The sequence below is a fragment of the Scomber japonicus genome, chromosome 15, assembly GCF_027409825.1.
Source record: "Scomber japonicus isolate fScoJap1 chromosome 15, fScoJap1.pri, whole genome shotgun sequence".
NCBI classification, from domain to species: domain Eukaryota; kingdom Metazoa; phylum Chordata; class Actinopteri; order Scombriformes; family Scombridae; genus Scomber; species Scomber japonicus.
The window spans coordinates 21,964,252-22,540,967 of NC_070592.1; the positions used below are offsets into that span (position 1 = coordinate 21,964,252).

Below are 576,716 nucleotides of genomic sequence, written 5' to 3' on the forward strand. Positions count from 1 at the left end.
TGTCCTGCTCCTTTATTGGATTTGGGGAAGTTTATACACTCCAGAAACCCCAGCCAAAGTCGTTATCCGAGACATCATTACATTTGCCAACAATCGGTTACTCCCCATCCTGAAAGCTTTTTGTTTTGCAACATAAAAAGTGACACATAGCCTACTGTTTTGACAAAAAATGAATAAAGCATAAATGTAACTTCTGTCGTCCATATGTGTAAGCTATGCAGCCACACAAGGTCAGAGTAAAATAAGAGTGAAATCTTATGTTTCTCAATACAACATTGTTTAAATTGGTGAGGATGCTGACTTTTTGCCTGGGACATGTAGCTTCAGCTTCATCCTCTATCAGGTATGTAGCCATTAACTGCATATTTTTATTTGCAAGGTTTTCATTTTAAAATAATTCAGCATGGAGACTTCAAAAACAAACTGGATACGGTGCTTTCAACCAAATCATGGATCAAACATTAGCTTAATTAACTGGCTAGTGACATCTGATCAAATCTGCCAGCAGCAGTTGTCATTTCAGAAGCAAAATCAAGGGTTGCTAGCTAGAAATGAGTAGCTTGCTTTTGTCTACCTCTACCTTTGTCTGAAGTCAAGGACCCATTGTTTAAAGAATGACATAGAATTTGCCACCATTATCATTGTAAACTGCACATTTGTAGAGCATGAACAGAAAGCTTGAAAGTTAGCAACAACTTAGTGAGTTATAGTTTAGCAAACAGTCCAACAGAGGAAATTACAGTAAAGCTCATCAGTGTTTCAAACTAATTAGCAGTAAGGTCAATAACCAGTGTTGGTATTCATCAGCAAGACCAAAGTACCCTTTTTACCAATGCAGCTCACATCACATGTTCTTTATGAGGGCGGACAGTGTTGTCTGCCATACAATAGAAAGTAAGAAACCTGAAGAACCGGCAAATATTCTAGTAACATCATGTGGAATCACTTAAGCTGTCTCTACATGTTGTGTTCTGTCAACAGAGTCAACACAACACACCTCCAGTGATCAGGGCTTGAGGTCTGGAGGGAGTAACAGGAAGTAGTTTGAGACTGTGACAGGTGTGAAACCACGAGGTCCTCTGTTGCACAGACCTGTTAGCATGAACACTTAACCAGCTGTTCACTTTAGACTGACAGAAGGTATGTGACATGAAAAACATGCAACATCTTGTGTATCTTTTACATTTAAATTTAAACAGGAAGTGATGAGTTTGCTGTCTGTTTCAGAGGCCTGACGTTTAAGCTCACCTACTATAAAACAAATAGTTGAGGGTATGAAGGCTGTGCAAGTTTTAGATAGATGATAGTGGGAAAAGATGCATCTTGTGAAAAGTCTTTACAACTGCTTGATTAAAACCCAGCAGTCCAGAACTCCAGTTAAATTGAATACAAATTTGAATTACAGACAATGTGGAGGAAATCTAATGTTGCAATGATACGTTTAACAATTCATGACTGTGCTTTGAATCGAGGGTTAAGCTAGCCTGGACAAACTAAACAAAGCACGATGAACAATCAGTATGGGAATCAGTAGGGAAATGGCACAGCTTTATGAAGGAGAAGAAAGGAAGCGAAGACCAAAGAGAGAGAGCTGGAGAAGCTATAAGCAAAAGTCGAACGGAGAGACAGACTTTGCAGAGCAGATGGTTTCAGAGTTTTTGCCGGAGGCGCTCCATACTCACAGAAATCACTACGAGGAAGGAGAGAAGGATGCAGAAAGATGATGAGTTGAAACACTAACTACACATCTGCACTTCCTCTCCTCCAGTGCTTCAGAAGGATGGAGAGAAGAGAGTCGAGAGAAAACTGGAGGAGTTTTGACAGGCATCACCAACACTGCTGCGTTCAGTAGCCTCTGTGTTTGGAGCAATCACAGTTGACACATGGCATCCATCATCTTGTGATATTTTTTTTACCAATATGTTTTCTTTAACATTTTGCTGAACATGTTGGATATTCCTCTCTGTCAAGCAGATTAGAGGTAAGATCGGGCCTAAAAAATCCAGCCCGACCCGACCCAGGCCCGAGGGTATTAAAGCCCGACCCGGCCCGAGCCCGATCAATTAACTTGATTTGCAGGCCCGAGCCCGAAAAAACCCGAAATGTTATATTTGCGTCAGTCAGAGCCGGACAGAGCACTGCTCCGGGAAAAGGGACTGGTTGCGATTTGTGTGATCCCATTTGTGACGATGCCTGTGCATAATGATAACAAATTAAAGCCTTTAAAGTCTTTTGTAACGAATTCTCCCAGTTAAACAAGACTGTAAGATGCATATTCTCTGACAAGGAGAGGAGCAGCAGCAGCAGCAGGTCTCTGGGGTAAAGCCTCCAGAGCGCAGCAGGTTCACTATAGTCTTCGTTAGTAAAGGTGGAAACAAACAGACTTTAAAAATCCTCCGCTGGAGACTGCGCGCACGGATGAATCCATTCATACATGTTTCTGGACCAGCTGCTGTTTGAGAAGTCAGACCTGCTGAGGTAGGTGGTCCAGGGCGGTCATCTCGGTGTAAAGTGCGTATTGTGCGGGAGACCGGGAGTTCAGTCTCGGGTCTTGTCCTCTTGAACATCTGGCAATTACCATACAGCGCCTTCTCTGTTTTATCCAAATTATTTATTTTATTATATTTTATAAGTATTCCTTAGTTTAATATCCATACATCGTTTTAATATACATAATACATAAATATATATTTATTTTAAAAAAAAGTTGGCGAGAGAGAAGCCCGACCCGACCCGACCCGAATGTAATCATTGATATTTTGGGCCCGACCCTCGGACTCGGGCTCGGGCTTAAGATCTTACCTCTAAAGCAGATACACTGCAGCTTGTTAGTTTATGTAGTTCAGTGTGGGAGCAATTCACACAGAAAACACAGCTGACCCAAAGTCCCGCAGCTGAGCTTCAGACCCGTTTGACAGCCAATTTCCTCGTTGTCGCTTCACCTAAAAGTACACTGTGGACAAACACTCTCACACAAACACACACAGGCCTCTACACCACTCGGCTAAAGGAATGGTGAATGATGGATGAGTGTGGGGCTCAGTAGCGCTGCCATCTGTTCAGACATGAGACTGAGAGAGTGAAGGACTCGCGGTTCATTGAGCTTCAAGCTCATCACAACATTCGGCTCACCTACTGTATACGCTCCACTGACACCTGGACAAGATTTGTGTGTGTGTGGGTGGGGGGTGGGGAGGAGGGGGTGCACTGTATAAAACTGTGTACCTCATGACCTCTACTACTCACACAACTTAAGCAGAAATGATCTTCGTTTCAAATATGGTAATATCCGACTGCAAGAGTCCATAGTTGCACCCGAGTGTCTGCACAGAAGTTGATCCGAAATCAATTTGCTCTTATTTATTTTATTCTTTTCTCATTGAAAATCCCTCAGCGTCGCACTGCCACACAGTCAATTTCTCAGACTCGGCTGTCTGTGCACATGCGCCCCTTAACTGCCTCGCTCTGTCTCTATTACATGCCCTGCCATTCTCTCTTTACACCACCACAGTCACTCTAAACACAATTGCCATCGATTGCTTCATTTCTCCATTTTATACCTCTTTCTCAGAGTTCAGCTCAGGTGAGAGGAATGGCAGGGTTTGGTCAGCTTCCTGCATAATCGTCCTGAGGGGGTGAAAATGAGATGGACCGATGAAGAAAGTTATATATGATGATGATATGTTATTTATGAAAGAGGAAATCTCAGTTTTATCCATTTTTATGTTGCTTTGCATTGTCTGAAACACTTGAATCCCCTCAAATAGAAGTCTCACATACACTGTGACATAAAAGTGTGAACCTGCCCCCTCCATTACCAGCCTTTCAACACATACACACACACACACACACACACACACACACACACACACACACACACACACACACACACACACACACACACAAACAAACAGCCTTTGAAAGTCATATATAGTACAGCATAACACACTGCCATATTGAGTGCTTTGTCTGCGGTTATAGTGTGTGTGATGCAATCTCTGTCCCCCCCACCTCATCCTCTCACCCCTCCTTCTGTGGATGACTGGAGGGTTATCAGAGGAGTGTCATGCCCAAAAGCCAGCAGACAGCTTTGCCCTTTACAGCAAAGTATGGACGCTAATTAGAGACTATGAGTATGTCACTGGACTTAAGTGTGTGTGTGTGTGTGTGTGTGTGTGTGTGTCAGTGTGACCATCCATGCATGGCTGTGTAAGACTCTTAAATTCAAACACAGGAGTGTGTTCGTTCAACTCATCATTTCAGTGGGACTTTGTGGTGATGTGATCCTCAGTGTTTTGACGCCACATCTCCAGGCAGCCAGACGCGGCCTGAAAACGTCAGTTATTCGTCTTGCAGGGATATATTTATTTAATTATGTGCCCATGATACCTTCTTTTTTTCTTGCGACTTCACTTTTTCTCTGTTCATAACTGATATATGACCATTTAGTTTGTTTCAAATGGCTAGAAAGAAAGTGGCAGGGTCATTTATCGTTCAAGTTTACTGAAACATTTGGAAGTAACCAACCAACAGCTCACTAAACCTTACTTACTGTTGTTTGGCTGTCAGCTTTCCATTCTGGCACGACACTTGTAGTTTACAAATGATAACAGGGGCAGATTTACCACCCCTAATTCTTAGTAGATTCTTAGTAATAGCAGATTGTAGACAGAGGTAGAAGTAACTGTTGATTTTGCCAATGAAACAACAGTTGCAAATTAAGCTAATAGTAGCTCCATGAGTTGGTTAAAACACATGCTCTCAATGACATTTTAATGTGTCAAGCTGACTCATTTTGAAATGAAAATATGAGACAGTTCAAATATGCATCTGATGACTACATATATGATATCATGCTGAAAAACAGTAGGTAAAGCCACATGTTCCAGGCACACTGTCCTCACCAGTTGATGATTCATTGGGATGTCATGGCAGTAAAGAAACAGCTGTTCTTATGATTTAAAAAAAACATGCAAGATTGGATTGTAATTTGTTAAAACACTGCATATCTTACATAATTGCCTATATTTTCAAACAGCATGCATGCTTTTACTTATAAAGGTCAATGTAGAAGACATGGACATAGGATCACACTTAGTTTTTTCTAACATAATTGTTCAGGATTTGGACAGACAAGACAGATGTATGATTTCTATGCTTTATGGTTTGTTTTCTTCCAAACAGATGTGTTACTTTTAAAAGACACAATATCTGTGGACACTGTGACCCATTTGTTCAGCCTTGCCTTTGTGCAGTTTGTTTATTGTTTTCTGTCTGTATGTATGTTTTTGCTTCATCTCCTCTGTGAAGCACTTTGTGATGTCTCTACTCTTGAAAGATGCTACATAAATAAAGCTTCTTACTTACTAAGAAAAAGCTTTTAAAGATGAGGACTACAATGTGTTGAGCAAACATAATGCTATCTCAGGCGATGTTGGTTTCTAGAGTCTAAAACTTCCCCGAATAAAAGAAAGGTTATCTTAAACTCTAATAGCATCCTGGACTGGCTTTTACACAGTGGATGAGCTAGTTATGAGGGAGTTTTATCATAACCTGTTACCATATCAGCTAATGTTGGTAGTTAATAATGTGCTCTTTGTTTTTCCTGGAAGTAATGTTCAGTTACAATTGTGAGTTGTGGGCTATAAACTAGTTAACCAGACATGCCAATGTTTGTAGCTTAATTAGAGCTGATGAACACAATTGTATTAATTCCTAACAGTGTACTATTGTGTTTTTGGCTTTGGAAAGGCTAAACAAAGACGTCACCCTCCAAACTCTTCAATGCCGAGTATCGCTTGGTGCTACTTACTGCTACTGTATAGTGTTAGGTGTAAGAGCTTGCAGTAAAACTCATCAGAATGAGAGGGTGCATAATAAAGATGACAGGCATGCTTTGATTTACATATTCATCACTTGAAATCCATACTGAATGTAGCAGTAGGCTACTTGTACATTATGATTAAGATTCAAGGGTTGTGAGATGGTCTGTGGCAATTTAAAGCAAAAAAGTTCAAAGACAGAACCTACATAACACTTAAAGAAGTACACATTTATGATGCACTCAACTTTTCATAAAATGCCTTTTTAATTGCAGTGATATGAGAGCTTATCTTGTCAAGACAAAAAAGGGTTGACTGTATCTGTACTCAAAAAACAATGAATCTCTTGTGGCCACAGTATGGTATTCTGTTATATTAAGGCTGCAACCAAAGTCTGGAAATTATTTGGAGAGATGGGTGTGAAAAACCACTAGACAATACAATAGACCCATCATTTTTTGGAATAGATATATCTGTAATAGAAAACTTGAATGAGCCCATTGTGATTTAATTATCATTATTATTAGCATCTTTATGGATTGTGTCCAGGCTTATATAGAAATATCTTCAAATGGCCACCAGGTTACCTCAACATGAGATCTGGCTCATTGAATCACAGTTCATAGTGTTTGACAGCATCTGTAGCTGCCAGCAAAAGCATCCTGGCTCAATGATAACAATCCCTTTTGAAACAGTGTGAAGTCGCACCGAGTGAGGATTTTGGATGACATTTTAGGATTGACTCTCCCGTTTGACTGCATCCCGTCGTCTCATACTTTTCCAGGTGAACAGACTGGAACTGTACTGCATGCTCACCAAATTCAGGGTAGATTTCTTGTTTCATCGCGCTCCTGCTCTTTGAATTGTCTGAAGCCGTCTCATCAGGAGCAACCTTGTCTCAGCTTGAAGCTTGCACTTGTGAAATAAAGGAAAATCGCTGATGCTAAACTAGGGAGAAAAATGCATGATAAAAAAAAGAAAAAAGGAAGGAGTAGAGGAGAAGTTGCAGTCTGGCGAGTCTGCAACAAGAATGAGAAATTTCTTACCCAGACATCAGCTTTTATGATTGTGAGGACTGGTGCATATGATTTCTGAAATATGCATACTACTTCTCTTTTAAATGCATTCTAATGTGTTAGAGAAGGAATGGGTCTGGTACAGGGCTCACTGTATGGGAGGCAATAAAGCTGCTCTGTCTGACTTTGGTGGTCATATGCATTTTTGATGGTCTGGAGTTCCCATGTGTGGGTTAAGGGTCGAGTTTACATACTCTCTAGCGGGACCCACAAACACTCTGCTTGCACTCTGCCCACAACCTCCGGGCTGAAGAGAGAAGAGCAGTATAGCAGAATGAAGCAGAGAGAGAGAGAGAGCACAGAAGGGCAACACAAAGTGTGAATTTCACATTTCAGTATATACTCTGAGAAATTACATAATATACCACAGTGGGGGGGGGGGGGGGGGGGGGTGTTTCTTCTTTTTATCCTCTGTTAACCACTCGCTCTCTCGTTTTTTCCAACTGGCAATAATTCTCTCCTCCTCCTTCATGTAACCACTATGTTTTCTTGCATGCTGATGAATATTAGAAGCAAGCTCACTTTATGTAATTTATCTCCCTGACTCTCTCACTCTGTCATGCACTCTTCATCAGATTCTGAGTCTCTTTTCTTTTTACCATGTGAAGGACAGCTCCAGCTGTTAGCGCAGTATATAGTAAATTATGGTTTGTGGAGCTTGTGGTGCATAGCTCCCATTCCATTAATTTATAAAAATTCAAGAGGAGATTCGATCTATCTGGGCTACAGGCTCCAAGACCTGAACTCATGAACTCATACTTCATAATATGGGATGTTTATGTGCATTTCATATGAGTAGTCCTATGTATGCTTGTTGCCTGTAAAGAGGTGTGTTTATGTGACTAGGTCACAGCAATATTCTCATGCAATATGGATGTTACTGAGTTCTCTGTGAGGATGGGCAGCAAAGCAAAACCACTGTAATGTTATGCAAGGCTGGCTGCATCTTGTGTGAAATGGCTTTTACACTGTATAGTTAAAGAAATGCACTTGTCATTTTGTAGCAAACTTTTCCATAGAAGTTTACCGAGCGAATGAGAAATGCATGAATTTCAAATAAGTAGCACTGGCACAGATGCAAACTGTGTACACAGACAAAGATCAGGCCTGACAGTTTTCTTTGGCCAAACATACATATTGTATTTGTTTGTTTTTTTTGGGAGATATAATTCAAATTATAAACAGATTCCAACCCACACAAAAAAAACTCTCTGACGTGAACACAGAGACACATTTAGCCACATTCATGAATAGCTGTGGGAATCATGGCCTTCTGTATATTCACAGAGACTGTCAAGTATGAAAAATTGATTAGTGAAATGCCACATCTCATCATATTGGAAATCTAAGACGTTTCAGCATGTGATAGAAGCCCAAATGGCTCCATGATGTGACACATGGAGAGGGAGTGAGATATGGGGTGTGTGTGTGTGTGTGTGTGTGTGTGTGTGTGTGTGTACGCTTCCCTGTCTGTTGGCACTTTGTTCCCGTGGAGTTGCTGACAGTGTGTGGATGTTCTCGCTCTGTTTAATGAGCAGATCTCAGGATTAACACGGGAAGATAATGAGAAACAGCATCGCAGGAAGAGAGTGCGAGTGCCAAAACAGTTGTTCGAATTTTCAGCACCCCGCTAGTTCCGCTGCACATCAGCCTGGCTCATGTTTCCATGACCTGCTCGTGATCCAAAAAGGCAAGCTGAGCAGACACAAGCAGCGACTGCAGCTACACAAGCTGGTTGGCTTCGCATCCTGCTCGTGACATAGATTTGTTTTGTCAGCTCCTCATGAATAATCTAATTTACCACCAAAAGCTAAAAAAATAAGCTTATCCCTCTCCAAACTGTTTAATTTCACTTGAACAGTCACCTATTTAAAAATGAAAACTGTGCCGATGACACTTATCATATTTTGATAAGTTTCCTCAAAGCATCGCCTCTATATCACATTATCTTCCTGCATTAACACAAATCCTCACTTCTTATACATGTAAGCCAACAGTAACACAAGCTCTCAGAATTTTACCCAAGAAAACATCCCACACTTCAACTGACACAAAACCAAATAAATCTGTTGTAGCATGGAGCGGCACAGGTGGACCCAAATGCAGGAGACAGCAGGCAGTCAGAACTGAGGAATAAACATTTGCTTTGCTGGGTTTTTTTTATTTTTTTTTAACACAGGCATAAGACCCAAGAGTGCATGCAAACTGAACAAAGGATCCAACATACACTGAACTGAACAATAAGACTTAAATATGAATTGAACTAACGAGGAAATAGGGAATAGCCCAGACATGAGAACAGGTAAGGGGCTGATTGTTGGCTGGAGGAAACGCAGGGAGCGAGGTAGGGTTGACGAGGCTGATGCAGGGCTGGTGTGTGTGTGTGTGTGTGTGTGTGTGGGGGGGGGGGGGGTAAAAAGCAGGCTGGGGGAAAAGCACAGAAACAGAGGGAGGAAACACAGAGCAAACAACACAGACAACCAAAACCCAGAAAACACAATAAGACCAGACAGGACTGTGACAGGGCCGTGACAGGTGTGTAGTTTTTAAAGGGATTCTTTGACAGTTTGGGAAACAAATTTATTCAATTTCTTGACAAGAGTTAGATGAGAAGATTGATACCAATAGCATTTTGAGGCTTAGCAAAAAGAGCACAACTCCCACATTAAACCACAACTGTACTGTTTTAGTAAGATATCAGCTAATTGGTGAGATTTAGAGGTGACAGGCACATTTAAAAAAAAATAAATTCAACAGTCATGTTTCTTGTCTGTATGCTAAGCTAATTGTCTCCTGCTTTAAACTGCATACACAGATATTAGAGTGGTGTCAATCTCTACATCTAACCCTCAGCAAGAAGCAAATAAGAGTATTCCCATTTTATCAAATTAGTCCTTGAAAACCTATATTGTTAATACATGCAATATAATATTATATCATATTAAATAAGCTATGATCAAATACAGCTTTGTCCATGTACTGTGTCTGATATGAGCTGCACAAAAGCAAAGATAAAAACAAATAAAAGGGGATACCAACATGGTATCTTTCGCTCCTGAATCTCCATATTATGCTATTATGTGATTTATTAGACATATAGAAACCTGGAAATGTGCATTACACGTCCGCTTTAAGCATTCACAATCTCATGAAGAACTGCAAATAAACATGAGCTATGAATAGAAAGTTACCTCCATAAACACATTCAAAAGAAGCATAAAGCAAAACTTCTGTGTTACTAAGTAACAAGGTAAGTGTGAGAATAGCAACCAGCAATGTCGGACAGAAACTATGCCCTCAATCAGCCTCTGCATAATGACAGAAATGTATTATACAGCAAATTAATCAACATAAAATCTTCTTTCTTAAACATGACATGATGGATAAATAGAGCCCTGTTACCTTCTCAAGTTGCCAAGTAACATGAAGGTAACAGCAGCATTTCCATTAATCCTTTGACATTTTGCAATGACTGAAAGAGATCTTACAGTGTTACTTAATAGGCCGAATCCTGTAGCACCTGTTTTTACAGAACAGCTTCATCTCTTTCTTCCCCCCCCCCCCCCCCCCCCCCCGCCCCCTGCTTCTAACGGAGCTCTCCCCCAGGCCTTAATGCATCGAGATAAATTCCTCCAGATCACAGCCACATAGTACAGCAGGAGCTTCACAGAACATATTCTAAACTAATCCCTGTATTGCTTAAGGGCTACAAGCCAAGCAGTAAAGATGGCATAGCACAATTCCACAGCTCATAGATGAATCTCAGTGGGAGAGAAAATTAGTTATATCTCTTTTTTTTCTCTTCGCTTTTCTATTTCAGTTCCTTTCTCTGTGACTGTGCGTGAAGGTTATGACTTTTCCTCTGTTTGTGTCCTTTCATTGTCCAGAGCGCGTACAATTCTACAAGCAGACATAAGTGGACATAAGGTCAACACACGTAGGGGCAGTTGGCTGACACACATTGGCATTTCTTTTCTTCATTATCGCTCGGGTGGCATTTTCCGCTTTCATCCACTTACTGCCATTTTGCCTGACTTCCCAACCCTGGCTGACTTGTGTGTGTTCAAGCATGGCTATAATGTGAGGGGCTAGCAAAGTTACGGGAAGTTAGAAAACCGGAGGAAGAGACAGAGTCTGCAAATTAATAAAAAGTTGGAAAATTGACAAACTGATGGAAACAGAGGAGGAAAACGAGAGCTTGTGCGCGTGTGTGTGCTCGTGTGTGTGTGCGTAGGTCACCAATGTAGTCAGAATCGTCACACAGAATAAAATAATCACCTCTCTCTAATGATGCGGCTGCTCATTGCCGGGGGCAACCGCAGCCCACAGTGGTCTGATGTTGACAATCAACACACACGGCGTGTACACACATACCAGACATACATCAAGATGCTCACGACCGTGACAGCCAATTAATGAGAGGGACGGATTGGAAGAGGAGGAAGAGTAAGAGGGAGAAAGGAAGATTCGGAATTACAACATTCTTCATTGTCAAAACTCTTAGCGCCGCTTTGCTCCCATCCACTAATTAGTTGTCCCCTTCTTTTTCCTCTCTGCCGGGTGTGCATGTAGGTCTTTTTGACATTTACAGTGCAGTTCTAGTCTTTTGCAGCTTTTTCCTTACTAATTGGTATGAGATGAAAATACACAGTGCCAGAAAATGGATGTTTATAGTCAGGTGCTCCAGATGGGCTGTGACATAGTTGTGTTTTATATCAAGAAACATTTATAGGAAGACATTCAGGCAGTTTCCTGCATTTAATTTTAACGCACACATGAACAAACATATTGATTATTGGAGGAAAACCAAAGCATATCAGGGCTGTTTTTTTTGTTTGGGTTTCTAAATGTCCATACAGGTCATGTGGGTGTGTGTGTAAATATATGGCAAATATGTTTAGCAGTTACCTGGAGACTCACAAATCAGATGAGACAGTGCTGACCTTTAGCAAAGCTCCATGTGATGGAGAGTTTTACATCCTCCCCTGATGAGGCAAATCCTCAATCTGCAAAAAGCAAAGTATAAGCACTATATGGCACTCGGTGTGTGTGGTTATTCCGTGTGTGTGTTTGAATCACTAACTTTTCTTCATTTACAGGTTACTGGATCACTTGCTGTTACAAAACATGCAAATAAATACACACATGCGTGAATACTCACGCTCCAAATGACTGTTTGGATGGAGACTGACTCTGCAAACAGAAGAGATATGCAAGCAATTAATTTTGATGCTCGTTATACCGTAATTAGACACAAACCTATGCACATTATGCAAACAGAAATATGCAAATTGCCGCAGAAGCAGGCAGTCTGTGATGAATGTTACGCCCAGTGGGTCCGTAGTGGCGCGCAACGATAGGTTGATGATGATGTTAAGATAAATAAACTCCTCTCCTGTTTGTTTATCATCACTTTTTCTCTCTCCCAGTCTTTACGTCTCTCACTTTAATGAAAAAGATTTATCAAATGTAAATAGCAAGTTATATTTCCTCTCTGTTTTGAAGCTTCCCTGATTCTTCCCTCTTTCTCTCTGCCTAGAGCTGTTTGATGGTGCAATTTTTGATGATGTGTCCTTTTTCTGTGAGCAGCATCTGACCACAAGTGCCTTTTGTTTCTTTGAACAGCAGAATTCAAAACTCAATTAGCACCTATGCTCATAAATACACACACACTCACACACACACAAAAGCTAACTCAGTTGCACTCACACTGGGCACTGACACAAATTAGACTGTGAAACACAAGCACATCCACGCACACACACACCTGAGTGGTGAGGCTAATTTGCCCAAGCGGACCTGAGTGAAAGAAATAATGAGGCTTTGATGACTTCACTTGAATAGACTCGCTCCACCGTGACATCATCCACAGCCTCAACATGACCTGTACACTTGGCTCCGATTCTCTGTGGAAATCTGCACATCTGACAGCGGAAAACTGGTCACACTGTTTGGGGCTCTGATTAGATATTGCTTTAAAGTCACTGTACATTCAAAAGTACAGCTAAGAGGAAATTCTTATTCAGGTGTATATGGATCCATTTAGAGGAAATCTGAAACAGCTGATGCTCTTTGGTGAAAAGCACATTTGAAAAGGTGGTAAGGGGCTTTAAATCAATCAGCTAGTTCTTTGAAAAGAGTAAAACAAAATCAAACAAAAAAACCCTCCAACCTCCAGTATGGTTTTGTACTCATGTATGTATCCTTTTATCTTGGTGCAAATGAGCACAACATAAAGGTCTCACTTGATCTCATGCAACAAGGATCCATTAGAGGATGTAGACAAGGGTATTTTCTAGAGAGATGACAAGTGTGCTTGCTTACAGTGGACATCTTAGGTGCAAACATTGAAAACTGGTTAAAATGTCTCAAAAAGAAAATGTTTGTGTTGCAGTTTAAGTTGGATCACTTAAAGCGGTGAAAGTGTCGGTAAAAGTTAAATCAGTGAAAGGGTTTGAAGCATCTTTTTGAAGTGTAATAGTCGAACAAAGTTGAAATCAGTTCAAGCGCAATCGCTGTGAGCATTTCAAGTTGGAGCCCTGTAGTGGAATTGTAAGTGTGTATGTCAACATGTAAACACTGGAAAGCACTACTTGAAAGTAGTTTGAACCATCACTGAGACTTAAAATGACAGTTGTAGCGCTAGTTACAGTAGCTTAGTGACAGTTTTAGTTTAGAGTGTTTGAGTTGTCAGTTGAAAAGTCAAAAGTAGTAGTGCCAGTGGCTGTGTGGAGGTTAAAAGCAGTTGAGATTTCTGTGTGAAATGCCAGAGACAGTTGCATGATTTAAATATGATAGTATGAGTTTGTATCGCTGAAGGTGAGAATACAAATTCTCAGATTTTGCTATTTTTTACCTTTCGATCCAGCTGTCTTTGGAGATACAAAATATGGTTCTGACTATACAGGTTGGTGAAAGAATTGGGATTTTCTCTCAATGTCACACTGTAGGTGACCTTGAGCGGAGGCTAATGATGTGGTTTAGGATTACGCTGTAAACCCTAGCTGTAACCTCTGTGTCATATTACCAATAGTCTGCCACTAATGGATATCCTATTCATTGCCTTGAGACTGTCTCTCTTAAATGACCCCTCGATGTGCGTCTGAGCACACACAATTGAAACTGCATGCATTTACACACACACAATGGAGCAAAACAGCATGCATCATTCATTTCTGTAATCAGTGCTCCGTCAGTATATTTGTCTAATGATCCGTAATGCATTAGCAAGCTTGGAATTGGCTATCGGGTGAAGGGACCAGGACATAAAATGCATTTAGAGAATCACACGCGCGTGCGTACATTGCAAATATGTTCCGACACCCACAAGTGCACAAAATCTTTTGCAGGTCTGACTGAGAATAATGAGGAAGACACGGATTGTTTGGATGCTCTGGGGTATCATTGCTACAGCTGTATTCACCAGCAGCAGTGGAATGAATTAATCATCAAGTTTAGTCATTCTTCAAATTGCCTGCTTGTGACTAGCAAATAATGGGAGGCAGTATGGGGCCAAGTTGAAGTCGGCACATTTGTTTTTAGACTCTTTTTGTTATGCTGTTGGCTTGGGTTGCTCTGTTGCTCCTCATCATTCTGTTCCTGTGTCCTGAGAGAGCTGAGAATTTGGGAAGCGATAAGGAAAGGATGGAGGAATCTCTTTTTTTTTTTAACTTAAAGCAAAGATGGGTTTAAGTTGTACAAGTGAAAGGTAGAGAGAGGGTCAGAGGTGTGAGTAGGAGAGGGTGAAAGATTGATTGAGAGAAAGTGAGGGAAGAAGAAACACTCACTGTATCCAGCTGCTGCCAAGGAATCGCCTAATGAGAACCAAGGGATCCTTAAGAGTTGAGGGGTGTGAGAGAGAGAGCGAGAGAGAGAGAGAGAGAGCGAGAGAGAGGTAGAAATGCTGTGAAAAATGGTGAGCTGTCAGGTGAGTACTGGAGAGGGAGCCGGGCTCTAAGTGTTCTGCCCTGACCACAGAAGATATGTGCGTAAATGTACCCATAAAGATACATGACCGTGAAGGAAAGCTCAGCTGCCTGTGCACACACACACATACACGTGCATTCATACAAGCACATGCATACACATTTACAGTATCTGCACAGATATGAAACCCAGTGGAGCAGAAAAAGGACTTTTGTCCCTTCCTTATGCTTCAGCTTTTCATTTCCTTGATCCATCTCAACCTTTCCCCTTGTGTCGTTTTTGCACTTCCTACCTTTCTTTCAACCACCCCGGGCCCCTCTCTCCATTTACCTCCTTCGTTCTGCTCGGCAGTGCTCCCCCTGATTTATGCGTGCAGTTCTGTGCCAGCTTAAGAGCACCATATCACTACCACCTCACTCTAATGTGCAGCGTGTCTGCAGGACCGCCTTGAGCTGGTACATTCATTTGATTTGTGTATAGTCAGAACAGTCTAAAACCCATTAAGACAAGAGATTGGGCAGCTTGTTTTGCATCCAGTTGCCTGTGTGCGTGCGTGCATGTGTGTCTCCCTTGTCTGTGTCCAGCTACTTATGTGGAGAAAAAGATTTAAAGGTCTTGTGAAGGCCAGCAAAATGAAGTTGTCCACAGCTGCTGATGTCATACATTTAATGCAATTTTGGGAAATAATTCAAAGCTTCAAAAAAAGTTTTGAAATGTCTCTCAAAGGATAGAGCATGTCAGGTTCACCAAACTTTAATTCCATATTAAAGTGCTGCACAGTTTTATTTTGCCTCTACTAGCAAATCTAAAAACCCATGCTGATTCAATTTAAATGTATTGAGTTTCATCCAACATTTTGCTGAGAAAATGTTTTAATTCTTCCTTTATTTTATTAACCTCTCCTCTTAAGCATATTTCATTTATTGCCTATCTTCATCCATCTGTTACATCTGCACCTGCTTTCAAAGGTCACCGGGGGAAAGCATGCGTTCTTCCTTTTCTTGCTCTCTTCTCTTCCTGCCTTGTTTTTTTCCCTCCCTCTGTGAGAAAGCCTGACCCATACAGTCCCTAAAGCTCTGTCATCTCACTCGCAGCTTAATCAAGCTGCATCCAGCAGGCCAGGTTGCATCAGACCTTTATAGTATATATTATTTCCTCAAGATGTTATTTGCATGATGATTATGTATATGTGATCGACATGATACTTAGCTATATATGATATGCGTTTGGTGGATTTCGGGGGTGTATCACACAATTTCATGGTATGACATGAAGAAAATCAAAACAGCATATACAGTAGCAGCTATATGGTAAAAACATGCATTTGTTATTAAACCTTTTTCCCACTGTTAAGCTGATGGAAATCCCCTATAGGGTATGTTTGCAGAGCTGAAGTCAGTGTTCTGTTAATAGGATCTAATTGGAAATGGGTGGTGTTAAGGAAGTTGCTTGAGTTGTCTGAACCTAATCCTGTGAAAATCCCTAAGAAGTTATTAAGAATCTATGTGCTATGTCCTAAATGTAGGACAGTGGTTAGAAAACGGAACTAAGCCCTCACACTCTTTGGGTTTAAGCAGTTGCCCCAAAGTTAAGAATACAGTAATACAATGCACATGACAAAGGATTTCTGGTGAAAAAATAAATATATATAGATTTCTTGAGGTATATGTTCACATCATCACAGCGTCAGGCACTTGCACAGTAAAGCTGTCACTGCAGGAGCTGCTTTTCACTGCCTTATACTTGCTCAACTATTGATGTGCCAAAGTCCACAGGAGGAATGGCTGAACAAATGATGTTCTCATTTCATCTCTTGAAAGTTATGAGGAGTTTGTGTCGATGATACGAGTTGGATGACTCACATCAGTCTCCCTATTTAATGATCAACATTAATGTTGTTAATGGTGCCCATAGGCACATGGGCCTAGAATGCATCAAAATATATTTTTTAAAGAAATTTGATCAAAAAGGAACAAAGTGTATTGCGAATGATATTGTGTGATAAATACATCAAAGTTGGCTCTTATTTGCCTTTAATTAAATTATGTCAGCCAGTTCTTCTGAAATCTCGATAACCACATCACTCAAAAACTGAAAGATTGCTTTTTCTGAACAATTATTGTCCAATCATAACTTAGCAACTGTAACTAACCACAGCAAGTCTGTCAAGCTTTAGATCTCTCCACATGCACATGAGGGTGTAGTAAGAGCTACACTCAGTGCTGCACTACCAGTTGTATAGCTGTGAAGCGTAGTTGTTTCAAAGCTAATTTCCTTCACTTAAACCTGACTTGTAGCTGGTAACTGTCTTTTAAAAGTCTAGACCAACTCTGCATCGAAGAATAGCAGAAAAAGCTGAAATAGATCAAACAATCTGTTTATCTTGTCTAACGTGGGCTGCAATGGTTAGCATTTCTGCTAACAGGCTTAACCAGCTGGGACATGTGTATTTATAGTCATCAAGTGTATATTTAAGACCCCCTTTTACAAGATTCTCATTTACATTTTTAAATAGTTCAGTTAGCTAGAATTATCTAAAATCTGCTACCAGATAAAAAAATCAATAGTTGCTAGTTAGACATAAAAAGCCTGTGTTTATTTACTGAAAGGTTCACAGGCATAGCAACAGTAACTAAGGGGGCAGAAATGAGTGAACTGTCAGTTCACTCAACAATCTATCAAAGTAATGGCAAGCTTAAACAAATGAAAAGATATGTATAACACTGGTGCATCTTTTGAATCATCTATAGAAGGTTGTTCAAAGGAGCTACTGAAGTTAAGCGGGGTTGCTGTAGATTGCTTTGTGGCAAGTGCTGTCTCTGTGGTTCTAATTGGTTCCTCATTGCAGTGGTCAGGCCAAACCTGTCCTCTTCTGGCCTGGTATGAACTGGCCTTGCTGCTCAGCCCTATGGGGATTCCTTGGCAAATGTCTGGCCCTAATTAATGCCCCTACTGCAGTCTCTTGTTAAAGAGGGAGAGAGAGAGAGACAGAGTGAGAGAGAGGGAAGAATGGAGAGAGAGTCAGTGGAGAGGGGGACTATCAAATATTGATTGTATTTGCATAAATAGCCGCAGTTGTTTAAAGCCCTGCATGACCCCACTTGCTAGCTTTGTACTCTCTGGGCATGTGTAGGGGGAAAAAAATAAAGAGAGGCTGAACGAGGAAGAAAAGAGGGTGATTAGATTCAAGAGAATGCCTGGATCTCCCGCAATGCGACATAGCATAGGCCTCTCAATCAAGCTATCCCAAAGGCTATGCCATGACTTGTTCACCTTGCAATTTGCAGCAATTATTACTCCATTAGCAAGCTAGTTGTAGTAGGGTGGACACTGGATAATGATGCTTTTCTGTTGACTTGAGTTGGTCATCAATAGAATAAGTTGGATAGAACAACTGAAGAAGCAAAGTAGTCACTCTGGTGGTACTCTCTATATCAGCTGTGGCACTTTGAAATAGAAGGGCGACAGACTGGAGAAAAGAGGAGAAAATAATTGCTTTGCTCCTCCTCTGACCCTTCTTCATCCCAGCGGCTCTTCAATCTACCCCATCAGACATTGCACCAGACAAAGTTTTGGCCCCGGACCCTCAGTGAGGTGGCCCTGATGACTTATAGTGATCCTGTGTGGGCACAAAATAGTGTCTCTTTGTGAGACAATAAATCGTTGTAGTGACAACATTGTAGAAGTATAGAGATAAGTCTTAGTTTGCAAAAAACTGTAAGTGTGTGTATGTTTGTGTGTGTGTGTGTGTGTGTGTGTGTGTGTGTGTGTGTGTGTGTGTGTGTGTGTGTGTGTAGTATACGTATTTGAGAAAATGTGAGGACATTGAGGATTTACGGTTAACTAAGCTGTAGCCCTCTCTGCATTTTTAGAGGTTATGCAGAGGAGAACTTTGAGTCCCACAGTTGTTGCCAAAGAACAGAGTGTTCAAATAAATTTGTTCTTCAAGCTATGCTGAAAAAAGAGGCTCCACTGGTAAATAAGCTTGGCAAACTACAAGAATAATGCTATTCTCCTATCTTCAAAAAAAGTTTGTGTCTAAACAGCCAGTCGGTATAACAATGCAACTATAAAGTCTTATGACATAATGAATGTTATTTCCTTTTCAAGAATGGGCTTTCATTCACACAAAAAACAATCATTGTTATATCTAGAAATGACAAGGAGCTCCAGTTTTACAGGCAAGTACAGGAGTAAATACTTTCAGAGCAGAGACACTGTGTGCAAAAACACATTGGGGTGGTGAGACTTTGGCCCTCTGTTTTTCTTGTGTCACCTCCTTCTGGTATACAGCTATAGATAAAAGAAAAGGTATAGGAACCATAGAGGTCTTAGTGTTGGGCCACAACAGGTAAGCATGCTGTAAACTGTCCCCTTGATGTACTGTAATAATCCAAAATTTGAGTAATAAAAATCTAAATCAATTACCACTCCTCCCTTACTTTATTCATTTTTTTTAAATTAGATTTTCATGTACTAGATAGCTGAATGTTTTTCGGGAAAAATGATTATTCTCGTCTCAATCACTCAGTAACCCAATTAGCAGATTTAATGGGTGTATTTACTACAAAGCATTCACTATTCATTCATTGCATCTCTTGATTTGTCCCATTTAATTTTTTGTGTCCAATACATCCCAGTCATTTTTACATCTGCACAAATGACTTTAAACTAATGCAATTCATATATCATTGAGTATTAGATACACGCATACCAACTGTCACAGAAACTCAACACAATTTCCAGTCTAGCATTGATTTGTAGAGCAAGTGAAAGAATTTGCATTGACTGTGACTGGCAATATTTTCTTTTTCTGGGAGAGAGCTGATTTGAAGTCACTCGTTTGCACCATCCAGTGCATTCATGTATGGACAGTGTTTGTTTTTTGGCAGGAGCAAACTGGTGGGCAAATGAAGGCATGAGTGTGTGGGTTTTATCTGAACTCACCCACCCGTTGCAGCTGCCATCATTAATGTAGAGGCTGTAGTGTGTGTACAGTATTTGCATATGCTTGTGCACGTACATGCGCATATGTGTGCACCATACGTCTGTACCATATACACACAAGAGAGATTGCATATTTTTTGTATTAGGGAGCTAGCAGAGCTGATCAGTGTCCATGCTGAGGGCTTTGTCACAGCTGACCTATATTAGATGAAAGCAGCTGGATCAGTGGCCTGCAGGGACAGCAAAAGAGTTGTGTTCTAATTATCTCTGCAGCTAGCTAGCGTCACATCACACCCGCGTGCACAGACACACTCACACAAGTAAGCACATACGTACACACTTTTCCAGCAAATCAATGGGAGCTCATGAGAGCATCTGCCACGCACCGCTTGACGAGCGACAGTGGCATATCCTGCGTGTAGGATTGGCAAGGATACAACGCCTCATGTCACACAATGCATATTAAAACCCTTTTGTGATCATGGACTGTGCCCTTTGGTCCCGCTCTGTGAATGTGACTACGTGTGACACACTCTATTCTGCTCAGTAAAATACAATTATCAGGTGATCACTGCTAAAATGAAATCAGGCTCTTGTTGTTGCTGCTTTTGGGAATTGTAAGGATTCAATCCATTCATCTTGTAGATGATTCCACATGGATTTAAATAAATGTAGTCTTTATGCTTGCCACTGTTGCCATGGAGCCCCTAGATGAAGATACCGAAGGTGTGCGTCACCCATAATGAAGCAGAGAAAAACAAAAAGGGAAAAAAAAGCCCAGGGTGCTAATGCTAACAGTTAATAGTAATCACTGGACTAATGCTAATGCTAATGGAAGGGTAATAAAGTGTGTGGAACCCCATGGCATCCCTCAGTGAAACTGCAGTTAGCTTAGTAGCACTTAGCATTCTGCTCATAAACACACACAGTAGGCTAAAGGGAAAGTGCACAAAGCTAGGTTCTTTCTTTTATCTTATCAACACAGGTATGTAACATGCTCTCACATCAGATGACACACTCAAAGTGTTTTTTTGTGTGAGCCACAGTGTGTGTGTGTTTTTGTATTTATTTCTTTTTTTAAGTCTAAGTGATTTCACACATTCTCCTACCTTTAGGAGGTAATTGGACGCAGCACACACTCAATTAAGCTGTTAGCCTCTTAGTCATCCCCTCTTCTCTCTCTCTCTTTCTCTCTCTGTCTCTCTCGTTCTGTAACTCTCTACTTCTTTCAATCCCTCTCTCCGTACCCTTTTCATGCATCGCTAATTTCACTCTCTCCCATGTTTCCTGTCGCTCTCCTCTCTTCATTTTCTCCCGTCGTCCCTCCATGTGTGGCTCCAGGGCCTAGCGCTCCAAGCAAGGGGAGCTGTAGCGTTAGCCAGGCAGTCAGGGGAGCTTCTTGTTTCGGGACCAAACAGGCACAGCCGCACATTTTCCACCACATTGCATCTTCAGGCATCGCCAGGGACCCGTTTACAGGTTGGAGCTTATGGGGAGGGGTGATTTTCCCACAACAGCAGGAGGGACGTACTGTAGAGAAGGAAAGAGACACAGAGCAAGGTGTGATAGGATTTACAAAAGTCAGGTCATTTGAGCCTTTGCAGTTTGTGCTTTTCTGATATTTTTCTTGTGTTTTTCTCTTGTCTTGTCCCCCCTACAGAGACACTGAGAGTTATTTAGCTGGCCGTTTCTACCTGAAGACATGGAGCCCCATTTCCTGATGAGACTGTGGTAAGTAGGGAATGTGAACATGAACAGGCACACACATGCACAAGTGTAATTCCTGCAGCTACTCATCACCCGTACACTCACGTATAAATCCCACTTTTTTCTTGTGCGTCCTTGAAATTCATCCCCAGGAGGAGTGCGTAAGAGTTCCCAGTAGAACCTCTCAAGGATTAACCCACGTCAGTGAAGCAGCTCTAAGAAACTGGGGATCAGACGCATGCCACTCACTCTGTTCTCTTTCCACGGCCTCTGGTGCCTTGTGTTTGATCTCACGTGTGAGGCAGATTTGACTGAGTTACTCTCTGTAGATGTTTGGCTTTTGAAGCTGAACACTGTGTACAGCTGCGTGAATTGTAGCGACCATTGGGAGCGCAGCTTTTTCAGAGGTCACAAGAACGCACCGATTGTTTTGTAGGAACATGGACACCGACGTGTAAAAAGTTAGCATTACGTTGGCTTTACAATGGATTAAATGGCAGATGGAGAGTTAGAAAGAGAGGAGAGAAAGATGTCAGACGAGTGCTAGCTGGCACAGTAGTAGAAGTAAAAAATAGCAGGCAGGGCCGACCGATTGTGCTGGCCCGAGGTTGTACTCCTATTCTTAGCCTCAGTCTCCTCCTTTTCCTCCCTCTCTCCTCCCTCCTTTCTCCTGAGTCTTTTGTTACCGCTGTGACGTCAGCGCCCTACAGTCCATCTGGTGTCTGGAAGATGTGTCTGGCACTCTGGATCTATCTGCTTTCCCTGTGTAATTGGCTAGAAACCACTTAACTGTCTTCCATCCATCTCTCTCCCCATTTATTTGCCATTTTATTTATTTATCCTCTCTCTTCACCTTTTTATATATCACCACCTCAGTTTATGCAGTCATGTTTCCTTTTTTTTTTGACTAGAGTTTTAATATGGAGGTCTGAAGCTTCCACTTAATTAGAGAGATGGCCACTTAGAGACTAAGTGCCCTCTGTGTGTGTGCATTTTCTCCGATGGGATGGATGGGTTATGATCCTCTATACAAGTGAAATTACCAATGTACCAAAAAGTTTTCATAAGAACTGGAAACCCTCAATATTCAACCCTAACATTGATTGTCGCTGTTGCCACAGTGATGTCATGCCTGTCACTAATGCCAGGGTGAGTAACTCACTTCTGACAAACATACTATGTGTGTGTGTGTGTGTGTGTGTGTGTGTGTGTGTGCTTGTGTTGAAAAACCAGCATAGTGAGGACAGTTCTGTGTTGTGAGGTCATCTTGGAAAGTCCTCACAACTTCAAAGGGCAATTTGAGGGTTAAGACTTGGTTTCAAGGTGAAGGTTAGGTAAGGTTTAGGTTCAGGGTAAGGATTGCGTTTAGGTAAAGACAAACGTGTGTTTGTGTGTGTTTGTCTGGCATGGCTTACTTTTGAGAACAAATTTCAGACTTCGGACCAATTAATTGGGGAGGAAAGTCTTGTCCCCAGCCATGGTCAAAAAGCAAGTCCCCTTAATGTAAATCATTCATTTTTAGAGTGAAGACTTGGTCGTTCTCAAATGTATTCAGCATTTACAGCCGTATTGATTGTATATTGGGAAAATCTTTTTGGGCCTGAGTGCATCATGTGAAACTATAGTATTGAGTTTGACCACCATGCCAGAATTGCCTCACAACCCAGCACTGTTCCCAGGGGCATGACTTCAATCAGCTCAAGTGAAAATACCTGTGTAAATTAACATGACACTTTAACTGACACTTGCCAGCCAATCAGATATGAGTATTCCTGTGATCGTTAAAATTTCAATTACCCACTAAGTCTCATTGTTCTTTGTGCTGATTGTTGGGACAAGTGTTAGGCAAGTCACTTGAAAAATGTAATCAGTTACTACTGGTGTGTACATGTACATGTCTACTAATTATTAGTAAATTAGTTGCATTCTTTTCTTTATTAAACATACTGTAGCTCTGGCAAATGTGCCTTTAAACAACTCCGGAATTGCCAAATGTCCCATCTTCTGCATTTAAATATGTAAATGTAAAACAAGATTTTGTGGTGTAGCAATTAGCCAGCCTACTGTTTGAAGGTATTTAACGACTAGGCTTGGTGACTACATGCAGCACACCAGTCTCACAGTGAAACTGCTGGGTTCATGCACACTGCAAATCTGAACAAAATCATCTAACTCCTGAATGTAGGGCTATATTAGCTAGCCAGCAGAGATCACTACATGCTGTATCATGTAAATTAGACAACTTTAGAGTGACCAGGAGGCACGTTTGTTCTCTATTAGTAGAGGCCTGTGTTTGTGCCAAGCTGACACACCAAACCAGTCCACAAAATGCATGAGACTAAACTGATATGCTGGTAAGACAAGAAGTCAACAACCCAAATGTCAAAGTAACAGAGAATTACTGGGTTGAGTAACAGCAGTTTAATAGGCCACATAGGGGCACTTTAAAGGAATAGACCTATTGTTAATGTTATTAGAAACATGTGTTTTTCCTACAAAGATGAGTCAAAATGACCATTCTGTGAAAAAGGAATATTGCTATTGCTAATTATAAGTGTTGGACTGTAATACACTTTTTGGGACTGTGCTGAACTAACACTGCCTGAATTATTCTTGAATGATCTTACCAGTGAACAATTCTGTTTTAGCCTAAGTAAAGAAATACAAATGTATGTAAACCATTCCACAAGCGAAAGAAATGAAGTAAAACATATACTGTGTATGTGGCATTGTTAGCGATTAATGTCACCTCTCATTACTCCTTCCATTTCCTGTAGTTTGTTACATTGGGTTTGATGCAACATGATTTCACAGTGCAGTGAACTCCATGAAAGGCTTTAAATTGATATCATGTGAGGTGTGGGTTTTGCAGAGATGAGTCACTCCCCCCCTCCCCATTTTTTCTCATTACTCAAGTTCCAATTCTGAATGGGGGTATGCATACATTAGTGCACACATGTGTGTATCTGTACTTACATGTGTGTGTGAGTTTGCCTTTGTGGCACTGTGCCCACTCTCCATGCTGTCAGCATATGGTTTCTACTCAAGTAAAAACTTCAAACAGCAGCTTTTTGTAGCTCTGAAGGACAGCATCTCATTAGGCAGCACATTAGGGATGTGTGTCGTTTGGTTTGTGCAACTCTGACGGAGCAGACAGAACTTAGCCGGCAGGAGAACAGGTTATCAATTGTACTTCTTGATTATCTGTAGTGCAGCTTATCAGCAGCAGATAAGAGAATTAAGCTGAGATTCTTTATTTCCCCATCGCTGTCCTGCATGCCAACCGCTTTTCTCAACCACGTGATACAGGAATATTTGATTTACTTTACTGTATATTGCACTCACCAGTACAAAATAAACTCTACTTTACTTATTATTCCTGCAGGATTGTCTTAAGTCTAAAAACTCTTAACTCTTAACTGCACAAACGGAGAGGGCCATCTGTCACTGTCAAAAGCTGTAGCTCCCACTTTGTGTTACTGACAGGAAAATGGACATAGTAAGAAAGAGATAACAAAAATGCATGTAATAAATGTGTTCAGAGTTTTGTGGCACGGAGGAGCCTTTTAAAACTTAACAGTGTTTAGTTCAGAGAAATTACAACAACCTGAGCTTAGCCAGCAGCGGAATTCATAGTATTAGAAAATATTGCGTACATTTAAAGCAATCCCCCCCAAAAAAAAGAAATCATTGATGTTCATATTCTGATTATAATTACAGTAGTCTCTATCCCAAATTACTGAACCACAAATCTATTTTACATTCATAAATACCTCATTAGTCATTAATAAAGGGGCGATTAATCCTTAATGAAGCTTTCAGAAAGCTGGAAGAGTTTATTCTTTCGGTTTTACATTATTTGTTTATGGAGAAAAAAAATGATATTATGTCAAGTTGAAATATTTTAATTGCTGTGTATTCTGGGTCATTTTGAAAAAGTTATAAAATGATCAGACTAAAAGAACACAGTGTTCAAGGTGTTTTTACTGCTCTCACATGTCAAATTTGACCCTGAAAAGTATGTAAGGGTTAAAATGGTCCCAAAGCTATCTTGCTTTTCTGATTTTTGATGAGAAGATGGAATCGGTTATTCTATGTGAAAAATTAACATTAAGCTAGCATTATTAGTTTGGGAATGACTGTGATATCCTATTCTCTCTGATTGTTTCGCTGCATGTCTATCTGTCCATCTTTCCTTTTGTCTCCAATTCTCTTGGTGTCACTCACACACGCTTGCACTCCCTCTCTCTCTCTGACTCAAGATGATTTATGGATATATTTTATCAATGTTGAAAGCAGGGCTCATCTGTTCTGAACTACTCAAGTCCCATATCGGACGGAGAAAAAGGAGAGATTGAAGTATAGGGATTTCAACCTGTGTGTGTGACAGAGTGACAGAGAGAGAGAGAAAGAGAAAGGAGGGAAAAAGAAGGGTAGAGGGAGGCACTGACTGTCTCAGCCTTCGTATGATTTAATCAAAGTCATCCATCACATCTGGATAATTAGACAGCAGCATGGAACGCATGACCAGAGCCCATCGGTTAGAACACACACACACACACTCACACACACATACCCACATGTATTCACACTCAACTCTGTTTCTACATAAATACGTCAGACAGAGAACAGGAGGAAAAGGTCCCAGAAAAGTCAAAGGTTCAACACGATCTCTCTGTGTGCGCTCGTCACCATCACAGCTTAAACATGTTGGCACAAAATTCAGACATATTAAGTCAACGACAGACGATCGGGAGCAGTTTGAGCCACTGAGCCTCAGTTGGTCTCCATCAGCGGGGTTTTCTGTGTTTGATGGCCAATTAAATGTGTAGAATTAGTGCTGGCGGTCAGAGAGCTCTGCACAAAGCCAGATAATGACCACAACACAAGGCATCACTGCAGAAAACGTCTGCACAAAGTCATTCACTGTCAAGTGAAAAAAGTAGTGGGAGAAAAGTGATATTATTATTCCACTCATTTCTAGTATTATTTACTATTCTTTGCACGTAAGCAAGAGATTATTTTAAAGCTATCATAATCAATATTTTGTACTTAGAATGGATTATGATGTGAAAGGGCTTGCTTGTACTCATGAACCTGTACCACCCAACTTGGCGGTTCCCTTTAGCTCCGAGGAGCATTTTAGCATCTTTCAGCTCATTGTTAAACTGTTTTGATTCAGTCTCAGTGTACTTGTAAATCATTTCTAGATCAGCAGGCAGCTGTTTTCAACAAAAACAAATCTGTGATTGGCTAACCTTACACTTTATTGTAGCAGCTAAGGTGCCAGGTATTTTGCTCAAGAGTTGGTGAAGACCAAAACGGACCTAAAAGGAAACTGCATATTGGACTGACTGTACATTCAGGTGGACTTCAAACGTCTGCTGGATTTTTTAACAAAACTTATTTTATCCAAAATATATATATATGATTTGTTGATTTGTTTATATAGCTAATTTTGATCACTCCGTTTTAAATATCTTTTTCCTTTTATCCTGCTCTGGCTTTAGAACAGCTACGCAACATCTAGTTAAACAGTAAGGGGTTTGCAAGGTTTAGCTCGGACTGTTACAATCCTGTCAAGTTTTAATTGAGAACAGAGCTGCGTGTTGCTATACAATGTCATTAGTAACTTTTTGTCCTTTTTTTGAGGTTGTTGGTGATGGTTACACAGATCAACTCCAACTAACTTCAAGCTTGTCAGTTGAGCCTCAGTGTTGCCATCCTTACCTGCAGTTTGATATTGTTGCATTATTTTAGAACAGCAAATAAACAGGACAGGTGTCAGGTTTGCTAAAAGTTAATCAACACCTTCCAGTTGTCAATGTTGTTTTTGTGGCTTGTTATGCTGCCACCATGTAGCCAGAAAAGTCAGAGAATGCATTGTTTAACCATGATCCATCTATAATTTCCTTTAAATGATTATACCCGAAAGTGTCATTGCTTGATACCAAATGCCAACTTTTATCCAAGAAGTTTAATGATGTTGAAAAATGATATTAACATGTAGAAATTACATTTACTAAAAAAACAGAGTCCCAAACCTAGTGCACATACAGTAGCAACGCTGTTTTGATCCTCTTGTGTGAATGCTTAATATGTAGAAGACATTCAATAATGATTCTCCCAATTACATGCACGTCAGAGGATAATATGTATTGCGACTACAGATTAGCAGTAATCCTGCTAAGATGTATTTTTTCCATTGTGCTAGCTCATAATCAACCAACAATGATGCTCTTATGCTTCAAGTGATCCTGTTTTAATGGTGAGTTTGTGTTTACATTGATTTGATGAGGGGGAGTTGAGTGGATTCATGAGCTCCGATAGGATTTTAAAACAATATAGACTAATGAATGTGCACATGCTCTAATGAATGCGTGCAAGGGGTTATACGCTAAAGGTTGATCTTGGGCAGTAGCAGCACACTCTCTCTCTCTCTCTCTCTCTCTCTCTCTCTCTCCCTGCTCTCTCTCTGCAGTGATGTGACTGCTGACTAAGAGCAGCGAGAAATATTGTCCTTCTCCCTCTCTTCTGTTCCTCACACTTTATCTCATTGATCACGTGAAAGAGTGACAAGAGTGCAGCGTTGAGAAGTTCGAGGGAAGGTGAAAACTTTCCAGCGTGTTGTTTTTTTTCTCTCTCGTCTTTCTACTTCATCGCCGCTGCGACATCTCTTGTTTTCTCCGTCTCCGCCACTTTCTCTCCATCTCGCACACTCTAATAAACACAATCGCACACACGTCCTGCGAAAGGAAAATCACATCCTCATTTGTCATTATCACCTTATCTGTTCTTTAGCTGCAATCTTTCTCGCTGCATTTCATTTTCAGTTGTGACTGAATTGTCAGTGCAGGTAATGAGACGGTTTGAGACTAAAACAGATTTGTCACAGAAAGCCAGCTGGTACAGTGAGGTAGGTGCAATTCTGAAACTGTAAAATTCAACAGATTCAAGCCTCGTACACTGTGTGTGTGTGTGTGTGTGTGTGTGTGTGTGTGTGTGTGTGTGTGTGTGTGTGTGTGTGTGTGTGTGTGTGTTTTGCACATGAGTGACTGCGTGTGTATTGTGTCTACAGGGAAATGAAAGCAGTTGCAAATTCTAGTCACTTGCAGTATTATGCTCCCACAGTGACCTGCCCTGCCAGTCACAGCTGAAACAACATGTGCTTGCAACACTACAACACACACACACACACACACACACACACACACACACACAAACTAGACTCATGCAGAGTGCGCACACTCTGACAAATGTGAGAATCAAGTGACTCCAGCAAATGTGTTTCTCCATTGGTATAAGAAGAATCTTAATGTAGTGTATTTCACTGCCTTAAGCACTTATATAAATGCGAGCTGTCATCAGTGAACTGAAAGTGCAGAATCCCACTGAGTAATGCCAGGATGTTACAGCTGCACAGTGTGTAAATGACCCCTAGAGTCACTGTGAATGTGTGTAATGTGGATCAGATGGAAATGCAACATCCAGCACCAAATACTTAAAGGATAATTCTCTTTCTCTTTAGGTGCTGGCTGATTTTCATAGTCTTTGCCATCATTACTAGTTAGTTACAAAGCTCCACTCACCCTTAGGATAACTCCATACAATAATCACTTGTTAGTGAAACGTATTTGGAAGAGAAAACAAAGGTGAATGGTAAAATCATTACTCTAACTGTCCATGGTAAACATCCATCATAGTTTACAGACCGACCCCCTGATTCAACTTTAACTACTGTGGGGCTGCCTGGTGGCCTAGAGGTTTAATGCTTTGACCATGAACTGTAAACCCCCAGTTTGAGTCAAACCAGGGACAATTTTTTGGCATGTCATTCCCAATCTCCCCCCTCATTTCCTGTCAGCTCTCCACTGTCAACCCTAAAACATCAGCCTACCGCACGTTCCCTAGTTTTCCTTTGCAATGAGGGATTACTGCTAACATTACTGGTGTGTTCAGTTTTGGTTTTACTTCCAAATTAAGTGATTTAGATAATCTGGCTAAACCGTTACCTTGTTTTTGCCCCATTGAACTTCACTGTAGTGATGTCGCCATGTTCCTAAATTGTAGGCATCACTCTGGTGAGTACGATATAATCATAAGCAATGGAAATTATTTATAAAACTATGAGAATAAAAGCCAAGTTATAATAATAATAAAAAGATTTATATTTAATATATTGCACAGTGACAATAAAAATTAAGTCAATATTGTAGGCCTCTAGCTTTAGATACTGGCATAATGTTATGTAATCTTACCTTTTTAATTGCCAAGTTTTGTTTGTTTTATTGCATACAGTTTTGCTGGCAGATTGAGGAACATAATTACATGTGCAGCATTGACTCAGGAAGTCTTTTATTATTGGTGTCTTTGAACTGGAAAATTATGTGTGATTGAATTATAAGACAGAGAAAAAGATGATTAGCGTGAAACATACTGTATAGAGACATTGTAAATGGATAGATTGTGGTTAAAAATGGCACATTGCAGATATGGTTACCATGGTGAAAACCTCCTATAGCTGACAACCTGCCAAGTGAAAGCAGTGAGAAGTCCCTGGTCATAGCCTTGAGTACATGTGCACAAATGAAACAACTCAAGACCAGAGCACAGAGCTAGTACACACAGGAGGCAAAAACACTCACATGATAGATACCAGTGATAATGTTGAAACATTGCGACCATATTGCAGAGCAGATATAAAGATTTATTGATTCATTGATTTTGGTGTCCTGCACCAAATGGTGTCTCTATTGGCTTAGACAAAATGCTTATGCAGCAGTTACAGTTCTGCAGTTTCAAAAAGAAAGCATTTCAAAAGATCAGCATAACAAATAGGACTGGGTATCATTTAAAAAATGACCAGTAGCCTACCAATGGCAGCACCCTTACAGTGATACCAATATCACTAGAGTGCTTCATCCAAAATGGGTTTTCTTCTTCATTCTATACCATTTAATATTAATGGAAATTATCAAATGTGTAAAAAGCCACCACTCCTCCCCATCCAAATGATTTTTAAATGAATATATTTTGAAAGTGTTATTGAAAAGAATTATTGAAATTTTTATTAAATAACTGCACAAAACTGTACAATGAAGTTTTATCACCACAGCCTTTATAACATGTTGGATTAAATCAAAGAACTCGTGCTGTGATTGGCTGTGAGAAAAAACCATACAAGTAGGCTAGTCATTTTGAGTATAAAAAGGATCCAATGCTGGCATCGTTTGACTGGAGAATTTTCCATACTACTTTGAACTGAGTTATTTTGGTCAATACCATAAAGATATAGAGTACTGATACTTACAATGACCATTAATCAATCATGCTGGCTAATTTTCTTAAAGCTTAGAGTCATAATGACTGGAAAAGGGGGGAAACAGATGTCTTGGTTCTATTCATAGGTAATAAAATCTCAGCACCTCTAAAGCTCTCTAACTTACATATTATATCTCATTCATAAATTGTTTGCTTAATTTTTGGATGTACTAGCCAAGATGGCTAGTTTCAAATGTTTCCAGTCTTTATGCTAAATTAAACTAACTCGCTGCTAGCTATAGCGTCATATCTACCACACAAACATGTTGAACTTCTTATCCAGCTCTCAACAGTGAATAAGCATATTTTCCAACATGCCCATCTATTCTATTACTCTAACTATGACTATACAGCCATGTGTAGTTGATTTGGTTGTAATTTCTAAAGACAGACATGCAATACAAAACCAGTAAAACACATTTTGTGTGTTTTTCAGTTCTTTTAGTGAGAAACAAAAGGTGCAAAAGAACATAAACGGCAGGCGTGAGTGTTTAAAAAAAAAGATTTGACAGCAGAGAAAAAAGAAAGTGAAAAGCATACAAAATGCATCAGTGAGCCGCTTGCCTCCATGACACTTGACTTTTTCCTCTTCTCTCTCACTTACTTTACATTCCGTCCCTTTGCACCACCATCACACGTCCTCCCCCCATATCCCCTCGTTCTCTCCATCCTCTGTTTTTATCTCCGTTCCCCTGACTGTGCCCTGACACTCCAAAGCTCTGCTTCCCTCATTAACTCTCTTTCATGGGGCTGCAGATGACAATAATTGGTTTGAAAACAGGAGACAATGGGATACAAGGATTATCCCCGGCTCACACCCACCACCACCACCCTACACCCACCCCACGAGGACATCGCTGCTTCGCATCCTCCCCTCCACTTCCTGTCCCTGTCTCTTACAGATGCCAGATCCACTTGTCCTTTTCTTTTTCTCGTCCTTTGTTTCATAATTGCTCGTCTGTCTCTTTTCTTTCACCCTCATCTTTCCTTAACCCCTTACATTTAAAACTTCTCTTCATCTTTACCACACAAACACACAGGTTTGCGCAGCTATCCTTGTTAGGACATTGCATTGACTTCCATTCATTGTAGACAGCCTAACCTTAACCATAACCCAACCTCAGTTCACACCTTACCCCTAACATTAACTAAGACCTCAGAAATTACGTTTTGTTTCATTAGGACTGGGCTTTGGTCCAAGCAAGGTTCATGTTTAGAAAAGGTCCCCAAGAGGTAACAAAAATGTGTACACATACACACACACACACACACAAAGAGTTCTGTGAAATGATAATGACATTTGATTAAACACTGTGACTAATGTGATGTCATCTTTCCAAGGAAACCATGAACCTGTGACAAAGTGATGAGGGAAAATGGAACAGAGGGAAGGCAAATATGTTGTGGGAGGGGGGGGGGGGGGGGGGGGGCGGGTTATGTAAGAACAAATGGGTGGAAAAAGACCCCAAAAGGTATACCATCACGCAAGTTCACCTCATGCAAAGTTGTCGTTCCACTTCTTCTTACCGTTCTCCATCACCATGTTTTTCCCTGTCCCTCTATCCCTCCGTCAACCCCCCCATCTGTTTTCTCCTTGTTTCCACTTGTCCTAAAGTCACTCTCCCCTCTGCTCTGGTTTATCCCTCCCTCTTTCCATCTGTACTCTCTCCATCTCTTCCCTCTGGTGAGGGCTCTCAGGTTTCAGCTATAACTGCTTTAGCGCAAGGAATAATGGTTTGTAATTCACTCCCAGCTCCTCTCTGCTGGTCAGGAGTCCCATTCATGTACAAGCTGAGAGAAGTAATCAGTGTGTGTGTGTGGGGACTGTGGATTTTGTATCACCTCTTCAGCTACACTGACTATGAGTGTATGTGCTTCTTCCTGATTACATTCATGCTAATATATGCACATGTGCTTGCACTATGAGTGTGTATTTCAGTGCAATATGTGCATAGAGAGCTTGATCTTATTCATCCAGACCTCCTGTGTGTGTGTGTGTGTGTGTGTGTGTGTGTGTGTGTGTGTGTGTGTGTGTGTGTGTGAGAGAGAGAGAGTTTATAATACACAATCTGATGCTGTTTGGGGATCATCTGACATGTTACATAACCCGCTTGTCAAAATTAAACACCCCTTCCATCCAAAAATAATGAATACACACACAAATACACAATTTGTTAGAAACTAGGAAGCAACACCCCCTCCCCACCCAGCCCCCTCAATACAGCACTATGAACTCCAATACTCCACCTACCAGGAGTATGAATAATAGAGGGATCCCATATGTGTCAGCTTGTAAAACTAGATCACCAACTGTGGGCCTGAGGAAGCTTGATAGGCTCAGGGGCACACCAGGGCCTCCAGGGTTGGGGGGCGATGAGGCTAAGCAGGCCCAGGCAGACTGTCCACCGTGCGGTGCCTCACCGCAGGGCGATACACACACTGTAGGGACTAGAACAGTTCTGATAAGCAGGCTAGTAGCATTTAAATATACACTGGCCTTTTCAATCATAATTCTGTTGTAGCAAGACTGGAGTGAGATTTTGTTATTGTGTGTATGTGGGCAACAATGGATGAAGAAATCAATTATTTTAAGCAGCTACAGTATAATCAATATTTTTATATTAAGAGTAGATTGTGAAAGGTCTCACGTGTTGCGATGAACCCACAGATAATTATCACCCAACTATGCAGTTCCACTCACTTTAATGGGACTTAAAGTGAGTTTCAGCTCATTAGTTTGGTTGTTAGGCCCACATCTTTACTATTATGGTTGAGTGTCGCTGCCCTCATAGCAGTGTTTTCCGTTGCAGCAGTAGGCCGATGTTTTTAGTGAAAAAGCTCTGATAAACTACATGCCCGGCACAAAACAGCTGACAGACAAAGTTAGCGACTAGCTGGTGATTATAGTGGAGCATCCAGCAGCTAAAGAGACAGATATTTCACAAGGTCTTGGTGGAGAGCGGACCAACATTAGTCAAACTGCCAGAAGCTCGACTCCAAATGAATGTTGCTCCTTATCTGCTGGATGTGTAAATATGCAACTGTTTGCTAACAAGTTCGCCATATCAACTCAAAGGATGATAATACTATCAGTGCTGTGTTGACAGCTTTGTTTTCTGCTTACACCAATTGCAAATTTAGTTGCTATATTTCTCTAAAGAAAAAAAAGAATAATTACAGATTAAATGTGATACTAAATAACCTCATGGGCTGGATATTGTTTATCAGTGCACAGTGCATTAACACAGATACTGCCATATTGGCTTTCTTACCAAGGTTATCCTTTTCAACTCTTTAACCGTTATAATCTTACAACACTGGATATAAGAAGGAGACTGTTCTAAATGATAATTATTGCATCGTGGTGGTGAAAACTAAAGAATAAATGTCCACAGGGATTCATTTGTGCTACATGGGCTATTTCTGTAGTTCAGTCATTAGATTTCAACCTGCAGATGTCAGACAGTGAACGAGTGGTACTGTCACTCTGTTTTCTTTTTTTCTTCTTTTTAATGCTGAAGCCCTGTCTGTACACTGCAAATTCTCATTTTCATGCCCAACTTAGCCACATTTAAATTCAACCTATTGGTAACATGGCTAACTCTATTTTTACTTTGTCATTCTTAAGAATAAGTGGACAGTCATACTGAAAACAGCTCTGTAATTTAAAAAAAAAAATACAAGTGGATGCATCAGTGGAGTCATTGTATTTATTATAATGGTGAGACAAGAAAATACAACTGAGGGAGCTAAGTAATGAATGCATTAGTTTGAAGTGTTCATCAGACATCAAAACTGCACAGAGGTTAACTATGCTATGAGAGGTTCATACCAGCAATCATTTTATCTTCCATCATGATTCCTGGCAAGTATACAGTAAATGTAAATGTAAAGTTTCAAAGTAACTTGCCAGGAATGTCAGCTTCCAGGCGTTGCATTGTATTGTGGCAAAAATTGTGCCATTTTCAAATTTTCCCTTTGGATCCTGCATTTGTTTGCCATAGTCTTCTGCATAGGCACCTACGTAGCAGTCCTGTTAAATAAATATTGTTGTCTGAACTCGGCCTAAGGCCAAAGTGTGCCTGCCAAAATCCACTCAGTTTGCTTATATAATACAGAATGTAGCATGCATAAGATAAATGTTAAACCACTCTAGAACAACAAAAATTGGGCAAAGAGGACTGCAACAATCTCTGGTTGTGAATTACAAATTAAAGTAAAAGGGTTTCTGTAACCAAACAGTCCAATTATGAAGTCAGGGATGCGTTCCTGGCTTGTTAGGAGTAACGTAGATTGGTTCAGATTTCCACTTTCCACAATAACGAATCTGAACAGATCTGCATTTGTCCCCCAGCACCAACTTGAGGGACCAGATTTTGGAAAATGGAGCATAACTCCACGACTGATCATACAATGTACCAATACCTCCTGCCTCACCGGTTCACTCAGCTCCTGCACTGCTCTTTTGATTTAAGCCCCCAGATTTGTTTTCCTTCCAACAGTTAGTGAACTTATCAGGCCCTGACATGGGTGTGTTGTCGCTGTCACGGTGCTGGTCCTCCCCTCTGTTGGCAGCAAGGTGGAGAGTTTGCTTTGTTTGTAGAGATGTGCTCAGCAATTCAATTTCACAGCTCTGTCTCGGAGGAGAGCTGGAGGAGCGTAAGGAGAGAGGGGACAGTAATTGAAAGGCAGTGGAGCTCATCCTGTGTCCTCTTCTACTTTTTTTCTCTTTTGTGTACATCTCTCTTGTATTCATGTGTGCATTTGTGTTTGCTCTCTTTAATGTCACTGTGGCATTATTGTTGGTGCAATGGTCTTTTTTGGGCTCTCAACCTAGTTATCTGCAATATAATGTATTATGAACACCACTGACATTGTACCATACTTTTCTTTGTCCCTGCTTTAGAAGACAGCCGTAAGCTGTCCCAGATTTGTCCTAAAAATGTGTTTTGATCTCTACCTTTCTTTGAATCAAAGCTCTTTACTTGAATCAATAATTGAATTACTTGTGTCACAGCAGAGATAATAATTTTAGCTACATGAAAGAGCTCAAATTTGCATGGAGACGTAGATTGTTATATGCTATCCAGGTGATCTTGCACACTTAAATTTAGATTTTTTTCATCAAAGCTAGACACAGGAGTGTTAAGACTGCAGTTCCATTCATTGCCAGCTGTTTTGGGGGCTTTCAGGAACAATGAAAAAGCATTTTAGATAGTTGGTATTCTGGATTATGTTGATATGCCTGTGTTATTCCTTGGTGCATTGTGACATGCTAAAAGTTTTAATGTAACTTAAATTCACTGTGAATAGCACAGTTACTGTTAGTATCATATGATGATATTACAAAAGAAAGTTTCTGCTTCTTAAATATTTATTTGAGCTCTCAAAGCAACAAATATGAGGAGTATACTATCAGAAAGTAAAGGTTATTGTATGATTTCTATAGTGCCCTTGTATTATATCTTGTATATCTCAGTGTTTTTTTCCGTAATCTTGGCATCCACTCTCCCTTCATCATGTCAGTTTGAATGTGAACCAACAGGGGCTTTTAGTAGAGTGTAACTGGGTCTGAATGAATGTTTTGGCTGTCATTTTAGCCAGAGAAGAGGAGGAAGGAGAGTCACGCTGCATAATTCAGAGGGGATGGGAGATTATGCACCATCTGTGTCCATATCCCGGTGGCCCTGTCAGAATTGATCCACAACCCCTGACCTTTTCAGATACTCGCAGTGTTTCCCACCCGCTCTGTCGTGCGTATTGTGTCAGTATGCAGGCATGTGGGCGTTTATATTTGTACGCGTTTTGGAGCATGAGTCAGCCTGCAGCTCGGTAACCTTTCCACTGGATTACAAAGTGCAGGTCAGATACACACGGAGAGTTTTTCTGTCTTTATTTTGTTGTCGCTCAAAGGTCAAGCATTTCTACTAGAATATGGGGTGTTACATGCACCGAGAACACTACTTACATAGGTCACATGAATGAAGTTAAAGGAGCAGTTTGAATTTTTAGGAAATATGCTTTCGCCAATTATCCTGGCTCTGTCAGGAGTCTTGCTGAAATGGTGAGGTTGCCAGCAGGAAAGAAACAGACACTCCGGGAAGTCACTGCACCCAGTTAAGAAATACTTACATTAAACTCCCCAACTTCTCATCTAATTCTGGGCAGAAAACAAAGTTTATTTCCAAAATGTCATAGATACCACCGTACAGTGTGCATGGAGGATAGATGTTGTAAAAAGTGATGACGTCAATTGCAAATTGTACTTTTCACAGTTCTTGTAGTTGCACATCACTGGCAGGTAGTGGAAAAGGAGGTCTGCAATTGATTTTGGCAAAACTGCCTGATTCAGGAGTTCTATTGTGTCCATAAAGGCAGACTCCATAAAGGTGTTATGTAATGTCTTTGTGAAAGCTGTGAATAGTTGACCAGCTTGACAAAGCGATGAGGAGACCCTGTGTGTGTTGTTGCCATGAAAAGCTTTCTGTGTATTTCCATTTATTCAAAGGAACCTGTCTTTGTATAGTGTATGGTGGAACTGTATGCCATTTAGTGTATGGCTGCTGTGAATGCCTTGTTTTGATGCAAGCCAGCATCAGTCCTATCCTTCATCTGATAATGTATTGTAAGTATGATGTATATACACACCTCTGCTTGCACACACGAATGGTTGAGTAGCTACTCTGCAAAAGTAAGGTCTCAAGGTATTTTACAAGTTATTTTGATGTAAAGTGAATTCAAATCTACGTGGTACCCAGTTTACCTACCTTCTTCTTTTCTGTTCTGCTGTTGGTTGTAAGTGAAGGTGGACAGCGAGATAGAAACGGTATAGTAAGAGTCATGCACCTTGCTCTAAATACATGGCGGTGCACTTAAGTCATCAGTGCTCGCTCACACTTTTACTGAAAAGAGCTATGCTGTCACCTCTCTGAGTCACTTCCCACAGTTGGTCTTTACTTGTTGTGATGAGGTCAAAACCAAGACAAACCAAACATTAATGCTGTACATAATTTACAGTCACATAATAATCTGTTCCATGTAGCCTGGTTGACTGAATTTTAATAATAATCACAGTCCTTGAGTACATAAAAGGAAGATTTCCTTTATACTCACATGGTGTGGTGGTCTTCTCTCCACAAAAGTATGATGAGCAAAATGGTTAATCATATTTTTTTGTGTTGTCTGTGGACAGGAGTTACAGATTACATAGTCCTAAATCTGAGTTTGTTTGTCCCATCAGTGTCCCAAATCTGGATGCAGATGGTGCCCCCAAAGATGCCTTTCCCCAGCAGTCGCTTATTTTACTCATTTTTCTAATTTTTTGCTAAACCTCTCTTGTTTGCAGCATTTTGGTTAACCTCCTGTCACCATTCTGTCATCAATATACAGTAAGTGCCACAACATTCAGTCAGGAGGTAGTGATGCTCTGCTCATGCAAAATAATAGCACCACTGAATTGATTTATATTACAAAAGGAAATATATTATAGCCATATTCATTTTTCACCCCACACTTCCAATTGCGCTGCATTTTGATTTTGTATATTTAAGCCACTGTGATGGAGAAATGTATGTATCTCTCTCTTCTATATTGGACTGTTAATCAAACCAAATGGTAAGAAGATGAAGTTCTTGCTCTTTGATTTTGCAGATCTGATACCAAACTGGTACAGTATACATGATAGCAGATTGTTTCTGTTCAGCTAAAATAACTATGCAGTGATTTAAGGTGGAAATACCAGTTCATTTTCAGTACCATGATGTCCTTTTAGATTAGGATAAGCTAATCACTAGCAACCCACTCTCTTAGAACTAAAAACAGCTCAGTGATCTCATACTTTTGTTGCAGTCTAGGGCTCTTCATCATGAGTGGAGGACTAAACTGAACAAAGCACTGACCTTTACAATCTACTTTTGCTTAGTAATAAATCTGTTAGCTCAGGAAAAGATGTACCTTCAGCTCAGAATATCAGAACATAGCCTTTCCCCTTATCCAATTGTGTACATTGATGTGACTCTGTGGGTTAAAGGGCAAAATAACTATTCTCGTGTTTCAGAATATTGGAAAGCAGTGTTTGGAGGACTAATACACTGTATGTGACACTTGATATTTTCCGTCTGTAATTTTGTCTTTTTTGGTGCTGTGGAATACAGCTTGATGTCCTTTGTTGAAGTGGGCGCAGCCTTAACATTAGCACAGTCGAATGCCTCGGAGGGAGCAAATCGGCTGTGTGATGAGCTTGAACTAAATGACTATCTTACTGTAATTCTCTCCAGGGTTGGAATGCTTGAATACAAAGTACGACATGAAAGGCCGGGAGCCTCGCCTCTCACATAGCACACATCAAAGAGCAGACAGGCGAATGACACAAAGCTTTCCTCTGATCCTCAAGGAGTCAAGAATGGGAATGAGAGGTTGACAGTGCTCCTTAAATCGCGCCGTCTCCCCACCCGAGCGATTCTCCCGCCTCTTTCCTACCGCTCTCACACCCCCTCCTTTCTCTCTCATTCTCTGCTTTTGTGATTTTATCTTTCATTTGATTGACTCAAGTTTTTTTCTTCCTCTCGTCACAGCTGGCTGAGAAGTTAAGGCCGTTAAGGGTTAGTATCGATGTGATGAGCCCAAATCGTTCCGCTTTCATGGCGCCCTTGAAACTTAGTGAGGTCGCACTGCAGATGCCTGCACACATAGATGAGTATATCGGGGGGAAAAAACACTTATGGCCAGTCAGACTCAGTTAAGGCCAGCGTGTATGTCTGTGTCTGTGGGTGTGTGAGTGTATGAGTGTGTGCATGTCGATAAGTATGTGAATTTGTGGGATGTCTAGGTTGAGCTAATGTGTTGTATATTCCTGTCTGATTGTGATTAATTAGATGATGAGCGTGTGCGCTGACAAGCTGCTTATTCTGATTAGAGAGATCAGCTTCCTGTGAGAGGCAGAACTAACGAGGCTCGTGAACCTCAACATCAAGCTTTTTTAACACATCTGCACCTTGTCTGCGCACTCCACCCACAGCTTTAGTTTCCTGTGCCCTCTTACGTAAGTCTTCCTGTATTTTTACATCTGACAATTGCTTTTAAAACCCTATAAAGTCAATAGTTGTCATTCTCAGTTTTGACTGAGATACAACTGTAATCACATCAATTAATATATATGCTAGACACTGTTAAGTGTGGCTGTGTAATAATACTGCTTAGCTACAATTCATTTTCTTTGTTTCCAAGCTGAAAAATAGAAAGTGAAAGTATGTAGCTTATGCAATTTTTTAAATGTACCCTTCTCCCCCAGCCTGACTTGGTCTATCAATAGCTTATGTTGGCAAGTGTTAGCTAATACTAGATAGATTTGCTGTATAACTACTACTACTATTACTTTAGTCAGTTTTCTGACTCACTCTTTTCTACTTACGTTGTTACACTAAGTTTCACATTAAGTTATGGTTTTATCTCTCAACCCAACCTGTCAAGGCAGAAGGCCACCCACCTAAAACCCAGTTCTGTTCAAGATTTCTTCCTATTAAAGAGGAGCTTTTCCTTGCTGCTGTTGCCAAGTGTTAGCTAATGGGGGGATGTTGGGTCTCTGTAAATTATATGGTCTTGACCTTCTCTATGTGAAAAGTGCCCTGAGAGAACTTCTGCTGTGATTTAGCGCACTATAAATTAAAATGTATTTATCACAAAAGCAAAGTAAACACAATGTATCTCTTTAGGAAACACATTTGTTGTCTCCTGTTTTTTGTCCTGCTCTTTGGGAGGTCACATAATGATGATGTCTTGAAACTCTTTTAAACTAAGTCCACCTACACAGATGTTTTCACTTACTGTATGTTGCCTGATTAGACCTCCTCTCAAGACTGTGTGGGTATGAACAGACTGTGCTTGATAGAATAACTTATACAGTACTGAGCAGCCATAGCATTTGTTGTGAGGTGTGTTTATGGCCACCTGACTAATAGACACCAATCAGCCATAACATTAAAACAACCTGCTTAATATTGTGTAGGCCTCGTCCCACCAAAACAGCAATGAACTGTCGATGCATGGTCTCCAAAAGATGCTCAGTCGGATCAAGATCTGGGGAATTTGGAGGCCAAAGTAACATCTGGAACTCTGGAACTCTTTATCATGTTCCCCAAACCATTCCTTAACAATTGTTGTTATGTGGCAGGGCAGATTATTCTGATGAAAGAGGCCACTACCATCAGGGAGTACCATTGCGATGAAGGGGTGTACTTGATCTGCAACAATGTTTAGGTAGGTGGTACAGAACATTACCTCCACGTGCTTGCCTTCTTCCCATAGTGCATTGTGGTAAACAGCACACACACACCCAGCTGTCCACATGATTTAAAAGAAAACTTTATTCATCAGACCAGGCCACCTTCTTCCATTGCTTCGTGGTTCAGTTCTGACTCTCACATACCAATTGTAGGCAATTTCGGAAGTGGAAAGTGGTCAGCATGGGCATTCTTACTGGTCTACACCAATGCAGCCCCATATGCAGCAAGGATAAGTTTGGTAGGTACTGACTACTGCATACCAGGAAGACCACACAAGACCTGCCATTTCAGAGATGCTCTGTCATCTAGCCATCACAATTTGGCCTTTGTCAAAAGTCGCTCAGATCCTTAGGCTTTCCCATTTTTTCCTGTTTCAAAGAAATCAAATTTAAGAATTGACTGTTCACTTGCTGCATAACATATCCATCCCTTGGCAGGTGCCATTTTAACTAGATAATCAATGTTATTCACTTCGCCTGTCAGTAGTTTTAATGTTCTGGCTTATGGGTGTATGTTGGGGTGTGCATCTCTCCAATATAAGACGATCAGATACGTATCTAGATACAGTATGATACGATTCAGGAATGATGCATTTTAAAATGGAACGATTCGGTTTGATTCCATTTCGATTTGGTACGATTCGATGGGATATGATGTAATCTGATACAGTTCTTTGTTTAAAGTAGACATTCACTGTTCATTATAAATGAACATAATTCAATCCTATTTTGTGGAATTGCTTACCTTCAAATATATATATTTTAAAAAAGAGCAGGGAAGTATTTTTGTTATTTTTGACATGTATGAGTTCAGAACCATGTCATTGTGTTTATGACTGTAATACATTGCACGATTGCAATGTATTACAGCACGAGAATTTTGCAAAGCCTCTCTGACAATGAAAAAAATGTAATATTCAATCTTCATTATTGGTACAAATTAGAGCCAAATAAACTAGTAAAATAGGTGAAAGAAATAAAACATTTAGAGAGTGTTCTGTGTCGGCTCAGATCAGAGAATGAGCTACTGAGGTAAAAAAATATAATAACAGAATTTAAAAGGACATCCTTGTCTCATTTTGTAATGTCATAGATGCTGAGCCAACACAAGAGAGTAAAATCTGTATCCAGCCTGATATTTCCAGTAAAACCTAAAAACCTGCAAATGTCATTTTAATTTTGGGAACAGACAGATTACTATTTATTTTAATGCAGCTTTGCTCCTGTCTCACCACGGACTGACGCGCTGTAAATTGAAGCAGGATGACAGCCAAAGGTGATTTCTTTAAATAAGTTTGTCTCTCTTTATTATACAAATATGCTGAAACTTTGTTATCTATTATAATGTATATATATAATGGATCGTTCAGGCTTCAGATCTATGCTCATACTGTGCATTATAATTCATGCTACATTTAGACCGATCCAGGGGTCTGTGTACCAATGCACTCACATCTTTTAATTAAAAAAAGACTTGAATCGGAAAATCAGTTATTTGTTACACCCCTAATGTCTAGTATTCACTCTTTTCTAGACTCTGTTTTATTCTCTACTAACTTCCAAGGTTCAGTTATGATCATATAGCTAGTTGCTAACTTTGTCTGTATGCCATTTGATGCTGAGCAGTTGGTATACAGTTGTTACGGCTTTTTTTTTGTTTTTTGTTTTTTACTACAGCTTCATACTGCCACGGCCAGATATGTGGATCATGAGAACAGTTTGTGGGCCACAAAACCAAAGCAGTGAGCATACAGCTGATACAGCAAAAGCAAAATTGTATCTTCATTTTCTTGAGTTTTCTTTCTGTGAGAGGCCACTTTCACATTAGGCCTGGTCATTTGATTCATTGATTTATTGCTTTATTAAATTATTGTTATTGCTGTGTCAAATCAACAGATTTAAGAGAATCTTGGGAAATTAAGGGAAATTCAATTCACCGTTATCATCTAATTGACACAGTAGCTGCTGCTCCACAAAATACTGTTGTCTGGTTTTAATGTTTTAAAAGTACAGGATTTTTTGGTGTGTTACCACTCTTATAAATGCTATTACAGTGCAACACGTCACATTGTGCCAAACAGCACCAGCACTTAACTGTCCTAAAACACAGTAAAGCACAGTCATAGTGGCTTATTGGTTGTAAAGAGGGTCCCTGTTGCAACAGAAGTGGTTCTCTTGTAATTACACATGAAAAAAATGTTATCGCTAACCTTGTAAAGCTCTGATATCTTTTAGCATTAACCTAAAATATGACTCTGCAGACTAAACGGTGCTTTGTAGAATTAAAAAGTTGGACCACTTAGACCTCTAAATGAATCACTGCTGTTTGAACACTTATGAGTTATTCCATGTACCACCATATTAAAATTTAATTGCTCTGTGGTTCTGTGGTTCAACAAAGGGTCTATGGGATTACATGAATTACAAATGGTCAAAATATTGACAGAATAATACAACATAGATTTGAAGCCTGGCAATGAGTCTTTTTTTGTATGATGGTCATGTACAACCTGGGGGAGTTAAGTATTTCTAAATAGAGAAAAATGCTATTTATTTGTAAATGTTTCCCTGCTTGATGGATGTGCATCCTCCCCTGTCTAGCATGTATAATCCTGCTCTCTTTTTCCCTTCTTCCTTCAGCCAGATGGCAGGTGCTCAGTATAATTTTTAGAGATGTGAAGAGAATTATAAAGGTGGCAAAGCTTCAAACAATCAATTTGGTCGTCATCATTAGACATAGGAAAAACTGTTAAAAATGCAATCCATTACTGTTAGACAATAATACAGTTGAACTGAATGAACTATCAGGATAAGCATAATTTTGTCCTTGCATTGGGCTTCAACAAAGTTCTTACTTTTGGAAGAAGAAAATAGGCATGAAGATATCTGCAGCAGCCGGATAAACTCCTCTCCGAATGTGTAAATTTGAGTTAAGGTGTATTTACCCTCTACTACTTCTCTGAATATAGCTTCTCCCTCTGTGTAGGAAGGTTTTCTCAGCTGTAGCTGTCTCACTCATCCGTTTCCCACAGATGGCTTGTCAGTCATGCAGTCTCCTACTCACCAGAGATCCAAAATTCCTCATAAAGTTTTGTTAAGCGTGTCCCTCTGAGTCATCTGAACTCTCTGTGTTTCTCTCTGATCATGGATATTACTCTGAGGGCTCATGGCTGTCTTTTATTGTCTTGATTGGTGACAGACAGGACATCCTCGCTAGCTGCATGACACATGCACACATATACATTCACACACACATTTGCAGAGCTGTGAGGCACATAACACAGCTCACATAGAAATACATGAACAACACCAAGTCAAAACCTAGTATATGGCTGGCACGATTATAGGTGTGCGAAATTGTGGTGATTTTTTGCAGTGATAGTCAGTGTTAGTGACTATTATGTGAATCCCTGGACATTAAATGTTCATCTGTAATTTGTAGTAATGGTCCCAGTATCTGTATCACATGACAAAGATAAGTTGCATTTAAGCAAAAGGAAAACAAATGTGATAAATGCAATTACAAGAACAATACATTGATTTGATTTGAAAGAGAACTTATTTTAATTGTAATTATAACTATTCTAATGATCTGTTAACTCTCCCTGCTCTTTCCATCTGTGGGTGTCTCTTGTTTTTCTAAGATTAACTCTGTATTGAATGTTTTGTCAGAGTGATTGTTATTTAGGGTGCTTTAACTGTGTGCTTTCCCTGATGCCTCTTGGCACACAGAGAGCTATTTTCTCTCCTATTCGGCTATGCTGGGCTGTTACAGTGCATAACCAGATGTTTGATTTGAAAAAGAACTTCTAATAAAGCAAATGACACTCAGTAAAAGTAAATGGTTGAGTTTATTAATTATTCAGTATGCTCAATTAAAGTCAACTTTATTTGTATGGCACCAAATAACAACAGAAGTTATCCCAAGGCTGATCAATTTAAAACTGTGTGATAAAGGCTGTAACCATTATTTGCTAGCTTATGGTAGATAGATAATATATGATAGACATGTTGAATAAGAGTTTATTACGGTTTTGGGAACTAAATTCAGCCACATTGTTCATACAAGCCAAAGCACAGTCATGTAACATTAACTACATGTCAACTGATGGTAATGAAGTCTCACCGAAATCACAAGAGTTTATTACTGCATTTTTGCCCTAACCCTCTAACCCTCTAACCCTAACCCTAACTTAAACTTTTGTTAAATATCTATTAATGAAGCATTTCACTTACCTTGGAGAGAGAGAGAAAATGGTCTGGTCAATGAACCCACACATCTTTAGTGTTCAGTAGTGTCCAAAAGTAGACAAATATTCCATTATTCTGATGAATTTGGAATGAACTGCGGTAAATAAGTGGAAGTGCTGTTAATGCCCCATGAGGACATAGAAAACTGTTCATTTTGAAAGAGCAATGGCCAATGGGGAAACTCCACTTGTCAGCTGACCAGTGGGATAACTTCATCACTCAGTCAGTCAGTCAGGGAAAGATGCGTTCATAGTGCTGGTCCCACTGTTGGACAAAAAGACACAGTTGCTGTAAAGAGAGACTGATGGAGCACAAAAGTATGTGCTACACAAACACACACACACACACACACAGACACACACGCTCTCATACACAGTTGCAATTTTACTGTTGGAAACAAACTAATCATGGGAACATTGTCTTCCATTACTGCGAGTCAGACAGGTAATCAAGTGGCTGTTTCCATGAGTTCTGTCCTCATTAGCACTCATTAGCGTTTTCCACTCCACTCCACTACTTCTATGATCTTGATTATCTGAGGCTCTACAAGAACAGAGACTTTTTTTTATAAAGCAGCAACTATACAACAGACCTCATTCATCAAGTGAGCATACAGCCAAAATTCATTATTATGCTTCGCCTTTTTTCCTGATGTAATTAGTGTTTCAATATTAGATTCTGCTTCTAATTGAGGTATCTACAGCATTCAAATATGTGACCCCCCCCCCCCCCCCCGACCTTGCATGTTGATTTCATTCAAGGCAAAACAGCCTGTTAAAAACTGTTGCGTAATGTCTTCTGTAAAAAGTTGGAGAAAATGATTCTTGTGATGTCACCAGGGTTGTCACAGTTTGGGTTTGAAGACTACACATTTTTACGGGAAACCTTCCTTAAAAATTTGAGTTGTGAGGAGAGCTTGATAGATGTGGAAATTTACCAGTGAAGGAGGGTAGAATAAATGATGTTACTTGCAGTCATGGGTGTAATACATTTTTGATCCAAATATTGGTGAAGTTTAGACAAGTGTATATTAGAGCTGCAGGATTGTGGCTTCTTGTCTGAATTTTTAATAACATAAAGTTAATATTGTGTACAGGCACATATCATCACATGACATGTTATTCTCTCATTTGTACTACATAAACAATATGTAAATACACGTGTAAAACCTGATAAAACTGAACTATAGAGCTTTACACTTTTGCTTACAGTACCCTCGATAGGAAACAAACAACAAGAGATTCTAATGGCGTATTGTTTCGACCCCTCAGCACTATTCCAGCAGATACATCCAGCCCAATGCACAGACTGTGTCAAAGTAATTGAAGCAATACAGGTGAAGACAGCCACAATTTAGTGTATGTATTCTATCTCAGGTGCAAAATTATGACCCTTTTGAGGTGATATAAACATTCATTAAATTACATTCAGTTTCCAGGGATGATAAAAAACATGAATTGATGCTTTTGAAAGTTTAAATGATGAATGTTTAGTTATGAAAACTCTGATAACACGTTCCACCCAAAAACAAAATGAGCTTTCTTTAATGTATTACTCATTCCATATAACCTTTCTTTTCTTTGACAATTTTATTAGATCTACAGACTCATTTTCATTGTTCCTGACAATTTTATCAGACAATATTTTATTGAACCAGCAGTTTTCATTGCTATAAAACTAAAAGGCACAGTGAGCCACTAACGGCAGGGGGACACTGGTGTTCTCTTCACTCCTGCATCCAAATCTGCCTGTTCTACCCCATTGAATTGATTGGAAATCCAACGTACACATACCACCTGTACATTTCACCGGATGCTGCTGTGCAAAGGTGTTAAGAATTTTGGATTCATGCCTTCTTTCGGCAAGCAACCCTACAGATCGTGTGAGTGTGACAGCATGCGGAAAAGTTTCCCACAATCAGGCATTTTTAAGGACATCTCAGCGGTGGAATTTGTATTGGTTTCAACAATGGCATGATAAATGAGGGCTTGTATCAGGGCTGATTAATGAAGTCTTCATTATCTCCCGTTTTCCCTCTTCTTTTCATTCTCGCTCTCGTCTGCTCTCATTGTATTGCCTGGTTAGATTGCGCCGATTTTGTACTTCATAATGAGACGGGGGGAACAATAGCTGAGTACTTTTTCACTTCTCCTCCTTAGTGATATTTGTTCTTTTGTCTGCAGCCTCAATGAATGACTCCTGAATGTCACTCTTTTTTTTTTCTCTCTCCCTCCCTTGTTTTCTGCAAGCAATTCTCATTGATTCGTAACTGTGAATGGTGAGTGGAATGAATGAGGAGACCTTTCCATTTATAGCTCTGCTGACTTTTCACTGCATGGAGTTCACAGGTAGCTATAAACCAAAACACCAATTTATAAAATTCAAATTTGCGTGTGTACCTGATTTTACATGACCTGACCAAATGTCAGATATCGCCAGAGTTGAGTGACTATCTGTCTTTTTGAAGGAAGACTGTTGTAATGCTACATGGCAGTGTGCCTATCCTATTAGATAGTATCTATTACAGAAATGAAATTACCCTCAGTTAATTTGATTTGGATAATATTAGGCTAATAGAAGTGCACGGTGCCCTGTGCTGAATATGAATTGAGCGAATAGAATTATACATTCGTATAGCACACAGCTGCAACCTCTGGATGTGAGATGAGCTGGTTTTCAAGGATTTTCTTCTCCTTTTCTATTCCTCCCTGCTTTACACTGTGTCTCTTTTGCTTTCTGTGACACACATTTGAAACAAACGGGTACAGTAATAACAAGAAACAGCCACGGTGCAGCACCGACAAATTCATCACTAAGTGAAATAGATTATTTTTGTCTGGCTGCAGGTAAGCGTTGCAATATTGGAATTACATACATCGCTCATCTCCACCTAGAGGAGAAAATGAAAGTAATACAAGAGTGTTTCGGAGGCAGGTATACTGTATGAGGAAAGGGGCAATTTTCAGTGACAATGATTTTGAGGTGATACTGTGCCTATAGGATATTGTTGTATCCTTTTCCATAGGATGGCTGGGATACAATAAATGATGTTCAAATCAAGAATTCTTTTTAAATCTTTTGGAAAAGGTCAAGGTGTAATTGTGTTTTTTTATGTAGTTGCCACTAAATTATTTCAGTGCATAGTCCTAAAAGTTATATTTAATGTGTGTGGTTATTCACAGCCTGCCTCTTGCTATGTTGTACTTTACATTTTCCTTGGAATTTACCAGGACAAAACATGAGACACTTAAATAGTTAGGTTTTCAACGCTCTTGTCAAGTCAAGCTTTTGATGGAGTCTAATCTCAAAGCTGTCAAGTCCAAGTCAAGTGTCAAGTCTTCATTTTCGTGTGACTGAAATCACATTCACAACCTAATTGACAGGCAAAAACCCTGGATTATGTTTGAAGCTGATGTTTTTAAAATTCATGCAATATCACTGCATGGCAGCCGGTTAAGGAAAGATCATTGTTATGTAAAATGAAATATGGTTTAAGCAGGGTTATGAAACTAAAACAGAAATAGAAGTTTCAGTTCATGAAAATGCAAACATTGCACGTCTGTCTCTTTATGCCCATCCACCATCCCAACATCCACATCCTCACTTTCTGCTTCACTTCATATATGGCACATATTTCCATGGCACTGACCTGAACGTTGGCATACATCACGAGTTGGGTTTTTTAAGATTGAGATTTGTGGGATTTCCAATTGATGGCAAATACATACACTTACATCATTTTAATCACAATAATACCTGGAAAAGTATTGTATGACCTGCATCTTCCATGCACTTTGTCTTTGTACTCTCATAAGTCAGCCTCTGTGGCTTGTGTATAAATGTGTGTGTGTGTGTGTGTGTGTGTGTGTGTGTGTGTGTGTGTGTGTGTGTGTGTGTGTGTGTGTGTGTGTGTGTGTGTGTGTGTGTGTGTGTGTGTGTGTGTGTGTGTATAAGGGGTATTGGTGGTTGTAGATGGATAGGGGTTAGATAGTGGTACAAGTGCAGCCAGCAGGAGGAATTAGTACAAACACAAAATACAGTATTGTCACCTCTTATCTCTTGCACAGCTGTGTCCCCATCGCCAGGAGTGACTGAACACCTCTCAGCACGACCCATTTTTTCATATTTCTGTGTATCTGTGTTTGTTTTTCTACCTGCGTGTGTGAGTAAAATCCATTGCGTTATTGATTCATGCAGTGTGTGGCATAGCAGCCACTGAGCCTGGCTTTTAACTAAATGATGTAAACACTTCCCATTTAGCCAAGATGACTGCTACACTATTATTTTTTTTCACACCTTAATGAGATTAAGTGTTATTACGCCTCCTCCATCTGTTTGATATTAGACTATACACTGCTGCTTTTAGCATTGATATTAGTTAGCTCTAATAAGGAAAGGAAAAGAAAGGAAATGAAGGAAAAGAGAGGAAAGGATATGAAGGAAAAGAGGAAAGAAAAGGAAAGGAGCTGGTCCACCTCTGAATTGGCTTTGTCCTCAAAGCTGCATGGCAATCCAACATCAAAGCACCAGCCTAAGCAACCACACACATACATTATGCAAATGCAGATGCACATATACATTTTGCATGTGTACTATTTGCATTTCAAACATATTTACATTCATATGTGAAACATTTTCAACCAAACACCCACAAATAAGTCCTAAGCTTGCTGCATCGCTGACATGGCTGCAACCTCCGAAGACAAGATGAGGCTGATCATCGTCATTGATCCCAGCAGACAGCTATACTCTCTCTCTTTGTCTCATATGTTGTATGAACACCCGTGTGAGATTTATGCAAATATGTTCTACATGTAGTAACCTAGTTCACCAAGTAACCTAGCAACACTAGAGTCAGCTGGTTATAAGTGTGCACGTGTGTGTCCATCCACTGCCTGTCTGTGATTTGCATCTGTGGACACAGCTGCAGTCGGTGTCCATGTGCAGTATTTGGAAGAGTTTGAAGCAACTGCCGCGCTGGGAATCTGTCTACAAACGGGTAAAATTGTGCATACAATTAGAGCGATCAGTCGCACCGCATGATGTTAATTCGTGAGTCATACTCTTTCTGATTTGTCTTTGCCGTTAAGTGCATCCTGCTGTGATTTTTGCTTGTCTGTAATCTCCTGTCACTCAACCACTGGGTCCAGGAAACTCATCAATGTTCCTGTAGATATTTTGTCTTGTTTTGGACTTAAAGTTCATTCTTGATCTGATAAACAGAAGTACAGACAACACAAGTAGTGTAGTGTAGTACTATTATGATCATATTACATAATCTTCCTCAGCAGATGGAATTTGTCAAGTTGTCATGACACTACAAATGTTCACATTTAAATTTTTCTTGGCATTAAGTGATTTATCATCCATCCATATTGAGAATAGTTCCTGACCCTGGAAACAGCAGTAGGACAAACACAAAGTAGGACCACAATGTCCATTTCTTTTTTTTCTGTTCATTATTACTTCTCACATTAATTAAACTGTTGTTCTTCTGTTAATCCCAAACAAAAGAGAAATGCAAAAAAGGCTTCACTGCTTATATAGCAGAGGAAGGTTTTTTTTCTTTGGAAGGTCACATCTGAATGAAAATACTAAACATTCAAACTTTAAAGTTATAATCCTTAAGATTTCAGTTGAGGAGTTGAGTTGTGTGGCTCCTTCTTGTTCCCATACTCCCGGCAATATTTAAAACTGATCTGCTTTTTAAAAAATGCTAAAAATGTCAGTCACTATCAGAGCTTACCTTGGGGACAAATGCATTGCACTTCTTGTGGCTGCCTCACAATCAAAACCACACTGTGTTTCACCACACTTTTAATGTGAAGTAGCGGCAGTAGGAAATGTTTGGTCTCAGTAAATAGTGAGGCTGATATCAATGAGATAAAATTACAAACAGTAACACTGAATTACATGCATGTATTATTTTCTATGAATCCAGTTGTGCGTTTCAATCATTGACAGTAAAATATGAACGTCATGACAGCACCCCATATGTGAAGCCAAAACATCTTGATCCCCCCCTAGTCCCGCCCTGACCATGTTAGCAGATGGGACATGAGCAAAACTAGAAAATCACGTCCAATATATTTATATTTATATAGTTTCTGTCATTTTGGGTTCTTCTTATCTCACTGATGTTTTTCCTTGTGCTATTTTTTTTGATAAGTCTGTATTTAATTAGTTATTTGGTAATATAAAAAGGGGATGCAGCAATTGACAGCTGTCACAGCCACTCTTAAACGTCTGTCAGGCGTAGACTTTGGCTCCAAATTATGTCACACAGCAATATGGCAATTAACAATTAAAAGTACAGTACAATGTAAATACTTGCAATGGCTGTTGCTGAAAAAAATGAGCCACAAATAGTGTCAAATATTTTATGAAAATCTTAAAGATCATAACTTAATGTGCTCACATCACTAACATATTTGTAGTGCACTTTATTGAACTATACATAAACATCATAGTTGGTATATGTCGGAAAAGTTTGATTCAAGTAACTACTGATGAATTCATGTAAAATAGCACAGTCAAGTGAAAATAGAAGGTAATCAAAACCAACTCAGAAGCAGTGGCACTTTAAAGGAAGCAAACTTTATGGCAATGGGAAAACACTTTGAGCTGCTGTTTGGTGTATGTGTATATATGTCTGCACAGTGTGTGTCTTGATTCCTCTGTAAGCTGTGGTTTCTGCATCTACCTTTGATTTTCTGTCAGGAGAGTTTGTAATACAACAAGACACGACTGAGAAAAGATCCCGAGAGTGAAAGAAGGGGAAGAGAGAGAGAGAGAGAGAGAGAGAGAGAGAGAGAGAGAGAGAGAGAGAGAGAGAGAGAGAGAGAGAGAGAGAGAGAGAGAGAGAGAGAGAGAGAGAGAGAGAGAGAGAGAGAGAGAGAGAGAGAGAGAGAGAGAGAGAGAGAGAGAGAGAGTTATGAAATTGCAACGAAAGACCAGAGGAAAGAGAAGGCAAGTGAGGGAAGAGAGTAAAAGCAAAGAAGTGAAGAAATAAAGATGAGAGAGAGAATGAGAAAAGCAAGCAATGGGAGTAGGGATAAGAAGCAGGAGGGAGACAGGAATGAGGGAGTGATGGCTAAATAAGAGTTAATGTGTGTGTGTGTGTGTGTGTGTGTGTGTGTGTGTGTGTGTGTGTGTGTGTGTGTGTGTGTGTGTGTGTCAAGCTCTCCTGTAAGAAGGTGAAGCTGAAATTATACTTTCCGTGTCCGTGACTTCGTGATGGTTAGGTAGGGACGTATGATGTACATTTCGTGGTCAGAGGGTGTATGCTTAGTCTCTGTGGACATCTGTGTACATCCAATCCAATCCACATCCAATCTACCACACGTGTGGAACGCATCCTCCAAGCGCACTCCAGAAAGTAGTGTATCATACACAACTACTACACTTACATGGTATCCACAGCAGACCATGTACGCATCCATTTGGGAGTATATCTGTGACTTAAGTCCTAATGTCTGATGAGTGACTCTCTGAATAAGCCTGTTGCACTATTCTTTCTTGCCTTTGATCTGTGTTTACCCCCATCTAATATCCCCAGTAATGTCCTCTCATGTTATCCGAGGTAGAAAGGGAAAATGCAGGCCAATTTCAAGTGAGCAGCACTCTGCTAAGTGGTGTTGGTATTTTCCTTCTCATTAAGTCACAGTCAGAAGTCCTCTCAGGCTATTTTCAGTGGCGTAAACATACAGCTTTATGCTAAATGTGCTTCTTCATTATGTTCAGTGAATCAAACTGATGGATTCTAGATGAAGGCGGGTTGTTTTAAAGAAGAAAAAGAAATACATTTTGATATATGATGTGTTGGATTTTCTTATATGTGTTTGGGCTCCAAGGCAAGCAAGGGAATGTACTAAATCTATCAAAATATCCCTAGCAAGCTTACTTAGATTCCCAATAATTTAATAATTTTCCCTTTCACATTTCATTCAGTGACCACCTTCTTGGCAAAACAAAACAAAAAATCTATCTATCTCTATACATGTATCTATCTCTTTAACAGTGACTGTGATTTCAGTGATACCTCCCTCATGTATGTTAATGGGATGGACACCATTCAATATAATGCAGCCAAGTCCTATCCTCTGCAACCTCAGTAATAAACATAAAATGGAATGATCACCTTTCTGACAGTGTCACCAAAAAATGAAAATGTATCATCTTTGTAAATGTAGAATTATGGCCAACATTGATTTATTATTATTATTATTATTATTATTATTATTATTATTATTATTTATCCATGACCACATTCTTTCCCTAAACTTAACCAGTGTTTTAACAATAGAGGTGACATACTGGAAAACAATCAGATGAAGCAGTGAGCAGTTTACAAAGAATTCAATATGATGTTTAGACATTTATATTATGGTATGGCAAAAAAAGTGCTGACCCTGCAGATCCTGGACACTTAAGGGGTCAGACTTGTTTAGCTAGTCACCAAGTGTCAGTAACCTGGACAGTTGCTTGTGCTGACACGTTGTAGGACAGGAGGTCAATGTGAAAGAATGAGAGATAGAAGAGAAAGAAGTGGAAGGGAAAAAGCAGGTTATTCAAGACGAATGAGAGATGGGAAAACAGGGCAAGAGGAGGAGAAGACTGGGGGAGCAAGATAGAGAAATTGCCCCCTAGGCACTCCTCAATTTTGCCCTTATGATGGTAGCATATTTCCCATGTGCTGTGGCTATCATCTCTCTTTGTCACACACATTTGCTCTCATACTGCCTCTGTCTCTCGCTCTATCATTTCCTCTCAGTCTTTCTTACAGCATTTCTGCTACATTTCTCTCCTCTCTCCTTCTTCTCTGCCCCTCAAAGGCATTTCAAGCAACCGTCAATTGTCAGCGGCCTTCACTAACACCTTCTTTTATGTCCGGTGTGTGTGCAAGAGGACATATGCATGTGAGAGTGCAACTGCAATGCGCCCATCTCCACTACGTTTGTACATCAACTCCTACCACTCCCCCCCTCTTAAAAATCCCCAGCTACAAAGTCTTCATCCAAAATAGATATGAAAGCATGTACCAGGGCAGCAGGTGCATTGCATTTTTTAAAACCTGAAGCCATTATTTCATATTCTTTTCTTTTTTTTTATTTCCACTTTTTTATGTGCATGCCTCTCCCTCCATATGCGCAGAGCTGATGAGACTGGCGCTCACGGGTCCTCTTTCATGGGTCATCCTTGAAAAAATGCTCCATCTTTCCCATTATCCTTGATTCTTTCTGGATCTTGACAGGTTAGCTACGGCAGTCACCCGGCAACCTGGAGAGCGTGTGTTTGTGTGCGTGTGCACTCATGAGAGAGACAGTGGAAAAATGAAAATAGATCATTCATGACTAAAAACTGAGAAGTGCAAATAAGCCCTTCTGCCAGTTTCCCAGCATGCATGTCTCGCTGGCTGGCGAAGAAGGAAGTGCATGCCAACTCACAGCTGAGCCAATCTTCTATTATTTCCATTCCCATATTCATACATTTTACTATTATCTGTCCCGTTCTCTATTATGGATGTGCAAGGCTCCAGCGGTTAATGGTGTCTTTGAAGTCTACTGTATTGGCACATATGGACATGAACCAGACTAATGAAAACTTTCCCATTGTTTGAATACAATTCTTTAAGGACTGTCTTGTATTCTTAAATGAGTCGACGTATCTGCCCCTGACCACGCTGTAGCTTGGTTCATTGTATCAGCAGTCAAACAAAGCCAGTATTCAGGCACACAATACCCACTGCCTTGCAGTGTTAGCTCATTTCAATAGGAGCAAAGACAGTGGCTGGCTTCTCCACATGATTGTCTGCTATTGTTGGCTTTTACTGGCTAGTAAAAGAGAAGTATTTCAAGCAGTAATTTGTGATTTTTTTTTGGATATTACAGGAGTAGTTGTACATTTTGAGAAATACGCTTATTAGCTTTCTTGTCCAGACAAGATCGATACCACTCTTATGACCGTACAGGAAATATTAAGCCGCTTAGCTTATCTTAGCTTCAAGCAAGTGTTGCCAGGTGCATAATCCTAAAAAAACCCCACAATGTGTCATTTTAAACCTCATTTTTGTTTGGACCAAACAAAAGAGATATAACATGGTAATTTGTGAGTTTTAACAGTGCTGGTAGGCATATTTAGTTACTTTTGGACTGAGCTGTTTTGACCTGTTTTCATTATTTGTGCTAAGCTAACCAGTTGCTGGAAGTAGCTTCACAATTACTGTCCAAACTTGAGTGGTTTGCTTCATCCAATTGTTATAACACAATGTGTATTCAAATGATATAAAGCCCATGACATATTTTACATTAGATGTTTATTCTCTGGAAGTGATGCTTTAACCATCATCAGGTTTTTCATGCTAGTGTAATCACAGGCTCATTTGCAGCTGTGCAGCTATCAGCTGACTAGTATTATCTAATCATATTCATTCAGGTTTGCAGCACAGCCAATATAACCTGACACTTCTCACTATTACTCTGTTGATATGCACATGCAACAGCTCCCTGCCCCACCCCAACCTCTTGCGTATGTGCTATAATTTTGGTATAGTTTATTTAACTAAGATTGAATTAACCTATTGCTGCATGTCTTTGAGAATTTTCCAACCAATTTATCTGTCGTTCTACCAAACTTCAACTGAAACATTTTTCATATCAGGTATTACAGGTGTTGAATTTACAGTGTTTCACTCATGTGAAGCATCATTTGACCCACAACTTGCAGAGATGGCAGAGAGAGGGCAGGCTCAGCTGTTAGCAAAGTGGGTCAGAGCAGCTGGCATGATCGCATGAATATTTAAAATGAACCTGCTCCAGACTGAAGCCTCTGTAACAATCACGTTGATGCCAAGCAGTGTTAAACAATGACAGCGTGTTGTAGAGTTCCTGCTCCCTACTGAGCAGATGCTGAATATTTCTGCCTGCACAGAGAGAAGGGGAGAAGTTATCCACAAAGGAGATGGAAATGTATACAAAACAATAACAACAACAAAAAGATGGAGTACAAGAGGGATGGAGATCAAGTTAAATATCGTGGGTATAATGCTCAATATGATTTTGAATTTGAAGAGAACAGTATAAAGTAAGTTATGGAAGAGGAGACAGTGAGTGAACACAATGAGCACCTTGAAAGCTTTAGTGTATTACTTGATGTATAAAATGTTCACATAATATTTCAGTACTTCAATTATCTACACAGCAATTATGAATGGCAGGTAGACCAGCAGAGGCTAAGAGATGAAGAATGGAAACAAACTTTGAAAAATTAACTCAACACAGAGAAGTGCTGACAAGCAAAGGGCCAGACGGACTGATGGGTTAAAATAAACAAAGGAAGGTGAAGAGAAAAAAAAGAAAAGACAAGAGTGTGGCGAGGGAGAGACGTCACTGGAGGATGGATAGAAGTAGGTCAGGAGGAGAGACTGTGAGGTGAGATGGATAGAGAGAAGGAAATAAAGAAAAGAGGCCCAGCAGTCGGCTGCATCTTTTTTACCTCATTATCTTTTCAGTTGTCGTCCTTGTCTGCATGTGTGTCTCTTTAGCATGTGCACGCACAGCCACACATTCATGTGCGTGTGTGTGCGTGTGTGTGTGTGTGTGTGTGCGTGTGTGTGTGTGTGTATGAGTGTGTCACCGTGATTGACAGCTCCTAGCCAGCAGCCTGCTCCAAAGCCAAAGATTTCATAATAAACAGAACATGGTTTAATTTACTCCTCGAGGCAGAGCGGCGCTGCTCACTTTGCTATCTATTCATAAACAGGGACACACACATGCAAGTAAGACACACTGCAAGAAATATCTGTCTCTACAAGTCATTTGGTTTAGTATTCAGACTTAAAACAGGATCTCTGTGGAAATAAGTGAGGGTTTAACTTCTTTTAACCTTTTATTTAATTTTATAGCACCCAGTGGTGGAAATTCAGGAAATTTGGGATACAATAAATACAGACAATTTCAGCACTGGCTTGTTCGTGATCTCATCTTCAAACAGGCACAGCATCCCATTAAATGATGAGATTCATGGGTGATTGGCTGAGTTGCTAATCAAGGTCCCACACTAGGGAGGCTGTCCCTGGTTGTATTTCTTGTGTCAAAAATGAATCATTTTAGTTTGTTGTCATTACATAAGTAAATACTATTAGCCACTCTAGCCCACTCTTTAAAGTCATTAAGTAGTACTTTTGGTTGAATGTTTGTGTTATTATATGAGGGGAACACATGTAACTTCTTCTTGTTTAAATCTAGCCTTAGTACGGCAGCCTCTTTAGGACAACCTTACACAATAAGAAATGTTCTTTCTGCACGTGTGTATGCAGTAAGAATAGAATAGAAAAGAAATACATTTGTAAATTACAAACACTTCTTTGTCTAAATAGTCATGAATATTCTTATTTTGTTTCAGAATACATGTTATAACTAATGAGAAAAAACAAAAGAGTTAAAAGAGACACACATGTTTACTTAAGTCACTTTACACACAAATCTGGTGTGTGCCCTTGAAACTAACTGAAGTCATATCTCTCTCTCTCACACACACACACACACACACACACACACACACACACACACACAGTCGATGAAAAGCAGCCCGATCCACTCAGGTGCCACAGCTGTCGGAAATCTGTCCACGGTAGGATGCTGACTCGGACAGGCCGGTCGTCACGGCTACACCAATGACACGGCTGGATGTGGGTGAGCTTCTTGGGTGACGGCTCTCATTCAGCCAATCAAAGCAAACAGGCCACGCTCTATTTAATGATTATCCCAGCATCTGTCCCTTATCTCTCATCTCTGTGTGAAAGCCGTCCAACACACCAGCGCAAACACTCTCTCAGTGGCTCAGCGAATCCCATCCTGCCAAGCGGCTCTATTCTGACTTTCATCGAGTAATTTCATCTCAGTTTAATCAAATCTAAAAATGATGTGCATTATAAACAGGCTGCGTGCCCATGATTCATTATATAGTTAGTGGAGAACGTGGTTAATAGAGGATGTGATTACAGCAGCAGCAATTAATGCCAGTCCAATAAAATACATGATTAGCATATTTGGAATGTAATCTCAGTTGTTAACTGTGTGGTAAAAAGAAAGGCAATACAAAGATAAGCTTTATCCTCTTTCCTTTCTGTTTACTTTTACTTACAGCGGGCAGAGTGTGTGGGTGATAAGGTTTACATTGTGCCATTGTATTGCCGCAGCTTGGCAAGGTGTATTGATTTCATTTCCTGCATTTCATTTGTGGAGAATCCTCTTCTGCACTTATATATCCTTTTCACGGCATCGGCAGAGTAGGTGCCTGCCTGGTCACCTGGATGTTCCAAATCTTATTACTGTTTAGCTGGTTCTCAAACAGTGAAATAACTCTGCAATTGATATTGCAGGGCAGGCGTTTGTGAATATTCTTGGCTGCTTGCCGCCGCTCTCTATCTCCTCTGCATTAGGATGCAGCTGATCGATAAACACATTGTTTTCCTCAGCTGTGTCTCATGTGAATGCTCAGCAGTGGTGGAAAAGTACTCAGACCACTTACTTAAATAAATGTACCAATAAAGCAATGAAAAATTACTCCATTATAAGCACAAGAACTGCATGAAACATTCTACTTCAGTAAAACGGCTTAATGGTTAAAGTATTAAAGTAAAAGTAGTGATTTGGTCCCTCTGACTGATATATTATTATGACATCATTAGATTATTAATAGTGAAGCATCAGTGTTAGAGCAGCATGTTACTGTTGTAGCTGCTGGAGCCGGAGCTAGTTTAGTCCAGTGGATACCAATGTAGGGGTCAGGCCCCTCCAAAGGGTCATCAGGTAAATCTCAGGGGTCTAGAGATGATTAATGGAAGAGGAAAGAAGAAAAAACAAAGTTCTGATACACAAGTCTGTTTTCAGTTTTTGGAAATTTCCTCTGATCTGTGATTTTTGGTGAAATATTGGATCCTTTGAACATTTATTGAAATGAAACCATGTGAGAAGTTTAGAGGGAAAAAAGTTGGAAACCACTGGCTTACTGCTTAAGGTGCCGTTTTTTAAAAGCTTGTTAAATGATCCATTGTGTCAAAATCTAATATAAATAGTACCTAAAGTTGTCAAATAAATGTAGTAGATCGGACATTACAATATTTCCTCTCCGAAATGTAGTGTATTGGAAGTATAAAGTAGCATCAAATGGAAATCCTCATGTGAAGTACAAGTACTTTTGTACAGTACTTGAGTAAATGCACTTGCTTACTTTCCACCCCTAATGCTCAGAGATTCCCTGTGGGCATGGATGAAGGAATAAGAGATAGACAACATGGAGTGCAGGGCTGATGAGTAGAACGATAAACGGGAGAGGGAGGTATGAGGAGTGAGAGGAGCTAAATGGGAGAGCAAGGAAACTAAAGAGACATGGTGAGAGAGAAAGAAAGGCTAATATACTTGATTTATCAGCCCAGCAGCCTCTGAGATAAATGAGAAGAAGAGAGCTGCCTGTGGCCGCTTATTGCAGCCCAAGGGATGAATGCTCACTATTGCACTGTTTGTCTTTGGTTGGGTAAAAAATGAAGTGCAACATCAATAAAAATGTTAATCAGGAAAAAGAAAAAAAAAACATTGTTTTCACTTTCAATCTATCAGGCCACTTGATAGAAGACAGAAAACAATCCGGACATCAATCTACAAAGTCTATTTCTTTCCGTTGTGATTCATTTGTACTGTAAGTCACACCATGAATTATTCTCCACTGCACCTCCCACCTTTATGTCTCACACAGACACATACAGTGCAAAGATAGCAAATGGTTATTTATGTCTGCAATCGCTCAGGATTACATTTTTAAAGGATTATGTCACAGTTCTGTCATGTTACAGCCGTTCCTATAAAAAGTGTGTATTCTTATGTACAGTTTGTCTATTTGCCTGGTTAGAAAAATTAAATCTACACTAGTATCTAGTATAGGAGGACATGTGTTCATCATATTTCGGTTATTTTGTGGAATGAAACAGTTAATTATTACTGATTGCCAAACCAAATACTAATAGTTATTTGATAAGATGAATACTTTTATTCATAAATTCGATGTGACCTAAATATTTACTTCTTCTTCTGTGCCTCCAGGTGAGACCGGTGCAGCCCTGTCACGCCCACAGCGCCCCCTTTCGGCCCGGACGGCCCACCACGCCCCGGCGCCTATGAAAGGGTACCATGTCAGCCGTAGCATGTCCCAGCATTCCTCCGGTGGTGGTGGAGGAGGCCCCTGTCACTGCACGCCTGAGGACTGCGATGGCCCCGGTAGAGACTACTACCCGGGTCACAGCGATGGCCACTATTATCCTTCGGGAGGTCCCGCTGAGTCTCTGGCGCTGGAGAGGCACCATTCCCACTCCCACTCCCACTCTCACAGCCACTCTGGTGGGGGCACCTTCCCCCGCTCCCACCCCAGCCAGCACCCACCACTCCAGTCGTTTGACTCCTGCGAGGAGTGCCTCTCATCAGGTCACGGGGGTAAGATGCACCGCATTCCCCCAAACCTGATGGATCAGTTTGAGAAGCAGGTACCCTTCCACCCTGATGGCTTCCACACATTGCAGTATCAGCGCACCGCTAGTGGGGGTGCTGAGCCACGCAGCGAGAGCCCCTCGCGCATCCGCCACCTAGTCAACTCAGTGCAGCGCCTCTTCGCCAAGTCCCATTCCCTGGAGGCACCATCCAAACGGGAATACAACGGCACAAGAGGAGGAGGGGACTACCGTGGTGAGAGAGGGGGAGGCCACAGGAGTGGAGGAGAGGAGGGTGGAGGCCATTACTCTGGCCATCAATCTCGGTCTACCAGGAGGAGCAAGTCTCGAGAGCGTAGTAAGAGCGGAGACTCGAGGCACGAGTCCGGAAGACGCCACCGCAGCAGGACAGCAGGATGGTGGAGCTCTGATGATAACCTGGACAGCGACAGCAGCTTTCTGGTGAGCGGGGGCAGAAGGGGGTATCCCAGTGGACACGAGAGCCTGGATGCCGCCATCCAGGAGCTCACCATGAAGAAACCCAAGGAGCGAGGGGCCGTGCCCGTGCCTGGGCCTGGTCATGGAGAGTGCATGGCCTGTACCACAATGGCGCTGGCTGGGAGTGAAGGAGGAGGACACCACGGGCACCACGGCCACTCCCTGAAGAGGAGCACCTGGTCAGCCATGACAGTGAGTCAAGCCAGGGAGGTGTACCCTTCCACCAGGGGTGGAGCAGGGTACGACAAAGCCCTTGTGCCCATTGAGAGCAAGATGAAGGAGAGGACCTTCCACTACCTGCAGGTGTGTGCCTGAGTGTCAACCAATGTGTGTGTTTCTGTGTGAGTCAAATATAATCAGACACTTTGTATGTATGTGTTTGATTTGTTTTTCAGTGCTGGCCTGCCCCAGAATAGCAGAAACATTTCTGTAAATTAACTGCAAGACTTTTTTTCCGACAAAGCTTCCATATATAAGAAAACTGTAGCTGGTAGGATAAGAAACAAAACTGTTCTAACATAGAAACGTGTTTCTGTGAATCTGTCTGTGCAGGTTAAATGTTCCTGGGACTCAGAAAACAATGATTGTCACCCACGCAGAGATTATTTACTGTCTGTCTGAACAATCTGTCTCCCAGTTCTAGTCACGACACTCTTTCCACAATCCAACATAAATAACTTTCATACATATGAAAGCTAATGGCTGCTACAGTGTGCCTGCAAAGGCAGCTGAGAGAGCTCTCAACACACGTACACACACACACACACAAACAAGCACTCACCAATCTCCAGCTGTGCTGAGGTAGAACTGCCATGCAGGCTGTGTTTCTACGGAAACAGCAGGTAGCCACAGGAGTCCCTGGTGTTTTTCCAACTCTCATCCTTTAGACACAGCTGAGGTCTGCTGATAGAGGAGAGAGAGAGAACAGGGTTGTGTGTTTGTATTTTCAAAGGACAAACCCCACACAATTTCATCTGTGCCTTAGGCTACCGTCACATCCACACCTTAGGACACAAAATGAACTTTCCCGCTGCAGCTTCTCTCATATCTCCAAGCGTCACTTGCAGTTTTGTGTGACTGAATTTTGTGCTGCGCTTAGATTTGCTGAAGTCAGCCAGATTGATCCATGGCTTCAGAGCAGGCAGCTTCCTGGAGTTGCAGATATAAAGCTGTCCAGATCTACTCCACCAAGACAAGACCTCAGGACAAACAGCAGCACAGATGCTTTATTGAAGCAACAACTCCAAACTGAAACCTTGTCTACCCTCAGAAAGTCAAACTATTGGCAAGCCGGTGCAGACACAGTGTGTAAAGACCAACTAGGTTTTTGTAACATTAACATGCGCTATATACAAGCTCATATTGACACGTCCACACTGAGTCATTGCTCAACAGTAAGAGGAAGCAAAAATCTAACCTTCACAAGTCTGAATTACTGGGGTCAGCGACAAAGGGACACATGCAAGGTTTTCTCCCATGGTGTCAAGGCCAATCACGATGTGCAGTATCAGAACTCTGCACTCTCCATTCCCTGAGCTTTCCCCTTCCCCTCGGCCTGTGTCTGATAGATAAGGCATGATAAAAAATGAGAATATAGAGCAAGAGTGAAATGAAGACGGAAACAGCGAGGGGGGGGGGAGAGACAAAGATAGAGGGGCGAAAAGAGCAAGGTGGAGGGGATGCAAAGATAGCAGAGCAAGCTCAGGGATAGAAAAGAGATAAAGGAGGTGATGGTAGCCAAGGGGCAAAGCGAAAGAGAGAGAGAGAGAGAGAGAGAGAGAAAGAGCAGAATGAGAAAATGACGGAGATAGTAGAAGGCCAGGGGGATCGGGAGATTAGGCTGAATCATCTTTTAAGTGATGACCTTAAAAATACACACTCAGCTGGATGCCAAACCCCGAGGCCTTGACTGTGTATGTCAGTGTGTGTAGGTGTTTTCATTTGGTCACAATGTGTGTGTGGGGCTGAACACCCCACAGCATTTGCAAAAGCTGAAAGAGTTAGGGGTCTTTCAGCACAAGCAGCTGCTGTTAGCTCCTGTTAGATGGTGTAAAGCTTTCATCATACTGTTAAAGAAACGGGATCAGATGGTGTCCACACACACACATTCTCACATCTACATGCTGTCTCTCTCTCTCTCTGTCTCTCTCTCTCTCTCTCTCTCTCTTTCACACACAATCATGCAAACACACTTACATATTCAAAAGTGCATGTACAAGGTTGAAGGGTATACTCATCTGCTTTTGGGAGCCAATCCTGAAATCAGCTTCAGGCTAGCCTCTTTTTCTTTGTTCTTCAATAACTCAATGCAATCTCTCATTGAACATTTTACTACTCATTTCCAAGGACATATTGGTATCCACTACAGCACTTGCTAATAGAAGTTGAAACTTTTGTGGTGTTAACAAAGTTAAACATCAATAACTTCATGAGCATACAAAAGACAAAAAACTACTTTTTCGAAGTAATCTCTACACTTCTACACTGTTTGCTCCTCTCTGACCTGTTGTTATTACAGACATGTCTGAACAAGCCACAGCTCCTCCACTCGTCCATAGACTGGTGACATTTACCCTGTGATGGTCTGTGGGCTTGTGTGATACAATGTTCATTAAAGGCAACTAAAAACGGAACTATTCAATAAACAGCAATATCAAGTCCTTATCTAGACATATGAATTGAACCATAGCACATACTGATGACAAAGTCCATGTTCCAAACCTGGATTTGCATTAAATGTCATGTGATTTTGAATGAGGTTTTATTATTTCAGAAACTCTATGATGCAGAATAAAGCTGCACCACTTAACTTATTTTTTTTATATTAAAGGGGACGTGCTTTTTGTGACTTTCTGTTATTTGTACACTGTTATGATGTCGTATGTCTATGTTAAATGTAGTCAAAGTACCAAAGTTGATGTGATCACATGTAAAAATGCTCCATGAAAGTCAAAAGTGAGGACTTACACCTGTAGTTTTTGTTTGTAAGGTTGTTGCTAACATTGCTCCGCAGGTATTCCGGATGTGTTTGGGATATTTTGAGTAAAGAACAAGAAAAAGAGGTGAAATCCTACAACTAATGTTTATTTAACAAATCAGAAGAGAGTGGGCTTGTCAACAGGGGGTCCTTAAAGAGACAGCAGCTAAACCAGCCTGGTTCAGACAGAGGCTGAACTGAGGGGCTGTGTACAGAGCCAGTATGAGATGAATAAAGAGTTTTATGAACTGTAAATGTTTCAAATATACACCCATACAGCCCCAGGATGTAGATCTGGAAATGTGCTTGATTTGTTGTAAAGTCAAAGGAGTCACTTGTGACAACAAATCCACAGTCAATTATCAACCAATACTGAAATTAGCCGCTCAATATTTTGGTTTTCCAGCCCATAAACTTGAATCACATCAAACCTGTTTCGAGCTGCAAGCATTTCTATATGCTTACTGCCCAGAACTAAAGAGCATAAAGTTACTAGCTGCTGGAGTTAGCCTCTAAAGAGTCAGAGCTTTTTCTAAAGAGTTGGATGTCAAAGCAGAGCTACAAGGAGAGTGAATACTGGACTTGCATTTGCCAGGTGGCCAGATCTGCAACCCGTGTTGCATTTTCAGCTTAATCTACTGCCCCCAAGTGGTCAAACAAATCAATGGATGCAGCTTTAAAGGCAGGAACTGTCTGTTTCATTGTCGTTGTCTGTTGCCCAGCTTTGTGTTTTTCATTGATCAGGTACCCCTAAAATCCTAAACTTTTCTGAGATGTCAAAGTATGTTTTAGAGTTATATTTCAGGCAGGGACAGTCAGGGAGTCTAAGTAGGTCTCACACGCTCTTTTACATTAAGTGACCTCATATATAGTGAACCTCTGAAAGGTTACTCTGAAAGGAATTTGCAATGCAGATTCAGACATGTGGAGTAGTCACAGCTAAGGGTGCACCCATTCACACTGTAATCACAACCAGTAGTTGTAGTAATATTATATTGTATGTCCATACTGCATACTATGCTGCAATCACAGGTCATCCATCTATGAATCAGAAAAAATGCCAAATGTATTACAAGATGGAGAGAAAAAAAAACCCCACCATCAATTATGACCATACAGTGGCTTTGTACAAAGACTACTGTAGACCAGGAAAACATCCACAACTGCATGTATTGTATTATATCATTTTAAGCTCCAGTTTAAAAAGAAACATTACAACAAAAAACCCAGAAAAGATTACATTTCCTAAAGTTATAAAAAGCATTCTGACATAGTTATGAAATGTCATACATTTTACATGAGGACCACAGTGGGAACCTGTAAATGTCATTTTAGTTTGTTTCATTGCTCTTTATCAGTCCTCCATGTCTTGTCTGCCTCCTTAGTATTCTGTCATGACTGTGTTTCCGTGTGTGTGTTTTTCATTTTGTTTTCTCATCAGACTATCATTCCTCTGCCCATCTGTCTTCCCACTTTTCTACCCGCTTAGGTCTGTTATTCTATTTCTCTTCTTTTGTCACCCTTTATATCTGTCTGTCTCTCTATGTGCCAGCTTTCCTGTCTGTCTACCTACACTTTGTCTGTCTGTCCATCTGTGCTCACTGCTTTACTCTTGTGTATTTGTTGATTTTGCTCTCTGCCTGTCGGCTTACTCTGTTTTTCCTTCTCTGTGTCAGTGTTTCTCCAGCTGTCAGAGTTTCTCTCTTTCTGTAAGTCCCTTTGTCCCTTTCTCACTCTCTCTTTCTCTCTCTCTCTATCTCTCTTGCTTTCTCTCTCTAGCATCATCTCTCATGTGTGCATGCGTGTATGTGTGCTCTCTCATGGTGTGCATGTTAGCCTGGTGGCTGAGCTGTGCTGGTGTGTTTGCTTTACAATCCAACACTGTGTTCACATACAGTATATGTGATTATATGTCTGACTCATTATTGTCTTCTTGTTTGAAGGATGAAATATTTTTCAGTGATGAAAAATATTTTTTAAGTCTTGTGACTTTAATAACAGATATTGGGAAGAAGCTGCTGCGAGGGCAGTGAAAACATCTTCAATATCTCAACCCTGATTTGCTCACATTGTGATAAAATGCTCTTGCCTTAACAGTTGTTGTAGAAGAGGAATGCATACTTACTTTTAACTCATTTTAACTGTGTTTAACCCAAGAATAGAGACTCTTACTAAAACTGAATATTACCATAAGCCTACTTTCCATGGTTGCACTTCTACTCACTACATATAAAATTTCCTGACTGATCTTCCTTGATCATGTTTATGCCTATGTATGACTGTGAATGTTTGCATGACTGTGATTGTTTCTCAGGTCCCTTCAGAAGACTGGGGAGGTGGATACGGCGGAGGCAGCGTTACCGACAGCGGAGGGGAGATTCCGTGCCGACGCATGCGAAGCGGCAGCTACATTAAGGCCATGGGAGATGATGATAGTGCTGACTCAGACACTAGCCCCAAAGCTTCACCCAAATCCACCCTGGTAGCTCAAAGGGATGCCTTTAGACGGTCTATCAGCATGGATCAAAGGTCAAATTCCACTAATGGAGTGTGTTTTTGTTAATATTAAGATACAAGACCCTTGAGCTATACCCACTTGGTCAATGTTTGGTTTTCAATGAGTTAGCTGTGACTGCATTTCTACCTATACACCTATGTAATGTTTCTGTAGAAAACCTGCTTGCCCTATTTTAAAATTGACTGTTTTAAAGCTGACATTTCACTATGGAAGGATTTTTTTGTCACTGAACTCCATTAATGCCATTAATACAACTCCTTTTTTTGTTGCATCTTAAAAGCAGCACCACATTCTTTGCCGATACAACCCTTTCATTTTAACCACATTTAGTGTTATAATTGTATTATTACATTTATTTTAACATTTCAATTTAGAGATGGCTGTAAACCAAGGAATCTTGAGATTAAGATTTTGTCACAATATGATACTATGACAAAATAAGTGGTAATATTGAATTACTGCCCACCCATAGTGTAAAAGCAATGGAACAGCAAATCCAACACAGTCTAATACCTCTCCAAAAATAGATAAAAATAGAAAAGTATCATTCATGTTCCTATGTATGGATAAGGTATAGTATGGATACCTTCATGTATGCAAGTTCTTTGGGGACTGGGGTTGGTCATTGGACTCAAGAGTTTTCAGCTCACTGTAATGATCACTGTAATGACTACAAATCTAACATGGAAATACTATGATACTTTAAAGTTATACTCACAGGTCAATCTCTAATCGCTTTGCTCATATAGACTGAGGACAATCTCGATTTCATTTTTAAAACTGAGTGAAAACAATTAGGGAGCTTAAAAAAACGCTACATTGTAGAGCCAATCCAAGTCTTTATGGTGGCCTTTCATATTGGGGCAGTGACATGCAGTTCACTATAGAGGAGAATAGTTTCTGGTAACAGGTGCTCTTGACAATATTTAATCAGGCATAGGTTTGTTAGCTGCTACTATGAAATACAGTTAGATGCATTGCAGATGACTTTTTCCATTGAAATGAAGTCAGCATTACAAAACTTAAAATGACCTCAACTGGTATAATCAATGAACATTATTAGTGACATTTTATTGGATAGTTGTGGTTCAGCAAATAGTCTACTGTGTGTTTTGACAGAAATAGAGCAAAGATTTTACATCAGTGATAGGGAGATCACTATTGGTGTCATCACACACTGTAGTTGTTACAGTCATCAGTAATGCTGATTATATGTGTGTTTAATCCAGGTATTCATGTAAGCAGTGTACAGACTCCTATCCTAACAGCCGAACCACACCCAAAACCCACACCCGCTCCCGCAGTTACACCCGCTCCCTGACCAGCTCACAGGTAACAAATGTTTGGTTTTTGGGGACGTAGATTTCACATTTTGCATTAACCAGCTGTCAGAGCCTGCCCTAACTACTTTCTTCTTTCTGTGCAATATTAGTATTCATATATACGACTAATTTCAATTCAACTGTGCAATATACACTGTCGCCCATAAAGTTGGAATCATTTTGTTTTCAGACACAATCCTCTGTTTATTCCTATTTAAAATTTCATTGTGATATGTTTGGAAGAAATTGATTAATCAAATTTTGAGAAGATATACACTTCTGTATCTGTCAAGAATGAATCACATTGTCACAATCATTTGGGAAGAGGTAAAAAATATTTTACACCAAGGGCAACAGTGTATATATAATATACAGATATTTTTCTTCACTTGAATCTGTGCAATAACAATATTGTCTCTGTTGTGCTGTAAATAATGTCACAATCATTCTTTTTTGATAATATTTCTATTATTGTTATTGTTTTTTCCTGCTTATTTATTGTTCTTTATTCTTTCTTATTGATGCTCTTCTATTTTTACTGTCCACTTGCTGCTGTAATACTGCACATTTCCCCATTTTGGGACTAATAAAGGAATATCTTATCTCATCTTATCTTATCTTATCTTATCTTATCTTTCACCCTCACCTTCTTTCTCATCCTTCAGCTGGGAGACACGTTGAACCGTCAGTTTGAAGCAGTGTGTGAGACCATGTTCGGGGAGGTAGAATCTCAAGCCGTCGAGGCCTTGGATCTTCCGGGGGTGTTTCGCACTCGCAGCCACAGCTACGTCCGCGCCATCCAGGCCGGCTGTTCCCAGGACGACGACTGCCTCTCTGTCTTCTCCATGTCGGGCCCCCAAGGCAGCATCAAGGGCGGGGCCGGTGAGTGTTTATGTGTGATTCGATCTGTGGTGTCTTGTGTGCGAGTGTGAAAAGGATGTGTGGTCGTCTTTGGTGTGGTGGCAACCTGGTGGGAGACACAGTTGGACAAGCCAGTGGGAGAAGGAATTTTATGACAGCCTGTGTCTGCTTACCTCAACAAAACAAGTTTATGCACTGACACACACACATACACACACTCACACACACACACTCAAGCAGTGCACAGCTGTATGCAATGTGTGCGTCGATTTTTAATTTTCAGCCTTCTTCTGCTTTATTCCCTCAATTCCTATAATTTCTATCCCAGCTTTCTGCTCTTCTGCAGCTCTTTCTTTGTGTTTGCATATATGGTGTGTGTGTGTTGGGGGGGGGCTTATTTGTAAGTTATTGTGAATGCTCTTTGTTCTCTGTCATCTCGGTGCCTCCCTCTGTCTCGTCTCTGTATCTCATCTTTAGCATCATCCTCCCTGGTGTGATCCCAGGTTTCTCGGGTTCAGGAACACTCGTGATTATGATGATAGCTCAATGTCTTCAGCTGAAAACATTTGTTCAAAAAAAATTTGTTGTGTTTGTTGAGCTTTTTGTCTCCTCTCTGATATGTTTGGTGTAATCGACACCCTTTTCTCTTGCTCAAGCATAATATACAGTACATCTGCAGTCATTTGTGATTGTGTGTGTCGGTTCAGTAGACTGCAGAGCCACTCTAGTGCTTATATGACTAAAATTTCCAGGATTAGACCAGCACACCCCCCCCTGTCTGAGATTTATTAAAGCCTCAGTGAAGTGTCATATACATCTACCACTAACACGCAAGCTCACTACACAAACGCAAACCCACATCCACTTATATACATACATGCTGACATGTTGGAGGTTAGACCTTCATGGTAAGGATCTTTGCGCTCTGAGACAAGCTGGATGATGATGAAGGTGCTTGGAAAGAAGTGCGTTAGTTTGATCCTTTATTCAGTGTGTGTGTGTGTGTGTGTGTGTGTGTGTGTGTGTGTGTGTGCGTGCGTATACATTTAAACGAAGCTGTGAAGGAGGAGAAAGAGACAGAGAATCTTCTGGAAGAAAGCGTGCATCTCAGTTTAATATTTCTATCAGGAAATTGCTTCATCTTCTTAAGATGTGGAGTTAAGTTAGCTTAAGGGAAGAGGTTTTCTTTTGTCACTCCTATCATGTCTGTCTTTTCCACCCCTTCACTCCCTGCCTCTAACTGAAATTCACACCGAAAGCTGATGTTTGGTGAGAAGAAATTGTGTTTTTGAGTTGCATTTACATCTGGCATTGCTATTATTTCTTAATGATTTTGTTTTCTCTTTGTCTCCCTGTATTGGTTCACTCTCTTCATATCTTTTTCACTCTCACTCACTCTTTTCACTCTGTCTATCCTTTTACCTTCAACTTCCAGTCTGTCCCTTTTGTAAGTATCCATCTCCCCTGCTCCTTGTTGATATATTACCCATTTTAACAGCCCACTATGCCTCTCTCTTCCTTTCTCCCGCTCTTCTCACACTTCAGTCTTTCCTTATCGCAAAGGTGCTCCTCCCCCACTCCCACCTCGCATGTCCAAGTCTTCACTCTCAGTGCGAGCCCAGAGCAGCACCGAGTCCACCCAGGATGCTTACTTCCAGAGCAGCGGACAGTTGGCCGCAGGCTCAGGCCCCGGGCGCCCCAAACAGCACAGCAACTCCGTGGACCTGGGCGGCTCTGATGGGCCCTCGGGTCGCTCCTCCAGAGGCGGCTACTACATCGCCACGGGGCCTGGACGTTCTCGGCAACACAGTAACTCGGCAGAGAGCCTGGATGGGGTCAGGGGTTCACGGGAGCTGGTGCCCTACGGAGGGGGCCCTGGAGTTGGGGTGAGGGCCAAACATAGCAGCTCAGCTGACAGTTTGCTGGAGGGGCCACCGAGGCCAGCCAGGGAGCGGGATGGCAGGGTTGGGGGCAGCCTGGGGAAGTCAATCTCCCTGCCTCAGAACAGCATTGTTTTGAGTAAAGCTGGAGGACAAGATGAAGGACGTGATGGGAGAAAGTGGAGGCCATCCATAGCTGTGCAGGTAAGAAAGGACAGTTTTATTAAACTGAAGCAAAACCTTTTTTTTTTTAAAGTTGATTCATTTCTATAATCTGCAAAATATCACAAAATAGTGAAAAATGCACAATTCCCCAGAGCTGTTGTTCAAATTGCTTATTTTTTCTAACCGACAGTCCAAAAAGATATTAGTTTGCATTGATATGAAACTAAGAAAATCAGTAAATCCCTGCATTAGTCAAACTGAACCAGAAAATCTGTGGCACCTTGTTCATTTTATTGTTGATTGACTTATTTCAGCTCCTTAAATTGTGCTGAAATAAAAATACAACCCAGGGTCTTGCAGAGATTAAGATCAGAAGCTCTGTACCACTCTCACAGCTGTGTGACAGTCATGAGTCAGTTATCTGAGCTTTGCATAAAGACAGAAAAAATGTCCTTAATCACTTTCTTCCTCATTGTTGAAGAAGATATAGGCACAGTGTGTACGTCTGTAGCTTAGCTTAGCTTAGCATCACTGGAAGTAGGGGGGAAACCGTTCTGAAATAAACAAAATCAGCCTGCCAGCACCTCCAAAGCTCACTAATTAACACGTAAGTAACATTAAGTAATTCTGTTATTACCCCACATAAAAACCAAAAAATTATTTGAATGTGAATGTTTTTACACTTCACCTTTAGAGTTGTGAGTCAGCAGATTTTTTGTGGACAGAGCCAGGTTTCCAGTATTTATGCAAATCTAATCAATTTACTGTACAGACATGAGATTGATATTGATCTTCAATGACAAGAAAGCAAAAAAGTGTGTCTGCCAAAATGGCCAACTAATTTGTGGTGTATGGCATCAGCAAACACCTCCATGCTCTGACTGTACAGCTTTACGGCTTCTTCTGTTTCAGGTGGACAGCTCGGAGACTCTGTCAGATTCAGACCCAGAGGGCAAAGCTCTTACGGAGGTCCACTCTATAGGAGTCCAAGTGGAAGATGACAAAAGGTAATGGGAACACATCTAAAAGCAGGGGACAAGTTTTTAATTTGAAAATCTTGTCATAAGTTGAACTGTTTATGTTGCCTGACATTTAAGTTCAGTCTTAATTATGGACACAAACTAAGATGCGTCTTTGTTTAATTCACTCATTTATCTCTACCCCCAAAATATGTGGCTTCATCAAGAGCTTTTGGTCTGCCTACAGTAATTTATGTGAATAATTTTAATATATAATTAGAAAAACCCTTAATCTCCTGGGCATCCAACAGTGCAGCCACCTATGGTTGATTTCTAGGCTAGATCCTATTATTTCATTCAACATTTCATCAGACATCACAGCATGAACTCAATAGCTCTTTGTTCCAAGAATGTCTTGTTTTTTCACCATTAGTGATGGTAACCATGACTACTTCCAATCATACACTCGACATGACTTTCACATGTGATGCAGCCTTTCTCCTAATTAGATATCAAATTCACATGCATGCACGCAAGTGCTCACAGTATCGCACACTCCCAAACCTCAGGCTGTGTGTGATCATGCACCTGTTAACAATATCCCCCACCTCATTTAATCATCAATGATGACAGAAGTGCAAGAACGGTAATGTGAGTCACACCTCATCACACAGCAAGGATGGATGAGGGGAGGTGGGATATGAACTTGTAATAGAGTAAACACTCATCACTGAGTCCACTAAAATGACATTTACATACACTGATGCGTCATATGCCAGAGGATTTAGCGGTACTTATCACAAACAAGTGAGTAGTAGTGATTACAGTGACAGCATGACTATCTCTGGTAAAATGGGAACGTGCAATTGTTGGAAGAAGAACAAAGATATTTTGAGAAAGGCTGTTGCATGCAATACTTTGTGTGACTGGATGGCTGTGGGCCTGTCGTGACTCCCTGTGTTGCAGACGGGCTCGTTTCAAACGCTCAAACAGCGTGACAGCAAGCGTGCAGGCCGACCTGGACCCCGAGGGCTTCCCGGGGCTCAGCATTGCTGTGCCAACACAGGACAAGAGTCTCCAGTTTGGCTGTTCCTTCCAAAGGCACTCGTCAGAGCCAGAGTCAGCAAGCCAGTACACAGAGTGCCACCGTACCGTCCACACACAGGGACAGTGGGCCTACAGAGAGGTAGGTCTGCAGCAATGAAAAAAACAGAGTCCTCCTTGATTAAATGTAATCTGTGGAGAGTTATTGTAAACAAAAGATTATTTTTTTTATCCCTGAGGTTAAATAAACACACTGAATATATTTCCTCATAAAACATTTGCAAAGCCATTTTTTGTTGAGTGCATTTTTTGATATATCCATGTTTGCTAGCTTGTAGGATTTTTCCTACCACATTAGCACCACCAACTGTGTTAGCATGGAATAGCATGAAACCTTCTGCAGGGATGTATACAGTGTGTATTGTCTACCTATACATGTATATGACATAATTCAATCAGACAGGGACTCCCTGATTAGAACATTGCTCCATAGTGCCTCTAATGGCCAAAAACTTCACAGGGTACCTTTAAAACTAATTCTAAAAGTTTTCTAATTAACATAAGATAAATACTGTAAGCCTTTTAACTTATCTTTTTTACAAGAAATTAGTGATAAGATTAAAAAAGACCACGTGGTGCACACTCAGAATTAATTCAAGTATGATTTTTTTGCTGAAATATCTTGACAAAGAAATGCAATAATTTAGCAAACATTCGAAACCAACAGTGTTTTTAAGAGACCTTTGGTGACTTAATGTCAGAAACATAATCATCACATTTGCCAAATAATACTATATTTGTTTTAATTATTTATCACAGTGCTCCATTGTTGACGGGGTGGTTGTTAGGTGGTGTGACAGTTCTGGGAAGGATTAAACTACATTTTATAGACAGATGAAGACTCTAAGATATAATCCTGATATCACATGTCAGTTTCACAACACAACAGTTGTCTCTCTTGTTATCCCAGGACTTTATCCAGAGTGGCTACACCACTGAGGTCTGTCCAGCAGACCCACGCCCCCACCAGCACCCACACTTGCCTCCACGTTCCCACTCCCCACTGCCCATCACCTCTGAGCGGGCATGGGCAGGGACGCCGTCCCTGGAGGGCCCTCGGAGCCTGCCTGACTCAGGTCGGGCGTCACCCTGCATGAGAGATGGAGAGTTCTTCTTGCGCCTGCTGCAGACAGAAGTGGAGAGGATGGAGGGCTGGTGCCAGAACATGGAGAGAGAGGCAGAGGAGAACGAATTGCCAGAGGAGGGTGAGTTTGGGAGAAAGGTGTGGAGGACCAGTTCTTGGGTTTCTCACGTCTAACACTACATCTACATGGTTTTTCACTCTAGTTCTCGAGCTGATCCGTAATGCAGTTGGCAGCGCCCAGATGCTCATGTCTCAGAAAGTCCAGCAGTTCTTCCGCCTCTGTCAACAAAGTGTGGTGAGTATTGCATGCAAAATCATGTCAACACACATCATATGGTACACAGCTTTACAGAGATTCATTGTCGCTAAAGGCAAAATTAGCTTTTTTGCAGAGTCACCTATCCAGAAATTTTTGTCTTCACACCCATTTATACATCTTTTACACACCTTTTGTTACTTGTTAATTACATATCCTATCTCCCTGCCAAATCCAGGACCCATCCGCATACCCCCAGCCCACCTCTCAGGACCTGGCAGGCTTGTGGGACCTGCTCCAGCTCAACATAGAGGACGTCAGGGTCAAGTTTCAGGACCTCCAGAGGCTCAAGGAGTCTGGTTGGAGGCTCCCACCTGAAAAGAAGGTGAGAGGTCCAGGGGTCCAAACAGCCTTGGTTTCCCTTCAGCACTCCCCCAGAGCTAAGATGGCAGTGTGCAGAAGAGTAGCGCAGATGGTCGTGCCCTCCAAGCCTTTGCAAGCTGTGAAAGTACAGAGCAGCAAAAGGAACTGAGCTGAGATGCCCATGACTGTGGAATCTGCTAGAAATTGTTCGAAATGCATATCAGCGTTTTTAGACAAAAGAAAGTACTTGCCAATTAGATTATTGTCTCTTAAGGTTAGGTTACTAACTGAACAGCTAAATTATTCTTGATAGTTTAAGGAGAATTAACAATTGTTTCTCTTTTCTTCTTTTTCTTTTACCTTTTGTGTTCTCCCATTTCATTTTCCTTTTCCTTTTTTTTTTTTGCTGATATTTTTTTGTTGATTTTGGCTGTTATTTGTTTGTTGTAATGTCTCGGTTCATGATTTTTCCTCACTTGAATTTTACCCTTTTTGTTGATGGTTTTACTCTTTGGTTTCTCATTCTCTTCTCCCAATATGTCCACTTTTCTGCATGGGATCCCTCTCGTACAAACCATTTTTTGTACACAATAACTCCACTGTCCGTTTTCATCTTATATCTACGTCTCAATGTCACTGGGCTAGGAGGATAAGAAGCTTCCTCCTCCCTTACCAAAGAAGCCAGCAGGCGGGGTGAGTGGCAGCCTACGGGCCGATAGCGTCGGGGATGTGGGGGCCGGAGGTGGGTCAGGGGGCCTGGTGGTGCCTCGTGTGGGTGGACATACCCTACCCATCAGGGAGAAGTCCCTGGACCTCGGGGACCGTCAGAGGACAGAAGCGAGGAGGAGGCTGCTGCAGACCAAGCGTACTGCCTCCTTCAGGCAGAACTCGGCCACGGAGAGTGCCGACAGCATCGAGATCTACATTCCCGAAGCCCAGACTCGACTCTGAACAAAAAACAGAGGTGTCTCCTTTTCACCTTGCCACTCACCCTCACCCCTGCAAAACTGACCTGCACACTAATCTCCGTCCTTTTCTGAGCCCAGTTTTGGATCCCCCTGCAGGTCATTGCTACCTTATCCTCTACCGTCCCCTCAGCATCTCCATCAGTACACTTACCACTACTCCAAATTCAGTCCACCTGCTCATAAAACAAGCAATGACAGCCATTTTAGTGTCTTGAAAATTGGACATACTACTGATACAGAGGCCTAGACCTGAAATGGTAGCTAGCGTATATGAGTTACAGACTTGTTGAGTCTCTGATTTTCTCTTTTTTTCATTTTCGCTCACAACAAACAAGAAACAGTTCACTTTTTATAGCAGTAATCAGTGGAGGTTCACGCAGTAGTAGCATGCCTGTGCGTGTTCACCTAGCACTTCTCCATCACTGAAAATAAAGGGCTTAACAGGCACAAAACTTCTGTGTGAGGAGATGACAGACTCTCCTTGTTTGGATCCCTGTTGCCATCTTCTGAATGAAACTCTACTATAACGCTATATTTGTTGGTTTTCCGAATCACCACAAGATCTATCCATACTCTTCCCCAACACTATCCATATGGATGACTAAACATGGATGAAATTCTGGCCATCAGTTTAAATGCTCTTGAAGTCAGATGTTTGGTAATCCCCAAAGAACATACTCCAAGCATAGTCAGCCAACTATAGCTAGCACCTTTCACACGGGTGCCATCTATCCACCACCCAGTCAATGAATATGGATTTCTCTCTCTCTCTCTCTCTCTCTCTCTCTCTCTCTGTCTCTTCTGCGCTTTCTTAGCCTTCATTCCTCACATCCCGCCTATCTATCGACTACTCTCAGCATTCAGCAGTGAGGCTGTTTGAATGCGCAAGTGCTATTTGTACATAGTGTGCACACTCATGTTTGCCAAAAGGAGCGCTTGCAGTGTTGCATCACAGCCTTGACAGCTAGGGAGCATCACAGACAAAACCCAGAGCCGTTTGCTTTTTATGTAGTCTTTCTGAAGTTTCAGTGTTCAGGGGTGGGGTTGCCGGGAATTTTTAGGGGAATATATTATGGTGGCTTTTCAGGACTCTACTGAGGAGGCCCCCATTTCACTGTGAGACTATAGCACCACCAAGTGGTCAAATGAGGACCCAAACCAACAGCAGTGGTCTTTAAGAGAGTTATTTCCACCTCAGTCAGGAATTAACAGATGCCCTGATGAAACAGCCATGAAAGAAGATGTTTTTCGCATAATTGAGAAGATCAGGCAACGGATCACAAAATAAAGAGGGAGAGCTGCCAACGTATTCAGTAGAATCCACTTGCCTAACTTCAAGTACAATCCTCTCAATTTCACACTCTACTGATGATAGAAGGAATTATTTCTCAGATTGAAAGAAAACAAAAGGAGGCAAGACACTCATTCAGTTTAGCTCCCCTCCAAACCCCCCTTCCAAAGAGTCATCAGTGAGAGGAAACCACCCGTTGTGAAATGATAGAAAAGAAGCAACTTGATAGGGTTTGGTTCGGTAACACGTTTTTATGAATGGAATTGTACTGTATGTTTGTTGCACTATGTATTCCTTTCCTTTTTCTCTTCATTTACTTCCTGAAATCATAGATGTGATGTTTCCACTGAACAAAGTGTAGCATGATTTTAAAAGCTTTGAGGGGAGTCATTTTAAAATTTATGTCAGAACACACTTCTGATTTAAGTATTTTGTATGGCTGTTGCGTATAGACTTGTGTGTGTGTGCCATTGTGAATGCATTGGTAGTGTGAATATGAAGGGCTGTGTTTCAGAAGGGACATGTGATGAAGCCCAATGAATACTAAAAAGTCCAAATTAGCCATTTTAAAGAAAAAACAACACAATATAATAATCTTTTAGCATGACCTGTTTTTTTGTTTGTTTTTTCTTTTCTAACATTTGGATGGAATGTGTTGGAAAAATGGGATATTTTAATGGGAGATGTATATTTTATAATATAATCTACATTTCTAGATCAGTAGAAATTATTGAGTACAGTATATGTACAAAAAGCATATATCAAATGTGAAATATTTATATAGTATTATAATGATAGATTATAGCATTGTGTGATACTACAGCTGTGTGGCATATCCAGACTCAGTACATGTGAAAAGAACTTCAAATGATTATTATCTTCAGTTTGTGAGTGCTGGGCCACGTTCACAGGGTAAAACTGGCAAGAGTGTTAATTGCCAAGTATGCTCCTCCTTAGGCCTACTGTATATCTGTCTGTGGTTCTAACAACATATACTGCTGTACCCCCCTCCTTTCACCCTTTTCTCTTCTTCCCTGTATTTCCCCTTTAGAACCAACTACATGTGCCTAACCAGCTATATGTGGAGGTTTCCTTTGAACACAGTTTACAGTATATATAGAAAGATGTGTAAATAGAAAAGTATAAAATCTGCAGAGAATAGTGTTAACAAAAATGTTTTTATTGTACTGACATGCCATCCTTTGTCTCCCTCACTTTCACTTGCAATACACACATAAGACTGGCAGATTTTGTTGACGTGAATACTGCATGTTTTATGACAACCTCTTTGAAAGATTAAGCAGAACCTCGTTTTTGACCGGCAAAAGGAAAGCAAATTTTGTAGCTTATAAACCTTTTTGTGGTTGAAAAAAAAATTGAGATTTTACAACTGAGTTATTTAAATGATTCACTTATTTGTATAAAGATTATATCCTTGGATTACAATGATACTGGCAACCTTGAGACTGCAATCTTAACAGATCAATAAAACAACCTCCCATGTAAAACAAGTTACCCTGGAAATGGAAAAAAGGAGCTGAGATTCAGACATCGTGCTAAACTCATTTGCAGAAGTGTAGGTTGCAGAGCAACCTTTTATCCCCTCGTCTCCTCTTTTACCCTCAAACTTGATGACATCTCAGTGGTGTTTAACACAGCCCTCATCAAACAAAGCACAAAGACCTGCTTTTATACTGTTATTCCACTGTGAAGGACTCTTGACTCCCCCCTCACAGTCTTCAAACCTACACACTGCAGGATGGCAAGGTCTTTCCATTACGAGTTGGCCTTGAGGGAGGAAAACCAGGATTCAAAGAGGCTTTGTTGGATATTCATCCACAGTAGCAACTGCTAGGCTACTTCTTCAATTATTGCTGACTTTCTCCTCTATACTTTTTATCACAAGTTGAGGTGTTAGCCAGCCACCTTGCCTTGAAACAGGTCCATTGTAAACACACTTTTGGTGGTTGTGATTTCCATACTTTGAGTTGTGTGTTTTACCTATCCATCTGTCCTATATCTGCACAGTATAAATACAGGGGCCTCAGCTAAAAAATAGCACCTGGTAGTGTATAACTGTAAAAACATGATCCAAGCACTCACCAACACAACAGACTACGAACCCTTTCACCTCTTTCTAGAAGTGCAAAAACCCCACATGGACAGCCAGACGGACAAGTCAACTCCGAGTACCTCAGTTTCTAGCAGCAGTGTCTCCAACCCTGACCCAGGCCACTGTCCTCAGGGTATTCTATAACACCACACAACCGATGGACCCTGAAAATACAGGACGAGATCAGCCCTGTGGGAATGTTGTCCATATACTCTGGATGAAAGTGGAAATCATTTGTTGTTTGAGACCAGATTCTCTTGTAGCCATGTTCCAAGATTGGAGAGCACCAGAGTCAAAGGCAGGAGGATGAGGCAAGCGCTCAATTGTAGCCAATGTGTGTGTGCTGTATATTGTGCATCTGCAACAAACTGGAGCAGGAGGGATGTAGCAGATTTGAGTTTTAGTTATACAAACATTTATAAGAAGCAGAGCTGCTCTGGAGGAAAAACTTAAGTCACTGGTTCAGTGAAACCTCAGTGGGAGAAGCCAAGGAACCAGTTTTTCTTTTGGTAGAGTAACTTGCATAAAGTTATAATCCTTAAGATTTCAGTCCTGGTTGATCTGGCGGCACCTGTGTTTACTTTGGGTCACAAATGCAGTTTAACTCCAATCATTGCCTGAGAAGCTACTTTGTCTGAAATAAGACCGAGGAGCAATCTGTGTAATTACGGTGTAGGAAAAAAAAACATATGCTGCTTCAATAAAGAGGTCAGTCAAACATAAGAGCAATCATGATCTGATTTTGTGCCACACACATCACAAGTACTTTTCACAACTGTCATCCGGAGCTCTTGATCTAACAGCTCACTGTGGCTACTGTACTTCTATGACTATATTTTAATATGATTTGCTGTAAGAAAAAAAGCCTAAAATAGCAGTTATCTTAACTTGCAGACCTACTTTTCACTTAGTGCTAACCACTGTGACAAATATATTACATGTCTTGTGTCTGCTTCACAATAAAAGCCGCCCCATATTGTGGCGGTCGAATGCTTTCAGCATGACCATGCAGTAGTGGGAAATGTTGAGTTTGTGTAGGCAGTAATTTAAAGGACCAGTGTGTGGGATTAAGTGGTATCTAGTGGTGAGATTGCATATTGCAACTAAGTGAATATCCCTCTCCTTCCAAGTGTGTAGGAGAAATGTATAGGCCATGAAACTAGGTTTGTATGTGGCACCTCCATGTAGAAACATGGAGATGCCACATGTTGGCCTCCATGGAAGAGGACCCTCTAATATGCTAAATAGGCTCATTCTAAGCTAATGAGAAGGCAGTGATTCTTATCTTCAGGTAATTCAAAGCTAATTAAAACTTATGAATTATTGAATTATATTTTTGCTGAAAGAGTCCCTCTAATTTCTACACACTGGCCCTTTAACACAGCTCCGATACAAAATGTAGGGGTTGACAATAAGCAGTGAGGCTAATATCAATAGGTAAAATATCACCTGGTTACATGCATACATTTGCTGTGAATCTCTCTTACTTAGGTACGCAATTTGGCTCCAGCATGACAGTGGCAGACACCATCCCCAACAATGAAAACTGATATAGAGAGGTTATTAGAGAATGTAAATATATTGGATGGCTATTGCTGGAAAAATGCAGGCCATAAATAGTATCAGAAACAGGATTTGAATTTAAGAAAACTTTAAGGATTATAACTTTAAATGATTTACATTTTAAGACAAACTTTAAAATGTATTGTTCTCTCAGAGGTTTTACTTACATTTACCTCCAGAACAGCTGAGACTCAAATATAAATTTAACTGAAACTCCAATGTGCCTTTAGCAATGAGGTGTAATTGTGTCCATATGTGTGTGCGCGTGTATTTACACTATAATGTTGCTTTACAGTACACACACATGTAACCATGTGGTTCAGAAACAACTGAGCAATTACTGTGTAATTAACAACAAAAACAAAACAAAAAAACTCTGCCACCCTCACGTTTACAAAATTGTAAATACCTGTTGCCAATGGACATTGCTCTTCTCAATATTACATATATTGTTATTACAGTATGATTACTATGATTATTGTCATTAAAAGGATTCATATTTGCCATCACTCTCATTAAATGGTGTTGTCAGTTACAGCTATGGGTAAACATTGTTCTGTATTCAAGGGCGAGTCTTGTGTACGATAAAAAATAGCTTAATCTATGATGACAAGTCTTAAATCGCTGCTACTATGGAGATGGAGTAGAAGAGAAGCAAACTGACATTAACTCTGGGAAGACATTAAACTCTGGGATCAATGATGGACACTCCTATGAGGAGTGTGAGATCGCCAAAAGAGGAAAGTAGTTAAGTGTTGAATAGATGGACTTAACAGAAGATCCAAACACAAGACTTTCTTTATCCATGTGCTTTTATTCCACTCGGAACTTTTAGTTCTGCCAGAGGAGGAAAACATCATGAACATCAAACTGATACAGACTCTTCATTCTCTGTATTCTACTCTATAATGTAGCAAAAGCAAAATAGCCCCTTGTTCTCTACTCTCTTCACATCTCCTCTTTCATCTTTCTTGTATTTCTCACTGAACACAATGATTTTTAACCAGACGGGTTTGATACAGCGAGCTTTTCTGTCTTTAAGCTCAGCTTTATTCTTGATTTCTCTTGTTTTATACATGTTTGATTCAGTGCCAAGACAACATATTGTACATACAAACATTCAGTGCTTTCTTTTTTTTTTCTTCTATGAAAAGAACTGACTGGAGCATATAGCAATAGTGATGCCATAAGATATGAACGTTTCATAATGGCACAAGTACCTAGATACACAAGATGCATGAGAACACCACGGTGACCAGGAGATGCAGTCTGAAAATGTGTTAGACGGTGCTGGAGGGTGTTGCACAGTAAAGCATAAATCATGATTCAGTTTGTTGTGTTGTGGGTCTCATTTTGTACATACAAAATTTATTTATTGACCTTGTATGTTTTATGGATCTAGATGTGTCAAAGGAGCACGTCTGATAGCGCTGAAGCCCAGAGAGATGGCACACTGTGACGTGGTCTACCCCAACACAGAATGTAACACTGTCAACGTTGTCAAAACATTTTCTAATGGCTAATATTATTACTATTAATATGATTATTATAAAGCTATTTTAGCGAGTTAAATCATGGTGCTGTGTCTCCTTTGTCTTTCTTTGTGTTGATTTTTTGACTCCTTTGAATAGTCTGAGCACTGAAAAACATTTTATCTCATGTTGAATTTTCAATTTATGAGTCATGCTAGCAGCAATTTCAGGCTGTGCTTAGGCATAATATTGCTTTGAGCTAAATACTAATGCTAGCATGACAACATACAGGATATAACATTGCTGAAATGTTTATGTTTAGCAGGTATAATTTTACCATGTTCACCATTTCCAGCTACTGTTTCAGCATTCTAACATTTGCTTATTGCTGATAGAAATATAATTAGTATTTGGACATAAACTGAAGTACAGAAATAAAAGGGGACTTTAGGGGCATCTAGTGGTGAGGTTGTAGATTGCAACCCCCTGAATACCCCTCCATTCCCCTACCCCTTCCAAGCATGTAGAAGAACCTGTGTTGGCCCTAAAACTCACGAAACAACACGAAAGGCCCTCTCTAGAGCCAATGTTTGGTTTGTCTGTTCTGGGCTATTGTAGATGGTGGTGCAACATGATGCTCCTAGGAAGTAGACCCACTCCCTATGTTAATATAAAGGCCTCAGTCTAAGGTATCAAAAAGACAACAGTTCTTCTTTTCAGATGATTATGCACTAATCAAAACATACTTATGGATTTTTATATTACATTTCTGCCAAGTCCATTTCCACTATATCTTAACTTTAACTTTCCATTTTCTGCCTTATTTTAAAATACTGAATATATCTAGAATGGTATTATCTCATGCCTCTGATCAATACTCATTTAAGAGTGAATGCCAGACTAGGTGGCCTTCAAATTGACATTTTTTGCAGTGCAGGCAATACCAACCTGGGCAGCATTTATCACAAATGGAAAACAGAGGTCATAGAATTTCCATTTCCAATTATGTCCTGTTTGCTTTCTCTGCCTGGATGAGCTTGCAATGCAAATACTGAGCAGACCATATACACCTATTAAGGAAAGGTGACCAAGAGGACAAATAACAATTTAGAGTCAGCATTCTGAGTCAAATGCACAGTACCCTTGGGTATCCTTCCATTTAGGCCCTAACCTAGATTGACATATTGAGGGGATATTTTTGTCTGTTCATGCCGTAGTCGTGGCAAAGAACCACACTCACAAATTTAGGCTACTGCCACTGAATATAAAGTGTCAGCTGAGATTTAGCATGTTATGGTGTGCAAAAGTAGCCTCAAGGTGAGAGAATAAGTAGGTTGCAATCAAAAGTCAGCAGTTAGTAAAATACAAAGGTGTGGAAGTGGATGAGTAATTACCTCCCAAGGCACTTTCTGAAAACAGAAGAGCTAACAAGTGTTACACAGAAACACTTAATAGGACCAAATGGTCATCCAGAAGTACCTGCTATCTTGTTTCCAGTCGTGGCTGTACGGTGTAGTGTGGAAAAAGACTCTCAGACTGAAGAGACCTGAAGGATTCTTATAGTACCATCAGTCACAGAGGAGACAACTTTGTCTGTCGACCTTGCTTTGAGCGATTGATAGATGAATCAAGGAAAGTGGACCTTGAACCAAAGTGTTTTAAAGTTTGCTGTGTTGTTCCGTACGATTCAAGATATAAAAAGTTCTGATGTTGGTTGCTTACCCCTCAGCTTTTCCTCACTAACATTAACCTTTGAACTGACAAAACAAATATTTACCAGACATATCAAATCATCTTTTATTCAACCATTTTAAAAAGAAGCTGCACAGCAGATTCCACTTTTCATTTAGAATCATTAACTCATTAAAAAAGAGCAAAAATAAGAGGCACTGAGACATTAAGTCCTCAGAGCACAATAATCATTGAAGAGGAGTGTTCTATTCTTTCATTTTGGCAAAAATACTGACCATTACACAGGCGTTGTCCCTTCGGTCATAGTGCACAAGCTCACAAACATAATGAAAACCTGAGTATGTCAAATTCTGAACATTCAACCATAAAGCTTCAGGCATATAAGGCTCACTGGACACCATCCAGTTTGAGTGTCCAGGCCTGACCTGGGGTATAGGGCAGTTCAGGCAAAAGGACAGAAAGGCCACCATTTGGGTAGATTGGGGACCACGGTAAGGGATTAGGATTTCCCAACAAGGTCACCTGGACAAGAGACAAAGATCGGTGACATAGTGACACAATTCATGTTTTGGACTAGATATCATTCTTACCAAGGGTTTTAACATGTGGGAAGGCAATATTATCTAACATTATCTCAGTCTCTTTACCTTGGTGAGTGATGTTGTTTTGGGCTCCAACAGTTGCAATGTAGGCTTGGGGGGTTTGGTGGTCACAGTGGCGTAAACAGTGGTCCCTTTAGATGTATACCTGAAAAAAGCAGAAACGATAACAGCAATATCAATATTCTGGATATCCATACTGAATCAATCAAACATGGCCACAGTGGATATTTATCTTTATTCTGTACGGTATCCTTAAAAAACTTAAACTGAGATCTACTCTGTTTTCAGTCAACTTATGTCCACTATATACTATGTAAATGTCACATCACGAGGTGCAATTTACAGTTTCAGCAAAGATTTTTGACAATTCTGCAATCACTTATAAAAGTCCAAAACTACAAGATCACAGTCATGATTCAGCTCTGCCTGCATCTTACCAGATTGGCATAGTGGTGTTCTCTAGCTGGACCCTCCAGGGTTTCGAAGCGTAGATGGCTTCCCCGTTGATCTCTAGCCAGGCACCAACTCCCCGGAGCCTCTCCTCAAACACTGCTGGGATCATCCCATCAGGAGTGGGACCCACATTCAGAAGGTAGTTACCTCCCAGTGCCACAGTGTGAACCAGATCCTAAATGAGCAGGAGAGCAAGCAGTCAGTCACCTTCACAGGATATGTTACTGACTATTTTTGGTCAGTTTTGCTCTCCTCTCAACCCCAACCGGTCGAGGCAGATGGCCGCACACTCTGAGTCTGGTTCTGCCTGAGGTTTCTTCCTGTTGAAATGGAGTTTTTTCTTGCCACTGTTGCCCAGTGCTTGCTCATGTGGGAATGTTGGGTCTCTATAAAATTAAAACCTGAAGAGTACGGTTTAGAACCTGCTCTATGTATAAAGTGCCTTGAGATAACTCTGTTGTGATTTGGCGCTATACAAATAAAGATTGATTGATTGATTGATTGATTGATTGAGTGTTTGCTCAAGTAAGAGGACACAAACAAGGCCAGAACATCAAAATGTGCATCTATTCACCTCATAAAATGTGTGTACAAGCACACAGAAATGGCCTATATGCATGAGTCATACAGAAAAGTAGAAACGGCCACAGATTTGGTGACCAATTTTATAATTACTCACCTCTATAATAGTGGGTAAGGTCATTAGTTCACTCATCTTCATGTTCCGACGATAGCCCCAAGACAATGTATCTACAGATGTGCATTTCTCCCACTTGTGCTGGGGCAGCTGGCCTGGAGTATACTTGTCTTGACAGTTATAGTAGCCGCCATGTTTACAGGCACACCCGGCTCCCCATCTGTCATTGGTCACAACTGTATCCTAAGACAAAGAATGTCTAATAAGTACATGTAACCTTGCAGAAACAATTAATAGATGAATAGTTGTGCATAGTTATGTATTGTTTCCTTGTCATAAAGACACTTGCTTTAACAGGGCTTTCATTGTAGAGCCAGGCCAGGAACTGAGTGGAGTTCCAGTAGGTGTCAGGTGCTTCCCAGTCCCCATCAGACCAGATCACTTCAGGTCTGTACCTGCAAGACAAAAGAAAGCATGTTACATTAATCTGTACTTTTATACAGGCTTATTCAACAGAGCGTGACTAAATTATATTTAATAGGTGCAATGAAGGAACAAGAACTGCAATTAACTGATGTACAAAAAGCAATACACACCTTACAACCATGTTATAAAGCTCTGGAAGTAGTTTATGCAGCACAAACTCCTGTGTTTTGAAACTATTCTTCTTATCGTTCAGGTAGAGAGGGTGGAACCACTCATACAGAGAGTTGTAGAGTCCATAGTGCAATGACCTAAAAAAACAAAATTGTAAAATGGTCAAATCTGCAAGATCAGGTGTAAGATTATTAAGCAAAATTCAAGCATTGAAACTATGGAAAGTGAGCACCCATGATGGTATCTTGAGTGAAATAAACTAAGCCAGAAATTCAGCCACACAATACTGACTGTTAATTTTAAACTACTCATAATGTAACTGATAAGATCTCTGGAGTTGACGGATGTGTTTTCTGCAAGAAGTACGTTATTATGATGAAGAGTGAAAGAGTGATATATGAGGAACAGCTGATGATCAAGCTGTGTTATGCTGTCGCTGACTAGCTGCTGTAGTAGCAGAATCAGTGATGAATAAACAGTGGTTAAATTGAGGTGGTTAGTATTTATAGTTAAAATTTTATTAGATAAAATCATTAAAAACATCATCACTGGACAAAACTAACATCATATTTAAATTTCAGGCATTGGGTGCTTGTTAGCTGTGATATGTCATTTAAATACTGAAGGAAAATACCTCCCATAGTGAATTAAGCCATCAGGTCCTTTTTAAAGAAAAAGTAATCAATCAATCCTAACCCTTTACATTATAAGGATACATATTTGTATAACTCTATCCTTACCCTTTTCAAAGAGTGGACGAGTAATTATTGAATATTGGTCACAATGACATGGATTATTATAAGGTAAATTAGCTGTGTTTATATATTTCCAGACACTATCGGGATAGTAAACTATGGATCCAATGTCCGCATTTACACACACCTCACACACTCACATGATGTCTTGCCAGCCAATCCATCATACATACATTCTGGCTCGATTTGTAGGTGAAGTCAAGCTTAATAAATACATGTTGTCTGAAAATTACACATTTAAGCCTATTGTTCTCTTGGTCATGACAATTTTCAGCTTCTGGTATGAACATTTCTCATCTGGCAACACTGAGAAGTAGCAGAGACATGAGTACAGGTGAGCTGCAGGCTGTCAGGGGTGAGCTCTACTAACATAGTGAAAGATGTAGCCATAAATTATGAGTCAAATGATAAATAATGTAAGTAGAAGTTTTGGAGAAGATGTCAATCAACAAACCGGCTGAGCTACAGAAACTGAGGTGAGTTTACAGTAGAGAATTGGTTCAAACAGTGCAGCACATTACCTCCAGGTTTCTATTATTGCAGTTATTGTAAACATCTATCATATGTCAACTTTTATTATTTAATTTTAGTCTGAGATTGACATCAATAAAATAAAATGTAAAATATCTCTAATATCAGAGAACAATTCTTGCCTGTTATATAAGCAAATACAGTATTCACATATTCAATAAAGTAAACATTGGCAGGGTCAGGCTCTTAATGTGCATGTGTGCATTAAAGTTCAAACCTGATCTATGCCACTCATATATGGCCTTGATTGTACTTGACTGTTGTCAGGAGCTTCATAATAAAACATTTAATGGCTCACCGCTTGCGCACTGCCTCTCCCAGGTCTCCCACCAGGTCCCTGTGAGGACCATTGTCCACAGAATTCCAGTTCCAGGAGTTTGGAGACCCCCAGTTAGTAAATCCTTCGTGGTGTTTGGAAGTCAGGACGACATATCTGTAATTGAGAGAGTAGATCAGATCAGAGGCGCGTCACACAATACAGAAAGTGTTAACATTACTTTGACAGAATGTACTCACTTTGCACCAGAAGCCTTGAATATGTCCGCCCACTCCTCTGGGTTGAAGAACTGGGCGTGAAACTGGGGTGCAAACTCAGGGTAACTGAACCCAGGCGGGTAGTTCTTTGACATGTAGTTCACACACTTCTGGTCAGGAGGTTGTTGGCCCTGCCAGTGCCACCAGAACCACTCACTGTCAAACCCGGGGACAGAAAACACACCCCAGTGGATGAAAATGCCCACCTTCGCCTCGTCGTACCATGAAGGCAGCGGTCTGGCATCCAGACTGCTCCAGTCCGCAGTGTAGCGAGCCGTCACAGAAGGAGATAGGAAAGCACCGACAAAAAGCACAAATGTTAGAGCCAGCATGACTTTAACCAGGTTATATACTCCTCCAGCTGTGAACACACTTTGGTGCAACAAGGAAGTCAAACAGTTTGGCGTCGAAATGTCAACACCAACGCGATGAAGTCCACCTTGCCTCAACCTTTCCAGGAGGTTTCACTTCTTGTTGTTATCATGGATGGATACTGGATGTTTCTCGTCATGTGACCGTAATCAAATGAATCCTGTCACATGGTTTTTTGTGTGTTTTGGCTTTTTTTTTCAAATAAAACTTTATTTAAAAAATCGCGTTTGCAAGCGCTTAGTTGCTCATGTGCAGGAATGAAGGCAGGACAGTGACTTTCTGATAAAACCTGAACTGAAAAAAGAAAGACTGGTATTTGAAACATTTGTATTGGAAAAAAGTTGTACTGGCAATGAAAATAAAACAGTATTTAAACAAAAAAACAACAGCTTTAATAAAATACTACTAATAAAATACTAGTCTTGTTTTATTGATGTTTTAATGTTTAATTTTCCAATTATTATTTTTTCAGTTCCGGTTTTGTTTTCAATTCCAAAATGTATTTTCAATATGCAAAACGTCAAATGTGAAGATGCTCTTGGTCTTTCAGTCGTCTGCAGTCATCTCTTCGAACTCCTCGTTGAGTTTAAGCTTGCTGTGGTATTGAAAGTCAGTGTCCTGTAATCACAGTCATCACACCCCAAAAAATAATTTGGAGACGGGTGGGTGAGGGACAGGGACGTGCACATGATTATAGAGGGAAAGGGGCTCGAGTTTAAATACAGATGGTAATATTTCAAACACAGATAACCTACAGCATATCCCCAGAATGCTGAAAGTACTATATTATTATTATTATTATTATTATTATTATCATTATTTTGTTAGCCCACACAGTAGTAGCAAAGTCACAATAAACTTTATCTAAACCTCGGACCTGTACTTCAGACCTGTAGTGAGGGAAATATGATCCGCCGTAAACACGGTGCATTTTATTTTGAAAATTAACCCGATGTTTTATTTTGTATTTTGTACACGATTTCCTGTCCCGCACATCTGCTCTGTGTTAATTGATGCGCCGTGCTCCGACGTCCGGCAAAAATAGAAGCTGACACATTGACTAAAATAGAGCGTTTTTCTGATATATTACCCATATGTAAGCATGTTGAATAAATGGACAGCGACTAGTTAGACCAAAACTCACAGGTTCAAGTTGCTCCACTGTCATGTCTCCTCAGTTATCCATGGAGCAGCAGCTGTTTCTCCCCCCCCCCCCCCCCTCTCTCTCTCTGGGCTCTATGACCAGCGGAGCCGCAACGGACAGAGAAGCGGCAGGCTCAACGTGCCTGGTGAGGGACTACTTCGCTCTGTGTTAATACTCACTGTTCAATTTTTATCTGAAGTGTATTTGTGCATAAAGACATAGGGTTAATTAATTATGAGCCTATAACACCCACGTGCACCTGGAGTGTGCAGTATGGCATCACTGACATAACAACTAGACACTAAACTGTATAAATAGTTCTGTTTTTGTCACAGAAGAGACTGTAGGTATGTGTTTGTTACCTGAAGTCTTGGGCAGAAGAATCTGAACACTTGCACATCGTTTTTTGTGTTGGAAAAATGAATTAAATGTCAAATTCCATTTCACTCTTTCTTTTGGCTTTATGGCCTTATAAACATTTGTAATATCAAAAGACACACAGCAGCTTACATAGCCTACTCAAGTAGGTTGTACTGGGTAAAATATATATCAGCTACTTGCTTTGTATCCTACAGTTACAAGAGCTCATGGAAAAATAAATACATCTGAAGTTGTAAGGAGCGTGGGTACCATGAAATGATTATTTTCTTCATTTTCGAGTGGTAAAAAATGTTGTCACCTTTTTGGACCCTCATTTTGCACCATAATACATAATGTGTACCCCAGCAAATAATGACAGCACAGCATGATCTACACAGAGATGCTGACAACTACCAAATGGAAAGTTTTGCTTTAACGTCTCACCTTACCTAAGTTTCAATAGTCTGTCACTTTGATTTGACAACAAGTGAAGGTCCTAAAGGGTAAGAGTGGTTTCTCTTTTGACATTTGGAACCAGACATTTATAGTGAAACGTGCTGGAGAAGTTTAGTCAGCCTATTGAATATTCTTCTGATTTAGTTCATTAGAACATGGCAGGATTTACATTCACCCACAGTGTTCTGGATACATACTGAGCATTTTATAAGGACAAACACTAAGAAAGTGATCCAACAACCAAAACATTTTTCATTTTGCAAGCAACAAAATGGACAAAGATTGTACTTTTTTTTTTTGTAGAATTGATAACTTAAAATAAAAATGAATGGATCCAGTTCAAAACAAAGTGGACAACTGTTCCAAAAACCTAAACGCGCCAGGTTGAGAAACTTTAACTGGAGTTTATAGGGCTCTGTCTTTATGTCCGGTCCAGAGTTTTACTGTATCCATTGGTCCTGCTCCTTCTCGTTGCTGCACTGCGAGTCTGTGGAGGAATGAATCTGCTCGGGGAAGGATGGGTCCCCGGCCGAAGCCTCCAGCCCGGCCTGGAGGAGCGAATCCCTCCGCTGAGCTCTGCGGCTGTAGCCCAGCCTCTTCAGGGTCCGCAGGGTGGTTGCGTGTGAGATGGGCTTCCCTCCGCTGCAGTTGTACAGAGCCTGGATCTGCGTGCTCGTTGCCTGGCTGTTAGCCTCCACCACTCTCTCCATCCTTTTCTCACCATTCTCGTCGACCAGGCGTTTTCTCCCACAGGACCCCCGGTGACTGGATGTCTTCTGCTTCTCAAGCCATTCCCTGTAAACTCGAGATACTGCAGTCTTTGAAAATCCCAACAAGTTGACTGTTTCAGAGATGCTGCAGCCGGCGCGCCTTGCACCCACGATCATGCCCCGCTCAAACTCACTTAGATCCGGCGACTTCCCCATGTGTCACCGCTGAGTCCCACAGACGGACAGACAATGCCGCAGAGCCCTGTTTTCTGCTAATAAACAAAGCTTAAGCTCAAGTCATAAATAATATTCTTCTTCTATTGTATTCTCCCATTAGATCGACGTAGGCTTGTCGCCCTCTTGAGTTGGCTTCGTGATTTCTTAAAATGTTTCTCACCTGTGTTATTGCTATAAATGGCATGGTAACAGACATAAAACAGCTGTGCACTCCCTGCAAATCCACACACATTATCAATAAGTGATGAAAACTGGTGAACTGTAAGAAAACACACCGATCACCTACTCCTGACAGCTGGAGCCAGTTCTCCTACCAAGTTGTGGTGAGGACCAAAGTCTTTTGAGTTCCACCTCCATCATGAGTCTGCCAGTTTGCGAAAACCTTCACTGTGTTTGGACATGATTACCACATATCTGTAAAGTCAAGCACAAACAAATAAATGGCCACAAACCTTTCAGGAAAAAGAAGCAGGTATTCTGTCAAAAATGATTAAGTGTCCATAGGAACAAGTGAGAGAGACACACATTATTTTATCTATAATAGTGCATTCTGATTGTTATATACCCTTAATAACACTGTGACTGCAAGGTTATACAAGACACCTCGCAGATGTGGCTGTGACCAAGCAAACAGTGCCAACAAAACAGACCTGCTGCAGAAAAAAAAAACCTTGAACACAAATGGATTACAGCAGGTTGGTGCAAATCTTTATGTCACTAAGCAAACACCTGCAGGAAGAGAGCTGAGGACCATACTTGGCTCCAGAGGCTTGGAAAATATCTGCCCAGCTGTGTGGGTCAAACAATTCTGTGCACAACTCGGGCACAAACGGGTTAGGGTTATTCTACACAAAGTCAACTTTTGCTGCTTGTTTTTTGGGCTGCCACCAGTACCAGTATCAAAACCACTCACTGTACTGATCAGACTATAGGGACTGAGAATATCCCCTCATTGAACAAAAACCACTCTGGGGCAGGGGGCAGGCATCCAGACTGGTCCAGTAGGTTGTGTACCACACTGCGCATCCAGGTCCCATCACCAGGAGGGGAAATGCACATATCACAGTGAGAATGCATGTAGGTCACAAGTGGTAAGATAACTCATGAGTACAACCGTCGTGATAAAAAAGCTCTTGCTATTTTTATACAGTGAGACATGACAGTGAATGCAACTTTACCAATGGTGACTACAAGTGCACAAAATCTCTACTTGCTTTTTGTGAGAAGCCTGCCCACTGGTGGCACAGTTACTACATCAAAGAGAAATGATTTAAATGAAACAATAACAACAGAGAATTTACACATTTCGTACAACTCCAATAAAAAAATCAGAACAAACATTTTGATCTCTTTATAATTTATAAGGTAGTCAGTTGCTCCATATTGCAATAGCCTGTCATATCAGTTATTAACAGCACACTTAAGATATCTAGTGTGGGCTCAGACACTAGAGGGCATAAACAGCTTTCTTATATCATGATATTGATATTGTTGAACTACACCATGAATATGTACATTCTGTGCATCACAAGGTTAACCAATATCTGCAAGTGAAAAGCACATGTAAACACAAAATTGAGATTAAGGCCAGATATATTTACATTTATTGCAACAATATCCACGATGGCCACCATAAAGCTTATTTTATCTGTGAACTGTAACAAAACAAAAAACATGTAACATCAAGCTACTCTGTCTATCCTATAAACTGGATAGTGCTAAGTAAGTAAACTAGAAGCTACTGTTGTGACAGCCAAATCATTTCTATAAACACACAGTACATATAGAGGAATAAGGTATAAATGTGAAGATGATATGAAAGATCACATTTACGATTAAAATAATATGAAATCTATTTGATCCTGATGTCAAAAGGTTTGGATTTTCTAGTTAAGAATGCATCAATAAATAATCATGTGGTAATAATGAGGGGTGTGACCAAATCTTGTGCCACAAGAGATTAAAACATGACGATATTTCTCGTCGAGGTGATTGTTGTCTCAGAAGCAATATTTATGTGATACAGGATTTGTGCAATTTGATTCTTTATTTAATTTATATACTAGATTTTTTTCTATTCTTTATAATTCACTTTTTGGTATTTGTGACTGTATATAACTTTTGTATTTATGGTTCCCATAAATACCAAAATTATCTATCTATAAAATATCTATCTAGATGGGGAAACCTTTTACAGTGCTGCATACTGCATATAATAATTCATACTTAGAAAGTAGAACTGAAGTATTAAAACATTTCAAAATTCACCTGCATTATTTAGCCTTTCGTGAATTTCAAATTAAAGAACAGTCATATATTTCCTCGTTGAAGTCTTCTTAAAAATAGTGTTAAAATCTTGTCTCTTCTCGATCTCGTGAACCCAATATCATGTCTCATCTCGTGAGCTCAGTGTATCGTCACACCCCTAGTAATAATTTAATATGAATAACAGTATGGCCACAGTTGGAAAAAGAACAGCAGAAACAGTTCAAGGAATGTTTTTTCTTCTCAGAGTACAGTGGATTTCAGATTCACAGTGTGTGACCTACATCAGTACAGACATCCAGCTGTCTTTCAAGCATCTGTTTCTCCACCAAGTCCTCCACTCTGCCAACCTCCACCTCGTCTACATCATCCATAAAACTGGACCAGTCTGCACGGTCCATAGGCTCGGGTTGGCCGGTAGGGTGAACAGGGGCAGAATCATCATGAGTGGTGGTCACACAGTTGCAGCTGTCGCAGATGCTGAAGCGTCGGAGTCCTGGAGAAACACTGGCTCCTGTAAAGGTTCGCCTGCAGCTCTTGCATGATACTGACCAGTAGTGTCTGTGGACCTGTCAGTGGTCAACAAAGTCAGACAGCAGTATAAATCATTTTGCGCAGGATCTTTAAAATGATTATAAGTGAGGAATAAAAACATACGTGCCATAAAAAATTAAATTCTACTTGTTATACTTTCTTAAATATACACAAAGCACAAGCAACATGGGGGAACTGAATTAAACAGCAGCCAATTAATGGTTAAAACAAACTGTCAACAATTACTGGCTCCAACTGGTTTTGAGCGACCACTAAAGCTTAACTATGTATTATTGACTGTTGTCATGCAACCAAGACAACAGGATTTAATCAGTAAATTACAACACCAGGACAAATAATATGGTTAAAATGGTTTTTTGTCATATCCATATCTTTTTGAGCTGCTGTAACGATGAATTTTCCCCACTATGGGATCAATAAAGTTTAACTTTATCTTTACAATTTCATACAACAATTTTAAAATAACATTTTTCTGATTGACAGTTGGCAACATTTCCCATCATCTCAGCTCAGCAAAATCAGTCTTTGGTCCTTTGCACCTCATAAATTACTGTGCATTTGATTTTGGGTTTTTTTATTTACGTTTATGTGTCAGGAATTTCCTGCTCTCATCTTGTATTTTATAAATACCACACAGCACTGATTACAAGTGGCAAACAGAATTAATAATAATTTCAATAAATTGGAAAATAAATAGAAAAACAAGACCAAGCTGGGCATTTATGTTGAACAGGGCGCATAATTAACAGCCTACATTTACTGAATAGCTGAAATTAATAACAAATTATTACAAAATTGCATATTAATAATTGTGTAATTTATTCTGTAATTGACCTTTGTAATGAGCAGCTAACTCTCACTTAAAAGCAAAAGCAGATGGAGCAACATTTTCAAGACTGGGTAGATAATCTTGCAGTCAAAGCCGCACTTTTCTTACACTAAGAGCGTGGCTGCGGAGGTGCTCCTGCCTCGTGAACCTCTTGCCACACATTGGACAGGGGAAGGGTCGCTCTCCTGTGTGACAACGAATGTGTCTCTTCATGATTCCTTTCTGCTTGGCAGTGTACGGGCAGTAGGGGCACTTGTGGAGTTTAACTGGCACTACCAAGCCATCACCTGCAGGGGGCGAGAGAGGCAAAATGTGCAGCCTTACTTCTCTATTAGAAAATATATATACAGTATCTCACAGAAGTGAGTACACCCCTCACATTTTTGCAAATATTTCATTATATCTTTTCATGGGACAACACTATAGAAATGAAACTTTGATACAATTTAACAGTAAATCCATAAGCTATACAAGCTGTACATGCATATCAAAGTTTCATTTCTATAGTGTTGTCCCATGAAAAGATATAATAAAATATTTGCAAAAAAGTGAGGGGTGTACTCACTTTGGTGAGATACTGTATATATATTATAATTATAGTATTAGTTTTAAAATATGTATGTATGTATGTATGTTTAATTTACAGGGAAATATGTGACCCCAGGCCATTTAATGGAATTGCGTGCAATCAGTTCACACAGTTGATTTTGCCAGTTACCTGTGTCTTCTCCAAGCCAATCAGATTGGATCTCCATGATGGATGATCCCATATATCCTAAACCTTCATCCATTCTCCCTCCTCCTCCTGTGCTACTACTGAGTCCTTGGGTAAAGCGCTGCCCCACTCGGTCCCCTAGAGGACTGGGGCCTTCTCCTCTGGCCAGCATCTCCATCAGCTGCCGGGTATTAAAGGACGGGCTGTATCCCAATGGGGAGCGCTCGTTGGAGGGGGAGGGGCTTGGGGGAAGTAGCCTGCTATGATGAGGATTATGGAGGGAGGGCCCAGGATATGAGGCGAGGTCTTTGGTATCAGGGGACTCCATAAGCTCCTCATCGGGGTCATACTCTATCTTTGGATTTACTAACTCTGGGGTCAAAGCAGAGGATGAGGAGGATGAGAGGTTTGTCTGATCCATGTGCCCCTTCTGTCCTTCACTAACAGATGTAAACTCCTCCCTGGAATGGTAGTCCCGGTCCATGTCCCTGCTGATGCCTGGAGGGTTACTAACAGGGAGAGACAAAGGGGTTTTAGCTGAGGTAACAGACTCCGGACCCAAATCCGACCCTCTATCTGCCCCTGCAACCTGTGAGTGAGGCTGTGCAGCCCCTGCCCCACTAGAGATAGTCGCAGGAGGACTGCCGCTATCCGCAGGACCCATCCTTCCATTCTGTGACTGGTGCTCCGTCTCTGTGGTACTCTCCTTGTCCTTGTTGCATATTTCCAAAGATGAGCGGATGTATCCTTTACAAAAGTTCACCAGATCAGTCATCTGCAGGTAGCTGGCTGCCGACATCACCTCAATGACATTGCTCCTGTTCAGGGCCAAGCGGCCAGAGTAAAGAAAATCCAGGATAATAGAGAAGGCGTCAGCCGTAACAATGTCCAGTGATGCTGTGCTGTAGCGCTGCCCATTATCCTGAAAAGAGATCAAGACAATTCAGGATTCATTTTACACGAAAATATACATTTTGGTGTTTTAGAGATTAAGATTTGTATTGTCTAATAATCAATCAATAACTCTTTAATCCACTTTCCTTTGAAAGCTTTAAACAGCAATGAGATGTAGAGTATGGATTCATGATGCAGCTGTGGCTTTCTTGTTTTATAAGACTGAGATTGTTTAAGGCATCAGTGCCAGAGTAAATACTGATAATACTACCTACGTCTTGGTTGACCGATTCATCAAGTCTAACATCTAGTCATATGCAATCCTCAGATGTCAAAACCATGAGTAAACACAAACGTAAGCTTCTCCTACCTGCAGATAATGAACCAGAAGAGCCCGAAAGTAGCCACTCCCTGCAAACAACACGTTACGATGGGCCTTGAAGACACGGCCCTCCACAAGGATGCTGCAGTCACAGAAGAAGTCCCGCTTACGCTGCTCATTGAGTTCAAAGAGCAGTTTGGGCAGGTAGCAAGGCACGTCCATGTCTACACCCCAGGAGGCTCTGCCAGGAGAGAGAGAAAAGACACATGCCACTGATTGTGGATTGTTTGGTCCTGTAGTTCAAACTTTTGATCCAAAATAAAGTACTAATAAATATGAGAGAGAGGGGAAAATCCCTCAACAACTCAACTTTATTACTTTTGTTTCCACCAAGTGCCATACCACTATAGTATGCCTTTTATAGCACTTAAACACATTTAGAGTGTTTCATACAATAAAACGGATTAAAACAACACAACAAGTACAAACAGATAAACAGTAACTATTTTTTCACATTTTATTGTTCAAGAGCCCGACACATATTACACATAAACATCATTATTGTTAAGTAACGTTTGTTGTTATGGTACCAGATCAAAATAGATTTAGTGTGAGGATGCAAGCTTCACTAACGTTACTGAGGTAACTAATATGCATAAGCTTTATGCTATTTTGAAATCACCGTTAAATACCATAGAGTTTCCGAGGATTACACATAAAAACAGACACACGTGTGACAGCGACATAATATGATAACTGGCTCTACTTTGTGTCTGCTTACAAGCTAGCTTGTGTTGCTAGCGCTAAGTAGCTAGTTGGCGATACTGAACCAATACCGCAAGCTGCACTTTACAAAGCACGCAGACTCGCCACGAGTATTTTAAAAGCCATATAAAACGCTCTCACCTGTCTAATTACGCTTCTGGTGGTGGCAAAACTTTTAACTGAATACAACCACAGAGACTGGCAGGGAGCATTGCCCCATTGTCTACATTAGCCAAAAACTTCCGCTTTCAGAACACGATGACGTTTTTCATGTGTCCAATCAGGGGGCGATGGAGGCGTGGCCCATAGTAAAGTTCATGTGAGTGTTAAGACTCACTGTTGTTCAGCAGAATGCACAAATGAATCTTAAAACCCAGAGATAATTGAAAGACGGTATGATAACAAGTTGCTTTTTCTTCAGAATATTATATATGTATATGCATATCATACATAAACATAGTATACTATTAAACACTATGTGTGATTCTTCCACTTTGCTTGGTGACATATGACAATAATGATGTTACTCCCCTCCTGTAAATTATAAACAAATGATGAAATGATTGATCACAAAAAAGCAAAGTTCATGTGTGTGTTTAGACGTGTTGTTGTTGATGCAGAAATGAATCTTGAAAGCCAAAAATAATTGGTAGAGTGTATAATAACAGGTTGCAGGTAGTAAATTGTAATCACAATGTGGTCTAAATTACAATATCTAATTTTATATTGGAAAATGACAGTGTCCTTATATTGTGGTTAGATCACAAAACGGAGAAGTCCTAAATACTGATTGTGATGTTATCTCCTATGGTTTGACCCTCTAACTCATTATATGGAAATATTTTAAAGTACAGATCAGCAATTTGGTTTCGACCACATGGGCGAGTCTTTTCAGGATTTTTCATTGGAGGGTCATTAATCAGCACAGTGGAAATGCAGGGCCGTATTAAACAACATTACTTTTATAGGATTAATTGTATACAGCATGACAATGTGTCCTTGAGCAAGACTGAACCACAGATTAATTAAATTAAAAGAGTTTGTGCCGCTGTGATAAACAACATGCAATCGCTTATTTCCAGACGGCTAAATAAACTCACAGTACTCAGTGACAATGTCAATGTAAAATATATGGATAAATTAGGCAAATTCACCTTTATTGTCCCCATTTATAACCATATATGGCATTTTCACAAAACGCAAACGACTAACTAATTAGATGTTTGGGAGAGGTCCAATAGCTGCATATGGACTAGAGACAATATATCATAATGTAAAACACTGCATTAATACTATGGAAAAGGATCAAATCTATTATCACTGAGCAGGTAAAGTACTAAAGTATGCTATAACAATACCACTTCGATACATACATTATAGTAATTGAGTTTAGTTTAGTTTTTTCACGTAAAAATCTGATAATATTTGCATTCGATCTGTTTTTCTTCATTCCATCTCATTGATAGTGATGATGACAGTGATGATGTTGTGGGGAACAAACCTCAAAGTGTCACCCCCCCCCCCCTCTCATACCGTCTCCAGCATGCCGCTGCACAACCGCAGGCTGCTTGCGCCTGCCCAAATTGTCTGCTCAAGAATACTTGTTTATTTGTCTTCCATTTCAGAGAAAAAATAGTTCCCTTTTTTATTTTCGGACATAGCAAGAGTAAACAAGTAGTTCCTTCAGCGCTGCGCCACACCCTCTCTGCACAATCCACAGCTCTTAGAAGTGTTTTTTACACTGATGGGTGCCGACCAGCCGACTTATTTGTTTCAGATATTTTCCCATGGCAAACAGGACAAATACAAAGGCTTCGTGGTGGCCTGGAGAAACCACAGGGTAGGCGTACATAAGCCTCCATACTCACCCTCTTTTGAAAATGAAATTTATGGTACCTCATAAAAACTCTATTCACGCTTATAAGCACTAAATATAAACTAGTATAAACCATCAGGCTTTAACTGAGTCCTTGTAAACCTGACCTGATGGAGCGTTGTGTCCGGGTGAAGGCAGGCCAAACGCCGGATGACCCAGCTGCCCAGCCCTAACACAAGTCTATCCCAAAACAAAGCAGAGTTGGGTTGAGCTCTGAGGTAGTTCTGGTTGCTGACCTTCTTTTCGCTCTGACTCAGGGAAACACAAGGCCTTTGTTTTGATCATCTGTTGACACAAGCACAGGAAACTCCCTCTCCGCAGACCTCTTGCAGCCAAGCAATCACACTGGAGTTTCTACAATACTGCCCTATCTGTGTGGCACTTTAACACTGGTTTACACCCAGCAACTGTTTAGGAACAAATAACATTTGTGATTTATGATGCGTTTTGGCTCATGCCTGTGATTATGATGGCGTATGATTTACTGATCGAAACCTAGTCTAACGAGTAAATAGATGTAGCAATGGCTGTTATGTAAGGTTACATCCAGATTTGGGACCTCACTCATTGTGTGTGTTAGCCACTCTGAGACCCACGGCTGGCACAGAGGGCTCCAGCAGCACCCCTCTGGGTCTCTGTGGTCTGCGCCTCAGCACATAACAGCCACTTAGGCCGGCATTTTCCCAGGCTGAGACAACACACCACGGTGGCAGCGCGAGCCACAGAGAGGGCCTGATTAAAGACTAGGGACAATGGAGGGAGAGAGAGCCGGGGACCGTGGTGGCATTTTCCATCCCTGCCGCTGTCTCCTGGGGGGACGAAGTATGTGCCGTGAAACGTTTGAATTATACCAGAATCTCTGGAATTCAGACAGAGGCACCGCGGAGAGGACCCTCGACCGGGGATCAAAGAGCTTTGAAAGGAGTGCGGTGGCCTGGTGGTGAAGTCGAGTACATAGGGGAGTATGTGTGTGTGCGTGGTTGTGTGTCAGAAAACTGACTTGAAAAAGATAAAGACAATGTTTGAATTTGAGTCATATTTTCTTTTATGGCTACATGTCTAAATATGTTTTCAAAAAAGCCATGTTAGACTTCTGAAGAGGCAATGATCATTGGGCAATGAAATACAGGCATGTGGTGTGTTTATGTGCGTGTGTGCGTGTTGCTGTCCTTTTATCCCTCATGGGATCAGATAATGCAATCATAGCCAATCATTGGGACTCTAATACAACGGGCGCCCCTCTTTAGTTTGGAGACGCCACTCTCCTCTGTGGTGGCAGAGGAAGAGGAAGAGAAAAGCGAGAGGGGGAAACCTCGTCTCTCTCTTTCTGTCTATCTCGCTCTGTAATTATCACTTAATGTTCGTCAGTGATCTCGAGACGTCTGTCTCTTACTTAGTCCCCTTCTTCCCTCACTGGAGAGGAAATGTATCACAGTCTGAAATAAATCTGCTAGCCTTTTTATTATTGTATATTTAGCATCAGAGCAGAGTAGTAAATGGAGGCGTCCCAGACCACAAGCTTCCGGTAGCGCAGGGCCTCAACGCTAGCAGGCTGTCTTTGCCACAGCCAAGTCCAAAGATCAAAGCCTCCTGTACTATATACAGTTAGCCAGTCGTCCTCAAACATTGACCTCAGGCAAGTTTTCATGTCTGAGAAAGGCAGCGTGTGTTTGTGCCTGAGCTACATGTAGAGTGTGTGGAATTAGTTCACTACACAAGTATGCCTTTCAGCGAGCCAGTTTTGCATGGCCATCTGTTGTGTGTGCTTCTCTGAAAGTGTGTTAGAGCTTTCGTGTCTGTCTGCACTCATATATATATATATCTATGCTGTGTGCCAGACTTTGGCATGGCATTGTCTTGTGTTTGTTTGATGTCAAGACAGCATTGCTTTTAAATAAAATAATATACTTGGGAAGTTGTCTCATATGATCTGTGTACAGTATACAATATACTCAACATAGGATTATCACTCTTTCACTCCAACACAAAGAATGCAAGTTTATAGATCAGCTGATGCAATCCATTAGTTTTAGTGAATAATGCAGCCTTGGTTTGGTGTCAGTAGAGGAAAAAAAGGCTTCATTGTTGAGTGCATCCCTTATTTCACTTCTAGTCATTTTTAATAATAGAAGTCAGACCAGTAATATTGGCATCAACTCCCTCAGGAGGCCGTCTAATAAAACGATGGCGGTCACAACCCTCATCCTTCCTCCATCAAAGTCATTCTTTCCCTGCACACTCATCATAATCCCCTTCTGGGAACACTAAAAATTGCAGTACAGTGGCGGCAAGTTTTTATGCCGGTTTTTAGGGGCTTAAACCTACTCTTCTGAGCTGCCGGCAGAACAAGGTGTCAGCTGGATGCCTCCCTGATAAGGCCGTAATCTGAGGTGTAAAGTTATACGAGGGATTTGGGAAAGTGAGAGGCTGTCAGGGAGCAGCAGCCTGGGGTTTCTGGGGCAGCGTACGACAAGGATGGAGCACCATCTCCTGGGTTTGTATGTCTGTGGGAGCTCTTACCCATCCTGGGATCCAATTTAGACAAAGTTCTGTATTTCAAACCGACCACAACAAATACATGTGTGTTTCTGTTTTGAACACAGTCTACAGTTTGCTTTCCTTTCGGATGTGCGCATTTTCTACACTTGTACGCCTTTTCTTTAGACACACTGACAAAAATAGAAAGCTGATAGAGGAATTAACCATGCCATGGCCCCACGTCGTAAAATGAGTCTCCTTCATAAACTTGAATGATAGTCAGCTTCCAAGTTAAAATGCTTGAGTAAAACTCATTTTACAGTGGCTAATATTAGCTGAGTCTTAACCCCCCCCCCCACCCCACATCATCAAATCAAGCACAGTCGCATGCATGGCTGAAGGGACAGAATGGATTAGCCCTGAACTCTTTCATTTTTCACTTTTCCTTGCCTCTCCTCCTCTTTTCCTGTGGCTCGTAAAAGATTGCGTCCTGTGTGTGATGTGGCGGAGGAGTGCAGTCAGAATGAACTGATTACGGACGAGGGCCGACGTGCCTTTGAGTCATGGCACCGAGCGACATTCTTCAAGGCCTTAAAAATAGTAACAGTTGGCTTTTTTTCAGGTTTGTTTTTCCAATCGGAGGACTTTGGGGCATCCTCTGCTGGCTTTTTTGGAGACTGGAATCATAACCAGATTTTTTTTTTTTCCTCAACCCCTCCTCCTTCTCCCCTTTTCTTTCATTTTGTTATTGGGAGTTTGTTTAATCTTGTGAAGAAAATTGGCTTAGCGTGGGAAAGACAGAATTCTTTTGGGGATAGGATTTGTTGTTTTAGAGTTGTATGCATTGTTTGTTTTGTTGTTGTTGTTGTTTTTTGGGTTGTTGTTGTTTTTTTTCCGATCCAGGAAGAAAAGTGCCAGTTAGTGCCAAAACCTCATAAAGTATAGATAAAAAGGAGCTGAGTGAGAGGGAGGCCGCAACACCACGACAAAGATACGGCCTGTCTGAGCAAAGAGCTTTACAAATGACGATCTCCAGGGGGAAAAAGGGGGGAGAAAGGAGTGGATGAGGAGGAGGGAGGAAAAGAGAAGAAACAAATGTGGATGGATTGGTGGGAGGAGGAGGAGGAGGAGGAGGAGGAAGATGGGTATTGGGGGGAAATAACACAGAGCAGTGAGGAGGAGGGGGGAGATGAGAGGGGAAACATTCCCCCTTGCCCACATTAAAGACATAAAAAAGAAAACAAACAGAAAAACATGTCTGACATAAAGAGGCTGGTTTCCGCGGCGACAGCACAATGGCTGCCTGTGGCTCTCGGGGCCCTCGCCGTCCCGTCTGGGGCCCGGCACCAGCGAAAGTCACCGCAGTCACAGGGCCCATCAGCGTGTGTGTCTCTGTGTGTGTGTGTGTGTGCTTGTGTGTGAAACATGGTGAATGTCATCACAGACCCAGTGCTGTGGGAACCGCCATGAAAGAGACCCCACTCGGAAGCCACAAAAGCTCCTTTCTGTTTCTTCTCTTCGGCTTTTAGCCTCTTTATTTATCTTTGCGTTGGGGAGCCGGATGAGGAGGGAGGACTCTCTCTCTCTCTTTCTCTCTCTCTCTCTCTCTGTCTCTCTCTCTCTCTCTCTCTCTCTCTGTCTCTCTCTCTCTCTCTCTCTCTCTGTCTCTCTCTCTCTCTCTCTCTCTCTGTCTCTCTCTCTCTCTTTCTGACAGGCAGCATGACCCATCGCTGCAGCCCTCCTGCCCTCTTGACACCTCACATCACAGCAGCCACTATCTCAAACATATATACTGACTGTGTCTAACACTATTTCTCTGGAGGTTTATTCACACCTCATATCAGCTCAATCGGATCATAAAAACACAATGCTGCTCTTAGAAATGCCCCACAAATTCCAGACTCCCAGAAACAAACCTGACGTCCCAAGGAATGTCTCGTATATCCAGGTTATTCTGAGTGAATCAAGGACAGGGCCAGACAGGCAGTGCCACAGGTCCCAGGCATTCCTTATGTGTCTGAAGTGCAAATAATTCCCTCATGGGTCCAGCCTGGACAGTGCCAAGCTGCTCTGGTGCCAGTTCCCATGCCAATCCAATCTTGACCCTGGTGACTGAGCGCTTAGCCACAGGCTGACGGCTATAAAAGCTTCAAACCAATAAGGAATCAACTGATTTTTTTGGCTATATGTCAATAGCACTTGCATACAGGGCACCATGCAGGGCTCTGTTCAATAAATGTGGCCTTTCCCACATTATCTGCAGGAGTTCTAGACAGTGAAAAAACACTTCATTTGAGTAATGCTATTTGATCACATTTGAGGAAATATTTTTGGGTGCATTGCTGTTTAAATATCTTTTACAAACCCCACTGCAATTTATTGGCATGTTATTGAGGGAGGCCGCAAATCTCAAATTTATTGCAATGAGCCACATTCCAATAAACTGGGACCATCTAGGATCAGGTCCCTTTTAATCTATGTTTTACTGTCAAGATACAAAGTCTAGTATGTTTGTGTCTGTGGTTGCATGTCATCGCTGTCCAGGGAAAACTGCATACGTTTCTTTTTTTTCTTTTTTTTTTTTAAAGTTACCGAATACTGATCATTTGTCTTGGACTAAGTTTAGCTTTAAACATTAATTACATTCTTTAAAACATGCGTTTTGGCAAAGCTCTTTTTCTTATTTAATGAAAAGTATAATTGATGATGTCACTTTCCTCACCTGCTTTATTCTCTTTTTATCTTTTTTAGTTTAGTTTAGTTTATTCTTTTGAAATTCTATGTATGTGTCTTTTTTATATTGCCATGTGTTTCTTTTATATAATAATGTATTTTTATGTCTTATGCATGAGAATTGATCTGGGGCATAATAATTCTAATAATTGTTGCCTACAGAGGTGCTGCCCCTTCAGAGGCCCTAGTAAAATTGGGTGAATTAATTGCACCAATGATTGATCATGAGGTAATTACTCTTGGTAAACTCAATTGACTGGCTTGCCTTTTTATCTCTTTCATATAAAGTAAACCACTCCTTTAGCTTATCTCCTGCTCTAAGATAGTAGCTGGCACCTTATGTGATACTGATGCACAGAAATCAGCAGGTGATGACAAACTGAATATATAACTAACTATTTTTAATCATAGCATTACCCGTGGCATCATTCCTACAGCTTGGAATACTGGCTATGTTGTTCTTCTCCAGAAAGGTTGTAGCAAATCTGAATTAAATAATTATCACCCAATCTCAAAACTATCTTGTCTTGCAAAAGATATTTTTTTAATGAACGGTTTAAATCATTTTCATCCATGCATACTAACACTTAATTTCAGTCCAGCTTCAGCGTCATACTATTTCTGCTGCTTCTTTAGTTACTAACAATAGTCTCTGCATTTGATAACAAAAATATTGTATTGCTCTTTTTATTGATTGAAAAAAAGCTTTTGAGACAGTTGAACACTTTCTGTCTTTACAACAACTTTCTTCTTTGTGTGTTTTCAAAGCTAACAGCCCATGGTTTATGAATTATCTCTCCGATAGGTAACAGTGTGTCAAGATAGGTGGTATTTAGTCCTATTTTCTCCCTATTAGAAAGGGAGTTCCCCAAGGTTCTGTCCTTGGACCAGTTTTATTCACTATTAATAAATTGTACAATTAAAACTTCATCTATATGCAGATGACATGGTTGTTTACTGCTATGCAGATTCTATTCATGCTGCAACTTGAAATCAATGGACAAAATTGATACTTTGGAGAAATATTGACTGTGGCAGATTTGAAATTCATTCTGCTAATAACACCATAATAGAGTGCAATACTATAATTATCTAGACACTTAGGTCGATGAAAAACTTGATTTTAAAGTCCATATTGGTGTGCTGTTTTTAAAACATTCTTTTAAGAAATAAATCTTGGTTTCTTTTATTTATGAGAAAAATAATTGTTGGAGCAGTTTTCTGGTCTGTATTGGACCCCAGGGATGTTATTTATGGGCGGTCAGCCAGCTCCACTCTCAAACCTTTAGATGTAGTACATCACTCCGCATTAAGATTCATTACTGGAGATCATTATAGGACACACCATTGCCTACTATATCAAAAAACTTGCCTGTCTGCTCTATCATTTAGGAGCGATCAGCATTTGTTTTAGTTATAAAGCTATTTTACAAAATCTCCCCCACCATCTCTCAGCCCTGCTTTCTTGGAATGTTGGTCGCTATTATACCCGCTCACAGACATAACCCACCCTTTACCAAAAATTCATACAGAGTTAGGATGATCTGCTTTCTGTTACTGCGTCCCACATACTTGCTTAAAAAATGCTTCTTTTTTTTTTAAACTTCAAGTTGATCTTATTAATACTGTTGAGTCAGTTCCAAGCTTTTACTGCTGATTTCATTGATTACCCCTGTCATTTCTTTTCACTTGTAAACATGTATTTCTCTCATTGTTAATGCCTACCTTTTCACTTTTTAGTATTGTTAATTTCACCTTGTTTTAACTGATATAGCCAGGTATTCGTCTTTTATTGCACATTGATTTTAGTTTTGTCTGCATTTATTGTATCTTGTATTGTATGTCTGCCCCTTGGTACCACTAAAAATGAGGACAATGCTCTTTTTCAAAGTTTTAAATAAATAAAATGAATGTAATGCATGAATGAATGCAAAGCACTGTGATTGTCTTGTGTTGAAAGCTGCTGTACAAATAAACTTGCCTTTGCTTGAAAATGATTACACTGCTTGTATATGAAATTGGCACCAGGGCTGTTTGTAACTGTCCACTTTTGTGAAAAGTGTCTTTTTACACAGGAGTATCAATGTTTTGGGGCCAAAACGTTGCTGAAAGTTGGTTTTCTGCTGTGGCAAAACAGAGAACAAATAATTAAAGTCAACCATGCAGTGAGACATACAGTATCTGATCAGTTATTCAGCTTGACGTGAACGCAAAGAAAAAAATCACAAACAAAATATCCTGCTGAGCTGGTTCCATCTCACAGACTTTCAAACAATAGCAATAGTCATGCATCAGAAACAATAATTGCAGCTGAGTGTTTGTGCCTTATAAATTGTGGGTATGCACTGTCCACATTCGTGTGAGGGAGTTGTGTGTGTGTGTTTGTATGAATCAGTTCAAGGCTATGTGTGTGTGTATGTCCCTGAGCGTTCACACGTTCATATTCAAGTTGCGCATGTGTGCGTGCGTGCGCAAATTGTAAAAGTATGAGCTTGTTAATTTCAATAAGGGACGTTGCCTTGTTGTGGTTAGGAGGGATGGGAGGGAGAGGACTTGAAGTGGCCGACCAAGATCGCCAGAAATCTCCCAGAATTCCATCTCACCATTCAGTGCCAGCTCTCCCTCTCTCTCTCTCTCTCTCTCTCTCTCTCTCTCACTCTCTCTCTTATGTCTTTCTCTGTCACCCTCCCTTTACACAACCCCACCATGAAACTATTTTCATAATTAACTTATTTATTTATTCATTCATCTTCTTAATTACTTTCCACTTCATGCATGTTTTTAATGCAACTTATCTCATACTGGAACAACTGGGAGGTGTGGCTGGCCAACAATGACGAGAGAAGCCAGAGTGATTTCATTTTAAAGAAAGGGGAGGGAAAAAAAGACTGATACAGAGAGGAAAGTTATTCTTTGAAGAGAAAGAGTGGGTGGGTGATAAAAATAACAACAGAGAAGAGACTGAGGCCTGACTTCATAGATGTCTCCCTGCTTTCAGACTCTTTCTTCCCTGTTTTCTGATGCTGAAATGAGATCCAGATCTGAATTAAGGAATGATTGGTAATGAAAGGATATGTGGATGGGGGGTTGTTTAGGAGGAGGGAGGGTAGGAAAGAGGGACAGAGGGATTTCTCTCTTCTGTTAGTCCTGACTCATAGTCACCACGCTATAAGCCCCCCTGGTGATCTTCACATTGATTACTGACACTTGTGTATTACACACACACGCACATGTTTTAAGTTAGTTTATTACTTTACACGTATGAAATGATAAAATGCAGGCGGATAAGGATAAGTTGTGAGAGTGAGATAAACAGAAAAATAAAAAGCATATCACCCAAAAAGCAAATAAACATCTGGAGTGAAATCAAAATTCATATGATAAATGATAATAAAAATTTAATTGAACATCAAAATGAGTACAAAAAATATACTTGTGAAAAAAACTTGCACAAAGATCTTGCACACTTGCATTGTAAAATGTTTAAACTAACACACCCTTCCAGTCTGCCAGGCAGGAAGAGACACACTCAGCTGGGCATTGTGTGGAAGGGGGCATGCCACTTGGCCTCTCTCCGTCTCTTTCTCTCTCTCTCACACACACATATAAACACACATACACACACACATATGCACACACTGCTGGGTCAGTTAGGCATCGCTCCTAACAACCGGCGCCTGGGTCTCGTGTTTCCATGGCAATCTGCACTAGCAATCTTCCCACGGTGGCAGCGGAACCGAGTGCTAAGTGTTGCAAAGAATCATGTGTGTGTGTGTGTCGTTGTATATGTGTGCATATAAAGAGCACTATCTTGTCCAGTGAAGAGCCCAGATGTTTAGACACTCATTGGGTTGGTTCCTCTCTTGACCCTCAGTACCTCCCCTCTTCTGGACACGCACTGACACACATACACACACACACACACACACACACACACAAACACATTCACACACGCCAGACTGGTTAAAAAAGCTGGGTAAAAAGCTTTGTTTAAAAGTTGGCGACAGAGCTCTGATCTTGCTTTCTCTATTGACAGGATTTCTTGATTTTAGAGATAATACAATCTATGTCAGAAGTTAAACTTTTAAAAGACAGTATGCTGCAGTTGCATGGTGATTCTCAACCAGGTGTATCTCTACCTTAGTTAATAGTCAATAATGGATACATAGCTGAAATTGTTAGCCTAAGGTAGCAGAAAATAGTTGATAAAGGTTAGGTAAAGGTAATAAAAGGTAATAAATAAAACATTGAAATAAAAGTAGCGGAATAAACTGCTGGAATAGATACCTAAAAGTAATGGATAAATGGTTGCAACATCCAAAACTTATTTTTCTTTTCATTGACCAAAAAGTATTATTATTATTTAAGGTTAAAGGAAAAAAAGGAAAAAAATCAAAATATGAATGACTTCCATATTTTTCTTCAAATTGTGGTTCCCTGCTGCTCACAACTGCCATCCATCTTTCCATCACTCGTGTTATCTGTCAATCTTGGTCACTCACACACACTCACAGCTCAATAACCTGTATGATTGTGTGAGAGGAAAACGTGTGCTATGACACACACTCCTGTAAATGATGGAGTCCATCACAGTTCATCATTCCCACACTCCTCACCTCTCTCCTTCCCCGCTGCTATTGTTCTACAAAGGAGTATAATTAAAGGAGCAGAAGAAGAAAGAAAGGAGGACAGAGAGAAGGAAGGAAGGAGAGCAGAATGAGATTGGAGGCTAATTGACTGAGGATGACTGAGCAAAGGGGTGGAAAGATGGGGCCGTAGGGGGGTGGGGTGGTGGGGTTGGGAAGGGGAAGGGGAAGGGGAGGGGGAGGGAGGGAAGGATGGTGACAAGCCAGGGAAGGGCAGATTAAAGGGAGGGAGGAGGGACATAGAGAGGAGGCGGGGGAGCCAAAACTGGCAACCCTGCCCCAACTGCCAAAGTCCTATTTTGTCATTGGGTGGCTGTGACAGAGAGAGAGAGCCAAGAGAGAAATAACACAGAGAGAGAGAGAGAGACAGAGACAGAGAGACTATGATTGGATGCCAATGATAGAGTAAAAGACTAAAGCAGCTTGTGAATTTTCTTAGTTGTCACGGGCCCTTGGGGGTCGATCAAGTGGCACCGCAGACTCACAGAAGAAAGGACAGAAGACACATGCGCCGAAGAACCACTAAAAAAAACAAAACACACACAAGTGACAAGAAGTAACTAAGGACAACAAGGCTTTTATAAGTAACAGCTTAAGAGAAACAGAGAGTGAGGGGCACACCGGGTGAGCTCTTCATCCAGAGGGGAGACGATCTTGTGTGTGCTGAGAAAGCGGATCACCCGACTCCATCAGCCCGTCATCCATCCATCAGTCCGGCCAGGGAGGAAGGAGCAGAGAGATGAAGAGACCTCACGACTACAGCTCCCCAGACTCGGACACAGACGAGTTTATTGACGTGGGACAAGAAGACGGCTATTGGTGAGCCTCAGACAACCGCTCCTGAGATTATAACATATGGCCTTCAATCAGACTTTAAAGGAAAATGACACAGCATCCAGTTGTAATTAGTAGCTCCAGACAAATTAGGTCTAAGTATATTTGTCTGTAAACTGTGGGCTTTACAGGCATTTTGACATGGAGATGAAAGTGGAAAGACTGCAGGAAAAGTGTCAGTTTTAAGTCTGAGTCGCTGATGTGGTTTAGTGCCACACCAGTGACACGTCTTTAAAAAGTTTTTGCATCCAGAGAAAAGGGCCTGTAGTGACTTTTTAAAATGTTTGACAAATTGTTTAAATTACTGAACATCAGCAGATTAAGTTTTAACACACCTTCCAACAAACCTGAGCTGTCAGTTTAAAGTGTGTATCTTTGTCTCAGGCTTATGGCAGCAAATCTCTTATGAACTCATTCAGAAATATATATTTATAATATTTTCTCTCTGTATAAACTGTTGTCATGTTTGCCCTTCTTGAATGTGAATATGGGTTCTTAATAGTCACTGCCTGCATGACATGCATTAAAATAAGTAGGCTATAGGTTCAGCATAATGTGAGGCCTGTCATGTCACAGTGAGACAGTGGCTGAAATGATTGGAGGAATTTTTTGATCCTTTATTCTTTATAAATAAATGCATATTATATAGAAGATTAATTGTGACAAAATGAAAGTTCATGACAAAAACAAGTTTTAATCAAATAATTCTTTCTTTCTGCCACAGTCATTTTAATTTCTTAATTAATAATAGCAAATTATTTTTACACCGATTTATATAAACTAGGGTTAGGGTTAGGGTTAATTATCCCATGTAACAAAAAAAATCAATATATGTCAACTAGCATTATTTTGGAACATTTGGGGCACACCATTTGTGAGTGAATATAGTAAAATAATTGTATTATACTTTCACTTTTCAATATAATAAAATAGTGATTTTTGACTATATGATAAACATAATTCATCATTCATAAGTCAAAAATACAGATATTACATTTAATCTCAAAAGCTTTTATTTTTATTTTTTTTAGCTGTATATGATTTAATCAATGTTGGAATCTTTTAGAGACTCAGACTTTACTCTGTCCTCTGACATTTTGTTAAATTAGATTGAAATTCATTTGATTCATATAGCTATATATTAATTACAATTGTATGCATATTGTTTTATTAATATAGAGAATAATAATATATGTAGTTATTTAAAGAATATACAAGTAGTGATAACTAAAACAAGTTTAAATGAAAGGAAAAAAATCCCATCACGCCAACTGTGGCCCATTACTTTCAGTGTTGTGGAAAATGTCCTAAATAAAAGTATAGGAAGCGGTAAAATGACTCTTAACACTTCACACGCTCGATTATACCATTTTATTTTTTAGGTGAATTTGTCAAGCTCTTTGGCTGACATGAAGTATATGTGAATCAAATAGAATAATTATTGTAGCTTATTTGTAACATGTGCATGTGCAGCGTACAAAAACACATTCAGAGCAACACTGGTTACATCACAAGCATTCAGCAAGCCAGTAACACTTAAGACAGTTTGGATTAATCAAATTGCTGTGTGACATGCAAACAGAAGACAGTGCCGCCTTTTCAAGTCAGCGCCATCAAACATAAATCTAAACAAAAACACACAGCTAAATTGGCAGCCTTCATGTTAAAATCTAATAGAAATGCAATAAGTCTCTGCTGGGGCAGTTTGAAGGAAACTCCAAAGCTGTCAGGCTCTTTCAGGCCTGTAAGATGAGAGTTCACAAACAAACACAATCCACATTGAGTGACTGTACTCTGAGGAGCGCAGATCCCATGCTGCATGTTGGAGCCCCATGTGAGCGAAAGCATCGCCGCAGGGCTATATAATCATCTTTCTAAAAGTGCTTTCGCTCAGATGGAAAGGAGAACAGCATGTCATTTCACTGAGACTAATGTCCAGAAACGCATTAAACCAAAAACAATCTCCTCTTCCCTCCTCTCCCAGGCACTCCTATGCCTTTCTGTGCCCAAAAAACTAATTCGATTGAAGGGAGCTTATGTGCCATCTTGCCTCTGTGTCATATTAGGGAGGGTAATAATAACAATATGCAGGAGAATCAAAGTTACCATGTTTCTCTCTTTGCCAATACCATCTCCCTTTTTTCTTTCTCTCTCTATATCCATGGTACAGCCCAGTCACCGGGTCCATGTCCCCTGGCAGTGCCTCACAGATTCTGGCCCGAAAGAAGAGAAGAGGGGTGAGTGGATAATAGCCTTGGGTCTTAACTTAATTGTCCTGTCTTTTTGGTTGGCACTGACTGCCATTCTATTCTTCTTGTTGTGTAGATCATAGAGAAGAGGCGCAGGGACCGGATCAACCACAGCCTGTCAGAACTGAGGAGACTGGTGCCCAGCGCTTTTGAGAAACAGGTAAACTTAAAGGGATTTTTTTTTTCATAATTTTACAACAAAGCAACAAAACTGCCCTCTACATCCATACTTTATTGAATAAAACATTGATCATTTTCTCCTCAGGGCTCATCTAAGTTGGAGAAAGCAGAGATTCTGCAAATGACTGTGGATCATCTCAAACTCCTGCATGCCATGGGGGGAAAAGGTGGGAATTTTGAGGTTCCTTTTTCTGCACTTTGTGAAATGTTTTAATTTTTTTTTATAGAAAATGAAGCTCTTAAAATGATGCCAGGAAATATCTAAAACACCATTTAGTAACACATAGCAGACAAAGGGAACTATTTGCTGTGCTCTTATTTCGGACAAGACACAAAGCAAAGAGCATATTTGTCACGTCAAGCTGCATTCCATCGCTACTTTTCAGTGCGTGACTAAAGTATTTTTCTCTCTCAGGTTACTTTGATGCGAGAGCTCTGGCAGTCGACTACAGGACTTTGGGCTTTAGAGAGTGTGTTGGGGAGGTGGTGCGATACCTCAGTTCCCTTGAAGGGGAGTCTCCAGATCCTATAGGAGCCCGCCTTGTCTCCCACCTCTCCCATTGCGCAAGCGAGCTAGATCCTCTCCTCCTACAATCAGCACCGGCCTCCACCTTGCCCTTCCCTCCTTGGCCCTGGGCATCTTTCCCTCAGATCTCCCCCACTTCGCCAGCCTCCTCATCCCCTTTCCCCAGTGGGCGAAGGGATTTAGCCCTGCTGGGGAGCTACCCGTCGCCTGCCTCCCTACGCCTCGCTCCCCTGGCCAGCTGCCAGCAGGGCGTACCACCGCTGCTCGCCCCAACAGCTCTGGCCACCGTCCACAGGGTGCCTTCCCTAGCAGCGTCACCGGCCTTGGCCCCCTCCAGACCAACCCAGGCGTCCCCTCACAGTGCCTCCAGAGCCTCACCTCTTCCTCTCCCTACCCCTTCCTCTTCTTCTTCTTCTACCACCGCCTCCTCTTCCACTTCATCGTCCTCTGCCCCACAAATCTCTTTCAGGCCTTTTGCACCTCTGGGGTCTCCCACAGCCCAGCGCAGGGGCTTGAGCGGATCAGCCAAGTCGGCCCAGGGATGGGGTACTGAAATCGGAGCTTTCTGAGGGTTAACTCTGGTTTTGTTTTCCAAATGAACTCTGTACAGTGGACATGGAGCACACCATGTAGCAAATACAAAACCTTTGGAGAAAGAAATATTGAACATTTGATGATTGTCTCTACTTTTTAGAGACTCTAAAAGCCATATCCGACTATGGGTGATGTTTCAGATAATCACAAACAGTAATGTATAAAGGAAGAATGGAGAATAGTGCAGGGGGAATGTGAAGGAATGGAACATTTGAATAAAATCATGTTCGTGATCTTGCTTGACTGATGACAGAGAGTGACGCTGAGTTTTTACTGATCTTTTAACTGTGATATTTGTTTTACTTTCCAAATCATTTATACATTTGATTACATTTTCCAATTCTGTCTGATGGACAAAGAATGTCTTGAAAACATCTCTATAAAGACTAAGTGCCTTTACCTTTGGTCATGTTTTTACTGTGTCTATTTCCTGACTGTATAACCAAATGCAAACATGTAATTGCAGCTGTAAATGATCTTCTATCAACAATGGCAAAGGAATGACTGAAAATGACTTGTTACCCACTTATCCATATTAGCCTTGTCTGCAAACACTGCTTGCATGTTCCCCAGCCGTAACCCCCTCGGTATCTGAGTTGTCTCCAGTGACGGCTGATGGGAGCTGTGGTCTTGTGGCTGCAGAGCATAAACATGGTGGGAGCTGGTGATGTTTTTGGGATGCCGCGGTGAGGCAAACAGACCCATCACTTCGCCCTCTAATTGGCAGTCCCCTGTAATTAACTTTACCCTCATATCAGTCTATGTATCTTCCTCTCCTCTGCTGTCTCTCTGCCATTCTTTCTCTCCAATCTTGTGGTACACCAATGGATATCTTCTCTCCCTGTTTGTCTGCGCCACTGTCTCCTCAACAATGGACAGTCACTAAGAGAGAGAGCAAGAGGGAGGGATTGAGGGATGGAGAGATGGAGCGAGACCGTGAGACGAGAAAACAAAGGAAAAGATCTAAAGGGCTGTGGTTGAGTGACTGATTTGGTATAGACGTTCAATAACAGGGTGGGAGGGAGACAGGGGACAGGGTTAAGGAGAGATGAGAAGATTGTGGAGGTTTAAAAAGGACAGGAAGAGAAATGGTGTGAATCACAGAGAGTCGGCCAGCATGTGCAGGGTGCACGAGAAACCCCGAACAATGATAGATGACAGTTGCAACGGGTTGTTTCTCAAGAGGATCAGCATAGTTGTGTCGTGCTTCACCAAAACGGCTCCACAGGGATGAGAGAGCAGAGAAGAGCCTTGTGTGTGTTTACTGCTGGAGAACGCTTTGATCTACTTCAGGATGCAATGTCTGTGGTCTGTGGTCCAAAAATGTGTGTGTTCCGCAAAGTGCATATTGTTTATTTGAGTGAGTGTGCTAGTGTGTGCTTAAGCCAATCTCATGTGCTGGCTGCCCTGTGTGCATGTGTATGAGTGTTGGTGTGTATGCTTGTGTGTGTGTGTGTGTGTGTGTGTGTGCACTTGTGTGTGCGCTTGTGTTTGTGTGTGTGCACTTGTGTGTGTGTGCTTGTGTTTGTGTGTGTGTGTGTGTGTGTGTGTGTGTTTGTCTGTGCCTTGCTGAATGTTTTGTTTATGTGGTGTTGTGTGCACACATATCTTTGTGTGTGTGTGTGTGTGTGTGTGTGTGTGTGTGTGTGTGTGTAATGTGAGTCTTCAGGGCTGGCGTCAGGACTGAACCACAGTGGCGGCGTGGCTCTCGTGCGAGGCCGGCCGGTGGTCGGACGGACGGTATGGTGGTGGAATGTTTGTGGAGGGTGCATGCGCGCGCACACAGACAAAACACAAACATAGACACACATACACACACACACAAGGCTGGCTGGCACTATTCTAGCTTCTGAGTGGAGGAGCCAGAGTCACCACCACAGCTTCCAGGAAGGACAACCACAGTCACACTGCACTGGGTTTCCCACGGGGGAGGGGAGGCTGAAGGCAGCAGCGAGGAAGGAGTGAAGGAACGTCGGAGAACGAAGGAGGGAACTGCGTGTATGTTTGGGGGGGGGGGGGTTCAATATGCAAGGAGTGGGGCAGATGTGAAAAAAAAGTTTCTGAAATAAGTAAGAGAAATTACAGCAGAATTTAAAATGCCAGCAAAGCCAGTCTTCTGTTAGACTTAACTGCTGATCTATTCATTAATGCATTGTACATCTTCTTGAGAAACAACCTGTTGTGTATACATATGTGTATAGGTGTATATATATATATATATATAATATATATATATATATATATATATGTGTGTGTGTGTGTCTGTGTGTGTGTGTGTGTGTGTGTGTGTGTGTGTGTGCGTGTGTGTGTGTGCGTGTGTGTTGTGATGCTCTTTTGGGTTCATGTGTGGGCATGGTTAACTTCCCTCTGCCTTGCAGGTGAAGGCTGATTGCAGTAACTGGGCCCGGTGCCCTGTAGCTTATATGTGACTGCCTCTCCATTCATGAGTAGGCTGTGTGAGAGCTCAGACCTCCTTGTTAACCCTCTGCTTCTTCTCCACAGGCCCATCATCAGCTCGTACATTACTGATGCCACTGATGTTCACACTTCATCCTTTAAACAATCTTGTTTGGCACAACTATAATTTAGATTATTTCTGGCTTAAATATATTTTATCAACCATCTGCCATGATGTGCCTCCCTGTTGACAGCCAGGTCATAACAATGTTTATCTATACATACAGCATGTGTGTGTGTGTGTGTGTGTGTGTGTGTGTGTGTGTGTGTGTGTGTGTGTGTGTGTGTGTGTGTGTGTGTGTGTGCGTGTGTAAATATATATATATACATATATATTTTAACTGTTATATTACTATTTTACCATCACACTACATTTATTGAATTCTGTTGCACTTTCACTTTGACTTAGTGATAATTAACTGCATTGTTGCTGGATTGAATTGATACTTTGGGGTATCAATTCAGTGAACAAAGCACAGTCAAAGGAGCAGTAGTTGTTTTGTTTTTTTTTAATTTAGCAACCTCTGCTGCCAAGTGCAGGAATAAAGGTAGAACTGCAGGGACAAAGATGCTTCACCAAACTTATTCATTTGAATTTGGACATACAAACACATCATAAAAGTTTGTTTTAATGATTTTGTCACAATGTTTATTTTAATTTTTATTGGCAGCTTCAGGCAGAAGCCAGATGTACTCCTGTCTCCTTCGAAAATTCTTAGAGGAGCTGGCATGATGATGGAACACTTCAGATGGCAGCGGCGCCTTGAACAAAAAAATCATCAACAACAACATAATAAGTAACAAGTTGTGTCTATGTGCATGTTTACATATATCCATATGGTGTACTGTACCTGATAGCAATGTTAGAGAATCTGTTGGTGACGTATATATCAGGTGTTGGGTGCACAGCAGCTGACAATGGTTAGCATCAGGTGAGCGGAGAACTGTTATGCCATGTTTTGGGAAATCAGTGTCCTTTAGAAGCCCCCGGTTGCATTCTGAGGAAATACACACTTACATGTAGATATAAACTCACACAGATTGAATCCAATGAGTAAGTGATAAGTATGTAAAACAGTATATGTATTACCTTGAGTAAAGGAGAGACCACAGAGGTAGATCAGACCCACCAAGATGAAAAGTGTTCCCATCTTCTCAATTTTGAAGCTACTTGAGATTCTTCAAACAGCTGCAATCGAAGAGATGTTTCTGCATCTGTTGCATCTCACTCATTTATACTTCTGATCGATTTGCATGACTGGTTGTTGACACATTCAGCGATTGGTTGTACAGCTAACTGAATGTCTAACATAAGCACATTATTGGTTAGCAAATGTCAATATGTATAATTTTATTATTTATTTATTATTTATCATTGAGCATGCAGGAGAGCAAAGCATAGCTGAAAATTCAACAACCTTCATGTCAATCTTGAGGTGAGTTAAAGAAGCAAAACACCAGTGCTTCTGTCAGCTGTTGTCTGCTACCTAGCACAGATACTTAACTAACACCAATAACCAGCTTGATTTACAATGTATTCAATTGCCTTGTTTGAACCCACGACTCACTTTCATTTTCTTTCCTCTAAAATACACTTTGTTCTCATTCTTGAGCAAAACTCCCTTACCCTCCTGTTGTCACCTGAAGACAACAGTTAATATGTCATAACTTTGCTTTTCTTACATATAATTGCTTCAAAATGACATGGATGGTCCCAGACTTTGCTCTTTGCAAGTAAAATTGCATTGTGTGTGTGTGTGTACAGTATATATGTGAATGCACATATATACTGTACACACACACACACACACACACACACACACACACACACACACACACACACACACACACACACACACACACATACACACACACACACACAACTCCAAAGCTACAGATGTGTAAACCTGATTTCATTACAACTCTGATCTACCTATATGGGGCTACACACACACACACACACACACACACACACACACACACACACACACATGCACACAATTTCAAAGGTACAGGTGTGTAAACCTGAAATACCAATCTGTGGTATTCCATCAACTTGTGTGCCTCTGATCATAACCATAGTGAAAATAATTCAGAATTTCAGCTTTTTTTAACAAAAAAATTAGGTATAATTTTATGTAAATGGGGTCTATCATACCATATATTACAAAAATAAGTGTAATATATATATATATATATATATATATATATATATATATATATATATATATATATATATATGTTAATGTGTTGGAAACAAGTTCACTGAAAAGGTGAAACAAAAAAATAAATGTATCATTTTATACTTCATACTTTATAAACAGTTGAACAGGATTGAACAGATTTTGTCTGTTCCATGACTGGTTCATTTATTTATTCAGTCTTTATTTACACATTAAGTGTTTGCAGTTTGTTATTATTAACTCTTGTCAGTAAGTCCAAATTTTGCCTCTGAGATACTTAAGCTATACTCTACTCTTCCTAACATTTCTCAACTGCCCTTGCTTACAATTTAAAGATGCATACAGTATCTATGGAAAGGTGAATATATGTTTATGTTTGATGTTCAGTCATTCAGTGAAGTTAATCCTGAGAAGTCAAGAGTAGATGTAACAGAGCCAGATGGGACACACTTTTATTCAAAAACTGGAAGTTGTGCATGTGTTGGGAGAAGGTCATTGTGGCATGACAAAAAGAAAAGACAGAAAAGAGTTGTAACAGCTCATTAACATAATATTAACTGGACTTTCAAAACACCATATGTACTGTATGTTAATTCATTTAACAGTGATGTATTTGTATATAAGCACTGAAGGCTGCTGATATATACATCTCTTGTTTTACTCTTTTTTGATTAAAATGACTTTGTGGAGCTTGAATAAGTGATTTATTATTCCATTTATAATATCATTCTTGGAGTCACCACTCATAGAAATATCAAGACTCCACTGTCCCTTTTATATGCTGGTGTTTTAACTGTTGCCAATATCCTGTTATGTTGTATCTGGTTCAGCTGACCTTACTGCCGCTACCATGTTTTATCAGTGTGAGAGCTCCCTCTCTTGGTCAATCTGCACTTCTACATCCTCTATCTAAATATTTGTACTGCATGTTCAAGAACCTACAGATAGAGCAGCCATGTAATATCACACACCAGAAATATGATTAATTTACTAAAATGCATCCATAAAAATTAAATATTGGGCCGTATGAACCTTTGTACAGATATAAAATTAAAAACTAAAGGTTTAATTCGAATAATGTGAAAGAGGATTTCAATTAAACCAACACAACATATTTAAATATATTATTGTTTTAATCTTTTCACTGTTTTGTTTTGCTGCAAACAAAATACAGCCCATGAAGGGTACATGGACTGGTGTTGTTTGATATGACCTGGTACCGTTTAATGTAAGTCAATTAAGCTAAACTGAAGGACTGTCTTCTCTTTAGTTTAGCTTCTGTTGACATACTGTATTTACTTACTCTGTGTTTTTGAAGTATATTTACCAAAAAATCATACCATTACCAATACCATTATATGGTATGAGGGAGAAGAAGAGACGAAGGAGAGGAGATTTTGACAATCATGAAATGACTGTTTTCTCAGTTTCTTGCTAACTCCTTAACAGATTGCTTCATACTTAGGTTGAATGTTTTGTTGGATTATTTGTGTTTTGGACTGTAATGGTTTCTTTTGATTTCAAATAGTATGACTTATCATAAAAAATTGTTTTAATATTATCTCACAAATTATATAAACCATTCAACCAGCTGCAATGTAATGAATGACTACATATTACACAGTATGGAAGAAAAATATCTCCACTGAAGCGTGTGAATATGAATCCCTTGGGGACTTGCTGGTGGGCAGGTATGAGAGGGGCTGTGTTATGAATTTAGTGAGAAGAGCTTTCAAAATGAAAGAGGGCAAAGAAAATAAATAGTGTGACACAAATGAAGTGAGAAAACAGGTCAAGTGTTACATGTAAGTAAAGTCATTTACACAGTGTGTATGCTGCTGAAAGTTTTATTGGATTACATAGTACATGAAGTACATTGATTATATATTGATTATATGTTTATGTTTGTTGAAACGATTGAATTCCAACACATTTTATTGGCAGTTTCTCAGGGAGAAGCCAGACACAAGATTTTTGTCTTTGTTAACATTTGGAGGAGCTGGCATGATGATGGAACGCTTCAGATGGCAGCGGCGCCTTGAATAAAAAAATCATCAGCAACAACATAATCAGTGACAATTTGAGTCTGTGTGCATGTTTACATATATCCATATAGTATACTGTACCTGATAGCAATGTTAGAGTATCTGTTGGTGACATAGGTGTAGAACTGGCAGTTAGGATCTGCAGTGCAAGCTCTCTGGCATGACCCAGCGTCATTTGTCAGAAGATGGCGAATGTCGCCACTATAAAAATCTACTCCTGCATAGGTCTTCTTAATCCAGCCTGTTAGCAGAGAGGAATACAGTTCAATTTAGCTGGCTGAACGATGGAAACTCCCCATTAGCAATGAACCTATCAGATACATGGGTACACATTCATATTTGTTGAATGATTTAAAATGTTCTTGATGTAACAAATTTGATTGGTGGTACATACTGTTATCCAGCTGACAGAAGCGTGCTGGTAGCCCAGATATGTGTCCTTCAGTGGTGTGCCATTTCATTGCAACTGTATTTTTCTTCACGTAACATTTGAAGAAACGACTGGAGGCATTATGAATGAAAACTTGGGTAAATGCAGATATAAATGTTCACTTTTAATGTAAGTGAAAAAAACACACAGCTGGGCAGTCAAAAATACATCCACACCAAAAATATATTTTACTTTCAGCCGTGAAATAAGTCAAATCAAGTCAATATCTTACAAAATTACTGTATTTTTGGTGCCAAGGTCTCTCTTTTTGTTGTGATCCTTCTGTTGCAGCTGAACAGGAAAACCCATCTATGGACAGGTATTGCAAATGTCTCTTTATGATCCCTCTGCTTCAGCTGAACAGGAAAACCCTGTGACTAAAATGATTGTAAACCCAAACTGAAACAGTTTTTAAATAGGGATCCGTCATTTAGTCATAAATCATAAAGTGCTTCTCATTTTATAATACTTTCATTGTTTTTAAGTTGGTTTTGTGTTGTGTGGGTTTTTTATCATTTTTGGGGGCACTTTTACCTTGGATGGAGGGCAGTGAAGAGGCAAACACGAAACAAGGGGGAGAGAGATGGAAATGACATGCAAGAAGGGTCTTTGGCTGGTACTGAACCAGGAACATTTTGGTTATGTGGCATGGGGTAGTATCCATTCGGCTACTAGGGTGATCCAAATTTGTTTTTGTTTAGTGCTGTAATGTGTGTATATTTTTGTTGAATTGTATGTATATTGAAGGCCCATCTATTGGCTATCAGGTATTGCAAATGAACTATTATTAATTACTATTAAATTAATTATGAATGCTATTTTTTACGTACCTAATAAAAAGTAGCACAACTGGCAACACTGGATAATTACTGTCAGCCCACTTGCAAGATCAAGAAATGTTTATTTTCCTCTAATTTGTTGTATTTATCTATAGTATTATCTTAAGAATTAGGAGAATAAACTTTATAAAATATCTGAGAGAGCTAAGTCCATATTGTTAGTTGTACCTGTTAACATCATGCTGTAAAAAGTACTTATTGATTCAACATCAATGATTAAAGGTTCAATTTTGTTATTTTCTGTCAATTCAGAAAATATAGGCTCACTTCCAACATGTATCAAATATGTATAACTACCCTAATCAAAACTCACTACAGACTACACACATAGTCAAAAACACAACCTACCTGATATAAGTGAAGTAGGTGCAGAGTGGATGAGCCGTGCACAGTGTCTGACAGTGTTCAGGAGAGGCAGCAGGCAGTACCACAATGTCATGTCCTGGGATGTTAGTCCTTGGAAAGAGTTTGCCTTGACATGCTGTATATAACAAGCAGTACAATGAGAAAGTGAATACATCATAGTGCAAGATGTTCTAAAGACCTTTGCAAGTAATGTTGACAATTACCTGGTTCAAAGTATTCAGATGTTTGAATCCCGTGTGAGAATCCAGATATTAGACCAGGTGTTGCTTTTATCTGGGGAATCGTTGGTACTGCCCAGTTGGTTTTCAACCAGCACTTATAGCTAAACACAGATGGAGAAATAACATTACAGAATGCCATCAACTGTATGTCAATGGCTCAACTCTGCCTTTTCACTGGCTGAATTAAACCTCAGTGGGTAAGTACCACTGAACACTGAGAACAAAGTTGCCAGATTGATTCCTTGGACTAGCAGAATGATTGTATCATAAAATCTTTACCCGGGCTTATAAAAAGAAAAGAACCGACAGCCAGGGTCATGTGTGCAGACTCTCTGACACTCCTGATAGTCCGGTGTGAACAATGTTCGGTAGTCAGAACTTGGAAAGTTCACGTTGTCGTACACATGAGGCAGACAAGGTCCTGTCAGACAGATGGCAACAAACAGACAGAAAGAGATAAGGACAGTTTCACTACACATTAGTAATTAACTGGTGATTTTAATAATGCTTTAATGTTAAATGGTTGTGTGCCTACTTTGGCATGGGAGACAGGGTTTGAGAGAAAAACCAGAGGTGAAACCCTTCTTTGGACGATGAACTTTGGGCTGTTTCGAGGGAGTGGATTTGAGGTAGCAGTGGTAGTACCTGGTGGAGAGAGAAGCTGTGAGCAACTGAGAAAATCCAGTAAATGCAAGAAGAAAAGGCTTCAAGGTAGCTGTGGTGAGACATTAATAAGTTGTGATTCTAATCAAATTAATATAAAGGGCAGAAAAGGCCTGAGCATGTCAGTATGATGGCATATCTGGAGGCACCAGTGGAGCCACTGAACCCCAACTGATCCAGTGAATTGTTCTGATAGACTTGCTGATCTGATGTTCTCATTTTGCCCAAATTAGGAGTGCAGCATTTTGCTCTAAGAGAATGTCACACTGAAACACAAAATAGAGCCAAAGTCTTCAAAAATAATACAATAAAAGCAAGTACAGCTGTTTTTAAAAAAAAGCCTAAAATACATTCTTTGTGATAAATATGATTTTGTGGTTCAACTTTGACAAGTTTCAATTTCAATTTTAACTTTAATAAATGTATAGTTCAGTGTCTTTGGCTTGTTTTATACCCTTTTCCTGTCTTCCACTCAAGTCCAATGAAGGAAAAGAAATCACAAGAGCGGTGTTGGGTGCACAGCAGCTGACAATGGTTAGCATCAGGTGAGAGGAGAAGTTTTATGCCATTTCCTGGGAAATCAGTGTCCTTTAGAAGCCCCCGGTTGCATTCTGAGGAAATACACACACTTACATGTAGATATAAACTCACACAGATTGCATCCAATGAGTAAGTGATAAGTATGTAAAACAGTATATGTATTACCTTGAGTAAAGGAGAGACCACAGAGGTAGATCAGACCCACCAAGATGAAAAGTGTTCCCATCTTCTCAATTTTGAAGCTACTTGAGATTCTTCAAACAGCTGCAATCGAAGAGATGTTTCTGCATCTGTTGCATCTCACTCATTTATACTTCTGATCGATTTGCATGACTGGTTGTTGACACATTCAGCGATTGGTTGTACAGCTAACTGAATGTCTAACATAAGCACATTATTGGTTAGCAAATGTCAATATGTATTATTTTATTATTTGTCAATCTTGAGGTGAGTTAAAGAAGCAAAACACCAGTGCTTCTGTCAGCTGATGTCTGCTACCTAGCACAGATACTTAACTAACACCAATAACCTGCTTGATTTATAATGTATTCAATTGCCTTGTTTGAACCCACGACTCACCTTCATTTTCTTAACACAACAGTTTGTTGTCCCTAACCCTCCTGTTGTCACCCGAAGACAACAGTTAATATGTCATAACTTTGCTTTTCTTACATATGATTGCTTCAAAATGACATGGATGGTCCCAGACTATGCTCTTTGCAAGTAAAATTAATTATGACTATTTTTGTTAAATGATGTGTGTTTTATTAAAATGTATAGCACCTATGGTCTTCAATTTGACCCGGCCACATTTAGTGGTATAATGGGTCACGCTATTGCACTTTACAGCACAATGAACATACACACACACACACACACACACACACACACAATTTCAAAGCTACAGGTGTGTACACCTGGTTTCATTACAACTCTGATCTACCTACATGGGGCTACACACACTCAAACACACTTCAAAAGCCCTGGGCTTTTACATTGGGTCAAAATACAAGCTACACCTTTGATATGCCTTTCCCCAATTGTGGACAAGATAACAATAAACAAAAGACAGAGTGTATACCATCCTTGGGACATTTCACATTTCACTCTGAGACAGCATGATGAAGATGACCTACACTATATCACAGTCTCTTCACCTCATTTTGACCCCTTTGGAGCATCAGTGGTTATCCAAAAATAAGTAATAATTTCTGCTTATTTTATTCAGAAGCATGGTATGATTTCATGGAAAGGAGGTTCACTACTAAATTTAGTATAATAAAAAGAATAAGAGGTGTAAAATAAGTTTAAAATATGTAGTAATGAGTTGGAATGAAGTTGGCTAAAAACATGCAATAGAATGGTGTGATCATTTGACACTTTCTGCTTTATAAACAGTTGAATTAGTCAATTTGACATTTCATGTAAATGAGGTCTATCACACCATACATTACAAAAAAATAATGTAAAATCTGTGGTTCTGTGGTTATGTGTTGGAAACAAGTTGACTGAAAGGTGTAACACAGAATTGTGTGATCATTTTATACTTCATGCTTTATAAACAGTCCAACAAGACCGGGTCAAATTGACCCGGGAGGACAACAGGTGTGACTATTTGCTGCCATTAAAAAAATTTAAATGGTTTCAAAACAATATCCTGAATAAACTTTGACATATACCAATCTGTGGTATTCCATCAACTTGTGTGCCTCTGATCAAAACCATAGTGAAAATAAGAATTTCAGCTTTTTTTAACTAAAAAATATAATTTTATGTAAATGGGGTCTATCATAGCATATATTACAAAAATAAGTGTAATATATATATATGTTAATGTGTTGGAAACAAGTTCACTGAAAAGGTGAAACAAAAAAATGTATCATTTTATACTTCATACTTTATAAACAGTTGAACAGGACCGGGTCAATTTGACCCGGAAGGATGAAAAGTGCGTAGTAAAAATGAAGACAATACGAGGCTTAAAAATACAAAAAAATCCTTTTTTCCCTTTTCATTTTCATGCGTGATTACGTGAGAGGTTTGAAATTTGAGTGAAGCAAATGACACTAAAAGCAGTAATGGCTTAAACAATTTATACAGAATCTCTGATGTCAAAACATACAGGGGAAGGATTTTCTGTGAGAGCAGAGACCAATGGTGATGCCTATGAAGAACCTGCAATATCTCAATATACTATTTGTGAATATCTTTCACAGATGTACTGGGAAATATGTTCAGCCAAATACTTACTAGAGTTTGCCTCAAACTTTTTCCAAGCGGATTCATGTCCTGTAAATGTGATCTGAGTACATAAAAGTTAGAATAACAGATACATTCATTGTGATTTTAATCAGAAGCTGTACCTTCACACAATATTGTCTGTTCCATGACTGGTTCATTTATTTATTCAGTCTTTATTTACACATTAAGTGTTTGCAGTTTGTTATTATTAACTCTTGTCAGTAAGTCCAAATTTTGCCTCTGAGATACTTGAGCTATACTCTACTCTTCCTAACATTTCTCAACTGCCCCTGCTTACAATTTAAAGATGCATAAAGTATCTATGGAAAGGTGAATATATGTTTATGTTTGTTGTTCAGTCATTCAGTGAAGTTAATCCTGAGAAGTCGAGAGTAGATGTAACAGAACCAGATGGGACACACTTTTATTCAAAAACTGGAAGTTGTGCATGTGTTGGGAGAAGGTCATTGTGGCATGACAAAAAGAAAAGACAGAAAAGAGTTGTAACAGCTCATTAACACGATATTAACTGGACTTTCAAAACACCATATGTACTGTATGTTAATTCATTTAACAGTGATGTATTTGTATATAAGCACTGAATGCTGCTGATATATACATCTCTTGTTTTACTCTTTTTTGATTAAAATTACTTTGTGGAGCTTGAATAAGTGATTTATTATTCCATGTATAATATCATTCTTGGAGTCACCACTCATAGAAATATCAGGACTCCACTGTCCCTTTTATATGCTGGTGTTTTAACTGTTGCCAATATCCTGTTATGTTGTATCTGGTTCAGCTGACCTTACTGCCGCTACCATGTTTTATCAGTGTGAGAGCTCCCTCTCTTGGTCAATCTGCACTTCTACATCCTCTATCTAAATATTTGTACTGCATGTTCAAGAACCTACAGATAGAGCAGCCATGTAATATCACACACCAGAAATATGATTAATTTACTAAAATGCATCCATAAAAATTAAATATTGGGCCATATGAACCTTTGTACAGATATAAAATTAAAAACTAAAGGTTTAATTCGAATAATGTGAAAGAGGATTTCAATTAAACCAACACAACATATTTAAATATATTATTGTTTTAATCTTTTCACTGTTTTGTTTTGCTGCAAACAAAATACAGTCCATGAAGGGTACATGGACTGGTGTTGGTTGATATGACCTGGTACCATTTAATGTAAGTGAATTAAGCTAAACTGAAGGACTGTCTTCTCTTTAGTTTAGCTTCGGTTGACATACTGTATTTACTTACTCTGTGTTTTTGAAGTATATTTACCAAAAAATCATACCATTACCAATACCATTATATGGTATGAGGGAGAAGAAGAGACGAAGGAGAGGAGATTTCGACAATCATGAAATCACTGTTTTCTCAGTTTCTTGCTAACTCCTTAACAGATTGCTTCATACTTAGGTTGAATGTTTTGTTGGATTATTTGTGTTTTGAACTGTAATGGTTTCTTTTGATTTCAAATAGTATGACTTATCATAAAAAATTGTTTTAATATTATCTCACAAATTATATAAACCATTCAACCAGCTGCAATGTAATGAATGACTACATATTACACAGTATGGAAGAAAAATATCTCCACTGAAGCGTGTGAATATGAATCCCTTGGGGACTTGCTGGTGGGCAGGTATGAGAGGGGCTGTGTTATGAATTTAGTGAGAAGAGCTTTCAAAATGTGTATGCTGCTGAAATATTTATTGGATTACATCGTACATGAAGTACATTGATTATATATTGATTATATGTTTATGTTTGTTGAAGTGATTGAATTCCAACACATTTTATTGGCAGTTTCTCAGGGAGAAGCCAGACACAAGATTTTTGTCTTTGTTAACTCTTGGAGGGGCTGGCATGATGATGGAACGCTTCAGATGGCAGCGGCGCCTTGAATAAAAAAATCATCAGCAACAACATAATCAGTGACAATTTGAGTCTGTGTGCATGTTTACATATATCCATATGGTATACTGTACCTGATAGCAATGTTAGAGTATCTGTTGGTGACGTAGGTGTAGAACTGGCAGTTAGGATCTGCAGTGCAAGCTCTCTGGCATGACCCAGCGTCATTTGTCAGAAGATGGCGAATGTCGCCACTATAAAAATCTACTCCTGCATAGGTCTTCTTAATCCAGCCTGTTAGCAGAGAGGAATACAGTTCAATTTAGCTGGCTGAACGATGGAAACTCCCCATTAGCAATGAACCTATCAGATACATGGGTACACATTCATATTTGTTGAATGATTTAAAATGTTCTTGATGTAACAAATTTGATTGGTGGTACATACTGTTATCCAGCTGACAGAAGCGTGCTGGTAGCCCAGATATGTGTCCTTCAGTGGTGTGCCATTTCATTGCAACTGTATTTTTCTTCACGTAACATTTGAAGAAACGACTGGAGGCATTATGAATGAAAACTTGAGTAAATGCAGATATAAATGTTCACTTTTAATGTAAGTGAAAAAAACACACAGCTGGGCAGTCAAAAATACATCCACACCAAAAATATATTTTACTTTCAGCCGTGAAATAAGTCAAATCAAGTCAATATCTTACAAAATTACTGTATTTTTGGTGCCAAGGTCTCTCTTTTTGTTGTGATCCTTCTGTTGCAGCTGAACAGGAAAACCCATCTATGGACAGGTATTGCAAATGTCTCTTTATGATCCCTCTGCTTCAGCTGAACAGGAAAACCCTGTGACTAAAATGATTGTAAACCCAAACTGAAACAGTTTTTAAATAGGGATCCGTCATTTAGTCATAAATCATAAAGTGCTTCTCATTTTATAATACTTTCATTGTTTTTAAGTTGGTTTTGTGTTGTGTGGGTTTTTTATCATTTTTGGGGGCACTTTTACCTTGGATGGAGGGCAGTGAAGAGGCAAACACGAAACAAGGGGGAGAGAGATGGAAATGACATGCAAGAAGGGTCTTTGGCTGGTACTGAACCAGGAACATTTTGGTTATGTGGCATGGGGTAGTATCCATTCGGCTACTAGGGTGATCCAAATTTGTTTTTGTTTAGTGCTGTAATGTGTGTATATTTTTGTTGAATTGTATGTATATTGAAGGCCCATCTATTGGCTATCAGGTATTGCAAATTAACTATTATTAATTACTATTAAATTAATTATGAATGCTATTTTTTACGTACCTAATAAAAAGTAGCACAACTGGCAACACTGGATAATTACTGTCAGCCCACTTGCAAGATCAAGAAATGTTTATTTTCCTCTAATTTGTTGAATTTATCTATAGTATTATCTTAAGAATTAGGAGAATAAACTTTATAAAATATCTGAGAGAGCTAAGTCCATATTGTTAGTTGTACCTGTTAACATCATGCTGTAAAAAGTACTTATTGATTCAACATCAATTATTAAAGGCTCAACTTTGTTATTTTCTGTCAATTCAGAAAATATAGGCTCACTTCCAACATGTATCAAATATGTATAACTACCCTAATCAAAACTCACTACAGACTACACACATAGTCAAAAACACAACCTACCTGATATAAGTGAAGTAGGTGCAGAGTGGATGAGCCGTGCACAGTGTCTGACAGTGTTCAGGAGAGGCAGCAGGCAGTACCACAATGTCATGTCCTGGGATGTTAGTCCTTGGAAAGAGTTTGCCTTGACATGCTGTATATAACAAGCAGCACAATGAGAAAGTGAATACATCATAGTGCAAGATGTTCTAAAGACCTTTGCAAGTAATGTTGACAATTACCTGGTTCAAAGTATTCAGATGTTTGAATCCCGTGTGAGAATCCAGATATTAGACCAGGTGTTGCTTTTATCTGGGGAATCGTTGGTACTGCCCAGTTGGTTTTCAACCAGCACTTATAGCTAAACACAGATGGAGAAATAACATTACAGAATGCCATCAACTGTATGTCAATGGCTCAACTCTGCCTTTTCACTGGCTGAATTAAACCTCAGTGGGTAAGTACCACTGAACACTGAGAACAAAGTTGCGAGATTGATTCCTTGGACTAGCAGAATGATTGTATCATAAAATCTTTACCCGGGCTTATAAAAAGAAAAGAACCGACAGCCAGGGTCATGTGTGCAGACTCTCTGACACTCCTGATAGTCCGGTGTGAACAATGTTCGATAGTCAGAACTTGGAAAGTTCACGTTGTCGTACACATGAGGCAGACAAGGTCCTGTCAGACAGATGGCAACAAACAGACAGAAAGAGATAAGGACAGTTTCACTACACATTAGTAATTAACTGGTGATTTTAATAATGTTTTAATGTTAAATGGTTGTGTGCCTACTTTGGCATGGGAGACAGGGCTTGAGAGAAAAACCAGAGGTGAAACCCTTCTTTGGACGATGAACTTTGGGCTGTTTCGAGGGAGTGGATTTGAGGTAGCAGTGGTAGTACCTGGTGGAGAGAGAAGCTGTGAGCAACTGAGAAAATCCAGTAAATGCGAGAAGAAAAGGCTTCAAGGTAGCTGTGGTGAGACATTAATAAGTTGTGATTCTAATCAAATTAATATAAAGGGCAGAAAAGGCCTGAGCATGTCAGTATGATGGCATATCTGGAGGCACCAGTGGAGCCACTGAACCCCAACTGATCCAGTGAATTGTTCTGATAGACCTGCTGATCTGATGCTCTCATTTTGCCCAAATTAGGAGTGCAGCATTTTGCTCTAAGAGAATGTCACACTGAAACACAAAATAGAGCCAAAGTCTTCAAAAATAATACTATAAAAGCAAGTACAGCTGTTTTTTTAAAAAAAAAGCCTAAAACACATTCTTTGTGATAAATATGATTTTGTGGTTCAACTTTGACAAGTTTCAATTTCAATTTTAACTTTAATAAATGTATAGTTCAGTGTCTTTGGCTTGTTTTATACCCTTTTCCTGTCTTCCACTCAAGTCCAATGAAGGAAAAGAAATCACAAGAGCGGTGTTGGGTGCACAGCAGCTGACAATGGTTAGCATCAGGTGAGCGGAGAAGTTTTATGCCATTTCCTGGGAAATCAGTGTCCTTTAGAAGCCCCCGGTTGCATTCTGAGGAAATACACACACTTACATGTAGATATAAACTCACACAGATTGAATCCAATGAGTAAGTGATAAGTATGTAAAACAGTATATGTATTACCTTGAGTAAAGGAGAGACCACAGAGGTAGATCAGACCCACCAAGATGAAAAGTGTTCCCATCTTCTCAATTTTGAAGCTACTTGAGATTCTTCAAACAGCTGCAATCGAAGAGATGTTTCTGCATCTGTTGCATCTCACTCATTTATACTTCTGCTCAATTTGCATGACTGGTTGTTGACACATTTAACGACTGGTTGTACAGCTAACTGAATTGTTTTATTATTTGTCAATCTTGAGGTGAGTTAAAGAAGCAAAACACCAGTGCTTCTGTCAGCTGATGTCTGCTACCTAGCACAGATACTTAACTAACACCAATAACCTGCTTGATTTACGATGTATTCCATTGCCTTGTTTGAACCCACGACTCACCTTAATTTTCTTAACACAACAGTTTGTTTTCTTTCCTCTAAAATACACTTTGTTCTCATTCTTGAGCAAAACTCCCTAACCCTCCTGTTGACACCTGAAGACAACAGTTAATATGTCATAACTTTGGTTTTCTTACATATGATTGCTTCAAAATGACATGGATGGTCCCAGACTATGCTCTTTGCAAATAAAATTAATTATGACTGTTTTTGTTAAATTGTGTGTGTTTTATTAAAATGTATAGCACCTATGGTCTTCAATTTGACCCGGCCACATTTAGTGGTATAATGGGTCACGCTATTGCACTTTCCAGCACAATGAACATACACACACACACACACACACACACACACACACACACACACACACACACACACACACACACACATGCACACAATTTCAAAGCTACAGGTGTGTACACCTGATTTCATTACAATTCTGATCTACCTATATGGGGCTACACACACTCAAACACATTTCAAAGCCCTGGGCTTTTACATTGGGTCAAAATACAAGCTACACCTTTGATATGCCTTTCCCCAATTATGGACAAGATAACAATAAACAAAAGACAGAGTGTATAGCATCCTTGGGACATTTCACATTTCACTCTGAGACAGCATGACGAAGATGACCTACACTATATCACAGTCTCTTCACCTCATTTTGACCCCTTTGGAGCGTCAGTGGTTATCCAAAAATAAGTAATAATTTCTGCTTATTTTATTCAAAAGCATGGTATAATTTCATGTAAATGAGGTTTACTGCTCATACATTTAGTATAATAAAAAGAATAAGAGGTGTAATAGAATGGTGTGATCATTTGACACTTTCTGCTTTATAAACAGTTGAATTAGACAATTTGACATTTCATGTAAATGAGGTCTATCACACCATACATTACAAAAAAATATGTAAAATCTGTGGTTATGTGTTGGAAACAAGTTGACTGAAAGGTGTAACACAGAATTGTGTGATCATTTTATACTTCATGCTTTATAAACAGTCCAAAAAGACCGGGTCAAATTGACCCGGGACGACAACAGGTGTGCCTATTTGCTGCCATTAAAAAAATTTAAATGGTTTCAAAACAATATCCTGACTAAACTTTGACATATACCAATCTGTGGTATTCCATCAACTTGTGTGCCTCTGATCAAAACCATAGTGAAAATAATTCAGAATTTCTGCTTTTTTTAACAAAAAAAATTAGGTATAATTTTATGTAAATGGGGTCTATCATAGCATATATTACAAAAATAAGTGTAATATATACATATGTTAATGTGTTGGAAACAAGTTCACTGAAAAGGTGAAACAAAAAAATTAATCATTTTATACTTCATACTTTATAAACAGTTGAACAGGACCGGGTCAATTTGACCCGGAAGGACGAAAGGTGCGTAGTAAAAATGAAGACAATACGAGGCTTAAAAATACAAAAAAATCCTTTTTTCCCTTTTCATTTTCATGCGTGATTACGTGAGAGGTTTGAAATTTGAGTGAAGCAAATGACACTAAAAACAGTAATGGCTTAAACAATTTATATAGAACCTCTGATGTCAAAACATACAGGGGAAGGATTTTCTGTGAGAGCAGAGACCAATGGTGATGCCTATGAAGAACCTGCAATATCTCAATATACTATTTGTGAATATCTTTCACAGATGTACTGGGAAATATGTTCAGCCAAATACTTACTAGAGTTTGCCTCAAACTTTTTCCAAGCGGATTCATGTCCTGTAAATGTGATCTGAGTACATAAAAGTTAGAATAACAGATACATTGTGATTTTAATCAGAAGCTGTACCTTCACACAATATTGTGTCTGTTCCATGACTGGTTCATTTATTTATTCAGTCTTTATTTACACATTAAGTGTTTGCAGTTTGTTATTATTAACTCTTGTCAGTAAGTCAAAATGTTGCCTCTGAGATACTTAAACTATACTCTACTCTTCCTTACATTTCTCAACTGCCCCTGCTTACAATTTAAAGATGCATACAGTATCTATGGAAAGGTGAATATATGTTTATGTTTGATGTTCAGTCATTCAGTGATGTTAATCCTGAGAAGTCAAGAGTAGATGTAACAGAGCCAGATGGGACACACTTATTTAAAGACTTGAAGTTGTGGTGGATTGTGTTGGGAGAAGGTCATTGTGGCATACTGCAAGATCTAAAACGTGCATGTATTGTGAGGAGATCCAGATGAAAATGAAGTTGGTTTCAGTGTTTGGCAAAAACTGAGAAAGCTACTGACAAAAAGAAAAGACAGAAAAGAGTTATAACAGCTCTTTAATTACATTTAATGTAACTAATGAGCAACCTGAATTGCTGCTCCCCTACTAACCAGGGCACAGCCACAATACTTCAGCCAGGGATCTTCTGGCTGTTCCTAGTACACTCAAGACTAAAACAACTGCTTCCTGATGATCTAAGACTTGCAGTATTGGTATCTTTTAATCTTAAAACATATCTTTGTTAAAGTGATTGAAGATTCACTCATCTCATGTCTCTGAATGTTGAACATAAAACCATTTATACCTCAGAAGACAGACAGAGTGAGACACAAATTCTATCACGGCAGTGTGAACTGATTTGAACCTGAGTGATGGATAGGCACATTGCTCTTGGTAGTGAATAAACAAAGTCAAGGCAAAAAGTTGCTTTGCATTTTACCATTTTTGAAAGCCCTTCATTTGTACTGGATAGCAAGGTGCTACCAAAAAACCTAATCTGGATAAAGACAGACTAACACGACTATAGATTACCAAGGACTGGTTAAAAACAAGAACAAAATCAATCAGAAAATACTGATGGAGTCCAGGTAACAGAAGAGAGATCATGTGAGGACAGATGTCTCCAGCTGTGAATTTAGCATGCCAGTTAGCGAGTCAGCCAGCATAGATACATGTAGATCCCACACTGGGTGTTGTTAGTCACTGTATTGATGCATCAACATGGTCTCCATATCAGTCCAGTCCAGTCATACATTTTTCAAAAGTCTGAGTTGTTACAAAATAATGATTTATGTCATACAGAATAATTTGTTAATCAATAATGATGGTTTTCAAACCAAAATACAACTAAATGCAAATTAAAAGTATGCTAATATTACTGCAATAAATAAAAGTTTACGCAGTCATTTGTAATTAACACACTTAGTATATTCTGTTTCATATTGAGTTGTTATATGGCCACTGTAATGGGGAGGGGAAATATACAGCCTGTAGGTTCCTAATGAATGAAGCCTCAGCTTGATGCTCTAATCATTCTCTCATTGTAACACCAAGGACAAAATAAAACTCCACAGAATCCTCTTGATTCGGTTCAACTGTTTACTTCAAAAATGAAACAGTGGTACAAACATTAATCCAAGATAAGAAAATAAAAAAGAGAGACAAAAGGAGGTAGAGAGGTCAAAAAACTCCAAAAAGCTCCACTTCATGCTTGCCTGACTGAATGACTCCACAGGTAACCCCACCCACACAGATCCTCACATAAAACACAAAGACAATGAAATATGCAAAATGACTACAAAGCCATAACGTCCTCCCAAATATCACGAAAACAATACAGGTGAGAAATTTAAACATTTTAAATTATCCACACATATTTTAAGTACAATGAATTAAACTATTAACTTTACTCACTGTAAATATAAACTGTCAACATTTTTTATCTGTAAATACTGTAAATAGCCCTTTTTATCAGCATAAACGTAAATCACCATTTAACATATGAACTTAAATTATTATCCAAATATTAACTCAAATTACATTTAGACTCATACACAGCCTGATGAGTGACAAAGAACTGTCATTCTAAGCTCTGTAATATTAGTTCCTCCTCCTTGATTAGTGTTTACCCTTTTCACCTTGTGTGTCTACAGTCTACTTTACTAGAGTTTGTCTCAAATGTTTTCCAACTGGATTCATGTCCTGTAAATGTGATCTGAGTACATAAAAGTTAGAATAACAGATACATTGTGATTTTAATCAGAAGCTGTACCTTCAAACAATATTGCCTCTGTTCCATGACTGGTTCATTTATTTATTCAGTCTTTATTTACACATTATGTGTTTGCAGTTTGTTATTAATAACTCTTGTCAGAGAGGCAGTTTGCCTCTTTGATACTTAAGCTATACTCTACTCTTCCTAACATTTTTCAACTGCCCCTGCTTACAATTTAAAGATGCATACAGTATCTATGGAAAGGTGAATATATGTTTATGTTTGTTGTTCAGTCATTCAGTGATGTTAATCCTGAGAAGTCAAGAGTAGATGTAACAGAGCCAGATGGGACACACTTTTATTCAAAAACTGGAAGTTGTGCATGTGTTGGGAGAAGGTCATTGTGGCATGACAAAAAAGAAAAGACAGAAAAGAGTTGTAACAGCTCATTAACATAATATTAACTGGATTTTCAAAACACCATATGTAGGCTACTGTATGTTGATTCATTTAACAGTGATGTGTTTGTAGCCTATAAGCACTGAAGGCTGCTTATATCCTATACATCTCTGTTTTACTCTTTTTTGATTAAAATGTAAATCATTTTGTGGAGCTTGAATAAGTGATTTATTATTCCATGTGGCAGGTTTAGCACTGCTCCACCTCCACTCAATCAATCTTACCTGTGCCTGATTACACAGTGAGCCACCTGCTTATTTGGCCAAGCTTGGTGGCCAAATTCTGCTCTTTCGCACCAAACGGTGACTTAGAAGGTAAGCATGGGTGCTACTATACATTTATTTTTTCATAAAGCATAATGGTATGATAGCTGCCGTTGTTTGACACTTTACGGCGGTGTCGGCCGTGCCGTTTTGGCGTGCAGTTGTGGGGATCTTGAGGAGTGGTGTCTGCTCTCTGTGCTCACCATGAGTTGGTGATTGTGTGTTGGGCAGTGTGCTCAGCTCGCTTTGCTCGGGTGAGTTTGCCATTATTTACACATACGATCTGCTATCTCTGATTATTAAAGTTGTCCTGTTCCCTGTCTGCTGTAGCTGTTGCGGCCACAGTTTGTGCCTCCCCTCTTCCTCCGGCGCTCGGCGTGAGGCTGCAATGTACAGCCCGGTGATTTGCACCGCTAGCTGGGCATCCCGAGGGACGGCTTTCCACGGCCTCCAGCCCTGGTGCTGTTGCTCCGTTTTGGTGTTTTGTGTGTGTGTGTGTGTGTGTGTGTATTGGTGGTTGGTTTTTTTGGGGGGGTTTTTTGCCCATTGTGTAGTTGTAGATTTTATTCGTGTGTGCATGTTATTATAAATCTCTTAAATTGTGCAATTTACATTTGCCTGAGTGTCCCTTTATCCTGTATGCCGTATTATAATTGTTTTCTTTTCTTTTCCAGGACAGGAGCTGGCATAGTGTGCGGCAGGCTCTCCTGGTGGTGGTTCCCCTCGCACTCCCCTTCATTTGGTGTGACACGTGGTGGTTTGGTTAGTGGTTTTCTTTATTTTGCGTTGTTTTCCTTCGACCCCTTTGGTTTTGTCTGTCGCTCAACCTAGATGCCAGCCCTGTTCCTGTTTGGTTTTTTTGTTACCACAATTAAAAAATGTGTTGTTTGGCACTCAGGCTGTGTGTATTGGCATGTTATACTATAATTCTTAAACTATTGTAGCCTACATTGGGAAGTCCGTCTCCATCCTCTCTGTGAAGCGAATCTGTGTGACCCATTGGTTGGTGTATTTCCTGGGTGGTAATCCCCAGGTGGCGTAGTTGATAACTCCCCCTCTCATTTGGCCACCAGGTGGCGTAGTCTGACAATTTCCCTCTCTCTCCCTCTGCCACACATGTATAATATCATTGTTGGAGTCAATTTTTTTATTATGCTGGTATCTTAACTGTTAATATTCTATGTTGTAGGCCTATTTGGTTCAGCTGACCTTACTGCCACTACCATGTTATTAGTGTGAGAACTCCCTCTCTTGGTCAATCTGCAGTTCTACATCCTCTATCTAAATATTTGTATTGCATGTTCAAGAACCTACAGCCATGTAATATCATACACAAAATATTATTTATTATTAAAGTACATCAATAAAAATGAAAATATTGTTAACCTTTGACTTTCTGGTGTTGGTTGACATGACCTGGTGCCATTTAATGTAAATGAACTCAGCTAAAATGAAGGGCTGTCTTTTTAGTTTAGCTTCTGTTGACTTACTGTATTTATTTACTGTTTTACCATTTACCAAAAAATGTGAAGAATTTGCACATTTTTCTTTGTCTGTGTGTAGAAGGAATGTAGGGTTTCAGGCACAATTTCATCTATAGTGTGTGTGTGTGTGTGTGTGTGTGTGTGTGTGTGTGTGTGTGTGTGTGTGTGTGTGAATTGGCATCCAAAGTTCAGATTTTTCCACATATGGTATGGAGAGAAGATTTCTACAGTCAGTTTCTCCCCACTCCCTACTTCGGTTGAATATTTTGTTGGATTGTTCGTGTCTTGAACTGTAACATTTGCTTTTATTTCAATATTATTAAGGTTCCATTTTATTTAGGTTTAAGAGAACCAGGTTCCTGCTATTGCCTAATTGTAATGGGAGGTCACACTAAATACTTGCTTAGCCTATAGAGCTGTTTTTCTTCTCTTCTTCTTCCTCTTCTTTTTTTTTAATACTGCATACACATTTCCTGTATTTTCTGGTTGTATTCTAATTATGAGACAGAAATAATTATATAATCATTATAGCATTGTTAAATAACAAATCTAATGGTGGCCTAAGACTTTTGGAGTCTGTATCTGCGGACTATAAGCAAAGTGAGTGATTTTTTTTTTTTTTTTTTTTTTTTTTTTTTAAGGTGTCAGCTGAAAAAGATGTGGAAATGTCATATATTTGACAGATTTCCCTGCTATTTACAGATAATGGGGGCCGAAGACAGTCTTCTCCAACAAGTCTTAGGCCACCATAAGATTTATTGTTTTAGCAATGCTATAATGACCATATATTAGTATTTATCAGTCTCTTAATTAGAATACAACCAAAAATACAGGAAATGCATATATAGTATTAACAAAACAGCTTCTATAGGCTAAAGTGTTTAAGTATTCAGATCTCTCCTGGCTCTCCAAAACCTAGATGGAATGGAGCCTCACTAGTATTTAATAATTAATGCTATATTTTATGTTATTTTATTTTCTGTTTGTATGATAGTGGTGGCCTAAGACTTTTGTACAGTACTGTACACATATATGACCTTTTATATTTGCCCTGTCAATACATGACTTAAAAAACATATCATAAAAGTTTGTCTTAATGATTTTTCACAAATTATATAAAACATTCAACCAGCTCAAGGCACTAAATAACTACATACACAGTATGGAAGACCAATGTCTCAGCTGAAGCATATTAATCTGTATTTGAAGGAGGGGAAAGAAAAATAGTTTAACACAATGAAGTGAGAAAACATGTTACATGTAAGTAGTCATTTACAGTTTGTATGCTGCTGAAATTTTTTATTGGATTACATAGTACATGAAGTACATTGATATGTTTATGTTTATTTCAATGCCTGTTTATTGAAACAGTTGGATTCAAGCAATTTTATATTGGCAGTTTCTCAGGGAGAAACCAGACACATTGTTGTCATTTTTGTTAATTCTTGGAGGAGCCGGCATGGTGATGGAACGCTTCAGATAGCAGCGGCGCCTTGAACAAAAAAATCAACAACAGCATAATTGGTGACAAGTTGTGTCTGTGTGCATGTTTATATATATATTATCATATACTGTACCTCAAAGGACTGCTGTTGGTGCTGAAGGTGTAGAACTGGCAGTTAGGATCAGCAGTGCAGGTTCTCTGGCACGTCTCAACATCATTCACCAGAAGAGAGCGAAGGTCGGAACCTTGAAAATCTACTCCTGCATAGGTCTTCTTAATCCAGCCTGTTAGCAGAGAGGAATAGTTAAATTTAGCTGGCTGAACTATGGAAACTCCCCATTAGCAATACATAGGTACACGTTAATATTTGTTGAATGATTTAAAATGTTCTTGATGTAACAAATTTGATTGGTGGTACATACTGTTATCCAGCTGACAGAAGCGTGCTGGTAGCCCAGATGTGATATCTCCATGAGGTCTGCGTGCCATTACAGCTTCATTTTTCTTCAGGTAACATCTAAATTGATGACTGGAGACATTATGAAATTAAAACTTGGGTAAATGCAGGTATAAATGTTCACTATTTTACATTTTTGAAGTCTGTCTTAAAGTAACAGTCAGTATTTGGTAACCTTCGCCTGTTTGCTAAATAGAGGAATCATTTCACAAAATATCTGAGAGCTAAATCCATATGGTTAGTTGTACCTGTTAACATCATGCTGTATAAAGTACTTATTGATTCAACATCAGATTTTCTGACAATGCAGAAAATATAGGCTCACTTCCAACATGTATCAAATATTTCTAACTACCCTAATCAAAACTCACTACAGACTACACACATACTCAAAAACACAACCTACCTGACATAAGAGAAGTAGGTGCAGAGTGGATGAGCCGTGCACAGTGTCTGACAGTGTTCAGGAGAGGCAGCAGGCAGTACCACAATGTCATGTCCTGGGATGTCAGTCCTTGGAAAGAGTTTGCCCTGACATGCTGTATATAACAAGCAGTACAATGAGAAAGCAATTATAACATAGTGCAAGATGCTGCTACAACTTTTGCAAGTAAGTTGCCTGTTTCAAAGTATTCAGATGTTTGAATCCTGTGTGAGAATCCAGATATATCCCCAGGCTTTGCCTTTACCAGGGCAATCGTTGGTACTGTCCAGGTGGTTTTCAGCCAGCACTTATAGCTAAACACAGATGGAGAAATAACATTACATGATGCCATCAACTGACTCAGCATTCTCACTGGCTGAATTAAACCTCAGTGTGTAAGTACAAATGAATGGTGAGATCAAGGTTGCCAGTTTGATTCCTAGCAGAAGAGGCCAAAATGCTGAACTGAAGCCTCTTAGTTGCCAGCAGTATTGGTGAGGCTCAGTGGTGTACGATGCTGCAGAAAGGCATTTAAGCTGTGTGTTACTTTAAACCCCTGTCTCTGTTTCTGCCTGAAATAATTCCGCTAAAAAACACACCTTGCCCACTGAGGCTTAACTCTCTTTAAAAGCATGTATCATGAAATCTCTACCTGGTCTTAATAAAAGCAAAGAACTGACAACCAGGGTCATGTGTGCAGGCTCTTTGACATTCCTGATAGTCGGCTGTGAACAATGTTCGGTAGTCTGCAAATGGGAAGTCCACCTTGTCGTACACATGGGGCAGACAAGGTCCTGGCAGACAGATGGCAACAAACAGACAGAAAGAGATAAGGAGAGTTTCACAACAAAACAGTAATTAACTGGTGACTGGTTTAATACTGGTTTAATGTTAAATGGTTGTATGCCTACTTGGGTCTGGGTGACAGGTTTTGAGAGAAAAGCCAGAGGTGATACCCTGCTGTGAAATCCGAACTTTGGGCTGTTTCAAGGGAGTGGACTTGAGGTAGCATTTGTAGTACCTGGTGGAGAGAGAGGCTGTGATATTAGCAACTGACAAATACAGTAAATGCAAATAGGAAAAGGCTCCAAGGTAGCTGTGGTAAGACAAGTTGTGACTAATCAAATTAAGTTCATATAAATGGCAGAAAAAGCCTGAGCATGTCAGTATGATTGCATATCTGGAGGCACCAGTGGAGCCACTGAACCCCAACTGATCCAGTGAATTGTTCTGATAAACTTGCTGATCTGTGATCCATTATTGAATTTGATACAGATGTTCTCATTTTGCCCAAATTAGGAGTGCAGCATTTTGCTCATAGAGATTGTCACGCTGAAACACAAAATAGAGCCAAAGTACTATACTATAAAAGGTTTTACTATGATTTTGTGGTTCAACTTTGACATGTTTCAATTTATATCTTAACTTTAGTCTTTAAAGTTTTTACTTCAGTGTCTCTTGCTTGTTTTATACCTTCTATCTGTGGTCGAGTCCGGTTGAACGAAGGAAAAGAAATGACAATAGGGGTGTTGGGTGCACAGCAGTTGACAATGCTCAGCATCAGGTGAGTGGAGAACTGTTATGTCATTTCCTGGGAAATTAGTGTCCTTTAGAAGGTCTGATCTACATGCTGAGGAAATACATACAGTTACATGTAGATATAAACACACACAGATTGCATCCAATGAGTAAGTGATAAGTATGTAAAACAGTATATGTATTACCTTGAGTAAAAGAGAGACCACAGTGGTAGATCAGACCCACCAAGATGAAAAGTGTTCCCATCTTCTCAATTTTGAAGCTACTTGAGATTCTTCAAACAGCTGCAATGGAAGAGATGTTTCTGCATCTGTTGCATCTCACTCATTTATACTTTTGCTCAATTTGCATGACTGGTTGTTGACACATTCAGCGATTGGTTGGCACTTCGCAGTATGCAGATGCACAGCTGAATTGAAGTGTAAATAGCAAAAGCACACGGTGCTGAAAATTCAACAAACTTAATGTCCATCTTAGGGTGAGTTAAATTAGCAAAACACCAGTGCTTCTGTCAGCTGATGTCTGACACATTGGTTCTTTGTGATGAATAAACAAAGACAAGGCAAACATTTGCTTTATATTTTACCATTTTTGAACACCTATTCATTTGTACTGGATAGCAAGGTGTTACTGAAAAAACAACTTTGGATAAATAAAGATGTCTTATCTCATCTATAGGTTACAAAAGGTTGAGAAATCAAGAACAAAATCAATCAGAAAATACAGATGGAGTCCAAGGAAGTCAAATAATCATGCTTTTATTATTATGTTGTGAATTTAGTCAGTTAGCCAGTCAGCCAGCATAGATACACATAGATGCCATATTGAGCTTTATTAGTCATTGTATCGATGCATCAATATGGTCACCATACCTGTCCAGTCTAGTTGCCCCTCTGAATGCAGTATATTGCATTCAGAGGGGTATATTGTGGGAAAAGGTCTGTCCGATCTGGTATAGCTACCATTAGTCACTGAATAGTCAATCAATCAATTTTTCAGCAGTCTGGGTTGCCACAAAATATGAAATATTTATGTTATACAGAATACTTTTTTCAAAAATGATGGATTTCAAACCAAAATACAACTAATTTTAGTCATTTTAGTTTTTATATGTTTTTTAAGGAGTCAAATACACACACTATTGGCACTATTTACATAACATACAAAATGACCTAATAAATTGTGTGTTATAAATACAGAATTTGGTGAGACCAGGCTGGGTTTTAGGGTAAAGTATTGTGGTGCAATTTCTTAAGTAGCTGACCAGACACAAGTGCAACAAGAAAGAACACAAGACTTTTTCTTGTGTTTTTGTTTTTGTCGTTTTTTTAAATATATATAATTATTAAAGTAAGATACAACTGGAAGTAGGCAAGTGCATAAGAAACACTAAAAGCAGCAAGAAAGAGGCGCAACAATCAACAATGTGCTAAAAAAGTGTTGAGGTGTTCACGGAAGAGTTGAGATGTTACTTGGAGGCTCCAAAGGAGTCAGCAGACCATGTGGAGTTGGGTATCTCATTCCAACACTGCAGAACTACAAACAAGATCTGAATCATTTTTTGTTTACCAGAGCAGAAAGAAGGGGAAATCCAGCCTGATGAGGAACAATTGCCATTCTAGGCTCCATAAAATTATTTCCTCACTTACTGTTTACCCTTTTCATCACCCGTGTCTATAGCCAAACATTTAACTTACTAGGGTTTGTCTAAAACTTCGTTCAAGTAGATTCATGTCCTGTAAATGTGATCTGTGTACATAAAGGTTAGAACAATACATTCATTCATTTGTTCATTTTAATCAGAAGCTGCACGTTAACCCAATATTGCCTCTACTACTTAGCCACAAGAACAAACTTTTAGCAGTGACTGTAAAATAACATAAAAAATAAAACTTAGACTGAAATAGCACATAATGATTTAATGTTAAAATGCACATTATATTTAAAATAAATCAATACATTTCCTTGTGGCAACAGATTCAAGATTTATTCACCATCTGATTCTCTGAAAAGATTTGAACATGAAGTACGACTAATTTCTTTCTATTTTAATGCTTATTGCTTGTTTTGCACCTGTTATCTCTGGTCCAGTCAGCCTGACAGAAAGGTAAAAAACAAAAAACAGACAGGGTGCATAGCTGCTGTGCCTTCACCCCCAAACTGATTGACAAGTTGTGTTTTTTTTTTAAAAGACCAACACTAAAAAGCAGAACTACGTTTTCAAAATTTAACTAGATTTTAAAACGTTGATATTTCAAATCAATGTCTTGGATTTCTACTTAAAGAATAAACTAACTGTTAATACATTTTTAAAAATTAGTGCAAACATTGCATTTTGTGATTTCACTCAATTTGAAAGGCATCCCATTTCTACATACAGGTTTAATAAATCTATCTAAATATTTGTACTGCATGTTCAAGAACCTACAGATAGAGCAGCCATGTGATATCGCACACCAGAAATATGATTACCGTAATTCAATAAAGTGCATCCATAAAATATACATATATATATGTATATGTATTTTATATATTTCTGTATTTTACAGAAATATTATATATTTCTGTATTTTACTGTATTTTGTTTTATTTTGAATGTTAGTACTTTTTAATCACACAATTTTGGCTAATATTTGTTTTTACATCTCATTGTTTTTATTTTTTTTGCTGTGAACAAAAAACAGCCCATGAGGGGTACAGTACTGATGCTAGAGTCTTCCTACAGAGCATTAATGAGCAAATGTTCCTCACATTTCACCTCAAATTTCACTTTCTGGTGTTAGTTTAAATGATCTGGTTAGTGAACTTAACAAAATGAAGGGCTGTCCTCTGTTTAGTTAAGCTTCTGTATTTATTAACTAAACTCAGAATCAGAGGAATTTGCACTTTTTTTGTACTTTTGGTGAGTCTGTGTGTGTGTTTGGAAGGACTATTTCCAAGGTACAAGGACAAGGGAAAGTCTTTAAAGGTCAAAGGTCCAGCCACACTTGTAGTATATAGAACAACGTTATTGTAAGACCAATGTGTTTCAGCTTGGGGCCTTCATCAGGGTCATCCTGTGTGTATTTGTGTGTGTGTGCGCGCGTGTGAGGACACTGATGAAAAGAGGAAGCGTCAACATGCAGGGAAAAGAGAGGAACGAGAGAAGATTTCTACATTAATAAAAGCACTGCTTTCTCAGTCCCCCCCGCCCACCCCCCACCCGATTCCTCAACAGATTGCTTCGGTTGAATATTTTGTTGGATTATTCGTGTCTTGAACTGTAATTTTTGCTTTTTATTTCAATATAGTGTATAAGTATATGTTTGTGTATATAATCAAACACAGTTTCACTAGCAAGGACCACACCAACAACAAAATGCACTTAAATGATTTATTATTCATGTGGGGAGGCTTACAGGAAGTCCGCTATAGCACCCAGGCAGCATGGAACCTCTCAAGACCCTAGGAAGGAAAGGAAAAAACAGGAAAAGAGAAATGGGGTGGGGTATAGGGGCGCAGAATACGAGAGCAGCAGGGGAGGAGAAGACAAGGTGGTCTTGATACGAATGACCAGAGCAGAGGCGGAGCAGTTGTGATGTGGTCCTGCTCCTGAAACTACACTGGATGAGCTGAACTGAAACAGTTCTTCAGTGAGAAGCCAGATACAACACCAGCCAGTTTGTTAACTTTGGGAGGAGCAGGTATGGTGATGACACGCTTGAGATAGCAGCGGCGCCTAGAACAAACAAATTAATATATAAATACACCTGTCTTCATATCATAAAACAGATCAGTAATTAAATTTAAATTTTGCATGATTTCAGGGTTTTGCCAGAAATGCTGCTACAATTTTACCAAAAAAATTGACATTTGTGTTTGGGTCTTTAGGTTTAATGCAAGAAGAATACTGTTGGTCTACCAGAATTGCTTGTCCCGGAAGGCCTTGTTAACGTAAGAGTAGAACTGGCAGTTGGGTTCCTGAGTGCATTTCTTCTGGCACTCTTCTGGATCATCCACCAGCTCAAACCTAATGTCAGAACCTCGGAAATCTACTCCTTGATGAACATCCTTAACCCAGCCTGTTAGCAGAAAGGAACAGGTTAGACTGTGGGCCAAGCTATAGAAATACTACACTAAAATCAAACAAAAAGGGATAGATAAGCCTTGATATGTGCTGAATGGTTCCCTTTTCTTAGATTTATTAGATTACTTCAAATGATTTTATGAACTCCTAGCACAATGCTTTAATTCTAACTCTTAAATACCCGTTACCCCAACCTTTTGACCCTAGCTTCATAAGGCAAACCAGATTAAGATGCTACAGACATGCTAGCAGGGGAGCAGGTCCCCTTCCACAGAGGCCACCATGTTGCACCGCTGTGTTTTTACAACAGCCTAGAATGGACAAACCAAACACTGTCCTTTCCTGTTTTTCGCAAGTTTCATATGAGACCATATGTTCTCCTACGGCCATTAAGGAGAAGGGTGAGGGAGGGGTATTTAGTGTTCAACCTCACTACTAGATACCAGTAAATCCTACACACTGCACCTTTAAGTAATGGAAATGCTAACATGGTGATGTTTATCAGGTATTATGTTTAACATGATCACCATCTTAGTTTAGCGTGTCAGCATGTTATCAATTGCTAATAAACACTAAACATTCAGTACAACTAAGGTTGAATGGAAAGGTATTAGTTTTGTATCCCAAGACCACAGCGCCTGACGCCAACAATTTTTCCTGCCCACCCACCACTTCTCTGCCCCAGGCAACTTCGCCTGCTATTTCCGATGCTCCCGCATGTTCTGACTCTAACCTTGTCTCACGTCAATGCCTTCGCCCTACAGTCCACTCAATTACTCTCCTGCTTGACTTGTCTGCCCATACGAATCCTTCATCCGCCCCAGAGATGCCACAGCCACAGACAAAGCACTGAAAGAAGCCGCCTACTAGCCGCACGTGAAAGAAGACATAGCAGACTACATCAAAGGCTGCTTGGTCCCCCCACTATAGGTCATAAAGCAATCTCAAAACAATGAGGTTCTCTAGCTGTAAAATAATGACAGGCAGACATTACCCTCCCACAACATCACACACCTGGTTACAATGCTGATGTTGGATATGTTGCAAGATATTGGGTCCTCTGTTAAGAGACATAGGTGAAATTCCCCTTCATCTTGTTCCTCCCAATTTTGTGCAGAACTACTACTATAGTTACCAATAACACCAGAGTGTTAGAGAGTTACTAAGCAAAGTAGAGTTGATTGGAAAGGTATTGTTTTGCAGGAATAAAAATCCAAAGTATTGAACAAACTTAAAGATGATAAATTAATGGATCACCAAAATTATAACAGTTCTTCCAGAGGGCAACATGAATGTGTATACCGAATCCCATTGCAATCCATCCAGATGTTGTCGAGATATTTCACTCATAACCATAAATGTGAACCTCATAGTTATTGAAACAGTTGAGTCAAACAACCAGAATTGTTCAGATGGTCTGTAATATGTCTGTAATATCTCCTGCATGACATTTCTTAACGATTTACGACTGATTAGTGATACATACTGTTATTTAGCTGACAGTGGTGTGCTGGCAACCCAGATGTTACTCGCTCATTAGATCTGGTCACCATTTCATTTGCATTGCTCTTCAGATAACACTTGAAGTCAGAACTGCAAAAGTAATAAGGATAAAACCTTGGATCAAAGTCTTATTTACCACACAAGAGAGAAAAAAAAGTCAGTAACAGTAACATTTTACCCTTTGACACTGCTGGCAAACACATTACCTGTCGTAAGAGAAGTAGGTGCAGCGTGGATGAGCAGAGCACAATGTCTGACAGTGTTCAGGTGAGGCTGCAGGCAGATTCTCAAAATCACTTCCTCTGATATCAGTGCTTGAGAAAAGCTTGCCCTGACATGCTGCACAAAACACAGGATACACAATAAGAGAGCATGTATGACAACCTGTAGGATGTTTTCCTAATGCTATGACCTTTGCTGTTTGTGCACCTGTTTCAAAAGGATAAGGTGTTTGTATCCTTTGGGCGAACCCAGATACTACACCAGCCGTTCTTTCTACTAGAAGTGTCCTTGGTATTGTCCAGGAGAATTTAAGGTGGCACTTGTACCTAAAAAAAGAATAAGAAAAGACACCATTTTGAAATGGTAAAGCCATCACCCAACCACCTGCTGATTCTGAAGCTAAATCTTACTACTACTCAGCATGTGAAAATAGTCTACTTTGACTCTGGAGGACTGTCAGGTCTAAGAAAATAATCCTCATGATATATTTTGATATTTTGTCAGTTGACAAGGAAAAATATTAATTTCATTCATTCACATATATCTACCTTGGCACTCCTAACCACAAACACTTTACAGGATACCTATAAAAAAAGAGCTATTTCATGCTAAACAGTCTAATTTTGGTAGTGATTGGCTTTATAAACTTGAAGCAATTGCAGTTGTGGCAAAGCACACCTTGTTTCCTTATATGAGCCAATAAAACACATTATTTAAGTAATGCATTACCTCCAGAGCAGCCCTATCTTCATAAAATATCATTTAAACTGCATTGTAATATTATGTGATTGACTTTTACCTGATGTTCTCGTTTTGGAAGCTTGCATTTACAAAAGTATAGAACTTGCAGCCAGGATCTTGTGTGCAGACCCTCTGACACTCCTCATAGTCAGATGTGAACAAGGATCGGTAATCCGCTCCTAGGAAGTCCACGTTGCTATACGCCTGAGAAATACAATGTTCTGGCAGATGGACGGCCCAACACGCAGACACAAAGAGGAAAGTTTCACCACATATCCCTTATTAAGTTATTCAGATTAATTAATCTTAATTGTTTTAATGTTAAATGGTTTCGTGTCTACCTGGGTATGGAAAGCAGTTTTTGAGGGAAAAGCCAGAAGTGACACCCAGGAGTGAAGTCTCAGTCTTGGGTTGTCCAGAGGGAGTGGACTTGAGATAGCAGTAGAAGTGCCTGCAGAGAGGGGCAGGTGATTTTCTAAAAACTGATTTTGATTTTAACTTAAAAAAATGTGTGACTTATTTGCATCCAGGCGTGTAGTTACGAGTAGGAATGAGAGTTGGAATTAGATCTTGTTTTTGTCTTTTTAATTTGACAAAGATTACTGTAATTTTCTTGTCTTCTGCTTTAGCATTTTAAGTAGAATTCATCACCTATCACACGTGTTACTCATTTATTTTTGATCATGTGTCTATTGCTTGTTTGGTACCTGTCATCGCTGGTCCAGTCAGGCCGAATAAAAGTAAAGAATTGACAAGCGGCGTGCTCGGTGCACAGCAGCTGACAATGATTCACATCAGGAGAGTAGAGAAATGTTATGTCTGTTCCAGGGAAATCAATGTCATCCAGAAGCCCCCGGCTACATTCTGAAGAAATGGAAAAAGAAAACACACACCTACATTATTTATATTTAAAAACAAATACACACATGATCACACTTACTGTAGGACGTATTACCTTGACTAAAGGAGATGCTGCAAAGGGAAAGCAGAAACACTAAAATCAAATTTGTTCCCATCTTCTCTGTTTCTCTGATATTTTATTGAGATTATTGAAGCACATCTACAGTATAGTCACAACAATCTGCAACTGGAGGCTCCCCAAAGGACTACTGTGCAATCCCCACATATATACATCTGAACTGTTTGTACTGATTGTTGACACATACAAGGGTTAGCTCACAGAAACTGCAGACAACTGCCTTCAAGTTCAATGACCCACACACATGAACTTCTAAACTAGATCAACAAGTATCAAAGTTTGTGAACTGAGCATGCAGGAGAGCTAACTAAACATTTTCCAAAATTAGCAGATGAGATTTTTATGGAAGCGTATTGCATTCACTTGAATAAAAAAAATCAGTTTTTTCTGAGTAATTTATTTTTTGGTCTGTTTTTCGAGGTAATTATTTCTGTTTTCTGAGTATTTTTTTCTCTCCTGTCTGGCTATTTTTTTCCCTGCTCTTTTGATAAATTTTTCCTGTTTTTCAGGGAAACAATTTTTCTGCTTTTCGTGGTAATTTTTTTCTCTGAATTGTCAAGATACTTTGAAATCTTGCGAGAACAGGTATCCATGGAGCATGCCATACATGCCCAGCTGATCCTGGAGAAACATTGCTATGTCCAGGAGATCTGAATGAGCTTTATAAATATTTAACACATATTTACTTGAAACTGGTGCCTTTAGAGTTTATTGGCTGTTCCCAAATCAAATCAAGGGTTGATCAACCTTTGAATGTTGTTTTGATCTGCTGACCTGTCCTTGCAACCACTGTCACACTGTGAAAACATTAGATGGAGACCTGTAACTTGCAACCTGCAGAGATAATGGTTTCATTCACTTGGTGAAAGACAGCAAAGTTATGTAATAATACAAACAGGAGCCTTCGTCTGGGTTAATGTTTTATTTTCATTGCCACAGCATGTACTAGACATGGAGGGAAACGAAATACCATTTACACTACACTCTCACCTAAAAACATATAGGACATATTACACAGTACATTACCTTTAAAAATAAAATACCTGTGCACTACATGTAGGTTCTTACAGCAGTAGCAGAAGATTGTATTTTGCAGAAATTGAGGTGAGAGTATGTGTGTGTGTGTGTATTTCTTGTGCACAGTGCATAAGTTGAGGTCAGTAGAATGATATGTGTGTGTATGTTTGTGTGAGTGGGGGGGGGGGGGGGGGGGGGGATCGTTCACAATGTTGGTGAGCGAGTGTTGTAAATGTCCACAAGTGAGGGGAGGGGTGCACCAATGATCTTCCCAGCAGTGTTCACAATGCGCTACAGGGACTTCCAGCTTGCAGCAATGCAGTTGCCAAACCACACTGTGATGCATGCAGTTAATACGCTCTCCACCGTACCACGATAAAAAGAGCGCATGATGGGTATTGGGGCTCTGACAGTCCTCAGTGTACAGAGGAAGTATAGTGTTCCAGAGTTTATGTTTTGTTTGTACAGTGTGTTTCTGCCCACTGGCCAACCAGGGCAAAAGAGGAAAACTTCATCAGTAGAACAAGCCAAGGACGAGCCTGCCTCAGTTTACAGGAATTTAGCAACCTCTGCTGTCTAAACTGTGAAAGTACAGGAATGTTTTCACCTATACCAGATTTATAAAAGAATTGGCACCAAAATTTGCTCTGAGTGATAAACTGTGATGTTTGTAGAAGAGTATCTTGTTGTTAACCTTCAGTGGGAAATTATCTTGATATTAATGAAGCAGGTAAAGTAGAAAGTCAACTTTTATTGTTTTTGCTTACAGGACAAAATGAGTCATCTGCAGCACAAATTATGTCAGAAAGTTAACCACAGTAACAAAATATTCAACTTTTTTTTAAAAATGTTTTAATGCAGCCATCTAGAATAGTGCAATTCAGGGAGTGGTTTTATACATATATCAAACAACAGGAACGTTTAATGTGTCAGCTGATTTGAGTTTGAAAGTTAGATGTCTTTAAGAATGTCTTGTTCCTGTGAGTTCTCCAGCCAGGTAGGAGGCCATGTTGCTTTGATGCTGGGTCTTTCCTTCAAAGAGTTATAGTATGCTGCCAGTTTAGGGTAACGCTCCTCAGATAACCTACAGAATGAAGAAAAGTTAGTGTGACCTTTGAATTACAAATGTATTGCACCTTGAGAATCTATTTATTCGTCTTGTCAAGCAGTAATTCATTCTCAGACATTTGATGAATGTCATTTAACATCAGTACACTTACCCAAAACGGAAGATGTAAGCAATGCTTGGATGCATAGCCACATCAGCCAAGGAAAAGCTCTTTCCTGCCAGGTAGGGGCCTGACAACTATAGGACAGAACAAAGAAGCTATTAATGAAGAGGAATGCATTCATCTACTTTTAAGTATTGGGGAGGGGGGACTCATAGAGAACACACATGGGACTCCAGCAGCTGTGTTGAATTGGTATATCTTAATTAACTAAAATACCTAATACATTATAAGTGCTTGTGTATATACACAATACATAATTAAATATTTTGGCAAATCCATGCATTGTTGCAGAAAGATGAGTAGATTGACACCACTCTCAGACATGAGGGTGATATTTAACCCTCTGGAAGGAGAGTGTATAAACCCATTCCCTAAAAATGTTCCTGATTTTGCAACCAGATTAAAAGTAGATTATTGTGTCATTAACTGAAAACTTGTGTCAGAAACCGTTCTCTAATTTGCCACATTGTGTTATAACACTAGGAGTAATATTTATTTAAACAAAAGTGCTGCCGTTGAACTCTTACAGAACAGCATTGCTTATATTCAACAGCGTGTGACTGCAGTTCTACTTCAGCAAATCCTGAGCAACTCGCAACCATTGCAGCTCTGCCTCTTGTACCTATAGATATGCTTGAGATGACAGTAATTTGTTGTCAGTTTTACCTTCTGTAGGTATCCCTCCCACAGCTTGACCTCAGCAGTCAAAGCCTCTCGGTTTCTCTTCACAGCAGAGTCGTGCCTCTCCCCCTCTGGGACCTTCCAATTGTAGTAGATAACATCCGCTGAAAAATGTAAACAGGCAGTCAGTCATAGCAGCAGCTCTATGGAGGTATGAGAGCTCTAAGAGTTATCAATGAAGTCTATCTACACACTGTACAACATCCACTCCCACATCCTAACTGCTGACATTTCCCCAGGCAGCTGAGGGTGAGGTCAGTCAGGAAGTTGTTATGTAACTTCTCTAACAGCAGACAGTGAAAGTGTCTCAAATAAAGAAGCAGCCAACTTAGAAAATAGTGGATTCACTTTGGCATTTCTAATATTGCACAATATCCTGCAACTAAGTAGTAGTAGGAGTATTCAGCTCTATTCTTTTTGCAACTCCTCCCCGATAATACCCCATCCCATGATTCCAGCTTTACATGCAAGCTTCTCTGAACATGGGATTCTTTGTGGGATTAAAAACATTCCTTTCAACATCACTTCATTTTTTTAAAGGGGTGCACAACATACACTTGATGCACAGTGCCAAGGCTTAATTATGTGATTGCACTGATTGCACAGCTCATTAGTGCAAGCCCTGTGTTCAAAACACAAGGCATGCACTAACAGAGGGGAGAGGGAACGATGATAGTAAGTCCCAAGGGTAGACTTCTAAATGACAACAACAACTATGTAAACTGGTATGTCTTGTTTTACAATACAACAATTTTACTTTACGTCACAATCCTTAGCATGTCAGGGTTGCAGGGTTTTACGTACCCATTTTCTGGCCGAATGTATTGCCCTCAAACATGCGCTGGTACATCAGTGCTTGCTCAGCAGGACAGTCAGGGATCAGCTTGGTTCCCTGGGACTTGAACTGGCTCTATTGTTGGAAACATGAAAAGAACAACTATTATGAGCAGCTGCATGAAGCTCCGGTTTCTTGCAAGGTATTGTTGACAAGACACAGAGCACAGAGAACACTCCCACATATCAACCCCCTGGCAACATATGGCTGCATAAATGTTTAACTAGTGCCAAGTTCAGTACCTTGACCTAGCTCTTACCTCCAGGTACAAGCAGGCAGCGTAGGACTCATTCAGGATATTGTTCCCATGTTTGAAGGCAGGAAGCTTTAAGAAAGAGTGAAATGTAAATGTTGGATAACTCTTTAAAGTTGAAACATTATATTTATTGCAAAAAAAAAGGGAATGAATAAATCAGTGCAAATCAGGAAAAAAAATGCAACCTGTTTAAAGTGAACTCACCTGTCCCCTGGGATTCATGTCCATGACTTGCTGAGACTTATGCTCCATTTTCTCAAAGGCGAGCAGTTTCTCGTTGTAGCCCTGCAGGTTCTTCTCCTCCAGGACAATCTTTATCCTCCAGCAGGGAGGAGAGCCTGAGCCCCACAGTAGAGTCATGTCCTTGGCCATGGTTTTAGATTCAGATGTTTCACCTGACAGCAGCAGTTGTGGAAAGTGTGGAAGGAATGAACAGTGAAGCTGTGAAGTCACAGATGCCTGGTTTTATAACAAGTTCCAGACCATGATACCAGGATTGGCTGAGCTAAGTCCCATCCCATTTTTCAGTCATAACCAAAGATCTGTGGTTGAAGACAGTTGAGATAGTTCACCCCCTCTTATGATAACATGATTATTTAAAGGAACAGTGTGTAATATTTAGTATGAGTGGTGAAGTTGCAGACTGCAATCAACTGAATACCTCTCTCTCATTCCAAGTTTGTAGGAGAATTTACAGTGGCCACAAAACTCATGAAAAAGGTGAAAGTTCCCCTTTAGAGCCAATGTTTAATTTGTCCATTATGGAACATTGTCGAAACATGTCAGAACAACATAACAGGCTCCAGGGGGAAAGGACCCACTCCCTGCCTAGATATAAAGGGCTCATTCCAAGATAATAATAACAAGATTCTTATTGTTCTAATTAAAACATACTTATGAATATCACATACATTCATGGTTGGATCCATAAACCCTTTCCTCCAGCTGCTTATATCCACAGGTATGTGTGGAAGTCAAACTTGAGGAGAAGTGACTTATCTTGCTTTGTGCAGTTACTCTTTGATCTCACACATGCAGGTCATGAAATGTGGGCGAAAGGGATAAAAGAATCTCACTAAACTATGGTTCTGTGCATTCAAATGGACACAAATAGTTTAATTTCTACAAAATAATTGCCAAATTCACTGCCATTACAACTACAGTGTTTATAGAGATCTGATCACTGCTGCAGTAATCTCTTTTCTGCTACAATATTCCAACAAACATTACTGAGATCATGTTTATCTGTGTAGTTCACATAATGTTTGTTCATTGTTTTGTTTGAAATGATCCCTGGAGGGATATCCTGTTGCGTGCAGACAGCCCTGTTGAAATCTCACCGTGACTCAGCACTTTTCTTTTACCTCTGCACACACAGAGAGAAAACCATTCCTCATTCATACTAAACAAAGATGCATGTAATACACACCACTTAACGTACGCCTACATTTGTGACAGACATATAACGTGGTATGGAATGGAAATACTGAACACCCACGAATGACATTGCAGTTTCTGTGTCTGTCTGAGTCACATTTTGAATTCTAAATGTAATGCACTTGGAATATTTTCTAGTATTAACCCTACACTGAAGTAAAGCATTTAATACAGTTCACCTCGCTATCTCTTTGCATTCTGGTCTGCAGAGACATTCAAAAGCTGCAGAAACCACATGAAAATAATGTGATTTCCTTGCAGCAATGCTTTCTGATCAAATGATACTATGTATATGTTATGTTTTGTTTTTTTTGCACCATCATTTATCTAAAATATCTAGTGTAGCCTGTTTCTGAGCAACTGCACCAGTGATTTTCCAACTGTCACTTCATCTTCATTCTAGCGTACGTGCAACGGAAGAAACTCTTTATCTGTTGTGTGTGATTGTGCGCGAGTCAGTTGCATTTTGCTTGGCTGGCATGACATAAGCATTTTGTGTTGACAAAGCACAGAGTGGAGAATAAATAAAGCTACAATGCTTACAATATCTATAATTGTGTTTAAGAGATCCTGCTATTCTCACAGTATTTTAACATTAAATACAACGCACAAAGTTCAAGTTCTTTTTTCTTTTTATTGTAATGGCTCTGAAGCAAGCATGATGTTACATACTGATATGCTTCAGCACCTTTTTGATCAGGTCTAACATTTCCAAAGTTAAGCCATATCTTGATCTGCTTCCCCAGTGTCTAGCTTTGCATAATCACAAAACTTGTTCTTGCAAGCTGTCAGCATAATTTCATTTCAATAAGGAAGTAAGACTTGGCACTGCAGATTTTAACAGTCTTAACATTCATCATTCAGTGCACGACCCTCAAACATGTATTTGTTCTGCCAGGGATCCCCTAAAACTGAACCTTTAAGCATTCAGTCCTCTGCTCATGTTAGACTGGCAGAAGAGACTGTTGGTCTGTTCCCATGTATGTTATATAGAAAAACACCACAGCTGACCCCTGTAATCAACAGCTGATAGAGGAAAACAAGAGCTGCCAAACCAGAACCAAGCATGGACCCAGATGAGCATCCAAGGATCTGGAGCTCAAAGGCAAAGCATGTCAAGTTATGCTATTTACTATTTTTTAGTCTTATGATTTAAAGTGATGTAGACTAACATACAGAGCAGCTGCTTTGAATGTCTCAGACAAGCTGTGCATTCCACATAAATACAAAATCATGCATGTGATGTGATATAAAGCTACTGTCTCACTTGTGCACAGTCATAGTATCACAGGCCATCTGAGTTACCTTTGTGCAGGGCAAACCTGTTCTGTCAGGCAGCCATTTCAACTATCAACACCATCGGGTCATATACTCAAAGACTCCACCTACATTCTCTAGATGAGAGTTTGATAATCTATGGTTCACTTGAAATGTAAATAGGGTTTATGCAATGCTGTGTTCACCTTTATTTTACACCTATCTAATTACATGAGCTCATTATTAGCAATGATAACATCCAAACTTTAATCAGGCAGTGACATGACTTTATTGATAGGCTCAAAGAGGTGAAAATGCACCAAAAACTGTTGTTGTAGTAACTTGTGCATGTATTAGTCAACGGAGACTGACACCACCTCATGTATCTAAGCAACAAAGCGCTGCTATACAAACAATACCACTTACATTTTGCCTGCTACATATACCAGTTGCCTTAAATGACTTGTGAGTTTTATTAATTGACAAAAAATATCTGTAAAACAAATTTAAAAAGTTAGTTTGACAAAAAAAACACAAAAAACATAAATGCCATTGCAGTACTAACATATTAGGAACATAGTGCTCATCTGAATGCTTTCCTTCATTTTTAAGCATTAGAGAGAAAAAAACCTGCTACTTTAGCACTTTTGAGATATGATTGCAAAGTGTGTGTACAGCTCAGATGTCTTTGAGTGTGTCTTGTCCCTGTGGGTTCTCCAGCCAGTGAGGAGGCCAGCTGGCTTTGATGCTGGGCCTGTCCTTCAGCAAAGAGTAATACCCACCCAGTTGAGGGTAACGCTCTGCAGACAACCTATAGAACAGGCAGTACAAAAGGAGACATTTGAACTCCTGTATTGATGCTTATTTAGAGGGTGGGGCATTAAGGAAATGCAATAGCCTTCTCAAGCTTACCCAAATCTGAAAAGAGTAGCAACAGTTGGAAAAACAGTCACGTCTGCCAGTGAGAAATGGGGTCCTGCCAGGTGAGCGCCCGAACCCAGCTACAAAGAAAAGGATTAAGAAATAAAGCATGTTTGAACACAACAGGTCATGTTGAGTTTAGATGTATACGTGTGTATGTGTACACACCTTCTGCAGGTAACCCTCCCACAGTTTGAGCTCAGCAGCCAGAGTTTCCCTGTTTCTCTTCAGAGCTGAGTCATGCCTCTCTCCTTCAGGGACAAACCAATTATAGTAGATGACCGCATCTAAAATAAAAAGATGAAGATTACACACACAAACACATACTGTACACACACATATCACACAGTCAGTGGCTTCCATCAGTGAATGAGCCCATCTTGGTTATGCCATTTTTATGTGTGTGTGTTGAGTTTAGTGTACTATAGCATTTTCAGACATCAATAATTAACTGTTAAAGGATAAGACTTCTCTAATCAGGGACAGTGGCTGCAACTAACTATTATTTTCATTAATGATTAAGCTATCATATGTCTATAAAATGCCATAAAATATCTATTATAGTTTTCCACAGTCCAAGGTTAAAAAATGTCTTGTTTGTTTGACTAACTGTCCAAAATCCAAAGATACTCATTCTGTTGTCATGTATGACATAAAGAAAGGGTACGTAGAAGTGTAGAAAACCTGAAACCAGCTAATATGGGGCATCTTTACTTTAAAAAATAACACGATTAATGGACTAATTGTTGCAGCTCTACTCTTATTGTATCCATATTCCTTAAGAAGTGGATCACAAATATACAGTTTCATTTTTAAAAGAGATTATGTAATATTAAACAGCTGGGCACTGCCATTTCAAGTAAAGTGTATCAAGATTGACACAAAATAGAGTATGGCACCCATGTAGATCATAATAAAGGAACATGTCAACCAGTGCAGTTCTTGGATATCAATAGAGCACTATGGCACAGAGGGAAAACATAAGTATATCAATACTTTGGTATAACTTGCAGAAATACTTCACTGCATTTGTAGTAAAAAAGAAAACAATAGAACAGGATGTCTTACTGTTGTGCACCTTTAACAATCTGAGCTGCTGCTACTTAAATCAACAGAGATTGATAACAGGATAAAGGTATTATGGTGGTATTATGCTACATTCTTCATCTGCGTGGTAATGAACAAATGATATGATAAGATGTCAGATTTGGTTTGTGTCACAGCTTGGAGGTCCGATGACGATAACGTTGCATTCACAAGCTTTAACCTGCATACTTATGTTTGTTTGTCTTACTGAGTTTTTCGTAGAAGGAGGTACCCTCAAACATGCGTTGGTACATCAGGGCTTGCTCTGTGGGGCTGTCTGGGATCAATTTGTTCCCCTGAGACTGAAACTGGCTCTGTCACCAACACATATAGAAAACACATATTAAAACATTTCCATGCTTCATAATGTTGACAAAAGTTATAGTTAGCATGTATAGTGTCTTATTGGTCATCCAGTTTAGACAGGCTCTCTTACCTCTAGATAAAAACAGGCTGCATAGGATTCATTCACAATGTTGTCTCCGTGTTTGAAAGTGGGAAGCTGTGAAATGAAGCAATTATTCAAGGACAAACTGTTATCAATAACATCATCATGAGATATGTGATCCTGTGTTATTTACATCCTGCTTCAACGCTAATGCTGCTGGGAGCTAATTAAGGTGTGCTGAGCTGTATCACACAGCAGGGCTCAAGAGGAACAAAAACTGTCTCACAAGCTAAACTGCTATGAATGCAGCATGCATAACGTTTTCTACATCAGGGTGGCTACAAGAATATTTGCAGAAAACCTTATCTTGTTTATTGGTAAACATAAGACAGCTGATAAAGCAAGAGTTAGGACTTTTAAGTAATAGTTAATAGTTTTTCATCATTTTTAGCATACTCAAAAATGCACCTAGAAACCCACTAAACCAGTAGTTCACACATTTTGTCACATCATGTCAAAGACCCTTGTGATATTAGACCATGGCCCCCCACTTTATAAGATTTTTGCTATTAGAGTATTACATAATGCATATGACACTAATGACCAAACTTACTTATGGATGGAATTATAGTGAAAATAAATTATTCCACCCCCCGAAACTTCCATCATTGTTTACAGTGGTTGTAGCGCCCTCTGCTGGCTTAGGGTTAATTTTACTATACAATGACCTGTTTGGTAAACTGAATATAAGCCGAATTAAAACGTGCATCGATGTGATTCTTCAAAAGCCTTAAGTCATGCTTCAACCTGAATGCGTTTTGCAGAGCAGCTGGAAAACTTTTAATATGTAAAAATGTGAATGGAGTTTGGCGCAAACTGACCAAACAGCTGATCTAGGGGGGAAATTACGTAACTGTTGCACGCAATTAAAACAAGCTGCTGTGGTTATTATGCGTTAATCACAATGAAATTGGAGAGGGAAATGACGTGAATTTAATCATAATTTTACAAACTAACTTAAACTGTGTTTTCTAGGTCATTCCCTACCTGTCCCCTGGGATTTATATCTATCACTTCTTGAGATTTGTGCTCCATTTTCTCGAAGGAAAGCAGTTTCTGGTTGTAGCCCTGCAGGTTCTTCTCCTCCAGGGCTATCATCACCCTCCAGCAGGGGGGAGAGCCGGAGCCCCACAGCAGAGTTATGTCCTGGGCCATGGTTTCGGTGTGCACAGCCTCTAACTTGTCTGGGCCTGGTGGGTGACACTGATCTGTCTTAGCAGGATTTGATGTAACTCTTTCTGCAGTTTAATGTGGCTCACTTGCTGTAATAACATTGCATATTGCCATCTAGTGGCTGGAAGACGGAAATGCAACTTTCAAACTATTTCACTCTATCATAATTTACCAACAATTGTATTACAATAGATTTTGGGGCACATTTGAAATAAATCATAAAAGCAAATAAATAAATACACTTTTTGTTACAATACATATGTTGTATACATTGCACTGTTGAGCAAACACATACAATGAAATGATGTGCACTCTATACAGTGTTTATGTGTTTCAGAGGTCCTTCAGGACATCATAATTCTGTGGGCCGGGCAGTGAGTGTGGCGGCCAGCTGACTTGATGCTGGGTCTGTCCTTCAACAGGCTGTAGTATCTGGCCAGTTTGGGGTAGCGTCCAACCAATAGCCAGCCTAAAGAGAAGACACCAATGTCACAAAAAAGCAAAGTAGTCTGGAAAAGAGGACATCATCTCTTCACAGCAGCATCATGAGCTCTTCTTCAGGAACAAACTAGTCATAGTAGGTGACTGAATCTAAGACAATATGACTATTAATATGTGTGTGAATTTGTTCAGCACTACTTCTTTCCATTTCACCCTGTGCTGGTGTTTGTCTGTGTGCATCTTACTGAGTGCATCAGTGAGGGTGAGACCCTCCATCATGTGTTGGAACATCATTGCTTGCTCTGCAGGACTGTCAAATGTGTAATATACATTAAATGTACTGTATATTCAATAATGTTCGTATCACTGGGGTTGTTTTTGAATTGATGAGCAGAAGCGTGCAGTGTATTCCCCCAGCTTAGGAGCTCAGACAGTTTACCTCCAGGCAAGGGCATATAGGAATTAGTTTAACATGGGGGGGGGGGCAACATAATGGTTTGAACAATAAATATGTCACAAATATATTTTATTCTACTAAAAAGATACATTTGTAAAGGTAATGGGAAAAACACATTTTGAATGGAAGTTATAAACTGATAAATATCAAATATCAATTCTTTAATTGCAGACCTAATCATCCAGTTTTGTAGATAAATAAAATGGGAAGAATATTGATCAAAATTTGAATTCAAATTTTCTGAATAAATTTTCTTTTCCTAGTTGTATCTTATGCCTCAATGAACAGACACAGATGCAGTCTTTGAGGAAGTCAGACATCTTCTGTTTCAGCTGGGGCTTCATCTCATGCTTGGCGATCACCTTTAGATGATCCCATGAAGCTTTGCAACGCCGCTCCATCTGACACAGGTTCTCCTGCAGCTGGTCGAAATCCACCTGATGGCAGAGACGATGCAAATAAGTGGCTTTGTGAATGTAGACGGAAGGTACTTTAGAAAATTTGCATTCAAAACAAAATGTGGGAAGTGCTCTGAATGACTATTTTGCATCAGTGTTTTAAAGATTTCCATATCAGTCAGCTACACTGTAAAACATCATATTTCATCTTTTATTTATAACTTCATATAAATACTTATTTTAACTGGTTTTCTAAGGAAGTATGGTTAGCATATTAGCAGACTTTAGTTAAATATTGTTTGTAGATTGAAGAAAACGTGACAGAAATTTGCTGATGCTTTTTTATGTTTATGTCTTGTTTATTTCCCTGATATGGGGGGGGGGGCAACATAATGGTTTGAACAATAAATATGTCACAAATATATTTTATTCTACTAAAAAGATACATTTGTAAAGGTAAAGGAAAACACATTTTGAATGGAGGTTATAAACTGATAAATATCAAATATCAATTCTTTAATTGCAGACCTAATCATCCAGTTTTGTAGATAAATAAAATGGGAAGAATATTGATCAAAATTTGAATTCAAATTTTCCTAAATTTTTCCTTTTCCTAGTTGTATCTTATGCCTCAATGAACAGACACAGATGCAGACAAAGGTTAAGGTGAAAGGCAAAAACAGCATAAAAAAACAACAACTTGTTTTTACTCCTGAGTGTGATAGCCTTCCACATTTCCACTAACTAACATTTCCACTAACTGACTGATATGACTCTGTCCTCTGTCCCCTGACATCAGTGTCTCTCAGCTGTCTGTCCCTGCTCTGAACACCCTAAAAGTAAAACAGTCACAATGTCACACAATGCGACGAGACTGCAGTTACTACAAGCAAGCAATCCCATGTTTCCCCTCTTTTGTGAAATCTTGTAAAATATCTACAGTTACATGTTACTCTCTCAATGAATCAATCAGCAGAAACTGAATGGTGTGTGTTTCTGTACTCAGTTATGTGTATATTACTGTATATATTACATTCACTCAGTTATATTAACTGAATGGCATATCAAACAATTTGCTTTCAAAAACAAAATCCACCAAGAGGTGAAAAGGCCGATTTCAGAAGAAAATCAGAATCAGAATGACCTGCTACCCATTAAATTATGCTTAAACTATGGGTAGCACATACTGCAGATATTGACAAAATATCTTTTTAAGGCAGTATTTCTTTCTTCAGTATTTTCTTTTTTTATTGGAGGCTAACACAACATTATCACTTGTAAATTTGCTATTGCGATATTTATGCTATGCACTGTTTCTTATATTGTAGTATTTGACTGAGCTATGCCTTTTTGATTGTATGAGCTTTATAGTTCAATAAAATATGGGGGCAATACAGATATGGCAAACTTGTAAGCAAAATATAGCCAATTCACATATGCACAGCTAACAGCGTTAAATTGGAGTGATGTTTCTATCCAGCTGTTTCATCTCCTTTTAGTCTCCACTAACTCCTGACAAAATTATTATTAGCTGCTTAATGCTCCAGGCTCCAGGTATAAACATGCAGCACTGGACTCATTCACTATGTTGTCTCCATGTTTGAAGGCAGGGAGCTGACAGAAAGAAATTATATTAGCATAAGAAGAAAAGGGCTTTTAGGTTGCTAATTATGCAGTGCAGTCTGTGCCACATATGCATGTTGTCACATGCAGCATGACTTAAAAAATACATGAAGTTGCACATGGTTAATGCATTTGATAGTGCAAACACACAATGTTAATAGAAAGTGCAAATAGAACGTTTAATACTGAATAAAGGAAATTAATATTTTAATTCAGGGGCCACCATATTGATAATGGACATTAATGATGTTTGCACATTTTACGTATGCATGTTAACCCTACATGTCCTCTTGGGTTGATTTCCAAGACTTCCTGAAATGTGTGCTCTCCTTTCTCAAAGGACAGCACCTTGTGTTTGTAACCCTGCAGCTTCTTTTCCTCCAGAGCGATCATAACTTGCTGGCAGGGAGGGGATCCATCCCCCAACAGGAGACTCATAGATTTGGCCATGGACACAGAACAGACAAGTTGGTGAAAGAATGCAGCGCAAATAGTGAGCAGCACCTCATGAATCCAGAGGTCAGTCTTGAGTGGCACACCTATGACTTCATGCGTGGATTCAAGAAGAATGAAGAGAAGAACTTTTTTCACTCAGTTTTTGTTTTTTATTGCAGAATGTGTTTACAAAGCATTTCAAGTGAAAGTGTATGTAACCATGACTTCATGTTCAACTCACTACATGACATTTATGCAGTGATGTTTTCCCAGGTTTGTTGCACTATGAGAGGAGCGGAGACTTGAGCTGGGACTTCAATCATCCAGACTGTCCCACAGCCTGTTCAAGTTCATACAAAGTGACCACAGAGTTCAAAGCAATCGACCAGATGTTTCAGCTATGACCACATCTTCCATTTCTTTTCTTTTTTTAATTACAATTCACATGATAGCCTCTTTTGACCCTTTTTTCTCAAACTATAATACAAGTTTCTACAGAAATTACAAAAATAATACAGAACACGAACCGCACTAAACATGCACACTGTAGTACTACAGTATAGGGTGTCTCGCAGCTGACGAGGGCATTTACATATCATATGCAGTCTTCTCTGCACGTCCTTCAAATAGTTTATTAAAATTTTTAAAAAATGTCCTTATCTTTTTGTCTTTTTACACTTTACAAACAGTTCCTCTGAGATAAATACTTCCTTTTTTTCTGCAATTAAAATCAGTCATTCATTTCAGTATGAGAGACTATTAATGTCGAGAAGAGTAAGGTGCAATAACAAAATGACTGTCGGCGCTTTCAAATAAATACTGAAAACATTTTTTGCCAAGGTAAAAAAAAAAAAGCTAATCCAACACTGCTATCACCTCAGTGCAACTACATGTGACATTTGTGAGTTTACTGAGAAGCAGGAGGTGAATCAAATGAGAGGGAGAGATGGCGAAAAAAGGTCCAGCGTTGTCCCTTTTAAATGAAAGGCACACAACAGATTGAAACCTTTCACGTTCCTAAAAAAAACGCAACTACACTCGTCACTTGTCAAACGTGCAGCCGTGGAAGCGAACATTTGCATTTTCACAAAGGATCATTTTCAGTAAGCCTCTATGTTGGTGTTGATTTCTCGGGATTCTTTGAAACTGGGTAAGAGAACTAATGAAACTTCCTTTTCAGGCAACCAAAATTCACAGCTTAAATACGAGAAAAATGGTGGAGTCACAGCTGCAGAAACTTACAAGCAAAAATTATCCCTTTGCACTAATACAATGTTTCAAAGATAAGGTTAGATAAATAAAAAAAAAATTATTTCAATTCAGTGCAGACGCAACATCACTGAATTACTTTTTTTTTTTCTCTTCCTTGCCTTGATGTTGAATACATCAGTCCTCGATGCATTGTCTTTCTTTACTTCCATGTTTTCTTCTGGAAGATTTTTCTTTGTATTGCATTAGAAAAAAAAAACTATCACAACTGCAGCTTCACACTCAGACACATCAGGCAAATTAGCAGCAAAAACCTAAAGGGGTTTCTGGCTGGTGCAACAGAACTCTGTAAAGTGTAGCGAAGGCAGTCGGCTGACAGTGACTGTGTTTCCACGGTGACGGGGACAGAGGTGGGGGGTTACATTTGTGCGTCCGGAGAATCGGTTAGACCTAAAGCAAGTGCTTCCTCCGGGGTCAGACCGCTCCTCAGAGTCCGCCTCACTGCGAGGAGAGGAGAGGAGAGGAGAGAAGAGAGTCATGTGATAAAATAAAAAAAATAACACTCTACCAAAACACATCAGTGACAGCTCTGATCTTTCTATGTTACTCAAAATCTGCATTATTAAAAGTCTGATTTCATTTCCAGCACTACTTCTGTTTTAGTTTTCTGAGCTATTTTTTTTTATCTTACTCATTATTAAAGGGGTATTTAAAAGATTTAGTTTTGCTTAGGAGAGACAGATTTTTAAAAGAAGGGTCAGAACATAATAGTTGAGCAAAAATCTACTTAGAATGGATATGTAGGAGGGATTTGAGACAAAGGTCTTGTTCCTGTAGCATCCAGGTCTTACATGACTTGCGGTTGGCCCTTGATCTCCTCCTCTCTCTGGGCTGGGCTCTGGTTCCTGGACCCTGAGTGGCCGACCTCACTATGCGCTCCATGATCTCATCTGCAGCATCCTCTCCAGCGATCTGAGTGTCCTCTACAGGTGGTGTGCATGCCTGCATAGTGCGACCTGAATGAACAAAATGACAACAAATTTATGCTTGAGCAAAAAAAATTGATTTGAATGATCCTGTAAGGAACCTGCAGTAACCCTCACCTCCCCGTCCAGGCCGTGATCTGGTCCTTGTCCGGAGCCCCGGCACTACGCTGCTCTCCTTGTCGCCACCACTGAGGCTGGTTCTCAACACTGCTTTCATGTTCTCATGCTCTGCAGCGTCCTCTGCGTGGCCCAGACCTTGAGGCTGCTCGCTCTCCTGCCTGCCACTAGGGGCAGTGTTGTTGCTGGTTGAGCCATGTCTACCAACCTAAAGGAGGAGATGGAATGAAACAGAATTAGAGGTGCTTATACTCTACTTTGGACTTTGACTCAAACATTCCAGTGCTGAAGCATACAGACAACAAAGAATGCAATGCTCAATGGATTGGTCTGTTAAAGGAAAGTTGAAGGTGAAGTGATAAAGTCGTCATTAGTGGCTTCATGCACACACACATAAAGAAGACACACATGCAGAATGGCAGGCACTTAAGGTGGTACCTCACGCTCTTCTTCCTCATCAGACTACAGGAGAAAGAAAGAGTGAAAGTCAAAGAACAGATCAAAGGAAATGAAGGGGAAAAAAAGGTGAAAGAATGGCGCTAGATTTGGAAAAAGAAGAACAAGAAAATGAAAGTCTGAAAAGTCTAAGTGTGTCTTTGGGATTGTGTCAGTGTGATGCTTACAGGAGCATTGACGTCTATGATCATCTTCCCTCGGGTCTTGTTGCGTTCGCGGTGGTCGGCACGTTTCTGTTTCTGCTGCAGAACGCGGTCTCGAGTGGTTCGGTACTCCAGTGCGAATTCACTGAGGATCTTACTGAATCTGTGGACGCTGATGTCTCTCACACTGTAGGCTGGATGACCGAGGAACAACAGGAATGAATGGAACCTAGGAGGAAGAGGAGAGAACACAATTTCACAACTAATGCATTTAAACTAGACCAATATCTGAACAAAGTGGTGGCGAGGAGAGCTACAGCACCTGTTGATGATTCTGCGGTGGACAATCTTGAGGATGATGATCCTCTCAGCACAGTCTTTGAGGAAGTCAGACATCTTCTGTTTCAGCTGGGGCTTCATCTCATGCTTGGCGATCACCTTTAGATGATCCCATGAAGCTTTGCAACGCCGCTCCATCTGACACAGGTTCTCCTGCAGCTGGTCGAAATCCACCTGATGGCAGAGACGATGCAAATAAGTGGCTTTGTGAATGTAGACGGAAGGTACTTTAGAAAATTTGCATTCAAAACAAAATGTGGGAAGTGCTCTGAATGACTGTTTCGCATCAGTGTTTTAAAGATTTCCATATCAGTCAGCTACACTGTAAAACATCATATTTCATCTTTTATTAATAACTTCATATAAATACTTCTTTTAACTGGTTTTCTAAGGAAGTATGGTTAGCATATTAGCAGACTTTAGTTAAATATTGTTTGTAGATTGAAGAAAACGTGACAGAAATTTGCTGATGCTTTTTTATGTTTATGTCTTGTTTATTTCCCTGATACTAATAAAAAAAATGTGAATCAGGTTAGTATCCACTTCAGTTCCTACCCCAGTAGTATCCCAAAATGTAACTGGAACTGAGCACTTACTTTGGCAGAGCGTGTGATGGCTCCGATCTCAGAGTAGAGGTCGGTGCCCTGAGGGAAGTTCTCCACCACAGCAGAGCAGGCGTGATGCAGCAAAGACTGCTTATGAACTGTGTCCTTCACCTCTGGAACCTTCTCCAAGTACGTCAGCTCGAAGCCCTTAGCCTGGACACATGGTCATACCAATTATTAAAAAAGAAAGAAAATCTAACTTTACTTAATGTGCTTCCTTTTATATATTCCTATGGTATAATTACACATTATTAGAAGGTACATCTAACTTTGCCTGATTATAGTAGCTAATATGTTATGTGATTTTTAAACTACAAATTACAGACTTTCACACACAATAAAAATCACTCACTACAATTACAACTAACTACTAGCAAAAACAAAGGAAGCGAGTCTTTATGTCCCAGTGTGACGATGATGTGAACCTGTAATGGTCATGACTCACATTGGTTCCATTGAGGAAGTTTCCGATGGAGAGCAGTGTGGCGAGGATGTAGCGTAGAGTTTTGTTCTTTTCCAGCTGTTCCATACCCTCCTTCAGATCCTGCAGCGGCTCTGCTACTTCCTGAGAGGGTAAAACCCACACATCATTAGTCGAGTCAATTAAGAATTTTAACGACATGTGTTTCATTAGTCTGTGGTGAACAGGTGCATCTCATCTGCTGCCGCAAGTCATCTGCGCTAGTTGGAGGTCATGAGAGGTTGTTTAAGGGTTGTTGCCGCAGTCGGCCTTTTCTATCAAACATGGTTCTGATTACATAACTTTTAGTTTTTGTGCGGCAGATTCTCCTGTGGCCATGTGTTTGTGTGCCTGTACGGTATGTAGCCCTCCATTAAGCCTCCCACTACCAAACCATCCCACAGAGTCGATTCGGGAATGCCACTCTGTGAAACATACGGTCAGGAATCATTCCTTTCATGGAGAGATTAAAGACAACTACATCCTGCGGAAAGCTGTAAAATTTACAGGACAGCAATGGAGGGGCGGCATGTTTTTCATTCTCTGGGTTTGACTTTGAACTTCTCCTCCTGGATGCATTTTTTGCTCGCGTAAAACACGGTGTTCCAGAAGACAAGGCACCGTTAATAAGCGTGCATATTTGCTATGATGTTATGATGTAACTATGTTGATGTTTTGCGGATGTTTTTTGTACTTTTGTAAAGGGATGTGGGATGTTGATACTTACTGACGCGGGTGCAACACACACACAAATGCGCGCACACGCACGCAGACAGATGCACACATGCTGTGCACATTTAGTCAAACCTTTACGGTGCAGAGTTCATTTGGCTTTGTATGCACATGTCTGTTTCTGCTTTAATATAGACCGCTTTCACTTGCTTAGTATGATTTTAAATGTGCGTTTAATAATGGCTTTGGTTTGGCTTTCCCTTCTCCAAATTCCTCGAAAACTATCAACTATTTTTCATGAATGCTTTTTGTTTTAGGAAAGGTCAACGATTTAAATCATTAGAAGTGCTTTCCCATGTTTGAACAGACCTTCTCGGTGGCCTCATAGTCCATCTTAAAGGCCCAGAGCTGGAGTCTGGCAGAGAGCTCGCTGATGGAGGACAGAGTGAGGAGGAACTGCTCTGCTGAGCCCAGTGGGACATCAGGGTTAGCCAGCTGGGCCTCCTGAATCTTCTGCTTCTCCTCCTCTGTGGGGATCATCGTCAGGATTTTCTGAGGGGGAAGATGTCATATATGGGAAGAAAGATGTTGAAGTGTTTCAGTCATAAACATCAACCACTTACTTTTCACAATCGCCTATATCGCTCACCTCTATGCCCTCCTTGTTCAGCGCATATTCGTCAAAGTTAAGGATGGCTGTCTTGATAGTGCGAGGTGGCGGCAGAACCGTCAAGCCGATGTTGATGGCATTACTCCTCTTGGAATCCAGCACGATGATCTCCTGGCGTTTTCCATCCGCTGCTGTTTTCTAGGACACATAAAAACACAGAGAGGGTCACTGCGGGGTCTCTCTCTCCTTTCGTGTCTGTTTTCTCGGTGTGGTCTGCTTTATGGGCTTGTAAGGATTAAGGGATCATCACTCAGGTTACATTGACTGCAGCTGTGGGAACTATACGTTTAGTAGAAGCAGAAGTAAACCATCACGTTAAGTCTATACTGTGTGTGTGTGTGTGTTTATGTGAGTGCTTGCATAACCCAAGTGCAGGTATACTGCACGTGTACAGATGACCTCACCAGCACTTGAGGCTATTAAAAGCCATTAGTGTGCAGAAGTCGTAATATGTCACCGTATAAAAGAGTAACAGAGTAGGTGCTAAGACCTGATTTATGCCACTAGGAAATTATATACTCACCATATGAAGACTGGTAGACAACCCATGCTACAGATTATGCTGTGATGATACTTCAGACTATCTTCACTTTTTACTAACTTTTTGGCTGACTTTCCTTTATTGTCTTTATTGAAATGTTTTATAGAAATACATAACTATATTTGTTGATGATTTTATTTGTAGAAGTAAGCAGTTTTTTTTCTCCATCACTGATGCATTGACTGATAACTCATGTATTACAACATAGGAATTTCTGTTAATGACACAAGTCAAACTAACTAAAGGAGCACATTTTTATTTATTTTAAAAAGCTCACAAAGACCAACTGAGAAATTTAGAAAAAAACCTCTCAAATGAGCCCAAAGCTGGTGTGAAATTTTGCAAAATTGGTTAGGACATTGGAATCTCTAATCTCTTATATCTAAAGCACATACTTAAATCTGTAGGAACAGATTTTCTGACCACTTAGGGACAGTGGAGCAAAAGCTGTGAATACATCATGAACATTTACAGCATTTCAGCTGACCTGGAGAACTTGGTTGCAAAGAGTTGCCTACTTACACATCCAGCACATAGATAACAAAATTAGCATTGATTAGAGTTGTGATTCTGGCCACCTGATGAATATTAATAAACTCTTTTCAGTTCACTGGGGGAATTATCTGGCCCTTTGTTTGCTAAATCCTCCACTGTGTTAACCAGGTGGTCGCTGACTTTGATTCTAGCTGTTTTAACATTCTGATGAGACAATTCATGACACACTATATTGTAAGTACAATTGTTTTCCATCTATTAAGCATCATTGCGTAACCAAAGGTAAAAAAGCTATAGATCCAATATCAGCAGAGTCTGCCCTGACTTCTGAATTCTTTGATATTCTGGTGGTCCTCCAAATCTTGGATTCTCTCTTTGATTAACAACTTAGCTTGAACTGTTGATACTGAAGCTGTAGACCACCATCATTTTGTTACATTTTGTGGAGACCAGCAGTCCCGCCTAGGTGCGTTTCTAACTGGTTCGACTCTTAACAGAAGCTGGGGCTCAGGAGTTCAAAGTGTGAGAGGCCTTGTTTTAGGTCCCCATCTTACCAGACCATACTTTTCTTATTTAGAGGCTTTGTGAGCATTACAAAGGATTCAAAACTCAGTTTGATCTGGATCAGAGCACACATGACCCTGATTAACCCTTAAAACCTTAAAAGTACTGGAGATAATTGACACCAAACCTGTTTGACTGGCAACCATGAGGTGTTTGAAACAAAGCATTAAATGTCATGAGAATAAAATAGACAGTACATGAATCCTAATAAAGTTCTGAAATTAATAGGAGGAGCTAATATGACTTAAATTATTCTACATGATGAGATGGGTTAAGAATTTACCAAACAGAAATATCACATAGTATAACGTGACCACAAAACATGGTCATCTTTCCCCCAGTGAGTAACAATAATATCAAATTTGTAATCTCGTTTTGGGCATCGCAGACTCACATATAAATGAAAAGTGTCTAAGGACTAAAAAGCTTCATTTTTAAAAGCTCCACCACATTCCTCTATCTTGGGTGAAAACCCAGTTACTAATGAGTCCATCATGTCTGACATGAGATGGATGAATAAGTAAATGAACTGACCTCCCTCAAAGGCCATTGTGATTAATAGCTGGATTAGTCAGAACATAAATTCCTGATTTGATCATAAACCTCTGTCTCCCAGTTCAGACACTGGTTGTTTACCTTTGTAACTGGCATCTCCTTTGACTTCGTCTCAAACAGGTGTTCTAATTTGCCTGTGTCTAATTTTACTGAATCCAGTTTGGACCAGAATGAGTCTCCGCTCCTCTTGTAGTCCCTGTATTGAGAGTCTGTCGGACGCACCTGATCACAAACAGAAGAAGAAAGGATTGGATTAGGTAGAGACATGTGTTGGACTTTCAGGCAATAAAAGAGGTAAATGAGAGATACACCACAGAAAAAACAATGAGTAATAGCAGCAATGGGAACACGTCTGGTGAGTAATTTTGTCTTTGATGACTCCTTCATAACTGCCTCATTAAAATGTGCTGTCTTTCAAGAAGTCTTCATCTTGGTCTACAGGATCTCCTGCAAAAACTAGTCATTTAACCCACCTCTACCCACATCATCTTATGGATAAATTATAGCCTGATGTCTCCCTGGTTTACGTTAATGTGTCTGTCTCAACTCACCTCACTCCAGAAGAGCCTGATGGTCTTCTTCTTCTTGTTGAAGAGAGGCGGTTCTGGAGGTGGAGGCACTGGAATTGAAGAGCTAAAGGAAGGGGGAGGAGGAGGCCTCATAATCCCTATCAAGGGAGGAGGTGGGGGGCAGCTGCCTAGCATGGGTGGCGGTGGAGGAAAGTGAGGGATGAAGGGCGGGGGAGGCGGAGGGGGCGGGAGATCGCTGCATCCGCCCATCATGACGGCATCCAGAATGTCTTTGTCATCGTCCTCCGTCAGGTCAGTGAAGTTGATGTCTCCGATGCGCAGCTCTCTAGGGCTGGCCAGGAGCTGGTCCCAGATCGTGTCTGATTCCTTTTTGGGTGAAGGAGGAGGGGGCTCAATGGCTTGGGCCTCCAGGTGAGCCTGGGGCGAATTCAAGTCTTTTGTCAAATTTCCAAAACGCTCAGCGATTTGGCGGATGCTCTTGCGTTGATCTGATTTGTTACCTCTGTTGTCCTCCTCCTCGTCATCGCCAATTTGCCCTTCAGCGTCCTCGTTTGTCTCTTTATCTTCTCCCTCTCCTTTCTCTATCTCTTTCTCCTTCTCCGCGTCCTCCTCTTCCTCTTCCTCGTCACTGGGCTTCTTGTTCTGGGAGTACAGCATGTCCAGCATGAAGAGTTTGCTGTTGAGGAGTTTGCTGCACTGCTCGTTCACCTCTGCCTCTTTCAAGCCTGAGAGGGGGTGATGGAGTAAAGAGGGGAGAGAATATTAAAAAGAGTGCGAACGTATTATTGCCGTTGTTGAGCAGACTTTAGTACCTTACAGTACCATCAAGATGGAATGATTTTGAAAAACAATATATCAACATATTGATTGTTATGTACTAATGTATTTTCTTCTTGACATTTGCATTTGTGGTCTTGATTCCAGATTTCTATGATCAAACTTCAACATATTCCATCCACTGTGTGAGATTCTAATCTGAAATAGTATTACTTAATAGTGAGATCATTGGAAAACAATGCTTTAAAAACATTTGAAACATGATTAAAACCCATTTGCTTGTGGTTCTGAGATTACAATAGACCTGCAGTTGGTCACAGTACAGTTATGTTTACTTTCACTGTTGCTCACCAAAGCATGAACATGTCAAGCGCATTTCCCTTCACATAAATCATTTACAACGCTGATTTTTAAAAAATATTCTGAAACCTGCTTTGTGGTTTACGTCTGCTCTGCTGGCAGCAGAATGGTCTCTTGTGTTGCTGTGCGCTTGTGTGTCCTCATGCACACACACGCAATACTAATGTAACGGAGACCCACTGTTTAGAATACTGCTCAATAGCAATATTGACTTGTGGTAAAGGAATCCACAGGTTATCTTTAAACATGTACATTGATGTGACACGGTGAAAGTTTTGAATAATCCTAAGGTATAAAGTATCACTAAATAGCCACAAATACCCACCATTCTCATTGCTGCCTCTCTCCTCCCTCTCCAGAGTGCTGCTGGCGGAGGAGATGCTGGAGGCCGAGCAGTTGTCCTTCTCATTCACCTCTTCATTCTGTCGTTCCTTGTCGCTCAGGATGCCACTGTCCTCCTCTGCCTCCTCTCTCTCCTTCTCCGGTTCCTGCTCAGGCTCCTCACTTTCCTCCTCCTTTTCTTCTGGTGTTTCCTTCTGCACTTCCTCCTCTTCTACCTCCTCTTTCTGTTCTTCCTCCTCCTCTTCAGCAGTGGCCTCTGGCTCTTTTTCCTCGATATCTACGCTGGCGCTGGAGTCATCAGCCTCTCCTGCCACAAAAAAAGTCAAAAAAGTTACTTTATTTTTTTCTAAAATGCTGATATGCGATCTCTATCTCTCATCCTTAGATTTGGTACTTATCACACACACACTTCTCTGCAGTAAAGTACAGTTTGAAATACGTGACATGGCTGTATTTTAAAGGAGCGTCTGTTTAGTCACATATACTTACAAGAAAAACAAAAACACTAATGTAAACAATATGGCGTGTACACAAAGTCAGGTTGTCACAGGACCAGGATGCGAACAGGAAATGAAGAATTAAGTTCCTGTTTACGTTAAAACAGACTCACGTACGGGGTGCACACGCATGTAACTCACAGCACAGTCAGTGCAGTGATGCAGGCGGGGTTAGAATAACACTGTGATGTGAGGCCTCATACACTCAGCTACAGTACCTCAGCTCACGGCGACACATTCACTTCAAAACAAGGCTGTTTTCTTACACAAGATGTTTTGGCATTGCACTTTCAAAAAGGTCTTTCAAAAACCCTTTCTGACCCTTTCACCCATATCCCTTCTTTCTGTTTTTTTTTGTTTTTCTTTTTAGCCCCCGCTGACGTTGTCCCCCTCCTCTCCCTCACTATTTTGCACAGTCTGTCTCTCTCCTCCTTTTTGCTCACGCCTGCATGCTAATTTAAATGGCAGGCTGCAAACTGAAACAATTTAAGGTTAAGAATGATTGCTTTGGGGCGCTCTGTTGGAAATTGAACTGGCAACCTTCTGGTTTTAATTATAACTCCCAAAAGTAAAAGCGATACAAGTGTTCTGAGCTAAAAAAAACAACTTTAAAATCATTTGTTACCACCTTGATTTGGGAAATTGCTCAACACTGTAATACAACATAGTCTTTTATTTTATGGTGATGGAGGCGGTCAACAGTACTACCAGGAGAAACAGCAGCAGTAATAGCAGCCCAAGTAATGCTGAACACTATGTATTGTATCTTATTATACAAAAACTAATACGTTTTTGAGTTATTTGATATTAAATCATCTGAACAAACAGGAAAGAGGTTAGTAAAATTTAGCAGACTATGTTTGGTGGAGAAAGTGTGAACTTTACATTTCATGATCTAAAACATTTTGGACTTGTTAATTACCCACATCCCCTAAGAGACACAGTGTTATTAGTCAAAAATGTATGTCATTGGTTGCTTTATGACAGCTACTCCATCAAACAGCACTCTAAATTCTCCTACCAGTCTCAGAGGGCGTATAAGGAGTGGCGGGGGTCTCAGCTTCGAGGTCAGCCTCTGCTTCCTCCTGGGAAGCAAACGAGGACGGGGTGCTGCTGCGCGACGATGAGGGCCAGGCCTCCGAGGGTTCAAAGGTCAGGTCGAGGTCAGGGCGAGTCCTCGACACCCGGACACGATTCCTCTCGCACTCCTCTGCCGCCAGACGCTCCACTGTCTTATACCTGAGAGGGAGAGAGAGAGGAGGATCAGAATCAGACACCCCCTTCTCAGCAGTGATGCTCTGAGTGTTGCTACTTGCCAAATTGCTAAACTAAACCACTGGCTACCACTCTTTGCCATTTCATCGGAATTCCTCGCGAAATCCCATCCGACTTTGTTTACCTTTAAAGACTTTCCTCATTCTCTCCTCCAAACTGCTCGCCCGTCTCACTCCTCTACCCCGGCTAATTAATTGTCTGAAAAGCATATTCGGTGCATTCATCACTCATTTCCTGCAAGTCGAGAGGGTCAACATCCTGCTCTCCTCTTCTGTTCTGTCTAGACAAACACCAAGCTATCACCAGCAATCCAAATATGCAAACAGAGGAAGTTTAGAGAAGAAGAGACAGCGTTTTGGGGAGGAGGGTGGCGAGGAAAGGAGAGCGACGGGGGGAAGAAGAAGAAGAAGAACGGGAGAGAGATTGGGAGAAGTTAATGTTAGCTTGGCTGCTGAAAGGCCAAAACATCAGAAGTGAATCAGAGCAAACCTGTTCAAGATGTGCCTCGATCGGCTCTCCTGCCTTGTCCTTTCTCCTCTCTCTTCCTCCCTCGTCTTCTTATTCTCCTCCCCTACCAAACTTTACCATTCAACCTGCCTGCCAGAACAGAGATTAAGGCCACCGAAACAGCTCTCTCTCTTCTCTTTCTTTCTCTAACCCCTCCTCTTTCCCACCGTGCTTTCAATGTGTGGTGCTTCTGTTCAGACTTCATTAGCATCAGGCCACTTCAGAGGTCTGAGGAAACTGGATACTAATATATGTGTGTGTGTGTGTGTGTGTTTGTATTTGATTAAGCCTGAAATTGAGTGAGTGAGGCAACTGTGTATTGTATGCTTGAACCTGGACCAAAACCTCCTAAATACACTGTATATCTTTAAATACATGGAAATAAAGTGTTGAGTGATAGCAAAACACTCTAACATACTACTCTACTACTGTAAGCAGTGTTTATGTCTATAAATAACTCTTTGGTAAGCTGTTTTACTATTTGTGTTCATGAAGCTGTACCCAAATACTGAACTGAGATTGCACTAAAATCTGATCACAGCAAATTTGTACTGATATGATCGACACCACGAATGAGAATTGTCATGATTTATTTAGTTAGTAAAATTAATTCGCCCCAGGCACTCTGAAGTCTCTGTACGAGCCTAAAAACACATGTTTTTCTGATAACCGTGACGCCCTATTATACCATAAATACATCAACCTCTACTGTGGATCCAAGCTCCCACACGCTCACTCAGCAGTTCATCTCCTCCATCTGGCTTTCTGTCTGCCACGTGCTTGTTTTGTTTGTCTGTTGTTGAATCAAACTGTTCATAGTTTGTCTTTCTCTCTTCCCGTCTCCCTCCTGTTCTCTCTCTCTGTTTCAACAGTGATTTAAATGAGGACTGAAGGAAGAAGTGAAAGCACTTGGCGCGGCGCATTGGACTGTCAACAGGAGAAAGAAGCAAAGGATGGAGGGGAGGAGAAGAGAAGGAGAAGCGGAGGAAGGAAATGAGAAGAGAAAAGGATGACGTTTTACCTGCTCATATGTTAAAATTCGGCACGGTGGATTTAGGTTTTATAAAGTTGTCATCATGCCCCATTAATATATATACAATATTGACTATGATCAGTCCTAAATCTGATCGTGACCTCACATAACCTCTCTCTCATCCCGAGATTCCCATCTGCACACAAACATAGATTTATTAGGCTCATGAAAATTCTTCTTATGTTTGTGTTCAGATGTGCATGTACTTGAGTGATGAGTGTGTCTGTGTACGCGCACGTGCTTTCAGTGTGAAAGGCCTGTCGAATCCTGGAATCTGATTTCCTCGCAGCACGCAGCTAAAACAATCAAGCCCTTGGCAGTTAAAACACAGCTCCTTAAAAGAGGAGAAATAGGCAGACGGAGCAAAGAAAATCGGTTCAGTATCCCCTCGGCCTCTGGCAGCAAAGGGCACCTTTTTAACCTGAAAACAATTACACTATTACCGAGCTTCCCAAACCACAGTCTGAAACATATTCCCCCCGGGTTCAGCTGTTCTGCGTGTGTGTGCTGTTTTGATTTAGTGCACACACTTACCTCTCATCCCGCGCAAGCCTGGCCTCTTCCATTTTATCCACATAGTTGCGGCTGTGAGAGAAACAGAGAGTTTTAAAACATAATAATCATAGCCTTCATGAAAGTATAGTCAGTATGGTGTTTTGTAGACTTGCTGGTGTGAATATAACATGACTGCACATCACACACACATATATACACACACACACACACACACACCCAAGCGGTTATTGTATTTGTTTAACCTGTACCTTCACATGTAATGTTGGTTTTCCCATTTGTACATATGGCTCTTTAAAAAAAAAGAGAGTCAACAATGCCTCACCTGTGCTTGTTCCTCTCCTCTCTCTCTATCCTCTGCAATCTCTCCTCTCTCTCCACACGGCGGCGCTCTCGCTCGGCTGCCAAGGACTCCTGGTGTTGTCTGTAGGAGGAGGACAGAAGACCTCCCAGAGCAGGCCTGAGAGAGAGGCGAAAACATTTATTTACACCACTGCCAAATCTATGTAATCCAGACAATAATAAACATAATATTTCTCTTTCTTATCGTTAATTGGAGAGCTTAAACAATTGGTCGACAGAAAATTATAAGCAGATTTGATAATTATTTGATTGACTGTTTAAGTGAGTTTTAAAGCAGCCAAAAAAATCGATTCAGCCTTTCAGATTGAATATTTGGGGTTATGGACTGTTGTTGAAACAAGCAATTTAGATATGTAAACTTGGCTTTTTCCATTTTTTTGAGACATAATACATTATAAAAACAAATTGCATATTATTTATATTTATATTAGTTTTAGCCCTATCACATTGATTATCTTGCTTTATGACAAAGTTTAACATTATATCTTGTCTGTTACATAATGAATGCATCACAGTTTTTTCATCCTCTGGCTCACATCTGCAATGTAAACTAAATCTTATCATGATACACATACTCATTGTGTATGCAGTGCTGCTATAGAGTATGTATAGGTAAGTCCGTAACATGCCAACTGTGTTTTAATGGCTGTGTTCTCTATGGAAGACATCTGAGCAGCTCATTAACAAGGGAACCTGAGAGCTGAAATCACATTCACTTCAGTATGTCATCACCATGAATGCAGTACGGGGCTGCACACAGTCTATGCTTGTTACACGTGTGAGTGTGTGTATGTTTGCTCATGCGAACACACATGAATATGTTTAACATACAGGATATTTTAGGAATGTTTTCGTGCATGTGTGCCGACATGATTAAGGTGAAGCAATCTCTGACCTGGAGCTGGTTGGCGTAGAGGGGCTGCTGAGAGACACGTGACCTCCATTCCTAAGTGAGAAAGGGAGTAAAAAAATGGGTGACAGAAAGTTAACTACTGCAGTCACCCCAGTTATACGACACCATATTGAATAAGCGGAGAAACTGGTGGCAAGAAACGTATTTGACACCTTGTTACATAACAGAAACGCTGTTGGTGCAACACTAGAGTGACCCTAATTAGTAACCGCTGTGGTGTTTATTCCCTTTCTGGAAAATTCCAAGCAAGCCGTCTGTACTCAGTTACAACCTGCTGTGAATCTGAAAAGACTCTCTGCTAAAATGAATCTTCCTTGATAAATCAATGAGTGAGTGTTACCAGGCAACACCTCTGCTTTCCTAAGTAATATTAGTGTTTTGCAATGGTGTCATCAAAGCAAAACCACAGCATTTGTGAGCATTTAAAAAATATTACTGTAGTAGTAGTAGATTCCTGTTGGTTATAGGTGAAAACATGGAGCTCTCATTTCTACTAGAATATTCACAATTATTAGCAAACATGGCTGTAAATAGTAGCAGATTATCATAGCAAGCTACACACTGTGTACTGTAAGTGAAGTGCAGGTCATTTAGAAATACAGTCAGTTGAAGTGGACAGTGAATGGAGAAAGTAAGGCTGAGAAAATGCTAAATGCTATTAAAATGATCATACTAAGAAGCGAGGAGTGACTATATAGATATGGAGGTGAAGAGTTGGAAAAGGCTTCTGAGAAAAGTCATTACTTGCATACTGTATTCCTTGAAAAGAAAGGAGAAGTAGCAACTGAGAAGCAGAACAAAGGTGTTAAAAAAGTGAGGGAGACTATCCACACGTGGGAGTAACTAAGTAAAAGTGGTGTGAAGGAGCGGCAGGTGATAATAAGAACGTTGACAGACTCAAAGTGAGAAGCGGTGCAGTCAAAGAAGTGAAAAGAGCTGGTGAAAAGGCGGAGGTGATGAATAACAAAAGTGGAGATTCAAGCTTGGTGCCGGGATAAAAGCCAGAAACGGGAGTGGAAATCGAAAAAGGAAAAGTGCATCTTCAAAGAGTTGAAAGGAAAGCTTTCTTTGCTTCTTAAAGTCATGGGAGATTGCGCTCTGCTGTCCATCTGACCTTGGTGGCGTCAATTTGGGTGACTGCTCGCTGGGTTTGGCCGGAGCCGGGGGTGACGGCTCCTCATCCAGGTCGTAGGAGAAGAGGTGGAAGGGCGTGTGGGGCAGGTAGGGCAGGCGGTCGTTGGAGGGACGGGAGCTGCCACGCAATGGCGGGCTGACCTCCTTGGTTGCTGGCACAGTGATCATAGATTTCTTCCTGGCCAGCAGGCTGACCAAAAGGGAGGGCTCAGCTGGGGGGCTGAGAGGGGAGGAGAGAGGAAGAGAGGAGGAGGAAGGAGTGGAGGGAGATCGGATGGTAGGTGCAGGAGGTGGTTCAGTCCGATTCCGCTGCTCCCCCTCTTTCTTACTCTCCTTTCTGGAAGTGATGGCGATGGATTGGATTGTCGTTCGGTGAACTATGGATGGAGGAGGTCTGGCAGTGCTACAGGAGGAACAGAGGAGTGGATGAAGAAGGGGAATAAACACATGAAACTAACCAAATGATTGTATGACTGTATCTATCTGAGCCATTTTAACAGGTTCAAGGGGTACAGTAAAAAGTAAAGCACTGTTTCTAATATCTAACACATATGCACTTAGGCCACCAAGGACATCAACCAACCACATATACAATGAAAAACTGCGAAAAAGAGTTTTTAATAGTTTTGTGCACTTTATATGCAGTCCTCTAGATGAATACGAATAGGAACAGAACATAATTTCATTTTTACATTACCACCATGTCCTAAAATACCTGGGGGTGGTCTGACTAGACACTGTAAAAGCCCCCTCCTGCTCATCCGAATCAGACTCAGTCACTGGAGTCTCTGCTTCCTCCTCCTCCTCCTCTTTCTCTACCCCATCCTCACATTCCTCCTCTCTTTGGAGGCAGAGGGGGTGAGGAGGGGCGGATGGATGGGTGGATGGACAGATGGACGGACAATGGAGGGAAGGATTGAGGGAGAGATGAGGCAATACATGAGGATATCATGCAAATAGAAATCACTATCTTTTGAAGGAATGGAACAGAGGAAGGGGAGAGATGGAGGGTTAGATGAGACTGATGTGCGTGTGGAAATAATGAGCACAGCTGCACTACCAGCAGCTGCACATGCATTTATATGACGTTCAAAGACAACAAACGAGATATATCAGATAGAGATTCATTAAGAGGAAAACAAAAGGATTCAGACAGTAGAGAACACAGAAATGAAGAGGAGAATATGTCAGGGATGGACAACTGACTTGAGAGCAGTGTCACCGAGCTGTTTTGTCCAGTGAAACCAGATGAGTCGGCGCACACTGCCAGAAGTTGTACCACAAGACCAGAGCCGTGTGTGTGTGCATGTGTGTGTGTGTGACAAATGGGATGGTCAATAATTGTGTCTTTGTTTTTTCTGTGTGATCATGCACAGTATAAAGGAGGATGCAATGTCTGACATAAACAGCTTTCACCCATCACTTCGTATGCATAACAGATTCTAACTCAACTATCCACACTTTTTTTCCAGAGATACGCAGGTGTGCTAAATTATATGCAAAGGGACAGAATCGGCCACATTCACTGGGAAAGGTAGAAGAGTAAAAGAGATAAAAGATAGAGGAGAGGACAAGGAGGGGAAAGATTTACCTGATGCAAACAGCAACAACCGCCTCCAAATTTCCCATTAGTGCATGAAAACACGGCACTAAAAAGCCTGTGCTGGTTTAATAATGTGTATGCTTGTATTAGAATCACAAGCAAACTTATCAGCAAACTTTGCAGGGTTTTGCAGATGATATGAATTGGGGTTTTTTGCATGTTTTTTAAGTCTGTACTAGTGTTTAAGAGTCCACACCGAGTGCTGTATGTCAAGTGAGACACACAATTAGGTGTTAGGTTAGCAATAGTAATAGATAGACAGAAGGCCACAGAGGTCAACAGCTGACCTTTCTCTGAGTGACCTTTGAACTTACATGGATGGAAGGAAACCTGATAGTGCTCTGGAGCAGAAAGTGTTGGTAAAAGACAGTCAGAATTTTCTCTCTCTCGAGTTTAGTTATTTAAACACATTTGCATCAGAAATATCCTGTAAGAAGTGATGCTGAACACCTTCACTCTCTGTTATGACACTTCATTAAATGACTTGTTGACTCTGAAAATTCTCCATCCTGCCCTCCTGCTCACCTCTCGCTCATGTCTTCAGACCTCTGGCTGCTGAAAGGGTGGAAACCTGCTCTCTGCGGAGAGGCAGGGCTGCAGGGGGAGGCGTGACCGGATCGCCCGAGAGAAGCCCTGCGGCTCCGTCTCCTCTCCAGACCGCGCTTCTTATCCCCGCCCCCTAGGCTGGCCCGTCGGCGGTCTCGGCGTCCCATTGGTGGAGGCTGACTGTCATCATCGCCATCTTCATGCCGTAGGGTCATCTGAAGAAAAAATAGATTGGGTGTGAGGTAGGAGTGGTGACCAGTGCATCCCACAAAACAAATACTATAGCAGCTAATACTCTTTAATAAAAAAGCCAATATCAGCTTGTAACATTTTCCTTGTGATCCTATGATTGAATATATTTGCCTCATAAATGTTGAGCTGCTCAACCAAGTCTAGATCAGTGCCCTTCCGCCCCAGGTGTCTTTGGGACACTGTTTCCATGCCCTGTTCCTCCAGACCATCCACCATGTCATAGAATGAGTCCTGGTCAGGCAGTGCTGCCAGTGTCTGCCAAAAAGGAAAGGAGACAATAGAAAGAAAGGGGATTACTCTGGTGTCAAATAATAAAAAACAGTTCTAAAATGAATTCAATAAATCAGGAAAGACACCATATTTCATTCAAATTCACCTTATTGATGAGGGTCATGGCATAGACCAGCAACTCTGTGTCTACACCGTCCTTCTCATGCAAGATCTCCATAGCATTGGACCATGGTTTGCAGCCTGGAAAACAGTGCAAATTCACAGATAAAAATACATGCATTGGTTTTTCATCTGCAACAAACCAAACTATTAACTTGTGTAGACAAACAGAGTAACGACAAGTTCCTCAGCAGGTGATGTGTGTGTTCAGTCTTTTTTACCTAACTTGGTGTCCACAGTGGTGATGGCTTGTATGAGCAGTGGAGCGTTGGACTCGGAGTATTCCACAAACACAAGCAACAGCTTCAGAGCTGTTTTTACCACCAGACGGAACTAAGGGGAGAAATATACATATCATACAAGTTTAAATTGAACTGTGTTTGTTGTTAGACCCTGTTATTTAAATGGATCAATAATTGATGTAATTCCCTATCAGTGACGGGTGGGTATGGGGTATGTATGTGTTAAATGTCTGGTATTATATGTCCCTATCAAATCAAATCTATATAGAAAAGAAATGATGCATTGTTTGGTTTTATGTGTTGGAATCAAGACTATACAAAGTAGAAGTGTACTGTACCTTTAAAAGTACCACAAAACAAACAATAGACACAACCCTGAGGTCAGAACACAGAACACAATCAATAGCAGATGTTTGTGTGTACCAACCTGTTTGCAGTTTGTGTTTGTGTGTGTGTGTATGTGTGTGTGATTGGGCTTGGGGATGATTTACTATGCATTCATATTTATACCTTTGAACCAGCAAGCGTGTATAGCCACTGGATTGTCTCAGCATGGCCAATGACACCGTTCATCCCGTCCACGTACAACATGATCTGCCCCAGAGCTGAAAGCAGGGTAGACAAAAAGAAAAACAGAGAGATAGAAAGTTATAGAGCAAAAGTAGAAAGATGATTCAACAGTTACTCGGAAAACACCCCCTCCATACCAAATGGCAGCTGCACACGGGTAAAGCTACAGTAGCTATAAATAACAACAAAGGTCATTAGGGAAAAGGTTTCCTTTTATGCTTTGGATCTTTATGAAAGAAAAAAAACAGACTAGATATTTGAATATTGTTGTATAATTAATGTTGTTTTCAAGCTTCATTGGTATAGTGTCTTACTGTATTTCCCATTACAGAAACATTCCTGTGAATGGTTTTATGTTATGGTAGTTAACATATGGTTTCCCTCTCTTCCCTCTACAGGGTATTTACAGGAAATGCTGCAACTGCACTGAATGACCTTTCCACTCCGTATTTATGTTTTCATAAACTGATTTATTAAAGCAGACTTGAAAGTTTCACTCAGTCTTTGATTTGAATGTCTCAGGTTATCAGTGATGGTATGTAAATACATGCATTTATGCAAGTACTGTGAATGAATATCATTTGAAGTACAGTACTTATAATTTACTTAAGTGCTTTGTATGCCACTTTATAATTACTCTATGTTCTGACTTATCAAATATGTTGTTCCAAATAACTTCCACCTTGACCTGTTTACATTAACTAGTTTATGATGTTACTGATAATACTGTGTGTTTAGCATTGAAAGAACATTTGCAGAAAATACTTTTTAGAAAAAAATAATTTTAGATTGCATTATGACTTTTACTGAAGTGAATGTACCAAATAGTTCTGAAGGTCAAAGTAAAATATCCATATGGAGACACCTGGCAGGACAGCAAAAGGAAGAAGAGTCCCTCTGGAGAACTGAGACAATGTCTAATTTCTTCCCAATATTCTATTGAAAGAGTAAATAAATGTAAAACAACAACCCAACAGGAAATCATGTGTTGGGCTTCTCTTATATATATGTGTATTGTTTTTTGTGTTTATTGTCAACTTAGAAGAAGTCAGAGGAGGAAAAATTGTGTGTCATTCAAACAGGAAAGAGTGTAGACTGTGTATGAGTGTCCCCATCCTGCTGATAAGCAGACATTCCTTTCTTTAATAAATTTGTTCTGACAAGAAAGTGAAAGTGAAAGTGGATTTTCATACAGTGTACTGTTAAAAGTTTCAGGAGAGTGAATTCAGCCCACACGGAGTTAGAGCAACAGACAGAGAAGTCAACTCTCTCAGCCATGTATTTGGATTCAAATTTGCGAATTGAAGCAATTTCTTCACTTCTTGGACAGATCCTAAAACCCCATGACAAAAAACAGGGGAAATCTGACAGTATTTTGACTCTTGATGAATTTCATCTTCACAACCTGATCGGAAGACGAAACACCTATGTGAAGTTTTTCATCGATGAGGAAGAATTTTTTGATCCAGAGTATGACTACGACTTCACTAAGCTCTCGGACTCCTCTCAGTGTATGAGGGGAGCTGAGCTTTATGAGCGCCCAAAAGGCTGGTACCGCATGGCCTTAAAGGTCAAAGGTAAATATCCAGATGGAGACACTTGGTTGGGCACTGGGGGGTGGAGGAGTCACTCTGTACCAGGAGAATGGCCTGTTTCCTACCATGGAACAGGCTTGGAAGGAGCCAGAGGCATCATCAGGAGTCACTACAAAGCAGGAGACAGAGCTGTGTACGGCAGAGGGATCTACTCAACACCTGATATACATGTTGCTGAGAAAGAAGAGTATGCTAAAACCTTCACATCAAAGACGACGGGGAAAAGTTACAAAGTGATTCTGCAAAATCGAATCAATCCTGGAGAGAGAATGATTTGCCAAAGATCCGACTACTGGCTCATTCCTGTTAAAGAAGGAACATCTGCCCTGAAGGAAAAACAGATAGTGGAGAGAGCTATTCGACCGTACGGCATTCTGATTAAGGAGGTAAAGGATGATGATGATGATGATGATGATGATGATGGTGTTGGCAATAGTACTAACAACAATGACAACAATAATTTCTGTCGACTATTTTGAATGTGATGCTTGCAATGGTGATGAAGATGATGATGATGATGATGATGATGTCAGCAAGAACTTTTTTCTACACTTATTCTTCCTTGGGTTTATAATTTGGTGTAATCTTTAATTGCATTTTATTTTAAAGTTCTTTATAAAGCAATATTTGCCCAAAGTTGTTTTAATGGAGGATCAATAACACATATACTGTAACTTTTGCTATTTTGTGATTCATCATGAAGACTGTTTCTGACTTAGACTTTTTACCCATATATTTTAGTTTTTGTTGTATTGTCAAACGTGGATATTTCTGTTGGTGTTTGTGGGTCCTTTAAAATCTGAAACCATGTTACATACATAATGTGAGGAGTTTCTTTTCCTACATTTAATTGTGAATGTTGTTATAATGAAACACCTATCAAAGCGTCAGCACGTTAATCCAATCGTAAACTCTTTTTCACAAAAATGTACTCTTTCCTTGTTACGCCTTAAAAACATGTATGTTAACTGATCATGTGTTACTATATGAAAATAAAGAGTTATAAATGATCTACATGTCAGTGTCTTATTTGTGCTGGGCTGTTAGGGGCTTTCCTGTGGAAAGTTTAGACCACAGAAGTGTGCTGGGGAACTGTGCCAACTGCGCACACAAAAAACAGACCATAGTACATATTAGTACATCAGTCAACATTTGTACAGACCTGTTGCCCATCTATTTCATTGGTCTATCAAAATGCTGTGGACTCAAAGCTTGGGGAGGTAACAATCTAAATCTCTGCTATTCTACAGGAGCTTTCAAGAACTTGTTTACTTTATCAATGCCTCTATTTTGTCTTCTTTTTCTGTTTCAAATATACTTAATCAATGATGACTTACTATATAAAAGGCAGTGTGTCTAGCTTCTCATTCCAGATTTGCAGAAAACCAGCTGCATACTGGATATGCACATACATTTCAACAAATTCATGCATATTTGAAAGCTTGCGTCATGTCCACACGGTCACTGATGCCAGCTTGGTTGTTACACCTGACGAACATGCCTGTGAAGCGCTCACATGTGTTACATAAATAAAGAGCCTTACAGTAAATGCCCTTCTGTTTCAGTGTTTTTACAGGTGGGAGATTTAGCAGGGGGAGTTTCAGCCAGGGACCCTTTGACTGCTATCCTTTACCATGTATCACATAGCTGCAACTCACAAGTTATTCATCAATTAATAGACACAAAACTACGCCTTAATTATCCAATTCATGAAATGATGACCCCTGACACAAGTTTGCATCTCTCTGGAGAACTGATTGTACTTCATTCTTGTGTGTGTAATCATTTGTTTGTGTTTAAAATGAGTACGTATTAGATATTATATATTGTGAATCATTAAAACAGTTTTGGATTTCTCTTTTTTGGATCTTTTTACCAAATCTGTTTTAGAATAAGAATTTACTCTATTTACTCCATGATATGCCTGGATTCCATGTAGATAATAAACAATTCAGATTTCTAATAATTGTATCATACTATGCTAAAAAATGTATACTTACTTTATGGAAAGATGAATCACCTCCTTTGTTTAAGATGTTTGTAAACCACCTTACACATTTGTTCCTTTACAGAGACTCAAGAAATATGGTTGCGAAGAGGTTTTTGTTGAGCTGTGGGGGCCTTTCCTTTCTTGCCTTAGGGAGCTACAGTATGTTTGTGATTTTGGTTCAGAGCTTGAGTCAGTTGTGTGTAAAATGTTATTCTATGCTGAGTGATTGATTGGTTGTGTTTGTTTTGTTTGTTGGTTTGTTTGTTTTGTTTGTTTTTCCTGTTTTCTGTTGTTTCAGCAGATTGTGCACATATGCTATGTACAGTAGAGCATACCATTGAAAAAAGAGAAGTTAAGACACGAAGGAGGTGTGTAAAAATACTGAGACACAGACAAAAATGACCAAATACACACCCACACATTATTAGTAACCGCTCAAGATAACTTGACTAAAAATGTATTGTGGGAATTGTTATCACCACATTATAGTATACTGGCTAAATTGTATGGTCTTGGCAATAAAACCCATTCAGGTTTGAATTTTAAAGTGAAAGAAAAGAGCTAAAGAGAGCATACCTCTTAATATGTAATTCTGGTAGTTCTGGTCAGCTTCTGCTCCCACCTTGATGAGACATGTCAGACCTTCAGCCATCACAAACTCATGGACCAGATCTTTGTCATCCTACAGTAATGAACAAAGAGAGAGAGGTTGAAAGAGAACATAATACATTTATCCACAGAAACACACATACAGAACTATACAAAGCAAAGCCTGAAACGCTTGTGTAGCTGCATTACCCTTTAATACCACACAGCGGCGGTAATGTTCAGAATAATGTGTAAAGTTGACTGTACTGAACTTTCAATCAACCCCCCCCTTCATTGTTTCAGCCAGCTGATACACACACTCCACATGTCAACAACTGTGTGTGTCGCAATTTTTGACATGTCATCTAATATAACAAAAACTAAACTAAAAGGATCATGTAAACACTTGAAGGTAGTTCTGATGTGATCCAAAAGGTTGCTAAACTAATGCTGCCTGGGCTGCACAGAGCTTCATATGGCAGCAGTAAAGACTGTTAAAACGTGACTGCATCTGCCATCAGATACTGGCATAACATTTGAGCTATGGTCACATGGTCATATTTACAGGCTTTGGGGTAATAAATCATGACAGTAGTTTAAAGCTTTTCTCATACTGCTGTTGTGTGTGTGTGTTGAATCATGTGTTGTTATATTTGAGTGCCTTTGTGTGTGTGTGTGTGTGTGTGTGTGTGTGTTTATGTGTGCTCGTGCTCCAGAAAAAAGCTCTTTGTATTTTAAGTGTCTGACTCCTCTCATCTTAAAATAAAGATTCCCTCACAAACACAAATGCAAACACCCACCCACACACACACACACACACACACACACACACACACACACATCCACCCACCCACCCACCCACCCACCCACACACACACACACACAGACACACACACAGACACACACGCAGGCACATAGAGGGAAATGCCACGTTGATGGAGATCTCTGTCATCATGCAAGAACACAGTGGCCACAATAACCGACTGTATTCTGCTACAACAAACTGACAGTAATTGCATGTGAAATATGTGTGTGTTACCTGAAAAATCTGCTTTAGAGAGAACAGCGCTCTTCTCAAGTCACGTCCATTGGAGTTGTATAGTCTTTCTGCAGAGAGAGAGACACACATAAGTGGTTATTTACCTATAATTTAACAAACAAAAGCAATGCAAAGACAATTAAAGTGACTGGCTCGAGTATGACAAATGATAAAAAAATAAAGCTTTTCTGACACAATCTGTAGCTTTGTGCACTTTTCATCTCATCTTCACTCGTTACGTGTTTCATTCTGCTGACGAGATCAATAAAATCTGCAATGTCAATCAGTCACAGCTGTGCAAAAGTTGCACAATAGTTTGGGATGCGAGAAGAGTGCCGAGGTTCGATGGAACCAATCACACAACACAGCCCAGATCACCTGAGACAGGCACTTCATCACACACTTTCACTGCGTCCTCACTCGCAGGGCAACACGTGCATGGTCTCTCACACGCACACAAAGACAAACACACACACACACACACACACACACACACACACACACACACATACATACACGTTGCAATGGTGATTAGAGCTGTATTGGAATGTTAATGAGTTGCTGGCTGGGCTTCAACGGTGAGGTATTCAGGTCACGACATGGAAAGCACTCAGAAACCAACAACTACAAGCTCTTACACTATTGCAGTGATATTTAGCCTTATTAATTCTTTCTTTGAACACAAAGAGATAAAAACTAATAATAAAAAACAACAAAGAGAACATTGATATACTTTTATAATATTCCTGAAGGGCCTTGAAATGATCCTGTATTAGGGTTTCCGGGATCTCTTATCTCCTCCACAGTAGTAATCTATTTTATTATGTTTTTCCTGGTAGTTAGTGTACTATCATCATATTTTGACTGTTTGCTCATAGTTATGGTCATGTTTTGATGTTCATATTTGATCTGAAATGTACAATGTTCTTAAAAATGTACTTGAATACCACATGTGCCCCTTCCTCTTCCTCTTAAGGAATGTTAATTTATCTGAATGTGTGTAACAAGGGTTGAAAAAAAATGCACTTTGTCTTGTTGTACTAGATTTAACATTACTTACTGCATATTTATATCCCTACAATGGTCCAACAACAGGATCATTTTCTTAAGTGCTCTGCATTAAGCTAAACATCTCTTTATTCAGCATCCATGATGTCCATTTGTGAATATGAACAGTTGTGCATTCAGCTGTGTGTCAGCAGGGGGTTTGGGAAACCTATGTGTGTAAATCCTGAGTTTGCCTGTTAATCACAAATCCTTTGGTCCATCAGAAAGAAGAGGGGGGGGTTGGTCAAAAGTGTATGGAGGTAAGGACAGAGCAGGATAGTGAAACCACCCCCTGATGAGGGCCCAGACGCCTATCCTGCTGTCTGGAGCTCAGTGGTATCAATCTCTAAGCTAAGCAAGGGTAACCCAAGGCCAGGGTCAAAATCATTATCATTACAGGCCTCCCTGTCTCTGTATCTGCAGGAACCTCTCTGGAACATTCATGAAATACATCTGTGATAGTCCATGGTGGAGATAAAGAAATCCTCAAAGGTCATAAAATCATCTAAATAACTAATGTGAAGAGGAAACCACCAAACAGAGTTAAAAATGTGGAAAAAAGTGACAAGAAACAGAAAAGCAAAGAACATGGGGGGTGGGAAAAAGAGGAAAAAACGAATAAACCAGCAAAGAAGTGGAAGGAAAAGGTAGGAAAGCGTAAGTCAGTGTCTGATTGGAGGAAAGAGGACCAATTGCTTCTGGGTAATCATGACAGAGTAGACAAATGAGAGAGCCAAAGACATGGAATTCCCCTTCCTAAAATACACAAACTATATGTCGCAGCCAAGTCATTTTAGTGAAATGTTGACTTGAAGATTTTTAACCCTTAATTAGCTTGCCCAGCAAATTGAAAAGTTGTTAAGTTTACAGACCTGTAATTCTATGTCTTATAAGCACTTTGAATAGCCTTGTTGTTGAAAGGTGCTGCACAAATTAGCTTGCCATGCAGTTGTAGGGGACAATCAACTACTTTGTTATAATGTTTACTTCATATTTATGGTGTAATATTACTGTAATTTCACAAAATGGTCATTGTATCTATCCAACAGAGAAAATGTAGCACCTGCTGAGTACAGAAAAGGTAAAAAAGTAAATTTAAGTGGTTTATCAGCTTAAATAATTAGTCACACGTGTGCCTTTTATATACTTTAATGTTGTGTTTCTTAAAAGCAGGAGAACATGAATAGGTAGCAGGTGCCATGACCTCATTCACATCCCCTTCAACAAACCACAACAAACTGTGGCTCGGTTATAACGAGCTCCTTCAAACTGCCAATTTGGTCTGATTTCCTTCCTCTCGTTTCTAGGTTTCCCTGGAAATCAAGTGGCCACTTAATGATGCGGGAAACAATCTGCCTGGTCCTCGAGGGTCAATGGATCACTCAGGCGATCACATGTGATGTTTGTATTCTTCGTCATCAGGCTATGAGTGGGCCCTGATGACCTTTACCAAAACGTCTGCTGTGCATCAGGAGCATGTCAGCAGCAGTGATAAAGCTTAAACTTGGCTAGATTCATTTGTGGTCTACCACTAGTGAAGCAGTCAGGTGTGAAAAGCAAGGCATCTGGCAATATTATTAGCCTATTTAAAAGGAGAACCACCACCAATGTAAATAAACACACACTGAATTATATTTGCAGAAAACTGTCATGTAAAGCTACAGTTTATTTAATAATCTGATTCCTATACCTAAACCTTGTTGCATCTGTACAACATACATCTTACAAAATGAACCCCATTTAGTATAAGAAGGCGAAGGTGAAGGTATTTTACTTTCCTATCAGTTACTGTCTCTGGTTGACATGTAAAGAAGTTAAGAACTGAATTTAGGTGAGTGTGCTTTGCAAGCCATTCACCGAATATGGGCCAGACAAATGAATCTAATAGTTATTGTCCCTCATTTCTGTTTCCTGAGCTATGAACTCAAATGAAAAGTATCTACAGCTGCACAGCTGCAAAGGACACATTAAGTTCTGTGCAGGTTAATGCTGACTGTAACTAATTTATTAACCTAGCTGGACACAGATGATGGACAATATGCCAGAAACTATCAGGACATACTGTTTGTTCCAGGGAAGATTTCCATGAAATACAAAGTAGGAGTGAGAGAAATGAATAATAAGGAGCCTCTGTCAGAAAAAGCTGATCTAGACAACAATTCAACTCTCAAAAGATTTCAGAGCTAGACTTCTCCTTGAGTGAAACTTGGTTAGACACAACAACAAACAGACAGAATCAAGCAAAAGGTAGGGAAAAAAGTTGTATTTCTCTGTATGGTCCTTTCCATAATGTTGTCAGATACTTACAATAACAATCTGAGCCTGTCAGTGGTAAAACTAAGCACTTTCAATGTACAGACACTGATGGGGTGCCCACGTCAGATTACATCGCAGCCTGTTTCACAGCTGCTGACTACAGTGATCTCGCTCAATACTGAACCAATTTAAAAAACTGTTGTCCCCATCAGTCACTTAGACAAAAAGATGGGAAAATGCAATCAAGATTGCAAAAAGGCTTAAGTTTCCCTTTCTCCAAATGTGCACACTATTGGATAGAGCAGTCTCAAAATACCAAACAACTGGAGATCTCCCCATCTACCAATCATCCGGGAATTTCTAAACAGCAGCAAGTACAGCAACTAACAAACCTACACCCCTTGTCCCCCATTTGTCCCCACAGTGAACTGCATGTCACCACCCCAATATGAAGGGCTGCCCTAAACAGTTTCTCTAATTATTTCCATTCAGTTTTAACACCAAAAGCTGAAAGACTGTCTCTAGTTGAGCGAAGCAGTTTAAAGACTGACTTGCCTGTCAGATAGGAGAGGGTGTTAGTTCACCTAACAAAACCTGCCACTTATTTTAGTTTCCAAAGCAAATCCCATTAAAATTAATGTCCTTTTGTTTTGTTTTTCTCCAACCAAAACAACAAGAGAATCCTTCACTTGTTTTTTTCAGACATTCAACAGCAAAACGTATTAAGACTTTTTTTGCAGTGCACAGTTAAAAACAATAGCATCACAGTATAGTCCAGAATTACTCATGGCAATACCCTGTGATACCACCTGATAGTTGCTAACAAAGTCTTGTCAACATACAGTAATTACCCTTCTGCTCCAGAGTAAACATAGTTTGACATGTTAAATAATCAATGGGATGTTTTCCCATTGGCATAGAGGTTTCCAGCTGTCTTAACATTGCTTGTCTAGAGCGATGGTGCATTCAACCCTGGAGATAATTCAAACAAACCACTCTCCCCTTCAACCTCTGGACCAAACTGTTTTGGCCTACTTCAGTGCCTGCATCTCTCTAGAGGGAGACTGAGATAACAATGAAACACAAACTAGGAAGGTAACGCATCTTAATTAGGTACCCTCCGTTGATTCAAGAGAAAGAGTAGCAAATGTGGGGATGAGTGAGGAAGGAGAAAATAACAAAATGATGGTGTTTTAAATGGAGGATTTGCCTGTCCACGTGTCTCTTGCTGGTCATCCTCTCTTTTTCCTGGCTGTAGGTTTTATTATTGTCACAAGAAAAGCTGAAACACTCGCTGAGATGTGTCATTGTGGCTTGTGTGTGTGTGTGTGTGTGTGTGTGTGTGTGTGTGTGTGTGTGTGTGTGCGCTCAAGCAGTGCCTGTGTGTGCGTGTGCAATTTCTGTGAATGTGTGCTCGTGCCCATGTGTAAGCGCTGGTGTTTGCTGAGTGCAGACAGACAGATGAAGGAAAGACAGAAAGGCACGATACATTTATAGACTTTCTTGGAGTTTTTACTGTTTTGTTTTGGAGGACTCACAGTTCTTGTCCACACTGTTTTCCCCATGACCTCACATGCACTGCATTATGTCAGCCTTAACAAGTCATTTAGCCCCATATTCCGTCTTAAAATTGTAATTTTTTTTAAAGCAAAGGGGAAAATCTGCCAGCAGAATGAGTTATTTCCACTTGTTTCCAACGTAGTTCCTCCTGTTCATAATTTTCAGTTGTATTTCATAGTTTACCCAAAGAGTGAAACAAAACCTTTCCATAAGCCAAAATCTATAAACTCTACACCAAGTGTAGTCAATAAGTCAAAAGCCTTACCCCGCATGTGAAACCATCTCTATAATTAGAGCTTTATTGAAGGAGTGACATGGACACTGGTGTTCAGTTACTGTTTACTCTTTAATGTGTAGACCCGAGAGATGTAAAAAATCATCATCATGTCTATTTTCTATCATCTACACAACATAAGTCTTAAGAAAAATAGATTTATTCCATATGCAACACAACATTTTGATTCAATGATTTATTATATTGTTCTAAGAATATTACTTTAGAGTCCAATAGTTGGATAAATGACTGGCTAGAAACTATTTTATGAAGTGCAAAGAATCAATTACTTGAGGACAGAAGAAAAATGCAATGGAAGGACCTGTATGTGCATTAGAGCACGTGTGCATGTGTGCATGTGTGCATGTGTGCATGGGAGTGTCCTCTGTAGTGCATCAGGGATTCCCCCGGTGTTGAGTCTGTCTGTTAAGTCGTTCAGGAGTGCTCAGAGCCCTCCTTCTCCTCCTGCCATAATGAGATTAGTGCTGTGACCCTTCAGCTTTGACTAATCCCTGCACATTTACTGCACCATCTACACATCTCCAAACAGAAAAACACACAGGCCAGCTCAGGTTAACGCAACGCCTAGTCCACAGCAATTACACTCAGGACTGCACTGTAGTCTGTTACGCCGCTGCAAAGCAGTCCGAGAGCACAGTCCCCAGTTGGCTGAAGTCAGCGCCAATTTACTACTACTACGCTTAATCCTCAGATTTAACAACAGGCAGTCAGGTCAACAGACATTTCCTTAAAGGAGGCGTAATTAAAGAAGCAGTGGTGTGAAGATGGGACACTAAAAGTAATGAGACATTCATCTTAAAAAGGAATAAGAAGTGCCTTATGATGTAGTTCCTTTCATGACCACTAAATGCTGGCTCCAAGTACAAACGGAAAACAAAGTTGGTGCATGTTTTTCCTCAAAATGTCAGGGTCCAAGCAACTAACTTACTTCTCCTTAGAAACTTTATTATTCAAGATATACCAGTTGAATGCCATGGTAAATCCTTGGTAACACCTTGTTTCCAACCTGTTGCCCAAATTTGAACTCTGTGGCTACAAAACTGACATGATCAACAGAAAAACCAAAATCCTTTCAGAGACTCAATGTCACAGATGGTAAATATATGTTTTCCTATAATCTATGGATGCAAGCATGAGATCTAATAACCCTTTAAGCTTTATCATTTCCATTGTCTCATCACAAACAATATGAATATGTCCTCCTAGGCTCTGGGGAATAGTGAGCATTTTTCCGACACTTTACTAATCAAACAATCAGCAGTTTGATCAATATTGAAAATAAGTGATAGCAACAACCCTGTTTTTTATATGAAAAGGGCTGGTTATGAGAGAGTTACAGTTAAAATAAAAAAGGACATGCAAGCAAATGGCCAAACAAACCCAAACACTACATCTTAATAAAACCCTCCACCTCTCCACTGATAGTATATAAACTCGATCTACTCTATGTATTTTGATCGGGGGGGATTTTTTTAGTGTTACTCCTATAACATCTTCATTAGGTCATAGGATATTTACAAATAAGCACCTACCGAGGTCAACCAAGGGTAACATTTTTCAGGATGGTACAACTGTCAAGCAAAAAGAGGGTAGTGTCATAGCTGGTGGTACAGCATTTAAACCCAGTTATAACCGCTGACTCGTATTTCTGGAGGATTTCATTGCACCCCTTGAATAAGAAAGCCCCCGCCCGGCTGTCTGGGCTAATCAGTCAGTTGGCTTTTAAACTAGGTCTTCAGTGGGATCTAAAATAAAGAAGTGAGAGGAGCATGAGGAGTAATGGCACGCTGGAGAGTCTGACTTAATCCAAGGAAGTCTTTCCCTCTCTGCACTCATATCATACTAAATATAGGCGGGTCGGGTATCAAACATACTGTAACACCCGTGGATATGGGGTTCACTCGTTTTTCAGGTCATGCAGTGCAGTGCAGTGTGTGTATGTGTGTGCACTGCCTTGTAAAAATTACTTTCAGGCAAGTAAAAAATGATGGGGAAAATGATGCCAATTGGATGAGACAAAGTCATTTTCAGAGCAGCTTCATCTGTGTGAGGAATGAAACTTAATGCCAATATTTCAAATGAGTTTAATTTTCACTTGCAGAGACATATTTTACACCACCGGCAAACTTCTTTTCACTTCCTCTGAGAAAATATAATGAAAATAAGACATTACATTTACTCACAGCATGTGCAAAGTACAGCTGTGTGATATTTCCTTCTTGTGTGCACTACATATCTACGGAGTGATGTCCATAAATCTGTAGTTAAAAGGATAAACATCCCCATCAATCCGTCACTAAGCTAATATTGTTTGGACAATAATGCACGATTTCAGTCTCATGTCAAGTGAAGTTAAAAGGAAAAGTTGGCAGGCAGCAAAGGCCAGACTGCTGAGGACAACTCGGTTATTTTGCGACTGTCTATTTTCTGTCTGTTGCTCTTGGCCTACAGTATGAGTACTGGAGGCTGCTGATGGTGCAGATGACGATAGAGGGCCCATGAACTCAGTGTGTGTGTGTGTGTGTGTGTGTGTGTGTGTGTGTGTGTGTGTGTGTGTGTGTGTGTGTGTGTGTGTGAGAATAAGAGAGAAATGAGGGAGAGAGAAAGGGATAGTGAGACCTCGAAGGTTTGACTGTGGGATGCGAGAGATTTAAAGAATGGCGACGGACCTAGACGTGAGATTACACCAGGCTCAGCAGGGACACACACACACACACACACACACAAACATGTACACGCATCCACAGGCAGATACAGTACGACTATAAGCCTGAATACAAATGTACTGGGAATGGAAACACTTGGGAGTGAATGAAAACAAACTTTTATATGATTCCCACAAATCCACTTCTGTGGCTGCATATCTTACAGTTAACACTCTGATATACAGGACATACAACATACCTACACACACACAGACATACACACACAGTTAAATATCTCCAGGCTGTAACCTCGTACCCTGATGAGGGACTTCAGCTGTGAAAGAAGCCCAGAAGCAGATGTCTGTAGGAAGGAAACTTACTGCCACATAAACACATAAAAGACATAAAAATACACACACACATACACACTCACACATTCACGCACACATACACACACAGATACTCACAAATACAGTATGTCCCCACACACCCTGAGACCAGAACGTGCCCTGTGCCCTTCACATGCCCCTGGCACCTCTAAATTAGTCCACAAACATACACACACACTCACACATGCACATACACACACATACACAGGAATAGTTACCCACAACACAAACACAAATATACTCAGCTTTTCTAGCAGGCTCCATGTGCTGCCACGGCGATGACAAGCCTGAGCCCGACAGGCAGCGACAGCACTGCTCTATATTCGCATACACACACATAGACTACATTACACTGTACAGGGTCGGTGACAACTTATTATATACTCATATCAACACACAATATAGTATGTAGCTCAGTTAAATAATTTGCCTTCTTGCATCAATGTCACAGAGAATAAAAATTCTGGATAATAATTTCACACAGTGTAATTATTGGAAAAAGGGCCAAAATGGTTTACATAATGAAAGCTTCAATAGTAATCATGATCTAACAAGATTATGAAGGAAATGACTGCAGTATGTCATGCTGTGATTATTACTGCTAGTGCTTCTTAAAATGAATCCCAGATTTTCTATAAACTCTAATGATTCCTGTTGCAAAAACACTGTCCGCTGTTCCATTTGGATTGGAAGAAAGAAAAGCAGCTAAATGTAATTTTTTAGTTGCATTTGTAATATGTGCAGTAAAGCAATGTGCATTAAAGTAGCAGTATGTACTATATTTACTGCACTAACTTATAAATATGACCATGATATGTTATCAGAGATTGCTAATACTAACTTTTTTGACTATAATATTACAGCCAGTCCTTCCAAATGTCCATTCTGCTGCAGATCATCTGTAATTTTTTGGCCTGTATGAATCCACCCACTGCCCATTCAACCTGATCGAGGTGCTGGCACTTAATGTTAATACATTTCGTGCCACCACCACGTAATACAGTGTTAATAGGTTGTGGTCATTTCACGTGTTTCTCTGAGATCAGGTTGACACTCCAGGTTGCCAGATATGAAAAACTGGCACGCAAACACAGTGTGCTGCAGCCATGGAAGCAAGCAAACAAACGGGATCAACTGAGATAGATCCCACCCGGCCTAAGAACCTGCATGAACTTTGAGTCTTGGGAGGAGGGGATGGGGGCAACTTTCTCCAATATTTTGAATCTGGACTGCAGTACCCATTTTAAACACTTGCCATCAGTATTACATATTTGTCGTTTAAGAAATATGCTGTTAAAGCTGTGGTTCGATATTTAGGATAACTCGCTCATTTGTTTTATTGCTGAGATTTATATGAGGGGATCAATACCACTCTCTTGTCTGTCCATCATGTTGACTCCATGAGGTTGCTAGGAAACAGGCAGAGACTCCAGAATGTGACTGCTCCTGGCCAAGATACAGTGCAACACGTAAAACCCATAAAACCATACTGTCATATTTACAGTTCAGTTTTGTACAAGTTGAAGAAAGAAGATTATTAATAATTAATTTACCCTTTGAGATGAATAAAGTATCTATAACTTAGTGAGCTTTATAGGTGCTGGCAGGATTTGTTACTTTGAGATGGAGCCAAGCTTAATGTTTCTCCCTTTATGCTAAGCTAACTGGCTAACTCTCAGCAAGAAAGCATATAGGGGTATTTCCCAAAATGTCAAACATTTTCTTTAAATGCAGAACAAAGCTGCCAAACTGTGGAACGATCCAAATCAAAATCTTGTCTGTTTCAGTCAAAACGTCTGTCAAAATATTGCAGGCAACTGACATTATGTCATGGAGCTGGTATGTGACTGCATTTTATCAGTGTTATAAAGTGTGACCTGATTTTTTGCAGCGGGCACACGGGCACAAAACCTGATTGTGGGAAATATTGTTGTGTTCACTCCCACATATAAGTGTGCACGTGTGAAACAAGCGTCCAGTGTTTTCCCTCAACTTTTCCCCCACCCACCCTTTGTGTCTCTCTCCCTCTCTCCCTCTCTCTCTCTCTCTCTCTCACGCTCACTGTTGGTATCATTGTTAACTGACCGGCTTTACTGTGCATGTGCGCTGACAGTGCATGTCAGACAGAAGAAAAAAATTAGAGACAAGCAGAGAGAGAGAGGATATTAAACTTTATAGCTAAAACAAGGTTTATTTTAGTTATATAACCGATTTCTTTTATGAGCTATGCAAATATACTGTGTCAGCATTATTTTTGATTAAGTCACACAAATAAATTGCTTGAATGGAGTATGAAGGGAAAGGGAGGCTGACAAAAAAAAAGAAAAGGAGACAGTTATAAAAAAAAGAGTCAAATGGAGAAAGAGAGAGAGAGTGAGAAAGACAAACACAGTAGAAACAGACGAAGAAGAGTAACAGCAGCCAGAGTGAGTAAACAGAAAGGATATTGGAGGATATGTGCTGCTTGCTGAGTGGATTAACTGGGTGAAATCTTGCTCTGACTCATACCACACTTGCCTGTTATTATACTCCTCCCTTGTTTGTGTATGTGTAATGTGTGTCTGTGTATGTGTATGTGTGTGGGGTTGTGTATCCTTAATAAGAGCCTGCATGATGACATATTACATAAGATAATGTATAAAGGGGCTATGGCATAGTTTGATATATCTACAGACAGAGAAGAGACTGCATCAGCTCCTCTTTCTGAGTGTGTTGGTTTTGGCTTACAGTATAGATCATGCAGATGACTATAAAGGGCCCAGTAATTTAGGATGTGTATGTGCATGTGTGTGCAAGAGAGAGAGAGAGAGGACTATGACGGTTAACAGTGATGACAGATTACAGAAGGGTGTGCAAAATTGTTTCTTAAACAGCCTCTGGGTCACTTGGGAAATTAACCTGCAGACAAACTAAATGGAGACGAGATATAAATGGAGACGAGAAGGCATATGTTTATGTTGGACTTATACTGGAAGATGATTTGCACTGGTTGTGAAAGCACACTTAACTTCTCCTCAGTCCTGCCAAATTAATCTCTACATTAAGCTGCCAAAGTTATATTCCTCAACTTTTTTTTAAAACTCCAAAATGCGTGCTCATCATAGCATAGAGGAACCACATCATGTCCAGCTTAAACTGTGGGACTGTACCACATGTGTTTAACTTTCTTTTTCTCATTCCTCCCCTCACCTGTAAGTCAGAGAATCACAGTGCTATGACATAACTCGTGGAGCTGCTGACTAACTTCTTCTCTGTCTGGCAGGTGCATTTCCTCCTTGCTTTGTTTTTCCCTTGTGTTTCCTTCCCTAAGCGATTTACCATTTCCCTGGAAATCCTCCCTCTCCCCGTCTCGCTCCACACATCCCCTAAACCCATCATCCCTAAAACCCAGCGGCTGGATCAGATGCCAAGCCTGCAGATTCTCCAGTGTGTGTTCTGGATGTTTAGCTTGTGGTAATTGTAATGTTTTATTGCATTATGTAATAGTTTGAAAATGATTAAAACAGACCAGCAAGAGGTTTGTGCAGGCACACTCGGGCGCACATATGAACAAGACCAGACATAACACTCAGAGATGCACACACAGCCAAACACACACACACAGTACCAGTCAAAAGTTGGGACACATTTTCCCATTCACATCAATGAGAAAGTGTGTCCAAACTTTTGACTGGTACTGTATGTAGTGATATATTTCTTACTGTCTTCCAGTAAGTTCACTTAGGCTTGAGAAAGCAAACCCTAAACGGCAGCGTGTTGTGCCACAGCAGAACAATTGGGCTGGTCATGTTTGTCAGCATAACTAGAGCCCAGGGAAAATCCTGCCACATCCACAGAAAGACCAACACTGTGACATCAAGACAGGACTTGCCACACCACTGCAACAGAACACAGTGAATAAAGAGACTCACAGCTGCGACACACATCTGGATTTCATTTTTTTTAAAACAAAGATAAAAGCAAACAAATAATCACATTGTAGTTTTATTGTATCTTATGGAAATGTGCATCCTGACAGCTGAGTGTAATCAGTACAATATGTGTAGTTGCTATCCAAGTCTCTTTTTGTCTAAAACGATCATCTAAATCTACAAATACAGCTGTTGCAAAGGTTCCATTTTTATACATTAGTAAACTGTTTGAAAGACCAGACAGCCAGTTATTTACAATAAAAGAGACAATGTGAGGAGTGCTACTGCAGTAGGAATGGACGACAGCTGCAGGATAGATGCATGTTATGGTTTTCTCTACAGCGGCTACTGCTGTAAAATTATTCCACCACTTCCACTGCTCTACACCTCCATCCCTAATGCCTCATCAGCCCATCTCTCCATCTGCCGCAGCAGTAAGTAAGGCATGACTCATGTGGGCGCAATGCTCCTGGTCGCTCCTCAGGGTTTCAGCTGCTGGTGAGGGTAAAGGGGAAACTATTTGAGTGATTTTCTCATTCTTGCTTTTTCTCCACGATGAAAAGAGTTTTGTGAGTATTGCGAAGGCATAACTGCTGATTTCAGGTAATGGTGAGATGGTGATACAGAAAACACGGACAGATGAACATAAAGAGATTTTTTATAAAGACTGAGTGACAGGTCTAAACTTGTCAAAGACCATCCAAACAAACGAAATAGCCTTGTTGACTCACACACGTGCAACACAGAGAGATCACAGGCACAACTCCATGAGCCAAAAGCCACAGGTGTCTATGAGAACAAAGAGTCACGAACAGTATGTGAAGCTGAGCAGAGTAAATATAGATTTAGAGAGCAGAGCGGGCACGCCAGGAAAAGAAAAAGACGCAGTTAAACAACAGAGGTGGAGTGTGTTTGAATGAAACCAGTGGATGCAATGTAGTGCAAAGCAGACTAATAGAGGATGAAGGAGAAAATGATGCCAGATTGGAAAGTACTTGGAGCATGTTGGCTAAGGGTAGCATTGATATTAGAGGGCAGCGTGTCAGTGAAACCTTATAACGTGTCTGGACTTTTATGACTGCATGGCCACAGATGTCCTATACCGAGGCCTACCCCCACTCCTTCCCAGCTTACCCACCATCAAGCATTATCTCCCTGTCACACCATGCCATTACCAGGCCTTATCTCTTCCAGTGGGGGGAACACCAACACAGTAAATTGCTGTTAGAACCAGCTGGACTCATCTCTTTATGCAGCATCTCAAGGCCAGACTGCTGTCACAACCACCGCAACCCCCCGTTGGTACAGCAGCAACGACTACTGTTTTATGATTGGAGACAATCATACTGGCTAAGCTTATATTTACAAAGACTATGATTTGTGCAATGCTTGCTGATGCCATCAAATCCTCAAATTATCTGTTTACGAGTACATTTTTTCAGCTAAAGGGGAAAGCTGAGGTTAAATAGGTAGAGAGAGAGAAGCAGGGAAAGATGGAGCGCGATCTTCGACTCCATTTTTCGACAAGCTGCTAATTTGTTATGTAACAGGACAACCAGGGAAAATCAAAGCAAGTCAACCTTCACTCCAGTTCAACCTCCCACCCCTACCTCTCCTTTACAATACTGCAGGGGGTGATTAGAGACGGATAATTGGGGCGCCGAAATCCAGGAGTATAGAAGCCAAATTTCTTTGAAAAAAGCTCTAAATTCCAGAGCCAAGTGCCAAGGGATTGAACAGGCTCCAAAACACATGCAAGGTCTTTTGTTCTGCCCTCCAGCTCTTTTGTTTCACCTGCTGTAGCGCTCATTACAGGGAGCTTTACCTGTCAGACAGCATACCCTCTCTATATTTGATCACTTAAACTGTATTTAATTACTGCCTATCCTTTCACTTCAGGAGATGCTGGGAAATGAGGCCGCATGGGAAACAAGAGCTTTGGGCTTGTGGAGGCGTCTTGTTAAGTAATGCGCTGTTTAAACAGAGCTCACATTAGAAAATTACAGTTTATGTACAGCCAGAGCAGGTTTATATGTGGGTTTTATCATTTCATCTAACTTTGGCTTTGAATTTATTACTTAGCTGCCAGGGAAATAGTTAATGGAAATCCTAAAAATAAAAAAATACAAAAAGTTGATCTTTTTCCATCATAAAAGGTTACTTCAAAACTACTGTATATATAATACTTAAGCAGATATAACTAATTTTATTTTATGTAAACAATAACTCACCTAACTGCTTATATGCAAAAGGTGTAGCTTGTAGTGATGAACCCACAGAGATGTATTGTCCCATTCTGTGGTTCCCTCTAGCTCTACTGAGCTTTATAGCATCTTTCAGCTCATTGTTTTGGTTTTCTGGTCCGTGAATTGACGAATGAGTCTCACAGCTCTGATAACTATAGTTTTCAGTCACAAAAGGCAGCTATTTTCATCTGAAGCAGCTCTAAAAACAGACTACCTGCCTGACACTAAACAGCAGACAGATAAAGTTAGCTACTAGCTTAGCATAGCGAACACTGAGCATAGTATTTACTTCATGAGTTGATAAAGACTAAAACAGAGCCTAAATATGAGTGAATATTGGACTTAATTGCCAGAAATCTGAAGGTTGTTCATTATCTGCTAGGTATGTAAATAGGCAGCTGTTTGCTAACATTTATTGGTGACCCCTGCTAACATTTATGCTCTAGCGTCACTGTCAGATCAAATTTTACTATTTACAAGCACACTGATGAATGACAAGGTATCTCAAGAAGTAGGCTACTGAGCGCATATCTGTGACCCTCTGAACTTCCTTCGAGAGAAAGTATTAAACCTTAATTAGCAGATTCCAATGAAATATACTAATCTAATTACCTCTTTTCTATCTGGACACTTTTTGGAGCTTTAGCGTCACACTTAAAACAGTATGTCAACTTATACTCATAAATAATGTCAAATTTAATGAAATGCTTTTCCCAGCACTTCTACATCGTGTGCTGTAATGAAAATGGATGCCTGTAGGTGCCACTGATGCTGCCATCAAGTCTGTAGGCTCCTCATCTTGTTAAACAAATCTTGCTTAGTGCAGCTTTTAGAAAAAATCTCTAATACTGGAACAAGAAGGCTTAAAGTTTAGATACGTGTCAACATTTTTCATTTTCCTCTATCTTCACCAATCAACCCTTTTTCACCAAATCTTGCTTCCTGTTGCTCTAACATTAAGTGAGTAGTTCAGCAGTGTGCTGCCTTCCTCGCATGTTTCTGTGCTGTCAACACTTTCTAAAGATAACACCTCCACTTCACCCACACCCCTCAACCACCTCTCTCTGCCCGTCAGCTAAGGCCCACAACAACTCCGCTGCAACAGAGACAGCTAAAATTAACCCTGAAACAGGAGGTTCTGATTGGCACTCAGACGGGACTGCAGACCATGGGATCAAATAAGAGAAAGGGTGGAAATGTGGGAGAGAGGGCACATGAGTAAACACTGAAAGACAAAGGAGACAGACATACATAAACAAACATAGATGGGGTTGAAAAAAGCGAGGTTAAAGCTGAGGACACCCAGGATAACTACCCTGCATAAAAAAAGATGAATTCCTGTCAAATTGACTCCAATCTTCTGTTGGAGTCAGAAACTGAGCGCTGAGAAAACCTGGATCATTAAAGTGCCACGAAGGCCTCTCCAGTGCAGACACATTGCCTGCAGGCTTGTGCTTACACCAGCAGCCAAAGTCATTGCTTTGCTGACCATGCCAATGTGTCCTGCTTTTCATCTACGACAGAAAAACTCATTAACTCACACACATTATCACACCCTCACTCACACATACACGCATCACAGAGCATCCTTAATCCCAGGTTGGCAAGCCGGAATGTAACCTGATCTTTCCGTTAGCAGCGGTGCCAAGAAATGCCAAGGAGAGCTGTGTTTCTCATACAGTTATACTCATTTTATTCAACCTCGTGGCCTTGAGAGAAGATCAATGACTGACTGGAGAAGCCAGGTCTAAAACCCTGAGATCTGCCTGACATTTGAACTTAATACATTTAAATCCTGATGCTTGCCAATCACAACTGGAAGCTGATGAGTAAGATTAAGAAAATCTGCGAGGAATTGATCCTTTCCTGCATCTCAATCACAAAAACCAAACATTTCTCATGCATGAGGCGGAGTTAGTGATCCATTCATTTAAAAAGGCGATCCTACAGCACCACACTGAGAAGATACTTGACTCTGCCAGCAATCTGTATCCTTGATACATGTGACAGACTTTTCATTTAGTGGATAGTGGATGCTGACCACTACTCAAGTGATTTCCAAGGTCAAGGCCCCGGAGGATTAGAGAGCGTTAAACGAGTAGATGAGTGGACAGCTGAACCGAATCATTGAAGCACTGCTGAAAGGGGGTTGGAAATTGGTCAGTGGATTTCTAAAGTGATCGCTCAGACTCGCCCAAGCTATTTGATTATGTGTCTGTTTAATGCATTACAAAACTGCCACTCCAGAGTATCAACTCCAGTCAGGATTTGGTTGCTGCCCAGCATCTGTGCCATGCTCGAAATCTGGATTGCGGTCAATACAGCCTTTAAACTCTATCATCAAGCCAGGCCCTTCAAATGCATCTCATATGGCGATGATGCAGCCCTTTTTCTGATAAAAAAAGTTTGGTTTTAATCAGTTGTTTTTAAAATTATGCTCAAAAGGGACAAGCAAATATAGCCTGGCACTGGTTTTCTTCAAACCAAGATGAGCCATGGGAAGATCCCTCATAAGAGCTTGTGTGTGTGGGCGTGTGTTTTACATGCGTATGAGTGTGACAGAAAGATTTAGCTTACACCATTACCCACTCCATTCACTCAAGCTCATTAGAGGATGATGAGAGAAATGTGGTCTGTTTGTGGAAGTATTATATACTGTACTGCACATGTGTTACTGTATCTATGCAGCAGGTGGCTGTAGGCTCGGGTTAGGTTTTCTTATCTTCTTAAGAGTATAGCTTGTCTGTTTCAAACATCGATGGTACTCAAGCAAGCTGTTATTCTAAGAAAGTCAGGGTGCCATATGTTCAGCAGTAAATCCGTAAATCAACTAAATGAACTGAATCCCTAAAATGACAAAAAATGGGAATAGTTATGTAGCAAAAATATCTTTTAATGTGTTTTTATGTGTACTTTTTCTCCCCTTAGCATTCTACTACCAGCGACCTTTCACCTCATCACATTCTCATCCAATCAGACGCCCTGATTCCGGCATCCAGATTTAGCACTGCTATCACTGGCATGGAGAATGTTGACCATGCAGACAGGTCATAGAGGAAAGGGTCGAGACAGAAAGACCCAGAGGAAAGACAGTAGGAAGGAGTGGGGTGGTTTTAATTGGTATGGAGAGGCTGACGGGAAGACAGAGAGTGGCCAGTAAAGATCCTCATGAGACACACAGGACCAAAAAGGAATAAAAGGAATATATTGCTTGCTGTGAGACTAGGCTGTTGGCTAACTTGCTTTAAAGTACTGTAAGAAGACCACAGATACCAACATATACGTTCTCAGTAGATAATTTCCTCTAGATCATTCAAATATATCTAGTGTATGCTATGTGACAGACCAAGAGGCAACTACTATGATCTCAGAAAGAGAAAATAATATCCTGCAACAGCTATAAGGCAATAGTACAACTAACTTTAAATGAATTGGCTAATTCTGGCAACTGTGCCAGATATTGGTCAAATCTACACTTGGATTCATCCTCTGGGGACCATAAATATCTTATTGTGGCAGTTTGGACCAAAGGGGAGGACCGGCCAACTTCTTATTCATCAGCTACCTTAATGTTATGTGGTGATTATAAATCAATGTTATGAATATCAATGTAAAAACTATTTTACAGGTATTTACAGGTTATGTTTGGCTTAGCTGTTAGCATAATGATCTACTAGGAGGACGTCTATAGATGTCTATATTCTCATATTAAGATGTAGTTGATCAAACTTGGCTTGCTCTTTAAAGATATAAGTAAGAACATACTGATGGGAAAAAAGAAGATGTTGGCTGTGTGTTACTTAGAAATATGCCACCTTCTCAACTCACCTATCACCTATCATAGCTCTCTCTGATTTCTCCTTTCCTCAGCTCTTACTTTTTCCTTCCTGCTGTCATAAGAGTTTTCTCTAATTTGCGGGTAGGTTTTAACCTTCATCACTCTCTAACTTTCAGTGGTATTCACACCTCACCTCCCTCTGTTTCTCCCTCTCTCCCTCTTCTTCATCACTACAAACTGACAAGAGTCAAGGGCATCACACAGTGAAGACTGCCCCAGAGGAGAAAAACCGAGCTGCACAGCGCTACTGTGATAACACTTAAAACACTTAACTCACTTCACAGCCACACTCAGAGCTTCCTTTCCCTTTTTCTCTTTCTCAGTCATGTAACAGCTCCCACCACACACTGTAATACAATTTTTTTTTGACACAATCGTAACATGGAAGACTTCACACAACAGCCCAACCTGCCTCAGAGTGGGAGGTCTCCAACCCCCACATGTAAACCCCTGGACAGCCATCTGAACGTGCGGTACACTGCGTTCTCAGGCTTGCTGATGTGTTTGACGGCGCATGTGTGTGTGTCCAGGGAGAAACGCATGTTAAACACATATATAAACATGTCACATAGCACTCACCGATACAGGCGTGTACACGGACGGTCAGCTGGGTTCGTAAAATAACACTGTGTTTCTTCCCTCTGGACCTAGGAGAAAGAGAGGAGAGACAGAGTTTGTCTTAATAGCCAGTAAACCAAATTAGTGATGATTCCAAAGTCATTTGATGAAAGCTGCTGAGTATAATGACTGGTTGCTGTAAAAATGATTTCTCTTACGGCCAAAGCTAATTAACTTGCATTTTCTGGAATCAAGTGTAATTTTCTTGGCACTAACGGAGTAATCTGTCTTGGCTCAAGATATATTCACATTCGATTTTAGAGAAAAATACCCTGAAACAAATGAGCAAATTAAACTGCACTGAAAAGCAAGAGCAATTATCTCATCCTGTTGGCTGTTGATTTAGGGAAAATAACATTTTGTTACTTGTGTCAACACAAACAAGATTTTAAGACAAAAAACGGACTTGTTATGATAGACCTATTTCACAGTGTAGTGGTACTGGCATGATGGGAAAGGTGCAAACAGTGAACAGGCAAATGGTGGCCTGCACTGGGTCTGTACCCCTATACTGATACACATCTGAGCCCTGAGGATAGACAGCTGGAGCAGACACAACACACATGTACACGCACACATTCACAAACCTCCACACACTGTACCATCGTGCCAATGACCACATATTCATACGCAGCATATTTTCAGGGGGAAAACAACACAAACATGAACATAAAGTATGGTGGTATTTTGAGCGCAACTCAAACTCTCTCTCCAAAACGTAGCTGTTATCATCACATCTGTCATCACTGACTTCCATCGCTAACACACTGATAACATCCAATCCAAGCAGGGAAAGCACTGCTCTGATAACACACACCGCTGGAAAACACCCGTTATGCATAACATGCAGTAAGGATAACACACACCCAAACAAGAGAGCAGCTGGACTCGTATCGTCCTGTTAAGCGGTGTTATCAGCTTTGCTGGGAAATAGAGCAAAATGTTAACATGACCTGTTGTGATGCTGATAGAATTAATTCATTTTTCTTACCTTGATGATAATCTATTGTGTGACATTCAGAGGCAAAGCAAATACTTAGAAAGATGAGCGTTAGGGAATCTATAACTGTGAGGGTATAAAAGGGTTGTTTAGGGTCATTCAATCTATATCAGAGGTTTTTATGGTGGCAGATGGGTTCCCTATGGGGGCTCCAAAGAGTTTCAGACTCAATGAATGGAAGTGAAAAAATATTACATTCATTATTACATTAGTTACCAACAGGAAGTGATATAGAATAGCCTAAATGTATGTGATTTGGTTAAAGAGATGGGTTAGAGATACAGTAGTTCTGTGGAATTGTACTGTTTTTTCCCATTTTCCCAGAGTCAAAAACAATAAATGCCTTCAGAGAGACCTTTTTATGTATTTGGTGTAGTCTGAAGTTTGTAAAACAGCAATATCAGGCTACCTTGGTTTGGCTTGGCTGTTGAGTATCTATAGGATCAAATAACATCATCATGATCCCATAGGCATCCAACCCCTGATCTTTACCTATCCAGGTTGCTATGTACCTCTCTACAACGCTACTCCATTTTTTGATATAACATTAGTTATACTCTATGTAGGGCTTATTACATGTTACATATCATTATTTAAAAAAGGGTATGTATCATTATTTAAATAAAGCTTTGGATGTTCTCTCTTTATTCCTCTATGGTTGAATGCCTATAAGAGGAAATGATCACTTCCTCTTTTGAGTTCTTACATTCACAATCCCAATGTCACAATACCTGACTAATTATCTTTCTGAGAACACACAACCCTCCTCTGAAATTCTGTTCTTCAAAAACACCTTTTTTTCAGGCCTACTTTTGAGCAATTTGCCACCTGTCTATCACCACTATGACCTCCAGGATGTCCATGGAAACTGAAAGCTCCCATCAACCACCTGCTGACTTCACTCTACTAGCATCTAAACTCCAAAGGGTCCTGTTCCATCTCATATTTTCTTATGTTCACAAGTTTAATGAAGACGTTTCACATCTAGGGAGTCTAATCACCAAAGTCTTCTAGCTAACTTCAATAAATATTGTTTACCTCCAACTGATCTCTCCATTCCGAAATACATTTTAAATAGCATGACGACAATGAAAATAGCTCACTTTCTCTTCGGTTTCTCTCAGTGGGAACATACTCTGAGCTGCCCTCATCACCAGAAGAGCTTGTTTACTGTCAACTGTGGTCTGCAGTGTCCTACCACAGCTGCAATCATGACACATTTTTGATGTGTGGGAACATAAATTCAGTTTACAGCAATTTGGTCTTCATGAAATTCCTCACATTTTTCAATTAAAGGCAAGATAAGGTTTTACCGGACACATAATCTTACATAGATGCTGCTATAGAAATAAATGTGTATGTCTATGTCACATGTGACTTGTGTCTTTAAGCCTTCAAGATGTTAAAGCTGTTCTCATAATCAACCATTCTGTATAGCACGAGTAAAAGATGTGATGTGTGAGGCCGAGATATTGAGTGTGATTAGTTTATTCATTTATGACACTATATAAACAGCATTCGTCCGACAAAGGGAGGACAGGTCAGGCTTAGTAAGACGCATCCATCGTCAGCCTTTGTGATGTTTTGCTAGAAAAGGGTCAAACCCAGCCCAGTGTGTGACTCATTTCCTTCTGTCAGTACAGAATGACCTTGGTAAAAGCCAGGTTTGATAGGATGACAGACACGCCAGTCCAATCCAACCAGTTCCCCAAGATCCCGGCCACTCTGGAAACACGCATACCTTTATTCACCTGTCGATCATCTGTCACATGGCTTACCAGACACACACACACACACAAACACACACTCAGAGAGAGAGAGGGACAAACAAATAAATGTATGCATGGAGACAAGTACACACAAACAGACTCAGAGAACAGCCCGGCTCTGTGAGTCTGCCACCACTTATCACACTACCGCCCCCAGCCCCAGAACAGATCAACATACCGAAACTGTCCACGAAAGCACACCATCACACACATATATACGCAGCCATATCACAGCTGCCATCTGTGTGTGCTTCCCAGAGGTCTTTGTGACAATGCTTTGTGTATATAAAAGGGCTTTCAGGTAACACAATGCTGCCCATTTTGGAGTCCCTGAATAGCAGTAGAGAACAAAGTGATTTTCTGATCTTGTGACTCAACTATTGCAACAGCAACTTCTTTAACGTTGTATTTGTCCAAAAAGCAAAAGTAAACAAAACAAAATTAATTACAATCCATTATATAAGACTGGTATCACAGCTTTAGAGTTTTTACTGTATTTTGAATGTGTCCAGGTAGGACAGGACACAAAGACAGTAAGGTTGGGTTTTGCAAATTTGCTGGCATGTTTTTCCGGTATTTTGCTAATAAGATTAATAGGCAGGCATTTCATCAGCAAAAAATGAATAAAATTGATAAAATAGAACTATAGTAAATTTTGAAGCTAAGCTCATTGTTAAACCACTTGATTTACACAGCAGTTATCTTAGCTAGCTAAAATGTAGACTATTTATTTTACTTTAGTGGGTCCATTTTTAGCTAGCTTGGTAATATTACATTTAATTTGGGCAGTTTGCTGATTACATGATTAGACATGAGTATTCATTTCACCAGCTTGCTGGCAGGTAACATAAGAAAAGAAAAGGAAGCTGTCTATCTACTAACTCTAACCTAGCCAGAAATAGTGATGTGGATACCTATCCAAGATGTATTAAAATAGCTGGATAGGACTCTCAATGTTAGCATCACTGATTCTGGCTAACTCAGCCTTGCAGACGTTTTTGGTTTTTTTTTCCTTTTTCTTGTGGTATTACAGTTTTTAAAAATCCCCTTGTGGCCCAAGAAGCAGTTTCACCACAGTACATCATTGTAAAAGAGACATCTGTAAAACACCAAGAGTTGCTAACAAGATCAATTATGACTCTTTCTATTTTGATTTTTTGTCCATGGAGGTACTCAAAGGGGCCAACAGGGGAAACACTGCTATGCATATTCAGTGGACCGCACAACATGGAAGTAAAACTAGAAGCTAGAAATGTTTTTTGGCGTATGTGCCAGCCAAGCAATTCTTGATGGGCTGAATGGGCGCCATTTTTGGTCTGGTAGCCAGCAATTATAATATATCCATGCTGACAACACTGTGGTACTATTTCAAACAGCAAATGCCAAATATTTGGGTTATTGTTCAGCCCACAATCTATTAACCACATTATTCACTAGAAAGTAGGCCTATGTGTCAGGATAGGTGGTTTATCACCTCTGCCAAACAGTGTCCTGGGGGAAACCCTGAACCTTACTAAAAGATTTCCACTTTCCATGTCTCTTGTCAAACCCAAAGAGAGGCATGAGCGCTGCTGCTAGGAGATTCAAGAGACTGAAAATACTTCACAACAGTTACAGTACTGTTACAAAATGATCATGCTGCTCCCTTTAGCATGTTAAACTGACAGGTTTGTGAACTGTGAAAATTTGCCACAAAGACAAGAATATTGATTATTATAGTGAGAGAAAAGCTGTAACTATGGAAGCGAGGTCACATCTGTCCCGTTTTCCAGAGCACTTCATACTTTCCATAAACTTTTGCTTCCAAGAAACCATATCCAGCAGCTTGTGATTCTTCCTATTTTGTAAGAATGGAGAAACTCAAAAAATGTGTGTGTGTGTGTGTGTGTGTGTGTGTGTGTGTGTGTGTGTGTTTGTGTGTGTGTGTGTGTTTGAGGGAGAGAGAGGGGACTCATCGCTTTGTCTCAAATGGTTAGAGATGTTTTAACAGTTAAGAGTGCAAGTCTGGTTGTTGCAAAATATATAAATGTGAATCAGTCACCCTGTGTCATCCTGTTGAAAGCCCTCCAGCTCATCCCTTTGCTCAGCCAGAGAGGACTCCAGATCCAGGTAGGTGCCATTGTGGGAGAGCTGCAGTGTGCAGTCATCAAGCTGTGGAAAGGAATAAAGAAATATTTTTTAATACAACAGGTTTAATGACTGAAACAGAAGAAAACTAAGATCAAAAGTAGATTTAACTGATTGTACAAAACTAATGGGTGACCACTAAAGCAAAAATTGGCATTTGTGCCTCAAAAAAATGGATGGAAAATATGATCGAGCACTGTACAGTGGCATTTTTAATGCTCCCACACTACATCTTTGCATGTGTTTCACACCCTTTTTTTTCTTTTTTAGAGCCCGTAAAATGAAGCCAGTTTACAGAGTGGGGGTTTGAACATGAGTGCGTACAGTGGTGCATGAAAAAGTGAGAGCCATATGTGTTGTGGCTCTGCTTTCAGCATTACAAAGCTGGTAGGGGAATTAACTAGTAGAGACGTAGCAATAAATAAACATGAAACTAAAACCAGAGGGAAACACGGAGGGAGAGTAAGACAGATTTGGCCTAAGCTTTAAGTGCATTTAAATGGCAGCTGTGAGAAATATGATACTTAAATATTGTTGTGTACAATATGACTCTTTGTATGTATACTTAATGCGAAACTGCGTTCATTCCAAAACTAATAATTTATACAGTGTGTGTACAATTATACATATGACAGATCTGTTGACTCTCAAGAGCAGACCGATCTTGTGCCCATGCCATCTGCAATTGCATGATCTAAAATAACACTACAGACCGGCCTACGTCAGAATTGACCCACTATGCTGTGTAATGAGAAACCCTGCCGAGTTTGAGACCAGGTGCAGAGTAATATATCTGCACACCACTGGCATTGATGTTTATGAGTACAGTCACAAGTCGATAGCAGGTGCAAGGAGAAAATCCCAGCGTCAACTCATAAAAAGTAACATACATCATTGGCTTATTGTTACAATCAGATATGAGCTCTGTAGCTCTTTGGTAAAGCTGCTGATGTCTGAGTAGGTGAATGAGATCAGAGTCATGCATTGAATTAGCATTTAACACCTCTGTGATATCGGTGGGTTTGACCTAGCCTGGCCTCTGGTGTGCCGTGGAACGCCCCCCCCAGCTGTCCAGTCAAGCAGCGTGACGACACTTTTTGACCAACAGAAACTGCAGATCACAAGACCCACTGCTGCTCTCTGTCTTTCCCTCCCTCACACTCAGAAACAGAGAGACGGACTGTCGGATGGACTCATGGCATAAATATAACCTTGCTATATTTACTCTGCTCTGAGGCAGCATGCACACGGGAGCTCAAGGGTAGGCGTGTCCTCAGGGGCTGGGAGTGGAATGGGGGTTGCTGCCAAGGCCAGTGTTACAAAGAAGAAGTTGATTGTCATCCACGTTGCAGATGAACTTTTGTGATACCTATTCTAGATTCTTTAAGAAATCCCAGGGTGGAGAGAAAGAATTGCAGGGCTTAAGCAAAGGAGCTCTCTATGGGTCTTATACCAGTTTCCCCTCACCCACTCACATTATTAATCTGTGCTAAATCCTAATCCACATGAAACACACATTTGTCAGGCGCACCCCTCAGTCAGTTAGGCTGATTAAAAGGATGTTATAATCATATTTCCTCAGGTAGTCCAATTCTGATATAGTCAGGATAAAAAAGGAAATACAAGGCAAATTTCTGACTGCAAAATCAGGTTGAAAGCTCAGGAATCAGCAAGTAAGGCAATCTCAACACTTACCACTATTAGATGGACTGCCATGAAATTGTGTACAGAAGTTCATGTTCCCCAGACGATGAATTGAAATAACTTAAGTAATCCTCTGGTGTCATCATCATTTTAATATGTCCAATACTTTGGTTTATAACCAAATACCTGCAAAACTACTGACATTCCCATCAGACGCAGCTGTGCTCAGTGCTATGTGCTAATTAGCACATGTTCGCCTGCTATCACGCTACACATAGCAAACATCACACCTGCTAAACATGTGCATGTTAACATTGCCATTGTGAGTATGTGGACATATTAATGTTAGCATTTAGCTCAAGTACAGTCTCACAGAGCTACAAAGATGACTGAAGACTTTTAGTTTTACTCTTGCTTGTTCCACTTAGCTTCAGATATTTACAGGATGTGTCGTATCTGAAGTGTTGTCTGAGGTTTTATAGATTACAAACCCCCTTTTCAACACCAGAGCAGTGTGAAAAATGTATAAAGTACGGTTTATCCCCATTCACCCACTATGGAACCCTTGTGCATCACCATTATTATCACTCTTCGTGCCAATATGGCATATGAGATTTGCTAAATCTCAGATTGAGGTTTGACCAAGTAGTGGGGGGTGTAGACACAATGAGGGGGTTAATCATGCCCTGTCCCACTGCCCCGCTTTCATGTAAAAATAAGACAAAAGCATTTCTTGTGCTAAATCTGTCAACATTACTCAGCATTTTAATTGAAATTCCACCCTTTGTTCTGTTCTCTTTTAGCATTTGAGTGAAGCTTTTTTTTTATCTCTTTAAAAGTCCCCCATTCTGTCTAACACGTATCCCAAGACAGCTCCTTGCCTTCTCTTACATTTCTGCTTTATCTACACACATTACTCAATCATATAAATACTGCTTGGATGGCGAGAAGTGAGCCCCCAGACCACTTTGAAACACAATACATTAACAGCGCACCCTCCAAAGGGTGTCTCTTTCCTAAAACACTTGGTTTGGGTAATAGGAGTAATAACATAACAAAACACATCATGCTGGACGCAGCCGGGAGAGAGGCGGCTCCAGGAGGAACCGCAAGCTCTTCACACTCAAGGCTCCAGTCCGGGCCAGGGAAACACTTAGTGGCTAGTATACTTTACACTCATTTAATCAAATTCTCCCAGAAGAGTGAAGCAGAGAAAAAGGGGGTAGGGGAGTAATTACTTCCACGTTAAAACAACACAGAGCCTGCTGGCAATCATGGTGGGTCGACTGTTAACGATGCCCTTATGTAACTTAGACGATGACTTTTTAAGAACTTTTTTGTGTCAAAATCAAGGAGGAGAGGAGGAGGGTGTGTTCTACACATCTATTAAAACTTGCAGCGTTGCTTTAATGGGTACCCTTTGGTAATGAAATAAAAGTTGAGCTGTGAAGTCTGGGCTTTGTTGTTTTTGAGGGGAAAGGGAATTTTTATCCCTATTTGACTGATGGTGAAGCTTCTGCACTGAGCTGAACGTATCAAAAAGAAACTTTTTTGTTTAGCAGTTTTGGATAAAATGGCACATCCCATGCACACAAATCAGTGACTTACTGATTTAGCTCTGGCAAGTAAGCCTGACCTTATGTGTATGTTTATGTGTGTGTGTGTGTGTGTGTGTGTGTGTGTGTGTGTGTGTGTGTGTGTGTGTGTGTGTGTTTGTGTTTGAGAGGGCAAACTGGTGCATGGTCAGAGAGGTGGAAGATGGAGATGGAGGAAGAGGTCAGGAAAACCGCGGCAGCCAAAGTGAGGAGAACAAAGTGTCGCAGGGATCCAGGCCCCGGCCACAGGAATTCTGGGACAAGTGACCTATACTTTACATGTAGCCCAGCCAGCCATACACAGAGTGCTACCATCACAACATAATAATACAGTAGGCTCAGGCTTTTCTGAGAGAAGAGCGCAGGAGGTTGAGACAAAACGAGAGAAAGCCTGTTTTTAACAAAGAAAAAGCTTAAATAGCTCAAACAGCTCAGCTCAGTGAGTTGTATAACCCTGAGCAGCTTTGACATTTTCCAATGATATAATATTATTCAAGTCTTTTAAGCATCAGCTCTGAGATCTGGACAGTGAGACGGGCAAATCTGCAACTTTTCAGTTTCATCCCTATAATCTAAACTCAATATCCAGTTGCCATTGCGCACGGTCGTCCCCCTGATGTGAACAAAATTGCAAACACGGACACAGACTGTGCCATCTGTCCGTGTGTAGGTTGTAATCATAAGCTTTTCTGTGCCGTGGGCCACTTTTCATTTGTTTTGTGGCTTTTAAAGACGGGCGGCAAAAGATTGACTGCTCTGGAAAACCACTCTGCTGTTGAACGCTAGTGTGCTGTCAGGGTTGTGTGCCAACTTCTCTCTCACTCTCTCACACTCTCTTTCGGCATCTCACTTTTTAAAATTTCAATTAACAGTTTCAGCTTGTATTGTATATAATGTACTTACAGATAAATAATTAAAATAAGGTCACACGTCTGCTCCGCTTGTATGTTGGTGTGTTAGTGTGCCTGAGTCAACCTTGCCAGAAAGGAATGTGTTGCTTTTTTTCTAGGTTGCTTCAAACTCACTGAAAGTGACATCTCTCTTCCTCTCTTTCACACACTCATCGTAATCTGACACTTCCTACTAAATCTGATCATCTGTGGTTCAGGCTCCTTCCTGGACTCCTGAGCATTATGACTGTCACTTGCAGATGAATGAGGCAACTCAGGATATATCTAGTTGCACTAATGCCTTTGCAACCACCTGTCACTGTGACCTGCAAAGCAGCATGGAAAAATACACCAATAAAACCAGTCTATTCACTTTGACAACACAAATAAGAAAATATGGCACTTCAGAGATCCCCACGGTAAAGTATTTTTTACTTTCAGAGAGGTCAAAGGTTAGACACAGCTAAAGGGGTCATTGAAGCTGCTGGGGTTCCAGGCTTATGTTTAATAGCACCACAGCAAGTCAAATGTATGTGAATGAGATTAAACGAGGATAGTTTGAGTTTAACATAAGTGATGGGACACGTTTGCTATTGCTGGAGGTTTTGAGGCAAACATTTGCAACCATATTTCATCCCTCAGGCTGGAGAGTCAATCGGTTGTGCTTGCATGTGTTCTCAAAATAGCCTCTCAATGGAGGGTATGGAAGTTTATTTGCAGTAGGCTTCAAGTGGAAAACAGCAGTCGCAAAACAAACCCATGTGTAAGAGTATGTTTTGAATCTGAGTCATGAAAAGTAATTATAATCCTTGATTATTCCCAACAAAATTGGTAGTTGTCTGAAAGTTTCTATTCCTTTAGATTAGAGGAATATATCATATAAAACAGATGTATTAACTATATATCTTTATGTACTTCAAAGTTTTGTTATGATATTCTTCTTCAAGTTAATTCCAGGATGAGTTGCTTATCAAATGGTAATCCCATACCTTGTGTGGAGCTTTGAGAAGCCGGTGGATGCCTGCTAACTGGTTGATGAGGGGGATATCCTCTCTGAAGGTGTACAGCGGTGGTCGAGTCGGTTCTGGGAAATTAGTGCTGTTGAATGGATCGGTGTCATCTAAAAACTGAACCCTGCAGACAAACGTGGCCATGGTGCATCCATGCAAGTGGCTCCTCTGAGCCGTAAGCCCGGTTTAATGAGAGCTGTATGAGCTATGGGTCCGGTCGCTGTGCGCTCCTCTCTTGGTAACGACAACAAACTCAGGTCTCCAAGTGCGCCCAGTGCGCAGCCTGTCCTCCCGCAGGACACGCGTTGGGAGGGGAGGGGAGGGGAGGGGAGGGATGCCGAAAAAGATGGCACAAGAAACCGGTTGGGATCTTGTCTGGCCTTCTTGCTTAGATTTTGCTCGCTCTGAACTGTTTTGATGCCGTGGTTTTATTCTCGGAGGGGCAGGTGGCCGGTGGTAAAGGGGAGGCAGCAGGCGGACTTCAGCTTGGTGCCGGAGAGTGAAGGATCAGCGCAGCTTGGGGCAGCCGGTCTGCTGTCTGTCTGAGTCCTAGTAAATCCACCCCCACCCCCCTCCCCACAATATCTATTTTCCCCTCTGCCTCATCTCTCCCTCCTCCCCTTCCCCCTCAGATCGCCGTCTCCGGCTTAGCAGTGGCATATATGAAAATGAAGTGCACTAATCACCCTTTAATACATGTTTGTAGAAGAATACCAGAGGAATGTACATACACAAATATAAAACTATTATGTAAGATGCCGCAGGGACATCTGACAAAAAGCAAAACCACAGAGAATTCAAACAAACACACCATAAATTAAACAAGGCTAAATAAACCGATGACAAGACTGCAGCGTGCACTTTTAGTCTGTGCAGAATGTTATGGTGATTTTAAATGCCTACTGCAGTAATGTGGTCAAACATGCTATTCAAAGTATTTAAGTTTTCCAAAGTGCTCTATTGGGTAGAACACACGTTTAGAACAGAGTAATATAGGATACATATTGGCTGTAATGTTTTTTTCTGCAATTCAAAGTGCAAAATTAGCCAATTACGCCCTCCTGTGGCTCAAGTATTTCACTACAGCCCATAACTTGTGCCATCTAATGTGATCTCTCCTCTTTCTACTGTATATTAAACTGCTGAATACTACATGAATACTGTCAGTGTGTTAGTTTATTGTAATATTTGGTCTCTACACTGTAAAGACATTGCAGGCACTATCAGGTACAAAAGAAACTTAATGAATTTCTGTTTAGTTGCAGCTACAGAGGCTGATGATTTAATCTGACAGTGCTACATTTGAGTGGCTGATTTTAAATGATTATCATGTCACAAGCTTGCAGTTGAGATGGTGGGTTGAAGTGGTCACAAAGACATCATACAATTATGTGAAATTTTTGTGTGAGGCGAAACCTTAATGTGTTATATGAGAAGAATTTTGTGATCACAAGAGAACAAAGCACAATCAGAACCACTGTAGTTATATAAATGCCTCCAAATACAAACACACTGTTGTATTTATAGCAGATGAAAACACAAGAAGAGTGAGAGCTCTTTGTATTTTTCCTCAACTCTGAGGTTTTATGATAGGCCTGAACCTTGTCCACAAATTGTAGGTCTGGCAGTTAGATCCCTGCCTTCTCCTGTTGAAGTGTCATTAAGCAAGCCACGGCCTTGCATGGCAGTCTGCTGTCGTCTGTGTGTGTGTGTGTGTGTGTGTGTTTGTGTATGAATGGGTGGATAAGAGGCAAATTGGAAAGTGCTTTGAATAAAAGTGCTATGCAGTCCATTTACTATCAACTGTTTACTTATCATATTACTAGGCTCCTTTTTTGTGCATCTAGAAAGACCATCTGTGCATGTGAACAAACTCTAGTAGTGATACGTAGTTAAACTGATAAGGAAGCAGTGGTGATCAGCTCACTGTCACCACTGGAGGGCAGAAAGGTGCTGTATTTAACCATGAACAAACCAAGAAAAAGAGCACACCACCTTCACATATGAGGTGGAATTGCTATTAAAGGCACAAATCTTAAAAAGCATAAAGTACAAAGATTTCCTTACATGCCCTGACAACCACTCACTGGATGTTCTGTTACAGTATCTCCAGCTCTCTAGCATTCTCCAACATGCATGGTTAGGGATTATCAGCATGTGTTAGTCTAAACACTGGTTGATAATCCCTGACTGATACTTTATACTGTGCATAATTACAACAGATCATCGGCTTGAATGAAACGACGTGTTGCATACTGGGCCATCAGCTGAGTGAAGTGACAGGGTTACTACCTCTAATATAATTTGCCACCAAATTCAAACCATAACCTTTAAACTGGTGATGACTGACAGTTAAAAATCCTACATTACTATAATAGATATTTAAGAACTAATTTAACTAAAACAACCAGACATCTGGCAGTTGTTTTAATGGATATCAACTTGATGTCAACAATGTCACTCAGACAACCAGAGGAATTAGGACAGTGGGAAAGGTGTGCTGGTTTTCTGCTGTTTTTTGCCCCCCCCCCTTCCTGAGATACGCTATCTTATCTTGTAATAATGTTGTAAAGTTGCAATTAGAACTGCACGTTTCCTGATAACACAATACATAATGTTCTAATTATAAACTTGCTGCAGAAATGTCTTGATATCCTGCCAGTAGTCACATGTGCAGGTTTTTAAAAACATCTTCATAGGTTGATTATAACCACACCCCAATGTTCAGTAACTAATAAATGGTTAAAATGTGACTTGAAGGAAATAATGCAGGAATGTTGTAGTTAAGGTATGAATTGGCCGGATTTACCATACAGGCAATCTGGGCAAGTGTCCTGGGACCCTTGAGCAGAAAGGGACTTGGAGTTACAAGGTTTCCAACCAACACGGGGGTTATCCAATCAATATAAAATAAAAGCTGTTTGGTGACATGAGCTTCAGTGCTGAGGACATTTTTGGCTTTCCATTTTTTATTTTCTTGATCATTTGGGTTGTGTTCATTGCTTATAACATCAAATTCTATAAGGACATTATTTTTAATATATATGTGTATATATAATTAATATAATAATGAATAATAATATGATAAATGAATAATATATAATAATATGAATTTATAATGTTTTTTATGGCAGTACTTTTACATGGACATTTTTGTCCCTAAGGAATTCAAAGGAACATTCTTTTAAGTGAGACACAAGGGTTAATGCAGCCTTGATTAAAGATACAACGAAGCAGATGGAAGAAGACTGGTTACATGATGAACTTGCTGTGATATCTCAGAGCAATATTGAGATAAAATGCAAAGGTGGAAATCCGATTTCCCAACAATCTCACCGGTGTCAAGGTAAAAACACGAGCCGCCATTCAGGAGTGTTTGCACATTATCAAGACTGGTTAAAATTTAGCTCATGTTACAACTCAGAGCATCAGTGACAGAGGTTACAATCTGATAGTCCCCTCTTTGTACAGGCGCAACACTCCAACAAGCTACAACTCTGCCTCAAGACTTTGAAAATGATTACTCATAGGATCAGAATTTGTTGTGTGATTCAGCTGTTCCATCAGCTGATTTCGATCTCAGTTATCAAAAAAAGTCCTGACAGCAGAGTGAACTTTCAGCCCTGTGCTTGTTTCAACTGCATCATCATGCATGATAATGAAGATAACAAAAGCTCAGATCCCATCCGTTAGATGCCACTTGTCTGTCTATAAAAGGTTTCACATTAAAAGTTTTGAGAGATTGATAACTGTACAGTATAAATTGGGCAGACACTATATTACTGGGTATAAAAAGTATTATGAAGACAATAATAAAGATAGAAAGGTTATTTTACAGCACACGATGTGGCAGAAATTACAGATAGTTTCATGTTCCAGTGATCACATATGATTATGGTAAACAAGGTGTGTCTATGCTTCCACATATACTTCTATATATCTTTGCTGTTATCTGAACTTACCTTGGTGTGTCCTCAGGAGCTTTTATGATTCCTCTTCTTATCTTCCTCATGCTGGTCAGTTTCCCACTGTTGTACTCAGCCAACGCCTTAGAAAGGGCAGTGTAGGGTGTGTGTTGATGAGTGGATGCATCCTCTTTCTTGAAATTTGGTTCCTTCAAATAAATAAAAGATTTGGATAATAATGTTGAAATAGCTCCAGTCTTCTGTCTGAGTGGTTGATTCATGTAAGCAACTTTGAAAGCATATTCATTGTTGTGTGAAACCTTAACCTTAAGGTTAAAAAAAAGAAAAAGAAAACCATGAACAAGGAATGTCTGTTGCAAAGGGGCATGAATAAAGGAACTAAATAGCATGAAGAGCATAGAAAAGGCTTGGATCAACAGCTAGTGTGAATTGCAAAGCATTTCAAGCTTAGCGCATAATAAACATCTGGGGATAGTTCACTTATCAATAACCAAAATATGTCAAAATAAGGTCATAATGGCAAAATACACAATATAAAGAACTATATACACATACAGTATATTACAAAAGGGGTTTAGGTAGATCTAGTTCATCATAAGCTCATGAGGAGACACTGTCCCAGAATATCCAATCTTGCCTCCATTTCTGTTGATCTATTCCATATATCATATGCCACGTTTATTTGGACTGTCATTATGGGAAGAGGAGTTGAAAAACATTCACATCAGCAAGAAATTCTGACAGCGACCTCATAGTGAAAAGGACTAGGCTACAGGAAGTGTCAACAAACTGGTGGTAAAGTGGCTACAAAGCCAACCATTGCTGGCAGGCACATCTAAATAAAATCCAATGTTAACACTAATAAAATGAATTCACTGTATTTAAAAGGGCCCACATTGTTTGTATCTGGTTTCACTTGTTAAAAAACAGCATCAGAAGTCAGAATATATACCTATATTATCCTATAAGTTTCCTCGTTCTTAGCAGTCCGCAAACATGGTGTTAATGCAGAGCAGTCAGCAGAGGACTTATCATGAATCAGGAAGAATAATTTAAAACATCTGTGCAGCGGCTTTAGCATGTAATTAACCATCACGTTAATTTGGAAGCATCAGTGTACAGTAATTACCATGAACTAACAGGAATAGTCTAACATATTGAGAAATGTGATTATTTCTCTTGCTTTCAGTCCAAGAGTCTCTGCATTAAGAACAAAGCTTTGAGAACTCTGAGTGTTGTCAGCTGAAGAGTGGAGGTATGGGCTCTGTCCAAAGTAAACAAAACAAAAATACAAATCACCTACTAGTGCAGATTTTGTGAACAATAGTCACTGCACCCTAATTAAAAATTTTAAAGCACGTACACTAACTCCCAGAGCAAAAAGACATTTGTGATTAAATAAGTACATGTTAATTAGTAAGATTCAGGGGTGTTGGAAGGTGGTTTTCTAGCCAAATTAGCTCTTTCCCCCTGCTAGTAGCCTTCATGCTAACCTTCATGCTAAACTAGGCTAAATGCACTAGCAATACTTCATATAAAAGCACTGACATGACAATTATCTTTTCATCTCAGTCTTGTAAAGGAAGTATAGGGTATTTCCTAAAATCTTAAAACCGCTACCCTTAATATTGTGGAGTTTTTGCCAGATTTATACTAATGGAGTTTTTTATTTTTGAGAAACGGTAGTGCTAAATATTAGCATGAGATAAAACCTCCCAATCAGTACAATTTAATCATATTTTCTTTTTTACAGAAACCAAACCATACCAGGTATTTGAAAATAATAATATTGTATTATTTTTGTGTTTATGTTGATTTTCTTTTTCCTCAGGCTGTCTTCATTACCACCTCCATACCTTGTCTTCACTATCATCCTCATTAGAAGGTGTTCTTGTATGGTTAGGTGAGCCATCAAGTTGGATGCAGGAGCTCCTTTTTACTCCTTTGGCCTTTGGAGTCACCTCATTCTCCAGCAACAACACTGTTCAGTAAGCACAGTACTACTATGGTGGGTCAACATTGTATATTGTGACCTGACCCATATACAATAACACCTACTGTAATCTTATCAGTGGAGATAAACAAAGTGGCTTGCTTCTTTTTTTATGTTTATGTATGATTAGAGCCATAAAGAATATATAATATTTCATATTTCATGCATTTCCTCTTAAATGATTTACTTTAAAATAAAAAAAATCATTAAAAATAATATTTTTTTTAAATGTTTGCTAGCAACAATTGTGCCCAAGATGCTGTTATCATCTCTGTTATTAATGGCTGTATTTGTGTCTACACTGCCCCTTTATCTACTGACTCACTAGCTTCCAGGCAACAGTTCAAGGCCTGCCATAATGAGTATGTGCATTCTTTAATCAATGCAAAACTAAATAATCTTTTAAATCAATGTTGCTTTTCTTGAAGCAATGTTATTACTGTCACAGTCTGTATTCCTGAATTCCCCATTTCAGAAAAATCATGATGCAGCTGAATGTATTTGACTAAACTGAGGAAACCACTACAGAGAGCTATGATGAAAAGCTGCAAAAGTTCAACAGTACAGCCTCAGGGTCATAGGCCTCAGGGAGCTTTAATCTCATGCTAATGGTTAGCTCTGCAATCTGAGGATTTTTCAGTGATGTATGATTTTTATAGCAGTTTAGGGAGGGATCATGATGATTAAACATGCTCTAAGGGTGTTTTCATCTTACATCTGGCATTTTGCAGGTTACTATGTGTGCTTATGTTTCCCAGTGAGTGGTAGACGCAAGTCTGGCATGTACTGTGTTCACAAAGGTCATCACGAAGATGACAGGTTCTCCTCTCTGGTCTGTCCTCTTTTTTTATCATGCTCTTTTGCCGCGGGCTCTCAATCATTTTTGTAAGTGTAGAGGGAGTAGTGGTTCCTAACTCTAAGAGGTGCTCACAGGTAAATCTAAGATAATATGCTAAAAAGAATATTGGTGAGAACTTTAATTAGTAAGTTTGTGTTGATTTGGGTTTGAGGAATTGTATGCCTCGCATTCTTTGCGATTGCATTTGTAATGTGGATCCAATCACAGACTTGAATTGAGATTAATAAAAAATAATTTATTGCCAAGGAAGTGGGGAATAGAGGTGGCTGGAGTGGGAATGAAGGACACTGAGGCAGAGAACTGGAAGGTGGTAATGAATGAAGCAGAATAGTAAGATCTGGCAAATGGGAGCAGGTGGTAGTGGGAAGGAGAGCAGCCAGACAGGCAAACAGGCAGACAGACAGGTGAGTTGTAGTTCAAGAACACATGGATTAAAAAAAATGCTACTGATTAATCACCACTTGGAAATAACCACTGTAATACAAGTGAGGGCCCTGAAGCATGAGCTATCACTGAGGTAGAAGCAGCAATCTCACAAAGATTGGGAAAAGGGCCAGAGTAGATATGCAGAAGATGACCTTGATGGAAGACAGGTGTGTGCAATCAGCATGTAACCAGGAGCCATGCCATGCCCACACAAGACAGAAAAAAGAACACAAGGAAACAAAAGGAGAAACTAGAGTCCCAGCTTGAGCTGTAACAATTTGCTTTGTACAAATTCTTCAAAAGATGCTGCTGTAGAAAACCATCAATAAACATGAGCTCAACTCTATCACTACCAAAATCATTATGTACTGTATGATACACCATAAAGTCATAAAATAAGAAGAACATTGCACTGGATTTTACTGCCTGACTGACGTGAACTCTCATTTCTCTTTAACTAAAGGAGTTAACCCTTTCATGCATGAATTATGATAACCTCAGTCTGAATTTTTCTCCTAATTTCTCTTTAGGCATTCATTTTTTTTCTTTTTTTCTTTCACCAAATGACATACTATTACATTAGAATAACATAAATCAACTGATCTGCAACCATAAACATTACTGCAGGTTTAGCGTTGATGTATGTGATGACGCTCTAGTGGCTATTGTGTTGGTTGAAATGTAACTATGCATCAAAATATCCTTTCATACATAACAAAACTGCTTTTGAATAGCTGTCCACAGCAGTGACCACTATGCATGAAAGAGTTAAAGTGGACTCAAAAATAAGGCAGATATTAAACTGTTTTGGAATGTGTGTGGGGAAATGTTTACATTTTGCAAAAAATGCGTATATACATATATGATGAAAACTAACTGGATATGATGGAAATGACACACATCATTACGAGCATTTTTTTGGTTGAGAGAGCACAGGGTAACTTGAACACAAAAACACAAGGAAATGAAGATAAGATCTTCACACTACTGAAAACACATTCATATTTCATATTTAAATTTTTGAAAATGAATGAATGAAATTCTGAAATTGAATAAAACACAAGAAAAAGAAACATGCTGCAAAATACATAAATGCTGTGGATTTTTGGGTAGATACTGTACACACATACAGTCTTATGGACATCCTTGACACTGCTGTCTAGATTACCCGTCAATATACAGATATATCCTCTACCTCATTATAAATGCTGACACCAGTCTTTCTTTGGTTAATAATTGCATTTGGAAGGAACACTGATAATACTGCCATCTTTATTGTATTTTTCGTCACACTGCACGAGGAATGTCATGATACAAATTCAGAGAGGAAAATCAAGTCTTTGGCATTTTGGAAATGACTCCAACTCCATGTGTCTTTGTAGGCTGAAATGATGTGCACGCAGAATTCTGCAATAAAACAATCTTATTTCTCAAAGACTGGAAAGGTGTGGTTTGACTGCCATTGACTGTAGAACATTTCATTCTTTTCTTTCTGTGAAACAAAGTGACGCAAAATTGTAGTTTTTAGAAAATGTTAATGCTTTTGATATGCTTGTGAGCCATTTATGATTGTCAAAAAAAAGGTGTCAATAAAATCCTACTGTTTTAAAAAGGGTCAGACTCTAATGAGCTACTGATATGTGCAGGGTTGGTGCCATAGGTCACAATAAATACCTCAGTGCCCATTCTGTGGACACACAGTAGGAGTAAGAGACTCAGAGGAGCACAGTGCGCAGAGAATCACTAACAGCTTCCACTGAGGAGGTTACTTCAGGTCGATCACATCCTCTCTAAGGGAAATAAATCCAACTGTATATCAAAGGGAGACAACAGCTACATTTTGCAATTCTGTTTCCAGTGAAGTGTACAAGAAGCCACTATGAAGCTGAAGATACCAAACCCGGGACTGGATGATCGGATCCCCTCTCATAAGGACCTGGAGAGGATGGAAGAGGAGGAAGCAGGAGACAGGCCCAAATGGGACAACAAAGCCCAGTATCTGCTAACCTGTGTGGGGTTCTGCGTAGGACTTGGCAACGTTTGGAGGTTCCCTTACCTGTGTCAAAGCCATGGAGGAGGTAAGCTCTGATTAGAGAGACTGGATGAACTGTTTGAGTTCTTTCAAAAAAGACAAAAGAAGGATCCCAGAAAGTGAGCAGTGAATGTGAATTATGTAATGCATCTAAGTATTTCCTTTACCCCTTTTCAGTAACTTAAGAGGGTATTTCCAAAACTCAGGCAGTCCACTTTTAGTCCAAATAAACCAGGCAGATAACCTCTATAAGAACAGTAGTAGTAACTGAATTTTCACGGAAAAAGGCTTAACCAATTTAAATTTAGAAATTTAAAAAACACTGTGAGCCAACTAAGTTTTTTAAAACTCTGTAATTAGTGTTTGAAGTAGCAGTAATATTTTACACAGCAGAGATACTGTATTCTTGGTAGAATACAATGTTGAACCTGTTTTTGCTTGAGATTAATTTAGCTGTGAAGTGACAGAAATACTTAAGTTTGAAATCAATTTAAAATCAATAGATTTACCCCTTGAAAATGTCTACTAAATGAATTGTTCATTGATTTCAACTTACAAATTACTACAAGTTGAAAGAACTGCTATGTACAATTGAATGTGTCTCTTAATGGTTTATATAGTGGCAAAGTAAGTGTAGGTAATAAAACATACACCAGGCTTTTTACAGTTAATGGGTGTCATTATGTAAGCAGTTTTGTGAATGAAGTTGAGTGCTGAGTGTTAACTGTCACACACATTAAAGTGAATAACTCACCGCATTGACAATGCATGATGACCATTGAAATGTTGTATTCCCAGGAGCATTTATGATCCCATTCCTTATCCTTCTGGTTTTGGAGGGAATCCCACTGCTGCACCTGGAGTTTGCTATCGGTCAGCGTCTGAGGAAGGGCAGTGTGGGAGTGTGGAGATCAATCCATCCCTGCCTGGCTGGAGTTGGTGGGTGAAAACATGCATATTTGGTTGTGTACTTTTGTTTAAAAGCAATGCCACAATACTAATTGTTGTATTCTGTTACAGGTATTGCATCCTTGCTTGTCTCGTTTTTAGTGGGCATGTACTACAACACTATTATGGCTTGGATCATGTGGTACCTCTTCAACTCCTTTCAGGATCCTCTGCCTTGGAGTCAGTGTCCTCTCAATGCTAACAAGACAGGTATTCACAAAAGCTGTTAATATTTGACAAAAAGAGAAGCTTCTATGGGCCATTTTCTTAATGAATCAGATGTTACGTAAGACTTGTGTAGTTTACCCTCCCTGCAAATCTAGTAACACTGCTAAAGCTGTAGTTTGGCATTTTATGAAATATGCTTCTTTATCTTCTTGTTGAGAGTTAAATGAGAAGATACTACCCTCATATCAGTTCAGTATATACAGTATCTCACAAAAGTGAGTACACCCCTCACTTTTTTGCTAATATTTTATTATATCTTTTCATGGGACAACACTATAGAAATGAAACTCTGATATAAGTGTACAGCTTGTATAGCATATAGATTTACTGTTAAATTATATCAAAGTTTCATTTCTATAGTGTTGTCCCATGAAAAGATATAATAAAATATTTGCAAAAATGTGAGCGGTGTACTCACTTTTGTGAGATACTGTATAAGGCAACGGACAGCAGTAGGTTAGCTAATCTAAAGACTGCAAAATAGGAAGATAGCAGTGGTGGAAGAAGTACTCAGATAATTTACTTAAGTAAAAGTACCAATACATCAATGTAAAAATATAGCAATACTGTCATTCGGTACAAGTACCTTGAAATTGTACTTAAAGTCCATGTATAGTAAGAATAAATATGTGTTCTGAGTTTGACATACCACAGAAAAGTGTGTTGTTAACCACCCTGTCAAATTTGAATGATTAAAAAAATCGCCAAATATATGAAATTAGGCTTCAATGTTGTGTAAAAAGCAACCTCTTTCTCTTCTCCCAAATGCTGAAGCACCGCCCCCTACCAAGTGTCACCTGTCAATCAAAGTCACCACCTCTACCCGAAACATGGACGCTACGTCTGAGAGCTTTCTGCTGCTAACTCAGCTCGGCGACTAACTCGGCTGCTCGCTCGGCGGCTAGCTTGGCAGCTTACTCAGCTAACTGGCTAACTGTAGACTGTAGTAGTAGTAGTGTGCGCTGAAGGGGCGGGTTTATGCAAACACGGCGGTGATTCAGACCCGCCCACTAAATCCTGAACACAGAAATCTTGAAACACAGTTTGTGAAGCCTAGCTCCACAATTCAAATCTAAATGGTTGAAATGTTTTTTACACCTTTTTAGAAATACATTTATGACCTATTTAATGTGTTTAGAAGAAAATGTCTGAATTCACTTTACACGGTCTTTAAGTACAGTAGTTGAGTAAATGTACTTCTTGTTTCCTTCCACCACTGGCAAACAGATTTTCTTGCTCAGTCTGAAATTAATCCAACAGCCCTTCTTTGCCCCCACAGGTCTGGTGGAAGAGTGTGCACGGAGCACTACTGTTGACTACTTCTGGTACAGGGATACTCTAAACATTTCAACATCTATCAATGAGTCTGGAGGTCTGCAGTGGTGGATAGTGCTCTCCCTGGTGGCTGCCTGGACAGTGCTCTATGTCTGCTGCATCCGAGGGATTGAGACCACTGGCAAGGTCTGATAGTCAGATTGCACCAGATTAATCAAATGCAGGAGTGCATATAGACTTTATTTTGCTTTTCTCGAATATAAAGGCATATCGTTGAATCATACTCTCATTTTTCAGGCTGTGTACGTCACCTCCACTCTACCATACTTGGTTCTCACCATCTTTCTGATCAGAGGGTTGACTCTAAAAGGCTCTTTAGAAGGAATCAAATTCCTCTTCACACCAGATGTAAGTCTACTGTAACCAACATTTGTCAGTTAAATTGATATCATGCAAAAATTGTTAAAGGGATAGTTTAATTTGTATAATTTTGGAAAATTAGAGAAAGATGATTCTTGAAGATAATTAAATCACAGCTAGCAGCCGGTTATCTTAGCTTAGCATAAGACTGGAAATAATGAAACTGTAAAATGAAGCAGTATTTAGAAAAAGAAGAGATGGCCATCATGCAAGACAAATAACATTTATTGACAATAAACTTTTATCACAAGACTGCTAACAGCTCATAATCAAAGTTCAAACACTGGGCAGCTAATAGATTATGCATTAAAACAAGATTCACATGTGACTCAACAATACATTTGAGACCAATCAGACATGATATCCAGATAATGACTTTAAATAACAATTCAATTTAGCAATAAATCACCTTCTTTTTTTCTTTCTTTTGATTTTTTCTTTTCTTTTGATTCCCCTACAGGTGAATGAGTTAATGAATCCATCTACCTGGTTAGATGCTGGCGCTCAGGTGTTCTACTCCTTCTCTTTGGCTTTTGGAGGTCTCATTTCCTTCTCTAGTTATAACTCTATTCAGTGAGTAACTACCACATCAGTACTGTCATAGAGGAGCTCTCAGTTTAACATTTCCCCTTATTTGACGTACATTTTTATGTTTTTTCTTGTAGCAACAACTGTGAGCAGGATGCCGTTCTCATCTCCATCATCAATGGCTGCACCTCAGTGTACTCTGCAACGGTTATCTACTCAATTATTGGCTTCAGGGCCACACAAAAATATGACGACTGCGTTGCAGAGTGAGTTTCAGATTGGAGATTTTGATGGGCAAACTCATCCAAATGTGCGAAAACATTTTGTTTCCAAAAGGTGAATGTAATTCAGTGATATGAGGCTGAAGTTGTTTCTATGGATTTTTGCAGCAACATCTTGAAGCTGACAAATGCCTTCAACTACCCTGAAAATGGCATCACGGATAGCACCTACAATGAGATCCTTACACAGCTCAACCAGACAAGTCCAGATATCATTAGCGGATTGCATCTAGAAACCTGTGACATTCAGACTTTACTCAGTCAGGTTAGTAAAGAACATTTGGATATATTGCCAGTGGTTTTAATCAATCTATAATCTACAATGTATCTATTTTTAGTCTCAACAAAATGACTTAACCCTCCTATTATCCCTGGGGTCAATTTGACATCATTTTTTTTGCTTCATATTTCATGACTTTTCCTAATTTGATGGGGACAACTGATTAAGCATAAAAATATCATGATGATATTTTTTCAATGTGCTGTACACATTTTGCACGCATTGGTGTTCCTCTGGGGTCCTAAAATCCCCACACCTGCAGGTGCAGAGTTGATACTTTTGAGTTGATACATGACTTCGATAACTTCTCGCGGTGTGGGCGCAGGAAATAACTTCACATCCAAGTCATCCAACTACACATGCCTCCCCTCTGAAATTATCATTCCAAGTACAATGTTTTCAATTGATGGTTATATGAAGAGCTCGAATAATGACTTTATGTCTTCAACATGGCTGATATATTTGGTGTTTACGCCTTCAGGGTGTAGAGGGAACAGGTCTGGCATTCATCGTGTTCACAGAGGCCATCATTAAGATGCCTGTTTCCCCTCTCTGGGCTGTCCTTTTCTTCGTCATGCTGTTCTGCCTTGGCCTCTCAACTATGTTTGGGAGCATTGAGGGAGTAATTGCTCCATTGCAGGACCTTAATGTGTTGCCTAAAACGTGGCCCAAAGAAGTTATCTGTGGTAATTACTTCTATTTCCTTTTGATATTAAAATCATTTTTATGTTGAACTAGAAAAATGGATCTGGAGATTTTAGTGTAATTGTTTTTTTCTTCTTCTGTGTTTCAGGTCTGACATGCTTAATCTCATTTGCCCTTGGGCTCATATTTGCCATGCGTTCTGGAAACTACTGGTTAGCTCTTTTTGACAACTTTGCCGGCTCTATCCCTCTTCTGATCATCGCATTCTGTGAAATGGTCTCTGTTATCTACATCTATGGTATAGATAGGTGAGTATCGCAGAAGTGATTAATTGGTGGCAGTTCATTCCAAAGTAATTGCTCTTTGTCAATATTAAAGGCTGGTGTATGGTAGGTGGCTCAACCCTTTCAAGTCAAGTGTTGCTTGACAGAAATTATCTATTTTCAACAGTCGCACACCTATTTTGTTGTGCAATATCATTGGGTAGTGCTAACATCACCATGGAGACTGTAGTTTTCACTGAACATCCTCATTGATATTTTGGTCTTTAACTTTAGATAACTTGTAGTGTCCATCAATTAGTTCTGGTGATACATTGATGATATAACTAAACAAGAAGAAGATGGCATCTGGTTACCATGGCGATGACTGAACCCTGTTGTATTAATTTCATAATTTGCCTAAATTGAATATTTTCTTTTTTTTATCAGCACTTATCAAAACTGTAGAGCAATCTATCATGAATCAGCCTCTAGTGGTGCGGTTGTGGAGATGGCAGCATCAGTTAGTATATTTGGTCTGGACAGAAATATCTCAACAAATAATAGATGGATTGGCACTCATTTTTAACAGACAATCATAGAAACTAAATGGTGAATCCAAGTCACTTTAATACTGTTATTTGTTGTATCATGTTAACATTGTGATGTTAGCATTTAGCTCAAAGCACCTCTGTAGCTAAGTGCAGCCTCACAGAGCCAGTAGAGTGAATTAAAACAGAAGTGCAATAGTGCAGGAAATAACACAGCACAATGTTTTCTGACTTTGGAGCAGAGAATATGTTACCGTTGTCAAAGGATAGATGAAAAGGTTCCAAATGTACTCTTGATTTAGGAAGACCATGGTGAGGAACATTTAAAATATGGTTTGCATAATTAATACAAATGCTAGTGAATAGTTATTTAATGTGCAAAATATTGCATAATGTAATGTTTTACACAAATTAACATAGGACACAAGGTAAGGTTAGTCTTAAGTAATAAAGAGTGCTCATTTTCACATGGTTAAAAAAGAGTCCAGTGTATCATCAACACATTGACTCACACATAGTAACAGCGATACAGGCTGCTTTATTTACTACTATTTACTCTGACTAATAAAAGGACAAGGTCGGCTTTTATGGATGCTTTTATACACAGTCAGCGGACACTAAATCTCCCTCTTATTGCTTCCACACAGGTTTAACGAGGATATTGAGTTTATGATTGGCCACAAGCCCAATCTTTTCTGGCAGGTGACATGGAGGGTGATTAGTCCACTCATTATGGCGGTCATCTTGGTTTTCTACTTTGTAACCCAAGTCACAAAGACTCTCACCTATCTGGTGTGGGACCAGGAGGCGGTAAGTGTGTTCATTACTTTTAAAGTAAAGTTTTAATTTGGTGGAGATGCTGGAGGTAATAATAGCAATGTAATGATGTATGTTGCTTTTGCTCATTACTGATAACACATCTAGTATTTCATACATTGCTGTTCACCTGATCATAACGTTATCCTTTACTCTGGCCATAGGAGAACTTCCCCACCCTCGAACCACGTCCATATCCTTCCTTTGTCTATGCTATCATTTTCATCCTGGCTGGAATTCCAAGTTTATCCATCCCAGTGTTCGCCCTCTTCAAATTCATCCAGACAAAATGCTGCAAGCAGGACTATACTGAAGACAGTGTGAAATCCATCTCCGCCAAAATACAAATGAGCGACAAAGAGAAGTTTTAGATAATTTTGATTATTTAATTACAAGTTATGTAAATGCGGACATTTTTTTTGTTGTTTGTATATTACGCTTATTACTTTTTTCTTCCTCTGATATCCTGGATATCCTGACATTTTTTTTTACAAGTATTTAATGTAAGCTACTGTAGATTTGGAGAAGAAAGTAAATGATGTTGCTTTTAATACAATTGTAATATTTGTTTCACATTGTGTTTCACATGTTATTGTATGTTGCGCATTAACGAAGTTGTCTGGGAATTACATTTATTCATTTTCTTGCACAAGGTTGGATGAAAAGATCAATGTCGGTTGTAAATATATGGGAAGAGCCAGCAGCTGGGTAGCTTAGCTTGAAGAGCAGAAGCAGTTTGTTCAAGGCTAATAAAATCTGTCTTCCAGCAACTCTGAAGCTCACTTGATATCTAGTCTTTGTGCGAAGCTAAGCTAACCGCTGCTGGATGTTGCTTCACATTAATTCTCAACACACATCAAAACAATATTGACAAGTGAGAAAAAATATTTGTATTTTTCCAAACAAAAATTATATTGTAATAATTTATTTGAATACAGTATTGTGTAAATAATCTTAAATGGAGGAGCAATGTTTTTGTTAAAACGTGACATGCTATGAAAATAAAGTGGAATATTACTAAGGTTACTGGTTCTTTCGAGGATTTTTGTGAACCAATGAAATCTGATTAATTCATTGACTTTTTTAACACTGACATACAATGGTTTTGAGTAATCAGCAAAGTTTAGAATCAAGTGATCATGTAATATACTGTAAATTTACTGCAGTATTAATCATTAAATCATGGTTGTATAGGCAAAAAGGAGAGTGTGCACTGACTAATCTGTGGGCTGTGACAGATAAAGTAAAAGATCATAAACTTGTCTCAACATTACTGAGCGCTCCTCTGTGGACATTCATACACTAAACCCTAGTGTTGTAATACTCGAGACCGGTCTTGGTCTCGAGACCGGTCTCAAGACCATTTTTTAAGGTCCTTGGTCTTGTCTCGGAATCGAGGCAATTTTTACTCGGCCTCAGACTGAGCGGACTCAGGTTTTTTTTCACAAGACCTGTCAAGACCACCGCTGATACGCTTTTTGTCCATGCCTTACTGATAAGAGTGAAAAAGGACTCTCAAAAATAGCTAATAACTTTTTCAAGAAGTGAAACACAACAAGTTTGCTAAGATTGGTTTCATTAATTCTGCTGCTCTGAAAACAACAGAGCAAAGATTGTTTTTGTTGTCGCATATATTTAAGAGCAAACTTAAATAAAAGAAAACTCACGTTGATGTTTTGTTATGATTTTCCTTTGATATATATGGTCTTGGTCTTGTCTCGGTCTCAACCTCCAAATGTCTTGGTCTTGTCTCGGTCTTGGTACTCTCTGGTCTCGGTAATATCTTGGTCTCGGTTGGTGCAGTCTTGACTACAACACTACTAAACCCTCACCAATGCATCAACTGTAGTAGAGACAACTCCTCTGCATCAGTACACAAGTTGATACCATGAGACTGGTACTTCCTAACCCAGGACTGGATCTGCGGATCCCTAACCATGAGGATCTCGACAGGATGGAAAAGGAAGAAGCAGAGAGCAGGCCCAAGTGGGATAACAAAGCTCAGTACATCCTAACCTGTGTAGGCTTTTGCATTGGGCTTGGGAACGTGTGGCGATTCCCTTACTTGTGTCAAAGTCATGGAGGAGGTAAGCTGGAGGTAGTAAAAAGAAATACATCTGTAATTTAACTGGTAACTGTTTCAAATTTTGAATGTTTGTTTGAAAATGTATAGACTGGTTTAGGCATCCAGGTGTCAGGTTATTGTGTACTCAAGTACCTTCGTTTGTGATTTTGCTCGAGTCGCTTTAAGTAGTTTAACAGTGCCAAATAAGTATGGGTCTTTGAGGGGTTCTAAAAAGCATTTATCTAAATGGTGAACTTAATGTTTCCACTTTCATTAAATTCACTGGTTCTTTGTGCCTGAGGCCATAACGGAGCGTTAAATATATCACTCATTCACAAGACAGTGGCGTAAATACTTTATCAAGTTAATTAATGATTCTCTGACTGGGACATCTTCTGAAGTAATGGCTAACCTTTGGTACAACAAGCAGGGCAGAGAGGCAGAGACTGTGGAGTGTGGTCTGTTATTGCTATATGCATTCATACTGCATACATTACATCACATGTGTGTAGGCGGGGTTAGGTTGTTTGTGTGTTATTTTCATTTCATTCATTTATTTTTAAGTTTCAAGCCCATACAGTTAAAACCAGTGTCTATAGTCCATGTAATTAGAAAATTAACAAGCTACCAAGCTGATCTTGTTGCATTTGCTGCTCTCATAGCCAAATGCCAAATATTGTTGCACTGGAAGAGCCCTAAACCACCTGGTACAAACTCCTGGTTGGAAGAGGTTATGTCATTCTTACATCTTGAAAAAATAAAACACACCACCAGGGGATCCCTTAAGAAATTCTACAAACTTGTAGGGGTTCCAGTGGTTACATGTTTTGTGTTTGTGTGCATTGTTCAACATAAGGAGAACTGTCAAACTTACTGCTTCCTGTGAACATTCATACTAGTTGTATAATTCTCTGTGGTTTGATAAATAACCACACTAGGGAAAAAATGGGAGAAACTAAGCTCTCTGAAGCAGTAAATCATACGAAGCAATTGTATTTAAAACAGTTTACTGTTTCTAAGTATTTGATTCAGTCAAAATGGCGACATCTGCTGGGCAACTTTGATATTGCTTTCATATGAAAGGATTCGGGGCAAGACATGTAAATGCACCACTGTCATCTGTTCAAAAAAATCTGGAAATAATAAGTCAATATTAGCCTAGTCATTTGTTAATAAATTAATAACTCCTTACAGCTTTTATAAACTCTTTGATGAATTAGGGATGAATCCCTCCGATAATTATCCCATAAATTGTTAATCTCAAGAAATCACCCTTTTGTTTTTTCAAGATAATGAGATAAATTAACTCAATATCACAAGAACACAAGCAAGCTTTTTTTTTTAAACACGTTTCTTGTTTTTTCACAGAGTAAACAAACATTCATTCATACATTCACAGTAGGGTAGACATTCATACAGTTGGCCCTGTAATTTGTTGTTCAAATAAAGTTATTTAACCATATTCATACTTAACACAGAATACACAGATGTTGGCTTAATTAAACAGAATACCCCCACCCATCCTAATACAATCACAGTCTGACCAAAAATCTCAGTATGTCAACTGAGTACAAGTGGATTATCAAGGAAAAAGGGTAGCTACAGGCAAAAAGAGGACTTCTTGTAACCCTCTGCAATACGATACAAATTACCTCTAACTTGTTGTAAGTTAAACAAAACAAAAACAATAAACAGAACAAACAAAAAATAAATAAAAAAGAGAGCGTTTGGGTCTTTGGATGTCAGACATATGTTGGTGATGCTTACGAAGCAAAGGCACTTAGGCACATGAGACACAGGCAAAAATAGAAGGATGTTAACATGAGCAAGGCAAATTTATATTAGGAAAACAGAAATACCTGGTAGGTAATAAGATTAACAAACCTTGCTAGTCTACGATGGTGGGGGGAGGATGCCGGTCAGACCTGGCAGGCCCAAACGTATTGTGAGGGTCTGCTGGGAACGTCTAGCAGAGTCTCCTGTCAGAGAGAGTTTCAACTCCCTCCTCCGGGACAGCTTCGACCATGTACCGGGTGAGGCGGGGGACATTGAGTCCAAGTGGGCCATGTTCCGTGCCTCCATTGTTAAGGCGGCCGACCGGAGCTGTGGCCGCAAGGTGGTCGGTGCCTGTCGTGGCGGCAATCCCCGAACACGCTGGTGGACACCGGCGGTCAGGTATGTCGTCAGGCTGAAGAAGGAGTCCTATAGGGCCTTTTTGGCCTGTGGGACTCCGGAGGCAGCAGGCAGGTACCTGCAGACCAATCGGAGCGCAGCTACGGCGGTCGCCGAGGCAAAAACCCGGACATGGGAGGAGTTCGGCGAGGCCATGGAAAAAGACTTCTGGACGGTGCTGTGCTGCAGTGCGCCGTCAACACTGTGTACAGTGGGAACAGTGCGCTGCTGACCTCGACTCGGGACGTTGTGGATCGGTGGAAGGAATACTTCGAAGACCTTCTCAATCCCACCGGCACGCCTTCCGGTAAGGAAGCAGGGCCTGGGGGCTGGGGTGTGGGCTCTCCTATCTCTGAGGTGGAGGTCGCTGAGGTGGTCAAAAAGCTCCTCGGAAGGAAGGCCCCCGGGGGTGGATGAGATCCGCCCCGAGTTTCTCAAGGCCCTGGATGTTGTGGGGCTGTCATGGTTGACACGACTCTGCAACATCGCATGGACATCGGGGGCAGTGCCTCTGGATTGGCAGACTGGGGTGGTGGTCCCTCTTTTTGAGAAGGGGGACCGGAGGGTGTGTTCCAACTACAGGAGAATCACACTCCTCAGCCTCCCTGGTAAGGTCTATTCGGGGGTGCTGGAGAGGAGGGTCCGTCGGATAGTCAAACCTTGGATTCAGGAGGAGCAGTGTGGTTTTCGTCCAGGCCGTGGAACTGTGGACCAGCTCTACACCCTCTGCAGGATCCTTGAGGGTGCATGGGAGTTTGCCCAACCAGTCCACATGTGTTTTGTGGACTTGGAGAAGGCATTCGACCGTGTCCCTCAGGGAGTCCTGTGGGGGGTTCTCCGGGAATACGGGTTACTGTACCCCCTGATAAGGGCCGTCCGTTCCCTGTATGACCAGTGTCAGAGCTTGATCCGCATTGCCGGTAATAAGTCGGACTTGTTTCCAGTGAGGGTTGGACTCCACCAAGGCTGCCCTTTGTCACCGATCCTGTTCATAATTTTTATGGACAGAATTTCTAGGCGCAGCCAGGGTGTGGAGGGGGTCCGGTTTGGTGACCTCAGGATTGGAGGGTGGAGTGCACTCTCTAGGTCGGGGATAAGATCCTGCCCCAAGTGGAGGAGTTCAAGTACCTCGGGGTCTTGTTCACGAGTGAGGGAAGGATGGAGCATGAGATCGACAGGCGGATCGGTGTGGCGTCTGCAGTAATGCAGACTCTGCACAGATCATGGTCATGGTCATGGTGAAGAGAGATTTACCAGTCGATCTTCGTTCCTACCCTCACCTATGGTCATGGGCTTTGGGTAGTGACCGAAAGAACAAGATCGCGGGTACAAGGGGTCGAAATTAGCTTCCTCCGTAGGGTGGCTGGGCTCTCCCTTAGAGATAGGGTGAGAAGCTCAGTTATCCGGAGGGAGCTCAGAGTAGACCTGCTGCTCCTCCGCGTCCAGAGGAACCAGATGAGGTGGCTCGGGCATCTAATTAGGATGCCTCCCAGACGCCTCCCTGGTGAGGTGCTCAGGGCACGTCCCACAGGTAGGAGACCCCGGGGAAGACCGGATACACTGGAGAGACTATGTCTCTCAGCTGGCCTGGGGACGCCTCGGGATACCCCGGGAAGAGCTAGACGAAGTGGCTGGGGAGAGGGAAGTCTGGGCTTCCCTGCTTAGGCTGCTGCCCCCGCGACCCGACCCCGGATAAGCGGAAGAGGACAGTACGGTACAGTACTATGTGTGCTTATGTTTTCCAGTGAGTGGTAGACGCAAGTCTGGCATGTACTGTGTTCACAAAGGTCATCACGAAGATGCCAGGTTCTCCTCTCTGGTCTGTCCTCTTTTTTATCATGCTCTTTTGCCTCGGGCTCTCAATCATTTTTGTAAGTGTAGAGGGAGTAGTGGTTCCTAACTCTAAGAGGTGGTCACAGGTAAACCTAAGACAATATGCTGAAAAGAATATTGGTGAGAACTTTAATTAGTAATTTTGTGTTGATTTGGGTTTGAGGAATTGAAGCCTCTCATTCTTTGTGATTGCATTTGTAATGTGGACCCAATCACAGACTTGAATTGAGATTAATAAAAAATAATTTATTGCCAAGGAAGTGGGGTATAGAGGTGGTTGGAGTGGGAATGAAGGACACTGAGGCAGAGAACTGGAGGGTGGTAATGAATGAAGCAGAATAGTAAGATCTGGCAAAGGGGAGCAGGTGGTAATGGGAAGGAGAGCAGCCAGACAGGCAGACAGGCAGGCAGGTGAGTTGTAGTTCAAGAACACATGGATTAAAAAAAATGCTAGTGATTAATCACCACTTGGAAGTAACCACTGTAATACAAGTGAGGGCCCTGAAGCATGAGCTATCACTGAGGTAGAAGCAGCAATCTCGCAAAGAGTGGGAAAAGAGCCAGAGTAGATATGCAGAAGATGACCTTGATGGAAGACAGGTGTGTGCAATCAGCATGTAACCAGGAGCCATGCCATGCCCACACAAGACAGAAAAAAGAACACAAGGAAACAAAAGGAGAAACTAGAGTCCCAGCTTGAGCTGTAACAATTTGCTTTGTACAAATTCTTCAAAAGATGCTGCCGTAGAAAACCATCAATAAACATGAGCTCAACTCTATCACTACCAAAATCATTATGTACTGTATGATACACCATAAAGTCATAAAATAAGAAGAACATTGCACTGGATTTTACTGCCTGACTAACGTGAACTCTCATTTCTCTTTAACTAAAGGAGTTAACCCTTTCATGCATGAATTATGATAACCTCAGTCTGGATTTTTCTCCTAATTTCTCTTTAGGCATTCATTTTTTTCATTTTTACTTTCACCAAATGACATACTATTACATTAGAATAACATAAATCAACTGCAACCATAAACATTACTGCAGGTTTAGTGTTGATGTATGTGATGACGCTCTAGTGTCTACTGTGTTGGTTGAAATGTAACTATGCATCGAAATCCTTTTCATACATAACAAAACTGCTTTTGAATAGCTGTCCACAGCAGTGACCACTATGCACAAAAGAGTTAAAGTGGAATCAAAAATTAGGCAGATATTAAACTGTTTTGGAATGTGTGTGGGGAAATGTTTTTGGATGCTAAGGTTTTAGTATACTTTGTTCAAAACAGGGTTACTTATTCAATGGTGGAGCCTCTGCTGCTTTACTCAGTATACATTTAGTTTGTTGAAGTGATTTAATTTTGAGATTGTTAACATTGTGTATTTTGTGTGTGTTGTGTTGACTAATTTAGATATTTTTATTATTTATTTCAGATATATAATTGATAAAAGTATATTGAATTGATATGTAATTCCAATAATAGTTCTTTATTTGATCTTCTTAAAACTTCTGTAAAAAGCTGAAGTAGACAGTAAAACTGACTCTATATTCAGTCAACTATTTCAACAACACATCTTGCAATGTATAACACTGAATTAGTTTTCTTTTTACCCCAAACTACACTATGATCAAATGTGATTAAAAAAGAGTATTTTAGTAATTCAGTTGTTTGCAATCTACAACCTCAATGCAGGTCCTTCAATAAGTCAAGATATTATTCTTCTATTGTTTTAATGGAACACAGCTCAGTCAGTTTTATACATGTTTTCATACACTAAAAATGTATTCTAACCATGATTACACAATTTTCAGTTCATAAGATGTCCTTTATGTGACAATCACATCTACATTTTGCAAAAAATGTGTATATATATATGATGAAAACTAACTGGATATAATGGAAATGACACACATCATTATGAGCATTAAATATTTTTTTGGTTGAGAGAGCACAGGGTAACTTGAACACAAAAACACAAGGAAATGAAGATAAGATCGTCACACCACTGAAAACATTCATATTTCATATTTTGAAAAGTTCTGAAAATGAATAAAACACAAGAAAAAGAAGAAATATATTCACCAATGTGACAGGCTGTATGTGGCACAAATTAACATGCTGCAAAATACATAAATGCAGTGTTTTTTTGGGTAGATACTGTACACACATACAGTTTTATGGACATCCTTGACACTGCTGTCTAGATTACCCGTAAATATACAGATATATCCTCAACCTCTGTATAAATGCTGACGCCAGTCTTTCTTTGGTTAATAATTGCATTTGGAAGGAACACTGATAATACGTCCATCTTTACTGTCTTCTTCTTTACTTATCTTTTTCCTTACGGCTTCGCAATCACACTGCACGAGGAATGTCATGATACAAATTCAGAAAGGGAAATCATGTCTTTTAGTCTGAGGCATTTTGGAAATGACTTCAAACATGTCATTATCATTGACATTGGCATGTTGTAAATTTCCATACTGAGAATATGTGGACAACATGTGTCTTTGTAGGCTGAAATGATGTGCACGCAGAATTCTGCAATAAAACAATCTCATTACTCAAGGACTGGGAAAGGTGTGGTTTGATAAGCTATGATCCAAAAATATGCTGCCATTGACTGTAGAACATTTCATTCTTTTCTTTCTGTCAAACAAAGTGACACAAAATTGTAGTTTTTGGAAAATGTTAATGCTTTTGATATGCTTGTTAGCCATTTATGATAATATATGTATCAATAAAATCAAACTGTTTTAGTAAAAAACCCAACATAACATCCCTCATAACTTCACAAAGGCTTCTTCTTTAGTTACTTGTATATTTTATTCCACTACCACAATGTGCCATTTCTTTCACAAACTCATGAGTATCTGACTCATCATTCACAGAGTTGTGATGACACCTCATGTGATGAATTAACCATTAGAGAAAAGGTTGCACCTTTTTCCACTTAATCTTGCTGACATTACATAATACAACACCGACTCTAATGAGCTACTGATATGTGTAGGGTTGGTGCCATAGGTCACAGTAAATACCTCAGTGCCCATTCCGTGGACACCCAGTAGGAGTAAGAGACTCAGAGGAGTACAGTTCGCAGAGAATCACTAACAGCTTCCACTGAGGAGCAGGCACGTGCACACATAGGGCCCTAGGGGTGCTTGAGCCCCTGCCCTTTTTGCCTTGTATGAAAAAGTGCCCTGTGTGTGTGTGTGTGTGTGTGTGTGTGTGTGTGTGTGTGTGTGTGTGTGCTTTCTTTTTTTTATTATCATTAATTCATTCCTGTTAGGGATGTAAAAAAACAAACAGCGGTACAAAAACTCCACAGTATTTTACCGTACCCATTTTCTTGTAATACAGGGTTGTTGTGTGTGTTGAGCCTGCCGCTCCTCCGCTCTGTCACAGAGAGAGAGAGAGAGAGAGAGCAACGTGAACCTGGAGTTATGGTCTAACTAGTCGCAGTCCACTTATTCAATGTGCTTAAATATGGGTAATATTTCAGAAAAACGCTCTATTTTAGTCAATGTGCCAGCTTCTATTTTTGCTGGATGTCCATTTAGCACATAGCAGATCGTGCGGGACAGGAAATCGTGTACGAAATACAAAATGAAACACCAGGTTAACTTTCAAAATGAAATGCACCTTGTTTACGGCGGATCATATTTCCCTCACTACAGGTCTGAAGTACAGGTCCGAGGTTTAGATATAAAGTTTATTGTGACTTTGATAATGTGAATGAACTAACGTTGACAATAATTTGTTGACACAAAAGAAAGAGCAAATTCATATCACTTTCACCTACAGAGGACACACAGCTAAGAAGTTAGCTTTCTATTAGCACTTAATTTTTTAATTTTACATTAATTTCCATATTGTGTAAAGGACCGAAAAAAAAAAATTGGTGTGCATATGGTGCCTTTTTCTGAGTTTGAGCCCTTGCTCCTATATTCATGTGCACGGCCCTGATGAGGAGGTTACTTCAGGACGGTCACACCCTCTCTAAGGGGAATAAATCCAACTGTATATCAAGACAACAGCTACATTTTGCAATTCTGTTTCCAGTGAAGTGTACAAGAAGCCACTATGAAGCTGAAGATACCAAACCCGGGACTGGATGATCGGATCCCCTCTCATGAGGACCTGGAGAGGATGGAGAAGGAGGAAGCAGGAGACAGGCCCAAATGGGACAACAAAGCCCAGTATCTGCTCACCTGTGTGGGGTTCTGCGTAGGACTTGGCAACGTTTGGAGGTTCCCTTACCTGTGTCAAAGCCATGGAGGAGGTAAGCTCTGATTAGAGAGACTGGATGAACTGTTTGAGTTCTTTCAAAAAAGACAAAAGACGAATGCCAGAAAGTGAGCAGTGAATGTGAATTATGTAATACATCTAAATATTTCCTTTACCCCTTTTCAGTAACTTAAGAGGGTATTTCCAAAACTCGGGCAGTCCACTTTTAGTCCAAATAAACCAGGCAGATAACCTCTATAAGTACAGTAGTAGTAACTGAATTTTCATGGTAACGTTTTTTTTAAACACACTGTGAGCCAACTAAGTTTTTTAAAACTCTGTACTTAATGTTTGAAGTAGCAGTAATATTTTACACAGCAGAGATACTGTATTCTTGGTAGAATTCAGTGTTAAACCTGTTTTTGCTTGAGATTAATTTAGCTGTGAAGTGACAGAAATACTTAAAAGTTTGAAATCAATTTAAAATCAATAGATTTACCCCTTGCAAATGTCTGCTAACTGAATTGTTCATTGATTTCAACTTACAAGTGAAAGAAATTAATCACTTTTCAGTTTTTTTCTCACACCTACTGCTATGTACAGTTGAATGTGTCTCTTAATGGTTTATATAGTGGCAAAGTGTAGGTAATAAAACACACACCAGGCTTTTTACAGTTAATAGGTGTCTTTATGTAAGCAGTTTTGTGAATGAAGTTGAGTGCTATTTACTGTCACACACATTAAAGTGAATAACTCACCGCATTGACAATGCATGATGACCATTGAAATGTTGTATTCCCAGGAGCATTTATGATCCCATTCCTTATCCTTCTGGTTTTGGAGGGAATCCCACTGCTGCACCTGGAGTTTGCTATCGGTCAGCGTCTGAGGAAGGGCGCTGTGGGAGTGTGGAGATCAATCCATCCCTGCCTGGCTGGAGTTGGTGGGTGAAAACATGCATATTTGGTTGTGTACTTTTGTTTAAAAGCAATGCCACAATACTAATTGTTGTATTCTGTTACAGGTATCGCATCCATGCTTGTCTCGTTTTTGGTGGGCATGTACTACAACACTATTATGGCTTGGATCATGTGGTACCTCTTCAACTCCTTTCAGGATCCTCTGCCTTGGAGTCAGTGTCCTCTCAATGCTAACAGGACAGGTATTCACAAAGTCAGTTAATATTTGACAAAAAGAGAAGCTTCCATGGGTCATTTTCTTAATGAATCAGATGTTACATAAGACTTGTGTAGTTTACCCTCCCTGCAAATCTAGTAACGCTGCTAAAGCTGTAGTTGTACTTTGTCTTTTTGTTGAGTTAAATGAGAAGATACTACCATCATATCAGTTCAATATATAAAAGGGAACATACAGCATCAGGTTAGCTCATCTAAAGACAGCAAAATAGGAAGACAGCAATGGAAGTACTCAGATAATTTACTTAAGTAAAAGTACCAATACAGCAATGTAAAAACATATGTCATTCGGTACAAGTATCTTGAAATTGTACATAAGTACAGTAGTTGAGTAAATGTACTTCTTGTTTCTTTCCACCACTGGCAAACAGATTTCCTTGCTCAGTCTAAAGTTAATCTAACAGCACACTTTAACTTCAGTATGTGATAATACATTTTTACTTTTGTTATGTGCCCCCACAGGTCTGGTGGAAGAGTGTGCACGGAGCACTACTGTTGACTACTTCTGGTACAGAGATACTCTAAACATTTCAACAGCTATCGATGAGTCTGGAGGTCTGCAGTGGTGGATGGTGCTCTCCCTGGTGGCTGCCTGGACAATGCTCTATGTCTGCTGCATCCGAGGGATTGAGACCACTGGCAAGGTCTGATAGTCAGATTGCACCAGATTAATCAAATGTGGGAGTGCATATAGACTTCTTTATTTTGCTTTTTTCAAACATACAGGCATATCGTTGAATCATACTCTCATTTCTCAGGCTGTGTACATCACCTCCACTCTACCATACTTGGTTCTCACCATCTTTCTGATCAGAGGGTTGACTCTAAAAGGCTCTTTAGAAGGAATCAAGTTCCTTTTCACACCAGATGTAAGTCTACTGTAACCAACATTTGTCAGTTAAATTGATATCATGCAAAACTGGTTAAAGGGATAGTTTAATTTCTTTAATTTTAGAAAAAGATGATTCTTGCAGACAATTAAATCATCAGATATCTACCAATGTCATGTCTGTTTAGTAAATATAAGGCTACAGGTAGCAGCCAGTTATCTTAGCTTAGCATAACACTGGAACTAATGAAGCTGTAAAATGAAGCTGTATTTAGAAAAAGAAGAGATAGCCATCATGCAAGACAAATAACATTTATCTACAATAAACTTTTATCACAAGACTGCTAACAGCTCATAATCAAAGTTCAAACACTGGGCAGCTAATAGATTATGCATTAAAACAAGATTCACATGTGACTCAACAATACATTTGAGACCAATCAGACATGATATTCAGATAATGACTTTAAATAACAATTCAATTTAGCAATAAATCTATCACCCTTTTTTTCAGGATTATTACATAATAGTCCTCCTCTGGGCTTTATTGCATGCCCTTCAAGATAAGACATCAGATATATCAAAACTATAATCCTGGTGTACAGTAACATCACTCATTAATCATTAACAATGTTCAGAACAGTAGGAGATTGCGCTAACTGTCAGTTTCAAAGAGCAGCAAGTAATTTAGACCCACTTTTATGAGTAAAAAAATCTTTTGATTCCCTTACAGGTGAATGAGTTAATGAATCCATCTACCTGGTTAGATGCTGGCGCTCAGGTGTTCTACTCCTTCTCTTTGGCTTTTGGAGGTCTCATTTCCTTCTCTAGTTATAACTCTATTCAGTGAGTAACTACCACATCAGTACTGTCATAGAGGAGCTCTCAGTTTAACATTTCCCCTTATTTGACGTACATTTTTATGTTTTTTCTTATAGCAACAACTGTGAGCAGGATGCCGTTCTCATCTCCATCATCAATGGCTGCACCTCAGTGTACTCTGCAACGGTTATCTACTCAATTATTGGCTTCAGGGCCACACAAAACTATGACGACTGCGTTGCAGAGTGAGTTTCAGATTGGAGATTTTGATGGGCAAACTCAAAAAGGTGAATGTGTAATTCAGTGATATGAGGCTGAAGTTGTCTCTATGGATTTTTGCAGCAACATCTTGAAGCTGACAAATGCCTTCAACTATCCTGAAAATGGCATCACGGATAGCACCTACAATGAGATCCTTACACAGCTCAACCAGACAAGTCCAGATATCATTAGCGGATTGCATCTAGAAACCTGTGACATTCAGACTTTCCTCAGTCAGGTTAGTAAAGAACATTTGGATATATTGCCAGTGGTTTTAATCAATCTATAATCTACAATGTATCTATTTTTAGTCTCAACAAAATGACGTAAAGTGTTGAAGGCTGATAAATTTGGTGTTTACTCCTTCAGGGTGTAGAGGGAACAGGTCTGGCCTTCATCGTGTTCACAGAGGCCATCATTAAGATGCCCGTTTCCCCTCTCTGGGCTGTCCTTTTCTTCGTCATGCTGTTCTGCCTGGGCCTCTCAACTATGTTTGGGAACATCGAGGGAGTAGTTGTTCCATTGCAGGACCTTAATGTGTTGCCTAAAACGTGGCCCAAAGAGGTTTTCTGTGGTAATTACTTCTATTTCCTTTTGATATTAAAATCATTTTTATGTTGAACTAGAAAAATGGATCTGGAGATTTTAGTGTAATTGTTTTTTTTTCTTCTGTGTTTCAGGTCTGACATGCTTAATCTCATTTGCCCTTGGGCTCATATTTGCCACGCGTTCTGGAAACTACTGGTTAGCTCTTTTTGACAACTTTGCCGGCTCTATCCCTCTTCTGATCATCGCATTCTGTGAAATGGTCTCTGTTATCTACATCTATGGTGTAGATAGGTGAGTATCGCAGAAATGACTCATTGGTGGCAGTTCAGTAATTAAATAATAAATAAATAATAAAGTAATAGCTCTTTTTTCAATATTAAAGGCTGGTGTATGGTAGGTGGCTCAACACTTTCAAGTCAACTGTTGCTTGACAGAAATGATCTATTCTCAACAGTCGCACACCTGGTGAATTTTAGTGTGTCATTGACACTGTCATATTTTATTGCGCAATATCATTGGGTAGTGTTAACATCACCATGGAGACTGTAGTTTTCACTTCCTAATTGATATTTTGGTCTGTAACTTCTGTAACTAGTGTCCTTCAATTAGTTCTGATGATACATTGATGATATAACTAAACAAGCTGGGTGGAAGATGGCATCTGGTTACCATGGCGATGACTGAACCCTGTTGTATTAATAGCATAATTTGCCTAAATTGAATATTTTCTTTTTTTTTATCAGCACTTATCAAAACTGTAGAGCAATCTATCATGAATCAGCCTTTTGTGGTGTGGTTGTGGAGATGGCAGCATCAGTTAGTATATTTGGTCTGGACAGAAATATCTCAACAAATAATAGATGGATTGGCACTAATTTTTAACAGACAATCATAGAAACTACATGATGAATCCTAGTCACTTTACTGTAATACTGTCATAATTTGTTGTGAGCATGTTAACATTGTGATGTTAGCATTTAGCTCAAAGTACCAATGTAGCTAAGTGCAGCTTCACAGAGCCAGTATTAATAAAAATATGGTTTGCTCAGTAATAAATAATTATGAATAAAACTAGAAATTTCCAAGGAAATTTTGAGTGTCACGGGGCTGCTGCCGGGACGAGTACACGATTTATTTCCAGTGTTCAAAAGCCACCCTGATCATTTTCTGGTTTCGAGTATTAAGTACATCTTACTAGTCAGTATCAAGTGTAATGTACTTTATTCTCAACTTAACCTTCCTGAAAATATTAAAGGTTGAATATGTAGAATATTCATTAAAAGCTATATATATATTAAAATAATACACCCACGGGGTGTTTTGAGGGGTACAGAATGAAAGTAGTTGCTTTTCCATAAAAAAATGTTTTAGTCTGAATTAATATTTTTAACATTTTTTGACGTGTTCTAGAATGACGTTCTGTGTACATTGTACCAGCCAAATAGCGGCCGGAATTGCGGGTTGCCAGAGTTGTCTGTTGTTGAGGCTGATCGATTGACTCACTCGGCAACCAACCTGGCAACCCGACTGCTGGAATTATTTTTGGTTGTTGCGACTATGATCTCGAGACACTATATGGCGTTGTTCTGCTTATTCTCCATATTCAACCTTTAAGTAAATGTTAATCATATTTTAGCATAAATAATATTTATTTAAACTAATTAAGTAAGCTTCATTTTTTCACAGACAGGAACATCACTGTTATGAAATTATTAAGAACATCTTATTATTAAGACAGTAGATTTTATTATACTTTTTTATTTTAAATTACTTATATATTATATTATGTACATTTTGTTCATCTTCTATTGATAAATATTGAATCTTTTTATACACCACAAACCATACAACTACAATACAAAACAATACAATACAAAAAAAATATTTATTTTGTCCACAGTAAACATTAATTAATCACTCCATTCAAATGAATTAGCTCAAGTTAACTGGCAAAACAGACAGACAGGAATTAGCCAATCACAAAAAGGTAGGTCAGTTTCTGCCCAGCGACAGGTTGCTAAGGGCAGCTAAAGCTACGGCGATGTCTGAGAATCCGCTTGGAAATTCTCAAAATGCCCCCAGAATTTGGCTTCTGACAAGGTCCCGAACAATTGCAAACTGTGAGAAAACCATAACTCCTGTCCAAAAAAACGAAAACACCATGAGAGACACAGAAGCCGGCAGATTCTGACAATGTTTAATTTATTCAGATATTCCTTAAAATGAACGAGTAAGCTCAGTGCGAATAAAAGATTGAGAGTCTTTTGAAAAAAAAAAGACAATTACATTAGGGTCAATGGGGAGCGAGACAGGTATTGCCGCCGGTCTCGAATCCCAACACCTATGTCTACATTTTGACAAAAAAATGTTATCTAATTTTTACGGTTTGGCCGTGAGCTTGAGTTAAAAATAAAAATTAAGGTTATTTTTTACTGCTTCTCGCACTCAAGCTAACCGACGCTTCCACTCTAACTTTGACAAAAAAGTGATTTCCACTCCTCGTTTGACTGCTCATAGTTTGAATAGTTTACATGTTATGTAACAACTGTTTGGTATTTTTCGAGAGAGCACAAGTTTTCCTCCGTTTTAAAGTTTGAATTACATTTTTACGTGCAGGTATGAGAGAGCTAGGTGAAAAAAGGTGAAATTTTGGGGGGTTTTCCAAGAATTCCCATTCATTTCCAATGGAGAAATCTCCCGGGTTTTTTGGGAATAACACTGGGAAAAATTGGAATTTCAACAGCAAAATCATCATGTCATGGCATCTCTTTCCCGATCGAGCCGCACGTTTTGATGTATATATTGTCGGGTTTTTCTCAAAGTTGCGAGAGGAGTTACGCGCCGAAATTTGGCGGAAGAAGAATAATAAGTATGGAGAATATTAATAGATGCCTCGGGGCAAAGCCTCTCCAGCTTTACTCCTGCAGCTTTACTGCTTTACTGCTCAGAGCTGCACACCCGTGGCACTGTGCAAAATATTGCATAATGTAATGTTTTACACAGATTAACATAGGACATAGGGTGAGGTTAGTCTTAAGAAATAAAGAGTGCTCATTTTCACATGGCTAAAAGAGTCCAGTGTATGATCAACACATTGACTCACACATAGTAACAGCGATACAGGCTGCTTTATTTACTACTATTTACTCTGACTAATAAAAGGACAAGGTCGGCTTTTATGGATGCTTTCATACACAGTCAGCGGACACTAAGTCTCCCTCTTATTGCTTCCACACAGGTTTAACAAGGATATTGAGTTTATGATTGGCCACAAGCCCAATCTTTTCTGGCAGGTGACATGGAGGGTGATTAGTCCACTCATTATGGCGGTCATCTTGATTTTCTACTTTGTAACCCAAGTCACAAAGACTCTCACCTATCTGGTGTGGGACCAGGAGGCGGTAAGTGTGTTCATTACTTTGAAAGTAAAGCTTTAATTTGGTGGAGATGCTGGAGGTAATAATAGCAATGTAATGATGTATGTTGCTTTTGCTCATTACTGATAACACATCTAGTATTTCATACATTGATGTTCACGTGATCATAATGTTATCCTTTACTCTGGCCATAGGAGAACTTCCCCACCCTCGAACCACGTCCATATCCTTCCTTTGTCTATGCTATCATTTTCATCCTGGCTGGAATTCCAAGTTTATCCATCCCAGTGTTCGCCCTCTTCAAATTCATCCAGACAAAATGCTGCAAGCAGGACTATACTGAAGACAGTGTGAAATCCATCTCCGCCAAAATACAAATGAGCGACAAAGAGAAGTTTTAGATAATTTTGATTATTTAATTACAAGTTGAGTAAATGCGGACATTTTATTTGTTGTTTGTATATTATGCTTATTACTTTTTCCTCCTCAGATACCCTGGACACTGTTTTAAGGGCACACTATGACTTCTATATGTGAAATGTAGAAGTCATTTTTTAAGTATTTAATGTAAGCTACTGTAGATTTGGAGAAGAAAGTAAATGATGTTGCTTTTCATACAATTGTAATATTTGTTTCACATTGTGTTTCACATGTTATTGTATGTTGTGCATTAATGAAGTTGTCTGGGGATTACATTTATTCATTTTCTTGCACAAGGTTGGATGAAAAGATCAATGTCAATGGTAAATATATGGGAAGAAACTAACCGCTGCTGGATGTCGCTTCATATTAATTCTCAACACACATCAAAACAACATTGACAAGCAAGAAAAAATAAGTGTATTTTTCCAGATATGCCAAACAAAAATGATAATTTATTTGAATACAGTATTGTGTAAATAATCTTGAATGGAGGAGCAATTTTTTGTTAAAACGTTAAATATACTGTTGTGTAAATTGCATTCTGTTTTATAGTAGGCATATAGTTGAGGATTGTAAAGTTTTAATATTTTGTGTGTATTACAGCACTGTACTTACACTGCCATAAATTGTCAGTTTATGATCTGTAAATGTTCCTCTCTCACCAGTTCAAACTAAAGAGCAAGATGGTGAAGTGGTGATATGCTATGAAAATAAATCATGTGGAATATTACTGAGGTTACTGGTTCTTTCAAGGATTTGAGACAAATGTAAAAAAAAAAAAGTGAACCAATGAAATCTGATTCATTCATTGACTTTTTTAACACTGACATACGATGGTTTTGAAAGATCAGAAAATTTTAGAATCAAGTGATCAAGTAATATGCTCAATCTCATCCTCTTTTCTGACAGTGTCTATTTTAGAAACCAAAGACATCATCAAGTGATTAAGTTTAATAATTACTTTAAGTTTAGTATTTTGCAGACTAGACATAAAATAATGACATTTACTGCAGTATTAATTATTAAATCATGGTTGTATAGGCAAAAGTACAGAGTGTGCACTGACTAATCTGTGGGCTGTGACAGATAAAGTAAAAGATCATAAACTTGTAGCAACATTACTGAGTGCTCCTCTGTGGACATTCATACACTAAACCCTCACCAATGCATCAACTGTAGTAGAGACAACTCCTCTGCATCAGTACACAAGTTGATACCATGAGACTGGTACTTCCTAACCCAGGACTGGATCTGCGGATCCCTAACCATGAGGATCTCGACAGGATGGAAAAGGAAGAGGCCGAGAGCAGGCCCAAGTGGGACAACAAAGCTCAGTACATCCTAACCTGTGTAGGCTTTTGCATTGGGCTTGGGAACGTGTGGCGGTTCCCTTACTTGTGTCAAAGTCATGGAGGAGGTAAGCTGGAGGTAGTAAAAAGAAATACATCTATAATTTCACTGGTAACTGTTTCAAGTTCTGAATGTTTGTTTGAAAATGTATAGACTGGTTTAGGCATCCAGGTGTCAGGTTATTGTGTACTCAGGTACCTTCGTTTGTGATTTTGCTCGAGTCGCTTTAAGTAGTTTAACAGTGCCAAATAAGTATGGGTCTTTGAGGGGTTCCAAAAGGCATTTGTCAGATATCTAAATGGTGAACTTAATGTTTCCACTTTCATTAAATTCACTGGTTCTTTGTGCCTGAGGCCATAACGGAGCGTTAAATATATCACTCATTCACAAGACAGTGGCGTAAATACTTTATCAAGTTAATTAATGATTCTCTGACTGGGACATCTTCTGAAGTAACAGCTAACCTTTGGTACAACATGCAGGGCAGAGAGGCAGAGACTGTGGAGTGTGGTCTGTTATTGCTTATGCATTCATACTGCATACACTACATCACGTGTGTAGGCAGGGTTAGGTTGTGTGTGTGTTTGTGTGTTGGGGGGAGGGCTGTTTTTGGTATTATTATAAGTTTCAGTCATAAGTGGGTTATTGTTACTCTTTTGAAGTACATGCATATTTTAAATATATAACCATTATATAACCATGTTTTTCTGTGACTGGTTAACTACAGGTTTCAAGCCCATACAGTTAAAACCAGTGTCCATAGTCCATGTAATTAGTCACATTAATATGAAACTTCTGATGTATACAAAACTATATTAATGTTACATTTTAATGTTTGAAGTTGCATTTAACTTTTTGTCTTGGTAAGATTTAACAAAATTCTATTTAAGCAGCTGTAAATAACTATAGTCATAAGATTTGCTTATCACAGTATTGTATAACCTGTAACCTTGTACAGTGCAGTTAATACCAAACCACCATTAACTGTTATCAACAAAGCTCTTTTTAAAAACATGTGCTATACCATACAGTGCATGTGTGAGTCTGTGGCATTACTTCAAACTTCTGTTTCATTTCATCTGTACACTTTATCATAATATTATTATTGTACATGTGTGTACTGGAATTCTAGACCAGAGTAAAACCTTATAATGTAGAGAGCTGAATTGTATGGTTACTGACAACAGCTTTGCTTTCAATCATAAATCTAACAAATTAATTATTAGTCACGTGAGGGAAAAAAAAAGATTATCTTGAGATAACAAGATAATAAACCTGTTAAACAAAAACAATTTCCTCTTATTACTTAATAATATTTATCAGAGAAAAGGAGTGCCATGCCTGCAGTAGTGATGGGAGAAACTAAGCTTTCTGAAGCAGTGAATCATATGAAGCAATTTAAAACAGTTCAGTTTTTCTAAGCATTTGATTTAGTAAAAATGTCGACATCTGCTTGTCAACTTTGATATTGCTTTCATATGAAAGGATTTGGGGCAAGACATGTAAATGCACCACTGTCATCTGTTCTATTTTTTCTGACATATTTTATTCAATAATAGTTATTAAGCAAAAACAGTCTCTTTGAATGTACAAAAAATAATAATATTCAATATCAGCCTAGTCATTTGTTAATAAATTAATAACTCATTACAGCTTTTATAAACTCTTTGATGAATTAGGGATGAATCCTCTCTGACAGACATGACAGTGATTTTGAAGGTTGAAATCAGGTGAAATCCAATGAACCAAAATATTTTCAAGTTCTCTGTAATTATCCCATAAATTGTTACCTCAAAAAATCACCCTTTTGTTTTTTGAAGACAATGAGATAAATTAACCCAATATCACAAGAACACAAGCTGTGTAACACAAGATAATTAACTTCTGCTTCTGTAGGATAGAGGATATGGGTCACATTTCTTGATTTAATTGACTTAAAGTCACTTCAAGACAACTGGCCTGAGCAACCACAGTACTCGCAATGACAATGCTAACACAATAGCAGGAAATGTTAACCATGTTCAACACCTTAGTTTAGCAAGTTAGCTAACATTGGCTAATTACGACAATACATACAGAGCAGAGGGTTATTTTTACTACACACTAAAGAACACTAGTTTGAAATGTTTGTTGTCAATACAGGACCAACACAATACTAAGCTAATGTTACTTTCCTCAAGATAAGGCATTGTGCCAGATTTATTTTTTTATTTTACTGTAAGGTTATTCCCCCAAATGTAAGCAGGTTATAATCTAATCTATTTGAACTTTAATGTCAAAGTGTGTTATTGATACACATTATTATGTACAAGGAACAATAAATTTGTGACTGTATTAAGCTAGAACTTGCGTGTACCACTGGGTCAAAATAACAGGTTGGTTTCTTTTGGGTTTAAACTAACCTAATGTTGTATTGGTACTGGCCCAAACTGGGTAAAATATCAACCCAGGCATTTTTAGTGTCTGCAGTTCATTCTGTTAGGACCACGTGTGTAACAACCACAACAATTAATCTAATATTTTTACCTACAAATGTAAAACTCATGGCATGAAAATGAAATATTCAGGAAGGCTAGGTTAAACATGACAACCGTATTAGCGGTAGGTTGCGTTGAGTGGTCCTTTGAGCTAAGCTATGAATGTCAGCATGCTAACAACCTCACAATCATCTGTATGTTAAGCATGTTCTATGCTGTGGTCATTTTAGTTTAGCATGAGGTTTTGCTAGTAGGTATTTGGTCCCATTTTTATCATGTCCTGAAAGTCATGTTTAGAATTTAAAAAATCCCTCACCTCATGGCCATAAACCATATACATTTTCCAGGTGCCTTTTTGATTCCCTACCTAATCCTACTGGTGCTGGAAGGAATGCCTCTCCTGCTGCTGGAGTTTGCCATTGGCCAGCGCCTAAGGAAAGGCAGCGTAGGAGTATGGAGGGCCATCAGCCCTTACCTGACGGGTGTAGGTAAGTAAAATAGACTCTGGAACAGATTTTTTCAAAACAGAAGAAAGGACCCCATGGCATCAATAGATATCTGGCTTTCCGTGCGTGTGACATCACAGTTTATGATGCCTTTCCTCAGGTATCGCCTCCATGCTGGTGTCCTTTTTTGTGGCACTGTATTACAACACCTTAATAGCCTGGATCATGTGGTATCTCTTCAATTCCTTTCAAACTCCACTGCCTTGGACCCAATGTCCTCTCAATGACAATGGGACAGGTATTTGAAAATACACACATTTACACACAGTCCACACAGTGAGGATTGGCTTCATATTTATGTACTGTATATTTGTTGCCCCTGCAGGATTTGTACCAGAGTGTCAACTGAGCTCCACTGTGGATTATTACTTTTACCGTGTGACTCTGAATAGTTCAGCCTCTATAGCCGACTCGGGGGGAATCCAGTGGCCCATAGTGGTTTGTCTGCTAGCTGCCTGGACAGTCGTTGGTATTTGCTGTATAAGAGGGATCAGCTCTACAGGCAAGGTTTGTTGACCCTGCCATTACTTATGATGCATTGCTTAATCAGTATTATCCAGAATTTCAATGGGGGAAATTAGAAAATCTGTATAGGATTAATGTAATTTTTAAAAAACTAAAATTTTCTGTCCATTATCAATATTGTTCATTTTTTCTTGTCATTTCCTCAGGCAGTGTACATCACAGCCATCCTGCCTTTCATAGTGCTGGCTATTTTCCTGATCCGAGGACTGACTCTTAAAGGTGCCCTGAGTGGACTCAAGTTCCTCTTCACACCAGACGTACGTTTCAAATCTTGATAGAATAAACAACAATACAACAATATATCTCATGCCTCAAAGCAAACAATGTTTGCTGTGTTCTTGCAGGTAAACGAGTTGATGAAACCAACAACTTGGCTGGATGCAGGTGCACAGGTCTTCTATGCCTTTGGTTTGGCATGGGGAGGCCTCATCTCCTTCTCAAGCTACAACCCTGTTCAGTAAGAGACTGACATTTATAAGCACTGTGGTGTTTAGTTCAAGTCTCATTTCCCTTACTTTGAAAAGTTAATACTCATTCTCAGATATAAAATCAATGTTATTTTTCTTTTCCTAAGCAACAACTGCATGCAAGATGCTGTGATCCTGTCTGCAGTAACTGGCTTCACCTCAGTCTATGCCGCCACAGTTACCTACACCATTATTGGCTTCAGAGCCACCGAGAAATATGACCAGTGTATCAGTGGGTGAGTACAGTAAATGTAAAAGTTAAGTAAACCTTATGGTTTTATTAATTATGATATATTGAAAAACACAAAACTGTCTATACATTTTAAACTCATATGATCAAAAAATAACTTGTTGACCCATTCACACTGATTGTGAATGGGTTCACATTATTTAATGTAATCTCTCTAATATTTTACTTGCTACTTATGTATGTACATTGAAGAAAATATTGGTTTCTTGTCATCATTCCTTCTAAGAGGGCATTTACCAAAGTTCTTTTTTTAATGCTATGCCATCACATGGCTATAGAGGTAGCATTGTGGACCTGCTGGTCCACAATGCTGTGCAGTGCACCACCTGGACTATCTAACAACTAGTTAATGGATTTCCATGAAATATTGTAGATATTAATTTGTATCTCTCTGTAATATGTAACCATGCTGACAACCACTGTATGCGTTTTTTATGACTTTGGTGCAGTCATTCATTGTCCCCACAGGATAAATTGTATAAATGATGGTAACCCTCTATTTGTCAAACATCATTAGCTCAAAATTACATTTTCTACAGTAATTCATTCAGCTACTGAGTAAATGCTAAACTGATGACATTTCCATTAGCCTCAGCTGTCCCTTATGTTTAGTGTGTCCCCAGAAAGGTTTTCTTGCTGAGCTGTAGTGGAAAGATAATAAAACAAAGAGGGCATTTTATATAAAAAGACAAACTTTGGTAAATACCCAGTTGTTCTGGCTAAGTCAGAGTGCAGAAACCTCATATTAGCCTTGAGTGAACACTCAACCGATAATTTTGACTCCTGAAATGTTACTAAACGGTAACATATTTCCCCCCTAGGAACATCATGGCGTTATTAAATGAATTTAATCTTCCTGAAGACAGCATCACTGCAAGCACTTATGAGGAAGCCTTTAATCATCTGAACAGCTCTTATCCAGATACTGTTCTTGGATTGGGGATTAAATCCTGTAACATGCAGAAACTACTCAGTGAGGTAACTATGTTAAGGAATAACTATTACATAATCACTTACTATTGTTTTTTTATTCCCGCCTGAATTTCAACTAACACATTTGTACTTATTCAGGGAGTGGAGGGAACAGGCCTTGCCTTCATTGTTTTCACAGAGGCCATCACCAAGATGCCTGGTTCCCCAGTTTGGTCTGTTCTTTTTTTCGTCATGCTTCTCTGCTTGGGGCTCTCAACCCTGTTTGGTAACATTGAGGGAGTGGTGGTGCCCTTGAAAGACCTTAATGTTTTCCCTAAAAAATGGCCCCATGAAGCATTGACAGGTACTTTGGTTTTTAAAAAATCTTTCTAGATAACATCTCTACAATACACAATTAAATATATCTGTAGCGATTGTGGCTGTTCTTTGTCTCTAACACAGGTTTTGTGCATGTGTGTTTCAGGAATAACATGTGTTGTTGCCTTTGCCCTCTCCCTCCTGTTTGCGCAGCATTCAGGGATTTACTGGCTAACTCTTTTTGACAATTTTGCTGGATCTGTTCCACTACTGACCATTGGATTGTTTGAGATGATAGCTATTGTTTACATCTACGGTATAGACAGGTTAGTGCTTATTCAAACTTTTATAGCATCCCATTGTTCCTGTGTTGGTTTAATACATGCTTGGACATCTTGATACTTGCTGCAAGTTTCATGAATACCCTATATTACATTAACACAATTAGCAGTATTCAAGTTTACTGAACAAAACTTTATAGAGATGGAAGACTTAAGTCTTGTATAATGGGCGCCACTTCATGTTACATTTCAAATCGCAAAGCTAATTAAAATCCATCCTTTTGTGTGGCAGATTCAATGAGGACGTGGAGTTCATGACTGGACGTAAACCCAACATCTTCTGGCAGTTGACATGGAGATTTATCAGTCCTCTAATCGTCCTGGTTATCTTAGTTTTCTACCTGGTGACAACAGTTCAAGAAGAACTCACCTATTTAGTCTGGGATCCAAACTCTGTAAGCAGATATGCACAATTAATTAACCTGTGTTCATTTATATTTGAATTGTTTGTCTCTGATTTCAGTGAACTGTCTTTTTATGCAGATTCATTTTAAGATACATACATTTGTCGTGTAATAGTACCTTGTCAGGACTTAGGAGTTAACAATACCTTTGCATTGCATACTAAATACACTAATAGCATCATTTTATCATCTGCAGGAGGAGTTCCCATCTCTGGCATCAATACCATATCCTTCATGGATTAATGCAGTCATCTTTATTTTGGCAGGGATCCCCAGTTTAGCTGTACCTTTGTATGCATTATGTAGGTTTTTCTTTGTTTGCTGCAAGAAAAAAAAAGCAGCTGGAGAAAAAATTAGCCAAATTTCTTGATGAAGTGATGAACATTCAGAAAACAAGAAATTGTTATTTAGTTTGTCAAAAATGTTTCTATGTTTAATCAAGGCACAGGTTCACAAAGCACAATATTACATTTTTATTGATACACTTATAAATGCACATTTCTGCTCTTGTTTTGTGTAGTTTCATAGCTACTGTATAAATATAGTTACTCATCACACTTTTGCTTGCTAATAAAGTTTCTTGTTGTACTGGTCTTTTCTGACATGTCAGCCTACTGTTTTCTACCCATCCATATTCTACACATCATGTTTATGGAGGCATATTATTTTATGTATGTACAGTATATAGTTTTCATGGTATATATAGTTATCATTTTTGCGATACCTTTCCAAAAAAATTACAACTCTAAAATGTACTGTACCAAATAATATTATCTACCAAAACACATCAGTTGGTATTTGCCAGCATCAGCTCTGATGTATAAATAAACAGACGTAGAGCAGCAAACTGGCCAAGAGAGGGAGCCTTCACACTTAGTGGCAGAAAGATCAAGTGTGTGGTAAAAGCAGGTAATGTTTTGACAATTAAGTATTTGACAGTAATGTTCAAGGTTCTTTATCTGTTAGAATATTAACAGTACACTATGACAAGAATAATAAATCACTAATTCAAGCACTCACTCAACCATGATGTAAAGTGGTGTGTTTGTGTATTTGATCTATCTACATTTAATTCAGTCAAACTGATGTACTATTTTGTGCTATTGTACTATTATACAATGTTTAATCAAATACAGATGAAAGCAGAGGTGGCTTAATCAGCAGTCTGTGGTGCTAATAATATTAATATAATAACCTTTATTGGTGTATGTTCCAGCCACACTGAACTTTGTCTCTTCATAGTTGGGTGCAATTGGTCATTTGCCAGAATATGATCCTTTAATGATTCACAAAATAATGATAAAAACAAGAAACTGCCACATAATATACCTGTCAAAGCGTACCAGATGTGTTTTTTTAATGACACCCCTACTTCAGACTTATCATGAACCTATGAGTTAAAGGTTAATGAATTACTGCATCACATTAAACATGTATTCTGTTGTGATTTCAGATGTGGGCGATTTCATGCAGTTTTCTCAACTTATAAGGCGGGTAATACATAAAATAACTATTCTATTGAATAAGGACTTGATTGGAAAAATGCAAGCTGTAAATTCGCCTCTCATCAACAGTCTGAGTTAGTGGAACGTCAGAGTTATTTTTATCCTAAAATATGATCTCAAATACATGTTTTGGATGAAGCATTGTTACGATTCAATCAAAGTGCATCACACCGTCACAAGTGGAGTCTGCTCACACAGCATTTTTGGTATATTACAGAATATAACATCATACCACTGAACACTTTTTAATACAGTTAACACATGACCGTATTATTACTTTGTTCAAGGTGCAAGGTGTAAGCATTTTTTTAAACTGCTGAGTACCTATTTAATAATTATAGGAAGAGTAATATTATTTATTGGCAGTACTATAAAATAGCCATGTGAATGTTTATAAAAATGATGGTTAATATACAAGGGAATTTAGGACTGAATTTAGGATTAATCCAAAGTCAAAACTGAGGATCAAGAAGAAATTATGTTAGGTCTTATATCCTTATATCAAAAAAGGGCTTAATACAGAAACTTCCACTCACACATTAGCTTTATTGAGGTTTGTTGGACAACACGCAGTAAGGGGGCAATCCTAGCTCAGTTTTAAATCTAGCTACATGGTTGGGGGCACATGTTTGGGTATGTCTTTCCAGGTACATCTTTATTAGGTGAACTGCTGGCTCAACTCTACAATCAGACAGTTCTCCTCATTTGATCTTCCTTTACAGTTTTCTTTTTAGTACTCTGTTCTCATCATCTTTATCAATAGTGGCAACTAAGTGAAATCTGTAACTGTTATCTACTACATTATCAGCTCTAGTGTCCCACAGCAGTATGCCAACTGCACAGGAACATACACCCTGGACCAGTAGATTCAAACCTGTTTGCTGTAAGGGGACTGAGCTGACCATCATACTGTCCTTAATGTTTGATCAAATTGAATGGCGGTGGTGGTAGTATAAAAAAAAGTACAGAGTGCACATTGGCTAATCTGTGGACAGCAACAGATAAAAAAAAGATCATAAACTTGCTGAGTGCATACCCTAAGTCCTCACTTTGACTTCCAGGATCGACAGTGCTAGATCTCCACTTCAGAGGAGTTGCCATGAGACTGATACTTCCTAACCCAGGACTGGAAGACCGGATCCCTTCCTACGATGATCTGGAGCGGATGGACAAAGAGGAGGCCGAAGATAGGCCAAAGTGGGACAACAAAGCGCAGTACATCCTGACCTGTGTGGGCTTTTGTATTGGGATTGGAAATGTGTGGAGATTCCCTTACTTGTGTCAAACTCATGGAGGAGGTAAACTGAGATTACAATATCAATTTTTGGAGGATTGTTTGACACAGTGTGGTTGAGGCAGTTTTTTAATATTTTTTTTAATCTCATCTATCTACCTCGAGAACTTGGAGGGAGTATTTATCATAAGTAAGCAGTGGAAAATTAGTTAGGTATTACATAATCGTGTTAGAAACTAGATATCAAAGCAGTGAACTTATACCTTCAAATAAAAAAAACATGTTCCTGTGATTGTTAACTAAAGTTTGCTTAAGGTTTGTAGAGGCACAGTTTCAACAACAGTTAGCTATTGTTTTCTCACAGTAAATGGCAAACCACATTTTTTTCATGTCTCAGTATGTCTAAAAGGAAGAAAACATCTGCTATGTATTTAGTTATTGCTGAATCTAATAATTTGATGCATCAATATTAAGTCATATTACTCCAATTTACTGTGGCAATAAGTCATCTTGTCTTGCAACTTTTGTTATTGCATGCCAACACAGCACTTTTCAGTTGAACTCATATTATCTTTAACATGTAATCTTTAAGGACCATTCACCCATATTTGGCAGGTTGAAATGGAAAATAATCATCAGAAAAGGAATGATGTGCAGATGGACAGCTGTGCCATTGATCATATACATTTTCCAGGTGCCTTTTTGATTCCCTATCTAATCCTGCTGGTTCTGGAAGGAATGCCCCTCCTGCTGCTGGAATTTGGTATTGGGCAGCGTCTCAGGAAAGGCAGTGTGGGAGTTTGGTCGGCAATCAACCCTTATCTGACCGGTATCGGTAAGTAAAATAGCTTCGACATCACATCAAGACAAAGCTGTTAATGAATATCAGGCTACCCTTTGAGTTCATATTAGTAACTAATTATTTCCTACTTAGGTATAGCCTCTATGCTGGTGTCCCTATTGATCGGACTGTACTACAACACCATCATAGCTTGGGTCATGTGGTATCTTTTCAATTCCTTTCAATACCCTCTGCCTTGGACCCAGTGTCCTCTCAATGATAACAAGACAGGTATTTGAATGTACACATGCTTTAAATCCACCCAAATACATGTACATATGCACCAATGCTCCCAAAACTCTACCCATGATTAAAACATTTAAATAAGATTCATTTCCCTTGCAGGCTATATATCAGAGTGTCAAAGGAGTACAACTGTGGATTACTATTTTTACCGAGAGACTCTGAATAGTTCAGCCTCCATAACTGAATCTGGAGGACTCCACTGGCCTATAGTAGTTTGTCTGTTGGCTGCCTGGACAGTCATCGGTATCTGCTACATAAGAGGAATCAGCACTTCAGGCAAGGTATGCTGTAGGCAAATAATGCAGTGAAATACAATGCATTACTGAATCACTGGTATTATTATTAGTTCATGTTTTTCTTTTCTTGTCATCTCAGGCAGTGTACGTCACAGCCATCCTGCCTTACGTAGTGCTGGCCATTTTCCTCATCCGAGGACTGACTCTTAAAGGTTCTCTCAGTGGACTCAAGTTCCTCTTCGTACCAGATGTATGTTTCAAATCACTATCATAAAAAGAGCCTATTTATATACAGGTACATCGCAATACAAACCCACGTTACACTGAATGCCTCGTTCTTGCAGGTGAACGAGTTGATGAAACCATCTACTTGGCTAGATGCAGGTGCCCAAGTCTTTTACGCGTTTAGTTTGGCATGGGGAGGTCTCATCTCCTTCTCAAGCTACAACCCTGTTCAGTAAGAAACTGCAATTCATAAGTATTTACATGTGCTGTGTGTTATATCACTCCACAGCAGTTCAAGACTTTGATGGTAGTACTGTAACCATTTTCAGACACAAAGTCAACATGTCCTGAATCTTTTGCTTTTCTTCTTCTTTTCCAAAGCAACAACTGCATGCAGGATGCTGTGATCCTGTCTTTCATAACTGGCTGCACCTCAGTCTATGCTGCTGCAGTTACCTACACCATCATTGGCTTCAGGGCCACAGAGAAATATGACCAGTGTATCAGTGAGTGAGTAGTCACAGTATGTGGGTTTCAAGGTTTTTGAAGACAATAAACTATTGTGTACTAGTCTTTTTTCCTCTCTCAACATCTATACGTAGGTTTGTGGCCTCATCACTCCAAAATAAAAATAAAAAAGTCCAGCAGAAAACTTTTAAAAAAGGATTATGATTAGGGTTACTTTGGTGAATACACAATAGCTGTTTTTATAGGACAAAATTTGATTTGGCTTGGTCGGAAAAGCACAGGTGTTACTTTCCTCATTTGGGACAGTGATAGTCCTTGATGCATAGGAAAGTGGCTTAGAAATTCTCATCATCTGAAGAGGGAAATACATACATGCATTTGCCCAGAATGAGATATGTAAAGATATGAGAAAGAGGTGGCCGAGCATTCAGCTTACAGAGTTGCCAGAGGTGCAATGTTCCAAATTTCTCAATGATGCTGTTGTACTGCCAAAGTTGTCTAGATAGGCTCTACAGAAAATTCAGACCCAGTCCTATCGCAGGAAGAAGCAGGATTAGGTGCTGCATTTGAGTATGCCAAGGTGTTTTAATGCACACTTAATGTATTAGTAACAACTAGACGCTCCTGTTCCTTCATACAATGTATGGCTCACAAGAGATCCTACTGGGAGGACTGCTCTGGTTGACCATCAACCAACCCAATTTCAGTTCAATCTCAGCTTCTCTGGTGATAGAGGGGGTCTTCACTGTCTCCCCATACTGTCTACCCATACTGGGCCCACGAGCCCACTTAACTACAGTTAGCACAGATCTCAGGGACCTTAGTTAAGCAGACAGTTACACCAAACCACAATAGAGCAGACACTATTGTCAACTGACAACAGCATTAAAAGGAAAATGTTGTACTCAATAAAAGTCCATTTGGCCTACTTAAAATCCCTGCGTTGTGGTCATGACTTTACTCCACCAGCAGAGGATCAACTAATACAACAAATGACAATACTTGTGGCAGGCATACACAGCATGTTCCACTTCCAATGGTCTGTTAAGCTTTGCTATGGGAAGCATCCAGTACTGCCTCCTACTACACATTGGATAGAAAGGAACTAAGGAGCTAAAGTTTCTTAATTAATAATTAATCATGGATCTGTTTTATAGAAGTGTCAAGGTATATGTGTTTGGCCACAACAGTATAAAACTGAGGCAGGATGAACAATGATAACTGCTAAATAAAATTCTGAAATTATACATTTTATGATTTACATATTTACTACTATCTACTGTGGAATGTCAAAATGCCTTAGGCCTATCTGGCAAGAAAAGGTGGAAATGGGGCAGTATGTATATCTGGAGAATGAGATGTGGATGCCATGGCACTCTTAATAGTGTCAAAATACTATTTCTGGTCTGTGATGTTGATTCCAGTCATTCAGAGTTACTGATCTTTGATATTTTTGTTTCTAGAAACATAATAACTTTATTAAATGGATTCAATCTTCCTGAAGACAGCATCATTCAAAGCAACTACGAGGAAGCCTTCAATCATCTGAACAGTTCCTATCCAGATACTGTCCTTGGATTGAATCTTAAAACCTGTGACATGCAAAAACTACTCAGTGAGGTAACTGCTGTTAATCAGTATTTATAACAGCTTCCATAACATTATATTTATGCACTGAAAAGCACAATGTCCTCCTCATCCTGTGTTTGTTTAGGGAGTGGAGGGAACAGGTCTGGCCTTCATTGTTTTCACAGAGGCCATCACCAAGATGCCTGGTTCCCCGATTTGGTCTGTCCTCTTTTTCATCATGCTTCTCTGCTTGGGGCTCTCAACCCTGTTTGGAAACATTGAGGGAGTGGTGGTTCCCTTGAAAGACCTGAAGGTTTTACCTCAACATTGGCCACAAGAAGCACTGACTGGTAACTTTTATGTAATTATCTAGACAGCATATTTGCAATACACAATTAAATGTTCCTGTAGCAATTGTGGCTGTTCTATTTTAACACGGGTTCCCTTGTTTTGTGTATGTGTTTTTCAGGAATAACATGTGCTATTGCCTTCGTCCTCTCCCTCATATTTGCGCAGCATTCAGGGATTTACTGGCTAACTCTCTTTGATAACTTTGCTGGATCTGTTCCACTACTGTGCATTGGATTGTTTGAGATGATATCTATTGCATATATCTATGGCATAGACAGGTTAGTGCTTGAAATGCTTGTATTTTCTTAACACAGTGTTGAATTATATTGTGCAATCAACTGCAAAATTAGTACATAAGCAGCTACAAATCAAAGCTACAAATCTGCCATGTTCTAAAATGTGTATGTATATGTATATGTATGTATTGAAAGTTGTTGTTAATCTCAGCAAGGAAGTTATTTTCCAATCTAATTAAAGTTTTTTTGGGGGCAGATTCAATGAGGACATAGAGTTCATGACAGGATCCAAACCCAACATCTACTGGCAGGTTACGTGGAGGTTCTTAAGTCCCCTAATCATCCTGGTTATCTTAGTTTTCTACATGGTGACAACAGTCCAAGAAGAACTCACCTATTTAGTCTGGGATCCAAACTCTGTAAGTAGATAAGTGTTCAATTACATTATAGTGTATTAGTTCTGATTGCAGCCTCAGTATCTTTCCATTATGTTGAATTTCCTTTAATCACAGTGGCAGAAAGTACATTTACTCAGAATAGAGTTTTATATATTGAAATATCAGAAACAATCTTAATATATCAGTCATATGGGATATTTTTCTGCAGAATGAGTACTTTCACACTTGAAATACATTTTGTTGATAACACTACTGCACTTTTATATCTGTATGATTTTGCATGCAGGACCAAGTAAAGACCTATGTTTTACCTAACTGCTGTCTAATCATGTTTGTTGTAAAATGTATATATTTATTACGTGTTTAACATTTTTCTGGTAGATGTTGTTAATACTATATCGTCAGGACTCAGGAATTACTGATCCCTCACCAATGTTTGGAAAGCAATTGTATGCTAAATACTCTAACTATATTGCTTTTTGCTCTGCAGGAAAAGTTCCCATCTCTAGCATCAGTACCGTACCCTTCATGGATCAGTGCAGTCATCTTTGTTTTGGCTGGAATCCCCAGTCTGGCAGTGCCTGGGTATGCATTATGTAGACTGAGACGAAAGTGTTATAAGTGTTAAAAAAATTCAGAATACAACATAATGCATGATTATTTGTCTATTTATATCCATGCAAAGGTTCTTAAGGCACAATACTGAACTTTTAGAGATGCACTTTAGTAACTGATCCATATTTGTTGTCATGGTTTGTGCAATTATATGTCTGCCCTATCTTTAATATTTTTCTATTTTATACTTAAAGATAGAGGATGTCATATGTTTGTACTGATTGTTAGGCCCCTTGAGACAGCTTTGTGATTTGTAATATTGGGTTATATCTAAATTAAAATGAATAGACTTGACTTGACTTTTCTACTGTTTATCCTTTTCAGAAAGTTGCATATAATTTTGTACAATAATATACTATTGTGTCCTTGTGAATTTTGTCATTAAACTAAGTTGAACTCACTTAAATGTAACCTTATTTGCTTAATATTTCACTGTACGTAGGATATCTTTGCAGAAACATGTTTTCACCAGTAGAGGGCAGAACGTATCAGCACAACATGAAGGGAATTACAGATGACAATCATACTTTTGAAAAGGATTTTGTTTCAAATTAATGATAAATCAAAGGTAGACATTTACTTATAGACAGTTTAGGCAAGTTTGTCAACACCTTGCCTATACTTTATGTGGGAGTCACAATCGCTATAGTCATTGCATTGTTTGATTTCATATTGCTAGATAACTCAAACTGTTTCAAACATGGAAGGTCCTGATTCAGAATTATATCAGTTCTATGAGTTTGATGAGGTTTTGAACTCACACTGTTGTCGATTCAGGGGAGAATGGATTAAAACTGAGCCCACAGTCACAGATGGGAAATGCAGATATAATGGATTTATTATCAATGACTCTTTTTAAAAGCTGCAGATAAAGAATATTATTAAAACCAAGTTCTGCAATAACATCGCGAGGTCACATATTTTTTTTCTCCACTGCAGATAAACATGTGCATGCACCTGCAAAAAGCAGATACAACTACTGTCATCAAGCCACTCTTGAAAAAGAACAATCTAGACAATTCACTATGAGCAATTACAGGCCCATATCAAACCATACATTTTTAAGTACAATCATTGAAAAGGCAATTTTCCATCAGATGAACAACTTCTTGTCATTCAACAGCTGATTTGACGTCTTCTAGTCAGGATTTCGATCACACCAAGTCACTAAGACTGCTCTTATTAAGGTCTTTGATGACATATACTGACAGTGGCAGAATTTCAGTTAGTATTACTGGATCTCAGTGCTGCCTTTGACACGGTCGGCCACAGCATATTACTAGACTGGGAAACTGGATGGGACTTTCTGGGACAGTACTAAACTGGTGTGAATCCTACTCAAAGGACAGGGACTTTGTGTCAATAGGTAATTTCACATTTGAGCGGACAAAAAATAAATGCAGGCTTCCCCAAAATTCCATTCTGAGGCCTTTTCTGTTTGACATCTACATGCTCCCATTGGCTCAGATTATAGGAAACAATAAACTATTTTCATATGCATAATGCATAATTATGCAGACAACACACAGATTTACATAACCATATCACAAGGGGACTATGATCCAATACATGCACTGAGTAAGTGGACTAAACAAATCAACAATTGGATGTGCCAGAAAATTCTTCAATTAACCCTCCTGTTGTCCTCGAGTCAAGGAAGGAAGGGGGGAAGGAAGGAAAGGAGGGAGGAAGAAAGGGAGGAAAGGAAAGAAGGAAGGAAGGAAGGTAGGAGGGAGGGAGGGAGAAAGGAAAATAGGAAGGGAGGAAGGTAGGGGGGAGGAAAGAAAGAGAGAAGGAGGGAGGGAGGAAGGGAGGAAGGAAAGAACGAAGTAAGGAGGGAAGGAAAGAAGTACAGAAGGAAGGAAGAAAGGGGGATGGAGGAAGGAACGAAGGAAGGGAGGAAAGAGAGAGAAAGGAAAGAAAGAGAGAAGGAGGGAGGGAGGAAGGACAGACGGAAGTAAGGAAGGGAGTAAAGAAGGAACAGTCGGAACAGTCAAAACAGACAGGGTCAATTTGACCCAGGAGGACGACATAAAGGTTAAACAAAGATCAAACTTAAGTAACTGTTGTTGGAGACAAAGAAGAATAATTTAAATTCAGTGCTCAGCTCATTAACGTTAAAAACTTCAAGCCAAGCTAGAAATCTTTATGGAGTCAGTGACCCAGACATGAATTTCAACAGCCATATTAAAATATTTACAAAGTCAGCCCACTATAGCCTGAAGAATATATCAGGAAGTGAAGGACTTATTTCTCAGCAGGATTTGGAAAAACTTGTCCATGCATTTATCTTCAGTAGACTCAACTAGTGTAACAGTGTCTTGACAGGTCCCCCTAAAAAGGTCTATCAGACAGCCACAGTTGATTCAGAATGCTGCTGCTCAAATCCTCATTAATACCAAGAAAGTTGATCATATCTGTTCTCAGATCCATACACTGACTTCCTGCCTGTCAAAGAACTGGCATTAAAATACTACTGTTAATTTACAAAGCACTCAATGATTCAAAATCCATTTCTTATCTGCTGCTACGTTATGAACCATTCAGACCTCTCAGGTTGTCTGGAACAGGTTGTCTGGTCCCATATTCAGAATCAAACATGAAGAAGCTATGTTCAGTTTTTTGCTCCACATGCAGGAACAAACTCCCAAATAATTGCAACTTTCAGTTCTTTTAAATCACGGCTGAAGACTTTTGTTTGCAACTTGTTTTTTTACATCCAAATTTTAGGGTTAATATCTTTAAATGTGTTATTCTCCTGTTGTATCTCTTATTGATCTATTTTAGCTCAATTTAATTTCCTATTTAACTATTTTAATTGTATTTAAATGTCTTTATATTGCCATGTGTTGCTTTTTTTCATGTGTTTTTAAGTAAAACACCTCGAATTGCCCTGTTGTAGAAATGTGCTATACAAATAAGCTTGACTTTCCTTACTGTAATGCATCAAGGTCTGCTCAGGAAGTCTTTGAAACAAGAACAACTTGTCTTGTACAGAAAGTTGATGGAAAATAACTGGAACAAAGAAAAGAGCTGACAACTGTCCAGTTCTAACGTCCAGTTAGTTATTAGTGTGGTAGAGAATCTTTATTGTATCAAAACTGAAACACTGGAAAAGTTTCTCCCTGGAACTTTTCACCCAAGTTACTACTGAGTTACTAATTTTACTGTTAATACTTATTCACTAAATGATGACTTTTCTCCAATTCTCTCTACTTGTGTTTGCTTTAAATGTAACTTTTATGTGTGTTCTTCCTCAATTATTCGACCATGTGCTCTATTTCCTCGTAAAACACATTGTATCTTAATTTACAATTAAATGAAGCATAGTCATGAAACAGCTGTCATGACGTCTTCTGTAATGACTGCATTCGCTTTACTTTAAGTCAGTGCAACATTAAACCAGCATTACCGGGTTATCCATTAATCTGGGGTTAAGCCACTAAATTATCATGCCTGATGATTTTACACCCTTACTGGTGCTGGTTCTTCATAAAAAAAAACGAATAAAATATGTTTCACTAGCTCAGCTGCAGCTGATAGGGCATTAAAGGACAGCCCACTCAGAAGTGTAAAGACAGGCAACAAAAGGGGCACCAGACATCATTCACACTACACCACTTCAGGGTTAACTATTCTGACACACACTAAGCTCCAATCAAGAGGAGAATTCTGGATCAAATACAATATTAAATTAATTTAAGTGTATGTTTGGACAGCTGTACCATTGTAGCTAAGCATTTTACCAGCTGAGGATGGGCAAAACAAAGGGCTCTGTGGAAGAGGAGAGACCCAAATGGGACAACAAGGTTCAGTATCTTTTAACATGCATTGGATTTGCTGTGGGAATTGGAAACGTGTGGCGGTTTCCCTACCTGTGCCAAATTTATGGAGGAGGTAAGATGCTACCTTTGCATCACTATTTTATCCAATCATGCAATACTTTAATGCACAGCTGAATTTCAACAGCACTTAATGTTATCTGTTGTAGTGAAATTAGTTACTAACAGATAAACCAGGACATTTTTAGTCTTCTTGGTTTCCTGGACGGTACCCTTCCTGGTAACCATACCTGTGTTTGATTGGTCAAATGCTAATAACTTCGTCATAGTTCCTAGAAAATTCAGAGTCCCAAAGCCACAGAACCTGGCTCAGAGATTAACCTGGGTAAACAGACCTCCCAAAAATGTGTGCAGGGTCTATTAACTTCACATATTGACTCTGAGATTCCCTATTCTCACACCTATAGTGGCTCAGCAGGGCCTCTATTTGCCCTCAGCTCAGGGATCAATTAGTAAACTAGTTACTGTCTTTAGCTTCAGATCTAGCTTCTGAATATCTATTAGGGTAGTGGCGCCCTTATTTAGCTATTATATTCCTCATGATCATTAAACTTTACCTATTTCAATGTCTTTCTTTTTACCACTTATAGTATGATAATAAAGATTTCTTTGTTCTCTCTAAAGTCCTGTCTAATGCGTAACTCTGAGGTAAATGTTTACCTAATGTCTTTTCAGGTGCATTCCTCATTCCCTACCTGATAGCGCTGGTGTTTGAGGGTCTACCCCTGCTCTACCTGGAGATGGCTATAGGACAGAGGCTCCGCAAGGGGAGCATTGGTGTCTGGAACTCCATCTCGCCATTTCTGGGTGGAGTTGGTGGGTAACCTAGGATCATTAGCACAACTGATCAAAATGATAATTTGTCACAGAATCATGTCTATTGAATAAGCAACGTTTCTACTATTACAGTTAACCACTATAATTAATATCTGTAATCAATCACTTTTGTTTCTTTTTTAGAAAAGACAAAACACAGCTTTAGTCATGTGATATATAATAAGAGAACAATAAAATCCTTTTAAAATTAGTTTGCAGATGGGATCAGAAAAACAGGTCTTATCCTATTCAGGAAAAGTAGATGAAAAAAAATTCCAATTCACCAGATTCATACAGGGGCGGATCTAGAAAATTGGAAAATTGGAGGCAGGCTTGGGCACAGTCTCAGGAAGGGTGGAACATATAACAAATATGTAAAAAGTAAAAAAAAAAAAAAAAAAAAAAAAAGGTTTAAAAAAAATACTGATCTAGACTCAATAAATATTAATAGCCTAACAAATGATACAGTAATGATGCCAAAAGGTTTATTTCCACATCACAGTCATCACAGTATGGCATACAGTGTTAAAAAGTTGTGGAAAAAAATATAGTAGTGTTGTGAATGTGTGATGTAAATCATACATATTTATATTACAGTTAAACAGTCGTTAGACATTGCACTGAAAAGAAAAACCTTAAATCTTGTCTTACATCAGTGCCTACAACATCTCCTACTGTACTTTACTATTACAACTAGATTGTCATTGATGTTTGCTACGGAGCCCGTAAAAGGACATGGTAAAAAGGCAAGGCAAGGCAAGGCAAGGCAGTTTTATTTATATACCACATTTCATACACAATGGCAACTCAATGTGCTTTATATAAAAAAGAAACATTAAAACATACAATTACCCCCCCACCCCACCCCACCCACCCACCCGCCATGATAAAAACAAAGTACAGAAAAATAGAAAGACATACATACAATGCTAGAATTGAGCATTAAATATAAGATTGCAGCATAAAATTATAAATTAGCTTTCAAATCATTAAAAGGACATAGAGTGCAAATTAAAAATTAAAATGTAAAGTGCTTTAAAAGAGCTAGAGTGTTTAACCTGGATTTAAAAGTGTTCATAGTTGAGGCTGATTTCAGTTCTGCTGCTAGTTTGTTCCAGTTGTGTGAAGCATAACAGCTAAAAGCTGCTTCACCATGTTTAGTTTGAACTCTGGGCTCAACTATCTGACCTGAGTCAGTAGATCTCAGAGCTCTACTGGGTTTATATTCTACTAACATGTCATTCATGTATTCTGGACCTAAACCATTCAGTGATTTGTAGACCAGTAGCAGAACTTTAAAGTCCTCAGTTTTGTCCTGATTTAATTGAAGGAAATGTTGGTTCATTCAATTAGTTACTTGCTCTAAACAGTGACACAATGACTGTATTAGACTGTAGTCATCTGGGGACAGTGCTAGGTATATCTGTGTGTCATCTGCATAACTAATACTAATAGTCTACATTAGAGTTCTGCAGAATTTGACCCAAGGGCAGTATATATAGACTGAACAGAAGGGGTCCAAGAACAGACCCCTGAGGAACTCCACGTGTCATAGCCACTCGATCGGATTCATAACTCCCAATGGTCACAAAATAACTCAGCTTTTCCAAGTAGGACCTGAACCAGTCTAGGACTGTTCCGCTGAGTCCTGCCCAAGTGTCCAACCTGTTCAACAGTATACTGTGATCCACAGAAAGAAAAAAATATGTTGGTTTCCTGTGCTCACGAGAAATGTTTCAGTGGCACTCATGCTCACCAGAAACATTTATCTTTCTGGTGAGTACAAGAAATGTGCTCACCAGAAAGAGAAGTGAGCACAAGAAACGTTTCTCGTGCTCACAAGCAGCTGAAGGTAGCATAATTAAGGGTTGTGCCTCCTGTGCTTAAGCCTCAACGCTACTCAAAGAATGGCAGCAGAAGTGGATTTATTCTCTTTCCTCCAAACGCTAAATATACCTGAAAGTGTCACTATCCAAGGTGGTGTATCCCTTGCGCTGAAACAGACTACAAGACTTTAAAATATGTTTTAAATGTCTTTCAGGGTGCACTCATACTAGGGCCAATTGTTGACGGGAACTGGTAAACATATTGTTATTTAAAAATAAAAAAACACAGAACATTGGTGAAATATATTCTCTAAAACATAGGCAGACAGTTCACTCTCATAAAACATACATAGGTGTGTGTTTGCGTGCTGTGCGCCGGTAAAACACAACACAGCAGATCATTTAACACAACGCACTATGATTAAAAAGTGCAAGCTTGTTCTTCTGAGTCATGCCTGTGTAGTATGCAGTAGTACAGATACTTGTATAAAAAGACTATAAAAGACGTACTGATTCAACTCTGTACTCCAGTAAAAGTAAGAAAGTCCGATCACTTCGAGTGATCATTCACGCTTGCAGGAATAGACTTAGTTTAACTGAATGACTCAGAAGGCGCCAAATGACTTACTTTAACGAATTTCGTTAAATCTGCATTATCATATAATGCATATTTGTAAAATATTACTTTTATGAGGGTCACAGACAATAAACTTAGCATTTCATATTTGTGGTAGCAACCATGCAGAAGATGTAATGAAGTCCATGCAGCACGCTGGATGCAAATATTAAGCCTATAGCCTATTCATTATAATGTCGATGGACATAAATTGAGTTATTTTGCCTTAATAATGATAAAATAATACACAAAAACGGTCGGATTGGGAACCCATGCATAATGTCTCCTCTTTCAGACTTCATGCGTGCATGCAATACTTTCTGGTGAAGACAAGATACTGTCTTGTTCTCAGGAGAAAAGTATATTGTGCTCACCAGAAAGTTTCTTGTGCGCACTAGAAACATTTAATTATTATTTTTTGGCCAATCAGATTCCCATAGATATATAGGCTATCAGATTCCAAGGAGGGGTTGGTTCAATAGACATATATCTATGGGTGCCATCCCCGGTCACCACATTGGCTCCACCCCTAGGAACTCAAATAGCAACAATTTTTCTTTTTACATGAAAAAAAGCATGTGTTAACAGATTGTAATTTGTTATAATATGACACCAAGTGTGTTGGTAAATGTAGTTACACACATAAAACATGGGGAAATCCTCTCCTTTATGTATTTTTGTTGTTATGTGGGGCCTGGCGAACTGCACATCAGGAGCACCGGGACAATTCCCGGTGGTCTGATGGTCATTCTGGCCTGACTTGAACAGTCAACTTCAACATAACCAATATCTTGGGCAAGAATGAGTTGCAGGATGCTCGGACCAATCAAATCCACATAGCTATGTGGTGATGGCGGGCATTAGCAGGCTACAATAGAATTTTTTTTTAAAACAGGCCATCTGACTCTGTTGCACTCATCTCCGCCCCCTAAGACAGAGGAGAGGAGCAGCTAACGTTAGCCTCTGCTGCTGTTTGCTGTCACTTCTCCTCGCATTGCTCTACTCTGCTCTCATAAAGTCTGTTCTACTTTATTCCGTCTCGCTGTTCTCTATAAAAGGTCCAGACAGTGAATGGAGGACAGAGTTGCTCTGTCAGTAAGCAGCTACAGAGATAGGCTACAGGACGCTGTTATTAGCAGATGTGGTCGAGCAAGGTAGAGAGTGACTGAAGGGAGGGAGCGCTGGCAGGCAGAAAGCCAGTGAATCAGGTCAACATGTTATTTTCTTATTGTTTCACAGCGGTTACGTTCAACAGCACAATTAAACTTCCACACACACCTTCACGGAACCCTGCAGCTCAGCCTCAAACCTCTGAATCTGAAACACCTGCATGCTGTAAACACAGCAGCAGCTTTATGCTGCTTTAATTAGTTCAGTTATAAAAAGTCTTAAAGAGAGATCTTTATTTCCATCTGTACAATAAATCAACTATGATCCTGATCCACTTCCAAGTCATCTGGACGTTGAGTCTTTTATTAATAAGCAAAGACAGTTAGTTTAGTTATTTAAAGAAACACAATGTAGAAAAAGATATATATATATATATATATATATATATATATATATATATATATATATGCATAAAAAGTGGCCTGGAATTGGAGTCAAATTCCCTGAATTATTGTCCTGTGTGTAGGCATTAGCTCCATGATAGTGTCTTTCCTGGTGTGCCTCTTCTACAATACCATCATGGCCTGGGTGCTCTGGTACTTCTTCCACTCTTTCCAAGATCCACTGCCATGGAGCCAGTGCCCACTAAATGATAACCTTACAGGTAAGTGAGAAATCCCACTTTGCAGTCTTTCTAGCAGGTCTAAATACATTTATTATCATTAAGATATGTATAGTGTATGAACTCTTCTGTGGTTGCCATTATTAGAGAGAGAGAGTAATAACGGAAGTATTGTCTGATAACAATTTGATAATTAGGTTTTGCTTCACAATATAAAATAAAAAGAACAGGCTTCTCTTTCTGGGTATTTTCTTTGAGTGGAAAATAACAATGAATGACAAGTAAAGAGAACAGATTCTCTGTGTTAAAAATAGGCCTTCATAGATACCACATTTTTGCTTCTTTCAAAATTAATTTCTTTGCATGCATTTGGATCCATATAGGCTACAATGTGGAGTGTGAGAAGAGTACTCCAGTGAATTACTTTTGGTACCGTGAGACACTGGACATCACAACTAACATTGAGATCAGCGGCTCCCTGAAGTGGTGGATGGTCATCAGTGTGGCCACCGCCTGGGGTGTGATGTATATCTGTTTCATCAAAGGCATTGAGTCCATGGGCAAGGTCAGTGGTCCTGGTGAAAATATATAGTGTTTGTTCAAATCTATGTTAGTATCATATTGAGTTATGTTTTTCTTCTCTTCTCAGGCTGTGTATGTGACAGCCACCTTCCCCTACTTGGTGCTGACCATTTTCCTGATCCGTGGCATCACTCTGCCTGGAGCCACTGATGGACTGATATACCTCTTCACTCCTGATGTTAGTTTGCTCACTTGCTACCACAGGTGATAGAAGATTGTATTTTGAATCTCAGGCCCAATGACCAGATGTGTTGTTTTTATGATTGCTACAGTGGGAGATACTAAAGAACCCTCAGGTGTGGCTGGACGCTGCCACCCAGATCTTCTTCTCTCTCTCTGTGGCCTTTGGAGGTCTCATAGCTTTCTCCAGCTATACCGCTGAGAGGTAAGGACTTAAACTCTTCAGCTCCACTGGCACATTTAGGATGATTTGTGTGATGCTGACAGGACTATATCTTATTCTGTTCTGTGTCTATCAGAAACGACTGTGAGAGGGATGCTGTTCTAGTAGGAGTAATAAACAGTGCCACATCTCTTTACGCGTCCATTCCCATCTTTTCCATCCTGGGATTTAAAGCCAACACCCTCTACCACTCCTGTCTAAAAGAGTATGTGTGCACAACTATTCTATGTTATTCAACGTTCTTTGTTGTCATTCAACTTCTTCTTTGTTTGCTGATACCAACTGGGCATGTGAAAATCCTAAGAGATGATTATTTTTTTATATCTCATCTGCAGAAACATCTTGGCTCTGACCAACCACTTTGAGATTTCTGACCAGAACATAACAGTGGAGAACTATGATCCCTGGCTTAAGTATCTAAATCAGACACATCCAGATGAACTCTCTAGTGTGGTACTGAGGGACTGTGACCTGCAAACATTCCTTGACCAGGTAATGCATCTTTAAAAACACACCTCTCCTCTCTTATCTTGTTGTTTTCTGTGCTCCCTGTTCTCTCCTGGAGTACAGTATATGATGTGCTGGTCAAGCGAAGACATGTAAAATATCTCTCATGATTTTGTTTCCCATCTCTCCCCCAGAGCGCTTCAGGTACTGGCCTTGCTTTTATCGTGTTCACTGAAGCAGTGTTGGAGATGCCAGGCTCGCAGGCATGGGCCATATTGTTTTTCGTCATGCTCTTCAGCTTAGGCCTCTCCTCCATGTTTGGCAATCTTGAGGGAGTACTGAATCCCATCAGTGACCTCAACCTGGTGCCCAAGTGGATCCCTAATGAACTTGTAACAGGTACCTACAAATCACCTTGAAAGACAAGTTGTTCTGAAGTGAAACGGATATATTTTGTTTTCTTTGGATTACCTTTCTGAACTTATTTTCCCTTACTTCCACAGCATTCATTTGCTTGATATCCTTTTTGGTAGCTCTCATATTCACTCAGGGTTCAGGAAACTACTGGGTGGAGGTCTTCAACAGCTACGTGGGCTCTGTACCTCTTCTCATCATTGCATTCTTTGAGATTGTTGGAGTCATTTACATCTATGGAATGGAAAAGTAATCTTTCCTCCTCCTCTTCTCCAATATAATTGTAACTGTCTTCATATACAGTTTTAATTCTAGTGTTTAAAATTTTCTCCTGTCATTGTTTACTTCAACAGTTTCAGTGAAGACATATATTTCATGACTGGGAGGAAGCCCAACATCTTCTGGAAGGCGTGCTGGAGGTTCATCAGTCCAGCAATGCTCCTAGTTGTGTTGGTGGCCTACGTAGTCATCCAGGCACAGAAGCACCCCTCCTATCCAGCATGGAACCCTGATTATGTAAGACGATGTTACTGAAATATTGTGCTGTTGTATAAGATACCTTACAAAAACATTATTTAAATCTTCTTTAATCAATATTTGCAATGTATCGAATTACTATCTTTAATGTGCAAAGTGTCACCAAAAGAGATAATCCCCAGTATCACTTGACTCTTAAATTCTCTCAGCCTATGGAGCATTTCAGCACCTTTTAGCTCATTAGTTTGGTTTCAAGGCCCATAAATTTAATGTTTTTGTTCAGTCACTTTTTTCTATGGCAGGCAGCTATATAAGTTCTAACAAACAAATTGTGAGAAATATTCTTATTCTTTTTCTTTTGTTCTGACTGTACACTATGGGCCTGATATACTATGATCCCAAATAAAGGATACTAAATTGTGTGGGCACCTCTAAATTTGACTATTTAACACTTTATATCTTGTTTGTTTAATCTGTACACAAACAAAAAGTACTTGTTTCTATGTTGTTAGCACTAGTTTCATAGTTTGCATATAGATAAGACTGATATCGATCTCATCTAATTTGGCAAGAAAGTGAATAAGCATTTCCCCCAAAATATTTAACATAATTGTACTTTAAAATGAAATTATGTTAAATTTTATACTTTTTTGTGTTTATTTTTAGGAATCATTCCCCCAAACTGAAATGAAGCCCTACCCCGACTGGGTGTTTGCCATCATCATCCTTCTCTCAGCACTGCCTGTGGTTTCCATCCCACTAGTGGCTGTCTACAAACTGATATGCTGTGGAATCAAGAAGTCTTCAACGAGTGCTGCCCTAAACCCCTACCACAATGACGGCTATGAGATTGAAACACATGAACAGACGAACTGAAAGGCTTGTAACATTACTGGCGTCCCTGAATAGAAAGGGACTTGATGGTTATCACTTAATTTATGGACAACTGTTGATTTTTTGTTTATATTTATCAGGATTTGTCAGTTCCTGACTTGACTTATGACTTATTTAACAGTAAGATGTTTCCAATCCTTTCCTTCGTACATGTTTGTGTATACATTTAAATATAAGTGTATTCATTTTAGGTGTCACAAGGGCTGCATAAGATCTTAAGATTCCTACTGTTAAGAGAAAGAACTCTGATTTCTGAGAAATTTCTAAAAGATTATAAGTCCAGTACAAAGAACTGGAAGCACATCATCTTGTACAAATATGCTTTGACATGATCTTATTTACATATAAACTGTTTACAAACCGGGTTGAGCATAGCTCAGTGGGTAGAGCACCCACCCCATGTGTAGAGGCTACAGTCCTCGCTGCAGGCGACTCCAGTTCGAATCCTGCACGAGCGGTTTTATCCTGCATGTCATTCCCCCCTCTCTGCCTCCTGTTTCTTGTCTATCTCTACTAACCTATACAATAAAAAGGCAAAAAAAGCCCAAAAATATACTAAAAAAAACATGCCTTACTCCTGGAAAAATACCAGGAAGTGTAAATCAAAGTCCAGTGAGACAAACAGCTACAGGATGAGATGCCGTCTAATAAAGTAGCGGGATGTTTTTGAATCATCCATCTTTATTGATCAGCTGATGGTTGTTGTATTGTATAGGTTGTGTTTATGACAAAGGTTCATCACAGAAGAGTGCTATTGCTACAACTTGCTTTTGACAGAAATGGTTTGAAATTTTCAGGATCAAAAAATTGACATATCGGAGAAGCTGAACTAAATACTTATCCATACCTTTCAGCTGGTGTGGGTTTGTTGGTTTTGCTCATGGTTTTACTGAAAGGTTAAAATGAATCAAAATGGTAGCCTAAATCTGGATGGCCAAGAAGTCAACGGCGGTACTGGCTTGTCTGACCCTAGCCAATTTCAAATCCCCCAGACACTGCTCCAGTCTGCGCTTCCATGACAGGAGGATGACAACATAAAAGTGGAAAATGTTTTTTCTCTTTGCTGGCAAACTGTAAAATGTACCCACCTGAACTGCAATAAACATTTAAGGTGGCAATAAACAGTCCTGTCTACTTTTAAGATCATGCTGTTGGCAAATTTAACAGTAGGCTATATATGTTATGTATACCTCTCACCAAGTCCACTTTCAATGCCATTGACCTTCATGGCCATGTAGGAGTGAAAGGGAGTGCGTTTAGTTAACCTGTAACCCATGAATAGCCTAATTATTAATTATTAATGAGAAATTAAAGAATGATCTATATTAATCATTAATTTGAGGCACCTCCGGAAATCCGAAACAATAACCAAACGGTCAAATTAGGCTCAATAAAGAATAATAATGGAAAAATTGAAGGATTAGAGTCTGAGCTCTGACTATTTTGATTAGCCACTTATGACAATAACAGATGCACAATGATCACAAAACACTTCTCTTTAAAGCTATAAGAATTTATTGACAACCACCAATCAACAAGTTAATCAATGTTCTGTAATAAACTGTCCTACCGACGTCCTGTCCTACTAAAGACGTGTGTGTGTGTGTGTAAGTGGATGCAGATGGGTGTGTTCGGTGTGTTCAGGAGCTTGGGGATTCCGCAAGAGTCTCGCCACGCAAGAACAAGAGGTGCGCATACGGGGCCATTTCCGCTAGACAAAATGGTGCAATGGCACCACCTCGTGGTCAATGCTCCCAAACACACCAGCTCAGCAGCAACCCACGTGACTGAGATGATGTAGCTTAGCTTTATCCCTATGCTTTATCATGTGTTACCTTACCAACAGCTGTGTGATGTGAATGCGTGTACCGTCTATGTGTGGATAGTACGAGAGAGGGAGAGAAAGAGAAGCGAGGGAAGACGGCGATGGAGTGAGAGAGAAAATGGCAGGCTTTGTACACAGATAAATGTGTGCGCAGCGTGGAGGCTGTGTAAATGTGTTATCTGACGCTGGCTAACAAAGCAGCTAATATTCCTCTCTCAGGAGGACGTTAACCCACAAGTAGTACTGGGGAGACTTAAACTACATGTAGTTGAACTACATAGCCTAACTACAATTTGCTGTAACTTGCTGGTAGTTAAACTACATTCATATTTTGTGCTGTGTCAAGTATTTCAACATCATATAAATTATTAAAAAAAAAGACCTAGCCTATAGCCTATAATATACATTTTATTTTACCATTGTTGTGTTCAGGAACTCTCTTTGAAAAAAGGCATGAATCATGTCATGACATGCCAACATTGTTGTTCAAGGCACACCGATCTAGAATATGTCTACCGCTTTGTATTTTTATTACATTGTTTGTTGACTGATTTACATTTCTGATTTACAAGTGGGTCTTGGGGTAGGATTTTCATTTCCTCTTTATATTACCCAACATGTCTATGGCTAACCTACAGTATGTTGACCAAAAATGTCAGCTTTTTTTCTTTAAAAAAATAAAACTGAGTTGAGAGGCATATTTCTGCTGGCATGTGTATTCTTGTAGGCTATTATATTTTGTTTCATATACACCACATGTTGATTTATTTAACACTGAATTTAATGAGTATAAGTAGTTGCTAAAGTTAAGTTTTTTAGCTGTAGTTTTCTTTATTTTTCTATTTGGCATTTGTGCCTATTTGGCAATTTCCTGTCTCCAAATGGAACCTTCTTGTACCAAGGTGGGAGGAAAGCTCATTTAGGCATGAAGTTGCACTTGTGTTTCCACCTGCTCAGATCGCCACCATTTTGATGTATATAGTTACACACAGATGTCTCCAAAATTACACATTTAACATGTATGTATGAATTTTGCCTCTTTAAATTGGCTACACATCTACTGTTAGTGCAACTTTTGATGCCATTAAAACAGAGCCTTTAAGATTAAAGCATTAAACCAATAAAGTCATCTGTATGCCACTGAGAATTAAAAAAATGCAAAAAGGTAGGACAACTAGGAATAACGAGGGTAATTTTTATTTTCAACAGAACCAACAGTACAACAATACCTACTGAATCCTTGCCCACAACGGTTTTATTTGGGGTCAGCCCTATGTACCCACAACCCTATGTACCCCCATTTACAAACATTTTTCTTCCCATCAAAATTAGGCCCAATGTTCCCACAGCTCTCTGTTTCCCCCTTTTTAAGAAATTGTCCTCCCATCAAAATTAGGTCCTATGTTTCCTCAGGCCTACATTCCCACATGCACATAAACGTGTTGTTGTTTTTCATCTATGAAAATATGGGGTGCCGTTTGTAAAGCAGCTCACGCTGAAAATAACAGCAACATTTTGTCACATTTAGCTTCAAACAATGTTTAAAAAACTGGTGTGAATTTTTGAGAGTCACTTTTTTGCACATTTACAAAAATATTTGTCAACTTAGAGATATTTTAAATATTTAAATCCAAATGTTAAATTTAAATGTTGAATCTAAATCTAAATGTTAAATCTAAATCTAAATCTAAATGTTAAATCTAAATCTAAATGTTAAATCTAAATCTAAATGTTAAATGTAAATCTAAATGTTAAATATAAATCTAAATGTTAAATCTAAATGTTAAATCTAAATCTAAATGTTAAATATAAATCTAAATGTTAAATCTAAATGTTAAATATAAATCTAAATGTTAAATATAAATCTAAATGTTAAATGTAAATCTAAATCTAAATGTTAAATCTAAATGTTAAATCTAAATCTAAATGTTAAATCTAAATCTAAATGTTAAATCTAAATGTTAAATCTAAATGTTTCGAGTGAAACTAAATATTTAGCTAATATTCAAATTCAAATGCCGGTAACAGGAAGTACCAAAATAAAAGCTCGAGGAGGTCAGAGTGTGTTTTTTAGTGGCAAATAACGAATAAACCCCATCTTATCCGGGGAAATGGACTCTTGGACATGGATTATCGTGATAATAACTACCTAAAATGACAAACACGGTTGGAGAAACTTTATTTGAAGAGTGCTGTGAGTTTTTAGTGTCACTTTTATGAAGGGTGCCGGACTTATGACCTGTAGCCACTACAGTCAGCCACAAGGGGGCTCACTATGACTGAGCTGTCATCCTACACACTCGGTCCTCCACCCGGTGCACTGTACTGTCGGCCATGGTCGCGCTGCAAGCATGACTTATTCAGCCTTAGCTGAGAACATCGGCGACAGCAACTGCCACAGGGCCACCAAAACCTAAAGCAGATTCAGTCATGTTTGCAGCGCGACCATGGCCTACAGTACAGTGCACCGGGTGGAGGACCGAGTGTGTAGGATGACAGCTCAGTCATAGTGAGCCCCCTTGTGGCTGACTGTAGTGGCTACAGGTCATAAGTCCGGCACCCTTCATAAAAGTGACACTAAAAACTCACAGTACCCTTCAAATAAAGTTTCTCCAACCGTGTTTGTCACTTTAGGTAGTTATTATCACGATAATCCATGTCCAAGAGTCCATTTCCCCGGATAAGATGGGGTTTATTCGTTATTTGCCACTATAAACACACTCTGACCTCCTCGAGCTTTTATTTTGGTACTTCCTGTTACCGGCATTTGAATTTGAATATTAGCTAAATATTTAGTTTCACTCGAAACATTTAGATTTAACATTTAGATTTAGATTTAGATTTAGATTTAACATTTAGATTTAGATTTAACATTTAGATTTAGATTTAACATTTAGATTTAGATTTAACATTTAGATTTATATTTAACATTTAGATTTACATTTAACATTTAGATTTAGATTTAACATTTAGATTTAGATTTAACATTTAAATTTAACATTTAACATTTGGATTTAAATATTTAAAATATCTCTAAGTTCACTAATATTTTTGTAAATGTGCAAAAAAGTGACTCTCAAAAATTCACACCAGTTTTTTAAACATTGTTTGAAGCTAAATGTGACAAAATGTTGCTGTTATTTTCAGCGTGAGCTGCTTTACAAACGGCACCCCATATGAAAATGCTTGAAAGACAGGGCTGTGGGAACATAGACACACTCGCATTTATTTTGCTGTATAACACAATTAATTCACCAGTGTATCAAACTATTTAATTCCTTACAGTTACACCAACTATAATTAAGTCCCAACATCCAGATGAATACTTCCTGATTAGCATTTTTGTAGCTTGCTGCTGTTGCTAAAATTAATCAAATTTGTACAGCATATCAAAATGCAAATGTTATTATGCATAAATAAACTAGTTTTAAATAAGTTTTAAACAAAAAAATTGATAATGTTTTGTACCTGGTCTACTTTTGTCTGATAATCGGCAGTTGATTGACTTGGCCAAGATGCCTGCCATCCCGTTTTTATACTGATTAATGTAATGTGATTTTGCTACCACTGTGTGACACACAAAAAAGTGTGAACAATCAAGGACAGCAGAATGAAGTGTAAGGTCCAGCAAATCCAAAATGTAATGTAATATGAGAACACACAGTCACAGTCACTCTGGAATAGTTTCTCCGTGGAACTTTTCACCCGAGTAACTGCACTAATTTTACTGTTAATACTAGCTCATTGAATTATGACTTTTACCCCATTTTCTCTCCTTGTGTTCACTTTAAATGTACATTTAAAGTGTGTTCTTCCTTAGTTACTCACCTGTGTGCTGTACTTCCTTGTAAAACACATTCCATCTAAATGTACAATTCAATTAAGTATATAAAATCAGCTATGCAAGTCAAGTTTAAATGATGACCAAACACAACAAGGTCATGAAACAGCTGTCATGATGACTGCATCCAAACAGTTTACTTTACTGAAAGTCAGAGCAACATTAAACCATCAACACCGGGTTATCCATTAATCTGGGGTTAAGCCACTGAATCATCATACCTTATGATTTTACACCCTTTCTGGTGCTGTGGTTTCTTCATAAATAAAGAAATAAAATATGAATCACTGGCTAAAAGCTGCAGCTGATAGGGCATTAAAGGACGGCCCACTCAGGAGTGTAAAGACAGACAACAAAAAGAGCGCCAGACATCATTGATACTACACTACTTCAGGGTTAACTATTCTGACACACACTGAGCTCCAATCAAGAGGAGAATTCTGGATCAAATACAATATTATACTAATTTAAGTGTATGTTAAGATTAGGACAGCTGTACCATTGTAACAGAACTGTGATTGTGCTAAGCTTTTTACCAGCTGAGGATGGGCAAAACAAAGGGCTCTGTGGAAGAGGAGAGACCCAAATGGGACAACAAGGTTCAGTATCTTTTAACATGCATTGGATTTGCGGTGGGACTTGGAAACGTGTGGCGGTTTCCCTACCTGTGCCAAATTTATGGAGGAGGTAAGATGATACCTATGCATCACTATTTTATCCAATCATAGAATACTTTATACACAACTGAATTTCAACAGCATTTAATGTGATCTGTTTTAGTGAAATGAGTTACTAACAGATGAACCAGGAAAACAGGAAATGTTTCTTGGTTCCTGGTACCCTTGTCTGTGTTTGATCAACTGATAATAACTTCCTCATTGTTCCTGGAAAGATCTGGAGTCCCAAAGCCACAGAACCTGGCTCAGGGGTCAAGCAGAGTAAACAATCCAATAAAAGTGTGCAGGGTCTATTAACTTTATATATTGACTCTGAGATTCCTTATTCTCACACCCATTGTTTCAAACTCTTCATTTGCTTTCTCCTAAAGGATCCATTTGTAAACTAGTTACAGGGTGTCTTTAGCTTCAGATCTGTGTTGTTTGGATGACCAGCCATTGAATATCTGTTAGGGTTGCAGTGCCCTTATTTAGCTTGGCCTGTAATATATTCATCAAGATGGCTCAAATAACCTCTCATGATCATTAAACTTTAACTGTTTGAATTTTTTTCTTTTTATCACTTAAATTATAATATTTAAGATTGTCTTTGTTCTCTCTAAAGTCCTGTCTGATGCGTAACTCTGAGGTAAATGTTTTCCTAATGTCTTTTCAGGTGCATTCCTCATTCCCTACCTGATAGCGCTGGTGTTTGAGGGTCTACCTCTGCTCTACCTGGAGCTGGCTATAGGACAGAGGCTCCGCAAGGGGAGCATTGGTGTCTGGAACTCCATCTCGCCATTTCTGGGTGGAGTTGGTGGGTAACCTAGGATCATTAGCACAACTGATCAAAATGATAATTTGTTACAGAAATATGTCTATTGAATAAGCAGCATTTCTACTGTTACAGTTAACCACTATAATTAATATCTGTAATCAATCACTTTTGTTTCTTTTTGAGAAAAGACAAACGACATAACACAGCTTAAAATTCTGTGACATGCAATATGATTGGAGAACAATAAAATTCATTTAAAATGAGTTTGCAGACGGGATCAGAAAAACAGGTCTCATCCCATACAGGAAAAGTAGATGAAATAAAATACAAAGTCACCAGATTCATAACAACTCAGGGAAATTTCCTTTTTACAAGACAAAAAATATGAATGTGTAAACAGATTGTAATTTGTTATAATCTGACATCAATTGTGTTGATAAAACTGGTTACACACATAAAACCCTCTCCTTCATGTCTTTTTGTTGTTATGTGGGGTGGGAAATGTTAAGTTGTATTATTTATTTCCTGTGTGTAGGCATTAGCTCCATGATAGTGTCTTTCCTGGTGTGCCTCTTCTACAATACCATCCTGGCCTGGGTGCTCTGGTACTTCTTCCACTCTTTTCAAGATCCACTGCCATGGAGCCAGTGCCCACTAAATGATAACCTTACAGGTAAGTGAGAAAACCCACTTTGCAATCTTTCTAGCAGTTCTAAATACATTTATCATCACCTAGATATATGTAGTGTATGAACTGTGGTTGCCACTATTAGAGTGAGAGTAATAACAGAAGTATTGCCTGACAGCAATTTGATAATGTATGTATACTAAAAATTAAGATTAAGATATTATAATTAAAGAGAACCTACACGACTTTCACCAAGAGGTCTGGCACGCTTGGAATCCAGGGTTAAATTCAACAGGAAAACTACTGGATTGTTTTATGGCACAAAGGACAACTGCTTCACAACATAAACAAAAACAACAGGCTTCTCTTTCTGGGTATTTTCTCTGAATGGAAAATGAATGACAGAATGAATGACAAGCTTCTTTCACAATGAATTTCTTTGCATGTGTTTGGATCCATATAGGCTACAATGTGGAGTGTGAGAAAAGTACTCCAGTGAATTACTTTTGGTACCGTAACACACTGGACATCACACCTAACATTGAGATCAGCGGCTCTCTGAAGTGGTGGATGGTCATCAGTGTGGCCACCGCCTGGGGTGTGGTGTATATCTGTTTCATCAAAGGCATTGAGTCCATGGGCAAGGTCAGTGGTCCTGGTGAAAATATATAGTGTTTTTTAAAATCTATCTTAGTATCATATTGAGTTATGTTTTTCTTCCCTTTTCAGGCTGTGTATGTGACAGCCACCTTCCCCTACTTGGTGCTGACCATTTTCCTGATCCGTGGCATCACTCTGCCTGGAGCCACTGATGGACTGATGTACCTCTTCACTCCTAAGGTTAGTTTACTCACTTGCTACCACAGGTGATAGAAGATTGTATTTTGAATCTCAGGCCCAATGACCAGATGTGTTGTTTTTATGATTGCTACAGTGGGAGATACTAAAGAACCCTCAGGTGTGGCTGGATGCTTCCACCCAGATCTTCTTCTCTCTCTCTGTGGCCTTTGGAGGTCTCATAGCTTTCTCCAGCTATAATGCTGAGAGGTGAGGACTTAAACTCTTCAGCTCCCATGGCACATTTAGGATGATTTGTGTGATGCTGACAGAACTATATCTTATTCTGTTCTGTGTCTAACAGAAACGACTGTGAAAGGGATGCTGTTCTAGTAGGAGTAATAAACAGTGCCACATCTCTTTACGCGTCCATTCCCATCTTTTCCATCCTGGGATTTAAAGCCAAAACCCTCTACAACTCCTGTCTAGAAGAGTATGTGTGCACAACTATTCTATGTCATTCAACGCTTCTTCTTTGTTTGCTGATACCAACTGGGCATGTGAAAATCCTAAGAGATATTTTTTTTATATTTCATCTGCAGAAACATCTTGGCTCTGACCAACCACTTTGAGATTTCTGACCAGAACATAACAGTGGAGAACTATGATCCCTGGCTTAAGTATCTAAATCAGACACGTCCAGATGAGCTCTCTAGTGTGGTACTGAATGACTGTGACCTGCAAACATTCCTTGACCAGGTAATGCATCTTTAAAAACACACCACTCCTCTCTTATCTGGTTGTTTTCTGTTCTCCCTGTTCTCTCCTGGAGTACAGTATATGATGTGCTGGTCAAGCGAAGACATGTAAAATATCCCTCATGATTTTGTTTCCCATCTCTTCCTCAGAGCGCTTCAGGTACTGGCCTTGCTTTTATCGTGTTCACTGAAGCAGTGTTGGCAATGCCAGGCTCGCAGGTATGGGCCATATTGTTTTTCGTCATGCTCTTCAGCTTAGGCCTCTCCTCCATGTTTGGCAATCTTGAGGGAGTCCTGAATCCCATCAGTGACCTCAAACTGGTGCCCAAGTGGATCCCTAATGAACTTGTAACAGGTACCTACAAATCACCTTGAAGGACGAGTTGTTCTAATATGAAAAGGATATGGTTGTCTTTGAATTACCTTTCTGAACTTCTTTTCCATTACTTCCCCAGCGGTCGTCTGCTTGATATCCTTTTCGGTGGCTCTCATCTTCACTCAAGGTTCAGGGAACTACTGGGTGGAGGTCTTCAACAGCTACGTGGGCTCTGTACCTCTTCTCATCATTGCATTCTTTGAGATTGTTGGAGTCATTTACATCTATGGAATGAAAAAGTAATCTTTTCTCCTCCTCTTCTTCAATATAATTGTAACTGTCTTCATATACAGTTTTAATTCTAGCGTTTAAAATTTTCTCCTGTCATTGTTTACTTCAACAGTTTCAGTGAAGACATATATTTCATGACTGGGAGGAAGCCCAACATCTTCTGGAAGGCGTGCTGGATGGTGATCAGTCCAGTAATGCTCCTAGTGGTGTTGGTGGCCTACGTAGTCATCCAGGCACAGAAGCACCCCTCCTATCCAGCATGGAACCCTGATTATGTAAGACGATGATACTGAAATATTGTGCCGTTTTGTAAAATACGTTACAAAAAACTGAGACATTATTTAAAGCTTCTACAATCAAGTTTTTAATATTTGCAATGTATCAAATTACTATCTTTAATGTGAAAGGTGTCTCATAGAGATGATCCCACAGATCAGTATCACATGACTCTTAAGTGTCCCCTCAGCCTATGGCGCATTTTAACACCTTTCAGCTCATTGTTTTGGTTTCAAGGCCCACAACTTTGGTTCAGTCTCTCAGCTTTTAGGTTTAATTTTTACCTGTGGCATGCAGCTAAATAAGCTCTAACAAACACGTTTTGAGAAATATTCTTATTCTTTTTCTTGTTCTGACTGTACACCAATTATGAAGCTAAACCCAATGTAGCTTTGTGTTCCAACTAGAATCAGTGGGAAATCCACTAAACTGGCTTTGTCCAAAGATTTTAAAAAATCCATCAACCAGCAGCTCTATATTTGACTAATTAACACTTTACATCTGGTTTGTTTAATCTGTACACAAATTAAAATTAATTGTGGCTCACTACCTGCTAGCACAAGTTTCATAATTAGCATACAGATAAGATAGATCTCATCTAATTTGGCAAGAAAGTGAATAAGCATTTCCCCCAAAATATATAACTATTGTTTTAAAATACTTGTACTATAAAATGAAACTATGTTGACACTTTTCTGTGTTTATGTTTAGGAATCCTTCCCCAAAACGGATTTGCAGTCCTACCCCGACTGGGTGTTTGCCATCATCATCCTTCTCTCAGCACTGCCTGTGGTTTCCATCCCACTAGTGGCTGTCTACAAACTGATATGCTGTGGAATCAAGAAGTCTTCAACGAGTGCTGCCCTAAACCCCTACGACAATGACGGCTATGAGATTGAAACACATGAACAGACGAACTGAAAGGCTTGCAACATTACTGGCGTCCTTGAACAGAAAAGGACTTGATTATCGCTTAATTTATGGACAATGTTGATGCTGTTGATTTTTTATGTTTATATTTATCAGGATTTGTCGGTTCCTGACTTATGACATATCACATTTGTTTCTTCAATAAGAAAACTGGATTTATTTAACAGTAAGATGTTTTCAATCATTTAATTCATAAATGTTTGTGTAGTGCACATGATGTAAATACAGGAGTGAGACAAATCTAACAGCACAGTGAAACACGCAATTTCTTTTTTATTCAACATTCATAAAACCCTACATTTGAATATAAGTGTAGTCATTTTAAATGTCACAAAACATCACTGCACAAGATCTGAAGATTCCTACTGTTCAGAGGATGAACTGATTTCTAAAAATGAACAGCTTTCTAAAAGATTATAAGTGCAATACAAAGAACTGGAAGCACATCAAGACTGAAGGCAAATCATCTTGTACAAATATGCTTTGACATGATCTTATTTACATATAAACTGTTTACAAAGTGACAACATGCCTTACTCCTGGAAAATTACCAGGAAGTGTGAATCAAAGTCCAGAGTGACAAACAAGTACCGGATGAGATGGCATCTAATACAATAACAGGATGGTTTTGAGTTATCCATTTTTATTGATCTGGTGATGGTTGTTTTATAGGTTGTGTTTATGACAAGTGTTTTATATCATATGACCAAGGACTGTTTTTCTCTGTTTGTGCAACCAGCTTTCCAAACACTGAATGATGGAGAACTTACAATTTCTTTGACAAATTGAAGATCAGATAAATTCAAATCAGTGTTTCAAAACACTGCTTGTCTCACGTCCTCAAAACATGAGGATGAGACAAGATTAATACTACAACTTCCTTTTGACAGAAATAGTTTAACATTTTTGGGATCACAAAATTAACATATCAGAAAAGCTGGACTAAATACTTATCCATACCTTTCAGTGTGGCTTTGTTAGTTTTTCTGGAAGCTTAAACTGGGCCAAAATGATAGCCTAAGTCTGGATGGCCAAGAAGTCGACAGGGGTCCTGGGATTAGTGGCTTGTCTGACCCTGGCCAATCTCAAATCCCCCAGACACCGCTCCAGACTGCGCTTCCCTGACAGGATGATGACAACACGAGAGTGTAAAATGTTTCTCTGTAAAACTGTAAAATCTACCCACCTGAACTGTAAAAAAACATTTAAGGTGCCAATAAACAGCCCTGCCTACTTTTAAGATCATGCTGTTGGCAAATTTAACTGTATCTAATATATTTGTTGGGTTGGTGTGCCTCTCACAAAGTCCACATTCAATGGGATTGGCCTTCATGGCAAATTGCAGTGCAGATTGGGTTTTTTTGTACATTTATGGAGTGATAGACGCTACTGCAGGCACCCAGCTACCAGTAGAGCAAACTGAGTCTTTATACCTTATGTAATTTACCTTAGGTAATGATTGTTTTGCCTATTTGCCTATTTGGCAATTTCCTGTCTCTAAATGGAACCTGCTTGTACCGAAGTGGGAGGAGCAGTGCAAATGTGTGGCTCATTTAGGCATGAAATTGCACTTGTGTTTCCACCTGCTCAGACGGCATCTTGTTGCAAATGCAAGACCATGTTGTCAGATATAGTTACACGCAGACATCTCCAAAATTACACATTTAACATGTATAAATTAATTTTGCCTCCATCAGTTGGCTATACATGTACTGCTTTTACATGTTCTGCATTTAAGTACAACTTTTAATGCCATAAAGCAGAGTCTTTAAGATTAAAGTATTTAACCAATACAGTCATCTGTATACCACTGAGAATTAAAAAAATGCAAAAAAGTTGAACAACAATGTAGGGGTTATTTTTCAAACAACAAGGGTTAACTGATAACTGACAGGAGGGTAATCCTCAAGTTTTATTTTCAACAGAACCAACAGTACAACAATACCTACTGAATCTTGCCTACTTAGTAGATTCTAACCTTTACAGCCTTTTTATAAAATAAGGAACATCATATCAGATATACTGTCAGAACACAAAGGTGGTCATGTTAAAGTCAAACAGCAGCTTTTCCTCTTTCAGTCTAGTTGATGCAGATTCATCAACAAATCATGAAACAAACTATAATAACTGTCAACATCTCATATAGATCTGTACATGTTGAAGCTGCACCAGGTTTAGACTGGTGTAAGTGATCACTCCCTTTGATGAGTTCTACTTGGTTAGTTTAAGTCTTATGCCCTACTCCTGTACATATAGCCATTAGGCTCTATTATCTGCAAACATGCTGTCTGTATCCATTGCTAAGCTGTTGCTATGCAGCCCTAGTTTACAACACATTTTATTTGCTTTTAAAAAGAAATTGCTATAGATTTTCTATATTTTTCACATTGTCAACAAATTTCATGTGCAGAGTTAAACCAACACAGAACTGTTCCTACTTAGAAAAGTTGTCTGTTTATCCAAACCCTATTGCTCAGTGCCATAGACCTCTGTTGTTAAAAAACTATTAAAAATAGAGAAGTGAGCCACACTGCCACAGTGGGTGACATGTTCCATCACCCTGAAGAGTATGGGCACACTAGTTTGTTTATAAACGGCCAGGTCATGTTGTCAGCCTCCAGAGATTAGCTCCATTAAAGGCAGACGCCATTTGCAGTGTTTCATTAGTTTGTTGTATGACATATCACATCCTCTTGACTTTGAAATGAAGTCCTTTACAATGTACAACGCTATGTAATGTGGCTTGTCATGTTGTGCTTCCATAGGATACTTTCTGTGTAATATTTTTGTGTGTGTGTGTGTGTGTGTTTGTGTGGGTACCTACGTTTGTGCAGGTGCCAGATCAGATCCTTATAGCAAGAACGGTGTTGTGACAGTACAAGCAGAAACGAAAGACAGAAAAGCAGCTCCACCGCTTCGTACTGCACAATGCCTGTCTGGGCCTTACAGCCTAACATCAGCCCTACAGATATAAGGCAGAGGTGCAAAAGTGAGGAGAGGAAACCAGGGGAAAGAGAATGAGAGACATTAATAGTGAAAATGGGTATTGAACTTTTTTTTTTTTTTTACAGATGTATGAAGAGGAAACTTTGCCTTTGTTGCTGAGCCTGATGAGTTGATTGACATACTTGGCCATGTCCCAAATCATTTGCAGGAAGTAGGCGGGGTTCTTTGTAACGGTCTGACCAAAGGGTAAACTCTGTGCACACACATGGAACCTAAAGAGAAAAACAAAAAACAGATGGCCATAAGAGTATACAGACACCAGGTCCTGCCTATTGGATTATTTACATTCTCAGATAAAAGACGGTGCAATTAGTTTTCACTTCAGTGCAGGTATTGATTGATTGACTCACTCACTCCATCACCCCCCGCCACCCCCGAGCTTATTTTAAAAGCAGTGTTATCTATGCAGGTCTATTTATCAAGTCATGGCCAGTGAGCACACACGAGAGTGGAAGTAAATAGTGTAACATTCCTAGTCTGATACCACTGCCATATTTCAATACTTCAAATGGGTAATGCAAAATAAATACATAAATAAATAAATAAATAAAACTGCACTTTAAGTTTGGAGAGAAGAGCCAAATAAAAGGTCATATGTCTTTACCTCCATGCATGAAGCAGCACCAGCTTGTAGATGTTCTTGTAGACTGCCTCAAGAGAATTGGTCTGAGGAAAAATTTAAAATTTTTTTTTTTTTTTTTTTTTTTTTTTTTTTTTTTTAAATTGTACACATATGAATTACACTGAACAAATTAAAAATATAAAAGGTAGGAGTTCCACTTCATTTATGCATCACAATCAAATGCAAAATCATTTGGCAATGGTCATTGAGGCAAACTCTCTTTAATATTTGTACATGGTATATAACATAAGAAATATATCTGGTTATGTTTTCTAACATATTTCAGTTTGTTGCGTACTATTTACAGGTATTTAGAGTTAATTTGCTATGTGTTGTAGTGAAACATCAAAACATCATGAATCACATACATATGGAACTGTTTCTGCTGTTTGAGGGTAACCTCAGCTGATAACCTATGATGTTTTTCATACATGTAGATGAATGCCACCAGGTTGCATTTTTGTTAGAAGTGCAGGTTCAGTACAAGAACATTCAGTCCTCTCAAAATTATACCTTTGTAGGCTGTGTCCTAAGGAGGCAGCTCAGTTACTGGGATACAGCTACTGCCCAAGAACCTTTTTGACCTTGTTCAATGATAAGTTCTTTGATTCTTCAAAAGGCTTCTGTAAAATGCTGGAGTGGTAATTAGTATTGAACACAAAGTGCAGCAGAGCCTGATGGGAACACAATAAGTTTTGCATGATTTGGCCATATACCAAAATATTGGTTCATGAAATGTTGGTTTTCAAAAAATGATTACACTTCATCCTAATGGCGCGTTGAATGACAGATGATCATTACAATAGCTGTTGAGACCTTTTACTCAAAAGACACAATTGTCAAACTTGTGATGATGAGCGACAAAAAGGCAGGAGATCACCAGTGTCATTGATATAAATCATCTGGTGAACTTGAATGTCTGCACAGAATTTTATGGAAATCCATTCAACAGTTACTGAAATATTTCAGCATAGCTAAAAATCCTAAAATGTAAGATGGTCAAAATCTTGCCCAGTTATGGCGTTAAGCTTTTGTCCATAGATGATGACAAACTAGCAAAATTACCTCCTAAATCTGAAAGTGTTTTTAAGGGTAGTTTTTTGCTTTTTTGTTACATGTGGCTTGCTGTGGCAAATTTCTATATTTCTGGTGGGTACTAACAGGATTAGGAAAAACTGTTATAATATTCCCCTGACCTTCAGGTCCATGAACAGGGCATGGCACTTGAGTCTGAGGACAGCCATTAGTTTCCTCCTCATTTGCTGTCCAGGTGAGTGGAAAGAGCCCAAAGTAAGACTGTAGCGTAGAGACAGGCCTGCATAGCTGTGAGAAATGGAAAGTAAGAAGTAAATAAAAAAGAAATTGTAAAAACATATTTTTTACATTAAAATGGAATTAAAAACCATAAGAGAATTTACAAAATATTGTGAGTGAAGATGTACTGTAATTACAACATTAACTGTGTTTTATGCACAGTTAACATAAATCATGCATGCTAGATTAGGAGTCATCTGTAGGAATGTTTATGAGTGGGTACAAAGTACATGGGGGGTGGGGGGTTTCACTCGGCTTACAGGAAGCCATAACAATTACCATAAATGTCATTAGGACTTCACATGCAAGAAACACAGCTGAGGAATAAAGTCCACAGTATAATAATTACAGCTTCACCTGGAATAATCTTTATGGATGTCCAGTGAGTGTGTGTCCACCAGCAAGCCACACCAGGGGAAGAGGCAGCGAGGTGGCAGGGTTAAAATGCCAGGACAAGAGCTCACGTCTGCTGACACTTGAAAGTTGACCGCCACCTTCTGTGGGTTAACCACCAGACCATACTGTGGCACCCCAGGCAGCAAGATCCTACACACAATGTGCAAATGCCATTGTCAATCATTAAATTAAACATTCAGAAACATGTAATGTTAAATCTGTGCCTCTCAGTATTTTTCCATCGAAAAAAGAAATACAGTTATTCACTACTACCTTTAGAAGAAATAATTTTTCATCACCAAGAACTAAAAACATTGTACAAAATGTGTATGTTTGTCTGATAATGCATTATTTTTGTTAAAATCATTTCTTAAAATACATAATATTCAAAATTGTATATTGTTAGATGTAAAAAAAAAAAAATATTCCCAAAGCTTTCTCACTGGTTCAGGTCAAGGACCATGGTGTCACATGAACAGTAGTAGTAGGTTGTTAAGTCATACTTGAGAAAACTTTGTGCTTCATGTAGGTCTGGAGTGATCAGTAGGAAATCATCCACCAGTCTCATCAAACATCTAGGAGGACAAGGAAGAGAGAGAAGCAACACATACAGTTAACAGAGGAGCTTTAATACAGAAAGACTGCTCCCTGCTGCTGCCAATGTGTTATTACATCTATAGATGGTGACTGGAATTCAGGGGGGTCCTGCTGTACCCTTTGTTTTTAATAATGTCTTTGAACAGGATGTTCTCCATGTGACCATAGCAGAGACAGCAGAGCAGACTGGACACAACCGATCCCTGAGGAATCCCTCTGCACTGACGATACGTTCTGCAAGGGACAAAGATCAAGTAACGCTCCTGATCAAATTGGAACTGGTAAAAAGACTTAGTTTAGGATTGTGCACATTTCCATGGATCATAGGTTTATTTAACATTGGCAGCTAAAAATGGAGGCAATGCTTACTTCTTCCCAAACTGAACAACGCTGCCAGTTAGCATTTGGGTGAAGAACTGCAGTGCCTCTCTGCCTTGAAGATCTGAGCAGAAATGCTTGAAGGAAAAAAAGTGTGTTGAACATATGGAATTAAAATTTGTCCTTATTTAAAATATATGAAGATGTCAATCTCACCTGCTCTACCAGTATGGAGTGATGAGCTCTGCCTCTTTTCTGCAGTGACATCACAAATCCTTTCATGCTGGTGGAGCCCATGTTATCCTCCAGGATATCTGCCTGTGTTAACAAAAAACTTTCAGTTGGGTCAAATATTGTGTGTTCGTGTGTGTGTATGTAAATATGTGGGCATATGTGTACCTGTCTAAGAAAGGACTTTTTCAGGCCCTCGTGGGAATCTGCCCAGATCTTGGCATAACGGCGTATGGTAAAGAGCTCATCATGAACAGGTGCCAGGGCCTGGCCAATCACCTCGATGAGTTTGTCATGAGGTAAACTCTCATAGGCTCCACTCACATCCACCTTAAACACAGAGAAAAACACAATTAATATAAAATGATTCAAGGTGAAAAAATGGCTTTCAACAAGAAACGTATTAACCTATTTATACAATTTTCAGTGACCTAAAACTACAATATGAGAAGTATTAGTCACAGTGGTTCTGTAAAATACTCTGTGCAAGACAATTAAACGTAAGATAAAAAAACAACCTTAACAAAGTAAAGGGGCTGTGGTTTGTCCTTCTGGGTTGGAGCCAGAGAGCTCAAAACTTTGTGGATATCGGTCATCCCCCACACTGTGGAGCCCAGGAGAGACGGATTGGAGCTCACACAGGCCCGGAGCATATCCAGCAGGTCCCGCACACCCCCTCTGTAGACCTGCAGGGGAAGAAAAAATGTCAATGTCAACAATTTGCACACATACTCCAGACAGCTTCAGCAAGACATGCAATGGTTTTCGATAACTCGTGGCAGCAAAATTAGGAAGAAATGTCATTATCACAATGTACCCTCGTTTTGGCATCTACTCCTGCAATTCGTGTGATAGGTCTCATGCCATCAGTCTTTGGAATGAAGCGAAGACGGGAGATGACAGTGGTTTTAGGCAGGGACGCCACCTGAGCTGGAGTCAACTCCTCCATCTGGCCCTTAGAGAGGTGACCTCTAAATCACAAAAGTTATTTTCATTTTGTGAATATTTATCCCATGACTACATGAAAATGAGCTATTGTGCATGTGTGTCTACCTGAAGGCTAATTCCAGCAGTTTGGCCCAGACTTCCTGTCTGTAGAACCTGAGGGCGTTCTTCTGCCCCATACTCTCAGTGACATAGAAACAGGCTCGCACCAGGCCAACAACATAGCCGTCCAGAAGCCAAGCCAGGAGCTGACCCAGGACCCGTGTCCGATAAGCAAGCTCACTGGGTGGGAACCGGCCTGCGGATAAGAGTGGTTTAGTTAAGCAACCCAAAACAACTGGAGAACAAAAACAGAAGTTTAACACCAGCAATAATCTCACCTGTCTTACTGATCTTTAACCAGTCACAGTCATTCACCTTCATCTTCCACATCAGCTCAGCCAGAGAGAGCCTCTCAAACTTGCCACTACGCAAGAAGCCCCTGATCCTTGCAAAGAAATTAAGTCGGTTGTGGACAGAGCCCCACAGCTCTGGTGGGATCACAGAGGAGAGGCACTCCCTGACGAACAGGTAGACCCGGTGAGGTGCACAGTGTTGGGGCAGGAGGGTACTTACTTCCCCCTGTCCTCCATCGCTGTTCTCTACCAGTGGGCACATCCTCTGCAGTATTTTGCTGTAAGAGCATCTCCTGTGATGACGCAGCAGCCGGCTAAACAGAGGGACCATGTTAAAAAAGCGCTGGGGCAGTTTCTTTGGCTTTCTCTCCAGCCCGTTGAGATATGCCAGTCCCTCAAAAAAAACAACTCTGACCAGATCTTGCCCTTGCAGTCTTTTAGATCCCCCAGCACTCTTCTTCTTCCTGTTGAGAAGAAAGCCACGCATGCCCCTGCCCCCATACAGGAATCCCAGTGTGCGGATAAAACATTGTGAGTGAGGCAAAGGGGGGAAAATCCCTGTTCTCCAACTGGGTCCTCCCTCCAAGGGAACGGTGGTTGTTCCAACAGGCTGTTTAGAACCTTTACTGCTATTATCCAAAGGCTTTTGAGATGCTGTTGTTTCTACCGACATCGGCTGCCCTTCCTCAGCTGCTTCATAGCAAACCTGTTGGATTTCCTGTGTAGGTTCATGCTGTCCAACCCGTCTCCTCTTTGCAGAACAAATCATAACATCTTCCTCATCCTTTTGATCAATATCTCTCTTCCTTTTACCACGCTGCACTCTGACATCTCTTTTTTTCCTTTTATTGCTGATAGTAGGATTTTCAGCTTTCTGTTTCCTTTTCATGGTGACTACACCTCGATATCTTCCAAGTTGAGTACTATTATGTGTCCTGGATCGAGACTGTAAATAAAACCCAGAAGAGGCAGTAGTCATGGACACCCTGTCATAAACAGGAACGCCACACAACTGGAAAACACATGAAGGAGGAACCGTCACAAACACAGAACAGCTCTCAAACAGGTAGCGTGTGATGTCTGTGCCAAGACGTATCGTGACCTTCTTCCACAGATCGCTGCCATGTATGTAGGCGCCACTTTGAGTTACATCTCCTTGGAATTTGAAATGGTCCGCATCCCGCTCCTCCTGGGCCAGGGACAAATAATTGTAGCCATGTGCCAGGACGTTTTTTTTTCTCTTTCTTTTCAAACTGTTAAGAACAAAGGCCAGCAGTTCAGGCAAAGTGCAGATCTGTGGAAAGCATAAAACACAGTATGTCACTAATACATTAACATACCAAGTAAGCATCTCTCATTTAAAGTCCTGACATGTTCATTAATTTTTGCATTAAGAAAAAAATCAAGTTCAGTGAACACCTGTCAGCAAGTGGGGCTGTCTTTAGGTTTGAACATCATGACTTAACGCTTACATTCATGTCTTCATATAAATTCTGCTAGTGAAGCAAAGTTAAAAGATCAACTCGGCAGCTGACCTAGATTCAGCCCTTATGATCCCCATTTATCCATTACTTGTAAAACATTTATTTCTAGTGACGTTTAATGTTCATTTAATTGGCTGTATGCTTCATTTTAGATACACCGCTATCTTTGAAGACAGTATACGTTCAGAAAACTGTTGGAAGGTTAAGTAAATGAATATTTTAACATTTTAATATAACCTGAAGTAAGTTACCTGGTTGCAGCTTGGCACTTGCTGTAGTTCTTTGTCAAAGCAAACATAAATGCCCCGGACGAAGGTTTTGAACCGGTTTGTGTCAGACTGCTGAATGAGGACTGCTTTCTGTCCCTCTCTAAATACAATGCTGTCCGCAAACTCCTCCAGTGTCTGTATGTGCCGATAAAGTGAGCGGAGGATGTCCAGAACTCGGGACATATCAGTTGTAGACATGCTGACTGCTGTATAATTACTCAAGACATAGCTGACAGTGTACAGTATTGTGGTTAGCAAGCTAATTTTGACAATGGGTACTGATTTACATTCCCGCGCCCGCAGCTACCAATGAAAACGCAGCTTACAGGAAGCGTCCAATCAGAAAGCCTCTTATTACAGCAGTGATTTTGCGGTTGACCAATAGTGAGTAAGAAACCACGTGTTGTCCTTTCTCATAAATAGATGTGGGGCAGTAGGCTTACAAACCTCTGGAGTCTGGAGTCCATTTCTAAAAAGCATTTAGAATGAAATTACATTGTTTTAGCCTTACAAAACGAGACCTTTATCATGCAAAGTCCACATAAAATTGTGTGATTTGCACGCAATAATTCCAGTAAAGCTGACATTTTAAAGTCAAGTCAATTAAAAGAAATCAGGTTTTGATCAACAGAGAAATTGAAAATCAAATATAAAAAAATACTAACAGACAATATTAAAACTATTTTATCTTGATATTAAAACTGAAAGGACCGGTTCACAGACTGTCTTAAAGTAACAGTCAGGTGCCCACATTAACATTTAAATACGTTTTTTCTTGGCATAATCATTCCTCCTGTTCAGTGACTATAGAAGATTCCTTCATAGCACTCACAATGTAATTGATGGGGCAAAATCCATAAGCTTCCAACTATGCAAAATGTATTTAAAAGTTTATTTGAAGCTAATATGAAGCTTCAGGCGTTCAAATGAAAGTAAAATGACTTTATTGTAAATTCTGTGAAATGAACCTAGTTAATTTTAGGAAGGTTTTAAACGAACCAACCAATTCAGCCAGATCTGTATGAGACATACATAAATTAATCCGAAAATCAGTCGACCATAAAATAAATGCAATAAAATAAATAAATATATTAAATAAAGTTATAAAATACAGTTTTAGGACGTTGTAAGCATGCTTCCATTATCTGATAGTGTGTTTGACGGCAGCGTCTCCACCATGGTCTCCACACGGCCTCCTGCTGCCCTCTGCTGGTCATGACGCGCGCAGCTCCTGCCCTCTGATTGGTGGACGGAAACCCCCCCTTGCTTGTAAGGAGCGCGCGAATGCATCCTCGTCTGTTGGCTTTAGCATCTTTACCGTCGGTCAGTCCGCTTTAAACAGCACCGGCAGTCAGATAGCACACACCGAGAGTAGGACCTCAGACAGGGCACCAAATCTCTGGTCTGTCGGCTCTCTGAAATACCTGCAATGGCAGATAAAGAAGGTAACGTGAACGCGTTCATTGTTGTCTGCGACATAAACATACGCCGCTGTTTGACGGCTAGTTTTATTAGCAGCTAGCTTGCTGTAGCCGCATGAGCTAACCTTTATCACTCACAACAAAACCCGGATGCATTTTCATTGTGTGAACGGGAACATCGTCGGTTTCGGTTTGCACTTCGTGTTTTCGCACATTTTAAAGACCAATTGACGTTATTCACGCTATTATTTAGAAAGCTAGCGAGGCCGTTACGTTATAACGAGCTTGCTAACGTTAGCGAGAGCATAACGGTAGTTATAAGTGATGTTTCCCAGCACGTACACCCACACTGCTGCATACTGTACAGTAGTCAGCCCGGATGTTAATTTAAGAACATTTATTATACACAATGCCAACTTCAAACAGCTGTTCATTCACCGTCATAAAACCCTCGCAGCTCTGACAGTTTGCAATTGTTTTAAATTCTCTCTTTCTCTCTCACTCACTCTCTCTCTCTCTCTCTCTCTCTCTCTCTCTCTCTCTTTCTCAGTTGGTGCATTTGATGATGCGGTGGAGGAGAGGGTGATAAATGAGGAGTACAAGATCTGGAAGAAAAACACTCCTTTTCTCTATGATTTGGTTATGACCCACGCCTTGGAGTGGCCCAGCCTCACTGCTCAGTGGCTGCCTGATGTATCCAGGTACACACTGTTTCGTATTTTGGTCCAGTTGTAATTCACATATCTATACACACAAACATATCTTTTCAATAAATTATCATGATATTAATGATATGGGTCATTTTTTTGTGTTGCTTACCAGGCCAGAGGGAAAGGATTACAGTGTGCATCGGCTGGTTTTGGGCACTCACACGTCTGATGAGCAAAATCACCTGGTCATTGCAAGCGTCCAGCTGCCCAATGATGATGCCCAGCTTGATGCCTCACATTATGACAGCGAAAAAGGAGGTATGATATGCAAACAATCATCATATTGAATGAGTGTGCATATTCAAGGAGACAGACTTACCATTTGTTTTCATGTGCTCTGATCTCCAAGCAGAAGGGTCTTTTCAGAGATATGAGCCAGTAAAATCTCAAGATTGTGCTGCTGAATTGACCATGACCAGTTTTTTATAACCAGTTCATGTTTTTAAAGAGGTTTACATGCACAATGAAAATCCTGTGTTAACCTGCTGAAGGCACTGCAAATCAAGCAGCAGCTTCTTCAGGAATCTTTCAATTGTTTGTAACATATATTCCCTTTGTTTTACTTGTTTTCAATAACAGCATCAATAAACAAAATAAAGCTGCTATTTAGATTGATTTAAATCAGCTTAATTGTTGGACTTGAACCCGTTTCCCACTCCCTACAAGCAATCACTGGATGTAGCATTCTGCTGTTCTTAAGTATTTTTTCAAAGCATCTCTAAATTAGTTTCCATAAACCAGAAAGGTATGTGTTGGCTCAGTGCATCTGTAAACTACACACACATTTCTTTGTATTCCCCTGCAGAGTTTGGAGGCTTTGGGTCTGTGACGGGAAAGATTGAGATAGAAATCAAGATTAACCATGAAGGAGAGGTGAACCGTGCCCGATACATGCCTCAGAACCCCTGCATCATTGCCACCAAGACCCCCACCTCAGACGTGCTGGTGTTTGATTACACTAAGCACCCCTCCAAGCCAGGTACATATATCAAAAAGCACTGCACCTTTGTGCAATACTTGTCTTCAAAGTAACACACTGTCATTACTGTTTATCTACTTTTTATTTATACAGTGGAAAGAAATAGATAATGTGTACTGATTTTATTATCCACAGATCCATCTGGAGAGTGTCACCCTGATCTGCGTCTCAGAGGCCATCAGAAAGAAGGTTACGGTCTCTCCTGGAATCCAAATCAGTCTGGTTCCCTGCTCAGTGCTTCAGATGACCACGTAAGAGAAGACTGAAATTCTTCAAAAATATTCCCATATATTAAGATTTTTAATTTTAGTTATGCACATTTTTAACTGTGAGCTCATTCTACATTTAATTTATTTAGCATAAAAATGTACAATATACTTTTTTTTTAAAATTGTTTTTCCCAAATCTTTATCTATCCTCCACCTGTAGACGATCTGCCTGTGGGACATCAGTGCTGTTCCAAAGGAGGGGAAGATAGTGGATGCGAAGACAATCTTCACTGGTCACACTGCTGTGGTGGAGGACGTCTCCTGGCACTTGCTCCATGAGTCACTCTTTGGATCTGTAGCAGATGACCAAAATCTCATGATGTAAGAAGCTTGATAAGTCAGATCTGATATGCAGCTGAAATGTTACATCTGAAAAGTTTGATTTATTCTATGTAGATTGTGTTCTTGCACAGTTGACCTATATATGTCATTATTCAAATTATGTAAATGGCTAACCGCCATCCCGCTTCTTATCACCTCAGTTGGGACACTCGTTCAAACAACACCTCCAAACCCAGCCACGCAGTAGATGCCCACACAGCCGAGGTCAACTGTCTGTCATTTAATCCTTACAGCGAGTTCATCCTTGCCACCGGCTCAGCAGACAAGGTAATGCAACAGTACACACATGCTTATTGTTATTGCTTAGTTTATTTGACAACATGAGTTGAATGAAGAGGTGGTCATGATGCTAACCATTAGATTTAAGGAAGGCTGGCAGCTATATGTAATATTTCTCTCTTGCTTACAGACTGTGGCTCTTTGGGACTTGAGGAACTTGAAATTGAAGTTGCATTCCTTCGAGTCACACAAGGATGAGATCTTCCAGGTGAGAAATTTATTGCACTTATTAAAAAACAGAATAATGGAATATAATGTGTTAAATCCTGTGTAATTAACTGGAAGACATTAACAAACAATTAATTTACAATACTGCAATAATTAAGTGTAATTGTGTAATCTGTCTTCTCTCTCTGGCTTTTCCAGGTTCAGTGGTCCCCTCATAATGAGACCATACTGGCATCCAGTGGAACAGACCGTCGCCTCAATGTTTGGGACCTCAGGTAAAAAAAACCCAACAAAATACACCTTAGTTATACCGACATATTGCTTTGCACAAGCTTTGACTCTACCGTCTCCTTCTGTAGCAAAATTGGAGAAGAGCAGTCTCCAGAAGATACTGAGGATGGCCCTCCTGAGCTTCTGGTGAGTTTAAACCTCTGAAGTTCAGTTTGTATGTAACTAATGATCACGATAATATTGTATTATAGTAGTAACATGGTGGCTTTTCTCCTGTTCTACTAGTTCATCCATGGAGGCCACACAGCCAAGATCTCTGATTTCTCCTGGAACCCCAACGAACCCTGGGTCATCTGCTCAGTGTCTGAAGACAACATCATGCAAGTCTGGCAAATGGTGAGAAAATTTGCATCACTTACTAAATAATGTTAGCTACGGACAGGCAGACACTTGATTCCCTCATTGTATTATATTGTCTTAAAGGGAATATTTTTCCCTTTTTAACGCAGTATATAAAATAGGAAGCCAAGTGATTACTTACAAGCAGTAAGTCCAGGAAACCTTAAGGTGCTCTTAAAGGTGGAAAAACTCCTAGGCAGAGCAAAGAAATAAGTTGTATTAAAAGCCTTTATTTAGTCAGGCATATTGCTGAAACACCGACCAGTATCAACCTTGCGGATGTTCATCAGTGCGAAAACAGTGAAACAATATATTAGATAATTAGTTGTTTAACCGCAACAGGTTAAGGTCACAGAGAGCAGGTGATTCGGCTCTAAGGATCCCATGGCTCTTACGAAAAACTAGGACGTGGATCAGAGCAGGCAACAATACATTTTCAGGGAAATGTGTCATGGGACTTTTCCTACTAACTACTGACTCAGATGTAAAAATCTCAGTCAAACTCGATTGTGATCTGGAGTGTTTCAGTCAGAGCAAAGTGAGGAGGCTGAAGAGAGAAATAATGAGAATGGTAAGTTTACTAACCCAGTCATTAACTTTCTTCTGTGTAATACTGTTATGTGCTACTAACACTGTATTTCCTGTAACACTGAACTGTAGCTGTCAGAAAAGCTAGCAGTTGGTCATGTAGTAGTATTCCTTTTGTTCAAATCTGGCTCTGTGATAGCCTCACAGTTCCTCTTTTAAATACACGGTTAAAAGCACCACTCACTTGTAAATACTTCTCAGTATGTGGCTATGTGACTCACACGTCGGTCTTTTTTTAGGCTGAGAACATCTACAATGATGAAGATCCTGAGGGTTCGACAGACCCTGAAGCCACAGTGTAACACCTCTCCCTGCTCTGTGTGTGTGTTGATCTACAACCTCATCAAAAACTGCAAAAGAGCCACTTCAGTAGTTTCACGCAGCTCCTTCTGTCCATCCTGCTCTACTTTATTGATGGGACACTGTACGCCACAAAATCACTGTAAATACCAGAAAGCAGAGCATAATCATGTAATGCTCTGCTTCTGTTTAAAATACTCAATGTTAAGAGCAAGTTAAGAACTTTCCTTTTGAGTAATGTATTACATCTTACATGTTTTTTTGTACTGCATATACAGTAAAATATGTATTTTTGTAATCAAATTGGCTCTCCCTGTACTCTTAATACAAATGTTGAAGTCAAAAGTTTTTTTCCAGTAATAATCTTATGTAGAACCTCAGGTGGAAGGGGTGTAACTATACATAAAGCTCACGGTTTGGTATGTACCTCGGCTTTGGGGTCACATTTCGGTATGTTTCAATAGTAGTGTTGTACTTGGTCATTGTTATAGGCAGCGACACTACAGGCCAACCAGGGTACCTTAGCTAAGTGGGCTAGCATAGACCCATGAGCACGCTACAGCTTGTTATTTTTTTCTCCCATTCACGTTCTGTGAAGACTTGCCCCTACACTGCCTCTGATTGGCTCTGACCATGATATACCTTTACCTGAAACCATCTCACCCCTCATGCCTAAGCAACCTAACCGATCAAGGCACCTATTATTAGCCACTCAGAGGCTGAGTAGGGCAGGTGGGGGAAAAAAAATGAGGCTGTTACAACTAAGCGGTGTGCTGCCAAAACATTCACAGTGGAACTATTGTTCCACACATCAGTTAGTTGTATTCAGAAAAAGTGGAGTAAACTATTTTGACAGTAATTGTTTGGGACACGAAGCATACCGGACTAAGGAAAGTCATGCACCATACTAAACACCGTACTGAATAGTTCAGAATGAGTACACATATAGTTACACCCCTATCAGGTGGTGATCATATTGACAACCCAAAAAAAGTGCTAACTCACAGGAAGCTCCTGTTAAACGGCGTAAACATATTAAACCTTTCACATATTGCAAAATCTTGCAAAGAAAAACGCATTTAGAAGTAAGATGCAGCCCAGCTTTTTGACGTGATGCATAGTATAGAGACAATTTGATAGTTGTTTTTTTTTTCCCAAGCTAGTTTATAGTCCCAAACAATAGTCATATTTTCATTGCTTCAGCAAGGTCACCACCTAATTGTTCTGGACCTTGATTTTCACACCAGCTATTTGAGAATTGTGCATCTGTGTTTAAAATGTCCATTTATGTCACACACCACCTTCACCGAAGTCATTCATTAATGAGTTAAACGTTGTTGTGATATAGATTAGTGGTTGAACTTTTTCTATGTTCGGTATTTTGCAATTGTACAGTGAGTGCATTCTTAATAAAAATGTGTTTAATCAACTTTTTGTTTTATGTTTTGTGTTGTCAACATTTCTCTATAAATGTGTTCCATATTTTATAGGTCAGATCACTCTCTTGCTAGGCTTAGGAATAATTTTAAACAATGTTCACTTACCCTTTTAGTGAATAAGTTGGTTATGCCTCATCACACTTTTGCTCAGACATTTTTATGTGTCTGGTTTAACGTCTCTGTCTTTTCCTGTCCTATGAGCTTACTCCCACTCTATTACTCTTTGTCCAACTGTTTAGTTCTTCTGCCACACTGTCCTTATAAGTACATCAACCCCTCTCTGTTCCCCAGCAAACATGAACTCATCAGCAGCACTCAGATTAAAATTAACACAAGCCTTTATTTATGACAAAACCTTTTCTACAAGCTACAGTCTAGTTTATACTTACGGACTGTTCCAGGAAAACTTGTTGGCATATCTATTTATTTGTGTAAAGTGCATTCATTGAATATTTTGAGTTTACTGTTGCACATTTTTAAAAATTGACCATCTTGTTAACACATGGTAGACCTCAGTTTTTCTATTAAAATCACAAAGAACAAAATCATGTTTTCTCCTCATGGTCGTGCTTTTTATGGTCCTCAATGGCAGCCCTGTCGGAAGAATACTTTAATTAGAGCTGGATTGTTGTTTTTTTTCATTTATGATGCAGAATAAATCATCAAATCTCACCTGTAAAGGAGCAGTTGTTTAGTGAGGCTGTCTCTGAGCTCCTCTATCTCTTGGGTTTTTCTCTTCTGAATTGTTAACTCAGTCCTCAGCCCCCTGCTGCTCTCCTCCAGACAGTACACAGTTTCCTGTAAGAGTGGTAAAGCTTTAGTTCATTCAGTATCAAATGTCCCTGCCTTTTATCAGTGTACAGTTGAAGGATTGTTTGTCTACTCTCTAGGCTCTGCTAACTGCTGTTTCTGCCCTCCAGTTGTTTGTTCTTATTTGCATATCCCTCTCCATGCCGTCTTGCTTACCTTGTACTGTGCCACATCCTCTCTTCTGTGTATGTGAATCAGATTGAGTTTCTCCTCCAAACAAGCCCTTTGGAGCTTCAGTTTTTCAATCTCTTCCTTTAAGGGTCTCAGCTGGGTCTTCAGCTCCTGGGCCTGATCTTTGGCTTTCACTAGTGCCCCAGCTGTCGCCTCTCTCCTGTTCAGCAATGCCAGCAAAATGGGTTCATACCTGTCCGAGAGAAGCAGAGAAAGATGGTCTTTAGCCAAAACTAAAATTTGAGCAATGAATGACATGTAGCAAGGTACAATGAAGCAAAAGAAAAATAATACTACATATACAAAACATTTTCTTTTTGCACTCTTGACTTTCCCCATAATAGGATGAAATTACTCACATTTGTTGTATATGCTGAAACTGTAATGTGTTTGCTGTAAGCGATGAATGTGATCAGGCACTAAAAGTGTTAAGTGTGAATACCAGTACTATACAGTAACAGCACCTGTCCTCCAGTGCTCTCAGCCCACTCTGTAGATACTGCTGGATGTCCCCACATGAATGCCTCTTGCACTGGGTCATCTCCTCCTGGCTGCTGGAGGTCTGGTTGGCACTCTGTGCATGAAGCTGTGCTTGTAGGCTGAACAGCTGTTGTTGGTGGGTTGACCTGAGTTGGGAGCCCTCTTCCGTCAGCTGGAGCAACAGGGACTGCAGCTTCTCCTGGAAGATGGGGAGGTGGTTTTCATGTGGAGGAAATGTGATACAGTGACAAAGATTATTCTTGAGGGTTTTCTTACCTCTTCTTTCTTTAGCAGCTCCACCTCACGATGCTGGGTGTTCAGGGCTGCCTGGCTGTGAGCACAGTCCCTGGCAATGGCGAACAGCCTCCTCTTGAATTTTCTGAGCTCCTCCTGCACCCCCTGTCTCTCCAGGTTCACCTTCCACAGCCTCCTCTCCTCCTCTGCTCTCTCCTCCCTGAGGCCCTGTATTTCCCTTTTCCTCTCCTCCCTTCTGCTTTGTTCCTCGCTCTTCAGTGCCATCATCAGCTCTGCCACTTTGCTTTCAATCTGCTCCTCTGTCTCTTCTTCATTGCTCCCCTTTGCCTCCTCTTGCCCTCTCAGCTCCAGCACTTTTGACAGGAGTTCCTTCCTGCTATTTTCTAAACGCTGAACCTCCTCTATGCACTCCTCCATCTGAGACCTCAGTGCCTCAAGTTCACTCATGCCAGACCTCAGATCAAGCATTTTTAGCATTTGTCTCTCTGGGAGTTCAGTGTCATCTACAGCAGTCTCAGTTATGTCTTCTTTGTAAGTAGCTTCACTAGTAGACAAGTATCCTGTCTTCATCCTTTCACAATACATGGGGTCATTTTCAGTAGCATCAAATGGCATTGGTGGCACAGAGAATCTTAACTGGGGATCAAGAACTCCCTGTTCAAACTTCACACAGGATTCAACTCCTGATCTTTCCATTCTTTCCACTGAGGAGCCACCCATCTTATCACAGGTAAGTGAAGGATTCTGCTGGCTTCCTTTTGTTGCTGAATCTACTTCCCCCTGATTTCTGCATTCCCTGGAAACTGCATCTTCCGCCACACCTTTACCAGCCCAGTATTGAAGTGGAACTGGCTGGCTCTCCAACTTCATTGTCTTTGCTGGTTGCATGGATGCCAGTGTTGTACCCCTGTAGAAATTAGGATTCTTGCTGATGTGTACATATTCTTGGCTTGCATCTGCAGCCCAGTCTTGTGGCTCAAAGTCCATGCCAGTCTCTTCCATACAGCCCTCCAGCATGGCCAACATCCCCAACAGCTGGCCTTCATACTCCACCATTGTATCACTTAGTTTGTTCCCCGCTGAAGTGAGAGGCATATCTGTTTGGCAAGAACCTTCTATGGTGACTCCACACCTGTTGGTGGTGGAGCCCGGTCCCTGTAACTGGTCTTGTTGTAGTTGGTCTTCTGCTCCAGCCTTATCCATATTTGTGTCAATGTAGCTGGTGGAGAGATACGCATGGGGAGATATATTTGTTTCTCTAAAGCTTTTCATCATAACTTCCTCTTTGCTCTGAGTTGATTCACTCATTTCACTTGTTTCATGGTAATTTGCTGAGAAATGAGAGCCAAAGGGAATACCAGTGAGCTCCTCACAGCTCTTCAGTAACTCATCCATCTCATTTAAGTATGGCTTAATTAAAGTTGACTGATTCAACTGTCTTCCTGCAAAGATGAGTCCAGATTGGACCGTATTGCCCTCCACTCTTTGTTCCATGCGGGCTCTATCTGGATCCCCATCTTCTTGGATGAAGAGAGGCTGAAAACCAGTAGATGAAACACTATCATCCATTTCTTCCATAGGTTTAACCTAATTTTTGGGGTCACTTTGGATGTATGTCTGGTATGTAGAAACAAGTCACATCCCTTGAAAAGAAACAGATGAAAATGTTAGACAGCCTAGCTGATGCATATCAGATGCAATGTCTGTAATTGTTGGCAGCCGTGTTGCATGTCACAAATACTAGGTCTGGCTTGCAGTGATTACATGTTTACGTAGGTGTTGGGTTAATATTTTGGCCAGACCTCTGTGTAAGCTATGTTGTTATCATTAGCACAGTTGAAATGTACAGTCGGGCAAGGTTATGCTAATGCCAACTGTCCTCGAGGGTTAAATGCCCCAGGGACCAACTAACTGCTTGGCAATGGTCAGACACACCTCTATAACCTTACTCATGCATTCCCATGAACACAGCAACGCAAGTAATCTAAACACACACTAACAGCAGAACGAACACAGATTACATTAGTGGGCACATTATCATAACATGTCAGTGTGCCGATGGATGGGTAGTCACGCTTTCCCCTGGTGAATAACGAACTGTAACTGTAGTAACTTTGAAGTATTTGCCAAGACTGTCCTGAGACTCCCTCAACAGTAAATTAATCAAATTGACCCAATAGTGTCATCAGACAGGTTTGTTATGTAGACAGGACTTGGTAGACAAGGATGACATTCAGCTTTTGTTTCCTAGGCAAAACCTACAAAATTCAAGATGCAGTACTTGTCTTTGTATTAAACGGTATCAGCGGCATCAAATAACACAAATACTGTAAGTGTAAACATTTTAAGAAACCAGCAACATGTTTTTCTCTTTGGTTCTGTCTGTCTTTTTTATATGCAAGTACCCCCAGTGTTCTGGACAGTGTTGTGCTATGCATGGCTGACCAAAGCCTTGGGGACATCATGACAGTGACCAGCTGTCCTGCTGCAGGGCAGGCATAGACACAAAGCACATTCCCTCTACACCCAGAGACAGCAATGACCTATTTTTGATATCCATTCTAAACACAAACCTCTTCAACTGATTATTAACAGTTCAATAGACAAAAATTAAAAACTTTTAAGCCTCATCTCATTTAGTTGTTTGTTTTTTTCAATAGATCTGCACACTTCACAGAGGCAGTTATTTGAAAGTTTGTTTTTTCTTCAGATGTTTTCATTCAAAACTAACAATCATCATAAACATAAACCATCGTATGTTAACATCAAGTATAATTAAACTTACTTGTCAGCAGTTACGCCTGTTTCCCCTGCTCATGTGTAGTATCCATACAATGAATCCGTTAGAGAGGAGTTGTGGTTTGAACGACAAAGCAGAAGGAGTAGGAGTGGTGTGTACAGATGAAGTGAAGGGGGGGTAAAGACAGTTGACCCAGCCTCTCCCTCTCTCAGTCAGTGTGCAGCTATGTGTGACCATGACTACCTCAAATCTGTTTACGTTTATTAATAAACACGGGGCCGAGAGAAAGAGGAGCCACAGCAGGCCCTTTCAACCCAAGAGACAGAGAGGATTTGCTAAAATGAATCTTTAAAATTTACGCAGAACACCTGGTTTATGTAGTTTATAACCAGTTTGTCTAAATGTATATTTGTTAAAGTAAAATACTCCTAACACATGAATTTAACTCTTGAGGATTTTTCGTTATTTTAATGTCAGAAAACTTGCATTTTCCTGAGTCAACTTACATGTTCTTGAGTAATCTGCCTTATTTCAAGATATTTGAGAATAACCTGAAGGTGAATCTGTATTATAAAGCACAATTTAATCATCCTCTGGCTGACTGAATGTTTCAATCTTGGTATTTTTTTGCACCAGTATAACTTTTAGCACACACAAAAATCTATTATAGTTTTTACTTTGGTAAAAACTATAATAGATACTGTGGTATAGGGTTGGGTATCGTTTGAATTTTATTAATAGCGATTCTGCCTATTCTGACGATTCTTGGTTCTTATCCAGTCCCAGTTTCAGTTCCTATATGGTAAAGAAATAAAAAAGAAAAGAGAAAAAAAGAGGTCAAATGTATAGACAACAAAAATGTCTTTATTCTTTTAAGCATTTACTTGCATTAGCATGAGTGCTTGCATGGTACAGTCCTGGCTCATGACACTGCAAGATATCAAACACCAAACATTCTTTTAGAATGACGTCATGCTGCCTTAAACGTTTGGTCAAATCTGATGTGCAACATGACGTATAGCAAATTAGCATCTCTTATTCATTGCACGTCACTTCATCATTTTCTTTAATAAAGTGAAGCCACACATTTGAGTGTTTACTGCGGTCAATCTTTCATTACTCTTGTGACGTTAACTGTGCATGTTCATATCTAGACAGATCAACATACAGTTGCGTTAATGCATGACTTGAACGGGCCCTTGCAGATAGCCATGTCTTTACAGATATGTAGCGTTTGTTTGCAATGATAAAAGGTTTTTGTGTTTAGGAACCAGTAAGTAGAACTGAATTTTTTTTTTTTTTTAACAGATAGCCAGTTCTTGGCATTTTGGATTCAGCTCTAATATGGTGATTCTTTACGATTGTCAACCCAACTGTGATACTAGTCTCACTGGATGAGTTACAGCTGGGAACATCTATTATGGCTGTTGAGAAGTGGATGGGTGTTATGGGTTTATGGTGTGTGCGTGTGTGTGTGTGTTTATGATGAAAGAGAACATGGCTCCAGGATTCCACCCGTGCCTATTCATTATCGAGAAGTCTTTAAATAGCTCCCTGCACTTTTCCGGCCGCTTCCCACGGGAGGATTGGTTTTCACCTAAACTTCTGACCCCAACAATAGAGCAGTGGACAGGTGGTTGTCCTCTGTAGTCTGAGGACAGGGCAGAGAGAAGAAGAAGAAGACACGGAAAGGTGGCAGATGAGGGAGAAAGGGGGAAACTGACGATGGTTAAACACTAAGAAGGATAGACAATGTATTTTGGAGTGGTCCGTTAAAAGCAGATTTTGTAGCAACCAGTTTCTTGAGCTGCAAAGATTAAATGTTTTCACTACTGTTTTTTTTTTATTATCCCCAAACTACAACTTGAACTGATTTTTATAGATTTTCACGTATATATTGACACCACAATTATAGGTTACATTTTTTCCCTTGCTTTTCATACTTCATATCTTCTTTTCATCATACACTATCTATATTTTATTATATAGGGAAATATAACTGTCAGACACCACTAGATGGCCCCACAGTCTAATTTAATGTGTCACATTTAAACAGTTACAGAGGAGGATAGGTTGACCATCTCACTGATCGCGTTGAGTCTAGAAACAGTTTCAGTCTCCATATGCAGTTTAAAGCTGTTAATTTGATAGTCAGGATTAAACTGTAATTCAGAGTTATAGCACTAGTGTTATAGTGTTAAGTGGGATAGGATGACAAAAGTGACACTAGTTTATTTTAATGCTGTGAATAAGTTCCCATTCCTCTCTGCTTTTATCTGGCTCACTTTTCTCTCAAATGTAACATTGAAAGGCGCATTGAGGGATAGAGAGAGAATGATAGACCCTTGATTAACCCAGATAAATTGACTGCTAAGATCACTTCAGACTATTTACTTGATCCCTCCTGCTTAATATACTTTTTTTGCAATTCACACTCCATGAAAAAGTAATGCCCGGGTTTTCCCAATTCTGATTCAGTGTTTCCATGACAAAATTGTTTCTCTTATGTCCAAAGAGAGATGTAATGTTTATTGAATTCACCCTTGTTGACCACTGCGACTCTGTGTTTTGGCAAATCTGGGCTTTGGGAGAGAGACAGCAATTTACATGACGTTATGTCCAGGGATTATCTGTTTCAACACAATGTTTAACACTGTTCTGCTGATACTGATCTATTGGGATCAAGGAAGAGATTTTGAGACTCTCCCTCACTTGCCTGCCATAAAAATCATCATCCTTTTAGCTGTTTGTTTTTGTTGGGTTTTTAAAAACTTTTTTCTGTAATTTCTTTCCCAGAGGAAGCAGTCATCATCAGTGTATGTGCGTAGGTGTCGTAGACGGGAGGAAACTAAACATTTAGGGGGCGTTGTGGTTTAGGACTGAATGTCCCACTGAGATAGGCCATATGCTGGACATTCATTTGGACTGTGCTGTCACTGTCTGATCCAATCTGCAGGACTGTCCAAATTCACCACAACAGGCTGTCAATGTGTCCTCCTCGTCCTCCTGTTTCTCTTCACATTTAAGTTTCTCACAACAGCAGTAAGTGATCACTATCCAAAGAAAGCTAAACTTAATTATTGTTTAAAATCCTTTTCCTCTCTTATAATACAAATATGATATCTAAAAGCAAACTGCAGTTTACCAAGCAGGTTTCTGGAATTTATATTTTTTCAGAATATTTTGAATCGATGTATAATTCACTCTGTTCTGGAATTACTGAAGATGCCTGGAAATCATCCGTTTTTGTGGATTTCATCAAATGCCAATGGTTTAGGGAGGGGGGCCTCATTGTTGATCAGTGAGCTTCACTTATGGGAGGTTACAGATATTTATACTCTTTTAGGTGATCTCACAACATCCAGCCTCCAGAGGGATTTAAGATTTTGAGATGTTAAGACATTGTGGCAAAGTAGCACATCTCACACCTAAACAAACCACAGTAGCTGACTTTGTATCTCATCAACAGTTTTATGTAGAAATTGTAGAAGACATTCCAGTGGTCACAGTTGTAGTGGCATTTAAACAAGAAAGAAGATAGGCACTCATATTGAAAAATATATCTGAAGTACAACTCACCATCCCACAAATACAGCAAACAGTAGCTGTTGCTGCTGTCAAAAATTAAAAAATATTTTCTCCAATACTTTTAATGATTTATTCATTGTATACTTAATGCATACTACAGTTAAGTTCCCTTTAGATTTGGTTGCTTTCCTTTAGTTATGAATATGTAATGTTAATATGTTATACACATATGCTAATTATAAAAGTCAAATACACATTGGACACAATGTGTATAAATGTAGATTTCTCCATATTTTGTGTAAAGCCAGAGAGTATGGAAGAACAGAATTGATGATAACATTTCAGCAGGTATGGATTACCTAGATAATAAACTCTTGTGTCAAGAACTGAGACAATGCTGAGAGATCTGTAGAAATGTACTCATTAAGATAGAACAGTGGGAGAAAAAGCATAATGAATGTTGCTGACTGTTTAAACACAGTGAAGCTGATTCAATGTGTATGCTGCTTCATTCATTTAACAAAGACATACTCTAATATCGATCTAGGACCAGTTTAGGAAAAGGGGAGGACATTTCTCTTGGTTCGATAATATAAATAATAAAATTAGACTTTGTTGTTGGCTTGCCAACTTGTTTTTAAAAAAAGAGAGAGAGTGAGCTACGAGCATGAACGAGCTAGAGAATAAGAGAGCACAGAGGTGGTCAAGCGAGGAGAGGGAGTGGCGGTAGCAAGAACAAAGCTATGATTGATTGATTCTGATTGTTTCACAGTGATCATGCCTAAAGCACGAATAAATGGCCATGGAATACTCAACAGTGTGGGAACAGACTATTGATTTCAGTTTCCTCCTCTCATTTTTGAGTATTGGTATTTAATATGAATGAGCTGAATGTGTGTGATGGATGAATGACGTTAAGGTGGGAAAGATTGCGTTTAAAGGGACTTTCCAATCAACCTGCTCTGCATAAACCGTCACTGGCTCCAGACCATTGGTTATGTCAGACCCTGAATTTTTAAATGGAAAAAGTGGAGCCTGTGCTTATGAATAGCTAGTTAGCAATTTGGAGGAGTACTTACAAAAGACTAATTATCCACCAAGACAAAAAAGTCAAAACATAAATTTCCCATTACAGGCCCAATCACTTTCAGTTTACAAAAGTTTTATTAGCATTTGGAAATGCTGGTGAAGACACATGAGCTACACGTGACAGGGCTGTCAAACCTTACCGTACCTTAAAATCTTTCTAGCAGCTGCCAACTATAAGGTAAATGCATTGCTCAAGGGCACCTTAACAACTATTTATTGAGGGTGAGGAGTGCACTGCTAATTCAGTTTCCTCAGGCACATTTTCTCAGCTGGTCTCGTTGGGGATTTGAACTGGGGACCATCTGATAACAATCCTTCCAAACTCTAACTTCTGTTCTCCCACTTTGGTCATTGTTGTTCCCTACCAACTGTCACGTTGCGCATCTTACGGCATCGTCTCACTATGGGTAAGTGTGTTTTAATGACAGTGACCTTATCTGGTGTTTATTTTACAGAGAGTGCCCCTGCTACATTATTGTCAGTCGCCATCTTCTTACTGTCACCAGGCACCCACTGTTTGTGCCAGCTGGCTTTTCAGGGTCTTAAGGGATGACTTAATATAATGATGTAGGGGGCCCTGTGTCTTTCTTCAGTGTGTTTTTCCACTCTTCTGGATTAAGCATGTTTCCCCTATTTAAAGAAGATGGACATGTTTACACAGAGCAGTTACAGCTTGTTCTCTTAATACTCTGACTATTTTTATCTCACCCGAAAGTCATAACAAACTCACTTTAAAATAATATAGAATCTTTGCAGGGAATTTTAACACTTCTACAGAAGTAGTGAACAAAACACTATTTTTAGTATGTCACCTATTGTCCTGTTTATCACTGTGATACTAGGACAGTCACAACCAGTTCCCATGAAGGAACACCGCAGACGAAAACCACTGATATGAAGAGATGAGATCACATGTGTTCACTCAGGATCATGCTGTGGTTTCAGTCATGGTGCCAGAGGAGACAACAACAAGATGGAGAAGATACAGTATTCAAAATAGGGTGTAAATCTGTAACCAAAGTATGATTAATGGGCATTTTATTTACGTCAGTGTATTGTTGTTTGTGTGTGGAACAAGCAACGGTACAAGCTTGCTGTGACATGTCATTCCTCTCAATACGTCATTCCTCTGATAAGATTTTTGAAATCTTATTTCTCACAAAACAAGCCTGCCAACTAAATGACATAATTCCACTTACTTCAAGAAAAGTCTCTAGGAATTGATCGGTGCCAGTAGTGATTGGAAGACTCAGTAACTATTGCTCGGTTTTCTAGGAAATGTTTTTGTGCATGGAGGTGTGACTCTACTGTAGCAATGGTAAGTCTATTTGTCAGAGGGCCAGTCAGTCCACCACTTTGGTCCATACTGAAATATCTTAACAGCTATTGGATGAATTGAGATGCACAGATATTCAAGGTACCCAGAGGATGTATCTTAATGACCTGGTGATCCTTTGACTTTTCCACAAGCGTCACCAACAGCTTGACATTTTGTTTTTTAGTGAAATATGTCAACAACTTTTGGATGGATTGCCATGAAATTTGGTTCAGATATGCATGATACCAAGACGATGAATTCTGATGACCGTGGTGATCCGCTGACTTGTCCTTTATTGCCATCCCATCAGTTTCAGCTGCACTTTGTACTAATTAGCAGATGGTCTACCACAGTCAGTATAATGTTATGCTCCTCTGGTCTTACTCATCTTTGTCCAGCAGAGGCTCACCCAGCTCTAACTGCTGCCACTTTTAGCATAATCATGTATCATACTGTAAGTCTCCAAGAGGACAGCCTGTTCACCTGAAGTGCGCCTCTAAACCCAAACATATAAATCTTACATGTTAAAGTCAGTGACTGCTATGAGCCATTAGCTGGTGAGTGTGTTTTAGGACATATAATGGTGTGGTATTAATGTTAGTTTGAGGTGCTGGGGTAAACATTGTGATGGATACTTGCAATAAAATACATTTTATGGCTTTTTAGAAGTTAACAAATATGTTCTTGCACACTCCCAAAAGCTGTACTGTCCTCGGGCTGCACAAAAATGCTTGTACTCCCTGTTGTTTTCAGAAATGGTTTCACTAGAGAGAATCATCATGTAGAAAAACTGTGTTGAATCTCTGTTTTCACCACTCTTAATTAGATGTTGTGTGAGTGCCATTTCTGTTATTTTAATAAAGATTCGACAGGGGTCACTTCGGGTTTCCTGGTTGTGACGTCAGTGCCTCATTTAAACGACCCCATGGAGAGAGTAAAAACAGACACTTAGTTCCTCTGTAAATGGAGAGAGAGACAAAGAAAGAAAGAAAAAGGGATGGTTGGATGGATGGGTGGAAAGCTGTGGCCTGTTTTTGTCCAGTCCCAAACACCCCAGCAGCAACCACACCCTCTCAGGAATTCCTGCTGCAAAAATATTTCATGTCATGTTTTTAAAGGAGCAGTTCGCCCTAATCATCACAAAGACAATGTTTTCTTATCTGAATCGCCCCATGTTGCATAATGGGATGTATATGGAAAATGCATAATGTAGGGATGATGGAGCCAAACGCAACATATTTTCAATTTTAATTTACAGTATGTAACACTGAATTTGTTATTTAATATTATACTGCACAGAATTGTTCTTTAATTTGTCAGAATTTACAAAAAAGAAAGGGTTGAGTAGAAACTTGTAATGTGATGAAGGTTATATTTAGTATGAATATGGGTTTTGGTCAGAGTTTGGTAAAGTCTACTAAAAATACAAAACTGTAAAGCATGCCAACCACCAAAGGCCAAATTGGCAGAATGGATAAAATGGCGATTTAATGATGGACTTCAGCTTAGGAAGACTTTAGTTCAAGTAAAAGCAAAAAAGATGTTGTCCTCTACCAGAATTTCTTTGGTATCTGGCTCTTCTGTCCCAAATATTTCTTCTGTTTTTTATTGGAGTGAATTGTGTGGGGCTATGTGTGTATCTTCATGTGTGTATGAATTGCTGGCCAGATGGCTGTGTACACAGCCAGTGTGTTTTGGCTCTGATCACTCCTGGATTCTGAGAAGTACTTTACTGTCCACTGTGAAGACAGCTTCAGTCCACACAGTGTACACACAGGGCTTTGTGTGTTTTCTCTGACTGTTCTTTATTTTTTCATCTTTTAGTAAAAACACAAGGACCTGTGAAGCTGGTCATGGACCATCAATAACATTTTATAATCCTTTTTATTTAATTTATTGTGTGTGTATGTATGTGAGGAAGGTTCAAGTCAACCTAAAGCAAGCACCATCAATAGACCAACTCATCCAGGCAAAGGCAAACACTGATTTGCTAATAAAATTGATGGACGGCCTCCGGGTCACAAAGTTGATCTATCACATACATGGAAGTCCCACCCTCCTCCTCCTCTGTAGATATTATCTGTCAGCCAGATAGACATCATGGGAACACTGATCTAGGGTCAACATCACAGTTCAGTTTATCTAGTTTCTCCATGACATCAGTGCTTTTAAGTCCAAAATAATATAGCCGAAATGTGAGCTTTAGATGCAACTTCAAAGCAGTACTTGGCATCTTACTGTAAAGGAGAAGGTCAAGAAGAGGTCGTTAGTGACAATGATGCATACTGTCTGGAGCTAAGTGATACATACTGCGTTATTTGTGGATTATGGGTTTGTGGTGTGGTTTGTCCGGTAGACAAGTCAATGCATTTCCCGAGACGAATGACCTCTAGGTGCAAACTGCAATAGTTTTAGGGTATTGCTTTGTTTTAGGGTAGAATAACAGCTAGTATGCAAACTGCCCTCTTTTAGCCATATTGTCGTCTGGCTCTTGGACAAAATGGCTCCCTAGAGGCGCCATAAAGCAGACAACAGCTCTTACAGCTTCATTTTCAGCAGGATCAACCCATGTTTTCTCTTGGCTAACTTGGCCAGGGACATGACTTAGCAGTATTACCTCTATTCTCTCCTTTATATCATGAAGGCAATGAAATGGCAACCTTTCTCACAATCTTTTAACATATAACCTCATTTTTTGTAAGTCTCAATTAGAGGAATGTGGTAGGGACAGTAAGTGGCCACATCCAGAAGGAAGGGCAACAACATGTCTGGACAGGGAAAACTAAAGGGCAGGGGGTGTCAGAGAACGGTTTCTCCCTCCTTTCTTACTCTTGAACTGCTTTGGTTTATTATTTTTTTTCCATTCCTCTCTCAATGCCTCTTTTTTTTAACCAGACCCCACTGCTGACAGACTCTCAACATCTATTCTAGTCGTAGGCTGGTGAGACAAAGCTGCCACTGTTGTACAGAGGATTCCCCTCTGTGTATTTCACAGCTGAGTATCAACCTGGAACGTCTCCCTCTCTTCTCTGAAACTATTATTACATGCCATGATTCTCTTTCTGTCCTTATTTCTCTTGCTCTGTCCCACCTCCCTTTCCACCCCTCCCATCCTCCCGGTTAGTGGATGTTAAAAATAGTGGGCTGTGGAATGCAATTTTGAGAGTTTTTGTCCTTTTTCAGTGATTTCGATTACTCATTGCTTCTTAGAAAAATGCATTTCTAAAGGACAAGCATGCACATAGCACATGTTAATGAGGTGGTGGAACAAAATAACAGTTAAGTATGTTTTGGTAGTTTCTAGTGGAGTTTCTGCATTGTGTGCTTTTGTTGGAGAAATGACCAGAGTGAAGCAGTTGGTGCAGAAAGAATGCGTCTGTCGCAGGACAAAGGCAGGTCGGGAATGATAATGCGGGTCCGAGAAAGCTAGGCTTATCCCAACCGGCAGTATGGATTTCCTGCCCGCAGCTTCCTTTCAGTCACATCTAACACACACACATAGACACACACAGGTCATTGATAGACAGTTCATTGGTATAAATGCTGTCTGTTTATGGGACTGTCATTTGACAGTCTGCAGGCCTCACATGTCTTTGAGCAAGGTGCTTATCCTTAACTACTCCAGTAGATCGCTTGATCTGTGGATCTTGTTTAAGCTGTCATCATATTGGTGCAGACATTATAACAATGTCCAATAGTCACAAAATCTGCAAAAACAGTCTGCTCTCAGCTCTGACATGGACATTATTTTACAAATATGCATTCTTTTTCACTCTTGTTGGATATTAGATATTACTCTATAAAGAAAAACACTCTAAAGTCATTTTACTTCTATACAGTTCCTAGTTTGAATTTCCATAAACTTTGAACTCATCTTGGGGAGCGACTGTGATGTTTTAAATTCAGTAGGTTTTCCAGATACATTTCCTACAATATTTACTATATGTGCATAACAACGTCCTTCATATCTCTATAATCATGTGTCTATGAATAAACAGAAGTCCTGCATGACTGTGTTCCTACACTAATGATATAGAATTAAATTTGTTGCAGCTACACAGGAAAGTGCTGGATCAAAAACTTGCTCGGTAGTCTTATTCCACAACTACCTCAAGTTGTTTGCATGACCATTTGCTTTCCAAGCAAAAGTATTAACATTTTTATGCAAATTATTTTTTAGCAGCAAGGCTTGGAGAAGGATATACATCTGCATGTCAACATAGCAAGGAATAAGTTGAGCTAGAAAAGTTGAGATGAAGAAAGAGAGAAACAGAGTAGAGGAGGATTGGTGATACATTCCCCAGTAGGCTCATAGTGTTCTGGCGGTTAATCATTTTGTACCTCTTACAGCACACACACATACACTCTGTAGCTCCCTGGCAGACATACCGTGAGGGTGGCTGTTTTTTATTGTATCACCATGGAAACGTTAAAACATTTCAATCTGTTCGGCATGAGCAAACTAAACTATGACTCATTTTAACCCCTCCCAGTACACCAGAATGTGTATACAGTATGGATCCCCCCACCACACACACACACACACACACACACCACTAGACAAAACCTCATCACATAGAAAAATCATGAATCATCTCACATCCATGCTGTAACTATGCAACAGGTCACATTTCTAGGGAAAAACAATACAGTTTTTTCTTAATGGAGACAATTATTTTTTATTTTATACAGTATTTAGTGTAACAGATTCTGTCTGGATGTATGAATTCACTCTTAAAGATTATTATCTTACGTTTGCACATGAGATATCTTTAAAGGCTGCTGACTATCACTGACAGTAAATTACCGGCTTGAGGAATGAAGGCCATTAAAGTTGCTGCATATGAGTACCTCATGTTATAGGAGTTTTTTTTCTAACCCTTGACTGACAGTGATATCTGCAGGTCCTGTGCCGGAATTAGCCCAGGAATCCCAACAGACAGGTAATTTGTCTGCCTCATCACAGGAGTTAAATGGAGACAGAGTCCTAGAGCTCACTCACTGCAGATGAAGCACACCGCGTGCATAGTGACAGTGCAGGACTTAGATAACACAGGCACATATGATTTTATTCTCTCATAGACTATGGCGTGGATTACATGAATCATCAATAAGCAATTCTGGCAGTGAAATGATGGTGAGGTATTTATTGATTTCAGTCTCTACACCAACAAGAAAACAGATGTGACTGTGTAACATTATCATATCCCTAAACAGCTACTAAGACAAGACTATCATTGTTTTTGGTTGCAGCTATATGAAAGCTAAAAGAAAACCCCAAGATCTTGAGCTAGAGGTCTAAATGACAACACTTCTTTATCAGACCTATATTTTGCATGGGGATGTGTTACCTTTTCAATATATATCTACCAGATCCCTGCTCTAATTAATAAGCTTACTCCTTTGATGGTAGTTTGTGTCGGTTGCAGGCTAAATGTGTTATTAAAGTTCTCAGTTGTTGCTAAAACAGGTTAATAACAGACATATGTCAGACCATTTAATCCTCTTTTAACCCCTGAGGAATATGTTCATCTAGGTGACTCTGCAGCAGGGCATTGCCTGAGAAGCACATGCATGTTTTGTCTGCTTTCCTTTTACATATCGCAGTATTACAAGGAACTGTAGTGCTGCCTGTAGGTTAGCCTGTGATGACCCAGCAGTTCCTTGAAGGCTTTTGTTGCTATTGACAAAAGATATCATAGACTGTACTCACAGGTGTGTCTGAGACTGTTCCCCTAAGGCCATGACACCTCCCCCTCCTAATCCCCCTTCCTTACCCTAGTGGGTCTTCTCCACATTCAAACCAGATGATCCAGCCCCAAGATCTGCACTCCACCCACCCATTTCTGGGTGGGTGGACAAGTGTCCCCCCACCCACACACCCACACACGTTCAATGATGTCAGCTTGTCTGCCGCAGCGCAATTTGAAACTAACCTCAGTGATTTTAGTGACAGAGGTTTTACATGTTGAAGTTGAGTGCAACAGGACAGGGCTTAAAGGTAACTGGCCCCTTGTGACTCAGCCCACCTGTCTGTGTAATTGTGTGTGTGTGTGTGTGTGTGTGTGTGTGTGTGTGTGTGTGTGTGTGTGTGTTTGTTTGTGTGTCACATTTAACAAGGAGGAGGATCAGGTTTCGAACTGGCTGCACAGTGACAGGAAAGAGACACTCCCTCTTATCTGCAGAACATAACCTCTTCACCTTTAGCCAACATCTATCACAGGACTGCTCAGTGTTATTTCTCAGGAAACGTTTTTATCAGACTTCCAACTTAATAGCTTTTTTCTCCTGTCTGTCAAAGCTAATTTAGAGATTTCAGATTGTATTCCTGCAAAAAATATAATTTATAAATACACTGGTCCAAGGTGTGTATTTTTTTTTTTTCTTAGCTGCCATGATGCTGCGTCACCCAGGGGTTTCCCACCTGAGGGAGACTGGGATGACTGCACCTGATCCCCGCAAAGGAGGCTAGGAGCAAAGAGAAAAAGGAAAGCAGAACAAAAGAAGTGGAGGCAGATGTACTGAATGCTAGAAAAAGAAGAAACTAGCAGTGACCCATGCAGCTGTAGTGAGTCTACACTAAAGTTAAACTGCTAAATCCCAGCTGTTTGGAACGTACGTGTGGGGAAGCGACTGGAGCTGGAATGGTGTGGCTAACTCCTAACAGCGCTGTGAGAGGTGGGAGGAGAGGCTGGCCCTTCTACAGAGGGAGGGACTGACTGTTCAGAGAGCGTGATGGAGCTTCATTCACACTGCTAAACACACACACACACACACACACGCACACACACTCCGAAAGGCTGTTCACAGGCTGAGAGAAGACAGGGAGCTGAGGAGAGGAGACATGCACACTGAGTAAGTTATACACAGTTACGTCCTGTCTGATTATTTTATAGCTATGATTTTGCATTGCTTTGAGTTTTTGCAGCATGTAAAGGATGTGTGTGTGTGTTTGTGTGTGTGTGTGTGTGTGTGTGTCTGCTCATCTGCATTCTTTGAAAGTGTGTTTTTATAAAGTAGAAAGTACAACACATTCCACTGCTAGTTTTATTGAATCAGGCGTCTTTCTTTGCTCTAACCCACCCATACACACATCCAGTACAACACACTCACTTTTCTGCTGATGTGAACCACATGTCACACATGCATGCACACACACACATACACACACACATAAACACACACACACACACACACACACACACTCATACATAGACGCTGCAGAGGTCCAGCTCTCCTCCTTGGGGCTTCTCTTCTACATATACAAAAATGAGAGAATAGAAAAAGGGGAGAGTGGGGGCGGACAAATGACGAGAAAACTTTAGAAGAACAGTGTGGGAATGTTCTTGATACATTGTTAACAGTCGGGCTGGTAAATGTTCTCTTTTCATCCTCTGTTCTGCTTTAATTTTCACCATTTTTGCCCTTTTCATTTTGTTTCAGTTTGTCTTATTCCAAAATCCTTGTTCTAATTACTAATTAGCGTGCTCTTTTTCTTCATCTTATAATTGCTCTCTCATCTCTCCCCGCCCTCTCGCAGGCTTTTATTCTCAGCCTATTTTTCCATGTTGCCCTCTCTCTCTCTCTCTCTCTCTCTCTCTCTCTCTCTCTCTCTCTCTCTCTCTCTCTCTCTCTCACTCTCTCTCTCTCTCTCATCCTGCTGATCTCATTGTTGTCCCAGGTGGTGACAGACAGGAAAAACAGAGACGCTGAGCGAGGCCTAAGAGGGACAGAGGGGTTTGTCGAACCCTGGGAAGCAGGGTGGTTTCTGATTTTGTAACCCATTCCCAACAGAAGACAACACTGATTCGGGTGGAAGTAACGGGCCTTAGCTCCCAGGACCAACCTCCACGATGTCCCGGAGGAGGTCTACAGGTGATCTGGTGCCCAGGGACATCACTGAGATCTTAGCCCGGGAGGCGAGGGCTCAGCGTGGGCAGAAGAAGTCAGGAAGCTCCCTAGGACAGGCCTTCAGTTGGTTAAAGGGCAGCCGGAAGAAGAAGAGCATTGGTAATGGACTGAACCGAACTGGTACCGGTGTGACAGATGCCAAACTGGGACATCAGAACTATGACCCTGCAAAAGGTGAGTAGGTCATCTCTTTGTACTTCAGAGTAAGATTAGATGTGGCTTTTATATCAGCAAAAACTATTCAGGCAAATATAAAGAAATATAAAGACTAAAGACATGAGATAGCAGCAACATAGCTGCTAATGAGAGAAATTTAAAACAGCTAGAATCCATATTTTTCTATAATAACAATCTATCAAATGAGTGTATTGTCAGAGGCTGATTGATGAAGATGATTATCACCCCACTATGCAGCTCTCCTCAGTTTTATGGAACTCTAAAGCAAGTTTCAGCTCATTAGTTAGCTGGCTGGCTGCAACTTTACTGTTTTGGTTCACTCACACCACGCTCATTCATGTCATTTTTGGTCACAGCAGGCAGTTTTTGGTGTCTTTGAGCTCATTGTTTTGGTTTTGCGGTTTTGGTTTAGTCTCATCACTCTCATCAACATCATAGCTGGTGAACATTTTCAAGAATTTTAGCTTCAAAAGATTCAGATAGTTCTCTTAGGTTGGTGGAGATGTACACAGAGCGAGTGAATATTGGACTTATATTCATCAGGTGGCCAGAGACACAACTCCAAATCAATGCTAACTGCACAGACACAGTTGCACCCCCAGTGTTTGAAATCAACAGGAAAATAATGTACTATCAGTGATGGGGATGTATACATAAAAGTTGCATATAGATAAGAACAGCACATCCAGGTGATTTGCATCATGCCCCCACTTCTTTTGGGTGAAAACGAATTTGACTGGCAGTAAATGCTAATTCCAAGGTCTATGCCAGTTTAATAACATAAACAAAGAAAACCATATTGCTTTTTAGCCATTAGGAGCCTACATCCTATGGCCAGTCAGGCAAACAGTTATTTCAGTTAAAAGGTTAAAGAAACAGGCCTTGATGAGCATCAATGCTAACTCCAAAGCTAAAGTAACCACCAGATCTGAACAGCATGTTAGTTATCTGTAATTAAGCCACTGTAAGCCACTGTAATTAAGAATATAGCTCAATTTAACAGGGTTGAGATGCCAAAACACAAGTAACACAGAAGCTCTGGCAACTGGAAAGGAGACAATACGCTTCCTGCATCACGTCAGGTCACCACTTGGGCAAAGGGTTTAGATTACTATAATGATAATCATGACCTAAAATCACATCAGGGAACAGGCAGTTGAAACCGTTTTACTTGGTACCTATGCTTGAATGGATCATGGGAAAAGCCAGCTTGATGCCGGCAGTGATAGCAAGCTAGCTGGTAATGGCGTTGAATGTGGATTTCCTTTGCTTTTCAGTATGTTCTATGTACTGACCTTTCAATGCAGCATCAACATTGACTACTTCGACTTTTAACAATTGTTTTTTTTTACTTTAACATCATCATATAAGCTGTGATTAAGTGTTTGCCATGGAGATATCCCACAATTTACCATTTTCATCATCTCTGTGGATGGCCTGAAACCACAGATCTCTTCTTTTGTTGTCCTTTGGAATTGTATAGTTTTGTCCAGTTTGGCGCCAGTGTTCACTGAAAAGGGGGTGTGGTGGCTCTGATGACAGGGATGGGACATGTGCCTGCTCTCACATGTAGGAGTTCTGTCAGCATGTATATTCCTCATCGACGTACATGTGAGTTGAGCATCAGAGTTTTGAGGTCGTGCTGTGCTCGTTTGGCAGCCTGACTGTATAATCTTGTTTTGTGTTGTCTGTCATGATGGTAGACTGTACGGTCAACATGTTTCTGATTAAGAAAAGTGTTGACTTTTGGATTACGATGGAAAGTTAAGAGAGATATTGTTATCGTCAGGACATCAGTCTGTACATTTATAACCTCATCTGGTGACACGCACATACACACACGCACACGTAGACCGACACAGTGGTCTAATCCCTTTTTCTGTTTACTGATGCGTTTGCTTGGTCGGCAGCTCAGAGATTACCCACAGTCCCCACTTCCTGTTTTTGTTCAACCTCTAAAGCCATCTCTTTCTCTTCTGTCATTGAAGTGCGCGTACATGTGTGTGTGTGGGGGGGGGGCGTGTGCGTGTGTGTGCGTGTCATTGTAGTAACCATCCAACAACTCTTGGAAATCCAAATTCACTGTCTTTTCAGTTCTTTGGTTGGGTGCCTTTGTGGTTTTTGTGCTCGTTCCGCCTAAAAGGGACTTCCATGATCCCTTATTATGCCTTACATTGTGGTCTTGTAGGGTCTATGGGAACTATGAATACTGGATGGGTAACAGACAGTGACTCCATTTGAAACCAAAGATTAACTCGTAGTAGGGCTAATAATTCCCCAACAGGGGATATGGTCTAGGCTGATGTGTGGGAACCTTTTTTTGTTGTTGTTGTTTTGTGCCATTTCCATGGGATTTTCCTGATTTTAAAGACAGAGGAGAACCACTGTTAAGCATGTCCAAGAAGCAGATTGCAGATAGTCATGCACTCTCAACCAAGACAGAAATCGTTGCTTCAAAAGTGGCCTAGACATAAAGCGTTGTAAAGTTTTTGCTAATTCCTGCATTTCCTGCATTGTTTGGGTATTTTCCAGTAGATAGGCAACAGAAGCTGAGGAAGGATGTTTCATTTGAAAGAGGAAAAGGTGTGACATCAGAGAAGAGAAAGGTAGAAAGGGTGCCATCACCTGTTCTGTTGTGGATTCTACAATGGCCAATCATGTGAATAATTGTCTGAAACTTGTCCAAGTGAACCTGCTGTCAACAAACAGAGGACATCTGTAGTCTGAGTCCCACATTATTTGAACAAAAGGCACATTGATTCTGTTTGACAGAAAGATTTGTTCTTTTTTTCAATAACATGCTCATCGTGTTGCTTTCTGGCTCACCTGTGTGCGTGAGCTAATTGTTAAGTTTGGTCTGTCCTGTTTTCTTTGGCACTTTGTCTCATACAGAGAAGGTGAGAAACCTTTTTTCTCACCAGTAAATAATTGGTGTACTGTTTATCTTTTTATTGCTGAGGTTCATTCTTCTTGAACTTGCTGGGTGACTTCACCAACCTGACAAAGACAAAGACATTAGTTTGTGCAAGCATGACACAAACACATGCACACAAACACATACACACACATTTTCAATATAGCTTTAAAAGATACTGTACATCCATTATATTGTTATTGCATTACTATTATTAACATGTGTGCATTTGTGTGTGTAAGGTATCACACAAGCCACTTTATGTTATTACCCATTTAAAAAGCAAAAGAATCAATTTCTTATGTAGTGTCATATTACATCTCTAATACATTATGTATAAAAAATAAGTCACTTATATACTATTTCATTTCATTGAAGAACTGAACAAGAGCTTATTTCAGCTGCTGTCACCTCTTTCACCAAAATGATATGATATGAAATGGAAACAAGTGGAATTAACTCCACTTACTGACATAAGCTTTGTCTGAAATCACACTATATTTAGTTTCCACCATTAGATCTAAATGTCTAGATTATCAGTGTAAAATGTCTGTTGTGTGTGTAAAAATTATCCAAAAGACTGCAAATGGTCCCATAAATCATTTCTATATATTCTAGATTAGTGATAGCCAAATTTAAGTGTATTTGTTGTATTGGACATTTGACACATAGGAACAATCTTGTTAAGACCATCTGTCCACCCATCATAGATAACAATAAATGGAAAGTGAATCCCTCCTGTTTTCATCTGTATGTATTCACCCTGATGGTTTACATCCATGCAGCTCTCAGTGTAATCTGTCTTTGTTGGTAGATTTACATTGGCTGTATCATCCATGCATGACTGGCTCAGATCTGCTGGTTTTTGATCCAGAGCTCTGCAGTCCATCTCTGTCTGCCGGCTATAATTTACAGAGATTCCTCTTCTATAAAAAAAAAAAAACATTCTTTGATGTGCTGAATTCCTGAGAGCCTTGTATCAGAGCGGCGTGTCAGTGTGTGCGTTAGGGTTTGTTAGCGTGCATGTGCGCGTGCTTGGCAGCCTGGTTGCTGGATTGGGCCTAGAGTTATGCGATGGAGAGGAGAGATTACAACAAATCACAAAGCCCCATTCAGCCTTGAGAGGACTCTCAGGGAACACTCTCTCAATGCTTTTTTAATTAGAGCAACCTCTCAGCACACACACACACACACACACAGACACACACAGACACACACAAACACATATCTGTCTTTCTCTCTCAGGTTTTTTGCAGTTTCTACCCATTACTTTATATTACTGTTTTTGATTTGCTTGTCAGATTGCTTCACAGCCTCTCTTCTGCACCGCTGTTGATCTTCACTGCTTATTATTGTGTAACCAGTGTGCGCGGACGTTTGCAGCGCCGTGTGTGAGGTTGTGCGACCGAGTGCAACCCTGTATCAGAGGGTATCTCTGTGTTTGTGTGTCAGAGGCATATTGCTAGGCTTAGGGCGGCTCCAACCCAGCGCCAGCACTCATTACATCACCTCCAAACACACACACACACACACACACAAGAACGCACAGAGCCCCACGCAACTACCTGCTTTGTCCAACGCAGCCCATCTTCAGCTGCTGGCTGTTTGAGCGGTGAGGTCATTCTGCACAATCCCTGGGATTCCACGTGTGTGTCCGCCCATGTGTGTAGTCATTGTTTGTCTACATGTGTGAAACCGTGTGTGTGTGTATGTGAGAGAATTTTTTATTCTGTCACAAACACAGGCCTTGTTAATCTGTTTGTAATTAAACCCAATCTCTGCTTGATTGTTTTCTTTATCAGGGTGTTTGAAACTGTGTGTGTGTGTGTGTGTGTGTGTGTGTGTGTGTGTGTGTGTGTGTGTGTGTGTGTGTGTGTGTGTGTGTGTGTGTGTGTGTGTGTGTGTGTGTGTGTGTGACTGCCACATCACAAAACACTCAGGGTGTGTAGTTTCACAAACTATAATGCAGATTACAGACCTAGCAGAGTAATTGAAGAGCAAACATCTCATTACATGGAGAACATTGCCTTAGCTCTATTACAGGCTACAACTCAGGTCTGCTTTAATACAGTTTGACAGGCCGGAGGGAGTGGAGGGCAGAGAAAGGCGTGCGGCACAGAGGAAGGAGTGTGAAAGTTTAATGCAGCAGCACAATGTCCCCCTGCAAACATCTTTCACCGCTCACTCACACACACACACACAGTCTTTGATGAGAGATGTAATTTTACCTGGGTAAGCAGATACACCTCCAAACCTCATTCATCACTGCAGACCTAAAGCTACAGCAGTGAGGTAAACGTCTCCCAGGCAACGGCATTGTTAGGCGTGCAGTACTGTGGCAGCAATAGTGTAGGGGCAGCAATAGGGTCTGACTATGATGTCGGAGAGACACATTAATCGTCTTTTCGGGGTCACATTTAATGCGAGGACGTGCAGTAGCTATAGCGGGATGCAGAGAAGCATAGCAGAGGAAAGAAAAGGGGATGCAGATAACATTAAAGGAATGGCAGAGTATAGCAAGAATTGAGGTCACAACTCTCCCACTCCCCGCTAATGACAACTCTGTTAATCAAGTTTAATTTCACATTGTACACTCTTCAGAAAATTACTGTGTCCTTATCATCACTTATGATAATGTGTTTTTGAATCTATTCTGTAGCTAATAACATATCTTTTAATAGATTTTATATGGTTATATTAGGGTCATGCACACATACTCTTTATGCACATTGCAGTACTGCAGACATATACATATGTAGGAAGGGGTTACTAAAATGAGGTATTTGTTTATGGAATAAGAGCTAATGGCTTGTTTTATAGGACATGGGGTGTGTTTGATGTGGTGGGGAAGCAGCTGGAAGACATCAGCGTGGGACTAAGGGAGTGGGAGTCTGATACACAAGGATATACAACTGATTTACCCTCAAGACTTTGTGTGCATGTGTGTTTCTCTTTGTGTGCGTGTGTGTGGCTCCTGTTATGTAACCTGTAGTAATGGATACACCTGTTGAACACTGTCTACTTGAACACTACCTGATCCAGCTGCCTACTCTCTCTTTCTAGTTTTTTTTCCCCCTTTGCAAAGAGAAGAATAGACCAGATGATGACAGAGCAGCTGAGGAATTCAGGAAGTCTTGAGCAAAGTGATATTTAGAGCCATATATGTTGATGTTTTGAGCTGGGTAAAACATTTGGAACACTGACCAATGTCACTTAATCTCTTGTTTGCCTCTGATTTAAGTTGAAATGCTACACTGTGATTGATCATCACAGTTTTAAAGTCGCGTATCTATACTTAGCAGATTATTCACCAGAACTATTCTGCAATTTCATCCACATGCCATCACTGAAAGGAAATTCTAGTAAGAGCAGCACTGAGACTTGCCGTTGTCACCACCTACAAACAAAGATTGTAATAGCTGTTTCAGTTAAATATTTGCCCCATCTGCAGGAAATGAGTGTTATAGCTAGTTATAGCATTGATGTATTTAGTTTTTTTGTCGTAGTCATTTATAGTAACTTTTACTTATTATATATAAATGAACTTCTGTTACATTCAAACCCTTGCCAAATGAGTTCACACAATGCTGATTAAGCTGATCACCTCCAGATAAATATCTCTGTATTTGACAGTATAACAGTTTTTAATCTGGTGTCAGGTTTGACTTTCCCACGCTGGTCTGATGAATGCACACCTCTGCCGGCAAAGTTGGCTAACTTCTGGTTATCTCTCTGCTAACTTGAAGAGGGGCAAAATAATTGAATCGGTTCCTCTAGACTTTCCAAATGTTATCAGACCAAACAGATCAAATTCTGTAAGTGAAACGAATCATTTTGTTAGAGTTGTGTGAAGCTCAAAACAACTAAGCCACTGTTTTACAGCCGCAAAGGTGGCTACGTAGTAGACTATGGTAGAGCCTATGATAAATTTGTAATTACTCTCACTGCCAGAAAGCACGTAACAAAAGGCCCGCACTTTTAGTTTAGAGTCTTAGATGAGAAGATTGATACCACTCTTGTCTTTGTGCTGTAAACATAAGGTAGTAGCCTGCAGATGGTTAGCTTAGCTTAGCATAAAGAAACAGTTAGCCTAGCTCTGTCTACTAGCATCTCTAAAGCTCACTAATTAATGAAATAAAATTTGGACCAAGTGGGCAGAGAACACATTCAAGGAAGTGTGTAGTTTTCCCCGAATTCAGTAGAAATTACACTGCAGTCAACATACACATTAGGAGAGAAAGACATTTGTAAAAACTGCATTTGTAACATTCATTGCCAAGTAATGACAGCCTGTAGTTTACGCAGATTAGCATGTCAACATGTGGTGGTAAAATGCTGCTGCTGTTTCTTTGCTCTCTGATGGGCCGATGCAGGTTGAACTGGAAGTGCAGGGTCATATTTTAAATTGCTTGTGAAGTAGCTTTGCAACTGGATGATATTGGCTTGACCCAGTTTTGCTTTACATTAATGCTACTGTGTCTTATGTGGGGGGGTTTTGTGATAGCATTACCTTGCCACAAGATGGGAGTGCTGGGCTGATGTGGGCTGATTTATTGGATGTGGAGATAGAGCTGTAAAGACTTCTACCAAGAAGAATAGATCAAGGTCATATTGGCCAATCTACAATGACTGCTAGGCTTCTTCTTTCTTTTTCTTATTAATTCAGACCACTGTCAGCAATTTCTCAAGTCTTGAGTACACACACACGCACACTGTGATACACACAAAAACATTCAGAAAGGTAAATTCACTCATTCTATCTCACTGCCCTGGCAATGGTCACCCTGACAACCACTTCCCCTGACGACTACTCCCTGACAACAGCATTCCTCCACACAAATGTCCTTTAATGTACACGTACATGCATCACACACGGTCTCACTTTGCTCTCCTTTGAGTTCCCTGCAGCTGTCAAAACCCAAAATCTCTCTTGACAATGACACAACCTTTGATCACGCTCATATTTAAATGTATCTAGGGCATGTTTGGCATGTTGTATTGCAGCTCATAGGTGAAGGCAGGGTACAGAGCGCTCACACACACACACAGAGACACACGCTAAGTGCACTCTCATTGCTGTATGACAGATGAGATAGTGAGCTCGGAGTACTCTTACCAGCACAAATGTACTGGGTGTGGTTGTGGTGGGGTTGCATTAAGAGGCAACATTTCTCTCTGAGCATTTTATTGCAGATCCTTTTACACCCTGCAATGAGGAGCTTGAGTGATGTCATACGCTGACATCTCCTGCTTTCTCTCATACATATACAGTTATACAAATACAGCACACTGTGAGTGTTTATATTCATATTTGGGAAATCCTAGTGACTCCTGAAGCTCTTTAGGCACCAAATTGATTCCTCCTCCTGAAAAAATGAGGGATTATAAATTCTTAAGCAGTCCAACAGCTTCTCCCCTTACCCCCCCCCCCCCCCCCCCCCCCCCCTGTAAATCTGCTTTTTATTGGTGGCTTTTTTATCTTCCAGCACTCCTCCACACATAAGATGGAAGGAGCAGGAGAAAACGTGATCAGGGTGACTTATGACGAGAAGTGTGTGAGGTTTAATTTCCTTGCTCTTCATCATCGCCCTCTCTCTTCCCCTTTCCCCTCCCGCTTTCTACCATTTTGCTCCTATGAGGAACCTCAGTTTCACGTGATGCGAGCAGCGTGCTTCATGCTGATATTGTTAATGTCATTTCTCTTCTTCCACGTCTCTCTCTCTCTGTGACCTCGTTCTGGAGGAGTTGTATTGATCTGCAGGCTCTGGGAGCAGCGTCGCATGCATCAAGTTGATGGCAAAGGTCTTCACATCATCAATGTGGGACAGACCCTGATTAGCCACAGCAACATTGCTAAGTTAACATGGTACACACAGACACTATTATGCTGCATGCAAACCACCTTAAAGAGAGTACACATCTGGATGCACTGGACCACTAAACATCCAGCTGGTGGGCGGTGCTGTTTCCTCAATGGTCATGATGGAGCGCTTTCTTCTATCCAAATAAAAGACGTTGCTCACCATGGAAAAGCTGCAGCTGAATGGATAAACATACTGTGAGTTGGGTGCTGCTTGGTTTTGGGTCGTTCATTTTCAAGCAGGAAAAAGGCAGTCCGGTTAAAAACCTTCACTTCTTACAGCTAAATAGTAACTAAAATATGTTTCTGAAAACATTTGTGGTGAGAAATAGGCAATACAGTGTATATATATTATCACAATTGATCAGCACTACCTAGTTTGACAGATTGATATGAGTACTGTGAGCCAAGAGTGTTGTGCTAGCCAGATTCATTTGCATAAAGTTTAGGTTGAGGCGTGTTTATGCAAATACAGATACAACCAATGGTCCGTCAACTTGCAGTGCCATACCCATCATGCACCGTGCAAACAAATTTCCTGCTTTCAATAGAAAATGAATTGAATCTGTTGACTTGACTTACGTCATCACATCCAGTCTGTGCGCCTCTTTAGATACTTCAGCAGGGATTGTAGGAGATGGGAGGAGGTGGAGGGGAAGCAGAACATTAGCAATGAGGAAGATGAGAAGTTACAGTAAAGACTTGAGGAGTCAGTGTCTTTTGCTTGTTGGCTCGCATCACCGTGCTCTGGTTACTGTAAGAAATGCTGCCTCTCTGGAACTCCTCATCATTTCTGTTTCTGTAACTCACCCATCTGGATCAGCATCTGTATTTCCTCTAAGCATAGCAGGAATGTTCTCATCTCAATACAAGCTTTGATCTCTGTGACCAGTTGACTGGCACGTACTTTGCTCTTTCTGCTTTTTATGTGGGTTGGCATGTGCATGTGTATGTTACAATGTGTGTGTGTGTGTGTGTGTATTTTGTGAGGAATTTCAAAAGGTGCCAGAGGGAGGAGCTGCACCGGTGAAGATCAACTGAATTATTGAGCATCTAGTTTGCCTTTATCTTAGCGTTTATTCCCTTTTTGTTAGTCATTTTGAGCCAGTAGTGTGTGTGTATGTGTGTGTGTGTGTGTGTGTATCTGCGTTTCCTCTATCACCATTGTGTTAACAGGATCTGTCAGCTATGCTCATAAAGCTTTACATTAATGACAACTGTTCACCCCTCTCTAAAGAGGGAATTAGGAGAGCTACACAGCTGAAGTGTGTTCATTATCCCACTAGAGAAAGGTGTGTGAATCATTTAATCGGCTATATGATGGAGATAAGTGTGTGTGTTTGTCTGTGTGTGTGTGTGTGTGTGCGTGCGTGCGTGCATGTGAGTGTATATCCGTGCATTTGTGTTGTCCCTCCACTCCAGCACTGAAATTTCTCAGCTGTGTGAATGCTCAGCTTTGGGAGCACAGCGATCACAGAAGCAGAGAGTGGGAGGGGCACTTGCGCACACACGCAGTCCTTCCACACATGCATGCATACACACACTTTGTAGTGAGCTTGTCAGTGTGTTGGATGCTGCCGTTGCTTCTGTGGAAATGGAAGTGTGTCAGCTCGGAGAACAGGACTGATTTGAGTGTTGTGCTTTTTTCTTCTGGATCTGTTTGTGCGCTAGTCTCAGAGCTGGAGTGTGTTTGTCTTATAGGAATGGTGTCAGTAGGTCTTTAGCACACATACTGCGGTGTGTGTGTGTGTGTGTGTGTGTGTGTCAGCAGGAATGATTTGACCACAAGGATACAGGAGCGCGTTATTGGCTTCGACTCAGCTCTTGAGAGAAGGAATATAGATGTGATGTTACAAGACAACGAGATGGTAGACCCTCTTTAGGGGCTTAAGGACTGCCCCAAAATGGGGAATAGCATCCAGAAGAAGAAGAAGGTCCAGACAGACTGCAACTTCTCAGCACCTCCATCACCATCCCTAACTCCCAGCCGGGAAAAACCGAAAGGCTTCTGGCTGTTTGGACGTCCGGACAAGCCGAAAACAGGTAAGAGAAGAGCAGAATACCAAGATGTGAGTCGTCATCACTGTTCATTTACAGTCCTGTGTTTGAAAGACTGACAACTGGCAAAGGAGTGCTTCATTAGTAAAATCTGACTTGTTTTTAATGTTGCAAAAGGGCTGAAACTGTGTGTTTTTGCGTGGTCATGTGCGTGTGAATTAGCTCCTACAGTAAGCTTTTTAGGTGCAAGGTGACCATATTCCCATGCTGACTTCACCTTAGTCAGCTTCAAGCCTTCCTGCTTATTGCACAAGTGTGCAGAAAAGGTTGTGTGTATGTGGGCAAGAGTTGATGAATAGGTTAACAGATGGCTTTAGATTTAAGTTTAAATACACAATTTTTTGCTGTTTTCCACACCACTGCCACTGCATGTGTGTGGGTGTGATCTTGGGGTTACGGAAGTTTGTTATTTTATGCTTCTGTGACTTGTTATTGCCGGACCACTATACCTGCAGTGGAAAACTGAGCTTAGTCTGTCCCACGCTGATCATTGTCCTTGTTAACAGTCCCTGAAGCAAGAAAATGTACCAGACAAACAGGTTTTACACGAGCTCACACTGACACAGGCAGATTGTCAGATAATGCTCGGCCTCTGAGATTTGTCTCTCACAAGGTTTTCACTGTGGATAATTTCTGTTTCTCAAGTGTTTACTGTTTTCTGTCCTCATCCGGGAGAATTTTTTATTCAACTTTTTGTTAATGTTTATCCCATCTTTCTTCTACTAGCCCGTATACAAAACCAACTTTAGATTTTTTAAAAAGTACTCATCACACCCAAATTTGACCCATATCTAACTTTCTTTTTCTCTTTCACTTTTGCTGTTGTTTGACTTGTTTTGGCAAGATGGTCATCAGTGTCAAGTTTTGTAGATTCTAACCTTTATTTTAATAGAAATTTATGACTGCATTTTTAACATGTAACAGGTTTGACAGGATTTCCAAGTAAAAGCTGTTAAAAAAGTGAGTTGCCACCCCAGTAATGACAGCCTGTTCACTCCTATATACAACCCATATTCCTCTATAAACCCATAAGAAATCTCTAAGGCTGAACTGAATCTGATGAATGTAAGCCTACACATGGTTTCATTTTGTCTTCCATCATCTTACTGGCTTGGAATCTTTTTTAATACTTCAGGCAAACAATAATGTACCAAATCTAAAAGGTTGAGAGTCAGCATGGCAATTATTTACTCTTGTTTTTACATCTAAAGAGTTGTACCTGCAAGATCTTTGCAGCAGCTTCGTTAGACAGCTGTCACGGTTATGTGGCCATTAGTTGGTTAGTTGATGCATTTAGACTCTTACCCAATGCATTTATCTGCTTGGGTTATTAGGCAGCATGAAATATGAGCAACATTAGCCGGAACCAAACAACAATAACAGTCAGGCCAAGACTCGTCAATTCTCAAAAGACTTCCATTCTTTTTGGTGTGTTCTCTGTTTGCAGTCAGAAGATTTATTTTTATTTATTTGACAGGGATTATGCTCATTAATCAAAAGAAAAAAAACAACTGTAAATGACCCAGAGTTTCATACTGAAGTCCAGATTTTGAGACATTTCATTTTGGTCCGGGTGGATCAATTCAGCCATCCAGAGCCTCTATCTGGACATGTGATATGTCTCTGTCATTGGACCCAGATGCTTCTGGTTTCCAAGGTAACAGCTGACCCTGCTGAACCCAGTTTGTTAATGGTCCGGAGGTATGCATCCAGCCACCAAGCTAAAACAAGACAGGGCAGTTTTAAGGAAGCCTCTCTCATCAAAACATCAACGTGGTGTGAGTGTGTGTGTACAGAAGTGATGGGCTGCTCTCGTACTAAGTAACAATTGTGTGCCCGAACACATCTTGGTCTCATTTTCTCTCAGGGTGGCCGATGTCTGTGTGGGCGGGTGTGTGATTGTCGTCTTCTGTTCTCCTGCGTTCACCGCCTCATTCATGGGCAGTTTATTCAGAAAGTTGGGGTGTGAATGCATTCCAACATTCCAGACGATTTCCTTACGCATGGGCACCCATCCAGCACGCAAACACCCAACTTCTCAGAATATGTTGAAATGAGGCTCAATTCCTGTTTTTTTGAGGTGATTGCAACTGCTTCTTGCTTTCCTGAAAATAAACCATGATTGAGCAAGAGAAAGAGGGAAAGAGAGCATTGTATAACTCTTTGCACACATGTTTATTTGCAGCCATGTTGATGCAATATTCCTGAAAGTTGTTTGCTTTATTTATATGCCAGTAAACCATATCTAATGGATTACAGCTACAGTAAAGGCAGCAACCGTGTAGTATATGGTGTCTCAGTGCTGCAGTAACACAGTTTTTCAGTGTAGCAGGATGATGAAACATGCAGGAGATGAACTCAGTGGCTACTGTAGATCCTCACTGTGTGCTCCCGAAATATGTGTCATCTCTGTGGTTTTGGCCATTTTCCAAACCAGAAACCCTACCTTGTGCCCTTCACAATACCTGACAGGTTGTTTATGTCGCCGACTGGATGTCACACATTGAGCGTCTGGCTATTTTTGTGTTTTTGGTCAAGGTCAACCATGGGTTTTTTTCCCTTTACCATTTGCTTCCCATTGGCTTCTGCCATTCCCTGAATCACTGATCACATCACTCTACAGGAGGATGTATGAATGTGACAGCAGCAAGACTTCTCAGCCCTGGGTCCTCCAAGCTGCACTAATCAATATGTCTATATTAAGAATGGATCAAATGGATCACTTGAAAGAGGAGAATGAAGAATTATCACCTGACTCTGCAGCTTTCTCAGTCCTATGAGCACTTTGATCTCTTTTGGATCATTGTTTTGTTTTTTTGGGCCAGTAAACTGTTCTCAACCTTGTTTTCAAGGTTACCTCTTGAACTTGAACATAGTGTATTAAGCAACTGAAGATCCAGATATTTCCCTCAGTAGTTAATGGACACCAAAAAATAGAGCTAAAGAAGAGTTAATATTGGACTTATGTATGTCAGGAGGCCAAAAACATGATTCCCAATGAATTTCTAAGCTCAATGTTGCTCCAAGTCTGTTACATGTGAGAATAGGCAACTGTTGGCTAACTTCTATACTAGCTCTGTAGGTGATTAGAGGTGCAACAATTAACCATTTTGATAATCGATTCATTGTTTCAGTCCTTTTTCAGGCAACAATGCTGGTTCTAGATTCTGAATTATGAGCATTTGCTTCTTGTTTTTATCTTATATGATAGTAAACTAAATCTTTTTTGGTTTTTGGACTGTTGGGCCACCCAAAACAAGCTATTTACTTTGGGCTCGTCTGGCTCCTCTTGACGTTTCATACAACTAATTGATCAAATGAATCAAGATAGATGAATCGCTAAGGAGCCCTACTGATAGCAGCCCTAAAGGTGATAATGTGTCAGTGTTGTGTTTACAGCTTCAATCACTTAATGTAACTTTAAACTCAAATGCTATAAAACAGCTGGTGCTAATATTACAACCAACACTTCCATAGATTAAGGGACATACAGTACTCTAAAGGACACATTATATACATGTAGTCAAAGCTGAGCTGAATTATCTTACATAGTTATTTTTTCAAAGATTGTTTTACTTTAAAGAGAGAAAATTCTATAATTTGGTGACAATAAAAATGAAAATAGACACATCACAACTTTTTGACTTGAGCTTGAACACAAACAGTTTTTCTCTGTGGTGTGTACAGCTCAGATGTTGCCAGCTGAGCTCCACGACCACAAAGATGCCTATTCATCCATTACTAAGACAGTGGCTACAGTGGGCAAGATTAGCTCACTATGAACTCACTTTACTGCATCCACAGGTGGTCACTGACGCAGAGGGAGCCGGGCAAATACACACAAACTACACACACACACACACACACATGCTGTCTCTGCTCTGTCATCCTTTCATTCTTGAGCCCTTTTGAAGTTTTATAAAATCATATGATGCAGCTGATGGGTCTCCAGATGTTTCATATTACCTTCTCATAACTGTCCACTGTGCGGGGTGAACCTTCAGCTGGCTTTCATCACCAGATAGACCGGCATAGTAATTCTCAGCATTAAGATGAGATGTCAAATGATCCATTTTATTAACTGGTAAACCCGAAATATCAGGGCATATCTTGAAAATCTAACTCCTCTTCTGGCTTTTCCCTTCATCTCCCTCCTCCATCCTCTTTTCTGTTCCCTCTTCTTTATGCTGCTATCTCCTTGACATTGCTGGGTAGTGATTCATCTTCTAGCATTTCAAAGGGAAGATATTTGCATGAAGATGTACACTGACTGTGAAAAAAATGATGACTTAAGCTACAACGAAGGAACAAGAGGTGAAAGAAAGTGAAAACCGGTGACAGAATTTGGGAGGGAGAAAGGAAAGAAGGTGACTGCAGTCTAGAGAATATAATGGAAAGAGAAGAAGAGAGTAACATGTTGTACGCGGCTGTGTATAATTCGAGAACAAGGCTGCCAGCAGATTTCCTTCCTGCCATTTTTATTATACACTGTCTTATGGGGGTGTGATATTCCATTTTCTCATTATCCTGCCGGGTAAGGCTTCCCTAAGCCTTTTGATTTCTGTAAGCAGGGCTAAGACGCTCTCTTCTTGGTCCTTCTTTGAAGATCCCATTTACTGGTTGCCACTGTCAAAGTCATGGACTCCCTGCAGATAGCTTAGCAAACACACAGTTGGATAAAGAAGAGATGACTTTTCGTCTTCTGCGATCTCTTCTTCTTATGCCTCGCCCCATTTCGTCATCCAGCCCTCATCTTTTATGCTTTGTTGCTGTCTCTATCTGCACATCTCACTGCAGCAAGTGATACATGTACACACCGGGATATCTTTAAAGTATACATATAAAACCTGCATTCCACTTCTTTCAAATTCATTTGCGCTCTCTTTGAAGCTGCATTTCTTACCACGAGGAGCAACACAATGGAAAGAATGAGGGAGTTATTCTTAGATGAACCTACACCGTCTTACTTTCCTTCTCCTCTCTCTCCCTTTCTTTTCTTCCTGCATCTTCCTAGTTTCTGTTTTGTCCATGCTCTTGACTAAGTACAGAGCACCCAGATTTTTAAAGCCAGTAAAACATCCATGTCATTCATCACCGCTCTCCTCTTTCTTGTGGTTCTCACGGGGCAGCACTGCCTGTTTTTAATTGCCATCGTCAATTTCTCACCTGTTAAATCATGTGCTGGCATGTTGCACCAAAGTGTCGCCACAGTGTTCTTCGGACACGAAGGGAGATCAGTATCGTCTTCCCCTATCCTGTCCTCTCATGCCCTGTAGCAAAAAGGAAAGAAACTTTTGTTTTCTGCCACTAAATGAAAGGATATTTTTGGCAGTATGCAATTGTGGTTAGTCCACATATTCTGGCCTTAAATGTAGCATGGGATTTTTTTGTTCTAGCCTTTGGATGGCATCTCTAGAACACTTTTAAGTACAGCGAATTCCTTCTAAATGATCCATAACCCAATCGCAAGTTTCATGCATGCAAAAAGAAACTTGTAAATTTGTATGTGGAGTATTTTTGAGAGATTGCTATTTAATGAATTGATCCACATTTAAAGGGTACGTATTTTAATCTTTGGCTCTAATTATCTTTGCATGATTTAAAGTTCAAAACTCCTTATTTAACTTGTATTGACTCTTTAGTCAGCCCCTTAGTTCTACCTCTGTTTGAATAAAGGCGTGTTAGTTCTTCAGGTCCCCCATCCCATGGAGTCCACTCTGTACTGATACAGTAGGAAGATTTCACTACTTTTTCTCATTGTTTACCAGAAAAGTCAGCTTCTCAAATCTTACATGTTTGAGCCAAAATCCGATCTGAAATATGGGAGTGGACAACACGACCCATATTAAAACCTTAGCAACAACCATAGCAACCAGCTTTTTATGGGCTGACGCTGGCTTGTTATCAAGATAGAAACTATAGAAAATATGACAGACTATTTTAGCATCTTTCAGCTCATTCTTTTGGTTTTACAGCCTGTAACTTTAATGTTTTACTTCTCACCAATATTGTGCCAGTCATATTCCATCTAACCCACTGTACGCTACCAGCCCAGTTAGTGACTAGCTAAACTTGCATTTGCCAAAGAGCCAGAAACACATCATCAACATCTACTCACTTGGGGAATTAACATTTTTGCCATTTATGTAAAGTGTGAGTATTTTTTCACAGTTTCGTTTTCGTATATGTAGATAAGGCAGGAAAAGCAAAGACAGTATTTTCAATGGTTACAGTAGTATATTAGAATTCATGTTTGGAGTACTGTACACCATACAGCACTGGATTAGACCAAGTAGAAGCTGTGCTGCTGCTCATGTCCTGTAGCTTCAGTGTGGGTCTGTCTTCAGTATAAAAGGACTCATTGTTTAGACTGCTCTGTAACGGGGCTCAGTCAAGCAGCTTCCTGCATTGGCACCTAAATTGAATTATAGTATCAGACCATACTGTTAACAGCACACACACATACACACACACACACACACAGACCTGCATGTGACCTTGCCAGTCAAAGGTCATTATTTCAACTTTGGACATGGCTTTTATTTGATCTTTATCATTTTAAATGAGAAGAAAATCGTGTTTTATTACTGACGTTAGACTTCACTTTCGCATATAACTGTGTCCAATCTGTAATTTGAAACTTGTGATGTGGTAGCTAAGCATGTACTGCCCAGCTGATGGAGAAGAAAGTGAAGTTAAACTGAAAGCAATATCAAAAGATTAAACTCGACACTTAAATTAAGTTATTCATCAATCAGAAGGGCTTTTACTGCTTATTTAGAGCTTCTCCTGACGCTGATAAAACCAAATCTGGTTTGGTAAGTTTTTGATGTTCTGTAACAAAATTTGACCATTACTACACTCCAAAATACTTGCAATGATTATTATATTTTTTATAAAGCTCCTATTTGGTTATTACCCAAAAATGCGTCAGAATCAACATTTTAGACCTTCATTGGACACTAAAAGTTTCCCTTAAATGCACAATAGAAGCATGAAATTCACTGCAGTGCATAGGCAGGGTGAGGCATGTTCAAGTGCAGCTTTTACAGACTCACACTTGAAGTTGAATTAAATGTTCCTCCCGCAACACCCTGGAAATATTGATCTAATTAGGCATTGGAAATAACAGTAACAGTAAAATACACTCATCAGTTGTGGTGAAATAGGAACTACTGTATGGGCTCAAATAGGGGTCAGTAAGATGGTGACCTTTAAAAATGACATTCAGGTTGTTTATCATCCATTGTAAACAGGTGAAAAAACTGAAAAAGATGAGAACGTTGATCAAGTTTATGCATACATAATTTAAGCTACAAGTATGAATTTTATCTTTACAGCTAACAGCTGTTACTTCATGTGTAGCTTCACTGTCAAACACAATGTGGCAAATTACTGCTGAGTTACTGAGTTTTCTGCTTTGAATCTGTGCGCAGATGTCCACAAAAGCAATACTCTGAGCCTTTGTGTAACCTCAACCCACACTGATGTAATTTGTGTAATTTTATTCAGACGTCTTCAGATTTCAAAACTACAAATCCTTTCTGTTCATTCACAGATTTTCATATTTTTCTAAACAACATTTAAAAAGCCCCAGATTTTATTAACCCTTATTTGAGCCTGTACAGAACCTCCTTTATGTGAGAGATAACACTTGATGTTAAACTAGTTTTGTTTTGTCTGTCTTGAATTTTTTCTATTTACCTATTTCCTTAAATGGAAAGTAGATACTAGTTAAATCTGCTCTCTACTATTATTTGCCATTATAGTTTATATATATTTTCATTCCATGTGACACTTTGACGGATTTTGCCAGCCAAACACTAGCTGTCACTAACCACAAAAATGATTATGTCATGCTATTACCAGTTATGTCATCTTACTGGTGTCAGGAGACCCAATATTGATGTGGGTGCAGAGGTTACACTGGGGAGCTGGATATCTATGCCAAGCAGATGGCAGAGCCGGTGCCAGCCTCGGCCCTTTTTGGCAGCAGGTTTACTCAAGCACGTCGTCGTCTTTTCACGCATATTTACAAGTGTTTTCAGACCGATTCAGTCAAAATGGTTTGGACTTGTTTACGAAAAGGGAGGCTTAGTTCATTGGCCGTGCATAATGGGATTTTCGCTGAGGAAGAGCGGTGAGGAGGAGTGTGTTTCTGCGACACTAATGAAGGCTCACAATTGGCAGAATGGGGGTGTTGTTTTCTCCGGGCGGAAGATGCACCCATGAGTTACGCACACTCACACAACACTCATTCTCCGTGAATCTCGCACTCAAACATACACACACACACACATTGTAGCACTCATATTGCTGATAAACACATTTGTATTGTATTTTCTCTGCCTGTGGACTTATGTGTGTGTTATATGTGTGATGTATTGGACACAGGCTGCATCTGTTCAAACATAATGTGTTCGGTGTGATTCTCATGACACACGGCCAAATGAACTTAAAGTTGAGAAACCGCTTCCTCGTCTCTCACAGCTCAGCTCTCAGCATGTCAGCAGATGTTTTTGTTCATCTAAACTCTGCTCCTTCGCTTCTCATCACCTCATCATGAATACACAGTTTTCTATTTTCCATTGTTAAAGAGCTTTTCTGTCCACCGTCCTGTGTTACAGCAATTTTTAACGGCTGAATCACATGAGATGAGTCCACTGTAATGCGGACAGAGATTCCATGTAGAGAAAAGAACAAGGGTCGATTGTCTTGAGGAAAAGTCAACGTCTGGAAGTCTTTAGGATCTCTATAACTTCCAGAGGAGAATGAGTGCATACCATGATGTAAATGACATTTTGGTTAAAGGAAAAGTCAAATTCAGACATTCTGATTCGCTAATGAGTCAAACCAGACCATGACATTTGGATTTTGTGTCATTATTGCAATTTGAAAAGGTCAAGGAGGTTGAGAGCTTTTACAGCTGCTAAACGTGAAACAAATTTTCCATCTGAAATCTGAAATCTTTATCTCATTATAAGTTTTATGGTAATAATCGGGGCCTCGCAGGTCTTGGTCCGTGACAGTGGTGAGATCAAGACCTCCCTTTGTTTGTCATCTATCAGTGTAAGTCTTGTCCCATTCCAAGAAAAAAGTTTCTTTTGAATGCTGCATAGGTAGTAGATAGATAGTAAATCCATGAACTTACTGACTTGTACAGTAAGTACAAGTAAATACTTACAGCAAGAGTGGCATGGATGAACTCACATCAAGAAAAAGTATAGTTAAGTTTTAGTTTACTGACACTTTTTGGAGCTTTGAAATCTTTGTTTTGCCTGATTTACAGAAACTGTGTGTAAGATTTCTGTAGGAGAACGTATGGTGGCTTAGAAAAACATGCAAAAGACCCTCTCGAGAACCAGTGTTTGGTTTGTCTGTTCTGGGCTACTGTAGAAACATGGCGGACCAACATGGCAGGCTCTGTGTAAGAGGACCAGCTCTCTAGGTAGATATAAAGGGCTCATTCTAAGTTAATGAAACCACAACAACTCTTATTTTCAGTTAATTCCACACAAAGTAAAACATACTTGGTAGTATTTTATTACATTTCTTCCAAGTCCATTCAACTAGATGCCATTAAATTCTACACATTGCACCTTTAAGGGATCACTCTGCCTGGGATCATTTTGTTATGTGGAGTTAATTTACTCCCCAAAAATATATAAATAGTATCAATTCTGACTTAACTGAAACAGCTTTACAGAAATAGTGCAAAATCCACGTCTCTTGACATGCCAAGAGTTAGTGGCTGTCACGCTAGCTGTTTCCCCCTGTTTCAAGTCTTTATGCTAAGCTACGCTAAACTGCCTTCCTATTTAACAGACATATATGAGATTGGTATCCATCTTCTCAGCTAATGTTCAGCAAGAAAGCGAACAAGCCTGTTCTGTTAACTCCTTTAACTGTTAGCCCACGCTGTCATTCACTGGAAAAATAAAAATGAATGAGACATTTTATAGTAAGAAATTATTCTAACATGTGTAGGGGGTTTTCTTTTTCCATTGACTGTTTTTCACGTTTGCTTCAGTTGTAACTGATCAGGCCAACTTTGCTGAAGAGTGATTTTAGGTCCGACACAGGAATCAGACTCGAGGGCGTCGGCCCGTCCTGTCCTGTCCTGTCCTGTTCGCTTGGAGATGAGTCTGTTCTCCTAACTGCTGCGGAAGCTGTAGGTCCCTCTTTACCTCATCAATCACACTAAATGAGACCATTCACCATTAGGGAGACATGGCCTCAAATAACCTGGCACACCTGCACCTTTTTTTCTATTTCCAGCCGTCGTCTGTTTTCCTCATGGACTTCTATTTAACTTACTTTTTTCTCTAGTGAATATATCTTGCAGCACTTGACAGTACTTGACTGACTAAAAAAATAAGTTGAGATATTTTCTGCAGAGTAGTTATGTCTGGAGGCCTTTGCGTCGCTTCATACCCTCTAATTTTTCAGGGGTCACTCAGAGGCCTCCTTTATTCACTCCCACACGCCAAATTGGCAACAAATAGATTTATTGTGTTGTTTTGAGACTGTAGATGAATGTAGTGAACATTGGGTCAACAGTGTCTCCGCCTCGAGGCCTCCCTATCTGTATCTGTGTTTACAGAGCTTTCATTTTGGTTCACGAAAAGCTTTCAAGTCAGAGCGACAGGCAAAGAACAGCTGAGCCTCCTAAAGGAAAAATACCCACAATTCCCTTATCAAGAAGAGAGAGAGAGAGACAGAGAGACCAGGAGGGAGCGAACGAGAAAGGGATAATTTAAAAAAAAAAGTGTGACTGTTTCTATTTTTAAACCCAGTGGGTGCTGTGGCTGCTAAGTTTAGCTCACTGTTTGTGTTTCCTCGTAGAAGGTCCTGAAGTGCAATCAGTCACCTTAGCTCAGGTTTAATCCTGCTGCAGGTCAGGATTAAGAGGTGCAGTAAACACAGAGTTGATCTCTGCTGAGGAAATGAGCCCTACTCTGGATTTGGTATCGCTTTTTATTTCTTAGGCCGACACTTTTTGGCCAATAAGTAATCATCAGATCCTATGGTACTGGTTCTATATGTGCCTTGTTCAAGGACAGCTTATTAAATTTAATCAATAATCACTGCATGACAAATATTCATAACTATACAGTGACACTCAATACACCCAATACCCAGACACCCAATAAAAACTGCATGTTTAGAGAAAAAATCACATCAAAATTGTGCAATTAACATGTTGCCTTTCAACTTATCCTACATTACTTACAGAAAACCAGCAGGTGTAAATAGTTAAGATGGAGTTGTCCATCTGGAACATTGTTCCTGGCCTACAGTGTCGTTTTGGACCACTGGCCACCATGACCGGCTGTAATGTGTTTCTCTGACTTTTTCCCTCCCAGTTGTTCTTCCCATGCCTACAGATAGAGGTAATGAAACTGCCAGAGTGCAGGAAGAGAGGGTTAAAATGTGACCAACAATAAACCTCCAATCACACGCACACACACACACACACGTATCATTATTCGGCCCCTGATTTGTATTCTATGGCCGCTGTGGTGGACTTGAGTTATGAGCCCTCCTACTTTGAGTAGTGTAGTATTAACCAGAGGGACAGAGATGCAGTCTAACCTCCATCCTCCATGTGCACATATCCACTGTAATATTTCCATGTTTTTTGTGTATCTTGTTATGATAATATCTCGTTCAGCTGGCTCGGTCAGAATGAAATATGAACTGTGAAATAAGGCTCATTCATCACCGCATCTATCTGATGAGCGCTAATGGTTGTGAAGGGAGCGTAAAAACGAAACATACAAAAATGTAAAACTTGGGCTACAGGCAGGCAGAGAGATGAGGAAGGAGACTGAAGGAATGTGAGGAAGGGCTGAGGGGAAAGGAGAGGAGGGCACGGGGGCAAAAGAAGGACATAAATCACTGAATACAGTAACTGTCACTACCCGTGAATCACCTGCATTTCTGATTTCCTCTGGGTGGGCCACAGAGGGATTGTGATAAAGAGGGAACCATAAAGGAAGTGAGTTGCATAAAAATGGTAAAGGGGGAAAATAGGACATAAACTGTTACATAAATAGCTAAATACACCAACAATACATATTATTATGTATAACCATAACCATAATCATATAGTGATGGTACAGCAGTATAGAACATATATATGATTAACATAACCTACACTGACTGGTGTAGATTTACAGTATGAAGAGAGTTACTGTAGCTTTAGCTGGGTAGCTGAAATTAAACACACACCCTGGAGCAATGGTTGCCCCTTGATGTATATGAAAACCCTCACCTAATTATCATATCAGAACAAGAAAAACTGAAGTTGTGTTGAGAAAAAATGGGAAAAGCTACTTAGAGAAAAGTAGATACATCTTAAAATTTGTGCTAAGACCAAAAAAAAATAGGAAAAATAGACATAAATAAAACTACATTTAGCACATTTTGTCAGTTTTGGGACTACATAATTAACCAAGTAATTGCAAGGTTACAGTAATTATGATTATTAGAGTAGTTTTGCTCAACAACAGTTTTATTATCATGTCCCTCTCTCCTTCCTTCTTTCTCTCTCAATCCAACCGGTCGAGACAGATGGCTGCCCACCTAGAGCCCGGTTCTGCTCGAGGTTTCATCCCGTTAAAGGGATGCCCTCGCCAAGTGCTGCTCATGGGAGGAATGATGGGCCACTGTAACAGTACAGTCCAGACCTGCTCTATATGAAAAAGTGTCCTGAGATAACTTCTGTTGTGATTTGGCACTGTATAAATACATTTTAATAAAATCTTTTGTTGCGTGGTAAACAGTGGAAATATGACACTCAATCTACTAGCAATGTGTTTTCACTAGATATAACGTGAATCTCCTCGCCTTAATCCATTATAGAAAATAAAATGTATCCACAGAGTACATTAACATTTGAAGACATTGTCGCTTTTGAAGATCTGATGGTCATGTTATATAATTTGTGATGTTGTGCTGAACAATCCTAGCTGTACATTGCTCCTGGGTCAGACCTGATGCAAAAATTTAAACTTTTACTCATCTTTTTCCTTCTCATTTTAGACTTTATCCTCCAGCATGTCCCTTCTAAAAAAGACATCTTATGAATACACAAAGATCTTGTACGCACTGAACCACACACATTAATAAACATACGCAGTGACAATTTTCAAGCCCAGAAAGGCATGAAGTGGAAGCCCTGTTACTTCTTCATGGTCCAGTGACTTGCATCCTCACCTGATACTGATGTTGAAGTAATGAGAAAGACAGCAGAGCAGCTTGCCTCTCTGTTTACCTCCTTCCTTGTCTGCACAGCAAATCAAAGGGTGAGCTGAGGACATGAGATGAGCTAATACTCACCATGTGGTCACAGTATTACATTTTCTAATAAATGTGTGTGTGTGTGTGTGTTCGCATCAGGGTTTGGGCTTGGTCGGTCCACAGGGAGTCATATTTTACATTAGCTGCTTTTTGTCCGCCAATGGTACAAATTGGTCTGTAGCTGGTCTGTAGCTGTACAGTAAACATCCTCATCTAATGACCTGCTGTTTTTGCAGTCTCATACGTGCACTCACGATTTGAACTTCTTACCGCTCTCTAGTGGAGCACGACGCTGTATGGGTGGATACCAGGAATTACAGTGTTGAGTTACAGCAGCTTATCTATGTGATTTGTCCTCAGAGAGATGAGGTCTGTGTTTTCTCCAATAAACTGATATATTTTACTTTTATTAAATATTGCCTATCAGCCAGTCTTATCTGTTTATATTGGAAATTATCCAGCTACATTTTTTCATTTTTCATATAAGAGACATTACAGCCCAGATCATTATCCCAGTGTTGAGTAGGCGCGGTGGCGTTTGGGTTTAAACATTTCAGTTGGGTTTACTCATCACTAAGGAGTACACTCAGCCTGTGTAAACACTTACGTGATGTCTTGGTGGCTCTGGAGGAGTTGGGGTTGAAAAATTTACCCTGATGATGTCATTTTGTGGACATTTAGGAGGCAGGAGGCTCAAATTGGAAGATGCTGTTGAGTGGCATTATAGGAATTGTAGGATTCTGTGTTTTTGCTTAGCTTTAGGGACTGAAATGCAGGATACATCTGCCTCTGCTGCATACATTTTGACAACTATTGTGAGTCCCCAAACTTTATGGAAGTAAATACTACATTATTAACTTTTAAACTCCTCTGCGATTTCTAGCTGGGAAACCAGACTGTCTCACACACTAGCATATTCAACCGGGGGCATGAATAACCTTTTTAATATGAGTTTCATGACCTTTTAGATATTAACATGCTTCTTTAATTATGAGAGCGATGATAATTATTTAAATACTGTTCCTTACTTATTTATGCTGCTTTTATCTGTTTTTGGACTGATTTGCTTGTTTGGTTGCGTACACTGTACTGGTACTCTTCACAAAAGTTCCTAATGGAAAAAGTGAACTGAAGTTGTCTGATAAAAATAATGGGAGCACTTCTTTAAATGAAATTGAATGAAATTAAATGTGTGTATGATTTTTCGCAGGAAAGACACAAAAACACAAAATTATTTGCCATCTAGGATGTAAATTAGTAGAGGGACCAGTCAAAACATTAAAGTTATTTTGAATGTGTTTATTTGAATGTGTTTTTTGGCCTCAACCATTTTAACAAGCGTATTTTAATGACTGGCCCCTGATTGTCCTCCAACCTGCTAACAAGGCTAGCACATATGATATATGATATTATTTCACAAGATAAAAAGCTATAAAACAACTGATTAGCCCATAAAATGGCACACTACTTGATTTAGAATTGTTGAAAGGAAGTGTTTGGCTGTCTAGTGTTGAATTGTTTTTTGTGGTTAAAATGTGAGTGTGTAGAGTGGACATTAGCATAAAGCTAGCATATGTTACTTATTGTAATGCACTGTGCTGTTGTGCTTATGCAGTGGAATGGTGTGTTGTGTGAGTTGAATCAAAGGCATTCGAAGCCCCTTCTCCCCTCTGCCCTCTCCCCCAAGACCAGATGGTGTCTCTTTAGGCCTTCTAATGAATATTGATATGAGGGGTCTTGGTTAACAACAGGGGGGTACAAGGACTGGGCCAGAGACCCCCAAAAACTGGCACATAGTAAAGGTCTGCATTGAGGGGACCGGGTGTGTACTGGATTTATTTTTTGAAGAAAGGGAGCATTTGGACCTTAAAGTGCCACATCACTGCATAACAAAGTCACTTTCTAATGCGCATAAGCTCCAACATGTCCCATATTGGTTAACTGACTCGTACAAATTAATATGGATTAAGAGCTAATGAGTGTGAATTAGGCGCCAGAGTGATGTCATCCAGAGGATGTGTAAAGCTTTGATGTGAAGTGAGGAAATTGGATTTTTTTAAAAAGAAGAACATGAAATGAAAGAGACTTTGACGCAAAACACTGATGGACTGAGATGGGAAATGCTGATAGTGTGAAAACAAATTGTCAGGAGTGAAGGAGTGGAAGGTAAAGAGATGGACAGGTTAAGCTATGGGCACCGTTAATCCATCCTCTGGCAACGCTCCTGAGTTGAAAGCTGCTCTCTTCAAGTCCTCAGCTTGTTCCCGCCCTCACTCATCCTGAAGCTGAAGCTCCGCCAGCGCCCCGGGGCATAGCAGTCTGACCCTGGATACCGGGGTGAAGAGTTCCTCAGTGGAAAAGCCTAAACTCAGCATGCCCACCTTTAATTTGCTAGTTCCAGGAGCCCGGTGTTGGTGTGGGTGTGAGCGGGAATGGCGGGTGTATGGATGAAGGTAATTGTGTTAATACCCTCCACCGTGTCCCTCCAGCTGGTCTTGGTGTGCAGGCCAGCTGTAGCCCCCTGCTGTGCCACTTTATTGGGAATAAACATCCATTCAGAGGGCAAGTGGATCAAAGTGGTGAGGAAATAATCCCACACTGGTTGTTTGCTCAGTACAAAATCATCTTTTTTAGTTTTTTTTTCTTCCCAGAGTCATGTTGTATTTTGTTCCCTCTGCAGTTTGTCAGGAAACATTAGTAGGCACACAGCAACTCATCCACACACACACACACACACACACACACACACACACACACATACACACGCAGCACCATTAAAGCTGCAATGATGAACCGAGGCTGTGTCAGCTATTTATAACTCAAAACTAGACTTCTGTGGCTGTAAGGCTAAAGGGCAGACAGGCAGAGCAAGGCAGTGAAAAGAGAAAGATGTGACGAAGGAGAGACAGAAGGAAGGAAAGAGGACTCCGGAGAAGATGATGCAGTGTTACAGAGGAGGACACGCGGTTCACACAGCTGGTTGTCATTTAGCTTTTCACTGTGAGGACACAACCTTTACTGTCAAATATAGCCCCTGTAGCTCTTAGATAATGAGACAGAGCGTCAGACAGCTGCATGGCGCTGAGGGCATCCATTAAGGAAGGGACAAAAATATATCAACCATAATAATAAAGTTTCAGCTTCTTTTAATGACAATATTGGGATATCTGACAGTGGATACAAGGGGAAATGTTTAGTTAATACATTTCTGTTTTATTTTTACTCCTACAAATGTGGAAATTTGATGATTAGATGATCTAGATATGAAAGTTTATCATTTAATGTTTAGTTATTTCAGTAATAACAGAGGTGGTATTTCACACCAAGATATACTTTAAGCCTTCAAAGGGTCTCAAGATAAATCTGAAGGGTCATGAGATGATTAAAGGGATAAGAAATTCCTCCTGCACAAAATTGTGTTTATTTTTTGCCACGTTTTCTCTCTAATTGTCAGTTATTTTTCTTGTGAAATTCTAGATAGTGTTATCTTCTCATCATAATGAGTATGTGGGCATACACACGTGTCTGTCTATATTGAGTGAATTGGGGGTGGACGCTTCCTGCCTCCTGAAAGCCTAACTTTGACAGGCGTTTAGCTGGCAGGGGGGGGGTTACTTCATTTGACAATAGAAGAGGGCATCGCTGAGAAAAATAAAGAGAGGGAGAGAGAGAGAGAGAGATAGAGATAGAGAGCAGAGGGGGAAGGGAGGAGGGAGAGCGGTATCAGACTCAGGGATAAGGCAGCTGGGACAGGCTGCTTGGCTGGAAGCAGGTTGTATTGTGCTATTTTCCTTCCCAAACGAGTCAGAGACACTCTGCAAGTGGAGGAAAGTGCTTCTGACACACAGCATCTACACTCCCATCTATTTGAGTTCATAGTATCCGGATCTTCTACTTGTCTTTTTTTTTTTTTTACCAGTGACAGAAGAGAGGACTTGTTGGTGTCGATTTTGTTTTCCCGCAATATTTAGAACATTTTATATTTGCCATGGTGCTGGTGTAGGAATGGTGGTCTACTTGAAGAAAAGCATCCGCTCTCTGCTGTCTGTCTTCAAGAAGAAGGGTGAGTGCTGAGATACATGGAGGAATTTAGCAGGCTGTAGCTCTGACTTCAGACTGTTGACACAAATGGACATTGGTTTATATTACATTAACACCCCTTTCTTTGCTTTGATGGAGTTTACTGGAGTCTGGTTGACTTTTTTTTCCAATACTTCATGTACCCTAAATGTCGAAGCTATGAAGACATTGATCTGTGGTTTTACTTGAGTGGAAAGATGATAATTGCTCATTTGTCGTGCACGTCTGTTTCTTAAAGCTTAGACGCATAACCACACACAAACTGGCATGCTAGAATTAGTGTTAAAGGCAATTTAGGGGTGCTCTCTAATGAGATAAAGGGCTTAACTGACTTTTTTGGTCTTAATCAACCAAGAGACCTAAACCTCCTGGTGGGGTCCAATGAATCTCAGGGCGGGCTTTTCCTCCAATTAATCCCAACTGGTATTTACAGAAGCGTTTATGTGAGCAATGCATGTGAGGAAATGCTGAAAAACTATGTCTAATGGAGGTCTTTAGACTTCAGGTTCACAATGAACAGAGATTTCCCACAGCGACACACAGGGGAGGGCATTGTGTCTGGGCATGACTGGCTGCCTCACCTGTGTGAATGTTGGGAAGATAGGGGTGGTGTGAGTGGTGGTGTGACTTGCTGAAACACACACAAACACACAGACATGTACAGTGTGTACATTCACACAAGCAGAGGATTACCTAGCCAGGTGAAACTGAGAGCCACAGTGTTGGAAGTGACAAAAGGAGGGAAAACGGACACCTCACGTTGACTTTTGTTTGGCAGAGGGACATTTAACACGAGCCATTTACTGTGCGTCATGCTCAACACGATGACTGATAAATGATTGCACGGATGAGCATAAATTCATGACACTGTTTGTACTGTTTTGACAGTTTAATTGGACTAAAGCTTAAGACATCCTCTCTATTTCAGTAGTGTGGGTCACGGTGCCAGTACGACCTTCTAGCTTTCCCTATATTGATCACAATCAAACTAGCACCCAATTTTACCTGTTTAATCTGTCTCCTTCTGTTTAGTCTCATTGTCTTTTGGCTGTCCTTTGACATTGAGCAAAGCCGTCCTGAAGGAAGCACCTGGTGCAGTTCCCACGCAGGAGGCCACTCAGGAGGCCACGCAGCAGGGAGGCTGTGGCATCTTTGCATGTGGACAATCCAGATTATCTAATCCCCCTAGAGACTAGCAAGGAAGATAGATACTGCAAGGAGATTAGCCTGGCATTGGTTTAATGTTAAGGATTGAGACAATCTGGGATGTCTGCCCAGCAAACTGCTCAAGTGATGAGATTTGAAGAGAGTGTGCTGTGTCAAAGGTGCACCGTTAAACACACACATACTCATGGCCAGGTGGAAGTGCGCAGGATTCATTTTAAAGCTGATAAATGTTTTTGGCAGATGGACACCTGTTGAATCTGTTTCTATGTGCATTGATGTTTGTAAGACGACAATGAAGTACTAGTGGAAAGCCTTGTGATTTGAATGAAGCTGATGAATTACTAAATACAGCATTTGGTCACGACAATCTTCTGTTGACTTTCATATAAACCAACTGTATTAATCTTCTTCCCTCTCCATCCTAATAGCTGGCCCCAAAGGGAATGAGGACCAGAAGAGGCTGACGGTGCACTTCACCACCTCGCAGCACTACCAGGAGAATGTATTCATAGAGGGCAGCAGGCCTCAGTACCTGGAGGACCTGCACACTGAGGCTCAAGAGGGACTCAAGATACTACAGCAGGAAGGTCAGACATATTCAGAGGGTCTTAACAATACATATTAAAACACATCAGTTCATACTGTACAGAGACTCCCATATATTTAGTTACTATACACATGCCAAGTTAATGTACACCCACCTAAAATGAAGGCCACAATTACAAGCTACCATAATATTTCATGACTGACCCTGCTAATATAGTAAATAATAATGAAGACTATAAAGTTATTTCTGAAAAAATTACATATGAAATATTACAAATTCTGTGTTTTTGTAACTTATTTCTGCATGAAGATAACTTGCTGCTTTTGGTTCACACAGAACACAAGAATGGAGTAAACTTTCTTGACAATGAGAGCATTGTTGTAAGTATCCCAAAAGCTCTGTGGATAATCTATCATTTTTCTTGCACTTGCTTCACATAAAGAATACCACCTAAGTAAATTCTACTGTCATTGTGTGTATCACCTGCAGTCCACGGACACTCTGCGTCCGGAGCAGGATATCAGCTCCAAGGATGAAGGTGGCTCTCCGGACTCGAAATCCACCACCGGGAATACTGATAGCACAGTAACTTCTGCCGTGTCAACTAGGCCTGTGCTCACCCGCCAAGGTAAACGAAAACACTCTGTGTGTGTAGAGAGCGAGACCTGAAAAGGAAGCATCTGTGTCTCATTCATCCTAAAGAAATAAGGGATAATCATAGCACTTCTGCATGTGAAAGCGCTTCGGGTTTACTGCTTTATGACGACTCATAGGCATGCACTTATTTAGCATGCACGTCTCATTCCCAGCTGCTCGGTGCCTCTGCAGTCATGGTGTGATATCAAAGGAAGACGAACTTGAAACACACACTCACACACAGCTGAAGCTTCTTTTTCGGCTATTTAAAAGTTCTAAGCATATGAAGACAGTGCTGCGGCTACCTCTGCATATCACAGCTGGAAGGCAAATCCTTGCTGTGTGTGTGCATGAGTGTGTGTGAGTGCACTTTGTATTCTGATCCCGATTTCAAGCAACACTTTTGAAATACTTTTGAAAACAACTCCCCAATAAACTTCACTGTATTTCAACACATTATAGTGTTTGTTCCCGGTTATTGTCAAAAAATAACCCTCCTCAAATTCAATTAAAAAGAGAGTTTTTCCTCTGTCTCTCAGGTTCTACATTCAAGCCTCTGAATCCAGTCAAAAGGTTGGATAAGAGCAGGAAAAGGAGCAGGAGGACCACCATCATGGGTATTCCCAACCAGGTCCAGAAAGAACTTGGTATGTCCATTATCCTTGCTGACTGTGTGGTCATCATATATCACTGGTGGTATACATGTTATTGACAGTGATCCGCCCTCTTTCCAGCATTGCACAGAAGCTCCACCTTCCAGCAGCTTGTATCTACCCAGCTCCCTAATCACAATGGACAGGTCACTGACAGCCAATCAGGTGTTGTTATCATCCCTACGGTTGATGGAGAGACTCCAGTGGCGAATAAGGAGGGTGCGAGAGTACACCTTTCAGAGCTAGAGGTAAGGTGCTCCAGAAGGAATTAATTAATTTAGAATAGTTTTATCATACAGTACAGTTGTCATGTTTGTTTCTTACCACTTATAAATGGAGCTGGTCTCTCTTCTCCTGAACAGGCATCTGGAGATGAGCAACGGCTGAGGAAGCACCTCCAGGCAGTCTACCAGGATGAGCAGCTTGTCAGCCACCAGGGCTTTGGCTCCTATCTCTGCCCTTCATCCGTCCTGAGACCCAAGTCTGTCGCTGTACCTGGAATGACCACTTCTTCCTCCTTCTCTCCTTCCATGTTTAGCTTCCTCCAGGAACCCCAGGTCAGAACAAAATCAGACTGTTAGTCTTCTGAAACTTTAAACTTATATAGAATGTGTGAATGTAATAAAGTCTTGGCCATCTTGACTGTTCACACATAGCTGTAAAATCCCTGTTTGTTTGTTTGTTTTTTTCTAGGGCCCAGTGATGTCCATCTCTCCTCAGGCCACCTACCTGTCAACAATCATCCCTAATGCAGTGTTGCCAGCCGCAATTGACGTCATTGAGATTGACCGCAGCAGCAGCCGGACACGTGGCAACAGTGTCAACCTCAGCGGGAGTGTTCGCACAATAAGCAAGAACAGCCTGGCATCCTTGGACTCATCAGTCAGTCCTTCGTTGACTAGAAGATCAGATGGTGATGGTTCCCAGACTGACAATTCCCACAGCACCTCCACACCGATGCCCACGTCAGTTTCAGGGTCAAACTGGAGCGAGTCATCCAAGACTGTTATTTCAAACTCTTCCCCTATCTCCTCCAAAGCTAGCACACGCAGCTATAACTCACAAAAAATGGGTCTCAGTGTGCAGGAAAGTGAGATTGAACAGTCTGGTAGGGACCAAGACCTTGTCAGTGTCAGCATAATTAGCTGCCCCAGCAGTAAAAATGAAAATATAGTTACAGGAGAAGATTTGGAGTGTGATGCATTAGCGGCTGCTGGGGAGGATGCAAAGAACAAACGGAACTGCACTCGTAGTCTTTCAGTTATGAAGACGAAGCAACCCCCAGCACCTCCACAGAGAACAAACTCTCTGCATGGGAATAAGATCAGGGGCAACTTAAAGTTTCAAGTGGAGCGTAAAGATCTCAATGGTTCTGCATCTGGAGAGGTAGCAACTGCTACAGGAAATATTCTAACAAAGGATGAGATCAAATCCGTAACTGCAAATACTGGTAAGATCCCAAACCTTGTATTGAACTCTACTGGCACCAGCTCTCAAGGTGGAGCAACAGACCCTCAATCAGAATCAAGCACCTCCTCCCCACAGAAAACTCCCTCAGAAGGTGGGAAATTTGAACGGACCATGTCCCCTTCCAGTGGCTACTCCAGTCAGAGTGGCACCCCAACACTTTCCCCAAAAGGGATCTCCCCAACTTCCCCAGACAAACAGAAGAAGAAACCTGTTAAACCAGAGAGATCTATGTCGCGAGCCTCCTCCTCAGCAGCTTCTCCTTCCTCCTCACTTACTTCTCTATCGTCTGGTACGTCTGAGCCTGTCAATCCAGATGTTTCCACAAGTAGCCCTAGCCTTCCTCCCCAGGGATCTCCGCCCACTGTTGCTGCAAAAGAACTTACACCAAATAAGTCTTCAGCTTTGAGTGCAGAAGTCAGAGAGCTGTTGAACATCCCGCCACCTCCCAAGGTCAAAGCACCATGTCCTCCTCCTCCAGAGACGTGGGTTCACAACAGACACACCTTTGAGCTCCTGTGTGGACCTTGCCCTAATGTTAGCAAAGTAACTCAGAAATCAGCACAGGTACAGGACAGCACAGTTAAACAAGCAGGAACCCAGACTGAAGCCAGCAAGGAGTTGCAGGTTTTAGTTGAAAAAGAGACAACTACAAAAAAAGCTGTGTCAGAATTGTCAGGAAGCAAAGAAAAGGCCGAGACATTGTTAGCAACACTTCCTGAGAGTGTCCATAAGGATCTCGAGAGTAGGGAATGTCCAGGTCCAAAACAAGAGACGTTGTTAATCCAGGACAGAGAAGAGGCAAATGCAGGTGTTCAGAGACAAGAGCAGACTAGTAGCCCTGTTGTGATGGACAAAGAGAGTCAAGGGACTCCAACTCCAAAGAAAGATCCCCCTCCTGTCATGAAGAAGCCTCGGACAGTACTGCACAGAGAAGCAAGTGTGTTGACAGAGCACTCAGTTGAGAAACAGCAAAAGGAAAGTTGTAGCATTGCTACGATAGAAGTTGATTTACAGGTTGAGAACCCTACAACCTCTTCACAGAGTGGGGTTACAGTTTTAGTTGATAAGTACGAGGATGAGGTGGACATAAGTGAAGTCCCATCCATGCAGACACTTTCTGTAGATGCCCCTAAAATAAGTAAGACCTCGCCACCACCTACCCCTCCCCCTACCTACCAACCTACACCTCCGATGTCAAGAAGGACACCTCCCTCATCAGTATCTGTTCCACCTGATGAATTACAGAGGGTACAGGAGGAAATCCAAGTCATAGAGTCTTGCTGGCCACCTCCTCCACCTCCTTTAGAAGGGGACTCAGTCTTTTATGGGGGGGATGAGATAGACTTTCCTCCTCCACCTCCACCCTTCATGGCCGACAATGTGCCAGATGTGACGAACAGTTGTACCCCAGAGATGGTTGTACCAAACACACCGAATGTGGTGCTAGAAGAAGTTAAAGAGGCAATTAAGGACTCAGGTGAAGCTGGGATATCTTTACATGGACAAGATTCAGACTTGCCTCCTTCTGTCACGCAAACAGTAGTAAATGAAAATAAACCAGACGTTGTCATGCAAGTTTCAAAAGCTACCGCTGATGGGAGTTCTTGCAGTCCATTGCAGACTGTTTCATCTGTTTCAGACAGTGTCCTCCCTCCACCAATGGAAGGGCCTCCTTTACCATCTACGACTAGAGCAGAGAGTCCATCACCAGTCTGTGCTTTAGTATCTCCTAGCAACTTCTTGAAGCCAGAATCTCTGAAAATTGAAGCTCAATTTCCCTCTGAGCCTCCCGTCAGCACCGAAGTTCCCCCTCAAATTACTGTCCCAGCAGCACCTCCTCTACCAGTAGAGAACTTAACCCCTGGGGTTAATTTCAGAAGGCAGCCCAGTGTAGCAAACAGAGACAACAGGAGCAAGGAGCTCCTTGCCCGCAACAAAAGTGCACCCATTCCTAAAGAGGATGCAAACATACCTCTTGTCACCCCCTCCTTACTTCAGATGGTTCGCCTCAGATCAGTCAACATGGTTGAAGATCAGGTGCAAGCTCCCTCAGAAGACAAGTTAACCATCGAGGGAGCTCCAGTTCAGGAACAATGCCCAGTGTCAAGCCCAGGACCTCACAACATCCCACAAAAGCCCATCCGCAAGTCCCTGTCTCTGAAATCTCCACCTCAGACAATTAAAGCATCATCTGTGACACTTAACACCCCTTCCATGCGCCTACAAGAAGCCATACGGATGAAAACTGCAGCCATGTCTTCAAGAGATGGTTTCCCATCCCGACTGGGTATGAGATCATCCGCATACAGCTATGTTAGTGAACCAGGGGCTTTGCCCTTGAAATCACCAGAAGGATGTGACATGCACAAGTCCCCAGCCTCTACTGCCAGCTTTATCTTCTCCAGGAGCACAAAAAAGGTTGTCATAGAGACTGCGGCTGCCTCTTCTCCTGAAGCTCAGGCAAGTCTGAAGCAAAGTTTGGCGGCTGAGCTCATGCAGTTTTCTGACCAATCAAATACTGCTGCTTTCTCCAATGGCAGTGTGAAGTCTGACAGACTTCCTCCACCAGTAGCCAAGAAACCATCCCATAGCAGCATCACTCCCTCTCAGAGTCTTCCTGCTTGTTCAACAAAGATGGATTTGAGTGTGGACGGAAATGGCACAATCGGAGCAATACACCATACAAGGGCAGTAACACCTCCTGAGACAACAAGTAAGAGCAGCAATATTACTTTTATTCATAATTTTCTGTCATAGTCTTTGTGAAAGTCTTGAAGGACAGCGACTTGCTTCATGTGTTTCAGTGTACTGCTGAATACAGCGAAACTTGTAAAAGGCTGATTCAGTGCTGCCACAGATCAATAACATGCAGCTCTCACCATGAAATAGCAGAATGCAAATTCTATCATTACGTTGAACAGCTAAGCCGTGTAAAGGAGCTTTAATGAGCATATTTTTGGCTCTCTATACAACAGAGAGACTGCACACAAACACAATACAGATTCTCCTGGCTTCTCTAGAGCTTTATCCAGTCAAATGTGCAAGCATGTGCTTCAATCAGCCATAAGCTAAAGCTCATGATCATGTCTCAGGAAGTGAATTAGATTAGGACAGAATATTCATTACATGTGTTCCTGTAACTGTATTACAGTGATGCCATAATGTCTACCCTCCTCTTGTCTTCCCCTTCTAGCTACAAGAGTGACAGCGGACACAATTGAAACACTGTTTTGAAAGACTTTGTGGTATAATTAACAAAGGAAAAGGTTTGTGCCAGAAGAACAAAGACCACAAGCAAGAAAAAGGACAACTCACTGCAAAGACTGATTTTGATTAATGAGACTGAACTCAACTGTCTGAGTGTTGTGTGTTAAGTCTTCTCCAAACGCCTTAGCCTGTAATGGCCTTCCTACATATTTATGCAAAAAAATAAAAAAAACAATGCGTAGCTCCCACTTTCTAATGATAGCTTTATTCTGGAGTATTTTTCTAAGCTATAGTTTCTCTCTTATTAAGGCCCCTCAGGATGAAATGGTGTACATCAGCTGAAATGTAAATATTTGGCTTGTAACAGATCGCCTCCCAGAGGCTGAATTAGGTAGTGGTCACTGCAGCTCAGAGAAAGGATACGTCTTAGCAAAGCATTTCTGTACAGAGATTTATTATCCGTTAGGTCTTTTTTTCTCCCTATTGTAATATAATGCATAATTCTCATGGGGACTAATGCAGCTGTCAGCAAAATACTGACAACGACATCCACTACAGGACAAATCAGCATTTTATCACTTTCTTTGCTGAGAGATCTGAGTAAAAACAAATTCTCATACTCATTTTCAGTCCTGCTTTTCACTGTGTGGATAGATATAATGTATGTGGAGTAGTAATTGAAAAAAGGGATGCTGCATACTCACAAGAGGAAGATGTCAGTTTTGTCAGTTAGGATAGAGGCACTTTTGTAAAGCTACAGATGATAAATGGCTAAGACTTACGAAATGATTGCAGCAACTGTTAACATATCAATTAGATGCTTCTGGAGAATCTGTTTCTTGATATAGTCAAGCTCAACCAAACACATGCTGAGAGATATTTTTTAAAAACAAGTAACACAAGTATCCTATTTATTTATGTGTGGTTGTTTCCACTAGTAGCACTGTCCGGTCACCTTTTCCTACCAAATATGAAATATTTAAGAATCTATTTCATCTAAAACCACTTTTAGGGCTGTGAAGATTGGCCCTGGATGATTGATACACTGGAGTAGACTTAGTGTGAGGTCAGTTTTTTTATTAAATGTGAATTGATCTCTTTCTCCATATCTAAAATCTTTGGCCCAAGTGTGTTTGTTGGAAATTCCAGCTCATCACTATTTGCACAAAATGCTTTCCCCAGCAAAATCATTGGTGAATGAATTATACTGACTCATCGTGGGTCAAAAATAGACATTTTGATGATTATAAAGAATTACGTATGTACAGTTATTACTTCTATAAATAAAATTTAAGTGTATTAAAAACAGTGTTCTGCATTGATTCTTTCAGATGTAGTACAGATATCTAGTTGTCATATCTTGTTACTTAAACCAATTATTTTACATGCCTCTATCGACCAACACAAAAATATTTAATTCCTGCAGACCACAGACTTTATCCAGCGTTTATTTCATATTAGAGATGATGCATTATTTGATGAAGACAGTTAATGTCTGAATATTGATTTCTGTACAACACTACCCAATGCAACTGTCCTATAGTACAAGGCTTGTTGATTTTTATACACATCAGATGTCTGTCCTGGAAACCATTGTTATTAGTGGAATTTGGCACAGTGGCTACTGACATTTACCATAAAGGCAAACAACACAGTGTCATTTTAACCAGGAAGAGTACTGAAACATTCATTCCCTTCTTAGACACCTGAGATATTCCTTATCAGCTACTTCCAGGAATGTGTCAACCAGTACAGCAACATTTAAGAATGCAGACATTGGTAGAGTTAAGTGTGTTAATAGCACAGTACTATGCCTGGTAAATAAACAACAGTAATGAATCATAGTGGGTCACATGTCTCTTTGCAAGTACAGTTTCAATATTGATATCTTTGTTGTGAGTGGCTCTTGATTTTAGGAATTATGCACTTTTTTCCTAATAACGTCAAAACCAGATAAACCAATTTGTCTAAGTCAGTCCAAAGCATCTGAGACTTTCTGCAGTAATGTCCCGTCATCTTCCAAGAAACATCCCGATGAAGTTTGACAGTCATTGCCATGGCAACTTGTTGATGAAAGTATTGTTGTTGTGATGTGGCCCGCAGGAGCAACGTCAGTGGTGAGGGTCATGTCTGAGTATTTAACTGATGTTGCCTCCTTTCAGTGTCTTACATGTGATCTGTCCTAGTTTGGTCATCAGCTGCTTGTCTTGCCACTGAGCTACACACTCGTCTGATATCTTCAGGTCGACCTGGGAGAGGACAGATCAAATAATCAGAGATTATTTTACTTAGATTTTACTCCAATACTCATTAAATTAGAGATCTGATTTCAACAGCAGCGTAAGAGTAAAGGCCTGGCTGAAACATACCTGTAGTTTCTCCCACACCTTCTTCTTTGGGTTGAGTCTGTCATCTGCTTTGCCTGCCTCATACCCCTCCACAAAGACCCGATCCCCTGGCGATGACCCCTCCGGAGGATCGAGAGGCTCCACCCTCCTGGGCTCCCCTTCACTGGAGACCAGGCAGAACACAAAGAACAGAAGGATTAACGTAGGAAACGGAGATGTGTCGAGTGTGTATTTTCTTGTGCTAAACTGGGAATGAAACTCACATAGAGGCACATAGCAGCATTGCTTGAGATTCAATCCCACGCATCTTCTGGGGTTTCAGATTGCACAGCACCAGCACATTTCTGTCCTGCAAGTCCTCCTGTGAGATATAGGCCACCAGTCCGCTGACTACCGTCCTCGGCTCTGCCTCTCCTACGTCAATCTTCTCCAGGTACAGAGAATCGGCGTCTGGATGCTGGAAGATTGGGCAGCAAACAAAGACGTGAACAGAGAGAAAGAGCTAGAATATGCATGGGTAATAACATATTTCAGGAGATCTCATTACATTTTTCTTTAAAGAGTTCATCTTAGGGACACATTCTATTCTGATGCAAAGAACCTGCAGCTTAACAGGGGAGTGGTGTATTGAAGTCCTACCTTCCCCACACTGACGATCTTGCCCACCCGGATGTCCAGTCTGGAGGGTGCCAGCTCATCATCCTGTGTTCCTCCTCCTCCTCCAGCCTTGGCACCCTTTCCTGCTCCTTCTGATCTCAAACAAACACAAATAATGGTGAGACTCACATGACGCTAGTTGTCATCCCATTAAATGCAAACCCTGTCACAGACAATGAGGACTGACTTGTCTTTGAGGGGTCGGGGTAGGCAGAGTTGGTGAGTTTGCGGAGCTCAGGTGTCTCAAACTTCTTTCTGATTGGATCCAGCAGTTGGTTGAGTGCTTCTTCCACTGAGGCCTTCAGGTCTCCTGGGTGAATCAGCTGACAAAGAGAGAGATGATCAACAGTCAGAGTAGAACATGAAAAGAAAAGGAGGCCAACTACATCTTAGAGGTGAAAGGGTGCAGTTAAGGTGGCGGTTTCAATCTTGAAATAAACCGGTGTTTATATAATTTACCTCCTCAGCGAAGTCCTTCTCCACCTCTTCAAACACAGAGTAGATTTTGTCTCCTCCCCACTTGGGGTCTCTTTTGATGGAGAAATCTAAGAGAGAGAAACCACACAGCCATCTCAAATATCACCTACTTTTACATTCTGTTTACAAGTGGTGGGAAACAGAAGATAACAGAAGGAAAGTAAAGGGTGAGATTGTACCTCCGCGTAGAGGGAAGAGGACATATTTGACAAAGGAGAGGACTCCGTTGTTCTGGATGTTGCCCGGCTCACAGAAAGCCTTCTTCAGCTTCTTCTTCACGTCTGCTTTTGAGTCCAGTAGATCGATCTTTGACTCCTGCCGCCACAAACAGATAATAAAATGAAAACTGTTAATACAAATGCAGACTGGTTTATTTTTTTTCTCTGACAAATAATAAATGTGAAAGCATACTTCTTCTGAGGAGCTCATCTTGGCACCTGTCAGTCCTGGTACCATTGGGTTCATTAGATGGGCGCGCTTAGCATAGCCAAGAGAGGGCAGGTACTGCAGACAAATGAAATGATATAGTTACACTTGATATCTCATTACATACCATGCTGTGGTCGGTGTCTACACGTGTACAAAACAGCAAGAGGGAGGGTGGGAGAGAGGGAGGGAGAGAGAGAGAGGGAGAGAGAGAGAGAGAGAGAGAGAGAGAGAGAAAATAAATAAATATAAATAAAATGTGTGAAGACAAAGAAACAGACTGATGATACCTTCTCTGCCAGAGTGAAAATCTTTCTCTGGTCAACTCCTCCAAACTGAGCGTCCACCTTCAGGTACTCCTCATCCAGGGCCTGAGGATGAAGACAAACTATACTCACAACTCCAATCACACATAATGGAAAATACAGTTTTGAAGAAAACAGCTATGAAAGGTTCAAAAAATAATAATAATTATATAACATATATACACACATATATACATAAATATAAATGTCAAGTTGCACTTTGTATCACATCCCATGACAACAACAGCTTTTACTATATTTAGAGTTTTTTCTATCACTGCCAATGGACATTTAGTTGGAATCACATAATAATTCATTTAATTCTAATTTAATTAATGTTTTAGTTTTTTAGTTGTGCACCTGCAGTTGATACTACTATAGTTTTATTACCTGTAGTCCAGGGTACAGCAGACCACTCAGCAGAGGATGCTCCACCTGTTTGACCACCTCAGCTCCAGCCTTCTTGGCGTCGTGTTCTGTCACCATGGAGGACAGGCGGTACACATCCAGAGTGTACTCTCTGACACACATGAGAAGAGGAGATTAACGCAACACTGTGCAACTATTTGACCTAAAAAAAAAACAGCTTTAAAAATCATTATGATGGTGCAATGACTTGAAATGGGGAGAATGGCACCTCTTTCATTCCCACTCTGCACCCACAATGCCTGTTCTTACACTGTGTAACTTGATCTGAGCTGATGTTAGCTACTGTGAGAAATACTAGTTATCTGGATGTAACTCTAGTTCCTGCTACTGCTGCTTTATGTTAAAAGCGTTCCACTGACAAACTGATGGAAGGCTTTAACGGTGAGGGACTTGAAATGGAAATGTGTTAATTGCCGAGTTCATGGAGCTTCGTTAGCAGAGCTTTGTTTGTGGTGCCATTCTTCAATAAAGACATGTTGACACAACAAGACTTGGAGATATTTGGAGCTATTTTTTCAGTGGATCAAATATAAACACTGCAGAGAGGAAGAGAACAAGTACAAACAGGCTGATCTTGTTTTTGTGATCATCAACATCTGCACCCATAGCAGCTGTGTACTAAAATGTAGTTGCTAACAGCTAGCATTATACTGCCAGATTTACGTTATGATCCACATCATCTTTACACACTGTGGAAAACATAATGTGGTGGCTGCTATAATGTATTTCGTTACATTTTGGTGAGATAACAAGTTGTTGTAATTTACTGAAGGGAGTCAGCTCAGCAGTATTACTCATTTAGTAGCTGAACAACCATACACACACACACACACACACACACACACACACACACACACACACAGAAATGTTTTCATCAGCAGTAACTGAACACAGCTCTGATACAGCTGAAAGCGATCAGTAAACAGTAAATTAAGCTGCTATCTGAAAGTACAAACAGGAACAGAGCAGAGAAACTTTAGACGCACCAGTGAGACCAAACAAAATGTTAAGTCACACTTGACCGATTTTTAGTCTCTTTGTTATAAACAGAATTAAATGTGCCAGCATCCTGTAATACTCACTTATGGCAGCAGAGGGTGCTGTGCTGCTGCTCAGCAGATTTTGCTCTTTAGAGGGGTTTTTTGTAATAAGACTTTAGGTCTTTTCTTCAAATTAATAGTTAACTACTGTATATTATAGAATACATAAATCTGACAGTGAAGTCAGCCCAGACATACAACTGACCTGCTGAGCTGGTAATCTGTTCCTTTGACAAACTTGAGCTTATCCAGCGGGACACCGAGGCTCTCCAACATGGCCTTGATGACCTGTTCATAGTACTTCACCCTGAGCTCCAGCAGCTCCCAGGGAGCCTTCATGTTGTCTAGGTAAGCGTGCAAGTCTGCGAACAGAATAGTGACCTGAGGAAAAAGGCAAAGAAACAATAACATATGAGCCACTCGTAAATACAGCTTTGATTAAGTGCGAAGTACAGATTAAATCAAATGTCAAACTCAAACAAGGAAAACAGAAGAACAGGCAAGACTCTCACCTCACATCCGGCCTTGAGGAAGTCTGCAATCTTGGACATGGGGACAAAGTAAGCAACGTGGGGTTTTCCAGTGGTTGCTGTGCCCCAGTACACCTTCAGCTCCCTCTCCTGAAGAACCTGCTTCAGCTTCTCCTCTCCAAGGACCTCCTGCAATACACACAAGCAGGAATTCATGAGTCCAGCTTGCAGGAGAGTTTTAGTCACTGTGTGAAAGTGTGAGAGTGTGTGTGTGTGTGTGTGTGTATGTGTTTGTGTGTATGTCCAACCTGGAGGTTCCTCGTGATGAGGTGTAACTTTTCATCTGGGCTTAGCTGATCTGCCATGGCGCAGGGCCTTCTGACTGAGAAGACAGAAGTAAAGTTTGAAGTATTAGTTAAGAATGATGGGCAGAGACAGATTCAAGAGAGCTTTATGTTAATAATCAATGACAATACAATTGAGGATGTGTCCCCAACCACAGCAATCAGAGATACAGTCACCGGCTACACCTGTACAATTTAATGCAATCCAATACAACAGCTCTGTTTTAAATTCCACTGTTTTTCAAGTTTATACATTTTCAGTTTTTGTTAACACTGTCAAAAAGTGACAATTCTACTTAATGCTTATTACTGAGGTAGTATTAAGTGATGTAGGCATTTTGGGGTGCATTAAATTGCAAAATATGTTACTGGAGTGTACAAAATATTAGTAACACCATTCAATACAATGCAGCCTAATACACCACCATCACTCACTATGATCCATTATCTATGATATCAGATCGGGCCATCCCTAATTCAAAACTTTTCCAAAACATTCACCTAATTCCAAACCATTTCCAGGTCTGGAAAACAATTTTTCTAATTCAATAACTTTTCCTGGAATTTCATGACCCTGGTATAAGCTTCATAAATGTAGTATTATAGCAGAGGTGTTGTATTGAATTGAATTAGATTGCACAGGTGTACCTAATAAAGAGACCAATGAGTGCATAAAAATAAACATGTAGGAGTGTCAAACAGAAACCAACTGTAAAATAAGAGCTACTGAATGAGAAAGACAGAAAATACAATTAAATATAAATACCAAACTACTGCAGCTTTATGTTCATATAGCTCAGTAACACGTCATCGCCTAAAGCTGACTAACCTCTTTCCTAATTTAATCTTTCCTATTAAAAACATCACTGTGGGCGTTAACAAGCAACCATGTTACATTTGTGAAAAATGTACTGAAGCTAAATTAAATGCGCACATGCCGAATTTATCAGGACACCATATCTGTTATTAACATGTATTACTAAGCATGTTGTAACCCAGTAAGTTAACTTAAACTTGATAAGCTGACTTTGCTTCAAGTGAGTAGGCAGGGGAGCTACCAGCTAACGTTAGCTAACAGTATGCCTTTACCATATTTCCTCTATATGTCAACCACAAGCTATTCAGTTACCTTAATTATAATAATACGCTCCAAAAATAAGCAGCTCGTCGTTATCGTCACGCTGGTAATGAATGAATCAGCTAAGCCGCTAGCGACAAAACCATGTGCAGCTAACAGCTATGTGAGCTCCTGAGATGTTTCAGGTTTAAACTGCGACAATATTTTGTAACGACGTCTTTAGCTTTATCTCGTAGCATTATCCGTCTAACATACAGTCGGGAAGGGCTTCACAAACCCGCTGAATTACCTGAAAACGTGACTTGTTACAGAGAGGAGAGAGTGAGGGAAGCCGGCCTGTCAGTGTGTTGCATCAGCGGCTAGCTTCAGCTCTGCTGTCGACTCAGCTAGACTCCAGAGGGGAAAGCAATCGAGTGCAGAACAATGATGTTTCTGTCTAAGGGAGTAAATCGTGTAACGACTATCCTTGATGTTTTCTACTAGTGGCAAGCACCGAGGGCAGTTTGTAGTAATTATTGAGTGTGACAAGTAGGTAAAATTATTTATCATTTTAAAAAGTGTCAGCAGTAATGAGTTATATGTGCTCACATTTAATTCACTTTATTTTTCATCCCAGATAGGCCTGAAGGGGGCTCCAGTGCAAAACACAACAAATGTCATTGAACCCCTTCAGACCCATACAACACACACACACACACACACACACACATACTCCACCACATTGTGCATTGTGTATGTGCCCTGTTTCCATCACGTTCAATGCACACAGTGGCAGTGTGATTCAATTATACACTAAGAGACTGGTACACTTCATGGTATATTCATAAGGATTGACTTTTTTTGAGTATGCATTCACTGTGTTACCACAAACTAACTATTAGTGTTTCAAATTCCTTTTTAAGGAATCATTTAAATTGATATTTCTGCAGCTAAATGAAAGACTGAAACTGCTTTGCGGCCCCAGACAGTTCACCGTCTGCCTCTCGGGCCTCTAACAACAACTATTCCATTCTGGAGGTTTATGGGCTCCCAAGATTTGTTTGTCTTTTTTGCAGTCTGCTGTAAACTGTGTCTTATTTTCTCTTTTATTTCACATCACATTTCATTTATTATATCAATGAAGTAATTTTACATTAAATGACAGAGGATACATCAAATAGAGATAATGTTCTAAAACTATGGTGCACCACTGTCAGTGTTCTCCCACTCAGGGGTAAGGTAAGGGTTATAATTTGTTTGTCTGTAGGTTTTAGAAGCAGAAGTTGGGCTCCAGGCAGGGGAACCCAACTTCTGGATACAAAATAATATGTGAAAAATAATACAATATGAATATATATTATATAAATTATTATCATAAGCTATAAAACAGGAACAACAGGTAGTGTAATCTTTGTCATTAACACTTTTTAAAAAGTATTAACAAACCTCAAACACCAGATGGCAGTAGTGGACCATGAATACTAACTCACTATGATCAACACGTGAGCAATCTGTAAGGTAATGTTTCAAAGGCAGGGTGTAACTATGCTACATGTTAATACTTGACCTATGTATGCCTTTAAAAAAAAAAAAAAAAAACTTGTTCACGTTTATATGTGTTTGTGTTTTGTAATTATAATCCTGTTTCATTTTCTCCTGTTTTATGGTCATGTTTTCAAACCTGCTGACATTTTAAGTTTCATAGTTGCAAAAACCTTATGATGAGAGGAAGAAAACACATTTTAAAGAAGGTTATATATACATAAAGTGTCTTAAAACGTGATATTTCATTCGTTATTTACTCATGTGTGGCTAATTATTCACATGATGCTGTGATATGAAAGGTATGTCAGTAAACTATATAAAAAATATCTATAATTGAATTGGCCTTGCTTAAATTAGCTTATGCGTGTGATATATCTGAAGTAACAAATGTTCTGACGACACAGTTCACAGTACACTTACCCATTAGTATTTATTAACAATATCTCTTCATTCATAACAGTTTTCTTTAAATAACTACAGTACAGTGTACATAAGTTCATTTCACTTTTGCAGCCACAAATATCAAAGTTATTTACAAGTTTACATACAATATATACATATGCACAGGAGGCGTGTACACAAGGCATCTGTGTGTCCCTGTGGGATTAAAGCTCACACATTTGGCTACAGCCTCAATAGATATGAGGGACGTTCACTGATAGATCCATGAAGGACACGACAATGGCAAAATAAAACAGAATGAGATTTACAGGATGTACATTATTACAATATTACAGGTTTTAGTGGGTGAACAGGGCACAGTGGTGGCCTCTTAGTAGCGATGTGAAGAATCTCAACAACAGAACTTAACAAAAAGGCAAAATGAGATGAAACTTTTCACATCGACATCCCAGTTGCACACGTTGAAGATGTAGCGGTATGTATAACATATGACACTGACTGTACACATTTCCATATCAATGGATATGAACTATGTCAACCCTTATTCTAATGACAGGGACGGAGATGATCACAAAGCACCTCAGTTGTTCCTTCAATTTACACCCTTATGTACAAAGAAAAAGAAAAAAAAACATTCAGGAAGACCACAAGTTGACTTTACCATCTTCCAGTTTTGTTTTTTTTAACGATTATAAGCTTCCCTTTTCCAATGCATATGAAGCAAAGACGTTAGCGATGGCAACATGCATTAAAAGGCGTGTGAATGTTTTAAAAATTTGACCCCCCCTACCCATTTTCACCACTTGTGAAAAATGGATCATTTTTGTGGGAACAGCCTTAAATAGATTTTAAATACTGCAAGAAGTATGACTTTCCTGGAAAACAAGAATTCAAAAGAAAAAAAAAAAAAAAAACCCAGTAAAATCAAAACTAATAAATATTTAAATAATGATATCGCTAAATTAGTCTTGGCTGTAGTCACCGTTTTGCTCGGTAATGAGTGGATGAGAGCGTTTAGAGAATAGAGGCTCTTCCTGTCTACAGTAACTGTCCTATAAATAATGTAAATGATGGATAAACATTGCAGTTATCTGTGCAAACTATTACTATTGTAGTGGTTTCAGGTGGAAAACTTTTTTTTTTTTTTTTTTTTTTTAAAAAGAAAAAGAAAAGAAAAAAGAAAGAGCCCTTCAGAGCACTGCTGTTACCGTTTTGGCCACTTGTTCCAACATCGCTAACATTACTCCCCAGTAAAGCCAGTGGGATGTGGACGAGGTGGCAACTATCTGGCTGACTGCTTTCAGTAAACTATGAGGAGAAAAATGTAAAAAGTACAAAACACATTTAAACAATACTCAAAAATACACATCAAGTCAATGACTCGAGAGCAAGTGACTTACTCAAGCTGCAGGCTGTCAGTTTGGACATTATCAACCCCCCCCCCCCAAAAAAAGGAGCCCAAGTTAAGGCGTTTTTTCGCTAAGTGTTCAAGTGTTCTCGCGTTGTTAATGGATCTATCAGCGCAGTGCTCGTGGTCATTAACGCTCGTTGTCTCTACGAGGACGGGAACTGTTCAGCTCTAAGTGAGTAGCACCAATAAAATGGCAGTGTGGACGCAAACCTGTCCCCTACTACTCTCATCACATTTCATGGTTTTTGTGCAATTTCAACTGAGTAACAAGACCAACCTTTAAAAAACAAACACAAAAAACCTGCGGTACTCAAAAGTAACATGTCCAAAAAAAGTAAGGCTTTTGAGATCTGACTTGAGCAGAACGAGGAGAGTGGTGAGTATCATGCTGGAGGGGAAAAAATGGCACCGATACAAAAGGCGAGGATCCAGAGTTTTCAGAAAGGCCCGCCAGGTTGTTGTTTTTTTTGTGTGTAGATGATGAAACAGCAGCAACGTGATTGGACAAGGCAGTGTCTGCACGATCCAACAGGCTCAGATCAGTTGGTCCCGCCCAGTGCAAAGTGCCAGTCGATTCGCTCGATTGGTCCTTGGGGGTCTGTAAAGATGTGCTTAGATCATGTTGGCCAGTTCTGTAGAGTCTGTTTCAGAATCTGCCTCACTGTCCCTGCAGGAGAGAGAAAGAAAGAGGGTCCTTTAGTTGGAGTTTTGTTTCACAGACATGTAAACATAAAACATTTTCAATCTGCAGATCCTCACCTCAGTTCCTGTAGTAGTTTGCGGTTGCCTTGCCTCCTCTCTTCATCGATTGGATAAGAGTACAATATGATGAGGCCGATTATAATGAGAGCAATGGGGGCGGCGGATACAAGCACTTTCAAGGTGACATCCACTGCCTCTGGTTGGGTGCAACCTCGACTGATGTAACCTGCAAAACTAAATTTAAAAACAAAAGGGAAAAAAAATATATAGTTAGAAAGCTGACAACACTTGGAGAACATCATCTTTATGCTATCTATACGGTAGAGGATTCATATTTACAGATACAACCTTCCACTGAATCACTGATCAAAGCCCAACTCTCTGCTGTAAAGTCTGTCATGTGATGCATGCATGCATACTACAGCCTTACTCTATTTAATCAAGTGAAAGTGAAGGAATTTCCTTGCTTTGATAAGGGATTAGGGTGCTTGGAGTTTTGGATTAGCCTCATTCATGACTTTTCTTTATTGTGTCTTAGTGCAGTTAAAAAAAAAAAAAATTTAAACACTCGAAAGACCTACAGAAACTTTTTAAACTTACTCTAAACTGAGAGTGGAGATGCCAAGGGAGACTCCAGAAGCAAACTTGGTGAAGAAGACGTAGAAGGAATAGAAGAGGGCCTCATGGCCGATGGATTCGGGGTTCAGCACTTGGAAATCGTCAACGACGTCAGGCAGCATAGACCTGAAAAGATGAAAAAGCTTCAGTCAGAATTTTTTTTTATTTTTAAGTATGTAAGAAAGTCCTCAGTGGGTCAAAGCAGGAGTCTCACCATGGCAACAGGAAGGCCGCAGCTACTCCGACCCCGGCGGCAAAGGAGACAATGTAGGTGACAATCAGGTTGCTCTTAAAACACACCACCAGGATCATGAAGGGAACCACAGACTGTAAAAGAGCAGAAACACATTAGATCACTAACGCACACACACCAGCTGTCCCTCAAGAGATTCACTTCCCCACTACAGCCTTTTTTTCTCTCCTCCCAACAAACTCACAGAAAATCTCTTCATTCCTGTCAATCTTTCAGGTTTCTCTTGACTTAGAAGTGGTGTGCGGATTTGACTGCGGGACTTACCAGGGTGCCAGCGTAAACCGCCGTCTTTTTCCCAAAGCGAGTCAGGAACCACTGCCAGAAGGGGATGGCCAGAGTAGCGGAGAGCTGAGGGGAGAAAAAAAACATTCCAAGTTTGGTTAACCACCTGTTTTGTTTGGACACACAGAAAAAAACCCAACGTCCAAACAGGTGTCTTCTATTACAGGTCTACGTTATTTTACAGAAGCAACAAGAGAGGACCCTCTGTGGCACTTTATATAATAGTAAAAAAAAATTATTAGTTGCATTCTCAAAATTCTTCAGCTTCCATTCGGGGCTTTTAAAATGACTTAAATCGTGGTGATGCAGAAGCACATTTGACCTCTACTGTCCTCCAAACACAAACAGTGAAGACAGAAGACAATATGGCATCCGCTGCTCTTCTCAGAACATATCTGAACACACTGTGATGCAAAAATCCACAGGGGTGACCCTCTGACTCTACGGGCTGAGAGAGAGGCTCGGTCAGATCACTGTGACCTCTGATCCCTCTGTGTTTGACTAAAGTAAAAGATAACACAAACAGCTATGTTGCAACAGTATTTTTCCACCTTTTCCAATTGATGTGAGTGAAATACTAGGCTTAGAGAGAGAGCGTGCCCACACATCATCACATCTGTCCTGTCTCACTGCGCAGTCATCTGTTACCCCACTGTGTGACTTTGTGCTGTTTCATGTGGTTTCTCACTGTGAGTAATTGTGAATTTCCTTATTTTCATGCATGTGTGTGTGTGACGTGTATGTGCTTGAACTGAATCTGAACTTAATCACCAAAACCACCACTGCCAGACACCATCGTCTGTTCATTGGCCTTATCAGACTGTTATCACTATCAGTCAGTACCACTTATAACCAGTTTATCTTCTTATCAGACATGATAAAACACTTTTTACACAGCTGACCTCAATGTCCACTCTTCTCACATAAAACTCTCTGGCCCAATTAGTTCATTTGCAGTGCGGTAGCACAGCTAGAGTACAATGTGCCACACAGCATGGTTTTTGCAATGTGCATCACATTAGCATTAGCAAGAAGTACAGACAAGGCTCTTTTTGTCTGTTGTCATTTGATGAAGTCTCACTTGCTCTCACATGGCGTTCCATGTCATCTGAACACCGTGCCCATCCAGTTACTGACAGGCCATCAGAGTTGTAAGATTAAGATTGAGCCGCTGCTCCTGTATAAAACACCCATTTTCATTTCTTTGACTTCATCTCAGTGTTCTAATAAACGTCTAATAACACCTCCTCAAATTACTGAAGGTGAGGATTAGGATCGCCTCATATGGGGTGGTTTCTCTCAAAGCTTAAGGTGTTAAATCTTTTTTTTTTTTTTAAAGTCATTTCGCTAAATAAATGTACGTTGTACTAAAAAAAAGTGCCTCATTGGCTCCATAATCCTTTCCATAAAGTAAAGGATCAAAGCGTGTAATCTTTTCAACCTCACTAACCTGTACTTTCTCACCCTGTACAGTTCTGCTGTGCGTGCCAACTGTAGGCACATCTATGGATTAATGGTTTGAAACCTGTCAGGACCTGATGGCTGATTGGCTCTTAGATATGGAAGCATCTCTCTGGATACAGGTTTATATATTGAAGAAAAAAAAAGGAGGCCAAGAGGGATAAATGAACAGATCAACAGATGAGATGAGGTTTCTTGTAGCCAAGTGTGGCAGTGGCGTCTTCACTGTCTGTGGGAATGGGATGGCATTCTGGGAGACAAGTAACACATCATGGAAATGGGCCACCAGGAGACAGACTGGCCTTGTATCTGAAGACAATTTATGTGTTCGTCCTGGGAGGGAAGCTTTTGTCTGCACTCTGACGCTAATGGCTTAACTTATTCCACTGAAATGGGCTGCTTGGGGTTTTGTTTGCATTGCTATGGCAACAGCGCACCTATCTGTGTGTCTGAAAATGCCACCTGTGCGTGTACTCACCATGATGGCCAGCAGAATATTCTGGAAGTCATTTCTGAAGCCCAGCGTGGAGCTGCAGAACAGAGCGAAGTTTCCCTCCAGGAGCTGCGAAACAAAGAGAAAACATGGAAGGTTTAAAGTAAATTCAGGTTTGAAGGGGAACTCCCAACAAATGACATCACAAGAAACAAATAGAAGCTGAAAGAAAACAGCAAACTACCTTTCCTAGAAGTCTGAAATATAAGTGTGTGTGTCTCTATACGCACCATGAAAGCTAGTGAGGTAAAGAGGAAGACCATGACCAGTTTGGCATAGGGTCCGTGTCCCATCACCAGCTTAATCCCCTGGCAGAAACCCATGGGTTCTGACTTGTGACGGCAAGAATCTGGAAGGAGAAAAAAGGGAAAAGAAAAAATGATGCAAAATGACATCTACTTATCTCTCATTCCTTATTGGCCTACTGCCTTTATTCATTTTACATCAACAGCTGCCTTTCATGCTCTCGACAAACACATCTATTAGTTTCATCGCTGGTCACGAGGTTTCTGATTTAACCAAAGCCTTGCCGCATGATGTCAGCTCACTGTCAGCCCACTGTCACACCATAACATGCAGCCACAACTCTGCGCCCCTATTGGTTTAGACTAGAAACACAGATGACACCTCTGCCACATGGAAGACTTGCTCATCTCCGTCCAATCAGAAACTGAAACTTATGACCATGTAGTTTTCCCACCAAATCCTATTTTAGTTATTAATAATTTAAAAAAATAGATGTGAGGAGCTGTTTTGGAGATGTTTTATGTGATACTAGATGACACATGAAGGTAAGGTTCATATTCAACAGTTTTCCCTCTGATGATGCAAATTAACCTCAGTTGAGACATGGGCTCTCACCTTTTTGCTCTCTCACGCCGAAGAAAAGAACGATGGCACAGAGGACATAGATTGAGCAGATGATACCGGAGGAAATCATGTAAGCTGCTTTCTGCAGGCGGGAACGAAAGAAGAAAGGGAAAATGAGCAAAAACACTTTTATTCTGAATTCTACTCCTACTTAGTTAAATCACTATTTGCCTGAGTAATAAATACAAGTATGATTACCGTGTGTTCCAGGGAGATGACGGGCTCTGTGTTGTTAAGTTCCGTGGTATTGTTGTTGGGGTTTAGTAAAATGTCACCGGGTCCCGGGAGGCAGGGTGCGTTGGCCATGCCCACGATCTGACCCTGGATGGCTGTACCTAGCACGGTGCCAAGAACCTCCACTGTCATCCCTGATTGGAGGACAGATCAATAATGTTTCGTTAGGACATGACGCACCTTTTTTTCCACCTCTCCCTCCCCCAGGAGATTGATGACATGATACTCACTGTATGCGGTTGCCGAGTCCCTCTCTTTCTGCTCCGAGCTGATGAACATGGTGAGGGCGGAGTACGGCACATGGAAGCACTAAAACCCCCCAAAAAAAAGAAAAGAAAAGGGGTGTGAAAAATCTAACAAGAAACATCTTTTCCATTGACTTTTTGGGTCTTGCAGAGGCGTCTCTTTTCCTGAAATGTTCTGCAACTAGTTTGCAAAGATTGCTACAATATTTGTTGATCAATCAGCTTAAATAAAGTTACTCCACACTAACACCATAATAACTTTTGCTTTCATACAAGAGAGTAAAGAGGTGAAAGGGTGTAACGTTCTTCTTCGTCTGAATTTCATAGTGAAACCTTTTCCATGATCTGGTATTTCAGGTATTAATTAGGTGTGTGTTTATGTGCGTTTATGTGTAAGGGTGTGTGTTATACTCACAGTTTGAAGGGACTGGAAGAGGCAGTAGAAGATGAGGTACCAGATGACTTTGCCGTTCTCGAAGGGAGGCACGTACCATATGAGGAAATAGGAAAGCACAGCCAGAGGGGTTGAGAGCATGATCCTACAGATGGATAGGATGGATGGGATAGAGGAGAGGAGGAGGAGGAGAGAGGGGGGCACAACAAAAACAAAAACATCAACAGGAGTGGACGAAAACGTGAACTCAACCGAGTGTTAACATCGTAAACACTACCAGCCTTCATGAAGAGAGAGGAGGCCACTCATTGCATAACCAAACTGTTGCCAATTAAAGCGCCTCTTTCATTTAGTGTGTGCCAATTTCTCCTCAGCTGGGTGCTGTTTGGTGTGATACTTTGTTAACCATCTCAGGGTGACTCTCATTAACAGGCACATAGTGTTCCCTTTGTACACACACAAGAAACAGGTTGAGCTTCAAGTATAACTGGATCTAAAGTTCATGTGGGGACCTCACTGGAGGGGGAATGTTGCCAAACAAAAGCAAATTATGTGAGTCATTTATATTTAAATGCAAAGTGCTCAACTTGAATAACTGCATAAGAAAACTGAATCTTGAACAATGTAGTTTGAAATTGATTTTATTAGTTCGGAAGTGAATACCAACAAGCTTAAAACTCAATGTAATATTATGAAATTGAATTCAGTTACTCTGAAAATGTATTGATACACTCACAATTCAATTTGTATAACTTTTTTTTAAAAAACCTAAAATTATGTGATTCAAGTTCTTAAGCAATTCAATCCAAATACAAATGATTCACATTCAGTCAGTATTTCCTTATTTCTTTCCACAAAACAACCGGTTATATAATAGAGGCTCAATGAGGTGATTGTATGTGTGCCAGTGTAAGAAAAGGGAGTTCACATGTTTTTTAATATTGTAAACACATGCCATCCTTTCCTTCTCCTCATATGAATACCTTCCCATGTATTCACACCATGATGTCATTTCATCAGGAAAATCATTGCAGAATTCCAGCAAGAGGGGAATTCCTTTGGTCACTTCCTGCCTCTGTTTGTATTCTTCCTATGGTCAGATCAAAACGCTCCAATCAGATATCAGACAGTTAGTTAAACCACACCTCTGGAAACAGCGGTGTGGCTTGTGTGTACATCCTGCTGGTGTGTCTGTTCCCTTGCAGGAAATGCTACGTACATTGTACATCAGGTGATTCGACATTATCAGACAGGATATGAGCTCAAGCATCGCAGTGATGCAACTTCTCGCCATAGCAGTGACGAAAAGATCTAAACAGATGATCTCAGACTCCCCATGAGACACACTGATGCGCAGTATGGGCACGAGGGAAATGTTAAGAGGGGCAGCACATGTGATCTGATTAACTGTCCTCATGTTTGGAGTCACAGTGGGAGCGTGCAGGAGCAGATGACTGGACTCTTAAGAACGCATTGTTATGAATACACACTACAACGCCTTGAAAATTAGGCGAGGCACCTTCTTATAATATTCAAACGTCCTACAATAAAAAGGTTCTGACTCTCTTGATGTTTGCCGAGTCTTTTAAAAAGAGACTTTTTAAAAGACTCAGCAAGTCTGTTTCAGTGTGAGCTTCACTTGAGCAGTTTGTAAGGTTAAACCAACACTCGCACCGTGCCAGTTACACAGCACGCCATGTAAGGAGCAGCCTGATGCCTCTCCTGGAATCAAATTTAAAATCTGAAATAGCTGTGCTGACGTAAAAGGGGTGGACAAGGTAATGTAGCAGGTGACGGTCGGTCAGTTTGACACAACTGCAAAAAAACTTACAAGCTAACAGTTATATAACAGCCAGCATTGTGTTGGGTGTTTAAACAGCTGCAAAAAAGAGAGATAAAAACCTGCCAAATATTATGATTTTGAGTTACTCACTTCATGTTTGCCTACTTAAAAAGCTGCTTAAGAAATCAGAGAAATTTTAAAAAATATTCATTGTACGAAAAAAAAAGAAGAAATATTTGGATACTAAACAGTCAGAGTCTACAGAAATTCATTAAAATGCATGTTTAGGAAATAGCAGGAAGCCGGCAGCCGGTCGCTTGTGACTGCTCGGTGGCTCTGCAGCAACACTGAGGCTCATTCTGCTCTCGCTTTGCTGAGTGAACTGTAGTAACCTCCTGGATTCCTCAGCGAGTCTTAAAAAATCCTATCGGTGCTCTCACACCCTTACTGCTGCCACGCCATTGGCTCACTCTGGTGGTGTGTTGTGGGCTGGACCAATGAGGAGCCCGGCTGACTTTCCTCTCCCCTCCCCCCTGCTCTTCAAACACAGAGCTTTTAAAGATGGAGCTGCTTTGCCGCCTTTCCTCAGACCGCAGAGCTCGTCTTCTCACGTCTTCACAGCATGCACTGATCTTAATGTGACTGAACATGCCGATCATTCCTCCATCCTCCTCCTGCTACTACGACTCCCCCTTCCTCACTTTTCTCCCCCCATCCAACAACCGCACCCTATCTCTGACAACAAATGGTTGAGATCTCTCGTGCATAGCACAAGCAGCATCCAGTGTGACCCACTTTTTCTTCCTTTTTTTTTTTTTTTGAAGAGACTTGAAACGTCAGCAACTGCATGAAAATCACAATAATGACATGGTAACCTAACCCCTCTGGCACCTCCTTTCAATTAAGGTCCAGTAAGATGATGTATGCATAAACAAAATGACCAAAATTGTACATAAAACACATCATTTTAACATTAGACTATGCAGAGAAGAGACACTTTTGGATTAAAAAGTGAAGTTTTACAGTCGCATGTATGATCCTCGTATAGAAACCTTTAAAAAGCATGCTGCTGTGTGGCTGTTAAAATGAATATCACTGTCCAAACTTGCCATTACAGTTAATTTTGATTGCAAATTCCACTTAATTTCCACATAGACTGTACGTTTAAGCCACTGCCACCAAACAGGATGATCATTCCTTTGTGTTGTAAATTAATTATGCGCATCATCTCACTGGAGGTGCACCCAAAGGAGTGTTTTAACGGAAGGAAACCCATGGGGAGGCGGGGGGCTGCACGACTGGGGTTCATCTCCCAGCTGTGCCCTTTCTTGCACACATTTCCTGAGTAATATAGGATATGATTTTATTTTTTTTGTAATTACACACACACACACACACACACACACACACACACACACACACACACACAGGGGTAAATCAGCTCCTTGGTTGAGCTCCCTGTGGTGCTCATTATGTAGTTGCCCTTTGAGATCTCTCGCCCTCATTCTCTTTCCTCAGTCACCTTTCCGCCTTTTTTCCGCTGGCCCATTTCTGTCCTTCCACACACCCACAAAAAGTACCTCATGTTCCATACTAGCGGAGGACAGTAGCTGTAAAACATTGTTGGTGTTGACAGGGGTCTGGCAGCCGCATCTATAACCAGCTACCCCCTACTCCCCTGTCACCTTACACCCAATTTCACTTGCATAATACTGTCACTTATACCCCATCAGAAACCCACCCACCTCCAGGAGGGTATGCAATTTCTCACAATGATGGGAACACATACAAGATAACTCTAGGGATGAACCCGCGTAGGGTTGCTCAGATATTGAGAGGCAGGGATGTGTGTGTGTGTGTGTGTGTGTGGCGGGGGGGTGTCGCAGTTAAAAGAAAAAGAGGTCAGTAACCTTTTACGTGAATAAGGCCAGAAGCACTATAGACCTCCTGCTCCCTTGCTGCAGCTCCGCCACAAACGTGACAAGAGCTGCAGAACCAGTTCATTTCCACCCACACCAATGAGGAAGTTATACAGGTCATATTGAAAGTTAAACTAGAAAAACAGGCCAGGTATAATAATGTTTAATGTTTAGTGTTAAGTATCCCTGTAAAACAAGTCTGAGGGTCAGTTTCTACCAATAACACAAATCCAATACTTAGAGCTATCAGAGCCTATCAGTCTTCTTGAGGAATTTCTCATAAAAAAAGGGGAGTGGGTTGGTGAGAGTGGTGCGCTCAGTAGCAGGCAGGAGCTATATTTATCAATAACATGCCAAAAGCCATGCTGTGGGAAATGTGCAAGACCAGCACCTGCAGGACCAACCTTGTTTAGTTTTTTTTTTTTTACTATGTGGCTTTGGCATTTTTCACCGGAATGTCTAATGGCCAGTATGCATAGGAGCACTTAGGAGTAGGCGTGTGTGTATGTGTGTGTGTGTGTGTGTGTGTGTGTGTGTGTGTGTGTGTGTGTTGGAGAGAGAAAGGGAGAGGGGAGGATGGGGGAAGGGGAAGGCTTGAATGTGCATATATATGCATGTGTAGGCAATGAGGAAGTAGTACGGCAGAAATTGCATCAGCGTGACCCCTCTCGTGAAAAAAAGGAGGCTGGTGGTGATTTAAACACAAAGCCCCGCCTCAAAACAGTGACACGTTAACATGGTATGGTTGGAAAAGCCTCACTCACACCACTGATTCATCGAGGCTGAAGTGAGCTGAGCTTCCAGTGGAAGATTTCCAGAACCAAATATGGGGATTAGTGCTTCGAGTAAATTCTGGCACTTTTATCTACTCCTATTTGGCAGAGATCTGAACAATAGAGCTGGAGGAGCAGGAAGCACATATTTACTTAAAGAAATATGTATTAATAAAAAGGGCTAAAGCCCAGATTCCTGTTTGGAAGTAAACCTACCATGGCAGCATGCGTCCAAAACGCGTCCAGGGGCTTCGGGAGACCAGAAAGCCCACTGTGGGGTCCGTTACGGCGTCCCAGGCCCGGCCCACAAACAAGATGATGGAGGCATAGAAGGGATCCAGCTAGGAAAGGAATAGATGCAAAGATTAGAACAGCTGTGACCGAACATGTAGAGAACTGTCAGGGTATTGCCTAATATGTTACGAGAAACAGCATTTCCTGTGCACACCTGTACCGTAATATAACTACCACCAGCATCCACCTCAGGGTGACTCAATGTGACACAATGGACGCATCCTGTGGCCCAGCAGCTTTAACTGATGAAAGAGTGTGTAGCTTTAAAAATAGGACCTAACAGAGAGTAGTGATTAATTTATCTTATTTATTTATGTCTTTACGTTTTAGAACACATACACATTTATAGGGGGAAAAATAACTGTATAATTAGTGAGTGATCTTTTCTTCCTTGTCAGCATTTCCTAAGGAATTAGTCAAGAGGCAGCATGTAGCCAGAATCAAGTCAAACAGTGAAAGTGGAGCTTGGCAGCTCAGCGCGTCTGCTCTTCATCCTACGCCGCGCAGAGGAGGAAACGAGAGAGACGGATGCTCCTCTACTGACTGTACAATCTGCGCCATGCTGTGTCATCCAATAGACTCTTAATCAACGGCCCCGGTGGTCGCACAAAGCTAAACCCTGGGAGGCCGTTTGACTTACACGCCATCTTGGCCTTGACCATCAGATTAGTGTCAGAGCCCATTAAAGCGAGCCCCTCCTCATTGTGCCGCCCCCCTCCCCTATTTTTTTTTTCTCCAGAATGTAAGCCTTTTGATGTTACAGTGTCGCCCATCGTGGACTCTCAGAAACTTTTTTCCCCCCACCTCTTCATTTTTCTACCAGGACAATCACTCTCTTTGTTGGTCAGCTTTGGCGGTCACAATGTCTTCCAATTATTAGAGGAGGTGCTTTTAAAAAAGGGCACAGGAGGGGACTGTGTGCAAGTTCTTGCCCTTTAGACTATAAATGCCATCTCACATACTGTAGGGAAAGCACAGACGAGATGTTCCAATCCAATACGTAAGGTGCTCCTTTAAGGGCGTCAGGTTGTCTATATTTAGATTTGTGTAATAAAAGTAACACTGGAGAGGTCGGGAGAGGTCGAGACAGGCCGCTGGGATCGTGAACTTTCTCACCTGTGCTACGTCCAGCAGATAGATCTGTAGAAAGAAGCCGAGGGCGCATCCTGTGATCTGGTAGGGCGCTCCACCGATGGCGTAGCATAGCTTGTTGCAGACGGACAACCTGTTCCTATGCTCATGCTGCAGGAACACAAGCAAAAGAAGAGGAGAGAGGGGAAAAAACAGTTAATCAAGGAGCATAACTGAAACTTTTTACACATTCACCATTAACCTACTTTTAAATAAAGTAAGTTTTTTTAAGCCTTTTTTAAGTTTTCACAGTTGTCCATAAAGATTTTCAGGCTCTAATTAGCCTGTGTAATTCTAGGTGGGCTCTATTCTGCCGAGTCAACGACAGCAACTTAATCCTAACAGGGATTCAGTATACACTTATAGTCAGCCTGGTTTATAAATAGGCAGCTTTATCAATTGCTTTCTCGAGAATATTCAACCCGTCGTTGCTTCAATCTTCAGTCTCACCTTCTTCCTACCTATAGTCGAATTAAAACAATAACACATTTCCCAGCTCCTTGAAAAGAATGTGGCCTAAATTGTTAATCGCCACGGAGAGCTCAGCTGGCGAGAGGCTAACCATGATGTAGCGTTTTGGAAGATATCAGGCGAGGACAGCCACTGGGAAACAAGCATCCTTTGCTTTTTCTAACAAGTGGTCATTCTGCTCTGTTTTTCTGCACTGTAGATGTAATAATTTCCTCAGCCTGACATGCTCTAAAAACAGCTGACAGATTCCAACAGCAGCACAAATCTCTGTTAATTAGAGTCCCGGGATGACAACACCATGACGTAACACACACACACACACAAAAAAACAGGCCAGGGTGACACCGCTTTGTCTGCAGCTTGAACTGGCTTAGCACCCACAAGGGACGGCTGCCAGTTTGACCGGTGCTCTGGCCACAGAAGGGGCGATATAACACACCCTCCTCCCTGGCCAATAGAAAAGGTTGTGTCTAATATGCCCCTCATGTCAGCCGGTCAAAGAATCTTTCATCACTGCTGCTGCATGTGGAAATGAATGAATGAGACTGTTAATATCCTCAGACAAAAAAAAAAAAAAAAAAAAACCTGCCTCAGGATCATGCCATCAGCTCTTGAAAATGACCTTGAACTGTGGGCACATTTTGGTACTCCTCCAGCATGTCATTGATATGCATGAGAAGAAAATGAACACTGACTGCCTTGATCTTACATCAGGCCACTACACAACACAACGCAGCTTCTGTCCTGTTGATACACCCAACCTCAGCCTTTGTTTAGGTGACAAAACACTGAAATGAGATACCAGCACCTTTTAAAAACAGAGGAGCACTTATTTAAAATGTTTGGGACTGAGCACAATGGCTGGCATTACAACGGTTGAGGCTACCTGGTGATTTAGGTCAGGTCTCTATGGTGCTGCTGACCACAAGGATCAAACTTGACCACACGGTGTGACACAGACTGCTGTAAACTGGCCAGTATTAGTGTTGTATATGTCTGACAATGACAGGCAGTTTCTTCGATACATTTAGAGATGACAGAGCGTGGGAAGCCAATCGGATTTCTTTCTCCTATGCATACATTTCTGCCCCTCCTAAGTCTTAACATGACATTGCAGTGAATGCACATACTCATGGGTTGGTGTGACAGTGTATTCATGTCACTCTTCTGACGCAATGTCACTTTAAAAAGCTCTTTTTGTGGTATGCATTGTAATGAAATCAGTTACAGCAGAGCAGGAATGTGTTCTCTGCACAAAAATACTTGTATGTGATGAGGAAACCCACTCAGCTATAGTGCATGGAAAACTGCCTTCTATTACTTCCTCACAGGCTACTATTTCTACTATCAGTGCAGCCAGTAGTGATATGTCACCAGTGTGTACTGATTACATGCGTGGAGTCAAAAGGAACAGGCTGGAACAGGTGGCTTTTTTGACCTATTCAAACATTGCTAAATCATTTCAATTTGCAGTTTATAATTAAAACAGTGCAACACGTTGGTGGGTGCACCTCAATTATCTCTGGCAAGCAGAAAAACGTCTGGTTTTGGGTGGGATTTGGGCGAAATATCCTCTGTCTGCTTCGTCTGTTTGACACGTCGCCTAGTGGGTGTTTCATGCTGCATTCAAGATGTCGGAAATATAGGAGCTGTCACTAAAAATGCATACAATATACCAATTTAAGGGAGATTCTTTTATCATTTAGACGAGGTTTTGGAACAATTATCCCACGAAAAACATACTAGTAAAACAAAAAAGGCGTGTTGATTCATAACAAACACGAATTGACAAGCTAATACGAAATGTGTTCCTCCTCTTTATGTTACTACAGTGTAAACCACTGTGTCACCTCGTTTCTGAAAACAGAGGCGACCTAACACTAAAAATAATCAACGTGTGTTCTTGTTACGGGTATATCTTATTTGTTTCATTTATACATACACCGACAAGTGAAGGCGTTGTAGTCACTCGCTACATCAATACGGGCTTGTGGCGGTACAGTGAACGCAGCACAAACTGCTACTAAGCGCCACATAAAGTGATATGAGGGATGCATGCAACCAGGATATCTCATTTTCTTATCAATGGACAACACCCTAGCCCGGTTTTTTACGACTCTCACGTTTGTAATTACACATTTCCATTTACTTTCACAGTGGAGACCTTTGTATGGAGAATTAAAGCGACTTATGTCAAAGGCTTCATGGCCATATATTTAGCTCAAAGAGAGAACTGAGAGTGGCATTTTTCGGGATTTAAATTTAGCTGCAGCCGTTAAGGGTAACGAGTGCAAAGAATAGCCCCTACTATAACAGCCTAGTAAGCAATAAAATATGACTTAAACTTACTCTGTTTAACCGCGTCCCACACCGTTTAAAAACCTTTTTTTTCCCTTCTTTTTTTTTAAATTGCTATTTTAAGATACTGAAGTTGAAAGGAGGGAGTTGGCTAAGGATTCAAAAGTATTATTTGTTCACTGAAATTGGTTATGTTAATGCATTTTTCCTTCATTTTTTTCATTCATTGTGTTGAGAAACTAGTGATAGGTGTGTTGCTTATCTCCTTTGTAGGTTTTATGACTCATATCCTGACACATTTTTTTACCGGCGTACTGCTCTATTCATTCAATTGTTCAAGCTACCCTCCAGCTTCTGGTTCCTCGCTCTGTGACCAGTTTGAACAGTCGATAATCATTTTAAATTTATTGTTCAATTCGTGAATGAAACTCACCTTTCTGGCCAGCTTGATGCCATCCTCGCTGACCGGTTTATTCAACAAACTGGCGTTGGAGTATTGTTCGCCTCCCTCTCCTTTTGCCATAGCAGAGAAGCTGGTTTCTTTAGTTCAATTCACAAAAAATATTTAGAAGAATTAAAATAGTCTTCCGATAACGTTGAAAGGAAAAGTACCCAAAAAAAAACACACGTCACAGTCTAGTCGTCGTATAGCCTATACCGAGAAGATGTGCTGGGAGAACGGGTGGATGTAGTAATTTGAAGACGAAACCGCCCCCTTCTTTTTTTTTTTTTTTCTTCAACGTGCCATTCACGCCATTTTAAACCCCGCCCTCAAGCGCGTGAGGTTAGAGCTGTTGCGGCTGCTCGTGCTTATCACACATCATCCATTGACTGTCACCAAAGTGCTGTATGAGGAGAGGGATCATTTCTTAGGAAAGATGTTTCCTGTATTGTTCCATTCCCAGTATAATGACTCAGTTTTGTTCACGGTCACAAGAAGAAGCTGCGACTATAGAAATAATGTTCATATCCTGTGAAAAGGTTTCATATCGTTACCGTTAATATAGGCGGGTAAGTCAGCTTCCGAGTCTGGCTTAAGGGGAATGTTAAGGGGAAACAGAGATGTTGATATTTACATCTGTGGGGGAAAAGGTGTAAGACATCGTAACCTTAACGCTGTTCAAACCCACTTTAAAATTTGCGAAATCAATTTATGTAGGGGCGGTGGGGGTTAGAGTTCACTGCCCCCCCACCAATCCAGACAATTACATCAGGTCCAGATAAAAAAAATAAAATAAAAACCTATCATGCTTAGACTTGGACATCTGCCAAGATTACAAAGGAGACCCCAGTGACTCATTTAAACAGTCTGAAAATGGTGAAACCTTCATTCTATTTGTGAAAGAAGAGGGTTTCCACCTAACTGATCTAGACCACAATAAGACCAGGTCCAGATCAAAAACTAGCCTATTATACTAGGCTACAGTTGGTTATCAGCCAGTTTAGGAGAGTGACTATTAAGTAGATTTAGATTAATGTAAAACCTTTTATTATCTTTGGAAAAAATAAAAATAAACAAAAGTGATCTTGATGTTTATGGTCAGTTTGAAAGAACAACAATTATTTCGTATTTAAAAGGAATTTTTAGCTACGTGATCAGAAATTGAAATTGCACTTTGTTCATTTTCATTTTTGTTCATCACGAATAGAATAAGGGTTTCACAATTTTGACACTGTGTTTTAATGAGTCTCCTTTTTAATCTAGACAAGTCTAACTAGTTTTTGATGTAAACCTGGCCTAATGAGGTCTGTATATGGGAGAAAAAACGAAAGCGAAATTGCCCTTTTTCTGTTTTTATAAGCAAAATAAAAGATTTCACAGATCTGAAGGTGGGTTTAAACTGTGTTAAGGGTTTTGCTACTATGTCTAACACTTTTTCACAAGTAAAAAGCTGAAAATTCCCCCTTAACTTTCCACTTAACTTTCTGAATCAGAAGCTAACTTTAGTGTCATAACATTTAATCATGGCCTGGTTGTCTTTTGTGAGAATTGGAGCCTTCGGCAACCTGGGAGGAGGAGTTTAGATTCAAGTTTACCATTTTAAAGGCTGACTCATGATATTATGATCTCCAAAATGAAAGAATGAATTCATGGAAATTACAACCAAATGTTTAAACAAATATGTAAAATTGGAATAATAATATTGAAAAAAGAAAGAATCTCTCTTCAGAGTCCGGTCCAAACTTTGTGGAACAGTCTTTCTACTGTGGTCCTGCCTGTGGAACTATTTTTCATATCCCAATATACTTTTATTTGGCCTGCATGTTGTTTCCTGTCCTGCTCTATGTTCCTATTCAGCTGCTTCTATTTTGCATACATTAATGACACAATAGCTCCTTAAATTATTAACTTTTAAAGCGGGGGTTCTGTATTTTGTGTTTCATTGTCCTTCATCATTCATTTTCATTCATTTATTTATTTAGTAGGTGTTACTATGTCCCAGTTTTCAAATACCATCAACATCATCAAATGAGTCTTTTGTCCACCAGGTTTGTTCATTTCTAAAGAAGAGGTTAATTAGGAAAACATATTTTGTGATTGTGACTGATAAATTGGTTGAAGTGAATCAGTTATGCATGACTGATATTTCCTTTATATATTTTTAATAGATGTAATTTACTGTTTACACACATATTCACCCAAATCACTTTTTTATCATAACAAAAGTGAATGCAAGCAGGGACGCTGTAGTACTAGAAAAGCTTGATCCATGTGGTCACAACAACACTTCAATAGTTTGGCATGGGCTTGTGTATACATGTGTGTGTCTGTACTTTGTGCTTCCTAAACTTATTCAGTGTCATTTGGTATTGTAAAAGTCACACCACACGTTGATAGACATCACATTGGCACTTGTGAGGAGGACAGCACCAGCAATAAATAATAATTAATTTCATGAAGACAACACTGAAACATCATGGAACATCTACTTTACTACAATACTCTTTATAAAAATAGCATTGCCTACTATTGTAAAGTACAGTAAGGTTACAGTAAACTCAGCATTCCCCTGTATAAAACAGATTAAAGTCTAGATGTTATAAAAAAAACTGATGTTTTTTTGGTTTCTAAATTATATTATGAAGGTATGTGCTTGCAGATGTTTGGAATCTAATACTCAACATCTGCAATACATCCTTGTGCGAATAAAATTCAGGTAATGTCACGTGTATAAACAATTTACATTTGCATAATTAGTTTATTTTGGTGCATGGGTGCCTGCAGAAAAAGATGTTTGTGTATCTGTGTGTGTATGTCTACTATCTCTGGTCCATCATGCTCTGCTTCAACCTTCACAAGTCCTGCATACCACTGTCAACTCAAAGTAACCACCGCTTTTTCTCTGTACTGACCATCAATGAAGATATTTCAAAGTGACCGTTAAATCATCTATTTATATTGACACATACAGTATAGCCTAGCTGCTAAAAGGAAGCATACACAAGATTCCTCATGGGTGGTAGAAGAAACACCAGCTTTTCTTATGCGGCCAACTAGAATTTACCTGCTTGCAGCCTGAGGGCAAATTCTCTGACTCAGGTCTTTATTTGCAAAGCGTCTTCAGCTCTGATGAGACACTGTGCATGTATAAGTTCTCCTTTTAGCTGAGCACACATAACATTAAACATATAGTATACACATGGCATAGCATATACATACTTCACCACTGGTTTGAATACTCATCTTTGTGTCTGAGTGCAGGAGATGTATGTATATTTGTGATGTTTACTCACGGCTATGCACACATGTGTTTTTCCACCCTCACACACACTATCACACTACTCACATAGGTATGAGTGCACACATCCGCAGCCACCCATAGCTCAAATATTAATTTACAATGCAGCTTTATCTTTGAACTATATCCCAATTTGTTTACATACCTACCCAATATGTCAAAGAGGGACTCTCCCTAAACACCTATTTGAACCATGACCTTGCCAACTGTACAGTCAGTTCAGGCCATATGAATACGTGTGAGTTTGTAATGGCACAGGCAAATCAATATGTGTCAACATACTGCAGATAAGATAAGGCTTGTTTGAAGTTTTGTTAGTAAACTCAGATGACAGTCACGCTGTCAAAATGCAAACAGCCACAAAGTGTCTACTGCTCATGAAGACATGCAATGGAGAAAATAGCGATTCAAGATCCCATTAAGATTAAGATGTACAAATACACTCTGCTGGAACAATAATATATGTGTCCGTCATTGTCATTGTATTCTTAAAATGTTTAAAATGTTAGATCTTCTTTTAAAATGAAGTGTTAAAAATCTTTTCATGACATCTCCTCCTTCTCCTTCTTTTAAAATGAAGTGTTAAAAATCTTAAAATGACATCTCCTCCTTCTCCTTCATTAAAAATATGTTCAAATATATTTGATTGGACAGCCAGGAACAAGATGTCCATTCTCAGTGTGCACTGGAGGCTTCAAGTTTCCACATCATACTTGCGTAAGTTGAATATTGGACCTTGATTACCATCCAAACTAGTTGCAATGTCACAAATGATGTTCCAAGGCTCTCCCATTAAAATTTGATTGCCAATGAGCTCAGAGAAACTTTGCACCTTCAAGAGATGAACGTGGACATAAACTCTGCACATACATCATTCTGCACACTGACGATCAAACATCCAATAGTGACAAGAAGAAAAACATATTTTAGTGTAGTGTATCAATGTTCAGCCACTCTGTGCAGCACTGAAAGATGGCATGCATTGATTTCCAATTCAGAAATTTACAGTGTGTTTTTGTAGCTCACTTTTGCTTTATTGCATTTACAGAGTGAATTGTGCATAATGTACTTTGCAACACATTATAAACCATACATTTTTAGCTTCCATACATTGGATTTGGTAATTGCTTAAAGCTCCCCTATAGACATGCTGTTATATATATTAAAAACAATCTGCTTGGAATAATAATGTGTCTAATATAATTTTCCACAAAAAAAACCCTAATTATCTCTTTCAAATACATAAAATATCATCCAATCTTTCTCCTTCATTTGAGAAATCCTTCATTTCAAAAGTTTACCTACGTGATATGAGATGTCTCTTACTTCACTGAAAATCCATTGTCTGTGTTTGTTTACTGGAGGCTTCAAGTTTCCACATCACACTTGTGTAAGTTGCTTACTGAAAAACAATTAGCTTCCAAACAAGTCTGTACATATATCATTCTGCCAATAGGAACAGGAAGAAAAACACATTAAGTGAGTGGAATTGGACTTTAAACTTAATGCTGACATTTGAACTTACATTCAAGTGCAAGCACAGAGACGATAATCAGTGCATTCTGAATGTTCTCCTTTGGGGGAATGGGGGGGAGTCTTTCTTGCTGTAGCTATACTGTGCAAGTACTGACTCTGCAAGTATTAGACAACTATTTGGTTGACCAACAACTTCAGATCTAAAAATGTCACTGCGAGACATTTTCATCATCGCTGTCTTGAATGTCTCCACACAATATCACTTTCAGCTCATCTCAATAAAAAGTTTTGTTGTAATCACTGTGGATCAAAGAGTTAGTGCCAAAATTGAACTAATATTTCAACATGATGCGTGCATGTTGAAATATTAGTTCATCCTAATATTGTCTAACAGTAAGGTTCATTTCAGCAACCATGGGGTGGGGTGGGGTAGGGTTAGGTGGGGCTGGATGAGGTTGGATGGGGTTGTTAAGGATTGGGGTTAGACAACAAAAGCTACATGTTCTTCCTATTCTTGAACTTGGAACACAGCATACAGCTTTTCAACATCTGTGAAAAGAAATACACACAGTGTGCTTAATAGCTGAATAAATGTGCTGCTTCTTCCAAAGCTCAGCTAAACCAAGGGGGATTTGTCCTGACTGAATAAAAACTAAACTCCCTCGCATTTTAGTACAAGTCAACAAAGCCTGCACTTATCGCATCCTGAAAGACCTAATCCTGACCCAACAAAGTACTTTCCCATGGATCACCTTACTTGTCCCATTCATTTTACTGACTGAAAAAGTGCCAGAGACAGTTTGGTGCACATCCCCAGAGAAGCAGCTGTGACCCTGTGTGCAATTTGAAATACAAATTTAAATTGTTGCAATCATATCTTGTATTTGGCCTGTGGTTATGGAAAAATTAATGCAAGCAGGGACGCTGTAGTACTGGAAAAGCTTGATCCATGCATGGGCACAACAACACTTCAATAGTTTGGCATGGGCTTGTGTATACATGTGTGTGTCTGTACTTTGTGCTTCCTAAACTTATTCAGTGTCATTTGGTATTGTAAAAGTCACACCACACGTTGATAGACATCACATTGGCACTTGCGAGGAGGACAGCACCAGCAATATTTATTGTGTTCCTGTGTGTGTATGTGTATGTGTATGCATGGGTGAGTTGAGCCTCATGACTGTGTGTATTTGGAAGCCTGAGAGTGCACTCCAGTGCAATGCGGGGGGAGTGTCCAATATTGTGCGTCATGTCAACTAAGAAGAAGAGTATACATAGCTACAGGTGGTATGGAAACTCAGAAGGGAGGGCAACTCACACATAAACACACGCACTCACTCACGCACACACACACACACACACACACACACATACACACACACAAAGACACAAACACACATAAAACTGTGTGAGGGGATTTGTGGGGGAAAGGGGGGTTGTCATGTGCTTTGTGTCCAGGAGCTCAGGTATTTTCCCATGAGGTAGGTTTCAAAGAAGACACTAAATCAGCTGGCAAGCAGTTGTTCTCCGTCCGAGTCAAAAACACTTGAATCAGTTGAGAATATCTGTGATCTCAAGCAAACACTGACTCAAACTGGCAAATTAGTTTGTCTTGCTGTCTTACATTCCAATTTATATTTGCTTTGAATTTACTGAAAAGGAGTCACATCTACAGTAATTGACCTCTCTAAGCTAATGAAAAGCGACCATACACGAGCTATATGGACCTGTACCAGCTTAGTGTTTCAGTTCTGATTTAACAAACTCATTTGGCAGTGATCACGTTTAATCTTCAAGGACATACAGTAGTTCTTATGCTACTAATGACAACGAGTGAGATTCCTCTTTGATCACTCAGCCTGTTGTGACTTGCACCAGATGCTGCTCCCTTCTAACGTAGTTTGAAAACTGAGCAGTCGCCTTACACCCACATATTTATACATGACTGAGAAATGCAGCTAATCCTAAAACCACTTGGGATTAGTGTGTTGATACAATACAGTCTGCAGCTAATTTAGCCCATGGTATTGGGGTTAACTACTGCAGGAATTGTCTAGATATTGCTATTTCAAATTGACATTTTTTTCAGATGTACTGCACTTCCTCTAAGACATGTAATAGTAATTTCAACTCCTTTGTAAAATACCCAACCTCCCATCTTCTCACCAAGATATCAGACTTTTAAATGTAATTGTACATTCAATTCCTTTGCATTTCTACTACCTGAGACACCCATTCAAACCCTTGTGTATTTTAAATGATGTTGTCTAGACCTCTTAATTTCACACTTCAGGGGGTCAGTGCTGATACCTACGAAAGACAAAAGAGTGTGGAAGCACACCATAGGTAAGAGGCCGACCCCACAGCAAACCAAGGACGTTGAACACACCCCAGAGGTGGGCCTTTCCCTAAGGTGTAAATGTTCAAGTTTCCCCATGCTCGGGGTCTTTCTTCATTCAGAACCACTCGCATGTTATGTTGATTGACCTTTTCTTTGCAAAGAAAATAAAACCTTGTAGAAGGAGCCAGCAGAAGTCTCTATTTCATTCTTCACCAAGAGCACAAAATTTCCACAACAGACATGATATGGTTACTGATTAACTCAAAGAAATATGATTGTACATAAAGTCAACAGCTGGAAGGTGCAGATCATTTTCCTCATTATATGTTGTGAAAGTAAGTTCAATTTGTAGGTCACATCCACCCTCAGACGCTCAGACTTGTTTGACATTAAACAGGTTACATATCTCATAGTTTAATCTAGTCTGAGTGGATTCCTTCAGCTTGGCAATGCCCTCACTTGCAGGGCATGAGTGGTCACGTATTGGTTTGAATATCATAGCCACATCTTACATCTACAACAGAATTTTATACCTGAATACAGAGAGAGCACTTTTAGAGGGGCGGATTTCTCCCTTCATTGGCAAGTGGCCGTAGAAGGTGCGGCAAGTCAGTGTTTCAAACTGTATGCATCTTTACAGTCGATATAATAGAACATAATTGTCCACAGAGACAGGAATGTGTCTTTAGCTTTGCTGATTCTGCTATTACAGTGTATGGGCTCAAACTTGTTTAAAGCAGACAGACTATGCATAATATTGTATGATGCACATTTAACATGTAAGTCAGGGAAAGATCAGTGCTGTGGGGTTCTTGGCAGTTTTGGATGCTATAAAAGTAATTTGTGTAAGAGCACTGGGTTTCAAACTGTATATAATCATAGTTTGTCTAGAGCTTTGGTTACCTTGATAGCCAGTAAGGGTTTAGTAAGAAGTGTTTCAGAGCATAAAATTGAACTTTACATTGACAGTCGCTTGGATGGACTTGAGGAATCAACTCTGGCTCTAGGGATAATTTAAAATTAATTATGGGACATATGTAATTTATATAATTAAATGGCTTCTCAGTATGACTGGAATTTTTACTTATTTCCTGCATTTATTTTTTGTCAAATCATGTTGCTGCCCCCTCAATCTCAGTAGATTATTGTCTAAATATTCCCAGTGCAGAAATGAATGACACTCATAGTCAATTACAAATTCAAAAATTATATTTAAGCCATGCCATATCCCTGGCAGCTGATATTGTGACTGCCATGGGAGGTTTTTGGAGGAAAATGTCTTCCTAAAAGGTTGTATCACTTTATTTATTTTTTCAGACCTTCAAAAAAAGTATGTGCACATCCCCAACATGATATCAGGTGCCCGCTGAATGTCACTCTTATGTAATATGACCTGATATATTTTGATGAATGTTGAAACATTGCAATTGCACATATAGTTAATTAATTTAATTATATCCAGCACAAATGATGACGGTCGGACACAGGTTTCTGCAGACACAAGACCTGTAATACCTTGAATACTTTTTTCTTCTCTTAAAACATCTTGATCCACTGTTGCTATATTGCTCCACAATTGAACCTGCAGAGAGAAGATGAAAAACGCAAAGTTCACACCTCCTTTCTGTGGGCTGTTATGAATAATCATCAGTCAGCTGTCTTTGCCATACACTTCTACTGTTGCTGTTCTGCAGACACAACAAGCCATCACACATATACACCATAACAGACACAGACTGAGGTGATCGTTTCAAAGTCCATATTTTCTTCCAGTGTGGCTCAGACTGACAGAACATTGAACTCTGCTGATATCAGGATGAACTGACATCTCTTTCACCCAGACTGGTGATGTCACTGTGTTTACATTATGGGTCTCATTGTGTTAAAAAAAACTTGTACAAGGCTATGTCATAGGAACATTTTGAGGGCTCACACTGTTTTGAACTTCTAAGAAACAATATGATGCCATGCTTATAAAAGGAATTGGTGCTTCTCGGGGCCTGTTACGAGCGTCAAATAAGGAAACTATAAAGGATCTTAAGTACCAGAGATAAGACACTCTTCAATGTTGGACCCACTTTGTGATTTATGCTTATATTAACCAGATGAACTTTCGCACACAATACTAAATGAATAAAAAAATGTGTATAGTAAAATTAGTAGTAGTAGTAAATACTTAAATAATAAGTTAATATTTGAGTGTCAATTTGGATATTGTGGCCTTTAGATAACAAAGAATTCACACTTGGAGTATTTAATGATGTAAAAAAAACTTTTGACATATAATATATTATTAAATACACTATAAGCTCATGAAAATGTTGGTACTGAACTTAACTGGTTTAAAAGCTACCTGCTTAACAGGAAATAAAGTGTCATTTGCAAGGTTACTAACACACCATACAGCCACGCGTAGTGGGGTGTTCCACAAGGTCTCATAATAGGTCCTCTCTTATTTCTTCTATAAATCATTAATTTACATGTCAGACGTGTCAGATCCACTTATCATACCAGCTCTGTTATTCTATATGGTCAGTACTACAGAATTAGACTCCAGGCACAGAGGTCCTGTCATATGGAGAAGCTTTTCTGCTTCACTTCTCAGTCACTCCTAATTTCACTTTTTTAAATGATCTTAAACAGCTTCTCTTGAAGGAGTACAGTACTATATAAATGAGATAAGATAACAAGGTATAAAATTTATGTTATTTAAAACCTTATATTTATTTCTTTTTTCTTCATTGTTTTGTTTTTTTTGGTTTGTTTTTCTTGTTTGGAAACTGTATTTTCTTCACTTTTGTGTATTTTTTGTTAAGAGCTAAATGCAAACTGTCAAAGCACTAAACATTATAGGAAAGTTCAGAAATGTCTCAAAGGGTCGAGAAAGGTTTGATTCTCATCCAGTTTCAGCAGGGAGCTGTGATCTGAGAGGAGTTCATATCTTTTCAACTATGTTCTCTGCACAGCAAGGTATATAAAGTGCTCAGGAAAAGAAGAAATGATCAAGATCAGTTTTAAAAGACTATAGTGTAATAATAAATACCTCACATTAGGAGATATCTATAACACAAGATATGTTTTTATTGTCAACAGTGCAGTGTGTCTGTAGACTACATCTTGATGCGATGATGCAGATATAAGAGAGGCTCCAGGGATTTTCAGCAAACTCTGAGGGGAAAGAAAGAGAACAGGAGAATTGTGAGAAAGAGAAGAAGACAATGCTGACATGCACAGACAAAACAATCTCATCCACAAACACAAAAATGTGTTGCAGTTGGTTTTGTACAGTAACTGTAGATGCACCTAACTCAATATAGTTTAATTCATATTGCTGTGCCTTTCTACTTACATAAATTCCTGGTTATTGAACTCAATAGAAAACAACGCCAAGTTTGTTTGTTAAAGGTTAAATCCGAATTACAGTGGGGGTTTAATCTGCTTTATAATAGGGATCATTTAAACCACAGATTTAAAGTCAGAATTTTGTGCGTTTGTCAGCAACTTACATATGCAAATGTAGCCTAAATACATATCAGCCGAGAGAGCACCTGATTTTATACCACCAATGATATTATGCTGTGAAGGCGTGACCAGACACTGAACTGAAGAGTTAGACCACAGAAACCACAAGTTCCGCTTTGCAAAGTATGAACTGAGAATGAACTGTCTGGAGGAATAATTTGACATTTTATGAAATGCACATATTACTCTACCGTAAATATGAAACTGCAACTAACAGCTTTTTAGCTTAGTTTTCATAGAGGGGATAACAGCTAGCCTCGATCTGTCCAAAGTTAGCAAAATCTCCTCACCATGAGGTTTCCAGGCAACCAGATGAGAAGTCACTGCTCTCTGCCAGGAAAGAGTGAGTACAATCCCCCATAAAACCACAACTTCACTAAATTAGTGTTCTTAGAGGTGCACAGGGCCAGGCTAACTGTTCCCCAGCAAAATTTATTTTCACTATAATGTCTGTCCATCAAAAACACAAAGATAGAATGTATGACTGTTTTGGTCGTGGGCCTGATACACGTTCTGTAATAAAACATCTAGAAGCAAATATCTTATCAGACAAGGAACCCTGGGTCAAACCTTATCAAATGGGGATCAGTTTTGTGTCAGTTTGGGGGTGTTTGACGTGAAAAAGTTTAAGAACCACTTGATTAAGCTAACTGGTGGCTGATTACAGCATGATATTCCAACTTTAACATCTAACTCTCAGCAAGAAAGAGGATGAGCGTATTTCCCTTAAAATGTAATGCAAAGGAGCAGTTTCACTTTTGGGGTAATTTGTTTGCCCTCAAATCAACACTCAGATGTGTTTAGTACAACGACTGTAAGCAGGAGGAAACTACGAGCCTTTATATTTGGACATTAGCACCTCAAGTTTAGGTTAGAATGGTGTGTAGGATCAATCAAGACTGTCATGTTTCACCTCTGGGAATTGCAGTGTGTTCAATGCACAATGACTGCAGTGTTAAATAGGTCAGATCAGTGATGTACATATGTACAAACATATGCTTCATAATTACACTCAGATATGCAAATCACCCCCCTCCCCACCCCCACCCCCACACACACAAATATTTAGGCGGATGCATGTACAATTACATCCCTTACACAATAAAACATAAAAGCACACATGACCAAAGTCCAGCCACGTATATGGAGAATTCCACGGTGGTTTCCCATTAAAATCCATCGTATACAGTATCTCAAGAACATTATCACTTTCTGATTTGTTACAATCATCACAGGCAATAAAAAGAAGCCTTTACAACATACAATAACTTGATGATAACATAACCCCCGGCAGCAGCTTAATGACATTTCAGACTAAGCTCTCTGTTTCAGTTGCTCTGTCTTCATTGTGGATCATGTGCTCAGGGTCACGTGGGAGTACACTCTGGTTTGACTGTGTAATAATTTAGCCAGGAGTCACCTCAGGCTGCTAAAGGTTGTTTTGACTCTCGAGTACTTGACTGACTTTGTTCAAACTTGGACATCAGTGTTAATATCGGTCAGTATCTTTCAGCACATTGATTTTCTGGTGAATGAGTAGCTTGTATTGGTTCACATGTTCTATCAGACGTTGTGTTGACATCAGCTGCTGAGGAACATGGTATTAAAATATTCGTCAGCTCACTCATCCAGTGACACTGTGCAACATGTAGACAAGAGCAGCTGGGGTGTCATAATAGACCTCACACAGCTGACTGTGTATGGTTATGCTCTAAGGAGGTGCACAGGGTTTATTTATCTTTAGAATGGAAACTGTGACGTGTGGTTGAGTGTAATGTGTATGTTTGTGTGTGTGTGTGTGTGTGTGTGTGTGTGTGTGTGTGTGTGTGTGTGCACTCCCACCCTGTTGGCATGTCTGCCTCTGTCCCTTGAGAGAAAATAGACAAGGACAGTTCAAGGAAATTAGAGTTTGCAAGTTCAAAGACAAAAGACGTTCCGCCAACTTGTGAGCTCTGTGCATTATCTCTGCTGCTGCTGTTGTGTTTATTTATGCCATTGCACACACTGTTGTAATGTAGAAAAACGTGTCAGTATTTACAGCAACACAAACAGTGAAAGCAGTACAAGTCAGTTTGTAGAAATTGGCTAAAAAGTAGTTTAAGTATGGTTACAAGTTAATTGAGGCAGTAGGCTAAATGATAAACCTCCAAGTAAACATTCAGATATGTTCACTCTTGGATCAGTTATCTCCCAGAGCAAATCATTATCTAAAATCATTAGCCATTATCTTTATTGCTTCCTTAGAGATATACAGTTTCCTGTTTCTTGCTCTCATACTTCTTTACGTCTTCTCTTGAGTCTCTAAGAGAGTGAGAGGAAGTTTTATTTGATCATGAGGGCAGGTGTTGTTTAAAAATGTAATAAGTCTATAAAGTCGCATCAATCAGGTTAATGGTCAGAATGAGCTAAAATGTGGAAAGCTCATTTTTAATTTCCTCTTGAAAGGAAAGTCCAATCTAAAAGAGAATGGTCAGGTTATTCTTATTATAATACCATTGTTTTTATTTACTTTTCTTTTTTTATCTGATAAATGTCTCCTACTGCAGAACATCAGAAAGGGAGCAGCTGTAGCTCCTTCATAAATGTACAGTAACTTCAAGGTCACAATGACAGTAGCTTGAGGGATTTCATGATATATATATATATGTACATTCAGATTTACAGCTGTAACCTTCACATTTAAATACCGGTTGGCTGTGCACAGTAATACAAATGTTCTCAAACTAATTTACCAACTTCTATAAGCCCTTAACAGCTGTTCAAAATGCAACATATGTTATTACATTGAGAGGGTGAAGTTTCAGCTGGTGGTGTTTTCTGACGGGATTTTTGTAACTATGCTGCCACCTACTGGAAATTATTTATAATTACAGTGTATTTGATGCTTGATTTTGCACAGGGAAACAAAACCACACAATAATGTATCGTAATTAAAAGCAAAAATACACTCATGGTCATTTGTTGTGATAAGTAGCTCAAAAGAATGCTGTTTAATTAAGGTGTCAGAGAAGGGGATGAGAAGTTAATGATGTGTGTGTGCAGTGTGCAGGAAAGCAACATGGCCAGCAGGGAGCAGTCAGACTCAATGTACCTGCTATGTGGCGGCCAGGGATGGGATCACTCAGGAAATGTTTGGCTACAAAATATTTTAAACGCTTGTGCATGCCGGTTTTTTTCTCTTTCATTTGTGGAATAACAATGTGGACAAAACTGAGTGCATAGTCCTGTAGGTCTAAACCGATAGCAGCAGGTGAAAGGTCGCAGAAGCCCCAGGGACCCCCGACCTTTACTGAGGAAACAAAACCTGCACACAGCACATGAAACAACTGTAACACAAACAAGAGCAGTGGTCATAGAGATGGGATAGAAGTCAGCAATCATCATTCTAACTCTCTCTCTCTTTCTCTGCCAGTGTTTGGATGAACATAGCCAGGAGTTTCTACTGACAATATCAGCACCCCTCCTGTGTTTAAAGGACCTTGGCACTTGCACATAGTGTTCTCATGGTCTCAAAAGAGAGTTCTCAGAAGAGAGGACTTCCAGGTCCTTGAGCTGAAGAGGCTCTTTGATGCCGAAGTAAAGTTGGAGAGTGAAAGCAGATCGCCAAGGTTGTGAGATATTGGCCTGTTGCTCCTGTTGAAGCAAGACTGCTTCTCATGGCCATGGTCATTTTCATACAATTAAACTGCAGCATTCACACAAACTTTTCTGAACTGCCGCTGTCACAAATGTAAAGAAATATATTCAATGTCTAACCTTTCTGAATCAGGTTTGTGTATTGATAGTCATGGTATTTGTTATTCTTACTTTACATGTGTGAATCAATAATTATAATGGATCATCAGTAATACAAACTTTATTAAGTCATGTTGAACAGCATATACAGTAGTCGAATCAACTAGCTACAAAAATACACCCACTCATAAAAGACGTCTGTGATGTGTTGCTTATATAGTGAATGTACAGGTATGAGAATGCCAAATGAAAGAGCGCCATCTAGAGGAGATCAGAGCCAGATCCTTATCAGGCTTCCTCCTGAATTTAAGATAACTAGCAGAACTGTGACCAGTACAATCACACTACACAGCAATCAAAGCAGCAATGTTCATTTTAGATCACAAATACAATAACTTATAGAATTTTACAATCACAAATAGTAGCTATCGCCTTTCTACTCATGTAGATGGCGTTTGGTCTAATTAAATGTATTTTTGATCTAACATTTTTTTGTGTGTGTGGGACTGTATTTTTCTGTTGTCTTTATATCTGTGTGCTATCACTCTGAAAAGCACTTAATCTTGCTGCTTGTCCTCCCCTTTCTCTCAGGTGTCTCTATGCTGGACCATCAGCTGTCCTGACTGTTCATCTTCCCTGGCTGTCAGTGCCATTCCCTGATGTTTCGGATCTCATTCAGCCTCACCTCATGTCTCTCCCTCTCCTGTGTGAATGATGTCCTGTCTCTCTCTCACGAGTCACGTGAGTGATTTCTCGTTTCTCTTTTCTCTGTATGTGTGAATGACTTCATGCAAGTTTCCACTGTAGTCTGTTGTCTGCAGGTCTCCATGGTGATGGAGATCAAGTGACTCTGGTTATTTTCTGATTTTGGTGGCACCTGGAAATTGCTTAACATCCTTCATACATGTTATAGGTAATCTGTGCTTTTGTTACCCTTTTTAAATTATATATTTTTGTAATTTTACTTTTCTGGCCTATTTTGTACACACAACATCTATAGCACGTCTGTCCGTCCTTGGAGAGGGATTTCTCCTTTGTTGTGCCATATAAAAAATATCATTATATTACAAACTAGAATTGAGTTTTGTTATTTTTCTAATGAAAATATGGAAACACTAACATTGCTGGACATACTTGCCACAGCCATGACATTGGTCACCGTGGTGAGTAACAAATAATACACGCTGTGTCTACATAACCTCATCAGTTGATGATATTTCGCTGAACTCGATATCTGCATGCCTACAACCCACAGGTTAAACAATGTATCACACTGTTATGTTTGTCATCTTGACTATATTGAATGTCAGGTCTGACCTGTGTGTGTGCTTGGTAGCCACAATCCTGTCTGTGACAGAAAGGACGCAGAGGTCTACTGTGTAGATTAGATTACACCTCCTCAGAATCATATGGGCATGGAAATTGTATTTTTACTGCTTGACCTTCATTATTTTGAGTTTTTCGTTGTTTTGTTTTGTGTTCTTGATAAGACAATATGGAGAATGCATACAAAATACTGGTAATGTTAGAGAAATAAAGCCATTCCTCGTGCAAACGTTCCCTTTGCCACTCTTGTTACACTGTTCTGTATCAAAGTGAATGTAAGGGGATTTAAATATGATTACTACAGGGACCCAGTCGATGATTTTGTCTCATCTTCAGTCATCAAAAACCTTGGTATGTTCCTTTTTAAGAGAGGTGGGGGTGTGTTGGATGATGTCACTGCTACCTGTCTGACTGACTGAGTGATTAATCACCAGGGGGCTCAGAGTCGGAGGAAAGGGCGAGGGGGATCGGATTGGAATGAGGAAGGGAGGGGCAGGAGACTGATCAATCACAATGATTGACATGCTCGATCTGAGGATCAGCATCTCTGGAGGATACTACATCACCACAGTCAGACACGGGCACACAAATACACAAAAAGTCAAACACACATGCAGTGTAGCCACAGGCACAAACACGTGGACATACATGCAAAAATGCAGGCCGGGACACGTGCACGCAAACTGCCATCATAGCACAACTCATCCATTGGCGCTGGCTTTCTCCCCCCTTCCACCCTTGAAGAATGTGTCAGCATGGGAGAAATACACCCAGATACAGGTTGGATAATAACAGCCTGAGTACAGATGGATTTACTGTCTTGATTAAGACACACACACACATGCACAAACACACACACACACACACACACACACACACACACACACACACACACACACACACAGTCTGTGATCTTCACCATCTATTCATGTCAGCGACACATTCTCATCATGGTCACTGTATCTTGTGGGAAGGGGAGTGGGAAGAGGAGAGAGAGAGAGCCCAAAGATATACAGTGTGATATTCGATTTAATGCTGCAGATTCTCAGAAGAGACGTACACAGAAAAAGCCATGCATCACACTTTTTCAGGAAAAATAAGATGAATATTCAAGAACTCCCCCATCTTCATTTATTTCCTCTTACATCTCTTCAACCCCCCTCCTTCTCAGTTACAGTATCATCTGTCGATTAGCGGTAAATTATTGGTGTTTCAAGAGAGAGAGAGACATCTGTCACCAAAGCCAGGGCTGACACATGGAGGCCTCCCCAGAGCCCCGAGGCAAGAGGCAGCCACCTGAGAGACAACAGCCTACTATCAGACCCTCTCCCTGGGGTCTGATTGCTTCACCCCCACCCAAACTCAAACCCGCAGCACAACCTCCAACATATTAAACCCCCCTCTTTAAATATACATGCCTACTTTCTCTTCATATTTCCTTCTTTTCTCCTACTCCTTATTCTGTGTCCGCTCCCCCTTTCTCTGCTTTTCTTAGGCATACAATGGGCTTAGTTTATATAAACATTTGCATTTTCCCATCTTCATCCCACTCCCACTTTTCAACCCCCATCACCCCTCCTCCCAAGATAGTAGCATTACAATAGAGGTAGTGTGCTCATCCTTATAGTATCCATCCTTCCTCACAGTTAAGATGTTCCTCACAGATGTCTGCTCCTGATTACATCTGGCTAATCTGTGTGTGTGTGTGTGTGTGTGTGTGTGTGTGTGTGTGTGTGTGTGTGTGTGTGTGTGTGTGTGTGTGTGAAAAATGTAATGACACACAAAAGTCACAGTCCAGTACATACCACAATATATACAATTTGAGGGTGACGATTTGGTATGTTTATGGTAAAGAAATAAAGACAAAAGACTTTCCATTTCTTCTAATCTCACTCAAACATTTACTTATAGTCAGTGAAAAGAGATGAAGGACAAAAGGCAAGAAAAGAACAAAAGAAAACATGCCATTATCATCCCAACAACTGTGTGTGTGTATATATATATATATATATATATATGTACTGTACATTATGTTTGGATTATTGGACTGATTAAGATGTAAGCAGCATTTTATATTGTAGCTGTTCCAGAGTTTAATCTATTCATGAATCATATCATATAATCCAATCCAATCAAGACACTTCAGAAATTTGCTATTAAATCTTAATGTTTTGGATTGTAATTGTTTTAATTTGAACGTGATCTTTGTATTTCTGCTGTGTGATTAATTAAAAAAAAAATTCTTACACCTTTTAAATCATTACGTTTTGGAATGTATTTGCTTTAATTGGGAATTCATTTCTGTATTTCTGCTGTTGCTGTTTGATTTGATCTCAGCATCACTGAAAATGAGGTTCAACCCTCAATGTATCCCAGAGAAAATAAATAAAGGTTGATGATGATGGTGATTATGAATGTAAAATCTGAAACTGGGAAGTATCTATAGCTGTCAAAAAATGTAGTGGAGTAAAAACTTAAAAGTACACGTACCTCAAAGCTTTACTTGAAACTGCAATAATCCATTTTTCTCAAACAGTGGATGAAACATCTATGGTAATGTGATAGGCGTTGCTTGTACTGACTAATACATAGATAATTATCACTGAGCTCTGCAGTTCCCCCATGCTATTGAACATTTTAGCATCTCTCAGCTTAGTTTTTTGTTTTTTTGGTCTCAATGTGTGTTTTGTTTAAATTCCACCACAACTACCAGCTTCACTTCCAGACCAAGATGCAGCTGTTTCCAACAAAAAAGCTTTAAAAACACATAAAGTGCTTCCCATCCAACACCAACCAGAAGACAAATTTTGTGATTTTTGTGAACGCAATGAAGACATGAATATGTGTCTCTTTAGCTGCTAAAGGCAGACTTACCCTCAATGACTAACACTCATCATGTGGCCATGAACACGACTCCAAATTAATGTTTTTTTTGTGTGCTAGATGTGTCAATAAAGCACATGCAGATTTTGCAGATTTAAGCACAATATTTAGTTACTTTCCACCACTGAATAAAGTTGAAGTGGTAGCTATAGACTATAATTAGACTAAATTAGGCTAAGAACATGGCAATTACTTGGTTCATAAAGGTGTATTGAACCGAAACAAGACACATACTGACCTAAGTGACCTGTATTCAACAACAAGTCATACCATCGGGTGTGTGATAATGTGTAGGTGCATGTGTTTGAGTGTGTATGTGTGTGTTCTTTCAAGCATTAGTTCCTTTTAACTTAGTTTGTTAAAGAGAAAGAAGAGACACAAAGATTCCCAGAATGACTTGAATTCCTTGAGTCAGTGACCTTCTGTCTGCTATGTCAGAAGGCCATATGCCACACAGACAATAAGAGAAGATACATACACACACACACACACACACACACACACATAGAGGTTGCCTATCTTGGCTACATTTGAGGAGGTGCTGGCGCTGTTAAAGTTAACCATTGTGTCTTCCTCAGCAGGGATGGTGTGAAACAATTGCTGGGTGTTTCTGTGTCTGTGGAGGGGGAGGTAAGGAGTTTGTGAGGAGTGACGGGAGAGCAGCGAGTCTTTGTAGCGAGGTGAAGACCCAAAGAGCCCCAATGAATATATGGTATTGAGTAGCAGATTGTGTGTGGGCGCTGAACACTCACAAAGTGTCATTTAGAAGACACCTTAATGAAAAGAAACCTTCTGGGCCATCCCTCACAGTTTTTATCACGCGTAACTAATCACATTTGAGGAAAAACTCCCAACTACTACTACAAAATAACAACGTTGTCTCCCTCTTTACATGTTCTCATGCTGACTGTGGGAAAATGATCAAACTCACACCACTGTTATTTTGTCTGGGAGACAGAGGAGATAAGCATTCTGCTCTCAATGATCACCTGCCATTATGCAAAAAGATTGGATTTTTCACACATTCCAAGAGATTGGATTTGTGATTGGAGGTGGTCTGTCGTCATCCACCATATGAAAACACCATCTTCAACTAATAACGCTTCGGTTAAAATGTGTCGGCACAAGGGTTATAATTTACAGAGAGTGTAATCATACTTTACAACAGAATTCATGAGAGTGGTATTCACACTGCTGTCTGGATTGGTTCATATTCAATATATTATATTAAAAAAAGTAAGATCTAAAACCTGGACACTGTTTGACTACACATCAAGTTAACCACAGTTGGAACATATGGCACGCAATGAGAAATAAAACTCACCCAAGTCCTGATGATATCATCAGTATTATCTCAACCTGCGCTCAAAGGATACAAATTTATAACAGACAAACAGTGTGTGACAAACTGGGCTGTGGAGTTCAAAAAATCTCTCCATTGTCAGGCAGTGAAGATTCAATTGAGTAGCATTATGGGAAATGTAGGATCTTGCGTTTTTGAAGCTTGATCCTAACTAGGAGTTTGTGAGTTGTTTAACCTTATGGAAGTGCAATACCTGATTTGTAGTTTTAAGTCATAGTTTTTGACTTTCTGTTTGAAATTATTATGACAAAGCAATTAGCAATTATTTGGAATTGGGGTTTTTTGGCACCTGGTGTAGTTACTTTTAGCTCTGTTTTTGATCTTTACCAACGCAAGGGGGAAATAACAGGTGTGTTGGCCTATAAATGCTCCAGTGTGTTTGAGTGGCAGGAATTGTGTCTGTGTAACTAAGACAGTGATGTCAAGGAAGCCCAGGAAAGAAAATGAACCTGGTAGATCACAGCACACTAAAATACAATGCATTACAACACAAGAAAGTATAGTCCAATCTAATTAGGTCCCAGTGAGACACTTCTTCTTTATATGATCAATAAAGAGTCCCTAGACCTTAAGAAACTTGGGGGGGGGGAATTAATCAAGGTGTATTAAATTTCTTCAAGATATAGACAGGAAACCATGTCATTGTTGTACAGTCAGTTTTTAGAGGAGGAACGTTACAGGCTGGGACAACCAAAACAATGAGCTTAAAGATGCTAAAACACTCAATGAAGCTGAAAGGGAACTGCAGAGCTTTGTGATAATTCTCTGTGGATTTGTCACCACAAACGACCCCTTTCACTTACAAGTAGTCATGTGAGCAATTTTTCATACTAAACTATTGATTATAGCTGCTTTCAATAAACTATTTTTTCCATCCATGCGGTGCTCACTCTGCTGAGTGTTCTTAAGACTCATTCAGTGATGAGATTAATGTACCAGGGTACTGAAATAAATTGGACACTGTACTGTGAGACAATGCTAACCACTGAGGCGATCTGTGTTGACAGCCTTGTTTTGTTTTGAATCATCCTTGTGTGGGAAATCACACCCACAAGGCCAGTAGGAATTACAACCGCTCTCCATGAGACAATTAATCTTAATTAGGAATAATTATGAGGCGAGGTGGTCTCTCCTGGTTCCTTTCATCTCCACTTATTCTCCTCTGCTGTGTGGGTAAGTCTGTTTATAGTTTGTGCATTTTTCACAAGAGCCTACAGAGAAAGAAAACAGATGCGGTTTTCCCATCTCATCTGCAGTTTCTGAATAACAAATAGCATGTCTCAACGCTGTCACTATGGAAATTAGACTCAGTTAAGTCAAGCCTACATGAATCAGTTATTTGTGAAAGCAGAAACAAAAGCATGGGCTGGCAGCTTGTGTCACCTACAGTGTGCATTGTAGTTCTGCTGCATTCGCCTACTCTCCCACCTGTCGAGGAAACCCTGATGTTGTTTTGCATGCAGTGAGTGTGATGATAATGTGAAAGATAGTGTGCAGATCTCGCCTTCCTCTCTCAACTTCTTCCACTCTCCAACCCACACAGATGCCTCCGTCTATCAGTCTTCACTGGTGACAAGCCAAAGCAACACTCCCCCCTTTTGATCTCTCTGCAGGGTCCTTTGTGTGTGTGTGTGCCCATCTGTGTCTCCTGCCTCCAGGCTACAAGACCAGCTCAGGACCAGTATTCAGCAGCCTCTGAGCACATGTAGCACCCCCACTCTTCCTGAAAGGATTCATCTTTTTGTAAACACAACAATCCTATCAAACCTAAATCTGAAAGTAGTGCGAAGAAAAAAAACATTTCTGATGATAAAGATGGTACAAATGGGCCTGCATTGGCTTACTCATTGTTATCATTTATGCTCACTGGCTGGAGGTCCTCTATGTTGTCTCTCACCAACAAAGGCTGAGCCTGTTTACCATCTGCATCCTCCAGCTGCTTCAGTAAGTCATATTAACCTTCCACTAATAACTTATATAGCTCTCTGTGGTACACCAAACATCTCTCACCATCACCAAACTGCAGCTGAACGTTCATATGCTTGCCAGCTAATCACTAAGTGTGTCTGCCTGTTGTTTGGTAATGGTAGAGAGCATGAAGTGGGTTTATCTGAGGTTTTTCCAGTAAAAACAGATGTCTGCTGCAGCTGGAAATGTGGAAATAACACTAATAAGAGAAGTGAGACTGAAACAAAACAGTAAGATTGTCAAACAAAACAATTAGCTTAAAAGCACTAAAATGCTCTGAAGAGTTTGAAGGGGACTACAGAGATGGGTGATAATTCTCTGTGGGTTTGCTGCGAGTGTCAATTTCACATTATGTGTAGATATTTGACCCATTTTATGCATGATTAGATTGATCAGGACAGCTTTCACTTTTGACAAGCACTGTCACTTCACAGCAAGAGGGATTATCTTCAATAGTACAAACTCAAGTTGGTCAGTGGAGACAAAAAGGTGGCCATAATTGAGAAGATTCTACCAAATGCTGCTTTCTGTGAAGCTGAAAACTAATTAGTAGGAGTATAATCTTTAAAAAATGGTGACAGCACTTTGACAAGCATGTTCTTGTTACAGCAAAGTTTATTTTCACATGAAAACCTTGACAGTATTAAAGCAGCTGTACATTCTGACATTAAGGTTTCAAAAATATATTGTCACTACTTTAGGAGAGTAATAATGTTATTTTAGATTGGATCCTTTGTGTAGGCTTTGGTTTGTTTGACTTCTGCTCTGCATCAAAATATTTGCTGAGATGTTGTCTGTACAAATGCCAGCTACATACATCGGCTGCTTTCTATCAGCTCTTGTCAAGGTTGCATCTTCACTGTGTTCGAAAAGCAAGTGAGGTCTTAATTCTTGTCAGCAGGCAGAGAGCAGATTCAAGGCTGCAGCAACAGTTCATACTTCTCTGTAAATTCTTGTAGGAATAAATACAGCACTCTGGTGTACATTCAAAAAAACATTTTATTTTATCATTTCTGCCTTAACAATTATTTGCCCTCTTGTGGTTTGTGCCGTGCCACATTTTGTACATCATGTACAAAACTTAGAATAGTGGAATCTAAATGATTGTGCAGTTGAATACATGAATAAAAAATAAAAGTATGAAAAAGTGAAGACAAAACAGAATAGCTGGGCATTTCAGCTTCAAGGCTGGTGTAGTCAGGAGCATTCTGCAGTCAGTCAGGAGTCAGAGTGTTAGTTCTCACCACTAGATGTCTCACTACTGAACAGTATGTTCTCATCTGCTGCAGTGAAGATAGCGGTGAAGGATTCATGCTATTTATCAAAGGCTGTACAGGGACAGAGAGATGCTGCTGTCAGTTTTAAAGTGACACCAGTATGATAGCTGAAGTGAGGAAGGATGTAGTGAAGAGTAAACTTCATTTACTCACCTTGTAATGTATGAAAAGAGCACCCACCCAAAACTTATATAGCATTATAAGAGGTGGGTGGATGCTATTGTCATTCTATGTCAAGTATCAAAAGATACATGTTTATAATGTGAAAGGAGTCACTTTGTAGTAACCAACCGATGGAGAATTATCACCTGACTCTGCAGTTCCTCTTCGTTGTTTTGGTTTTACAGCTCCATCTTTACTATCTTGTTTAAACTGCATATTAAACTTAGATTTACCATGTGGCCCAAAAACGGACTCTAAATGAATATTGCTCTGTATCTATTGGATGAGGAAAAGGGCGACTATTTGCCAACACATTCACCACAACACCTTCATGTCAGTGCCTTGATTGCGGCATCCTTTTTCCTCCTAACCCTAACCCTCAACATTTTAATTAAATATTTCAGATATTAAGAAGAACAAATGTTTTTGTTGTTTTTTCTATTTTTCAAACTGGTACAAGCAAATCTGCTACAAAAAGACCATTTCTATCACAAGAAAACATGGATGAATGCTTGTCTGTTTTTTATTTGTTTTCAGTGGATTTTGACCGTCCCCAATCTGAAAGCCTGTATTACTCACCTTTTATATCTTAAACTGCATCACCAGTAACTACAAAAGTTACAGGAAGTTTGATAACTGACTCCCTTCCAGTCAGCTTGTATAGTACCACTCACTTTCCAGGGAATGGTACTGTATATGGAAGCAGTGTTATGGAGAACAACTCATGAATCAGTGATGACCACCAGAGCAGAAGTACTTCCTCACTCTGAAGACACACTCAAAACAATCAGCTGAGTTGCTTATAACACAAGACGCGTGCACACACACACACACACACACACACAGAGATGACAGTTATGTAACATAAAGGCAAAGCAGCAGGTTATTTATCAGAGTAAATATTAGTAGGCTAGTATTTGCTTGCTAGTTGTTTACTATGCTCTGTATGTATAGGTGTGATTATTTGTACTCTGTGTTGACTGAATGTATGCAAGTTTGTGTATATATCTGCCTGCATGTGTATGTGTGTGTGTTTGTCAGCATGTGCAATGCTTCAAGAATGCTCAATAACACTGTCCTGCCAAATATCAGTTATGTAATTGCATCATTTTCTTCAAGTCTGTTCCTGTGAACTGTTGTGTCTTCACCTCCCTTAATCTCCATCACGCTGTTTCTTTATTCTTACACAGTAACTCTCTCCTCCATTTCCTCTTCTCCTTCTTCTTCTTCTCTCCTTTTTCCTGGAGACACTTGTTATTCCCTTTGCTTTCTGACACATGCACACACATATACCCCTATATTTCACACTCACAACCGCTCTCTTTACCTCTCTCTCCCTCTCTCTCCCTCTCTCTCTATGTGTCTCTCCAGGGTACAGTCTGTGCTGACAGCCTGTTCCTCCAGAATTGATTTCTACCCAGAATGCAACAGAAGTCACTGAAGAAAGAGAAGGAAGCAACAGAGTAACAACAGCTTGTCAATCAGTGCTGCTGATGGGTGTGTGATTGAAATTTGGGATGGGTTGTCCTGCACGTGTTCATGCAGAAATACAGACACATATGAGGTGTAAAGTTGATTTACCTGTCTATACATTACAGAGACATTATGCTCTCCACGTGTGTAAGGAATGAGGTTTGCTCACCCCTTATATTCAGTTTTCAGTTGTACTCTCATCAGGCTTAATGGATTTCCTGCCACCTTGATGCTTATTCTATAACTACTAATCATTAGCTGTGCTGCTGTTTGATTGAAATCAATTTCTGCTTTGATTACACACAGCCGCACCTTTTATACAGATGAGGCCATATGCAGATAGTTATGGAAACATGGCAGACACTCAGTGACATATGCATACACACAGATTAAGAGCCAGTGTACTGGGAGAGGCAGTAAAAATTGATGGTGTGCTGTACTTCCTGCTTTGATTTTCTAGTTAAATGGAAAGCATTCCTCCGCTCATTATTGACAAACCAATGTAGGCGTGTTCTGCTTCTTTAAAGGGTAAATTCACTCAAATTACAATCAGTTTTGGGATCTAACCACACCAAACAGCAACAATCACTGCTTGAGACTTGAGCCAATGCAAAAATACCTTAAAGTAGAGTCATTATGGTCTAAATTTCTAAATTCAGACCCTGTAATCAGTGTGCCAGTGGTCATTTAGGAAATTATTCCTTTGATTTGAAGATGTTGGCCATGTGGACATTGACTGACAGCTGTGATTGACAGTTGGGAGCTGCTTTTCATTGTCACAATATTTTAGTGCTTGATACCATACCTGCCCTCTTAACACAGTTTTGATAAAGTAGCAAATATTGGCCTGCTCAGTGTTCCCAATAAGTTGGTGTTCTCTTTGAGCTGGGGTATCGGGCATGTTTTCAAAACGTGAAAGGCAACATCCGCACTCTTTATTTAGAAGGTCCTGGCTCCAACCACAAGCAGCAATTCTGGGGCTTCAAACTTGCTCCAATGCAAATGGGTAATGTCACACCTCACTAGTTCCATCTTTATATACAATCTTGGAGCCATACAGATAGTTTTGGTTTCATCTACCCAAGTTTTGAGATATTGTTATCTGAGATTCTTGAACTCACCCCAATGAAAACAACGGCTTCTTTGTGTTGCTCAAATATATTTAAAAAAATGAAAGACCATATGTCTTTCCAAAAACAGTGTCTCTGTTAGTCTGATGATCCATGAAACACACAGAACACAGAGTTTTCACTGAAAGTACTTTCAAACAAATAATCCCAATGAGAACAGTTCACAGTGTTCTGTGTATTACTCAGAGTAACAAGGACACTCTTTTTAAAGGGATTGAATTTTTAGAATATATTTTGACCTTGTAACACAAACATGTTTTCATTCACCTCCACTGTACTGTGTTGTTGGCAGAAGATCTCAAAACATGCATAGATGACAAATAAAACCACAACAACATACAGATCTGACAAGAGTTAAGTGGGAGATGTTTGGGTGAACTAATCCTTTAAAAATTAAGCATTGCATAGGACAGAAAAATAGACATTGTGTGTATCTGTGCTGTGATATATATGTGTGTGTGTGTGTGTGTGTGTGTGTGTGTGTGTGTGTGTGTGTGCGGAGCTCAATGTGCAATAGCTCGATGTAATGAGCATCTGGGCTGAAACTCAATCCCCTCCCTTACGGTGTGTGTGTGTGTGTGTGTGAGTGTGAGTGTGTGTGGCTAGTGTGTCAGCAGGAGGTCAACACCATCCAGTGGGTAGCAGCTGTCGCTTTTCCTCTGCGATCTCCCAGATTACATGAAGTGAACCTGTGCCTGCCCAGACACACAGACGCTCTGATGGGTGGGTCCCAGACTAGGTGTTCATTGACCAGTCTGGAAGGTCAGAGTCGGGGGGAGAGGGGGCAGTCGGAGGAATGATGTGAAGGGTGGAGGGGGCTGATTAGACCTTGTCGTCTCCTCTCTCCTCCCTCTTTCCTGCACAACACTCCTCCTTCCAGTCATCCCTTTCTTTGCTCCTTACTTCCCTCCTTTTTCTTCCTCTGTGCAAAAAAATCATCTCTTTATCTATTATGTAAATATTAATATACGTTAATAATAAGTTACCTATAAAAAAAACTGCACATATAGATATTTAACACACACAAACAGGTGGATTCAATTAAACCAGCATTTCATTGTGTGATCACTTGTATTATCATCAGCATTTGGTATTATAAAGTTATATCCCATTCTCTGCTTCTGCTGTGACAGCCCCATGGGGATCATTACGACTTCATTTAATCTGATCTAATAATTAGAGGCGACCATACTAGATTATAATGAAACTCAGTTCTATCCACAGTGTGTTATACTAAAAGCTGCAGGGTAACTGGGAAAGAAAAACAGCAAATTTCATATGGGAGCATTATGATCTGTTATAAATTTTCCGACTCCAATTTTTCACTGAAATTTTTAGCTAACCAACCTGGGGGTGTCTGTGGATTAAAGATGTTAATAAAAAAAAACTGAGTGAGAGAGTTGTGTTTGATGATAGAAGTTCAAACAGGACAGTTACAGTAAGTCATTAATGGTGAAGTTTTATCATATCTGCTCTCTGGTAGGAATCATTCACCGTGAAGGAACCAGGACAGAGATTTGCATGAGCCTTTAATGCAAAATGATAAAGATGGTTATTTTCTACATTGTTCTTGTTGTCACCAAATCAGCCATCAGGCTTCTACATACTGCTGACAGTGGCAACTATAGACTCGGGCCTGGCATTGTAACCATGATGTTTTATTATTTATTCACCTATTTATGTATTATTTCTTTCTTTCTCTTTAGTTACGGTCCCTACTTGCCCCATGCATGGAGACCTGTGTGTTCACTGTTTTGCTCTGGTGCTCATGCCAATCCTTTATCGCTGACAGGGTTGACTGAGAGTTGATTGTGGTTGCTGTTCTTTTTGTTTGTTTGCGACTGGTAGACTGACAACAGAATTACCCTATGGGGATAAATAAAGTCGTTTGACTCTTGAATCTTGACATCTGAAATGTGCAGAGCCAAACCAACAAGTAAAAAGTATTATGTGTGCATCCAAAGCCCACTATATTTTATTTCTCTGTGCCATTAGACCTGCGTTGTTGGCCAGAAACTATTAAAACACACTCATCAGTGATCTACGCTGCTCCACTGGGTAACATGTTCCTTCACCACAAAGATTAAAGTCACTGTGGTTTGTGTTTGTTTTTTGGTTCCATCTACAGAGCTTTGCTAGAAAATTATTCCATGCTCATATTTGCCAGTTAAAAACAAGGAGAAAGCTGGTTAGTTTAGCTACAGGGGGAAACAGCTAGCTAGCCCCACGCTCGATTCTGCTAACAAGCACCTCTAAAGCTCATAAATGAACACAGCAGGACTTCACTGCTCCCAGCCAAGAAATAGTTCAGCATACAACCTCCAAGAAAACCACAGCATGTTGTCTTAACCCTTTTGTTTTATGTACAGAAACAAACAAGATATACTGTATATATTAATAAGCATAAAGCAAATGAACACTACCAGCTTCCATATACTAGGAGCAGATATCACTTAATCGGGCCTCATGAGTGACAACATTTCACTAATCCTATGAGACTGCACAGTATGTATATGTATATGGGTGTTTTTATAGAGAATGAGATAGTGGGAGATATATCAGAGGTTTTGCACACATCATGAGTTACCCCTCCTCTTTTGATGCAAACAAGGTTCACTAATCCGTAGGGGAATTACTGCAAATGAGCTATTTCCCTCAAGAACATTTTCCAGATTCATATTTACATTTCCATATCAATTAAATGCTGCTTATATATGGAAAAAGTGCAAATTATTGTACATATAAATGATTCAAACAGCAGGCGCTCCACTCACTTAATCTACTTACTTTATATCAAAAGACATTTCTTTGCAGATTTTAAGGATCAGGTCCTTGCACCCATGCACTTTTGATCATTAATTCAAAGCGGGGAGGCAGATTAAGCATTTCAAAGTATGAAACAAGGCAGAGGACAGAAAGGAATGAGATAAAAGCGCCAGGAGAAAGAGAGATCAGGAAAAGGATGAGCTGAGAGAGAGAAAGTGATGCAGGCAGGGAAACTGAAAGATTGCTGCTTCTGTTTCTCCAGTCTGTTAGTTCTGTGTCTTTGTAGGCTCTCCCCTGGGAAACGGAGGATATAACCCTCTAAAGTCTCCCTGTTTCATGTAGGGTCAAGATCTTTTTGATCAGGGGTGACTGAGGATAAAAGCGAAAGAGAGGGGCTGGGGAGGGGTATAAAAGTAGGCAAGAGTAAAAACAGAGGAGAGAAGAATAGAGGGTGAGTGACAGAAGATGGGGTTTGAGGGAAAGAAGAGGGAGTATAAAAGAGGGGGGGGGGGAATTTGATGGGAAGAGAAGCCGGACAGACAAGGATTTCACACTGTCTGCTTTGCTGGAGGGGAAACTTCAGAGGAGCAGTTATAGGAAGGATGTTTCTCAATCATCATCCTCAAGAGGGAGTGTGCCAAAGTTTGTGTGGTTGAATTTCACAACTCGAAAAAAAAAGGAAAGACTGAGAGGGTTCCATATGGCAAGAAAAACAAGTGTCAGCAGTTGATGTTGCAGGGTGTGTGTGTGTGTGTGTGTGTGTGTGTGTGTGTATGTGTGCAGCTGTCGAGGAGACACGCACGCATGACACTGCAGACACAGAACGTTACTCCCATATTGATTCTCTCAGAGGGAAGGCTCTACATCATAAGCTTCATATTGATTACAGAGACTGTGAGATGCATCGATGACATCAGATACTGCAGCCATATGTCCACGTGAAATTACTGTGACGGTCACACACACATGCACACACACACACACACACACACACACACACACACACACACACACACACACACACACAGATACTTTCACACTCACCAATAACTGCTTGTCTCTCAACATAGAGGACAATCTCCTTATTACAACCTTTTTTATGCAACACGATTATTACGCACAGCTGCTTTTAAACTACTATGTTCACAACTATCTCTCTCTCTCTCTCTCTCTCTCTCTCTCTCTCTCTCTCTCACACACACACACACACACACACACACACACACACACACTGATATCAGATCATGGTCAGTTTTGGGGACATTACATACACTTACTTTAATTTCTTGGTGACTTACCCTAACCCAGGAGCAAACCCACAGTTTTGAATCTATGTTTAAAAGAAATCAGGTTGAAGTCACTTTTTTCTTAAACCAGCTGCTGTCTGAATCTGAGTGAATTTATTTTCAGTTGAGGCAGAGTAAAAGAGTGAAATAAAGTTAAAGTCATATTTTTCATTTTCCTTTTGATCTAATGACTTATTGTTATGTATTTATGTATATGTGTATTCATTTTGGAAAATATGTGCATCTGTGCATGTAAAAAATTAGTCCTGGCTTTTGGTGCTTTTGTTTTCGATCTTGTCAACTCCTAAATCTGCCCCTTACCCTAACCTTAAGCACTTACCCAAAAATCAACTATTTCATATTTGAGGGACAAAGCTTTTGTCTCATCTGGACAGTCCCTCCCAAATTAACCTGTAAGTCTAAAATGTGTGACCAAAAGTAGCCTACAACAGGCGACACAGAACATGTTCTTATTATGTTTGCATAACTATTACAAAAGTAGAGCACTTATGAAGGTCTTTATGAAATCACAGTCACATAACCCTCTGCTCCCCTGTAGAGCGCTCAGCGCATGTTTTGAGTGTGCTGCCCCTTTAAACAGCAGGCGTGGCTCTGCTACTACGGCCCGCCTTTTGTGCATAACAGCCAACTCTCCTTCCCCCGGATCATATAGTGCAGTAGTCTGCAAAGAAAGTGACCACAGCCAAAACCTATCCAGCCCTCTGAGCGGCGGGACTGCGACCAGACGGACTCATTTACCTCAACGACTGTTTACAAGCTGGGGGGGGGAGAAAAAAAAAAAAAAAAAAAAAAGCAAAACGGACCCGCAGCAGAGCTCCTGTTTTCAAGCTGATTACTCTGTCAGGAATCATTTATAGACACTCATTTTTCACACGGAGGATCTATGAAGACGCAGGCAGGTTTTTCATCCTCAACACCAGGTAAACTCTTTTTTAAAAAGAAACAAGAACTTTCTCTCATGAAGCACGCTGATAAGGAAGTGTAGGGGTGTCAGATAATAAACGAATCGCTTGAAGTTTGGGTTTATTGCGGCGCGCCTGCTGCTTAATTAACTGATCGGCGCTTTTTTAGTCGCAGCTGAATTCTTTGAGCTTGATAAGGAGCTGAACCGAGGAGGAGCTAAATAAACTACTTTACATACGGCTCCCTCCGTCGGAGCAGGTTCATTTTGACAAGGCATGAAGGGTACCTGTCTATCCAATTCATCTATTTCAATTTTAATGTAATCACTCTATATTCTACTGAGCAGTCAGATGAACCCCCTGCCCCCCCCCCCTCCTCCTCCTCCTCCTCTCTCTCTCTCTCTGTCACAGTATACTACTAAAACAGAGTTATGTAATGATACACTGTTGCGAAACTTGGAACTTCTCAGCAACAACACAGTGTAGTTTAACTTGAACTTTTTCGTTATTTAAGCGTAAGGCACTTTATGTGTAACCCAATGGAGAAATATTAGAATGTATTATTGGCTGTTTCAGTGTGTCTGTGGCACTCGTTGAGCTTACAAAGGCTCTATCGTGGTGCTTATTGGCACATTATGTTCCGATGCAGGTTTTTTAGTTAGTCTGTTACACCTTTTAGTGGATGTTTTTGTCTAAATTGTGGAGGAGTATTTTGCTTTAACAAAAACTATAATCATCCAGTGTGATGCATCCAAAATAGCTGCGTTACGCATGGCAACAAAATCAACCCAGAGGGCAACATGTCTACAGACGGGGGTGTGATTATTTTGATGAGGCTCCGTTTTGATACGACTGTGGTTCTCTCTCAGGGAACAGGGAGTGATTCACCCCGCTGCCTGCAGCCCTCATGCCGGGCATTAGCTCCACCGCGCCTCGTTATGAAAACTGGGACATGGATCACATCGACCACTACCAACATTATTTCTACGACGACTACGACCCGGACGAGGATTTCTTCAAGTCCACAGCACCCAGCGAGGACATATGGAAGAAATTCGAGCTGGTACCGACCCCGCCCATGTCTCCTATCCGGGCGGTGGAAGGGTCGGGCAGGATCGGACTGCTGTGCCCGTCTCTCGGGGACAAACTGGAGTGGGTGTCCCAGTTCTTGGGGCAGGAGGATGAGCAGCAGCAGCAGCAACAGCAGCAGCAACAGCAGCAGGATCTGCCCTATAAACTGACCACAGCTAATGACTCCTTCGGGAACCTGAGCTCCATCATCATCCAGGACTGCATGTGGAGCGGATTCTCCGCGGGGCAGCAGCTGGAGAGGGTGGTAGGGGAGCGATGCGCCCCTTGTCCCGGGACAGGGGCCGCTACTAAAGTGGCAGCCGGCTCCGCTGTTACATCCCCAGGAAGGACGCAGTGCGCTCCCGCCGAGGCGCCTGCTCTCAGCGGTCTGGCGGCGGACTGTGTGGACCCAGCTGCGGTGCTCACTTTCCCGCTAACCGGTGGCTGCAAGAAGCAAGTGTCCTCTGGTTCAGAGTCCCACAGCGACTCATCAGGTCAGTACAGAGTGAATATGTAACACATGACTGAATCATAGAGAGGAACATGTGACATATGGCTGTTCTTTGACATGTATTGAGTTTGTGGAGAGCTTTAGGGAAGATATTAGAGCAGTAGGTAGGTCTTGCAAGTGTGTGTGTGTCTGTGCGTGTGTGTGTGTGTGTGTGTGTGTGTGTTACTCAAAAGGGAGATAGTGATCATGGTCACACTTCATAGTAGTTTCTCATTGGATGTCAAGAATATTAAAGATGTACACTGTTATAGTTTTTCTGTTGCATTTTTTCCCTACATCCGGTCCTCATTCATATTATTAAGATCATTTGCGTAAGCGTGATTTTAAGTTAATTAGCCCAGTTATTATATTTAAGTTTGATTAGCTGTTATCTGGCATTGAAGATAGGTGGTGGCACATGATGACTGCATTGCGTTACCTTGGTGCATGCAACACATGCTTCAAGCCCAGAGTGAGACACGCCCATTGAAACATCTGCTGCTTGGCCAGGCTCCAGCAGACCAGCTGCTTTACCTCTCCATGTTCCTCCAGTCTGACTTATGATAACAATATCCTCTCTGCAGTCCCTGGCTTGACATGATTTCAATAAAAGTACTCATTATTATTGAGAACTTTATGTAACAAGGAGGGAGGGAGGGAAAATCAGCCCCTTTTTGTAGTTATTATGTCTAGCCTAAATTTTCCTGCCTCCAGACCTACTTTTTCCCCCTCCGATTTCCACTCCGTGAACCCATATGATTGAGTTTGGTATGTAGGCTGCCATGTGATGTTGAGCTCGGACCATGCATAATGGTGTGTGGAATGTCACAAAGGGAACTTGTTGCTGCATTCCTCCGCTCAACAGGCTGCAGTGCCAATTGTGTCAGTGGGTGGATTTGGTCCGAGCCAGCCCGGGCTCTGAATAGAGCAGGATTAGTCGTTTTAGCAGGTCGGCTAGGCCCGCAGAATCCTTTGACGTGGAGTTTGAGGCAGCATTTCACACCGCTTCAAGAGGGATAATATGTGGTCAAAGATCATAGGAAACAAATGTAGGCTTAAGTTCCTATAAAGAGCATTATAGGGTGACTTGAGTGAATCTTTGCCTACATTTGTCATTTACTGTATGCTGTTTGGAAATAATAGGGAGGCAACCCTCCCTTTCTCATGTGTTTAGTCATATAGAGATTACTACTTTCTGAGCAAATAGACAGAAGTGCAATTACTTTAAAAGTGTGTTTCAATTTACAAGAGCGTTAACTCCCCCCTCCCCTCCTCCTCCTCCTCCTCCTCCCAAGAGTGCCAGTTGGCAGGAATCAAGTCGATAAGACCTTTCTTTAGATTTTTAAACCTCTGTTCCCACTCCAGTAAATAGAGCAGCAAATGATTTTAAATGTGTGCTGCTTTTGAATATTAGTTGGCTCGTTTTGACAGCTTGAAGAGTTGGTAATTTGCACCTGAGTGCTTCTTAACTTAACTTGTCGCTCCTTCTCATCTTCAGTCTGTCCGCATGAATGAAGAGAGGGAATTTCTACTTAGGGAGCTGACCTAATGCGGTGATGATTCACAGCATCACAGCGAAAGTGTGTATTCTGTGGTGTGTGTGTGTGTGTGTGTGTGTGTGTGAGATCATGTAGGTTACTAGGTTTCACAAGGTTGTGTGAAGTTCATTTTTACAGAAGTGTTTAATTGGCTTGAGGAGGCAGCAGGCAGGCCAGAGTACTCGCTCCCCATGTGTGCCATCTTTCTCACTTTAGTTGGCACCGGCAGTCATAACTGGTTTCTGTACAAGCTAACACATGATTTAATGTCTTCCCTTCTGCCCTTTTTTTTCAGATGACAAAGAGGACAAAGACGACGATGAAGAGGAGATTGATGTGGTGACGGTGGAGCACAAGCAGCAACGCAAACCTCGTCGACTGGTCAACACCCGTAAACCTGTGACCATAACCGTGCGAGCCGACCCCCTCGACCCCGGCATGAAGCGGTTCCACATCTCCATCCACCAACAGCAGCACAACTACGCTGCACCATCCCCGGACACTCTCCCCCAGCCAGCGGAGCCGCCCCGGAAGAGGGTCCGGCAGGAGGCCTCCGCTCACACGGCCCATCCGCACCAGAACTCTCATTACCACCAGCCCCGGCACGGCCACGCCCCCCTGAACTTGGACAGTAGAAAATCTCATGTGACAGTGGCTGGAGTCAGGTCGGAGTCACCTAACCTCAGCGCCTCCTCTCCTACCTCCTCCACGTCGCCTTCGTCTCCCCCCTCCTCCTCCTCCTCCTCCTCGTCCTCGTCCTCGTCCTCCCATTCCCAAAGCTCTCCCTCAAAGTCCCACTCCTTCGCCCACCTCTCCAGCCCCCAGTCCTCCGACTGTGAGGACACAGACAAACGCAAGGCCCACAACTTCCTCGAACGCAAGCGACGGAACGACCTGCGCTCACGTTTCCTGTCGCTGCGGGATGAGATCCCGGGCTTGGCGGACTGTCCTAAGACGCCGAAGGTGGCGATCCTGACGCGAGCCACGGAGTACCTGCAGCAGCTGCACGCCGGCGAGCGGCAGAAAGCTCAAGAGAGGAAGCAGCTGAAAGCCAGGCAGCTGCAGCTGCTGCAGAGGCTGGCGCAGCTTAAACGATCCTGAGCAACCGGATCGGCTCTCACCACACACGTACACTCAACACTTTCAGATTGAATGGGACTACATGAAGGAGAAAAGACACTGACGTTCACTTTGAGTCGATCACGTTGGAATAGTGCGGGTGGATTTATTATTATTTTTTCTGTTTTTCTGTTTTTGTGGTTTGCACATTAGCTTCTGAGTGATTGACGAGGCCGTAAGCCGGTCAGGACAGCAAGCTAGGGACTGATGTTAGTGTGGCATCTTACGGGCAGATTAATATGTCCATGGTTACTCATTATAGGTTCTGTCAAACTGTATTCCCCCTCGCTAAAACATGTTCAAAGCTGTTGCTTGCTACTTGAAGGCCTGCTGTGAATGAGCAGTTTCCAATTGATAAAGTGCTGTTTTAACTGCTGCATGGTCTGGTCAAACGTCTCTTTGATTGTGATAGGGCATGGTGTAATGTCTCCTTCTATCAGTCTGAAGGGCTCCCTGAAGTTTTTCTAGGTTCCCTTTTTTGAATTACAACTTCTTCATGCTTCCCTGCTCCTTACCACTTGGCATACAACTTGTATGTTTTGTCAAGTTTAGCCTTTTTTTCTGCTCAGTGTTCCTTTCTCCCATGTTAATCTCCCCTATTAATTCTTATTCCTCTTTTCACACTATTTCACACTATCAGCAGTTGAGGTTTCTAGCTTTCTGCCTGCTGCAGGAAGCTGTTGTCGGGCTGCACTGAGCCACAGAATAATGTTACAACTGGAAGGATACAATATGTTCTGCACCTCTCGAGTAGCTCAGGTTCAGTCCAGTTCAGTCGTCTCTTATAGATTTCTTTAATAACTTTGGTGCTTTCTTTCTTGCATGAGGGAAGTTTAGACAGAAGCACCATGCCCACAGTAACAGCCTGTTTTATGTAGCATTATTTGGGGGGAAAAAAAGAGGCAATAGCTTGAGTATATCCTGTTTATTTTCAAGCAACATCTGAAAAAAAAAAACACTAAAATCTTCACTAAGATTGAACTATATCTTTATCGTTGTGCCATGGAGACCAGCCAAAAGGTGAATGTCGGCTTCAATTTATCAACCAAAAGCAACTCTTAGAGAATGGCTTAAATTAATCTGTATGTTTGAGCAACAATGCCAACTTTTGGAAATGAAGCCCACTGAGTTCCAATCGCATATTTGTTTCATCTTGCTGTCTGATTATATTTGTAATTTTTTTTTATTTTTTTTGTGTGTGTTTTTTGTTTTTTTTTTCTCATCTGGTGTAATGCCTATAGAAGCCTTTCAATGTATGTAGGCTATCCTATTGGATGTTATGTATATAATACCCTCTCTGTACAGTTCCTTCCAAACCAAAACCAGAGCTGTCTACTATACTCATCCTAGTTTCTCTTCGACCCTGCGTCCTAAACCGGGGCCAAGCTTGCTGGCTTTTCAAAGATAACTCAAAAGCTTATATTTTTGTTAATAAAATGATTATGAAAAAAAAAAGAGAAAATAAAACACTTACTGAACATCGATCACACTAGCCACTTTGTCACACTTTTTGCGATGCCTACATGTTTTCTTTACTGTTCTTTACTGAGTTTTTTTTTTTTTTCTGTCTCTGGGGTTTCTTCATTTGTACAAGTCAGAGTTGACAAAAGTTTTATACTATATTTTCCTACCGAGTTCTGTTTCAGTGTGAGCTAATGACTGTTTTTTTTGTGTTATCATAGCTGGCAGGGCTTTATTGGTGGTTATGTGCTGAACGTTAGCATGTACAGTCCTGCCCTTGCTCTCTCTCTCTCTGAAGTGGAAAGCACCTGAATGCTTCTCTATTCAATCCAATCACTGTAGCTGTAGCACTCTCTTAAATCTGGCGTGGGTGGGGAAGGGAAGGGGGTGGGGGACTTAAGAGGATCTACCGATTAAACTTCTGGCCGGGTGTAGTAGCCTTTGGTGACCTTAATGTTACTGCTTTCTCACTGCTTTTTTTTTTTTTTTTTTTTTTTGCAAGCCTGGTGCTCTCTATTGTCCATAAGCCATGCAACAGAAGACTGTAGTCCTGGAACTTGTACAGTAAATGACCCGATCCCGCTGAGTAGCATGCTCTGCTCCTGCCAGCACTCAGGAAACTCCAAGTAGTCCGTAGCTCTTGCGATAGAGCCGTAGGCTTGAGGAAAACACACATACACACACCCTGCTATGATAAGCTGTATATACAACATAACCACAGAATCCTCAGAGACACAGAGAGAGAGAGCGAGAGAGCATTAGATCAGAGGAATTATCATCAATGCCCCCCCCCCTCCTTCCTACTTATGAATTGGCTGTAATAATGATTATGCTAATTAATTCAGCACAAACCACCAGTAGTCCTTATTTTTTAGATTTTGTTTTTTTTCAGAAGGGTGGACCCAGTGTGTGAAAAAAGGGGGTTCCTGGTGCTGTGGGCGGTACCTCTAAAACAGAACAGGCATACTTGATCCAAGTAGTGTTTTTATTGCTCTATTTTGTTTGTTCTGTGGTAGGACTGTTAAAAGACTCCTTTTTATTGGGCATGCTAAATATGCAGAGGTAGTAAATGTTTTGACTGCAATATGTTTTATTGTTATTATAAAAGCGATCAGAGACTTTGACAGTTACATAAAAATAAACATTACTCTGTAGAAAAATTAGAAAATAATTAGGTCCATTCTTGAGAGTCCCCCTAAAATTTAACAGAGCTTTTTAGAGGGTCCAAGCCAGTCAATTAAAGGGTCACCCTCTGGAGACCCTCTGTACTTCACACACTGGGTGGACTAACATCAGTTGGTCTGCCCCATTTTTCTTTATTTGTTTTACTTGTATTGGTTACTGGTCTCTGCTGTTGGCATAGTCATTGTAACAGTGGACATTGCTTAATTAACTTTGGGAGTTCAATTTTGGTGACTTTTGGAGCCTTGTTTCAGCACTTTGTTTTTTCTGTACCTCATAAGCCTCTATGTATGATGAGTAAGTCAGATAATTAATAAATTTCATGGTTTGACATCATAAATGCTTGTCTTATGTGTTTGTCTCTTTCACACACATTATTATCACAGAATAATAATGATCACTTACAGCTGGATATAACTACTCCACTTTCGAGGTGGATGACAGTATTATTGTAACACACACATTTGTTTTGCATGAAAAAACAACAAACACCTGTATGAGTGAACACAGATCTCTACCTCTCCAACATTTATCCTGGACAGTCTCCATGGTAACTCATACTGGCATCTTTGCATCAACAAGCATCTTAGCTCACAGCTACTGAGCTCCAACAGTTTCCATAGCAACAATACCAAATATTCTGCAATCCTCTCCGTGAAGGCATTCCAGATTGTGATCTGCTCTCATGTGCAGCAACAAGCAGAAATGAGTCATTCTGACATCTTACTGCTTGGTTTATTTTATAAACTGAGCTGGGTAGCACGTGCTTTAATGATGGTGAAAGCAGCAGGCACCAATCAGAGCGTGTAATTTACACCAGGAAGGCTGAAATCTTCAAATTATCACACTTATTTAAAGCCTTCGAGCATAAAGAATCCTCCCAGACGACTCCTCATAATCCTCCATCAATCAACGTTACCACAGTAACAGCTGCGTGTTGCCTGGCGACAGAACTCCACCTCTCATCTCTGCGCCCGCTGCGCATGCGCGACGTCAGTCAGCTGGGCTGCCAAGGAAGTAGCATCATGGCGGCGGCCACTCGTAGCGTGCAGTGTGCTGTGAGGAGAGCGATGGTCCCCTCGTTGGTGGTGATTTTAGGAGCTACCGGCATCGGCAAGTCCAAGCTGGCGATCGAGCTCGGAAAACGGCTGCAGGGAGAAATAATCAGCGCTGACTCCATGCAGGTAGGACACGTGTTGACACGAGGAAAGAGGAGTCCTTGACATGGCAGCCATAATAATGCTCTGTCGGTGCGATCGAGCAAGAAAATATAAAACATCTGCTCTCCATTTAAACGAATACACATCTGTATGTTTGCAGCTATCTAAGCTCTCAGTCTAGAGTGTGTATAAGGTTAAATGTTGCTGTTCTAGTGAGCAGCAACATCGGAGGTCAGAAATGTTGAAAATGGAAGTAAACTGACATTAAATTGAGAACTTCCTTCTATTATCAACAGTTTATAGTCTCACTAAGTCGTAGTTTGCATTATAAATCGCGTTGAATGTGTATGTAGAGGAGAGGATTCAGGGTTTTTAACGTGTGTCTGGTGTGCAGCAGTCTCAAGGGCCTGTGGTGTCTGCAGCATAGACTGTACACACACATCTAAAGTAGCCTACATGTTTATTTACAGTCAAGGGTCTGCAGGGAAGCAGCTGTGAACAAGGAAGCACACTAACAAGCATGCATGCAGGGGTTGTTGGCTCTTTACAAGTCAGTTTAAATACAGCAAAGTCATTTAAAGGAAAGATATAGTCGTCTTCTAAGTCTTTCTGAACACACACACACACACACACACACACAGACAGACAGACAGAGGGTGTTACTCCTATCTCTTGGTCACGGTGAAGAATTTTGCTCCCATTTTAATATCCTGAAATGAACAGATCAGGCTCATTATTCAGTCAGGTATTAAAATGATAGACTGACATATGAAAGTCGACTGAGTGACACATGAAACGTTTAAAGTATATTACTGTTATCAGTTTGACGTCATCGTGTTATCAGTACAGCATTATGCAACCATTAATATGGCATTTTTCTTATGTGATCTGCATTGTAATGTAGATATTGATATGTTATCAGGGAAAGAAATCCTTAAATTGATTGAATATAGGTAGGGAAATTGTTAAAGTAAAATGAAGGCTAAGCCATGATGCATAGTAAAGATAAGTAATGGCTAAAAACTAGAAAAAACTCTATACATTATGATCATCTACTACATGCAATATAATATACATAAGTGGTAGCTACATCGTGTATTGAGACAAATGATCTCAAAAAAAGTGAGAGGATCAGGAAGTTGCAATTAACCGCGTTAACGGCATGAAATACATTTATTTCAGATATATTTAACAGGGGATATTGGCATAGCTCACATAACATACTCCATATTAATTAACTCGCTATACTCAACACTTTGATTTAAATAGCTTTTTGCCTGAAGGATAAATGTGACAGTCATGATTATGAAATATATCAATTTGAACCAGCATATCCTTTTTTAGATGAAGTTGAAAGGTTAAACTGTGTGTGAGTCATGTGTTTATATACTATAGTACAGCAGCATGATCCTGGGCTCAGTAAAGCACAGTAAAAGTGGATGTATGAATGGATAACATGCAGAAAAACACTGAAATGTTATAATTAAAATAATATATTTCTGTTATTGTTAATCCAGTTACAGTACAGCTAGTAATAACTGTTATGTAAAGTGGTATTCAACAGGAAACAGTGAAAGGTTTATATGATAAAAGATAAGATCTCAGTGTATGATGATGATCTCTACTCTCATTTGTGTGTGTGTGTGTGTGTGTGTGTGTGTGTTTTACAAAGCGGCGACATTTAAAAACTCTCACGCTGGTGTCACTTCACTCCTCTCTCTCTTTGCACCGCCCTCCCTTTTGGTTCTCAGGCTCTGTTGCCGCAGCAACCAGAGGGCGCGCACACAAAAGAAAAAGGTTGGGTACCGGTTGGTTTGAGTCTGGGTCACATCAGAACACTGCATGGACGCACACACACACACACAAACACAGACACACACACACAAACACACACAAACTGTCACAGTGTCCAACAGCGTTTCCTCCTCCAGCTGAATTCAATACACAGTCGTGTCGTGTTCACCGACACTCTTTCGTCACCTTTCCTTTTTCTACAGCACCACCTTTTCCTCCCTCTCCTTCCTGCCTTTTGGTGTGTGCATTGTCCTCAAGAGCGTGTGTCCCTGCTGGGAGCGACTCTTCCAGAAGTCACCTGGTACTGGGTAAACTGGGTTACGCTAATAACATTTTAGCCCAGAATATCTCAACGACCAGCAGCTCTGGTGGAGAGGAACAGTGGCCTAGTTACGGCACAGCAGACCCAACCTATCTCCACAATCCCTGGCCTTGTTGCTACCCTCCTGTTGGTGCGTGTGACAGCGAGAGAAAGCGAAAAAGACGTGCAGACATGGAGCGAGTGAGAAAGAGACTGCTTATGTGAGAATGAGGCTGTGTATAGGCTAGAGCTGGGCTGTGTTGTCTTTGGGATAGGAAACAGTCTGGTCTTGTTTGGGAGAAAGCAGCATTGTGCTGAGCTGGTGCATATTCAGCGCCGTGCTACGCCGGCCCAGCAGCTGATAGTGAATGGGCACGCTGTGGCCACTGGGAAGTGTCTATTGTCCCAGGGAGAATTGGTTCCCACACTCCCTAACACTCCTATTGTGTTATCATCACCCCCTCCTGCCTCTGGCCCATACCCCTAACCCACAGTTCATTGGACATGCAGGGGGATATTATTCACTCATTAAATGAACATGCTATCTATGGCACACACATACACACACACACACACACACACACACACACACACACACACACACACACACACACACACATACACACACACACAAGTGCTTGGCTGTACTGTCAGTGAATGAGGCATTGCCAGATAGTCTAAACCAGTGGTTCCCAAAGTAGGGTCCAGGGACCAGCGGGGGGTCCTTCAGAGGCTTCCAGGAAAAAAATGTCAGTGATGAGAAAATGTGTAGGCGCATGACTGTAATTTTAGGTTTCACAGTCCCTCGCTGTACCTATCACCTCGCCTATGTAGCAAACTTGTCTCGCTGGGTATTTGTAGGTCTGAAAAGTCTTAAATTAGCCAGTTAAATAATTCTGATTATCGTTACACAGAGAATCACAGGCAGCATATTCACAATTAGATGGAACTGGGTTAGTAGTACAGTGTATTAAACACTAGACTAAATTTAAGTAGACTCTTTTACATAGAGTTTTTTTTTTCTTGTACTGCACACTTGTTCAAATAGATTGGATTTGCCATGTTGTCTGTTTATTTAGCTGTGTACAGTTAATACAGATACAGTTAGCATTAGAAAGGCTTTAAAGGATTGTGGGTTGAGAGCTTGTGTGTATATATAAATGATGTGATATTTAGGCTTTGCTTGAGTGGGTGAATGAGTGTAAAGATAACTTGAAAACCTTCTAAAAATATGGTCTCAAATCTTAAAATCTTAACAAAAATCACAGGAAATCTCCAAATCCATAACCTAAACAGTCAGAACATTGTCAGACATTGCAGAACAGTAGTTTTCAGGGTGGAGAAATTGGGACAACTACATCTACAGTCTGTATATGTTTGTATAAAGACATTTAATCAAGGTCATGAGTTACTGTTGTACTGATGATTTGAAATGCACAAGATGTAGGATTAATTGGATGAATCAGGCTTTTGATGAGCTGTAATGGAGAGACACTTGTTAATCAGGTTTCACCTCAGGGGAGAGAAGGATTTATCAAGGCATTACTTACTGACAGCACTTTCTGTCTTTTTTCTTTTTTTTTATATAACAAATGATTGGTAATAAGAAGCAGTTGACATAGATGGTGACAAGTAAAGGGATAGAGCGAGTGCACTTCAGAGGTGATTAATGTTTGGAGTGCTCAGACCGAAACATTAGAGCAGCATACTCTGTGCTTTGATCATCCTTCATACACTGCTGTGTTTGTTCTGCTGCACAGTGAAATGATCCGTCTTACTTTTCATTTTAACAATATTGGCAGCTGCGTGCCGCTGTCAGTGTGCAGACTAGACTGTTGGCTGCCTGTATTTTCTACCTTCTGTAAAACACTTTATAATGACTGTTATGACAAGGAAAGACCATACTGACAGTTTTACATGCTTTACTTATGAATGTTCAACAGCAGGGAGTTCCTGTCTCATTTCTTACAGTGATGATTCAGTTTTTTATTTCTTTTCTGTAATATTTTGATTCAATCTGAAAACCATATATTTAGAATTTGAGGCGTTTTCAATACCTCACCACTTCAAACTACACGAATAAGATGATTACAATAAATAGAGGCAGTGGTTCTTCGAAGATGTAAGTGTCATTCATCTTCAAGCAGCTTTTAAGTGTAAGGTTTTTTCGGTTTTGTAACTTTTACTGAACTGTGACAAAAAAGACTGTTGACTCAAGGTGTCAGTATACTTTAAATAACCTGGTTCACAAGGTGTGTCTTCTCACCATGTCACATTCAATGGTGTGTTGAAAAGCTGGCTGTCTTGCCTTAAAGGCATTCCTTGTGTTGAACTGACAGAAGTAATTGTGTGAACAATAGAAAAAAAAGAGTGAGAGAGAGAAGTTCAAACCATTCCTCCACTCACTCTAAGAAGTGGACACGCTCGTCTGATTGTTGATTTTCTGAAATTTACAGAAATTGTTGGACTCAGCTGTCCCCAGTTCTGATGTTGAAAAAGCAGTGAGGGAGTTTCAGACACAGTTTGACCATCACTCAGGTAGTTAAGTTAAAACATACCAACACCTTTACTCACTGCGATGAATCACCTGTCTTGTAACTTTAATAGTTTGATTGGCAAAAATGGACAACAGCTGTTTTGAATGTAGGAAATTTAATGAATGAATGTGAACGAGTATTCATCTTGTCTTTTAAAATGTCAGTAAATAGTGAGAAATATCCGTTCTAGTTCCCCACAGCCTCAGGTGATGTCTTCAGATGTCTTGTTTTGTCCGGCTAACAGTCCGAAACCCAAATGTATTCAATTAAGCATCATGTACAACAAAGAAAAACAATTCATTCTTCACATTTGAGAAGCTGGAACCAGTTTTGGACTTTAAAAAAATGGCTAAAACATTTGCTGCAGTTCATTCCCCTCTCTCTCTGCCTGGTTCCCGTTGGCTTCTCTGCCAGTTACTATCACAAAAATACATCTTTACAAAAAAAAATGCCTAAAACAATCAATTGATTCAAAATAGTTGAAGTTTAATTTTCTGTGGATCAACTGAATCATTGCAGCTTTACATTGAAATTACTCACACGCTCGCCAACAAAAAAAAGTATTGGTTCACATTTCATGCCTATTGTCATGCTTTTTTTGTGCACGGGCAGATTTATCACACACACTCAGAAGCACCCGTTGAACGCATTAACTAAAAAACCAATTGTTACCACAAAATAAATAGTTTCACTCATGAAGTAAAAAGGGGGCGTGTCTGTGTGTGTGTGGGCGGGGCTGTGGGGGGCATCATACTTACTGAAGGGCCTTTAACGGTCCTAGGGGGCAATTTAACAGGTCATGCATAAGCATGCACCATTACTTTAGTTTGTGTGTGAGCCTGTGGGACTATTGGAAGCACTGGTGGCCACTGACCCTTTGCTTTATGCCTGTTTGAAAAGAAGCGCTGCCGTATTGTCTCAAAGATAACATGAGCGGTGAAAAATATGACAAAGAAGGACAATTTGTCAACCTTCTTCGTTTTCTGTTGAATGTGAGAAATGGGCCAAAGCTGTCACGCCTCAACCTCGTCCTCATAGTCTCATAAAAGTTGAATGGCGTAACTGCTGATATGCTTTTGAAGTCATAAATTTGGTTTTCGTGATTGTCATGTAGCCGCACAGCTTATTCCTTCAAAGGTTATGCTTGTTATTGGGCAGAGGTTGTTACACACACCAACTGCTTCTCTACGTACTCAACACATCCTACGCTCAAACTGTGCAGCTATGTGTTACATGTCCCTCTTATTTTCTCTCACTCATTTGTCCTCCTCTCTCTCTTTCCCTCTATCTCTCTCTCTCTCTCTCCTCCTCCCACTGTCTCTCTATCAGTCTGGTGTGGCTATGACCTGTCTGGGCTTTGACGTATCTGTTTGTATTGTAACTCGGGTGATGCTTCTTCCCACATCCGATTTATGATGCATCTTTTTAAGTTATCTAAGCCTGTGTAGGAGCGAGCTGAAAAAGAGAGCTGATTTACTCTTATTTTTTTTGTTGTGTGCACATGTATGTGTGTGTGTGTGTGTGTGTATGTGCGTGTGTAAACTGCAGTCTGTGGGCTTGGTAGTGTGGTCACCGCTACAGTAAAGCAGCAAGGGAGAGGAGGATGGAGGTGGAGGATGAGGAGGAAGAGGAGGAGGAATAGGAAGGGGGGGTGGGGGGCAGCAACGCCATGAATGATTTATTAGTCTGGCATTACTGGGCCATTCCCCACAGAGAGAGGAGAGGAAGATGGAGGGATACATTGTTGAAGGATGGTGTCTGGAGGGGGGAGGATAGAGGGAGTAAAAAGAGAAAATGGACAGATAGTGTAGGTATTCTGTTGTAAGTGCAACAGAGGGAAGGATTCAGAGAGAACATTGAAAATCTAAAACAGTTGCCTTGGTGAATGTTTGAGGCCATATCGAGGGGTCACAATGAGGACAATTTGTACCGTCTGCCTCAAATGTCATCTGGACCAGCGTTGACTTATTACAAATGACTGTTGTTTTTAATTAAAGCTTTCAATATTATTCGGGCATTTTATGGCAGTGATTTTCTTTTCTTCTCTAAATGGAACAATTTCCATGCAGAACATGTCAAGGACAAGTATTTGTCCTGGGGTTTTTTTTTTCAGCTTTTGAGAGAAAAAGCCGATGAAATGTAATTCAAATCACTGCTCACTCAAACTACCAATAACATGAAAATTGTAGCTAGGCCTTGGGAGAAAAACTGAATTACAAATGTAGTCATTCATTTTTTAAGAATTATAGAGAGGCATCAATCCTATATTTTTTTACCCAATAATACTAACTCTGATTCCCAAACTCTATACTTACAAATAAGTATAGTTTGCAAAGAATTATGAGAAATGAGCCAATGGTACAAATACATCTTTTAAATAAACTGTGTGAACTTACTGTCTCGTTAGCAGTTGAGCTAAAGAGCTTGCTGACCTGACAGTTAGCGGGTTAGCAAGCTTGTTAACTCGTAGCAATTTTTCCCCCCCTCTTCAATAAAAGTGTTTATTGAATGTTCTCAGGATTATCCACAGCCCTGAGAACAAGAAAACTCCAGTTGCTAACACTTTGTTGCTAAGTATATTTAACGTCAGTCCTCATTCTTAGAGTTGTTCTCCGTCTCCAAGCTATTCATTATGTAATGAAATGAATGTTGTCAATGCAGTGTTTCAAAGCGACCTTAAAACTCCATAGGGTAAATCTCTGTTGGCTAACTCTAAAAGTCATTAGCGAAATGTCCGGTTTCCCAGTTAAAGGTCTACCACAAATACATGTATTGTGAAGCACATGCAGGAAGTGGCATATCGACAGGATCTTTACGCGTCATTTGCTCGCCGCAATAAATGAATGGCGTGGAATAAAAAACTGGCAAGCCATTACATTGGTACAGCGCTACTCTGAAAGGTCTGCTTTATCTTCCTTCATTATCTTTTGGCTTTCTCTGAATCTTGTTTTATTTCTCAATGAGCGTTTGTCCTCACTGTCTCTCTCTCTCTTTTTTCCCCTTCTCCTCTCTATGTCTCTCGCCCTCTGTCTTTTTGCCATGCTCCCCCCTTATTTATGTGGCAGAAGAACAGCTGTCTCGTGCAGGGCGTAAGGTTGGCCAGGCCGACTGGCTGCAGGCTCTGCAGAGCTCAAACACTGAGCTCATTGTCACGCACGCACACACACACACACACACACACATACACATTCCACTCTTACTGGCACACGGTCACATCCATTCACATCCATTTAAAAGCGAGACAGGGAGGAGTAAGCAGCTGAACCCACATTGGCTGCCTTTCCATTGAAGTATATCAGCATGAATTATGAGGTTTGGAATGAGAAGAGCTGAATGTGATGAATCTCAACAATATCTCCTCCGTTACTTCCCAAAACCCCCTATTTACACTTCCTTGGGTGTTTAAAAAAAAAAAAAAGAAATTGCATAAAATGGAGAGATGGAAACATTTGTAGAAAAATATCAGACTGATTAACTTTTTAATATCCCTGCAGGTGGCTGTAAAATATATTTCCATGTATACGCTGCTGGGTGTTTGGTCCCCCAGATGGTGAGAAATATGACCTGAAAATCTTCATTTCTATCTCATTTTCTCTCTCATTTGCAGCCCCCCCCCCCTCCTCCTCAAAGCATCATCTCCTCATATCTTCCACTTAGGGGGCTCTGTTCATTTTTTTTCTGATTTAGACTCCGATCTTCGTCTGCCTGCTTTTACTCTTTAGTTTGCTTGTCCTTGTGAAGGCAAAATTGAAATCATCACTATGTTTTTCAGCACTCTCACTTGAGAACATGTGTACATTTAGGAATGGTTACATAACAAGTCGCTGTGTTCCCTCAGCAGCAGGTAAGACGGACAAAATGAGAGGTATGGTGAGGAGGGGGAGACTTTACATCTGTTGAAGTGAAAGAAAGCAGAGTAGAGAGAAAACAAGTATTAAAACAAATATATTCTTTGCCTTGGAAACAGTAGTTAACATAAAAAATCTTACCACAAGGCCCATTTAGTGGGTTTTTTTTAGCTTTCAATCACAAGTTGCTCATGAAATCTTAACTTTGAAGCCTCCATCTGCTTGAAAAAAGATGGTGCGATACAGTCAAGAGCTCCAGAGCAGCTGCTATATGGACCTTAAGGGTTGAAATTGTTTTGTCTAATTTTGAAGAGGTATTGCACACTTAAATGTGTTTTTTGAGCTATAAACTAAGTTATGACTGCACTGTAATGAAACACATCAGTGCTGGTGTTAATATCGTCATGGACACCAAATAAAATAAAAAGGCAACAAAGGCATTTCATGGGTTGAAAACAACTCAAGCTATCATCTCCTGTTTGAAATCAGCCCTGAAAAGACAGGGGCAACGCTGACATAGCGTTGACTGGGCCTTCACTATGTTATGAAATGTATATATAGGTAGAATGTTAACACCAATCTCCTCCAGCCCCCACCCTTCAGATTGAGCAGCCCACCCGCAATCATTTTCTAATATGCGGTTGGAGACAGGTTTAGCTCGAGGAGCGAACAGCAGCACTGACCTGCTGGAGGAAATCTCTCCATCTGTGACTGTCCATGAGAGGAAGAGCTGCCGGCAGCCACAAAAACAACAGAAATCCTCTTTGCATTTCGTCCCGTAGCTCTTCAACTTTCCAACTGTCTGTTCCTGCTGCTCCACAGCGGACAGGTTCAGTCACAGTGGAGCTCTGATTATACCATGATTGAATGATTGAATGTTTTAAAACAACATTTTACCAGCTGTTAACTGTGGGAACAGACAGCCAGAGAGTTGAAGAGCTGCAGGATGAAATGTGAAGAGGATTTCTGCTGTTTTTGTGGCTGCCAGCAGTGTTTCCTCCTGCAGACAATCACAGATGGAGCCTCCAACAGGTCAGTGCTGCTGAAGCTGAAACTGTCTTCACGTGAAAATAAGTAACACAGACAGATTTATTTAAAAATGACTTCTGGCTCCTTTTAAATGTTGCACTGTTTGACTTCCTTTCATTATAATAATAATAATAATTATTATCAACTTTCTCTGGCCACTGAGCTACTACTGCCCTGCCTCACACATCCACGCCCCTATCAGCATCAGACCCTAACCCAATTTTACCCCCCCCCCCCAGTGGGAGGAGTCAGGCTCAGACCAGGACGTGAAGTTACACTTTAAAAATAGTGTCTATGTGTTTAAAGAGAGCCTTTGTGTTCATCTTAGAGAAGCGTGCCTCAAAATGAGATACACATGACCCATTACTCACTTAATTGTGTTGCTCGCTGTCACACACACACACACACACACACACACACACACACACACACACGCACACACACAAACGCCAACTTATCACTCGTAGCATCTCTATCTATCTCTCTTTCTCTCACCATCATTTCGCCTTCCTTCTACTACCTATCATCCTGTCTACTCTTTGTATAAACTGTGTGTGTGTGTGTGTGTGTGTGTGTGTGTGTGTGTGTGTGTGTGTGTGTGTGTGTGTGTGTGTGTCAAAAGGAAAGATAGAGTAGTGAAGCCAAAGGAGGGGTGGTGGTGGTGGTGGATAATGTGTGCAAATTTGTCAGGAGCATCCTGTTCTCTGTAACAAGTACACAGCGCTCTTCTGTCTCCTCTTATGTTTGTTCATCTTCTCTCTCTCTCTTCTCCTCTCCAACAATCTTGTTCTTTGTGAAAAAAAAAATCCTTCATACTTTTCATTTGCTCTCCATCTCCTTCATCCGTCCGTCCGTCCCTTGCTTGGCTGACAGTGGTGTCGTGCAGAGAAGCGGTGAATAATTTATCAGGTTGGGTTGCTCTGCCCTGCCCTGCTCCCAAAATTTTGGCTTGCTACCGTGCTGAAGAACATTTGGTGAATGAAGTACATGCAACCCACACACACACACGCACTGTCATCAAAGATATGATCAATAACCTGCACAAATGTATTGATTAACAAATGCACATTGGCTTAAATAGTATATAATATTAGTGCCTTGAAATATAACACTTACACTACTGAGGGAAAATCAAAATGCTCACTGGACAGAAATACATAAAAATTGTATTTTTAACAGTTATTTTGCCATAAACTGTGAAATACAGTCCCACCTCTGTTAGCTACAGCTGTTAGGCTCTCATATGCATCATTTCTGTTCTCATATGCAACATAATGAAATTTAGAACATTTGCATATTTATCACTTGAAATGCTTACTCATGTTTAAAACAATGGCTCCTTGATTTCAAACAGAGGCACACAGCAAAGGGCTTCTCCTTTCTAGCTGGCAACCACTGATTTTGGCTGGTGGCTATCAGGTGTAGCTAGGCAGCTAATTTAGCTAATGTTATCCTCATTAGTTGGTTGAAAACACCATCTTTGGCTGACTTTTCAGTCAGTCAGTTTTCAGCTGAGTATTTAAAAGGTGAACCCTTCACATAATTTCATACAAAACAGACTTTTTAGTAGAATTACCAATTGTAGTTAGTCCTACTATTAGAAGTATGATAAGGACAATTTTAAGACCGTTATTTTGGTCTTACATAATCATTTTTAGTTTATTATCTAACTAAGTTCATATTTCCAAATAGTCAGCTTTAAAATGTAATGTTAGTTATTACAAAAAAAGCTTTCAGGATGAGAATTAACCAGTTTGTTTGCCAAATTTTATGATTGAATGCATCTTTGGGTAATGTTGGCTAGAGTTGTGAAAGCATAAATTTCCCTTATTCATTAAAGAGCAGGATAGCTGCTAACGCTAACGTTACATTAAACCCTGATAGCATCCAGTATGGACTTCCACACAGTGGGAAAGTACTACACACACATCACAATCAGTTTTCTCAGCACTCTCACACGAGAACACATGAGCGTGCATTCAGGAGTGGTTACATAACAAGTCGCTGTGTTCTCTCAGTTACAGGTGAGATGGACAAAGTGAGAGAGTAGGGTAGGAGTAAGGGGAAAAGATTGAAGAGGAGACTTCATTACTGTAGCAGTAGAAAAAAAGGAGAATAGATACAGCTGTGAAGAAGGGTGGAGAGAAAACAAGGATGAACATTAAAAAAAAAGCTGAATTAAGGATACTTGAGTAGCATTTAGCAATACTGAGTAGTTGACAGTAAATTCTCACCACAAGGTCCATTTAGCAGGTTTTCTGTAACTTTCGATCATGGCAGGATATGTAGTTCATAAAATCTTATAGTTGAAGTCCATTTTTAAAGTGCACCGAAAATTTGACAATGTACAATTGCATGACAAGTGGCGAACTCCATCTGCTGAAAAAAAAGATGGTGCGATGCAGTCGGTGAATTGCAGTCGGTTCTCCAGCGCAGCTCCTAAATGGACCTTGGGGTGAGATTGTTTTGTCTACTTTTAAATAGTGTTTTAGTGTGTGTTTTTAAAGAGAGCCTTTGTGTTCATCTGGGATGAGTGTGGCTTAAAATGAGAGACACATGACCTTTACTCACTTAATTGTGTCACTCGCTCTCATACACACAGACACAAACTATCTCTTTGAGCATCTCTATCTGTCTTTCTAACACCATCATTTCACCATCCTTCTACTTATCATCCTGTCTACTCTCTGTACTGTGTGTGTGTGTGTGTGTGTGTGTGTGTCAAAAAGAAAGATAGAGTGGTGGTGGTGGTGGTGGATAATGTGTGCAAATTTGTCAGGAGCATCCTGTTCTCTGTAACAAGTACACAGCACTCTTCTGTCTCCTCTTATGTTTGTTCATCTTCTTTCTCTCTTCTCCTCTCCAAAAATCTTGCTCTTTCTAAAATCTCTCCTGTCAAACCTTCATACTTTTTCTTTGCTCTCCATCTCCTTCATGCATCCATCTACCGTCCGTCCGTCCATCCATCCATCCCTTGCTTGGCTGACAGTGGTGTCGTGCAGAGAAGCGGTGAATAATTTATCTGGTTGGGTTGCTCTGTCCTGCCCTGCTCCCAAAATTTTGGCTTGCTACCGTGCTGAGGAACATTGGGTGAAATACACGCAACCCACACACACACTGTCAGCAAGGATATGATCAGTCCAAGGAGGGATGAATCAAGGGCAACTTTTATACATTTGCTCTCTAATCCAAAGGGCTTCTTCAATTCTAATTGACAAGCAGGAAATCCTAGGTATTTAACCTCTGTGTGGGGTCATTGATACCACTTGGTTCGTTAGTGCTTCAGGCTGTAATGACAGTTGTTGGAGTCACCTGAGGACCAGCTGTTGGATGACAGTTGTTGAAGTTGTCACATAAGGCCAGGTGTAAATGGTTGTTAAGTCTCCTGGGAAGGAATGAAAAGATGAAATTTAATTCATTCTTTATACGTGTGCTCTTGTGTTTTTGATTTTGGCAAGGTTAAATAAAAATGCACATAATATGCTCTCTCTATTAGCTGAAAAAAGAACCCTGCAAAAGCCTGTCCTGAACATTTTTTGTGGGTCCAGTGAGCATTGGACATCTCAGCACACGTGATCTAGTCTTAATACATCCATTCTCTAAAACTTGAGTGCCATGCCTAGTTACGGTCTAATATCGCCATCTTTAAAACATGATTTTTGACCCTCCCCTCCCCCATCTTTCCTCCTTCACTACCCACGCCTCACAAAGATTCTAGTCAGTAAAATGTAAAATATCTCAACTTTCCACAATGCATCGTTTGTCTTGAACGCTTCATCATTTTCATAGAGGGGTGGTGGGTGGGAATCAGCTCAGGACTAAAGTCAAGAGTGATTTCATTCATCCATTCTTTCATGCTGTTCATTTCGAGAGCAAATTTCAGTCTCAATACCCGACTGACTTCTCATGATTTTCCTACTCTGAATTATTGAACAATAGAGTGCTTCACCAAGCTGTTTTTTTAACCCAAATCACGGATGAACCTTACCAGACGTTTCAGCCTACTGGTAAAAAGCTCAATAGGGTTTCATAAAGTTTTCCTGGCAGCTCCAGACTGATTCACTTTTCTGAGTGACACACAGTTTTCACACATGAATTCTGGACAATGTGTGGAGAATCAGATCTGGACATTGGAGATTGTCCATGTCATCTACTGGAAATACTGTTTGTTTTAGGCGATGGGTGCAGGAGGCAGAACATGACGCAAAAAGTATGCTGCGGTTGTAATTCAGAATTATTAAACTTTGCTAAAGTAAAGGCACCACTTCCACGTCTCTGAACTTCTCTTTAACCTTTTGAACCAGGGATCCTCGACTGGTTGGCGCCCATTTGTTCAGTTTAAACTTCCAGGTTTAAGCACAACATTGCTCACCTTTAATACAAGTTTGAAGTTTTAGATTCCCCCAAACTTGAACAGTGAAATGAAATATTTAAAATATCACGTCTTAATATAGATCTTGACCAGGTTTTTGTTTTCTTGCCGGTGGAGGTCTTTAACAGCAGATTGTTAACTCTGCAAACATGACTACATTGCAGCTCTGACAACTCAGCAAAGACGAGCAGAGTAACAAAAGTTCAAACCACGGCGCCTTGTACATTATGCAGCAGCTACAAATGTACTGAAAGCTGAACGTAGCGAGTCATCTTTCTTTCCAGGCGCTTCACATATTGAGCCAGTCAGTTCGTAGGTATGCAAACAATCTCAGTGGTGTGCCATACCTTCACACCGTTCCACAAAGCTGTGCGGTGCTATGACTACACATGAAATACATGCCTGTGGAAGAAACGGAAAGTGACATAACGATAAAACCATACAATAGAAACAAACACTATGAACAGCAGAGATGTGTTTTTGTCTTGTCTTCTTAAAGGTTTAAATTGGACAAAAGCAAGAGAAGGTGTTTTTAAAGGCCTTTGGGAACAGAAACTCTTCATTTGGAGATCTACCTCTCTCTCTCTCTCTCTCTCTCTCTCTCTGTGTGTGTACGTATGTGTGCGAGAATGAAAATCATGGCAGGCTTTTACACCCAGCTGTCACATTCCGAGAGGGAGCCCCCTCGCTGGGTGATGTAAAATAGACAGAGGAGGTGTCTATTATTTTGTAGAGCGATTTCACGTGGACAGCACTCCACAACACTCCTTCCTCCTCATCCTCACCACTAGCCTACATTCCAATCCCTCGCCATATTTGTTTGATGAAAGGTATTTTTTCAGTGTTGTCCAGGCTTTTAAGCTTTCTAGGACAAAGAACTTTGATTGAACTCCCATTGCTAGACTTTTATGTAATCGCTGTAACAATGAGCAATTTTTATCTCCTCCATATATATATTCTATGACTGCAATGTATCTACTTGTAAAGCATTTATTTCTAATGAATTGCTTTCACTCACTCGATCCCTTTTGCTCTGTGTTGACTGGTTTCTTTGTATTCCCCCCCCCCTCAGGTGTACCAGGGTCTAGACATCATAACCAATAAGGTGACTGCAGAGGAGTGCGCCCAGTGCAGACATCACATGATCAGCTTTGTGGACCCGTTAGTAAGCAGCTACACGGTGGTGGACTTCAGGAACAAAGCCCTGGCTCTAATATCCTTTCCTGAAAACATGCGGAAGCAGAGGGAACAATATTTTCCATAACACCTCCTCTCACACATAGCCATCACCTCTGTCTCTGTCATCTCCTGCCTTGATTATTATGTGGTAACTATGAGGGAAGAATTTAGTTGATTTGGCTTTTACTAATTGGTCTGTGTGTGTGCGCGTGCATGTGTGTGAAATATGCATGTGTGTGTAGAAGACAATCTGTTATGTCCTCGTTTTGTCAATGTGTCTCTCACTGCAGATGTTGCACTGAAAATGAGAAGAGAGAGAGAGATCACTGAGATGATATTTATAGTGGAGTCTGTGTCTGTGTTGCGCCCTCTCACACACACACACACACACACAGACACACACACACACACACACACTGGGCAGTCACACCCTCTCGCAGACACCGGCCATCACACAGATGTGGAGAGAGGAGGCAATAACTAGAGATGGTATTAATAGATCAGGAAGGCACACACACGTACACATTCTCTCTCTTCTCTCGCACACACACACACACACTCACTCACCAGTGCGGCGAGGGGATGCAGTGGCTCCAAGAATAGGCTCGGTGCAGCTCGAGCCTGCTGGTGGGAAGAGGGAGAAATGGAAAGAGATGAATACAGATTAGAAGGGAGGGAAGCAATGTTGAGGATTTCAAACTGTAATGCAGGAAGGAGAGACGATGGAGGGGAAAGACGTGTGTGTGTGTGTGTGTGTGTGTGTGTGTGTGTGTGTGTGTGTGTGTGTGTGTGTGTGTGTGTGTGTGTGTGTGTGTGTGTGTGTGTGTGTGTGTGTGTGTGTGTGTGTGTGTGTGTGTGTGTGTGTGTGTGTTAGATGGAGAAAGCTGACATGCTTGACAAGTTCAAAGCAGCACGCGGCAGACTTAATGACGCATCATCAGCTATCAATTCTTCATTCAACATGCCATTCACATAACCTCCCTCCTTCTCTACCCCCTACCCTTTTATTGGTCTGTTATCTTTCTGCTCTCTCTCTCTCTCTCTCTCTCTCTCTCTCTCTCTCTCTCTCTCTCTCTCTCTCTCTCTCTCTCTCTCTCTCTCTCTCTCTCTCTCTCTCTCTCTCTCTCTCTCTCTCTCTCTCTCTCTCTCTCTCTCTCTCTCTCTCTCTCGATTTGCTGCTTGTCAGTGATCATCCTCACTCTTTCCCGTCTCCTTCCTCCTTTCCTCGGTGAACACAGTGATTCAGGCCTCACTGATTTGTAAGTGTGTGTGTGTGTGTGTGTGTGAGAGGGAGGGAGAGAGAGGCGGTGACTGACGATGGCTGATGGGCCTTTATCTTGTTTGAGTGGTTATTAAATTATCCTTGTGTAGAGAAGGTAGAGGCGAGTAGAGGGAGGAAGGAGGAGGAGAGAAAGGAAAGGTGCAAGATGGGGGGAGATGCGACAGAAAAAGAGAGAGAGAGAGGAAATAAGGTGTGGCAAGCTCTGTCTGTGTGACCAGCAAGGTTCTAATATTGATATTTGAGATGAACCATACCGAGAAGCTGATGTTGTGATTAAATAACATGCCAGTATTGACTCTGTGACTGCAGCTATTAATGAGTAATGAATCAATTAATTATTTGGTCTATAAAATGCTCATGTTGAGGTATTCAGATTTCTTGTTTTGTCCAGCCAACAATGCAGAATCTTGAGAGATGAAGTTTACTACAATATAAGTTTAAAAAAAAGCGGTACATCTTCACATCTGAGAAGCAGGAACATCTTTTTGGGGATTTTTATGACTTTAACGATTAATTAAATGTCAATATTGTTGCAGTGTAATTTTATGTTAATTATATATTGAACACTTTAAAGGGTTCATTATGCTTGACACAAATTGGGTGGTTCAAACTGTGGTCTGACTGCGCAAAAGGCAAGAGTTAATGCCTGCAGATGGTGAGAAATATTGAATTGTAGAAATAAATGGTTGGCGGAGGTTGTGTGATGAATCGGGGGTGGGGGGAAAGTTCAAATCCTGCCTACATTCTCACACCTAGACAGATAGACAAAATTATATGATTAAACTCTACTAATTGTAGCATGAGATAGATGCAGGGGAAGGGGTTCAGACAATGCGTGACTGATCCAACAAGCACTTTTATCTCAAGCGCACTGAGACCTCAAGGTTGAGTATTTTACCTTATACAGTACACACAGTTATATTAAATGTCCACAGTAAGAGTGTATCATCATATCAGTCACGAAGCACTCACAGTTACTGTAAATGCTGACAAGAAGAAGGAAACCGCTAAGAGAGTCAATACTGAGTTTAATACATCCTCTTTACAAAATGACAATGTAATATTTACCTTAAGTGGCGTCGGTCTTGTTTATTATGTATTCTGCTGAGGCATTTACTTTTAAGAGCCACAAACTGTGCTTGTAATCACAGTCCCAGCATGCCTGTTTTGACCCTTGTACACTGTTTGCAGCACTTCTGTCACTAGATATTAGCCAATTTTTAGCCTTTTTTTTAAAGTGTATTTTTCAAAGTAAATATACAGAAAGAAACTCACTCCCGCTAAGGTGTAAACTAGCAATTTAAGGCTTTATTTGTTATAAAATCAGACTACAGTCATGCTTGCAGACTGTAACTTGAATTGAATCTTTCTTTGAGGTAAAAAAGGCTCTGAAAATAAAGAAGTATTAAGTAAAAGGGATGCAGTGACAGATGACAGACCAGAGTTGTTTTTATGCCATTAAACTTTGAATGCAATTTAATGAGCTCAAAGGTAATTTCACAATAATTGTAATTGTAGCACATTTGTGTAAAAGCTGTAAAGAAAACCCCCAGGTGTAATCACACCAGAATTGTTCATGCACCTAAATGTGTTTTTTTCCTTAACACACTGTGACATAGATGACATGCACAGCAAAAACAAACTGCCAATCGTTGTTGGAGGAACAAATTATTATATTGAGTCTCTGCTGTGGAAAGTTCTGATTGATGCAGCGGTGAGTACAGCGCAACCCGAACGCACTTCTCTCTTTGACCTCTACTCCTCTCTTAACACATCTTCTGTTTACTTTAGTTATGCACTACTTTCTTATTTATCGGCACCCACTGTCTTTTATTTGAAAATAAGCACCACTTTAGGCCAAAGTGCATGCTGCTTTCAATGCTTAAAGTTATTCTAGTGTTAAAAATTGGGCTTTTTTCATCTCATCATTTGCCAAGATGTGACTTCTTAGGTGTTGTATCTTTGTGCTGCATAATAATTCAATTGAAACACTATAAATAAATAATAAAAATAAATAAATGATAGGTAAAAATGCCCAAGGTGCATTTTCTGATTTTGTTCCTACTTATTTTCTGCATTATTTCTATCCTGAAGCGCTGGTGTAACACGATGTATTATTAAGGTTTTGCAGGTGGGAGCCTTACAAGGAGAATTTGAAGGCGAGCACTGCTCAACTCTGAAACTCTAAAGTTGAAATGTCTCACAACAGGAGAACAATGAGTCAGAGGATGGAGGAGATGGTGCTAAGAACAGGAAGTTGGAGCTGGAGAAACTGGGAGGAGCTGAGTTACATAAACGCCTGATGGAGGTGGACCCAAAAATGGCTGCCATGTTGCACCCCAATGACAAACGCAAGATTGCCAGGTGATACAGCGAGCAACGTGTTAATTACTACACATTTGATAATATATTACTCAAACCAAAACCAAATATGTTAAGAAAACACATTTTTCAAATTTCTGTGATGTGTATTTCTAGATTTTTCTTTTTAAAATCACCCCATTTAACAATTTTGCCTTTCTCCATCAAAACTGATTATCAAACAAAACTGCACAACAATTTGGAGGTAAATTCAATCAAATTAAATAATCACACTTGTTCTATTCTGACTATAAATGGTGCTTCACTATTAGTTGTCAGCCATGTTTTATTTAGCTAGTCTGTTGCTAGCTAGTTGGAGTTAATCAACCAAGTTCCCTTTATACATCCATGGAGTTAATAGCAAAAGAAACACAGGCAACATTAGCAACAAAAGCAGCTTACTTTTTTTTTTTAAGTGTAACAATACATTGTGTTAGCATACAAATTAGCATAAACAATCCTACCGTTTAGCTTTTAAGCTAGCCAACTAGCATTACGCTCTCTTGGTGTGTGATACAACAGAATTTTGAATTGTATCTTACTGCCCTCCACTCACTAGGAGCACCAACATTTTAATATTGCTACTGGTAATAATTTATGTTAGCACGTCTACTTGAAGTCCCCCCAACTTGTGAAAAATGTGTTTTTCTTCTTGTTCCTTCAGTTGAATGTGGGAGCTTCACTGTGTAAAATGACGTATGTGCAAAGTTTGACACTTAAAGGCTGTTTTCACATTCATCTGCTGAGGGGGGGGGGGGGGGGGAAGTGTCTCTGCACTCAGAAAAGAGATGACTGGTTTGCTCTATAGAATCAAACACAGATCAAAAATGTGTTGGATGCTTTTGGAAGATGGGGGAGAAAAAACGGGGCACTTCAAACAAGAAGCTAACCCAAGCACTCCAAATATAAGAAAACATACATACATAGCAGAAAGGTAGAAAGTATTAAAAAGCCTTTATTGTAGTGGCTAAATCATTAAATAAACAGGGCTTTAAAACAGACAATACAGGTGTTGTCTCACCTATACAGCAGCATCAGCCAATGGGAGGCAATAACATGAGAAAGTGAAACAAATGGAAAACTACAAATATATACATCGTAAATGGAAAATAGATACTGTATGTGGAAAAACCATATTAGACACAAATTATTATTCAAAGCAGGGTCATTTTATGTGGTAAAACATGCCTGGAGGAGATCTTTAAGTAAATTTGAGTGTGTGTGTGGCATACTAACTTCTATCTGTAAATGCATTATATATAATAAGTTCTCTCTTGTTTTGTGTGAGGTCTTGAAAGGCTAATGCTTTGTCTCAGACTGACAGTCACAGTATACAACCTCCTCCCAAACCGTGCTGACAGGATGAGTGTCTGTTTACACACAAATGCGCGTGCACACACACCCATGTGGCTTGATGAGTAGCAGTGAGCGCACTCTGCTCTTTTGTGTGAGCAGGTTAGGTTACCCTGCTCTTCTCCATGACAGGAGATGACAGGAATCATCTTTTCTTCATAACCTCAGGGCGCAGTCATGCATGGCTAAAGAGGCGGGTTCGGATTTGAATCTCAACCTCTCCATAGTTTTGTTTAGCTTAGACTGTTTCCTAGTGAGCAAATAGTTGATTTCAAACTGTTTAGATTTATTGTTGCTGGTAATTATCTTGCCTTGCTGCTCTCAAACTACACTTTAAATATGTGGCACAGAAGAGCATTGGAGGCGTTGGAGGACTTTGTATCAAACTCAGAAAACTTTGAAAATCATTTGTTTGGTTATGTCTATATCAGAGTTTAATTTAACCACAACACCTGTGCTTGTGTTATTGTCCTCTACAGGAGCCTGCAAATCCATGAGGAGACGGGTGTACCCCACAGTCGCTGGCTGGAGGAGCAGAAAGGGCTGGAGGGAAGCACTGAGCTCGGAGGCCCGCTGAGGTACCCAGATCCCTGCATCCTCTGGCTGCACTCTGGAGTGGATGGTGAGGAGGGAGAATTGTATGGATTTCCATTTATTTTAATTGCTAAAACGGCATGAAATAAGTATTCAGGTCTTCTTTTGCTGGTGCACTTTTTCTAGCTGTCCTGGACAAGCGGCTGGATGCTCGTGTAGATGAGATGTTGTCTGCTGGACTCATAGAGGAGCTCAGAGAATTCCACGTCCGTTTTAATCAGAAGAAAGTTCAGGATGGCAGGTAAGAACATGAGCGGGGAGAAAAAGAACTCATAGACTCAGTATCCTGATGTTCATCCTGAATTCATATTGCCTTAGGGCTGCCAAGTGTTATCATTGTTTCAGATTTTATCTTTTAAACTGTTGTTTTGTCGCAAGATTTTATAATCTTGATTGGCAGTCATGTCAGAAGAAATACTACATGATGGAGGGATTACATTAAATAGATAATTTGTTGAGTCTCATGGGGAGATGTTGCGTTATCCTGCCCTCATTAAGCCAAAAAATACTGGAATGCTACATGAAGCTTCTGTCTCAAGCAATTATTTCCCCCCCTTTTTCACCTCAAAGCCTATGAAAATTCAGCTTATCAAATACATATTTTGAGTATATTTTAGCATCCAAAAACCTATGTCATACCCCTTTTTTCCCTGTAGTCATTGCTATCAAGCTCTTAAGAGGTGGTCTTCGGGTTCAGTATCCGTGCAACAAGTTCAAAATCCCATTCTCATCCTCCCAGCTAAATTAATGATCCAGACATTCAGTCTGAGCCCAGAGTTAACTCCTCTCTTTCTTGTAACCAGGACGACGGGAGTCTAGTAAACTCGGCCAAGCAGCCATCCAGTTATTTATTTCCTCTTCCCGGTTTGACAGGTCACTCTGTATTCTGTCGTTTCCCAAAGGCCCACAGGACCAATTTAGAAACAGCCCACACTGTTGCTAGTTTAACTCAGATGGGGCTGATATTTCTTTAGGATGTCTAGAGATTATTAATAATTGCAGAGATAAGCCCTCTCCATACGACGTAAGCACTACCGAGGGATTGCAGTAATTGGTGCTTTTTAACTCAGCGCTGCAGAATTTTCCGCCACATTGAATGAACATCCTGGCGGTTCTGGAGCAAATGAGTATGGAGTGATGTGTCTGTTGTAATATGATTACGTTTTTCACACATATACAAATGTATCCCCAACATTCTCTTAACAGCTATCATGTGACCCATAGCTTACTGGTCCTACATCCCTTTTTCAGTGGTATGGAGCCACTGTTTCATGTGCTGTGAGTGGTTTTGTGTGCGTTGGTGTCCCGGGGTTACCACCATCCACAGGCAGGGTCATTTTATCAATGTTTCTCAATGTGGTTTAAAACATTTAACAACACCCTCCTGTGCTGATTATAGTGGCTGTTTCCTCTCTGATACTAATAGGGCTGCCACTTTTGATAGTGTTCCTCTGAATCAGTCATATCTGGAATTTCAAAGATTTTTAGACTGTTCGAACTGGTTTTTGTAAGGGGTGGCTCTTAAGTATCAATCATCGTTGTGCTTGTGCCAAAACTAGCTCACTTCCTACTGTGAATGCCAAAACAAGCTAAAAGAAATCTTGTGGTCGAATGCGTAAAGACACCTTGTGCCTCATTTTGATGTGGGCTGTGACAGTTTGGATTAATTTTGCTCGGTTATTTATTCACCGAATCTTCATGAATTCCATGTTTTCCGGCCACACAGTAATAGATTTAGTTGTTAGGATGGAACATGTTTGCTGTTGTCTTGTGCTTGTTTCCATGTGTATGAGCCACACCCTTGTTTCTCCATATGAGTTTGTGGTTGTGGATACACTGTCAGGATAAAATACAGATAATGATATGGGAGTTTAAAAAAATGAAAAATGTGTCATCGGCTACTAGATTAGAGATATTAAACAGATTTATGATCAATTATTATTATTTATTCATCAGTATTTGCTACAATTCAAACTGTACTTACTTTCTGGTGCACTTTGTGTGCAGCACCAGTGGAGGACTTGTCGGTTAACGGATCTCGGCTGCCGTCCTTGAATCACCTCTCTCGCGGTCGGGATGGAAAATGCCATGATTGACATTTCCACTTAGAAGCACACATCAATTGATTCAGCAAGCATTATTTATTTTTTTAAACTTTTAACAACAAGCAAATTCTTGGGAAGGAATAAACGCTCCATTATCTCTAGCAGATTTGAGTCCCAGCAGCTACCTACTCACCATATGGTGCAATATAAGAAATGAATAGCGTCAGATTTTAGTAAGTGTTGAACTTTCTTCTCCTTTTTAATGGAGTGTAGTGATGTGGTATTTTTTAAATGCAGGATTTTATTATGAATAAAAATGTCTCCTGTTAAAATATGTACTGTATGTGACATGAAAGATGTATCAACATGTATGTTGGTTTCACTAACAGCTGAAGCAGATATGTGAACATGTACTGCTGTGTGGGTCTCCTGGCAGCAGATATTGATATTGTGTGTGTGCGCGTGTGTGTGTGTGTGTGTGTGTGTGTGTGTGTGTGTTGGGGTGTGGCTGCGGGGAGTTGATGCATCGGTGGAACGATGCCCAGGAAGCTGCCAATTCCCTTCTTTCGTCCCTCCTTTCTTTTATCACCCCATCACCCCATCTCTCCTTCTGAGCCGACAGCCTCCACCTTCCCCACTTCATCCTCCCTGCCCCCCCCCTTTCTCTCTCTTTCTTTCTCTCTCTCTCTCACTCTCTTTCCCTCTCCCTCCATCTCTGCCACTATTGCCCTCTCAGCAATCTGATCACCCGAGCACTTTACTCCCCCCTCCACCCATCCCACCACCTTTCTCTGTCTGTCTGTCTCTCCTTTACCCTTATGTCTCCATCCCCGGCTGGCTGCTGTGGCCAGACATCAAGGTCAAATCTCTCCCTCCCTCCCTTCCTCTCTTCCTCCCTCCGTCTTTCTTTTTCTCCCTCCATTGACTCTACATTTCCTGTGCTCTGTCGCTACTCTCAAATTTCTGTCTCTGCCCGACTAGCCAGATTTATTTTTGTTATTTCCTCTCCTTCTTTCTGTTACAAGTGTTTAAGTTACAGCAAATAGTTTGAATAAAAATGTTTGTTTGTGCAATGTATTTAAAAAGAGACTTAAAGTGCAAAGAGTCAAAAAAGGATGTTTAAAAAGAAAAAAGAAAAAAAAGATATTTTTGTTGTTCAGAGTGATCTGAAAATTATTAAAAATTCATTTTAAACCATCTGCGAAAAATGCATCTCATCCATTTCTCTTTCTCGTTGGGTCTAAATAGGTTTTTTTTGCATATTTGCTCATCTGATTATGACAGAATAAAAAACCATAACAATTAAGAACGATCATAAACTTGCAGATCATTGAGCGGTGGTGAATTCATTAATATTAAATGGAGAAATTTTAAATAGCATCAACAACTGATATTTTCTTAGGCTCATGACACCATGGTTTAAAACTGCAGTGAAATTGTACTTTTTGTATTAAGTTTAGATATGAATATGAAAGCATTATTTGTATAAAAACAGATAATGTGCTCAGACAGCATCTCAAATATTGCAGTAATATACTTGACTAATGCACAGTTTTACCTCTTTCATTCAAGTGTGCCAATGTGCACATTTTGGCAGTAGACAGAAACTGTAGAGTTGGAGACTGACTTAAAGTGCTCACCAAGAGAGGTTATGTATTTTTTGTCAATAAGTTTTTTTATTTTTTCATGAAAGCTTCAAACTAACTTTATTCTCATCAGGACCTCCCAACTCATATCTCACCTACATTTCCAGAAGAAATTATACAATGTGGCTCATAATGACCTAATGTACTATTATGTCATGTTTTTTTCCAATAGCTTTCTCATTTGTTAAATCAAAAATACATCGGACCAACCTTACATTCATTTGGGCTTCCTCCCATTATTTTCACAACATCCTTTTTTATTATTTGATTAGTTTAGGCACATGGTTAAACATGTTGAGCTCTTATTTTGAATGCAGCACAGACGATCCCTAACAGCATTTGGTATACACTCACAATTCAGGTAAACATCTGAATACAGATACTTTTTGTGAAATAAACAGATACAGATGGTAGATTTGTGTTGTGATGCTGTGTTTGGACCAAACACAAAGTGAGTTTTCACCTTTTTAAGTTTAAACATCTGGAGACTTGATAAGACGGGAGGGAAAAATGTTTCTTGCAGTGGCAGAGAGTAAATTGCCACCACACCTGACCTCTACTATTTTTGCAATCACGGCAGATTCTGAAAAGTTTCAGGTCATTGAACTTGGCACGCGAACCAACTGCGGAGCGATTACAAACATCTGAAAAGTTCAGCGTGGGTTTGAACAGGCAGCTCCGCTCTAACTGGGCTGATATGGTCTGATTATTGATGATATCAGAGTATAATGGTCTCTCTCTGCTGTGTGGCGAGGTAACCAGCAGGCCTGTGCTTCAACCTTGTGTCACTGTGGTCGAGCTACCGAGTTTCAGCACCCCTGGATCCCTCTGCTAGTGCCATTCAGTTTTTTAATGTCATCCTGTCACTCTGTCCCCTGAAGGGCCTCACATCTGCTCAGACTGATATTCTTTGTTCAGGGAGGGAAAGAGAGATGGAGGAGGAGGAAAAGGTGAAATTACTCACCATCGGGTGTCTGGAAATGTCAAGCGGGAGACGGAAACTTTATTTTATTGATGGATAATATTTCTTTTCTTCCTCTCTCTCTCTCTCTCCTCTCCTTTCCTTTTCTTCCCTTTCCTTTCCTCCACTTTCCTCTCATCTCATCTCCTCTCCTCTCCTCTCAGTCAGGACTATCAACACGGGATTTTCCAGTCGATTGGGTTTAAGGAGTTTCATGACTACCTAACCGCTCCTGAAAGCAGTACCCAGCAGGAGAAAGACCTCCTCAGAGAAAAAGGTCAGAGAATCACCTGATCAGAGTCACAAAGCTGGATTTCGATGCACCAGTTGACCGATCAACCACAAGAATCTATTTAAAGATATTTTTTTTCTTCTGTCCACCCTTCATCTTTGACAGACTCCTTTTAACTGTCTTCAGGTATAGAAGCTTTGAAGACCGCAACGAGGCGGTACGCCCGCAAACAGAATAAATGGGTCCGTAACCGCTTCCTTAAACGTAAGTACTCTTCACCCACCTTGTGTCTGTATGTATGTGTGTGTGTGTGTGTGTGTGTGTGTGTATTGGTTGGTTGTTCCTCAGCAATCAGCACTTCCTTTAACAAGAGGAGATTCGCACACTCCATTAGATGCACAATAAGCCTCTCAGCCATCGCATTGTGTTGTTTATCCAGGACACAGAGTGTAGTCTAGTGTAGTGTAGTCTAGTGTGTGTGTGTGTGTGTGTGTGAGTGTTTGTTCATTTATGTCAAATGTTTTCTTCACAATTCTCCAACAAATGAAAACATCAGAACACTTTTCTCAGCAATATTTGAGGTCGTTTATTTTTTTATGGGCCGCCGCACCTTTTTTGGTTGGTCTGTTTGTTTGACAATGGAGCGGTTCATGTTTTATTTCATCCTAGGGAGCCACACTGTGCCAAACATCTAAGGCGGATTTAATATTTACATACCTTTTTAAAGTTTGACATTTTGAGAAGTACACTCATCAGCTTTCTCGCTGAGAGTTAGATGAGAAGATTGATAGCACTCTCTTATCTCAATCTTCTCATCTAAATCTCTGCAAAAAGCAAATCTCAAAATGTCAAACTATTCCTTTAGTGGTTTCATTTATAGCTACACAAGCTACCACACTCGAAATGGCACGCTGCTTTAAAAGCATGTGTACTCGTCCTTTTTGAAAAAAAAAAAAAAAACGAGCATTTGGTAGTGCTGCATATTTAAATTGTGAATATCAAATTCATTTATTCACCAGCACAAAATTGGATTGGATTTTATGCAGCGTGTGTGAGCTGCTGTGACGTAAGAAAGGGGATAAAGTTTCAAAATCTATCCCTGGTTTACACCTGCAGCTTGGACCCCTGAATGCTCCTTTTTTTTCCAGCACTAAGTCCCCCGTGACACTAAATGCATAGAGATGAACTATAGCGGTTGGTTACCTGCCAGAGTGGCTGGCACAGCAGAATGGAGAAACACACCCACCGCAGCCAAAATCAGCCCAGGTTCGCCAGGTGGTGATTTCCCACCCTTGTCACAACCCGTGGAAGTCAAATGTATTTTAAAATGTTTATAAAGGCTGAGTGTATTCCTGCGTCCCAAACGGAAACCTGGCCTCTGCGTCCCACCGGCTGCGTGCCCTGCAGTAACCCAGCCTCCTAATCCTGTTAGGCCCAAGTGGCTTAGGCTACGCCAGGCCCTAAACCTCAATACCCCTCTTTCTGACCGCCTGCCTGCCCGCTGCACACACCATATGGTCTTCATCACATGTGTATGTGTGTTTATCTGTGTGATTGCACTTTTTAACATGCAGTATTTGTCCGAAGTTGTCCGCAACCTCTCTTGGAGACTCTGTTGAGAACAATTTGCAGCATCAGTCCTCGCAGCGAAGGTTGCAGCAGATGAGATCAACTCTCCCAAGTGTTAAAAGTCTCAAACTTTATATTTCATTGCCGACACTTCACCTAAGGTACTATGAAAGTGTCCAGTTGACTTATCTCCTCTGTTGTAGAGATTTAGAAATGTGTACTCTGGAAAAACCAATATCAATCAGGATAAGAAGCACAAACCTGTTACAGCTTTCCGAAGAACTTCAGTTTCACAGAAATCTTCTCAAACACTCAGAGATTGAAAGTAAACACAAGAAGTAGAAAATCCCTGCAGCTACTGTCGTGAACTATGAGTTTTTAGGACGATTTCTGTTCAATCTGATTCTTTTTTTTTTTTTTTAGAAAGCTGTAAGAGGCTCACATTCCTTTCCTGTGTTATTCATGCCAGAGTGTGTATGCCCTAAAAAAAAAAGGGAATAAAAATTTATTGAGCACATTGAAACCAAGCTCACGGCCACGGTCTTTCCTAACCCAAGTTCTTGCTCTTTAATCCACTTCATCCCATCTTACTGTCCTGCACCGTCTCTCCTCGCCGCCCTCTCTTGCTGTGACTGCTGACCTCTTTTTCTGTTTGGTCTGAGCCCGGCACGCACACACACAGATACCAGCAGGCCTCAGCTGAGCAGGCTAATCTCTTAAAGCATTACAGAGCTGCCGGGAATTTGCCCCGACCACACAAAACTCGGGCAGCGGGGTCAGCGGGGGCTACGCAGACCAACCCGAGCATATAAGAGACTAGTGGGTCAAAGGGAAAGAAGAATTGCGAATGATAGGCCAGGCAGACGCAATGAAGTAGGTTAGAGAAGCTCCATAGTGACCTGAATGTTGATGTGGACATGTAAATATACAGCTAGAGGCAGAATCACACACATTTTAAGCCCCTTTTTTTCAGCTCACACTTGAAGCATTTAGCAGGATGTGCTATATGGAGACACTGTGAGAGTGTGAGCAGGTAGGCATAGTGTCTTAAATACTTTTCAGAGAGATACGTGCCTCTTGATCGACTCGGCTTTGGTTGCTGTGGGGATTTAAACACCAGGTCACCCAGCTCAAATTAAATTAAGCTTAATTTATTTTGCCTTTAGCACGTCTGTATGTGGGCGTGGGCATATAGGCTGTGCATGTGTGTAGTTGTATGGGAATGTTTAATTAGTGGACTTAATTACCCGTAAAGAAAAATGGTAATTGGAGGTTATATTAATGTTAATAAGTGCCAACTCTTAGGCAGAAAGTCCCAATGCCCTCAGAGTTTTTGTTTTTGTTAATTCCTTGGAGACTTGCATGCACACGCACACTCCACCTGTAACCAGGATACGCAGGTGTAGTTTTGGCGAGGCCTCGTGAGTGTTAAGTAACAGGGGTGTAGGTATCTCTCAGTCCCAAGAGCAAGCGAGTAAGTAAAAGGATAGACGTAGAGAGCGAAAGAGGGACGACACATGGAGAGTGGAGGTAATCTGATCCAGCTGGGGCAACAGCTGTGAGGCGAGTTTACACCCTTTTCTTTCTAGGGAGTACGCCGCTTTCATGTACGTGCACACACTCACACACATACACACGTACAAATGCCAAGCTGGGGGCTGGGGTTGTTGTCGCCTCAGAGACCTCTGTGTCACCTCCACTCTGGAGACAGACAGGAGAGAGAAGATGAGAATGACATAGAGGGTTCAAAGGAGAGAGTGGATGCATTTCCATCTCCTTGTAGTACAGCTGCTGGAACCTGGATACAGGAAGAGTGGATTTCAATATGTGTGTAAAAATATACCTGAATGAAGGGACATCCTGGTGACACTGTTACTATTTGATACATACAAGAAATAATGCTGAAAATATAAATAAACTTGAGTGGAAACCCCCAAGATTCAAAAATAAGAGAAGTCAACTTGTACTAAAATAGCTCACAACATTTTTAAGTTGCTTTAAGAATGACAGTGGCACTTTTTAGCTTTTTAGTAATAGTAGTAGAGGTTTCAACACACTATAATGCAGTTGTTAGTAGATATAAGGGTTTATTATTATTTATATACCAGTTATAAGGTGTGCTGTATATATGTATTCATAACCTGATGCTGGTATATAAACAGATAATGAATGACCACATTAGAAAAACAGCTTTAATTATGTTAAATAAGCCCTTTATAGGATATAATGAGCTGATGTACATTATTAAACACTTAAAAATGTGCTTTGCTGTCAACTATAATATAGTGTTATAAATTATTATTATTATTAAATGTTTATATACTGTTATACTGAATTTCGCTTCTCTAATTGATGCAGGTTGATTGAAACACATTTTTTTTAATGCACCTTGACATTGAATCATCTGCTTCTGCTCCTTCTCACAATCATGTCATGAGTTTTACAGGCTTCCATTTTTATTAGAAAGCATTAGAAAAACATGAAATTCAATGTGAATAAATATGTAAGATTGTAGTAGTTAATGGTAACACGCAGTGATTTCTATTTTGCTGGAATTACAAAGATTTGCTCAAAACCTGCACATTTAATAAGGCAGTTGACATGAAGATACAGACTCTAGACCACAAAGGAGAGAGAGAGAGCAAGAGAGAGAGAGAGAGAGAGAGAGAGAGAGAGAGAGAGAGATGCCCAGCTGTAATCAAACCAGACATTGCAGTTCTAGTGTGCGTCATAACCACTGGGATATAAAAAACACACATATGACTGATAGAGCTGGTACAAAGGAAAAGAAACTACAGAGAAGGGGGGTGAGGAGTGACAGTACAGATAATGAATAAGGTGACCGGTGTCTTCAGTCATAACTGGCCAATTTTACTCATGTCAAAAGGTACAAGAACAGTATTACAAATTCTACACCTGATTTTTTTTTTTTTTTTAAATCCTCTGTGGTCATATCTACAGAAATATCCTCGACCAAGACTGTTAACCTGCTCTAGAAATGTCAAACATGAATCATCAACAAAGAAAGAAGGTGAGGGAGACAAAAAGAGGAAGAGGAACTGTAGCAAAGAGGAAGGAGGCTGTTGAGTGAATGGAGGCAGCTGTCGCGCTCCGGTGTGGACGACGGCCAAAGGAGCACAGCTGGGCCGCTGCGCCGGGGCTGCTAGTGGAGTTTTTATAGCAGAGCACACACACACACACACACACACAGGCATACATCCTCACTCAGCAAACACAGGGATAACGCAACAAATGACTCCTTGCCTGTTGCAACAGGTGGACTACTGTTTCAACACAGACACACACACTCTCACACTCTCTCTCAACACTGGCAAGCAGCTGCCGGGCGACAGGAGATGCTCTTTCTTGTTGGCAAAGTGAGCTCCCCTGTGTGCTTGAAAGCTTACAGTGTTTGTGTGTGTGTGTGTGCGTGCTTGTCCATGTGTGTGTGTGTGTGTGTGTCCGTGTGTGTGTCCGTGTGTCCGTGTTTGTGTGTGTGTGTGTGTGTGTGTGTGTGTGCTTGTCCGTGTGTGTGTGTGTGTGTGTCAACCACCCCGCTCTTTGTCCTTTTCTTCATTTCTTATCAACCCTTCATTCTCTACAGAGTGGATTAGCAGAGTTGAATTTCACCAGATCCTAAACAAGAATTGTGTGTGTGTGTGTGTGTGTGTGTGTGTGTTTGTGTTTGTGTGTGGACGGGGGTTGGGGTGGCGACACAGCATCTGGCAACCCACCATACAGTATCTCCCCTTTATTTACCACCCCAACACTTGTCCCAGCGGGAGGTCGGGGATCGCAAAAAGGGAGTTGAGGAAGGGGAGGGGATGTTGGAGGAGATGAAAGAGAAAAAGTAAGATGAGAGTTAGCGGTAACATGAGGGCACGGCACGGCGACAAGGTGAAGTATTTTTAGAGCACTTAAGGGAGAGCTCCAACCCGGCATCTGGTATAGGTATGCCAGCTGACGCTCGCCGCAACCACCTGCCTGCTATTGTGCCACTGACACAAAAGATTTCCCCTCTCACACACACACACACACACACAGTGGCAATGCCAGTGAAACCCGAGGCTTTAATTACAAGTCACTACTGTTTTAAAAAAAGAAAAGGAAAAAAGGACTCACACAACACACATATTGACCTACTCTCTGGCTGTATGCTAAATGGTGTACACAACAGAAAAAAACTGTCCCCAAACACTATGTGAAGCCAAGTGATGCAGGTGCAGGGGTGCTTTGTAGTTACCATTAAGGGTTATTGTGTTTATTTTGCTTCAGTAACAGTAAGCCCACTGTCAGCTGTTCAATTAAACACAGCTGGCCCTGATGTGAAATGGTGTTTAAGTGGCTGACGGTAAATTCAATCAACAATATGCAAATTTGTATCAGAAGGAGTTGAACTGTGGATTGGGCCAAGAACCAAACTCCCAAACTTAAAGAATTAGTTTCGCTAATATGCTTACTCGCTTTCTTGCTGAGTGTTAGGTGAGAAGATTGATGGAGGGGTATCGATCTTCTCACCTCGCTGTTGGCAAGAATGCTAATTTGTAAAGTCAGAAGAGAAGCTACAGAGAATTATCATTTAACTCTGTGGCCCCCCCTGGCTTTATATAGCTTTATAGCGGGTTGTTAAGCTGTGTGGGCCCAAACTTTACTGTTTTGGTTCACTTTCAACGCTCAACAAGCTCTAAAAATCAACTGCTTGCCAACTGCTTATCACCAAATGGCTAACAGACACAGTTAGCTACTAGCTAGTGGAGCATTTAGCTGCTAAATAGTCAGATATTTCCCACAGGAGTTGGTGGATAACAAAAACAGAGCTAATAGAGAGTGAATATTGGACTTTTATTCACCAAATCGACAGAAACATATCTCAAAATGAAAGCTATTGTTGCTCTGTAACTGTCAGACATGCAAACAGGCAACTGCTTGCTAACAAACTCGTCATATCCTTTCAAAAGCTTACGATATGTTAGCGCTGTGTTCCTAAATTGTTTCTGCTGCACACAAGTGGCCAATACAAATACAGTTAATGCAAGTTTATGTTTGTGTCTTTTCAAGCGTAGTCTGAGTGAAGACTCGCATTGTTCCCCGTCCTTGTCCTCTGACAGAGACAACACAGTTAGTTGTACAGATGACCAGTTTTACAGTAGACACTCTGTATTCCTCTGTAATAATGGAGTCCCAGACGCTTCCCAGCAGAGTTCCTAACTCCTGTCTGTCATCATCAATGCCACAGTTCAGCCTCTGTGTGGAAAGGATTAAGCCATAATTGAGTTGGCTAACTGTGCCTTACAGGTTAATGGGATTCATTTACATGAGTGTGTGTGCGGTAACAGTAAGATATTGTATGCAAAAACTGCACCAGGCGGCAACTTTGTGCCTCCTGTGAATTTTCAAAGCACACTGTTTGTTTTTGTCCTTTAAATGATTTAATATAGCTCATTTATATTTCACTCTTATCCTTTTTTTGTTGTGTTGTATTTTGTTTATAATAATGAATCTCTAAATTCAACACATGTAACATGTACAACCTGCTTAAATTGTAACTAGGTTTATGTATGGTTGCAGTTATTAAAACTCACTTTTTCTACAAGTTGCCCACACGTTGATTTGCTGTGTATCTGTGTGCTTTCAATCAATGCAGGGCAGTGGCTCTGGATGCAGACAGGCAGCAGATAGACGAACAGATAGACAGACCAGCCAGGCAGGGTATGGTGATGCTGTTTAGTGCTGAGGCCTGGCCCGGAGACTGCTGACTGATGCAAAATAGAAACACGGGGGTGGAACAGTTAGACAGAGAGAGAGAGAGAGAGAGAGAGAAAGAGAGCGGGTGAAAGCTGAAGCGAGACTGATGGCGAGAAAGAGAGAGAGAGGGGTGGGAGGAAGGAAAGAAGGAAGGAGGGGAGAAACATTATCGAGCCAGTGTGAGTCAGCAGGTTGACAGAGCTTCAGGGTGTGGCTCCAGTACATCACTGCTCGTGTAAATTTCCCAGTATGCACTGGATGCACACTCAACTCCATATCAGCCACTCAGATACACCGTCACTCACTCTGCAGCATGTTTTTTTTTTTTTTACATTTTTTATTACATGCAGGATCATTTGCAACGCAGTCTTTACATCAATATATCATACATTTATATCAGCGTCACACCCTTTTAATATTATTCATACGATGCAGTTTTTTTTTAAATGACACTTTGAATGCAAAATCAATCAGTGTGCTGGATGTCTAATGGGATGGAAAGACCTTAACTCAAATACACTATAAAGCAACGCTGTATCGGCCTTGAAAAAGCATTATGTTTATTGGCAGTTTGTGTTGGCCTTGTAAAATACATGTTTGTTAACTCTGTGTGTGTGTGTGTGTGTGTGTGTGTGTATGTGTGTAGGAGCAGGAGACAACATGCCAGCGGTCTATGGCTTGAATGTGACAGACTTGTCGAAGTGGGAGGAGATGGTGCTGAACCCTGCACTGCAGATACTGGACAGTCTCAGTAAGGTGGGGCCCCGGTTGCCTTCTTCCCTTCTTTTACTACCTTTTTGTCCTTTTGCCCTTTCCGCTTGCTGACTTTTAAAAAAAATAAATTGATTATTTTTATGGTGTTGTTTTCCTTCTCTTTGCTTTTTTTCCCCCCTTCCTTCCATCACTTTAGTTGCTTCATTTGCTGTCATTCGGTCCCTTCTCCACACATCCTAATTGGTTGCCTTCCTTGATCGCATGGTTTATTTCTGCTTTTCTAGCTCCTTTACTTTTTCTTCTTCCTCTCCACATCACTTTACTTACCTTTTCCTGTTTTCTTCCTTTCTGCTTTCGACACACTTTCTTTATTTTCTTTGCTCCTTGTGTCCTATTCTGCCACATCTAGCTATCCTCTCTGTCCTTTCTCCATTTACATCCCCTTCCTTCTTTCTTTCCTTTTCTTTAATTTTATACTTCCCTTTCCTGCATCCTGTCTTCCGCCTCCTCCTTCTTACTGTATTATATTCTCCTACCCTTTCCTTTCTAACCTGCCTCTAGTTTTGCTTCATGTTGCTTTTATATCCTGCTCCAGAGTCCAGAGCTGCTGTGTCCATAATCACTCTGTAGTCCACTATATTTACTGTCTGCTGATTTGTTTGAGTGACCAAAGTCTGAGTGTGAAATGTATGCAAAATTCTTCTAAATGTAAATAGAAAGAATAAACTACTAATATTTACTACAAATGAAATGGTGATTGAGTGAACAACACTCAATTTAGCCTTTAACTACAAACTCTCTGACTGAACAATAAGGGTGAAGAGCCGGCCATTGCACCAATCAAAGTAGAGGGGGCGAAGCATGGAAACAAGCGGAGCTACCATACGTGTGATCTGTGCGACAAAGTGATCATCGGGGATCTGGAATGGACAGGTGAGGCTGTTGATCCACATCATATACAAACCATGTGAAATGAATGGTGCTTATAATGATTTTTTTTTTTTTAAATACACTGCTCAGGATAATAATGTGTCTGATTTTGAGTTTACACAAAAAAGTCCAATTACCTTATTAAAATCCTTAAAATGATCTGTTCTAATCTACTCCTTCTACCTTTATTAATAGAAATATTTTTATAGAAATTCAGCATCACATTTTTGAATGGAGGAAGAATTTAAACCCTGTAAAAGTGACAGTAATCCACTTGTCTCATGTATTCCTCACGCTGTTATAAAAACACAATAAAAATGGGTAAAAAAAAAACCATACAAACAACTTGAGTTTAGACACGACCACGCCTTATTTTCATTGATGGTCAGAGTATCACTGAGCTCGTGCAGCGTGTTGTACATTGCAGACATATCCGGCGTCTCAGCAGTGTCCTCTGTGATTACCCTCTTTACCCCTCAGCTCACCTGAACTCCAAGAAGCATCACTTTCATGTGAGGAAAAGGAGGAAGCTTAATCCGCCCTGCGACCGCTCCCAGAGTCCCGCTGCACCTCCCGCCTCCGATGCAGAGACCGCAGAGAGCCTCTCAAAGGACGCCTGCGATGCTGTTGCCCCGGACTGCAGCCAAACCTCTCAGGAGTCCTCACAAGACACAAAGGCAACACACAAGGAAGTACCTGTGACATTGTGACCGCTGCACTGACTGTGGACTACATGCATCATCATTAAGGTTCCCACCACATCTCTGCTTTAAGAAGTGGATATTTTCTTGCTTCCTATAGAACCATATGGAACCTTTCTTGTTGATCCTGCTGATGATTTTTTATATACAGCAAACATTTCACACTCTCATGGGCTCAGAGTATGGAATTTTTGAAATGGTTCATTTGGTTGGAGTAGAGATATTGATGATCTTTACAATTCCAGCATAAGCAGCTCTAAATGAAAAATTGTATATTTTGTGGTGTGTGCATGTAAAGATATCAGTTGTTTTTTTTCAGAGTGTTTTCTGTTACTACCTGAAAAGCTAAGTTCAATTGTAAGAAAAAGGTTTATTTTTCTAATTTTTGCAGAATGTGCCTTTAAATTAAGGTTTATTGTTGCTGCTTGCTGAAAATCTACAGAAGAGTGAGTAAGTATAGTAGGATTTAAGTTTCTTGTCTCCTGTTAAATCACTATGCACCTTTAACTTGAGCTGAAAATGTCCAATAAACCAAAAGATGTCCATTTCTCAGCCTGTGGAGGACAATGTGCTTTTGTCACCGAAGTAAAAACTAAAAATACACAAAATTGGAAACATGACACCAGCAGTGCTTTTATCTTTATGCTTACACAGCATTCAATATTGCACACTGTTTCCTTGCTGCCACCTTCTTTTATTCTCCGTTAAATTTGTTTCCTGCTTTGCTTGACAATGACAATCCAGTTCAAATGAAACCACGCCCACTCCTGTATGATGGCAACCTTGACAGTTGGGTTCCTGTGGAGACCGCGCTCACACACAAATGTATTACAAGGAACAAATGTACAAAAACAAACTCCTACATTACTGCCATCACATCAGCATACAACAGATAAACTTTATTGTCTATACAAGTAATCATTTCTAATGCAAATCTTTCTCCAGGCTTCTCTGTCCACAGTCAGTCAGCTTTGCTAGCACAGCCCTGGTGGATTATAACACATGCAGCACAGTGTTTAGTAAAAGTCCACATTTCTAAACATTGAGGTTTTTGAAGACCTTTTCTGGTGCAGCACAATCACAATCCTGGATCCTGAAAATACAAAACATGCAAAAATGTCCTGAGAAAATCCAACAAAATAGTGACAGTGATCTGAGAACAATAACAAGTTAATGATCATATTAACTTGGAATGACCTGAAAACAGATTTCATAACAACCTGGCACAATGCAGAGGGATTTTGTAACAACACATCCATAAACAGTAATCATGGAGTTGATGGACTTTGAAAACTTGAACCATCGATATATTACATGAACCGTATTAAAATGTTAATCAATTAAAGATTTGAATCTCTTAAGTAGGGGGAGCGCACCCTTTGAAACAACAGATGTGGTACAAGGTACAAGACGGGCACATAAACCCTCCCAGCCAGTCTTCATCAAAACAATGATTTTATCACGTCCCTTCAAGTTGCCGCCATGACAATAAGTTAACATTACTACTTTGAAGTGCCTGCATTCCACAGCTAGGAAGTAGCACACTACCCAGCTAATTCTTGTCTCATTTGGGGTCTGATAAAAAGTGAATTCACCCATGGGACCTACGTAAACTTGGTTTCCATGGAGCACAGCCGCCGAAGCTTCCGTCATATGGAAGTGGGCATGGTTTTTATCCAAACTGGGATGGGAAAACAATAGATGTCAGCAGGTCAGGCTGCGAGGAGAGAGAGTGTTTTCGCAGCAGTGATTGCAGGTCTTTGTTTATCTAGTGGTGTGTTGTACCCCTTTGAAAGCCAAGGTGTGCCTGCCTGCCTGCTGTAAAGCCACTTGCACAATACCTGGCAACACTCCAAAGGCCTCTTTTGGCTCTCTCTTTCTCTCTCCTCATCTGACACTTTTTCTCACTCACCCCTCCTTCTTACCAATCGCGCAATTGTTCCCAACTAACACTCCATCATCTTCTTTTCTTTAAATGTTCAGCCTGAGAGTGAGACATATTCACTCAACATGAGCTTGGTTCACAGGCTCCCACTATTTGACCTCATCCACATGACTAAAAATATTTCCAGCTATATAATAGCTGGAAATGTGTGTGTGTGTGTGTGTGTGTGTGTGTGTGTGTGTGTGTGTGTGTGTGTGTGTGTGTGTGTGTGTGTGTGTGTGTGTGTGTGTGTGTGTGTGTGTGTGTGTGTGTGTGTGTGTGTGTGTGTGTGTGTGTGTGTGTGTGTGTGTGTGTGTGAGAGAGAGAGAGTGTCCCACATTTCCAAACTGGGTCAGGCCTCAAGCTTACTGGGAGCTTACCATACAGTATGGGTTATATTGGGAGTCACACTGTTAACGTAAGGTCACTGTGCAACTAGTGTCTGGTTTTTGTAACACTTTTTTTTGCCTGGATGATTTGTTTTTCTTTTTTCTTCTGTTGTACTTCTTTTCTTTTTTTTAAAAAATCAGACATATAATTGCTTTGTTTTCTTTTCCTTTCAGTGATGTTTTTTTGCCTCTCTCCTTTCTGTAATTATAAAAAACAGAAACACTGAGAAAGATTTTCAAATGAGGAGAAAAAATACAGAATCAATCAACTCATGTGCTTGTAAATACTTCACATTTTCTTAGCCAACTTAATGTGCGGTATGTTCTTATCTCGAGTGCCCCGGCTTGTCTGGCCCTGACACCTCCAGGCACTGCTGAATCACATCACATTTGAAGAAGGAGAAGAAGAAAAGCTTGCGCAATGCAATGACATAAGGCTTCATCCCCTTAAACCTTGCATACACACATTCACAGAAGTGGAGAACTAGGGCAACGTCCACAGTCACAAGGCTAATTAGTGATTTACGAACTGCGATGCAGTGGATCATCTACTGGACACGCACACACACACACACACATATGCGTGTACATGCACTGAGTGAACTCATTAGCTGTAGACAGTGAGCATAGAGAGGCACCACACCAGCTTTGAAATGAGAAACCTGCAACTATAGTCTCACACACACACACACACACACACACACAAATAAGTGCTCTTTAAAGTCAAGTTTTCTGCTTTACTTGAATATTTGATTTGATGACGGTTGCTGTTTGAGCAGGCTTAGTGCTGCTCTGTGTGTGTTTGTTTGTATGTATAGTTGCATCAGTCAGCGAACCGCACAATAATTCAGCGCTCCATTTCTGTCTCTCTCTCTCTCTCTGTCTCTCTCTCTCTGTCTCTCTGTCTCTCTCCCTCCCTCTCCCTCCCTCTCAGTCCATTCCTGCCCGATAGTAGCTCAGTTAGCTGTATATGTTCACAGAGCACACACTGTCCTATACATGAGGCCCATAGTGGGGGAAACTGCAGGCTGACTTATGTAACACGTGCTGCAGCAGCCTATAGCTGCTTGTTGTCTGTGTCTGGCCTGTTTGCTCATGGATTCCTGGCCTCTGGTTCTGACTTTACCGCTTCTACTGATTCAACGCACGTTAAAAATTGATGATGATGATGATTAATCTGTTTTTCTGTACGCCACTTTGACATTAGCCTGAGGGATATCACTTCATCTCTTATCGTGGTGGATTCGTGATATTGTTTGTTTGATTTAGTGCTGAAATGATCAGTCAACAGATAATTAGTCACCATCGGTTTTGATAAATGATTAATCGTTTTAGTCATTAATCAAGAAAATGTAAATGAAATATTAAGTTTTGGAGTGCAAGTTAAACACAACAAATGATTTGAAGGTATCATGTATGATGGGCATTTTTAGCAATGATAGCAATGTTGGGATCATTACTATTAAATGTGTTACAGACAAGCGCTGTGCCCAGAAGAAGTTTCCACATAAATCTGATGCTCCTTAACTCTGTTGTAACACCAGAAACACAGAGGTTTACCTTTTCCTGTCTGATATCTCAAGATCTACCAGATGAATGGATTTCAGTCATTTCCTCTCCCGCTACCATGAGGTTCACGCTTGTTGTCTGTGAAATGTCTCTGTGGGATGGATTGTCATGAAATTTGGTACACACTTTCATGTACCTCATAGGATGAATAGTAGTAATGGAAGGGATCTAAAATCTTAAATTTGAAATCAGCCTCAGTTGTACTATGGTAATTAGTGCCAGTTATCAAATGTTAGTCTACTATGGGTTAAACTAAGCTGGTGAACATGGTGAAGCTTAGACCGGCTTTGAATCAGTAAGTTGACTTGGTGAGTATGTTAGCATGCTGAAGTAGCATAGTGCTGCAAGCATGGCTGCAATATCCCCTCATATCTCTATATGTAATAGAGCACAGAGGGTGTAATCTTCAATTTTTACATTTTTAGTCAATGGAGAAAAAGTGTTTACAATCACACTATATATTGTTCCAACGTTACATAACAATTTCAACTAAATGCGAATTAACTATTTTTGAATTGTGTTTTTTGGGTTTTTTTAAATAAATATGGGTCAAACACTAGCAGCTAGGACAAAAATGTTTTTAAAAAGTTGAAATATTTCTATTTTTGTATATTCTGGCTCATATAAGGAAAAGTCATCAAATGTATGGCTAAAAGAAAGTTTTTAGGTTGTGTTTTCTTGTCTGAAATATAACACTGGGTCAAATTAGACGCTGAATAGTATGTAAGGGTAAAATATCTTAATCGTCATCAATCATCAAATTAAAATTACAGTTAGATTGTTGCATAATGTTGTATGTTTCATCAATAAGTAAACTTTTGGTAAGCACACTGCTACATTTTGAGCTACTCAAAGCCTTTTTTTTTCTTGATTTTTCACAGTTAGTATCCCAACAAAGCAGAACAGACACTACGTGTTGTTGAACTTGCCTTAGAGCTCTGCTGTAGTAGTGTGTCATCCAGTGACTGTGCGTCTAGGTAATTTGAAGTCCACTTAATCCTAATCTCTAATCCCATTTGACTAAACATTCCCTGCCATCTGGCCCTGGCGAGACAAAAAACACGCTCACACGCACCTACACACGCCAACAGACATGCAAGCAGCTAATCAGATAGAGCGGCAGCTGCAGACCAAGACACTGTTGACTTGACTACCAAAAATAAGATTTATATGCAAGAAATATCTGCTCGTGTGGCACGTAAACATGTTTACAGACATATAGAAGGTCGGTCCTCTACAATGGCAAAATATTAGACACCACACAGTCTTGATTATCGCAGGGCAGAGGCATGTGGAACACGAAGGACTTCTTTTTTAGTTAAGAATGTTGAGAACTTTTCTTTTTTGTCGCTGTTGGCAAGAGAGAGGAACAAAGTCATCTATCAGGCTGCCAGCTGTTGTGTGCATGAGTTTAATTGAGCTTTATTGAGGACAGAGTAAACTGCGTGTTCATATTTGTACACTCTGACTTTATTTTCTCATTTGCAATCTTTTTAAAGCTTGGTGTGTGTGTGTGTGTGTGTGGTATGTGTGTTTGTTTGTGTCAATCTCCCCACATGCGAGTTTCCTCTGTTCAGGGTCAGTGTTTTACGGTCTATCAGGAAGAGGACAAAGACAATTCAGAAGTTGGTGTTGCGTAACGGAGTGAGAAACATAACACTGTCAGGTGTGACTCAGTCAGATAAAGGAGCGTTGTGTTTGTTAGTGCGCACATGTGAGACGTCGGGGCCTTTTGCATGTTTCACATTATCAATATAATAAGGAACACACGGCTGCGGCCTCTCCGTCTCCACCTGAGCACTGGTGTGTGGGTGTGTTTTGTGGTTCCTTCAGCGCAAGTGTAACAGCTGTGCATTTGTATCTATATGTATTATGGATTACACACACACACACACACACATACACATCTCCAGAGCTGCACAATGAATGATGAGTGTGTTGCAGCCTAATCCCACTTGGAGATGATGTTTTATAACGTTTCAATGCGATGTGATGTATGCATCCAGAGCCAAGTGCAGACCATCATTTATTGATGTGTGTGTTTGGGTGGAGTGGGGGGTGGGGGGGGGGGGGGTTCAATGAGTTCATGGGGCTCCTTTTTTTGTCATTTTGTCTGGCTCCTGGAAGAAAAAAAAGCGACAGAGGGATGAGGAGAAGAAGTACAGCAGATGTGATTAGATGCGAAAAGCCTCTAGGAAAGTGTCATAGGTGCAGCAGTGTATGCATCTCTCTCTCTCTCTCTCTCTCTCTCTCTCTCTCTCTCTGTCTCTCTCTCTCTCTCTGTCTCTCTCTGTCTCTCTCTCTCTCTCTCTCTCTCTCTCTCTCTCTCTCTCTCTCTCTCTCTCTCTCTCTCTCTCTCTCTCTCTCTCTCTCTCTCTCTCTCTCTGCTGCATATTTCCTGCCTGGTTATGTAATGCGGGGGCCGCTCGGTACTTTTTTTTCTCTTCTTCTTCTCCTACCCTCCCCAATCCAAAGCATGACATGCCTTCCTGTTTTTCCAGCAACCCAGTGAACTCTTTTCCCAGGGCAACACTTAGGAGGGCACACACTCACCCACTCTCTCTCTCTCTCTCTCTCTCTCTCTCTCTCTCTCTCTCTCTCTCTCTCTCTCTCTCTCTCTCTCTCTCTCTCTCTCTCTCTCTCTCACACACACACACATACACACACACACACACACACACACAAACAGAGCACACATTGTATTGTCACGTATTGTAAGTAATGTGCTTATTTTAGCCAAAGCTGCTTACACTTGATGTATTGTGTCTGGTGGGGCTACATAAATGGCATTGTCTCACTCCTCATACACTTTGCGTTGTGTGTGTGTGTGTGTGTTAGATGACTGCAGTTCTCTCCCTCTCAGCTGCCTTCATATCATATTAAATCCTGCTCATCTCTTCTCTTTATTTATCTTCTGTCCACTTGTTTTCACCTTTTTTTCTTTTCTTTTTTTTTTTTTGGGCTCCCAGGCAGGAAATGGGTGTGCCAGCCAATGAAAGGAGCAACAATGCAGCCCGACTGCCATGTGTGTTCATTTTTTATTGCATGGGAGCAGTGTACTCTCTGCAGTGAACTGTATGTGAGACAAAGAGCCTGTGTGTGTGTGTGTGTGTGTGTGTGTGTGTGTGTGTGTGTGTGTGTGTGTGTGTGTGTCCATTGTCAGTGACTTAAGCGCTGGTGCCGGCTTTTTCCCGCCAGTGCGGCGTTTTGTGGGAGGGGTTTTGGCTGAGCTCACGCAGGCAACAAAGAGCTACAGCTTCGCGCCCGATATGCAAATAGCCTCAGAGTGGGCGGGGCAGGGATCCTCCTCCACTGCAGCATTTAACGCTTTCGTTGCCAGGGTGAAGGACAGCAAAGCGGACAGGATAGGCTGGGTGTTCCTCGGTGTTCCTCAGTGTTCCTCTCCTCACAAGGATGGCAAGATAATAAAATATCAAATTGAGGAAAGTTAAAAAAAAATACTAAGCTGCAGTTCAAATTTGGATTGAAGGAGGCACACCCAAATGTGTCAAAATTAAACACATACACCCCTTTTGTAACCATTTGACTGTGTACTAATCTGCATACACATTGACAGTTTTTATGTAAATTATATATATATCTACCCATAGCTGGATTAACCTGCTGCGGGTGTCCTGGAGCAGTAGTTTTTAATCGTGCATTAACATACTGGAATACTGCCTCGACTTGTATATGACACACATTAATTGAATCATACATGTGCAGTACTGACATAATGATAAGTAGATTATGACAAAGGGTCCCTTTTTAGGAGAGGGTCTAATTGTAAGAAAAATAAAGCAGGATCCACGTTAAAACTGCAACATTTTTTTAATCAATAGTGGGGAAAAAATGACTATGTGTAATGTGAAAGTAGTTGCTTGGAGTATCAAACTCACAGATAATTATCTCCTGTTTTTAGCTTTAGATTCTTGCAGCTCATTCTTTTGGTTTTCCAGCCCTCAGTCTACTTTAGTTAACTCTCAGTGCTTTGATCAGGTTATGTTTGGCCACAGCATGCAACGTTTTTTTTTTTGTAAAAAAGCTTTAAAAACTAAATGTACACTACATGCCTAGCACCCGATATTAAACAGACACAGTTAGCAACTAGCTGGAGACTATAGTGGAGCATTCAGCAGCTAAGGAGTCACATTTCCCTAGTGAGTGAGACCAGAACACAGCTAAAAGGAAAGTTAATACCACATTTATATTCACAACATGGCCAGAAACACAACTTTTATTGATATCAATATTGTCTTTACAGCTTGTTGCATTGGTCCCAAGTGGCCCAAAAAAAATCAGTGGATGCAGATTCAGTGAAATTACTACAAACCAGCTGACACACAGTGAACACTTTGCCCAGTTGGTAATCCAGTTGTGTCTGATTACCATCAAAAGTCAATAAAGGGGCAACTTTGGGAAGCTGCTACCACTTATACAATCTGGATACTTTGTTTTTCCAAAGATTTATGTTTGGTTTTCTTCTGAAAGATGTTTCTGGAGCTGTCTCACCACGGTCTGCAATATCTAAATTTTTTGCAGCTGTGAATGGCTTCTGCGTTCCCCCTTCGTACACAGCGTTGTGGGGGAAAAAAAAAATCTGCGCTGCCACTACACACTCAAATTTTGTCACTTTTCCAGTCTACATGCTGTCAGTATGTGGTAAGGTGTTGCACAACAGCTACAGTTTTATTGACACACTCTCACTGCTCCGCTTGCCAGTTTTGTGATGAAAACAATAAGAAGCATCTGTGAATTCATGCAGTGCTCTATGCTGTTTGTTTCCATTAAATAAATACATTTTACAGCACATTCCTGCACACTGGATTAATGTTCTAAATTTAACCGTGCCCACTCCTTCAAGTTACATTTTGTCACTTATACATCACATTAAAAAAAATTCTGAAACTCCTGAAACCTGCTGCAGCAGTTAAAAGTTAGAGCGCCACTAGCTTTTTACAGGTATTGTAAAACAGATGTGTGTGTGTGTGCGTGTGTGTGTGTCTGTGTGGCTGTGTGTCTGTGTCTGTGTGTGTCTGTGTCTGTGTCTGTGTGTAACAGCACATGTCTCACTCATGTTGTGTGTTATGCAACCCAACGTAACATTAGATGCCATGTAGACCAATAGCAGCTGTTGCACATACATGTACGTACACACACACACACACACACACACACACACACACACACACACACACACACACATCCTCTTCACCCCATTTCAAACAAAGGGCCCTATTGTGTGAAGTTGTATGCTTCAACGTGCTACTCAACATGGTCTCACACACCTTATACCCAGTTCAAATATTGTCTTACTGTACTTTTCATTTACACACACACACACACACTTTTCTATTTAAACTGTATCATAAATATATATCTCGTATCTGCCGCAGTATCGTGACAGTTTGTCAACTTGATCCATGAGGAACATCAGTTATGCAGCACCCAGTGGACAGAAAAACCCACGACATATGTGATATTTGATCCAAGGCACTGAAGTTATGCAACGCGCTCTATTGATTCTTTAACAAGCGTAGTCATGCAATTGGCTTTTTCTCCTAGAACCAGTAGTTGCATGCTGAAGTATGTGACTTGTGCATTTTTGCATAAAAATGGATATTGACAGTCGATTGAATCTTTAACCATGTGCAGTGCTCATTAAGAAAGAATGAGCGTCTGATTCAGAGAAACGCCAATGCAGTAGAAATGTCTCTTTTTAAAATGCTTCTCATGTGTGCACGTGCCTGAGATGCATACATAGTTTAGGGATTTCAGGCACAGCTTCACCTCTACAGTATGGAGAAAGGGAAACAGTTCAAAACTCCAGCAACACTTGTAGTATAAAGAACAACTTTATTGTGGGTGACCCCGATGAAAGGCCGTAAGCCAAAACATGTTGTTCTCACATTAAAATTGATTGTAATAGAAGTGTTTCTGGTGCTCAGGCCTAATCCATACATGCATTACCAGTCTGGTGATTACAGACTGAAATTGCATGAATGACAAACACTCTTATTATCCTAAAGCCACCAAACAGCCAACTTTCAAAGAACAAAGCGCCAAAATGGTAATAAATTACCACAGGATCCATCAATTCAAATGATGAGGGAACAGTTGTCCTCACATGGCTGCTCACACACACACACACACTCGGACTCATCTCCATGCACGCAGAAATGTCGCTCAGCACATTTTGTACAGTGCAGGTTGAGCGGAGCAGCAGTTGGTAACCAGCGGTAACAACACTGGGGCTGATTTACATTTCAGCTGGCGAGGACAATGGGTGGTGATATAAAGCGTTGTTAGCCATGCAGTAGTATTCATGGGTTACTGTAGGTGTGTGTGATAGGGAGACAAAGAGGGAAAGAAGAAACTGTTTATTGTTATGTGTGTGTGGGTTGAGTCAAAGTTAAGAGGGAAGGCGGGAAGGGAAGCAAACAGAGGGAAACCACAGTTCAAACGTGTATCATACAATGTTTGGCTGATAAGGCGTTCTCTCCTCTGAGCAGTTAACGGTCAATAGTTGATTAGTTTGGGCACAGCCCTGCTCCCGCTCCTGCTGCGGCAGCGCTGCTTTGAGAGGGAAAGGAGTAAGAGCATCAGAGCGAGAGGGGAATTCGCAAAACATTCCAAGGGGAACTTTTGGATCATCTGATCTATCTTTAACTGTTGAAAAAATGTAACCGAAAAGAAGATTTCTCCTCTCATGATGACCCTGCTTGCTCTGCAGTGTTTTGTTTCCAGGCTCACAACTGATGGCTCACCTTTCCTCTACAGCTGCTGATCACACATTATAATGATGAAAAATAGTTAATAATGTACAAATATGCAGTGATGTTTTTTTTAAATTTGCATATTTAACTTCTCCCTCCGTTATATTATTAAATTTGTTGCGAATTCATTCTCAACTGAATCAGCCCTATGTGTCCCAGACTATTGAAAAGGTGCTAACTCTTAAATAATTCCACTGGTCTGGTTTTTTAATGAGTTTTAATGTCCCTTGAAAGCATTTCCACCCTGATAATAATATAGTTGTGGAGAAAACACTTTAGAACATGGAGTTTTTTTGGCACGAAAGTGGAAATTTACAGGTCATTAATGTCACTTAGAAAAATCTGCACTTAGTCGCTCAGTCCATAAAGTCACAATGTAGCTCTGTTTTCACCTGCCTCTCCCACTTATCTGATTTCATTTTGTGTTATTTTGTACTTTGTATTGTCTTTTTTAGAGACTGTAAATAGCTGAAGCTTGTCAGGAGTAATGCAGCTTCGAATTTGAATGTGTGCCATTAGGGAAGTAAAGAGCAGACATTGGTTCTTTATTTATTACATGACAGTTAGGGCACAAAGCCAAAGCCTGAATCGTATCGCACACATACACACACATACGCCATGAGATACTGTATTTGCCTACTATCTTTTTAATTTTACATCCAAATCACAGTTAAGTCATGGGTGCCTGTGTCTTTCCTCACAGTCTTTCCTCTCTATATATGTAAGCTGTGGTTGCACATTGCCCTGTAAGATGGTACAGTATCTGCCTGCTGCTCTCTTTTCCATATATAACTTCTCACAGCCTCTCCTGTGTCCCCCTGCCCTACTTTACACCTTCCAGCATTCACACACTGTACAGTACAACTAGATGGACCTTACAGCTGACTGAACTGTGCGCCTGCAGATCATTTCCTCCACTGTTCTGTTAAAAAAAAACTACTCAGGCTCTAATAACAGCCTCTATGTCTGGCAGTGAAGCAACAACTGATGTTTAAACCTTTAAGTTGCTTCATTATCAAACTTGGCAGTTCATTTAGAGAAAGATATGATTTCCTTAATGAATTATTGGATATTTTATTATGGCGTGAGTGTGTTTTCTTGGCACTTAGTGAAGCAGACTCTTTTGTTTTTGATCCAGATGAAGAGGGTTACTCATATCTGTTTTATCTTAATTGGTTCGCTTTGCAGTCGGTCATGAAGTGATCTGTTGCTGCCCTCTTGTGGTGATATGGGGGAACATGACATCCGTAATTCTTGGAATAGGGGAACACGCTGTACCCAGAAAAACAATCAATCTAAACACAAAGTGAAAATGATACAGGAAACTGAAGAATGTTTAAAACTGATAGGTCTGTATGAAGCCTTTGATCTATATCTACCATATTCAGACAGGAGGGAAACCACATATCATAGGCCTACTAAAAATGTTGCAAACAACTTTATAATGTGTAATGTGTGCTGATTAATACTTACTTACTACTGATTTTATGCATTTGGGTTTTATAACCATAACTTGGCTGCGCTGAATGGCACTTTTAATTCTTTTTGTTGAAGGTGACAGTTCTTCCTCAGTCTTCTGATGTGTGTGTGTGTGTGTGTGTGTGTGTGTGTGTGTGTGTGTGTGTCTGTACTTTTACTGTGTTTTTCTTTATAGGTTCTTGGTTGGAGTTTGTTCGCCAGCTCAATTTCTTTCAGTGTCCTTGTTTTTAGTGATCATCTTCTACATCAGTGGTTTCCTTTTTTGCTCGTTACCCTTTAGTACAAAGTCGTATCTACTTGCAGTCAGATCAACGAGCGCTTTTCCATTTTAATGTTGCTTCATCTGAATGTTATTCAGAGGTCATTGAATCTATACAGTCTTACTTATATAACAGAAACAGTCAGAAAACAAGCAAAGAGCAAAGAAAAGTTAGTTTGCTACTGCGTGAATCACCTCATGCACCCATGTGGGGCCTCTAACCCTAGGTTTGCAACCCTCCACACTATACCATCAACACAAGGACTCACTTCACCACATTGCGAGTTCTTAAAATCAAAATGAATATTGTATATCTGGCATTGTGAGCCCGTGTTGCCAGAAGAATATTTAACAAACTAAAACCTAACCATAACGCTAACCCTAAATGCTGTTATGGCATAAAGTTGATTTATTATAGTATATATCATCCATTTTATTTTCCACTTGTCCTCTAAAGGGTCCCATAAATTTCAGATTTATGTTAGAAGAGTTGAAGGATCAGATTACATTGTAGGGTGATCATGCTCCAAAGCTCTTAGTCCTATACTCATAAGCAGTGTAGCTCCAACCAACTGCACCAGTTGAGATGCTCCATTACCTGACTGAGCGCTGGTCTAGTGTGTTGCATATCATCATCAGTGCTTAAAGGTAATCTGATAATAAAATCTGTTCCCATATTTACACAATAACATGAGTAACTGTGTTGACTCATAGCATAGTGTAGAAGGAGCACTAAAGCTCCACATAGACACACAAACATCAGTGATTGAATGTAATAAATGACAAGTTTATTGTTGCACAAAATGTACAAAATAACAAGCAAATGGACAGCCCCTACCCCCCCCCCCCCCCACCACCACTTCATAGCATCCCTCCCCTCCCCCTGGTTCATTCGCCATAATGAAGCTGAATTTCTGAAACCTATGACTACGGCAAGTCCGATGGTCCAAGCCAAACGCATGGTAATTCTGAGAGACAACACATACCCATTTCAGCGTCACTGAACAATTAAAAATGAATAAAAACACCTTATTTACACATTTCTGTCAGAACTTTTACAACATGCCATCTATATATTTATACAGAATATGCTTGTGCACATACCCCTGTATAGAAAATATATTATAAGATCAAATTAAGTTAGACTAAGGGCTATAGACATCCAAAGTACAGCACTTCTTTTTTAAATCTCCTTTTTTTATTTTCATTTTTATTTCCCATTTATTTAATGTTCCTAGTTCTTTATCAATCTCGTACTAAAATTAATGACTCTAGTTGACTGAATGCAGATGTTTTTTTTGTGTTTTTCCCTTTGAGGATCTAAGCTGACCATGTAGATGCCTGATAAGAAAAGCGTCACATATTTACACAGGAGCACTCAGATCTCTCCCTTTTAATGCATGTGTGTAAATTTGACCATCTTCTGACTTTTGTATGTGTGTGTATGTGTGTTGTGTGTGTGTAAGTGATGTTTTATAAGACTCCATCCCCTCAAAAAAAAAAAAAACCCTTCTCCTCCTCAGGCCTGGCTTGACGATGTAATACGAGTATAAACCAATCAGCTTTGGCACTGGGTGAAAAAATAAGTGTGCTGTGGTTTCTCAGTTGCAGTTTTACAAGTCGATTAAGCGTGTGAAATCCTCTGTCCTGTCCCTGTTTCTGCACTAATGTTGAAAATCACAAAGAAGCAGCGGAAAAAAGCAGATCTGACGGTTACAGCTGCTTTCATCGTTTAAGTATTAGTGCAAAAAAAGGGGGATGAAAAAAAGTTCTTCTCACGTCGTTCACAGGCAAATGATATCTAACAAGCTAGCACTGTGATATCTAAACCACATTAGCACCATGGAGAGAGAGTGAACGCTATAGTTCAAGTAAAGCCAGACGACTCACAAGATGTTTTGTGCTGGAACATACACAGCGCAAGGGTGTTTTTGTGCCATGGAAAAAGAAACCACATATCCCACAGATGGATGGATGGATGGGTGGAAAGGGAGGTGATGGGGACAAAGAGGATGATATTTAGGGGGGGAAAAAAAGGAGACTGTCTCTTTATCTCCTCCTATCGCCTCCTATCCTCCAGCTGCACTGATGTAGCAACAAAAAAAATAGAAATGAAACAAGTGGAAGCAAATCTCCGGAGTGTGTCCATCACATTGCTTCACAAGTCACCTGTGGATGGAGATTAGTGCAGCTGGAGGAGATGGAGGAGCCGTGCCACACCACACCACCACCACCACATCTGCAACCTCGAGAGCTAAAAAACTCCTCTGGGTAAACTGGGTGTGTGTGTGAGAGGCGACCGCACGTGAAATCTCATGGAATCAGTTGGATCAGATTTCAGGGAAAAAGGAGATGGTGTCGCTTTCAAGGTGTGTGCAAAAATACTTGTCAGACTACTGCTGTGATATGAACCCTTTATTTTTTGTACTTTTTCTTTTCGCCATCGCTTCGGTTCTGACCTTAATTTTCAATATAGCTTCCTCTTAGTCTTTAATCCTACCTATTTTCATCTGCTGTTTGTGTTTCACTTGTTTTAATATATATCTATATTTTCTTTTCTGGCTTTTTTTTTCTCTTTTCTTACTTTACAAAATGAGAGACAGAATGATGGACAGCTGACAATATATATAATTATTTTCCTCTTCTTATTATCATCAGGTTTCTCTTTAACCTAGAGATGACTTTCTTTGTTCGTTGTAAACAAACTGGTTTATCAGCCACTGGCGTTTGTTTCCTCCTCTTTTTTCCTCCTCCTTCAAGTGCACTCCTTCTTTCCTCCCTCCCTCCCTCCCTCCACCGCTCTCCTCATTCTCATTGCAGGAGGGCCCTGATTTGTTTGGAGGTGCTGTCATCATTTAGATGCCGTGTCGTGTACCTGGAAAAAAAAGAGGAAAAGAAAACGTGCTGGAATCAGAAAGCTCTTACAAGTCCTCGTGCGTCATGATTTTGGACGTCACGCACGTTCATACACACCTCAGTGCGTTCAGAAGTCCCTCCACACTGTTGGACGGTTGCTCTTTCAGCACCTTGATGCAGCCCTTCATCTGCGAGGCACAAAGACAACACAGACGTTAGAGAAAAGGTCAGTAGCCTCAGATCAACCTCATGTCCTGCTGTTGCTCGTGCAGCAGCCAAACACACACACACACACACACACACACACACACACACACACACACACACACACACACACACACACACACACACACACACACTCGCTTGCATCCATACTTACACAATGAAGAAATGCTGACCCAAAAACACACATTTCAAAAAATGAGTTACCACATCTACAAATGTAATATTGAATATGTGTCATACATAATAAAATGTGATTTAACAAGGTTAAACTAGTGGTTTTAACTTTTTTTTGCTTGTGACTGCTTAAAATGAAACAAAATCTTCTAATGACCACTATCAGAGATTATGGCTATTGTGTGGACAGTTCTTTTCAGATTATTCCATCCAAATTGTTTGACTTGGAGGGATTTTTTCAGTTTGGAGGGCTCAAAGTATTCAATTTTTTTTTTAACTGAGAAAACATGAAAAAAACATGACTTGTGTGTAACAGAGTTTTCACTTAATCTAATCGTATTTTTGCCCCTCAGACATATCCTGGACCATCTTTGGGGCCCCCTTGGTTAGACATATATGCATCAACATCAAAGCTAATATTGCTGCTGACATATTTTAATCAAGGCTCAGGACTGCAACCTTTTTTTCTTCTGTTTATGAACATTACCACCCAAAAAACATAATAACTTGATGGATTCAACATTTTCCAATCAAATCTTCCTCTAATCAAGGTGGACAGTTTCCAAAAACTGTATTTCAAACACTGAATTACTAATACTCTCTACAGAAGCCCAGACTGTAGAGTAAAATACTGTCTCACACCACACTGATGATTTATTGTCAGCCATAAGAAATATAATATTAATAAAGGGATATCATTTATTGTATGCTTGCTCGGTAGAAGGTGATCAAAATGTCAGTTTAGAACCACTCTGAATTTAAATCACCTTGTTGATAACCAAGATTATGAGATGAACCTTTGTAGACCGAGCTGGACTACCCTCTTCTGTATTAACAGTGGATAACATAACAGGCCAGTTTCCAACTTTTAAGGAAAGTCAAACATCAGACAGATGTAAAAGTATAAAACGTGTGTTACTCACATCGATTTTGGAGGTCTTGGCAAAAGCCCCGACAGGGTGAACATGGTCATAGAGAATGATGACGCCCACCATCACCCTCATGCAGAACAGCATGGTGTCTGTGTTGGTGAACCGACAACGGTACTCTCTGGGAAGGGAAGAAAGTACAATATGAGTTTAGAACATGGAGAAGTCTGACAAATCAAGAAAAAAGAACAGGGTTGGATAAAGATTCAGGGGGAGGCAGAGAGGGCAAGTAGAAAGTGGCAAATGACAAAGAAATCAATCAAGGAAAAAGATTAGTTAAGTGGTTTGAGTTTGGCATGAAGGACGGGATCCAGCTCTTTATTCATTCTCTGAATGAGTGTTTCCAACTTGAGAAGGACCCTTTTGTGTTCACTTTGAAAGGGCTTGTTAATTAAAATGTAGGTTTCTGACCTTTAGAAAGGAAAACAAGGAGACGAGTATATGTAAGAGAAGTGGAAATGCGGAGAGTACTCACGGAGTCTCCAGCATGACGCGGCACACACAGGCCATGGTACTCAGACAGTCTGTGGTGTCCTCTATGGGCAAGGTCTTATTCTGAAGAAAGGAAAACAAGAGATGTAAATGCCTAAAAATGTCATGATTTTCATTTCAGTTTTTAGACAAACCACAAAAGCAAGTTTCCTCCTTTAAAAAAAAAACTGCAGCAAAAGTATTTAAACACAAGGTGGAGACAAAGCACATCTGTAGAGTGGAGTAAAGCATGTAAGCGGAGTGAAGCAACTTTCTTAAAAGGCAATCATGACCAGCGTGTCCTCTAAATTTTGCATGAGTTTCAAAAGTATTTCTCAAATGTCCGTTCCATCAAGATGCACTGAGGTGTAAAGTTAGAGAGATACTGCCGCCTCCACACTAAAACACTGTAGAGAAGAGGGAAGTGTTCACGCAACCGTCCAGCAAGGGCACTTGAGGTGAATATTTGACTGAACCACATTTCTCACAATAAGAAAAGGTTGGATAAATGGATCCATTGTAAAAACACAAATATCTAATTAAAGTTTCATAGCTGTTTGCTCGTAGTTCATGTTATATTAACCAATGTAATATATGCTCTGTACCGTACCTACCCTAAATTATTTGTCCTTTTCTACATGTACTGTCTGATCATTTAGCTCAGGACATTTTGACATTTGACAAGCATGTAGGTCAGGTGATTGGCAGAGGCTTAATGTTATTGGTCAGTCCATAATCACCAGAATGTCTCATAGCTGAGAAACACACTTAAAATACTGTCCTTTAATGAATTTTAAAGTTGATGTGTACAACATAAACTGCTACAGGTTTGATTAAAATCCTCCACTGACTGATCACAAACCAGATTTATGATTGCGCCATCATCTTTGGGGAATGCTGATCTAAATGTTCCAAATGTGATTCATTTTTTAGGTGTCCATCCAATCCCTTCCTCGCTTCATCTCCATGACAATAAATCTAAACTCCAGCTCAGCTCATGTAGTTCCCACTCTCTGTAATAACCACATCATGATGGTGTACTCTGTCAGGATAAGGGATCTACCTCTGAAACAAACTTGGTGGTGGCGTTACTCAGAGTCTTCAGCATGGGTGTTGCTTCAGCATAGAACAGGGACATCCGGTTGGCCATCTCATTGTTGACTTCGTTCTCCGCTTCCAGCTGTGTGCCAATACAACATAACTCCATCATTAGTATAAAAGAAAAAAGTCATTGTATTTCAAAAAGCATTTATCGCTCAGTCCAATTATCATGCCATCTAGTTGTGTAGAGTAGGGATGAGGCCGATCCTGCCTCCAATTTGTGCAACCTGAACGGCAAATGAAATATTGATTGTACATCTCTTTGTGTTGTTAGGAGGAAAAGGAACACCTCCACTTGAGTCATTAATGATTAAACAGAGAAAGTGAAGCCATGCAGTTTGATCATGTGCACACTAAACAGCCTGATAATGCCTCAGAGTGCTTACCTGCTGGTTGTTCAGCCTGTTCCTACTGATAGTCCTCCTGTAGTAGCTGAAGTCATTCTGAATGGCTGGATTCGTCATCTGCATGATGAGACAGAAGGTTGCTCATAAGTCAAGTATTTTCACAAGGCGGTCAAGGAATATGTTCATTTTTTAGTATGGTGAAGGTCAGTCTGTGTGGGCTGTAATTACAACAAAACTGATGCTTCTCACCTTAAGTTCATCAAAGCTGAGTGTAAAATGAAGAATCTCAGCAAACTGTTTGGCCAGGGCCTGCTCTCTCTCCAGGTGCTGCATGGGAGCGTACGGCGGGCTCGTCAGCGCCTCCAGCAGGCTGCGCAGGGCATTCTCTGCGAAACATAACACACACTTAGATTTTTAGAAATTCATCTGTACAAACTGAAATCTGCATGTCATACTGCACAGGATTTAATCTCCCTGTGTTCGGACTGTTGTAATTCTCTTTAATCTGGCGTGGATCTGAAGTCTCTTTCATGTCAACAGCTTGAAAAACAAAATACAACAGCGTCAGAATCAGAAACAGCAGGATTTTAATCACCTCACTTCAGTTTTGTCACCTCATCTTTGGACACCTGTAGGGTTTTAAACAGGACCCAAGCACAGTGAGATTTGGCCTCAGGCACAGACCTTTGGATCCCCTCTGAGAACAGAGCTCAGGTCCTCAAGCAGAGATCATCTGGCAGAGATTTAACATTTAAAGTGACCAGACATTTACCCTCAGAGCTCTTAGGCTTTGGAGCTATGTGCCTTTGAAACTCTAAATGTAGAGGTTTTTTCTTCCTTACATTTTAAGCCACACTAGCGACACAGCTCAGGACTCCAGATTGTAATATCTCAACAACTATAGGATGGATTACCATAAAATTTCTACTAACATTCATGGTCCACAGAGGATGAATCCTAATGACTCTTTTCTTTAGCACCGCCATGAGGTTGGCGTATATGTTTTTTATTGAAATGTCTCAAATTTGCTTCGAACATCTCCTTGGGATGAGTTCAAATAACTTTGGTGATCCCTAAAGATTTAATAGAGCCACAATCCAGTCAAAATAAGCAATTTGGTTTATGACCAAATACTTGCAAACTAATCCCATCGCATCAGCCTCTGTGCTAATTCGCAAATGTTAGCATGCTAACACACTAACATACATAGATCAAAGATGGTGACATGGTAAACATTACTGACATGTTAACCATTACACCTGTAAAATGAAGCATGTATTTATGTATCATTTCACCCTATAAGACAAAAAAACTGAATGAAATGGAAGTGGTACTCCACAGAGGTCACACTAGGGCCGATCATGCTGCCTAAGTGTCATGTGGCAGCATGTGTGTATCAGTGACCATACATATCCCCTGTCTGACATGCTATTGAACCTATGCCTTTTTACTGGCTTGCTGCCTCTAACAAATCAGACACCAGAGCTGAACTTCAGAGGTTGCATGTAGTAGTAATGCCTCAGAAGCAATGTCTCTGGAGGCACCATCCCTTCTTCTGCATTAAAAATGCATAAGGTCCTTCTATAAATACAGCGATGAAGCGTTTTATCTAAAGGGCCCGGGTAGAAACCCCACTCTCCCTCCTGCAGTCAGCACAGAACGATGGCTGCCAGAGCGCACAGTCCCTGTGCTGAGCACTGATTCCTGAGGGTACACTGACAGATTGGATAGACACACTGCAGCTGTTTGTTAACTGTACTGTACTTGTCAAATCAATCAATCAAAGCATAAACTTGAAAAGATGGTACAAGGGGCAAAAAAGGAGGATTATTCTAGTTTGTAGACTCTACCCATAGTTAGGATTCGATCCTCTCCCTCCATCAGAGAGACGACAAAATATCTGCTCTGCCTCATAGATACATTAGCACTGATACAGATAGATAGATAGATAGATAGATAGATAGATAGATAGATAGATAGATAGATAGATAGATAGTATGGCTGTAGGAACAAAGCTCCTGCTAAAATGGGGCTTTCTGCACATGGGTAGTTTATACCTACAGCCAGAAGGAAGGGGGGTGAAGTGCTGGTAGAGTGGGTGGTCTGGGTCATGTGTGATTGTGAATGCTTTGCGGCTCAGAGATGAGGTGGTACAATCAGATAAGTCGGGGGTGGGAATACTAATGAGTTTGCTGGCTAAATGAGTTATCTTTAAGAATTCATTCTTACTGCTGACTGTAAGCATATGGAAGAAAACAGATGGCACCATAGAGAAGAACAGGCTCAATAATGCTACGGTAGAGGAGAAGAAGGAGGAGAAGATGGGGTTGGACAGGCAGGTGGTTTAGTTTACGGATGGCTGTAAGTGTCTGTTGACAATGTTGGTATGCGAATTGAAGCTGAGGTTACTGTCTAATGTAATGTCAAGGTATCTGAGATATCTGGGGGGTGGACCAGAGTTTTGGGGGGTTAAAGAGCAGTAGCTTTTGACATGTTAAGGCAGAGAAAGTTATTGTCTCTCCATGTACTGAGCAGTATTAGGATGTCTGTCTCATCTGCATAGAGGTAGAATGATTATCATCAATTATTAGTTAGCCCTCATTCTGTGGTAAGCTGAGAACACAATGTCCACAATGAGATTGGAGTATTATTGGAAGGCAGAGAAGAGGCGGCAGTCGAACTCTATTCCTCTGCTCATACTTCTCTCTTCTCTTTCTCTCTCTCTCTCTCTCTCTCTCTCTCTCCCTCTCTCTCACTCTCTCTCTCTCTCTCTCTCTGTCTTTCTATGCTGGACGACCATGTACCACTGTTTCCGTGGCAACGGCTGCCTGGCTGCTAGGTCAGGATGCTGCAGAGATGGCTGAGAGGACTGAGAGGACATCATATTGTGTGTTTGTGTGTGTGTGCGTGTGTATGTGTGTGTTAAGGAATGCTGTCGGAGTGAAATTGTATGTAAAATCACGACTGTGGCACACAGAAAACATGGACTGGAGCTGTGAACCAGCGCTGAGACTACAAGATGAGTGTATCACATTTGCTTGTAATGAAAAAAGGGCCATTTTTATCACCTTCAAATTAAATTGCCACCCATTTAAGTTTCAGTAAAACATGTGTTGTGTCACATGTTACACTACGGTCAGAGGAACCGCTACCGTTAGTGTACAGTAGCAATCTGTCAAATCAGCGTTTAACACATCCGTAGTGTTTAGCACTTGTACACAACACAAATGCTTAAAAAACACTTAAAATCAGCTTCAAGCATATTTCTGGCTGAAAATCTGACAAATGGGGACCAAAGAAAAATGTCAGCTGTGTCAGAATGCAAATAATGTATAATAGCTTCAACAAAGACACATTAATGAGATTGGCACTTAATGTGTCTTGGTTTTTTGATAACTGACTAGCTGACAGTAAATGTACTTAACAGGTTTAGGTTTGGGCATTAGATACTTGCAGCCATAATTTCAACTCTTGTTTGACTTCAAACATATCTGCCAGAAAGTGCGTTACATCACCTGAAAGCCCTCTACAGAGTATACATCATAGCCATGCTCACCCAGTCGGAGGGAGAACTCGTAAAACCTCTTCAGCTTGGCCACCAGGGGGCAGACTGCATTCCAGGCCTTCTCCTGAAGAGCGAGGTCGCCTGGGTTCTGAATGGCCTGCAGGTGAGGAACACAGGTAAATGCACAGATGTTACTTTCCAAAAAATGATCTGAAAGCTCCCTGTCTCTTCTTTCTGCTCTTCCTCTGATTGATATTTCACTTTAGTAAAACATTTTCACTTTCACCTTTGCTACTACTACAGTGATTTCAGTTCAGCAAATATTGAGATGGGACAGACTGTATCAAGAAATACCTATTTTTGTTCTAGTGACTAACTGTCTGATACACAATGACATTACTTTTTGCATCTCTCTGCTGTAATGACAATGACATGATGATAATTACAACTCAAATTAAGTTATCGATAAAATTCCGGCCCACATATATAAGTGGTATATGCTGAATTTTCAGTTTGGTGCATTTAATAAAGCAAAAAGTACTTCTGAATCTCTACTCTGCAGGTGCTAAAAAAAAAAAAAAAGATCCACACAGGTGAAATATAGTTCAGCGGATAGCTAAGTGTCTGTTCTTAAGAAAACTTTCCAAGTCCTCAAGGTTAGGAAGTAAGGAGAGGAAAACGATTCAGCACTATTTGTTAACAAGCAGAACAGCGCCAACAGCTGAGCAGTCAGCAGCGGTGGTTGATACTGCAGAGGGAACTGCTTTGCAGCCATGTGTCGCTGAGGAAAAGCTGAATTTGAACACACTGCTGCTGGTCATCAAGTCCAGCACAGCAGTTCTCTAATAGATGATATTTATGCCTCTGCCGTAACACTGCAGGATAGGAAATTAACTTTTAAAATGTGAACATCTACCAGCCACTGACAAATAAATGCCCAATAGTAAATCATTATTTTGTGCCTGAAATCTATCAGCCACTTTCACATTTTACCAGCATTTGGATGGTGGCTGGTGCTAATTTCCCACCCTGCATTGCCACCAAAAACAACATATTGCATCAAATGTTTTTGTTTGAAAAAAATACTTTCACACATTTCTGTCTGTGCCTATATTTAGAGCATACTGCATACTGTACACTATATGTCAGGATTTCACCCTGTAAAAATCACACATGAGTGTTATGTTTCAACGCTGCTCTGCGGCTCTGGCAGTTTATTGATGTGCAGCACTTATCGACTGCTTCGTGTGTGCTTCCTGCTCACTTCTCGTATCTCCTGGCCCGCGCCATTATAAGACTGCAGCTCGGCTAGTATCCCATGAGCCTCCTCCAGCACAGCGCTGACCTGGTTCCACACGGCTGTCTCTGCCTCCGTGGGCTGGGCATCTGGGAGGGAGGAAGCAAGGAAGACAAGGTAGAGAAAGAGGAAGAGAAAGAGAGAGAGAGAGAGCAGGAAGTGAAAGTGTGATGTGAGGCGCAGGAAGGGATGAAAAGATTAAGGGGAAGGGGCAGAGAAGAGGGAAAGAAAAATGGGTGGAGAGATGGATGTTGTCAGCAGAGAGAGATGGACCAGAGGGAAATGGAAGAAAATGAGAAGAAAAAGTAGAGGAGGTTAGTGAGGAAAGAAGATGATATCCTAAAGGGCCAGATAAAACTGGGATAACTAATTTCTCACTACATGACAGCAATAAAAGCAAGGCATCCCTACAAGTAAAAGTTATTACATTTCATTTGTGTTAGTGGATTCAAGTTGCAGCCGTACACATCTAAGATCAAAATCTGGCCAGTAAGTGAATTACATAATTTATCTGTCATAGAATAATATCAAGAGACCTGTGAGCCATGCTCAGTCACACAGTGAGGTTTGATTACAGTGTGTAGTCACACAACAAATCAGTTTCACTTCAGGGAATCATTTGGATGAGGATCTTACAGCTAATCGTTTAACATTTTGACAATTTTCAGGCGCAGTAAAAGAGTCTAGATTGCAGCACAAGGACAATTTGTCTGACTCCTGGACTGTAATCCTCAGAACTCTTCATTCAGCAGAGATTTATACAGGCTTGGAAAGGTGTAATTGTCTCATAAGATTGATGTAATAGTATATATCCATCTTTTTCTCAGCATTTCACTCTGCACCACTATGAAGGGGTACAGGCTCTTTTTTTTGCCCTGGAGGTTTAATTGTTAGAAATGTTAAAACAAACAAGCAGCAAGGAGGACAACCCCCGGGCATGCTCAGTCTATATCTTTCCTACTTCCACGCACACACACACAGTACTGTAAAGTCAGTGCTTTGCTGCGGGGCACTTCCCAGTCACAGTTCTGCTTTATTTGCCCATGTGGCGCGCTGCATGCATACAAGGAGGAATAAGTGTTTGAGGGACACAATTTAAAATGAGTCCTCTTTTGTCATTGTGTTTGGTTTTCCTTTCTTGGAGCTATCCATCTCAATGTGTGACTCAGGTATAAAGTGAGAGAGTGGAAGTGTGCCCAGCCAGCTCTCTACATGCGGTGGCGCCGCTGATTATTTTTGCACCCTGAGGCTTTGCCTTCCTGCAGAGAAATAGTAATCATGTAATATTTGCTAAAGTGCACACCAGCTGCCGTAGTAATCAAGCGAGCATTTCAATTTTAGTGATGACTTAACATTAATGTGCTGCTGCATTCTTCTGGTGAACAACAACGCCTTTTATTTACTAAGTTACATAATAACTGAATGAGGATAGCATGTCCTCATAGCATTAAATGAATGGTTTGGCATTTTGAGAAATATGTTTATTCACCTTCTTGCAGAGTGTTAAATGATAATATTGCTAGCATTTGCTTATACATATGTTAAATATGCAGCTGCAGCCAGGAGACGATTAGCTTAACATGACTGGAAATGCTAACCAGGCTCTCTGAAGGTCTTTACTTAGCATTCACAGTGCCTGAAAGGCACCTGTAAAATTACAAACTGTCAATATTATACTTTGGTTTTTGAGTGAATTAAATTATATCTAGTTAATTAGTGGGCTTTAGAAGTGCTTTTCACAGCCGACAGATAATTCCAAACATCAGGTTTTCATGTGTGAAATGGAAATTTGCCACATGTTTATAATTTGTCCCCAATACAATGATTAGCATTTAGCTATAAATAGTTGAATGAGAGCCACTGAGTTTAAACCAAACTTGCTGTGTGACGGAGGTGACTGTGTCTCTAGGTTGAGAAGGAGAGCTCACAGATGGCGCAGGGTGGGTGAGGGAGGGACACGTCTAAAGCTGCCATGCCTGACTCTGACTCATTCCACTTGCTTTTGAAGTAAAGTGAATCACAGGCATAATACATGAAGGGGAAATTCAAGCTATTCGGCAGCTGACGTCTCTTGCCAGCAGTGAGCTCTCCCACTCTCATGTTAACATACAGTCAGTAAAGGAGGAGGAAGCCAGCTGTTAAAAGGGGGGAAAGTGGTCGAGGAAGGGCAGAAAATGTCGGGAGACGCTGCAAAACATCCCCATCTTAACATTTCAATTAGTCTCGTAATCCGCTCTAAAATCTTTAGTGGGAATTTCTTTGCCAAAGATGACTTGATTCATGAAAACAATGACACATATTGATTTAGATTTTTAGCCACATTAACATCAAAAACTATTGGGCAGATTGACATGACATTTTCTACAAATACTCATGTTCCCCAGAGGATGAATCCTAATGACTTTGATGATCCACAAACCTTTCCTCTAGCATCACCATTAGGTTGACATTTTTATTTGTTTAGCAAGATGAATCAAATATTGTATGAACTGTCAAGAAATGCTTAAAAACTGGTACGCAGCTGCTAGCGTAGCTGTAGACTCTTAGTCTCATTTTCCACTCTGGAAAAGAGCTTTTAACACCGATTACAAAATTAAGTTAAATTATTGTTAAGATGGACATTTTCACAGTGTAAAGTTTAGAATTCACTATAATGAGAAAGGGGGAGGGCAGAGGTGGTTTTATTCACAAACCTTTTTCACAATCTTTCTCAATCTCACTCCCTCACACATTTTTCAGTGCAACACACACACACACTCACACAGATAGGTCAGACATAGGTCACACAATAGGGGATGGGATGAAGAGGTGGAAGGATGACGATAGACTTTCTTTCAGTCGTCGTCATCCCCAGGCAACGGAAACCCACACAGGACTGGCATTCACTGCTACCCTCTGTTTTTAGAGCTTAGGAGCCGAGATCAAAGTATTATAGTTGTCATTTTGCTACAGGCTTGCCATGCTATTGTGCATCTGTCTGCGCCTAAGACATGGCGTGTGTAAATTAGGACCCTTTAGAAGGAAGCCAAATGACTTTCAAATGCCAGTCCCTGGAGCAGAAATCCAAAGATAAAGAAAAGGGTGAGGAGGAGGAGAGCTGCGGAGTAGGAAAAAGGGTAAATAAGGACGTAAAGATGACACAATGATCAGCTAAAACCGATGAATGAGGAAATAAAAAGCAAAGGCAACAGAGAGAAAGAGATAACTCAAAAAAAATAAGAAGCGGATGGTCTCACGTTCAAAGTCAAGGAAAACTATTGGGCCATGCTCAAGTTCGGCGCAAGCCAGCACTTTCAGGAGGTTTCCCATGAGCCCCCTGGAACAGAGAGAGGGGAGAAGTCTGTGGGTGATGAGGGGATGGGTGTCGGGGTTGTGCGCACGTTCATGTATGTGTGCGGTGTGTATGTGTGTGTGTGTGAGGGATGAAGGTGGTGGGGTGTGGGGACCGGATGGAAGGGAGTTGTTGGGATGGCGTGGTGGAAAGTATGTCCTGGGTGAAGCATGGCAACATGGACACAGAGCTTCTTTAATCCCACTCGTGCATTATTATTTTCTGTAATTGCTTGCTTTAAAGTGATGAAGTCCTTGATTTGGTGGCACTGATGATAGCAGTCCCTCAATTTAAAGGTCTAATGTTGAAGTCAAATTACAGTCTAGTTGTTATTTGCAAAATTCTGTGCAAAACATATAAATACAAGAAGTTAAGGCTTACATTTTGTTACATACTATGGATTATAGTTATTTCAAAAGGAGTTGAGCAAGATCTACCAAGAATCAAACAAAAAACAAATACATTGAGAGAAATTAAAAGTCATTTGAAACCAAAAAAATAAGCCCAAAATAAAAGTGCCCTAATTTGTGGGCAGTAGTTACCCCTATGACTAGAGCGTGGTGTTAAAACAGTCACTCGAACTGAAGAAGCGAAACTCAAAAAGAGAGATGTCAAAAGAGAAATTTCCATCAGTGAAAAAGCACGAAAATATGTAATCAAATGGTGCATCAGTGTAGGTTGCCGTTATGATTTATTTATTTTTTATAGATTTAGTTTCTGAGGTCCTTCTTTGGTCTCAAATTATTCTTATTCAGTCTCAGTTAACCTTTCTTTGGATATTTTAATCAATAGTATTGAAACAGATATAATTCAATACAATTACTTTCTGATAGAGCACATACTTGCATGTAGTGAGGAATAAGAGTAACAGTATGTGATCACTTCTCTGAAAATGTAATTGGTGTTGATTCCTACTAATGCTTGTTTTTCTCTGGTCACTTTAAATACCTACGCACCATTTTATTAACGCCTACACTCTGTATATTTATATCATCACTGGATGGAAAACCGATTGGATGAAAGCACTGAGAGTGGGACTAGAGAGCATCTGATAATGACAAACCACACCCACCAACAACACTTCATCACACCATCAACAACTCAGCAGCTCACAACCAAATATACCTCCACTGACCCCACCCAGCGACCTCCCGCTGAACGCCTCTGCTCCACACACACACGTGCGCTCACATTTCAAGCACACAGACACGTGCACGCACCCCGGCGCTCACTTACTTTCAAAGTCCAGGAAAAAATGTGGACAGTTCTCTAAATCCTTGCCAAGGACCTTAATGAGGTTCCCCATGGCTGGCGACCTGGACGGGAGGAAACAACAAAATGCATACAGTACGCAGAACCTGGCAACGCAAATAAAAATACACAAATGCACATGGAGAACACAGCAGGTTATGAGTGTTTCATTTTCTTACCCATCTGTGCTTCCCTAATTATCCCTCTTTCCTTTCCTCCTCTATTTTTCTGTCTAAGCAATACATCCCGAGCAAAGTCAGGCATTTCAGTCATAAATGACACTGATCACAATTTGCATCCGATACACCGTGTGCGCTATATTTGATTAGAGAGGGGCCTAAATCCAGTAGTGAATCATTTAGCTCTCTCATTGGGAGTCAGTAGAGCTGAGTGGTGGTTTTAATCCATTTACATTACTATAGTAACCTAATAAAAGCCCGCTATGCACGGGCTACTCTCTGCTAATGCTCTTCATGTACAGCAGTCTATACATACTTTATGACAAGTAAGGCTCTTTATACTTCATAGCCAAAGACCAGATGCCAGCGCTTTGTGAAACCAATGATGCAAGCTTCATTAGATTATACTGTTGCTCTGACAGGCAGTATACACAGGTCTGCATGTTTGTTTGTTTATGTGCAGCACTATAGGACAAACAAAACAACGTGTATAAAGTAATGGTTTGACATTTTAGGAATTATTATTCTTCCTAAGAATTAGATGAGACCTCTTGAGAACCGGTAGGTGGTTAGCTTAGTTTAGCATAAAGAGTGGACACATGGTTGAAACAGCAAGCCTGGCTCTGTCCAAAAATAACAAAATCCACATGGTGGCACCTCTGAAGCTCACTAATTATACTCCATAATTAAGTCTTGTTTATTTCTTCCATACGACGTGTGTAAACTGGGGAAACCAAGAGTCATCCCCCATAAACCATAAATTGACACTTTGTCACTTTGGTTTTTGTACAGATTTAATAAACAAGATGTAACATGTCAATTAGTGAGATTTAAAGGTGCTGCTGGCAAGTTTTGTGATCAGAGCCAGGCTGTTTCCTTGCTTCCTCTCTTTATGCAATGCTAACTGTACAGACATCTAACTGGTTTCAATTTTCCCATATTACTCAACAACAATGAATAATCACAATTCCAAAATGACTATTCCTTTAATACCATGCTAGTGGGTCTTGGTTTTAAACTGGGAAAGGATTGTGTGTGTGTGGGTGTTGCATAAAAAACATTTAGTAAAAAAATGTTTTAAAACAAGTGGAATCGAAAATCTGAAGATGAATAAAAATGAAAGCCTCCCTTCTCAATTGGCACCCCCGCTCAACCATAGAAGGACTACAGCAGAAGAAGGTAAACAGCTGCCAAGTTTCACTTCCTCTGCCGTACCCTCCGTGTTAATGTGCTATGTTAGCACACAGCGGAGGCCTATCAGTTTCCCCTGCGAGAGTGATTTATGGCTAGCATTAGCATGTTTACGAGATGCCACCGTCCTGCAAAAAAGCCCGGTCTTTTCACTGTTACTCAGCAAGAACGGGTGTTGCAACGCAGCACTGAAGTGTTTATGGAGGAAGGGGAGGAAGAAGGAATTGAGTTGCACTGCCCAGTCGCTGAGGCAGCTTGCTGACATTCCCAGTAGAGTATCTACTGTAGTATTTGTCTACTGGATCTAGAAAATCTGTTGAGTAGCGTCAATAACACTGGAGGGCTGAGAAGCAGAGCTGTACGCTGAGTCACTGCTGTAACCTGTGAGCATCGGTCCAAATGTGTAAAAATACATTCTGTCTCCTCCTGACTTTTAGACCACCTGCCCTAAGATACATGCTGAAACGCTGCAATGAATATATGAATAACAGATTCATATCTCCAGTCTGACAAGGTGATTGCAAAGGCGAAGTCAAGCTGAGATTCAAATCAGAGTCCCGTAGAAAGCAGTGAAAACCTTCTGACATGTGAATAGGTGAGCGTGTGTGTGTATGTGTTTGTTATAGGTAGCCACACACACGTATATATATATACACACACGTTAACACACACAGCGAGTCTGGAGCAGCATGTGGTCCATCCCGAGAGCAGCGCTTGGCTGATGGTTGCCAGGATACTGTTGGCCTGGTAATATCGTCTGCTCATCTCAGCAGAAGATGTGGAGGAAAAAAGCATGCAGCTTGCTCACACACCGGGTCAGCAGCTTACAACAATGATCTGATGCATTAATCTTTACTATTATAAGCCTCAAACAGAAACCACTTTCACCATTTAATAAACATAAAGGTGCAATTAAAAGCAGGACGAGCAGCTTCTCACACCTTTCTCCTCTTACCCTGTTTTCCTACAAGTGCTTCGATCCTTCCTTTGTCTTTTGTTTCTTCTTCTCAGTCCTGTCTGCCTCCTCTCTTTCCTCCTCTGCGCTCTGTGAAATCGTTGCTGTCAGTTAATCCCAGGTTAGCTCGGCTCAGAGCGATAGCTGGAGTCCCACAGTGGCACTAGTTGCCACTCTCTGCTTTTCTTAGAGACTGATGCGAACTTCTGCTCTCGCTCTTTCTCCCTCTGTCTCTCTCTCTCTCTGCGTATCTCTGTCCACTTCACACTTCTCTTTTTCAGCTATCTATTTAAAGGCCTGTGGTTTTCTCTATACGCTTTGTGTGCTAGATTCTGCTCTTTGTGGGTAGTTTTTAAAGCGGGTGCTTTGTTCGTAGAGGGGGGATTCTCTGGTGGGTGAGGTTTTCAGTATAAAGAGCATAAGATATGTTCGTTCATTTTATATACATTTACCACATCTTTCCTCTAGCTCTACCTTCCTGGTGTGTGTGTGTCTATACCTTTTCAATTCATACGCAAACAGAGAAAACTCCTTCTCTCTTTTCTCTCCCTTTTCCCTATCTGACGTCAGAATGGGTTCCTCAAAAATATCCCCCCAGCTCTCTTCTCTGCCTCACTTCTCCATTTCAACACTCAGTGGCACTCTGCTGGCTCCTCTGGCCTTGTCTTGTCATAGCACATCTCTATCACGGTGCCATTCAGTCTCACTGGTGGCCCTTGGGTGCAAACAAATCTAAGTGGCAGGATGGAAATTGTGATCAGGCCGAGCAAACACACGTTTGCTTTTAAACCTGTCAGTAGGTGGCTGTAATGCACATTGTATAAAGGTCATTAGATGTGTGAATGTTCAGACTTGGCATTCAGAAAATTAGGAAGTGTGTTTGGTGGCTGCTGGTTGCAGTTTCTTATACACTCAAGCACACACACAGTTTGCAGTCAGCCGGCATGAAAGTGGAGCAAAGTGCTTCTCTTATGCAACCGGGCCAGCACAGCACACAGCTCTCATCTGTAGTCCGGCAAGAGAAATTAAACCGAGGGGCTTCAGCCTCTATAAAGGCACGGCTTGGTTCCCACATGGCGGCTGAAAAGCAAACCTGCTCCAGACTGGAAGCGAAGCAGCAAAGCGAGGCCTCCCAATCTCCTATTAGCTCTCACTGAAAGATTCCTCCAGTTACAGCCCGGGAGCTTCATCAGTGTGGATTTACTGAGCTCAGAAGCAGCACCGCTTGTCTTTGCCAAGTTTGTCGCTGAGTCTAACCTCTATTAGCTCAACAATAATACCATCTGAGCCCTCTTTCTCCGTCTGCATCTCTTTCTCTCTGCCTCTAAACACAATGATCTCTCTTACAGTCACACATTGGGTATTCAGTAGGCTGTGAATCAAACCCATTCAGCCGCTGTACTGTACACAACAGATGCAGTGACTGTTCTCTCTCAGCTCTACCCTATTATTATTTCCTTATCCCCTTGTCCATCCATGACCATATGGTGTTTCTCTGCTGTGCCCTTCTATTTCAGCTTTCTTTCTTTCTCCTCCGCATTTTTCACTCTTACCTTCGTTTGTGTTTATCCCTCTGGAACACTTCACTGCATCAACCAGGGCTTGTCAGCTCCACACAGTGGTTACAGCATCAGCACCCACCACCTGACAATGAAACAAGCAAGTAGACAGTGAGAAAGAGAGATTCATTTAAAATTCAACATCATGTACTGTACGGAAAAGTAGAGAGGAAATGTAGAGGCGTCAGTTTTAGATTCAAGATGCACTGAGTCAGCAAGGGCAAAGAAAAGAAGTCGTGTTTGTGTCAAACAGGTGAAAGCAAGTCCTACATTTACTCCCCTTTGAGCTCTGTTTTGGTCTCCACCAACTCTTGCGAAAAATATCTGCCTCTTTAGCTGCTAAATGCGCCGCTGTTATCACTAGCTAGTTGGTAACTTTGTCTGTCTGAACTGGCAGTGTACAATGGGTTTTTTAGAGATTTCTGCTAGAATGCTGATGAGAGCAGTGAGAGTGAAGCAAAACATTAAAACTGTGAACCAAAATAACAAAATAGTGCTGAAACAAGCTAGAAAAGCACCACAGCACTAAAACAAACTGCACGGTTGGTTAATAATCCTCTGTGGGTCTGTCACTAGCAATCCCTTTGACGGTATATAGTCATTGGATCCAGTGGTACTATAAAAAAATATTGATTATAGCTGCTTTAAGTGTATGAAGTTTATTCACCACAGTTATAAGCATGCAGGTCATAGTCAGAAACAAAAGATGTATAACATGAATCCAACATTACCAGTATGACACTTCCAACACCTAAATCTGTCTAATCTGAGAACCTAGAAGGTGCTTCCTTCTCTCTCATTGTTACATTTCGATAACAGACTAAGCTTGTTAAGCTTATCTCATGCTGCTCTCACAACTCTAGCGTTGTCTTACTCGCTGACTGGTGTAACTATTAACACCACTGCTGCTGCCCTTGCATCATAGAATCTCATCAAGAGAGAGTGCAGACAGGAGAGAGGCGAAGGGGGCGGGCTTTTGAAGAGTAGTTGCCAGGGAAACCCAGTCTCTTATTCACATGGCAACACATAGTCGGGTATTGTTCGGTGTTATTAATCAGGTGGATTGGATGGATGTATGGATGGATGGACTACTCTGTAATCTCTTAACTGTGTGGGACACCAAAGCATTGACTTTACTACTTGTGTGGGATGTAAACTACCTCGTCCTCTTCTGGAATGACATGTCTTCTACATTTCTGAGGGAGCTGTGTTTTGACTGTGTTTGTTCAAGTAAATTACCTAATGCTTATTGATCTGTCCTCTCAGTGAAGGGGTAAAGGTCAAGCACTGCCCAGGCCATGAGGAGGTCAAGAGAGGTGAAGACCTGACATGGGGGATTAATACTCATGGACAAATTTAAGGTGAACTACACTTTTAGAGTGAGATCTGTCTTTCTATTGGAGCCTAAATTGTGTAGCCTATATTAAGACTGGTTGGTTTTTAAAATGAGCATAAACTCATAAAATGTGTCTGTGTCAACACTGAAAGACCCTCATAAACTCACATTCTTGACATTTTATTATCTTTCAAAACTACAAAGAAAATGGGAAAGCATACTTTTAATGAGAAACCAGCACTATGCAGCTGTTGTCACAACTATTAATGTTTTTTATCAAATCAAATTGAGAGCAGACATCTAATTTTACCCCAGCTTCAGGGCCCTGACTACACATTTTGATGGATTACTATTTTCAATTCTGCTAATTAGTTGAATGTTTTAGTTTGCCACTTGAGCTCCATGCCACCTGTTCACTCTCTCAGCACTTCTTAATCCAAATCCAACACAAACGTCTGCGCTTGATACACATTCATGTTGGTTTTGGGATGTAACACTTGGATCGACATTTAAAGTTATAAATAACTATCAGCTATAAATAACGTTTTATCATATGTGGTCGCAACAAGATAGGTTTAATATTCTACACATAGAGTCACAGGTTTAGTTTGTTTCATACACTTTTTACAAATGAATTGAAAAGCCAGTGTTTTAGTAAGTCTGAGCTCTACTGAGGGGGCGAAACGGCATTTGTCAAAAATATATTTCCTCATTTTGTGCTTGATGGTGGCAAAGAATGCTGTCACTCCAAAATATCCCACACAGTACACGTTACATTTTAGATCTGGTGATTTTGAAGGTCTATCATATATTCACATACTTTTTATACCCATCAAGCCACTATGTGTGCCCTTTGTGCCCTGTATTGAAGCATTGGTATTTCTGGTTTATCCACTCATTTATTTAGGTTTTTCCTTTAATCTGTCACCAGTCTATTGGTCTGTGTATGTAAACAGTGTTAACATTTTAATTTTTGAGTTTAGAGTCAACACCAATCAATCAGAGCTGGAAGACTGATATTTGCGCTGCCTCTTGATGAGCACTGTCATGAATCAGTGTCATGGTAATCAAATATTAGACATACTCGGATGTCTTCGGGGAGTAGACACAGTAAAAGAGATCTAGCCAACTGCAGGGACAGTCTTTAAATGTAGCAGAGCTGAAATGTATTTCAGACAGAGCTGATGAGCGATTCAGAGGATCTGAGGGGGGAAAAGAGAGAAAGCAAGACATCACAAAGTAATTGTGGGGAGACATCTGTCTGTTGTTTTGAGGGTCCGATGTACTCAGCTCGTGTTAGTTCTGCTCGCTGAACAGGTCCTTCTTTAAAAACCCACCAGTGTTTATTCCTATTCTTATCTCTTCCCCTCTCTCTCAACCTTTTGCCCGCTCAATCTCCACCTCCTGTTCACTCCAAGATCCCTCTTTTATGCAGTCATTCATTCACTCATCTTCTCACTGCAAAACCCTTTTGACCTCTTCCTCTGTCCGTGCCTTTTATACCCTCCCTCTATCCTTTCCCTCTTTGTTCTCGGCACATTCTCCCTAAAGATAGAGACGAGTGCAGGCGGCTGCAGTCGTATCAGCAGCTTGCATGTGTGTTTAAAAAGAGAGGAAGGGAAAAGAAGAGGAATGTAGAGTGAACTAAACACTCAGCTAAACTCTGTTAATCCTCCGTTTTGTTTGCAGGAAAGAGGTTTAATCACTTTTTGAGGCTGACAAATCATGTAATGTAAATTGATGTAAATGTTAATTAGCTATGGAGAGGAGAGGAAGAGAGAGAAGAGGAGAGGAGAGGAGAGGAGAGGAGGGGAGGGGAGGGGAAGAGAAAGAAGAGAGGAGAAGAAAGGAGAGAAAAGGAATTAAATGGAAAGAAGAGGAGAAAAGAAAAGAGAGGAAAGGAAAGAAAAGCAAAGGGAAAGCGAGTAGAAGACAGGACAGGTAACGGAAAGAAAAGAGGAGAAGAAAAGAGGAGTCGAATGGAGAAGAAAGGAGAGAAAAATGAAAAAGGGAGGGGAGGAAAAGAAAGGAAAGATAGGCAAATAAGAGGAGAAATGAAAAAGGAGATGAAAAGAGAGGAGAGGAAAGAAAAGTTAAGGAAAGAGACAGAAAAAAGAAAATAGGAGAAGAAATGGAGGAGAGGAGATGAAAGGAAAGAAAAATGAAAGAGGGATGGAGAGGAGAAGAAAGGAAGGAAAAGGGAAAGAGAGGAGAGGAGATGTATACTGACAAAGAGCTAGCAGGAGTAAATGGGAGGTGGCAGTGTCAGACCCAACCAGACCATGGCTAAGGATTGACCGCTGATGGAACGCTACAGCCAATTTGCCTCAGGTCCACACACACACACACACACCGACACACCGACACACACACACACACACACACACACACACAATTAAAGATACTGCTGTCCCTCACTGAGGTGCGGAGGGAATGAAAATAAAAGGGAAGACAGAGCGACTGAGCGTGAGAGCAAAGGATGGAGTGGCAGAGAGCAAAAGAGAGATGGAGGAGGAGGTTCTCTAGCATCACCCCTCCCCCTTCTCCCACACACACACACACACACACACACACACACACACACACTGACTGAGTCTGAGTCCCGAGCAGCGCATGGTGCCCCATGAAAGGGCGATTGCAAATGAGCATTGTGACTCTGTGCTGCGAGGCTGACAAAGAAAAAGGGGAGGATAGAGTGAGAGAGTGAGAGAAAATGACAGAGAGAGTTGGTATGGCAGGTTTAAGCTGCACAGTTCTCATTGTGTAACATGCTTCAGTGTGATAATTCTTCAAGTGAAATAAAGAATTGGGGCAGCAACTGTGGGATTTCATGGCTTATTTGCTCAGAGGTGGATAAAAAGCGAGCTCTGATATCTCTTCATTGTGTAGATATTACGAAGGTTTATATGCATTAGGCGCTTAAATGTTTGCGCCGCATTTCCATTTGTCATATATAGTATATCCTGTTTGTCAGAGTGTCTTAACAGAGGAAAATCTTAGTAATATAATTCAGTTTCAATGTTCTGCTCTCTTTTCTCCACTACAGAGATTAATACGCCTTATATTTAATGTAGCCATTAATATTTGAATACCACTGTTTGGCTCTGGGGCTTTTTGAACCTTGGAAAAAAAAAAGAAAAAAGCAGAGTTGGAAAAATTAGAGCCTTGGATTTCAGTTTTAAGAGCAGCTTCCTCTCTGCGCTTCAGCTGTCAGAGGACATACACTGAGCTCTTGTTATCTTTATTTGTGATGTGGGATGCCAATTAGCTGCCATCAAAGGGAGCGCTGTAGCCTTTTAGGGGTCTACATGCAGACGTAGGGGACTCGTAGGGGTGCATGTGTGTTGTGAATATTGTCACACACCCCTTTCCCCTTCCCTGTCCTTCTCTGACCCCCTGCTGTGTGTAAACAAAGAGAGATGCGATATACATCTGTACAGACAGCCGCTCTTTGTCCCTGATGGACTGCTTACACACTGCTTTTTATGGGTCAGGGCAGTGTGTGTGTGTGTGTGTGTGTGAACAACACTGGAAACCAAATGTTATTGTGTGTGTTGGTTTGAATTGTGTGTGAGTGACGTGCAGATGCCTGTACATACAGTGTGATGGCGTGCATACTCACCTGAAATTGAATTGAATTAATTTGATTTGCATTGAGCTAGTTTGACTTGAATTAAATCGAATTAACACGCGTTTGTGTGCTAGAGTGTAAAACGGACAGTGAGTGACAAGGACGACTATAAACAGTACATAAAGGCAGTTTAGACTGCTCTCCCTGGCGCCTCGTTGTCTTGTGATTCTCTTCTCTCCTTCAACTCTCCTTCACTCTTTCAGTCCATTCACTGTGTGTGTGTGTGTGTGTGTGTGTGTGTGTGTGTGTGTCTGTCCACATCCTGGCCTGCCTCTTTGCCTGCATGTTCGTCTACCACTCTTCTCTTTTTTAACACAAGAATACCTCCTTATATTTTCCTCATCACTCAACCTTTCTTATTCTCTTCCTTTCTGTCTCTCTGCCTTTCCAATTCCACACTACAGCCTTTTTAAAGATTTCTTTTTGGCTTTTTTTCACCTTTTATTGGATAGTAGCTGATGGTATACAGTATATACAGTCAAGAAATGTTGCAGGAGAGAGAAAGGAGGATGTTGTAGCACAGTGTAAACTTAGGACATTTAAGTATTAAAACTTTAGGGGGGAAAAAGAAAAACTGTTTAATGAACATCTAACTGTACACGCATCATAAAATCCTGGTAGCAGAAACTGTTCACCACATCTGGATCATTGTCCACATCTGAGAATTGAACTGCTGCTTTTGAGCCAATCAGAGCTTTGTAGGCAGCATTAAGAATAATGACACATTTTCTGGTCAATCTGAATGTACACACATCTTTCTTGTCCAGGTCTCTGTGTCTCTTAAAGACTCACAACACTGTAAAATGTTTATTACATATCGACAATAGTACAGTGTTTCAGACTCAGATTTGCTCTAGTTATCATATCCTCCTTTTTCATTTGTAATAAAGGGAGCGTTTTACAGTGTTGCAAGTGTTTCCTGTGCCAGAGCCAGAAAACAGGTGACAGTGACTCAACATGTGCAGATGAGATTGATGGAGCTACATAAAGTTGTATGTTGGCTTATAAAAGTAGCAAGTCTTAAATTGACAGATTTCCTCTATGTCAAATACTTAAGTTAATTGCTTCTGGCAACAACTACAGCAACTTCCATATCAACTGAAAATTACATTAGCAGGATGGATTCATTGCTTGCTATTGATTGGTTGGGGCAAACTAACAAAAAGTCTACAGTCTAATAATAAAGTGGTGTCTTGCATGTTGTTCAGTTAGTAATTAGTGTGGACCCACACCGTAGCACGGCTCCATCGCTCCTTGGGCCGCAGCGCATGGCCGCAGAATATGAATGAATGGTGTGACCTCTGACCCTGGCCTGACCTAGAATCTATATTCAGCTGCCTGCATGCTTTGAAGTCCTACACCCTGTACAGAGCGGGAAGAGTCTGCGTGTCCTTGACAGCGGCGATGCTCCATCACACTGTACTGCAGTGTGTCTCACATGGCAGAAGATGCAGTGTTACACTATTCCCTGTCCCTCTGGGAGGGGCAGGATAGCAGCAGCAGCTCGCAAATATAGGAAATTGGCTGCTATGTAAGGTATGAGCTTAAGCTGACGCAGAGAAAAGAAAAAAAAAGAATTGATGGAACAAGATGAGAATAAACTGAAAAAGAAAAAAGAAAAAGTCAGTTTGGAATATGTCTACGCTCCCTGGTGTGAAAGTTAGAGATCTTGGCTGTTTTTGTGGTTTATTTCCATCCAGGGATTTATTTTTGAGTCACATGTCTATTCTTCCTTTGTTGTTTGATGCAAAAAGAATGATATGTACAGCAAATAAATCCTCACTGACTCAAGCTGAACTAATTAGCAAGCATGTGTGTGCACAGAAAAGGGAAAAATATAGAGGATCTATGCATTTAGTCTCACAAGCCTGATCAAACACTAAACATGAGCATGGTTGCCAGCATCCGAGTGTGCCCGCGGCAGACCTGGCATATTTAGACACACACTGAAAGGGACACCAATGTACAAAGACATCCAGTGATGATGAAGTGTACATTTGTCTCAGATTGTCAGAGTGTTCCCCTCTCATATAAATGTATTTACCTGGAGCTTCAGTAACACTCGGTTATATTAGTAGTATTAAGAGAGCTGGAGCCTCGATTGAGATACCGTTGCTAAGTAGATAATTTGCCTTTTCACTTATTACACGCTAATTGCAATACTGCCTTGCTTCCTCTCCTCGCGCTCTGCTTTACTCTCTTTAGCCTCCCATCAGTCTAATGTGGCTTCACCTTCCCACTGAATTGGGGATATTGATCTTAAATGTGACCAGAGGCGGGCATTTGGGCTATTCATCGACGTTAGTGGACAGCGATTGATCTGATCGACAGACAGCAGACCATGATATTGTAGGAAGTCCTCAGAGAGCAGATCTGAAGTAATCTGATTACATCCAGAAATTCACCCTCTCCCTATGTGCTGCCGGAGGGAGTTAGACAAGCCGAGTCATGTCTGGTTAGAAGTAGACCCACAGAGGCAGGAGAGGATTCACCATGAACCGCCTCTGTGTCTTACTGGATGTGATATCACACGTTTCAAAGAGTTTCAGCAGGACACTCATAACAAGGATGATAACAGGGTTTAATGGGACTTTTCCGTAGTTTCCACAAGTGCCATCCAACATCGAGAGTTAGGTAATATGATTGAAGAATTATCAGTTCTTGGCCTCCTTGTCACAAAGAATTAAATCTCTCTGTCTCCTAAATCTCTTTTCCCAGTGATTCAGCAGGGTTACCTCATAGAAATGTGTTTAATTAATGAATCCATCATTTCAAAACTTGTTAGGCAAGTTTTTTAATCAAGTGCTGAAGTCTCCAAGTCTCATTTCTGTTAGAACAAGTGGAATGATCTGCCACTGGAGAATTTAGTTTTCTGTTAAATCACATTTTCCCAAATGAAGAGATGTATTCTCAGCTGTAAAGAGGGTCTTTGTTCCTCTTTGTTTCCAGATACTGACAAAGATGACAGATGAATGTTTTGAAACTTGACTTTGAATGAGAACAAGTGACATTTCCTCACAAAGCTGTGTTCTTCATTTGTTTTAAAGCAATAGTTAACCGTCATGGGAAATGCTCTCATTCACTTTAACAAGAGTTAGATGAGAAGATTGATACCACACTGTGGAGTTGATATATAGCCTAGGTACTGCCGGTAGACAGTTAGCTTAGCTTAGCACAAAGACTGGATACAGCTAGCCTGGATCTGTGTTCCAGCATCTGTAAAGCTGTATAATAAACATATTACATCTCATTTGTTCAATCCTGAGTGTAAAACATCAGACTGTGGTTTTACAGGGGATTTGTGCCAAACTATTCCTTGGCTGGGAACAGTATCTTCCTGAAGTCTCCTTTGGTTGCCTGGCAACCCAATGGTGATAATGATTGTGGTGGTACATTTTTACACTTTGGTTGTTATATGAGATAAACAAACAAGATATAATGCATTAATAATTGAGCTAAAGAGGTGCCGGTAATGAGACTCTATAACCTTCAAAGCAAAGCCAGTTGTTTCCTCCTGTTTCCAGTCTCTGCTAAGCTAAGCTATCTGGCTACTGCCTGTAGCCTTATATTTAATGGACAGATATGAGAGTGGTATAAGTCTTCTCATATAACTCTCAGAAAAAAAATGAATGAGCATAATTCCCAGAATGTTAATAGCTATATGCTTTCAGGAACCTCAAATTATAAAACTGTGTTTGTACATAGTCAGCATTCACTTTTGTCCCGAGCACTCTGAGCCACACAGTGAATATTGCTCTGCTGTAGATATACAGTAGTTGAACATGCTGTATCATATATCCGGACCCGCCCTCACCACCCTACACCCTCTGCCACTCCACCATGTGCCCCTTTAACAGGATCATCTCTGCTCTAAGGGAGTAATTCCTGACGCCTGACACTGCTGGATTAAAAACCATGAGATTAGCGAGTAGACAGGGATCATATCTCAAATTCCTAATTCCAATTCCTAAATGATTTCAAGCCTGGGGACAAACTAGCCAGATCCAACCCTCTGAACTCAAGTGAAAACAAAAGAAACATCACCAGTAAACGTAAAGTGACAGATGTTTGGTTGACAGATGTTATTGCTGGACAGATGGGTTGGCAAGTCAACAAGATTAGGAGTGTTTGGATAAAGCATGGATTTTCAGGCATTTTGAGAAAATCAGTTGGTCCACATGGACAAACATATGGATGATCTTGTATTTTAATCAAAACATTGAATGCAACATGGTCATCCATCTACTTGTTTCAGGCTTCATAATACATCAGTGAACGTCTGTCTGATAAGCTCTTCTAAATTGAGAAGAGCAACAATAATCCGCTGTCGCACTATTGTTTCGTTTCTCAACAAGCATTGGCGGGTGACACATACAGGATGTTCAAAGATGGTTTTGATTTACAAAAGCAAACATTTTCCACCAAATGAGGTTAAGACTTTTCAAATTAAATGTGGAAACTGTTTACTAAAATTGATGCCAGAAAGATAATTGCATTCTGGCATCAGAGAGCAATGCAGGTAGCAGCAGACGTCCATATGTCTGAAGCTCCACTTCAGCCTTTAAAATGCTGATGCAGTGTGTCCCATTAGCATCTATTTGGTGTCAAAATGTTTTGTCAAAACATTTTTCAGGCGTGAACCGCAACACTTTGGAAGTAGTTGCACACTTATCCATGTCATTGTACGTGTCACTCGTCCGCTTTATTCATAGACTGCCAGTTGAGGTTATACTGCGACCTCGGTAAAGTTGAGTTCGGTGAAGGCTAGAGGAGCTCATTACACATCATTACACCTGATGGACTGTGTTGACAGTGCTTCAGACGTGATAAATAGTGATGCAGTGTAAAAAAAAAGAAAAAGAAAGAAGAAGAAGAAGCAGCAAACATGAAAAGAAGGTTAACCATCCTCTCCATCCATCCTTTTCCCAATGCTTGCCTTTTTTTCTTGCTCTTTCTAACCTTACATACCCCCACCCTCCATTCCCAGTCCCTCAGCATGTAATAACTGACATCCTGGAGCCATAAGGTTGCACACCTCTCTAGTGTCAAATACATGTCATCATGGGAGATGTGGTGTAGTTGTGAACTTGGGGTAATTGCTGTTATAACATCAATGTGTAGCTCAGTTTGGCTAGATAAGATAAAGATACAGAATATACGGTGTTGATAGAGAAATGTAGACATCACATCAACAGAAATATAAAGACTATCTTCTCCACCTCCTCCTCCAGCCCCCCAATCCTGTCTTCCGCCTTGTCAAACCTGATAATCCTGACACATGCTAAGGCAGCCTAATAAGATAGCGCACCTCATATGGACAGAGGAAATGGGACATTGAGAGACACACAGAGCACTAATCCTCTGCAAGACAGCAGGACAGAATGATTGTGCAGCACTGGAAGACACTGCCACATGCTGTCAACACCATTTTGCGGCGAGCGTTTTTGACTGGATGAGGGAGAAGGAAGTGACGGACACATACCGAGGCGATGAAGTCTGATTCGGAGGGGTTCGGAAAGGAAAGAAACACAGGGAGAAGAAATGAATTAGTGAACTTCTGAGTAATGACAGAGAGATTAATAGAGGGAAGGAACGAGGAGAGATACCGACAGATCAGGAAAAGAGTGAGGAGGTGAGGAAGGGGGAGGTGATGGTGGTGATGGTGGTGGTGTGAGACAAAGAGTGACAGAGAAGGAGCGACGAGAGAGGAGGAAATGCAGACGGGCATGTTTCTATGGGCGCTCAGGAAAGATTTGGGGTGAGGGAATCTTGCATCATCGCAGCAGGCCAATGAAAAGGCTCGGTTAAAATGTTCAAAGGGAGTGTCCTAGCAACAGCGGAGTAAATACCATAGCAGCCACCATTCCATCTTCGACTAAAAGAAAAAAACCCATACACACATGCACACTCACACACACCCACACACTCTGATTAACATACTTGTGCACATACAAGTAAGCTGTTTTAGTCAGGCTTGCTGTTTATTCATACATGTAAAATGGGTTATAATCTGCATATTTTGATTCATGACCGCACAGTGTGCAGCTGCCTGGATGTAGGACAAAATCTACATGTCACTTACTGTATGTAAGCATGTTTGAAATGACAGTAATGAAATATGACAATCATTTAACATATACAGTATGTTCTTAATATATCTTATAAGATCATAAGAACATATATATATATACATATACAGTTGTCAGTATTATGTATAATTATTGATGATTGTGTACATGTGACAAGTAGAGGTATACATAGCTTGCAACATGTTTATGAATATATGATGAGTGCATCTGTATGTACATACCTAAACACACATTAACATTATCAATTATGTGTATGTGGATATGTGTGTGTCCATATATACTGTGTGTACATATGTGTCAGTGTATGCATATGAATGAAATATAGATATTATAAAAAGATATTATGTCTGATATATAACACACTGACCTCATTTTAAACCAAATTACATTTGTGTGTGTGTGTGTGTGTGTGTGTGTGTGTGTGTGTGTGTGTGTGTGTGTGTGTGTGTGTGTGTGTGTGTGTGTGTGTGTGTGTGTGTGTGTGTGTGTGTGTGTGTGTGTGTGTGTGTTATGGTGCATCATGAAAGTCAACATGACAGTAAGTCATCAGTTAATCTACTCATATGGATTATGACCAGAGTCAGTAGATTACAGGAGGGATAGACGGGGACCAGATCTTTCAATTACACACCGTCTCTCCTGTCTGCCCCCCCCCCCCCCCACACACACACACACACACACAGCGCTTCATTTTTCTTCTTTTCTCATTGTACTTCACTGTTCATCCATCTCTCCATCCACAGTGTCTCCCTCTCTCTCTCTCTCTCTCTCCTGCACACACACACACACACACACACAAAGAAGCCCTGCAGAGTCACACGGTAGCTTCACCCTTTCTGCTCTCTCCCCCTCCGTCTGACAACCTCCCGTACGCCCTGTCCTCCCTGTGGACTACGCCAGATCTTTTCACATTTGGAAAAACCAAAGCCTCCTGAAAAGCCTTAGCCCTCATTCATTCATCCCTCCATTCAGTTTTTTCTTCCCTCCTTCCCTCCTCCCTGTTTTCCACTCTAGTCGCATGCACCCACCCCTCCTGATCAGATGCAATCTGGGGCTATTGTTTTTAGCAGGCTGTTTGCAGAGACAGCTTGCAAAAGCATGCATATATATACACACACACACACACACACATATACACACGCACACCTAAAACACCTCTGTATAAAGCAGAGGGCCTTTTGTACTGACGCTAACATTTCCTGATGTAATGTGTGCGATAATGGACCTGAAAAGGCGAGGAGGCGTGCTTGACATGCAATTTACCCACATTGTTCACAGAACACTCCAGTGCATCAATGTGATATATGATGCATGTCCTCTGATGGTTCTGGGTCACATATGTCTCGTGACCAAACCGTCATCCATCAGTGAAAATATACACACGTTAACACATTTGAGCATCTATGATCTCCATGTTCTCCTGATGGATTCCTCCTAATGCACAGAGGAGGAACAGATTAAGGTGTGTGTTTGTGGATGTGTGTGTGTGTGTGAGAGGGAGAGAGAGAGAGAGACTGGCAGTGGCAGTGACCGTGCCGCTCTGGCTAAGCACTGCAGTGAAAGTGGACCATCCCCAGTTGACCATCCCCACAGGGTTAGATGTGGACGAGCCAAATCAACGCACACTCTCCCCTCCTTCCCTCAGGATTCTGACCTAGTCCTCCCAGTCCATCTACCCACAAGCACTAGCAGCATCCCTCCGCTTGCTCAAAACCCCTCAACGACCAACCACCAGTCACCCACCAGCCTCCGTCTAGCTAGAGTCTAACCTACATCCATCCTCCAGCCTCTCCTCCTCAGCCTCCTTCTCCGGCAAATCCAGCCTCTCTTTTAGATGCAGGGTGGGACTATCCGACCCCTTTCCTGCTATCAGAATGGATGGAGCGACGGTGAGAGATTAAAAAAATGAAGAGAAAAGAGTGTCTCCTCAGCTTACCGGCTGGGCGTGCAGGAGGGGAGGATGGTGCCTCTGACTCTGCTCTTCCTTCCTTCTCTCTGGACCGAGGTGAAACAGAGATGGATGCAGGAGGAACAAAAGATGAGGACAAAGGGCAAATAACGAGCCAAAATGCAGACACCGGGAGCTTATGAGAGAATGAAGCAGAAGAAAGAGGATGAAGGGGGGGAAAAGAGGAAAAAAAGTCCCTGTGTCGCTTTTCTCTCTCTCTTCCTCGCAGAGGATCCTTTATCCTTGTGAGCCAGAGGGCTGTGGATTCACCTAAACACTGAGCACACGCACTGCCTCACGCCACACAGCCCTCCCTCTTCCTCTCTCTCTCTCTCTCTCTCTCTCTCTCTCTCTCTCTCTCTCTCTCTCTCTCTCTCTGCACTAAAGACAGCAGCTGTTGGTCTATGAGAAATAGAACGCTATGTCCCCCTCCCTCTCCCCTTCTCCTCCTACATCTCTCGCTCACAAAGACCCCCACCACTCACACACACAATTGGCATGTCCTCACAACACCCCCTCCCCCTTTGACTAACATCTCCCTCTAGCCTGCTGGCAAAAAGAGGAGGGGGCAACACTCTTGCTGTGTGTTGCTGCTGTGTATTTATGTGTGTGGTGGTGCAGACTTGTATTGTGTTTGACATTGTTTCAGCAGCAGAGTGACTTTTTCTGTCCACACGGTGTGAAAGTGAATCATGGTGAGTAAGGATGTGCAGCAGGGTATTTTTGCAAACTGTGTGGGTGACTGCGAGCATCATTTGCTACAGTACTGCAGAGGGGAAGGAAATTCACATTATTTGTGGTCAAAGGCAGCGCAAGTGTGAAGGTGTTTATATTTACTGTTGGGCTGAAGTGAAAAGTACACTAGAATGTAAATGAACTGGCATTTATAAAACATTGCATGTGATCGCTATTTATCTCCAGAACTATTTTATTACTCTCTGCGTGTGTGTGTGTGTGTGTGTGTGTGTGTGTGTGTGTGTGTGTGTGTGTGTGTGTGTGTGTGTGTGTGTGTGTGTGTGTGTGTGTGTGTGTTACCCCATCCTTCTCTGTTCAAGTCATTCAGAAGAATTTTTGAAACCTCCCATTGGGGACCCTTACTTCAGGGTCGCAGCCCGGCCGAAAGGGCATGGTTAAATGAGCCATGTCTAAATTGTCAGTCCAGTGTGTGTGTGTGTGTGTGTGTGTGTGTGTGTGTGTGTGTGTGTGTGTGTAAGGACATGAACAGAATGTCTATTGTCTGGTGGTCTTGTACTCTGGTAGACCAGTGCTTGACCGACTGTGTGGCAGCCCACTCGTGGGACACAGACAGGGAGTATAAAGACCTGAAGACCAACTGCTGCCATGCCAGCACTATAGTTTATATTAATGCCAAGTTTAGGGCAGAATCAGGTTTGTAAAACAGGATGCCCTTTTATAATTGGGTTACATGGGTGTGTTTGGGGGCAGGAGGGGAGTCATGTTCATGAACTCTTCTTTACGGCCAACTCAAGAAGCTTTTGAGTCAAGTGCGCACAAATGGACATTTGTCGTCTAAATATGGACACAACATAAGTTGCATTGTGTTTCATTCCCTTAATGAAGTCCAAAACATTTTATTGTTCATGTGAATAAAAATGTTGCTTGTTGAACTCACTTTGTCAGCAATGCACTAGCAGAGTGTAAACTAAACACAGACGAGCTATGATATGGCCTCAGTTAATCATGAGGAACTATGATCTGTGTACAGTGACTTGCTATATAAATGACTGTGCATGGTAGCGGCTAGTAATAACATCTCTTAACATAGATGAGTGGTAGCGGGTTCGTTATGAGTACCCTTTTCACACTCTGAAGTGACCAACTGTCACTCATTACATAAACCTTTTTTGTTATTAAAAATAATTAGCTCATTAATTCATACACTGTTGATTTCAGAGAATAACACATACAGTGGCTGCAGCTCACAGACTAGAGCTGAAGCATTAAACTGTAAAGCTCTGCGCTGTCTGCCAAATCTAAATGGAGAGTAGAGGAAGAATTTAATGTCTAACAATAAATACAAGCCTTCCTGTTTTTGTGGTTGTATGCGAGAAGTGGATCTTCTGACTGCTACTTTCACATCACCAAGCTTTGTCCCACATTACTTAACAGTCTGTAGACATCGCACACATCTTTTATATATAGATATATGTTTTTTTTTGTTTGTTTGTCTGTTTTTTTACCTCACAGACATGATCTGGCATTAAAAGCTGAAAATGTAAGCAGAATTATTTATAGTCCATGTAATTGTATAGTGAGAAAAAACATACAGTGCACAATATATTCCAGCCTTTCTAATCATACATATTCTAGTATATTGCAGTCACCAGGTGCACATTCATAGATAGAAAGTGCAAACACTGAGTAGACTCAGCGTACCAGAATGCACCTGTGCCAACTGTAGTCCATCACACTGGAAGCGACGCACAGAAACAGAAACACGGAAGTGGCGCTGCAATGACTGACACTCTCCTGTTAGCTCACAAGTGAGTGCCACAAAGATGCAGGGGAGGTAAAAGATAAAGAAGGGAAAGCTGAAAGAGAAGAGTGTCTTAGAAGAGTGAGAGCGCTTTGGGTGTTTGCTTGCCACATGATGAGAGTTTGTGTCCGCAGGGAGGCCCGATGACTGAAGGAGAACTAACGTCAGAGACCATTTCATGAGTCACTCAAGTTCATTGAGTGGGAGGTTATTATGAAGCTGGTGTGAGACTCACTATAATGATACACAGCTCGGTTTATTATCATGTTGGATGAAGTTACTAAGTTACTGCACCATAAACATGGAGTGAGCTTCCCACTTTCTGATGTGAACGACAATCACAAATTTCCTCTCTTGAGTGCAACATTTTCAACATCACTCTGAAAAACCTTTAGAAAAATCTTCAAATGTAAAATTCAAATACACAGAGAGTGTGTGTGCAGCCATCTGTTGAATGATTAGTGCTGCTGCAGGATATAGTCTGAAAATGTGAGACTGAGCTTTCTGCAGGGCATTTCCACCAGTCTGCTTAGACACACATGCCTGTGTGATCCCACTGACTCAATATCTTACCAACACCAATCAATGCCGCCATTCTAATTTATTCATTCATTTTGGAAAATACTCCAGCATAGACTGAGATCATTTATTAACTCAGTGTATCAGAATCTGGAAGGCCTTCAAACATTGAAATACTCCACTTTCACAGTTGTAGCGAGCATCACCACCCACAATGACTCAGATATGCACGGGACCAGATGTTCTCCCTGAAACAAGAGACGGGGGAGTGGGTTTTGCCTGTTGTCTGTGAATAAACATCACTTTTGAGGCCTTGTATTGAGCCCTTCTGACCAACTGGACTCTAGCTAACAGATAAATTGTTCACATCTCACCACACCGTGAAATTCAATTCTGTATGCTGTTAAGGTTAGACTCACACCAGTGTCTTCCTGTGTGTGTGTGTGTGTGTGTGTGCCAGATTGAACAGCAGATATTGCGGACCCCGACTGAGACACATGATCATCACCTGATCTGGGTGCGTCTGGAAGACGCCAAAAGATGCAGTGAAGGAGACCAGAATGAATAAGTAACACATATCAAAGGATACTGAGGGAGGATGGTGAGTACATTCATTTGCATAAGCTTCCAAGGAAAGTTTGCCTCCAGAGATACGTACCATGCATGGTCCCATATAAACATGAAGTAACGAATGCTAAGCCATTCATTAACCTGGTTAATTGCTCAGAGGTCTATATTCCAATCTCTCTATCTGATAACCACAATGCTTTCCTTTAACGTCATATTATATCTGAAATTTTGACTATTTTCAATTAGCTTTTCCATCACAAGGGAAATAAGAGGACAAACCACCCTTTCAAACCACTAAGCCCCAGCCTATATGCCAAAGAGTTCTGGAGGTCTTTTTTTTTTGCTGAAATATTAATACCTGAGCATTATTGCCAAGCAGCCCCTTTGGATTATTTATATAGTGTCTATTATTTTTTAGGTCAATTGTCCCATCCTGCTTGCCGTTGCATGAATGGCAAAGACTGCCGCCTGTGGTGTGTGTGTGTGTGTGTGTGTGTGTGTGTGTGTGTGTGTGTGTGTGTGTGTGTGTGTGTGTGTGTGTGTGTGTGTATGTGTGTGTGTGTGTGCGCGCCTGTCCTAAGGTGAGTTTCGTCTCTATATAGGCATGCTTTATGAATTATGAGGGGAAGTAAAGTGCACCAGTACCATCAAGGAAAACAAGCATGAAAGAGTGACTTGCAGGGGTGAGAAAATCAAAGCTGAGCATGCTCCACACAGAAGGATTTTATACATTTTTACACATTTTATATCCACTGAGCAATAAGGCGACATAGAAACTCCCATTTTGGTTTTGAATCAAGAAAACTTGATTCTCTGTGAAATCAATTTAATGAAATGTTGGCTAACAGCACAGTTAGAAGGAACAGGCTTTTTTCCCTTTTACATTAAATTGAGTATCTTAAGCTACTAGTCATACAGGAAAGGTTACATCAGCAAAGCCACAAAAAGTGTATCAAATTGGGGAAATGTGTGCTTTATTGCTTATCTCTACTGTTCATTTGTAAGAGGAAGAACAAGTCTTCCTAGACATTACATGGCATTCTGCATATCTACAGGCAGAAATGTAAAAACCAGCATGTGCAGCCCTTCCTCTCCATCCTGGTGACCTTTGACATCCACAGTAAATCTGTCCAAAGCAAAGAAATCTTGCTACACTGCTTCCATGTGCCAATAAATCAAGAGCCTGAGCAGTCTTTGTTTTTATTGCCTTACTCTAATAATGAAAATCAGACTTTTCAAAAATCAGGTGTTTACATAACGGCTTAAAATGTATTGTTTTAATCAGGATAAGAATGAAAAGTCAGTGTGTGTGAACATGCTCAATAGTCTAAAATTCATCATCTCGTTCTGCCATGTTATCAGGTACAACCAGTCAAAGGGCATCATATTCCTCTCATCAAAGGGTGGAACATCTGAGACCCGCACCAGTAACACAGTCACGTTACACTACAGACGTCCACACTGAAGCCCACGCTCTCCCTCCATGAGTCTCACCGGCTAAATGTTAGACATCTATATTGATGAGTGTGTGGGCAGCTCTGTGGTGAGGTGGCATCATACAGTGCTAGTCAAGAGAATGAGAGCTTTGTTAATGTATGTAATCAGCACGGGCTGGCTTTGGCAGTGTGACGTGGAAGGTAAACGTTGCTGCTGTCTGTCAGTAACATTTCCTCAACCTGCCACACAAGTATCCCTGCTCACATCCACCTGCTTCTCCTCCCCCCCCCCACCACCACCCCCTGCCCCCCTCTCTCTCCGATCCCCAGGCTCTCCTTCCTCTCCCCACCTCCTCCTCCCAACGTGTCTATTTCTGTCATCTTATTTGGAGTCATTGACAGAAGTGTGGTAGCTCAACCCCCCCCCCCCCCCACGCTCCACGCCACCACCACCCCCAAACCCTCCATCCTCTCGTCTCCATCCTCCTCCTATCTCGCTGTGCCGTTACAGCCGTTGTGGTCTCCCTGCCCCCTGAAAACACCCCTGTCGATCTCCTGCGGTTAGTACAGTCTGCCTGTGCTCTCTCCTTATAAGGGCAAAATACATTGACAGAGGCAGAGAGAGGGGGCTGTACCAGCACATGCAGGCAGGTAGGGGGACAGTGGCTCTAACAGAAGTGCACAGAGATGATGTAGAGGCAGAGGAGCAGAGGTGAGGAACAAGGAGGAGGAAGGATGAAGATGGACAGGGACTGTGATGGGAAGTAGGGCTCAAGTGAAGCTTTTGAGCTCTTGAAAGCAAATTTTTTTCTACTGAGAAAGACATATTTTATGGCAATTTGTGGCAATCAATATCCAGTCTCATGCAAAAGGTATTTATGGCTGTAGTCATACTCCCACAATTCCATGTTTTGTTTCTCTGAGCAGAGAAGCCTAAAAAGACACACCATTTAAACAATGGGACACTTACCAACAAAAACAAGGTTCATTGGATTACAAACTGCTGCTATTAAGTTGTAATATTAAATACATTAAAAAATGATGAAAAATCCTACATCTGAATTTATAAATGTGAATCAACCATTCATGATTTTAAACACTGCATGAGTGTCTTCTTCATTCATGTTTATTAGTATAGCAGGCTACTCTAAACATAACGCTGTAACACAACTCATAGCATATGGTGTAAAGCTCAGTGGATGATGTCCTTATCCCCAAAGTGCATGTCAGCAAGTACCTGAAACAGAAGAATGTACTGCAGGAACAGGCTGTATCGCTGCACCTCAAATAATGATTACAATGACTATCATCATCCCTGATTGATGATTAACATTCTTCCTCCTCGTCATCATCCAAATTTACCACAATTATGTAACTGTCATTATATCCACACAATGATATACTCCAGCATACTTGTATGTAGTCTCATTACACGTCACTTCACAATCAATTCACAAGGTTAAGCTCTGCATCACTCGTGACCATATTGGATCAGTTATACAAGATGTGAGCACACAAAAACCTTCATATCCATTGAAATCGTAAATGGACAGCAATTACTCATCAATATCCAATTTCTAGGAAGGGTGCACCAGTGATTTTGCACTTTCATTAACTTTGGGTACTGAAAGACACATTAAGAGGGAATTTTCAAAATTGATGTATTCTGTTTTGTTAATCAAGCTCTTTATATTTCGACAAGAATCAGAAGAAAATCAATATTTAAATCAATTTAAGTCTGCCAGTTTCAGGATCACTGGGACACCTAAATGGAACAGAGTTGTACGCCTTTCAAACTCCACAGTTCATAATGTAGGCTTTCTGTTAAAAAAAAAGAGGAAGTCTCCGTGCAAGCTGAGATAACCTCAATGACATCACCAGAGTTATTTTCTGATATTTGTCAAATCTCCTCCAGAGGCACAGAAGACATCATACAGCTGTTTTCACAGGCTGAGTAATACTCCCCATGTCATGTAAACTGATCTTCATATGTAAAATCTGTGGGATTCTTTCACCCTTAAATTTCACCATCATTCACTGAAATAAATGAAAAGAGAATTTCAGCGGTCAGAAAAGGAAAGGATAGTTTGCCAAAGAAAAGAAATTGGTTGGAGCTGAGAGAAGAGCACAAAAGTGAGGCAGAGTTACAAGAGCGTGTGGAGGACCAAAACCACAATATACAGTAGAGTGTGTTAAAGTGCAGTCATACACCCTATAAGGACTTAGAAACAATAGAAAAGTGAAATTATTGAATGTGTGAGTGTTTTTGAAATCAATCAGTTTTTCCCTTTTAGCAACCAAAAGCAAGTCCCCATTGTGTAAATCATTCAATGTTAGGGTGAAGACTTGCTTTAAGGTTACGGTAAGGTTATGGTTAAGGTTAAGCCTTGAAATGAATATAAATCAATATTATGTCCTCTGAAGTGATGGAAACACGACTGTGTGTGTCGCAGAGAGTGTGTGGGAGAGTGAAGAGTCTCAGTTTCCTGTACGAGTGATTGAAAGGGGACAAAATGGAGTGTGTGTGAGTGTGTCTTTGTGTGTGTGCATGCTGGTTCTGTTGGTTCAGCTGGAGCATTTCTCACCTCCTGTGTAGCAGGAGGTCTGCTCTGCCTGCAAGGACGGGGCAGGTGCTAATTGGGCTTGAAGAATCTGAATGGAGGCGTCTGCCATGAATGGAGGTGCATGTGTAGAGCAACAGGCCTCGTGTGATCCATGTGTGTTTGTTCAGCATGTGTTTGCAGGACATCAGCGTCAGTGTGTTGCCTCAGACTGTATAAACACACCTCCTCTCTGTGTGCTGGTATCTGAGTTAAGTTAAATAGACTTCTGGTTTTGTGGCAGACGGAGGGATGACACCCCCATTGGGAATGATGCGAGGAGAAGAGATGTAAATCCATTTAGTCACAGGTCCCCGAGTGGAGTTAAAAGACAGACGCAAAGGGAGGACGAGATGGGAATTAAACCAACAAAACACCCGGCTGCTAAGTGTGTCAGCATCTACGAAAAAAAGCCAAGCAGGGGGTGTAGAGTCGGTGTGTGTGTTTGTTTCGGCATATTATCAGGATGAAACATCTGCTCTTTTTAATCTTTACCAACCTGTAGGCAACACTGCATTTACTAATTCCCCCACAGGGACAAAACTCAAACCCACCCCCAAGCCCACACAACAGAGCTGATCTTAGAAGAAGAAGAAGAAAAATAGATCAGATTAATGAATAGGATCTTGATTCGGAGGGAGTTCAGAGATAAGCCTTTGCTCACCATCTCTCCTCTCAGAATATATATAACAGTGAACTATCTCTCCTATCTCTCTATCGTGTCTCTCGATTGGCGTTCCCTTTGAAGGAATTAGGGAACGAAAACTGTCGAGAGAGAGAGAGAGAGAGATGAGTCTTGATAGCTCTCCCTGGTGTGTCGGTTATGTAAAGAGGCTGTGATATAACCCTAGAGGAGAGAGAGAGAGAGTTTATGGGATGAGTAAGTTGAAGGACATGCAAGAACGAGGTCACAGATTTATACTGATGGAGATTTGCTGACAGAGGAATTGTGAACATGCACATATCTGAATCTGAAAAGAAAATGGTTATTTGAATGTGAGAGTGGAGTAGCTTGTAAAGGGACAGATGGACATTTAAAAAGCCTAACCAGGACTATTAACAGGTAGGGCCTGACATGATACTACTGGTAACATTATGGGGAAAAGTAGGATCCAGTGTTTTGGAAGAGTTGGGATATTTCTGTTTCTTCTGTTGGTTCAAATTTGACCCCTCTGCAAGTTTCTCAACTTTAAGGATGTGACATTTACTATATCAAGTGACTGTATTTGGGTAGCATTGTTCGAATTGAGGGACACTGAGCAGGATGCCCAACAAATACTCTGACCGGAATTTCTGAGCTGTGATCTATATCTTTAGACCCTTTAAAAGTACTCACATATTAAAAAAAGCCTTGGGTTGAACACATTGATGTGTTCCCATGCTTTGTTTTACTTAAACTTGACAAGTTACTTGCGATGATGATCCAGGACGACTTTGAGATTGACATTCAGGAACTGGTGCCTCCAAGGAAGATGACGCACAGTAGCATGAGGCGTAGTGACCACAGTTACACAGTTAATGAGTAAAGGGAAGAGGTTAAGACATTATTTGTGCATGTGTGTCTGTGTGTCTGTATCGGTGCCAGTAGGGGAAGCTGCAGGGGCGGGGGGTAGGGTGTCCCAGAATTTGGCGACTGCCCCCACTCCCTTCCCCCACGTTGGGCATCACATGGACAGTGTTAGACTGGAAAAGGAGGAGGAGAGAAAGAAAGGAGAGGCAGAGAGAGAGAGAGAAGATGGAGGGATGCCAGTGTGTCTTCCCGCTGGCACCCAGATGAGCCTCGCAGTCTGCCCGCACCCTATTTGTGGAGATCCATATAAACACTATCAGTTGAAAACAGATCCTGGATTATCACAGCTTTAGGGGTACATTGTGTTTTCCCTATATGGGGAACAACACAACTCCACCTCCTTTTTTCTCTATTTACACACATACATACATACATAAATACACACACACACACACACACACACACACACTATACTGTACATCCTGCCATGATTCCATATGTGTCTAGACTGGAGTTTTCCCACTAACCCTCACTCTTCCAGACTCTTCTCCTTTTTCCCCGAGGCTGAGCTGATTAACAGTAATAGGGAACAACAATGCATGATAATGTGAATTATAATGGACCGATGGAGGCGCCCTTTGGCCCAGCACTCCATATGAGGCCAATGGCACAGTAATGGTGTACATGGGCCCTGCAGGGACAGGGCAGACACAGACAAAGGCATGCCAGACTTCTAGGTTAATGTAAGTGGAAAGGACGCGGAAAGCCTGGAGGGGGTGAACATAGGTCCTCAACATGGTCCACACACACAAAAAGATGAGGAAATTAGTTTATTTTGAACTGTAAATACACTCGTTCCTGCCAGAGTACACACATTAGTGGTATGAGGTCACGTTGTGGCTCCAGCTTTCATATTGTTACGCTTTTAAAAAAATGAGTGGCAGTCGACTGTTTTCTGAAAAGTTAATATTTTAGAGATTATGTGGTTTTTTTACTCTAGTGCAGCCAAGTACTGGTCAGAGTGTTTTATTTTTGCAGCAGCCACAGACAGCAGTTGGCCTCCTCTCTCTCCTCACGCCTTATGCTTCTCCCTTGTTTCTTTTTTGATGGCCAGCTGTTGTTCAGTCATCCCCTTCTTCCCTTCCCTCCGTCTTTTTCACTGGCTGACACTCTGGGGGAGCTATAAGCAGACGGTGGGCAGTGGGGAGCTGGGTGGGGGTGGCAAGCCTGGGGAGGTTTTAACAACAGAGATATACAGTACAGAAAATGGTCTGAAAGGACCAACACACTGCATTGGAGATTGAAGGTCTTATCCCACATGACTCCCAACTTGTCTCACTCAGGAGAGGTGAAGAGGTCAGGCTATTTACTCCACGGAGGATCTCTCTCTCTCTCCGTCTCTCATTCAAACACACACAGTGAAATAGATGGGGGGAGACAGAATTTGTCCCCTTTCACCTCATCTATCACTCAATAAATTGGACTCTGTCTCCCGTGCAGTGTGTGATGTCTGGTTATAAGGAGCTGTCAGAGATGGAGCTGACAGCTAAAGGATATTAATGAGACACATCCACAGATATTCTCACTCTTGCAGACAGTTTTTTTTTCATTTTTATGGTTCCTCCTCTTTTCTTTGCTCTGTGCATTTGTCTCTGTTTCAAAGCTTTGTTTATCACTTTCTTCATCATTCTCCTTCTGATGGATAACTACTGGTAGGGTTCGCAGCTAATGATGAATACTGAGAACACAAAAGTAAACAGTGGAGGATGGAGGTCCTGAAGGTCTGGATTAATTATCCTGTTTTATCCTCCTACATAGAACTGTTTTACAAAGGACTCTTAATGTTTAGGGAGACTGTAAATATTGTGGAGAGAGATCATTTCAATCCACACATAAAATACAAATAATGTGATAATGATGTTTAAATTTTAGGCTGAATCTTTATCCAACAAGACTTATAAATGTTAAATAATTTCATAACATTTTCAGATTCAGCTTCTTTATGGTGAAGATAGAGCATATATTTTAAAAGCTACCCTTGCTGTAAGATCCACAAAGACTAACAGATAATAAAAACCTACAGACTTCTCTAGTGAATGTCTACTGTTCATCACAGATACTTCTCACCCCCGCCAAAACTTATGTTAATGTCTCCCCTCTGGCTGGTGCTACAGAGCACTGTGTGCCAAAACAAGCAGACATAAGAAGTGTTTCTTCCCGCATTAACAGCCCAATCTGGACTGGAGTTTCTGTAGCCTATAACAGCTGTGCAATTTCTATTATTATAGATATGTATGTGATATATGGGCAGTACATTCCTATAGTGCAATATGAGGATTTAATATCTACTAACTGTACAAATGCCATCACACCCTTTAATATATTCTTCAGTTTATTCCACTGTTGTTTGCACCACTGTGGCACATTGTACTTCATTTTGTGACCAACCAGTCTACAACTTTGAATGTAAACATGATCTTCAAATACATCAGACAGTATCTCTGGACAGCTGTTATTCATCTGCCTTACTGCAACTGCCTATTGTCACTTTTCTATTCCTATTCATCAGTTTTCTTGTTCTCTATATATTTGTTTTGATACTGTATGTTTAAAGCTACTGAACACCAAGGGTCAAACTTAATTGTGAGCATCCCTGGTCAATAGACGTTGTACTGATGGATCACACAGTGACAGTCTCAATCTTTATTATTATAACAATGTCAACAGCAGACTGACGCTGTTAAACCAGCTGAATGTCTCCTGCTCCATCTAGTGGCGCTTTTAGGGAAATGCACTCCCTGGCTCCAGGCACTGACCTGTCACTGTAGCCGAGTGCCCCACATACATATAATTACTGCTGAATAATAGGGTGAAATGAAATCACTAAATATGCTAAATCTGCTGGGCTGCTTTCCTCTGATATTTTGACAGTTTATACCCGTTTTGGCACAAAGTTTGATAAAATGTTATTGAGGTGGAAGATTCTGACATTTCTCAAGATTCAGGTATCAGTTGACTATATGTTTTACTCTTCACAATTCATAGTACAAAAACTATTTTAAAATTACCATTCAATTGAATCAAAATCCAGAAAAATTTGAACACTAACATAATTGTAAGGTTTTTGTTGCGTTTAACACTTGTGGGCACAAAGTTTCTCTCATGTCTATAAATTCAGCCTCCACCACTACATTGACTTTATATGGTCTTATACAATGCTGACAAACTGTATAAATAACAATAGCAAACATGCACATACTGTCAAAAGTACGATTTACAGTCACTCTATACTAGCTCTTCACTGTACGGAGGAGGCCAACTGTAATCTATTGATGTTAGAGCACATAATGACTTATGTAGTTGTATTCAAGTCACATTTGTCTCATCTAGCGCCCAAAAACAATGACACATATTGTATGTAACTGTATGTATGTAGCTGTATGAGAAACTGCACACACAGAACTGAAAATTCAAGCAAAATGACCTGACAAAAATCTTTCACATGTAAATATGTCATCCATGTTTATTACATTTAAAGGTGAGGCTGTTTACACTGAGTTTAAGCACCAAGAAATAAATGGTAAAAAAAGAAAAGTAATTGATGCTGAAGGAGTTGAAATTGAGCATTAAGCCACACACACAGACAAAACATTGCTAAAAAAATATTGTCCTGTTTCACCTGCAAAAATTGACATTTTTAAAAAGATCCTCCATGACTTCTGTAACGTGTAGTCTCTCTGCTGTATCACAAAAAAATGGCGGGAAAAAAACTCCAAAAAACGGGAAAATAAATCAGTATCTGTATTTTGTAGAATAATCCTTGGGAGACACCACAAGACCTCGTCCTTTTCTTGCTCCTCGGTACACTGTTTCCACAATGTCTATCATCTCCTGCTTGTCCTCCATTGTCCAGTTGATCTTGTTGTTGTTACCGGTGCCCAAATCAATCATGATGTGCTTGTTCCTGGAATTAAATAAACAAAACCCACGAATATAAAGTAATTTATCTACACCTAACTTTCAATTATTGTTTGTATTGTTGTCATTTCAAGAACATTAACACCGATGCTGTGAATAATTAGTGCCTCACCTGAAGAAAAACATGACAGTGCAGGGGTCGTACAACTCGTACATCTTGTTGAAGTCAGGCACTTCTGTGATGTCCACCAGGTAGATGACTGCAAAGTTCTTTACCTGTCAGGATAAATATCAACATGTGAACATAATATTACTACAACAATACAGAGAAGTGAACTGCTAAGCATATTCATCATTAAAGGTCAGCTGTTGGATTAAACTAAATTATTTGAGTACAGTTCACATTACCATGCTTGTAAGTGACTGTATTCTTTACTTGACACTTAACCTGATAACCTACATTTAAAAATATTACATGTGAGACTTTTAACTATTCATAGGCTTGGAAACCACATTTGTCTTTTAAATACATGCAGTTTCTCATCACTTCAGTGTGCTTATCTGTAGGAAATTATAGTGCGTGTCAGCTTTTTAGCAGCCTTAATAAGTTTGGGCAGTATGTGCTGAAAAGCATTAACAAATTGCTGACAGAGAGAAACATATGCAAACGTAACATACTGTAATGAGAATCTCGGTTGTAAAATCAGCAGAACACAGTCAAAATGAGGGCAGTGAGCACAGCGATTAAAATAGTGAGGCAACTTCACATCACCTAAGCAGGAAGTACTAAATACATCTACAGCGTCTACAAGAAGGACCTGCACATGCTACACCACAAGCTTTTCAGCTGAGAACAAGACTAAACAAATGCAATGCTTCTGTTGGTCCCCAAATTGTAGTAATTTTATGAGTAAGCACGTAAAAAAAAAAAAAGTATTAATACTGGATGACCATCAAAACTTTCTGTTAGTGTAGAATAACCACTTTATTCCTTAAAGAAAATGATGCCAACTATTAGCTGTGCCAACATTTATGTAACCCAATATAGGGCAATCATGGCAATTAACAATATACAACTTCTCCAATGGACTTTTGACACTGCAATTAGCTTATGCAACAATCTGATTGAAGTACAGTGTGTAATGTTACTTTTATAATATTACTGCCTGTCAACACCAGCTTGTTTATTTATTTCTTTATCAACCACACTGTTTATTGCACGAGTGAGAAGGGCACCTGAAAGCAACACAGCCTGTTAGCATTAGTGGTCTATTTTTGCTAGTTTAGTATATAATACAAACATTAGAATATTATGTTAAAATGTTCAAGTCATGGATCTTACACATTAAGCAGATACTGAATGACTGTGGTTTAAAAGCTGAATAACATTAAGAGGCTGAAGTGAACTCAGAAGCATGACACTGTGTTATATTTATAGAGAATTTAAACAAGAGATTACATTGGAAAAGTTGTTGGATGAAAAGCAAATGTATAGACAGGCTATTTATGACTTTAGGTTGAACAACACCAGAATTCCCAAGAGTGGAAGATATAAAGGGCTGCATAGAAACTTGATCTGCAACCTTTGTAGTGACACTCATCTTTGAGACATATCATGCTTTGTTTGAATATAAGAATGTAAGCATAATAAATTACAGAGAAAGTATTTGCCAAAGTATTATTTAAACCACACATCTATGTTTACATTCATTATGTTATTACAATCAGATTGAGGAATGTTCCTTTGATTAAATGTCGTTTGTTGTACTTCAGCAATTCGTTACCGTTTTGTTAGTATTGAATATATATTATGCATTGTTATTATATTATATTATATTATTGAATATTTTGTGTTCCATACCATGTTATCATAGACTACAGTTAAAGAAATTACAGTGAAAGACACACTGACCATCTTTAAACTGGATGCATTAATGCACATGTTAAGTTCATTTACTCAAACAGCAGCATGCATGTGTCACAGCAGACCATCAGCTGATGCTACTGGGCTTGTTTACACGTCAAAAGATCACTGAAGCTAATGCTAATAGCACAACACACACTGTTGAGAGGATGGATCAGAGACTAATCAAACCTTTTCTGCGATGCTGTACAGAACTTCGTCCATTTTCATACATGTTGGGTCCCAGTCGTGTCCAAAGCGGATCACAAGGACACGGTCCTCTTCGGACAGGATGGCTTGGTCGACCTGCCAGCCATTATGGAGATGTGGTAGCATGTACGACATCTTGACCCTGCGTCGTGGAGTCCCAGTCTGAATAAATAACACGTGACTTTTAATTCAAATAACTTGAAAGACAAAGACAGTAACGTTTAGTCCAGAAACATCTAGAACGATCAGTATTTGTGCTCATAGTGAGTGTGAACATGCAGTTAGCCTGTTGAACCACGTTAGCTGGCGAGCTAGCGAGCTTGACTTGGCTATAGCTCGAAGGAAAAAGAATGAATTAGATGGTAATTTTAAAAGATTTACCTTAAAACTTACCTTAAAATGCAATAGAATGTGTTATATGGTGGAGTAAACGTTTTGTGGTGTAAAACGTAGCTGGATAACTCGAATATGTAGCTAAACAATGTTAGCTGCTGATACCAGTGAGGATACCTTTTCGTAAGTGGTACGTTGTTGTACGTACAGCGTCACCACCCGACGCGTTTACGTCACATGTGAGTATCATTTACAGACTGCAAAATTACTTTAAACTAGTAAACAACAATAATAATAAATTAATAAACCACTATGTTCCATGAAACCTCTGACTAAAATATACATATATACATGTAAAACCTCCACCTTTTTTAATTGTATTTGTTTATTTACTTTTATTTGAATTAGTTTTTGTTATCTTTAGGCTACAAGTAATTTATTATGTAATATTCTTTATTGCATGATCAGAAATGCTTTAAATGCTTTTCTACTTGAATACTCTTCAGTGAATTAAGAAGAAACTTGAACTGAGAAGAAACCAAAAACCTCATGTGGAATCAGAATAGGCCTATACTGCCTTTAATCAAAGCCTTCTTTGACAACAGTTGTCCTTGGAGATAGTCATGCCAATTTTATATTGAGGAAACAAGCTATCAGGAAATAAAAAGGTATTATCTCTGCAACACCTTCAGTAAATGCAAAGCTGACATTTCCCCATGCTGCTCATATAGCAACAAAGAAGAACATTTGCTCTACTTAATCCATGTCCCTGCCCACTTCTGAAGAATTACCTTCTCTACTTATCTTCTTATCACTGCCTTCTCTCTACAGTTATAGTTCAGGAAATATTTCAATTTCATTAGATATGAATAAATATATATTTTAAAAACAATTGACATTAATATATTTAGACATTTATACAGTACATCAAATAAAGAGACATAAAGACAAAACATTTATTGTTGTGCAATTCATTACAGTACAAATAGAAAGTACAATACACAAAGGTTCAAAGGTTATAGGAAAACTTTCCAGTCTATGACATAGCAGCATATTATGGCACTCCTTAGAGAGAGTATGAATCATTGTTAGACGTGTATCAGCCTATTTTTTATTCCACCACTACACTACACAATCACATTACTGTGGTTCTGAATGGCCAAGTGATTAACAAAGTCTTGACTATTTCACGTTAGACTATTTGGTCTAGGACACAATATTGATAGCCGATTTTGCAACAAACAGACAAAATACAATCCACTACCATCAACACTGTAATCATCCCTTAAAGCTGATATAGGCATATTTTATTCAGTATGGCTGTTTGTTTGTTTTTTTTTCACATTGCACAACATCAGCCTTCAGCGTTCTGATCAAGCCTCTGAACAGGCATCAAATGCAAATCTCTACTGAAAAGAGACATTACTCTTCCTCCATGTTGGGTATGAAAGTCCTCTGCTATAAAAACACACCCTGTTCAGCAAAACAGTCCAGTTCAGCAAGATCTCAGGTTGCATGAGCCCACTTTTCAGCCAGCAGGGGACATACGGAACATTCACTTATTTTCTGGAGACACAAACTGACTCCACCAGTGGTTCTTTGAACATCCGTCGATGCCTAGAGCAAAATCTCAAAAGTCCATCGCTGTCCCGTGAGGCAATATGAATAATAAACAATCCCTGATGAGCACTGACGCTCGGCTGGAACAGACAGCGTTTGCATGAGGTCAGGGCACACAGTCGACCACAGACAGACGTAGAGTACATTGAAAACTGTACTCTTGCGGCTCCTAGTCAGAAGGATGCTCTGGACATGAGCGATTCACCTCAAACCACTCATCTATACACCTGAAACAGATAGAGAAGGATGTGATTAAATAAAGGTGAAAACAGCTGGATTACATTTAGTTAACGATATATGATATGATTCATTTATGGGTTAGAGACACAAAACAAAGATTCATTATGTTCAAGGAATAAAATTCAACATTTTGGGGCATGCACTTATTTGCTTTTTTGATGAGAATTAGATGAGACGACTGATACCACTCTTACATTTTAGAGTGATATCATCTCAGTTTATCAGTGTCTAATAGACTCCTACAAAATGCATTCTAGCATTAACACTAAAAATGGAGAAACATTATTTAAAATCAGAATTTCCCCCTAAAAATCAGGTAAATCCACCAACAACTGTTTCTTTTTGTGTGTGTTTGTGTTTGTTAGTTACCCTTTATGGTAGATACAGAGGCAGGGCAGTCTGGCAATGGTGTCTCCCTGCTCCAGCTCTTCTAAACAGATGGCACATTCCCCAGAGTCCCTGGACAGGACGTCCTCTGAGAAAGACAATATGAACCCAGACAAACTGAGCAAAATGCAGCCTCACACACCAAACCTTGTATCAAATGTTCAGTTTCAATAGGTTGCGTTTTAGTTGAATGTAGTTTGATGATATTTTTTTAAATAACACTGGAGAGAAAACTGAGCCAGACTGGTTAAATGATCTTAACAACACATGATAATGTCTTCATTTGTGTCACATGTTTATCTGCATATTCAGATATGAGTGTCAATACCTGAGGCACGGGAGTGGCTAGGACTGCCTGTAGCCTCTCACGCAAATATTAAAATGAATTCTACAGAAGAAGTAAGATATTTATTCAAATGTTTTTCTATTTGCATGGGTTATATGACGGGATGAAGGAATGACTTAATATTTCTTACACAGCTGTGTTCCTGTGATAAGCTAAGACATGCTGTACAGTAGGTCAGCTGCATATGTACAGGATTTATCAGTAACATGCATGCTGCTGCGGGTGCGTGCAAGCGTGCACGTGTGTCTCCCAACATGTACGGTCCTAACATTTAAAGATGGTGAGGCAATCTACTGTTAGCATTCATCCAACTGTATCAAGCTCTTGGTGAAAAAAGTGTGTGCAGTCAGAAGTGAGTGTTTTTGAACTTCTACAGTCGAGAAGTGTTTACCTTCCTGTGCGTGCTCATGTAGATGCTCGTGTGCACAGGTGCTCGCAAACAGTTAGTCTGCACGCATATGGGTGACTACATGGGCATGCAGCTGCATCACATAGTTGAATTTGCTTTGTTCTTTTCATGCTGTATTGTGTAATGTTAAGCACAGCTGTGTTTTTGTCATGTCTTTAGTCTAACTGGGAATCAGCTGATGCAAGACTTAAATTGTTATAATCCTCATGATGAAGTTGTAGAAACAATAACTGATGTAAATAAAAAAAGGCTTTTCTTTAAGAAGGGAAGACAGAAGCAGCAGTAAAATGTGTTGTCAGTGCATCTTTGAAATGCTTGCTCTACTTAAGTCCATTTTATGCTATGTTACTTTGCAGGGTAAGACTTTACATACAAAACATATGATTACATTATGATATAGAATGTGTTGTTATATATTAAACCACCCAATAGTAAATAAAGGTGTCATCATCAGTAGTAATAAACCAGTAATATAATATTTCAGTGGTTCCCAAATGTAGGGTGCCAAGAAATGTTGCTGTTATCTTGTAAAATACGGTACACTTTATCTCTTTGGGCCTCTCAAAATCCTTCAAATGACATAATCTATAAATGAATAATCCCTCTTTTGGCTCTAATACAACACCACACTCAGGATCTTGAACTTTCACCCCCGCTCCCTCCCCTCCCCTCCCCCCCACTTCCTTACTGTTATAGGTGAGCCGTGTTTTGCTGAAACACATGAGCAGGTGCTTCTCTATTTCATCCGATGCCATGAACTTGGAGCAAACAGGACAGTGGAATCCTGGGAGGGGAGGAAAACACAAAGGCAGGAAGATGAGGACCCGGATGTGGCAAGAATCTCTCTCATAACCTTTTATTGATATATATACACAAGAGAGACGTGGAACCGTTTGCACTGGCTTGATCTTACACAATCTGACATGACCCAACACCTCCTACCTGCTCTTAGTAAACAATCTGCTACAATCTGCAATCAAATCATCTTTCTTCTTTGCTGATGGTTTTTTATGTGTGTGTTTAATTGCTCATTTCAAACTAACTGGAAACACACTCAAGCTCAAGCTGTAATATTTCTAATAATTCATCAAATAAGTGATTTATTAATTCATAATTTGACCCAAATGCGCAAGGCTCCCCAACCTCGTGCATCCTCTCAGCCGCACAGAGATTAATAGGGCAGGAATGGCTTGACCTGAGATAAGCTAGCCTCTTGTTTAACATTATAACAGCTGGGTCAAGCAAGGACAACAAATACATCACGCATGCAGGCGGTGATTACGTCTGATTCTGCCCTGAACCTCATTTTTGTGTCGTGTGTTTGTACAAGAGGTGAGGAAACAAGATAAGTTTGGGTGGATGCCTTGTCACACCTTAGTCACTATCACATGTAACTGACCAGCATGATTATTGATGAGGGGGAATAATTATTACACTTCCTCATCTGGGAAATTACGTGTGCCATGTAATCAGCATGATGACTATATTCAGCTGTGTTTTTACTGACCGCATTGTTAAAAGATGAGGAAACTGGAGCATGCGTCATTTCCAAAAAGCTCAAACAGCAAATGCAGGGATTCAGGAAACATTAGAAAATGTTAGGAGCTTTTGTTTTTCCAGTCAAACGGGAGGGGGGTGGGTGGGGTAGGGGGTGGGGGTGGGGGGTTGTTAACAGTCCCGTTGTGTCAGTTGGTGCCCTGTTTTGTTGTGGTCTAGTCTGGAAACAACCCGACAGTTTAGATACAGCTAAACTTACAAATTCAGGAAGTTTGTATGTGTGTGTGTCTGTGTGTATGTCTCTCTCTCTCTCCCTGTGTGTGTGTGTGTGTGTGTGTGTGTGTCAGGCAATGTGTAACCAGAAGGAAGCTCTTATCTGCTGACCTACATAATGCGCTCTTCCCTCTGAGCCGGAGTGAAAAACAGGCCAGTTTTGCAAGACAAGGGGGAGAGGCAAAGAAGAAAGACGCTTAAAGACTGTGTAGAGCCACCTGTGGCTTCAATAAAAGCACAAGTGCTAAACAAAGGGCTCAGTGATTAGACATATGCCAGGTCTCACGTGCCAAAATGCAAAGATACATGCAACTGTAATTTTATAATAGCTTGTAGGAATGTCATAACTACACACCTGCATGAAGTAACATATGTTGACACTAAACTTAGTAACAGGCTCAGTGTGAAGAGCAGAAATATTGCAGTTATGCCACATGAGATTAAAAAAAGGCCGTTGAGTATGATAAGGACCCTGTGCTGAGAACAATGACCACACTATAAAACAATACAAGAGATAAAGATGAAGTGGCATGGTGCACTGTTTGTTCTCTATTCACAGTGACACAGACAAACTGTACTTCAGGAACCAGATAATGAAATCAGAGATGGAAAAATGATGACGGAAGACGCTGAGCAACAGTTTAATTGAGTTAGAAAGCAGCGTTTCCTGGTGTTTCATGGCGTTTATGAATGTGTACCAACTCCTGCGTTACAGTCTTACCTCCCAGCAGGTGAGGGGACAGGTGAGCCGGTAGGGACCCTATTAGCAACCTGTGGCCCTCAGGTGGCTCTTCATCGCCACCATCTGTGCCATCGGGATTTTGATTGCGGCGTGACCCCGACCTGCCGCCGGCCGGTATACTGAGCCCAGAGCTGGTTGGACCCCCTCCCGTGATACGGATCCTGGGGCCATCGGGTCCATTGGTATACCTAAACCCTGCAATCCTCTCCCCTCCGCTGGAGTGACTAGATGGGAGATCGGAGCTGGAATAAGCCCGAGTTCTGCCATCAAATACCGTGCTGCTCTGTTTGGCCCCCATGCTGTTTCAGGGCTAACCTCCACAAGCTTGAGTGCGCTGTAAAGTTTTTTTAGCCACGACACATGGTTACAGTGAGTCTTGAAGAGCTGACACCAACAAAGGAAATGCATGAACAACAACACCGGCGAAGTGATCCAACATGTTAAAGTTTCATGGTGCGCCCTGTGCGTAAAGTGCGCACTCACTGACGCATAACTCAATTTCCAAATGGTTGTTTTTTTTTCTTGGCAGAGCCCTTCCCTTTTTTTTCCAACAATAGAAAAAAATATGAAGATAAAATCTCTTCAGTTGCAAGTCTTCAGTTCTTCCTCATCGGACGAGGACATAAGCTCAAGTGTTGACCCAGAGCCCGTCTGGTTCAAGTTTGTTTTTGTTCTCAACCGTGGCCGTCTGCAAAGAAAAATAAAAGCAGGGATCGCCCTCCTCCCCCCTGTGAGGCAGCTCCGTCAAGGCACCAGAAGTTCACCAGATTAACACCAACACGCCTTCAGTGTAAAAGCGGGTTAGGCCAATAGTGGAAACTGTGGATAAACTGTATGAAGTTCCTAAATAGAGACTGAAACTTTGTATTTATGCATCTGTCTTTCTCTTTAGCTACTGTCTTATCCCCTTGCACCTTAACGACATCTCTTTTTAGATATATGTAGCCTTGCACTTGGGATTTTTGGTAGCTTTAACTTTAAGTAATAGCCTACTGATTCCTTTTAGAAAAACATGTGTTCAACTTTGCATAAAACATGTTGACCTGCATTTTATATATAATATATGTAATAGAAAATTATCTTTATTTTATCATCATCTTAAGTGTATTTGGCTGTTTTGCTTTGTCAGTTTAATACTTACAAAGGTTACAGACGTTATTGTTAAAATTGTTACAAAACTGTATGTGAACACTTATATTTCCTTATGAAAACGTGCCTTTAAAAGTTCAAAGTCAACACTGGTTGACTCAGGAAATGTCCACAGTGTCTGATCATTTATTATAAAAATAGTAAAGGGCCAGTTTACCAAAATCACTCATATTTACTAATTGATGAGGGCTTACACATAAAACACCATACAACAAAATGTGTGGAAATGTACGCAGATGTGTAGTGTTGCATTTATTTGAAAGATGGGTGCAAATATTTCAAATGCATAGTGTTTCATTTTTTAATTTTGAAGGCCAAATCCTCGCTTCCTGTCTCTAACTATCTTCCAGTCTTTACTTGACGCAGCCTTGAGTGGGCGCGTCAGGTGGCGTGTGACGTCAAGCCCAGTAACACCAGCGGGTTATTGGCACAGCAGCAGGTCACCAGTCCACTTTGTGATATGAAAAGCCCTCCATGTTGTGTTCCATTAACTTCAGACCATTAACAACAAGCAAAAAAAAAGGCCTGGGGAACGCTCTGTTCACACGGTTTATTGAACAATTTCACACACATCAGAGGACAAACAGAAGATACACTGAGAGACATTCAAATAGGCAATAAAAAGACATACATTTACAAGCCAAAGTAAACGAGCTAATGATAAACCTCTGAAACAGTCTTGCATGTGTTTGGCTGCAGGGGTCTGGGTGCTTGAAGGCGGCGTGGGGTGGGAGGGGGGGGGGGCTTGAAGCATTGCAGTGCACTGGATGTGACATACAACAACACACTGTGAGATTAGAAATATCAGGGTAGGCTGAGAAGGTCTGAGCCGACAACAAATATTTTCTCTTCCCTGTAATATCACTTAGGGATTTTTTTGGGGTGTGCACTTATCAAACTTGTGGTTAAGAGAAAGCTCAAAAAGAAGAAGCTTTTTTTCTTTTTAAAGAAAAAACAAACGCAAGGAGGTTTAGTTTAGGAAGCGATCTCATCAGATTGTGCTGAGAAAAGAGGGCAAAGTGTAAACCACCAACAACCAGGAAGACAACAGAACAGAAGAGAAATCGGGTGTCGTGTGACAATGAGACACCCAAACTGGGAAGGGCTTAAGCTGCAGCATGGGCCTTTGTTGTGATGGTCATATGATATTAACATTGGTTTAAAAACGTCCTCATAAAGTGTCTTTTCAACTCTTTGAGGTGTACTGCCTTAGAAACATTAAGTGACACACCTCAAGAAATGATCCATGCTACTGTAAAGCTGCACACTTTGATTTCCAACATGGGGAAGCGAATGTGTGAAATGCTTCTGACTGGAACCTATACAACTATTTAAAGTGTGTCAGTAGTAGGGAGTGTTTAAAACAGTATGGGTTGAGAGCCGGCCCACCTAGATCTACGTCATTGTAACTGTACATCTTCGATTCCCTCCTTCTTTCCCTCCGTGTAGTGGAAAAATCAACAGTTTCCCTCTCTCTCTCTCTTTCTCTTTCTCCCTCCCTCACCTTTGCTTATCTTTCCAGTAGCTTCAACTCAGCCTCAAACCGTCAGTTTTCACCCATTCATCTTTTGTGTTGCTCTCTGTGTCAACAGCCTGGCAGAGAAAGTAGGTTATCTGTCACATTCGTCTCCAAAGCCACAGGGGAGGTGTATATTGCGGTAACATCTGACTGTATTTCTGCATAACAAAGCCAGCTGAGGCCGATGTAATATTGCTGTGCTGTGGAACTTTAACTAACCAGATGGTGAATGATTATGATACTTGCATTGTACATGGCTACTGCTCACGTAGCCCTGTTGTGTGTGTGTGTGTGTGTGTGTGTGGGTGTGTATTTGTGTGTGGTGGGGGTCAACAAAGTGCAACAGAACGCACTCTTTGGGAAGCAAAGCCACTGAGACATTCAAGAACATGGTGGTGCATTTTTAGCAAGTTGGCCGTATTGTGTGTGTGTGTAGTGTGTAGACTGCTTGTTAAGTGTTTGGGTTGATGAGTTGAGAGAGGCCAGGGACTTCTAAGCAGCTCTGCCCCAGCTGCAGGCCTCCTCTTGGGGCTCATCACTGCTGGCTGACCCCCATCTGCTGGTGGTCGGGCCCTGGTTCCCCCTCCATGTCAGCGTGGTAATGCTCGAAACTGTCGTCCTCTAGGTCTGGAAGGCCCAGCAGCTGACAGGGAGAGAGGGAGAATGTTGTGTCAGAGGTTATACGAGTGTGTGTGTGTGTGTGTGTGTGTGTGTGTGTGTGTGTGTGTGTGTGTGTGTGTGTGTGTGTGTGTGTGTGTGTGTGTGTGTAAAAAGCCACAATACAAATTCTTTCTGTCTTGTGCGGAGGCAGACTAATTATGCTGTGTTTATTGGCAAACATATTCATTCAGTACAAGGCAAAGCATGACTTCCAGCCTTTTATTAATCATTAGATTCCTCTCATTTTAATATACTGAGCATCCAATAAACTATAAAACAACAATCTCTTAAAACACACCAAACACTTTAATCTAGAGTACCCAGGGAACCTTTTAGGAGCACCTATATTCCAAAAATCCTTTGAATAATAAATTGTGTACATTTTAAGGATTTTAAGGTAACTTGCACCATGATTGATTCTTTTTTTATATTCACTACATTCATTTAATTAATTAGTAAAGCCATTAATGATCAATTAAAGGTATTACTGATCTTGGATTTACATCAGAGGTCTGAAATATTTTTAAAAGCAAATGAATTAATTTTTTAGGGATTATTATTCAGTATTCAAATATGTAATAGGTTTAGCCCTATAAAAGGGGTAAATTAAGTGATTTGTACGTTGAAGTGACCAGTTCAAGGTTTTAACTCAAATTTGGGTTCAATTAAAGGATAACTGGATGAACTTTAATATATTAAAGGGTTTTAATAGATTATCAGTATACTTTAAGGGGTGACAAACCGTTTAAGTATTTAAAAAAGCATGAGAGCAATCCTTGAACTTTCACCTCAACTGGAAAAACTGATGTCCAACTGAAATGATATTGCTTTTTAGTCTTTTACATCTGTGCTCTGTAAATCATTTGTTCCGGTGTGTTCTCCTTTGAGGAAAAACAGAAACCAAAAGGGAGACATTTATTTTTTCATATTTGGTTCAATTTGGTTTCATGATCATTTCTGTCATCTTTGCACTTTTGTTACCATGCAGCCAATCAAATCACTTCATTTATATAAGGTACACTGTTTATTAATTTGATTATTTTTACACCTTCACCTACAATCCATTATTTTCTTTAGTTTTGTAATAGATCTACACACAGCAGGCAGAAAGAAAACTGTGGCTGCCAGAGTGTTTCCTTTGATTCCTTACAGGCCTGAAGGATGTGAAGACCTTCTCCAGCACCTCCAACAGAGTCTTCTTCCCACAGGAGGAGATGTAATCTTGGGCCAACTGTAAGAAGGGAAGGCAATCCTCGCTCTCGCTCCACACGTGCTAAACAAAGACATACACACAGATGGACAAATATCAATGCAAGAAGACATCGCTCCCAAACAGTGACAAAATACATAGAGCAGAATATAATGGGAGTAAAGCAGTTATTGCACCGACACCAATCACCGTAAAAGAGCAGATTCATTCAACATATGCATATAAAAGAAGCATCCCTCAAGGGTAAATCTTTCATGAGGGTAAACTTTATTCCTCTATGTAATATTGTGAGTGAACTTGGTTTATGTGATGTGATACTGCCATACTTTTATCCATCCAGTGTAGCCCATGCATGCCATATATAGTGGTGGGAGGCTTGCAGGAATGAACAAGTAAACAAGTAAAGTCAGGTCAGGGGCATTGTAGCACAGAAAAACTAGAACAAAGCCATTAAACCAGATAAAGAGACAAGGACATTCAGCTGACAGAGTGACTTCATAATGAAAGTTATTGTTATTCATTTCACTTTTGACAAGTGGTGCGATTGTTACTAGAAATGCAGGATTCTTTTATGGGCTACACTTACATCACTTACAATATTTGAATCCCACAATCCAACCACTGTACTGTTTAAATAGGAATGTATCATTACCTCATGAATGAAACAGTTACTCAGGAGGAATTTGTTAACTATTTCCTCCTTAACTGAACTTTAACACTACTTGTCTAGTGAGTGCTTGGATCAGAAATATTAGCATCTTTATGACCAATAAAACAGTAATAACCTATTGTGATAATTTGTATTTCCTTGTGTGCTGGTCACCTACTCATTAGTGCAAGTTGTCGGCTACCTTGAAACATTTACGAGAATTGTTAGATTAAACGCTACAGTTAGGCGTCTGCCGGGGGAAATTCCACCTCACTTGCTTTAAGTGTTGTTTAATTTGAGTCGAAAGGCCACATTGTTAGGTTATGTATTAGGTAATGGCATTTAGTGTCTGGCCAAGTATGCAGGATGGCCTTAAGGAAATAACAGACAGGTGTAAAAGAAATCAAAGCAGATAATACGATATAAGTGTTTACCTAGTATCTCAACCTATGTCCTATAGAGACACACCCTGTGGCAGTTTTAGGAATCACATGAGAGTCATGTGAAAAGATATGAAACAGCCAGGGAAAAAAGTGCTACCACAGCAGATAGGGATTTATTGTGGTGTCGTCTCCCTCTGGCTGTTCAGGGATTGTATTTGACACTGATGGATGGACTCTCACATGAGGGTGTGTCTCCAAGACGCAGGTTAACCCCCTACCTTTCAGCAATGCCGCTCAAAAGGAGCAGCGAAACAAACAGCTACAAGTCTACCACGGCAAATCCCATTGTTTTTCAGCTGCTAAAAGTTGTAGCACATGATCTGGGTGGCTGAAAACTAGTTAGACATACCCAGAGGGAAATTACAGCGCTGAGCACTTTGATGAGCAGCTATAATGTTGTTATGGTGGAACTGATCATACAGTGCCCTCTAGTGAAAGGACAGGTTGTTGTGCTGGATGCCCACAGCTTTTTTGTTGGTTTTTTTGGGTTTGGGGTGGGGTGGACAAGATAAACTGAAGACTGTGCATGTGTGTGTATGTGTGAACAAGAGAGACAGTGAGAGCATTTGAGAAACCCTGCTGATAGCAGTATTGATCGAGCTAAAGTAAATAGATCTCAAGAGTCCTGCAGTGACAGAGAGTTATTGTAGCTGATTTGAGAGTGCATAACAGACAGAGAACTGTGTGTGTGTGTGTGTGTGTGTGTGTGTGTGTGTGTGTGTGTGTGCGTGTGTGTGTGTGTGTGTCTGTGTGTGTGTGTGTGTGTGGTGAACGTATTCCTCATGTTGTGGGGACTTACAGTAGGGTCCAAAAGTCTGAGATTAGACCACTTGGCGGTAAATCCGCTACCATGGTTACATTTTGGGGAGTCGCTTCCTTTATGGGGACAAAAGGCAAGTCGCCTTAATGTAAATAATTAATTTTAGGGTGAAGATTTAGTTTAAAATTAAACTAACTTCATGGTTATGTCAAAGTTTGGGTAACGGTTAGAAATGTAGTTGTTATGTAATACCCTCTGTAAACACAACTCTTGGTGTGTGTGTGTGTGTGTGTGTGTGTGTGTGTGTGTGTGTGTGTGTGTGTGTGTGTGTTCCAGGTATTCCTCACCTTGTGGAGACGTATTCATGCTGTGGGGACTCGCCTCTCTTATAGAGACAAAAAGCAAGTCCCTTTCACATAAATCATTCATTTTATGTTGAAGCTATGTTGGTTTAACATTAAGCTTAGTTTTAGAGTTATGTTAAAGTGAGGGTTAGGGTTCAGCATGTAAGGGTTATGTAATATCCTCAGAAGTGATGGAAACATGACACTGTATATGTGTGTGTGTGTGTGCGTGTGCGTGTGCGTGTGCGTGTGTACAGGGCTGCAGCAGTTGACATGCATTAGATTTGAAAGCAGAGTATCACTGAGAGTTGAGAGGGAGGTAAAAGGGGATGACAGGAGGGAAGATTGGGGGTGGGGGGGTATTTGCAGAGAGGCAACAAACTCCAATCCTGAATCCTGATAGTTGTGAGTATGTGTTTATTTAACCATTGGCTATGTGTTTTATGTCATTCTATAGACCTGAAGTTGAGGATTTGGGGTATTTTTCTCCTTCTTTTCATTGACAAACATGGAAAGCCCCTTCTTCAACACCCCTGCTCAGCTGTCTATTGGACAATCCAAAGCAAGGCCTGCGAACACACAACACAAGTCCGGTTGCCGTGACACAATGTGTTATTGACTGAACAGACGCCCTGGCTCCTGGGTCATCTCCATCTGCTCTCCACCCGCCCCACCCCGTTTGCCCCTGTCACTGAGCAGGAGGAGGGAGCAGGGCGGGTCTGGCCTCAAGAGCTTTAGGGCTCATAACATCCCCACTGCACCACACTGGTATAGGATATGTATTCAGCTGTGTCAGGATGGTCTGTAGAGGATCAGAACAGAGGAGGCCGGAATACCTTCAAAATAAAAGTGTGTGAATGTGTCTCCGGTTACTGAATGTCTGCAGAACAGCATTGCATGTGATTCATGTGAGTCAGTGGATTAACTGAGAGGACAAATACCTGCACACACACAACTATCTGCACACTAGTCTGGTTTCAGATCTTAGCATCAGCCTTTTGGTAGCATGCATAGCTATAAATAAAAATGATGTAATGAAAATGACATTCTTCATTCATTTGATATTCATATCTCTAAAAATATGTCATTTTTAAAACTCTAATCTAGTATTTTGTGCTTTGTTTTCCAGACAATGCAATGGTGTGTGGGGCTTTGATTTTGAAAGTTGCAGCCTTCCTGTTTTTATAACCTGGCTCGTTTGACGCTGTTGATTTTCGGAGGGTTATCGCAGTTGATTATGATAGGGGGGGGGGGGGGGGGGTGCACCCAAAAATGACATCATCCACTTCACTTTTCGCCCAAAGACCCCCCCCCCCCCCCCCCTCCCTCCTCTCTCTCGCCCTCCCTCTTCCTTCATTCCTCCCTTGTCCATCAGCTGGAAAACCGGGACCAACCGGGACAACCCCACCTCCAACGCACCCACACACCTACAAGGGCGCACACACGCACATGCACGCACGCACGCACATACACACAGCATTAGAGCTAAAGGCCCCGCACAGAAGCTCACTCACGAAGCTGTCGGTGCCTCCGGGACACAGCACGTAAAAGGAGACACCGGGCTCTGCGTAAAAGTCAAGCCGCCTCTCGTCGTCCTCCTCGGCGAAGATGAGGTCGAACGGGTTACCGGAGCACCACTTCTCCGCCGCCTCCACCAGATGCTTGAACTCCATCCTCCGTTATCCGGTCTGCGGTGTCCCTGATCTCGATCTCTCTGGCCGTCGCGGCGATGATGCTCAAGACGCAAATAACAGCTGATCGGACAGCAGCATCAGCAGCCCTCCTTTACCGCATCTCCTCTTAGTGCACTGTTTGCATGGCCCGGGAAGACAGATAACACTGTTGGTGCATAGAAGAGTCTAACCGGGTCTGGTGCTCATCCGTTCTCAAAGCCCCATTCCTCTCTTCCTCCCCACGTTATGAAATCAGCCCGTCGGTCGCATACATGCATACGCAGGAGGACGCTGGAAAAAACGCGATGACGAACAGTGAAGCCGGGCAGCCGTCCATATCTGAGGCGCCGTATGGGCCTACTCCCAACTTTATCACTATGTAGGCAAAATCACTTGTTCATTGAAACCCGCTGACGCCATAGAGGAAACATGAACTGAATTTATATGGAAATGTTCACTGTAAAATATGTTGCAGGTGCATAATATTAAAGCTATACCTCCATATGGAAAGAATAGGTCACCATAAACCAGCAGCCTAAATGATCCTCTAAAGACCAGTACTGCAATGAAATATATTTATATACAAGATTGTCACTAAAGGATCAGTTCACCCAAATTGCCAAAAGTATACTTCCACACTTCATTTGCCTATAGGTGTGAACTTTAAATTGCAAGCAGCTGTTAATACAATAGATTTGACAAAATAAGATCCATTTACTTTGCAGATGTTTTTCCAACTGGAAACTACTAATTCCAAGATCAATAATGAAACTTCACATTCCCACATTGTAATATTTACATAAAATGTGTTCATGAAATCTTAACTTCACAATGCTTTATCCTTGTACCTTTATTAAGATAAGATATAGGCTAACTTTATGAGTCCGAAAATGGGGAAATAAGAGCAGCAATAAGAAAAATAATAATTATTCTTTATAGTATGAAAGTAGCCACTGTGACAAAAATTACCATTAATGGTGACAGATATCACAGAGAGCTAGATACATACTGAATGTATTAAGGTCCCCCTACAAAAATGAGTTTTTTTCCACTGTTGCTTCAGTTGGATTTTTGAGCTTCACTGCGCAGAATAATGTGCAGAGTTTGACACTTGAAGACAACTTTCACATTCATCAGCTCAAAGTAGAAAGTTATAAGGGGAACTTGAAGCCTGCAGTGCTACATTGAGGAGACGTCTGGTGTCCAGCGGTTCACCTTTTAAAAAGTAAAAAATATTTGCATATTCTGTATTTTTAAGGAATTTAACAAGGAAATAAACATATCAGACACAAATGTATTATTTAGTGTTTATATAGGCTACTTTTTCACATGAACTATATTATTTTATTTTTTTTACTAAATAAATGATTCGTAGAATTAACATTGTTCGTCTTTTTTCCCTTACTAACCTGCATCCACTCTTAGTTAAGGACCTAAAAGCCACTCTCTGCTCCCTGGAGTCCCGGCCACCAGAGGGCGAGTGAAACCACCTCTCAATGTAATGTTGGAGCTGAGTCAAGCTGGAAATAAGCAACCATATCAAGACCGGAACACATGGGCGAGTTCACCTTACAAATAAAAGCGTGAATATAGTAATATGGGGAAAAGAGGACAAAACTGTGACAGTAGCCTACCTGGATTAAATACTCAGTATTCCAATGTAGGCTTAAAAAAGTCACCATCTAATCATCCATACCGGAAAATACAAGACTGGAATGTGCTAATGATTATTCTGACACGTCTTTTAATACAGAGACTAACATCAGACGACTACTACATGTATTAATTATTAATGTGTGATAGATTTAAAAGGTGGGCTACATCAGTAATGTTTGTAAACAGTCAGTCTAATCTACATGCATATTCTCAATTACAATCGGCCAGAAAAAAACTTAAAATATGTAACTTCTGCATATGAAAATGACTGATGTAAACATATCTGCCATTGATATGCTTAAATAGGATTGGACCTTTAAATGTGGGTTGAACAGCATAGAGAAATTAATCGTGCAGGTTTGAGTTTGAGAGTTTGATACTAAATATTTCCATTTAAAAAGAATATAAAACAAGCCAAGTTGTTTTTTTTTATTTAAATTTGGTATCATTGTTTTTTTTATAAAGTACAGTGTTTGATGCAGTTGTATTGTCATGTCATATTCTGCCCACATTTCGACCACAAAGCACACAGCCTGCTGCTGCGCTACACGTGGATTTTATTTAGAAAGTGGGAACCAGAAGTGGCCTTTCTGTTCATCACAGTTCATTTAACACTTCTTGTCCCCAGGTCGATCCCTGAGGTTGAGGACCGCTACAGTGTGTTTAGGATCTCTCCGCGTCCAGACGCGCCCCTCCACAGACAGCGAGCGTGAGTCTCCGGCTTCTCAAAACACAGTGAAGCGTTTAAAAGGCTGAAGCATGCAACGTGGTGAAGGTTAAAGAGGGCGGATCACTGCTGGACTCCCTGCTGTCCTGCACCCCCGGGGTCGCGCTTTCTTTGTAGTGAACACCCTCCTTTTTTGTTGTTGCCAAAATCTTATCAGATATCCTGAAAATGGATCCTTTACAAAACGGGAATAATTGTGAGGAAGACTCGCCCTGTGCTGAGGAGGAAGAAGAAGTGGATCCAAGAATCCAGGTGAGATGTTTTGAAATGGATCCAGATGTGGTCACTGGTTCAGGTGACATTGAAATGAAAATGGGAAGCCATAATGTGAGCAATAATTAGAAGAACCCTGTGAGATAATATGTATTTCATTTACTGGATAAGCTTGTAGCCAGTTAAATGTGAAATATTACAATTATACAATATAACGTGTATATTATATATTTAACATAATTATTAACTGGATGTGTAAACTGTGCTTTCCAGTCATGCAATACAATTTTGCAAGGTGTGTCACCAAATTCAATAATATTTGCCCCTTTAAAATGTTCTCAATACACCCACAGTGAGGGCTCCAGGCTCAGTAAATCAATAAACAGAAGTCAAAGAGTTTAGCCTTCAGTAACACTCTGCTTTAACTGTGCTCCACCCCTCTCTGTCTCTCTATGCATGCCATGTTTTCTGTAAACAGGGAGAGCTGGAGAAGTTGAACCAATCTACAGATGACATTAACCGCTGGGAGAGTGAATTGGAGGTAAGGCATGTCAAAAACCCACCAACACTGCCGCCATCATCATTAGTGCCTCTTCCTGCTAGGGTAAACATGTCCAGTCTGTGCTGCAGAAACACCCATCTCAAGGAACCATTTAGTCAGACTCTAAATCAGATGTTTTATGCTCAGATAAGTGAGAAATCCTGTCAACACTGAGATAATTCATCTGCTTTCCAATGCGGTTTGGTGTTGTTCAGCAATTTGCCTAGCAACGAGGAGAGTGCCTTGAAAAAGTTTGCCTGGAAATGCCTTGCAAAGATGGAAATGTTCTAAATGTAGGAGCTGCTGCTGGAGGAAATATGGAAAAAACAGAAGTAGCAGCTGCCATTCCTGTTAAATAACAGTGTACTGTATGAACCCCAAGTGCTATAAGAGACATTACTGTGATCTGACTGTTAAATATCATATTTGAATGGCACTCTGGAGCACTTTGAATCCCAAGTGCTCTCCTCGTTTCCCCCGCAACCCAGCACAGCCTTCCTTTCAAAACAAACCAAATACTTTTAAAGAGGAAAAAGGCTGTAAAAATGCAGCGAGAAACAGCAGAAAGATTGAGTGGTATGCAAAGGTTTTTTTGTTTTCTTTACAGCGCTCGCTTGTATTTAAATGTAGGGCAGGAGGACTACTGTTCAGCAAAAGTAAGAGCATTCCTGAGGTGGGCCACGATTTTTCTTTTCCTCAAAGTAGGCCTCTTCTGTTTCTCATTAGACCTTCACTTACATCCAATCTCCACAGATTGGAGCTGGAACAGATATAACAACACAGGGAGGAGTAGGCAGGGTTTGTTTACTTTCAATACTGGAACTAAGACCAGACTATCGCTTGTTCTAATACAGTTTATATTATCGATCGTGCTTTTTTTAGGATGTTGTTTTGATCAGTGTTTTGACATTCTATTTCAAGAAACAGCTGAGTCAAGAATTTCATTTAACTAAGAAAGACTAACTATTAGAGCGAATTATAACTGTATCTCTATTGTTGCAAAGACACACACGTAAACACAAAAAGGTTTGAAGGCAATCGCCACAAGGCAGGATGAAAATCAGGAGCTGAGGAATGTGGAATTGCTGCTGGCAGGCAGGAGGCAGTTTTCCTACAGAGTCTGGAGTTGATTAAGGGCGATGTACAGTAGATTCAGAGGATTCAAGGAAAGCCGATGCACTGAGGCTTAATCTATGCTCAGATATGAGTTACTTCACTTGGACAACATAATGCTAAACCTCTCATATACCCTGCCAAAGATACAAAACTGTGTGTGTGTGTGTGTGTGTGTGTGTGTGTGTCAGAGGGAGATTAAGACAGGAAGGCAAGACGTGAGACTGTGCAATCATTAACTGCCTACAATATATAAACAGTGGCATAGAAAAAACATTCTCAGTCATCCAGGTCATGGTTATCCAGGTTATTGATAACATTTGGTTCATTAGCGCTCCTGTTCGTTAATGTTACAGGAGCACTAATAATCCAAGTGGTATCAGTGACCTTGATGGTGGCCCCACAGAGCTTAAATACATGGGGCTCCCTCCCTCTCAGTTAGACCTGAAGACACCCCTTTGATTAGAGATGAAACATCTTCAAGTATCTCCAACTACATCCAGTTAACCGCAATTCAACCTTCCTTGGATAGTAGCATACATAGTTACCGTCCCTGCTGTGTCACTATCTTGTTGCAGGAACAGGAAACCAGGAAACACAATGATGTCACAGGAAGTGTGTTTCCTGCAGCACTCACTCCCTTTCCCTCTTTTTTTATTCCTCCGTCAGTTTAAGGAACAGGATGCAGGTGCAGCTGCCATTTAAACCCCTTTTTCTGAAAATGACAGCATATAGACACACACATACACATGAGCGCATGCATATAAACAGATGGCCTGTCTCTGAAAGTCTGCCATTCAAATGAGATGAGAGTTTATCTACCAATAATAATAATAAGTGTGTTGTCAAGATGCTGCCTTGGGTTTTATGAAAAGAAATGCACACACTTGCTGAGTCTTACTAAATCATTGCACCCAATCATCCATAATTTCACCACCAAAAGAATGTACCTTAAGTTTTCTACACAACACAAAGGGCCATTGAAGCAAAAAAGCTAAAATTGAGATACATGCTCTTGTATTTAGTCAAATGGTTTAGTGGTGACTTGAATTAGGAGACTTGCTTTGGAGGCACAAAGCAGAAATGATCAGCACCAGCAGGACAACACCAGCCACATGGCCAAATGAAGCCCACCTCCTGTCTAAATGGTTTGACATAGATAGTTTTTAAGTGCTTTGAATGCAGCAGCTCTGAGAATATATTTAGACAAAGTGGTGACTCTCAGTTTAGTTTGTTACCATGTTAACGTTTGCTAATTAGCACTACATATGAACTACAGCTAGAGCAGATGAGAACACAGTGGTTTTAGAGGTATTGGTCATGAACTGAAGGCTTGAAGAGAGTGAAAGTTTGATGTTTTGACTTGTCACACTAGTTGAAAAGTTAAAAAGTTAATTATGACACCCTGTGGGGCGGTGTGAACATGTGTACCAATTAGCATAGCAATCTATCCAGTAGTTCACTCAAAAACACAAATGTCTACCTCATGGCAGCACTAGAATAAAAGTCATAAGATCTACAAAGTTATTAAGATTCGTCCGCTGGGGATTCAAGAATGTCTGTGCAGAATTTGGTGTCAGTCTGTTCAGTAGATGTTGAAATTTCACTGGATGAGTAAAAACTTTGACCTGCTTGGTAGCTTTGCTCTGTACAAAATGTCTCAGCAATCCATGCATCAGTTGTTGAGCTGTATCACTAAGAATCAGACATGTCAACCTCATGATGGTGATAGAGGGATCAACAAAGGGGCTTCATCCTCTGGTTACCATGAATACCATTAGAAAATGAATTGGCAATCCAATCTTTACTTATTGAGATATTTCAGTCCAACATGATTTCAGAGATGTCACCTCCTAACTTCTTGATGCTTTTACAGTGTTATGACTGTATATCGGTTGATATGTGTCTAAGCCTACGTGTGTGTGTGTGTGTGTGTGTACACGTGTTCAGGACTGCCGCCAGCGGTTTCGTGCAGTGCTAGTGGAAGCGACAGTGAAGCTGGATGAGCAGGTGAAGAGGATCGGACGAGCCGTGGATGACTCTAAACCGTACTGGGAAGCCCGCAAAGTAGCAAGACAGGTAAACACACACACACACACACACAGGCACGGACTGGTAATCTGGCATACCGGGCAAATGCCCGGTGGGCCGACGTGCTATTTGGGCCGGTGCAGGGACGGACTGGGCGACTGCCAGAACGGCAGTGCAGAGGTCTAGACCGGCCGAGCACGCTAAATGGATCACAGTGGCCCCTAGTGGCACTGACGCGGCCCACTCTCTCTTGCATGCTAAACAAGTTCCCAACGCGCTTCCAGGTTTCATATCTCTTGTAATTTTGCCTGCAGTACTTCACACTGTTGACCTGATTGGTATTTATACCACACATACCTGTATACATCATAGTCATGGTGTATTTCAAGTTTTACATCAGCCTGCTTTACTTTTGAAGGGAAATTTCTTGTTATGATTTTAAAAAATGTTCATGGTTTGAAATAAAACAAATCTACTGGTATTTTGTATTTGATTGTTTGAGAAAATTAAAATTAAGCAATGCCTTCTGGGAATTTCATGGCAGTGTAGTAAATCGCGTAAAAAAGTAAAAAAGTGTAGTAAATCGCGTCTGCGCATTTGTGTGTTGGAAGTTGGACTAATGGTGGTCAAGTCATTCAGTAGATTGGTTGTGGTGGTGATTATACGATTAACTGGTTAGAAAAAATGAATAGAGGCACTAAGCGACAGAAAGGGGGAGCGGAGAAAAAGAGAGACAAGATCAAGAAAGCGCTGCTGTTTGAGGGTGAAAAATGCGGCAAATTGGATTCATTTTTTTGTTGCGGAAAAGAGCAGGCTCCTTCGCAATTTGTTAACTGCATGACGGTAAGACAAATGTTTTTATTATGGAGCGGCTGGCTCTAACAATCTATTCATAATGGTTTATTTGTGCATTGATATGACAATTTTCTTATGCAGTTGTTGAAAGTATGGGAGTTTATCTGCACCATCATTGGGGCTATCAAAAATGCTTCTCTCTCCGTGCGTTGGGTCTGCATCTGCGAGTTGGGCCGCTTGTGGGTGCAAATGCCAGGGCCGTTTTTTTATCCCAGTCCGTCACTGCACACACACACACACACACACACACACACACACACACACACATTCACAGAAGACAGTTGAAGTGACTCTGAGGTCGACAGACAGAGAGTGTGAGGGCAGGCTTACTGAGGATTAGCGATGAGAAGTTTAAAGAGCTCAGCTTATATCTACTTAAAGGGAGCATGGTCATGTGATGTCTATTTTTAAGTCTGTCACACCTCAGCTCGCTAAGCAAGTGTCACACACACACGCACACACACACACACACACACACACACACACACACACACACACACATAAACACATGCCTTGGGGATGAGGAAATTGTCTGAGCTGCACTGAAAATGCCAAGCCTGCCATATTTTTCCAGATCAGTTTTATCTTCTTTTTTCAAAGTCTCTGCACACTGTTGCTTCAGGTCGCTTCAAAGTAGGGCAACATCCCCAACGGTTAGTGCACTAAAGTGTGCTATGCCGTCTTCAGTGGGTCATGTCCTCTACTGTCTCATTGCACCAGCCTCTTGAAGCTTCGATCTGACTGGGTAGCACTAGAAATTTAAGAGTCCAGCGCCCCCCTCGTCCCAGCCAATGAGGAAACAGCTTATGAGTCATTCATCAGAAGGCTGACATTTGTGTGTAAGAGCTGAGCTGTCAAACTGAAATAGATTGTGTATTTGTATGCGTGCGTTTGTTTGTCCTCGCATATCTGTCTCTGTTACAATATGACACACTACCTGCTAGTTGCTTCTGCTTATGGTAGTTACGCGTGAGAATTGGGGATTACCGAGAGGTTTTGAATTTTAAATGAGACCTGTGTGCGCGTGAAAGGATCAAAAGACCTCCAGAGCTGTGTGTGTGTGTTTGTGTGTGTATGTGTGTGTGTGTATTGTGTGTATTTGTGTGTGATTGGGGGGTTTAAATAGAGCAAAGCCGATAAAGGCCTCGGGTTAAACTGGCGAATTGTCTGGTCATGATTTATGGATGAATATTTAATATTTAATACATGACCTATTTTAAAGGGATTCAAATGCTTACCCTCACTGACCCTATCATCAGAACAAGAACACACACACACACACACACACACGCAAACACAGTATATTGCACCTACCCCCACCCATAAGCCTGTCTCAGCCTCCAACCCCCCATGTTTTCCCCCTTACATTCCATCAGACGGTGGGGGGGGGGGGGCTGTGTGTTGGAATTTGCCTGTACTGTCCTATCCTTTGTCCTTTACCCACAGTTCTCTTCTGCACCACTGCCTGTCAGTCTGGCTGTCTTTCTCATGTACCCCACCCACTCCTCTATCTCACCCCTGCCTCTCTGTTTCAGTCGCCTCGCGGTACCTCTTCGTCTCTCACCTCCCGAAACTGTAAATGCAGTGGTGAATGTCGAGAGACCAAGATGTCAGACAGGATGACTGTCTGAGACATAAATTAAAAATGAGCCACATTCATAGCTAAATATGCCAAAACCACCCTCAGGTTTGGATGATATGGCATCAGGGCATCCGCATCACGAGGAAACAGCAAATCATGGCGCTTCAGACAAAAACAGTGTATTGTTTGCCTTTGAGACAGGCACACAATGTGGGCTTCGTGACATCAAGTTAATAACTCATAACAGTGCCCTGACTGTGTTTGCATGCTGTCTAATTCTCATCAGGTTTTGTGTCATAAAGATGATGGAAAAATTGTGTCCTTCATCTCTTTGATGCTTGTTACTCAGCAGAGTACCAAAGATGTGTCACCATTTTAACAGTTCCTGCAAAAGTAAAGAATGGTCAGCTGAGCTAATGACAACACAGCTTTATGAATACACACTAAACCTCCATGTGAAAGGAAGTGTGCCGCGTCAGTCCAGGAAGTCCTGTGAAGTCCTGTGAAGGACAGGCACTTTTGTGTGACTTTTTATCTCCACCTCGACAAAGACCATTGATGGATAGCGTTAAAGTCTTAGTTCCTTTTCTGTTCCACACTCCTGGTTTCTCCTCATCAAATATCCATCATCCTCCTTCTGTTTTTCCTGCACCCCCTCTCTTCCCTGAGCTGGGAATTGGGTCATGATAAGGGACAAAGAGGAGGGATTCATCTTTGCCAGTTTGTCAAACTAATAGATTACCCGCAAAACACAAACTGTTATCTTGCTACTCCCTCCCTCTATCTCTTCACCTTCTTGAAGGGGTCTCCACCACCCTGGATAGCATATCTAACCACAGCCACACACAGATACCAACACCAAGAAGCAGTGATGGAAGAAGTATTCAGATCCTATACTATTCCTATACTACTTAAGTAAAAGTACTGCAGTATTATGAGTGATGTAGTATGCGGTATTACAGTAAAAGTAGTGGTTTGGTCCCTCTGACTGATATATTATTATGTATTATATATATAGTTTACAGTTTATAATAGTTTTATATACAGTTAGCTAATTTAGTCCAGTGGTTCCCAACCTAGGGGTCAGGCTCCTCCAAAGGGTCATCAGATAAATCGGAGGGGTCGTGAGATGATAAACACAAATCTGTTTTCAGTTATTGGACTTATCTAATCTTTGATTTTTGTTGAAATATTGGATGATATATAAATGTATTGAAATGAAACCAATGTGGGAAGTTTAAAAGGAATAAAATCACTATTTGTTAGAGCTGTTAACACCTCATAGACATTTAAATATGCCCCTGGCTACACACTGCTTTTTGTAAGCAATCAAAAGCCAAAAAGGTTGGAAACCACTGGTTACTTTAACAATGTTTTGTATTTTAAAAGCTTGTTCTATTATCCATTGTATATCTAAAGCTGTCGAACAAATGCAGTGGAGTGGAGGTATAAAGTAGCATCATTTTGTGTGGGGCAGTTCTGTTGCTTGCTTACGTCAGTATTGGAGTCTCTATCATAAACATGGCTGACAGTGGCAGAGGGTCATGTTACAGAGAGCCATGAAAAGCCGTGAGAACAAAATGTGTGACCGCTGAATGAACTGCAGTGACCTTTTGCGAGTCTGTTATATTAAAGTGTGATGTGGAAAGTTACTGGTAGTGATGCAGAGAATTATCACCCGACTCTGCAGTCACGCTCAGCTCTATGGAGCTTTTTAGCATCTTCCAGCTTGGTTTTCATTTGATTTTACTGTTGTAGCTCACTCTCACCTTCATCAGCTTGTTTTCTAGACACAACAGGCAGCTATTTTCAGCAAAAAAAAGCTTTGATAAACCTGCTACTCGTTTAGCACCAAGCAACAGACAGTTAGTTAGCATAGTTAGCAACTAGCTGGTGAACATAATGGAGCATTTAGCAGCTAAAGAAGGATTTGGACCAAAATGAAGCTAAAATTGCTGAGAGGCTAGAAACATGATTACAAATGAACACTATGTTGCTCCATACCTGTTGAATGTGTAAATAGCATAGAGGTAAATAGCCAACTTTTTCCTACACACCTACCATGTTGACTTTATAAAGTGATAACACATTCATTCAGTGTTTACAGTGCTCCCAAATGGCCAAGAATTGAATATTGGAGTTTTAAGTAAACCCACTGTACACTGAAATGTTAGCATGTGCTTATAAACATCTAACATAGACAGAGAGCATTTTGGTGCTAGCCTTCACATGTTAAAAGTGTTCAATTTCTAAAATTTTAGATGCTTAATGCACCCAGTTAATTACTCACCTTTTCTAAGAGGTGTGGTGTTTGTACTGTAGACATGTTGACTAGAGTGCAGCCAAGGACACATTTGTGATTGTATGAAATGCACTGATGGTATTATAATGCACATGACAATACATTCAATTGACACATTCATTGAATTCTAAAAGTAAAGTTACTGATAATTATATTTGTATAGAACATTGCATTTTCTTTTATTGATGTTGGAAAGCACTCCAATAGGAAACACATTGAGACTAATTTGAGTGAAACAGTGAAATGGTCTATAGACATAGTTCTGAAATGAATGGATGGATCAAGTTCACAGTTCATATCTCTTTTAGCTGCAACCATGGCAGACAATAATCTATTCATAATTCACAAGGATAGAAAAACAAACATGACCAGCAGCAAGTTTGTCTGCATTGTAACCCTGTGCAGTCTATGCATACAGACAATACAGTTCAAACAGGGCAAGGAGTTATACTGACAGATTGACGGGGTATTTAACAAAATGTGAAAGAATTACACACCACTTGCCTACTGTGTTATGGGAAATTCCAGTTTGTCCCATTAAACTATTGCACTGACCAAAAAGTACTCTAAGTACTCTAACTGTTTCCTAAAGTTGAAATCTGCAATATGGATATTATTTTGTCTTGTTTGTTATGTTTGTGATTGATAGGTGATATATTGTATAGAGGTAGCACACGTAACATACCAAAAACTAACATGATGAATGTGTGGATCACAACGAAAGGAAAACTATATACTTTAACTTTGTCTAGACACACATCATTTTATCACCCTACTTTCACCAGGAAGCAGAAATAATTATCCCTGATATTCAGGACATTCTTGAGGATTTTTGATAACATTAAATGCTGGATATGTTATCAACCTAGCTCTTATCTTTTTGCAAGATAAAGGTCTCCATTAGATTTATAAATATGAATCGCCTCGCTAACCAATTTTTCTTGATTATTTTTTATCATTCAAAGGAATATGATTAGAATTACTGTAACCGCTTAACCCTGGGTGATAAGCCAATACATTGACCTTTTAATCACGCCTGTCGGAGTGGAGAGAGTGGGTCAAAATATGTCCAGCATGATAGGAATAATCTTCCTTTTGACTGTGACTGTGGGTAGGACAAACCCACTGACAGTGTGTCAGATTGCCTTAGTGACAAAGCTTCTGTTTGTCTAGTGGATCAAGGCATGGTTGTCTTTCTGTGCGTGTGTGTGTGTGCAATGCAAAATCTTTTTGTCCGTCTATGGTTGTCATAAGGAATCAATCATGGTTCCTCCGGAGGAAATGTAGGTCATAAAATACACGCGCACACACACACACACACGCACACACACACTAGAGGCAGCACAAGGGCTACTGCTGCGTTCGTACCATGTGAGAACAATCACTGGTCCAACTTTCTTTTAAAAGCTGATAACCAAAAAATATTTAACTGCTTTAAAGCTGCCACAGTTCTAGGAACTACATTTTCCATCAGCTCTTTCACTCTTGTCACTTTTTCATGACACCAGAATTAAGTGAAATCTACAAGTTCATCATGAAACCCTGAGCTTCTCAGATGTAATATTTACCACATGCAAGCTGATGCAATAGTATTTTCAAGTTGGACACTGTGTTTTTTATCTATTGTGAAATGCAGGCCCAGGTTGAAGCCCAAAAGGCCACCCAAGAGTTCCAGCGGGCTGTGGAAATTCTGCGGGCAGCCAAGGAGACAATTGCCCTGGCCGAGGAGAGGCTGCTGGAGGAGGACAGCCGCCAGTTTGACTCAGCCTGGCAGGAAATGCTTAACCATGCCACGCAGAGGGTACGCACATGATGCAAGACAGCTGAAACTAAAAAAGTTGCATCCTAACAAGTCATACATGGTTGAGGTTTATATGAATAAACTGCAATCAGCACTGGATGAATGTGGTCAATCTTGTCTATCTTGGTTGTTGCAGGTGATGGAGGCCGAGCAGGCGAGAACACGCAGTGAAGCTGAACACAAGAAAACAGCAGCTAATTACAACTCATGTATCAGCCACATGAGGCAGTTAGAGAAGAAACTCAAACGCTCCATCAACAAATCCAGGTGTGTGCTTTTGTTTCCTTCCTGAACCATTAGAAAAGACACTCATGAGCTTCACCCTACTTGAGCCTCTTTGTGTGTGAGAAAGAGAGCGAAAGAGGGGCTACGCTTATGTCATCTGATGCAGTCCAGATGTTGGTTGTGTTGGTTGTGCAGTGTTGGGGTGTGCTCCCTCCGTAAGAGCCAAGGAATGCGACTACTCACAGAGGAGTGTTTTTATTCCAACAAACTCTCAAGTGACAGTTCATTCTCTTTCTCCCCCTGCAGACCGTATTTTGAACTGAAAGCCAAGTATTATCTCCAGCTTGAGGTATGTATATTGCATTAGTAGGTTCTGGACAACTTTAAAAGTTATGTTGTATGTACAAAGTTGCATAACTGTTACATCTGCCTTTTGGTGGATACTGGTCAAGCAGTTTGAAAGCACTGTGGCTTGTTGGTCAACCACTTTGGTGCAGACCATCTCAGCAGCTATTGCATGGCTTGTCAGAATATGTTGTACAGACACTCATGATTCCCAGATGATGAATGTTAACAATTTGGTTTTGAGTGAAATGTCTCAACAACTATTGGATGGATTACCATGAAATTTTGTTCAGACAGTCATGTCCCCTTCAGGATGAATTGTAAAAGCTCTGGAAATCCAGTAACTTCGATCTAACACTGTCATTAGATTTTTAAGCATTGTAAACATCTACAATATAGCTTCAACCATGCTTACATACTAAACTAAGACACTAACCAAGCTAAATAACCAATGAAATCAATGCCATGCTCACTAAGCATAGGGACCACTTTTCTTGTATGCCAAAAAGTAAATGATCCACATACAGTTTTAATAAAAAACGCTGTGTTTTCTCACAGCAACTGAAGCGTCATGTGGACGAGCGTCAGGCCAAACTTGTGGTTGCTAAAGCTGAGTACCGTGCAGCGCTGCGCAATCTGGAGAGTATCTCAGAGGAGATCCATGCCCAGCGGCGCTCCCTTGCCATGGGAACCAGGGAGCAGGGTGTTGGTGCAGAAGGAGACGGCGGCAACGAGGATATTTCCAACTTTAAGATGGAGTCAGATGGTCTGTCAAGTGAGTATGACTGAATCTGGGCGGTGAAAATCATTCACTTCATCCATCTCCATCCAGTTTTGTTTTTTCTGTTGGTACATCTGTGCGTCTGCATGCTTAATGTACATATCTGTGTGTGTATGTGTGTTTTCAGTGGTGTCAGTATCGATCGACGGAGAGGTCAGCTCAGAGGAAGATGCCGACACCCACTCCACCTCCTTACCCCAAGACATGCCCTCCTCACCTTCCTCCACCTCCACCCCCCTTGACATGCCCTGTTCTTACCCCTCCTCCTCGCTCTACACCCCTTGTTCCTACCTCCCTTCCTCTCCCTCTTCCTCCACTCTCTCCTCCTCATGTCCCGGTGATCTGGAGTTGTTGAGCCCCTGTAGCTCTCATGACCCAGACTCAATATGCGGATCTGGGCATGCCTCACCTCTCCTGGGCCCTCGCAGCCAATGCAGTGGTGCCTCCTCTCCAGACTGTGACCAGGAGAGAGGTGTGTTTCCATCCCATCAGTGTGTACATGTTTGTTGACCTATGATGGCTCCATTCTGTATGTTGAAATAGGTTCTTGTTTTTGTGGTATAGCAATAAAGAATAGTTCTTATACACACAGATTTGGATATATTTGTCTGAGAAAGAAAGTGAATAAGTATATTTCCAAAACGGTTTAACTATTCCATTAAAGAAAATGTCAGACATGGGGAAATGAAAACAGAGAGCTGTTACCATTATTCTGCAAAAAAAAGAAAAAAAACTTTTTTAAGGGCACACAAGAGCTTTTAAGAGCTATTTAAGGGCACACAATGTGATCTTTGTCAGGCAAAATCCCTCTAGTTTCTACAAAAAAGACAAATGTATCCCTTGGGAGGATAGCAAGGCCACAGAGAGGTTTTTAATAACAAGACAGTGAAAATGTCAGCTGAAAGTTTTACTATAAGGATAATAAAAGTGTGTTGGTCTGCACTTGTGTGGTGTCTGAACAATCCCAAGAGAGGTGAAGGGCCTCCCACAGTCCACCAAAGTAATACAATGTGAATTCCACAGTCAATCACAATGTTGTTGTCATTTTAAAATGAACAGCCATCATGCTAGAGGTGGATGACATTACCTGGCAGTTTGTTTTTCAGATAAGTAAATAAAAATGGTTTTATCTGGTTTCATTAAACTAACCATTGCTTTGTGTTTTAGGTGACAGAGCAGAGGGAGCGGAGGCCACACTAGAAGCCGGTCTGAACAAGCTGACCTTGACTGTAGCACAAAAACAAAAAGGGGACTCGGGGGATGAACAAGACCCTGACTTCATGAGCCCTGAAATCTCCTCTTCGAGCACAGCCAATACCATTCTGTTACTCAACAGTGTCTAACGAACGTCTGTCATACTTAAAAACACTCTCTGTGCCCAGCTTCAAGCCTCAGAATGGACTCAATGGCTGAAGATGTGGAGCAGAACAGGCTAAAGTGCTCACCGGCACGATGAGAGAACAAACTGCACACTCACAGCTCCAACCAACCTGACATTTTGTCACAGTATTCATCAGATGGTGTCACATTAAAGGTGCCATACGTAGTGTATTTAAACATCAGTGTATCGTTGTCAGATGACTTGTTAATCCTTGTGGATGCATTGTAAACAAACAAGAGCAGGACCATGGGTTATTGGTGATGTGTATTTCACACCAGTGTATTATTTGTGTGGGTATTAGTAGTGCTAGTGTTACTCAAAATACTACATTTCCCATAAACCTCCTTGCTTCATGTTGCAAAGATGTTTCCTGATTTCCATAGCTCTGTATCTGCTAAGGGAAGACTGTGTTCTTCTTCTTTTGTGCCATAAAATCTCTTCGTGTTTGGGAAATTTCTTGTTCATGGTGTAGAAGCTGCCAGTCCTCTCAGCAATGGTTTAGCTTGTTTACAGCTTTCTAGTCATGTGTCAAAGCTAACGTGGTTACCTTTTATTGATGTTAAAATGCTACGGCTGGCGCCACTAAGAAACATTTTGTATTAACGTGAGCAATGAGCCTCTTTTTTGGCTCTCATGAGTACAGGATCAAAATGGGAGTAAAGAAGCTGTCAGATGTCGGATTACGTCTTGTTTTGCCTTGATTTTTGAACTCCACTTTTAAATCCTAGATGTCAAATTGAAATGTAGGATTTGAAGAAATAGATGTGAAGGAGGAAAGAGGAGTGCAGCACTCTGAGCACTAAGCTACGCAGAAAAAAAGACTTTCTTTAGACAGGACTGAACCTTTAAGACGCAAGCGGTCTTCCATTGGGATTTGTGGATGAATGAGTGAATGTGTTCTTAAGCTTTAGTGTTTGTATGAGTGAATCATTTTTTTGAGTGTGTGTCTGATGTGTTTTTGAGAAATGTTCAAAATACTATCCTGTAGTACAGATACTCTATATTTATACTCCTGTATTCTTGTATATGAACAATGTTTTGTGGTTACTGTTGTTAATGTTTAACACAAAATCAGCAATAAACTCGTGTTTCACGTAACAGATTTTAGTATCTGTGTTTGACAGTGTCTGTAAGCATTGCAATGTTATAGATGTTAATGTTAATACTTCTTCTGACATTAGCATAGTTGTATTTTTCCATTAACTGTAAGTCAGTATTGGTTAAATTGGACATCTTTGACACACATTTTGTTCAGGATGAAAAAGAGTTCTAGCTGATATACTTTTATTCAGTTATTGATTATAATGCAAAGAGGTAGGTTCAAAATCCAAAACAGGAATTACTTGTCATATTCAGATGTATCCACATTATTCTTTCATAATTAGTCTCTCAAATGATTAACAAATGCCCCGTCAGTCACAGGTAAACGTGATTAATCCTTAAGGAAGCTTTCATAGAGCAGAAATACTTTATTCTTCAGTTGTTATGCTTTTTGTTTATGGATAATCAAACATTTACAATCATACCTATGTTGACCCTGAACAGTATGTAAGGGTTAAACATAGCTGAAAGAACTTGTGTTGCATAAACTAAACATTCTGATGCTATTCATCCTTAATACACAGTACACAGCATATCCTGACACCTAGGGGATTTTAACTGTATGTAGTTAACTAAAGAGTTGACTTTTTCTTATTTGAAAGTAATTATTTTCCATGAGAGGAACAAACAGCTCTGAATATAGCTGAACTGGTTTTGGAAGCTTGAACCCAACAACCAAAAAACCCACAAACACACCACTCAGCTTCATAATTAACTTTTTTCCACGTGAGTTGTATGTTAGGGTATTTTACTGTGTTCATTGTTACCACCCTGTTTCCAAACAGTCCCACAGAGGTGACCATTATGAAATGCACTCCAGCATTTCTCCCTCTGACTGTTTTTCTCTTCTTCTCTCTTTCAGCTGTTATTGTGCACACACACTGACAGTTTTAATGTCCTGCTGGCTCCTCAGCTGTTGCAGTGTTATCTCATGACTTCAGTTAGTGCTGCACAGCTTCTTTTTCTCACTAAGTCTGTCTGCTGGTCTAGTTATTTTATGCCTGTCTTCACAGGTTTCTAAAAGCATGCTGCCTTTCAATTATTGTGCATCTTATGATTTCAAAATCCATGCCAGAGTAGTTTTAAATTCAGGCCTTACAGGGTGGAATTGTGACCAAATGATGTGAGATACTGACATCTAGTGTCGGGTTTGGGTTTTGTCTCCTCTCATCAGTCTTTTACCAGCATCTTCACAAGATTGTTTGACATTTGAAAGTACAGAACTGATGGGACATTGATTTTTGATTTGATTTGAATGTTATTATGTAACTCATCATAGGATTATACTATCACATAATTGTTGATTGTTAAGTTTTAGTGCTCTCAGGTGGAGCTCAAGTCTGTTTTAGACAATCTTAGCCAAAGTACTGGGTCTAATTTGTGGGGAAAGGTCTTGATTTCCCAAGTCAGGGTTTACAATGTGTACAACATATGATACCACAAGCTGGATCAATCACAACACAACAAAGGCCTCTACAAAGTGCTTTTACTGACATTAAGAAAAAAATAGAATGGTAAGTTCCAATGGTTGCAGTGAGTAGAAGTTATCATGTGAGTGTATTGTAGCAGCATTCTTGAAGTGTCTAATCAAGCTAACAGGATTTTATCTCTAAATATAGTGATTGAAAATCATCAGCTTACTTCAGGAACTTTGAAGATATTTCTCTTCAAAATCAGTTTCCTTAAAGACTTATATGATTCCATCGACAACACTTCTGTCATGTCCGTTCTGCCATAAAAGTTTAGCAGAAAATGTAGAAAAGATTTGTTTTGTATGTTTTGAAATGTACTTCTTTTTTTTTTACATCAGCTTTCCCTCTCTCTGTTGGCACACTGCTTTCTCCCTTTCACCAGCTGTTTCTGCCCCCTGCAGTCAGCAGAAATGTGTATCACAGCACGCTACATGCTGTGATCCCCATGCATGTGCTGGTACAAACAATCCAAACTCATCTCACTGTAGATCAAATCTGCAGTGCCACTAGAGTTCAAAATCTCCACACTATGTTAAGGGTCATTTCAGTATTACCAGAATTTAAAAAAAGAGAAAAAGGCGAAAAACAGGTATATTTTAATGATTTATTGTGCACTGCCCCTTTCTAAATGAAAGTACATTACATTTCTCAGGGTTCCCCGGCAGATTTAGAGTTCCACCACAGATTTAGGGTTCCCCCGCAGAATTATGCTTCCCCCACAGATTTAGGATTAACCCACCAATTTAGGCGCTAAACGAACCAACCAATGACTTGTCTGTATTTCTAGTTCTCAGACCAAAATTCTTCATTTTTTCAGCCATCAGTATCTAATGCTTATTTACAGATTTGTCTCCACATTTCTAAACTCTGCACACTTACAATCTGATTACAAATTTACAGGAACATTTTTTTACATATTTACTTAGGGTTCTCCTGTAGATTTAGGGTTCCCCTGCAGACTTAACTCAAGTTATTTCAGGGTACTTTTCATATAGAGTAACAACAAAGAAAGTCTTCTAGTAAAACCTTTTAAACTAGGATTATTTGAAGTAGTTTTTAATGAGTTTATGAAAAAAAACAGGATTTGTGTTTTCTAAAAGAGTGAATTAAAGGGACATAAATGTAAATAAAATGTTAATTAGTTCTCGTATTTGCAGATTTATATTTTTATTGGGCAGATTTTTATATTTTGAAGGATTTTTTATTACTGCAGAGTACTATTTTTGATGACATCATGTCCTGTTTTCAGTCCACCAACCAACCAATCGGAGGGCCGTATTTGTACACCAAACTGATTTAAAATAAAAAATCTACATTTGACAGAAAATTGCTGTGAGTGTGTTTTTGTTTGTGTCATAATCTACTTTGTGTTGGTGTTACTCAAAATGATCCAGACAAGTTGCTGTTTTTTATGTAATTGTTTAAAGCTGTGAGCAGCATTGTTACATTATACAATGTCAAAAACATATCTCAAAGTCTCAGCACATAACTATACTGTCTGCATGGACACTAGAACTCCAAGTGTCTAAATAACATGAGAATCATTAACTTGAATAAATCTATAACATGTACAATAAACACTTTCATAATGTTTGTGTGAGCCAGCCCAAACAGTAGCAGTAGTTGACCTACGAAACTTAGCCAAAGTTCAGTCAGGAAGACTCTCTTTTTATGACAGGCATATTTGTCAATTCCTCCCAGTATTACTCTTTCTCATGTATGCTCACTTTTTTCCTGGTTGTCAATCCTGGGCATTGTTTGAATTTCAGTTACATGTCAATCACACTATCCAATAGCACAACGCCACACTTTCATCGTTAGCCTATTTAAATATGTCTCTCTCTCTTTGCTCTAGTCTAACATGCGGCTGTTATGTGCACCCCTACCACCTCCCAATCTCCACAGGAGCAACAGTCACATCTTTTCATCTGCCATCATTTTCATTGACCCATCAGCATCACCACGACCAGAGTCTGGACTTATAGGGGGTCCTATCTCACGGCTGTTCTGGACGATGTCCTCATGGAGTTGCAGTGCCAAAGACTTTGTCTATTTCATTGTACTCATATAATAAACATCATTCTTTCTCATTCACTTGTCTCTCCTGTATTAGGCCTAATAGTCGTATTTAAATTTAGTAGCAGAAGTAATTTTCAGTTGAGTTGTATACATTTAAATACTTGCTAATAGCCAAGTTACCTGCTCCACACCTCCATCTAGGTCCTTGTTAAAATAGATTCCCTCAACAAAATAAGCCCCACTATTCACACCTCATTTTCAGCTCTAAAAGGCTACACATTCTCTTCCTCACAAGCACTAAACAGACATCACTGAAACAAACTCTTTTCATTTTAACACTGTAGCTCAATTGTTCCTAACCTGTTTGGCCTGTGACCCCTTAAAATAAAAAAGTCTACCTGGGACCCTTCACAAGTTGAATTGTCTACTAGTTAAGTTACCCATTATTATGTTGATTCATCTGTTAATTGTTTTATCCCTATACAATTTTAGAAACTTGTGAAAAATAACCATTAAAGTCCCCCTAAGTCAAAGGTTACATCTTCAATTGTCTAGTTTTGTTCTACTAAAATAGCCAAAACCCAAAGATATTCAGTTTATCATCATGTTCAATAAAAATATGTAATAACACACATGCAAGAAACTGAAAGCAGCATTTCTTTTTTATTTTTGTCTGACTAAAAAGATTATTAAATGATCAAAAAATAGTCTGATCCATCTTCTGCCAATGAACCTTGCAGGTCTAGAGAGAGGATTTATTTTGTTTTGTTGACTTTTAGAGGCTTGAGGGGGTAGGGTTAGGGTTAAGGCAAAATTAGAGCATCCATGCTTTTTTCTGTATTCTATCATCCTTCGACCCCTTGATTACCCGAGCGACCCCTTGATAGGTCAGATTGGGAACCATCATTGTAGTCATAATTGTTGTAGTCTACCATCTAAACAGGCTAAAGTTAAGTCATATGACACAAATCACATGATACACACAATTAAAGCCCGCCTTTTATATCTGATTGGAGGACAGGCTTCCACGCCTCCCTGTGATTGGTCGAGAGGGGACCTCAGTGATTGTGTACGGGGTTCGTTATGTGTTTTGGAGAGTCCTAAAGGTTGCAGAGTCATGTGTTTTAGTTTTAGTTTAGTCTGACTGTTTGACTTTTACCTGTATTCCTGAGCTCCCAGTAGAAACAATGCGGTGCTGGTACATTGCAGCTGTTCTTTTGTGGACTGTCTTAGGTAAGACACAACATTTAAATTGCCACATTGTTTCCAATTAGCTTCCTGCTATGAAAACAGCTAGCTATTACACAGCTGCTGATAGCTAACGTTACAGTTTACTTTCTAACTAATACGTTCAGGCGACTATACAGCTGTAATTAATGCATTGTTACTGATTATTGATGTCTTCAAATACAATAGAAACTGCCTCTATCTCAGACATGTGCTGATATAGCTTTCACTCCAAACTTCGGTCAAAAATGTGTCAATTTAGAGTCGACTAGCTTATCAGGAGAGCCACATACGGCTAATAAACACGGGGGAAACTATAGAAAACTACTCTTTATTTCGGCATGCATGAAATACACCAGATGCCACTTTATGTACTAACACTTGCATTTAATTTCTTATTATTCCTTTCTAGTACTCCTTATTGTACTACAGTGAGCTGTAGTGAGCAGTGTGTCCCAGTAACCCATTATTGTTAGCTCTCTGTTATAACATACTGGCTATATTATCAGTTTCTCAGGCAGTTATCTGGCTTGACTTTATCTCTTTGGAATTGGACAGCTGCCAGCATTCCTAGCCAGCTACATCTATTTTCAGAGAAGGGTTTCATTTTACCTGTTTGTCCTTACCAGAAGTAAACAGATGTAAAAAAAGAAAGTCTCATTCATCACTTTATACCACAGTTCACCTCTCTCTTTTCTTTTCCAGCCACAGATGGAAAAGCAGTCCCTTCACTTCCAGATTTTGGGAAAGCCTATCATGTCAAGGGTGAGCAGTTTGACACAACATTTTAGGTCTCTTTGTCTTCATAATTCCGCCACATTACAATAAATCTGTCACATTTCCATTGCAGGAGTGATCTCTCTGCCCTATGCTGAGATTAAGGAGCCATTTGAGGGATGGTTAGACCTAGACACAAAGTCCAGCCGAATAGATTACTACCATGGTAAGACACATGCTGATCTGTGAAACCGGACTCTGTATTCTCCCTGCATGTTGGGTTTAGTGATGTGAAACTGAGAACTGATGTGTCAAGCTAAAGTGACAAGAGTGGAACATAAATCACTCAGCATAAACAGAGAAGTGAAAAAGAATGAAAAAATACCATTAGGGAACTTATTCTGTTGAGTCATGTTACATGCTCGTGATTTTGTACCTTCTTTCTGTGAACTGAAATGTGGTGTTTATTATCTCCCTGTGTATGTTACTTTTTGTATTTTTTGCTTTTTCCCCATTATTTGGTGCAATATACAGTTTGAGTGCAGGATAAGTGATTAACATGAAAATACCCACAGGACAGTACAAACAGTTAAAGCAAAGAGAACCAGACAGTAACCCAAACTAAGCAATAACATAATAATTAAAAATTGAAATAAATACATACTATTTTGTTAAATACTAGATGCAAATGGCGTGGAAGGATATAGAGGGGAGAGAACAGAAGGGAACATGCCGTGACTATCCAAACTTTGTTAGTTAGCTCCCCAGGCAGTATGTGTTCTTGGCACATATCCATCACAAATCAAACATAAAGAATGAAGTCAGATGATGAATAATGAAAAAGACATTTCATTGCTTGACTTGCAGCCTGTTCTCCCCACCACCTCCCAACTCAGACTGATCTTACCTCTGATTACTACACTCGGTGTTCATCTGAAATCATGTAGACAAAAGAAAACAATACTCCCCCTAGTGGTCAAATGAAACATAACAAATAGCTCCTACAGACTGCATTTATATAGCTCCTTTCCAGTCTTCCACCCAGTCAAAGCCCTTTTACACTACATGTCAACATTCACCAGTTCACACACACACACACTCACACACTGATGGCAACTTACTTGTTACTTTATTTCTCATAATAAAAGAAAGGGATACAGTGTATGCCTTACCAGAGGAGGGTAGACTAGTTGTATAGGAAGCCTAAATAGTACAAATACCTTCAGTAAGAGAAGGAAATTAACAGTCTATAGAAATTAGTAAAAATGATTAGTCAGTCAGTTAGTTAGTTAGTTAGTTAGTGTGTCATACACATTGCCAAGCCAACATGAATTTGTGCAATACCTCAATACTGATGCAGTGGTGAAAAATGTGTCAAACATAGACAAGAATATTGCAACATTGCAAACACACATTTCTTGCATCATATTGGGAATAAAGAACGTTATCTTAACAAACTCTACAATAAAGTCAGCCACACAAAAGGTTCCCTTCCTGAAACACAGCTCAATCATTAATCCAAAAGATTAACAGTGATTAAGAACATTTTATTAAAATGTGTAGCCGTTTTTATTTATCCATTTATTTTTTTAAATTTGCATTTTACAAAATTGTGTTACAGACATCACCTAATAAAAAAACACACAAAAAACAATAACATACATTAACGAAACAAACAGGAAGACAAAACAAAAAAAGCATGTGTAGCTGTTCTTCATTAATAACTCTACTCATCACTGAGTTCAAGGTAATTAACACAAATAAAGTCTATGATAGCCCTTAAAGTTATATCATTACTATCACTATTACTATATCATTACTAACTTTTTATTTCACAAATTCATCAACAGGCCAAGTGTCGACGTACCAGATGGGAGCGGAGCAGCAGTGGGGGGTTTCCTATAAAATCACCCCGGAGACCACTGAGACAGAGCTGAATGTGATGAAGTGTTTCCAGGTCAACGGAACAAAGGATGAAACCGTCACAACACAAGCATCTCTGCCTGATGTTGAGGGATTCCAGGTCTGTGTACTATTTTAACATCAAGACACTGTTATTACATAGATTTTCAGCATAGTGATATCAATCTAAACAAAGAAGGGCACCGTTTAAAGACTTAATCTCTGCTGCAGTTTCTAAGGATGGAGTACTATGGAGGATCCCTGTGTGAAGTCTGGCAGAATGTGACCACAGTGGGTTACAAGAAGAACACATACACACTGTGGGTGACCCATTCTGAGAAAGATGCATTTGGCAAGAAAGATCCGGCCATACCCCTCCACTATGAGATGATGGGATACAACACGCTGCTGGGATCCCACTATGACAAATACTTGGTAGACTACAAGGAGTTCAGCACTGGCGTGGACCCAAAAGCATTCTTGCTCCCTGAAGGTTTGTAGTGTAGTGTTGTACTTATAAGATGTGTTAGAGGAATTAAAAGAGATAAAACACTTTTCTCTATGGTCTAATTGTTTTTAACAGGTATGACCTGTGGAGGTTTTCCTGGTCCAGGAGTTGAGCACCACATCTTGGCCAATCCGATGAAAGAGCTCATCCACACGTCGGCTTCAGGCCACTCTCAGCGCATGTTCAACCATTTCAAGGAGAAGTTCCAACGTCAGTACAGTGACGAAAGGGAGCATGAGAAGAGGGAGCATGCTTTTGTTCATAATCTCAGGTGAGAGGCAATTTTTAATCTCACACCCACCCACTATATAATGATAATGAAGGCAGAACCTCTCTTTTTACAATGTGGGATTTTCCAGATGTGAAGTATTTTTGATCTAGAGTTGCATATGTGCTACCTAATGTAACCAGAATTTATATTCCTAGTTTACCTAATGTTTTACTTCTAATGGATAATTCAGTAATTAATGTTAACAAGTGAAGACGTCTACTTTTAGATCTGACCAGCCACAAAAAAAGTTGTTAGTATTAAGGTGGAAGCCTCTTAATAAACTTCCCCAGTGGATTCTCTCATTATTAGATATCTTCTGTCTGGAACTCCTTATAGCTCGAACCAACAGGGCAAAGGAAAATATAATCAACACCTTGTCCAAATAGTGCACTGTAGAAAGTTCAGTTAATCTCTTACAACCTAGATTGTGAAATAATGTCTGTGACTATATAAAAATGATCATACCATTATCAAGATATGTTCTGTATTGTTGTCCGGTGAGTGGATAAACAAGCATATCATGTTTGTGTGCTTATGTTAAAATAATCTATATCCTTTATTACAGATGTATGTATAGGTGACAGAAATTTTACATTGACCATCATATTTGTTTCTTTTTAGGTCATACTAGCTATACAAGAATGATGCTGAAATGATTGATTATAGATAAAGCTTTAATTGAAAGATTTCAGTTGACTGAGACTCTTTCCTTGTCTGCTGCTGTAGGTTCGTCCACTCCAAGAACAGAGCAGGGCTGTCTTTCTCCCTGGCTCTAAACTCACTGTCAGATCGCACCATGTCAGAGCTGGCCACCATGAGGGGAAGAAGACAGACAAGGAGCCCAAACAGAGGCCTTCCTTTCCCTTCCAAGATGTACGAAGGAGTGGAAACGCCGGAGTCACTCGACTGGAGGCTTTACGGTACGTATTACAGAATTTGAAATGTTTACCAAAGATTCATCTGTCTGGCAAATAATCCAGTTTTTACCTCAACTTTGTCTTTGCAGGTGCTGTGACCCCAGTGAAGGATCAGGCCATATGCGGCTCCTGCTGGAGCTTTGCCACCACTGGAGCAGTAGAGGGTGCTCTCTTCCTTAAGGTGAAAGCATAAATAGCAGCTTTTGTCACAGTCACTAGCCCAGATCCAGTGTTTTCAATTGACATGGCTACTCCTGTATGCTCTTTGAAGCCACAGATGTTCAGCATGGTGCTTCATCTGTCCATCTGTTTTGGATCATTTGCATTGCAGTAATGCTTGCTGGTAATCTATTACTGCAGTATTGTAAGGCTTTCTTGAAGAAGAAGCAGCAGGGAAGTGTGTCAATCAGGGTTTAAAATTATTTGATGCAGCAGAGTCTAATGGGAACAAAGGTCATGAGGTGTCAAACATTCAGTAGAAATGTCAAAATGACAAGCACGGAGCAAATATCTATTCAAAAACAGCAGAAAAAAGTTTTTTACAAAAAGTTTAAAACAGGAATACATATAAAGATGTAAGCAGGGTAAACTGAGGATGTTTTTGACTTTTAAAAAAAGTTTGATTGTGGAGTAGCCCTGCTCTCAGTACACCGTCTGTATTCAGTCAGTAGGGGCGGGTCCACAAGACGACTCACTGTGTGACTCTCACTCAAGTTGAACAGACTTGACAGTGTGTGTGTGTGAATAAATAAATCTGAGTGAATGTCAACATCGGTCTGCCTCCATCTCATGGAAGGTAAAGGCTCAAAGACATTCCTTTACCCTTGTTGCTGAGCAACTCGATCCAAACATTGGGCTGCTTTATTATGGGATTTGATGGCACCCCATTGATGTGACCAAATTCTTTGACTCTCTCTCTCTCTCTCTCTCTCTCTCTCTCTCTCTCTCTCTCTCTCTCACGCTCACACACACACACACAATCTTCATGTTGTTCCTTGGCGTGTACCAGCAGTTTTCTAATTTGTAGGCTGATAAGTGGAGATTTTTAAGGAGGTAATTGACACAGCAAGAAAAACAGGAAAAACATTTGGAAGGTTATTAAAAAAATGATGGTTTGGACTTAGAGAAGTGTTTTTCTGACAAGAAGGGATACTGTGAATTAATGTAAGCAAGTTCTCTATTGAAGAGGTGGTGTATTATCATTAGCTATTCATTCAATGTACTGACATCATTTTGAACTGATCTTTAAGTCTATAAAATGTCAAAAACAATGCCTTCTATTTTGAATGAGATGAGATAGAGGAAATAATCCACCATTTCATGTTTGAACTATTACAACGTTTGGCAGTTTTGCTTATAAGATCACAACTAATTGTTTCCCAGTGTTTACATGTACAGTTTAGTTTGGCGGGGGATCAGTGCTGTTGTGAAGCCCCAGCAGTTTGTCTTGTTTGCTAGCATGTGGTGCAGCAGCAGGAAGTGACCTCCGTGAAGCAGCATCCCCGTCCCCATCGGCAGGTTCACAAACAGAACCACTCCCTAGGGGCCAATTTTAAATTTACCTCTTCGTGATCTCACAGCATCTGCCTAGCAACCTGTAGATAACAGCTGGTCTTAAAATGTTCATTATAAATGTCACTATCGTCCTATCAGAAGCCTTACATGTATGTCTAGTTGCTTTTTTGACATGTGACCTTTTGTTTCACTTTTTCACTACTCTCGTAACTTGTTTTTTTCTTGTCTTTTTTGTCACCTAGTGTTTTTTTTTAGCCCCTTGTTTATTTTAGATCCTCAGAGGCCCACAGCAAGTGTTGCTATAAGAAACCATCATAGGTGAAACTGTTGGTACTGGGTTTCAGAGAACTTCAGTGACTCATGCAGAGAAGGGCAGGTTACGAACAAGTGCGCTCATGTTTTTGCTTTCATCTTTCAGACGGGTTCCCTGCAGGTTCTGTCTCAGCAGATGCTGGTGGACTGTTCCTGGGGTTTTGGCAATAATGGCTGTGACGGAGGGGAGGAATGGAGGGCTTATGAGTGGATCATGAAACATGGAGGCATTGCCACAACAGAAACCTATGGAGCTTATATGGGAATGGTAAGATGATTTCAAGATGTGATGTCTGTACCTGTTGAGGTAAAATAACCCATAAAGTCAAAACTGACCAACAATTTCAGCCAAAAGTAATAAAAGATTGGGGGGGGGTATTGAGCCAGCCATTTAATGGACCATTGTACCAAGCTCATCCCTTTAAACTACCAAAGTAAAAATCTAAACTAAACCGGAACAAAATAGAACCCGTCAACCCTACTACCAATGAACACCAACTTAAACTAAAATAAACTTAGAACAAACATGCTTGGAAGAACAATTGGGGAGCAATGTAGCAATGTAATATGTGTTTGAAGGGCCAAGAAAGTAACTGCCACTGAGTTTAGTAATGAGCAGGACTCAACAATTGGAAGCAACTCCCACTAAACACAATGACTACCACCATGATGTGAATGACACCACGAAACCAAAGTTACTGCATGTATCTACAACAACAACACAGGTGTCCAACACAAAAGTAGAGTGCAGCAGCCACAAACCAGAAGGATCACAATGAATAGACCAAGTATTAAGTTGTTGCCATATACCAACAGCAACCCACAAAAGACCCAACAAAAGTGAACTGCTACTACCACAACACTAAGTGGACACCATGTGGTTGATGTGACTATGATTGATGTTGGGAACCAGCAACACACAAGGTGACAAACTGGGAGGCCACCCCAACTCCACTAAAATCCACTGATCTCTGGAGTGACTATATCCCACAAACAAAAAGGTCAGAACTGCAATTAAACACACAAAAGTCAAAGCCAACACCCAAAATGACCAAACCAAAAAGGACTGCGACAACCACTACACAAAGTAGTCAACCATGACACACAAATGTTGCCAACTTACCACTAAGTAGCAACTCTTAAATGGGGGCACTGAGACCTCTGAGTTGCCAAGAAAACAACAAGCTTTTCTTTTTCAAATTATACACCATACTCAAAGTGCAAAGAAAACAAACAAAAGTGGGTGGTGATACTAGCCAAAAGGAGCAAAAGATGGGGAGGCTACCGAACCACCCACACAATGGCCCATCACAACCAGTTCATCCTCAACCTTTAAACTACCAAAAGAAAAATATGAACTAAAATGAAACAAACAAAACCCAATAACTGGACTACCGGTGATCTCCAATCCAAACTCATGAGGTGTTTTCTTTTTGGAAGTATTTCCTGTAGATCAACATGGGTATAATTGCCAAAGAAAATAAATAATCACATTTTCTGACATTTTAGTTGAGGGGCTCAGCTGGAAAAACGACTGGAGTTACAAGCTCCAACTGTCTTCACCTAGTCTGGGAAAAATGAATGTAATACTGTGACCTTAATGCCATCAATTACCACAGACACACACACTTTTGACAACTTTTAAGCAAAGCTGATTTTTACAGTCAATTGTTTAAATAATTCAACCTGTCAAAATAACTGATTTTCATGTTTATTGTTAAGATTAGACAATCTATGAGGTTTGTAGGTATGAGAAACATGATATTTGATAACTGTAGGCTAAGTTTGAGACTTTCTCTTTCTGAACAGAATGGATTTTGCCACTTGAACACCTCTGAGCTTACTGCACATATCCAGAGCTACACTAACGTCACGTCTGGTGATGCAGAGGCTCTTAAGTTGGCGCTTTTTAAAAATGGGCCGACAGCTGTCAGTATTGACGCTTCACATCGATCTTTCGTTTTCTACAGTCACGGCGTCTACTATGAACCTGCTTGCGGTAAGTTTACTTAACACGTGGTCAGTGACTCACCCTTTACTTGCTGTAACACTGAATGTTTCTCGGGTTTTCCAGGTAATACCACTGATGCATTGGACCATGCTGTACTCGCAGTGGGATATGGCAACCTAAAGGGAGAGCCATACTGGCTAATAAAGAACTCATGGTCCACCTACTGGGGAAATGACGGCTACATCCTCATGTCTATGAAGGATAACAACTGCGGCGTCAGCACTGATGCTACATATGTTACACTGGCATAGATGTGCTTTGTTACACCCACATGTAAAGCTGGATTTTAATTCTGTTCAATTCCTTTTAATGCCACTATGTGAGTGCCTATGTGTAAATGACTTAATGTATGCTGTTTTAGGTACGATTATTGTGTCAATGCTTGATAATGATGTTTTAAATTTTGCTGTTGAATGGTTTGTAACATAATTGAGATGCTGCACAACCAACACACAGGACAAGTCCGCTTTTTAAAACATGATTTCAATAAGTTTATTGCTGGTGGCACATCGGCACAGTGCCTTCACTTCGGGTGTACAAAGTGTATTTGGTGAGGCATTTCCACTTGTTCTTGTACTTTATCACATGATGCATTCAAATGCACTAGGCTGAAATTGTAAAGTTGTTAGTTTGTCCATTCAGTGACATCTCTGGTTAATCTGACATAGCACCATGCTGTGGGTAGCAATAAGGCATGCTTTCTAAATTCATTCAGTGGATTACTGGTTATATCCCCTCCACATGCATGTACATTCAAAGCACACTGGCCTGAAATGTCTTATCATAGGAATAAGACATTTTGAAGAATAAAATTCCTTTAGCTTGAGTAATATGACATATTACATGACCTATGCTGCCAACCAACCATGCCTGGAGGGTTTTTTTTAATGCACCATTCATTTAAATACACAATAATAACAGCCCTTGTAAAATGTACTAGAGATTTCACAGATCCAAGTCACTATAGCAAGTCATTTTTACATCCGATATGATATAATTTGTTAAAAACAGAAGAAAACAAACGTTTACAAAGTTGAAATCACACCTTTACATGCTTATCAGTCACATCCCATAGTTTTCATACAAAACTACAAATTCACGACATCAGTTATGAAAAAGGCTACATGATGCATATTGAAGGTAACTAGTGCATGCAATCTCAATTGACTAGTTTCATATCTCTTTGCTTAAGAAGGAGAATATAAAGGCTTTTTCCATACAGCATTATGATACAACAAAGACATTTCACAGTCTACAGCCACAGTCCACTTTTATACAAAAATATTGTAAAATATGTGCTTTTATGAAATGAACAAAATGTAATAAATCCTTCAAGTCCTGAAAAATATGAAGTTCTAAAACTTGCTGCTCAGCATGATGTGTGTACTGAAATAGAGAGTAGGTGGCAATGTTGCTTTAAAGTTATGTGATAAAGTCTTGTCCAATCTGACTCTTCAAATCGGCAAAGGCTTAGAAATTTGCACTCTGCGTTGATGGTTTATAAATATGTACAAATATGCAACCTGTTTGTCTGCAAAGGGGATCTATTCACATGGTCTCCCCACATACGTCAAATATATCAAATCAACATCAAAACTGGAATAAAGTTAAACTTGTGGAAAATGCACACGATTGTAAACGATGACTGTTTTTTCCTGACTGACACGGATGTTTACCTGCATCTAAAAGAGGTTAAACAGGAGGCTGTTGATTTGCCCAGGCAGCATATATGAATGCCTGCTTTGTGCATGTGTCAGGGGTGTTTGTGCTTGTATGGTCGGGGATTAGGGTTGTTTTTAGGCTTTTTTTTTTGCATAGAGCTCAAAATCATATAGTTGCATAGAGGTTGTTATGTCGAGGTCGTATAATGTCTGAGTAACAGAATGTTTTCCGCCCGTGTGTATGTGTGGTTAGCACTGGCTTGCTAGGCGGTGTAGCTCCTGTTCCTCTGTGCTGCTGGCTGATCCTTTAACATCCTCACACATGTCAGGGTTCTCCTTGTTGGTTGGTGACCTATAATAGACAAAACACAAAGTACACCCTGAGATAGCTGCAGGTTGTGTTATCAGGACAGTAAGATTTACCACCCTGTTTGGGGTTGTGAGGGCTGAGCAGCAAGGACATATTAACAGCACATCTCAGAATATGTGTAAACTGAAGTAACACTTCAACACCTGGTGCAAATAACATTATTTCTTAAATAACTTGAGTTACCCTTCTTAATTTCTTGTACTTTGCTTACAATTATCCAACTTTCCTCTGCATTTTACTCCACCACAAACTGCAGTTTCACCCCTAATTTCGATAAAAAGAACATCCAAACAGTCCTACCTAACCCTAGTAAAAAACAGAGGTCACATTGTACTGTAGTACCTCATGTCCCAGTTCTCTGCGTCCTCCACTGTGTCAGGAAGAGGTCTGCCGGCAGTTTCGGGCAGTGCCAGAGCCAAGACAGCACCCAGCAGTGGGGAGGTACCGAAGATGACCAGAGGTATAGTGGGGCTGTGGTTATGAAGCATGTTGATAATGGGGGCCAACACACCGCCCATCCTCGCAAACATACTGGATACCCCTATTCCTGTTTGCCTGAGGGGGACACAAGAAAAACAAATGTTGTAGTAGTTGACATTAAGGTATTCAAAAAGATCAATTTGGGGTTATGTTTGTTTGAGAAAAGTGATTTAAATTGTAAGGACACATCTTACCGTAGTACAGTAGGGAATATCTCAGCAGTGTACACATATATTACAGCAAAAGACGCTGTTATACCAAACTTCCCGACCATGGCGAGCCCACTCAGGACGCTGGGATAATCTAGAGACAGAGTGCAGGTAAGAATAAAATGAATGTATGCATGCCTGTCATAACACTCTGTAAATACAAAAACACAGTGTCCACCCCACCAGCAGGGACAGCAAGCATGAGCAAACAGGCCAGTCCTCCAATGGCAAGAAAGCCGCTTTGCGAAAAGCGTCGACTGCAAGGTAGCACGATGAGGACTAGAGAGCGAGCCGGGATCTCCACCAACCCGAACACAAACTGGGTCAGATAGAGGTTTGTCCCTAACCTGGACACACCCAGCGAGAGGCCGTAATACACCAGCACATTCACGAACCTGGGATGCGAAAGAGGAACAGGGGTATGGACAGAGGGGAGAAAAAAATTGAATAAAAGGACATTTGATTTGATTGAAAAAAGCACGAGTTCATGTATGCACCAATTTACCAGATAAAGAACAAGATGATGGCCCTCTTTCTCATCTGAGGTGTTCGTACAAGATCCACTGCTGAGTATTTTTGCTTCCCTCCATTGAAGAAATCATACTTCTCAACCTGATGTGAACATGGACACACACATAAAGCACCATTTTAAAGCACAGTGCTGGTGTTGGTATTGCCTCTCTATTTTTTTTAATTGTATTTTTTTATGATTCCAATTCTTCCTGTTAAATCATCTGATATTTTGTTTTTACAGTATCTCACAAAAGTGAGTACACCCCTCACTTTTTTGCAAATATTTTATTATATCTTTTCATGGGACAACACTATAGAAATGAAACTTTGATATGCGTGTACAGCTTGTATAGCTTATAGATTTACTGTTAAATTGTATCAAAGTTTCATTTCTATAGTGTTGTCCCATGAAAAGATATAATAAAATATTTGCAAAAATGTGAGGGGTGTACTCACTTCTGTGAGATACTGTATGTAAAGCACATTGAGTTGCCCCTGTGTATAAAATGCACTATATAAATAAAGCTGCCTTGCCTTGCTTTATAACCAAAGACTAATCTCTTATTCCTCTGTGCCATAGACCTGCACTGATTTCTTTCACTACCATAAACATGAAGACTGTAGCTCGTTTTAAATTAACCCTATTTGTAGTGCTCTGCTGCTGAAAATACTTCATCCCCAGCCAAAAATCGTCCCCAACAAATGCCCTATTTCTTCTTGTTTGAGCAACATTTGCTAAAACAACAGTGCTCAGCTGCTTAAGAGACTTGACAGACAAACAGACATGGTAGGGCTGTCAGAAAGTATTGAGACAGTCAAACACAATACACAATATTATATTACATACATATTAATGCCAGCCTTATTTCTTGACAAAAATAGTTGTTTTCTATAGGAGAGAAATAGATTTCAGTACATAATGGTATGAGACACACCTGTACAGCGGGAGGTAAGACCCGTCCGTTAACAAGCGCTGCCTTGCGGAGAAGTGCGATGGCTTCCTCCTTCCTGTCATTGGCCAACAACCACCTGGCAGACTGAGGAACTACCCTGATAGGAGTTACAGAGATCACAGACATGGAGAGCGACGGAAGGACCAATGAGTGGACAGGGGCAAGAGAAGGTGCCGGAAGTGAGGGCAGAGAAGGAAATGAGGATAACAAAGAGGGCATTCATGCATTCATGTCCTATACAGTGGATGTAATGTTCTCATGCCCCTTGAATCTATACCATATATAGAAGATAAGCAGGAAGCCCGGTGCTGATATAGCCAGTTGTAACTTCCTCCAGTCTCGTATCAGATACGCTATGCCTGCTAGCAGCATGTACCCCAGGCCAAAGGCGTAGTCGGTGGTGATACCAGCCAGCATGCGCCTTTTGGTGCATGTCCACTCAGTGCCTATGGAGGGAAACAGTACAGGAAAGGAGGAATCACGGGGATAAACTGAGGTGGTGGTTTGGAGCTTTAAGGTTGAGGAAAGAGTGGCAAGGGTTTGTGTTCTGGGATCAGGAGAAAAATAGCACAAAACATCATGAGACATTGTTACACTTAAAAAACAATTTGACTACATTAATCCACTGTTGTCCTTGACTGATACTGAATGACTGTGGCTGCTGCTAACATCTGTTTGTTATCTAGTTTCTATAATCCATATGTAGGAACTAGGAATTCAAACTTGCAACATAGTCTTCTCATAGTATATGTGTGTGTGATACCAGTATGTGCTCTCCAGTAACAAGATAAACTTAAAGGTGCAATATGTAAAAATTTGAGAATTTTAGTTAAAAACATCAAAAAATGGACTATCAACAGAATGTTAACAAATCAAAAAAAATAGGCCTTCCCCAACTTTCTCAGTTGCCCAGAAAAGCAAGACTAATTTGTATGTAAAGGACTCAGATATTGGCCAATAGGGTGCAGCACTAGCTAATGTTAGCATAAAAATGTTGTCTAATAACATTAACAAACAACCAGCCCACACCACAACAGTCAGGTATGCTAACATTACTGCAAAGCATGAAATTATTATGGTTTTAGCTAGCTCATGTTTTAGCTAGCTCAATTAATAGCCACTGGTGTCATTAATGAAGAAGAACTAATGATTCTTACATTTTTAATTTGTTGCATTTTTCACAAAAAAATCACGATATAGAATTGAGTTCACATATTGCCATTACCACCCTGACCACAACACAATCTCAAATATTATCTGTACTCATTTGTAGAACGAAACACTCTTGCCATTAGTACTACAACTACTCTTTCCTCCTGCAGGGAAGACATGTCTGATTATGTGTGTGTTTGAGTGTGTCTGTGTTCTGTTAGTACCCAGTACAAAGGCATTGATGATCACTCCAGATATTGTGGCACCAACTATGAAGCGAAGAATCACGTAGACGGGAAAGTTGGGCGCAAAGGCCACGGCGACTCCAAACACAGTCTGAAGAGCAATGGATAGCAGCAGCACAAAACGTCGGCCGTACCTTGCACAGAGAATTTAAAACAGATTTCTTAAAAGCTTCATCTAAGAGAGGTAGACACGAGTATGCTCTCTATGCACATGCATAAATGAGTGATTAAATACATCAGTGTGACTGTGACAGGGTGAGACCAGCCTATACAGGCCAGTAGTGCATCAAAACTTCCACATCCTGCCAACACACCTTAAAGAATTATAATATATTAATAATATATTAATATGGAATTTAGAGGAGTTTCAGTGCATCATGAATATTTAAATGTGAGACATTTATTTTTTTGTAAACTCAAGGATTAACACCATAGTAATACCATGGTAAAGTAGCCCTTTCATTTCATGTGTCAAGTGCCCTACTTACACATGGCTACCATATGCCAAAGACTCCAGCTGGGTCTGTCCCTGCAGCCATGCTTTGATGTTGAGGATCTGACTGTGTGATGTACAGTGTCCTTACAGTCACAAGTTAAAGGACTCCAGGCTAAGAGAGAGAAGCAACGTGTACCTGTCAGCCATGGCTCCAAACACCACAGATCCCACCAACAGGCCGAACATGTAGATAGATGAACCGACACTGTTCAGTCCCGCTTTGTCGCACACCAGGTCCCACTGGTGGTGATGGAGAGAGCGCAGAAGGGAGGTGGTGTCAGTGCAGAATACATATGATTGAATGAAACTAAACTTTTGTCATTTACAGATGGGTACTTGTGCAGCTGGAATCACTAGTGTCTGTTCTACTCTAAAGTGAGTTTGTACTGGCCCAACAAGGCTGGATCACCAACTTCCCTAGACCCTAAAGGGGGCTCCCAAAAGCCCCAGGTTACAATGTGTTGCAATTGGTTTATGGTAATGTGATTAAGTGTAACTACATTTGGGCATATGCACAACTGAAGCACAGTATCACATGATAACATTATCACATGCTAACCAATTTTGTTCATAATCCACCAATTTTGCTCATAATCGTCATGGTTACCAATCTGCCTGTGAGAACAGTTTTATGATGTCTTCAGTAGGTCAAGAAGAGCTTTCGAACATCTAAGAAAACATTTTTATCTCCAGTGGGGCTTATAACTTTTGACAGAGGTCCTGCGTTACAAATGTGGGGCATGGAGTGTGAAACGTGGAAATTTCACAGGCGAGGAAGGTCTAACTGAAGAGTCGCCTTATTGAAAACATATGATCCAGCATTTTTATGAAGCTTGACTCTTAGAGACTAAAAAGCCAGGATATCTCAGCCTCTACTGCTGCTTCTCATAAATCCCCCAATTTCACGGAGGTGTCATTCTAAATTGCTGGAATACTTTAAATCCGGTCCTTCTTTATGCCCTAATCTTGAAAATTATAGATTTTAAAACCAATTTTTCCTCTGATACTGTGCTTACATTATGCATATTGTCAAAGTAATTTGTGTTTAATCAGATTACTGTACACAATGTACAGACAGATGAGGAAGGAGGGTTACTGGGGCCAGGTAGCTCATTTTTGCCCTGAGACCCCTTAACATGTTATGAGGGCCATGTTTGATACTTTGTACTTACAGTCACTATATATGTAGTTTGCCTATGCGTGAAGATCAGTAGCAAATATTGTAATACTTAATAATATTTTGTTTATTTACTTTTATTCCGGTCTAATTTGGGATCTATTATAAGAAATTCTCCCAGATGATTATGTTTACTAAACATGTGGGAAAGTGGAACAGCTGCTGATCACATCTGTATCGAGAGTTAATTTAAACTAAGTTGCACTCTTTTGATACCTGATTAAACACGTAATATATTATGTGCACATCAGCATCCTACCGCACCTCGGTGACTGTGGTACTCTGGAAAGTCTCCATGCTGTACACCCATCCGGTGCCACATGGGACGCGCTCAGTGCGGTTTCCCTGCAGCGGGACGCCCGAGGAGAAGCATGAGGAGTCCGAGAGGCTGAAGTTCAGGCTCAATGTACCCGGGAAGGAGGAGTGATTCCCTGTTGCTGAGCTCGAGCTCTCTCGGCAGTGGTGCGGCGGCGTGGCTCCGGTAAAGATACTCACCATCATATGGAAGGCGAGCAGGACCTGGGGTAAACAAATCCATACGTACAAAATCTTCTGGTATTTGCCGAATCCCCCGATGGCAGAGAGGATCTGGTCGAAATTCATTTTGGGAGATATAGTCCAATTTGGAGATTGGTTCTTCTCCAGCTGGATGAAAAGCAGGTGGCAGTGGTCTGAGTGTAAATTCCCAGCAGACAATAACTCAGTGTTGCAGTGCAGAGCTCAGGAGGTAAACAAGGTAAATAAATTCCCATGTGCGCGCTCGGTCAGTCCAGCTCCAGTCTGAAAACAGGAACCATCTATTAGAAGCCCTGAAATGACCCGTAGAAAACATGAACTGATGTCCTACCCCCGACGATCACTTCTCATCCCTTCCACAAGCAGCTGCACTTATCTCCAAATGAAGCCTCATTTGGAGATAAGTGCAGCTCCAAAATCGTGTGTTTTTCTTTACCTACCTGACGGATTTCCAACATAATATGAACACTGCACAAGTAAATGCATCTAATATTTTTAATCCATTGTTTATTTTCGCCAAAAAAATAGGAAAAAGTGAAAAAAAAGTCATGCATGCAGCCACACACAAAGCTGTTTTGATGCTCTAGATGTTTCCACACGGCGCGCAATCTGAAGAAACCCACATTAATTAATGGCAGCTGGGAGCGCCTATGTTGTTATGTATCCATTACTTAAAGGGCAGGGCCATAGCATCATTACAAAATCCCATTAAAGCCGCTCCAATGCAAGCATCACACCACACCACGGGTGCTGTAAGTCAATTGTATTGTTGTTATTTTTAAGGAAACCGATGATCAGCCTGCATGTTATTCATGATGACGTATGGTATGCTATAGCCCCTTGTTTTTGTAACCATGACCCACACACAACACAAAACACCTATAGATACGCCGTGTCTGTGGCCCTCTGCTGCCATCTGCTGTGTGATTATTGAAATACAGAGATGCTTAATCCAGAGGCTCCTCTCCCCTAACCGCAGCCTATACATTGTGTTTATGATTGTTGATGTTGTTGTAAAATTGTGTTTCATCAAACTGCACATAAAACACTTATTGATTGTTCAGTGTCATAAAACAGTGAAAAATGCATATAATTATTCCCTGAAACCAAAGTTAATACTACTTGGTTGGTCCGACTGACAGTGAAAACCCTGAAGATGTTGCAATTACTTTCATGGAACACTTCCAAACATTCACATTTGAGAAGGTGGTACCCAAGGCTGGATTAGTACCCCCAGGGGGCCCCTGGGCACTGGCAGTCACTGACTCCCCCCACACCGTCTCGCAGCACAAATCACATCCACCCGATGTTACTCATCCTGGCCATTAAAATTCACCTTCATTATTTTGAGCTTCAAGTTAAGCTGACATGTCAAATCACACACCTGTTGGTCAAAAGCCAAATAAGTAGTTTTGCTGAGCTGGGAGCAGGTATGCTTGTACACATCAATAAACCAAGTGCTATATTGCCATTTCACTCACAAATCACAGTAGATTCAATCATTTCAAGGCAGTGTATGGCTAAAGACGATGGTAATATTAGTATTCACTGAAAACCGCCCAAGCAGACACCACAACAGGTATGACTGACACATGTGACTGAGTATACAACAATGCCATACGGAGGCACACACAGCACAGCTGATTGCAGGTTTCAAAATAAGTGTCACTAAGTGGGTTAGGCAACTTCACACACTGCAAAAGCCAAAATATAATGCACATGACAAATCAACTCCCACACACAGGCCTATAGCAGCATCATGCCACAGTGATACTAAACATGTTAAGCAAACAGCAAATCAAATAACTTCATTCACAATATTTACATATATATGTATATATTACATTATCTGGTCATCCAAACACAACAGATAATACTACTAAATACACACACAGAATAATGGTTCTTACCATCAGAAGTTCTTCTTTCTTGCCTTTTCCTTTGCAAAGTCAGAGAACAGCTCAATGTCCAGCTCCTTCAGAAGTTCAAACTCAAGCCATCAAAGAGAGCACAGAAAGCTTCCTTACTGCAAATATGACTTTATTCACGGGACATTTTTTATATTGCAGCCGCTTCTTTCTCTTCCTTTCATTCCAGTGATCATTTTTTCTGAACACCAGTTGATACAATCTAACCACAGGGCATTGTGACCATCATAATTTGTCCAGCCATCAAACTGAGACATGAAAGAGTCAATCATGAGACTAAATTTTCTTCGCATGAAAGCGACAATAATTATCGACATCAAGAGAGTGTGTCTACTTCTGTTAAGCTGTCACGGAGGGTGTATGTAATTGTTTTTGGCATTTTTGCTTGAAACATGACAAAATATGATGTGTGAAATCAGCAAACTTTGTTTCTGTTGTCATTTTCAGCTGTAACTATAATGTTTAAATACAGTTAAATTCAGTGGTCCAATCTTTCTGATGTTTCTGCTGTGCTTATCTTATGTTCTGTGTTGCTTTGCTAGTGACTGCTAGTGATAAACCAAATCATATCATATCAAACAGGTGGAAGCCGCCGTAACACATGCTTACGTTTAATTACTATAACTGCTTACTGTTTATTCTTACTTATAATTTGCTGTTTACTTTTTTACTTGCTTAAACTACTCCACATCCTTTAAATTGTATGTATCTGACACAGAGATTTTCTATACCTGGAGGCTACAAACATTGTGACTGTTTTTTATAGTTGGGGTCAATCGAGACCCAACCACAAATGTTTGCTCCGGGGCAATATGAGAGGTTAATCCAGCTATGTGGTAATGGGCTCCGACTGCTTCTGCTGCCTTCAGGTGCTCACCAACAAAGTTCCACCTCTGCAGGCTAAAACTCTTCAGGTTTGATGTATCTAAATTAAGAAGTGTGCTGTGTTGAAATATAGTTTTAATGCTATAATGTCTACTTTTAACATCTTTCCTTTCCTCTGTTTTTCTTGCCAGTACCTACATGTACATGTGTTACATCAAAAATATATAATATAATAATATACCATACTGTAAGACATTTCAATACTGACTGAATTATACAACTGTATGGTAATCAATTGGATGTACTCACACAGATGGGGCTGCATAAGGCTGCTTTGTTCAAGGGACTTTAACACAATATTCACAAAATAAAGGAAAATATATTGATATAAGAACAGTATATATATTTGTTGTCTTCATGAAATAAGGCCTGTAGATAACAATAGTATGTTTATTATCAATTAATCTGCTTTTTGTCGTTGATTATTTGTCTATAAAATGTGAAAAATGCCTATTATAATTTACCACAGCTCAAGATGACATGGTCAAATGATATGTCTTTCTTTATCTGACTGTTCAAAAGACATATTTAAGAAGCATAAATCAAAAAATATTTAGCATGTGGTACATGATGACCAACTGCATGCAACAGCAGGCAATACAATTAATGAACAGGCCATATGCAATAAATACTGACAAGATTATATCACTAAAGGTCTCTTTTAAGAAAGGCCTTGTGCATGTCACCTGACATCACTCACCATGATGTGTGTATTGAGTTACATGGAGCACTGAATCACCCCTGATTTTGGATTGAGACTAAATATAATGGTTGTTTAAATGTAACAGTTTTGGGGTCTGTACTCTGTATTGCACATTGTAAAATAATGTATCCTGTGACAATACTGTGAGTTCAGAGTGTTGGGCTGAGGAAACTGCAGACTCAGTCATGTCTCGTTATTCTCTGGAGAACAATGGCTCCTCTCTCTTCAGTCCAGCTGGTCAAATGAGAGGGAAGCACAGCAGAGTCGTGGGAATCAGTTTAACTTCTGTTTAGTCAGCTTTCAATTAAAAGAAGTCTATATTTCATACAAATTTTGTGGGTTGATTGACATTTTTATGCATAATTATTAAATTTACATAATTTAGGGAATAAGGTATGTTGATACATTACTAAATTACTAACAATGGTGAAATATGTGCATATCCACATTAGAGGAAATGTATTATTGGATGACTTTGAGATAGGTTTCCCACATTATGTCTGTTACATGGCTTGTAGTCTGTCCTCTTCCTGTTGAGGGTTTTCATGACGTCACTAATGCTTGGTCTAGAATGGGCTGGGTACTGGGTTTGGGTGTCTGGATGACAGAGATGAAATTGTCAAGTCAGACATAATCCTCCAGGATATAAAATGGTGCTCTAAAAATAAAAGCACAAAGGGCCCTTTAACTAGACAACAATGAAATACAGTAAAATATTGAAATAGCAAAGAAGAGTGTGCAAATGATAGCAAGATGAAAATATGAATCAATCCACAGTCTACTACAGTCTACTACAAATATGAATCAATCTACAGTCATATATATATGTAGTGTCATATATAGACATGCTCCAGTCTGAATGCAACTCACATCCCAATGCAGGGGTCATAATAAATATAATTATCTCTATCATAAATATGTCTTTATGAGGACTACATGCAAACCCATTACAGATTTTAATCAAAAAACAACAATTTCAACAACTAATGATGACAGAGAACAAGCTGAGATTATGTGATTTTTATTTTATTTTATTTGTTTTGTTGTTTTTCAGAAACAGAAATTAAAGCACTGAAAACAGAATATTGACTTTATTTTCATTTTAAAACACAAAGGCAGAGTTTCCTGCTTAGAAACAGAACATACAACATTTATAAAAAACTTGATTTTCCTTCTGGCCTTTATAAAACAGTAAATAGCAGCAACTACTTTTCAACTGATAGATATATCAGTTTTATATCCCTAAAGACTCTGGATAGAAAACCCTTTTCTTTCCATATCTGCAATACCCTTAAAAAACGTATTTTTATAAGTTTTCATAATTTTAAAACTTTTAGATTTGCTTGTTTTGTGTACAAATGTCTCCATGGTCTTGCTCCACCACCGCTGAATGAGTTCATAAGAAAAACGACTGTGGGAGGTTTGAGCACCAGGGCTTGTAATAGAGGGGACTTTGAGATTCCCCACAGACGCACCACGTATGGGAGGAATGTGTTGTCTGTTGTGTGGGGGGACATCTGGAATAGTCTTCCCTCCACAATAAGGGAATGCCCCACATACTCTTCTTTTAGAGGACAACTAAAACATTTGCTCAAATCAAATCAAAAATGTAACCACTAACTGGACTTAACACTGACTGAACTCTTTTTTTTTTTTTTTTACATTGCTGTTTCCTGTCTGGATCTGACATGCTCTTGATTGTGTATTGTATTACTGTGTGTTTTATGTGTATCTTATCTACTGATTTGCTGTCTCTTCAACTTGTATTCTTTTTTATACTTATTTTACTCACTAGGGACTACGGATGCAAATTAGCAATATTGCTATAATCCAGCATATTTACAGAGATGTCTAATATCAATGTTCATCAATATGCACTGTCCCTATCCAAAAATAGAGTATTATTATTATTAACTGTTTTTTTAATTCTTATTAATGAGAATTGTGATAAAAAGATAAATCAAAAGCTTTGTAAATGTTGTATCTGCAGTTTCTGACCACGTTGGTGCACCTGGGCACTAATCTGATGCCATATATTTATTAGGGCTGGGCCAAAAAATAGATTTTTATATTAAGCGCAATTTTTTTCTGGTGATTTTTTAATTTATTTATTAGTTTCTAAAGACCAGCTAAATGTAGCAGTTTAGTTTATTGTAAGATGTTGGCAGATGAGAATGTTTTTTGTGAGGGCAGGTGCACAGTTTTAAAAATAAATCTCACAAACTGATGTGTGTATTGTTTTTTGTAAATGATATGATATATTATCAAGTGTTTGGTTCAACCTGTTCTTGTTTAAGGAACGAAAATCACAATAATTGAAATATAAAATCGCAATACTTGGTAAAATCGAATCGCAATACTTGTTTAATCAGAATCGCAATTTAAATTGAATCGGGACCCAAAAATCGTTGGAGAATCAAATCGGCACAAAAGCATATATTAAAAAAAAGCATGCCCTAATATTAATTATCTGGCTAAGGTCTCATCCTGTACAGAAACTGGACATCATGTTTTAGAGTTCTGAATCATCTATATCTTCCATTAACTGCATTTTTTCACATCATTTACTCAGGCTTGTAATATGAACTAATCATCCTGGTCTTTGATTGGTTACAAACTTATTATGACTATCAAGGATTTTATTTTGAAAGTCATTAGCCAGAAGTGGCCTTGTGCGCTTGATGCTGCCGAAGGAGGCTACCCAGAGAGAAAGAGAGAGGGAGAGAGGGAGAAAAGAAGAGACGGAGGGAGATGGCTGTATGGCAGGAAGAGCTCTAGAGAGGACCGGGTCAGGAGCGACCTTGGAAATCTACTTAAGGTGACCTTGATCATCCAGCGCTTTTAGATCCAGACCGCATAAAACATCCCTGCGCTGCGCCCGGCCTGC

General features: G+C 40.3%; 32 protein-coding genes across 36 annotated transcripts; 14 read left to right on the forward strand and 18 right to left on the reverse strand.

The window, feature by feature from the left end:
- The first annotated feature begins 60,501 nt into the window (after positions 1–60,501).
- On the forward strand, positions 60,502–75,745 carry dlgap3 (discs, large (Drosophila) homolog-associated protein 3). The gene is made up of 11 exons (XM_053334218.1): positions 60,502–61,608; positions 66,597–66,811; positions 68,030–68,132; positions 68,788–69,004; positions 70,529–71,067; positions 71,941–72,035; positions 72,954–73,173; positions 74,002–74,296; positions 74,379–74,470; positions 74,670–74,816; positions 75,440–75,745. Exons 1-11 carry the CDS (start codon positions 60,502–60,504, stop codon positions 75,743–75,745), a joined length of 3,336 nt encoding a protein of 1,111 aa, XP_053190193.1.
- Positions 75,746–83,981: 8,236 nt separating this feature from the next.
- Positions 83,982–88,502, reverse strand: LOC128374033 (tissue alpha-L-fucosidase-like). The gene is made up of 8 exons (XM_053334258.1): positions 87,985–88,502; positions 87,767–87,901; positions 86,182–86,319; positions 85,935–86,040; positions 85,628–85,828; positions 84,933–85,123; positions 84,541–84,640; positions 83,982–84,415 (listed from the first exon to the last, which is right to left on the reverse strand). The coding sequence occupies exons 1-8, from the start codon at positions 88,332–88,334 to the stop codon at positions 84,281–84,283; spliced, it is 1,356 nt and encodes a 451-aa protein (XP_053190233.1). The 5' UTR covers positions 88,335–88,502; the 3' UTR covers positions 83,982–84,280.
- A 5,132-nt stretch (positions 88,503–93,634) lies between these two features.
- On the reverse strand, positions 93,635–97,866 carry zbtb8b (zinc finger and BTB domain containing 8B). The gene is made up of 5 exons (XM_053334461.1): positions 97,768–97,866; positions 96,910–97,102; positions 95,649–96,567; positions 95,039–95,217; positions 93,635–94,115 (listed from the first exon to the last, which is right to left on the reverse strand). Exons 2-5 carry the CDS (start codon positions 97,081–97,083, stop codon positions 93,813–93,815), a joined length of 1,575 nt encoding a protein of 524 aa, XP_053190436.1. The 5' UTR covers positions 97,084–97,102; positions 97,768–97,866; the 3' UTR covers positions 93,635–93,812.
- A 12,232-nt stretch (positions 97,867–110,098) lies between these two features.
- heyl (hes related family bHLH transcription factor with YRPW motif like) lies at positions 110,099–113,847 on the forward strand. The gene is made up of 5 exons (XM_053334585.1): positions 110,099–110,178; positions 112,364–112,430; positions 112,519–112,602; positions 112,708–112,789; positions 113,038–113,847. The coding sequence occupies exons 1-5, from the start codon at positions 110,099–110,101 to the stop codon at positions 113,715–113,717; spliced, it is 993 nt and encodes a 330-aa protein (XP_053190560.1). The 3' UTR covers positions 113,718–113,847.
- Positions 113,848–120,316: 6,469 nt separating this feature from the next.
- On the reverse strand, positions 120,317–123,165 carry LOC128373938 (coagulation factor XI-like). The gene is made up of 8 exons (XM_053334140.1): positions 123,113–123,165; positions 122,819–122,928; positions 122,563–122,704; positions 122,266–122,384; positions 122,045–122,177; positions 120,822–120,928; positions 120,509–120,668; positions 120,317–120,419 (listed from the first exon to the last, which is right to left on the reverse strand). Exons 1-8 carry the CDS (start codon positions 123,163–123,165, stop codon positions 120,317–120,319), a joined length of 927 nt encoding a protein of 308 aa, XP_053190115.1.
- Positions 123,166–127,544: 4,379 nt separating this feature from the next.
- Positions 127,545–130,393, reverse strand: LOC128373939 (coagulation factor XI-like). Its single transcript, XM_053334141.1, has 8 exons — positions 130,341–130,393; positions 130,047–130,156; positions 129,791–129,932; positions 129,494–129,612; positions 129,273–129,405; positions 128,050–128,156; positions 127,737–127,896; positions 127,545–127,647 (listed from the first exon to the last, which is right to left on the reverse strand). The coding sequence occupies exons 1-8, from the start codon at positions 130,391–130,393 to the stop codon at positions 127,545–127,547; spliced, it is 927 nt and encodes a 308-aa protein (XP_053190116.1).
- An 8,215-nt stretch (positions 130,394–138,608) lies between these two features.
- On the reverse strand, positions 138,609–141,635 carry LOC128374233 (coagulation factor XI-like). Its single transcript, XM_053334510.1, has 9 exons — positions 141,464–141,635; positions 141,213–141,369; positions 140,651–140,760; positions 140,392–140,533; positions 139,935–140,053; positions 139,722–139,854; positions 139,281–139,387; positions 138,992–139,142; positions 138,609–138,906 (listed from the first exon to the last, which is right to left on the reverse strand). Exons 1-9 carry the CDS (start codon positions 141,522–141,524, stop codon positions 138,792–138,794), a joined length of 1,095 nt encoding a protein of 364 aa, XP_053190485.1. The 5' UTR covers positions 141,525–141,635; the 3' UTR covers positions 138,609–138,791.
- Positions 141,636–144,637: 3,002 nt separating this feature from the next.
- On the reverse strand, positions 144,638–148,925 carry LOC128374020 (coagulation factor XI-like). 2 transcript variants are annotated; one of them, XM_053334241.1, is made up of 9 exons: positions 148,766–148,925; positions 148,518–148,674; positions 148,152–148,261; positions 147,869–148,031; positions 147,277–147,395; positions 147,054–147,186; positions 146,831–146,937; positions 145,180–145,339; positions 144,638–144,996 (listed from the first exon to the last, which is right to left on the reverse strand). In XM_053334241.1, the coding sequence occupies exons 1-9, from the start codon at positions 148,824–148,826 to the stop codon at positions 144,876–144,878; spliced, it is 1,131 nt and encodes a 376-aa protein (XP_053190216.1). In that variant the 5' UTR covers positions 148,827–148,925; the 3' UTR covers positions 144,638–144,875. The 2 variants fall into 2 exon arrangements, with proteins under 2 accessions (XP_053190216.1, XP_053190218.1); XM_053334243.1 differs by lacking the exon at positions 145,180–145,339.
- Positions 148,926–150,542: 1,617 nt separating this feature from the next.
- Positions 150,543–153,252, reverse strand: LOC128373748 (glutathione S-transferase A-like). The gene is made up of 6 exons (XM_053333923.1): positions 153,015–153,252; positions 152,814–152,879; positions 152,524–152,629; positions 151,705–151,823; positions 151,027–151,112; positions 150,543–150,890 (listed from the first exon to the last, which is right to left on the reverse strand). The coding sequence occupies exons 1-6, from the start codon at positions 153,180–153,182 to the stop codon at positions 150,758–150,760; spliced, it is 678 nt and encodes a 225-aa protein (XP_053189898.1). The 5' UTR covers positions 153,183–153,252; the 3' UTR covers positions 150,543–150,757.
- A 1,703-nt stretch (positions 153,253–154,955) lies between these two features.
- Positions 154,956–159,186, reverse strand: LOC128373747 (glutathione S-transferase A-like). Its single transcript, XM_053333922.1, has 6 exons — positions 158,947–159,186; positions 157,948–158,013; positions 157,720–157,825; positions 156,594–156,712; positions 156,417–156,505; positions 154,956–156,315 (listed from the first exon to the last, which is right to left on the reverse strand). The coding sequence occupies exons 1-6, from the start codon at positions 159,112–159,114 to the stop codon at positions 156,183–156,185; spliced, it is 681 nt and encodes a 226-aa protein (XP_053189897.1). The 5' UTR covers positions 159,115–159,186; the 3' UTR covers positions 154,956–156,182.
- A 290-nt stretch (positions 159,187–159,476) lies between these two features.
- On the reverse strand, positions 159,477–162,501 carry LOC128373940 (glutathione S-transferase A-like). The gene is made up of 4 exons (XM_053334142.1): positions 162,334–162,501; positions 161,971–162,042; positions 160,323–160,467; positions 159,477–159,601 (listed from the first exon to the last, which is right to left on the reverse strand). Exons 1-4 carry the CDS (start codon positions 162,499–162,501, stop codon positions 159,477–159,479), a joined length of 510 nt encoding a protein of 169 aa, XP_053190117.1.
- A 1,559-nt stretch (positions 162,502–164,060) lies between these two features.
- On the reverse strand, positions 164,061–216,341 carry fhod3a (formin homology 2 domain containing 3a). Of its 2 annotated transcripts, XM_053333919.1 has the most exons (29): positions 216,177–216,341; positions 210,973–211,082; positions 206,124–206,191; positions 187,358–187,425; positions 186,307–186,412; positions 182,086–182,180; positions 181,555–181,666; positions 181,320–181,414; positions 181,055–181,198; positions 180,671–180,906; positions 179,017–179,021; positions 177,884–177,932; positions 177,391–177,414; positions 176,458–176,625; positions 176,154–176,204; positions 173,826–174,043; positions 173,176–173,180; positions 172,270–172,576; positions 170,850–171,553; positions 170,380–170,520; positions 168,123–168,281; positions 167,843–168,025; positions 166,787–166,906; positions 166,333–166,494; positions 165,720–165,910; positions 165,434–165,626; positions 164,799–165,006; positions 164,547–164,711; positions 164,061–164,196 (listed from the first exon to the last, which is right to left on the reverse strand). In XM_053333919.1, the coding sequence occupies exons 1-29, from the start codon at positions 216,339–216,341 to the stop codon at positions 164,114–164,116; spliced, it is 4,335 nt and encodes a 1,444-aa protein (XP_053189894.1). In that variant the 3' UTR covers positions 164,061–164,113. The 2 variants fall into 2 exon arrangements, with proteins under 2 accessions (XP_053189894.1, XP_053189895.1); XM_053333920.1 differs by lacking the exon at positions 176,154–176,204.
- Positions 216,342–225,280: 8,939 nt separating this feature from the next.
- Positions 225,281–232,036, forward strand: LOC128373803 (sodium-dependent neutral amino acid transporter B(0)AT1-like). The gene is made up of 12 exons (XM_053333994.1): positions 225,281–225,479; positions 226,232–226,372; positions 226,454–226,591; positions 227,889–228,070; positions 228,182–228,292; positions 228,765–228,877; positions 228,970–229,098; positions 229,222–229,378; positions 229,875–230,079; positions 230,187–230,346; positions 231,497–231,659; positions 231,830–232,036. The coding sequence occupies exons 1-12, from the start codon at positions 225,281–225,283 to the stop codon at positions 232,034–232,036; spliced, it is 1,905 nt and encodes a 634-aa protein (XP_053189969.1).
- Positions 232,037–241,833: 9,797 nt separating this feature from the next.
- LOC128373807 (sodium-dependent neutral amino acid transporter B(0)AT1-like) lies at positions 241,834–249,412 on the forward strand. Its single transcript, XM_053334004.1, has 12 exons — positions 241,834–242,032; positions 242,780–242,920; positions 243,002–243,139; positions 243,636–243,817; positions 243,932–244,042; positions 244,736–244,848; positions 244,941–245,069; positions 245,167–245,323; positions 245,455–245,659; positions 245,766–245,925; positions 248,873–249,035; positions 249,206–249,412. The coding sequence occupies exons 1-12, from the start codon at positions 241,834–241,836 to the stop codon at positions 249,410–249,412; spliced, it is 1,905 nt and encodes a 634-aa protein (XP_053189979.1).
- A 1,240-nt stretch (positions 249,413–250,652) lies between these two features.
- Positions 250,653–257,354, forward strand: LOC128373804 (sodium-dependent neutral amino acid transporter B(0)AT1-like). The gene is made up of 12 exons (XM_053333996.1): positions 250,653–250,851; positions 253,609–253,749; positions 253,868–254,005; positions 254,093–254,274; positions 254,439–254,549; positions 254,637–254,749; positions 254,867–254,995; positions 255,831–255,987; positions 256,081–256,285; positions 256,406–256,565; positions 256,813–256,975; positions 257,181–257,354. Exons 1-12 carry the CDS (start codon positions 250,653–250,655, stop codon positions 257,352–257,354), a joined length of 1,872 nt encoding a protein of 623 aa, XP_053189971.1.
- A 2,234-nt stretch (positions 257,355–259,588) lies between these two features.
- LOC128373987 (sodium-dependent neutral amino acid transporter B(0)AT1-like) lies at positions 259,589–264,921 on the forward strand. Its single transcript, XM_053334188.1, has 12 exons — positions 259,589–259,787; positions 260,418–260,558; positions 260,658–260,795; positions 260,910–261,091; positions 261,186–261,296; positions 261,391–261,503; positions 261,653–261,781; positions 263,203–263,359; positions 263,454–263,658; positions 263,778–263,937; positions 264,152–264,314; positions 264,784–264,921. Exons 1-12 carry the CDS (start codon positions 259,589–259,591, stop codon positions 264,919–264,921), a joined length of 1,836 nt encoding a protein of 611 aa, XP_053190163.1.
- Positions 264,922–268,663: 3,742 nt separating this feature from the next.
- Positions 268,664–277,061, forward strand: LOC128373757 (sodium-dependent neutral amino acid transporter B(0)AT1-like). The gene is made up of 12 exons (XM_053333937.1): positions 268,664–268,805; positions 269,426–269,566; positions 273,645–273,782; positions 274,124–274,305; positions 274,390–274,500; positions 274,595–274,707; positions 274,802–274,930; positions 275,061–275,217; positions 275,367–275,571; positions 275,676–275,835; positions 275,940–276,102; positions 276,730–277,061. Exons 1-12 carry the CDS (start codon positions 268,664–268,666, stop codon positions 276,937–276,939), a joined length of 1,851 nt encoding a protein of 616 aa, XP_053189912.1. The 3' UTR covers positions 276,940–277,061.
- A 6,107-nt stretch (positions 277,062–283,168) lies between these two features.
- On the forward strand, positions 283,169–288,024 carry LOC128373787 (sodium-dependent neutral amino acid transporter B(0)AT3-like). The gene is made up of 12 exons (XM_053333974.1): positions 283,169–283,310; positions 283,956–284,096; positions 284,593–284,730; positions 285,149–285,330; positions 285,415–285,525; positions 285,620–285,732; positions 285,827–285,955; positions 286,065–286,221; positions 286,371–286,575; positions 286,676–286,835; positions 286,940–287,102; positions 287,815–288,024. The coding sequence occupies exons 1-12, from the start codon at positions 283,169–283,171 to the stop codon at positions 288,022–288,024; spliced, it is 1,851 nt and encodes a 616-aa protein (XP_053189949.1).
- Positions 288,025–289,050: 1,026 nt separating this feature from the next.
- tert (telomerase reverse transcriptase) lies at positions 289,051–297,808 on the reverse strand. Its single transcript, XM_053334339.1, has 17 exons — positions 297,593–297,808; positions 296,600–297,151; positions 295,843–296,563; positions 295,571–295,760; positions 295,335–295,488; positions 295,036–295,203; positions 294,686–294,847; positions 294,503–294,604; positions 294,338–294,423; positions 294,086–294,202; positions 293,875–293,946; positions 293,333–293,521; positions 292,858–292,984; positions 291,644–291,705; positions 291,127–291,251; positions 290,858–290,995; positions 289,051–289,154 (listed from the first exon to the last, which is right to left on the reverse strand). The coding sequence occupies exons 1-17, from the start codon at positions 297,806–297,808 to the stop codon at positions 289,051–289,053; spliced, it is 3,285 nt and encodes a 1,094-aa protein (XP_053190314.1).
- Positions 297,809–298,893: 1,085 nt separating this feature from the next.
- rbbp4 (retinoblastoma binding protein 4) lies at positions 298,894–304,726 on the forward strand. The gene is made up of 12 exons (XM_053334438.1): positions 298,894–299,055; positions 299,582–299,732; positions 299,854–299,999; positions 300,547–300,720; positions 300,856–300,971; positions 301,150–301,310; positions 301,472–301,598; positions 301,741–301,818; positions 301,977–302,053; positions 302,138–302,195; positions 302,295–302,405; positions 303,236–304,726. Exons 1-12 carry the CDS (start codon positions 299,040–299,042, stop codon positions 303,296–303,298), a joined length of 1,278 nt encoding a protein of 425 aa, XP_053190413.1. The 5' UTR covers positions 298,894–299,039; the 3' UTR covers positions 303,299–304,726.
- Positions 304,727–321,959: 17,233 nt separating this feature from the next.
- Positions 321,960–359,690, forward strand: kiaa1522 (KIAA1522 ortholog). Its single transcript, XM_053335025.1, has 10 exons — positions 321,960–321,981; positions 322,808–323,211; positions 353,027–353,185; positions 353,482–353,525; positions 353,635–353,773; positions 354,321–354,428; positions 354,516–354,682; positions 354,797–354,991; positions 355,128–358,617; positions 359,098–359,690. The coding sequence occupies exons 2-10, from the start codon at positions 322,980–322,982 to the stop codon at positions 359,136–359,138; spliced, it is 4,575 nt and encodes a 1,524-aa protein (XP_053191000.1). The 5' UTR covers positions 321,960–321,981; positions 322,808–322,979; the 3' UTR covers positions 359,139–359,690.
- Positions 359,691–360,543: 853 nt separating this feature from the next.
- Positions 360,544–367,038, reverse strand: yars1 (tyrosyl-tRNA synthetase 1). Its single transcript, XM_053335018.1, has 14 exons — positions 366,975–367,038; positions 365,572–365,645; positions 365,306–365,452; positions 364,999–365,174; positions 363,715–363,844; positions 363,310–363,390; positions 363,005–363,097; positions 362,773–362,908; positions 362,576–362,661; positions 362,304–362,439; positions 362,099–362,208; positions 361,723–361,916; positions 361,481–361,622; positions 360,544–361,360 (listed from the first exon to the last, which is right to left on the reverse strand). Exons 2-14 carry the CDS (start codon positions 365,626–365,628, stop codon positions 361,250–361,252), a joined length of 1,599 nt encoding a protein of 532 aa, XP_053190993.1. The 5' UTR covers positions 365,629–365,645; positions 366,975–367,038; the 3' UTR covers positions 360,544–361,249.
- A 1,575-nt stretch (positions 367,039–368,613) lies between these two features.
- mfsd2ab (MFSD2 lysolipid transporter A, lysophospholipid b) lies at positions 368,614–384,897 on the reverse strand. The gene is made up of 14 exons (XM_053335019.1): positions 384,677–384,897; positions 381,460–381,585; positions 380,266–380,390; positions 375,596–375,719; positions 375,166–375,244; positions 374,900–375,069; positions 374,693–374,783; positions 374,062–374,180; positions 373,817–373,900; positions 371,860–371,943; positions 371,557–371,669; positions 371,325–371,468; positions 370,782–370,958; positions 368,614–370,689 (listed from the first exon to the last, which is right to left on the reverse strand). Exons 1-14 carry the CDS (start codon positions 384,764–384,766, stop codon positions 370,635–370,637), a joined length of 1,581 nt encoding a protein of 526 aa, XP_053190994.1. The 5' UTR covers positions 384,767–384,897; the 3' UTR covers positions 368,614–370,634.
- A 30,564-nt stretch (positions 384,898–415,461) lies between these two features.
- myclb (MYCL proto-oncogene, bHLH transcription factor b) lies at positions 415,462–421,472 on the forward strand. 2 transcript variants are annotated; one of them, XM_053335020.1, is made up of 3 exons: positions 415,462–415,632; positions 416,484–417,179; positions 419,009–421,472. In XM_053335020.1, exons 2-3 carry the CDS (start codon positions 416,522–416,524, stop codon positions 419,812–419,814), a joined length of 1,464 nt encoding a protein of 487 aa, XP_053190995.1. In that variant the 5' UTR covers positions 415,462–415,632; positions 416,484–416,521; the 3' UTR covers positions 419,815–421,472. The 2 variants fall into 2 exon arrangements, with proteins under 2 accessions (XP_053190995.1, XP_053190996.1); XM_053335021.1 differs by lacking the exon at positions 415,462–415,632 and having other exon boundaries at positions 416,386–417,179.
- A 2,028-nt stretch (positions 421,473–423,500) lies between these two features.
- On the forward strand, positions 423,501–459,424 carry trit1 (tRNA isopentenyltransferase 1). Of its 2 annotated transcripts, none has more exons than XM_053335023.1 (11): positions 423,501–423,659; positions 438,589–438,729; positions 441,593–441,691; positions 442,187–442,341; positions 444,171–444,313; positions 444,412–444,526; positions 449,102–449,214; positions 449,356–449,433; positions 457,130–457,239; positions 458,013–458,130; positions 458,608–459,424. In XM_053335023.1, exons 1-11 carry the CDS (start codon positions 423,501–423,503, stop codon positions 458,835–458,837), a joined length of 1,461 nt encoding a protein of 486 aa, XP_053190998.1. In that variant the 3' UTR covers positions 458,838–459,424. The 2 variants fall into 2 exon arrangements, with proteins under 2 accessions (XP_053190998.1, XP_053190999.1); XM_053335024.1 differs by having other exon boundaries at positions 457,136–457,239.
- Positions 459,425–472,111: 12,687 nt separating this feature from the next.
- fam49al (family with sequence similarity 49 member A, like) lies at positions 472,112–489,266 on the reverse strand. Its single transcript, XM_053334174.1, has 11 exons — positions 489,037–489,266; positions 485,366–485,445; positions 482,097–482,218; positions 480,884–480,989; positions 477,577–477,713; positions 477,367–477,444; positions 476,943–477,059; positions 475,884–475,963; positions 475,403–475,529; positions 474,198–474,268; positions 472,112–474,099 (listed from the first exon to the last, which is right to left on the reverse strand). The coding sequence occupies exons 2-11, from the start codon at positions 485,436–485,438 to the stop codon at positions 474,036–474,038; spliced, it is 975 nt and encodes a 324-aa protein (XP_053190149.1). The 5' UTR covers positions 485,439–485,445; positions 489,037–489,266; the 3' UTR covers positions 472,112–474,035.
- A 26,970-nt stretch (positions 489,267–516,236) lies between these two features.
- On the reverse strand, positions 516,237–519,296 carry txnl4a (thioredoxin-like 4A). Its single transcript, XM_053334316.1, has 4 exons — positions 519,156–519,296; positions 518,745–518,924; positions 516,822–516,925; positions 516,237–516,695 (listed from the first exon to the last, which is right to left on the reverse strand). The coding sequence occupies exons 2-4, from the start codon at positions 518,895–518,897 to the stop codon at positions 516,524–516,526; spliced, it is 429 nt and encodes a 142-aa protein (XP_053190291.1). The 5' UTR covers positions 518,898–518,924; positions 519,156–519,296; the 3' UTR covers positions 516,237–516,523.
- Positions 519,297–520,038: 742 nt separating this feature from the next.
- LOC128374352 (E3 ubiquitin-protein ligase znrf2-like) lies at positions 520,039–525,320 on the reverse strand. Its single transcript, XM_053334643.1, has 4 exons — positions 524,589–525,320; positions 522,786–522,881; positions 521,325–521,430; positions 520,039–520,942 (listed from the first exon to the last, which is right to left on the reverse strand). The coding sequence occupies exons 1-4, from the start codon at positions 524,905–524,907 to the stop codon at positions 520,885–520,887; spliced, it is 579 nt and encodes a 192-aa protein (XP_053190618.1). The 5' UTR covers positions 524,908–525,320; the 3' UTR covers positions 520,039–520,884.
- Positions 525,321–526,299: 979 nt separating this feature from the next.
- On the reverse strand, positions 526,300–533,259 carry mturn (maturin, neural progenitor differentiation regulator homolog (Xenopus)). The gene is made up of 3 exons (XM_053334396.1): positions 532,858–533,259; positions 529,088–529,210; positions 526,300–527,920 (listed from the first exon to the last, which is right to left on the reverse strand). Exons 1-3 carry the CDS (start codon positions 533,014–533,016, stop codon positions 527,813–527,815), a joined length of 390 nt encoding a protein of 129 aa, XP_053190371.1. The 5' UTR covers positions 533,017–533,259; the 3' UTR covers positions 526,300–527,812.
- A 2,104-nt stretch (positions 533,260–535,363) lies between these two features.
- Positions 535,364–549,350, forward strand: sh3bp5a (SH3-domain binding protein 5a (BTK-associated)). Its single transcript, XM_053334380.1, has 9 exons — positions 535,364–535,651; positions 536,091–536,153; positions 539,217–539,345; positions 545,673–545,837; positions 545,974–546,104; positions 546,369–546,411; positions 546,966–547,182; positions 547,316–547,660; positions 548,356–549,350. Exons 1-9 carry the CDS (start codon positions 535,568–535,570, stop codon positions 548,529–548,531), a joined length of 1,353 nt encoding a protein of 450 aa, XP_053190355.1. The 5' UTR covers positions 535,364–535,567; the 3' UTR covers positions 548,532–549,350.
- A 4,886-nt stretch (positions 549,351–554,236) lies between these two features.
- zgc:110239 (uncharacterized protein LOC550326 homolog) lies at positions 554,237–564,168 on the forward strand. Its single transcript, XM_053334378.1, has 11 exons — positions 554,237–554,394; positions 555,094–555,153; positions 555,239–555,331; positions 556,956–557,128; positions 557,239–557,500; positions 557,591–557,786; positions 558,513–558,706; positions 558,793–558,884; positions 560,637–560,798; positions 562,340–562,529; positions 562,605–564,168. The coding sequence occupies exons 1-11, from the start codon at positions 554,349–554,351 to the stop codon at positions 562,790–562,792; spliced, it is 1,656 nt and encodes a 551-aa protein (XP_053190353.1). The 5' UTR covers positions 554,237–554,348; the 3' UTR covers positions 562,793–564,168.
- On the reverse strand, positions 563,749–570,400 carry si:dkey-166k12.1 (solute carrier family 22 member 6-B). The gene is made up of 10 exons (XM_053334379.1): positions 570,062–570,400; positions 568,757–568,860; positions 568,104–568,258; positions 567,005–567,173; positions 566,710–566,824; positions 565,767–565,873; positions 565,445–565,656; positions 565,247–565,355; positions 564,915–565,127; positions 563,749–564,554 (listed from the first exon to the last, which is right to left on the reverse strand). The coding sequence occupies exons 1-10, from the start codon at positions 570,398–570,400 to the stop codon at positions 564,452–564,454; spliced, it is 1,626 nt and encodes a 541-aa protein (XP_053190354.1). The 3' UTR covers positions 563,749–564,451.
- Positions 570,401–576,716: the final 6,316 nt, after the last annotated feature.

Bases quoted from the DNA above. Each gene is read 5' to 3' on its own strand.
- dlgap3 (XM_053334218.1), top strand. From the start codon at position 60,502: ATGAAAGGGTACCATGTCAGCCGTAGCATGTCCCAGCATTCCTCCGGT. The intron at 72,036-72,953 runs GTAATGGGAACA...CCTGTGTTGCAG, and splicing joins CAAGTGGAAGATGACAAAAG to ACGGGCTCGTTTCAAACGCT. The intron at 74,297-74,378 runs GTGAGTTTGGGA...TTTTCACTCTAG, and splicing joins GAACGAATTGCCAGAGGAGG to TTCTCGAGCTGATCCGTAAT.
- LOC128374033 (XM_053334258.1), bottom strand. From the start codon at position 88,334: ATGCTGGCTCTAACATTTGTGCTTTTTGTCGGTGCTTTCCTATCTCCT. The intron at 86,041-86,181 runs GTGTGTATTGCT...TTTGTCTTGCAG, and splicing joins CTTTATAACATGGTTGTAAG to GTACAGACCTGAAGTGATCT. The intron at 85,829-85,934 runs GCAAGTGTCTTT...TCTTTGTCTTAG, and splicing joins ACAATGAAAGCCCTGTTAAA to GATACAGTTGTGACCAATGA.
- zbtb8b (XM_053334461.1), bottom strand. From the start codon at position 97,083: ATGGACGTGCCTTGCTACCTGCCCAAACTGCTCTTTGAACTCAATGAG. The intron at 95,218-95,648 runs GTAACTGGCAAA...CGCCCCCTGCAG, and splicing joins TTGGCTTGGAGAAGACACAG to GTGATGGCTTGGTAGTGCCA. The intron at 94,116-95,038 runs GTAAGAAAAGTG...GACCACTGACAG, and splicing joins TCCGCAGCCACGCTCTTAGT to GTCCACAGACACTACTGGTC.
- heyl (XM_053334585.1), top strand. From the start codon at position 110,099: ATGAAGAGACCTCACGACTACAGCTCCCCAGACTCGGACACAGACGAG. The intron at 110,179-112,363 runs GTGAGCCTCAGA...TCCATGGTACAG, and splicing joins GGACAAGAAGACGGCTATTG to CCCAGTCACCGGGTCCATGT. The intron at 112,790-113,037 runs GTGGGAATTTTG...TTTCTCTCTCAG, and splicing joins GCATGCCATGGGGGGAAAAG to GTTACTTTGATGCGAGAGCT.
- LOC128373938 (XM_053334140.1), bottom strand. From the start codon at position 123,165: ATGAGAACATCAGATCAGCAAGTCTATCAGAACAATTCACTGGATCAG. The intron at 122,929-123,112 runs GTTCAGTGGCTC...TCTCTCCACCAG, and splicing joins AATTCACTGGATCAGTTGGG to GTACTACCACTGCTACCTCA. The intron at 120,669-120,821 runs GTATGTACCACC...CTCTGCTAACAG, and splicing joins CTTCTGTCAGCTGGATAACA to GCTGGATTAAGAAGACCTAT.
- LOC128373939 (XM_053334141.1), bottom strand. From the start codon at position 130,393: ATGAGAGCATCAGATCAGCAGGTCTATCAGAACAATTCACTGGATCAG. The intron at 130,157-130,340 runs GTTCAGTGGCTC...TCTCTCCACCAG, and splicing joins AATTCACTGGATCAGTTGGG to GTACTACCACTGCTACCTCA. The intron at 129,933-130,046 runs GTAGGCACACAA...TCTGTCTGACAG, and splicing joins GCCCTGTCTCCCATGCCAAA to GACCTTGTCTGCCTCATGTG.
- LOC128374233 (XM_053334510.1), bottom strand. From the start codon at position 141,524: ATGGGAACACTTTTCATCTTGGTGGGTCTGATCTACCACTGTGGTCTC. The intron at 140,534-140,650 runs GTAGGCATACAA...TCTGTCTGCCAG, and splicing joins AACCTGTCACCCAGACCCAA to GACCTTGTCTGCCCCATGTG. The intron at 139,388-139,721 runs GTAGGTTGTGTT...TAATGTCTCCAG, and splicing joins ACCTACTTCTCTTATGTCAG to TCATCAATTTAGATGTTACC.
- LOC128374020 (XM_053334241.1), bottom strand. From the start codon at position 148,826: ATGGGAACAAATTTGATTTTAGTGTTTCTGCTTTCCCTTTGCAGCATC. The intron at 148,032-148,151 runs GTAGACACGAAA...TCCATCTGCCAG, and splicing joins AAACTGCTTTCCATACCCAG to AACATTGTATTTCTCAGGCG. The intron at 147,396-147,868 runs GTAAAAGTCAAT...TTCTTTTTTTAG, and splicing joins TTCCAAAACGAGAACATCAG to GTACAAGTGCCACCTTAAAT.
- LOC128373748 (XM_053333923.1), bottom strand. From the start codon at position 153,182: ATGGCCAAGGACATGACTCTACTGTGGGGCTCAGGCTCTCCTCCCTGC. The intron at 152,880-153,014 runs GTGAGTTCACTT...TCTTTCTTAAAG, and splicing joins ACATGAATCCCAGGGGACAG to CTTCCTGCCTTCAAACATGG. The intron at 151,113-151,704 runs GTAAAACTGACA...TCTGTCCTATAG, and splicing joins GGGAGGGATACCTACAGAAG to TTGTCAGGCCCCTACCTGGC.
- LOC128373747 (XM_053333922.1), bottom strand. From the start codon at position 159,114: ATGGCCCAGGACATAACTCTGCTGTGGGGCTCCGGCTCTCCCCCCTGC. The intron at 158,014-158,946 runs GTAGGGAATGAC...TTCATTTCACAG, and splicing joins ATATAAATCCCAGGGGACAG to CTTCCCACTTTCAAACACGG. The intron at 157,826-157,947 runs GTAAGAGAGCCT...TGTTGGTGACAG, and splicing joins CAGCCTGTTTTTATCTAGAG to AGCCAGTTTCAGTCTCAGGG.
- LOC128373940 (XM_053334142.1), bottom strand. From the start codon at position 162,501: ATGGCCAAATCTATGAGTCTCCTGTTGGGGGATGGATCCCCTCCCTGC. The intron at 162,043-162,333 runs GTAGGGTTAACA...TCTTTCTGTCAG, and splicing joins AAATCAACCCAAGAGGACAT to CTCCCTGCCTTCAAACATGG. The intron at 159,602-160,322 runs GTGTCTGTTCAT...TCTTCTCTTTAG, and splicing joins CTTCCTCAAAGACTGCATCT to GCTGGCTATTGGTTGGACGC.
- fhod3a (XM_053333919.1), bottom strand. From the start codon at position 216,341: ATGGCCACGTTTGTCTGCAGGGTTCAGTTTTTAGATGACACCGATCCA. The intron at 180,907-181,054 runs GCAAATATATTC...TTTTTTCTTCAG, and splicing joins AGCAGCTCAACATTTATGAG to ATGACCCTACGGCATGAAGA. The intron at 171,554-172,269 runs GTGATACTTTAT...ACCCCCTCTCAG, and splicing joins TGGGTATTTGTGGCTATTTA to GCTTGAAAGAGGCAGAGGTG.
- LOC128373803 (XM_053333994.1), top strand. From the start codon at position 225,281: ATGAAGCTGAAGATACCAAACCCGGGACTGGATGATCGGATCCCCTCT. The intron at 229,099-229,221 runs GTGAGTTTCAGA...GGATTTTTGCAG, and splicing joins TATGACGACTGCGTTGCAGA to CAACATCTTGAAGCTGACAA. The intron at 230,080-230,186 runs GTAATTACTTCT...TCTGTGTTTCAG, and splicing joins GCCCAAAGAAGTTATCTGTG to GTCTGACATGCTTAATCTCA.
- LOC128373807 (XM_053334004.1), top strand. From the start codon at position 241,834: ATGAAGCTGAAGATACCAAACCCGGGACTGGATGATCGGATCCCCTCT. The intron at 242,921-243,001 runs GTGGGTGAAAAC...ATTCTGTTACAG, and splicing joins TCCCTGCCTGGCTGGAGTTG to GTATCGCATCCATGCTTGTC. The intron at 244,043-244,735 runs GTAAGTCTACTG...ATTCCCTTACAG, and splicing joins AGTTCCTTTTCACACCAGAT to GTGAATGAGTTAATGAATCC.
- LOC128373804 (XM_053333996.1), top strand. From the start codon at position 250,653: ATGAGACTGGTACTTCCTAACCCAGGACTGGATCTGCGGATCCCTAAC. The intron at 254,006-254,092 runs GTATTTGAAAAT...TTGCCCCTGCAG, and splicing joins TCTCAATGACAATGGGACAG to GATTTGTACCAGAGTGTCAA. The intron at 256,286-256,405 runs GTACTTTGGTTT...TGTGTGTTTCAG, and splicing joins GCCCCATGAAGCATTGACAG to GAATAACATGTGTTGTTGCC.
- LOC128373987 (XM_053334188.1), top strand. From the start codon at position 259,589: ATGAGACTGATACTTCCTAACCCAGGACTGGAAGACCGGATCCCTTCC. The intron at 261,297-261,390 runs GTATGTTTCAAA...TCGTTCTTGCAG, and splicing joins AGTTCCTCTTCGTACCAGAT to GTGAACGAGTTGATGAAACC. The intron at 263,938-264,151 runs GTTAGTGCTTGA...TTTTGGGGGCAG, and splicing joins TATATCTATGGCATAGACAG to ATTCAATGAGGACATAGAGT.
- LOC128373757 (XM_053333937.1), top strand. From the start codon at position 268,664: ATGGGCAAAACAAAGGGCTCTGTGGAAGAGGAGAGACCCAAATGGGAC. The intron at 274,931-275,060 runs GTATGTGTGCAC...TCTCATCTGCAG, and splicing joins TACCACTCCTGTCTAAAAGA to AAACATCTTGGCTCTGACCA. The intron at 275,836-275,939 runs GTAATCTTTCCT...TTACTTCAACAG, and splicing joins TACATCTATGGAATGGAAAA to TTTCAGTGAAGACATATATT.
- LOC128373787 (XM_053333974.1), top strand. From the start codon at position 283,169: ATGGGCAAAACAAAGGGCTCTGTGGAAGAGGAGAGACCCAAATGGGAC. The intron at 285,526-285,619 runs GTTAGTTTACTC...TGATTGCTACAG, and splicing joins TGTACCTCTTCACTCCTAAG to TGGGAGATACTAAAGAACCC. The intron at 285,956-286,064 runs GTATGTGTGCAC...TTTCATCTGCAG, and splicing joins TACAACTCCTGTCTAGAAGA to AAACATCTTGGCTCTGACCA.
- tert (XM_053334339.1), bottom strand. From the start codon at position 297,808: ATGTCTACAACTGATATGTCCCGAGTTCTGGACATCCTCCGCTCACTT. The intron at 295,204-295,334 runs GTACATTGTGAT...CTTCCCCTGCAG, and splicing joins GAGTAGATGCCAAAACGAGG to GTCTACAGAGGGGGTGTGCG. The intron at 291,252-291,643 runs GTAAAGACATAT...TTTTCTCTTTAG, and splicing joins GTGCTGCTTCATGCATGGAG to GTTCCATGTGTGTGCACAGA.
- rbbp4 (XM_053334438.1), top strand. The intron at 301,311-301,471 runs GTAAGAAGCTTG...TTATCACCTCAG, and splicing joins GATGACCAAAATCTCATGAT to TTGGGACACTCGTTCAAACA. The intron at 301,819-301,976 runs GTGAGAAATTTA...TGGCTTTTCCAG, and splicing joins ACAAGGATGAGATCTTCCAG to GTTCAGTGGTCCCCTCATAA.
- kiaa1522 (XM_053335025.1), top strand. From the start codon at position 322,980: ATGTCCCGGAGGAGGTCTACAGGTGATCTGGTGCCCAGGGACATCACT. The intron at 353,186-353,481 runs GTCAGACATATT...TGGTTCACACAG, and splicing joins CAAGATACTACAGCAGGAAG to AACACAAGAATGGAGTAAAC. The intron at 358,618-359,097 runs GTAAGAGCAGCA...TTCCCCTTCTAG, and splicing joins AACACCTCCTGAGACAACAA to CTACAAGAGTGACAGCGGAC.
- yars1 (XM_053335018.1), bottom strand. From the start codon at position 365,628: ATGGCAGATCAGCTAAGCCCAGATGAAAAGTTACACCTCATCACGAGG. The intron at 363,391-363,714 runs GTAATAAAACTA...CTTCATCCTCAG, and splicing joins TGCTGTACCCTGGACTACAG to GCCCTGGATGAGGAGTACCT. The intron at 362,440-362,575 runs GTAAATTATATA...TCTCTTTGTCAG, and splicing joins AGAAGGACTTCGCTGAGGAG to CTGATTCACCCAGGAGACCT.
- mfsd2ab (XM_053335019.1), bottom strand. From the start codon at position 384,766: ATGGCAAAAGGAGAGGGAGGCGAACAATACTCCAACGCCAGTTTGTTG. The intron at 375,245-375,595 runs GTGAGTATAACA...GGGGGGTTTTAG, and splicing joins TCTTCCAGTCCCTTCAAACT to TGCTTCCATGTGCCGTACTC. The intron at 375,070-375,165 runs GTGAGTATCATG...TCCTCCAATCAG, and splicing joins GGACTCGGCAACCGCATACA to GGATGACAGTGGAGGTTCTT.
- myclb (XM_053335020.1), top strand. From the start codon at position 416,522: ATGCCGGGCATTAGCTCCACCGCGCCTCGTTATGAAAACTGGGACATG. The intron at 417,180-419,008 runs GTCAGTACAGAG...CTTTTTTTTCAG, and splicing joins GTCCCACAGCGACTCATCAG to ATGACAAAGAGGACAAAGAC.
- trit1 (XM_053335023.1), top strand. From the start codon at position 423,501: ATGGCGGCGGCCACTCGTAGCGTGCAGTGTGCTGTGAGGAGAGCGATG. The intron at 438,730-441,592 runs ATATCCTTTCCT...ACACACTGTGAC, and splicing joins GGAACAAAGCCCTGGCTCTA to ATAGATGACATGCACAGCAA. The intron at 442,342-444,170 runs GTGATACAGCGA...TGTCCTCTACAG, and splicing joins GACAAACGCAAGATTGCCAG to GAGCCTGCAAATCCATGAGG.
- fam49al (XM_053334174.1), bottom strand. From the start codon at position 485,438: ATGGGAAACCTCCTGAAAGTGCTGGCTTGCGCCGAACTTGAGCATGGC. The intron at 477,714-480,883 runs GTGAGCATGGCT...TATGTTTCGCAG, and splicing joins CGAGTTCTCCCTCCGACTGG to AGAATGCCCTGCGCAGCCTG. The intron at 477,445-477,576 runs GTGAGAAGCATC...CTCATCATGCAG, and splicing joins TCAGCTTTGATGAACTTAAG to ATGACGAATCCAGCCATTCA.
- txnl4a (XM_053334316.1), bottom strand. From the start codon at position 518,897: ATGTCGTACATGCTACCACATCTCCATAATGGCTGGCAGGTCGACCAA. The intron at 516,926-518,744 runs GTTTGATTAGTC...TTATCCTGACAG, and splicing joins TGTACAGCATCGCAGAAAAG to GTAAAGAACTTTGCAGTCAT. The intron at 516,696-516,821 runs GTGAGGCACTAA...ATTTAATTCCAG, and splicing joins ACTGTCATGTTTTTCTTCAG to GAACAAGCACATCATGATTG.
- LOC128374352 (XM_053334643.1), bottom strand. From the start codon at position 524,907: ATGGGGGCCAAACAGAGCAGCACGGTATTTGATGGCAGAACTCGGGCT. The intron at 521,431-522,785 runs GTAAGGAAGTGG...TGTCTTTCTCAG, and splicing joins AACACGGCTCACCTATAACA to AGGACGTCCTGTCCAGGGAC. The intron at 520,943-521,324 runs GTAACTAACAAA...TATCTGTTTCAG, and splicing joins CTCTGTATCTACCATAAAGG to GTGTATAGATGAGTGGTTTG.
- mturn (XM_053334396.1), bottom strand. From the start codon at position 533,016: ATGGAGTTCAAGCATCTGGTGGAGGCGGCGGAGAAGTGGTGCTCCGGT. The intron at 529,211-532,857 runs GTGAGTGAGCTT...GTCTTTGTTTAG, and splicing joins CCGGAGGCACCGACAGCTTC to CACGTGTGGAGCGAGAGCGA. The intron at 527,921-529,087 runs GTAAGGAATCAA...TCTCCCTGTCAG, and splicing joins TCTTCACATCCTTCAGGCCT to CTGCTGGGCCTTCCAGACCT.
- sh3bp5a (XM_053334380.1), top strand. From the start codon at position 535,568: ATGGATCCTTTACAAAACGGGAATAATTGTGAGGAAGACTCGCCCTGT. The intron at 535,652-536,090 runs GTGAGATGTTTT...TTCTGTAAACAG, and splicing joins AAGTGGATCCAAGAATCCAG to GGAGAGCTGGAGAAGTTGAA. The intron at 539,346-545,672 runs GTAAACACACAC...TGTGAAATGCAG, and splicing joins CCCGCAAAGTAGCAAGACAG to GCCCAGGTTGAAGCCCAAAA.
- zgc:110239 (XM_053334378.1), top strand. From the start codon at position 554,349: ATGCGGTGCTGGTACATTGCAGCTGTTCTTTTGTGGACTGTCTTAG. The intron at 554,395-555,093 runs GTAAGACACAAC...TTTCTTTTCCAG, and splicing joins TCTTTTGTGGACTGTCTTAG to CCACAGATGGAAAAGCAGTC. The intron at 560,799-562,339 runs GTAAGATGATTT...CTTTCTGAACAG, and splicing joins ATGGAGCTTATATGGGAATG to AATGGATTTTGCCACTTGAA.
- si:dkey-166k12.1 (XM_053334379.1), bottom strand. From the start codon at position 570,400: ATGAATTTCGACCAGATCCTCTCTGCCATCGGGGGATTCGGCAAATAC. The intron at 568,861-570,061 runs GTGCGGTAGGAT...CATCACCACCAG, and splicing joins AGAGTACCACAGTCACCGAG to TGGGACCTGGTGTGCGACAA. The intron at 566,825-567,004 runs GTATAGATTCAA...AACTCCTATCAG, and splicing joins CTGCTTATCTTCTATATATG to GGTAGTTCCTCAGTCTGCCA.